General features: G+C 37.4%; 10 protein-coding genes, 2 long non-coding RNA genes and 1 other non-coding gene across 28 annotated transcripts; 5 read left to right on the top strand and 8 right to left on the bottom strand.

Annotated features, from left to right (window-relative positions):
- Window positions 1-28229: 28229 nt before the first annotated feature.
- RTCA (RNA 3'-terminal phosphate cyclase) lies at window positions 28230-49586 on the bottom strand. 3 transcript variants are annotated; one of them, XM_032487194.1, is made up of 11 exons: window positions 49310-49585; window positions 49111-49211; window positions 47377-47535; window positions 44902-45025; window positions 42155-42213; window positions 40678-40819; window positions 40306-40430; window positions 39186-39244; window positions 33031-33125; window positions 31778-31882; window positions 28230-28589 (listed from the first exon to the last, which is right to left on the bottom strand). In XM_032487194.1, the coding sequence occupies exons 3-11, from the start codon at window positions 47493-47495 to the stop codon at window positions 28488-28490; spliced, it is 930 nt and encodes a 309-aa protein (XP_032343085.1). In that variant the 5' UTR covers window positions 47496-47535; window positions 49111-49211; window positions 49310-49585; the 3' UTR covers window positions 28230-28487. The 3 variants fall into 3 exon arrangements, with proteins under 3 accessions (XP_032343085.1, XP_032343084.1, XP_032343086.1); XM_032487193.1 differs by having other exon boundaries at window positions 47377-47520; XM_032487195.1 differs by lacking the exon at window positions 33031-33125 and having other exon boundaries at window positions 47377-47520; window positions 49310-49586.
- A 4594-nt stretch (window positions 49587-54180) lies between these two features.
- Window positions 54181-88813, top strand: DBT (dihydrolipoamide branched chain transacylase E2). Of its 2 annotated transcripts, none has more exons than XM_032487191.1 (11): window positions 54181-54285; window positions 59833-59956; window positions 63187-63262; window positions 64762-64943; window positions 74072-74193; window positions 76784-77000; window positions 77567-77733; window positions 81451-81528; window positions 83470-83661; window positions 83788-83859; window positions 87245-88813. In XM_032487191.1, exons 1-11 carry the CDS (start codon window positions 54235-54237, stop codon window positions 87410-87412), a joined length of 1449 nt encoding a protein of 482 aa, XP_032343082.1. In that variant the 5' UTR covers window positions 54181-54234; the 3' UTR covers window positions 87413-88813. The 2 variants fall into 2 exon arrangements, with proteins under 2 accessions (XP_032343082.1, XP_032343081.1); XM_032487190.1 differs by having other exon boundaries at window positions 54205-54348.
- TRNAA-GGC lies at window positions 82367-82438 on the bottom strand. Its single transcript has one exon. It is a non-coding gene; the product is annotated as a tRNA-Ala (tRNA).
- Window positions 88814-95565: 6752 nt separating the features above from the next.
- On the top strand, window positions 95566-113214 carry LRRC39 (leucine rich repeat containing 39). Of its 2 annotated transcripts, XM_006190939.3 has the most exons (9): window positions 95566-95721; window positions 98326-98518; window positions 103221-103326; window positions 104463-104619; window positions 105189-105325; window positions 107879-108024; window positions 108785-108937; window positions 109979-110115; window positions 112959-113214. In XM_006190939.3, exons 2-9 carry the CDS (start codon window positions 98406-98408, stop codon window positions 112985-112987), a joined length of 978 nt encoding a protein of 325 aa, XP_006191001.2. In that variant the 5' UTR covers window positions 95566-95721; window positions 98326-98405; the 3' UTR covers window positions 112988-113214. The 2 variants fall into 2 exon arrangements, with proteins under 2 accessions (XP_006191001.2, XP_014420026.1); XM_014564540.2 differs by lacking the exon at window positions 108785-108937.
- On the bottom strand, window positions 104617-108044 carry LOC116665909. Its single transcript, XR_004322697.1, has 3 exons — window positions 107906-108044; window positions 107027-107084; window positions 104617-104872 (listed from the first exon to the last, which is right to left on the bottom strand). It is a non-coding gene; the product is annotated as an uncharacterized LOC116665909 (long non-coding RNA).
- On the bottom strand, window positions 111566-133129 carry TRMT13 (tRNA methyltransferase 13 homolog). 4 transcript variants are annotated; one of them, XM_032487187.1, is made up of 11 exons: window positions 132852-133129; window positions 128822-128868; window positions 128668-128752; window positions 123716-123778; window positions 123468-123537; window positions 123204-123310; window positions 122693-122860; window positions 120771-120843; window positions 117137-117211; window positions 113735-114167; window positions 111566-113439 (listed from the first exon to the last, which is right to left on the bottom strand). In XM_032487187.1, the coding sequence occupies exons 1-11, from the start codon at window positions 132996-132998 to the stop codon at window positions 113244-113246; spliced, it is 1464 nt and encodes a 487-aa protein (XP_032343078.1). In that variant the 5' UTR covers window positions 132999-133129; the 3' UTR covers window positions 111566-113243. The 4 variants fall into 4 exon arrangements, with proteins under 4 accessions (XP_032343078.1, XP_006191002.2, XP_032343079.1 ...); XM_006190940.3 differs by having other exon boundaries at window positions 128668-128734; XM_032487188.1 differs by having other exon boundaries at window positions 132806-133069.
- Window positions 133130-133195: 66 nt separating this feature from the next.
- Window positions 133196-170537, top strand: SASS6 (SAS-6 centriolar assembly protein). 3 transcript variants are annotated; one of them, XM_006190938.3, is made up of 17 exons: window positions 133196-133409; window positions 138411-138471; window positions 140044-140123; window positions 140527-140631; window positions 142447-142618; window positions 143328-143393; window positions 144456-144575; window positions 146827-147018; window positions 149400-149594; window positions 149701-149790; window positions 149869-150048; window positions 150440-150521; window positions 151249-151385; window positions 153156-153284; window positions 166375-166466; window positions 168411-168505; window positions 168608-170537. In XM_006190938.3, exons 1-17 carry the CDS (start codon window positions 133345-133347, stop codon window positions 168712-168714), a joined length of 1968 nt encoding a protein of 655 aa, XP_006191000.1. In that variant the 5' UTR covers window positions 133196-133344; the 3' UTR covers window positions 168715-170537. The 3 variants fall into 3 exon arrangements, with proteins under 3 accessions (XP_006191000.1, XP_032343075.1, XP_014420023.2); XM_014564537.2 differs by lacking the exon at window positions 133196-133409 and adding an exon at window positions 133420-133577; XM_032487184.1 differs by lacking the exon at window positions 138411-138471 and having other exon boundaries at window positions 133242-133409.
- Window positions 170538-170815: 278 nt separating this feature from the next.
- MFSD14A (major facilitator superfamily domain containing 14A) lies at window positions 170816-205187 on the bottom strand. The gene is made up of 12 exons (XM_032487185.1): window positions 204952-205187; window positions 194145-194240; window positions 187576-187638; window positions 186697-186824; window positions 184728-184842; window positions 181958-182176; window positions 181549-181662; window positions 180652-180723; window positions 175616-175728; window positions 174327-174424; window positions 173229-173392; window positions 170816-172186 (listed from the first exon to the last, which is right to left on the bottom strand). Exons 1-12 carry the CDS (start codon window positions 205033-205035, stop codon window positions 171980-171982), a joined length of 1473 nt encoding a protein of 490 aa, XP_032343076.1. The 5' UTR covers window positions 205036-205187; the 3' UTR covers window positions 170816-171979.
- An 8850-nt stretch (window positions 205188-214037) lies between these two features.
- SLC35A3 (solute carrier family 35 member A3) lies at window positions 214038-251190 on the bottom strand. Of its 6 annotated transcripts, none has more exons than XM_032487181.1 (9): window positions 250574-250683; window positions 244698-244764; window positions 233517-233721; window positions 227979-228133; window positions 227779-227901; window positions 225978-226149; window positions 223409-223527; window positions 221933-222066; window positions 214038-218157 (listed from the first exon to the last, which is right to left on the bottom strand). In XM_032487181.1, exons 3-9 carry the CDS (start codon window positions 233701-233703, stop codon window positions 218067-218069), a joined length of 981 nt encoding a protein of 326 aa, XP_032343072.1. In that variant the 5' UTR covers window positions 233704-233721; window positions 244698-244764; window positions 250574-250683; the 3' UTR covers window positions 214038-218066. The 6 variants fall into 6 exon arrangements, with proteins under 6 accessions (XP_032343072.1, XP_032343071.1, XP_032343068.1 ...); XM_032487180.1 differs by lacking the exon at window positions 250574-250683 and adding an exon at window positions 250101-250288; XM_032487177.1 differs by lacking the exon at window positions 244698-244764 and having other exon boundaries at window positions 250574-251190.
- A 10476-nt stretch (window positions 251191-261666) lies between these two features.
- LOC116665908 lies at window positions 261667-271362 on the top strand. Of its 2 annotated transcripts, none has more exons than XR_004322696.1 (3): window positions 261667-261918; window positions 264335-264380; window positions 270999-271362. It is a non-coding gene; the product is annotated as an uncharacterized LOC116665908 (long non-coding RNA). The 2 variants fall into 2 exon arrangements; XR_004322695.1 differs by having other exon boundaries at window positions 264335-264434.
- Window positions 271363-282585: 11223 nt separating this feature from the next.
- Window positions 282586-345830, bottom strand: AGL (amylo-alpha-1, 6-glucosidase, 4-alpha-glucanotransferase). The gene is given in 35 exon segments (XM_032487175.1): window positions 282586-285095; window positions 290481-290614; window positions 290724-290811; window positions 292432-292529; window positions 293735-293946; window positions 294749-294861; window positions 295885-296020; window positions 301210-301321; window positions 302534-302737; window positions 302739-302760; window positions 306309-306411; window positions 309461-309654; window positions 310577-310710; window positions 310973-311109; window positions 313799-313929; window positions 316329-316463; window positions 316576-316688; window positions 316777-316901; window positions 319099-319249; window positions 319351-319506; window positions 319622-319723; window positions 320006-320169; window positions 320747-320870; window positions 322510-322697; window positions 324080-324219; window positions 324785-324882; window positions 324975-325077; window positions 325421-325544; window positions 328777-328888; window positions 329080-329261; window positions 333762-333965; window positions 334873-335039; window positions 335681-335891; window positions 344816-344965; window positions 345508-345830. Coding segments are annotated over 34 exon segments (4617 nt in total). The 5' UTR covers window positions 344898-344965; window positions 345508-345830; the 3' UTR covers window positions 282586-284977.
- A 52272-nt stretch (window positions 345831-398102) lies between these two features.
- Window positions 398103-433426, top strand: FRRS1 (ferric chelate reductase 1). Its single transcript, XM_032487176.1, is given in 16 exon segments — window positions 398103-398176; window positions 406719-406914; window positions 407774-407910; window positions 408970-409068; window positions 410659-410808; window positions 414051-414233; window positions 418391-418489; window positions 419685-419832; window positions 421999-422112; window positions 424679-424791; window positions 426377-426463; window positions 429540-429637; window positions 429872-429930; window positions 430786-430929; window positions 432176-432237; window positions 432328-433426. Coding segments are annotated over 16 exon segments (1785 nt in total). The 5' UTR covers window positions 398103-398173; the 3' UTR covers window positions 432421-433426.
- Window positions 433427-443069: 9643 nt separating this feature from the next.
- Window positions 443070-487372, bottom strand: PALMD (palmdelphin). The gene is made up of 8 exons (XM_006190931.3): window positions 486947-487372; window positions 471656-471736; window positions 466480-466604; window positions 451029-451143; window positions 450857-450890; window positions 450622-450735; window positions 447664-448761; window positions 443070-443432 (listed from the first exon to the last, which is right to left on the bottom strand). The coding sequence occupies exons 1-8, from the start codon at window positions 487037-487039 to the stop codon at window positions 443389-443391; spliced, it is 1704 nt and encodes a 567-aa protein (XP_006190993.2). The 5' UTR covers window positions 487040-487372; the 3' UTR covers window positions 443070-443388.
- Window positions 487373-510637: the final 23265 nt, after the last annotated feature.

Here is a 510637-nt window from a genome sequence, read left to right as displayed (position 1 = left end):
AGTCTTGCCATCTCCCTTTCAGAGAGAAAAGCATTCACCAGTGTGCAGACGTAATTGTCATCTAACGCTAACTATCTGTCTTAGATCACGGTGCCTTTCTTGGTGCTCTTGCGTGGGTTTCCTAGTCAGGTTTTCCTGATGGACTTTATCTCATCACTACCTTTAACTAATGTCTCTGATTTTAGCTTTGGAGCATCATTAACCTAAGTATTACCCACTTGCCTCCTGGAACTGAAAAAAAAAAACCCAAAAAACCTGACAAGTTTTTCAGTTCAGTTAACCAAGCTGACTCAACCCGTTCCTAACACTTTGTCCCTGGCCAGAACTTTTTATTTCTACCCCTAAACCTCTTTCTCTTCAGACTTCTCCAGCTCAGTACATACTGCCACATTCACCAATTGCTCAAGTCAACTTCTAGCTAAGACCCATCGTAACTTATTTCCCGCACCTAGTCATTCCACGTGAACTGCCTGCTGTGCCTTCTAATGCATCCTGAATCCTTCTACTTTTGTCTCCACGGTGAACATCAGCCCTTCCCCGGGACCTCTGCAATAGGAAAGACTTGTGTTTTGATCTACAGGTAGGACCCAAGGACTATGGTGCAAAGAACTCCTTCACTGTTGTACTTTAAGGAGCTGGGTGGGAGTGGGGGGAGAGGGAAGGGGTAGTTTTCTCAGTTCTTCACTTCACAATCCCAAGAAGGTATCCTGGGAAAGAGACATCTAGGTGTCCACTGCTTACGGCTGGAGTGGGATGGGGTCACTGTCAAGTCTACCTGAGCCTCCTGCCCTGCCTCATACTTCAACTCTGAATGATGGGACCTTGTGAACCCGACCTAGGATGTTTGGTCAGAACGTAGGTACCTGTGCTTGGTCAGAACATACCTTCCTGTTTTGGGAAAGAAAGGTAGGGTTGAGGCTGGAAACAAAACAAGAGCCAGACTGTGAATGGCCTTACAGACTACTAAAAAACAATGTGGACCTTTATCCTTCAAGCAATGGGAGTCACAGAACATTTCTAAAAAGGGAAAAATCACATAACTGGTTCAATGGTTCTGGTGCAGTGCATAGAAAATGATGAAAAGGTATTAAGGAAATGTGATGATGATGGGAAAAGACATGAATATCAGTGCCTAACGGGCTGACGTTATAAGGCCCAAACCTACTGTTATCAGCCAGAGTTCAGCATAATGCCTGTGAGTGCCTGGGATGATGTAGGACCTCTGGGGTAGAGAAGAAACTCAGCTGTAGGCTCTGAGCTCCATGTAAAAATTTCAGAAAAGCCCCTTTACTCTATGTTACTAAGCATAGACTGTCAGTGACGAACGGGCTTATAAAAGAAGTGAGATGATGAGAAGGCAAAGTAAAAACCAATACTTCAGATTCTAGAGCAATGATATTTTCTTTGAATGAAAAGTTGTTTATATAATGAGATAGAGTTTACATAGGGTAGAGGCTCAGATAGTATTTTGGAACTCTGAGATATATAGTGATGAGATTGGATCACAGGACTTTTTGGATAACGATATTGGTTCTGAAATGATCATGCAAAAAATTTGAAATACAGAAAGCAGTTTCTAAACATGATAGAAGACTGTTCAATAAATGATATTAGGATAACCGGTTAGAAATATGTGGGGGAATATTTAAATGCCTCTCCCACACTAGAATGAATTTCACATGTGAGAAAGAGTTAAGTATTTTAAGAACTAAATAATAGAAATTAAGACTAATTGCTTATCCAATCACTTCAGGAGGTAAATGCTCAGGCCTTTATAGAAGAAACTGCAGAGGAAAAGATTGAAAGGTTTGACTCTAAAAACTTAATCACATGAAAAAGTAAGTATCAAACCAAAGAAAATATTTTCAGGACACATGAAAATAATGAGTTATTATGTTTTATGTAGAAAAGAAACCACAACTGTCACAATAAAGGATGCAGACAATTTATAAAAAAAATAAATTCAGCCATTAAATGCATGTGGTAAAAATCTTCAATAATCAAAGAAATGGAAATTGAAACAATGTCTTCTCTTCTTTTAATCTTTTAATACAATAAATTAGAAAAGATAGCAGGGTTAAATATATAATATTATAACTCATCTAATGAATTGACTATTGTGAAAAAGTCAAAGTGATGATTAGGAAGATTATGTACATACATATATATAGAAGATAGTTGGTAATATTGGTTCTTATTTTTGAACACCTATTATGTGGCAAGCGTTTCATGTAATTATCATTTAACCACAATATTTAATCACGTGTAATCATTTTCAGATAGTGATACTGAGGTTCAGAGATGTTCAAATGTGCCCAAAATTGAATACTTAATGCATCTGGGACTGGAATCCAGGTATGACTGTCCCCAAAGTGCATCACCTTAACCATTACATTATCGCCTTCTGTATCAAGTTCCATGTTTTTGAAAGTATTATTAAAAATAATGTGTGTTTTAAATACTATTGCCTAAGAAACAAAAATTAAAAACGTTTAGAAAGATAACTGAAAGGGTTTACATCGCAATGGTGGCATTGGAATCGACAGATTACGGGTGCTTCGTATATTATATATTGTTTCATTATTTATTGTTTTATAAATTTAAAAAGATTTCATAAAGAACAATACCTTGATTTTAGAAAAACATAATACATTTCCCAGTTTATATCAGGTCCTACTCTAAAACTTAGCAAAATAACACACTAAAAATATGTGTGTTATTACACAATAAAAATGACCTACATGGCCATTTCATTTGTGAACTTACTCATGTAATGTAAATACATTAAGTATTTTAATATAATTGTAAATATAAAAGTATGCATTTCATTTGAAGAGTAATTAATCTTGACTGAGCTATGGACACACTTGTCCTGTTAGGGCAGTGAATTATGGGACTTTTTTTTTTTAACATTTCTTTGAGTGTTGTTAACAAGATTATTTCAAGAATAAATAAAAAGAATTCAAACTAATGTACAAAAAAAAGTTTTAATATGTAGCCAATAATGAAGGTTCCTATTCTCCATTTTATGTTGTTTTCAGCAACAGTATATAGTCCCAGAGGCTACGAGTCTCAGATACGAGTGAGAAATATCATACTTTACCAAGCAGTTCTCTTCCCTTCGAACACGTGAAACCAGCTTTCCTTGAACAAATTCATCAATGTTTCCTCTTTCCTCTATGCTGGATTCTCCTTCCCCTTTCATAGACTTCTCTTTTCTTTTTACAGACAGACTTTTTGCTGAACTATCCCCAAGCAGGTATAAATCCCGATGGTGGAGAGACATGGTTGATGCAACTGGAACCCCTGCTACTCGGTAATTCAGGAAAGAGACCATGAGGGTAAATGGCAGTGGGCCGAAAGAGGAGGCCAAACTTAAGGCATCTTTAGAAAGTGCAATTGACAGGACACACAAAACAGATGTATACAGAAGTGGAGGGGAGAAGGGAACCAGGAATAAGTCCCAGAAGTGTGACTCTTTAGCTGGCTGGATGGTGATGCCATCTTCTATGGGATGTTCATAGGGAATAAAATGAGCTCACTGTGTTATCTAGAATTTGAAGTATTTGCTGGAAAATTAGATGGAAATATATATTAAGTACAGATCTGAAGCTTGGGAGAGGTGGATGGGCTTGACTGATCGGTATGAAGATCTTCAAAGAGTGAGCATAGTCTAAATTGCAGGATAAGCCTGGTGAGCTGACAGGGTATGGTCTCTGGAGACAGACTCTCTGAGTCCAAGTCCTGACCCTCTACTTACCAGAAGTGGGAACTTGGGCAAATTATTAACTTCTCTGTGCCTCAGTTTCCTAGTCCATAAAATGGGAATAATATGAGTACCAACTTCAGAACAGCATTAAGATGACGCCATTTTTTAAAAAAGAAGTTTGCAAAGTGCTTAAAACAGTGCACAGCACATAGTAAACATTTATATACATATTTTTCAAATAAAAAATTGTCTCCAAGAAAGTGTGCATGAAATGAGAGCTGAAGGAAACCAGAATGAGCCATGGGGAATATCAACATTTTAAGAGGTGGGTAGAGAAAGAAGTACTCTTGAAAGAGAATGAGAAGAAGCTTCAGGTGGGTTGTTTTTGTTTGTTTGTTTGTTTGTTTGTTTTTGTCAAAAGACACCAAAACTGAGACACTGGGACAGAGGTAATAAGGGAACTGGAGCTTAACTCCTGGTGCCAGTTTCTCTACAATTTTAACAGGCAGGCTCTCAAATGGTTTTAGAAGTACAACGTTTTTGGGTCCCACAGGAGAACCAAAAGCATGTCTTTAGTTACATTAAAGGGAGAGTGTCTAGAACCCTTTTTCTAGTGATAGTTATAAAGAAGTCTCACATTTTAAGTCTTTGAGTTTGTTGCATTAGGAAAAACCACAGGCTCTCGAGAGGAGTACAGACGCTCTGCCCATAAAATAATGTCTACTTCACAGATTCTAGGTTGAATAACGGTCATAAAATGTTCCAAAAGGAAAATCCCTTAAGAGCACTGAATATTATTGTCTAGTTAATAATTTCCTAGACTTTAGTGATTAGATACCACAGAAACAAAACTAATTCACCCGGCATGAAACAGACTTTTACGCTCATCCCCCTATCTGGCAAAGCTCATAGCGTGCTAAAGCCTTTCAAATGCAGGAAATATATCTTTAAAAAATAGTTTTTGGTAGTTCTCTACTTTTATACACACAACACTTCTGACACCAAATACCTGGGGGCTTTTCACACCAACTGATTCTCCAGTTCTCTGTGGACACCAACTAGGTGTTCCTCAACTCAATTCAATTCTCATACTATCTCTCTAGAGATAGCACAGACCCCACAGGTCTGCCCCACAAGCCTGCCCCTACCTCAGATGCCAGTCACAAGTCCCACGTCACCATCTGTACTTCTTACCAACCGGCTATAAATCAGGGGTTCCCATGACTCCTTCCTCAGGTCCAATAATTTGCTAGAATAGCTCACAAGACTAAGGAAAACATTTTACTTACTTCTATCAGTTTATTACAAAGGATACAAATCAGGAACAGCCAAGTAAAAGAGGTGCGTAAGGCAGGGTCTGGGGAAGGGGTTCAGAGCCTGCACGTCCTCTCTGGGCTTGTCATCCTCCCAGCAATTTGATGTGTTCAACAACTCAGAAGTTCTCCAAATCCTTTTTTTTAATGATTGCCATTAGTGAATTCAATCTCAAGCCTCTCTCCCCTCCCCAGATTAGGGGTGAGGCTAAAAGTTCCAATCCTCTAATCACAAGGTTGGTAACCAATACCCACCCCCTCCAGAAGGTGTCCAGGGGCCCACCAGGAGTCACCTCGTTAGCACAAACTCAGGTAAGACTTGTTGCGAATAACAGATGATGCTCCTCTCGCCCCTGTCACTCACATAATACCATGGGTTTTAGAAGCTGTGTGTTAGGAACAGGGAAAAGACCAAATATATATTTCTTATTATCACAGATGGAAAAAGAAAAGCCCAAGGATTATCTGGGAAAGGAGGCTTTCTCAGTCTTTCCATTTTCTAGTGCCTGGGTACATTGCTCAAAACTATTTGTTAAGGAGGGGCTTTTAATTGCAAATACGTGAACTATAAGCCAAAAGTCAGTATTTATTAACATGGGGCCATTTGAGCTTTATTAAGATTTAATTATATCTATATACCCAGTGTCTTAGTTTAGGCTTCCCAAGAAGCAGATTTGGGAAGTGCAGAGAACTTCACCCAGGGAGTAGGGAAGTGGGCAGGGCAGGGAAGTCCACCAAGAGAGGGTGTGTTTTCAAGCCCAGCTACCACTGGGTGCACTGGGTCATGGTGGGAAACCAGCTGCTCCAGAGTACCCCCAGCTCGCCTGCTGGGCAACCCCCTCCCACCAGCCATTGGCTGAGGGCAGCTCCTGGGGGTGTTAGTTCTCTGACACTTCCCTTTGGTGCATGCATGTTGCAGAGAAAGCCCTGGGGCACAGAGATGCAGGTATTGGCAGATGGAAGTCTTAGAAGCCAGGGACGTGAGAGTACATCGTGTCAAAGATAACATGAAAAGAAGTTCTGGGACCTAAAACTAGAAAGATAATGGAGACTTTCTAAGACTAGCTGAGACATTGGGAGCGTTGCAACACAAACCTCCTGATGCCTTGAGCTTCCATTTACAGTAAATAAGGCTAATAATGGGTTTTAAGGCTATAAGTTTGTGTCAGGGTTCAAAAATATAGCACTCAGATTTCTAGCAGAGAATAAAAGAAAAAAATGCTCTCATTTCATCCTCATTAGTCTGAAGCCCAGACACCATTGAGGAAAAGTGAAAATATTAACTTTAGAGTCAGACCTATGATTAAGTCCAGGCTCTGTCACTAAACGTGCTAGTTTCCAAACCTCTCTGAACCTCAGTTTTATCATTTGTAAGGGAAGATGACATTAGTACCTACATACTGGGTTGTGAGCATGAGGTAAAGCACAGCGCAGGGCCAGAGAGCTGAGTGACTGATTAATATTAACCATTACTAGACATCACAGTGAAATACCAGTTCACTTAACTACCACTCTGCAACTTTCTTTTGTAGATGAAGCAGGTGAAAAAATTTCAGGTTAACAGCTGAATCAAGAAGTATTGGAAAACATTCAAGAGGAACCTAGATTTCCTATTTTCCCTTAAAGATTTATGGTCTGTGCAAAGAGTACAAAGCTTAAGTATTGTGAAACATCCTTCTAGAGACACACAGACTTTTGGATAGAAATTACAAGTCAACATATTACACCTCTGATCAAATGACTACTACACTAGTAGCAGCTTCTTAATTAAGAGTCTTATTTAAGCTTCTACTAGCCTCTTAATGGGAAAAAGGCAGGGTGGGAAATTCTATCTGAAATAGGCCTGAGCTCTATAACACTAGGAAAATGTTTTGAGTGAGTGCCCTTAAAAATGGTATTTGTGAAATATTGTATTATCTACCTGGAAGGTGACATCAGTTTTCCTAGAGCACTTTGCCACTTTTAGAACTTCTGTAAAATACAGGGGCAGGACCTGGGTGAGAAAAATAGAAACAAATTGATATCCAATCAAGGGGTGGATATAGCTCAGTGGTAGAGTCCTTGCTTAGCACGCACAAGATCCTAGGTTCCATCCCCAGTACCTCCATTTAAAGAAAAAGATATCCAAGCAGTCTCTTGCAAGGAAGTTCCACTCTTTTACCCTTACTCTATTCTTTCACTTCTTGTTGCATTGTCTCTCTGCTCTGTAATCCTTTGGCTAAACCCTGAGCCCAAGAAGGGTACCCAGGTGAGAGAGCAGTTAATCATCACAGGAACCCCAGTATCAGCCGATCTGCATTCAAATCCCAACCTATCTGGCTTCTTACCAGCTACGGGACTTAATCTAAACTTCACTTTTCTCCTCTGTAAAATGGGGCTAAATAAATAAAAGGGCTGTTTTGCGGATGAAGAGAGAACACGCTTTGAAGGCAGTCAGTCTTGTGTTTGACATATTGTAGTCAGTACATGACAGCTACTATTATCACTCCTATGTCACCATTCAATCAAAGATATTCAACCTCTGTATAACTTTTAAAGGATGAGAAGGAGGAAAAAATGCGACCCTAGGAATTCAGAGAGGCCATTAATGAAACAGTGTCTCTGAGACCTGCTGCATGATATGGGGGAAAGATAATACACCAGTCTTGATAACAAGCAAGAAAAGAGGTGCTTACCCACAAAAATCCTTCACCTGCCAGCCTCCCCTTTACATGGTGACAGTTCGTACCTACAGAGATAATAAAAAAAAAAAGAAAATCAACATCCTTGACATTTAACCCACTAGAAGCTGTTACTGGCCCTGAGTACAAGTGTGTTTTCACGGACAGCCAAACAGATAAGAATCGTAGGGAAGTTACTCTTTCTACAAATTCCTAGGACCTCAAAATGAACATCTTTCTCAGAGCAACTCATTTCGGAAATTTAGTGGAACCAAAACCACACTCGTTTCACACTGACCTGCAATCTGTGGGGCCCATACTTCCTCTTCTTCATAACGATATCCGCTTGGGCTATGAGGACACCACATATTCTGAGTTACCTTTTCATCCTTCCGGCTGGTTCAAGCCTGCTGTGCTCAGGTGAGAAGACAGAAGAATTCTGCCCTATCACATGGGCAGACGTGGTGTTCCATTACCTCCTATCAGTTCGATCATAGGGTTAAGGAAATAGATCTAATTGCTGCCTAGGAGTGTTCAGGCCCTGAAATGCAAGTTAAGGTATGGATGACAGTAGACTGCTGCTTTGCCTCTGGAAAACCCGAACTGACAAAAGTGCAGTCTAACCCTAAAATTTTACCCAAAACTGCCTGGAAGCTCTTAATAAAGCAGAAGTGTACAATGGTGAAGAGTAGGGCCAAGTGTAAGCTAATGAAAGCTGACTGTATCAGAGTCTGCCAGCTCCATTCTGCTAGTTACGGTGCTGTGGTTCACTCTGGATCAAAACAATTGTCCCTGAATTAGATGTGACTAACCATTTTGGTTGAATCCTGTTTAACTGGGTCAGAGGAACGAGCCAGCTGCACATGCGTGTGGGCGAGCCATTCATCATGACCAAGATGTTGGTGTTTACTGTAGGATTCAATTCTCCTTCTCCAAATTTGGGTTGATTTGTACACTGTTATAGTAACCTCTCTTTCCCCTCAAGCTTCCCATAAAAGCCTGTAAGTGACAGAGGACTGAGCTCCCTCGGCCTTTATCATTAAAGGAACTTCTTATGAGCTGAAGCCCAGCTGAAGAGAGGGCCTGGTCTCCGAGTTGGAGATGCTGTTTGTGGTGGTGAAGAGCGGAGAGCCAGGCTTTCCGGAGTCAGCTCCTCACCTTGCCACTTGTTAGCAATGAGATCTTGGCCAAGTTTCTTAACCCCACTAAACCTGTTTCTCCATTTGTAAAATAGAGCTAATAATAACACCTAGTCTATAGACTTTGGTAATTAAATCAGGCAATCCATTTACCATGAATGCCCAGCATACAGTAAGCCCTCAATAAATGTTGGCTACTACTACTAGTAGTAATAATAATAATAAATATCAGGCTAAAGGAAGCTTTCCTGACAGTCGCTCCCTCAGAAACACGCGATGGACACACACACTAGCCAGGGATTCTCATGCTCAGACCACCGGCTGAGGGGACCGTCCTATGCATTGTAGGATGTCAGCGGCATCCCTGACATCTGACCGCCACGGAGCACCATCTCAGTTGTGACACCCAAAAACGTCTCTCGACATAGCTGAGTGTCTCTCAGGGAGGAAAGGGGAGCAAAACACCTCAATTTGAGACCCACTGCGCTAGATCAATTAAAAGCGGCCGTGACAGACACACCACTTTGGCTTGTCACTCTTGCCTAAACGTCCCATCAGCTATGTCTACTAGGTAGCTACACGACAAATCAATCACATACACAAAAGGTTGCCTTAAAATTACTTCCTCCCTTGCTGTTAATTCAACTGAAGCTAGAGAGTGTGTCATTTTTATCTCAGTGTTCTCAGCAGTCAGCACACAACGGACCACGGAGGAAGGAAGGATGAGGGAGTAAATAGACCCTTGAGCTTTTTTGTTTTGTGAAACAACTCAAAGCAGCACTTAGGTCTCCTCCCTCTTCTACTCCAGCGACCACACAAAGGAGATAAACACTGAGCACCCCCCTGACACCCTCACGTACAGTGGGGGGGCCAAGCCAGGTCAGACTCATGGAGCAGGGAAGGCAGGAGCACCCTTGCCACAGGAGCTTCAGGGCGTGGAGCCAAAGGCTGACAATCAGCTCATCTCCATGAAACAGCGCCAAGGGCCTCACTGGAGAAGTGGGTCCAAATAGGTCACTGAGCAAGGAGACCTGCCGCAAATCCTGGGACAGGAAAGGCTGAACCAGTGGAGTCACAGAGCAGCAGGGCTGGGAACAGAAGCTCAGGATGAGAAGTGGTCTGAAGAATTCCACACACAGGCAGAGAGGTTTGGGGCTGGATCTGAACATGTTTTAGACAACCTGGGATGTGGTTATGTAGGGGCCCAAGAGGAAATGAGACCCAGATTCTGTCATCCATGGTTCAGATTCACCCTTCCAGCTTCGTGCCCATTACAGTTTTGATCAATGTATTCTCTCTTCATTCAGGTCAGTCATAAATATACTGAGCAAAACTTTTCCTTAGAAACTACGATTATTTCCCCAGTGGCTCATTAAATAAAGGTATTTAATTATGTAGAGAACAACTTAAATATAGTATAAAATAACAGAATCAAAGTTCAGCCAACAGAATTTTCAAGCGAACATCCCTTCATATGAACCACCCCCCACCACCCGCAAAATGATGCAACTGTATCAAGAGATTGAGTGATATTTCCAAAGCACACAAATGAGGATTCTTAAATCCCTGGTTATTTGCTACTGAGATATAAACTGGTAAACAAATACACAGCTCTCTCAAGTCGTTGTCAGCTACACCTCCTGTTTCCTTCATTGCCCAGCGCTCAATTTTAATTCCGCTAAAATTTATTTCCTCTTGGATTTTGTGTCCTTTATTATGCAGAGGTATGTAGAGTCAGTGGTAGTAATAAAAGCTTATAGCCCACGTGAGAAACTTCTTCTAGGGTCATGTGTAGGAAAAGCTATATATTTCCTTTAAGCAAATAGTGGGCTTTAGGGGGATGAAGCGAGGGGTAGGGGTAAGGGGGCGGAGAGGAGTGCAGGGAGGGAGGAGGGAGTGACTAGTACCATATTACATCTCCTTTTTCACTTTTGCCAGGAATCCTAGACCAAACTTGAAACTCAATTCTGGTAGTTCATCTGTGTTCTACTTTTATACCTGGCATGACTTTCTACTCTAGCTTTTATTTCTCTGGGCCTGATTTTTTATTTGTCTGTAGCTCACCACTTTATAGTATGTGCTTATTATAATTCTCCACAAATCTTTTGTGAAATGAGGCAAAGTATGAATAAAAATTAAACAATGATCAAAATGTTTATATTATGTAAATGACATCGGAAAATGAGAGGCAAGTTTAACAGTATAAAGAAAAAAGCGTAAAATATTAGAAAGCTTACAATAACTTTTTTTTTTAGTTTTAAGGGATTTTTTTTTTTTCTTAGGTTTTTGGACAAAAATGCAGAACCCCCTTGGAGGATTAATATCTGAAGTCCTTATAGGTTAGCACCTTTCTGCGGACTAGCTAACATGTATGCGGGATTATGCACAGGAGAACCTCCTGACCAGGAGAAAAAATATAGAAAGAGTAGGTGAGGCAGTGTCGAGTCAACCTCATCTCATCGTTTTTAAAGGGCGCTGCTGCAGCCACAAGGATGCCCTTGGGCAAAGTGTACAGTTTCTTTGTGCTGTTAGGCTAAACATGTCAATCATAGTGACGGCCCCACCTGTTGCCCTACTGAAGGGGCAACCCTGGCTCCCACATTTTACCTTAGCAAGAGTCGGCCCTTGACTGGAAGGCGGTCAACTGTCACTCCCATCCTAGCCTATGATAAATGCAAAAGATTTGCTATTTAGCCTAATTCAGCAGCAGATCACAAAACATAGGTGAAGTCACTTCCATAGTCATGTTGCTACTACCAGATTTTTCCCTTATCAAATTAGAACATCCATATCTGAGCTACACGAAGACCTCTACTCTGATTCTTCTTTTCATTTTTTTGTGTAGGTAATACACAAACATGGTTCAGAATTCAAAAGAGGCACCCCTCCAGGGGCCTGGAACTCCAATGAAAGCAATATTGCTGCCATTTTATAGTTAGCCTTCCAAAAGTTTTCTATTAATTCATAAAATAGCCTCACAAGCTAGGAAATCGAATAATCCTCAAAGGTTTTTTTCCTTTAACCTTCCTCATCCAGTTAATTCACAAGTCCTAAATTCTACTTCAATTCTACTTTATTGCTTTTCTTTTCTTTTCTTTTTAGGTTTGTTTATTTATTTAATGGAGGTACTGGGGATTGAACCCAGGATCTTGTGCATGCTAAGTGCACACTCTACCACTGGGCTATACCCTGCCCCAACCCAGAGTAATTTTTTCTGTTGTCATGAAATATATCATGAAATATCTACACTACATGTATGTACAATAGAAATATGTTACACCTGCAAAATGGCATAGAAGACTTACGTGTATGTTTCCTACAGCAACATTCCATGTGCCTTCCCAGAATATCACCAGCACTTTGGAAACTTGCTTTGTGCCTTTTGCTGTCTGTTGTCTTTCCCTCCCTCCACCCCAGAGTAGTTACTTTTCTAAATATTAAGTTCTCCCAATATCTTGGGAGTAATTATACCCCAATACAATAAGTTTATTGTTTCTGAAGTTTTGCATGTTTCTGCAGTTTTCATAAAGGGAGTTACACTGGATGTATGTCTCTGTGACTTGCCTTTTCGGTTCTAAGTTGTTTTCATATTCCATTATTTCTCCATGTAGCAATAATTCATTGGTTATTCCTTTGCGTGCTTTATAGTATTCCATTATATGACTAAACCACCCTTTCTTTAGCCATTCTCCATACTCATTTGAATTGTTTGCCCTTTGGGGGCTATTTCTAATAATACTCCTGTAAACGTTCTTGTACAGATACACTGGTGCACGTATACAAGAGTCCACAGGTTACAGATCTAGAAGAATTCTGGGTTGTAGGATACATACATCTTCAAGTTTACTGAGCAATAGCAACCTCTGTTCCAAAGCAGTGGATTAATTTGCACTTCCCCCAGCATCACATGAGAGCTCCTGTTGTTCCACATCCTTGTCAACATTTCTGATTTTAAAATTTTGCCGACCTCTGGTGAGCATGATGTAGTATCTCACTGTGGTTCTTATTTCCATGAAGATAATGTGATCAAGCATTTTTCCACATCTCTTTTAAGTAGCATTCTGGCTGTCTTCTACAGGTGTGTACTTATACAATATAATTATCATTCAGTTATTAACATTATCTAATTTCTATCATGATTTATTTCTAACCCAAGGATTAATTTCCAAAGGTATGGGATTTTTAAGATGCCTTTTTGGATTGATTTCTAAATTAAGTGCATTGATGTCAGTAAATGTGTTATATTTGGTATTCATTCTTTGAAAACTTTTAGGAATTTGTTCCACAAACAAGTACATAGTCAATTTTCATACATGCCTGTGTTTACTTGAAAAGAACATGTATTCTCTAGTATTTGGGTTAAATTGGTTGAATAAACATATATTGAGTTTCCACCAGCTTTAGGTCCCTTCTAGAGTCAGCCACACAGCTCTTAAGGGCACTTGGACCCTCAGGAACACAAAGATGAGGATTGTAGCTAAACTTACCATTTTGGCTGACATCTACCTCAAAGCTAAATTCTTGGGAAAGAGCATCAGAATTAGCTTCTGAAGAAAAGGGGAAATTGGGATTAAGTTGAATCCAACATGCAATAAGGGTGCTGAAAGAGGAAGTGACAAGAGGAAGAAAATTAACTTCTCCTATCTCATAATTTTGCCTGGGGACAGCCTGTAGCATTTCCATTTTCTTATGCTTTCCTAAGTGGTAACTGATTAATCTGAAAATTAATCAATGCTAAAATCATCAGTGATTATCTATGCTAATTGGCTAATATTAGCCACCTCCCAGGTGACATTTGCATTTAAACAAAGCCTTTGTGAAGACTTAATGCCACAATCCAAATGTCATGACTCATTTTTATTCGATCACCTCAATATTTCCCTGTATCTCTAACTACCATGTATTTATTCCTACAAATTTGAGAGAAGGAAATATTCCTCCGCTATCTATCCGAAAGCTAATACTTCAACAACAGTCCTTGACCCCATTCTCTCTCTCTGCTAGTGTGAGACCTTGATCTTGCCTATTGTTAATTCTCTCTCGAATCTTTAATCTCACCATATGTATTACCTTTTCCACTTCAGCCTGCAAGCAAACCCAATTATCCACGATTCTAACAACTTCTCTCCCAAGTGGTGCTTTTTTTTCTCTAAGGAAGGCTTATTCCTCACGAATCCACTATTCCGAGAGAAGTTTCCCTCAGTGATTCCATTCTATGGGAACCATCTCAGGGAGGCTCTCCAGTGATTCCAAGGCAACCCCCTCAATGACCTACTGGTGGTTGCTGGGGGTGGAATTTCTTCCGAGTTCCAAGGCAATTCTCTGGCAATGTTCTATTTAGAGAAAACAATACTTAACATCTGACAGAGCATCCTGACAATCCTCCTCTAGCATTTCAGTATTTCGTGGAATTGTGAAATAACAAATAGGAACAAAAATAGCTAGAATGTTAGAAATACAGTTGCTGACATCTCTGTTATAAAGGCAAAAAACTACTGAAATGGTCTTTATTTTTAGAGTATCAGTTCTGATAGACAAAAGTAATCAATTTCCAGGAAACACCATGGGCACTTTTCTTTTGCTCAAGCTTAGCTCTTTCTTGGACCCAGGACATCTCTCCACGTTCATCGTGTCTATCCCTGCCCTGGACTCAGTCTGCAGGCATTTCCCACACTATTTCTTGGGACCCTGTTACCCCACACAAAATCTGGAGTTAACTGTAGTCTCTCCACCTGTCCCTATACTGCTGTCCTCAGAGAAAAACACAGAAACTCTGTTTGTAAGGATTTCACTATTAACATTAGAGAAATTTAAGGGAAAATATCAATGTTAAAAAGAAAACACAGGAGTATTAAAAAGATTAAGAAATTTTAAAAGTTCTCAAGCTCATGGTCCTTTCCAACTCTACTGCTAGGATGGAAACAAGGATTGGACTCCATTAGATTCCTGCTGTTTGTTCGTTTTCTCTAGAGTTAAAACTACCAAACTTCTTCCCTCCTTTGTGTTCCTACCTAAAGAGTAAAAGTGTGCTGATCCCTAATATAAAGTGATCTTTTCCAAAATGTTCTATCAGGGGGAGGGTATAGGTCAGTGGTAGACTGCGTGCTTAGCATGCACGAAGTCCTGGGTTCAATCTCCAGTACCTCCATTTAAACAAACAAACACACCTAACTACCTCCCTCCACAAAAAGACAAAATATTCTGTCAAGACAGAGTAATAGGTGATACTATAGTCTACTGAGCCTTCACACCACTGAAGAATAATTGCCCCTCACACTGGTAGCCCATTGCCTGGCAGTGATCAGTCAGCAAAGGTCATGGGGGGAGAAAGGGGGCATTTAAGCAAAACCTCCTACTTCACAACTTTGTCTAGGTCAGCCCCAAAGTCCCATTGGTTCAGTCCTTCCATGGGCCCTTGGTCAACTTCTTTCAACTACATCCAAAATAACAGTCATGCAAAACAAACAAAAAAAGCTTTACGGATACACCTAAGCATAAAAAATTCAGGAGTCTGATCTCACTCCTGAGATCCTAGGGCTTCACTGGCCAAGAACACTATGGGTAATGGACAGGCCATACCTTGAGAAGATCAGAGAAATGTAGACAGGTGAAATGATTATTTACCATATAATTCAGAAATCATATTCCTTGATATTTATCCAAAGGAGTTAAAAACTTGTGTCAACACAAAAACCTGCACACAAATGTTCACAGCAGCTCTATTCAATAACTGCCAAAACTTGGAAGCAACAGAGATGCCCTTCAATAAAACGAAAGGAGAAATAAACTGTGGTACATCCAGGCAATGGAATATTATTCAGTGCTATAAAGAAATGTGCTCTCATGCCATGAAAAGACATGGAGGAAACTTACACTAAGTGAAAGTATTCAATCTGAAAAGGCTACATACTGTATGATTCCAGCTATATGACATTCTGGAAAAGGCAGACTATGGAAACAGCAAGATGATCAGTGATTGTCAAGGGTTGGGGGAAGGGAGGGATAAATCAGTGGAGCACAGAGTAGTTTTAAGGCAGTGCGATTATTCTGTACAACACTATAGTGGTGAAAACGTGTCAGTATACATCTTTTTAAGCCCATAGACTGTCCGAAGAGTAAGCCCCAAACTAAATAATGGACTTTGGGCGATAACGACATGTCATTATCAGTTGTAACAAATGTGCCACTCCGGTGCGGGTTGTTGATAGTGGTAAAGGCTATGTTTATTGGGGCAGGTACATATGGGAAATGTCTGACCTTCTGTTCAATTTTTCTGTGAACCTAAAAGTGCTCTATAAATAAAGTTTATTTTTTAAAAAACATATCCAATAGTAACTAAAAATATAAAATAACTAGGAATAGCAAAAGGAGTGCAAGTCCTTTATGGAAAAAAATGATACTACTTTATTAGAAGACTTTGAAGAAGATATAAGTAAGTGAATAGATTTATCCTGTTTATGAATGAAAAGACTGCAAATGGATCTATAGATTTAATTTAATCCCATTCATAATCCCAACAAATATTTCATGGAGCCTGAATCAGTTAGGGCACAATCACAGAAGCAGAACCAATAATATTACTTCACATTTAGCATAAGAATTTAGTAAATTCTCATTTCTGTCCTCCCAGCCTTTGTGCTACTGTTTTCTATAATTTACTTCTACATATATTTTAAACCCCAACGTTATTACTTTTGTTTTAACGGTCCATTCTCTTTTTCATTAATTTATTTTTATTTGATTTACATTTTGTTGAGGGTGGGCAGTAATTAGGTTTATCTATTTTATTTTTTAATGGAGGCACTGGGGATTGAACCCAGGACCTTGTGCATGCCAAGCATGCGCTCGACCACTGAGCTATACCCTCCCCACAACAGTCCATTCTCTTTTAAAGAGCTCTAAGAAATAAGGAGAAAAAGAAAACTTCAGCGATTTACCCAGGGAGCCTCCATTCCTGGTCCCTCCACTCCCTTGTGTAACTCTAGGCTTCCTTGGTGTCGCTGTCCTTCGCTTGGAGGAGTTCTTCAACATTTCTTGCAGTGTAGGGCTACTGATGGTTGCTTTCAGATTTTGTAGGTCCAAAAGAAATATTTTGCCTTCATTTTTAAAAGATATTTCTGCTTACAATTTTTTTTTTCCTTCAGCAACTTAAAGATACTGTTTCACAAGTCATCCTGCTTACACTGATTTTGAGAGAAATCTGCAGTTGTCCTTATCTTTGTCCTTCTATTATGTCACGTGTCTCTTTCTGGCTGCTTTTAAGATTTTCTCTTTATCACTGGTTTGGGGCAATTTAATTATGTAAGACCTTGGTGTAACTTTCTTCATATTTCTTGTGCTTGGGGTTTATTGAGTTTCTTAGAACTGTGGGCTTATATTTTTCATCAAGTGTGGGAAAATTTTGCCCTCATTTCTTTAAATATTTTTCTATTTCCCACTCTTTCCTGGACTCTAATCACATATATTCTAAACTGCTTGAAGTTGTCCCACAGCTTACTGATACTCTGTTCACCTTTTAAAATTCATTTTTCTCTGTATGTTTCCTTTTAGACTGTTCATATTGCTATGTCTTCAAGTTTACTAATCTACTCTTCTGCAATGTCTAATCTGTCTTTAAGTCTATCAGTTTATCAATATCTGTTTTCATCTCTCAAAGTTCTATTGGCCTTTTTTTAATGTCTTCTATGTCTCTAATTAGCATATTCAATATTTCCTGTAACTTTTTGAACATACGGTATATAGTCCTAATATTTTAATGTTGTCATGTATAATTACATCTTTGTCAGTTCTGGGTGAGTTTCTATTGATTTATTTTTCTTATAATTACGGGTCATATTTTCCTGCAGCATTGATTGCATGGTAAATTTTGATTGGATGCCAAACGTTGTGATTTTTACTTTGCTAGGGGCTGGATATTTTTGTAGTCTTGTAAATAGCCTTGAGATTAGTTCTGGGCCATAGTTAAGTTAGTAGGAGACAGTTTGGCCCTTTGGGATCTGTCCTTCAAGACTGTTAAGGGGGCCCAGCTCGGCGTTTATTCTAGCACTGATTATTCCTCACTTCTGAGCCATGACTGTTCTGAGTGCTCTATACAATGTCCTATGAATTGTGAGGTTTCCTAATTTGGCTGGGGTCTGGGGATGGGGATGGGCAGCGGACAGGCACTCTGCCTAGCCAAGAGCTCCTCCCTCTGATCCTTTTGGTGATCTTTTCACAGCCTCAGGTCGCTTCCTCACATACACTCCCTCTTCAGGACTCTGCTGACTATTTGAGGGGAACCCTCTGCAGGTCTCTGGGCTTCCATGTGAGGCCTGCTATCTCTCCTCTCCAGTGCTCTGTCCTGCAGACTCTAGCCATCTAGCTCACCTCAAGCTCCCAGGCAGTATCCTCAGCTCAGAGAGTTCACCAGGCCCTGCCCGGGTTTTCCCTCCCTGTGCCATGACCTGAAAACTGTCTCTTGGCTGTCAGCTGCGGTACTCACAGCACTCACTGCTCCTTTTCAGCCTCTCAAAGGACACTATCCTTCACTGCCTGGTCTTTATTAATATCTTCAAAATTATTATTTCTTGTATTTTGTTCACTTTTTAAGTTATCTCAGGCAGAAGAGTAAATTTACTCCACCGTTGGCTGGAAGGGGAAGCCTGATAAATTGTTTTTTATTATAATGTGTGCAAATATCCTCAGATTTAAAAGTTACAAAGTCCTTATGCTTATAACTCTTATATGACTAAAAAGTTTTAAAATTTTATAAATTAATTATAATCAAATCCAAAAGTGAATTAATAACCATCATTCAAATTAATAACATTAGTTTAATTAATATACTAACTTAAGATGAGTAATGATGTGATTTGGTTTAAAGAAGGCAGAGTATTAACTGCATCCAGTACAGTTTTAGTCTGGCTGTGTTGGCCTACTTTTCCCATTAGTTCTCTGTATTTCAACCACTGAAAAATATTCATTTGTACAATACTTTAAGATGTCATCCAGCCTCCACTTTGTTCAAATTATATGTTCACTTATATGTTAAGTCCACCCTGTTCTCTTTGGTACCTGTGCAACTGTGAATACTGAAATTTTGTAGCAGTATTTGGCTATAAAATGGGAACTCACATGATCCTGAATATGCTTCCTTTAATTTTTAAATAATCATTGAATTAGAAAAATAAACATTTAAAAATTCTTATATAGAACATCCAGTTTGATATATACTGGTCCAATGCAAGACAATAAAACTGTTATCAAGTTGGTAGCCACAACGAAAAGACTAAAGATGTATTTGAGCCACGAGAATTCCTAAAAGATAAGCTCTACTTTATCTGAAATGATTGATAATGAGGGGAAATAGGAACTGAAGTCGGGATGAGCTAACAAATATCTCTGAGAGAAAGGTGTGGATACTCTATGAGAATAACCAAAATGCCTGCCAGAAAAAAAAGCACGGGGTGAAAACGTGAGTGTGACAGCAGATCAGCTACAAGGGAGGTGAAATAAGGAGAGAGAGATACTCAAGAGGAAGAACCCAAAGAATATCACTGTCTGATAGAAAAAAAAAAAAAAGAGACAGAAAAAAATGGATTATCTAGGATCTTGATGGATAATACAGGAGTGACAGAAAAAGCAGCATCTCTAGGGCAGAAAAAGAGATACTACACCAGTCAAATTCACAAAGAATCAGTGCAGCTTTTACCAAAAGCCAGAGTATAGATCTGGACCACACACAGAATGGAATCAAGTTCCTTCAGAGAAGGCAAGATGCCTAGTTTTCCAGTTTGCACTGGACCAGCCCCTGGGAAAGTAAGTCACTGGGTCCCTCATACAAGAACACGGTCTGGTTCTTCCTCTCTGCGGCAGACTTGGGCTCAGTTTCAGGGTTTGTTTGTGGTGCTCTGTATCTGCTTCTGGTTTCCTCAGTGCTCTCCTGGTTTGACACGTAACTTCTCCATGACCCCTGATTCTCACGAACTTTTTCCCACTGAGTGACTTGAGACTAGCCCTTCTGTTTTCTCTTGTGCTTCACTCTTAGCCTTTTCATTGGCTTTCTTGACCCTAGCTTACTCAAGGAGAAACATCTCCTTGATTCAGTGATGCTACCTGCCACCTCTGAGGGTGAGGGAACAGAATGACCAGAGTGTGGAAAGAGGGGAAAAGGCCATGAGAGTAACTGTGCTCCCGACTACGCTTTTTATAGAGACCTAAAAGAGAGAAGAGGAATGCCAAGAGGAGTGCCCCTTTAGTCCTTTAAACCTGCAAGTCTGCTTGGCAGGTTTGCACAGCTGGGACATTTAATAACTATGTAAACCAGCTGAACAACAGGAAGCGCGCCTGGGGAGAAAAATCTCAACTAGGGAGTGTTTGTGCCTCAGAATCCCACTGCGCAGGAAAGGTCAGCTGTCCACATGCACCTAGACAATGGGCGTGGACGGGTGGGTGCCGGGAAAGTGAGGGGATGTGGGAAAAGGCAGGACGTGGGCTCCTGGCCTTTGATGGGAACATCTTTCCTTTTGTACTCTCTGGTGATGACAGAGGGGGGGAAATCTGAGACACATCAGAAGCGAGATGAGATGCCATGCCCTATTTTAGCTCAAAGGCTCCTTAGGAACTTAGCGTCGTCCACTCTCCATACACCCACTTTGGAGCCAGGTCAGTGTGATGAAACTCCAGGTTCTCATCACTGGACACTCTTTTTCCATGACAGAAAGTCTACTGAGGACAGTCACAGGACTTGCCTGAAAAGGTGGCACTTAGAGGGCAGGTCCAAAGACTGCCTGTGATCCAGGAGACCCTCTGGCTTCACCATGCAGTCCCATTTCACCTGAAGTAGTCTTACCCATCATTATTCTATTTAAGAATATACTAGTTATTAAAAAATTTTCTGCCCAACAAAGCAGAATTATTTGAATGGCTTTTATGTCAAGATTGTGATTTTTTAATGTTTTCTTCAAGTACCTGAATATTTTCACTTAGTTTATAATAAAAATAGGATCCCAGTAAAATATACAAAGAATTTTAGAGCTAGAGAGAGTACCAGATTCTAGTCCTCTTTATTTTACAGAAGAACTGAAGTCTACAATGATCAAGTGTTTCAACTGAAGTCATACTCTGTATAAGATCTCAAAAATATTATTCCCATGAAAAAAATCCAAGGCTCCAAGGGCTTAGTTAATTCACCTAGAGTCAACAACCAATAAATGAGGAAGCCAGTGTTCCAACTCAGACCTGTTGTCTCCACTGGCTTTGGAGGCAGCTGTGAGATGGTTGTGAAAAGAGCAACTGGACGCCGGTACCCGTTGTACTGTGCAGCATTTCTCATGCAGATAGCGAGCTGCCCTGCATACCTCTACTGGTAACGTGAGTGCAGTGACGGGCTACGTTTTGAATCAATGCTAAGCAAAGGCAAAAAGGATTTGGGGTTGTCTTGCTACTTGTGTTTCTGAAATCTGACCCTATTGTAAACAGAATAGCAGCTTGCACCTGTTTCCCCCACCCCAGAATCGTGACTTCCTCGCAGCCTAGCTTCTCCCCAGCCCTGCAGCCTCCTGGGGCTGTGTTCCCTGAAGGATGTAACACGGACCACCTCCACCAGGGTCATGTGCTTGGGCTCCTTTCAAAATATAAGGATTCCTGCACCCCCCCCCCAAGAATCACCCAGTCACCATTTCCAGGATGGAAGAGGGGGCTGGGAGTTTCCATCTGTGTAAGTCTCTTCAAAGAGGCTTCTGTACACTAAAGTTTGAGAATCACTGAGATTGTACAGAAATGCCATTGGCTGAGATTACAACAGTCTGTGTCTGATGGTTGGAAAATAAGAGAACTGAAATGATTAAAATAGAGCATCTCTGAGCAGTTCTTTCTTAGGAAACTGAACTCTTTCAGGAGTACAATTTAAAAACTATCTTCAATTGCCATCATAATTTATTTTAATGTATTACTCCAGATACGTGATTATTTGGAAAATAGGAAAATACTGAAAGAAACAGCAATATATATACATATTACTCTAATTTCCATTAGACAGCTACTTTTAACATTTTGATAGATTATCTCCCTACTTTTTCTTTTTCTTTCTTTTCAAGAAACTGTCATTCCCTAACAAAAGGATAACTTGGAAATGAGCTCCTCCGTCAGAAGCAATATTGTCAAACCTCCATTAGTACAAGGATGGTCATGCTGGCAGACGCATCGTGATCAGGGGAGGCAAATCCACATCCTGAGTAAGTGCTTTCCAGTGAGGACAAACTGCTGCCTCCTCCATCATGATCCCCCTGCCGTGGGGTAGCCTCCTGGTCTTTCTCAGGGAGCAGAGCTGCTTAGAGGGCCCAGCATTGGTCTCTGCTGTTGGCAAGTTAGGCAGCCCGCAATGAGGACAGCCAGACCAGCCTTGGCGAAGGATCCACGTTGTTGGGCCCATGCATGACCTTTATCCCCACCACTGTGGCCGCTGAGCAAGCACCGAGGTGACTGCAGAGTCTGACCAACATCCACAGAGTGGGTCACTGTGTCTACCTGTTTACTGAAAGTCTCCTCTACATGGATGCCCTCTGCTGAGTATTCATGTGGGACATCAGTATTTTTTGCACTCTGTTCATTCTGAAAGTTTCATACACATACTTCTTCCCCCATCCTCTTTGTCACCTATCTGCCAGTGTTTTTTTTTCTGAATCCCCAACTTTCAGACGAACTGCCAATGACTGTCCATGAATCAGTATATTCATACTTCTGACCATCTCTCAATCCAGACAAAGTGGACAAACAAATGTATTTCTCAAAGGTCTGCTCACCAAGAGGGTTTTCCACCACAATTCTGCAGGGCCACCCCTGAATGGGTTGTAATGCTGTAGCCACCTGCTTCCAGTTGATGCTAACACATGGCAAAATCATCTATAAACTAGGCCTGAGCCTTTTCTTCCTCAGTCAGATGCTTGTATCTTCAGGAGTCGCTTATACCTAATCTTGTTTATAGCATTTCCACTTGGTGTTGGATTCCTTTTATCTTGGTGGATGAGAAAACCTCCAGTTTGTCATAGACGCTCAGGTCAAGTCCCAGATTAGAAGTTCAGTCTCTACCAGGGTCCAGTAGCAAACCAAGAGCTGTTTCTTAAAACAATAGTTCTCTATTCCAAAACCTTACTGATCTGTGCTTCCGTCAGTCAGCATGGCTGTTGTAGGCAGCCTCTAAAGTATCTCCCAATGAGCCCTACCTCCTGCTACTCATGCCCTTGGGTAATCCCATCCCCCTGCTATAAGCTGGACTGGTGGCTGGCGCCTAACTAATAAATATGGCAGAAATGATGGGTACCACTAGACACAAGGTTACAAAAAGACTGTGGCTTCCATTTTGGGGTGTCTTTCTCTCTCTCTTTTTACTTACACTAGGGAAAGCAAGCAAGCTGCCTTGTTGTGAGAAGCCCCATGGAAGGGCCTACGGCCTATCAGTCTGGGAGGAACTGAATGAAACCTGCCAACAACTGTGAATGAGGTTAGAAGTGGATCCCTCAACCCCATTCAAGTCCTGAGATGACTAGAGCTCCACCCAGTGGCTTGGCTTGACTTGCAACCTCAGGAGATGCCATAAGCCAGAACCACCCAGCTAAACTGGTCCTATATCCCTGACCAACAGAAATCATGAAATAATAAATATTTGTTGTTTTAAGCTGCTAAATTCTGAAGCAATCTGTAGTGCAACAACAGATAAATACAATGACTATCTGTGGACTAATGGGTTGTTCTATATAATACTGCTTCTGACCTAGGAACTTCTGACGGCCCGGTTTGCCAGGTAGGACATCCCTTCGAAGCAGCAGAGCGGATAAAACAGCCTACTGAATTGGGAAACAATGCACTGAAAGGTCAGGGCACTATCCTACAGGACGTGGGCGATCCTTGGGATCAGAAACTAACACAGGGCACCTCTTTTCTTGGATGGCCAGAATGCATGGATTAAGGGGTAGAAGTGGTCGTGGCTCCTCCACTACTATAGTTAATTACAACCCCCCAAATTGTTTCCCTTCCTTGCAAGTTTGATTGCTGTGGGTTTAGAGGTTTTAATTCCCAAAGACAGAATGCTTCCACCAGACGTCAGGACAATGGCTCCAATGAACTGGAAGACTAGATTTCCAATGGCTACACTGAGCTGCTCAAGCTATTGAAATAACAAAGAAGGGATCATTGTTTTTCCTGGGGCGATTGCTCCCAATTACTAAGGGTAAATTGAGTGGCTGCTGTAACAGTGGAGCTCGGGAGGATTAAGTCTGGAGCCCCAAGGCATTCTCTGAGTGCTTTCAAATCTGATAGTACAAGTTAAGGCAAAACTGTACCAACACATTAAAGACAACACAAATAACAGATTTAGGCTATTCAGGAATTTTCCACTGTTTTTAAATTATACAATGATATAAAAATATGGAAAAGTGTACATGGGCTTACCTCCTGAAATAATGTTATATTAGAATGCTATTTTTAGATATTAGAAATAAAGTATTTTATTTCTCCATGTTAAAAAAAAAAAAAAAAAAGACAGATTTAGACCCTTTGGGAGTGAAAGTTTGGATTACCTCCACCAGGAAAAGAACCCTGACTGGCTGTGCTGCCAGCTGAGGGTAAAGCAAACAGAATTTATAGCAAACATGAGGACACGGGACTGCAGCAGGTAGCAAATTTTTTTCCTTGCTTGTTAAGTATATACTGATATATATTTACTTATTTTTCCCTTCCGTTTCATTGTCCCTCTTTATTTTATATAAGGACTGGGGTTGGTGATTAACTTTTATAATTTGGTTTGTATGTCACATATTTATTTCGTTGGGATTGGGTAAAACAGACAATAACATCACCCAGAGATGGTTTAGGTGGCTGTTGGGACTTTGGGCCACTCTTTTGAGGAAGAGGATGGAAATACCTTTGTTTGTAAAAAGGATAGTTGTATCTTCTCAAGCAAAAGCAAATGATGTTACTGTTATTAAGACAGAAACATATAAATGGACGCTGAATGACCAAAACAATAGACTCTGCTGGTTATTCCCTGTCCCTCAGCTCCAAGCACACCTTTCAAAATTCTGTTCATGTTTGGGGGTATAAACTGTAATTTCCAGACTCCCTTGCTAAGTGGCTTCTGGTAAGATTCTGCGAAAGGGAAGGGGGAGGTGGAGCTTGGAAAGAGGCAAGAGAAAGGACTCTTCCTGTTTCCAGTTCCTGACAGGACTGCTCCAGCAGCGGCTGCTGCCAGCTGTGGTTCCACGCTTCTTCCAGCTGCCCTGCCACATGCCCTGCCGTGCCTCCTTGCAGTAGGGATGTTAGTTCCACTGCGCTCCCTCACCGGCCGGGCCACGCCACCTGAACCAAGCAAGCACCTGCCAGGTTGCACTCCCCCTCCTTTAAGAGCACCAACTGCAACGCTCTCTCAAAAGTACCGCTTCTTGAGAGTTATGACCATCAGTCCCAGAGAGCCCCTCCTACAGAGCTGTAGTTCTGATAACATCACTTGTGTTAGTCTGGTCTCCAGAGACACAGAACCAATAGGAGAAAGAGAGAGAGACCTACATACACATACAAAGAGAGACTTACAAGGTATCGGTTCACGTGACTGTGGAGCCTGAGAAGTCCGGTGTCTGCAAACTGGGGACCCAGGGAGGCCAGAAGTGTTGTTCAAAGGCCTGAGAGCCAGAGAGCCAGTGGTGTCGATTCCAGTCTGAGTCTGACGGCCTGGGAAACAGGAGCACGGAGGGCAGGAGGACTGGTGTCCCAGCCGCAGCAACCAGGCAAAGCGCAAATTCAACTTCCCTCTGCCTACTCAGGCCCTCGAAGGATCACACGAGGCCCACCCACACTGGGGAGGGCAATCTGCTTTATTCAGCTCACCAATTCACATGCCCGTCTCTCCCAGAAACACCCTCACAGACACACGCGAAAATACTGTTTAAACAGATCTGCGATTCAAAAATTTTCATCATAAGTATCAGTAGTTCTAGCAAAGGATCAAATTTCAATGTCATAAATATTGTCATTTTTAAAAAAAACTATTCCAGCACTCTCAAATTTATCCACTAGACTCTAAAAACCATAGCTGTTTGATATCCACCATCTCCATTAAAAGAATACATTCCACTTTACCTATAATTTTGTCGTATTTTTAACGCTTAAAAGTTCATCTTGTCATTTCTCTGCAATAGAAATATGTATATTAAGTTTTTAAATTTTCAGTGAAGACTGTTAAAAATTTTCTAAATTTCTTGTGGCTTAACCACAATAAGCATCATTATGCAATGGGCATAACAAATATATTCTTTGAAATATTACTAAGTATAAGTATAAAATTTACGGAAATATATCTCAATTTGATGCACTTTTTAAAAAAATTAGATCATGTATCTGTGGACAAATATTGTTAGCTACATGGGATGAGATGGAGTTCAATGAAAATAACAAAAAGGTTATCAAGTATGGGGCTTAAAAATATATATTAGAAATTATTTTGTGTATTATTTACAGAACATTAATAATATAGATTATAGGAGCTATAACATATTCCACCTGGTAAAGATGAGTAGAAAGCAAAGAATTTATAATTCATAATTCATCTTACTATGTAGCACTCTCCCAAAATTAAAAAAAAAAAAAGGGTTTAAACTTTCTAAGTAGCCTTTTGGCAAAGCTACCAAAAATACCTCCCCTGGTAATCAGAAAAGTAAGTTTTGTTTAAAGATGTAATGTTGATCTGTGGACAGTAAATAGGAAAGCTTTTCTCTCTTTACTTAAAAGCATGCGAATATATAAAATAAGATGCAGGCTTATGTCTTAGTTTGAGTAGGCTTTTCAGAAACTAGTATTTCAAATTGTCCCTTTATTTGGTGCCTTTGAGATTTTTTTTATACTCTGAGGGATTGCACCATAGTAAAATTAGAATGGGTAAAGAATAAATTTTCTTTTGTAAAGAGGGAAAAAATGGAGATTGTGAAAGAGAAGCTAAAAAGCAGAATCTGCGAAGTCCTAACTTGATAGCAGACAACTCTATTTTGGAAGTACCTGTTTAAGTAGAGAAATCTAGAAACAAATTCTTTAAAACCACTACTGACATCTGCAACCTGAAATTCATGGGAAGGCTTTGTGAAACTCAAGTGGTATGAATACTGTCTGAAAGCCACTGGTTAAAGAATATTCTTAAAGACCATTGTATGCATAGTATAAAATCAACAGAATTACTTGCATTAGGTGGTCATTAAGAAATGAAGAAAGAAGCATACTGAAATACAATTTTAGATATAGAAGTAGAAACAGAAACATAATTTTGCTTGGAAAAATAAATATCTTCCAGGAATTAACAAAAATTTCTTTGTGGTAGTCTCACCTTTATTTTGATCAAGCTGAGACTCAACAATAGTGACACACCCAAGCCCAGATTAATCATAAACTCATTGTGTACTCTGTTGACCTTAAATCTCTCGCTCCAAAATTCCCAGTCTCTGTATTCCAACCTACCTCTGTAACACTGCTGCTGCACCTTGTCAGAAACAGTAGGTACCACATTAGTCTTAAGCCCCCCAAATTTATCACAACCCCTCCAACAACTATACTAGAAGTGTAGTTTTACTCTCAAATAAAAAGGTATTTCATATCTTATTTGTTATAGAAATGAACTTACAAAATTTACTTCCTGAAAATGAAAATAGCAAGCAATACTACCATCATCATCTTTAAAACAAATTGAACCCACTGTTCAAGGTCACAGAAATCACTGACAAGAATTACAGTAGTGTACATGGAGTCATTTTTTTTTCTTTATACTGTTTTATACAAGTTAATTCTGCACTTGCTGAATGTTTTATAATACCATCATAATATCATCCTCTGGATCTGTATCTTGAACTATGTTTTAATCATCACCAGATAAGGTCCAAGACAGAACTAAGTTTTAGTAAATTCCTCACTATATTACAACATGGCGTATTTAGCTGGTGTAGCAAACCAGTTTCATTTGAGTCACAACCGCAGCTGCCCACAGGGACCAGTAAGTAATCTAAATGCGGGAGCAGGCTAGATATAAGATAACTGAGAGTAATGAAAAGCACATTCTGTTCTTTTTTAATACTATAAGCCAAACAAAAATATACCTGGGGCTGATTTGGCCAAATCTACTAGGGTTGATACTTTGCAATTCTCATTGTTTAGCTTTCACAACATATTCAACAGATTCAAAATCAGTATTTACCAAGTGCCCTCTAAAAAGAAGACACGTGTAATTAGAATGAGACAATGCTTATTAAATGTTACTGCTGACAGAGCAGCGCATGTGCATAAAGCTGGCTCGTTATATTCTACATGAGATTTCAGCAAAGTGATTAAAATTACACACAAACTACAGATCAGATCTACATCCCTAACTTAAAACATTGTATCAAAAAGAAAAACACACTTCAGGTGAAAAGATTATTTTATTTCAATACTTCAATAATACTGCAATCAGCTCTCATACATATTCACCAACTCTTACATTTCACCGTCCGTATATATCTCAGGAGATACGGTCAAAGTGAGATTTCTCTGAACATTCTGTACTTCGTCTCCAAATTTAAGTCAGGTCCTTTAATAAGTTACTACTTACTGTTTTACAGTATTTATGAAGAGAATTAGTGCAATACATCACTGAGGTATCATTTAGAAGGCAAATACCCTATAGGTTTGGATTTGTCATCCCAATTCCTTGGCATTCAATAATGTAAGTGTCTTTAGAGGCATCTTCTTCGTCTTCTGATTTCTTCACAGTAAATTTAGCCTGAAACCAGAAGGCCATTTGGTATGTAAGTAACATAGGAGGGACAGAGGGAAGAGCCCATAACTTCAGCTCACATAGGCAGGTAAGCTAATACCAAACTCATTTTATTGAAGCTAGAGATACAAAGATCAAATGACTCATGAGAAATTCAACAGCCTAGATATAAAACATTTTGTTCCAGAAGCATGTTTCTTGTTCAGAGATACACATACCTGTGGGTTTTGTCAGAATATACAGCCTGAGCCCCACTCTGTACCTAGTGAATCAGAAACCCCCCAGCAGTGCAGCTTAAGCAAGTATCAATTTAAAAATCCCAGTTGTTAATGGTAATGCATCTCCACTACCTACTTCCTACAACTTTTCTAAAGCATGGCACTGAAGCATTTATACTTCTTTTATCTTGTCAAGTATCAAATTACTTTAATTTCCCTGCCAATTTAATTCCCTAAATATACTATTTAAAAGATCTAGTTCAGAGCAGGAAGGCAAGGGGAGGTGACAGTTAAAAATATTCCTTCATCTTTATTGGGCTTAACCTTGTATTTTCCATTTGTTAACTAATTCAAGTTTAGCTTTGAAATATTTGATCTCTATCACTGTATTGTGAAAACATGATTTTTTAAAAAAGCAAATGTATTCATTCTAAGAAAACTGACTAAAATCAAAACAACTGAGCAGGTTGACTGAATCTGTGACAAAGGTATGCTTAAAATCTTAGGATTCTTTGAAACAAAACCACCACTCTGAGGCCCTGTTGAACGTAATATTTACAAATTATTCCAGTTTCAGTATCATGTGGCAGTATGTTGACACATAGTGGACACTGCAAATTATTGTTGAATGAATAAACACTAAATCTGAATTCTAAGCTAGCTAGCCAAAAAATTTACATACTTTTATGTATATATACATATCTTTTCCAATTATAAGCACGATATAAATATGAAACACAAGGTAACAGTTATGAAAATCATTTCTAGCCTATGCATAAACCTAAGGAACATGAGAAAAAGGCAGAGTTGAAATGAGCCGTAGGGACTACAGCACCGTCTCCCACTTTACTGATGAATGATTCGCACTGAAACACAGAATGACGAAGCAGCTTGCGTCCCAAGTTACTGAGTTAAAACACAACAAAGCTGAACAAGAAACCACAGCTAAAAATTCCAGTTTACAGCACTTTCCACTGTGAATTCACTTCAAATAACATGCGAGTGTCTACGACACGCATAGTGCTGCAGAAAGTGAAAACTACAATGAATACAACCTTGTCTCTGCTGTCAAGGAGGGCAGTCGACGTGGGGAGACAGGCAAATAAGCAGCCACAAAATACAGCGTAAGGAGAATAGCAAAAAATACAGGCAAGTATCCTGACGTCAAATATAATCTGCCTTCCCCTCCTATGAAGCCTTGTCCCACAATTTAACCAAAATCTATCTACGCTTTCTAATAACAAAAAATGGAATGTATTATTAAGAATCATACAAATTAGGAGTAGGGCAACAGTGGCTTTGTGCTTGGTACACTTCTGTAATGCTTAATTTTTTATTACTCCTGTGCATTATTTTTATAATTTTTTAAAATGCTTAAGGTCAGCACCTTCCTTCATAAAATTCTGAGTTATAAATTTTATATTATTTTACAAAATTGCATTATGAAGACTAGAGCAAAATGGAAATATGCTACATGTGGCTGAAAAAGGCAAGAAATGAAGCTGCATGCATTAAATGTAAAGTAAAAAATGCAAAGAGAAACAATTTCAATGACCTAGGAGGAAACCTAGGTCATAAATATTTTGTTCTATGTTTAATCCTAAAACTTCTATAGTTTTAAGTTTTGCATTTTAACTGTCTACTTTCAAATAATGTACAAATCACACGCAGTGTAAGAAACTGGGAGTATTTTTCTCCTCCTGTCCCTTGTGCTGTTTTTGTCATGTATTTGGACATATAAACTTCACATTGTAATTGTTTGAATTAAACCATTATAATTTTTTTTAATTAAGAAAATAAAAAAAAGAAAGGTAATATGACACACAAATAAAAGCAAATATGCTTTTTTCACAGACTTGCATTTTAACAGCATAGCGGTTCTGGTTATTTTTAGAGTTCCTGTCACCAAGCACAGTGAAAATTGACAACAATGTAGTCTCAAATATCAAATTGGACTCATTACAGCAAGTGTCCGGCAGCATACATGAATAGGACCATAGTCTGACTTCTAATATCCTTCAACACATATCCTTCTATATTTTACACAGAGATTACTCAATCTTAATCTCATAGTAATCTTAATTACTGTAAACAACTCCATTATGACTAATTTTAAAATTAGAATCCCTTTTTAATGTTGAGAGTATACTGCAGTTATTAAATTTCTATGTATTACTTGAAACATATTTCATGAGAACATCAAAATTCTCTTGTTTTTTCTCCTGAGTTATTTGGTTATTTGTTAACAAAACAATGTAAAAGGACAAAAAAAAAAAAAAAAAAGAGGAGGAAAATACCCGATGTCAAAGTGGTTTTACTGGCAAGGGGAGGTTATGGGCAGGTTCTTTCCTCTACTTTCCAGACTTTCTATAAAGAAATTAGTCTCAGATAAAATATACATCAACCTTTTTTGGGGGGGGGGGTAATTTGGTTTATTTATGTATTTTTTTTTTTAATGGAGGTACCGGGGATTGAACCCAGGACCTTGTGCACGCTAGGCACTGCACTCTACCTATATATACCCTCCCCATCTCAAACTTTTTTTTTTTAAGTTAAGAATCCTGTAGAAAAGGTATAAATATGAGCTTATTCAGCGTTAAATCCTTTTTCACTAAAAACTGTAAATTGCTCTTCTAAAATTAAGAGAGCTGGTAAATGTTAAAATTTTAGCAAACCTCAGTAGAATCACAAGAAAATAAAACATTTAAAATGTTATATAAATAATTTACATTTATAGCCAACTACAAATCCCTTCTGATTTGATTTCATAGTTCTCATTAAAATATCTTCACTTACTATAAGGCAGTACCCATCACACAGGGGCTTTGATTAAAGCACAGTCCTGCTACTAAGAAACTACCTGGTCTTGAGCAATTAAATTTAATTTATGATTACTATTAAGTTTTCTGATTATTAAAATTTGACCCCAAATTGGCCATAATAAAAATCAATTATTCTTTCTGATGGAATACTCACCTTCGCTAATTGTTCAGCAAAATGTATAGCCGTTTGTGTATGGAGTGTAACTGGTCCTGTTTTTATTTTGGAAATTCCAGTGGCTAATGCCATGAAAATAATCAGCTGTTGAAAAAAGAACAAAGAAGAAAAATCTCACACATTTACTAATATTTGGGGTTAAAATGCTACAGCTTTCCATATGAAAATACTACTAAAAATCAAAATAGCTAAAAAAAGCAAAAGTCTATTTCTTTAGGTTTCCAGAAGTCCTAAGATGATTAAAAAAAAAAACCCATGTTACCAAAAGTCTGCAGTGTAGCACAGAAATGCTTAGTACCAGTTCTCAATATAGTTTTTTAAAAATTAATGTTTAAGAATAAAACATAGAGTTGAAAGATACTATATTTAATCAGACCAACTGTCTTTGCAAGCTGGTATATATAATACGACAAGCTTCTTCCATGCTCTAAAACCACACTTTAACAGGTAAATAAATAAACTAATACATAATTACTCGAGTACAGAGTAGTAAGAAGGAAGAGACTAGAAATAAGGGAAACTGTCTTAAGATAAACTGGTCAAGAAATCTTGAAAAATACATTTCCAAACATAGACTGCTAATTAGAGATTAAGGAAGAAAATGCATGATAGAAAGGAAAATCTACCAAGACAGTGACCATAAAAAGACTGTATTCGGAAATATTCACTAGTTAAGTTCGAGAGGTCTCTGACACATCCAAGTGGAGAAGTTGTCAAGCACAAGGCATGTAAGTAAGTGGAGTTAAGGAGAAAGGTCTGGGCTAGCGATGTAAATTTAGGAGCTGTCAGCATACAGACAGGTACAGGTACGTAAGCCATGAGACTGGACAAAATAACTGAGGGACTCGATACAGATAAACAAAAGACGTGTGAGCCTAAGCCCAAGGGCTCTCCAAAACTTTAAGCTGAGAAGATGCAAACAACAACAAACTAGCACAGAGACTAGAATGCATGGCCAGTGAGGCAGAAAGATAACAGTATTTCAGAAATCAAGTGAAGAAAGTATTTCAAGAAGGAGAGTGCTCAATTGTGCCAAATGCTATAGCCAGGTCATGTAAGGTGAGAACTGAAAGTTGAGGTATATAAATTCCAGGATAATACTTCATAAGTGGACTGAATAAGGACATACCAATCAGTGTCTGAAAGTCAGTGACTAAAATTTATATTCAATCTAACGGCCCAACATTGAAATCTAATGGGCTTGAAGGCTTTTACTCTGAAAGTGTCACTACCTGGTCTTGCAGATACTCATCCACAGCACCACCATGTCTGAGGTTTGATAATAGCATTTCAGCAGCTTCAATCCCAACCCTGTCTGCATTAACACCTAAAACAGGCACAATGTAAAAAACACACAATTAACTACTAAGAAGCAAAAAGTTTAATATATCCAAGTTAGCACTGGCATAACTTCTTTCAGGCTCTGAATTCACCCAGTGCAACTTTGGGGAGAAGATCTTCATGTATATTTAATCTTCTGAGAGTTTAGCATATGCAGATACTTTATTAAAGGTACCAGTGGGAGGAAAAAAACAGGCTGCTTTGGTCCTACTTAAGAAGTACTAATTATAAAGTCAATTTATAACTAAGTTATGACCCTATAATACTATGCCTCGATTTCAAAATTTTAAATTTGCAATTCATATATGTTACAATTAGTCTGCAGGGAATTCCATTAGAGTTATAGGATTTTTTTAAAAGTCAAGAGAATACATTTTCATCCAAGGAAGAGCAGATAAAAAATTCACAGATCAAATATTAAAAAGTTGTATTCCTTTAAAATTTGAACAAGTATTATTTTATTTTGAAAATAAGTCAGAATATCTATCCCCATGTTCTACTCCCTGCTTCTCCACACACACTGTAAATATTTGGTACAATGCTGAATACAAAATAAGTCCATCAGAAGTAGCAGTGGAATGTCAAGTGATTCTTTTATTCACTTTAAACTAAATGAACCCTTGGCTATAAATGAAAATGTCTTTTTAAAAATAAGAATGTGATTTTTATTTTATTTTATGTTTGGAAATTCATTTGACCATATATATGCTTTGATAAAATTTCCCAGCAAACTAGAAATCAAATTTTAACTATTTTTTCCTTTATTGCATTTATAATAATATAATAAATTTTCTATCTTCACAATATCAATTAGTCAAGTGTTTACATGACTGAATGAAATGGTTTGGAACATTTATGAATGTTGACTTCTTGGGAAGGTACTTTGACTCTTGTAGATGGGGATGGAGATGACGATACCTAAGTTGCAAAGTTGTTAAAAGTTACAGATAATATTTATAAAGCTTCCATAACCAAGACTAGTTCATAATAAGCTGTTAATAAAAACAGTTAATAATGAGCACCCACTGTGGGTGTACCATACTAAGTGATAGAAACTGGTGCCTTTGATAAGGAGACATAAAAAATACTTACCCTCTAACTCTCTGACATATGAGGAAGTGCCAAAGCTCTATGGTAGAAACTGTGTACCCAGTGAGAGCTCAGAAAAGGAACAGATCATAGGCTCTAGAATAACTTGAGAAGGTTTCACAGAGCACAAAGGACTCGAGTGAGTCCTTGAAGTCAAATATGCACAGAGGACATGAAGGACAAGGCAGGAGTCCCGGCTGTGCAGTGTTAGAGAACAGCAGGTGCACTGAGGTTTCTCCACCAAGTGGCAGAATCTCTCTCAGAGCATCCACATTCCCTCCTCCCCAGCCGCCCTGACAGTGGTGTGGTGGCGCCATTCGTAACGGTATGGACAGATTTACGTTACACCGTTACCAGCTATTGCTAGTGCTCTGCAGCTACTGTACAAAATGAAGTGAACGTGAGAAATCTTTCTTATTAGTGTTATGTTCCAAACAAAAAAGCAAAATCCTAATTTCTTCTGGAAATTTACTTCTTTTCTAACTGACAAATAATTTTCTGATATTTCTTAAAATGATCTCGATTAATGGTTTATAATGTAACAAATTAAAATGAATATTCAATGATTTGGGGTTTCTTCTAGCTTATTAAAAGGACAAAACTATAAAATAGTCATCAGACTGAACAGAGAAAGCCAAAGGACTGATTAGGGCATCAGAGAGAGGCCATGAATTACCACATATTCTGAAGGAGGGTAGGAAGTGCTTACTATAGGCAGTTTCCACACAGGAAACAGAACTGAAAAGCCAGAGGCATCATTCATCTCAGCAGATTGATTTGATTTGTCTCATAGTAAAGAACAAAAGTTAGTGAAAGACAAGAGTAATCAACAAATACACAGATATTCAACAACATAAAGATAAAATACATTCCGTCCACACTCCAATCATACAAAGTTGGAAGGGATTCTTACACATAGATAACGGTTCAATCTCACTTTTCAGATAAGGAAAGCCCAGAGTCACTATGCAAGATAATGGCAGACATAGGACCAAAACTTAGGTCTCGCTCTCAGTTAAGTGCTCTCTGTCACAGTACATTGCCCTCATCCAAAACTGCAAGATCCTCTCCAATAAAACAAAACCTCACCTTTGTAACAGCATCAAAGAATGTTATTGCTGGAAGTTTTTCAGAGATTATTCGGGCTAATTCTCTCACTCAATAGATAAGGAAACTAAAATCAAAATGAAATGGAGCAGGACCCTATCTGGCCTTCCCAGGACAGACACCCCTCCCCTCATGTCCTCTGCCCGCCTCTTGTCTGTAGAAAAACTTTACTCAAAGAGTAAGTTTAATCAGAGAAATAAGAAAATACAGAAACAAAGGGAAACAGCCAACAAAACAAAGTAATAGTTTAGTCATTAAACAAAGTCAACGACCTGTATTTCCTCCTCACGGCCTACAGATAATATTCTGAGCCGTGTCCTTCGAGCTGCCCTGTAGATGCTGAAACCCCCGCCAGGTGGAAGAAGTGACCTGCATGACGACAGACTGAGCCACGACGGAAGCAGAACTGGCCTCAGAGAAATGGGAACAAACTCACCCTGGAGCTGAAGACTAACTGCACTGACAACAACCACGATGATGCTGGTCAGACCACATACGACTGACTTCAAGCTGACGGTCAGAGCTGACTGCGCTGTTCTGCGCGTAGCCCCCTCCCTCCGCCCGCACACCCCTGAAACCCCCCTTTAAAAGCTTTGCCCACTGACCAGCTGAGGGAGGGGAGGGTGGGCCTTTGGACAGGAGTCTGCCCTGCCCGACTCTGGTTGTCTGCCTCCAGAATAAAACAAACTTTCCTTTCTACCAACATGTGCCTCTCTCTGTACTGGCTTTCAAGCAGCAAGCAGCCAGACCTGCAGTTCGGTAAGAAAAACAGTTTTAGTAACTGAGACAATGACAAAGAACACTAGTTAGAACCTACTGCTTCTACCACATACAGTGGCATGGACAACCAGCCAATGTTGCTTCTGATAAGAACACTTAAACATTAGGATACAGAGTCTAGTAATTTTCTAGTAATTTAAATCAGAAATGAAAGAGGATCTAGACAATGGGAACCACGACATTGTCAGATCCTAAATATATTATACTACCCAGACCAAGAGAGAAGACCACAAGGTACCTTTGCATTTGCTAATGGCATCACCTTTGACTTAAGTGCCCAACAGGAAATAAGGACGGGCACCAGAAGGAGTCAGGCAACTTGAAAGGAACATTGCTCTATCTTCTATTCCCTCCCACAACTGTAAGTCTAAAAAGAAGTACTGTGCACTCTACATGCCTGTTGTCCAAAGACAACTTCAAAGAAAAAACTGTCTCATGTGACAAAGGGAAGAAAAGTTGATGGAACATTAGAAAAGAAAGTTTTTCAAGGCTGGCAATAGTTATTTCCAAGTATTGCTGGTAACAGAGAAATGGTTACTTTATGATGTCAATGCAACAGATCTAAAACTGTCATCTACCCTGGCAAACTAACTACCTCCGATGTGCACAAGTTGTAAATGTTTCCAGTTATCCAAGCTGGAAATCTAGCTCATTCTTCACCTTGCCTCCCTCACCTCCCATATCCAACTGATCACCACACTGTCTATTCGCTGTCCTAAGCACCCCCATGTCGGCACTCACCTCCGAGCCTCCGTCACTGCACCCTTGGTGTGGGCCCTCACCACTTCTGACCTGAACTGCTATAAGACTCTTGTCTTCCTGCCTCCACAACAGTTTTCCTCTAATCCTCTACACAGCTAGCAGACTTACTTCCGAAGATCTGATGTTACATCCTTCCTTAAAATCTTCATGTTTCTCAAACTCCTTTATAAGGCCTCTAAAGCCCTTTAAAATCTGTTGATGTCTCTAACCTCGTTCTCTCCTCTCTCCCACCCAGATCCTGTACTCATCATTTACGGCTATAGTTGCCCAAACACAGAACTACAATTTCATGTCAGCGCTTCCCTTTGTCCTTCCTCCTTAGCTCCCACTTTTCTATCTGGCTAACTTCTACTTATCTGCGGAATCCGCTGGAGGGTCACTCAACAGCACAAGACAGATTTGGGGTCGATAAGCCCCCAGAGAATTAGCTGTTCTCCTGTGCTCCTGTGGTGCCTGGGACACCACAATCACGGCACTGGGCTGTCTCCTCTGCCAGATGAAGCCAGGAGGCAGAAATGGTAGCTCTCACTTCCAAACCCTTCAAACACAGTACCTGGCACATCTTGGAACCCAATGATAATACAAACTGACCTCACATACCCCCCAATGCCTGCCAAGCACTTATTACTTGTAACATACGGGCTCCTAGACTCTGCTTTATATTTTGTGTTGTCTTTGCCCTCTCGAGACTGCTGAAGGCACTGCACGTAGTGGCTCACTATTCATGTTGACTCCTCACTGCAGCTAACAAGTGATGAGCATACACTAAATATGTACCTTTGATCATTATTTCTCAAACTTTATTATACCTTAGAAGTACCTGGAGAGCTCATTCAAACAGATTCCTGGGCCCCAATGCCCAAAACTCTAATCTGATACACTATGAGGGGGGCCCCAGAACTGGTGTTCCTAGCACACTCCCCGATGATGCCGACAGGCTGCCTGTCCACTAACCACACTTAAAACAGCACACGTTTAAACAGAATTCACTTATGTCGGGTCAAACGGAGATGCTAATTTTATCTATTCTATTATGCTGGTTAGAGCTGATACCCAACCAGGATCTAGATCTGCCAACTGAGCAGACTGAAATTACCTGAAGTTTCCTGTATGCAGCAGTAATAATGTGGGTAAACAGCACAGCGAGGGGAAGCATCTTTTAAAGATGCTACAAAGGAGGAATAAAGCAAACAACTACCAAACAACGAGAAGTTCAGCTAGAAGTCGCCTCAATGGCAAGAATAACTAAATATTAACAAACAAATGCATACGTGTATCTCCTCTCCCAAATACGCCAAATCTTAAACAAATTTACCTTTCACAAAAATACTCAATATTTTGGAATCAACATTGTAATAACTGATCAGGGAAGAACCATCAAGAAATGCTAAAACCACTGGATGAAAGTTATATGGATAGAGGATAACCAGATAGTCTCAAAGTATTATCCCAGATTATTTATTAATTACATAGGGAAAAGGAACCTTTACAGCAGACAGATCGGGAGGACACCACCTTAACCAAGTGATCAGTCAGCTTTACTGATAAAGGCAGACTGATGTTACATAAACCCTGATGTATGTGATACGGCAGAATGTACAAAAAAATCACCTGTGACTAAAAATGTTTAACCTGAATAAATCTAATCATGAGATAATCAGACAAATCCAAATTATGGAAAATTCCATGAGAAAATGGCCTGGACTTCTCAAAATGTCAGTATAATGAAAGGGAAAAAAGGTAAAGAGACTATAAAGAGACTATTCTGTGGTAAAAAGCAAACTAAACAGACATGACAACCAAATGCTGTGTGTGTGCAAAAAACCAAACCAAACCAAAAAAACAAACACAAAAACACCACATTGCTCTAAAGAATATTCTGGAGGCAACTGGTTATGTCTGAATATAACAGATTCTTTGGGTGTAAAATGGTACTGTGATCCCGCAGGTGTTGCTCCTTGGATGTACAGGCTGCAGTGCTCAGGGGTGAGACTTGGTACCTGCAACTCACATTGAAATGGTTCAGAAACACACACAACATGTAGCTAAAACGTTCATAACCAGTGAATCTAGGAAAACAGTATGCATGTTCACTAGCTGACCAATTCAACTTTTCTAAAAGCTTGAAATTTTTCAGAGTGTAAAGTTGGGGGAAAGACTGAAAGTTTAATTGATTCTAAAATAGAATCAGTTCACTGTGTCCTTTTAAATTTGCAGTCCTTCATTCTCTAACATTCTAATTGTGACCGGTAATTAAAGAATTTTACCCTAGCCCTGGGGACAGTGGACCCCGTTCATTCATCTGTACCTCGTTTACCAAGCGACGACCCAGCAAACAGACAGCCGGTGGATGTCTCAGCGATAATGCTACAAAGGGGGAAAAAAATGTTACTGCCCACGCCATAAATGTTCTAAACTTACATGCAAATACAACACCAGAGAACGGTGACTGTTAAAATATGCAGAATTTGATTTGGCTAGTGTATTGCAAAAGTGAAATTCTTCATACAGAGAGCAGCATGATCAGTATTCTCCATCTTCACCTGGGCATTAGCACTTCTGACAAGAAGTCACACTAGATTCTACTCAAAGGTGAGGAATGACGCTCCCAGAGGCTATGCCATCAGCACTGAGTGGTACTATTTCACACGGACACTGGACTATATTCCATGATTATCTTAAATGAAAAGGACTTTCTACAGAGATTTTTGGTTTTGTTTTATAGTTTTTAGATAGTATTATATGTAGAAAATGTATTTACTTTAAACCCTTTAACAGAAACTTTGAAAAAAGATAATTTAAAATTTAAGGAGGGTACAGCTTACTGGTAAGAGTGCACGCCTAGCATGCATGAGGTCCTGGGTTCAATCCCTGGTACCTCCACCGAAAGAAATAAATAGATAAACCTAATTACCTCCCAACTAAAAATAAATAAATAAAATTAAAATTAAATTTAAATATCCACAAAAGGTCCTTTTATTCTTCAAAAACATTAAAGCATTTTTCTAACACTTAAATCAATAATTCCTAATTGGGTTAATATACTAGTTACATTTCCTTTCTAAATATATCTTTGCCATATCTAAAATTTCCTTGTAAAATGATCTCACATTTGAGGTACAGAAAAGCAATTGGAAATATCTCTCTTAGGATCGTCTTCAAAGACTAATGTCTGAGTACCTTAAACATTTAAGTTCACTATATAAACAAAAAGGCTCTTATAACGTAATAAAAGGTAAACTGTCCTCAGAAAAAAATTCAGAATAAAATAATCATAATTCATCATACTGTTGTTTTAAGTAGGAATGCCCTTAAAAATGTCTTCTTAAAACTATAAATGTAAACAAAAAAACTACAAATCTTTAATTAAAATGGGAAAATTACTTCAGGGCTCTCAACCAACGTCTAGAAAAAGAATACTGTCTCACATGATTCCATTTCCATTGCCAAAAGCTTGGTCTTTAGGTTCCTGAACAGGCTGGATGTTAACATACAGATCCCTTATCTCCTTTCTGATGCATCTTACGGCTGCCGCCGCCATATCTTTTGCTACCTATTTTGGCAAGACAGAAAAATAGAATAAAATAAATTATTTTGACAATTGCTTTCAAGTCTTCAAATACATATAACTAATAACTTTTACAAGCATCCTATAAAAACTCAATGTTCAAGAGTAGAGAGCACAGAAAATACTTTACTCTCTTCATAAAAATTTAAATTCTTTCAATAATTTCAAAATTTAGACGATACAATACTTATCAAGACATACATACACTTCTAAGAACATCTAAATAACTTACTTTAAATGGCAAAACACCAGCAACAAAAGCTCTTCCATATATCTTCGTCACAGAGCCACGGTCAGTTAAATTTATTGGGTTCAACTGTTTAACTGGCGACATTCGGACAATCACTTCACCACCCCCTTTTGGGTAGTAGCCCCTATGAAAAGCATGATAAATACATAAACTGACTGCATGACCAAAAAAAAGCTTAATATTTGCAATAAAATAACATGGGAATGATACCCAACCATAAATTTCATGTTTGAAATTTCCAAATGCTTTAGATCAGTGCTGTCCAATATCACAGACTCAAGCTACAGTAACTATTTAAATTTAATAAAATTTAAAACTCAGCTCCCCAGTCATTTTAGCCACATTTCAAATGCTCAATAGACACATGTAGCAAGTGACTACCATACTGGACAGATAGGGAACATCCCTCAATGCAGAAAGCTCTATTTGACAGTGCTACTTCAAAATATAAATTCCTTTATGGTAGGAACTTTGTCTATTTTACTCCTGCTATATTCCAGTGCCTAAAACATTGTCCGGCACACAGTAGGTGCTCAATAAATAGATGGTGGCCCTTTAGTAGCTAAACCACTAATAAAACTGTAACTCAAATATTTAGTGTCATTTACTCTACAGAGGACGCTGAGAACACACAGATGAGGAAGACAGTGCTCCTACCCACAGGAGCGCCCCCATCTGGCAGGACGGGTCTCCAAGTATAACCTATTAGAAGACAAGTCAGGCTGTACGAAGGCCTACAATAGGGGTAAAGATGTGAATTCCATCCGAGGCACAATCACTGATAACTCACAAAAAGAAATTACAAGCTTCATTTTTAAAAAAACACAGGATTTCCAGTTTTTAGACGAGCAGGGGAAGAAAAACATGAACAAAAATATGAAAGTCCAAAGGTACACAGTATGATTAAGGAATGGCAGTGATCGTGTAGTTAGAATACATGATACGCTGAAAGGAGGGGAAGAGAATGAAGCTAGAACAGTAACTAGGAATGAGACTGCAAAGCACTTAAATTCCACACCAAAAAATCTAGCCTTGTTATTATGTGGCAGAAGGGAAGCCTTACAGAGTAGAAACCTGAATGCCCAATGTGTTTCTTAGGAAAATAACTGGTGGCACTGTGGAAGAGAATCCCTTTTATGACCTTGAAGTGCCCAGTCCGGCTGTCTGCACAGAGTGAGCATTCAGTTTGTGCTGAGCATGCATAACACCAGATATGAAGGTACCTCAGTACAGTAATTCCCTTGAAACTATTTCTCCCAAGAAACAAGCGAACATCCTATAAGGCTGCTTTCAAGTCCTCATGCCCATTTATTGTTTTTAAGTCACAAAGTACAACCATTTCCGACAAGAAATGTCATGTATTTAAGCGGATTGCAGAATAGTAGTTCTCTAAGGTCTAACTTCCCTACTATTTTGAGCATAAGTTGTGGGTCAAAGGGCTAAGAAATAAGTAACTTACCTCATTTTAATGTCACAATTAAACGTGAAACCAAATTTTTCAACAATTGGCTTGAAAACCTGAAAAATTGTTAAAATTAGATTATTGTTACTTTAACCACAAATATGCACTGATTTCAACAAGCATATTTGGTGCTCTGCACTGAACTAGTAACTGAGGTACTATAGATAAACAGTGGTATAAAAATGTGTAGGCTAGTTCTATTTTTAAAATAAAATAATTGACATGTAGCTAAAATTAAAAGTTTAACATTTAATTAGTCAGGGATGTGTAAGTCTATCTAATGAAAAAAATATCAGAACTCAGGATACTTGATTCCAGTGGTTATTTGCTCCACAGGCCAGTATTTCCTAACCCTTCTCAATATGATGCACCATAAGAAATCAGGGGCTGTTAGTGAGAAGCATTCCATTCTGCCTTCTCAGCTTTTTTTATATAGTTGAACTCTCACTGCATACACAATGTCTTATCCTTTTTTTCCATTTAACATTATAGACAAAAGCATTTTCCAAAATTCATAAAATTCCTCCTAAAAAATATTTGAATGACTACATGGCATTCTAGTATAATCATTCTCCAAGTTTTCATTACATAAAGATATATATTATATAGTATTAATTATAGTATATAATGCTCTGCTTCAATACGTTTAACATTATCTTTTGCTGCATTTTGCAATATTTAACTAGGGTCATTTCCTTGAAGCAGAATTACTAGGTAAAGAGAGATTAACTTTAACTTTCATTATACATCCTATCAAACTGAATTTTAAAAGATTGTACCATACATAAAATGGCAAAAAAAAAAATTCAACTGAAATCTGAGGATATCAAGTGCTGGAGAAGATGAAGAAGAGATGAAACTCTCCTACAGTGCTGGTGAAAAGGCAAAACAATGCAGCCACTTTGGACACCAAAACAATTTAGCAGTTTCTCACAAAGTTATATATATATGCACTTACTATTACAACTTAGCAATCCCTCTCTAGGTACTTACTCAAGAGAAATGAAAACAAGTTCACACAAAAAAAACCTGTATGTGTTTGTTTATAGTGACTTTACTCATAATCGCCCCAAACTGGAAACATTCCAAGGTCCTTCAACTGATGAGTGGATAAACTGGTACATCCCTCTTACACAACAGTCCTTAGCTTTTACTGCTGATAAAGCAACATGGATGAATCTCAGAAGTATTGTTAAGTGGAAAAAAATAGACTCAAAGGCTACATACAGTATTATTCCTTTACATGACACCCTGAAAAAAGGCAAAACCACAAAAGAAACAGATCACTGGTTGCCACGGGCTGAGGGGCGGACTGACTTTATAAAGAGGGATGACAGAGTTTTTTACAGTAATTCTCTATCTTGACTGTGGTGGCTGGTTCATAACCATATGTCAGAAATCACAGAACTGTACACTGAAAAGGGTGACTTTTAGTACAAATAATTATACCTCGATAAACCTGGGGGAGAAAAGAACACTTTTTTCTCCCACTAGCTGTATGAGCATGCCAATACTGAGTATTACCATTTTAAAAATTTGTACCCAACTCAAGGTCCAAGGTACAGCACAGGGAACTATATTCAGTACCTTGTAATAGCCTATAATGAAAAACAATATGAAAAGGAATAAATATGTGTATAACTGAGCCACTATGCTGTACTCTAGAATTAACACAACACTGTAAATCGACTATCCTTCAATAAAAAAATAAAAATTTATAGTCAAAATATAGTATTTTTTTAAATTTTATTTTATTGTGGTTAAGAAATTTTAACATGAGATCTACTCTCCTAACACATTTTTAAGCATATAGTACATTATTGGTGACTATAGTTACAATGTTGTACAGCAGATCTCTAGTGTTTATTCATCACTTAATTGAAAACTTTATGCCCGTTGATTATTAACTCCCCACTTCCCCCTTCTCCTCACCACCATTCCACTCTCTGAATCCATGAATTTGAGTACTTTAGAAATCTTATGTAAGTGGAGTCATGCCAGTACTGTCTTTTGTGACTGGCTTATTTCACTCAGCATAATGTCCTCAAGGGTCATCTGTGTTGTCACATACCCTAGAAATTCTTTATTTTTTAAGGCTAAATAGTATTCCATTGTATGTATATACCACTTTTTTTTTAATCCTTGCATCCATCAATGGACATTTAGGTTATTTCCACATCTCGGCTATTATGAATAATGTTGCAATGAACATGGGAATGCTAGTATCTCTTTCAGATTCTGATTTTAACTCTTTTGGATAATACCCAGAAGTGGGGTTGCTGGATTATATGGTAGTTTTGTTTTTAATTTTTTGAGGAAAAGCCATCTGTGTTTCACAGAGGTTGCACCATTTTGCATCTCCACCAACAGTGTACAAGGGTTACAATTTCTCCACACCCTCACCAATCTTGTCAACATAGTATTTAATTTTTCTTTTGAGTTTTTTCTTCCAAATTATAATCCATTTATTTAGAAACTAACAGACTTATATAATAAGTAATATAATGTATATGATAAATAACTTGAGGGTTTTAAAGAACTCATGATAAACACTGTTCTAAGATACAACACAGCAATCTAAAGTAAACCTAATCCCTTATCCTCTTCCACAATAGAACCAGACACCATGAAGTAATACACAGGTACGTATACAAAAACACTCAAGATACATTTAAACAGAGAATGGAGGTCCAGAAGAAGATATGAGGTCATCTTAGTTTGTCAACAGCAACAAAAGCCCTTACCATGGCCGTGTAATCTATCTGTGGTGCCATTTCAGCATTAGTTCCACCTTTCAAACGAAGTTCTGACGGAGAAGCAGCAAAGAGGACACAGGGCATTGAGACCTGCATCAAGAGGCACACACTCCTAAAGAGAAGGCAGGATAGCTTAGTTGCATTTTCTTTTTAAAGTCTCAAGAAAGAGACATGATTACACATCACAATTAGCCGAAGCACAGACGACTGGGAAGGCAGGTACATGCTCTCAAGTTAAAAGTTAAAAAACACTCCAGTGACTGAATAATAACATCATGGATCCTAAAGAAAGATAATATTTCACAGTAGAAGGAACTGACCTTAAATGATAAGCAAATCTGGGTTTGAATCCAATACTAAATACATTAGCTGGGTGTTCTTAGGTAAGTTCTAACACTTTTCTTTGTATTACAAAGAAGCAAAAAATTAATAAATAAATAAAATAGAAGTATCTTTGTAAGGTTTTTATAAAAGGACTCTTGAAATTAACAGTTTATGAAAATGCATTCAAAACCATCAAGGTCTAGAAATATTCTAATGATTATATCTGAGTCTCCACCATGCACAAGGCATGGTTCCAGATACCAAGCTAAGATAAAGTTTCTACCATCATGGAATTTGTGATATGACAGAGTAATATTTTACAAAGACTGATAGCTAAATATTTACATGGAAAAAAAACCTTCAAGGAAATAATCCTTGTGTAACTCACCTCTGTTTGGTCCTTATGGTCAAATGTGAGAAATCACAAGAAATAATTATAGACTATGTAGCATTTTATAAAACAAAATGGTGAGATTTCCTAAATGAGTTGCTATCTCCCTTCTTATCCAAAGTGAAGGGGAAGCAATCATGTTAATACGTAGACTGTAGTTTGAAAGGGAGTTCAACGTAGCCTCTACATACCAAGATAGCCTTTACTTATGGCAAGGGTGTGTGTGCACTGAATTAGACAGCCTCTAGCACTGATAATGCATTTCACTAACTCAGTAAATATTTAGTGACCGTGTGTTAGGCATTGTAAGAGAAAATGTATGCAATATAATTCCTATTGGCAAGGAGTTGCACCTAGGAGTAAGCGAAAAAGACATGGAAATGTTTAGCTTACTACAAACCATAGGTTGATAACTACTAAACTTCTGTTTATTCCCTCTGAGGAACCCAACATAGTTAAGTGTTTCTTTTCCACTGGATAAAAATCAGATTCCAAGAATAGTAAAGAAAAACCTTAACTTTAGAGTAAGGAGTTGCAAAGACAAAGGTAGACACCTGAGAAAACACATGGTGCTGTAATTCCAATTAGGGATGAAAACGTTACAATGTGAGTAAGTAAGATGTGTTTTCTTGCTTGGAACAAGCTTATTTTACACTCCTGAATGGAGCTGGATTATCAATTTTAAACTCATTTCCCAGACATTCTAGGGGATTAGAAGCCAGAAGGCCTGGAGTCTAATTCGACTTCTCGTCCTGACTCTATGACCTCGGACAAAGCACGTAACACCAGAAGGGCTTCATTCTCTCATTCACAAAATGGAGGAAGGGTCGGAATACATGGTTTCTATTTTCTCTCCTGTAGCTTCAAAATTCTATTTTTTAGAATGTTAGTTAATTTGTAGATAGTTGGTTAATTGTAACTTCCCCCCCTTTTTGTACAGGAGAATGCCTGGGATACCTCAAAATTCTCTAGTTCCCTTAGCAAACATCACCTTGGGCCTAACAGCAAATCCCTTTTCGTGGAGGTCTATTCATATCGTAACTTAAATCTCAATTAGCACTAAACATTTTCTTAAACTAAAAAAGTCATAATCTATTAAAACAATAATTTCTGAAACAAACTGGCATTAGGTTTACAGTACTGTTTCTTATTCTATCAAATTTCCTGGTAAATGGATAGGACTCTGGTAATCAACCAATAATACAGAAAACACAAAAACTTCTCTCCATGTTTTGTCAATAAAAGGAGGGATTCCTGGAAAAGGATAAAGTGTCAATTTAATTGTTAAATATCCATTTTCCAGTGGGGGGGGACCAAGATCACATCCAGAAATTTATAGAGTTGCATAAGTATCTATTAAAAGATGACAAAAATACCTAGACTAAAAGTAGAATTCTGTTCATAACTAGCTGTAAGCCAAGAACTACATATGCTACAACACAAAGACTACTGTCACTACAGAGCATGAAAACAGTCGTTCCCAAATATTCATTTTCTAAACAATAAAAAGTAAAGAAGCAAATACGCTATACTATACCTAGGAGAGAATTGCTACAGTTAATAAGCAATTAGGCACCAGAAACTTTAGTCTCTCACCCTGAAAGATAAATCTTTCAGCTCCATTTTAAAAGTAAGGAAACTAGAGCTCAAAGAGGTTAAACAACTTGTCCACTAAGCGGCAGTACCTGTACCTGCATCCAGGTCTGACCCCAGAACCCACGCCTAAGTAGAACATGAGCGACACATACCCTGCTGTCTTGGTATCTGCTGTGTGGATTCCACCTTTGATCTTCTCAGGTGTAAACATGATTTCTGTTGAGCCGATTTCCGCCCCCTCCAGTTGCCCATCGCACAAATCTCGGATCATTTCCAGTCCAGATAAATGTTGAGGCCTTCAGGTCATAATACTGCATCAAAACGTGTGCATTCAGACTGCCTATATCCCCACATTTTATGACTCATTTAAAAAACTGCAATGGCAAGAAAACAGCAAGGGCTAACCGCAGTCAGTGCTATGTATCTTCAGTGTCAGAGCTTCCTTTTGGGTTTTTATGCACCGAGGCTACCTGCTAGTAGGCATCTTTTTAAGGGGTCCTTCCAGAGCAGTTATTTTGGCTATAAACACATACACTGATATATTGTTGCAAATTAGAAGTGTGCAAAAGAGGAAAACTAATAAAACTACGTAAGTGCCACCAGTCTCGCGTGCACTTCACTGAATAATCTAGGGCACCTGTTAAGGGCTGAATTGTGTAAAAAGAGTCCTAACCCATTCTCACTGGGGGCCTTACAAAAAGAAGAGATTAGAACAGAGAGAGAGAGAGACGAGGGGTGCACATGCACAGAGGGATGACCATGAGAAGAGGCACAATGTGAGTGGCTATCTCCAAGCCAAGGAGAGAAGCCTAGAACAGAACCTTCCCTATGGCCGTCAGAGGAAACCAGACCTGTCAGCATCTTGATCTTGGACTTCCAGCCTCCAGACATGTGAGAAAATAAATCTCTGCTGTTTAGGCCGCCTAGTCTGCAGCATTTTGTTATGGCAGCCCTAGCAAACTAGTAAGGCACCTAACACAGCCTTAACGAATTCAGTTCCCTACTGGTGAAACGGACTGCTGCAAACTACTGCTGTGACAAAGGGAATTAACGTTCCCACATACCAGTAACGGCCTTTTAATAACTTCAAAATGGAGTGTGGATAAAAGACTAAGAATTAGCTGACCTATTAGGATGAAACATATATAAAATACATACAAAGGAATCAGTCTGGCTTCAACCTGGCTCCTCTTCTAACAGGTGCACATACCTGACACCTATCTGGTGGCATACCTAGCTTCCCAGACAGAAGAAACAAGGTCAAGTGTCAATGTTTTTCCTCTCCACAACTGGTAATTCTGGTCAGCTTCCTATATATCTGAATGACAGCTGGAATAACACATCTCAGGGGTCTTTCCTGTTCTAAGGAGGCTGAAATGTGCGACAGCTGAGAATGCACTGGTTAAAAAGTGGACTTTTCTCTGTCCGGAGAGGTTGCTCTGCCCTGATGTATCTTGCCTGCTGTTTCGACCTCTCCGGGTACTTGGAATGCCTAATGCGGTGCGGAAACATTTTAAAAGATAACTCATGAGGAAAGACAGTTCTAGCCAAATAGATAAACATGGGCCTATTTTCTGTTGCCCTTTCGAGGCTTTCAAGACTGCACAAGTCGGGCTACGGATAACCGCCCAGGCAGGAGCACTGGCCCCGGGACCCTGCGGCCCGGGTGCAGAGTCCTCAACCATGGGGCCGGGATGTTCTCAGCATCACCGCCGGGCTCCAGATTTCCCGGCCCCCGCTACCCCTCCAACACCCCCGACCCGCCTCCCCCGCCAGGTCCCAAACCTCGCAGCCAGGCCCCCACCTTCCAGTCCCACAGCTATCCCCCTGTGGGATATCCCCCGGTCCCCAGCCCCGCGCCCCCACCCTCCAGCCACCCGACTTACCTGAGGCCAGGCGTGCTGCGGCCGGCTCGGATCTTCTGCACCCGCAAGGGGAGGCCCAGCAGACAGCTCAGGGCCGTAGACACCCTCAGGATCTGCCCGCCCTGGTGCGGAGAGACGAGAGAGCACATCAGACGGGAAAGCCCTGTGCGCCAGGCCGGGCGGCAGCCGCGACGCGCCAGGCCCCCGGCCCCGCACTCACCCCTTCCATGATGCCGCCGTCCACCTCCACCCGCGGCGCTGCCATGGGGGGCGCCCCGCGGACGGGCCCGCGGCCACGCAGCCTCGGCTCGAGCGGGAAGGACAAGAGACGCGGGCTCCGGCCCCGCAGCTCGAAACCTCGGTGCTCGCTGGGGCCCCGGGGCTGGGTGTAAAGGCGGAATACAAGCCTGCTCCCGGGACACCCGACTCAGCAGAAACGCCGCAGACGCTCAGCGGCCAGACGCCGGGTTCCAGGCGCCCGCAGCCAGTGCGCGTGCGCGTGCGCGTGCGCGCCGCGCGGCGCGGCGCTTAAAGAGGCGGCGCCCAGAAAATTCCCGCAAATCGGAACCTCTCCGCGAGACGGGATGGCAGTCGGGGAGATGCTCTGCAGCACGGTAGGAAATGTGTCCCTGGAGGACTTCTGCCCTGAACTCAGCAAAACGCGCAGATTGCAGGAAGCCACTGATCCTCCAGTTGTCCCGCAGGCTTGTGCAAACATCTGTGTATATTTCTGTCTTCCTGAGGATCCTGCCTTACCCAGAACTGGAGACTTTTAGAGCTGAAGGTGTAAGAAAGGTCCCTCCGGTGCACCGACCACGTTCTCTTCGCCTTCTTTGCAGCCTTTGCCTTGAAATATGTGTGCCCTGGTGCATTCATCAATGCATGAGCCTCTCATTCCTCCCCGGTGTGTGTGTGTGTGTGTGTGTGTGTGTGTGTGTGTGTGTGCGTGCCAGGAACAACAGCTAACTTCTTGATTCTGCTTGTGGATCAGTTCGTAACACTGAGTACCAAATAATATGCAAGCCTCTAGGTATACAAAGAAGAGCAAGGTAGTTTCTGCCCTGAAGTGATTGGAAGTATATAGGAAAGACTGAGAAGTAATCAATTATAATGTCATTCTTCTCAATAATAATAATAATAATGTACTATACTTATAGTTAAGTAAAGGGGAGCAGCAATTAGAATATGATGAAGTGTAATAATAACAGCCAACACTTATCAAGCACTTAGCTGCTGCATGGATTCATGACCTGCTGAAGTATGTACTATTTTTACTGATTTATAGCTGCATGTGTTAAACAATTTTGCTACAAGGCCACACAGTTGTTAACTAGAAAACTGGGATAGAAACCTCAGGGGTCTGATGATAACATCATTGTCTCCTACTCCCAATGTTCTACCACTTTTGTAACAGAAAATTCTGGTAATGCTAATAGTTATTTCAATCTTTGATACAAAAACCAGACAAAGATGACAGGGGGAAGAAAAATTATAGACCAACTTTATTAATTTAGATGCACTGGGATCAATCAAGATACAAACAAATAAATCCAACAATGTTTATAAAATGCTATACAGTATGACCAAATTGGGATTGAATATTATTCTAACATCAGAAAAATGTTATGAGGATATATCAAAAACCTAAGTTCACATTAATAGATGAGGAAAAAGCATTTGAAAAAAATCAAGGTCTACATGTGATAAAAACAAAATCAAACAAAACTAAGAATAAATGTAAACTTCCTTAACCTGGTTAAGGACATCTGGAAAACCCTACAGCAAATTTCATTCTTAATAACAGTATGTAACAGTAAAACATTAGACATCTTCCTTTTAAAAGCAGTAACAAGGTAAGAATGCCCACAGTTTTGACTTCTTTTCAACAGATGATGGAAGTCCAGCCAGATTTTACAAGAAAGAGATGAAAGACATAAAATTGTACAGGCAAAAAAAAAAAAAAAAAACACCATCATTATTCACAGGTGATATGATTATCTACATAGAAAACCCCAAAGAATCTTTAGATATATTGTTGAAAATATAGTTTCAATGAAATTCCAATTAAATGCCCACCAGGACTTCTTTTAAGGAGCCTGACAAGCCAATTCTAAAATTTATATGACCTAGGAATAAACCTAACCAAGGAGATGAAAGACTTATACATGGAGAACTATAAAACATTGATTAAGGAAATTAAAGAAGACTTTAAAAAATGGAAAGATATCCCATGTTCCTGGATTGGAAGAATCAATATTGTTAAAATGGTCATACTAAAATTTATATGAAAAAATAAAAGGGCAAGAATAACTTTAAAACAATGAGGTGGAGGGTACTTGTCCTTGCGAAACCTAGTATTTCTATGAAGCTAAAATTAAAATAATGTGAAATTGGTTCAGTGATGAATAGATTACTTAGAGCCCTTAAACATATTGCTGTGAGAGACGAGATGGCAGATCGGTGGGAAAAGAGGACGTCTTCAATTTATGGTGTTGAACAATAGGTTAATCATAAGGAAGACATGAAATTGGATTTCTGTCTCACACTATACACAAAAAGATGTTTTAAAGACTGGAATATCTTACACCATATTAAAAAAATTTAACTCAAAGTGGATCAAAGCCCTAAATGTAAGAGCTAAAACTATAAAACTCTTAGAAGAAAATATAGATGTAAATCTCCATGACCTTGGATTAGTTGATACGAATGCTCATTACAGTCTGAAAAGCACTGCCTTAAAGAAACTTACTCCTGCATTAAAAGAAATTATCAAGAATGTTCATAGCAGCAATGATGGCAATAGGAAAGAAGTGGAAACAACACAAATGTTCACTGAATAAAGAATGGATAAATTGTGCTATCATCATAAAAGCTACTTGCAGAAAGATACAGAACTTGATACCATTTTTATCAGACTCAAAACAAGCAAAAGTAAACTATATTGTCAGGGGATCCATCTATATAGTAAATTTTAAAGGAAACAAATGAACAACAAACACACAATTTAGCATAATGGTTGTCTCAAGGGGAGAGGGAGGGTTAAAAGGAGAAGCAGACCATGACCTTCACCAGCATAGGAAAGGTTCTATTTCTTAAACTGAGTGATGATGAGTTCAAGGTTTTTGTTATCATGTGACTTATCTGTATGTTACATTATTCTTTTGTATAGTACCATATAACGCAATTTTTAACAGGTTTGTTGACATATACATACCATAAAGTTCACCTGTTTTAAGTGTACAATTCAATGATTTTTAGTAAATTTACAGAGCTATGCAGCCATCGCCACAATCTGGTAATGGGAAATTCCCAGTCCCGCAAAAACCTTTCTCTTGCCCTTTACAGTCACTCCCCATTCCTACCCCCAGTGCCAAGCAACCACTAATCTGCTTTCTGTCTCTGTAGATTTGCCTTCTTTGAGCATTTCATATAGGTGGAATCAGGCTTTTTGTATCTAGCTTTTTTTCTTAGCATAATATTTTTGAGGTTCACTCATGTTAAAGCATGTATCAGTATTTCAGTCATTATTACTGATGAATAATATTCCATTATATGAATACACCATGTTCTGTTTATTCATTCATGTGTTGAAGGACATTTGGGCTGTTTCTAGTTTGGAGCTAATATGAATAAGGCTGTTATTCTCATTCGGGTACTAGTCTGTGTGTGGACATATGTTTTTATTTTCTCTGGATATATACCTAGGAGTGGAATTGCCAGGTCATAATCATTTTATTAATTTTTTAAAAAGAGAAGAAATGGGTTGTTTGGTTCCTTTGAGCTCAAGTGAAAGGATTAAGTAGTGAATAGATGGCATATTTCTTGATGTTGGAAGATAAGGAAAGATACAATACTGAATTTGGAAGCAGTAATCCACTGAGGTAAAAAGTGTAATAGAAAACAAATAAACTAGATATTTTCTTAGGAGAAGGTAGAGTCAAAGGGAAAGTTAAGAGGAAGAAGGTGGTATAAGGGCCCTAGGAAGAAAAATTATTCACTTCAAAGGCACGGCTACTTTTATCTTTTTATACAAACACATGCATGTAGTTATTATCAAATATATTAATAGTGCCTAGAAAATGTTTTGTTCATGGGAAAATTTTTAAAAATCAAAGCTCTTTGACTATCCCAGATTTTCTTGTAAAGGTAATGATTTAGATTTATTGCTTACAGTAGTTTGTGTGTGTGTGAAATACACTGAAAAGCAAATAAGGCAAAATAAGAAGTGTGAGTTTAAGTAATATTAGTGCATTTGTGAAGTACCTGAAATTTTGTTTTATAGTCACTAGTCTGATTTTTGTCTTTGTTCTGTTTTTTTCTCCATAATTTTTTACACACCTGTACAGATTTCCATTCCCATACATGAGGAAAGAACTGACAAATATCCCGGGCATTTCTCCAAGAGGCAAATAAATCAAGGTAATGTCTGAGATATATATTGCATATTCTGGGCTGCTACATCTGATAATATTCTCAGAGAAGAAAGGTACTGTTGATGACGCTTATCTTAGGCATTGTGATAATCTTGTTCATCTTTCAAGAAAAAAGAAATCGAAAAGCCAATTTCGGTAACCAAGAACAATCAATGCTGGTAGGAAATGCCAGTCATTAGGAAGTATTCCAGTATAGCTTTGACACCCCTAGCGGTACAGTCTTGCTACAAAGTATAGAAATGTCCCGTTTTCTGTAATCAAGGTGGTTATAATTCAGGCTCAAGGAAGGGTGTTTTTTCCCCCTACTTATCCCTCAGATTTTACTTCAACATACATTTCTCCTGGTAAGTGTTCTTCCTTTATGTTTCCTTAACCCTATTTCCCCCGTTTCGTGGATTGGAAAGGTCGTTGGCGCACACGTACTCACACAGCAGTGCCTTAACCCACTTTGTCCCTGAAATTAAATTTGGGCTGCCCTTCGCCTACTTCCCCCGGCGCGGGCGCGCTGTCCCCGCGACCCAGGGGGGGCCTGCCCCGCCCCTGGGGCGCGCCCCAGCCCCGCCCCGCTCCCTGGTTGGCTGTTGTGGGGGGTGGGAGGCTCGTTCCTCCGCCGTCCAGTGGCCGCTCGGGGGAGGCGCGTTTCCCGGCTCCCAATAGCTCCCCCCGCCAAGGCAGCCTTCCCCCGCCGAGCAGCTCTCATTTCCGGAGTAAGATGGCTGCGGCGCGAGTGCTGACGACCTGGAGTTGGAATGCCGGGCGGCTGGTAAGCAGGTTGGGCAGATCTGAGGTCGGGAAGGACGGATTTATCCGGAGTCAGCCCGGAGAGGTGTGTTACTTTGTCCTCCGAGTGCCTCGCGTGCAGGGCTCGCGTGATGGAGAGGTGGAGGGATGCCTGCAAAACGAAGGGCAGCGACGGTGGCGAGCCAACCCGTCTGCAGACCCACCACCCCCTCTCCTTCCTTGGACGCGTTTCTGTTGTGACCTGTCACCCTCCCGCTCCATCTGTACCCCGAAGTCCAGCTAGTCTTTCGCCCGCTAGCCTTTCATTGAGCATCATCTGGGTACCCGACATTGTGATAGGCACTAGGGATACAGAGATATCCCGTATTCATTCAGCATTTATTGAGCACCTCTTTGTTCCGGACACTGATAATACGACCCCTGCCCTCGAGGAATCTGCAGTCTAGAGGAAGAGACTGATCAGGCAGAACATAACACTGTAGATTCTTGGCCTCCGAGCAGCTGAGAGACTCCAGCTTTGTTCTTTGGATCTATACTTATCACCTACGTCTTTCCTACCTTTTTAATCACCATCTGCCCTGCATTTCTCCCCTTTCACACAGTCCTTTAGCACCAAACAAGTCACATCCCAGTAATCACAGTGTTTCATCCTATTTGCCTAGCGTTTTTCTAACTGGGTCCCCTCTTCCAGATTTTCCTGCAATGTTCAACCCCTGATTTTACAAACCTTTTCAAGAGTCTGCCATGTACCAGGTACTGTGGTAGGAACTGGGGATGCAAATGTAAGTCAGGCACTGATCTCTGCCCTCTGAAATTTAATTACGGCCCTGTGGTGGAGCACAGGGGAGAGAGACAGGGGTAGACCATAAACAGAAAATTATAGCACAGCATGAGAAGATGGAATAAGTGCATAGAGCTACAGAGACACATAGGAGGGGTCTTCAGGGTCAGAGAGTTCCCAGAAGATACTGTATAATTTGAGATTTGTGAAAAGTAAGTAGGAGATAACCAGTAGAAGAAAGCTCTTCCTCTTTCCCTGCCCAACTTTTGAATATTGGTGTTTCTAAGGGTTCTGACTTTGACCCTCTGTGTACTTTTTACACTGCCTGTTCGTTACCTCATCCACTTCTTTGAACTTAGTTGCCACTTAAATGCTGATGATTCCTGAAGTTACCCAGTCTTCCAGCCAGCTCTACTCCAGACGCGAATATCTTAACTGCTCTGGAAATCTCCAAGTTGCATGTATATTAGGTGTTTTTCTGCTGTAAGTAATAAACCCAGCCAATAAGTAGGAAGTTAAATATCTGTATATACAAAGCATCTGAAAGTTAGATGACAGCTGCACTGATTAAGTGGCCCATCATTATCAGGGTTGTCATTTTAACAATTCATTTGACCTTTCCCCCTCAGGGTTGCAAGAGAGCTGCTACAACTTTGTGTTCAGGGCAGGAAGGAGGGAAGGGCCATACCATCCAGACTCACTGGTTAGAACTGTGTTACATGGCCACGGCTAGCACAGGAGAGTTTGGAACCAACTCACAGTGGCTGCTTTAATGCCTCCAAGGCACGTCAGACTCTAGGCTCTGCAATGAAACCCTCAAACCTGTTTCTCTTGATTCAAGCCTATAAATCTTTAAAAAAAAGTAGTCATTGTTCCCCACCCTGTCTCGAGCAGGACCTTCCTAAATTGGACTTTCTGCCTCTCCAACCTATTCTCCATAGTATAGCCAGAGTGATCTTATAAAGTAAGACACAAAATTGAGAATGTCATTTCCTTGCTTAAAACTGTTCTCAGCAAAATGTTGAGAATTCAGATGACTGTGAAGCAATTTATGATCTGGACCTTTCCAGTCTCTCAGACTTCATTCTTTGCTAAAACCTACCTACCCAACCCTCACTCTCGGCACTTCCCTCACCTTTAGTCCACACTAAACTACACTAGAAGTATATTTAACTATTTCAGTTAATTGAACACATACTGCACGCTCTCTCTCTCTCTCTGTGTCTCAACTCTAGACCTTTGCACATGTATTTCCTCTACTTTAAAGACTCTTGCCTTACTCCCCCATGGCCTTACCTGCAACACACCTCACCCTCTCAGTTACTCCTACTCATCCCTTAGGTCTTATTTGAAGTTCACTTTCTCCAGGTAGGATCCCTCTGTGTTTCCTTAACAGTGTCTCCCCTGTTACAACTCTGTTGTAGTCACCTGTTTACTTGTTTTTATCTCTCACAGTATAGACTGTTGTTCCATAAAGGAATGAATCGCATCAGTTGTGTTCTCTAATCCTAGGTGCCTGGCATGTAGTAGTAGGTACTCAACAGATTTGTTGAATGACTCAGTGAAAAAAAAACTCTGTTTTTTTTCCATCTGTTATAAAAAATTGTAAGCAACAAGAGGTCTTACCACCTACAATAAATTATTAAGAAAGCCTTGTGTTTGTACCCTACAGCATCATGCATTTGACTTAATTGACTTACCATATCATCTTGGATTTTTCTGTTTTTTTCTGTCTTCCTTTAGTAAAGTGTAAGCAGTTTGAATTCAGAGACTGTATCCTGTATCTTGTTTAGCTTTGAATTCCTGAGCACAGAACCATCCTGTCTTTAGGTATGCTGCATGACTGCCCTTTGAATTATTATTATTTCCCTTATGTGAATCTGTTAAACCTTTTCATCTCTTGTTTTTTTGTGTTGTTTGTAGAAAAAAGTCTTTCCTACTTGAAAAATTATTTTTTTCTCTTTATCCCATTTTTATCCTTCTGTTTTCCTTTTTTATCGTTTTAGCGGGCAGCTTCACTGATGTGTTTTAGCCTTCTCTTAATGGACATTGCGTCACTATTTATCACATAATGCCTGTTGCTCTTATTTCGTTTTTTGTCTTTTTCCAGTCTTTAATCACCTCAGCCAGAAGCCTGTCGTTTCACGCCTCAAATACAAAATACTTTCTTTGTCCTTTCTCTCCAGGCTTTACCTGTTGTAATCTAATTTTTAAAAATACACAAATGGATTAACTTCTTAATCCTTTTTCTTTAGTAACCCATAATGTATGAGTTCACATTCCTTATCCTGACATTTGCAGTTTGGTGCTCAAGCTCCTCCCACTGCCCCCTTTGATGTGATCTCAGTCAAACTCAGTCAACTCAGGCTACTCACTGCCCTGGCAGACTTCCTAATCAAGTTCTCACTGCAGTCCTTTTTTTGTTTCCTCTGCCTTCAAAGTACACCTCTGCTCTTTATTTATTTATACCTATTATGCAAGGCTCAGCTCAAATCTTCCTCCAGGAAGTCTTCCTGGGTCAAACCAGTCTGGGGAAAACAAAAACAAAGACAAATGAAAACTCTCTATTTAAACTCCTTTAATATTATCTATATTATCTATACTTACTAGAAAAACTTGGAGCACACATGCCCACACATGAGAGTGAGAGAGAGAGTATGTGTGTGTGTGTGTGTATTTATTGTCTCAACTAGGTTGTTAAGTCCTTGAAAACAGGGATTGTTTCTCCTAATTATAGTAATGTGATGTGATAGAAAGAGCCTGGCCTTTAGAGTCAAATTTACTTGGCTTCAGAGCTGAATTTTGCCATTCCTTTGCTGTGTGACTTTGGACAAATTACTTTACCTTTCTGATCATTAGTTTCTCTACTGTTAAAGAGGGCTAGTGTGCCTGTTCCAGAAGGTATTTGTGAGATATAAAGATGATGGATATAAAGAAGATGCTTATAAATACCTTCAAAGTACCCAGCACATAGTAGGCTTTCAGTACATGTTGAGTTTGATAGTTTGTACCTCCCTTGACCCATTAATAGTTCCTCAATAAAAGTTGAGTTGTTGAAGGTGAATCTTCTTGTAGTTTAATTTCCTTTGAAAGGTTTTGAAAACATGAACTATTTCACCAATATTGAGGTAAATCTATCTAAGTCAAAACTTTCATTTACTGTCCCTAAATTTTATACTGTCTGATGAAGGAGAGGTTAATTGAATCCTTTGAGTCTGTTGACCCAGAGTCAGGGTTGTGGGGGCTGGAGGAGACAGAAAGGACAGACAAAATGGGACTGTTTGGGAAAGAATTCTTTCACTGTCTGCTAAATTTTAAGCCATGAATTTTAGTTATTTTAAACTTTATGTTAAAAGCCTGCATGTTGATGTTAGTAAGAGTAAAATATAAGTATTACAAACATTAGCTGCTTTAGGATGGTCTCTTAAAGTAAAGCTGAAGTGTATGATTGCAGGTTATTCATGTTTTAGGAAAAGGGGTCTTTACTTTTTCTTGGCGTTCTTCAGAAATCAGTAACAGCCTGGAAATTACAGTGAAAAAAATCTCAGAAGAATGTAAATGTATTATTCTTGTCAGTAAACCAAGTATTTGCTTTTATAGTATTTGCTGTAAGAAAAAGAATGAAATTCTTGTTTATAAATAGGTATTATAACAAGACTATAATACGTATTGTAATTTAAATTTTAAGGGCTAATCATCTTTAAAGTATAAAGTACTTGATGATACAGTAATTTTTTAAAGTAAAAATGACTCTTTCCTGCATTAATGAAACATTTTCAAATACATAGCAGTATTCTCAGATACACTGAGAAAGTTAGAAATGTCTGTAGTTTGTGTTTAAAACTGTGATGTAGCTAAGCAGATATTAATAACATTGAATTGTTAACTTTTAAAATAAAATATTCTGCCTTTCTGATACTTAAGGTTTGGTAAGTCAAGTGAGATACATTCAGGCTTACTTATTTCTATAACAGATTGTATTTTGTTATACTATGATGCTATATAAAATAGCTAAATCTAAAAAGTCATCTATAAATGACGGTAAGAAAACCTTTGCAAGGGAGGGATAAATTAGGAGTTTGGGATTAATGTGTACACGATAGTGTATATAAAATAAACAATAAGGACCTCCTGTATAGCACAGGGAACTATTTTTAATATCTTGTAATAACCTATAATGGAAAACAATGTATATGATATAACTGAATCACTTTGCTGTATACTTGAAACTAACACAACAGTGTAAATCAACTATACTTTAATTTAAAAAAAAAGAACGAAAAGAAAACCTTTGGGTACATACTGCACAAGTTTTTCCGTGTCTTTAGATCCTAACAGTCACTTTTGATTTCATTAGTAGTTTTATTTCAGGAAATTGTTAATGACTCAAGTGTACTTACAAGCTGATGTGTTTATACAGAATACATTGTTAAACATTTCTTTACTTTCATAAGGGATTTTAGGCAAGGACCATGTAAGCATGTGAACAAATCTGACTCAAGGATATAATTACTTAACAAAATTTACTGAACAAAAGAACAGCAAAATACTCTCTATGAGCTGGGGTTTGAGTTCCTCTGATTTCTTGATCAGAAATACTTAAGAAATAACCAATAATAAATTTGTCACTGATGCCAAATATTCTGATTTCAGTCTGGATACTTTCATATTGTTTATATTGTGATAATGTTTCACTTATAGAATAGACTTGAAATTCAATGTATACTTAGAGGTAAGCCATGAAGGTCATTTATGAAAGCTTTTCCTTTTTTGTTTTGTCATCTCTAGATTTGTGTTCGCTACTTTCAGACAGGTGGTAATGGTCGTGTTTTAAAGCCAAAATATGTGTGTTTCTTTGGTTATCCTTCATTCAAGTATAGTCATCCACATCAGTTGCTGAAAACAGCTGCTGGTAAGTATGATCTCAAAATAGCCTATACAAAATAATGCTTTGCATCTTATCGAGTACTTTTAAAAAAGTAGTTGAAGACTTACCAAAGTTAAAAAAAAGTTGACCTTTTATTTCTAGCCTGGCCCTCCACGCTCTCCTCACATCTATCCAATTCTTATTTTGTGTGTATATGTGTGTGTGTCCCCACCTCCCACCCCTCCCTTTCACATACTTTCCCTTAATACTTGTATCTTCATAATGTTGAGAATGGGTTCTCCTGGGCCATCTGTTCTTCATCATCTGACTCATCTAAGTGCAAAAGTCAGCATTGATACCACTTTCTCAGTCAAATTAAATTGCTGACTTAATAGATTGTATCCTTGTATTCACTGTATTATTATTCGTTGGATGAGGCACTTAATCTTTCGTGTTAAGATGATGTGAGGAAACCAACATGAGGTGCTCCTAGAAAGTCCCCTGGCTTTTACCACTTAATTACCTTTCCCCCCAATTTTTCTACCCTCTGTAAAGATCTGTAGGCTTTAAGTATTAGATTTGGCAAAGGCATTAAAACTTTTTTTTTTCTGATGTTCTGTTTAGAACCCTGATAAAGAACCCTAGACTTTTGTTATATTATTAGGCTTTTGACAGATCCTTGATACCTTAGTCTGTGTCCGCGATGAAAAATAAGGGAATTCCAGGCAGATCCAACCCCTGAGATTGGTCAGTCCTTGCATGCTTGTGTCTGTCGTCTTCTACAACACACTCACATACATAAACCTTATCTTCACCATTTCTAAAAAATACTTCTATTTTTAAAAGCTGATCTTTTCTCTTTCTTTCTCAGAGAAAATAGAGGCCATTCCAGCAGAAACTCTAACTTCCTGTCTTGTCTCTAAACACTTAAGATCTTTGGGTTCTTGATCCACTAATTACTAGCTATGTAACTTTAAGCAGGTTCCTTAATTTCTCTCTGTTTCATCATCTGGAAAGTGGGAGAAATCGTATCTAACTCATACTATTGTGAGAGTAAATTCATTCAGCACAGCTGTTGACTGATCACCTACTATGCGCCAGGGCACTGCTCTGCATACTTGGGCTACACTGTCTACCTCTTATTCCCTAACTCAATAAATACTTAAGCTGGAAACCTGGAGCCATCCTGATTCCTTGTCTCACACCAAAGTGATTACCAACGTCTATTAACGCTACATCTAATATGTTTCTTAAATCTGTCTTCTCCTTTTCAGACAGCTTTGAGAATATGTAACTCTATTTAATTCTGTAGTTCAGTTTCTTACCTGCAATAGCCTCCTGCTTTCTTTGCCATCCAACCCCTCCCTCCCCCCGTCCTTTCCATCACACTCCTGACAGATATTTTTCTCCAAAATTATAGATCTAAAGTTATGAGTCTGAAATTGCAGATGGGACTCTATCAGCTAATTGTTGCTGAATAATAACCTTCCCCACAACTTAGTGGCTTAAGGCAACAATGATGTGTTGTTCCTCAGGATTCTGGAGGTTGTCTAACTGGGTGGTCCCTCTGCTGGTTTCACCCGGGCTCACTGATGTGACTTGTGTTCTGCTAGAAGATCTCTGTTCTCAAGACGGTTCAAGGTTCAAGATGGTCTTACTTGTGTGTCTGACATTTGGTGCTGGCTTCTGGCTGGGGCATCTCATCTCTCCTCCACGCGGCCTCTCTCATCCTCCAGTAGACTAGAACAGCTTCCCACCTGGGGATCTCGGGGCACTGTGCAAGAGGGAGAAGGTAGAGGCTGTGAGGTCCTGTGAGGCTTGCACCCCAGAACTTACGCAGTTTTACGTCTGCTATATCCTCTTGATCAAAACAACGCATAGACCTGCATAGATTTCTGTAGTGGTTAAATGAGCTCCACCTCTTACGGGAGCATCTGCAAAGAGTTTATGACTGTTTATTTACCACTGGCTCTTGATTACCTTTAGGATAAATTCCAAACATCCTGCCTGAGCGTGGCACACACAGCCTTAAATCGGGGCTGATTTCTTGCTGCGTGTCCTCCCCTCGGCTGTGGAGAACTGTCTGTCATTCTGTACACACTGTCAGATTCCCAGGCCTTGCACATGCTGTTCCTTGCATAATACTGCTTTGTATAGAGACGCTGCAAGGTACATGCCACTTTTGGTTACTTCAGTTGGTTTCCAGTTCTTTGTTACAGCCCTGTGATGACTATTCTTGAGCACTAATCTTTGTGTATGTCTCTATTTTCTCCGGGGAAAAGGTATTAGAGGTAGAATTAATTACGGATTCAAAGAATCTGACTTTTTTTTTTTAAGGCTGTTGATACTTAATGCCAAACTATTTTTCAGAGAGGTTCTACTTTATACTGTGAGCAGCAGGCTGTGAGGACCCAACAACTAGAGAGGAAACTAGCGGTACCTAAGACCACTGTATCGTAATTGCTAACTTACCTCTTCATACTTATTAAAGAAAATTTTACTACTTTAATCTACTTGTTGTACATTTTATAAGCAGTTCTGATTAACAGCATCTAAAGTAGTGGAGCTCTCCTGAATCCGTTCAGAGCCATTTGTTAACCTGGAAAGGTGAGAGGATCTATGCATCCTTTCTGTTGACCTGAAATTCTTTCTTTCTTGGGAATAATTACTATAAAGTGTCATTGGCATCTAAGTATTATAAAAAGGGGGTAGAAATTTGAAAGGAGGTGAAAAATGGAAAGAGGAAAGAGAAGACTGAAATTTAATGATAAGCTGGCAGAACATGGTTTGGGCAAATAAGAATTTTCCATCTTAGGGATCTGCCTGCTCTTTAGATGCTGAGAATGAGAAGAGCTGCATGAGGTCAAAAGAGCAGTCCATTAATGGTAATTACAGTTTCGTAACATAAAACAAGGAGATCCATCTGGGTTTCCCTTTGTACGATATCTTGTTCTATTTTCTGTGCATTGCTATTGTTGCAAAATCTCATTGTTGGAAGGGCCTTCTATACCCTTGTGAAAGAACATTATTTTGTAAGTTGAAAAATGTCGGTTCTGTGGCAATATCAGTTGGTCTCTGTCACTGAATAATTGATACAAATCTTGGATAGTTATGAATGATGTTATGCTTTTAAACATTATAAAATGTTTCAGTCTTTAAAATGGAATGATTTCTGTCTCTGCTTGAGAATATTTTCTAACTTTAGATGTCAAAGCACCTGCCTGCTAACAATCTATTGCATATTTAATGTTATCATTTCTCATTTGTCTTTGAAGCGCTACAGGGACAGATTGTTCAGTTCAAACTTTCAGACATTGGAGAAGGGATTAGAGAAGTAACTGTCAAAGAATGGTAAGTTATTCTGAAAAAAGTTTTAAGTATGAAAATAATTAGGATAAAAATAAGTAGAAATCCATTTAAATTGAGAAACTTCTTACTATAACATGTAATGATTTTTTTTTAAAAAGCAATAGGGTAAGCATAGTTTGTGTTGCCAATATTCTGGTGACACAGTTCATCATACATCATGGCCCTGTATTTGATTTAATTTATTAAGGATTTTTTTTTCCTCTTTGAAATAATTTTTTCTCACTGCCCACCCCTCACTTCAGTTAAAAAAGAAAACAGTCTCTAGAGGATATTAAATTGTTGTGACTGTGTGTTTTGAAAAGCATTTAATATGTGAGCTTAACATTTCTTTCCAAACTATTTTAAAATCATCATGTAGTCTAAGCTTTCTTTACTGAAAATGACTTTAGTAAGAAAGCAAATACATTTGATACAAATACATTACCTGACAGTTTACTTATATTTTCAGAAAAGGTTAAAATATTATATCAAAGGGCATGAATCAAAAAATAACTATCGAAAAGGTTTAAAACATTGTCCCGGAAAAGGGCTTGAAACAAAAATAGAAAGCCGATACTGCCTTAGCCATCCTTTTACCCCTTTTCTTTATTTCCCTTTCTGGAAAAAAAGAAACACCTCTGGGTACTGAACTGATTTTTAAAGGTTTCTAGAAGTAGCAGTTAAGGTGAGTCAATAAATTATCTGTCCCATAGTTTTATACCGTTAAAGATCCTTTTAAGAATCTGATTCAGAGGGGAGGGTATAGCTCAGGGGTAGAGTGTGAAGTCAGCATACACAAGGTCCTGTGTTCAATCCCTAGTACCTCCATTTAAAAAATAAATTTTAAAAAAAGAAAGGATCTGATTCAGCCTCTGAACATTCTTTCCACCCAGTTCTCATTATAATTGCCCTGTAAGTTAAAAGAGAACTATAATAACCTAAGTGTATCGCACAGTTGTGTCTTTATGGCACTGTGGGATCAAGGAAAGGGCAGCCGGCTTCAAGTCAGAAGAACCTGACTCTGAAACTTATTAACCATCTTAGAAACAAAGTCTAAGAACTCAGACTAAGATTCATGAAATTAGAAAGGATATGTATTGGGGATATCAATGCTTTGACTTAATTCTAGAAATAATAGGCATCCCCTAAAGCTTGACAAAGACTAATGTAAGACAATAGACGGGAATAAGACTTTTAAAATACATTTTTTAATTTCTCCCAAGAAATGGGTGAGGCAGAAAATCTGACAATTTAATTAAATTTTTGGATTATAGAGCTATGAACTTTAAAATTAGTTTTTAAAAATTGTATATTTCTTAAAGAGATATCAAAGAGCCTCTAGAAGCCATTTATAGTCTTTACTGGAACATTCTTTGATGCACCATGTGGGACCCGATGCTGGGCTAGATGGACACTGATCTACTTCAGTGTAGCATTTATATGTTAGGATGATCTGTATTATTGTTGCTCATGTAAAGGCGTCCTGTGTCTTTGTCTTTTAGGTATGTAAAAGAAGGAGATACAGTGTCTCAGTTTGATAGCATCTGTGAAGTTCAAAGTGATAAAGCTTCTGTAACTATCACTAGTCGTTATGATGGAATCATTAAAAAACTGTATTATAATCTAGACGATACTGCCTATGTGGGGAAGCCGTTAGTAGACATAGAAACGGAAGCCTTAAAAGGTACTGTATGTTCATCTCTTTTCGTCATTGGGTACCAATTAAAAGTGGTGTTGACTTTTTTATTTAATGTTATTAGAGCTTTTCATGCTTTACTTTTTTTTTGCCCCCAAATGGAAGTACTGGGGATTGAACCCAGGACCTTGTGTACGCTAAGCATGTGCTCTACCAGTGGGCCATACCCACCCTCCGGTATTTACTTTTAATTACTTAAAGGATTTGATTTGGGGGTTTAGAGCTGAAATCAGGAGAATAGAAGAGGTCCTCTGTGATGCGTGATTATCTTTTAAACCAGTTACCATGTTAAAACATGTACAGTAATATGTCATTTATCTGGAGGTCTACCTTCGGGAAACCTTGGCGTTCAAAGAAGTAACAAGCTTTCTTGGGAATTAGAGATTAAAGCTTTGAACATTGGTCACTAATAACAAAAATTGAAATATACAAAGATTAAATCTCGTATAATGGGATTGCTCTGTTTGCCAATGATATAAACACTCAAACAGAATATGAAAACAAGTGTATGTATGTGTATGTATGTGTATGTATGACTGAAACATTATACTATACACCAGAAATTGATACAGCATTGTAAACAGGACTATACTTCAATTAAAAAAAAAAAACCAAACACACTCTAATTGGTGCTGGTTATGAAAGCCAAACTTCTTGAAGAAAAGTAGAAAAGAAGGAAATCAGAGTGAGAAGCAAAGAAACCAGTATTCAGAAGCAGCAGCAACCGTGGAACTTACAGGCAGTAGATGTCCTGACAGAAGGGAATTCTTTTCGAGAATTATTCAGAGGAAAATTAAAACAGTACAGTGTCCTTACGGTAGCAGACAGCTGGCTCTCTAAGTCAGAAGTTCCTTTTGGCCTTGTTGTGATACACCAAGATTATGTCATCTAGGAAGTTTTGATGTGGGGGTAAGGGAGCATAATTCTGTAAGGCAGCCCTAAGCCAGCAATTTTTCTGGAAGGGCTGAGTAGAGACATTTCAGTCGTGTAATTCCAAAGTCCAGAAGGAGCCTGAATTACAGTAGCTGGCTGACTCTTAGTCCTGTAGTTTGTACAATAATATAATAACTAATATCATAATCACACTTTACAGTTTATAAAATGTTTCACACTTAATATTTTATTTATCCTTTCTCATGAGGTCGTCTGATTTAACAGATGAAGAAACTAAACCCAACCTAGAAAGATTGGGTGATTTGCCCAGTGACAAAGCCAAATTTAGAACTCGGATGACCTGAGCCTTTGTCCAGAATATTTTCCGCTATATACAACATGTTGCCTCCAAAAGATGGAAGAATAGCTTATTGAAGGCTTCCTATTATTTTTTAAATTTCTATTGTAAAAGCAGGATATGTGCATTGTAGAAAGTTCTATAATGCAGAAAACCAAAAATAAGAAAATGAAAACATAGTTCTACTACTCATTAATTACCACTCTTGACACATTAGTGTATGTTCTTCTAGGCATATACACATTTTGGTATTTTTTAACCAGAATAATGTTTCGTACTTGCTGTATTCTGTTTGCTTAGTTTACGATTTACATATTGTCATGACAGTGCATTTTCATGTTATCTGGTAGTCAGACCATATTTAAATTTCCCCGGTTGCCACCAAAATGTCCTTGAGATTTCAACTGGTTTGTTCAAGCTAGGGTCCAGTGCAGGACTATACATTGCACTTGGTCTCTTAGTCTGGCTCCTACTTCCCCACACAACTTGCTGAAGAGATGGTGCCATTTGTTTTGCAGAATGTTACATCTTTTGGATTTGTCTTGTTGCTTCTTCATGGTGGTGTTTGACTTGTTCCTCTTCTCTTTGTATTTCCTGTAAACTGGGAGTAAATTTTAAAAGCTAGTTTCCAGTTAAATATTCTACATCATGGATAATTTTATGTACTTCGTATTTCTTCACATCAGGACACACATAACATCTGAATGACCTTCTGTAGTGTTGCTAAGTTTAAACACAGAATTAGGATAAACCATCCCCTTGCCCTTCCACTGTATGGTTATGTGTTTTCCTTTGAAATGTGAGAGTTATCTATGCGGTGTTACTTTGGCACTATGTAAGTGGTTTCTAATGTCATTTGAGAATCCTTGCCTTAATCAGTGATTGCCTTAGTAGTTGTAGAATGATGGTTTTTGGATTCTTTCCTTTCCTTTAACATTATTAGCTGGCATTATTCTGTAAAGTGGAGCTATCCCCTCATCATTGGGGCTTTTAGTTACTCTGAAATATGGTTCCGACTGCAAAAAGGGAATAAATGCTTGATTCTTTCCTCTACCAATTCTCAAGTAAGGAATTGCTTTAATAGACTCTTCGAATTATAATATTAATTTTTCCAACTTTCTCTTTGTTTTTATTTCAATTGACTTGATGTACTTAATCTATTACATTCTTTTTAATACTTAAATCATTAAGAGTTGTGACCCTTTCAAGGTGGCTTCTATGTGTTCTTTTAGCATGACTGAATTTTCAAAAGCTTACTCACTTTTGGCACAAGAAGATGATTTGGGACTCACCTTGTACTTTTCCAGCCCCATTTCTTCAGCGGCTCTGTTCCTCTTAATGTGGAATGAATTAAGAGACCATAATCTGGGTGCTAGGTGTGCTGCTTACCATCTTGATTTCAAATTTCTTTTGAAAGGCATGATTTAGGACTATTAAAAACAAAAAAGAATTTACCTTTAAAAATTACCTGAACTGATGGATCAACAATATATAGGTAGAGATTTTTTATTTTTTCACTCAGTTAAGATCCAGAAAGGAAAGAGTTATACTCTTGGCATAAACTAAGACAAGCAAAAGTGCTGAACGTTACTGTGGATGTCATTACATTAGGATATCCAATCAGGGGCTGTAGACCAGATTAGATACCTATCCTGGCCATCCACAAAAGCAAATTATAATCGACACAACATTATAAACTGACTGTAACTCAAAAAACAAACAAAAAAAAAAGCAAATTATAATCATCCCTTGGTATTTGCAAGGGATTGGTTCTGGGACACACGCGCGCGCACGCAAGCACACACACACACACACCCACAGATATAAAGGCCTGCAGATTCTCAAATCCCTTCTATAAAATGATGTAGTATTTGCCTATAGCCTACAAAAATCTTCCCATATGCTTTAAATCATCTCTGAATTACTTATAATGCCTAATACAATGTAAATGCTAGGTAAATTGCTGGCATGCAGCAAATTCAAATTTGCCTTTTGGAACTTTCTGAAATTTTATTTTCTGAATATTTTTTATCAGCAGTTGGGATCTTTGGATATAGAACCTATTGATTCCCACAGCTTACTGTATGTGAACAAGTGAGCAATTGTGATTTGTAGGGGGTTTTTTTTTGTTTATTTGCATTGATTTTTAGAGTTTCTTTTGGTATCTGAAGTGAGATCCAACTTAATAAGTCTTGACACAGCAAATTATAAAATCAAAGCACTTTTTCAGGAGGGAGGTATTTTTTTTTTCTAGATAATTTTTTCACAAAACTTAATTTCCTGCATGACATGGATGAATCTTGAACAACTATGCTGAGCGAAAGAAGCCAGACTGAAAAAGAGAACATGCTGTATGATTCTATGTACATAAAAATTTTAGGAAATGCAAACTAATCTCTAATGACAATAAGGGTGGGAGGACTGGGAAGGAGGGACGACCAAGGTGCAAGGGAACTTTCGGGGGAGACAGGGATGTTCATCATCTTGACTGTGGTGATGGGTTGTGGGTATGTGTATATTTCAAAGCTTATCAAATTTTGTATTTTATCTGTATGTATTGTAAGTCTGTAAAAAATTAATGGGATTGGATAGGTTATGTTCAGAGTAAAAAAGATCTGATAATCCTCAGAGAACTGATCATTGTTAGCTGTTCTGTTTCATTTGCTGTTCAGAGTGTATTCTGAATAATTATCTTGCATGCTAGTTTTATTTTTTGTGTGTACCTTTTTGCTTTTATGTTTATGTTTTCTTATAATTTTTATTAATTTTTTAACTGTAAAAACTATGAAGCATAAACCTGTATATCAAGTAAGCAGGCCTATATAAAAGGGTAGGTTGATTTCACTGAGAAATTTCTATATGCCTCTTTTTAATTCTGGAAAGGGAAAAAGTTTCTAAATATTTTGTGTACGTTGTCTTAAACAAGAATTTGTAGTAATGCTGAATTTGTATTGTTTCTTGTTTTAATACCACTAAAATCAATTGTTATCTATAAAGAGAAAATGACCTAAGGAAAAGTCTTTTAGAAGTATTAGATACATTAGGTCCATTTTACAGGTAGAAGATAATTATAGCATAGAACCATCAAGAGTGTAAATCCTGTTTTCTAATGCTTGTTTAAATAACATTCTATGGAGCTCTCTTAAGACATGGTGTTGCAACCTACTTTTCAAGACTGGAATGTCATGATAATTTTGATGAGGGAAAACGTATTTGTGACACCCAAATCTTATCTACGAGTGCTTCGACTGTAGAGTGACCTCTACTGGGAAAGAGCTTACTGGACTCACTGATGCCAACTTGTATCTGTGTCGTGTAGAAAGCATATACTGTTAAAGAAAAACACATTGCAAATTGAAATCTAGTTACTTAATATTATCAAGATTATATCAAAGCTAACTCATATCTCAGTACACTGTCTACTATAAACTCAGTTTTACATGCCAGCTAACTTGGCTTTCTCTGACCTCTAAAGAAGTAAGATGACTCCTCACTTTTTTAAACAACTAAAACTTTTTTTTTTTTTGAAGTATAATCCATTTACAATGTTGTGTCAATGTCTGGTGTACAGCATAATGTTTCAATCATACATATATATACATATATTTGTTTTCATATTCTTTTTCATTAAAGATATTGAATATAGTTCCCTGTGCTGTACAGTATGAACTTGTTCTTTGTCTGTTTTATATATAGTAGTTAGTATCTGCAAGTCTCGAACTCCCAATTTATCCTTTCCCCCTCCATAACCATAAGTTTGTTTTCTATGTCTGTGAACAACTGAAACTTTTTGAACCAAAACTTTTCAAAACCATTTATTAAATAAATGGTTTTGAACTTATCTTTACATAAAAAATATTTAATGTATTTTACTCCCTGAACTGAAGATATTGAGTATAACCTGAAATCTTTTTTGATTATGCAGAGACATGTTAATGAATATTCATTGTTCTGGGAGCAACACAATTCTGTTTCTGAGTTTTGATTTTTCAGCCTACCTCTTAGCATTGTCATTGTGTCATGCCATCTTCTCCTTCCTAACTTTCTGGGACCACAGATATCCCAGTTTGTTAAGAAGTATGTGCTTCAGAAGAGAAAACAGGATCTGACTGAGAGTCTGAATGCCTTTTCTCTGGAGCATGTGCCTGGTTTTAATGCTGAGGCTGTGTGACAGCTAGTTCAGGTGCTCTGGGCCTGAAGCCTTATATAAGATTAAGTTGCCAGAAAGGCTGACCACCAGACAAGTAGGGGGTTCCTATACCTAATTACCCCTAACTGACGTGTCTTGGTGCCGTGGGTAAGTACGAAGGGAGGAGATGAGGGGCATAAGCGGTAGCAGAAAACCTTGTAAAACTGCTATTATTCTGCCATTATATTGCATTTACTCTTTAACATGAACACATCTATGTTGGATGCTTTCTCTGTGCTAATGCTATCTGTACATTATCCTGTTAAGTCATACGGATTTTTATCCCCGTTTGGCACATGTGGCATTGAGCCCCACAGAGGTTACAGAGCTGTCAGTCTGCGGCCACGTAGCTGACAGGTGGAGTGATGAGCTGATCACAGCCCTGTTTAACTCTAAAGCCCGTGGTCCTAACCGCTTTGTTACGCTGTAAGTTCTATTCAGAGACTATAGGTAGCAACTCCACACCGCATCCAGAGCACTGGGACTAGATTTCTAACAACATACATATGCATATTTACCAGAATTCTGCTGTAAGAACACATTAGGTGTCCCGTAGAGTTTATAGTATTAAAATGTTTGCTGGGATAATACAGTGTTTTAAAGAAAAGCTGTTTGACATAAGACCATTCCAAGAACATATGTCATTTAATTAAATTAAGCTCAGTAACCAATTACACAGTACATGCCCGAGCATAACAAGTACTCAATAAATGGTAGCTGTAACGCTCTCTTGTACAGCTGACTGTAGACTGGATTGATTGAATCAGCTGTTTCAATAATTTGCCTTGAAAATGGAATCAAATCTCATTGGCTTAGTTGTCATTAATTCGTAATTTATGATCATTTGGGCAGAAACTAAACTAAGGTTTACATTCGTGGTCTAAAGAAAGTTCTTCCTAAGCAGTTGTGCTTGGGGGAGGCGGGGAGTGGGAAGCATTTTACAAAAGGAAACTTCCAGAAACCTTTTAGTGCTTTAGTATTTCAAAAGAATTTTCCAAGTTAAGTGAATAAATTGAACTACTTAATGTGATTCTTAGAAACAGTTTTTTGAAATACCTAAGAATATTGCAGTTTCACAGTTTTAATATTTTTACTAATTCAAATTACCGTTTTATTTAGTTAATCTGAAACAATATAGTTTTATTATAAATTTGCTTTACGTGATGAATTCCAGCCACACTAAATTGACAATCTTCATGACAAAAAGTATTTATTTACCATTTCTTTTGCTCTTTCTTAAAATTTAATTAAGGCTTTAAAAACTGTACCTAAACCCACTACTGAAGGAATAAAATCTCACATATAGTGCTAGAACCATGGAGATCACATCTGTTGAAAAGAGTCGTGAAATTTTAGTTGTCTTAACTCCATCCCCTAAAAGTCTGTTTCTACATTGGTAAAATTGAGAAATGTTTGTATTTTGGCATTTTTGCAGCATTGCATTTTTGTAACGTTGTTGTGATCATCAAAGGAGAAAATTAGTGTGAAATATACTTTATATAAGTATATAAAGACACTTAGAAAGTGACTTAAAGTGCTGTATAGTCAGGTGATGTCTTAGTATGGATTAAGAGACCTTTCTTCCAACAACTGCATGACTACTACAAATCATATATAATGTGAGTGACTTTTTACAGATATTTTATTACTTAATATTTATGCCCAAGTTATTCTAAGGGGTAGAACTACTTGGTGATATATCAGAATGTTTTCCAGGAAGGTGAGTAGCAATAAATTACATGTTCTTTTTGAAATATTATATTAATGACCTTTGTATATGATATATTTGGGCATTTGTGCATTTCTCATATTTCAGCAAATATTTGTTATTCAAATTAGCATTTGAGGTTCCTGTGATTGAATCCTCTTGATTTTTCTTTGGATCTTAGTTCCTAATGCTGATCTTTCTTGCTAGTTTCTCCAATAATCTTAACAGAGGTGGACAATACACAGGGCTTCTCAAAGTGCAACAAAATTATGCCTTGAACAATAGAAGCTGTATTCCAGCTTATAATGACCAGAAAGGAGATTTCCTCGGGCCATGAGCTAATGCAAACAGGAGAGACTGAGTCAGCCCTGGGACTGAATCCCAGCTCTTCAGTTTATTAGGTGTGTGACCTTGGTCCAGTTCCTACATCTCTTAGGTCTTTTGCTTTTTTAATCTGTAAAATGGGGATTATAACACCCATCTTACACAACTGGAATGAAGTTTAAGATACTGCACATGTAGTACAGTATTTGACATCCTAGGTGCTCATGGGAAGGAAAAATAATTTTCCCTCTACCCTCTGAGTTCTTAGCTAAGACTCCTCTAATAGAAGACAGATTAATAAGAGAAAAACAAGTTTATTGACACATATACTTCATGTCTAGATGGGGGACACCCAGGGGAAAATGAGTAACTCAAAGAGGTGGCTTAGAATTCAGGCTTAAATACCATCTTAACAGGAAAGGGGAGAAGAGATGTAGGCCTCCGAGGGAAGAACAAATGACTTTAGGAAAGATGAATGGCCCTTAGAAGAATATATGGAAGGTATGATAGTTCGGGACAAAGTTTACCTGGGTGTGTTGCTGGCGTCTAATTTCTTCTCCTGTGATAAGAGTCAATCTTCCTGTGGATGAAACTCCTGGGGAGGGAATTTATGAAAACTGAGTCCCTTTTGGAAGTCCCTTTAGGCAAATGAGGAGAGTTCATAGTAAGCCTCTCACTGCATTTGCTGTTTTCAAGTGCCTGTAGCTCAAAATAATCCGTGCACCGAAGTGGCATGTCCTGAACCCCTACAGTCATATTTTGGGGTGGCATATTCCGCTACCCTTCATCTTCAGTACAAGGTTTTTGTTTGCGGTTTTTTCTTATTCCTTCCTCACCTGTAGGGTAAATTTGAGAGCACCACTGGGACAATTAATAGACTAGTAGCAGAAATGAATGAATAGAATGTCTTTCCATAATTGCAGCAGCAAAAATTTCTTACTTGCTTAAAATTGAATATCAAAGCAAACTCAATTGCCTCCCAATTGTCAGAGGTTTAGCCTCTTTTTCACTAATTCCCAGAGATTCTGCTGTACTACAGCATTGATTTCCTAGCATCAGACCTTGACAACTAAATGCTCTCAAAACTCTTTTTTTGGTTGCAAAAATACATGCTAGTAGCCCAAGAGTTTTCATTGTATCACTGCTCTAGAGTTAGAGAATAAAACAACCAAATTAGTATTAACCATGAAAATAAAACCTTCCACAGCTCTCCTTAAGCCATATTCAAAGCAGAGAAAAATTTTAGATGCTGCATTGTCTTAGGAAAGCATGTAAGATTGTCACAGATCTTTCATGTAATTGACCTCACATTTGATTCTTGTCTTATGCCATATATATAAATATAAATGAGAAATTTATTAGGAAAACATTTACAATACAAAGTGTTTTAAAATCTATGAAAGAAACTCTCATTTTTTAACTTGTAACTGGTACATTGTTTTAACAGAAATGAAGTAAACAGCAGGTAATAATAGTCACTACACAGTGCCAGGTCACTCACTCCACCCTTGTTTTTCCATTTTAAAGTTGTGTTTTTCCATTCTAAAGTAGCTCATCTATTGTGCTGTTTGATATAAACTCTAAGTTGAATTTATTTATATAAGACGCTAAGCTTGTTGTTTTAATATTTTCAACTAAAGAGTAAAATTCTACCTTGATACCAGATTCAGAAGAAGATGTTGTTGAAACTCCTGCCGTGTCCCACGATGAACACACACACCAAGAGATAAAGGGCCAAAAAACACTGGCAACTCCTGCCGTTCGTCGCCTTGCAATGGAAAACAATGTAAGTTTTCTTAATATTTAAGTGTGAGATGGCATAGAAAGTTTACATTTGTATCTACGAAAAATCACCCAGCCATCTGATGATGAAGATGGCTTCAGGTTGGGTTTAAAGAAAACACGAAAGTGTCTGTTACTGAAAAGTAATAGTTGCATAAAAGTCCTCATGAGAAATGAGACCTTACTGTTGATATTAATTGAGAATGTTATTCTTCCTTAGAGCCTAATAATAATCAGAGCTACCACTTACTGGCCACTTGTAAATACTAGTGTCTTAGATCAGGTACCGTAGAAGCACAGCTGGAAACAGGGATTTGGGAACGTGTGGTTGATTGATTGAGAGAGTAGACCTTTACTAGGAATGAAGGAAGCAGTATAGGGAAGGGGAGGGAAATGAGCCAGGCAAGGATGTGGTCTCAAGGATCTGCCTTATCCCAGGGAGACGGGGACTGGTGTGAGTCAAGGAGGCTGTATTCCCTCTTGTCTGCAAGCCATTGACACTTAACCTCCAAGGAAAGATGGCTCTGAGGCATTGAGCTAATAATTTACATATTATCGCGTTTAATCTTCACAACTGTGAGATGAAGGGCTCTTCCAAGACCTGGAGGGGTCAAGTAACTAGTCTGAGGTCACACAGCTAGCACAGGGGTGGAACCAGGTTTCTGAAATGAGTCTCTGTGACTCCAAAACCAGTGCTCTGCCATCTTAATACTGTCTCAACAGTTGTTGCCTCCATTATTCAAGCACTTTTTAGCCAGAAACTGTACATACATTATCTCTAATCCTCATAGTAACCCTGCAGGGTGGTTTGGATTATCCCCTTTTCACAGATGAGAAAGGGCAGGTAAGTTGATTAAATTGGTTAAAATCAAGAAAGTAGCTGAACTCAGGATTTGAATACAAATCTGTCTGGTTCCGAAGCTTGAGTTCTTTACACTGTGCCCCACAATGCAGGGTTTTTGTTTGTCTACCTGTTTTGGAGAGAAGTAGTTAAGTTATTGGCTGGGGGCAGTTAACATTTTGAGAGTATATGATAAGAGTCATTAAAATGTTCTTATCCCTTCAACCAGTGAACCTACCATGGGGGAATTATCCCAAGGAAATAACCTAGGAAGTATTCTTACAAGTGTTTTATGTAGTAGCCAAAATTTAGAGGGCAATACACGTATTCAAAATCAGGGAAATGGCTGGGTAAATTATGTTATAAACCCCTTACTAAAAATCTGTTAGCCATTTCATGTGTTCAAATATGAAGAACATTTATCATAATAGAAAAATAGAAATAGTGATATGGACTGCTAGATTGTTAAGGGCATCAGATGAAATAATCTTATATATTGCTTTGAAAGTTATAAACATTTTACCATTTAAAAAAATTATAAAAAATATTATATGGAAGGATTACTTGTAGAAATACATGATGTGGCTTTCTTACACCTCTTCCTAAAGCTATGTGTAGCAACTAGAGTATTTGCATACTTACTGAAAATTAAATAGTTGATTTGTTATTATAAATCACCTTTTCTTTTTTCTTTTCTTGTAGTTTGCATATTAATGAATTAGGTGTTTCTAAGATGAAAAACCTGTGACATTTACAGTTATTTGTAATTACCTAAAAGTTATTTGTTTAAATTCTCTGAGTTCATTTGTTATAAACTAAATGTTTGACGTGACCAAATTTCTCATTTTGAAGTCATTCTTAGAGAAGCACTGATACAAATGAAGCAGGACTTAACCTTGAGAGATGAACCAGTGTACACTGTGCACGAGGATGTCATCCAAGCTCGTGTATCTTTATTTTAAATAGAATTAAACTTAGTGAGAATATTTTGTCTTTATAACCAAACATAGGAAGTGATTAAAGAAAGCCAGATCACATGTTTCCAAGAAGTATCATGAATGTCTAGTGGAAAGTGGAATTGTATCATCTTATTGTTTATTCTATAGAAAGAAATAATAAAACTTAGGTATTTGACCCTTAACTTGGGCTGAGGAACTCACATTCCACATATGCCTCAAAAAAATGTTTTTTTCTATTTTTTGTACTGATCCTTCTAAAACAACAATCAGATAAAGACTAATTTGAGAGAGCTTTCATAGAATAATTATTTTAACCATCACGTGTTTGCTGGTAGCCAAGGTCAGAAACATTGGTCTACATTTGTTAGTGTGTTTAACTGTTTTTTAAACTCTCAGCTCTTCTTCTTATGTAGTCTTTAAAAATAAGGGGAAAAATCAGATAAGAATTATGCAAGAAATTTAAAAATAGTTGTTTAAAAATGTAAGTGTTCATTAATAGCTATGGATTGTGTACAATGCAGATACACGGGCAAATGACCAGTATGTACAAAAGTGACATGATCACCCATGCAGGGAAGCTGTAGTGTATAGCATTCTGTTAAGGTGATGAAAATGTTGTTTAATGTTTATAGCATTCTGTTAAGATAATGAAAATGTTATTTGTTTATACTGATTTATTGGACAGAGATACTTTTTAACCTTCAATTCATTTGATTCCATTTAGGGACCTTAATGATGGATTTATTTATTTTTAGGTAGTTTTATTTTTAGCATTAAAATGTGTCATTTTACAGATCAAGCTGAGTGAAGTTGTTGGCTCAGGAAAAGATGGCAGAATACTAAAAGAAGATATTCTCAACTATTTGGAAAAGCAGACAGGAGCTATATTACCTCCTTCACCAAAAGCTGAAATTGTGCCACCTCCACCGAAATCAAAAGACAGGACTATTCCTATACCCATGTCAAAGCCTCCGGTGTTCACGGGCAAAGACAGAACAGAGCCCGTGAAAGGTAACAATAATAGTAACGTAAGGTGCAGTTTATCTGGGGGGACGCTACTTGAACAGGCGGAAATAACACTTTTTCTAGGAAAAGCTTCAAGATATACTGTTAATCTTTGAAGAATACTATGTCAGCAGGTTTCTTAGAACGTAAGCTTACATACAGATAATTTTTCTGTTTGAAGACTCGCTCAGGATATTTTAAATATTCATTACTTTTAGTTAGCTTTCAAAACAGCTACTTCTGATTTGTTGTTTATAAACTCTTCTGATAATTAGCTTCCAGAAGAGTGGTTTTGCAAGACACCCATCGTGTAAATTCATGGCTTGCATCCTTCTGAATGTTTTATATACCGCAGCGTTGAAAGCAGTTACCTGTTACATTATCACACTTGGTACTGAGTGTTGTGCTGCGGTCAGTGCTTCAGCTTTGAAATTAGTGGCTTTCAAGTTATGTGACGAAGATGGTAACTCCAAGAGGAAGAGTTGAGTTGAGAGTAAATGACATTAGAGAAACTTCTACTTTAGTTTTTTAAAGGATCTAAGAATATATGATTTGTGTATAATGTTTTCTAGGCTTTCACAAAGCAATGGTCAAGAGCATGTCCGCAGCCCTGAAGATACCCCACTTTGGGTACTGTGATGAGGTTGACCTTACTGAACTGGTTAAGCTACGAGAAGAACTCAAACCCATTGCTTTTGCTCGTGGAATTAAACTCACCTTTATGCCCTTCTTCTTAAAGGTGAGGTTTCATCCATTTCAAGCAAGGCTTGAGTAAGACGTTTAAATTTTGTTTTGCCAGAGTGCAATGTGTTGACCGTGGGTTTGCACAAAAATATTATTTCTTACTGTATCACATAGAAAAATGTACAAGCACACTCTCTTTGTTTCATGGGAGTTTGTAAAATTAAACTTTCTGTATCAGATTTTTATCTCCTTACCTCTTTAAGCTAGAGAAGGATTGTCCTGCCAGTCAGGTAAAGCCTTTAATTCTGAAAGGATCACTCCAGCGAAGTCCTGATTTGAACGAAGTGAAACTTAGTGTTGATCTTGTGTATCATTGGCGTGTGTTTACTGTCACTTTTCAACAAAGTTACATTGAGACTTGTGGGCATCGTTTCCCGTACGAGGCCTCGTGCCCAGTGTGAGATGGAATGAGACCATCCACTGTCCTTGAGCCGCCCACCGTCTCGCTCACATTCAGCACCATTTATGAAGCCGCTACCGTGCGGCTGACCCCGTGCCACGCCTGCTGTATGCATGATCTCTTTTAATTCTCAGAGTAACCTTGACGTGTAAATATCGCTGTCCCTACTTTCCATTTAAGGGAATTGGGGCTCAGAGAAGTTGAGCCACTTCGCAAGGATTTATAGCTATGATTGGAGAAGCTAAGTTTCAGGTTCTGGTCTGTTTTTCTCAAAAATGCCTATTGCTGTCTCTCACTCCAGTGTGGCTTCCCACCCGCCCTTCCCACACTGGATGAAGACCGATCTTCCCTAAAGACAGTTACTCATGATTCCCTGATTCTTTTTAATGGTCCTCCTTCAGGACTGCCTTCAGGATAGTTCCTAAACTCCTTAGTGTAGCATCAAAAATATTTCTGTGAGTCTCTGCTGCTGCCTTTCCTGTCTTCTCTCTCACAGTCACTCCCTCGGCTTTAGTCACTTTAAGCTACACGTAGTTGCTGGGATTCCTAACTCCACCTGAAGGGCCTCCTCCTCCCTTGATCAAGTACATCCTCATCCTAAATACCAAATTTTGTTTGGGTATCGCCTCCTTCTGGAAGCCTGTGACTGTCAGTTTGAGTTAAATACCCTTTTGTTTCCCGTCGTGGTTTCTCTCAGTGTGTTGCCAGTGTTTGCTCTGTTGTCTCTTCCCTGACGCTGAGCCTCACCAGGTACAGGCTGTTCCCCTGTATCTCTGTCTTTTCAACAGCTGCCCTAACAAGTAAGGGGGCGCTCTATAAACACGAGGTGTAACAATTGTCAGTAAGTGGGGGTCTGGACTGTGTTACAGCTGTAGTGAGTCGTCTGTAGAGACATGGCAATTCAGACACGTGGATGAGATCGCCCCAGCTGTGTGTGAAGGAGAAAAGAAGGCTGAGTGCTTTATACCAGCGTTTAAGGGGTATAGAAGCTGACTTGGCAAAGGCAATGGAAGATAGTGAGTGGGGTCAGTGGTTTGATGGTAGGAGAACCAGGAAACAGTCCCTTGGAAGCCAAGTGTACCTGTTACCTATTGCTGTATAACAGCCCTCTCTCCCCCAGATTTTATGGCTTGAAACAACAGCCATTTATCATTTCTCACGAGGCTGCAGGAGGGCAGGGCCAGTCTGCCGATCTTGCAGGGCTCTCGCGTAGGTCTGCGGACAGCTAAGGCTGGCCAAGGGCCGGCTGGGGCAGGATGGCCTCAGGGAGGGTGACTCATTTCTCTCCTGGATGTCTCTCCCGGAATGCTAGCCCACGCATGGTCTCAGTACTGGCAGGGGTGAGGAGAGGAGGCAGAATTAGAGCATTTTTCACCTTCTCTACTACATCATGTTTGTTCTTAACTCAGTGACCAAAGCAAATCACATGACTAAGCTCTGCATTAGCCTGCAGGAGCACTACCAGAGGGTTTGGACTGAGAGGCATGAAAGATTGGGGCCACTGATTCAGCCTCTCACACTGAAAGAGAAGAAAAAAGGTTTTAAGAGTAAAGTAAGTAACTGTATACATCACAGAGGTTAAATAGGATAAGGGATGGGAACAGGCTATTGGATTGGTCAATAAGCAGTCAAGTGTGCCCCCCGCCAGAGCTGATTGAATAAAGTATTGTTGAGGTAGAAAACTGATTGCAGTTAGTTGGGGAATGAAAGAAACTGAGGAAGAGATGCTGAAAAAATCTCATAAAAGGCAGACAGGGCATAGGTGGAGAAGGCAGTTATGGTGGCTGGAGCAGACTGAAGAAAGGTTCCATTTGCCCCTTCCCCTCCTGCACACCTGCAAGGAAGAGTTGAGCAGATCAGTGGGCGAAGGAAAGAGCTGGAAAATGGAAAGTTAAAAGTGTGTGAGTGGGAGGGGTGGTTGGAGTAAAACCTGGGCGTGAGGGGAGAATGAGATGAAGACCCCAGTGGAGACGTTCACCTGGAGGAGCGAGAGACTGCCTGCCAGCTCTTGTTTCAGCTGGGTTCCTCATGCTGCTTCCTACGACGTCTGTTTTGAAGCAAGAACAGACCAGCCTTTTGATATATTAAGTTTATTTGATCATTGTTTTTCTTTATTGTTCCAGTCTGAATGAAATATCCGATCTTTATTTTGAAAATAAAATTTAATATGCTTTTATTTGTTTTAACTTTTTTTTTCAGTTTATATAAGTTTTAGAACATTTGGAAAATACTACCAAGTATTGTACAGGGGGCAAAATGACCTCTTGTCTGTGGACACACACTTTGCTTCTCCTTTTACAAAATTTGGGTTATACTCAAAATACTGTTTTTATGTCTAATGCTTTGATTAACCTTAGTTATGGATTTTTATATAAAGAAGATTAAAGCTACAGTTATCAAATCAAATGCTTAATAAAATTTTCCTTAACTCTCTAGTTCAAGGATATGATTTATTTTTTCTGTCAAGACCACTGACCCACAGACAAAAATAACACAATGTATATAAAGAACTCTTAATTGAACAAGATGAAGGCAGTGGGGTAGGGCATTCTTTTCAAGGACAATATTTAGCATTTTAATTTTCCTGTTTTTTAAGTTGAATATGGAATATGATGACCAAATGGGCAATGTGTGAACTTTAATTAGATCCTAGATGGGCAGAGAAACAGCTATAAAGAATATTCTGTAAACAGTTAGGGTAGTCTGAATATGGACAGAAAACAGATGTATTAGAAGAAAAAAGGAAAAGGAAAGGGGAGAGATTAAGGCAGAAGAGGGCAAAGCAGGAAGACTAAACACCATCGATTCAGGGAGACAGGCTCTAAAGTAAATGTTTGCGCCAGCTCTGCCCTGCACCTGGCCAAGGACGCCAGGCGGAGCACGGACCTCTCACATCCTTATCGCTTGTGCTTTCTACACAGGGGAGTAGCTTACTGCCTGTCTGTGTTTTAATCTGAAGTGTTTTTCTGAACTACAGGTTTACTTCTCATGGAAATCTTAACACTACATGTAAGTGAGGGAAACACGTAGAATTTAGATATTTTCTTTGGTTCTCTGGTCAGTCTGCATAGTGTTTTTAAAAAATCTTGATGTTTACAAGCTGCCTGCCTACTTTATCTTTTATTCTTTAATGATTTGGGTGACCTGGTTCCACATGGCCATGTGGGATTAGTATGCCTTGTGAATGTAGACTTGAAAATGAACTCAGCTTAAGTAAGAGTTCTTTGCCTCCAGCCTTTACACCTCTTCTTACTTCAAATGATCCCGTCCTTTCAGAATGAGAAGTGTTTACGTTGTCTCTCTGTTACACAGGCTGCTTCCCTGGGATTACTACAGTTTCCTATCCTTAATGCATCTGTGGATGAAAACTGCCAGAACATAACGTATAAGGTTGGCTATGTGTTGAGAAAATGTCTTGTTTTAGACAGAAATAGACTCACAGACATAGAGAACAAACTTAACGGTTACCAGGCGGTAAAGGGGGTGGGAAGGGATAACGTGAGAGTTCAAGACATGCAGATACTAACTACTATATATAACATAGATAAAGAAAGTTTATACTGTAGAGCATAAGGAACTATATTCAATGTCTTGTAGCAACCTATAATGAAAAAGAATATGAAAATGAATATATGTTTGTATATATATGTATGACTGAAACACTATGATGTACACCAGAAATTGATACAACCTTGTGAACTGACTATACTTCAGTAAAATCTCTTGAAATTTCTTTTTGTTTTTTTGAAAAAAAGAACATTTAACAAAAAAAGAAAAGAAAATATATTGTTTAAATAAGCAATGGTACAAATGTGCTTGTAGGTTAAAGAAGCTTCTCTCATACCTCAAATAGTGATCTTTAGACTACAATTGAAAGTATGGGGTATATCTTTTTTATTTTAATTGAGTTATAGTCGGTTTACAATGTTGTGTCAATTTCTGGTGTACAGCACAATTTTTCAGTCATACATGAATATAGATGTATTCGTTTTCATATTCTTTTTCACCATGAGCTACCACAAGATCTTGAATATGTTTCCCTGTACTATACAGTATAAATTTGTTTATCTAGTCTATATGTTGGGGTAAATCATTAAACTGAAGATATATTTATTGCTATTGTTGTTGGTTTTACTGGTTAATAATTAATGTGCAGATTGCTGGGGTTTTTTTAAGTTTTTTTCTTCTGGTGGTGGTAATTAGATTTTTTATGTATGTATGTATTTAGTGGAGGTACTGGGGATTGAATCCAGGACCTCATGCATGCCAAGCATGCGCTCTACCACTGAGCTATACCCTCCCCATTAGATTGCTATTTTTAGCTGCTTTTGGTTTTCTGCATGAAGTAGCAGAAATATACAGCTGCGAGGCAGTGGATTACCTTTCACATCCTACATACCCTCCCCTCAAAAAGAAGAGCTCTTTCAAGATGGGATTCCTGCAATTTTTAAAACAAGTAATTTAAATGGGAAAAATAATGAAAGTTTGAATTCTGCTAAGTGAAAGTTTATTTGGAGTGAAAGTCTATTATGGCTGAGAACTCTTCTTGGGATGCTGACCCTTATTTATATTTCTTACTAGAAATATACAACTGGAAAGTGAGCTTTTTATTCTGGGGAGTTGAATCTAAAATCTTTCCATATGATTAATACAATTTCCTCTTTAACTATATACTTGTTTCAAAAAAAAAATTCAGACAAGAAAATAGTGATGTTTACCTCAGTCTCATAAACCTAAGATAACTCATTGTTTATGTTGAGGTGTATATTCTTCTAGGATTTTACCTAGTTTAAAAAAATGTATGGAATTATGTTTTTTAATTAAATTTTTTTCTTTTTAAGTGTTCTTTTTCGTTTAATATATTTATATGACATCATTACATGTCAATAAATACGGCTTTGTTAGTCATTTGGTTAGCCAGTGACTTACTGATAAACATTTGGATTACTTGCAGTTTCTCAGTCTTACAATCTGAACTCAACATCTCTGCATCTCTACATACTTCTGCATTTATCTTCTTAGCACATATTTTTAATAAATGTTGGTATATATCATTAAAAGTTCTCCAGAACTTCCATACTGGCTTACACTTCCACTAACGATATATGGAAATAACCCATTGTTCTATATTCTTACCAAAAAAAATTATCTTTTTCGAGAGAGCTTTTCAAAACCTTTTTAAAATTGTTTCTTTTAAATCATCACCAACATGGTGAAAATAGTTTTTGATAGTTGTGTTCATAAGGCAGTGAAGGTTGATCCTTACTTTCCTATTAGCTTATGAAAAGGCCTACTATATAATTGGGGTTTTGTTTGTTTGTTTGTTTTCAGGCTTCTCATAACATTGGGATAGCAATGGATACAGAGCAGGGCTTGATTGTTCCTAACGTGAAAAACGTTCAGATCTGCTCCGTATTTGAGATTGCTGCTGAACTGAACCGCCTCCAGAACCTGGGCTCTTCGGGTCAGCTCAGCACCAGCGATCTTACAGGAGGAACATTTACTCTTTCTAACATTGGATCAGTGAGTAATCGTGGTGTTCAAATTCATAAACCCTGACTTACGATTTGTGTTCATATGCTCAGTTAAAAACATAAACCTTCATTTGCCATTTGTTCTTCAAAAGCTTGATTTCTCTTTTTTTTTTAGATTGGTGGCACCTATGCCAAACCAGTGATATTACCACCTGAGGTGGCGATTGGAGCCCTTGGAGTGATTAAGGTGTGTTTGTAAGAGTTTAAGCAAATTGGGAGAGTAGATACAAAAAAGAGTAATCATTTCCAAGGTTTTCTCCTCACTTTGTAGGTCTGAGTATGAGATTGGGTTTAGTCAGTCAGTTATTTCTTCCTAAAAGCTGGGCCTCCAGTTCTGGTGGCTGCCTCTCTGTAGAGGAAATGCTGGTGACCTGCATCGCTTCTGTGTGGATCAGGCATTATGGGTTATGCCAGGCTCAGATGTGAGTCTTCATGAATAATCACAAATATAGCCAATCTGAATCTATCAAAATATCCTTATTTCCAAATACCAAAGAATATAAGCCAATCCAAATTATTCTTTATAACAGCGAGACACCGTGGAGAGCATTTTTCTCAAATTTTACTCTGTTCAAGAATCATTGGAAGCACCGGTTAAAAATGCAGATTTCTTGGCTTTGGGGACAGAGCCTCCAAAGCTTACATGTTAAGCAAGAACCCAGCTGGTTCCAGCATGAGTGAGCTGCGGCCATGTTTTAGAAGACTGACTTACAATAAGGGTTGCAATGATTCTTATCCCTGGCTGCATGTTAGAATCATCTGGGAAGCTTGAGGAAAAAAAGCCCAACCTCAGGCCATACCAACTGGACCAGAATTACTAGGAGTGGGGGTGGAGAAGGGGGCTTGGGCATCCCTATTAACCCAGGGCTGAGACCAGCAGAGTTAAAGACATAAGTCCTGGATGCCATTTCAATACCACCATTCTTAAATGTCATTGTCACTGCATTAACCTTGATTTTGATCTTCATGTTTTCAGAAGAACCTTTTCTCTTCTCTGTATTTATGCCGCTTCTACATTGAGCATCTCTAGGACTTGCTTTTCTTGAGTTTATTATTTTCATGTCAGTATCCAGAAACTTCACAGATACTTTTACTCAGCCTTTGACTTGCTTTCTAGCAGACAGTGCTTGGCTGCTACGTTACTCTCCCTTCTGGCAGCTCCTTTCCCTTCAGGCACACAGAGGAGACAGGAAGAAAAAGATAAGAACACGTATTATGACACCGTCCTGTCCAAATCAGGGGTTTCTCTAGAAGGTAACTTCTCTGTCACTCATTCTCCTTGCAGCAAAAATTCAACATCTGATGCTCATAAAATTCTTACCTTTTACAGTTTCCAAACCATCATACCCATTTGACAAAGTTTTATTTTCCCTTTTCCTGAAAGCTATTTCTTTTCTTCTGAATTGTATGTATAGATACCTCATTATGGTAAACTATACATAACAAAATTTACCATTTTAATCATCTTTAAGTGTAAGGTTCAGCGGCAGTGTGTACATTCACATTGCAGCCATCACCACCATCTGTCTCCAGAACTTTTTTATTATCCCACACTGAAACTTTGTGTGTATGTACCATATTTTATTTACCTATTCATCTGTGATGCGTATTTGGGTTGTTTCCATTTTTTGGCTATTGGGAATAATGCTGCTATGGTCTACATGGGTCTGCAAATATCTGTGTGAGTTGTGTTTTTTCAGAATCATTTTACCCATGGTTTCTTCAAGCTCTGAAGCATAGTTCTTAGAATATAATTAGAATATATATCTTCATAGTGACTTAATGGAATTCACCTTTTTTTGGGTTGAGACAAATGATATTTCATTCCTTTGTCCCTGTCTCATTTCTCCTTTGCTATTTTTCTGTTTTCACTTTAAATTTTAAACTGTTGCCAAATAGTCTTAAGTCACTATAACCTCAACATTACTCAATTCTCAGTCCTTATCTTCTTGACCTTGAGTTGATCAGTACCACCTCCTTGGAAAACGTTCTTGACTATGACTTGCAGAAAGCCTCACTAGTCTCTCCTGCTGCCACTGCCGATTCCCTCTGAGTCTTACTTGCCTGTACCTCCCCATCTCCCCATCTCCAAACATTGGAGTGCCCCAGAGCTCAGTTCTGGCCTTTTCTTTATCTGATCCAGTCTCATGGCTTTGATTTATATGCTGATGGCTTCCAAGTTTCTATCTCCGGACCAGACCTCTCCTTTGAACTCCAAGCTTACACATCCTGCTTGGATGTCTAATTAGGCATCTCACATTTCCTTCTTCTTTGCCTGCTCCTGGAGTCTTCCCATCTCACTGAATGGCCATTCTGTTCAGAGACCTCCAGTGGCTTCTCACCTCACTCCAAATCAAAGGCAAAATAGCTGCAATGGCCTCCATGGCTCTGCGCTGGTGCTGCTCTGTGTGACTGGGACCCACGTTAGGCCTTGGCTGTTGTACCCGGGCCATGCGGCGACAAGTACAGAAGAGGAGCCTGGGGCTTAGAAACTTTCATTGCCCTTTGACACAGTGATTTTATGTCCATTGAACCTAATAATGAGAAATGAGCCTTGTATTTTCTGTCTTTTTATTTCTTTTTTATTGAGTTTCACTTTTAAAATCTTTTTAAAGTTGCCTGCAATGAATTAGAATTTTTTTAAAAAATATTTTTTTCTTCAAATCAAAGACAGATTGAAAAGCATTACTCTTTTGGGGGTGTGGGGGGTGGCAGGCAGGCAATTAGGCTTAATTATTCATTTATTTATTACTGTTCTTTTTAATGGAGGTACCGGGGTTTGAACCCAGGACCTCATGTGTGCTAAGCACCGCACTCTTCCACTGAGATATACCCTCCCTCTGAGAAACATTATTCCTTAAGTCTTAAGAACATGCCCCACCTTCAGCCTGCTCCGTCTGTGACCTCACCTCTCACCTCTCACCCCGGCACCTCCCCCTTGCCAACCCTCTGGTCCGCTAACTCTCCAGTCATGCTTCCCTTCTCTCTTTCTCCAAGTGTTCATGTGGCTTGTGTCTCCACTGCCTTCAGTGAGGACACCTTAGCGAGGCTCTTCCTGCCCACCTGTCAAAAAAAAATGTAGCCTCTGCCCTATTTCCACCTCCTGCCTATAGTCTGTATCCTCGTTCCAAAGCGCTTTCTTTTTCCCTTGGCACTTCTCACTGTCTAGCACAATGTGCACATTTTACTTAATCATCCGTCTCTCCCCATTGAAATGTTAGCTCCAAGGAAGCAAAGGTTGTTGTTTATTTCATTCATTGCTTTATCCCCAGAGTCTAGAAGAGTGCTTGGTACATAGTAGGTGCTCAATAAATATCCACTAAATAGTTGAATCTGAAATGAAATTCACTGTACGTGTGGAAATTACACAGGGGACAGGAAATACCTTTGGAGAATCTCTGGAAACTTGAAACACGTACTCACAAAGGCGGGAAAAGTAGGAGCTGGCATTTGGGACATCCACCTCCTCCGGGTTATCAGGAGGGGATCTACCTAATCTTTCGCTGTTGCTGCTGCTGGAGCTTGCTCTGAGCAAGTGAAGGCTGACTCTTTGTTCTTTTCCTTACCCGTAGGCCCTCCCCCGATTTAACGAGAAAGGAGACGTATATAAGGCTCAGATAATGAATGTGAGCTGGTCAGCCGACCACAGAATTATTGATGGCGCCACAGTGTCACGCTTCTCTAATTTGTGGAAATCCTACTTAGAAAACCCAGCTTTTATGCTGCTAGATCTGAAGTGAAGATGGACAAGATGTCCTTGAACTTTCTGAGCCTCCAAAGAGTCTGCAGGGCCCAGCTGTGCAGCACGTGTTCTTCACTGCAGTTCGTATTATACGTGATTTGTAACGTGTATAAGGTTCTGAGGCCCAGTATTTATCCCTATTCTGTTAGACTTTTTACTGAAGATGGATAATGGTGAAATCATTCTCCCGGGGCTGTCACATTTTATAGGTCAGAGTACAACTTTTTAATATGTCTGAGGTCTTCGTGTCAATGGATTGAAACTGGCAAGAACAACAAAATGAATATTACTAAAACACAGATACTCATATACAGTATTTGCCCTATTTCTTTCTGTTTTTATTTTAAACAAACTCTTAATGAAACTTTGCCATTACACTTAGTTGGGGAAAGGAATTTATGTACAAAAACTTTTCTATGTCCCCACAATAATGCAAATTGTTGTGCAAAGTAAGTGCAATTATACTTTTAAGATATCCAGGAGTATGTTGCTTTGTAGAGATTATCTTCTGTAAATGTCTTATTTGTATAAGTTAATATCTTTTAGAAGAGAAAATTATAAGCTAATCTTAAAAATTCCCAATTATAGTTTTATAACTAGTAAGGCCACGGAAGGTGTTTGCTTAAAATGGATACACTTGTAGAATTTTGGTGATGTTTTGGTGTTTTATTGGGAAAAACCTTACCTTTGCAGCCTCGCTTCATGAGGAGGTTACTGTAAGCATAGCGGCCGCTGAGGTTGTCTTACGTTCAGAAGCCCACTGCCTTTCAACCTTTTTGTTTTTTTTAACTTTCTTGATCTTCAGCTAAAAAATAGGACGGGTTAAGAAGTTACCGTCTATTCTGTTCCCCGTATGGGCAGAACTACCCTTTAGTAGTTATGGGTAGTTATGGATACACTAAAAGAAAATAATGAATTTTGTACAGAAATAAAGGGTTCCTCATGATCATTTTGTTAGAGGCCCACTTGAAATCAGAAATAGCATCAAGATGAATTTAATCCAACATTTTGATTTACATTCAGAAATTCAGTCTGTTTCTAATATTGTGTAATTGAATAATGTATATCCAAGTGAAGTTTTATGGCAGAAAAGGAAGTCTTTTCACTGTCTACTTGACTTTCTCAAAATGGAAATGGTGCATAAATTACAAAGTAATGGGTCAAATGATGGTTATTTTTAAAATTCAGATAATATGAAAAGTTACAAATAAAATAAAATCGTCCATCATCCTACCACTAATCCTACCACTACTTAACATTTTGATCAAGGTATCTGTTTACATAGCTATTCTTTTTATAAAAATGGGATCATACTGTATCTGCTATTTTATATAATTTGATTTTTTTAATTTAACATATTATGAATCAATAAACTGTTCTACATTATCATACTTTTAAATGGCTCCATGGTATTCTACTATTTGCATTTATTATTTTATCTAAATATTAAACATCTACTGTATACCAAGCGTGGTGCTAAGCACTGGGTACAAAATGCGCATCCTTGTGGCCACTGTCTTCATTGGGCTTACAGTCTAGAGGGGAGACAGATATTTAATAATCATAAAAATAAAAATATAATTAATCTCTAAGTAGGAAAAAAACAGGGTGCCATGAAAGCAGCGAGTAGAGGTTACTGATCCTGCCTGGAACTGAGGAGAGGAGGTACTATAATTTAACCAATTGATGACATCTACAGAATTTTAAATGAAGATCGACATGATCAGTAAAAATTTCCCTCTCGTTTAAAATGTGAAAACTAGGAGAAAACGAAACTTGAAATGAGTATGTAGTATGTTCCCCCGAAAGTCCAACATCATTGGCTCAAAATAAACCCAGATCCCTGCCATTACCACCTTCTCTTTTGTCTCATCCTTTTGAGAATTCAGCAAAGGATTTGCTTCCCATTGTGTGTTGGACCTTTAAGATGGGAGGGTCCCCTGGAAGGGACAAGGGGGTCAGGAGCACAGCCAAATGCCCCAGCCATTCTTCACAGTATCTGTCCCACATCTTTTCTGATGATTTGAAGCACCGATACAAACATCTCCCAGCCCTGTCATACTAAGCAGAGAACTTCACCTTCTATCTCCAGAGAAGACAAGGTGATTCAACCTGAGGGTCCTTAATGTCTCCTTTCGTGTCTTCCTCACACCCAGAACTAGGTAGGGTTCCCTTGGCACACTAATTAAGACTAATTTCCAGTTCTTCATGGAGAAGGTGTTGGAGACTCAGAACTCTCTAAATTTAAATTTTTTATTGTTAATAAATGTGGTGGCATAACGTTGTCCATAGAACCATTTCCTTTGCCTTCTGGGCACACGGTTAAATATTTTCCAGCTTAGTCTGCAGTTAAGTAGGGTCATGTGATTTATTTCTAGCCATTAGAATATGGGTGGAAGTGATGTAGGTCATTTCCAGATGTGGCCCATTCAACCTCCCAAGAACTCCAAACACTCTATTTCATCTCTATAGCAACCTTGAGGCCTGCATGTTGATGGCAGTCACACAAGGTGGGAGGCACCAGTATTTCCAAACGAGTAGGTGGAGCAAAGCCCCACTCCCTGAGATTAATCTCAAAATAGTACCCTAACTCTGAGCTGTCCAGTGCTATAGCCACTACCCAAAGGTGACTATTCAAATTTAAATTTTAATTATTGTGCCTATTGAACAATCGAAATGTGGCTAGTGTAATTCAGAAAATGAATTTTAACTTTATTTAATTGTAATAAATTTAAATGTAAATAGCCACGTGTGGCTAGTGGCTACCATGTTGGACATTGCAGATATAAGAATATTTCCATCATCACAGAAAATTCTGTTGGATAGTGCTGCTCTAACTGATAAAATGTGGAGAGAACTGTTCTTATTTTTTAAATAATCACTAGCACAAAAAAACCCAAACCAAAACAAAACTTCCCTACCTCTCTCTGAGCTAAATTCCCTCTTCCTAAAAGAAGACTCACAACCCTCCTTTGTCACAAGCTTCCCTTCCTGCTCCTCCCTGCCTTTGCCTGACGAGTTCAGTTTGAATTGCACGGGTGGACTTGAACTCACAGCCTGGATTCCTTCCCCGCTGTTCGCCTGTCATCACAGTGTGCTTGGCAAAAGGCTTGGTCACATCTCTCTCCCAAATGTCTCCTAATAGTTCTTTCCAGAGCCACCTTTCTCCTGAGCTCTATGCAGCTCATCTTCAGTCTTTAGCGTCTCAAGTTCACCACATGTTTCAGTGATGTCTCATCAGACAGACCAAGTCAACTCTGAACTATTTATGCCAAACCTGAGATGGTTCTTGTTACCTTTGGCATCCCATCAAAATAACCACATTTTTATGGGACAGAAGGCAATATTATTTAGGCGAACACTGAACATGACTCGTTGATGTTCACAAGCTCAGAATTAAACAGAAATAAATTCATTATGAGGTGGTCCCAGTATTGAGCAGAAAGGCTTCAACCAGAAACTAATTTGTGTGCTAATCAAGAACCCTGTGAGAGAACTCTAGTCCAGCTTGCTAAAACTGAGCAGAAGAATTTGGAGGCAGTCCAGAGGAGCCACAAAAACAAGCCTGACATGCATCACTGCAGTTCTGTTATGAAGAGGACATCTATATCAGGCTTTTACTGAGCACTATGAGGAATGTTGCAACGCAAAGCATGGGGAACAGCTGTTGTGGGTCTTAACAAGAGCCAGGACAGGGGAGATGAGAGCAGGTGGGAGATCGAGAATTTAGCTTAGATGCAGGGGGAATGGCAGGACAGCCGAAGAAGGGTTCGTTCTCATCTCAGGCTGAGGAGGGGGCAGTCTCGGGCAATACGCGGCACAGTGCCCCTACCCACCCACATTCCTAGAGGAACCATCAGACTGTATTCAACCTGTGATAAACTATTAACTTGAAGTTTGCTGCAAGAATCCTCTAAATATGTGGTAGATAGCTCTAAAAATATGGTAAAAAGGAAAGTAAAGAAAAGAAAGTTTGTAAAGTCTGTACAAAAGTTGCAAGCGTGCAATCATCTGGAAAAACCTAGCGACTTAATTTCCTGGAGCAATGCAGCCAGAGTTCAAACTGCAGTAACCGAGGTAAGTCAGGGCAATGGTAAGTGTAATTAAATAATTGGAAACTGCTGGCATGAATATAAATCTGAACATGACTAACAGTTTGAAATATTAGATATTCAGATTTTACAGAGAACAGTCAGTCGCCAGGCTAAGCCATCACACTAACCACTCTGCAAACCAAGGGCTTTACAAATCACATCAGAACCTGGCCTTGGTCCCGTTGTGTTTTTGGCCCAAGATTAAAAGCCCCCCCCCCCCCCCCGTTGGTTCAAACGTTGCTTGGACAGACAGAGCAGGACAAACCGTCAGAGAGTTGGCGTAATTTTTTAAAATCACCACTGTCATTGACTGCACTTGTTTCTCACATATGTTCATGAATCTTAAAAATATTGCTATCAAAGACGGGGAGGGTATAGTTCAGTGGTAGAGTGCATGCTTAGCATGCGCGAGGTCCTAGGTTCAATCCCCAGTACCTCCATTAAAATAAATAAGTAAACAAATAAATTTAGTTAACTCCCCCAAAACAAAAGACAATAATAAATAAATAAAAATTTAAAAATATATATATATTGCTATCTAAATGCAATGCATTCCAATTTCAATACGATGGTATTACTTCCGTAAGATGTTTCTTTTTGGTTTGTAATACTTTCTAAATACAATAAAAATTCTCACAACTTCCATCTTTATTAAATATTAGGGGTTCTGCATAGTATTTGTGGATATGTGAAGAAACAATTTTTGTTGTGGCCTTTTGAAATGTATACAGTGTATCCTCAAAAGTTGGATCAATATCCTAGAAACAAGGTATCATGTAATTCATAAAAAATTATGTTGTGAAAGAGTTTAAAATGCAGTGTATTTCTGTAGAACTAAAAAGTAGTGCATAAAAATTAAAGCAGAAGAAGTGTCTTTTAAATTTGCTATGTGGCCAAAAATACCTCATGCACCATATAGGAAGGCAGTGCAAATTTTTGTGTCACTATTTGGTGGCTATGGGAGGGGTATTGCTTTTTCTTTTGAAGCAAGACTATAATGGCTTTTATTCTGTGTTCATCTGATTTTAGGTTTTAATTGCCCCAGGAAATTGCACAATATTAATTCCTACTGCTTAGGTCCTGTATTTCATGTGAGAACAATCTTTACATAATTGGAAAAACTGTAGCAACTACTTCACTCATAAGAGAAATGATGTTTTGTTCACTTGTGTTTTGTTTGCTAAATGATGTATTTGTTACTTGGAATCACAGCATGCTTTTTACAAATGAAGACTTTAAAATCATTTCCAATGACCTTTTAATTTTTAGCCTATTTCCAGTAGGCTATAGAATTAATGGTTTTCGTATAAAATTTTCTTGTGTCTCCACCACTGATTGATTTAGGGAAATGGAGTGTGTGTGTGTGTGTGTGTGTGTGTGTGTCTATCAAAAATGACAGCCAGCACAAAAGTCTCAAGGTCAGAATTACATTTTAAGTTCATCCCTAGTTAAATACATTTTTTGTTGTAAAACATATATTGAATAACAGAAAAAGAAAAGGGAATAATTAGCATGTAAAATGAAATCTTTTTCTTAGCTATTTCAGTAACTTAAATATTTAAGTTATTATAAGATTGCAAATCTGTGGAGTGTGTGGCAGAACTCACGTGAGACTGGCTGAAATCTGAGAGCTTGAGCTCCAGGGGAAAGGCTCTTGGTGTCTAATGGTATTTCCTACCATCTCCTGAGGAAATACCCATTTTGTCTGACCAAGTGCTGCAAGTTAGTATGTAGCTATAATTTTGTAATATAAGTACCAAGATGTGGAGAAGAGGGACAGCCTAATATTTGGCAAGTATGTGGTTTATTATTTGGAACTTTCTCTTGAGGGCGCTCATATGTGTGCATGCACGCACACACACACACACACACACACACACACACACAAGCTTTTTTACTGGAACATTTCCACATTAAAGGATACCAGTGTTCCAGAAAGTTCTAAAGCTGAACAAATCAGTTTTAAAGTATTCTTGTTTAAATCTTTCAACTATTTGAAGTGCTTACAGAACCTTCAAATTGCAAGATCGAATTCTTCACATTGAAAAATTATTGATCTGATAAATGAGGGTAAGTCTCATATTTATGTTTCTTGGTTTTCTTGAGTTACATAGTGTTTCTGCTTCAAAGCCATGCAGTCTGACAAATAACTAATAGTGTATCCCAGTCTTCTACCACTGGATTAGGGACTGTGACTAAGATTCTGCCAATCCCATACTTTGATTTAGAAGCAAAGGATGTGAGGACACAGGCTGGGTGGCTGGGGTCCATTTTTGCTGTTGTGGGTACAGAAGAGACAACATACTATAATTCTACCCTGGTAAAGTGGGTTTCACAATGTGGGGGGGTTTCAAACTATGGAGAGGGTGTGCAAAGATTTGGGGCAGCGGTGAATAACAGATATTCATTCTACAAGACTTATTTCTTCTTGATCTCTCTTATCCCCTATTGTCCTCAAATCACCGAAATTGTCTAATCTCCTTCATAAATAGTGCATAAATGTATTCACTTTTTTCCACTCTCCCTGCCATTTCTCTAGTGTAGGTCACTTTAACAACTTCTCAGCTGGTCTCTTTATGCAGTTCCGAGTGTGGGAAATAAGAGGCTAGTTAAGGGAAGGAGAGAAAAGCCTTGAAATTTGTGGGTTTTCTATAAATATTGTCAAATTAAAATTTAACTGTAGACAGTGCCAGAGGCAGAAATACATCTAAATTGTTTCCAAGGGGACAACTTAGTGTTCTTTTTAACTGAAATAGAACTCCTCCCTGAACCTTGATGTTGATTTATGAGCATATTCAAGGCAGCCATGTGTGGGATGGTGCAAACTCTCTGGACAGGGAGGTTAGAGCTGAGATCCTGTGACCTTCTTACCGCTTTCTGTGATCTTAAGCAACCCCATAACTCTCTGATCTTATTCATTATAGAAGCATTAGAGAATTCCTATGGGATAATCTGGGACTTAAAACACCAAAACTGCCCAAGTGCCCAAGTAATGAAACAACTTGTGACCCACGTACATGACAAAATGCTATGGAGCCGTTAGAAAGAATGATGTAACTCTGAATATACTAACATGAAACTATTTCCAAGGTATTCTGAGTGGGGAAAAAACATGGCATGGAACAATGTATATAGTGTGCTGCCCTGTATATGTGTGTACATCCCAGCATGTGTGTGTGCTTTTAAAGACGTATTCATACTTGTAAATTCACAGCCCGTCTTTGGAAGGGCACAGGAGTACCTGGTGATAGTGACTGCCTTCAGGAAGAGAACTAAAAGGCTGGACGTGAGGGGAATTCAGTATCTTTTGAATTTTGCCCCATGTGCATATATTTCCAATTCAATAAATAGATACATATATATTTGTTAAAGAACCAGGAACTAGCTCCTATCTATGAAGTCTGAGGAGCTAAAGGTTGAGAGATAATTAAATTTGAAGCGTGGATGCAGTGGAAGCTTGGGGCTCCTCTGTTACCCACATCTATCCACACCTTCATTTTTTTTTTCTGACACAGTTGCACATTTAATTTAAATATTTAAGTATCTGAGGGGGAGGGTAAACTCAAGTGGTAGAGTGAGTGCTTAGCATGCACAAAGTCCTGGGTTCAATTCCCAGTACCTCCATTTTAAAAAAAATTTAAAAATAGTAAATAAATAAACCTAGTTACCTCCCCTCACACACACACACACACACACACGCAATATATATATATATAAACCTAATTTCCTCCAAAAAAACCTTAAAAATTATTTAAATATCTCTGGCTTACTAGGTAGGGTTTTTGTTATACACATCTGCTTATTTCCAAACTTCTTGGCTTGGAACAGATTCATTAGATTCTAGTAAACACTCAAAACGTGCAAATCATGAAAAGTGAGGACTTTTCAATAGCAATTACTTTTCAGGAGCTTTGAAATAGTTATGCTGGATGGTTTTATAATGCCTACAGCCCAGCGTTTTGCAGTGCACAGAATGCGCTCACATACATTATCAGTTGATCCTTCGCACAGAAGCTCCATGTGATTTTTGCTATTCTCAGCTTTGTCCATGAACTAAAATTAGAACTGGGCTGACATGTCATTTCACTTGGTTACGGTCTGACTGAGGATTTTAATCATTCGGGGTCACACTGAAAACAATTCTCTCGGCAATCTACTCCTAGCTGATAATCGCTAACTCTGGGCATGTCAGCTTCTGCATCCACCGACCATGGTAAGTGTTTTTCAAAAACATTTTTTTCCCATTCTTCACATATAAATAGACTGCTGTTGGTGCCTTTACTGTGTCTGTATTTGCTGGAATGTTCAAATAAATTTAGAATTGAATTTAGAAGTCTTTTGGGGGTTCATAGACATTATGTAGTTGTCTTCCTCTGGAAGATTGATTTCTCTAGAAGTCAAGAAGCGTTTTGTCTGAGGTTGTATTTCTTTTGCTTCCTTTTGACTCTGCGAAGCTGACTCCCCAGTCATGTCATAGCCATGCTTACTTCACTGCCATGCTGTGTGCTTTTCTCTTACAGAAACCATCCAGGTAGAGAACACAGTCCTATGCTGGAGGCAGAAATACATGTATCACTACTGACTTGTTTTCCTCAAAGGGATATTGGTCACTATTATTGAAAAACGCATGGCTGACCAAAGTTTAATGGCAAATGGGGAAATGAATTAGAAACTGAATAGCTATATACGTGTCTAGTAAAATACACATTTACATTAGATCCTTGGGATTAAAAAAAATTCTATTATTTGATAATACTTAAAACCTGCTTACACCTGGGACAATAAATTGTAGTTGGACTGTGATATACCCAGGGGGTTATATTACCAGCATAAGCACATGCCAAGGTTTCTTGATGGCAAAACGATCTTGCAACTCTGTTCCTGCGTGCATTGTTAAAAATAAGGACCCCCTCCTAATAATTTTCTGTATTGGCAATTATATATTCATCCTGAAATGTTAAACATTTTTCCTTTGTAATACACTCTTCTCCCTCTCTCGGTCTCTTTCTTTCTGTCACACACACATCACACACTTTTAGTTTAAAGAAATCAGTAATTTAGAGATTAATAATGAAAAGCAACATTCTCTACCTCATTTCTATCACCCTAGAAGTAACCATTTTAACTATCTCAGAATTTAGTTTTCAATTGTTATCTCCATAATAATTTTTTTCTTCTCAAAAGCAGTTATGCTGTTTCTTATCAGCTCTATTATCCATGGAGTTTCATTACAAAAGATGATGCTCAGTGGTAAAGTGCATGTTTAGCCTCCACGAGGTTTTGGCTTCAATCCCCAGTACCTCCATTTAAAAAAATTAATCTAAAAAATAAATCATTTTTAAAAAACCTTAATTACCTCCTCCCCCTCAAAAAAGATGATGCTTAAGTTTGCCTACACACCCATAGAGTTAATCCCTATTTTTAACCTCTCTTTTGATTGCCTTTTTGACTTAAAACAAATACTTAAATCTCTATTTCTTATTTTTTTTAATTGAAGCATCATTGGTTTACAATGTTATGTTAATTTCTGGTGTACAGCATAATGATTCAGTTAAACATTTGTATATATGTTCTTTTTCATTATAGGTTATTAACAGATATTGTATATAATTTAGATTTCCCTGATTACTAAATACTCCAGTAAAATTTCCCATGATATGGATGTACTATAATTCACTTGTAGAAAGTTACATTCTTTCCAATCTTCTGCTGTTATGGAGAACACTCTAGTGAAAAACTTTGTAATATGTCATTTTACAATTGAAAATATTTGCAATATAAATTCCTACAAGTGTAAATGTGGCTTTGTGAGTTTAATAGATATTACCAAAATTCTCTCCATAGAGAATCTAACTACATTCTGTCACCTTTAGTGCATGAGTGCCTGTTTCCCTATGCTGTTGCAAATTTCACTTTTTCCTTTCCAAACTTTATACCTTTCTACTTAATTTTCTTGCATTATGGTTTTCCAGTATAATGTTGAATAGAATTTGTAATTATGGACATCTTTGACTTCTTGAATTTTGAAGAAGGAAGTTTAATTAATTGTAAATCAAATTCTTTTATTATTGCTAATCTAATTCGGTAAAAAAAAAATCAATACCATTATTTGTAAAGCGAAGAACGTTCCATCAGACAGATCTACCATAATTTACATAACCATTACCCTATTATTATTTTCCTTTTATTTCAGAGCTTCAGGCCACAATCCTCAGTGTTAGATCTGTCTGCTTGCAATTTATTTTACATAAGAACAAACAATCCCAGTATATTACCACTTGACTGAATCCCAGCTTCTGCAGACAGCATCTAGATTAAGTAGACATCCCAAGATGCCTGCTGATCTTATGTATCTGTTTTATATATATTTTTAATTTTTATTTTTTTTAACATTTTTTATTGAGTTATAGTCATTTTACAATGTTGTGTCAAATTCTCATGTATCTGTTTATTAAACATTTTCCTATAATTGGACATGTAAACTAGTCCCAATTTTTCGTCATTGTGAATTAATAGTAACAAAGGAAGTAGACTTGGCGTCAATTGCCACCTTTATCATTTATTAGGGATGAGACCTTAAATTGCCCACCTTTTTTGGGCTTGGTTTTCTCATCTATATTTTAGAGACGACAAAGGTACTCATGCCTTGGTATTTTTAATATGAGAATTGTCAAGTGAAACGTGGCATGTAAAGTGCATAAAATAGTTTTGGGAATATGGAAAGTGTTCAATAAATATAAGCTGTTATGACCATTAGGGGACTCAATAAATATGCGGAAACACATTGGTTTGGTTTTTTTTTCTCTGTTACAATCAGGTCCTTTCTGAGATGGCATCTGCGATTCAGCTATTCAAAATTTAATGAAGTTAGTGATTCTGTGACGATGTGGAGAAATCATGTCAGAAAATGTGTTTTGTGCTGGCGCTGTCAATGCTGCAAAGGAAGTTTGGGAAGAAAGAATAAAGAAACACAATGAAGACCTGAAGCGAGAGAGGGAATTTCAACAAAAGTATGTGATACCGTGTTTATGATTTTGAATTAGTAAAAATTCCTGACATCATCATTATTGAAAAGAGCATTTATTAAATGCCTTATTATTGAAGTTGATAGGATTATAATTTACTGAAAACCCAAATGTAGCTAAAGGAAACACCTATGTGGCTATGTGATACGAAAAATAATGAATGTCTGTATGTGAAAATAGTAGTTATCCTAGGCCCTCTCAGGAGTCTGTTCAACATTCATCAAGGTCTGATTAGTACCATTCAGTTTGCTTTTCAGAGGGAGCTTGTTCTGCATTACATTGCCTGTGATCTAAGGCAGCATCCGGCAGTAGAAGGTGCTGGAGAGCCCCAGCTGTTTGAACAGCCGGGAGTTCCAGCCAGGTCCCCTGTGGATCACCTGATTCCTCTATCTGGGCTGCACTTAAATCATTTGGCTCCTATTTCCTCTGCCTTATTGACAGTTACCAACTTTCCTAATTGGATATCTCCAAAGTATTCTACTAATCCTGCACGAATAGCTCCCTCCTCGTAACTTCCATAGAGCTCCCTACAATTACCATACATTAGGCCTTTTCCTAAACATTACATGGTCTTGTGTCTTGCAATATATTCAAATATAAGCCATTATGTTGTATACCTAAACGAATATAATGTTATCTGTCAATTACATCTCAATTTAAAAAATGGTCTCATGTCCGTTAGCAAATAACGCAAAATTCAACAAAAAATGGCTTAAGCAATAGGGAAGTCCTGGGGTCAGGCAATTCCAAAGCTTCAATACCTTTAAAAACTGACTCAGCTTCTCTTTATCACCTTCCACAGCTGATCTCAGTGTGTCATTTTGGTCCTAGGGGTAGCTTCGCTCAGTGTCGCAGGATGACTGGTACACTTTCAGGCATCACAGACAGGCATCATTGTGTTATCAGAAGAGTGAGAACTATTTATTTCTGTTTCTTCTTTAAGTATGAGAAAATCTTCCTGAGGGCCCCCAGCAAATCTCTCCTTCACATCTCAATGGCCAGAATTGGGTCATTTGTACACTCCTAATGCAGTTACCTTCTAGGGGAATGAGATTATAATGAGGTCTAGACAAATTAAGATTTTTTCCTGGGTTACTGGAAAATAACTGGCTTTCTCCCAGCAAAGAAGAGGGGGAAACATTTATTGATAAGTAACTATTTGTGTCTCCTAACTGTAAAAACAAAAGATCTGGATGAGGAAGTGTCATTTTTCCCGGCCAGTGCCAATGAAGATGATAGTGATGCTGACAATGATAAGGATAGCAGACATTTATTATGTGTTTACTGGACCCTCTGCTAAGTGCTTTATTTGCAGCATCTCATTTAATCCTCTCAACATGCTGAATCGTGGTGTCATGATGAGGATTAGATTGCATTATGAGAGAATGAAAACCATAATAATGGTACCTTAAGCAAGATAAGCTAACTTTTCTGCGTAAGTGATCCAGGGCTGGTGCAGCACTCCACTGAGTCAGACACTCAGGCTTTTATCTTGTTGCTCAACTGTACATGGCTTCCATTCCTAAAGTCACCTCAGGGCTCCAAATACACAGACCAACTGCAGCCATTGAATTTGATTCCAGCCAGCAGGAAGTTGCACACACTACTACTTCTGCTAACATGCCATTGGCCAAAGCTACACATGACCGGTACATAGCTGTAAGGGAGGATGGCTAAATGAAGCCTTGTGCTCAGTTACACTCAGAGGATCTATTACTGGGGAAGAAGAGGAGTAACACATACTGGGGAACAATAAGCAGCCTCTGCCACACATAGGTGACATTATTTTCTCCACTTTAAAGATGGAAAACCTGAGGGACAGGTCCAGGTAACCTGTCAAAAATCACATGCTGATAAATGTGGACCTGGTATTCACTGGTATTCACACCTAAGTAATCTGACCCAGCAAGTGTTACATTCACATCAGGTCTGACATTTCCCTGGATTGGCCGTTTATATGTAAAGCCACTCTTATGAAACCTATTATGTTTATATTATACAATTATGACAAACCTGACTCGAGTGTTCTTAATAAATACTCTCCATTTTCAAAAACAGTGGTCAGAAATCATGAGTCGGTTCTAAACCCCTGAATTTCAGCTATTGAATGTGTCTAGTTAAGAATCATTTCATTTCAGCAGCTTCACGATTTCGCTGTACAAAACAGGCAAGGGGCAAAAAAGGGTAAGGATGTAATCTAATGCTTCTTCTCTCAGCTAAAAGTGACTAAAGAGTTAGCTCAGAAAGTCTCAAGTTTAAACAGAAATTGTCCTCATTGTGTTTTGATGCCAAGCTGCCTTGAGGAAGTCAAGCACTTGGATAAAAGAGAAAGGCTTTAGACTATAAAAAGGTTTCAGAGGAGGTAGAAAACTTCTGTTCCAAACTTGGAAGTATATCAAGCTTAAAATAAGCAGTGTAGGACTCACAGAGCACCAGAGCTAGAAGAGACCGGCGACATTACATGATCCAAACCCGTTGTTTTATAGGTAGGAACCATGGAGATGCGGTATCTCACCCATGGTCGCCAAATTAAGTGATACATTCTGAACTTAGATCATAGTAACTCAGAGCAAGAAAGAATTTATGAATCATTATAGAGATGGAAATAAACTTGTCTAATAATAGCATCACTGTAAACTCACTGAGGACAGAGCATTTTGTATACACAGTGTCCAGCATAATACTTGGCATATAATGGGTGCTTGGTGAATTCTGTAACTGAAGTTAAAGCTTAGGGAATAAGACATGTATTTGCTTTTATCATTAAATCTTGCTCTGAAATCCATGTATCTCAGTGAGTAACAAGTAATTAATAATCTTTATGTCTACTGTTTGAATACTGTTCTATTTTTATTTTTTTAAATATTATTTCTGGGTATGGAGGGGTAATTAGGTTTATTTATTTATTTATTTTTAGAGGAGGTACTGGGGATTCAACCCAGCACCTCGTGGATGCCAAGCATGCGCTCTACCACTTGAGCTATACACCTCTCCCCATGAAGAGCTCTATTTTTAATAAAAAGTGATGTAATTGAACAGATGGTATTATACATTTTGTCTCAGTTAACCACATCTATTGGAAGCCTACCTGCAGTCTAGAGGGCTACATATAGCCGTTGCCACAGTGCACTTGTTAGCAGATGAGTTAACTTTCAGACAAGCAGTGGATGAAAACACGCAGATCTATAGAAATATTTTGCAAACACCAACATATATACACAGCAAATGTTACACTTTTAGAGATACTTGGTTTTCTGTTCATTAAAATAAAATCCTTGTTGAAGATCAGTTAATATGAGAAGTTGCTAAGAATATATATTAACTCTCAGATGTCAAGAGATTTTTGAAAAAATAAATATTCAAATTAATTAAACCTATGTTCTTCGAGGACTGCTTGTATTTCTTTATTATGCATCATTCTAATTCTAATAGGCTAAAAGCGCAAACATTTCAATTCTAAGTTTATTCTTTATTTTTCATACATGAAAACTTTCTAGTCTAGAAATAGAAAACCTCTGCAACCTTTTGCTAGTCATTTTTATAGCTTGATATTATTCTTATGTATGTTTGCAATGAACCAAAAATCAATAGGATGTGCTCCAGAATGACAAAGTTTTTGTACATTTTTATATCTAAGAAACAAAATCTGGATAAAATGGAATATAGTAATATATAATTTAACTCTGAAGTTGAACTACATAATTTGCAAGTCATTAAAAATTTTTTATTAAATATCTATGGATTCAATATTTAATAAATGCAAGTGAAAACAATGAAGTACCACTTCATACCTACTAGGACAGCTGTGATCAAAAAGATGGACAGAGGTGGATCAGAACCCTCATAAACTGCTGGTGGGAAGGTAAATGATGAAAGCGATTTGGACACAATTTGGCAGTTCTTAAAAAAGTTAAACATAGAGTTATGAAAAGACTCAGCAATTGTACTCCTAGGAACTCAAGAGAAACAAAGTCATATGTCTACACAAAAATTTGTACACGAATGTTCATAGCAGCACTATTCAACAGTAATTAAAAAATGGAATTAACCCGAACGTCCATCAGTTGATTAGTGGATAAACAAAATCTGGTATATCCATGCAGTAGAATATTACTCTTCTATAAAAAGGAATAAAGCACTGACACATGTGGTAGCATGCATAAACTCTGGGAAAAACTATGTTGTGTGAAAGAAGCCAGACATAAAAGACCACATATTATATAATCCTCTTCATCTGAAATGTTCAGAATAGGCAAATCCATACAGATAGAAAGTAGATTAGTGGTTGCCAGGGGCTGGGGGAGGGAGGAATGGGGAGTGATTGCTAATGGCTATGGGGTTTCTTTTTTGAGTGATGAAAATGTTTTGGATCAGATAGTGATGATGGTTGCATAGCTCTGTAAATGTACAAAAAAAAATTGTATGCTTAAAAGGATTAATTTTACAGTATGTGAATCATACCTCAATAAAACTTATAAAAACTTATGAAGAGTTATACTTTTCAAAAACTTAAAAATAGGGCATTTATGATACCAAGCACATTTGTAATTCTTGCAAAATAAATTCTTGTCTGATTTTCACATACTATCAATCGAATGGTTATTGTTGATGGGTCTCTTTTTCATATAAAACTGAATGTTACCTATGTCTTTTACCTGTGAACTAAAATGATTTCCTGGTCTCCAAGGCTAGTGCGGATCTGGGAAGAACGAGTAAGCTTAACCAAGCTAAGAGAAAAGGTCTCCAAGGAAGATGGAAGACTTGTTTTGAAGATAGAAAAAGAGGAATGGAAGGTAACTTTATAGAAGTAATATTTGATTTTCTACATTTCGCATTTTGTGGGAGAGTTGAGAGAATGATTCTGAGGCTGTGTGCTTAAGACTGGAATAGTTACAGGAATTCTAATTTTAATAACACACCAAATGAATCTGGGCAACATAAGCAACTGAAAACATAACTTCAAACATTGTTTTTTGCAAAAATTCGACCAATGTGCTTCAATTCTGCCTAAACTTAAGTCATTCGTAAAACTTCTACTAATCCTTCTGATAAGTATTTTCCATAAAAAGATGATCATCTGCTTAACAAAAATCATATAGATTTTCCAAAGCAAATGCTCAGTTAAAACTTCAGTTAAAATTGAAATGTATTATTAATTTTTTCCCATGTCCATGACCTTACTCATATTCTCTCTGTCTCTGTCTCTCTCTCTTTCTCTCTCTCTCTCTCTCTCTCTCTCTTTCTCTCTCTCTCTCACACACACACACACACACACACAGACACACAGAGTTGCTCAGTTACATTAGGCCTACTCTAATTTTGACATGGGCATCTTCTATCCCTTGGGTCAGTGTCTGTTTTCATACATACAGGTATATTTAGCTTGGGGGTTAAATCCTTTATTTTATCTTTTGGCTATTTTAGGCTGAAAAAGAAAAGGCATAGAGTTCAGAATAGTTGAAATTCTTAAAATTCTTAAATAAAAAGAAAATCCTCTTTTAAAACCTTTTACAAATTATTTCAAAACATAAAGGGAAGTTTGGATGGTTGATTAAAATGGTCTTTCCATTTATGATTTCAATTAACCACCATATTCTCATTTGCAATAACATATGTACTCTAGCAAAGACTAATATAAAAGAATCTTTAGAACACAGCTCTGTGTGTGTGCACTCTTGAGCAAAATACATTATTTTTGTTTAAGCTATTATGATTTGGGTTTGAAGGTTTAGCACCCCCCAAAATAGTAAAGGTCTTAAAACACAGAAGTAGTCAAAAGCATTTGCAAGTATAACCCATTAAAGAAAAATATTCCTAAGTTCTTTTACAAATCAAATGATATCTCTACAATCATATTTCAGTGTGACATGATACTAAAATAATCTTAAGGTAATATAGTAAGTCTGTCATTTCTTTTACTTGAGTTTAGACCCTCCCTTCTTCTCTACTGAAACTGAGTCAGCTACAGGAATGGCAACTTCATAGAACTGGTTTGCTGAAAATTCCCGAATTCATCGGAAGATTCCAGAATCTTACTGTGTTAGATTTATCTCGAAACACAATTTCAGAGATACCTCGAGGAATTGGTAAGGAAGGCAGGTTTTATTCCTGCTTTTTACTGAGAATTTTTTTTGGATACATGGAATGAAGATCTCATCTTTACAAAGCCCTAAATCTTGAGAAAATTTTAAACATTTAATCTAAACGGAAACTTCCAGGAGATCCAACCTTCTGGATTTACTGAGGTGATTCAAGATGAGATTTCAATGCAAGAGAAGTCTCTTTAGAAATAACATTGTGTAGATCCTGGAAACAATATTGCCAGTTCAGTTATTCCTCCTGGAAGGGAACAGGATGAAGACAAGAAAGAGAATGAGAAAAAATTTCTTAAATGAGAAAAAAATAAATCCCCAAATGGGAAATTGGTCAGGATATAGTATAGATAAAACAGAATGAAAAGAAATATGTTTGCCTATAGCACTGATAAATCGCCTGCTCCTTATCTGGAGAAGGGGCAGGACACATACTAGGAAAAGGGAGGAGCCTAAGAAGTGTGAATTTGCCAATATGAAGCTGGCGAGTAAGTTAAAATACTCAATAACTAGAAACACTATTTTATATCCATCTGCTCTCTATTGTGTATTATTATTTGTAGGACTGCTCACCAGACTTCAGGAACTGATTCTTAGTTACAACAGGATCAAGACTGTCCCCAAGGAGCTAAGTAACTGTGCCAGCTTGGAGAAACTAGAACTTGCTGTTAACAGAGATATATGTGAGCTTCCACAAGAGGTTAGAATGATATAAATGTCTATGTTACTTTCCATCTACTACTGGTTTACCTCTCCTCTGTGTGGTCATTAAAAATAACACTCATGAAGAAATGCTATAAATTTTATTTCAGAAAATAATATTTTTAGTGAAAACATTTCATGCTATTAAAAAGCATGTTTTTAGTTAGAGAAAGATCTATTTAGCATAAAATTTATTTCTATTATTGTTTTGACTAGACTGTGATCTCCTTGAAGGCCAGAGTGAGAGTCTTACTTAGTTCTCTTCCCAGAACCGAAGGCACAGCCTAGGTTGTGATTGTTCCCTGATGCTTACTGAATGAGTACATGATTAACATAAAGCTCAGACAATGTGGGGGTAGAAAAACTCTTTTATTAGTTGGTTTTTATAAGGTGATCAGTTTTTGAGAACAAGTAAAGTGATGACATGAGTTCCTCAGTTTAGAAGTGTTTCTTTGCCAGCTTCCTAGGTTCTACCAAGTAAAAACCAGGCAGTGGACTTGGAAAGCCTTTAAACCTTGATTTGGCATGATGTCTTGTAATTGGTAAAACCAAACTGATCATAGAAATATAGACATTTATATTACTTTTCAAGCATATTTAATCAGTAAAAGAAATTTCCAAGTTACTTTGCCTTGAAAACAATGACTTTGCAAAATAAAAGAATAAGAAAACTCAAAATAAAATAGACTATTCCCTTCCCCCACTGTATCTTGGTAAGAATGTCACTTTTTTCCCCCAGACCAGTAAACATGTACCAATAATTGTTACTCTTGCAAGTAAAACATACTTTCTATACCCATATCCATTTCTTATAATAGTTCAATTTAGTGAAATGTATATACTTGCTTATGATGAAAATCATGATCACAGGGATATTTTATTTATACCTAAAAGAGGGCCAATAAATGTTTTATTTCTAATTTCTAATTCTGTGATTTTGTTTCTAGCTTTGGTTCTGTCACTAAAAAGCTGTGTGAACTTGGACATGCCTATTTACCTGTCTTTACCGTAATGTCTTCACTTAAAGAAATAGGTTTTACAGGAACAAATACTGAACTGAGATCTTGAGCCTGGAATTATTTCCAAGGTGTGACCTTGAACACACCACTTTACAGAGCTAGGTCTCAGTTTTCACATATGCAAAATTAAGACTTAGATTATCACGGTTTTAATATCTTTTTTTCAATCTTCTAAAATCAAAGGGTTCTAGTACCACTGAGAAACCTACAAAGGGAGGCATCTCTCAGCCATTAAACTGCACACATTGTAACACACAAACATATTTTTGTTAATGTAAAAACGATCTTTTTATTCTGAATCATTTGAAAAATTTAAAGGTCTGATGACAGATTTTGAGAGAGTGCTTTATTCATTACTTGAATTCTAAAGCTGGGGAACCACCTACTAAATGGAAAAACTGATCTTTTTCCATTGCCCATAAAGCATTGTTTTGTGCATTTTTTTTTTTTTATGTGTTAAAGTTGTAGAATGAAATTGAATGTGCCGGGCTAAATGGAGTTTTTTGTAAGAGTTAACTAAATTCTTACATTGTGAAACTCTCACCACAGAAGAATGAGAAATTTAGAAATTTTGTGGCTTTAGGTCCACAAAAACCTGAATGCACACTATAGCAGCATCATTTCTAGTTACATGGCCTCTCTAAACCATTTTGTCCTTAAAATGGAAATAAGCTACTCACCTTATAAAGCTGGTGAATAAACTAGAGCTGTCTGCATCAACATGAATATACTTAAAAACTGATATTGAGAGAAAAAAAAGCAAGTTAAAGAAAGACAAGCACAATATCACCATCTTTAAATAAAATTTTGAAACATATAAAAATACTAAATTCCATTTATGGAAAATATATAATAGTAATATGCAAATATATAGAAAAATATGTTTATGAATCATGATAAAAGCATAAAAAATGCACAGGAATAATAAGATACCAAATTCAGAACTGATTTACCTTTCAAGGGGGAGGAGGGAGAAGTACACTGGGGGTGGTCATACCTATATAGTTCTTTCTTAAGTTGAGCACACTGGTGTCGTTATATAGTCTTAATACATTTTTAATTGATGGTTTCATTTAAAAATAGAATTACTGTGAATTCTATGACTGAGATAACATATTTAAAGCATCAGGCACGGGAAATTTAAATAAAGATAACTATTATTCTAAAGTTTGGGTCTTCCCATGAAAATCTCAACTACTAGATAAAAGGAAAATATAACATATGTTTACTCCTAGAAAGAAAAGGAAAAAAAAAAAAAAGCTCCTGCCTGGCAGGTTCAGTAAACCCTGGAACTTGGTTATTTTGGAAGATAAATTTTCTTTGAATAGATTAACTTTCCATGAGGGAGTTTTTCACTTATCTGGAGGTTATTTAGCTTTATTGTTATTTCAAATTTGCTGTGGATTGCTGAGACTAAGTAAATCCCAAGCATCATGTAAACATTTCTTGACGTGAAATACCTCCTTTATCAATGTGTTTTAGTAGTTTACATTGTGGGCATTTACTTTGAAAACCCTTGCCTTCCTCCTCAGCTCAGCAATTTGATAAAGCTGACTCACCTGGATCTGAGCGTGAACCGGTTTACCGCAGTCCCTCCTGCTGTGTTGCGCATGCCTGCCCTCGAGTGGCTTGATATGGGAAGCAACAGACTTCAGCAACTTCCTGATACCATAGAAAGGTAAAATAAATAACTTTTTTTTTTTTTTTTTGCTACCAAGAGATGTGTTGAAGCCATCTATGATTAATAAGAAATAATAAGCAAAACAAAGGGGACCCCAAGCATAGTCAATCACAATAGATCCATTTAGTTATAAATAATGTATGCCACTTCTTAACAGAATATTTTCATTTATTCCAAATAAGAAAAAGAGCTTTGGGAGAGAAAAACTGGCTACCTGACTTTAACAAATTTACAACAGGCCACAACAATAACATTGCTTAGTACCTGCCAGGTACTTCTGTGGACTTTACAAACAGATGAGGAAACTAATGTAGAGATCTATGTTAGTTTCCTCATCCGTTTGTAAAGTGCAAACTAGGATTTGAACCTAGGCACCCTGGTCCCAGAGTCCAAGCTGTTAACCATCACGCATACTTGTCTTGCCCTAAATGGGCATATTAATAATTTCTCAGTTTTCTCTTGAGACTCTAATTCAGATTAGATAACATTTTAGCGGTTCTTCTGCAAGAAATCCTATGAGAATAGTGAAGACTTCCAGAATTGATTTCATTTCTACTACTACATGGTGACAGCTGTACTGTAGATAGAGATTAACTCCCTGATACAGTTTCCCTAAAATCAGGTAATGTGAAGTCAGTTAACTCAATAGGTATACTGGTTAAAGGTGATGTTGTACAAGAGGACATTTAAAAAAACTTTAGGTTAATAAGAACCAGGGTTATGTGGTTAATCACAGAAACCTCTTTTAATTCTTCAGGATGCAAAGTCTACATACATTATGGCTGCAACGGAATGAAATAACATGCTTGCCAGAAACAATCAGCAATATGAAAAATCTGAGCACTCTTGTCCTCAGCAACAATAAGCTGCAAGATATTCCAGTGTGTATGGAAGAGATGACCAATCTGAGGTGACAGTTGTAGACCCAAAGTTGACATGTCCCTTTCTGGCTGCAGAACAAAGTAATACAGAGAACTTGTTGTTAACAGATTTGAGTTCTCATTCTCATCAACGAATACATTCAAAAATCTTCTCTAACTCTGAAATTCCATAATTTATAAATAGGATTCATATAACACTAGTCTAAATTATTCAAGAAAGAATCCTTGAAACTGAAACAGTACTGGGATTTATCAGCTTTAAATTACCCTGTGATGGTGACATATTCATGAAAATCATCAGTTTTCATTTTCTTTTTTTTTTCCAAATGGAGGTACTGGGAATCGAACCAAATACCTTGTGCATGCTCAGCATGTGCTCTACCAGCTGAGCTACACCCTCACCCCCATCATTTTATAACTGCTAACAAACTTTATGCACGATATAAAAACTAAAAGCATAAGAACAGTGATTACTTTCCTTCTAAAAAACTACAAATGAACACAGGCAATTATGTTACAGATAGAGTCAATATACCTTTTAATAAGTTAATTACTATCAGACCTCTCAAAAATCTTCCTTCCTCAACTTAATTTCCTGACAGTGAGCATAAGACATTAGAATTCATACCAAATCCTACACCTTTCATAACAAAATCATTCATTTACTTATTCAGCAACTACTGAGTCCTGGACCAGATGGTGAAGATACAATGATAAATAAGACACGATGTATAAAATATGCAGAAACTTTAAGTTCATAGCATTAATTGCATATTTGAGATACATTAGGATTGCTCTTGGAAGTTAAACTGTAGCACATTAAACATATGCTATGGACTAATAACTGCTTTTACAAGCTTGGAAAATAAGTTGTCTAAAGAAAATATTTTTTTCTTTTAGGAAAGAAACTTAAAGATTCTTGGGGTATATCACATCTCACCAAGATGTTCAGTTATTGAAGCCAGTTAAAAAAGAGTAATTTAGTATATTATCATCTGATCTTTCTCCAGGGAAATAAATGTACACTTCTTTGGCACCTATAAAAATACTGTTTTTTGGTGAACTGCCAGGTTTGTCAACTTCCGAGACAACCCGTTGAAACTGGAAGTAACACTTCCTCCCAGTGAAAACACAGATGAGGAAGAGGAACGGGAATTATTCGGCCTTCAGTTTATGCACACTTACATACAGGAGTCACGGAGAGCAGGTATGAGGCTTGTGTATAAATGACACAGGTTAAAAATTCTTTTTGGTAGGAGAGTGTGTATATATATTACTCCTTTGTAGATTTCTCATTCCATCTTAACTTTTCTGTCAAGTGCTGGTCACTTGGTCAATATCGTAGAAAGAAAAAAGGTGAAGTTCACACCTGTTCACAATTTTGATAAGGGCTTGGAGAGAAAGGTTATAAAGATACTGAAAGTTTTTCAAGTAGCGTCAGAAAATAAAATTCTTTGGCCAAGCACTTGAAACAAAACCAAGTGAATGAAGACGGAATTCTTAAAGCCTCACTGCCGCGTTGTCTCAGTTTGTCACATAGATCAGTTTACTCATGAACACTACCTTTGCTACATTTTCTCTTTTTCTACAATCTGCAAATAGTAAAAGAAATATTTTGCCTAGGAACGAAAAAGCATTTTGCGTTGGAATGAAAATTATCAAGAGAAAATAGACTTTGGTAAGGTTTTGCTATATAGATTTCAATCACTTTATCTCTGATAATTTAGGACTAAAACCTTTTCTTCTTTTTTTTAAAAAACAATTAAGGAAGGAACGACAAACTGAGATTAAGGGAAGAGGACAAAGGGCACATAGTTCTCTGTTAATAAAACCAATAAACAGTAGCACAGCAACAGAAAACATGGTTTTACAATTCACTAAAATGTGAAGAGTTTTTGAATTAAAACGTAGAATTTAGTTACATTTTCAAATAGTTACTTTGAAGAATAAGTATAATCTGAGCAAACAATACAAGAATTTTTTTTCAGCTACAGAAATTAATTTTACCATCATCCAATGGATGACGTTTAGGAAATGGTCATTAGGTCTGTTATAGAAAGGTCACAGAAACAGTCACACAGAGGATCGACTGTAGGAAGACAAGTAAAAAAGTTGTAAGTGCCTGGGGCCTCGTGTTGGATAGCAGAATATAAATATATAAAAGACAAGCAGGAGAAAGATTTGATTACTGAATGAAGACGAGAAAAGGGAGGAGTCTACGATGAATCTGTTTTTAGTTAGAACGATTGGGTGAACGGTGATGGGGGGATGAAGTGTAGAAGCTGGTTTGGTAGCAGAAGTGGAACATGAGCTTCAGTTGCAACACAGTGAATGATGAACCTGTGGGATGTGCAGGAAGAGGTAGTTATGTAGATCAATCTGAAGTACGAGGAGTTTGCTGAACCTGAAAAGTCTGCAGGCCAAGGAATGGTTATATGTGTATCCCACATAGTCACCGTCTCATGTTATCTTAAAGGAAATGAGCAAGGCTGTGGAAAACGATAATCTTGACCTATGGCTGGCATGCTGAGGACAAGCTTATCCTCCCATACAGTTCTTGGTATCATCGTCAGAGACAGTCATTAAGCTGATGGGCCACAGGACTATATAATTCTTTGTGTTGTACATATGTTTTATGAAACATAACGGAGATAATACCTGTTGTAGAATTATTTTTATTTTGGGGCATAAATTGTTGAATGATGCAAAACAGATCGTATGACACAAATTAACATTGCCTAACTCAGTAAAATCAGGTTAATTTCTGAGTTACATATTATTATCTTCATTTATGTTCTCTTGATTTGCAGGCATGAGTAACTACTTTAAAAAATAAACTATCTTACTTTAATAATATGGCATAGAACTTATAACAAGAGAAAAATGATTACAACTTAAACAGAGATAATAAAACCAAGTCTGCCTACTATGTTACTAGAAATATTTTCATGAATTAGTAATATTAATAATAGTTAATATTTATTGAGTACAAAATTCTGTACTCAGAACTGTTCTAAGCATCTCACATGTATTATCTCATTTAATGCTCACAATAACCTTATGAGGTATTACTATCTTCACCATCCCCGTTTTAAGAGGGGGAAACAGAGGCACAAAGAGATCAAGTAGTAGGGCTGATACTTGAACGTAGGCAATCTCATGAGATACATGAGATAGAACTAAAGGAGAAAGGTCAGAAATTAAAAATGCTTAGACGTCTCATCTGTAATTAATGTAATCATAGACCTACAAAATAGTTACCTAAGAATATCATTATAATGTCTAAAATGAGTAATTCTGGATCTTTGTCTTGGCAAATGTATCAAAGATCAAGACAATTTTTACAAATAAAGGCAGAAATAAATCAAGGATAAGATGAGGAAAGTAACAGTCTTGCCATATGTTTGGTTTAATGTCAGCTTATGCATAGAAACTGCTTATGAGTTAAATGAGGCCTATATGTGAGAAGGTTTTGGTTTCATTATCTAATTTCCACTTTATTCCAAATTATTTTTCCAAACAGGAGAGAATATACTTACATTTGTACTTATACATGTAAAAATCGCCTGTTAAAAGATATGGCATCTAATTAACTTCAGGAATTATTTCAAAATTTCAATTTAATTTGTGAATTAGGATTATAAATATCTTTTTGGAAATTCTAACTAGCTTATTATCCAATAAAAATGATGAAGTGAAACAGTTTTTTCCCTTGAAAAATTCTGGACAAATTCTGATTATATGTAAACACAGGTGTGGCTCTTGAAATCTGGAAGGTGAATTCATTAATTGATTGTGAACATCCTGAATTTGTTTACATTAGAAACAAATAATCACATTTAATTTTTCTTTCCAGATCTTCAAGGACAAAAAAATCCATACATTAGCCAAATTCTCAGATTGGTTCTTGTAAACTGACAATTGATCACTGCATCTTGAACTTGAAAAATAAAAAGTATTAAATAAAATCAAAGGAAAGTAAATTTCCAAAATTAATGCAAGTAGAAAGTTAATGTGCTAGTTACAATTGACATGTTATGTGTGTTTCAGATAACCAAGTCAACTGCTCGACTACTTAACCAATCTCTATAAATGCTGATGGATAATAAAATTCAAGATGCCCTGCTGAAGAGGATTACTTTGGGAATTTAGTGAATTCTCTACTGTTTGGACTTCTGAAGTGAAAAAACAAAGCTACTACCAAAGTTCATTGAGGCCACAACATTTTTAAAAGTTCATGTTACCTGCTATTTAAATTATACTTTCATGAATATAAAAATACAATTAAAAAATTTTTTTGGTGGAAGACAGATGTTGTTCAAAATTTCGTTTCCATTAAGCAGTTGTTTCTGGTGTTGAAGAACGACTTGGTAAAGCAGTTAACAATACATTTTCCAAAGACACCAGGGGGTCTGTATAATACTGTAAAGCAGGACTGAATCCTTTCTGCTGTAAATACTTGATTCGGCCTTGGTCAATCAGCAATTTACAAAGATGCCCTATTTTCTTCTTTTCTTCAATGGTAAGAAACCTAAATTGAATAAACACATACAACACATTGTTAAAATTCTGTAAACATTTATATTAGTCACTTCTGTTTATTGATAAATTGCTAAATAGCCCACAATATATTAGGTGCTATGTCCCATGCTTACAACTTTTATTTATGCCACAATAAAAGTGTGTGCATTTTCTCTTCTTCTAAAATTAGATGGTAAATAATATATTTTCATAAATAAATTTTTGGTAACACTCATCTAAAAAGAAAGTATAGTAATAACAACATATTTCTGCTCTAGTGTTACTATTTCAAAGGAGTCACTTACCCAGGCAAACTCTCAGCGCCGTCATCTGTGGTTCCATGCCTTCCATCATCATGCTCCTCGCTGTCATCGTTCGGTTTATCTTTTGTCTTTGTGGAAATATTTGAGGCTTCCAAAGCTGTTTTTCGCATCCCACAAGTGGCCCAACTACTCATTCGCTGGAAATAGTGGAATTCCACTGCTCCAAGGCCTAGGGCCCTGAAATATTCTTTGCCCACATAATGTCTCCAATCACACCTGTGGTGACAACAGAGTGCAATAACAATGCCAGCCACAGGGGTCCACTTCTCTGGGACATTTTTTTCATTTCCTTCCTTGGCCAAAGTGTTAATTTCTTTCTCTGTTTTATCATTCTTTATGCGTTTGGCTAAAGGTTCTTCATTCCTTTCCTCACAACTGGCAGCATAGGTTTCAACCAAACATCGTAATGCAAGATCTGCAAACACAATTATGTGGCCCCCCAAACCACATCATCTTTAAAAATAAATATTTTTTACATTTATTAGGCAGTATGGTTTTCAAAAACCCAACAACAAAAACCTCCTTAGCTTCATGCTTGTAATAATTCTTTTATGAATTATCAGCTTTGCTTATATTTGCTCTTTTCTCATTATTGTACCAGTTTCTCTATTGATTTATTCTGCATAAAGTCTACTTCCCCAAAAGACTGTCTGAAGTTTAAGATTTACAACTTGTAAAACTTTTAGTCCAGCTATTCAAATTGGCTCTCATTTCTCCTACCTTGGCTGAGGAAATGACTTGTATAGAAAAAAAAATTTATTATCTACACTTACATTATAGGGAAGTTCTGAGCTTAAGGAATCCAAAGAAAGAAAAAGGAAAGGCATCGACTGAGCATCTGCTAAAGTTGATGTTATGTGTCAGTCCCGAAAGGTAAGATGTTCACAGGAAATAGTAAAGAGCTGAGAACAGGGGGGTCAAAATGTGGAAAGTAGGCCTCCCTGAGTAGCCTTACTGAAGTTATGCGTAACTCAGCCAATACTTACTGAATGTCTTTCATGAGCAAGGCTTTGAGAATACATGATGATTAATAAACATGATCTTAGAGGTGGATGTACTTTATATTAAAATGAAAAATTTACAGTACATTTAAAAACTAAACAAATGGGTTTTGACGACTATGACAATTTCCCACTGCAGATTGCTATGTTGTTCACAATACTGGGAAGACCTCAAATAGATGCTATAAAATCCACATTTTCTTTCTGATTAGACAAACTGTCACACTTGTTCAATCAAAAACATGTAGTTTTAAATTTTATTACCCCAAGATGTCACAAGTGGATAGTAAATAATTTGATATTTTATTAGTAAATTTAATCCAATATATGAATTTAAGTCAACAAACATTATTGGGAACCTCTTATTTGGAGAAACTGACAGGTAATCTATTATTTCATAAACTAGTATTTTCTGATGAAATATATTCAGTCACTATTTTACTTATACTGGACTTAAGTAAATGGTCTTCAGGAATGTGAATAATCAGGTAACTTACTAAAAGGACAAAGTTATTTTAGAATCTATCTCAACCCCTCCTTTATAGAGAACTTAAGGGACAAAGCCACAGACCTAAAAAGGAACCAGGAAATACAGCAAGTTGGTGGCCAAGGTTACTTATTCATTCAAAGATTTACTGAGTTCCTGTTATGTACCAAACATCACGTCAGCACACTCCCTATACTAAAATCAATCAATCAATCAATCAATCAATCAATCAGAGGATGGTGGGAGAATTAGATATAAAGAGACAATTGAAACACACTGAGGTAAAGACACGCAGAGGCAATTATGATAAACTCCAAGGCAGAGCCTTTAGGGAGGCTCCCTGAAAGCGACACGACTGAGCTGAAGGCTGAGGAGAGACCGAGCAGCATAGTATAAAGGAGAAGCACACCGGGTTTGAACCCGCAGACCAGCAAACACGGAGGCAGGAAGTGGCAAAGAGAGGAAGGCAGAGGCCAGACTGAGACCAGGATGCCATGCTGAAGAGCTTGGACTTAATGGTGTAGGTGACTGGGAGCTACTGAAGAGTTTTAAGAAGGGGAAAGACACACTGGGTGTGTGACAGATGGGTTGAATACTAGTATTTAAAGGACATATAGTGTTAGGACACCATGTAAGATACAGAGAAAGAATGGCATAGATGCAGGGGAAGAACCAGGAAAGAAGAGTGTCAGAGGAGAGAAGAAAACAGAATTTCAAGAAGGGTAAGCAGCTGCAGCAGAGATTTTTCAGTGAGGTAACGATAGAGCAATGAAAGGAGAATTCAGACAGAGTGAATCAAGGGTCGGGGGAGTATTTGGAACAATGAGAAATGGCCAGGATAGGTTATATTTCTGGGAAACTTGGGTTAGATGGGTAGGAGTAAAGGAATATTCTTTGTTTCCTCCCCAGGACAGAACTGGCTTACTTCAGAAGGCTTTTATGAGGTTAAATGAAACAAAATATATGAAAGCCAACTAAAAACTATACAAGGCAACAGAAATATATAATACTTAAAGCCATTTCCAGCCAACTTGAATAATCTCTGAAGGAGGCTCCAAGTTCCCCATATGAGTGAATGATGAAACCAGCAGGAGCCAAAAGAAGATAAAACAACAATTAACATCTATTGGGCACTGATATGTGCTAGACACTTTACATGTAGCCTGGAAAATTATTATTATCACTCTTATTTTACAGATGAGATAACCAGAGCTCAGAAGGGTTAAGTGTTTTGCCAAGGGTAGACAGCAAAGTTGAACTCTGGACTCTCTGACTTCAAAGCCCTCGCTCTTTCTACTTTATCATGCTACATCAGTCGATCCAAGTGCTAAGACAACACATCTTAACATTTCCTTTTTGTTTCCCCTAGAATCCCAACAAATAATCATCTTCTAGTGGGAGAGGTTTCAGAGTCCTACCTAAACAACTCTTCTACAAAAGCTTCTGAGACAGAATCATACAGTTTCCATAAATGATTTATTTCCCTTTTGGTTGAAATATAACCCAAAGAACTTTAAATCCCGTATGACACAGAATTTACACATAAAACTCTTTTCTTTTCTTCTTCTTCTTTTTTTTTTTTTTTCTCTTGTTAATGGAGGTACAGGGGATTGAACCCAGGACCTCGTACACGCTAAGCACACACTCTACCACTGAGCTATATACCCCTCATTCCACACATAAAACTCTTAATTCATCCTGTAAAATGGCCAAAATGAGCAGACAAATCAGAAAGCTCTACATCTGATATATTACAGGCCTAGTACTACTGTGAAGAGTAATGAGTTGTAAACACAACGGATAAAAACTACTCAAAAGAGACTGTTTAAATGTTTGGGACCATGCTAAGCTAAGACTTCGTGGGTTCCTCTGGACATTATTAGTACATTTACATACCTGTTGCCACACCACACAGATGCTTTCCAATTCCTACTACAGGCAGTTTTTCTTTGCTTAGCAAAGGAATCTTGTCTGAAATAAAAAGAATTGAGAACTGAGTTAGCTCTCTTGTGAGATAAGGCATTAAGTGGCCTCCCAAGGAGAGAACTAATTAGAATCTTTGCATTTTAGGGTGGAAAGAGACACAAACAAAAAAATTCTTATTTTATAGCATAGGAATAAGAGGCTCAAAGATGGAGTGACTTGATGATTAATGCAGATGGCTACTGACACAGCCAGAATCAGTTAAAATTTCTTCTCTTTTTCTTCCTTTTCTTCCCTCCTCATCCCCGGCCAGTTCTTCACTCCCCAGTTAAAGTTCCTTGACTCTTAGGCCATTACTATTTCTTATATACCAACCCAGGGCTTTATCCTGTAGAAGCCTTATTTTGCTAAATTTTATTAACCTATTGTTAAAAGGACTCAAAACCTTTCCTATCAGATTTATCTTGCATAAATAACATATATGATACATACACATGAATAATACAATTAATGTTTTATATTATAGAATACAATTTTCAATATTATGATACACAAAAAGAGCCTTTACTAGACCTTAATGATCAGAATAAGATATTATCTTAGCTTTTCACACTGTTCCGAATAAAAGAAAATATTCGTAATAGTAGTGTAAAAGCAAAAAAAAAAAAAAAAGATGTCTTCAAGGTAATGCAGTAAAATGTAGTATATCACAGTTAATGTTTCCATCTTTCCCCGGTATTCATTTTCCTTTTTCTAAGATTCTGACATGAAAAGTATGCTTCTCTGTACAAATCCAGCTACAGCACCCAGCACACTGAACTGTCCAATGGAGGTCCTCAGTAAATATTTCAAATTCTCTGTGGCTTGCTTTCAGATGGTATCACATGCTAGAAGAAATTGGCACCAAGTGGGAAAGTTTGCCTGTGTAAGGGAATACAGAGGTTTAAATTAAGGTGGTTCAAGAAACTTATCAATCAAGGTGAAGAGAAAGGCTGTCTAAGAAAGCTCTTATGCTTGAAAATTACCTCATTTCTTCTCTCTCCTATTTCTTTGGGCTTAGAAAATAGGGCAGAACTTCTGGGCAATGATGGCAGATTGAATACAAGCATCTAGTTTGCTCCCTCCTAAAACCCCATCAAAACGGGAATAAAAGGACTTTTAAAAAGCCATTCATAAGATGAGAAGAAGAGAAAAGGAGATAAAAGTGGGAAAGGCTGAGAACCCATTACATTTACTTCACAAATCTCCCGAAGCTTCAGGAATTGGGGGCACCAGGTAACTAGGAGCTGAGGGAGCCACTCATCACAGAGTTGTGGTGGGAGGGCTAGTTAAGAAGCAGTCCTCCTCACCTCGTAGCCGCTTGGTGCAAAACTGCAGATTAATTCCCTGGAGCAAATAAAACAGGAGGTCACTGGACTGAGGACATAAGAAGTTGAAAGCTGAAGTGCGGTAAAAGAGCAGGATTAAGTGGGTGTGCATATGGATTAAGCTATTACTCCCTACTGGGTCCCAGAATGTTGGTAACCTGACCTTTACCCTCCAGGCAGGTGATCAGTAAAGTCTTCTCTGGGCAACCCGACCAGCCCAAGAGGAAAGATCACATCTTAGGTAAGTCCAACTCCACCCGAGGACTCAGAGCTCTTAGTCCCTCAGGCTGAACTACGAACACACTGTCAAAAAGCACAGACGTTTGAGGACAACCCCTACGTTGAAAAAGACCAAAACAAATGGAAAAGAGCAACTTAGAGAAAACAAAATATGAAGGGAGAATACTTCTTAAAAAGCTATCATTAATATCCTCACAAAGATGTTGCAAACATGAAAAAAGAACAGGTTATACTAGCAAAGATAAATTCAGAGAAAAAAATCTTGGAAATTAAAACTATGCTAGAAGAACTTAAGTTGAAGAAATTTTAGAAAGTATAGGGAAAGGGCCAAAAGATACAGAACAGAGAAGTCAAATCAAGTAAAGAACCATTCCAGGAGGTCAAATAACTAAATCATAGAAGTTCTTCCATAAAGGGAGAAAAGAGAAAATGGCGCAGAGAAAACTATGAAAGAAAGAATGCAAGGAGACTTCCCAGGAAGCTGACAATGCTAGAATCTCTAAATCGGGATCTCTCATCCTTGGCATTATTAACTTTTGGCCCCAATAATCCTTTGTTGTGGGGAGCTGGGACTGCAGGCTTCCATCAGATGTTAGCAGCATGTCCCCTCTCATGACAAAGAGAAGTATCTCAGACCTTGCCAGTGTTCCCTGGGGGCTAAAACTGCCTCTGGTTGAGAACGACTGATATAAACACAAGAGACCACCAAGTGCCCAGCACAATAGATAAAAATATAACTACATCAAAACACATCACTGAGAATTTAGAATCCCGAGGACAAAGAAAAGACCCTATGAATTTCTAGAAAGAAAAAGGCAGATTACATACAAGTGATCAGGACTCAGAATGGCACTGAATTTCTAAACAACAATACTAGTAGAGTAATAGTTTCAAAATTCTAAAGGAAAGTGATTTTCGACTTAGAAATAGAAATACTCAGCCAAATCAAGTGTATGGGTAAAATAAAAGATATTTTCAGACAACGCAAGGTTTCAAATTTCTCTCTATTGCAATTGTTCCTCAGGAGGCTATGGGAGGAGATGCTTGGCTCAAAGAGAGTAAATCAATAGAGGAAGATGTGTGATAAGATGCAGAAAAATAAATTCCAACCCAGGAGAGTGAGAGGAATCTGCAGGATGAGAAAGAAGAGAGTTTTAAGGTTGACCACTGTGCCCCAGGAATAGAAGGCACACAGTTTGGATTGGAACAAGTCTGAAGGATCCAGGAGAGAATTTTTTAGGAAGATGGAAACTTACAGAATACTTGATTGATGTATTGAAACAAATATATTTTAAAAATATCAAGTAAACAAAATTATAGGTTATTAACTCAACAAACTTAATTTGCTACATGGGCCCGCTGTGGGCTGCATCACAAGGCTGAGTTAAAACTAGTGGAAGAGGTTACTGGCATATGTTTGTATTATTTTCATTTTAAATAATATGAAAAACTATTAAAAGACACAGAAAGGGCACTAAAGAGTATGATTAATGAGTATGAGTGTGTGTGTGTGTGTGTGTGTGTGTGTGTGTGTTTATGAAATATGAGTTCCACAGAGGTGGGTTTTTTCCTTTGGTACACTTCAAAATTCTAGGCAGTTGTCTTTTACATATTAGCTAGGCAGAGAACTATCTCATCTCTTTAACAGTTTAGGTAAAGTCATGTTAACTGTAGGCAGAAGGCTAGCGTATGGTATGAAAAGACACAGTAATTAATTAAAACAGGACAAACAAACAATGTAAGGACATATTATCAAAGCTTCTAAACTATTCCTTAGTATGACATTTCATTTCTAGTTGATACTGAAACATAATTTTTAAGCTTTCAACCATAATTCCATTTATATTTATCTAAATGTTAGATATAACGTTCTATACTAACAATGGATTAATTTTTGTTTTCCCTGAAGCACTGTTTTGCATGATTGGATTTCTAAGCAACCCTCAGAGTCTGAAACTTCTATGATTTATGGTAGAGCAACTGAAAGTTATGCAACTTACTCAAACACAAGTGCTGAATATCAATTTGAAGTCTCTCAAACACTGAATTTTTCTTTCTGTGTTTGCCATCAACCTGCACAAACAGAACATCATTATAACAATGGCTTTTAGGTAAAAGAAAGCTTTATGAAAATAGAAAGATTTCTATTTGTTTTCAAAATTCAGAGCAAATAATTTTCCATTGTTTTTAGTATTTGAAAAATAGAAGTATTAATTAAAAAATTAAAATTCTGTGATGAAGACTCCAAAATAATAACAGTAAACATTTTTATAAGGCTTGAAAATTTTACACATTACTATGTACACATTATCTCCTTTAACTCTAAAAATTCCCACTTCACTGATGAAGGAACTAAGGTTCATAGATGACATACCCAGGATGATTTGCCAGTTCCTAAATCTTTGTTAGCCCCTAAAACACTATTTTTGGCTTGCTCCTCTTCTTACACTCCCTGAAAGATTACAGTCATTCTAATCTGGTATCTATGTGCCTATGATTTATACATCTACACTGTGGCCCAGAACCCTTCTGATGAGCACAGACACAAATCCAATGGTGAACTAGAAAGCTCTGCTTTCAAAACTGAACTCATCTGTCCCTTCAAACTATCTGTCTTCTTCCTCCTTCTATATTCAGTATGTCAGAGAAGAACGCCACTTAGTCACCTGAGCCACAAAAGGTCACCAGAAGTAACTCCTCTTTCACACTTAATGGATAATCACCAAGTCTCCTGGCTTCCAACATCAACACATTTCTCACACCCTTTCCCTCCTCTCCATCTCACTGCAACCTCCTTAGCTCTGGCCCATTTCTTACTTGGATTGCTGGATAAGAATTGTCTTATTACTAATGTCCCTACTTCACGTTTCAGACTCTTCTGATACAGCTTTAATGGTGCTGCTAGGATGAACTTTTAAACCCTTTTCTATTTTCTTTGTCAATTCTTATATATTCTTTCCATCTCCTCTCAGCTGTCACTTCCTCCAGGAAACCTTCAGTGACCCGCACTAGACTGAGGCTGGTGTTGTCTTTACACTCCTATGGCACCTGGTACTTACCATTATCATTAGACACTTAGGATAATGAACCAATATACTTGTAAGTCTGTCCCATTATATGTAAGCTTCTTGAAGTCCAGAACTAAATCCTTTTTCCAGTGTATCCCCAGTGTGTAGCTCGATAAAACCAAACTCCTTCCTCAATGAAACCTTCCATTGTCTAGCCTGTCTCTCCCACCTAATCACTGCTGAACTCTACCTCCCATCACACGGAAATGTTCCCATGTTTCTGGCATTTGGGTACATTGTTCTTGCTTCTTAGAATGCTTCTTAAACCCTGAATCTAGCAAATATCCACTTTTCAAGATATAGCTCTAACATCACCCTCTCTGTGTAGCCATTCACCATCCCTTCCTGCAATAAAACTTGTCACTCCCTCCTTTGAACCCACACTATACTCTGTGCAGACTTTTTTCATATTTTAGCACTTTTCTATAACATTTATTTATTTGTCTGTCTCTTCTTTCTAAATATAAGTGCAGAACATATGGACCATGTCTCTTTTGACTTTACTCAATATCAATCCTGGAGCCGGTGCTACACTCCATAATTGTTTACTGAATAAATAGTAAGTGGCAGAGGTAGGTTAGGACCCAAGATTTTTTAACCCCTAGCTTGAGCTTGGCTCTTTCCACATATTTTCTTATCTCTGGAAATACTTTAGGAACTCAGATCAATGAACTATCAAAATTTAGATTAAGAAATTTACCTTCAGTTTAAGTCATTAATATAATTAGGATAAAAAGCTATAATCAAATAAACACACAAAAATTCATTTTCTTTAAGAGGTATGTTTCTGAGTATCATTTTTTCTTTTTTTCAAACAAGAAAAGTGCAAAATATACTGCAATGGTTTCACTTACCTTGAATCTTGTGGTCACCTTTTCTACTAGGATGAAGTGAACTTCTTCAGCATCTTTTAAGGCAATATCAACCCAATGAGATAATTTTCCCTTTCCTGCTCCAAACTCAACAAAGCATCTTCTTGGACCAAGTAACTTTAATTTTTCAATGTTACCTAAAATAGAAGCCTGCAAACTTCACGAGATTATTTTATAAACTACAGCAAACACATTTGGCTCAAATGGGAAAATAGCACAGTAACTTCTACATAGGGCAGCACATCGATAATTTCTGTTTGGCTTTAAAGTTTTTCTCTTGCTTTTAAATATTTAACATGTAGTACTCAGAACCATAACCATGCCAAAAATTTTTTATCTGTGTTTATACATATTTTTTGAAATGGGAAGATTCTGTATCCTGAAAGATAATCCAAACAAAATCTCAGTAATAACTACAATTGTTAAAAACAATAGCTTTTAACAAATGAACAAAAAGGCCATTTTCAGTAGCGTTACTATGGCTTAAACATACCTGCTGCTTCAGATGTTTGGTTGCAGAATCACCATTTTTAGGGTCATGAAGGGCATCATGCAATGCTGGATGGGACATGATTTGATCTTTAAGTGTAGAGTTCAAACCTGTGCCAAATAGAAGCACAAAAGCTTAAGGAACCAAACATGAAACCACAGGGCTCTGAATAATGGTAGTAATATCTTTTAAAGCACAGTGGAATTAACTCATATACCACCTGATTTTTCTAAAAAAAAGTTAACTTGCAACTTTAGGCAGACTTACCTTCACTCGCTTTTCTCAATTTCTTAATTAAGTTTTCCAACTGCTCTTCAGAGAGAGACGAAATTGGAACCTATACACAAAAATGGGGTGTGAGCTGGTCTGGGACCCAACCACCACTAATAATGTTGATTCTATCAGAAACGCATTCTAAATCAAAACACTTAATTTATTCCAAAAATTAGAACAGAGCTTATTCACAGTGTGGAAGTGTTCATAAATACTTTTTAAAATTAAAGGTAAATACTTACTAATTGTTCAGATATTTCTGTTTCATCTTTTAAGCCTGCATTAATATCTTGAATAAAGAAGTCCTTAACAAAACAAAACGAAAACATAACACTACTGTTATTAATGTGAAGAGTTCACAAAAATTAAACTGAAAAACTGATCCATCCCTTCTTCCAATATTCTGTACCTGCCATCCTCCCTTCCTCCCATTCATTTATTCATTAAATAATTATTCAGCACATACTGCAGCCCTTCAATTGTCTCAGGTGCTGAGGATTCACTACAGTGGAGAACAGAACAGACAAAAACCTCTGTGTTCATGGATCTTATATTCTAGTGATGTGGTATTGTGAATAAATATTTATAGCCTGAAGAAATTCATTAGTAATTCTTACTGAAGTTTTTGTGTCTCCAGCATAGACTGAGGACTATGTCAGTTTTGCTTACAGTTAAAGCAAAGACAACAAAAACAGAATTACAAATGGCTACTTATCAGATAGGTAGGCAGTATGAACAAAAACAGAGATACAGCACAACCGTTTAGGTCTGATTTTTCCTATTTTAAACTACTAATTAAAATAGAAAATGGAAATGTCCTGTGATGCTCTCTTACTTAATTAACATAGTGAGATCTTTTTAGTCCATTTTTAGAGAGACAGACTTGAAGCAAGAATCTAGATCAGCACTGTCCCAACAGAACTTTCTGCAATGACGGAAGTGCTCTGTATCTGTTCTGCCCAACATGGTGGCTACTAGCCTAGAAACATGGCTCGTGCGACTGAGGAACTGGATTTTCAATTCTGTTTAACTTTAATTAAGTCAAATTTAAATAGTTACACAGGGCTAGTGGCTACCATACTGAACCATGTAGATACAGATGAATGAAACAGTACTAATTTTGTAATCTGTTTTGAAGGTGAAAACAACTCCCGGGACTTTATGCATAAATGGGCTTGGGTTACACAGATGGTAGAAAGGTCACATGCTGACCGCGTGCTGCTGCCTTTACCTACATGGGTAATACTAGCAACTGGTGATTAAGTGGAACAGGTGAAGACAGCGAGTATTTAGAATATTTTGCTGAATGACTGGCAAAACTATAATAGAAAATTAGCTATAACTATTAGTAAAGCAAAAGAGTGATAAGACTGTACCTGGTCCCAAGTTCCACGCCATAGATAGTGTACTACATAAACACTGCGCTGCATTTTCCTCACATCCCACTGCTTTCCTCCCTTTCCTTTCCACTGTGTCCCAGCACGCAGTGGAATCTGCACAGGGGTATTCCATTTTTAATAAACCCACTTCTCCTTTCAAACTTTTCCCGGAGCGCATATTCCACCTGCTTGCTTCAACTAAAGCTTGACACGTAGGTAAGGAAGATAACCTCATGCCTACTTGAAAGTAAAGGCAACATTCTTTTTTCTAAGGGGCTCACTGGGGTAGTCATCATTTTTCTACACATCTTAATGCAAAAATATTTTCTTTTTCAACTTATGCCATCTGGCCTACTGATGCTTAATTGGGAGGCATTTGGAAACGTGTAAGGATACTTTGTTGTCAAAATGACTGAGAGGTGCTGTTGGGAGACAATTATCCACAGGAATCTCCATTTTCTGCAAGTCTTACAAGCAAAGGCACCAACTCCCTTTATTCTAGACTATCTTTTCAAGGACATTTGCATACCAAGCAATCTTAGAAGAAACAGTGTCTCCTTCCAGAGCACATGGCAGGCCTGCTTACCGTACAGTATAATAAAGCAATGTCTACTTATGGAACAAAGCTCAGGCAGGTTTCCTTACTGCCCGTTTAAAAAGCTATGTATTTCCTAAGCTTGGGGTTTTTCAGCTATGACACAGCTATACACAAATATGCGTAGCATTGATCAAGGCCCCTCCATCTCGAGGGAACTTAGGGAGCAAGAGGAACTGATGCAGAGAAGAAGCTCATGCTGCTTGCTGTGCACTGAGTAACAAAGCCCTTTGTCACTGACCCAGGAGTCTCGTATCTTCCACCAGCATCAACAAACTTGTAGCAATGTAACTTGTTAGCTTAAAAATAAAATAAAATTTCAGATCCTTCAAACTTCTTGACAAGGGCCTTTGTCATTTGCCACTCAGAAGCCAGGAATGCTAAATACAGGGATGCGTTGAAGTGCACATGATATGACTGTCCCACTTAAAATGACAAAAGCCCCCACTGAGAAATACTGGGCTGTTAAATTTTCTAAATCTAGCAGTTGTCAACTATCAATCTGTTGGTCATTACCCGATATTCATTAGGAATTTTGACATCAAGCTGCTCTTTCCACTAAGTTCAGCCAATCTGACCATGTTTTCAAGCCACCCAACAAATAGCTCTGTTGACCTTCTTAATTCTAGTGACCTTCACTCCACTTTGGCAAACTACCTTAACGGGCCCTCTAGATTGGGCACTATGTTAGTGCAAATTACAGTGACTCTCTTGCTCCTAATCATGTTCTTTCACCTTTTAAAGGCCTCTATTTACTTTTTCTCAGCTAATTTATGGCTTCCCTTTCATGCCATCCAGTCTGGACACTCAGTACCATTGTTATCATCATCTTTCACAATCAGGTCCTTCTGTCACACACACCCTTACAAAACCTAATGCCTGCGTTAATACGATTTTTAACTCCCAGTATCTGGCCTGCTGAACACTGCTGAAGCGAAACTGCTCAGTCATTTGGCCTGGTGCCAGTTCACACTCAGTGTCTCCATCTCAGTCTGACTCTCAACGATGCCTGGCAATTCTTCTTCATAACTCTAATTCTAAACTTTTACCTCTCTACTCAGATCTCCTGCTATACCATCATCCCCCTCAGTCGCCTCATCTCATACTTCAGTAAGAAAGTGGAGCTATCAAATGACAACTTTCTGAATTAACCCCCTGTCAGCTCAAATATCCCTGAACTGATACCCATCTTTTACTCCTTCCCATCCTCCTCAGCGGAAGTTTTTTCTCTCATTGTTCCCGTCTACTTCTATTTTGTACCTTATCTCTGCTTGCTTCCTGGTGAATCTCACATTATCAATGATGCCTTCTTCTATTTCCAATTTCTTCCTCTCTGCTGGCTCATTACTCTAAGCACATAAATAAAACTAAGTTTTCACCCATCTTAAAACATACTCCTTCTGTCCTACCTTCCTCTCTGACTGCCAATCTAACTCTCAAGTTTCATTCACAGACAAGTTTCTTGAAAGAATAGGCTATGCTTATGATTTCTACTACCCTATCTTCCATTTACTCCTGTATCATTTCAGTCTGATTTCTGCCCGCTCTACCCTATTACGCATGCATTTTGCTAAACTCTTTGATCTTTAACCACCGCCATGTTGCCAACCCAATGGATTCTCCTGTCCCTACCTTCCTTGATTCCTCTGTGATGCTGGACACAATTGACCACTCTTTTCTATTGAGATTCTCCTTCCCCTGTCTTCTGATATACCATGGTCTTGCTTTTTTTTTTCTTTCCTACCTCTCCAGGCATCCTGTCTCAACATTTTTCTATGCTTCCTACTGGCAGCTCAGCCTTTAATGTCAGTGTCACCTAGAGCTCTGTCCGTGGTCTCACTGGTCTCACACTCTACTTCCTGCCTACCTCTCATCTTCTACTCTGCTCTCCCTTTGTATTCCATACTCATCATGTGAAAGGCCCAGTCCCAGACGAAGCTGTCTACTCTCTCACTTCTAGACCCTTATCTTTGTTTTCTTCCTTATCTGGATGATCTCCCCTTGACATTTAGGTCTCATCTGATGACATTCCTTCAGAGAAGCTTCCCTGACTCCTTTCCCATCTCTCTCACCTGCTAAGTCCTCCCAAAAAAGGGTTAGGCTCTCCTCTTTTATTCTTTCACAGCACTCTGTACTTAATCTATTTTAACACATATAATATTGCAACTTCTGTCTCTTCCACTAGACTGTAACGTTGTTCCAGGCAGGGTGCTTGGTACGATGCCTGGCATAAGTGTTCAGTTAATATCTGTTGAATAAACAAGCTCTCACCCCTTCAATCTCTTACCCTGGGTAACTTAAAAATCCAAAGCTTCACCTGTGATCTCTATGTATTGACTTCTAAATCTTTATTATTTGCCCAATCTTTCTATCAAATTTTAGACTCATGTATCCAACTCTGAATTTCCAATCAGTCACCAAGATTTACTGATTCTGGTAGCTAAATAATTCTTGAATTTACCTACATTTTTCCCATCCTGTTTAATTCAGTCTCTTTTCACATCCTACCTGGATTGCAGCAATGGCCCTAACTAGTCCTTCCGACTCCAAGTCATCCTCCCACATTGCTCTAAGAGAAAGTTTTCTAAGAGATAAATCTAATACCATACTCTCGCTTGAAATCTTTCAGTGGTTCCCCATGTCTTTCAGAACAAGTCCAAATTCCTTGACAACTGCGTGTGCCTTCTCAGTTCCTGCCTCTGCACTGCCTTTCCATCTGGAAGGACTCTTCTTCCTTTTCTCTGCCAAACCAGGGCTTGGCACAAGTGTTACTCCCCCTGGGAAGCCTCACCTGCCCCCTCGGATTTAATTTCAACGCAAGTATGTGCTTGTATCAAATGTGTACTTACTTCTTTCATTGAACTTATTAGAAAATATCTACTATTTACAAGTTTACTTACCAATCTCAAATAAGTTCCTTGGAAGGCTGGGATCATATTTTATTGAAATAAATTTAGTAGGTACTAAGTAAATATTGTTTAATAAATAAAGTGTGGAATTATTCTCTAAATACCACTCTTGTTGCATAAAATTCTATTATCTGAATTAGGACTTTAAGTAGATTCACAATCAGATGTCCTATCTCAAAGGTATTTGCCATATTTAAGCCTCCTGAGGCAAGAGCCTTGTTAAAAATTCACTTTTGTAACCTACCAAGTATATATAAACATTACATATGGCACATTTCATCATTCAAGTGTTTTACCAATCAAACACTTACAGGTTTAGGCTTCTCTCTTGAGTTACATTTTTTCAAATGCTTTGCTAGTTGATCTTCATATACTGTGCTAAATATAAAGAAAAAACTATTTAAAATAAGACCGTGATAATTACTGTTTTCAGCACAGAAAAACCCTTCTCTGACCCATACTTACTGTTTTGGATCTAAAGGACAGAGGATTCTTTTCCGAGCATTTTCTTCCTATTAAAAAAAAGGATATATTTTATTTGAATAAAATACTAAGTTTGTTGCTTTACAGATACTAAATATAACTTCAGTGTAAACATAAGCTTATACCATCCCAAAACAAGGTAAGGAAACCTTAAAAGCATATTAATAAAACAAAAATCAAAAACAACAATCTCCAGTGTAGTAAGGTATCACCTCATACCTGTTAGAATGGCTTTTATCAAAAATAATACAAATAACAAATGTTGGTGAGAATGTGGAGAAAAGGGAATCCTTGTACACTGCTGGTGGGAATGTAAATTTGTGCAGCTACTATGGAAAAGAGCATTGAGGTTTCTCAACAAACTAAAAATGGAACTACCAAATGACCCAGCAATTCCATTCTGGGGTATCCATCTGAAAAAAACCCAAAATCACTAATTAGAAAAGATACACACACCCCAATGTTCATAGCAGCATTATTTACAACTGCCAAGATATGGAAGCAACCTGTGTCCATTAACAGATGAATGGATAAAGAAGGTGTGGTGTGTATATACACACACACACACACACACATATACACGTATGTACAAACATACAGCGGAATATTACTCAGCCATAAAAATGAAAATTTGCCATTTGCAACAACATGGATGGACTTGGAGGGTATCATGCTAAGTGAAATAAGTCAGACAGAGAGAGACAAGTGCTATGATATCACTTATATGTGGAATCTAAAATATACAACAAACTAGTGAACAAAACAAAGAAGAAGGGAATTATATTCAATATCTTGTATATATGAAAAATATGAAAAGGAATATATGTATGTATATGTATGACTGAAACATTATGCTGTACACCAGAAACTGACACAACATTGGAAACTGACTATACTTCAATTAAAGAAAAGGAAAAATAAATGAACAAAAAACAAAAAAGAAACAGACTTACAGAAAACAAACCAGTGGTTACCAGTGGGGAGAGAGAAGGGAGGAGGGGCTATATAGGGGTAGGGGACTGAGAGATACAAACTATTATGTATAAAATAAATAAACTACAATGATACATTGTACAACACAGGGAAGATAGCCAATATTTTATAATAACTATAAATGGAGTATAACCTTTAAAAATCATGAATCACTATATTGTACATCTGTAACATACACTATAACATCAACTATACTTCAGTTAAAAAATGTCTCCAGTGGTAGCTGGTTTTTGCACATATGAGCAAATACTGCTTTGGAAAACAAGGGTTTATAGCTTCAAATAGGTTACAGAGAAGGTCTACATATAGAATTCTGAATCTATGATAGCACTGACAATAACATACACTATTATTTTAGACATTACTAAGAAAGAAAAAAATGCTGCCAATTTAAATTACGCCTTTTTTTTTGTTGATTTTAAGAAGCATTCTGACTTCAGAGATGTTAAAATGTAAAATAAAAGTATCTCAGAAATAATGAAATACAAATCTTCCTTGAGTTACAATAGAGTTACATCCTGATAAACCCATAGTAAGTTGAAAATATCCTAAGTCAAATATGTCTAACCTACCTACTTAACCTATCTTAAACATGAACAGAACACTTAGATTAGCCTACAATTGGGCAAAGTCATTTAACAGCCTATTTTATAATAAAGCATTGAATATCTTATGTAATTGATTGGATACTGAAAGTGAAAAACAGAATGGTCATATGGGGACTGAATGTAAGCGTTATCAGTTATTTACTCTTGTGGTAGTGTGGCTGACCTGGAGCCCTGGCTCACCACCACTGCCCAGCACTGCATATCACCAGCCCAGGAGAAGATGAAAATTCAAAATTCAAAGGACGCTTTCTACTGAATGTCTATTGCTCCCGTAACACAGTAAAGTCGAAAAATCCTAAATTGAACCATGGTACGTTGAGGACCATCTGCATTTTAACTATTTGGTATGTGGTCATACTCTACTGGCTTTTCAACTCTTTAGTATAGAGGAGTTACATACTGTTCGTTTCTAAGTTACATGGACTTAACTACATGCATTTGGGAAAAATAAAGGACTAGTGTTGGCAATTCTACCCAACGTTGATATGAATCTGTATGTAATAGGATAGTATGATAGTTACAACCACTGGTTAGCCAGACTGCCTAGGTATGATTCCCAATTCTATCTATCAGCTCCTAACTCTACAATCTGAGGTGGGCTTATTGCCTCATCTAAAAGATGAATATAACTTACCTCCTAAGGTTTGTAAAATTTAAGTGAACTAATAGTTAAAAAAAAAAAAACTGCTTAGCACAGTGCTGTTCATATCATAAATGCTAAGTAGCCACTATTACTATTAATAATTCTTTTTTGAGTTTATTTCAGTTCTGATCTGCCTCCCAGCATATCCACAAAACTATGTACACTGAATTTCATGAACAAGAAGAGACTTTTCAGTATCTTTTTGAAAATACATTATTCTTCCTTATTTGCTGATTTTAAAGTCTAACCTCCATAAAAGAGAAAACTAACCTCCCAAAGTCTAACCATAGAGTAGGGGTAAAAAAAAGCACTTTTAAATTTTGTTATTAAAATTTATTATCTGGGTTTAGAAACAGGGTTTCTCAACCTTGGCACTATTGATATTTTGGGCTGGATAATTCTTTTTTGTGGGGGCTGCCCTGTGCAATGTAGGATGCTTAGCAGCATCTCTGGCCTCTACCCACTAGATGCCAAAAACACTCTTCAGCTGTGACAACCAAAACGTCTTCAAACATTACCAAATGTCTCCTGGGGACACTAAATCATCCCCACTTAAGAACCACTGGGTAAAAATGAATACAAGTGGTCTCAGCTATATATGACACCTAAGGAAAAAAAGATTTAAATATGACACCCAATTATGTTATAAATTACAGATTCAGTAGGATGCCCAAAATTGAAAACCAAATCACAGTCATGGAAAATGCTTCCACTCGGTATTTTGCAATGTTTCTTCAAGCGATTAATCACAACACGATGCCATTCCTCTCCAGGAATACGGACAATCCTGTAAGGATCTATTCATATTCTACTACTGTCACCACCTTCAGTCACCTTCTGGATGTCTGGTTACGGTGAAGTGTAAGGTCTTAGTTGAGAACAAATATCCCTCTAGGCAAATACCAGTCAAGTCAAAATACGAAGTAGAGCTGTGGCTGAAGGACAGCAGCTGACGAAGGGGCTTTGGGAGTTTATCTGTACTGGATATTGCCTAGAAAGATAAACCATCTGACTAACAAAGAAAAATAACATAAATAATACCAGACATTCAGAAGGCATGAAATCATACGCTTGTCTCTTTGGTTTATTCTTTCTAAAACCTATTAAATACGCTATTTTTTTTTACGAGTATTCTGCTCTTCTTTTTGTTTTTTCTATCATATATATCCTAAAGAAATACACGTACCTAAAAATATATATTGTTGACGGTACAATCATATGTATAATTGGACAAAATTGTACACTTTTTGTTACCAATTTTTAAGAGGAGGGACAATTCTTACACGTTTAAAAAATTTTTCCTTCCCCTCTTCAGCAAAGTAGTTATTAGCTGCTTTCAAAAGACTGTATGCCTAAATAAAAATTTTAAAAAGTTTCTCTCAACCGCATTCACAAGAAGTGATTATTCACGAAACAATAAAAACACAATTAGCGAAACCTTAGATCTTTCTTCTTTCTAAACTACCACTTCCCATCAGGAAAGCGGAGATTGGGCGGAGTGCAAGAAGCGGGAGTCTGCAGTAAAGCTAAAATCTAGCATTACTATGAGTTGGAATCAAGATAACCGGGTCACTGCTGGCGCTTTACTTAGTACAAGAGAACACTGCACTTCATTAGGGCTCATCATCGCTCCCTAGGGAGGCCAGGACCGCGTTTATCACAGGAAAAGCTGGAAAATCCAGGGGACAGAAGGGGAAATCTGTCAGAGGGGAGGTGCCGGACCAGCAAACTTATTTCCGACTCTCGAGACGGTAGGGCGATACCAGACCTCCGCGGCTCCAGCGTGTTCACCACAGAACCTTTTCCCTGCTGCCACCACCATCCTGCAGAACCGTTTCTTCTTTTCCACATAGTAACCACATCGCCCCTCAATTGGAAAGCCAGTTCCGTGCCGCGTCGGCGCAGAAGCCGCCATAATTCAGGGCTCGCTTCGGATGGCTAGCATCGATTGGGTGGAGAGAGGAAAAGTTGTCACTTTCTCTCGGGTCCCCTTCCCTTAACAAATATGGCTGCCTCAGGTCCCGCCACGCAAGACACGCCCGGAACTACCCGCCCATCCTCCGCAAAACCGGAAGAAGCCGATGGTGGCTGGCGAGGTCCAATTCTCCTCCGTCTCCCCTCTGTGTCTCTTTCCCCGCCCTCTCCGCGGAAGCCGAGCGCCAAACTTAAAACTTTAATAGGGCCCGGGCGGCTTTCGGGCTAGTACCCGCGGGCCGGGCCTGTAGGACTTTTCCGTACACCCGCGGGGGCAGCGGTTCAACATGAGCCAGGTTCTGTTCCAGCAACTAGTCCCTTTGCAGGTGAAATGCAAAGACTGCGAGGAGAGGTGAGGGCCGCGTTACCCCGTTGCCCGCGGGTGGCGGTTGGGGTCGGGCCAAGGGGGAAAGATGGCGGCTGCGGCCAGTGGGCACCGCCCTGCGGCTGGGTGTCCGGCCGGCGTCCCGGGACGCGGAGACCGACCCAGCTGGGACCTAATGGTACCTTCTCTCACCAGGTCGGCCGTTGCTGAGGAGGGAAGGGTGTAAGAAATGGGGACTCTGACCTGCATCAGATTAACTAAACAACAACAACAACAACAACTTTGAACTGAATCGTGGAAATTATAGCCCTTTGCTCTCTTTTTGACCGATAAGAGCTCTGGCCGAGAGAAATAATTTACACAAGTGCTCACGAGTTCATAGCAGGGCGGGCACTAAATTCAGGCCTTGGCTCCCGACCCTACTTTCTCTCTCCTTCGAATTATATTGGAAGTAATTTTAATCTTCGACTTAAAAAAATAAGTTTTACGGTATATTGCCTCTTTTTCATGTTAATTACTAAAAAGAAAATACATTACTTTTAAAAGACCAAAAACAATTGGGGAAAACCGTAAATTCATTCATTCATTTATTCATTCAACACACACTGCCTGTTTGCAAAACACCTTGCAGGGCCCTGGGGATAGAGGGGTCAGGAAAAAGCCCTTGCGTTCATGGAGTTTTCTGTCCGTTTAAGGAGGAAAGACAGGCAGTCTCACACATAAATGCAAGATTACAACTTTGACTAAAGAGGTGGTGCTAGATTTGGCTGAAAGGCAGATTTCAATTTTGTTTCAGTTCCACCACTCATTAGCTGTCTCTTAAGTTTCTGACCCTTAAGTTTCCTCATTTGTAAAACTCATATAAGTTGTCTGTCCACACGGTTGGTTGTTAATGAGGATCAAGTGTGTAACTGTATGTGAAAACTAAATGGTGTGGAAATGTGACGTGTAAAAAATGAAGGCATTGATTTATTGAGTTGCCAGTAATGTGAAGCTAGTCTGTAGTTCAGAATTAGGTACAAAAGCACTTGGCAAGCCAGACAAGGAGACGGTACCAAAACCAGCAGCTGTAAATGGGTATCTGTAGGTTATTCTTCTGTGCTGCCCAGTATGGGAGCCACTATGGTTATTGGACATAAGAAATGGAGCTAATCTGAACGGATGTGCCGTAAGAGTAAAAAACACATCGGACTTTGAAGACTTTCTGTAAGAAAAAAAGGAATGTAAATTATTTCAATTTTTATATCGATTATGTGTTAAGATGACAATATTTTGGATATATAGGGTTAATGCAGTGTTACTAAAATGTATCTGTTTCTTTTAACTTTTTTAATGTGGCTTCTAGAAAACTAAAAATTACTCCTATTTGTGGCCTTCATTGTATCTCTTGGATGGCCCTGTTCTAGAGTGATTATAACAATATAAAAGGAAGGGGGAGGGGATGATTTCTGATTCCAGTATTGAAACTCTTAGATCCTCTCTGTCTCATTATATTGCCATCACAGTTATCTTCATAAAACACAAATTCAGCCTTTCATCCCTTCTGTTTAGAAACCGTTCATATCGCCTATAGAAGGGGTCAGCCGACTGGAGCCCGTAGGCCAGATGGCCCACTGCCTTTTTTGTAAAGTTTTATGAAATACCGCCATTCTCATTTGTTTAAGAATTGTCTGTTGCTTCTTTTGTGCTGTAGGGGCGGAGATGAATAAATGTGACAGAGGCCTTATGGCCTGCAAAGCCTAAAATGTTTCCTTTCTGGTCCTTGACAGATAAAGATTGCTGACCCCTGACCTATAGAAAAACCAGTCCAGATCCTTGGATATTCAAGGCCAGTTCAGCTCAGCAAATATTTATGAATGCCTGCTATGTACCAGGCATTGTCTTAGGTGCTGAGAATATAAAAATCCCTCCCTCCTCCCCACCTTCCTCCAATAGCAGGAAAATAAAAAATCATTTTTCACTCTAGCACTCAAGGAACTCAGAGTTTCATAGGGAAAACAAAAGGGTCTTCCTTGGAGGGGTGGCACAATGCATTTAAGAGTTCAGGCTCTGGAGCTGGATTGTTTGGGTTTAAATCCCAGTTCTACCACTTACTGTTCAATTTTGTACAGTTTTTCTTGACTTCTCTGTGACTTATCTTTAAACTGATGAAAATAAAAGTGCCTGCCTCGTGGGATTATTATGAGCATGAAATAAGTTAATACATATAAAGTGCTTAGAACAGTGCCTGGAACTTAATGAGCATTCACTAAACATTAGCTATCATTAAAGTGTGATTAATGCATGAAGTAATATAAATGAACTAAAGTCACCGAATAGAAGGAACTTCAGCTGAAGACAGTGGTAATGCTCAGAGAACTCTGTCTGGAGGAAAGTGATTCAGAACTTTGAAGCCCATGGTTTAACATCAACCTGCTCTTCCATGTTTGTTTCCTGACCTCCTCTCCCCAGTGTGGCAGTCACGTAAGACCGTTTGTTACCCTCTGAATGTAGCTGATGCTGTCTCAGTACCATAGTTTTACTCCTGCTCTTCCCTCTTCCTCAGATGCTTTTTCTTTCATAATCTGCACTGTCTGTTTTAAATCCCTTTGCTATAGGGACCTTTTCAAAGTTGCCTAAGTTGAAATTGTGTATATTCATTTATTAGATAGCATGGTGTAGGTGAAAGATCTGAATTCTAATTTGGGTTCTGTGGTGTGACCTTAACCAAGTTTGTAACTCTACGCATCTCAGGTTTTTCCTTTGTAAGACAGATAATATTCGCTTAACAAAATTATTGTTGTTAAGTGATAAAAGCAAAATGCCTGGCAGGTATTCAATCGTGTGTGTACTCAATGAGTGTTAATAACTCTCCTCTCTCTTGTAGCCCTAAAATACAATCAGAAGCAAATCTAGGGTAAAGTCATTTAATCTGATCTCAATTTGAGGACATGGACCATGTTTATTTCTGTTTGTATCCCTAGCACCCAGCATAGTACCTGGCTTAGAGTAGCTTTTGTTTGAATTGAGAATTTAAGGTTACAGCTACTAGGTGGCAGAGGTGGGCTAGAATCCGGTTTTGCTAATGCCAAATCTAACTGACAGGAAGGACGTTACGTAGATTTATGCATTGTTCAGGTGTGATGTTTATTTGAGAAAGTGTTTTTTGATTTGTTTTATATTGTTCCTGTAACATTGACCTTTACAATGGAGAAAAATAAGATTTGTGATTTCAGATCCTCTGAAAGCTCACATTTTTCTACAAGGTATTTCTAAGGAGGTTTTTGAAGTAAATATTGGGGATAGTTTTTAGGGGGAGGGGTAATTAGAGTTATTTATTTATTTTATTATTATTTTTTTTTAATGGAGGTACTGGGGATTGAACCCAGGACCTTGTGCATGCTGAGCATGCACTCTACCACTGACCTATACCCTCCCCCTCGTGGAAAATAGTTTTAATCTACGGACCTTTCCTCCTCCTTTTTGCTCCCAGCATCTAATGCACATAGGCTTTTGGAATACATGCAACAATATCATTAATATGATTGGGAAATTAGCATAGTAATAAAACTCTTCCAGTATTATGTAAAGAACACTTTATTAAAGGGATGCTTTCTGAACTTTTTTTTTTTTTTTTACAAATTTATCGAGTATTACACTTTAAAAGTGTAAATCACCATAAAAAGTTAGTTATTGAACAGTATAATACCATTGTGGTAGTTTGTACTAGAAAAAGCTTCAGGAAATGAAAACCAAACATCATGACCTTGTTTGTAGAGCTGAAAAGGCCCTCACAAACCTAACTCAGGCCACTTACTTTACAAATGAGGGAATTGAAAGTATTTTTTTATCTTTGTGATGTTCACCAGTGCTGCTTGTTCCTTTTCAGATAATATACAAGTTATTGTAACCTCATCGTATGACCTATTATTTAACATCCAGTCATATGTTAAATAAGAAATTTAACTAAAATGACATATATTAAACCAATATAAATTACAAATCAGAGCATAAAAAAAATCCAAACAATTGAATCTAGCCTTAGTCAACTATTACCAGGTTTTTCCATCAACACTTAGTTGCTATGTCTATACTTCTGTAGTAGATAAATAGTAGAATGTGAGAAAGATTTAAAATATGTCTTTAAAAGAATAACTTAAAATTGAAAACATTCAGTTTGTTAGTTTACTTTCCCTGCCCATCAAGGAAAGACCATTGTTATTTAATCCTAGGAGAATAGTTTGAGAACCACTTGTACACAGGTTTTTTTTTTTATATCATTATCCCTTTATTTCCCGAATTATTAAAATACTTCTGCACAATTTGATTAATGTTTATGAGCGCCTTTATTTATATGTCTCTATTTGATATTGGATTCTCTAAGATGCAATACAGAATGTGTAAAACTGGTTTTTTTCCCTTTAGGGTTTGGAGTTACTCTAGGATTAGATAGATGATAATAAACTTGTTGACAGTACTTCTGTGGATATATTGCATAGAGAGTACTGAGTGGATGTAGTTTGTGGATCTGAAAAAGAAATTTTGTGTATGCATAAGGGAAGGGAATATGATTTTTCTGGTTGTAAACATTCCAAGTATTCTAACATTAGTTCACATTTAAAATTTTTCAGATGAAATCTCTCATAAATCAATTTGATCATTTGAATTGGTAATTTTTTAATGTGAAAAGTTGTTATAAAATTGATGGTTTGTCATTCAATAGATGCTGTTTGAGAAAACTCAGACCATTAAGGGTGTATACTAGGCCAGTAGTAGACATTCCAAGTTGTTTATCTCATTTAATCCTCACAACAACTTCCTTTTACGGGAGAGAAAAATTTAGCCTCAGGTTAAAAACCTGATTACTTCCCTATGGAAAAACAAGAATTTAAACTTCAGATCCAGTGTGCTTTCCAAGCATCAGTTCATAAGTTAGAGGCAACCTGTGGAAGACCTTGTGGCTTATGAAGGGAAACTAGCTGTACAAGTGACAGTGATAATTCATTTCACGTGACTGTTTCTGATAGTTGGGCATATCTTTTCACACAGGAGAGTGAGTATTAGAGTGAGCATTGAACTACAATCAGTTTCTAATCCAGTTCACAGAAAGGTTGGTATTAATTTCTTTTGAAATTATTTCTCTTTTTTGGGGCGATATGGTAATTTCTGTACATTATAATTATTTTTGTTCTTTAAGAATGTGAGATCTTTTGTTACGTCCGTTTTGCTTTTTACTTTTGGGCCATTTTGTAACTTGCAGATCTAGGGTGCTAGAATCTGCTAAGACAACACCTGAGAGATTATTGTACCGTATTTTTCTAAAGCACGCAAGAATTGGGGGTTGGGACAGCAGTCTCCTTTGGTTTGCTCAATGTACTTTTAAGTTGCTAGACTATATATTGCTGCTGTGTAGAACTGGCATTTCATGTAACGTGAGAACAAAATGAGTTGAGGCCCTACAGGGAGATACTCTTCAATCTTTGACTTTTGAAGAGAGACGCTTAAAACATCAGTCGTATATGATCTTCAGAAGTATGAGTCATTAACGGAGCATGGGCATAGAAGAGAGGGCTGAGAGTCTGTTTTCTCCGTGTCATAGCTTTCCCTAAACATATTCAGGGACCTAATAGTATTAGTAGCAGCTTCAGGTTTTCATAGCATTTCAGTGGATTTCAAGAAATACTTAAATAGAAGCTACTCTAAGAACAGGGCATTCTGAGGCAGAGCAAATTGCTAGGTTTCCAGGGTAGAGATTATGTATTTTATTTCTTACCTGTTACTCTTTATGCCTGCTGTACCTCTTCGTTTTCTTGTTCTACTCATAAGTGGTTTAGATTTTTCTAGGACCCTAGCAGTTCCTCAGTAGCTACAAATAGATTTTATTTCAAAGTAGAAACTTATTCTTAACCCGAATGCTTATTTCTTTATTAGTCCTTCGTTATCTTATAGCTGTGCCTGTGTTCCTTGCGCTGCTGTTCTCGGAAGTACATAATTTCTGTGTACTTTTCTGCCAGTTTTAGCTCCTGTGATGATCTGCCGTATGGTAAATTTAACTACCTGGAAAGTGGCCTCTGTGAAGGGTATTCATTTCATTTAAAACTGAAAACAGATGGAGTTCCACGTCAGAGGCCACCTGGGGTGGGAGAGAACAGGCTCTTAGGAAGAAGCCCTGGCAGCCTGTCACCTGACACCCCTGTCCTCTGCCTGAGAGACAAATGCTCCTTTCCTGTCTAGGGGGTGGGTGACTGTCATTTCTGCTGATGTATTTGCCACTTTTGAAATACCAGACAATTGACTTGAGAGAAACTGAAAATATAATCGCATATGATACAGTCAGTGGTAAAGAGTATTTCTGTCATGGTGTCATAGTGCAGCAAGGGCTAGGTCTGAACTTCCTAAACCTCTGATAGAGTGATACCCCTCACCTTTCCACTCTTAGCATTTAATTAATTTTTATGGGCTCCCCTTGCCCATGTGGCTCTCAAGGAGCAGAAATATCTACCCCTGTTAAAGATGCTAAGTCTCTAAAGACCAATGAAAACCCAGCAGCACCAGAAAGCAAAGCCATCTGAACTATAGCAGTGATGTGTTGATGTTCATTGGATGATTCCACTTCCAAGAAGAAATTACTCTAAAAGCCAAATCTACTGGAAATGTTAAAAAATAACAATCTTTCTTTTAGGATTTGGTTATCCGTCTGACTGATGATACTGATCCTTTTTTTCTGTATAACCTTGTTATATCTGAGGAAGATTTTCAGAGGTAACTAAATTTATTTTTCTGGTCTTTAATCTAGGAATAAATTACATTTTTAAGTTTTATGAATGTATCGATACTGTTCTCTTTGAAACACATACCTATTAGGAATGTTTAGTTATTTTGGAAACTGAAATATTTATACTGTGATTATTCAGAATGTTCTTGAAAATAAATATTTCATATATTATCAGAGTTCTGCTTAAAGCAGCTCAGAGATTTGGAACTTGGCTAAATTTATTGACCTTTTCCTCCTACTGAATAAAATCTAAAAATATCAAAGTTCTGTAGCTTAGTTCTTGATTATAATGGATATTCAGTAAATTAAAAAAAACTTTTAAGGTGTTGATTATAATTAAATATAGTAATTAAAATTTAAAAAAAATCTTTTTTCCTGTCTTCTGTGTAGTTTAAAATTCCAGCAAGGTCTTCTGGTAGACTTCTTAGCTTTCCCACAAAAATTCATAGATCTCCTTCAGCAGTGTACTCAAGAGCAAGCCAAAGAAATTCCAAGGTAAGTCTCAGGAGAGCAGTACATCATTAAACTTCTCTCAAGACGAGCTCTTCTTAGACAAGTTATAGCAAAATATTTTCTATCTATTATAAATACCTCTGTCTGTTTTTAAAGTTGTAATAAGAGCTTCATAAATCTCAAATTTATAAAATCAGAAATATTTACCCCTTAATTTTCATGTCTTCACAAAGCTGTCAAAGTTACCTAAAATATTTAATAGCATCAAGTATATTTTTTCCAAAGGTTACTTACCAGTTATAGTTATTATAAAATATTGGCTATCTTCCCTGTGTTTTGTAGTATATCTTTGTAGCTTATTGTATACATAACAGTTTGTACCTCTTAATCACGTGCCTCTGAATTGCTCCTCCCCTTTCCCTCTCCCCACTAGTTTGTTCTGTATAGCTGTGAGTCTGTTTCTTTTTTTATTATGTTCACTAGTTTGCTGTATTTTTTAGATTCTACATATAAGTGGTACCATACAGTATTTATCTTTCTCTGTCTGACTTATTTCACTTAGTGTAATACCCTCCACATCCATCCATGTTGTTGCAACTGGCAAATTTTTATTATTTTTTATGGCTGAGTATTATTGCGTTTTGTATATACATACCACATCTTCCTTATCCATCTGTTGATGGACACTTAGGTTGCTTCCATATCTTGGCAATTGTAAATAATGCTGACTAATGATGACTGTAGCTCTGTAGTGTAGTCTGAATTTAGGGAGCATGATTCCTCCAGCTCTGTTCTTTTTTCTCAAAATTGTTTTGATTCTTTGGGGTCTTTTATGTTTCTATACTAACTTTAAAATTATTTGTTCTAGTTATGTGAAAAATGCCATCAGTATTTTGATACAGTTTGTGTTGAATTTGTAGATTGCCTTGGGAAGTATGGTCATTTTAACAATATTAATTCTTCCAATCCATGAACAGGATGTGTCTTTCCATATGTTTGTTGTCTTCAGTTTTTTTCATCAATGTCTTTTAGTTTTCTGAGTACAGCTCTTTTCCCTCCTTAGATAGGTTTATTCCTAGGAATTTTATTCTTTTTGATTTGATGGTAAATAGGATGGCTTCCTCAGTTTCTCTTTCTGATAGTTTTTTGTTAGTGTTCAAGAATATGTTTTTATTTAAAAAAAAAGAATATGTTTTTATAATGAATTTGGAAAAGAGGAATAAGGTTTTGTGTGTGTGTGTGTGTATATCCATATTTGTGTAGCGCTAACACCTGAACCTTGCATTGTAAAGTTCTCCAACCTCTTATCTATTAGTTTCATCAATTGATGTTTGTTGTTACTTCATTAGGAACTACAAAATTATGCTTTTCTAATTCCATTATTCTTCTAGTATTTATTAGGTATAATTCTTTTATTAAGAAGAACTTTCCCTCATCAGTTAGAGCTATTTGATTACTCTGAAAATTCATATAGGAAAGGAAAAATGCTTAATTCTTACTTTTAAATTGTCAATTTTCAGAGTAAGGAGTGGTTACTGTCGTGGTTTCCATGTGTTTTTGGTTTGTTTTCATTTTGAGTCTTGCTTTCTCTCTCGCCTCATCTGTCTCTTCATTGTGAACTCATGGACATTTATATATTTACTGTGTTTCAGTCCACAGGTAAATGTCCATTTTACTCTTTATATTAATTAGTCCAGTTTTACCATTGGGAGTACTTTCATATTGGCCCCTATGATTCCAATAAGCCCCTTTTCTGATCCTTCTAATCATTGATGATGATCCAGTGAAAAGCTCAACGATTCAATAGGAGAGTTTCATGACTTCGTAAATGTGTTATGTGGCACTTTCTTTTCAAAGGTTTTTGCTACAGTTAGTTTCTCCAGCAGCTATTTTGGAAAACTCGCCTGCCTTTCTAAATGTGGTGGAGACAAATCCTTTTAAGCATCTTACACACCTCTCACTAAAACTTTTACCTGGAAATGATGTGGAAATAAAGAAGTTTTTAGCAGACTGTTTGAAGTGTAGCAAGGTAAGACTTAAGTTTGTTTTTTTTTTTTTTTTTCTTTAAAGTTATTCTTTTAAAATAAAATAAGTCCCAAAGGTCTCTGATAAACCGCTGAAGAGCTATATTGCTATTAGATTTTGTTTTCTGAATAAAGTTTTTTTAAAAGATGCCCAGGAAATTTTTATAGCATATAATGACTTTATTTTATTTTATTTTTATCTAGTCATGGCACAACAGGATAGAATTGGACCAGGATTGAGAAACTTAGGTGCCAGATTTCTACTAGCTTTTTGTGACCTTGGGCAGGTCACTTAAACTCTTGGTGTCTTGGTTTCCTCAGCTGGTAGATATGTATGGAAATATCTACCCTATCTGGCCTATTTTAAAGGAGATAAAATATATGAAAGTGTCTGGAAGATTACAAAGTGCTCTAAAATTATTTAAGGTATATTGCACAAGAAAACAACATTGGGACGCCTCGTAGGAGTTTTCAGAAAGTCCTTTTAGTTGAATGCTATAGATCAGTGCATCTCAAAATTTAGTGGTTAGGCAAGTCTTCCGGGCATCTTCCTCGTGAAGATTCTAACTCAGAAGGTTTGAGGTGGAGCCTGAGATTCTGCCTTCCTAACGAACTCCCAGGGCGGGGCTGCTGCTGTATTTTGCTGCACTTTGGGTAGCACAGCTACAGATAATTTAATTGTAAGCTGCATAATTGTATTATTTTTGTAAATAGGAAGAAAAATTATCATTGACCCAATCACTAGATGATGTTACCAGGCAACTGAATTTCACACAAAAGGTAATTCACATTTCATTTTGTCTTTGTAAGACATCCAAACATAGGCTCTGAATTGCTTTTTGAATCAAATCTAGGCATTTGTGGGTTTTTTTTTTTCCAAAGCATGCTACCAAGGAATTCCCTTTCCTTTTTGATACCTTTACTCAACCAGTTAATTATCTCAACCTGGTGCTCTTCCTCCTTGATAATGAATTCTGTCGAAACATTTCTGTTATCCCCAATATGTGACATGCTCCCTCCAAGTCTTCATTAAATAAGGTAGTATATAGTATCTGTCACTTGTTAGTTCTCTGCTTCTCTTTTATTCACCTCATTCCTCTTGTCTAAATGGCTTTTCAGTTCCTTCTTCTAAATCTTTCCCTTCCTTCCTTCTGTTAAGCATTGCCTTAATCCCTCTGATAGGCTTATCATCATTTCATTCATAGCTACTCCTTGAAATTGAGGACTAAAGTATCTGATAAGCTGCATGACTTCAGGCAGAAAATTGTCTTGCACAGCATAGCACCTCTTGGGATCCGACATAACTAGGTTTTACGTGCAGGAGTAAACTACAGTTGACCCTTGAACAACATGGGGGTTAGGTGCGCCTACCCACTGTGTGGTTGAAGATCCTCGGGTAGTCAGCCCTCCGTGTCTGTGGTTTTGCCTGCTCGGATTCAGCTGACTGTGGCACTGTAGTATGTATTTATTGAAAAAAATCTGAGGATAAGTGTACTTGTGCATTTCAAACCTGTGTTGTCCAAAGGTCACCTGTGCTATTTCTGACTGACTTGCTCTACCCTGAGTTGCTTTATTTCTTAATGCCAGAGGAGAGAATTAGGTGGTAAAGAGCCAGATTTAACTAAAAGATTAGTAATAGTTAAGCTGTGGACCATTTTAGCTCTAAAATTGCTTTTATTCTGATCTTGATTTCTTCAAATTCAAATAGTTTCTATAGGAAAAGGCTTTGAGTATGTCTTAAAAAGCTGTGATTCCATTTTCTTTAATATCCTTTACAAATATTGCCATGTTCTAATTAACATATTCAAGAGTTTTAATATTTTGTGTTGAATTCTAATACAGACATTATCAGAAAAAATTCAAGAATTAGATAAATTACGTAACGAATGGGCATCACACACAGCAGCATTGTCAAATAAGCACTCCCAGGAATTGACGAACGAGAAGGAGAAGGCTTTGCAGGTATGAACATTAAAAAAAACTGGAAAAATATTTTGTTATTGCTGTTAGTCATTTTGTTAATTATAAGAGTAATATATGCTTGCTTTAAAATTTTCAAACAGTGCAGAAGTATGTAAAAATTGTCTCTCTTTAAAAGTCTTATTACCCAGAGATAATTTATAACCACTTTGATACTTGTTTTTCCATATTTTTCTCTATATATGTAAATAACATATAACTTATAAATAGTTGTTTATATTTATAAATGTAGAAATATGTATATTGTATATAGTTATAGATAGATAAGTACAACACATATTTGAGTTTTGGTTTTGTTGTAAGATAATAAGGTCCTACTGGATATATTGATTGCAACTTTTTTCACCTCGCATGACATCATTCTTTAACAGTTCGGAAGTGGCTGCGTAGTATTCATTATTTGGGTGTGACATAAATTACTTAACTGCTTACCCAACTGGTGGACATTTAATGCTTCAGATTTTGGTTATTGCAAATAATACTTCAGTGAACGTTCTTTGTTCCTAGACGTGAGACTGCAGTATACCTATACCTGCCTGGCTTCCAAAGAGTGCTAAGTCACATGAAGTGACTTTTGGGGATTTAATCAAATAATCATATCATGTTTTTCACCTTAATAATGTAATGAGTGATAATAATTTCCAAATGTGGAACCCTCTTTAAATTCACAGAATATATTTAGCCAAAGAGATTTTTACTATTATGTTGAGTCTGTTTGCAAATATTTAATTTAGAATGTTGTATATATATATTCATAGGTGAGACTGATCTGAGATTACCCTTTTTCTGAACCCTGTGTTAGTCTGCTAATTAAAATTATGGGTTCTGGACTATAAATTATGCTAGTGTCGTGAAAGGTATGAGAATGTTTTCCGGTTTTCTCTACACTTTGGAAAGTCAAATAACGAGGAATTATCTGTTCCTTGGAGGCCTGATAGAATTAGCCTTTTATCATATGAGTCTGGTATTTTTTTGAGGCATTTATTTTGAGGGTTTTTTTTCCCCATTTCCTTCATGATTATTGGTCTGTTCGGATTTTCTACCTTTCCCTTCCCTGAGTTATTTATGTTAGCTTGTATTTCCTTAGAAAGCCAAGTATTTCATCTCTGTTTTAAATGTATTAGTACAATGTCATACATATTGTCTTAAGATTTTTAAAATCTTCATACCATTTCTCTTATGTTCTTAATTTGTTTTGTCTTTTAAGAGACAAAGACTTTAAAACCAGTCAGGCCACTCTTCTCTTCCTGCTGATAAATATTCTATAGGGCAGTGATTTTAAGACTTTGAAGACTAGTGATTTTAAGTGTGCATCACAATCACCTGAAGTGAACACAGTAGAAAATGTAAATGTTGTAATCCTATCCATTACACTTTTTTTTTTAAACAAGAAGTCCAAAATTCTAATGATCACTAGTATAAAGCCAGTTCTTCATTTTATAGCCTTTGGCCTCTGTTGCCTTCAGTGTGTGTGATTACCCTCAAACAGGTACAGTTCGCATGTTTACCGAGGTTGCATTTTCAGTTTTATATGGGCTCTTTCCTATTTATTTGTGATTTCTTTCTTGTACCTTTAAGAAAACATAACTTTTATAATCAGAAAAATATTCATTTTAGAATGTGTTTAGAATTTGATAGTGTTTGTCAACAGAAATTACTAAGATAAGTTTGGTACTATTCATACACACTGCAGTTACAACCATGTTCAGATTTTACTGTTGGTAAAATGTAACAACTAAGTGTAAGACTGAACTAATGAACAGTATCTTGTCAATTTTACAAGTTTAGGTGTTTTTTTATTAGAAAACATATATACTGGTTATAAAAAACTGAAACACTGTAATGTTTAAAGCAGTTACTGAAAGTTCCTTACGTGCCTGCTCATTTGTTTTTTCACACAAATAGATTCACACTGCATATACTATTTTGCAGTTTGCTTTTTTGAAAACTTAATCATTTATCATTCTTCCTTTAACTTGAAGACTATTACTTCTATACATATGTGGATTTAGGAGAAATAGAAATTATGAACAAGATCGTAGTGGTAAATTCGCCTTTGTTGACCTTACTGTCTGGTTCGTGAAATCTGTAGTTGAAAATAGATCCTCTTAAAAAGAGGGAAATCTTATAAAGAAGAATAATTAAGTTTTTTTTTTCCTTAAAATCTTCTCATACTTTACTTGTTTCTGGTTTTTTTCTTTGAATTTTGGTGTTATATTTTATTATAAAATAGGCACAGGTTCAGTACCAACAGCAGCATGAACAACAGAAAAAAGATTTAGAAATCCTCCATCAACGAAACGTCCAGCAGCTGCAGAACAGACTGTCTGAGTTAGAATCGGCTAATAAAGACCTGACTGAAAGGAAATACAAAGGAGATGCCACCATCAGAGAGCTCAAAACAAAACTGTCTGGTGTTGAGGAGGTATTGGCTGTTGTTGTGTTTGGTCTTTTTCCCCCACAAATTTAAGAGCATGTTTTACTTTGGTTACTTATTGCTTGTGTGGGTGGTGCTCCTCTGGATGTTCTGCAGGGATCTCTTGTGGTCTTAGGGTGGTCAGTTCAAAGAGTACCAAAAAAAATTGAGAATCTGAAATCTAGTTAAATGGGCTAATTCAGAACAGAACTAAGGTAAAGTTGGATCTTTTTGGTTCGGTTCATGAGGAGCAGCTCATTGGCACAGCCCTCAGATTTTTCAGTGTACTTTTAATGTCAGCACAGTGTCTGGAGCTCAGGGTGCTCAGTGTTGACAGGGCTGGGTCTTTCAGCCTGCTCAACGTATCGCACCACTATGAAGTTTACTGTCTAGTAATCATAATGATGATAATATAGTAACGATAATAGTTTATGCTTACCGAACACTGTTTTAAGTGCTTTGCGTAGATTAACTCATTTAATTACAACAGTTATTTTAAAGAAGGTAATGTTATTATCCCCACTATACAAATGATGAAACTAAGGCACAGAGAGGTTAAGTAACTTGTCCAAGTTTGCATAGCCAATAAGCAGAAGAGTGAGGATTGGAACCCTCTATTATGTGCCTGTCTCTAGTACTACCTTGTTCTTTAAGGCAACACATTTCAAAAATCTTAGTAGTACTTTTATTGATGCTTTGGCACTGATGATAAACTCCTTACAAGCACTGTCATACATTATTGTCCTATGAGTTGTTTGAAGACATATATAGTTTTGTTATGTCTATTGTATTTAAATATAAAGATCACCCATATTCTAACTCAAAAGACATACAGCTCCCTTTCAGCAGTCTGTTATGCTTAGAAACTCTAAAGCCTGACTGATTTTGTGTTCAGATCCTCTTAGCATTCTGCCCCAACAATAGGTGTCTTCAGTCCCTCCTCCCTACTTCCTTCACCTTTCATGCCAGTTAGTTAGTTAGTAAACAGTTCAGCTGCCATAGTACATTGCACAGTGAATGCTTCACTGTGATGCTCTGTGGTTTCTTCTATTTTAGCCCTGAAAGTGACCAGTGTATAAACAGTGTGGTTTGTTACACTGATTTTCATATAATTTAATCAAAATAGTTCTTCCAGGGTTTTCAAAAGACTTTCAAATTATGAGTCCTGGGAACTTTCCATTTTTCACTTTTGAGTATTGTTACCTAATTAAATTAAAGTATACCTTTTAAATGTTAGTGCCCTAAAAATAATAATTACTGTCATTTATTAAGTATTTACTATGTATCAGCTATATGCTACATAGTTTACATAAGGGTTTTTGTGATGATGAAATCAATTAATTTTTGAAGTGTTATTTCTGTTTTACAGATGAGGGAACTGAAAATTAAGGATGTTAAGTAATTCCCAAGATCACACAGTGGAGCCAGGTTTTGCATTTATCTGTTGTTAGCACTTCTAAAACCACTTGGTATAATAGTGCTTCTAAAACCCCTATGTTATAATACTATTAAAGTATTTTGTAAATTTTTTATTAAAAATGAAAACTAACTAGGAATACTACATAGTGGACTTTAGTATACTGGCAACATTTGGGCTGGTATTAACTGATTGAGATGTGATCTAGTCTAGATTTTTACACAGTCGATTTTTTATTAACAATTATTGTTTGCTTGTTTTTGCTTTAAAGCTTGAACCAATAGGAAATCCAGAGTGTTAACATATTTGTTGATGTGAAAAGATATTTGTAGTATATTCTATGAAGAAAATTATAAAATTGCACTATATAGTCCCTTTAAAAAAGTAAATCTGTATAGATAAGCAAGAGAGAAAAATGGTAACTCTAGATTATGGCTCTCACCCTTGACTACCCTTCGAGTCAGTTGGAGAGCTCAGATCACACCTCACAGCAATGAAGGCAGAATCCTTGGACATGGTACCAGGCATCGGGAGCTATGAAAGCTTCCCAGGGGATTCCAGCATGCAGACTAGACGGCGAATCACCGCTTAGATGGTAGAATGATAGGCTTTATTTGTTTATTTTATGTATTTTGAAATTCTGTTACAATGAGCATTTATTACCTAAATGATTTCTTAAAACTGTAAATTTCAGAAAGTTCTTGTTGCTGGTTTTTTCAAGTTGTAGTAATTCATAAATCAGGATTGTTTTGTTTTCCCTTGTTGTGATTGAATTAACACATTTTACAATTATATTCCAAATCTGCAAGTCACGTAGACCTTTAGAGAGAGACCTTCATGTCCTTTAAAGAACATCAATACTAGACCTTTAAAACTATTAAGGAGACTTTTTCTATTTTAAATATCTTAGTTATAAATAACCAAACTAGTCAACTTCCCTTTTTCATAATGCGCCCTTCTTTCCGTCCTCTAGGAGCTCCAGCGGGCTAAGCAAGAAGTTCTCTCTTTGCGAAGAGAGAATTCTACACTAGATGCTGAATGCCATGAAAAAGAAAAGCATATTAATCAGCTACAAACAAAAGTGGCCGTTTTAGAACAGGAAATCAAGGATAAGGACCAGCTTGTTTTAAGAACAAAAGAAGCATTTGATACAATCCAGGAACAAAAGGTCTATTTTAAAATTTTCTTAAATTGATGATCATATTTATGAGTGATGCTTTTCCTAAATAAACACAAATGTCCTAATTATTCATGTTTTTAAAAATACATGTCAGGTGGCTTTAGAAGAAAATGGTGAGAAAAATCAGGTACAACTAGGAAAACTTGAAGCTACAATAAAATCATTATCAGCTGAACTTCTTAAGGTTTGTTTTTAAAAACTTAATAGAATATTAATATTTCATTGGATTATATAGAGATATACATATGAAGCTCTTTTACAGGCAAATGAAATTATCAAGAAGTTACAAGGGGATCTAAAGACTCTAATGGGTAAATTGAAACTGAAGAATACAGTAACTATTCAACAGGAGAAACTCTTGGCTGAGAAGGAAGAAAAATTACAAAAGGAACAAAAGGAATTACAAGATGTTGGACAGTCTCTCCGAATTAAAGAGCAAGAAGTAATTAATATTTTATATTTTTTGTTTGTGTAACTATTTGCAAAGCATAACAAATTTCCTCAGATATATTGTTTCAGTTTCTGCTTTGTTATATTAGAGAATGGCTTTGGCTTTTTTTTCCAAAAGAATGTGACTATAATGAACAGAACTTAATAACCTATTTCAGTTTGAGAAGTTACTTATCATTACTGAAATACCTCGTTCATATGTCTGTGTGCGTGTGTATATGTATGTATATGTGTAATTATGTGTACATATATAATTTATTACATTGGTTAGCTGATTTCTTTCTTATTTAATAATAATAGTAATTAATTACTCAATAGTAATACATTTCTTCAGTTTTTAATTTAGTCTTTATTATACTTAGTATGAGGATTACGTATTTCAGGTATGCAAACTACAAGAACAATTAGAAGCAACTGTTCAGAAACTTGAAGAAAGCAAACAACTTCTGAAAAATAATGAAAAATGTAAGTATTTTACCTTTTTTATGTAAATGAGGTTTGTAGTTTTATTCTCAACCTGAAAATTTTATTTGAATTAATAAATCTAGGTAAATCAAGATATTGCTATACACAAATAATCTTTAAATATACCATCTTAATATCTTTGCTATAGTAAATTTTATCATCTACCCTATAAAGCATTTACATCATTATAAAAAAAGACCCTATTACATGTATTGTAACCCAAAATTAAAACTTAATAGAATATTAATATTTAATAATAATTAAAAATGTTGAAAATATTGACTATAATTTGCTATTTAAATTCTTCACTCCTTGTTATAATTGCTGTGTTTAGCTACTAGCAATAATATGAATTATTTGAAACAAAAATAATGAGATTAAGCTTTAACTGTTTCTCAGTTTCTAGTATTGATTATCAGAAATAAGAATTTGAACTTTAAATAAACTGTAAAATATCCTTCTAGAAATGAAAACCTTCAAAGAGATCCTTGACTAGCAGAAATATGTGTTTCTAATTGTAAAAGAATAAGGAATCCTGTGTGGCAGTTTCTAAAACAAGATCGTTAATGACAGAAATTTAGGTGAATCTATATTATTCTCCTGTGACATAAGGTGGTTTTAAAAACTTTAAATAATTTCAAAAAAACTTTTCAATAGTCTTCTAAAATTATTAGAAAGATTAAAATATTCAAAATTCTTTAGCTTGATTCTTGTTCTTTTGTTTAAGTAATCACATGGTTAAATAAAGAACTAAATGAAAATCAGGTAGTGAGAAAGCAAGATGTGTTGGGACCTTCTACCACCTCACCTCTACATTCTGGGAGCAATACCATCAGAAGTGGAATTTCTCCAAACTCCAATGTGGTAAGATTTAAATTAAGATGTTGTGAATGTTCTTAGTAAATTTTTGAAAACAAAAATATTAGGTTCTGGTACTAATATGAGTGAAGTTCTAGTTTTTGATACTGAAGTAGAGTTTAAGTTGCATTTGGAAGTAGGACGTAAAGGTATATTTGTTCTTAACAAAGAAGCTTTTAAAGGCACATTTCTTTGTAAGATTTTGATGAATATACAAATCATTCAGCATTAAAAAAAGTAATGCCAAATGTGCTGAAAAACTGTAACACACACACACACACACACACACACACACACACACACACGAAGTATTTAGGAGACTTCAAGAAAGGAGAATAGATTATGGCCTCAAATTTAGAATTGGGACGGAAGGAGCCTAAACAGAATTCCATTAGAAGTAAAAGGGAAAGGCTTGTCAGCTCTAGATTCTGGAAGAACCTAGTTACGAGATTTAAGCTTTCTGGCTCTGAGGACGTGAGGTCTGGTCTCAGCTAGGCCTACATATTGCTAGGAAGTGGCCTTGTTGATCATAAACAGTTTCACAGAATATCAGCCTTGGACGAGACCACTCTGTAATTGTGATGGATCAAGGCAAAAACAAGACAACTTTATAATCATGTCTGAACACAGACAAAAATATGACATTGCCAAACCACACAAATGGGCAAGCATCCTCCTTTCCTGGCTAAAGTGTGACTGCTACTCATTACCAATTACAGTTTCAGCCTTAATACATTCCTCCTGTCTTATTAGATAAAATTTATTCAGGTACCCAGTCATACAATTATCCCCATTTCTTAATAGCATTCAATCCACAGCAAAGCCTCATGTCCTTAAACTGTTCCTTAAATCACCTAACACATACCCAAGTCCAGTAGGTAAGTCCCTTTAACACTGCCTTACTGAGCCTCCCCTCTTACTAGGATCCCCACAGCGTGCGGTCTTCTTTGTTGCAAGGAGCAGCAAACGCAGCATGTACACTATAGATATGTTTCTGGTAGTCTTTGGAAGCCATTGGCGGGGTATTTAAAATGCAAATCCGTGATCTGAATTATTAACCTACCCTAGTAAATGAAATAGTACTTGATGTTTCAAGAAGGGATAATATTTCTGCTAAACTGGGAAAAGGTGCAGAATGAAATGCTTGGTACTGAATTATAAACTTGAAAAAACTTTATAGGCTTAATCTTAATGACTGATGATAAATAGCTGTGTGAAAGGTATTTTTGTCATGCAGCCACTGATACACATAAGTGCTTCTTAAGATTTGTGTTTTGTCCTCTTACAAAACTAAAGTTTTCATGACATTAATAGTGATGTTACTATATTGAAAATTAGTGGCAGAGCAGACTTTTGTCTTAGTCTACTTAAGAACACAAACATAATTTTTACTCAACCTGGTAGAAAATTATTTTTATTTTATCCCTGATTGGACTCTTGATCTATGACTCTAGCCCCTCACTCCCCTTTTCAGGATTGGGAGGCTTAGAGGGAACCAAGGTGATTCAGAGGTCTTTGTTTTACTTCAGTTCAGAGGCAGGTTCCAGTGGTTTTGTTTTGTCTAAACTTGCACAGCTACCCTGAAGAGCCCTCTGGGCAAAGGTATCCAGCCTCATGCTGTAAAATAAAGCAGAGTTTTGTGGTGTCATCGTAGACAAAATTGGCCTCTGAGATAGTGCTCTTAACTGTCAGGTATTTAATAATAGATGATGGATCACCAAATACTATTTAGAACTCATTTCTCATTCTTAACCTTTTCTATGTTTTTATTTTTAGGTTGACGGTAGACTGACTTACCCAACTTGTGGGATTGGTTATCCTGTCTCCTCTGCGTTTGCATTCCAGAACACCTTTCCCCATCCTCTATCTGCCAAAAATACTATCCATCCAGTTTCAGGACCAAAGGTAGCCAGGTTATCTAATACACTCTTTTTGGGGAAAAAAATATAGGAGTTTATAAACATGCAAATGTTTTTCATTTAAATTTTTTTTCTTTGATCAGTTGCTAAGTATTAGGTGATGTATAAGATGAGTTTATTTCTGAATAGTATATATGCTTACAGGAAATATATGCACTATATGATATTTTTTGGGTCAGTATAACTTACGAAAACCTGGATATCAGTATGCTTAAACTTGATTTGTTCCTGTTCAACCTCTCCATTTTTATTCATTCTTTTACTTACATCTCCTACAATGGTCAAACTTATCTAGAGTTACTGACTTCATATTACTGGTATATTATTAGCTGTGGTGACATTTTTGGATTCCATTGTCAGGATTTAAGGGTCTGATAGGTGGACTTATAAAGCATTGTAAAATACTGGCAGCATTATCTCAAATAGCATATGCTTGGCAATCCCTCTAAACCCTGATTTAGGTGCTAAGGCTTCTTTCCACCCGCTTTTCATCATTATTGTTATTACTAATGTCTTAGATTTATACATTGTTTTCTTGTGTATTATAATTCTATTTTCACAGTAATTTAATCCACCCAGATGAGCCACTAATTCTGTTTTCTTTCCTAGCTTTAGGTCCAAATTGACTTTTTCCTAAATCATGGAGATAAACATTTTTGAAAAGAATGCTTTATAAAAGTTAGAGTTGAGGACTTTGAAACTGCTGCTATAAACTGTTTGTCAAATTAGTTTTGAGCTGCCCTAAAAATAAGTTGGGGGTGTTGCCTAGGCACGTACTTCCTGTTAGTTTTAGCCTTATTAACTATTGTTCGGAGGTATTGAGAATTCTCAATGAAATGAGAAGTAAGCCTGAGTTTTTATGCTTAGACCATTACTATGTGAAGAGTATTTAGATGCATTTAATTGGCTTTTCTTGCATTGCTTATTGAAAATTGGATATGTGTATTCAAAGGAATACTATTTTTTAAAACAAATATAGGTATATTCAAGTATGCTTTAGATCTTGGTATCAAATTTTTTCTTCAGAATTATTGAATTCACAGTTGCTTTTTATTATAAACATCTTTCCAGGAATTTATATAATGTTCAAAATGAGGACGAGACTTTCTGCAGATAATTGCTTAGTTGGTAGGATTAAATATGACTTATAAAATAGTAATATTACCTTTGTTATAGCTCTTCTGGAATCTGAGGAATTATTATGACAAGTATGTTCTTAAACATGGAAGCTTTCAGTGATTTCCTATTTTACTGATCTCCGTATTTTTCTTTTCCATTATGATTTATTACAAGATGTGGAGTATAGTTCCCTGTGCTGTTCACTAGGACATTGTTGAATCTCCATATTCTTTTTTTTTTTTAATTGAAGTATAGTTGGCTTACAATGTTGTGTTAATTTCTGGTGTACAACATTGTGATTTAATTATACATATACATACATATTCCTTTTTATATTCTTTTTCATTATAGGTTATTACAAGATACTGAATATAGTTCCCGTGTGCTATACAGTAGGACCTTGTTGTTTATCTGTTTTATACATAGTAGTTAGTATCTGCAAATCCCAATTTATCCGTCTACCCTCCCCTTTCTCCCCTGGTAACCGTAAGTGTTTTTTACGTCTGAGTCTCTTTCTGTTTTGTAAATAAGTTCATTTGTATAATTTTTTTAGATTTCACATATAAGTGGTATCATATGGTATTTTTCTTTCTCTTTCTGGCTTATTTCACTTAGTATGACAATCTCCAGTTTCATCCATGTTGCTGCAAATGTTGTTATTTTTATGGCTGTGTTGTATTCCATTGTATGTATTTACTACATCTTCTTTATCCAGTCATCTGTTGATGGACATTTAGGTTGCTTGTGTCTTGGCTATTGTATATAGTGCTGCTGTGAACATTGCATCTCCATATTCTTTTGATCATGCATACCTAATAGCAAGAGCAACAACAACAGTGAAATCTTCAATGAAATCTTTAAGCTTGAATCTCCAATATATGAATATTTAATTGTGAATTGAATCCATATACTACTCAATTATAGTGGTTTAAAAAGTGGAATCTAACATTAGAGTTTAAATCCTGCCTCTATCAGTATGAAGTTGGGCAAGCTACCGACAAACAACAACATCCAACGGTTACATTTCAGTTTCTCCAGTTGAAAAATGGAGCAATAGTTTTATGTATCTTGCTGGATTATTGTGAGAGTTAAGTGAACTAATGTGTTTGCTTAGAATAGTGCTTGATGTATAAGTGCTTCATTAATGTTAGCTATTATTAATAATAAACTAAAAATAGAAATTAAAGAATGAGATTAAAAATATGTATAGAAAGAAAAATACCATATATCACTGATATATGGAATGTAAAAAAAAAAGAGAGAACACTAATGAATTCATCTAAAAACAGAAACAGACTTGAAGACAGTAAACAATCTTATGGTTACCAGGGGAAAGGGAGTGGGTAGAGTTAAAGTTGGGAATTTGAGACTTGGAAATGTTAGCCATATATATAAAAATAGATTTTAAAAAATTTTCTTCTGTATACCACAGGGAACTATATTCAATATCGTATAATCTTTAATGACATAGAATATGAAAACTAATATATGTATGTATATGCATGACTGAGACATTGTGCTGTACACCAGAAATTAACACATTGTAACTGACTGTACTTCAATTAAAAAAAATTTTACAAATCAGTGTCACAGGATTTTTTTCTCATGCTAGTGGGTGGTTGTAATCACTGCCTGCTTTGGAGACCACTGATCTAGGTAGTCTTGTGCTAGCAGCTATGGTGATTCACACATGTTCTTTTAAATTCAGTTAAAAAAATGTTTAATACATTGAATCTGTGATATATCTGATTTCTTAAAATCTTAATTTCAAGATTTAGTACATTCAAGTATGTTTAACTGTGAGGATGTAAAATAACATGAGTTAAATTAAATAAGAAGCAACATCATGCTGAAGGAAGTACATAGAAATATTTTAAAAGATAGTGCCACGCTGACCAATAGATCACTGGATAATTTTAAAGCAAGACAGACAAAATAACTTGTTTCTTCTGCTTTATTTTTGAAGACAGTAGTCTCCAAGGGTTCATTCATTCAGTAAATATTGAATGAATGTCGACTGTGGCCAGACATTGTTCTAGTTGTAAAAGATAGAGCAATTTGTGGTGAAACACCACTGTGATAGTAAACCGTAGTGTCTTTCAAACTAAACTCTTACTAAGGAGGAGATGTTATTTGATGTCAGAGAAAATGCTTGTGATAAGATCTCTTAAACACTTTACAATACCTGATTCTGATTCTTATTGTGTGGCATAACTTCACAAAGTAAGACACAATCAGATTTCATTGGGGAGATTATGAAGTAGATGAGGGATTTTCCGCAATGAGAGAACAGCTATCTAGGATCAGATGATTGCTTTATTTTGATAGTGTTTTTAGTGCAAAGTGTGTATTTACAGACAGATTTTATCTAGAGATAGCATTTCTCAGTTTGATTAACTACCTCATTCACTGGATGGTTCTAAATTATTTCTATTTCTTTTGTATTAACTATTTTAAAAAATAGATAATATATGAGCATGGGAAGCTCCCAAATGTATAAGAGGATATACTATTTATATGTCCCTCCGGGGGTCCCTAGTCCACTCCTCAGAAAAAAAAAAAAAATCACTGTTAAGAATTTCTTGTGGTATTTTCCAAAAATATTTAAAGGATATACAAGGATATCTGTAAATGTATGTGTGTTTGTATACGTGAGTGTCTGTATAGATAGGTATCAGTAGTGCATGCTGGCTGATCTGCACCTTGCTTTTTTCATAGAAGTATAAAGTATCTGCTTTGGTGAAATAACTGAATCGTTTGCCCATTTTAAAATTTGATTGTTTCTCTTATTACTGGGTTATGAGTTCTTTATATATTCTCGATATAAATCCTTCATCAGGTATGTGATTTGCAAGTATTTCTCCCAGTCTGTGGTTTCTTTCTCATTTTCTCTTTTGAAGCACAAAAAGTTTCTAATTTGACTAAGTCTAGTTTATCAGATTTTTTTCTTTAGTGGATCATGCTTTTGGAATCATATCTAAGAACTTTGTCCAGCCACAGGTTGAAAATAAGATCTATGTTCCACTCTGAGTTACTTTTTATGTATGGTATGAGGTTTAAGGGTCTTGGGTTTTTTTTATTTTAGAATGTGGATATCCAATTAATAACACTTGTTTAAAATACTTTTTTTGTTCAGTTGTCTAGACACTTTTGCTGGAAATCATTTGACCATAAATGTAAGGATTTCTGGGCTCTCAATTCTGCTTCATTGATTGTCCTTGTGCCAATACCACACTGTCATGATTACTGTGACTTTATTAAGTTTTTTAATTGAGTAGTATAAATCTTCCAACTCTACTCTTTTCCAAACTTGTTTCATTATTTTAGATACTTTATATTTCCATGTAAGTGTTTGGATCATCTTGTCAGTTTCTACAAAATAGTCTGCTTGGATTTTGATAGAGTATATAGAATTTATAGGTCAATTTTGCAAGAAATGTTATTTTGACAATATTTAGTTTTCTAATCCATGAATGTTAAATGTCTGTTTATTTAAATATTATTTAATTTCTCTTAGATTTGGCAGTTTTCAGTGTCAAATATTACAATTCTTTTACTAAATTTATTTTTAAGTATATTATTCTTTTGATGCTATTGTGAATATAATTGTTTTATTAATTACTCTCTCAGAGTATTTATTAATGCTGTATAGGAATGTAATTGATTTTTATATATTGACCTTATTTCCTGAAACTTGCTAAACTCATTATTAGTGGCTTTTTATACATTAATTGTTAATGATTGTGTGGTTTTTTTCTTTCATCATTTAATAAGTGTATTATGTTGATTTTCAAATATTATATCAGCCTTACAGTCTTGGGTTAAACTTCACTGATCTAAATGTTAGTCAGATCCAGTTGGTTAATTTTGTTCAGTTCTTCTTTATCCTTGTTGTCTTTCTATTTGTTTTATCAGTTACTGAGAGAAGAGTGTTGATATCTCCAGTTATTACTTTGGATGTTTCCATTTCTATCAGTTTAAAAACATTTGTTTTATTATTGAAAGATTCTTTAAATTCTATAGTGCTTTTACAATTTTCAAAAGTTTCACACACATGATTTCATGTAATCCCATAATAACCCTTTTATCCCCTCTTCTCCTCTGTTGCTCCTCCCTCTTCTGTCTCCCCACTGGTAACCACTGATTTATTCTCTATATCTGTGAGTCTGTTTCTTTTTTGTTTTATTCTCTGGTTTGTTAATATTTTTTAGATTCTACATATAAGTAACATCATACAATATTTGTCTTTCTCTGATTTATTTCACTTAGTGTAATGCCCTCCAAGTTCATCTTTGTTGTTGCAGATGGCAAATTTTCATTCTTTTTTTATGGCTGAGTAGTAGTGCATTGTGTGTGTGTGTGTGTGTGTGTGTGTGTACACCACATTTTCATCCATTTGTTTGTGATGGACATTTAGGTTGCTTCTGTATCTTGGTAGTTGTAAATAATGCTGCTATGAACATCAGGTGCACGATTATCCTTTCAAATTAGTGTTTTTGGTTTTTTTGGATATGTACACAAGAGTGGAATTGCTGGTCTATTTTTAGTTTTTTGAAAAACCTTCACACTGTGTTCCACAGTGGCTGCACCAATTTACGTTCCCACCAACAGTGTATGAGGGTTGCCTTTTCTCCACATCCTTGCCAACATTTGTTATTTGTATTCTTTTGATTTTAGCCATTCTGACAGATGTGAGGTAATAGCTCATTGTGGTTTTAATTTGCATTTCCCTGGTGATTAACGATGTTGAGCATCTTTTCATATGCCTGTTGGCCATTTATATGTCTTTGAAAAAATGTATATTCAGGTCTTTGGCCCATTTTTTAATCGAGTTGTTTGTTTTTTGATGTTGAGTTGTATGAGCTGTTTATATATGTTGGATATTAAACTCCTTATCAGTCATACCATCTGCAAGTATTTTCTTCCATTCAGTAGGTTGTCCTTTCACTTTGTTGATGATTTCCTTTGTTGTGCAAAAGCTCTTAAGTTTAATTAAATCCCATTTGTTTATTTCTGCTTTTATTTCCTTTAGGAGACAGGTCCAAAAACATGTTACTCTTATTTATGTCAGAATGTTCTGCCTATGTTTTCCTCTAGGAGTTTTATAGTATATGATCTTTAGGTCTTTAATCCATTTTGAGTTTTATTTTAATATATGACGTTAAAGAATATTCTAATTTCTTTCTTTTACATGTAGCCATCCAGTTTTCCCAGCACCATTTACTGAAGAGAGTATCTTTTCTCCATTGTATAGTTTGCCTTTGTCATAGATGAATTGACTGCAAGTGTGTGAGTTTATTTTTGGGCTCTGTTCTGTTCCACTGATCTGTCTGTTTTTGTGTCAGTTCCATGCTGTTTTGATTACTGTAACTTTGTAGCATAGTCTGAAATCAGGGAGCATGATTCCTCCAGCTCTGTTCTTTTTTCTCAAGATTGTTTTGGATATTTGGGATATTTTGTGTTTTCATACACATTTTAAAATTACTTCTTCTAGTTCTGTGAATGGTGTTTTGATAGGGATTGCATTGACTTTGTAGATTGCTTTGGGAAGTATGGTCATTTTAACAATATTAATTCTTCCAACTCATGAACACAGTGTGTCTTCCCATTTGTTTGTGTCAGCTCCAGTTTCTTTCATCATGTCTTACAGTTTTCCCAGTACAGGTCTTTTCCCTCCTTAGGTGGGTTTATTCCTAGGTGTTTTCTTCTTTTGGTAAATGGAATTGTTTCCTTCATTTCTCTTTCTGATTGTTCATTGTTAAGTGTTTAGAAATGCAAGATTTCTTATTAATTTTGTATCCTGCAACTTTACTGAATTCATTGACGAGTTTTAGTATTTTTTTGGTGGTGTCTTTCAGATTTTATATGTATAGTATCATGTCATCTGCAAACAGTGACAATTTTACTTCTTCCTTTCTAGTTTGGATTCCTTTTATTTCTTTTTCTTCTCTGATTGCTGTGGCTAGGGCTTCCAAACCTATGTTAGATATAAATGGCCAGAGTGGATATCCTTGACTTGTCCCTGATCTTAGAGGAAATACTTTCATCTTTTTAACATGGAGCATAATGTTAGCTGTGGATTTGTCATATATGGCCTTTATTATGTTGAGGTATGTTCCCTCTGTGCCCACTTTCCAGAGAGTTTTTAATATCAGTGGGTATTGAATTTTATCAAAAGCTTTTTCTGCATCTATTGAGATAATCATATGGTTTTTATTCTTTAATTTGTTAATATGGTGGATCACATTGATTGATTTGCAAATATCGAGAGATCCTTGTATCCCTGGATAAATGCTACTTATTCATGGTGTATGATCCTTATAATGTATTGTGGGATTTGGTTTGCTAATATTTTTTTGAGGATTTGTGCATCTATGTTCATCAATGGTATTGGCCTGTAGTTTTCTTTTTGTGTGTGTGATATCTTTGTCTGGTTTTAGTATCAGGGTGATGGTGGCCTCATAGAATGGTTCAGAAGTGTTCCTTCCTCTGTAATCTTTTGCAATAGTTTGAGGAGGATAGGTGTTAACTTCTTCTCTGGATGTTTGGTAGAATTCACCTATGAAACCATCTGGTCCTGGACTTCTATTTCTGGGCATTTTTGTCTTGTGTATTTTGAAGCTCTTTTGTTAGGTTCATAAACCTTTATAATTGTTATGTCCTCTTGGTTGCTTGACTCTTTTATCAGTGTGTAATTTCCTCCATTTTTGGTAATTTTTCTTGCTCTGAAGTCTCCTTTGTTTCATATGAATATAGCTATTCAGATTTTCTTTTGAGTGATATTTCCATGGAATATCTTCCTCCACCCTTTTCTTTAAACCTGTCTATCCTACTTAAAATGTTTTTCATGTAAAGAGCGTATCTTGTTTGTTCCCACCATTTTTCATTCGTTTTCCCTTTCCTGACTTCTTTATGGGTTATTTGAACATTTTGTAGTATTCCTTTTTAGTTTTTCTGGTTTGTTTTTGACTATGTCTCTTTGTATAATGTTTTTTTTTTTTTCAGTGATTGCTCCAGGTATCGTAATAAACATATTTAGCTTTTCACAGTATCTATAGAACTAATATTTTATCACGTCAAGTGGAATATAAATACCTTACTAGCTTATAGTCCCTTACACCTTTGTCTCTTTATGTTTTGGTATTTCATATGTATTATGTCTATATACATTGGAAACTTCATCTGACAGTGCTATAGTTTTTGCTGTCAACTATTACACATGCCTAAAACACTCAAGTGGAGAATCATTGTTACATTTGTCCCTGTTTACCATTTCCATTGCTCTTCCTTTATTCCTGGTGTTTCATGTTTTCGTCTGATATGACTTCCCTGAATCATAGAACATTCTTTCATTTTAGAGGAGGTTTTCTGTCAAACAAGTTTCTTTTTCTTCATTTGGGAACACCTTTCTTTCATCTTCATTCCTGATGAGTATTTTCTTTGAGAAACCTGAAGTAAATTCCATTATTGTTCAACTACGTATAATGTGTCCTTTTTCTCAGGCTGCTTTTAAGATTTAGTCTTTCAGTTTTCAGCAGTTTGATGATGTGTCTGGGCATGGATTTTTTTGACTGTATCTTTTTTAGGATGAGTTTTTTGGATATCTAAGTTGATACCTTTTGCCAAATTTTTTAAGTGTTCAGCCATTATTTCTTAAATATGTTTTCGGTACCACACTCCTCTCTCCTTCTGGAATTCAGGCAACAAGAATGTTTGACCTTTGTCTGTTTTCCATATATCCATGATACTCTCTTTCGTTTCTTTTTTCTTAGATATTTTTTTCTCTGTTCTTCAGATTTGATCATTTCTATTGATCAAGCTTCAGGTTTACTCTTTCCTCTGTACTCTCCATTCTGCTACAGAGTCTATCCAGGGGACTTTTAGTTCTTAAATTTCTGTTTCTTTTTTACATCCTCTGTTTTTTGGTGAGACTTTTTCTTTACATTTATTTCCAGAGTGTTCACTTTTACTTCCTAGAGCATGGTTATAATAGAGATTTTTTACTGCCTTTCTGATAATTCCATTATCTTTGCCATCTTGGTGTTGACATCTGCTGGCTTATCTTTTGCCTTGCGAATTTCTTAGGTTTTCCTGGTTCTTTGTTGAGTGATTTTGGATTGTGTCTGGATCTGATATTGAATAGTATATAAGTCTTTAGATCTTGTTAAATCCTAAGAAGGATGTGAATTTTTTAAATTATAAATTTTATTTTAGTTGTTTTAGCAAATAGTCTTGTTCTGTTCAAGTTGCTAGTTCTGCCTTACCTTCTGTAGATGGTGGTTCCTGTGTCGGTTCAGTCCTTAAAGACTTTGCCATGTTATTTGGATCTGTCTGTGTCTGCATCATCATCTAGTGGCTGTTTTGTGACTGAGCAGTGGTTTATTCCATAGTTCAGTTCTCAAAGCCTTTGGTATGCTAATTAGGGTCAAATCTTGCATATCCAGCTTAGAAGTGAACCTAGCAGTTCATACACAACTTTATAGGAGCTCTTTCTTGAGTTCCTGTCTGTGATTTCCCACACATTTCTGAATCCCCAGGGTCCTCCTTCCTGGATACTGGCTAGAAAGCATGGGCCTGAGTTCCCTTGGTCTGAGACACACTTCCTGCAATTGTGTCTGTATCTTAGGAGCACTGAGAAAGAAAAAAAAGTAATGAGAGTTTCACCATGCTGGTGAGATCACAGCATCTGTGGTCAGAGGATGTGATTCCCCTACTTCAGAGTTTTAGGGGCCTGCTTGGCCACTTCTGTTGTCACCATTACCCTTATGGCTTCTGTTTCTGTAGAATTGTCTCTGTTTCTGTAGAACTGCCTGATGGTTGGGGCAGAAGAGAACTGTGGGGAAAAGGGGGTTTTCCTCACTCTTTGACACTTAGGAATTTCTCTTTTCATTTTCCTGAACAGAAAGAATATACCTTGATGTTGTACTCTGGCTTTCTTATTAGTATTTATATGATGCATCATTTTCTATCCTTTTACTTTTATCAATCTATGTCTTTATAAAAAGTGGATTTCCTGTAGATATTCTGTACTTAACTCTTATATTTTTATCCATTCTGACATTGTCTTTAACAATTTAAAGTTTAATGTATATATTGATGTTTATCACCTTGATATTTGTTTTCTACATATCCCATCTGTTCTTTTTCCCTCTTTTCTACTTTAATCCTGCCTTCAGTTAATTGCTCATTTTTGCATTGTTTTACCTTTACTATTGGCTTTTTGTTCTCTCTATAGTTTACAGTCTACATCTTCATCTTATAATCTATCTTTAAAATATGATATTACTTCCCATATAACAACCTTAAAATAATATAATTCTATTTCCTCATTCCTGACCTGCTAACTATTGCCAAAATTTTACTTCTGAATTAGTTATAAACCCCACTTTTTTTTTCTTTAAACAACCAAATGTCTTTTAAAGAAATTAAAGAGGGAAAAGTCCTTTTGTTTTACCCGTATATTTTCTATTTACATGCTCTGTCCCTTTGTATAGATCTACATTTTCATCTAGTACCATCTCCCTTTCTCCTGTAACTAAGGTTTCTTACAGTGCAGGTCTTTAAGATTTCTTATAGTGCCTGTCTGTGGGCAATGAATTCTTTCTGCTTCTGTCTTACGTTTATATTTTTGGCATTATTTTCTCTGCATATAGAATTTCAGGTTGACAAGTTTTTTGTTTTTTGTTTTTTCCTTTCAGCATTTTGAAGATGTCATTCCATTGTTGTCTGGATTGAATAGGTTTTGGCAAGACAATCAACAGTCATGTTTATCACTTTTCTTCTAGAAAGTGACTTTTTTCTCTAGATGCTTTTTAGATGTTTTTATCATTGATTTTTCAGCAACTTTTTTATAATATATGGTGTAGTGCATGTCTTTTATTATCCACTTGGGACTTTTTATTGAGCTCCTTTGATCAGTGGGTTTATAGTTCACCAGTTTGGAAAATTCTGGCCATTAGTTCTTCACTTTTTTTCCCCTGTTATCTCCTTTTAGTACTCCAGTTACACAGGGTTGATCACATGATATTGTCCCATTCAGACTTCATACATTTATTTCATTATCATTTGCTTCATTTTATATAGATTCTAACATTGTGTCTTAAAGTTCATTAATTTTTCTTCTGTAAGTGTTTAATTTGCTATTAATCCTATCCAGTGAGAAATTTTCATTTTAGACGTTGAATTTATCACCTCTATAGATTCCATTTCATTTTTTATATCTTTTATTTTTCTCATACTTGATTTCCATTAAATTGTTCAGAGTTACATTGTTTTAACATGTCTGTCCTTGTTCTGTCGTATCTGGGTCTGTTTCTGTTGACTGATTTTTCTTGGTATGACTCATATTTTCCTACTTATTGTCATTTCTATTAATTTTTGATAGGATGTGGAACATTGTCAATGTCACATTGTTGATGTCTGGATTTTGTTGTCTTACTTTAAAGAGTGGCAAGTATTTAAGTTACTTGTGGATCCCCGTGGTCCCTTTGAGTTCTTTTTTGTTTTTTTTTTTTTTTTTTTTTTTCTTTAGCTTTACTAGGATGCATTTAAAGTAGCTTTTACTTGGGGATAGTTCAGCACTGTTACAAAGCTGTGACCATTTATAGCTCCCCCGTGAAGGCCTTAAAATGATTACAAGGACTCTCTACTTTGTCTCCATGAGTATAAACCTTAGAAATTGTTCAGCTTAAAACTCTCCTGTTGTGTTTGCCCAGCACTGTGGGTTTTTACCCTGTGCATGTGTCTGTTACTCAGCAAAAACTCAAGGGGATTCATGTGCAGATTTCTGGGGCTTGTTCTCTTTATAGCTCTCTTTTCATCAGAATTCTGCCTTTTAGCCTCCAGTCATCTCAGCCTCTCTAAACTGATTCTGATCCCCTCCGCTTAGCAGGGATGTTCTTTCTCTGTACCTAGGAAGTGCCTCTGATTAGGAAGGGGGGGGTCAGTTGTGCAGATCACATAGTTCTCTCAGAGATCATAGTCTTGCACTGTCTGTTTCTGAGTTTTCTAATTATTTATGAATGGTGGCTGGAAACTATGTTATGTATTAATATCTTAGACTCTTTCTTAACTTTCCTCACTCTTCTTGCATATTTATTTTTCTATAAGGAATATGAGAATCATCTTGTCTCAGTTTTAAAAGTGCTATTTGTATTTAATGTGATCATGTTAAATGTATAGATTAATGTAGGGAGAACTGATAGCTTTAGAATATTGAACTTTGGTCACCAAGTACAGCAAATACCTTTCTAATTTATAATTTTATCCTATTAAGCTAGTATCTGTCTATTCTTCTTTTGAGTTTTTGCCAAAAATAGATACTATCTTCTCATACCTTTACTTTTTGCATGCAAGTGGTCACAGTTTTTTTCTTTGATTTATTAGTATGGTGCTTATGTGTATAGATTTCCTAGCATAAATCCCATTTATACATTCCTGGTATGAAACCCACTCAGTAACAGTCATTATTACTTTAAATAAACTGCTATGTCCTGTATGCTTGCTATTTTAGTTTGGACTTTTGCGTAGAATCTTGGATTACATTTGACTGTTTCAAAATTCAAACTCCTAGCACTCATTTAGAATCCTTGAATAAATATGACAGGTTTTTGAAAAGGGAAGAATTCTCAGAATGCATGAGATAAGTGCATCATTGTGGTACTTGGATACTTTTAGCATTATAACACTTGCTTAAATGTATTTAGTGTTCATGTTTTTGTTTCAAAATAATTGTTGATTTATGCTGTTCATCTTGTTTATATGACAGGAACTTTTTGGCAAGGAGAAATAGGATTTTTTAAATTAAATCTTCTCAATAAGATGTGCTTATGTTATACAATATAGGTTGAACTTATATGGTCTAGATTTAGCAGAAAAAAATTTAACCACCTGTTTCCATATAAAATTGTCTCAGGTCTCATTAATTCAGTTACATAAGATGTTTTCCCTCTTCACAGGTTCAGTTTAATTTACAGTTTACAAAACCAAGTACATCACTTGGAGATGTTCAATCAGGAACTATTAATCCTTGCTCCACTGATAAGGAAAAGTAAGTTCTTGACATAAAATTTAGTGTTTGCAATTTTGAAAGTTTCCTTAAAGAGTTTTTATCAGTGTTTGAAAGTTATGATATCCACTTACTTATGACATTTTAAGTTTCTGATCAGTGAGATTTAAGTTTGAGTCACTTTTAGCTATGAAAAAGGTTTCTCATATTTTTTTAAAAAAGTGCGATAGATATATAGTAGAATTTAATATTTTAAAAAGATTTTCCTACACAAATGAAGAACACACTTTGAAATATTCTTGGGCAAGTAAAGAGAAATCTTTTAAATTCCTCACAGTTGGCTATTTTTTGTTTCCTGTTATAATGGCTATGTTTGTCTCTGGAAGCTCTTTGTTTTTCTCAGTTATGCTTACAGTGTAATCTGAGAAATCAGCTAGGTGAACTGTTAGAATTCTTTGGTAAATAGGAATAAAATGGCTTGTGAGGTTGCCCCTTAGCCAAGCTAACATAAATAAGCTTCAGTGCCAATCTGTGATTTCTGTTTTGCCTACTCAGAGATTCCTTGCCTAATTTTTAGATCTTAAGCAGGTTTTGCATAGTGAAGCTTGTTAAATCATGAGTTATGGCTAAGTAAACAATTTATATATGCAAACTTGTCTCTCTGAGTAGTCTTCGTGTTTGTAATACTGTTTTCTTATCATTATGTTTCTTTATTTAAAATTTAACCAGTTTAAGGCCTGTCTGCTGGCCCTCATTATCATGAACTGTCACCATCCTAGTACATTGCAAACTAAGTTGCTGGCATGGCTCAGAGGCTTTGTATTCCAACTTTCTGGCCTTTATTCACTGCTTCCTCTAATGTTGGCACCAAAATGAGTATTAAAATAGTTAATGTTGATGGGCCTCCCTTTTTTAAAAAGGTGAGAATTCTTTTAAGTTCTGAAATGTGTATGCTTATTATATTTAATCTCATACTTGTTTAGGTGGCGGAGCACCTGGAATTCATATTAATACCATGATCTTTATATGTTTAACTCTATCATCTGCACACCAAGAACAATTTTACTTGCAGAAAAAATTGATCATATTTGTAGTACAAAATCAATCATGTGTCCATAAAATTAGGACTGTTCAGCTATTTTGAGTTTTTTTCTGTTTAGAATTGGTTTGTTGTCTTGTCAGCTGTTAATAAGTGGCAGTGGGTATCAGAGGTTAAAGAAAAAATTAAAATTGAAAAAGACCTATTCACCCACTTTATTCTTTTCTGAAAACTGGGAAAAGACTATCATTTACTTTTAAAGATAAAATGTCATTGTTTTGCAAGAGACTTTAACTTCTTACAACAAGTGTACTGCTAGAGAACAAGTGTACTAGTGGACAGATTTCACAAGAAGAAATCTAGTGGTAGAAAGAGGAAAAATGTAACCACAGACATGCCCCCTCCTCCTTTGTTTTTTCAGAATTTCATATTTATAGTCACCTGACCAGAATTCATTATTGTACAATCTGTATTGATATTTAGTAATAACAACTTTGAAGCACTACAAAATTTTGAGGAGCTTTTGGTCAAAGGAGAAAGAAATCTTACTCGTTTTAAATATAGGATGTGATAGAAATTAAATAATATTCTCAAGGCATAATGTGTATTTTTCTTCTGTCATGTACCATTTATGCATTACTATTTAAAATTTTATAGTACTCATAGAATTTTTATTTACCCTACATTCCTTTTTCTAGCTTTCTAACGTTATTTATTATAACTTACTCTCTACTGGGAAGTGTACTTTGGCTTATGAAGAGATTAAATTATTTGCTTAAGAACCCAGAGAAGAATGTGATTTGTTTTGAACAAAGCTATATATATAACTTAGTTATTTTGTATATAGTGTATGTATATATAGAGAGATTAAACACTCAGAGTTAAATTACTAAAGAAAAAATTAAACTTTGTTAAAATAAGTAAATAATTACTATTTTCCTTTCAAGTGGTGAAAATTTAGGGCTGGAGTCCAAGTATCTGAAGAAAAGGGAAGATAGCATTCCTTTACGGGGGCTCAGCCAGAATCTGTTTAATAATGCAGGTGAGAAGACATTTCTAAAATGGATTGTACACTGGTTTCATTAAATGTATTAGATACAGACTTACGTGATTATGAATAATCTTTTCTTGTCCTCATTTGCAGAGCATCAGAAAGATGGCACTGTAGGAGCATTACAGGCATCTTCAAAGCCCGCAGTGCTCCCTTCTGCGTCTTCAGCGTATTTCCCTGGGCAGTTACCGAACAGTTAGTCCTAGTATCTTTTACTTTTTTTTTTTTTTTTCAATTTTAGAAAGTTGCGTGGCTTAAAAATATAGTGACAGCATAGATCAAATCTTAAACAAGCAAGCTGACCTGAGCTGCTGTATTGGATTGGTTCCTTTCAGTACTGCTCTCATTTATGCAGTTGAGGGGAGCAGGTTGGTACTTAGGGACTGGTGAAGATCCTGAGCAAATGACACTCTGTAGTTTGGAACATGGTGTTTTATAGAATACTAATATGAATTTTATTAAACTAATCCTTAGACATTCTCAGAAGTTCTAAGGAAAGAGTTGAACCTTGTAAAAGACATTCTAATCATACTGAGTATCTGGGTAAATTACAGCCTGTTCAGATGGAATAGTATGAAGCCAAAGAATTCTATCAATTCATTTTATCATTTTTATTAGTACAATAAAAATTTTAAATTTGCCATCAGAGAATTATGAGGGAAAATGATCTCCTGAGGTATCTGTATTGATATTTAAAGGGAAAAGTCCTAAAATTGCCTTAAATCAATGAAATAAATCCTTCATAGCAAGTAAATATTTTCCTTGAAACCTTTAAATTAGCTTTTGAATAATATTAATTTTGATAAGTTTACTGTAAAAATGTTTTGGACAGTCTATTTACATGACCACGTCAGGGAGAAAGCACTGTGGCCATTTGAGCCTCAGAGTTTATAGGGTTTTAATGCTTCCTGGAAGTCTGCACTCACCCAGTTTTTTCATTTGGAATTCTAGTTGTTATGCAGTTATATCTGTATTAGTGAAGTTTTGTTTTAAAAATTAGTATTTATACAAAATCTTTACTATGAGACCATCATGAATTCTCATTTTTGTATCAGAATGGGTTCATTTTCATGCTTGCTTAATACAGTAGGCAAAATGACAAACTGTAAGAAGTTAACTTTCTTCACTTCCCTATAATTAGAAGTTTCAAATAAGAATTGCTCCTTGGAAAAAAATGAGGTGATTTTTTAAAAAAACTCACCCAGAATCACAGGGTCCCATTTTGTTTTCTTGTTGACCACCATCCAGTAGAGTCGCATTCTCTTGAGAAAACTTAATCAGTTTTTGTTTGTGGAGATTGCTAATGCTCATGTGATACATTACTTTCAAGGACCTTATTACACAGATGAGGAAAGAGACATTTCAAGATGTTAATGACATACCAGTGTTACTGGCTTCCATGGTGAGACAAAGAATCTTTGCTAATTTTTTTATGAAGACACAATATTGAGTCGTATGGTACTCTTGAAATTCTGCTGGCAGTTGTAAACTGTTTGAAACTAGGGAGCTAATCTGAAAAACGTATTAACCATTGTTAGGTAGTGACATTTTATATACACTTTTTTCCCCCATCATTTAGATATACTACATTAGTAAGAATACTTAGTTACAGTAACTTGAAGGTACTCATAATCTGGAAAGAAACTTCTTGGCAATATTGGAATCCTTCTTGTAAATAGTATGTAATATAAAACATTGTGACAGGGTTTGGATGGGATACATGTCATATGGGTAGCTCTTTAAATATAGATATCCTTTTTCCATATCTACACATAGAAAATTGGGAAAATTTCTGAAAGATAGGATAGAGATCCTTTGGATACCAACTTGGTAAAGACTTTTCTGGTATTAAATGTGTATGTACAGACTTGGGTGTGCTAATTAATGATTTGTTCTACCTCTTAAACTTTTGAAACTGTTTCGCTGTGTACAGTTGTACATGTGTTAATAATCAAAATGTTGCAGTCATGTATTTCTGTAAACTATGAGCTTTGTTAATAAAAGTATTAATATTTTGGGAATATGACATGTAAACAGTATATAAAAACAAGTATGATTGACCTCCAACATCTATATTTAGATTAAGTACTTCATTAATCTATGGGCCAAATTTTCATTTCTTTCCTTTTGTCTTTCTACAGTAGTATATTATTAAGCAAGGGAAAAGAAATGGATTCAAAGGAAGAAGGTATAAAGCTTTGATTTATTTGTTACTGTAAAATGATACGGTAACAAATAAAGCCAAAATAGGTAGGCCTTATAAGGGAATCACAGATCAAGACTTTCTTTAAAAAAAAAAAACTCATTAAAATATTTAATTTTATTAACAATATTTACATTTCTTTTAAGACCTTATTTAACCATAGTGAATGTTCCAAGTTTAAAAAGCATTAAGCAATAACCACACACAAGATGAAAACAGTGTAAACTATACAATACTTTATATGTACAATTTTTACAAAGTAACACTTTTTTAAATAATATAACTGGACACAAAAATATACACTTTAGAGAAATTCACATCAGTAATTGTATAAAGCTCTCTTCTAGGGTCCTGAAAATTTAGGACAAACATTAGCTCTGTAAATAAAGTGTTACTGTGACAGTCCTGAAAGGCCACTATATATATTTATCTACATATAGATATCACATTGACATTTTCAAGGCTACCAGCTTTACTATATAATTTTTAGATTATGTATTCAAGTGTTGAGGTTCTTATGATTATGCAAACATTAAAAGAATAGTGGTATAAGTAGTTGGGGAACAAATTTGAGCCAGCATTTAGACTTACAGGCTCCAAACACCCCAATTTAAATTCTAAATGGCTGATATTTTTTCACTTCAAAAACAGTAGTGAATAATGTTAAAAATAAAATTACTACAAACAAGCTTGAAACATGATTCAGATTTAGTACAGTTTTCTTAAGAGTTTTGTTTTTAAAATGCAAACAATTCATTTACCATTTCTTTACTTTAGTGCATCTGCATTAAGGCTTTGAATTATTTGACCCAAGATTTTACAATATTAAAATCTGACTCAGGATTTTACAATGTTAAAACGAACAGGTCCACGCCATACTACCTACTCTGTCTCACTGCGAGTCGGCATAAATAGAATTAAAGCTCAACACCTGAAGGAAATGGTAGCAGAGACATTGCTAGTATCTAAGAAGTTACATATATAGTTTTTAATTTTAATTAAGGGATGTATAATAAAACAAACAGCTTAGTGGCAAGAAACTGGTGCTAATAAACAAAAGGTTTCTTTTCAAAAGAAACTGTAACATCTTTGGAAAACTGTCCAGTTCTCTTCGGTTCTCTTTAGTTTCCACGGAGTTCATGCAGATCATGTCTTAAGACAATCTTAAAGTCCATGGCAGATGGAAGTGGAATGTACATCCAGAACTACAGGTGAAAACTAAGACCTGGGTGCTGATAGAAAAGTCTTCCTGATTTCAGCTGTCACACATTTGTGTCCTGGAGTAAAGGTTCTTTGGCCTCTCCTGGCGCTTGCGTACTGTGGGGGTGGCTGTGGCTGCCACAGTGCTTTCTCCAGCTGCTGGACCTTAAGCTTAAATTGGTATGTTCCGGAATAAACAAGGCAACAAGCAGAGCCAGCAGTACTGAACAGGCTCCAAAGAGGAAAGGGGGGCCAGGGATGATGGAATTCTGAGGACGAAAAAGATAATCAGGATTTCTGCGTAAACATCTTCGCTGAGAAGAAACTGCTTATCTTTTTAATAACTAACTGCTGTGAGTTAAAAGCCAACAGCGCCTCTCCTTCATTAAAGCCCCAGTTAGAAAACATATTCCCTTTTTAGGAGAAAATAAACACTATCACACCTACAGAGTTCTGGGGAGATAACAGCTGACCCAAGAAACAGCCATAAGATTTTTTTAAAACAGCACATGCAAAAAAATATACTGTCATTTGTAGCATAAAATCTGAACACATTCTGTAGGCCTTCGCTTAATCTGTTCAAGAGGAAGCAGATTTCAAAAGTAAAATCAAGCATGTGACATTACATTACAATATTAAATAACTACAGTAGCAGAATCAATTACCATTTTCTTTGTTTAAATAGGTAATTGTATTCTTTAGTGACCGAAAGTAAGGGCACCACATATAATGCCTTTACTATGAGAAGAATCAAACAGACCTCTCTCCTGGCCCAATTACGTTCATTTTTAGCAAAAACTTGCATCGCCAGTTTTACCTGTGTAGAGCCCACACATTCTTTTTTATTTAAAAGTAGTCTTAACTGGTTAGAAGATTAGTGTAGAATTCTGCTAAATACAAGGAAACTGATGAGTTGCTTGTACTGGCTGAAACGACGACGATGTTTTTCAGTTGTGAGGGGAATACAGCGGACACGTGAACCAAGACGTTTGCCAGCACCCAATACGGGGAACCCTAACACTCTGGTGGTCTCAGATGAGAAGCAGGCAGTCGTGCAGACAGGTGGTGGTTCCCTGTGCCACACGGTATCGTGAGACAAAGTAGAATATATAATTTTTTAACTACCCAGGGGAGAAAGGATGCACAGCCAATTTTACAGAGTATGCAGGAGGATACAGTCCCTTAGGTTTGGGGTTTTAAGTGTTTTTATTCAGTCTAAAGTTATAAGACTCTCAAAAGCTTTAGTGACCAAAAATCATCTTTCAATCCAGCCAAATGAAGTACACTTTTATCACATATATGAAGAATTACCTGTTCAAAGTGGTGCTGTGGGCTTGTGTTTGTTCCCAAGTCTGTTCCTGTCATTGGCAGTTCTTTAAGTTCCACATGAAATATGTAGAAAATGAATCCATAAAGAGCTGGTCCCAGACCATTGCACAGTCCTCGAATTCCTGTTATCATTCCTTGAACGACGCCTGAATTGTTTAAACAAATTACTTAGTATACCATTTATTTTTTCCTACCCCAGAACTGAAATCATTTATTCTAAAACCAAAGCTTTTATCAGACACTAGCAACTTACTTATGCAATGGCATGAAAAATTACTTAGAAGCCATCAGCTCTGCAAAGTTCAGTGAGCTTGTCTGATGCACATGGCAGCTCAGGTAGGCCCAGGCACGCATCTAGCAAGTGGGCAGAAGCACTTTCTTTTCTTGGAAACATCTCCTGGCTCAAAACCAGGCATGAGTTCATAAGCACAACTGTTACACGAAAACTGTCCCCAGGTAGCTACTTAAGACCTCATTTAGTCAAATACAGTCCCTTTTTACAGAGTTTGGTTTTTGTTTATCTCTGCGATCTTCTCCCAAAATGAAAATGCAACTTGCTTTGGCCACAGGCCTTTCCTCATTTATCAGCCAAGTGACCACTAGCACTCGTTTGTCACACCCCTCTTTTTCCTTATGACTACATAAAACATAGGCTTTTCAAACAATTATTCCTCATCTGTTAGCATTTTAGGAATTAAAGTGTTCCTGCCACAAAAGGGTAAGACAATAGTAAGTTTTCTATATGTCTTTAGATAGCTAAAACGTGAGATTTTAATGAAAGGGTTATCTTCTGTCCCCAAGGTGTCTAGCACATCATAGCAAGCACGTAATAAGTAAATGGTTAGTGAATGTAAGGTGGCCAACTTTCATCACTACCTTTTCTAGCAAAAGACTAGACAGGAGCACATGTTCAAACTGAGAGGCCAGGCTACATACACCCACCGAAGAGCAACACCCTAGAACCTGCTTTTCTTCTGAATGAAAACAATGAAAAATCCTCTGCAAGAAAAATCCAGCGAGAACGCAGGGTTTGAGTATCCTGTACTTTTAAATCATTGTCACCAGTTCCCGTCCACTCACCTTGTTGATCGGCATCTGCAGTCCGTGAGACGAGCGCGCTGACGGCTGGGAAGGTGATGCTGGACATGGCTGCGACCGCCCCGGCCGCCCACATCATCCTGCAGCGGGAGCAGCAGAGCGAGAGTGCTGTGTTAGTCCCCACTGTCCCTGTCCGCGTCGAAGCACACGTTTAAAATCTACTGGGAGACGGCTGTGGTGCCGGGAAAAGCAGAGCTATGCTCTCCCTCCTTCCCATGTGCCTCCCAAGTCACTTAAACGCCTATCCCTGTTTACTCTTCTAGAAAGCAGAACTACAGCCACTTATTCACAAGAGTGGTGTGGGGTTCGAAGGCAGAACTGGGATGTCATGTATCACAACCGAACCGCAAAGTGTGTGGATATTATTACTGCAGGCCTGGGAGCTTCGAGAACCGTGGATAACACACAGCAGGAAACGCCATTAAACGTTTTAAAACATTTGCTAATAATTTCCAGCAAGGTTCTCACAGACTTGTGATTCAGCGTCAAGAAATCACTAATTTGACCTAAATGTGCTGCTGGCTTGATGTTTAAGAAATGGTTTTGATAATTTAAATTGTGAGTACCTCTTTGTACAAGCTAGACTGAAAAACAAAACGTCCATCGAAACACACTCTTGATGCTTACTCGTGCCCAAGTCCAAACAGAGATGGCGGCTCAGTGAATGAGACACCACTGCAAACCAAGGCGTGCGGGGCAGCCTGGCGTCCGCAGCACCGCTGCCGTCGCCTCCCTGCGGGAACCCAGACTGGCAAGAAAAGCAGAGCGCCTTCCTGGCGTGAAGCCGGGACCAAAACTACTGGACTCTGCCCCGTTCCTTCTGGTTGCCATCAGTTATGATCACTGGTGTTACTCAACCTTTTTTTCCCCCCAATCAGAAAAACGGAAAAGGCAAACAAGGCTAACTTTCAGGGCCTTACTGCTTTGGGATTACATGTTTTTTCCTGACAGACTGATCTGGACTAAATACTCACTAGAGATTCAAAAACTCAATAAGCTCATTCAAAAACCCAACCTGTCTCTCAGGTATAAAACGTCACTTTGCTATTCTCAAGCCGCTCTAGAGTATACAAATAATACACCAGTGAGAAATTTGTGTCACATACATTTTCAGAGAAGAAAAAGCATACTAAGACAGATAAAGTCTGAGCCTTAGTTGAGAAGCAAATTAAGAAATACAAAAATTTTATTTGTCAATTATACCTCAATAAGGCTGAAAAAAAGAAAAAGGCAAACACCAGAATTAAGGAAATTAAAATATGTGCACCTACCAAGGCTCTGAACCGAAGCCATACCACGCCAGCTGTAATATTTGAAATCCCAGACCCAATAAAATGGTGTTCTTGTTTCCAATTGACCTCATAAGCAAACTCAAGACTATGGTCTGGAAAATAAGAAAAACCAAAATGGCTTTATTAAAATAGAATAAGCTTTTTAATACTGAAAAGGAAACAATATTTGGTAACTCCCTTCAATCTATAATATAAAAGGACTATTATTTACCACTTTTCTACATTTTGGCTTTTTAGCAACAATTGCCCTGATTATAGCTAAAACCATTACTCCAGGTTATATAAGCAGATGAAAGGTTCCTCTGCTGATCCAGATTCAGGGAAAAAGTTAGAAAACTGAAAATAGAAAAGGTGCACTTTGTGTTCAGTACACTTCTACTGAGGACCACTTAAAATCAGAAATAGTGAACAGTAGGGTCAAAAGTTCTAACTCGTGGCTTGGAGATCCCTGTTATGTAACAGCTTTAAAACAGTTTTCACAGGTCCAAGTTAATCCAAAATGCTTATTCTCCTGACTAAAAGAAGACTGAAATAGTACAATTACTCATATGTCCTTCACCTAAATTAACCTGTCCTGTTGCTGAAACCATGGTGCTTCTGTGAATGGTAAATCAGTTTAACAAGTATGACTTGGGAGCAGCGTAGTGTAATAACTAAGAACACACAGCCTTTGGGAGAATAGCCTTAATCATAATCTTGGCTCTAACTGTGTGACCTTGGGCAAGTCACTTCACTCTGAGATGCAATTTGATCTCTTACAAAATGGTGATAACAGTACCTGTTTCACAACTTTGCCATGTGAGTTAAAGGCAATGATATACTTAGCATTGTGCCTGGCACAGAATAATCATTTAATACACAATATTATGAATTGAGTGTTCTTGCTTTTCCTTTTCTTTCAAAGCTAATAAAAAATTCAGCAATAACCTGGGGGCATTAGAAACTATTTTTTGCTATTCAAATTAAAATATTAAATATACCCCTTAAGACAGCTGGTAAGTCCACAGAAGAAGTGAAAATTCAGTAAATCATTATTTGATGACTGGCTGATACTCCTAAACTTTCAATTATCAAGTATAAAACTCTCTAAATTGAGACATGTTTAATCAGATTTAATCACAAATAAGCCAGTGGAAAGCAAATGAAGATTCTTTTAAGAATTCCTGAACAACTAAGACTCACAGCTTTCTTCTCTGAGACTTCCCCGTAAATCGGGTGAGGGTAAATAAGGCTGAGTTCCACAAGGCATGGAACCTTGTTGGATCACATTCCTCGACAACCACAGACACAAAAGGGGACTCACCCAGAGTAAGCAGTCAGCAAAACCTTCCTGTGTACACGACACTCTAACTGGGGACATCGGTTTTCTCCCAAGGGCAGGGGATTTTTTCTCATTTATCTTTGTATCCCCAGCACCTCCCATAAGTTCCTAAGTATTTATGGGAAGCATGCTTGATTTTAAATGTCACCATATTCTCAACTCAGTAATAATAATGGCACAAATTACTTACTTTGTATATAGAGTGTGCTAGACAGGAAAATAAAAATCAGTGCCCCCTAATTCTGATTTTAAAGATGAGAGAACCAAGTCCCAAAGGTTAAAATGACATATGACTTACCCACGATGACACAGCTAATTAATAGTTAACTGATGTCAACTTTTGGTCACTCAGTAAACAAATATTTGCCCAGTTCCCACTATATCCAATGGCTATTCTGGGTCTGAAGGCACTGATCCAGGGACAGTGAATAGGTCAAAGTACTGGTCAGCACATAGATTACCTCCTAGTAGAGGAAAGCGGGCATAAGCATACTTATTGAACACGGGAATTCCAGGCCTGAGCTGCTGTGAGAAAATAAAGTAGGGCAGTGTGATAGGGGTGCTGCTTGAACCAGGATGTGTGGGGAAGGCCTCCCCGAGGTGACAGTCAGAGGTGAGGGCTGAATGAGGATGAGGAGGAGGTAGCCATGTGAATATCTAGACAGGTAGGGGTGACAGCAAGTGCCCTGCATCTGGAATGTGTTCAACAACTCAGGGAAAGGAGGAAAATGAGGTTTTGTCAAGAGCCTTGATTTTATTCTGGTTGCAACAGAAAGTGAGTATTAAACAAGAAAGCACTCATTACATTCCCACTTTACAAAAATTACTCTGCTGAGTCTCGAATAAGCTGTAGAGAGACAAGTACGAAAGCAGAGAGACCAGATGGAAGCTACTGCCCTGGCTCAGACTAGGCTCCTAGAAACAGAGATGGTGAGAAATGCTTTGATTTAAATGTATTTTGGAGAGAGAGGTGAAAGAAGATACCATCTGATGGGCTGGATGTGAGGTAAGGAGAAACAAACGAATCCAGGATGACACCAAGGTTTCTGGCCCAACCACCAGGAGACCAGTGATGCCAGTGAACGGGATGGGCAGCACCGGGTGGAAGGAATCCAGACTGTGGCTGGGGCCATGTCAGGTCTGAGATATCCAGCAGGTGGGTCCAACAGGAGCTCAGGGACTGGCTTGGTATCTATCAATTTGGGAGTCACTAGAACACAGAGGACTAGATGACAGCACTGAGGGAGAGAAATGTGTGGAACTAACTACAGCCACGAACTCCTGCAAACATTTATTTAGTGCAAATGTTACAAACTCATGCCTACTGGTGCCACGGAAACGAAGGGGCCTATGGCAAACTAGACAGTAAGGGCCCCAGGGGGCCAGTGACTGGCTCCCACTGGAAGGCTGTATTCACGTTACCAGATCTCAGTTTGGGAGGAGAAAGTACATTTCCATAGTTTCATGTAACATCTCCCAATTTTTCAATGCTTACTTTTTAAAGGTTTTAAATCGCCATGGGAAAAAACAGTCACCTCTAATTTAGCACCTACTGGGCTGCAGGCACTAGAGAGACCAAGACAAATGTGACACAAGCCTGCCTTCGCAGTCTTCCCAGAGCTCTACTGGAGCTCACGATCGACTGAGGCAAAAACAACCAGAAGTGGAGAGTAAAATTCAGAATACAACTGCATTCTGGACCACACACCGCAGTTCCCATGGGAACTCGGAGATACACCCAAGTTCCCATGGGAACTGAGAGGCGGGCCACTTCGGACGGCGGAAGGGGGAGGCAGTAGGCACAGGCAGAAGCGAAGGCACGCAAGACGCACGCACGACGCACGCACGCGGGCGTCAAGGAGCGGTTCGGGGCAGCTCCGCGCTGCTGCGGAGCAGAGTCAGACACTGGGCTCAGTTCACCGACTTGAGAGGGCGAAGGGGACAAGCCCTTCTCAACTGTATACTTGACATAAACGAGAATACAAGATAATTCTACCTCTGGGGCTATAAATTATTCATAATATTTTAATTCATATAATGACAAAGTGTAATTACCAGTATTTACATGCAGACTACATACTCCTATTCACCTGTTTTTGAAGTTCAACTCATTTACTTTTAGAAGTGTGATTTTTTTCACCTCAAAAACTGTGTTTCTATGTAGACCCCCAAAGCCGAATGGGCATTTAAGTCCTGTATCCCGTGTTTCTCTGCACGGCATCCGCTGCGCCACGGACGCTGGCTGGTGGGGGCTCCTTCCTTCCCAGACTCGCAGCCCTTGTGCTGCGGCCGCCGCTGCGCTCTTTCCAGTACAAACCCGACCACGCCCCCTGCTGGGTTTCCAGGTCTGCCCTCCCAGATTCTGAGCCCTTATCGACTGTTTTCCATCTTGCATCCTCTGTGCGCTGGATGCCAGCTACTGAGCAGAGGGAAACTTTCCCCTAAGGCACCTTTAGCTCATCACTCACGCAGTCCACAGTGTGACTGCTCAGATTACTAGCTGCCTACCTACAGCTCCCATGCTCATTTAAGTATGAAATGGAACTTCAGACCTTATAGTTATTAATCTCTTAAGTATCTTTACAATAAATGTTAGCCTGTTCTCTTTACGATCTAAATCTTAAATAAAATATTGCAAGTCTCATCTCAGCAGTATGTGAAAAAGGTAAGACATAACGAACAGGTTGGATTTATCTCAGGATTCAAGGTCGGTTTAACATTTGATAATTGATCAAGCTCTATTCTCACTATTTCTGCACTTTCCTTTGTGCTCAGAAAGGTGTTTTTTTTTTTTTTTCAAAAGCTGTTTTTATATATGGGCAACAATGTATTTTCCCCCAAAGCTGAAGAGCACATTTCTAATACCCAGGAGTAAGTACTTAAATGCAGTGTTTTTCCAGATGAAAGATTTTAAGGATAAAACTGAGTTAGAAATAGTACTAATACTCAGTGCCACATGCATGCATCTGTGGGGCCATGGGGGAAGTACATTACAGAATTTAAATTTGAAGTTTCTCACTAAACCTACCAGAAATTCATAAACGAGAGAGCTCTGGTCTCTCTCTACCTCTTGGGATTCACTTCCTGACCCTCCCTTGCTCATTCCACCAGAGCCTGCCCTGGCCCCTGGCCATTACGAGCCAGCTGCGTCCTCTCGGAGTTGTGTTTATGTTCTGGCCGCTTAGAATTCTCTTCCTCCAGCTGTTTTCAGTGGCATGTTCTTCATTCCTTTGGGTCTCTGGCTCAAATGTCACTTGTATCAACAAAGCCTTCCCAGTCCTCCCATAGAAAATAACACCCAGCCATGCTCTATATCCCTTGTACTCCTTTTCTCTAGAGTTTCCGTTACACCTGATATGTTTATATTGACATGTTTACTAATCTGCTTATCCCACAAGAACGCAAACTTTACCATAGCAGGAATTTAGTTATGTTCACTGCTATATCCCGAGTGCTTAACGCATGGCAGCTATTGAACATGTACTGAATGAAATCAGCAGTAAAACAAGAGTAAGATATATAAAATTTCTGATTTTATACAGGTAAATACTCTAGTGTAAATCAGTCTTTCTGGTTCATACATCATATATTGAATATGTGTCAGTCACCAAAATCTGATCAACACTGACTATACTAACAGAATTGTGTTTTTGAACCTATAAACATCTCTCCCTGTAACTAAAAAGAAACTTACCTGTGCAATAATGGAGAGAATGCCAAGGACCGCTATGAATGCTGCAACACTTTCCGGTGAAAATTTCATTATCTAGAAGGTTTCCAGAAAAAGTAACATTAATAAAAAAGCACAACAAATATACTGATGCAATTACTTGTACATTGATATTAAATGGACCCCAAAAAAGCAAATGTAATTCATTAAAAAAATTTATTTATTTTTAATGGAGGTACTGGGGATTGAACCTAGGACCTTGTGCATGCTAAGCATGCACTGTACCACTGAGCTCTACCTTTCCCCTACAATTCATTTATAATCAAAGAATTCCTGAGAGGAAGTATCTGGTTTTTCACTGAGAACCAAAATTATAGTAAGTGTTAACATACTGAAAATAACAGCTATTTAATTCAGATTAAGTAAATCTAAATCCCTTAATTTAGATTTCCTAAACTGGAGACGGCTATCAAGCACTCAAAATCCATTTTACAAATAAATATTGCACTGTGTTGTGCTTTTTACAGGTACTGATAAAGGTGACTAGTAAGGTTAGTGTCAAGGAGGGAAAAATGACTGCCCTCATTTTGGCTAGCTGCTTTCTCACATACGCTCTCAATCAGAGACTGGAGCAGGTAAGTGGATTAAAACATCCCATCACCTCTGTAAGCAGCACATAAACAAACTCAAACCATGTACACTGACAGGAAAACTAACCTTTTCTACGAAGCCAAGTCTTAATAGAAATGCATAAGGAAGGTCAGCCACACTAGACAGGAAGTTAACTCTAGTGGGCCATTAAAAATAATCATAGCCATTTTTAAAAGTCTCCATTACTGTAGCTCTCTCAAGATTAAATATTCTTTTACTGTAGCACTCAACAAAGAAAGAAAAGTCCACCTTGGTAGGACAGAACTGTACCTGTCTGAGGTATAAAAAAAAGCTGGAATATTGGCCCGCCTCCGGCAGGTAGGAGAGGAACACCGTGATGCAGATGAGCAGCACTATGGAGTCCTGGCCCACTTTTTTTAAGGACTAGAACAAGAAGATGACTTGATATCAGGTTTTACATCAAAACACTGACCTAGTCGTACGAACATGCAGAGAAATCTTCTGGCAGTGCACATACAGACACCTAGTTGTCTTTTTTTCTTTTTCTTTTTTAAATTTATTTCATCCTCCCCCGAACTATTCTGAAACGAATTGCAAAATATTTTTTTAAATCCATCACAATGTTTTCCCCAAAGAAACATCCACAACAAAACATTACTGCTGCACTGAATCACACATTCCTTTTTTAAGCTAAGAGAAGGAAAAGGTGCAGACTTACTGCAAAGGGGTCAGCCTGTTCCCAGGAAATGGGTGCCCCCCATGATGCTGGCCGCATCTTCTCCGGCAGTGACTCTGGCACAGCAACAAGGATAAAGCAAATATCCAGCAAAGCTATCGCTGTAGCCAGGACCACCACCAGGCTGTCCCCGTACACTCGCCCAAGGTAAGCGCCAATGGCAGGGCTGGTTACCAGACTTGCAGCGAATGTTGCTGAAACCTGCAACACATCAAGGTCAACATAAAGCGATCAGTCAGGACACCTTGGCTCCTTAACTTCAGCACCCCAGAAACTCTGACTTACGTCCGCCCCCCTGCCTTTCTTCTTCCTACCTGGGCCATTTTCCTTATACTCTCTTCTTTTGCAGGAATAGAAACGAATTAGATTCTTAACTAAAAAATATGTAATCAGCTCTAAGATAGTGGCTTCAAACTTAATCTTTTAAGATTTGGTGCCCTCTGTCCAGATAAATCTTACTTATAAATTTGTAAGTAAAACAGATTTAAAAATAAACAAAAAGTGTTTTAGTTGAAGAAAAGTTGGGGGCCTGAAGCGCAGCCAAAATGCCCTCTCCCCGACTCCCCTGAAAGCCTGCACCCACCCTCAGTGCTCTGTGAAAGAAGCCTAAATCAATACTTGAAGGAAATCCAGTGTCACTGTGATTTTTTCCCCCAATATATAAATTAAAATTAAATGAATGTTTACTGTGATACATATTTAAGACTTGCTGGAATAAAGCTTCAAGACTTTGAAGTGTATCTTTTCATCAGGAACAGTGTTAAGCTGCAGCACAAAACTGAACTAGGTCATCTTAGGTGGCAGGGTGCGGAGGAATGGGCTCATCGATCCTCAGCATTGAGCACAACGCTAACCATGCCTCTAAAATTCTGAGGAAGCCCATACAAGCCTGGTGAAAATGCAGATTAAAGTAGAGAAGACACAGGTGGGAAAAAACTATTAATCCTATTAATCCCAGACATATCTGGCTTCCTGGACAAAGTGGTCTGCAAATCAGCAGTAAATGTGATAGCAGGGAACACCTGATAGAGACCACACTCCTCAGAGGATAATTAGAAATTAATGTGGGAGGTGCATGAGCTTCTGCTCCCTACTCTGTGCTTTATTCTGTTTCTATGCTATTTATGACTTTTGCATGGAGGATGTAAACTTCACAGGAGGTCGTATTTTTAGCTGTTAATTATTAATAGATGCTCAAGATAAGCAATTCAATTGCCAATGGTCAATTATTTGACAAGTACATCAAATTCTAATAACTAAACATCTAGCTACCAACCTAAATGTTTATCAGCTGGTGAATGGAAGAACAAAATGTGGTATAACCCACACAATGGAATACTACACAGCAATAAAAAAGGAAATACTGACATCAGCATGGATAAATCTCCTATGATTATGCTAAGTGTAGACACCAAAGACTTTATTTTAGATTATTTCATTTATATGAAATTTCTATTGAAAGCAAACTACAGAGACAGAAAGTAGACTGGTGACTGCCTGAGGTTGGAGGGGTGTTCTCACAGCCACTGGAGTATGTGTATCAGCAGAGCCTTTGGGGCTGAAAGGCACAGCCTAGCTCTTCCTCCTCTTCAAGCCACATCAGGGTTCTTTAACCCATTTGCTTATATCTCCTATTTCTGTGGCTAAAGAAACCAGAAGGAAACCACACACCAAAGCTAAGAAGTCAAGTTTGCTGAGGAGGTTTGGGAGTGAGATGAAAGGAGACAATTAATTCTGAGTTACTGGATCAGTATCTCTGGACTCCCTGAGCAGCGTCTTTATGTAAAATGAGGACACTTATACTGCTTACCTCATGGAGTTGGTAAGCACCAAATAAAGATAAATATGGGCAAAAAAAAAAACCAAAAAAAAACCTGCTTGTCCCATTTTTGCTGAAAGCTCACCACTGTCCTACTTCTGGCTATCTAATAATGATTTGTTATCTATTTTGTTTCTAGACTTAACAGAAACAGACTATACTGCCCTTAAATATAAACAGTGTTTAGTTTGGCAAACTATGGCTTGTGGGCCAAGTCTAGGTATAAATGTTCCTTCCACGTGGAAAGAGATGTAAACACACACCCATAAGCAAAATAAAGAATCTGCGAGACAAATTTGCCGCAAGCAGTAGAGTAGCCACAGAGATCCAACACACAGTAAAGTGGACACAGATAAACACACTGAACTATGTAGCTCCGTAGTAACTACAACAACAGCAGCACGCATACTGCAGTGCACAGCTGTACCAAAGGGGCACGCTGCGCACCTGACGGTGGGGAACATCACTGAGTCCAATTTACTCAATAGAAATTAATTTAAAAAAGCTGAAAGTGAAAAAGAAATAAAAAAGGATATGAGAGATGAGAGAGACTATATGCAGCCAACAAGCCACAGAAAAGGTTTGGTGATCCCTGAGCTAGATGTTAACCTATTCTATTTTAGATCGGCCATTAAATAGGAGTAACTTTTAAACTTATGACATATTAAATAGCTCCTTAATTTTAGTATTCTATTAAAAAGAACTCCTATAAGTGAAATTCCACTATAATTTCCAATCTGATGTGCAACTAATACTGAATGAAAATATCAAAACTTACATGGCTTTGTATTGAGAAAAAAGTTTAATGTAGCCTAATGGATGATTTTATTATAAAATGTATTTATGCAAAAATAAATCTTATCATGCAAAGGCTTCCACTCTTTGTAATATGAGATAACATGGGGTGTTTTTCATCAGATTAAACACGCATACCAGTCCGTAAGCCATACTTCTTTCATGTTCTTGGGTTATATCTGCTACATATGCAAATACCACGGAGAAAGTCACTGCAAAAACCCCAGAAACAGAGATAACAGCGAAGTACCACCTAGGATTGAAAGACAATTGACAAGAAATGGTTAGAATAATTACCATTACCTTAATCTTCTTTCATTTCTGTAAGTGAATTGACGTAAGAATAGCTAATTTCAGTCAACAGCTTTCTAGGACAGTTTATAGATTAATTCTTCTATAAATCATAAGCCACAGATATTATGAAAACATAGAGCTAGCAGTGGGCCCTCAATAGCAACTCACTTGCTATAAATACTTAGATAAATTAGATCATGTATTCAGGTCAATTTTTTATCCAATTGTTGAACTGTTAAGTGGCTTTGCTGTTGCTGTTTCTACTAAAAACAGCAACAAACTAGAATCTATTATAATTCACCCATTGCAATTTCCCATTATGGTACCACAAAAAAAAAAAAAAATCAACATTTAGTAAAAAAACCCCAAAAACCCGAGGAACAAGTTACTCCATACTTATTTCTAGTCTGTATATAGAAACGAGGTGTTTTTTCTAAGTTATTCTTAGCTCTTCACATGGTAGCAAAACAACTCAGTTATTATGTAAAAGAAAGCTGTATGGCAGTGTTCAGAAATAAAGTTGAGAATATACTATAAAATGAACAAATGCTATTTTAAAAAGCATACGACACTTTGCTATATATGAATCAAAAATATCTGTCTGGGAGTAAGAAGTTTCTATTGTAAAGCTGACATTTAGTTTTTAAAATCAAGTGTAATCACAATACACTTTCAAAATATCATACCACCAGGACTCAACCGCTTCCCCAATTTTTTCTAACACACGGCTTTCCACAGCAAATTATCTGTTCATGCGCTAGATTTGTTTGGTAAGATATCATGTGTGATTAACATTCGTCAAGGGTTTGCGGCCTTTAGGGTTGTATCTCACCTGTGAAAGGAAGGAAGATCCTGCCCACATATACCCCTGACCCTTCTAGATGCACCTTGGAAACACGTCCCATCCATGATGTAGAATTAACAGTAACAGTCAAGTGATACAGAACTTAAATCAAAGAATTAACACACCTACAACCAAACTGGGCTCCATCATCTTGGGAAAATCATTTTCCTGTGAGCTTTCCCTCCCTTCTTCCTCAGTGAAAGAATCTTGATTTTAATCAGTGTGGCCATGAGCCCAGCCTCTCGTAGCTAGGAGCAGCATATGCCTGAAATCTGACCAGATGTGAGGAGAGGCTGGGGGGGAACTCCACAGTCCCCTTAAAGGAAGGCGGCGCGCTCTTCTCATGCCCTCCTCCTTCCATCTCGCTGCCTGAAAGTGCCATGAGCTGGAGCTCACTCAAGCAGCCTTCCCCACTGCTGACGGTGAGGGGACAGCTGAGGACGGCAGAGCACAAAGACAGGAAAAGTCTGGTCCCCGGGAAGTGTCACACCAGCTCGGGACTGCTCAACTCCAGACTTCTTTCATACGGAGAGAAAAATTAATAATCAGTTTCCCTGATTTTAAGCAACTATTATTCGGGTCTTTACTGATATATAACGAAGCCTATTCCTAATTAATGCAGATAGTGATGATAAACTTTGTGTTTTTAACATTCTACTCAAGAAAATAAAAAGTCAGCAACATTATCCAGCCCCCAAAATACTGTTTGGAAATTTGGGCTGTGAAATCCAAAAAGCAGGTTAGCCAGCAGTCTACATGGCTTCTTTGGTGGCAGCCAGTTCAAAAAACTTTATGAACTATTCCTTCGCTACTGTATTTTTAAGGGCCCTTTTATCTGTGTCAAAGAATAAATGTATTAGAAAAATGCATTTAAAACCGACATAGGTAAGCTGGAAAAAAAAGCGAAAGCAATATTCAGAAAATAATTAACAGTGATACTTAGTTGCTATAATCTGAATGTGCACGTACCATGGGCTGATCTTCATTAAAGGGATTGGCGCACACGTGAAAAACACTGTTAGCAGCAAGAAGGACTTTCGGCCCCAAACATCCGAAAGAGCACCAATAAGCGGGGCGCTGAGGAATGACAGCAAGCCCTAAGAAGACAAACGGAAAAGTGGCATGCACAGTGTATGCTGACGAGCCAAGAGTAAATCATTTTCCCGCCACAGAAGAATTTTAAATAAGTTCGTTTCTAAAATAAGCATATCACCAAACTTTACATACACAACTTATTTCTTATCTGTATATGATTTAAAAATTTCCCAAGACTGTCTAGAATCATCTGCAGGGCTCTGGTAGAGGATTAAATATGAAATGTTCTAATAAACTCTCAACCACAATCCTACATTAGCCAATTCTAGAAAAAATACCATATGCTAATTATCTGTTTTTATGTCCACAGACTAATTACCTATTTATAAACTTGTTGATCAAATGGAATCAAGAGTAAATATAGAATAACAAAAAGCATAGAATAATCAAGACTTTAACCATACTGATATGTTTTATACTTATGCATTCTTTTAAATAGTTCTTTTCTTTTCAATCTATATTCTTGTTTCTAGTTTACAAAAGATCTCTGTGATGAAAATGGCAACACATAAAAAAACAGGGAAAATCTGTTATGACGTGGTTTATCATTATTATACATAGTTGGCTATATTTGACTCAAATCATATTTAAAACCTAGTTCATTTAAAAAGTATTAAGTAATCCCCCAAGATATACTCCAACTGTAAAAACTAACACTTAGTGGATCGGTCAATTAACTAACTTAATACACTGGCAGAACATGCGTGTGTTTGCATACACACATAAATATTTATATATAATGACTGATCTTACCTTTACTCCTTGAATTAGGCCATTCATCAGAAATGTATGTTTAGGGAAGGTCTCATGTAATACCTAAAGAATAAAAACAAAATAAAAAGCTCATGCTACATTTTTTAGTCCTAGTAAAACTTAAAACGTCCCTTCATTATAAAATTTTCAGTTTGTATGACACTATGCATATGAGTAAATACTAATACCGCCAAATGTTTATTTGTCATTTACTATGTCACAAGGCACTAAATTGGGCACTTTAATATATTACCTCCTTTAATTCTTCATAACAGCCCTATCAGAAAACTGATACACACAGAGGCTACATGTCTTATCCAAGATTACACAGTAATGGCAAAACTGAAATTGAGCACAGGAAGTCGGGCTTGCAAGTCCCTACTTTTAATGCTGTCCTGCTTCCCACATATAACTGACAGACTTACAGCTCCTGTACAGACAGGCCTACCACCTAAAACAGGGGACCAGGAGAATAAATAGGGAAATTTTAATTGCCAAAAAGTGGATCTAGAGATTTTATAAGGTAAGAAAAAAAAAATCCCAAGCCATGAAAATGTACAACAAATTCCTCTGTCCTTTTTAAGGACTGATCTCAAACCACACAGCATCAGTTTGTTCACTGGGCAACAAGGGAACCACTGGGAACTCAGTGGTTGAAAAAGCAATTAGGGAAAGGTAACTGAAAAAATAAAAAGCATCAGCCACCATTTTTACAGTCTATGTGCCAGAGGCTCTATATATAATACATACTCTTTTATTTAATCCCAACAATAACATGAATTAGATAATATTCCCTCTTTACAGATGTGGGAACTGAGTTCTTAACTTGACAAAGCCAATGCTTCTTCCATGACAGCACACTGTCTCTCAATAAAAGCAATAAAGAATGGCCATGTGGAGAATAAGAAAGGTGGGAAAAATCTCTTTAGGGATAAAAACTATGCTGATAATGCTTTCTGACATCTTTGCAAGTAAAACCTTTAGAAGGATTAGAATGCTCTCTTCTTCAGTTACGCTTCTTTTGCCAATAACTAGAAATTAAACAAAAATTAACCTAAAGAAAGTTAGAAATGAAATGTTTAATAGTCAAAGGACATTACTAACATGGGAAAAATCACATATTTATGATAGTCACATATTCTGTGATTCTCAACCGAGGGTAACTTTGACCCCCAGCGGACAGTTGGCAATGCCTGGAGACATGTTTGATTGCCACAACTTGGGGGAACAGGGGAGAGAAAAGATGCTACTGGTACCTAGTAGGGAGGAGTTAGGAAAGCTGCTAAACATCCTGTCATAGACAGGCCAGCCCCTCCCCACCCCCAACACACAACAAATAAGCATCTGGCCCCAAATCTCAACAGTCGAGAAACCGTATTATTTACAGCAAAGATCCACAAGTCTGAAGACGGTGTCTGTAAAGGAGCAGATTAAAAATATTTTCAGCTTTTTCTAGCTTTGTGGGCCACATAGTCTCTGTTGCAAGCACTCAACTCAATAAAGGCAGCCAGAGGCTGCACGTAAATGAACAGGCTGGCTGTGTTCTAATAAAACTTTATTTACAGAAAAATGGGCTACTAGCAGCATTTGCGCTGGTCAGTTTGCTAGTTCTCGTACTGAAGATAAAGGTTTAAACTCCTGAAACTGGTATCCCAAAACCATTCGTAACAACTCAAATCTGCTTTTCTTCTAGTTATTACTAAGGGCCAATTCTTTCTGGGGACAAAAAAATGGGTTTGGTGTGAAAAAGAATGAAGGACATAAAGAATGAATGCCTACAAGAAGCTTTATAATACTTTAAATCTTATTGCTAACAATTCACTTTGCCAAGCTGTCTTCCATTCCAATCAATCTGGTCTCTTTACTGTTATAGAAATATTCTTATGCTTTCCAATATGCATACTTGCATATACAATATTCTGTATCTTAAATGTTAGTTCCCCTTCTCTTCGCTCTCTAGTTGATCCCCAAACCCTCCATATTGCTCCTCTGCACCAAACTTTCCTGTCCAAAGTGATCAGTTCTGCCTTTAGGACCGTGTAACAGGTGATTATAGCACTCACTGGGTAGTCACATACAGCTTTGTAATATTTCTTATATTGCAGTACTGTGTTGCTTAGTTCTTCTATTTTTCATCTTTTCAGATATTTAATAAATATTTCCTTTCAATTATATTTCAAATTTCTTAAGGGCAGACAGGCACTATATTTACTATACCTTGCATCTAATAAATTTTTATCTCTATGAGTACTTCAAAGAGTGCTTTCATATAGTAATTGTTTACTAAATGTTCATAACTGATGATAAATTCTGCTTTCGAAATGATTTAATATGACAATTATGCAAATTAATTTACCTAATATTACAAAATAAAAACCTTTATAACCCACTGCAAAGGAATATAGTTAATTTAAAATAAACAAGCCCACATGTTTGTTTTTAACAAAATTTTAACACAAAGACAAATATAACAAGTAATACATATGTTGTAAAGATTTTTGATCCTGGAGGAACTTTAAGCACTGGATTTTAGAGCTAAACAGAAAAAAATCTAACATTTTCCAAGAAATTTTATGGGTCTTAAAATTTCTAAGCTTAAAAAATTTTGAGAGCAAATAGTCCTTAAAACATTAAATGCCTCAGGACTATCTCTGCAGCTAAGGATGCTCAGCCATTTCTATAGAAGAGATGCTCGAGGACTGGAGTGCAGGGTGTTGCTCCACAAGATGGACTGTGCATCTAGCTGCCTGAACCATAAGCACTGATCAAATATTTCTAGAACCATCAGTATGTCAAAAAACTGAAGCCACTTTATAGCATTATAGATCCTTAAACCTACTGTCACTAATTCTCTTTATGTAAATATATGTCATTTAGTCAATCAATAATCATGGATTGAACACCCACTATGAACTAACCATATAGTCATAACCTCTCAAAATGTTAGATTCGGTCCTTAAAAACATTTGTCAGTGAAAAAAAAAATTCTTTGTAGTTAACTTAACTCCCCTTGCTGGTGGAGACTTCACCCCCCTCCCGGACAGGACTTCCATGCAGGACACAGCCTCTGTTCTCTGACTGTACTCTAGAGCACAGTGTTCCATAAGCTCTGTAAGCTTACAATGCAAAAATAATTGCAACCCCATGAAATTTAAAAGAAAATTCTTTTAATTTCACATTACTCTCTAAAACGAAGACTATTATAAATCCCAAACCAAACATTTATTATAATTAATATGTCTTAAGGTTGGGTATCTGTTAAATGAATTAATTCAAAGGGCATCTTTGAAAACTGAAAAGCTGAAACTTAATTTTTGAGAGCTACGGATGGGGGAGAGAGAGAGATAAAACACAGACTAAATTATATCTTCATCCTCACTACTCCTTTTTAAATGAATGTTAAGAGTTGTGACTCTCTAGCAGGCACCATTTATAATCAGTTTCAAAACACATAAGACAGAAATAAACTGTTTAAAGGTTACAACAGACTTTTAGAAAGAGAAGAAGTGCTACAACTTCGTGCCTTTGACCCTGAAACTCACTTCTCCCACGCCCCGTCACGGGGGAGCGGGGGAGCGTAAGAGTCTGAAACAAAGAAGATGCTAACAAAGTCATCAACAACAACACACCACAGGCATAAAGTCCCAAAATGAGCAAAACCCTTTTCGAAAGCCCACAATGACTTAATAAATTGGTTCTTAATTAGTGATACATACTAGCATCACTTCTAAAAAATACACATGCCTGGGCCCCGCCTTTGAAAACTCTGATTTCAGCCAGACAGGTGGTAAGGGCCTAGGTATTCTGAAAACACTCCCCAGGTATTCCGGATATTCACCTCTGGTTAAAAAAAAAAAAAAAAAAAAAATCACTGAATTAATAGACTCCACATTCTAACTGCTGAAACAGTCAGCTCCAGTTGGCCAGTGTAACCTAACGGGGCTGGTAAAGCCTACCCTGAACCCCAAATCGCCTAAAAAGTGATAGTTACCTGGAGGAATGAGCAGGACCGCAGGAGAACTTTCTCGTCCTTACACAGTTCTATACAGCTGAATGGTTTACAATTGATACAAACTGTGTTTCTAATTATTAAAAAAAGCAATATATATAGAATATATACAGTGAGTAATGTATGTGTACCTATTTCTCACGCACTAGTTCCTTCAGTGATGTTTTAAAGATTCTTGCTGTTCTAAAGTGAAAAGGCCAAAATACCAGAAAGTAGCTGGAGTAGAAAGAATCTCAGCATTTAGATACAATCTAAACTCTCCAACTCAATTCTTACTTTGCCTAGGTCTCCCCCCAAGGTTTTTTTTGCCCACCACACAAACAAATGTACTTAATTAAGCTTGCAAAAGAAAACAATTCACTAAGTTCCAAATTAGCACTTTTCATTTTCCTGACCACAATTCAATTCAGTACTTAAAAAAAAAATAACCAAAATCAAAGGTACTATCTATTCTTTAATTAACAAAAATAATTAAGAATATACTAAGCAAAAAGATAGTTTTTCCAAAACTACAAAAAAGAAAGCAAGCACTTATATATAAATAATTGGATTTCTTCCTTGTTCTTAAAGAAGACAGTCTCTTTTTGTCCAATTAGAAAAAAATGATATTAAAGTTAAACAAAAAGTTGATAGAGCCAAAAAAATATAAACCAGGAACAAATTAAAAAAAAAAAACAAAACTGCTATACACATTTCAAATCATGATGACAAATCATGGAATCATCACAAAAAGCTTTCTTTGATGGCTTGCTGACAGTTTACCCAACATTCAAATCTCTCTCCTTAGCTAGTGGTTGGACTGCCAATAGTGACCTGACTACCCAGAACACAGGGTATGAACCTCTTAAACCAGTATCCCCAAGACTGAGCACTGGAACAAAACAAGCCTAACTTTGAGGCCAAAGCTGCAGTTTACTATCAGAGTAGCAAGCAAGTTGCTTAACTCTTCTAACTCTTCATTTCTTCATCTGTATTATGAGGCTAATTTCTCATTAACAAAGTGGTTTTAAGGATTAAAACTAATAATGTATTTAAAGTGCTCAGGGCTGTGCTTGGACTCATTTTTAATATAAATGTATACGAACTGTTTGCTATTACAAAGCTTTAGTACTTTAAACTATACGACTAATGATCTACCGGATAGATTTAGACGTTAAATTGGTAGTAGATTATAAATGAGCGCACTGAAACATTAGGAAGCTAACATAAAGCTGTGAGAGAACACAGTTATTACAACAGCACAGTAGTCCTTGACTTCAGGTTATTACAGTATAATGTAGTTACAAATGTCACAATGAACTTGCATCATCTGATGAAGTTCCAAATCAGTGTCCATGGATTGTGAAGGCAGGAAACGTGTAAATTAACATTTGAAAGATTCCCATCCGAAATTATAAAAAAATTAGACATTTTAAAAGTCCACATTTCAATTATTTTGAAAATTCATTTATGTAAAACTGATGACCTGTTACAGGTAAATGAGCTGTTTCCTTCTTAAAAAGGAAAAGATCTCAATCAAAACATAATCAAATCAGCATTCTTAGAATTATATGTTAGGGAACTGTTATTCAGCAAACTGTTCTAACTTGCAATGCACGGTTTATTGCAAAACAAACTGTATTTATTTGAGATTTGCTTTTTTTCTGAATCTTGTTTTAGCAGTATTCATGAATATGCCTTGTAAATAATAATTCGAAATAACTGTTAAATGTCTGTGTTTTATGTAGATACAGTAATGATTGTGTAGTTATATAAAAAATATGCTAAGAAATAGGGAACAAATTTTCTCAGACTAGTTCAATCTACTTATCTAATCATTCAATTTATTTATAAAGAAATTTTTTGTAAAAGCCTTTTTTTGTATAACAACAAACAAGCTCATGAAAATACAAGGAAGTATACTTTAAAACTCTGTTCTTCTGGGATTTGGAAAGCTGTACATTTATCCTGGTTACACCTTTCAAGGTATTACACACTTCTGCCATATCCACTCCTTCCTTCATTCCATTCCTCTCATCTACACCAACAGGAGAAAACCAGCTAGCATCTAAGTTGTACGGTCTGACAGAGCGGTCTTTTCTAAGGTTCTACCCTTGGGAATATTTGAGTAAGATCAGCTCAGGGCTATGAAAAGAATCACCTTTCTAGGTGGTTCCCTCTAGATCCTTGGCCTAAACTAGAATAAACCTGTATCTGGAAAATACAACTGCATGAATGAATCTCAAAATAATAATGCTGGGTGATTCAGGTCACAGACACTACTGTCCCTGAGCCGGTCAGTATCAGAATCCTGTCCACCCTGCCCAGAGCGGGAACTGCGCCTCTGCTTGAACAAGTCCACTGTTTACCGGAAGAATCCCACTCGCCCAAGCGCTGCCAGCAAGTGAGGGAGAGCAAGGGCTGGAAGAGACAGCGCCGGCAGTGAGACACAGCACCCAAGGGCTGACGACACAGGTGGGAGAATTCACCGGGGAAAGGAAAAAGAACCGCTTTCCCCCCAAAAAAAACTGAAGAAAAAGACATTTTAAAGTCAGTGTTAAACAAGTTAAAGATTACTTACCACCAACGTGGGCGCTGTCAATAATCCCCAAGCGAAAAACTCCAAAAAGATGACGATAACCGCGTGATAAACACTAGGAGAACCTATTCCTTGAGGCTGTAAAAACAGATTTTTAGAAAGTTAACAGTGCATTCCAGATTTACTAACAATAATGACAACAGTCAATAAATATTTAAGGAGAACACACATGTATTGGGCACTAGGTCAACATCTGGACACCCTGTCCTCAAGGTGATGGGGGCAGACAAGTAAACAAATAAATACATTATATAAGCACAGTGTGCAATGAGAACACAGAGTCCAGGGTAGGGGTGGGAACATGAGATGAGACTTCTAGGAGGAAGGCTGAAAGGATGTAAAGGAATCAGGCCAGGAGTCGGGGCGGGAAGGTAGACAGCATAAATCAAGGAAGCAGCCTGCACAAAGGCGGTTAATAAGGCTTGAGAGCAGGAGGCACTGCAGGACTCCCATAGCTGAGTACAACCAGAGCCCGGGCTGCACACGGGGAGCACTGAGAGATGAGCTCGGGGCACACAGGACTAACTTCCATGCTAAGGAGTCTATGTTCAATTCTGAAGGCACTGGGGAGCCACTAAAGGATATCAAGTGAGACTCACGGGATCAGATGGAAGTTTTAAGAAAGACCATTCTGGCAAAGGTGCAGCAGATGGATTAAAGGGGGCAAAACTAAGGAAGATGAATGGTTAAGGAGGCTACTGCACTAACCCTAAAAATATAAATGAAGTATGTGGCAAGAATCGTAACAGATCCCAACACAGCTCAAAAGCAGAAAAGTCCTGAGTAGCATGTGAGAGATGTGGGACTTGATATACACAAGGAAGACAATACAAAATCAGCGTATACTGTTGCTGGTAATACCTTAACAATTACTTCAGTTGTTGGATTTCATATTTCTAAGGGTAATATTAAATGGATGGAAAAGTCAATGACCTATAGCATTAAACTCAGTTTCCATTAATAAGTCAGTATAACTGAAAGACAAGTTTAATCAATACATATTACAATGTTATACTTAAGTTTTGACAATATATTGAACAGTCTTAGTGGAAAATATTAACAATGTTTGGATTTCTCTATATACTGAAAATGATGCTACATCATAAAAAAAAAAATAGATGTCTCTCCTAACCTGCAGAATTTAGAAAAGTCCCTTGGTAGGAGAACTTGAATTTGAGGAACCTGAGAAACGGAAGTGGGTGGGGGTTGGGAGACAGAATTGAAGGACCACAGCTGGGAATGAATTTGTACAAGATTTCATTCATTCAGTAAACATTCAGAGCACCTACTATGTACCAGAGGTGCTGGGATTTAAAAAACAGTAAGACACATTCTCCGATCTCAAGGAGTTCACAGCCTGGAGAGGAAGAAGCCTCATTATAAACGTCTGCTTACATGTAAACGCAAGAAAGGGAAGTAGCGTGGACAATCACAACAGAGAAAGCCAGAGGAAGCAGACGAGGATCGTAACGGTTTAAGGCTGAAAGGAAGGCAGAACACACAGCCTCTAAGTTTGTTAAGGAGCTTCTCAACTTCACTCCAGAGACAAAGGAAACCACTGAAGGGTTTCAAGCAAGAGAACAGTGTGATGAGACCTGCACTTTTTAATATATCATGGTGATTTCCTAAAGGCTGTAACTGAGGCGCAAAGTGTGTGTGGAGGGAGGCCATCTCAGTGAGTTCAAACAGGAGATGATGAGCGCGTGAAACAGGGGAGTGGCACCCATGGAGGATGGAGGGATGGAGCGAATGAATTCTAAGTTTTTAGTTTGGTTGTCTACTAATGGAAGATGGTAGCTTTCTACTTCTTTTTCCCTCATGAGGCTCACAGTTACCTCAGGTCCTACCTAAGAGGATCACCCTTGTACTTAAAACATTTCTACTGTCCTTTGACGGCTGATGAAAACAATTAGTTAGCAGCAAATGTGATGTATGAAACCAGAGTGGGTGAGATGAAGTGTGAAAGTTGAAGCAGCCTAAGACACAACCCCAAGAAACACCTACATTTAAGTACCTCTGACCCTTGACCAGTGAGGGGATTCGGGGCACCAGCCTCTGCCCACTTCAGAGTGGACAGAAGAAAAGGGACCCTTGAAAATAAAGAAGAAACCATCAGGGAAATATCAGGAGAATCAAGAAAGCACAGTGTCTCAGAAGACAAAGGAGCAGTTTCAGGAAGGAAGGGGTAATGACCAGAACCAAACAGAGCAAGTATAGTAAGTTAAGGTTAAAAAAAAGTCCACAGGATTTGGTAAGCTCCAAACCGGTTTGTTCACCACAGGTACTCAGCGCCCATTAGAACAGGCCAAATAGAACTGCTCAGGGCCTCTAACATGCTAATTTGTATTATGAATCTCCAAAAAGATGCTGTGTGCACTGTTTTCCAAACTTGACCATGGACTCCTTCTGTCATATAAGAGACAGTATCTTGTGAGCACCTGAGGTCCTTGGAAAACTTTTTGGGAAATGCTGATAAAAAGTCAGATGATAATTATATAACGATGTGTTTAAGTATGCACATAGAGCCAAAAGCCTGGAAGAAAATAAATGTGTCAAAAGTGGCTGTTTAAGTGAAGAACACTTCAATTATTCAAGGACAGTGTTGGCAAAGTTGCCCAAAAGAGTGAGACAGAGGTAGCAGGGAGGGAGCCAAGGGAGCGGATACAAAGACGTGTAGGAGGTAGAATGAAAAGGTCTCAGGGGTTGACTAGATGCAGCAGAGGAGAAGATCAAAGATGAAGACTCGTTTCTGCCTTGGGCAGCTGCGCAGTGAGGAAAGGTGAAAGAATAAAGATAAATTAGTTTCAGGCATACTTGCTGGAGAAAAACATGTACAGCATTCGCTGAATTTGAAGAAAACAAAGTGGGTAAAATACACAAGAAATGGCAAAAGGTTAAACATCTTAACCAGGTAAAGCACTCATGAAAATCAGTACAAAAATACTAAGACACCATAAAAACGTAAAGAATATAAACAAATAATTTTCAGAATAGCTAATAATATTCTATCCTATGGAAATAACCAAACGTTCAGAAAAAGCTCTACCACAAAGATGTTCACAGCAGCATCATTTATAGTAGGAAACACGGAAACCTAGGTGCTCGACCTTTAGTTACACATCCTATAAACAAATCATACTATGTAAATCAGACAAATAATACAGCAGACAAAAACTGTTTATGAATAAACTTTAAAGACTTGTAAAAATGTTTATGGCAATGTTAAATTTAAAAAAAATCAAAGCAGGATATAAAATTGTGTATGTAAGTTCAACTATGAAAAACAAACAAAAAGTCACCTCAGTGTTAACAATGTTTATGTTAGGTAGTGATTTTAAGTGACATAAAATTGTTCAGTATGCTGTTCTGAATTTTCTAAATCTTTTCTAATAGGCATGATTGTACTTTAAATAAGAGAAAATGTTTTGTTTATCTAAGAGAAAAACTATGTAAAACTAGAATGCAGGGCAGGGGAGAGATACTGGTAATTTTGTACTGGTAATTTTGAGAGTTGTATTATATCCATATTCATCTACCCTGTTTTAAATGAATTCAAAAGTGATACATGATCTTAATGAAATTAATAACAAATTTAAAAAATATTTTACTGAATTAGAATTACAAAAACTTCTAGTTAGGACTTTTGACATAAGGGCTGGGGGGTTTTAATAGAATACCTATCCATAATCAAAATCCCAGGACAATCTGGGAATAACACAAGGGTCATCATGGCCTGGGCAGAAAGATGAGGCGGAAAAGGTTAACAGAGAAGCGGGGGGTGGGGGGGGGATATTTAATCAGTGAGTGGTTTACAGCATCAAGAGTAGAAAGTATCAACAGATGACATTTGAGGATTCTCGAAAGGATTCAAGAGGTACAAAGTGAAACATCCTGAAGGAGACGGATTTGAGCATAAACCAACTCATAGCTAACCCCACCCAAATGCCAAGATATGCCACCTAAAGTCTTAATAATTATTATATCAAAAGTCCATTCAGTTGGGTAATTTCTCTCTTACGGAGGCATGAGAGTTGGTTCCCTGGCAGTCACCTCCAACTTCAACCCCAGAAGTCAGGGACAATCTTCTCTGGCCCATCTCCATCCTCTGATCCAGTTCCCAATTTCCCAGATCATACTTCCCACTGGTAATAGATTTGGTTTCATCACCTAGGCTTTTGGATAAGCCTTTTAAAATCTACCTATTTGTTCTTCTATCTTGCAAGGGTAGATGACTTCTACAAAGTTATATTTCGTTCTGTAAAGTACCTATTCCATTTTATTTAACCTACACTCACCTTTTGCAAGCTCATGCTGGCTGAGGCAGGCCCCATGCTTTATCCTTTTATGATCTGGAGCATGTGGTACATGCACAGCACAAAAGTGCTTCCTAAGTGTTTGTAGAACTGAAATGAATTACTCTGTAAGTCTCCTCTACTCATCACTATAGGCATTCAGCATTTTGTATTTAAACACTGTTAAAAGGACAATATATTCATTAATTAATTTGCAACTTCCCTCATTAATTCCCTTCTCTGTACTCCGAAATCCCACTGTTCGCTACTGTATCATGTATCACCTGGGTTTACTGTGTACATACATTAGATTAAAATAATGAAGCGAAGATTACTGAAGACTTAAAATGATTTACATTCATAATCTTATTTACCCTTCCTAACAACCTTTCAAGTTAAATAGTATTATCTCCAGTTTAGGGTCAATCCAGGCAAATGCACAGCCCAAGTCTGGAGTCACACTGGTTGCAGTGGTTACAGAGCACATATTGGCCACAGACTGTTACTCTTAACAGCAGGACCCAATCTTAGCCACCCAGTGCATACATAGCCCAATGCCTGGTACATGAAAGGGTATTTAATGTCCGTGGATTTTATCATTACAGTCACTTAGCTGCTAGATGACTTAAGTAAGTCACTTTACCTCTCTTAGGAGTTAGGGGTAAACTATTGATTTCTTACTTAAATCATCACCTTGCTCTCAAATTCTGAGTCTATGATTGCCCAATCAAGTTTATGCATCCAGCAGTTACTGCACAGGACATGACCAATGTTGTATTCCTCTCAGTCAACCAGGGACTTATATGGATTGCTGGCCAGGGGACAGAATTCATTCCACCAGTAACTGGGCAGTATAACGCCATTATAATCCTACTTATTAAATAGGATGTTATCATGTGAGGAAATCCATGAGAATAAGCCAAACTGAGGCTCAGTCTTCAAAACAAAGGGCCTAGACTATCAAAAATGTCAGTATTACAAAAAACCAAAAAGCTATTCTATACTGAAGAGACATGGCAAATAATGTAATAATTAAATTCTGCATTCAAAAAAAAAGTCATTATTGGGACATTATTGGGAAAGTTGAGGAAACGTGACTTACATAAGAGTATTGTATTAATGTTAAACTTTCTGAATGTGGTGGCTATATTGTGGTTATGTGGGAGAATATTCTTATTCTTAGGATACATCCCGAATATTTTAGGGATAAAGGGTCATGATGTCTACAACTAAATGAAATGTTCAGGAAAAAAAAAGGTATATGTGTAAGTATGTGTATATATATATATGTATATGTATATATATAATAGAAAGGAAAAACAAATGGGGCAAAATGTTAACAACTGGCGAATCTTGAATCTATGGGATCAGCAAATAAATATTCATCATGCTACTCTTGCAACTTTTCTAGTTTTGAAAATTCTCAAAATAAATTTGAGAAAATAAAAACATGACAAAAACCAAAATAAGGTCTGAAGGAGAATAATTTTGAACTTAGAATTAAATATTGACAAGCTATCACTCAAGAATGAGGGTAAAATATATCTTCAGAAAGAAACAATTTTCTCTGCACAATACACAACATAAGTTGACTAAAATAATGTAAAAATCTTGCACAAAAAGGCAAAGATGCTTAATTACAGACATCTAAGAAATGGAGCTTTTCATGGAAGAATACTTTAAAAAAATCTTATAGAAAATATTGTAACTACAAAGCTGCTTTCACGGAATCCTGACTCATTATGAGGAAATTTAAGGCTTTACTGCTAGTATTTGTTACCGTGTTTCCTCTGTCACAAAGTCAGCTGGTGGTTTATGTTCTATGACTTTCATCAGACAAGGCAAGGTTTACTACACTTGGGAGCAAAAACATAACTGATCCTCAGTTCCCTGAAAGTATGAATCACCATAAACACGTACAGACACTAGCATACTAATTAAGGCATTTTGGCTTAATTTGCAGTAAGACTTTAGAATTATTTTCCTGATATGTTATGGACCAGTTTTAAAGAGAGATTCAGTATTTGTGTATCATCACGAAAATGAAGAGATTACTGGTTAGACCGTACCTAAAAAGAATGAAATCTACTTCTTAAAAATATTCAACAAGAGTATAGTGAGATCAAGTTTTACTCTTAAAAAACTAAAAAATGTCTATAGCTTAAGATTATACTGCTTTGTGCCAAATTTTGAAAAGATATGTAACATGACGATCTATTGCATCTCTCTCCATTCTTAAGAGGAAAATACGTGGCTGTTCAGCCATCACTACATTAAGTGTTTATCCCCATGAACACTGGGTTACATGGTTCAAATGACTACAAACTGAACTCACTAAAAAGGTAAAATAAAATTAAAAAAAAAAAACCCATCAACACAAAAATCAGTGTTATCAATGTCCAGGATGGAGCCTAAGCGAGATCAGTCTTGGTGTGATCTCTAATTACTCAATTTACATAACTAAGCGATGGCATATCTGCTACCCTTGTTTTTAAAAGATCCCTAGTAAGTATTTCGTGAGGTAGAATTCATAACTGTATTTATACATTACTGAGAAAGTAGACCCATTAGAACAAGCTACTACATCCAGCCCTGAAAGAGACAAAACCCATCTCAGGGATCTTGATGTACCCTGGCTGAAATGGTCAACTATTCATTTGACTGACACGTCTAAAAAATAATGCTAAAAGAACTCAAGCTTTTAAATAATTGCAAAATTTAAATCACATATATTTGTCAGAATGATACTTGAGAAAAACAATTCTTTTACTTAAACTGCAAAATTTGGTAGCTGCAAAGGAGTTACACTTCAACTCTAAGTGGATTTCCACAGATGACACTGGGAAGCAGGTCTTCAAACTATATTAAGATGAACTAGAAATACAATCTGAGAAAACTGCTAACGAATATAACCCCAAACACACTAACCTAAAGCACCATGGCCCTCTTCATGGCCTGCACGCTAGCAGTTGGAGGGTGACTATTTAGCAGCTCTCTGGGAGCTACAGAGGGCTATTCTGCAACTTCTTCAAGCATCCTAGTAGGTGAAGAGCGCAAAGGATCAGAGCTTGGGTATTACTTTTGAAATGGTTGCTGATTCCTATTTATTGTGATTAAAGTCAGAGATACAAGGAACAAAAATCTGGTTCTCTGCATCCCTTGGCATAGTTCAAATACCAATTTTTCTCTTCTCAGTACTTTCAACAAAGCAATTCACATATGCTTTGCTTTTTATCTAATCTTTAAAGTTGTTTTACCAACTCACTTGTGGAAAAACTGAACATTTTCCATTTCGTCAGAGATGCAGGCACACAGCTGTTGTATTCATACAATAATCAAGGTCATATTTTTTAAAAAAGAAAAAATATAAGGAACATTCTATTTTTGATAATACAAATAACTCATGTATATAACTCTAGCTCTTAGCCTCTACCAAGAATATTTATAAACAAAATGGTAATACATGGTAATGATTTAACAACAAAACCAGAAGTATTCTAAAACGTCAGAACGCACTTTTAATTCAGCTGTCCTAAATGGTCTACAATGAATAAGAGACGTAGCAAAATGTTACATACATTAAAACGTAACTCGGGGAGCGTATATAGCTCAGTGGTAGAGCGCATGCATACGCGAGGTCGAGGTTCAATCCCCAGGAACTCCACAAAAATAAATAAACCTAATTACCTATCCTCACACACACACACAAAATACCCTAAACATAACTAAAAACTATAATCCTACGTATGGATGCTTCAAAAAGTAAATTCACCAATAATGTCACAGTAGATGATTAAGTAAATATTTATTGAATTTAACCTGTTGAACTATTCTTTAGTTACTGATGTTGTTTTCAAATAGAACACATGTTCTTAAACTCTCTGGGGAAGTATGGATCCTTTCTGGCATCTCCCTAGAAAAATGTAGTCAAAGAAAATTTTACCAACAACTTCAGGGTGAACAGACCCAAGTTAAGAAGTCCTGTTACAGAATCACACACCTTCATGTAATTTACCTTAACTGTGTGCTACTCAAATGGACAACATCTCTGGCTTCAGAGCCAAATGAAATACAATTTCAAGAAAAGAAAAACATTTAGCAATTTATGATTAACTTGCTTTGCTTACAAGTGTTCAAACTACAATAAATGTGTTAAAAACTACAGAAAATACGTGCTAAGTTTTTGACAAATCATTAACTCATTACTAATTTTGTTTTTGAATATTACAATTGGCTGATCAAACTTACAAAGATGTCATTAGCAGAAGGACAAAGCAAAATAATCTTAACAAAGTTGAACACTAGAAGAAAAAAGAAGGGAGTCAGGTCAGCACCCATGGTCAGGGATGTGAAATACTGTTCAGAGCCTGTCATGTATGACCATTTAGCCTCAGATACCTGGATGTTCACAACAGTAGTCAGAAAAGCAAATGCCATTTTAAAATCATTTCTATAACTATAATAGTTATATATTTTTTCATTTACAGCTACAGTAGATTAAAAGGCAAATACTACAAAAAAGTACTTCTAGAAATACAAATCTCCCCTATTTATACATGGGAATACATAAAATTACATTAAAAATCATTTAAGAATGTACAAGTAGACACATTTTTCAAAATCACTTGAAATGTGTTATCACTTTAAATTCACATAGTAGGCCCTGTAGGATTCAAAGATGCATGAACAAAGCCCCTATTCTAAAGAGGTGTCCAGAGGTTTTAGAAAGTGCAGCACACGCGTAAAAAGATGGTAAATGGTAACACCCCTATGCCCACAGCCCCCAAAAGCAGCCTGCACTTGCTCCGTGTGCCCTCTTAAAAGCATACTGCTGGGGTAAAAACTGTATTTTGTGTCCAAAAACAAGCTATGAATTCACTACAACTTTAATAAACAACAAGATAAAAAAGACTCTTCCAAATCTCACAGGATTTAAGTGCTATCAAGAGAATCATACTCCACAGAGGTAACAAAACTGAACTCTACAAGGAAAAGGAAAGAGTTTCTTGATCACAGTTTCATTCTTAATCTTTTGTAAAAAAAAAATACTGAGTCCCCATGATTGACAAAGGGCATAGATACCTTCAAGCTGTTTCTCTCCCCATATAGCAGTTCTAACCAACTTGATCCAAGGAACCAGGACGATCCGTAGCTGATTAAATCAAAGCGCCGTTTTAATTAATTAAATACAACAAAAAGATCTGAGGACTTGAATTGCAAAGTTTCTTTTTTCACCAAACGACAAAGCGCTGACATCTATCGATTCAATAGTTAACTAAAAATGTATTCTGAAACTGGTCCATAAGTCCCAAGCCTTCTATGTTTTAACACACTGACTGGGCCATATTCTGAAATGTCAAAAGAAAGTTGTCACTGATTTCAAGTGAATTTAGCAAATCCTCACTGGTGGCCTAATTACACATGTAGCACTGGGCTAGCTGTTGAGGGCTCCAACAAAATATATACAAATATGGAATAAAAGGAACCATTTCTGCCTATTTCTTGGTACAGTGAAAAATGTATTTCGCCTTTCCATTCTATTTCAGAATGTGATATCAAAGAATGCAACAAAGACCACAGAGTGCTGCAACGGAGAAATTTCAGCACGAAAAAAGTAAAGACGAGTTATTTTCAATTAAAAGGCCTACGTCCCCTGCCGGTTAAGAACAGCACGATGCATAAAGTTTACTGTGATGACAACCGCTTCGAAAACGCAAACATTTTTTCTTACTGTCTTCCTTTCAAAGGTCTTCTATCCTGAGACCAAGACCAACTCTTTCTAGCATTTCTGTTTGTTCTCAAATACACCCAGATGATTTTAAAACAACAGGGTCATTGGTATTCATTGAAAACCAGCAGATTTACGCCTAGGCCCCCGGCGCCCTCCGTCCGGCTCCGGACTCCGGGAAGTGAGGAGGGAAGCCCACCTCTGACGGTGTTTACCGCACTGGAAGCGGCGCGGAGCGGGGGCACGGACCCAGAGCGCCGTGGAGGAAGAGGGTGCACGCACTCCGGGGCCCCCGCGGGGTCGCCGCGCCAGATGCCGCCCCGCTAGCAGCATATGGGAGGCACGGATTGCTCCCGGCCGCTTCCAAAGCGCGGCCACCGCCTCGCGGGGCCTTGGCGGCGGAGGCGAGGGGCGCGGCGGCACCAGCACCGCCCCGGCGACGCGGGGCCCGGCGCCGATCCCTCCCCGCGGCGGAGGCGCGCGTGGGGCCCGAGGGCGCGGGGCCTCCGGGGGCGGCCGGGGCGGAGGCCGGCAGGTGCGGGAGAGTCGAGCGGCTTCTCCATCCGAGAGGACGGGCCCCGGAGGCCGCAGGCCCGGGCGCGGGAGGGGAGCCCCCGGCGCAGAGGCATGGGGGCCCGGGAGCCCGAGGGGCCGGCACCGCGGAGGGGAGAGGGAGGCGGGGGCGCTCAGGGGCGGCTGCAGGCGGCCGCGCTGCGGGCAGGAGATCGGGACCCCGACAGACGCTCGCCGGCGCGGTACCCCGGCTCACCGTGCCTCCGTCCTTAATGATGATCTTCTTGGCCAGCATGATACTGCGGTTCGCGGCCCGTTTCTTCTTCTTCCCCTGGGTCATTTTACCATCCTCGACCCTGGCGCTGCTGCAGCCACTCCCGGGGCGGCCGGCCCCAGCGGCGAGTGCCGTCCCCCCACTACTGCCGGGCCGAGCCGCTCGGGGCACCCGCCGCCATCTTGAGGGCCCGGCCTGCCTCCGGCGGCGCGTCACATCGTGCGATCGCCCGACAAGCCCGCCCCGCCCACGTGACGCCGCCCCGCCCACGTGACGCCGCCCAGCCCGGCCGGCCGCCCGGCCGCCGGCGAGCGGAGGGAGCCCCGGAGGGGCGCGCGCGGGCTGGCCCAGGGCTGCGGACGCCGGTGGGGGGAGCCCTGGGCTCTCGGTTCGCCAGCTCGCTCGGTCCTCGCGGCAGCCCTGGGCGGCAGGGGCCGTTGTCGCGCCCCTCGACAGAGGAGGTGTAAGTTATCTGAAAGTTACCTGCCCTTGGAAGTGCCGCTGATAGATGGTTGCGCTGGGGTTTTAACCAGCCGTCCTCAACTGTTTAGGGCTACCTCCAGCTGTGTTCTGACCGAGACCGGAACCGAGGGAAACGGCTGAAGTAGCTTTCCAGAAATAGTGGGTAACTGAAGGAGAAGAGATAAGCTGAGTTCTCATAGTCTTTGGTTCTTCTGGGGTTTGGGGCTGGGGGCTCGGGGCTGGGGTCGGGGGTCGGCGAAGCCTAGAGCTCAACCGAAGCCTGCCTGTTACCAGCAGCTCTCTTGTCCCAGCACATTTCCTTTATTCTCCGTCTATAAAAACTTACATCACCTGTGTCACGCTTTGTAGCCCGCTACCTGTTTTACCATATTGTTTAAAAATCAATTTAATAGGGGAAAATTGCCAGACAGGGTAATTGCGGATTAAAGTATCACGATGTTAAATTTGATTGTGAAAGCTGCACCGTGTTTATATAAGAGAATATCCTTTTTTTCTAAAACAATGTACGTGGAATGTTAATGAGTGAGGGGATGTGATGCATTAATGGTTAGGAAGTAACATGTATGTATATGTGAGGAGCGGTAAAGCAAAATGGCAAGATGTTAAAAAAAAATAGTGAATTTAGGTATGGTGGTTTTAAGATAATGTTCACGAATTTAGTGATACTCTTCTGGAAGAGGTGGAGTCTTAATTCCCCTTTTCTTGAATGTGGGTTGGGCTTAGTGACTGTCTTTTGTCTAATAGGACATAGCAGAAGCGACAGCCCTGACTTCATAGGGTAGGTCATAAAAGGCACCTTCCTGCCTACTCTCCCTTTTTCATTCACTCAGGGCCGACGTCTAGTGGAAACCTGCCGCCATGTCATGAGGACACTGAGGCAGCTTGCAGGGAGGTCCTGGTGTCCAGGAATTGAGGCTTTCTACCAACAGAAATGTGAGTGAGTCGTCTTGGAAGCAATCCTCTAGTCCTGCTGAAGCCTGTGGCGGACAGCAACACCTGCCAACATCCTGACTGCAACTTCAGGACACCCTGAGCGAGGACTGCTCAGCTTAACCACTCCTGGTTTCATGACTCTGGGAAACTGTAAGATAAAGAGTCCTTGTTTTAAGCCACTAAGCTTTGGGGTAATTTGGTATACAGCTATAGATAACGAATATACAGGGTAAAAGGAATATGTATTCTTTGTACTATTATGGCAGCTTCTCTGTAAATTTGAAATTATTTCAAAATACAATGTTAAAAAATAAATTTGACTAAATTCTCTATTTCCGTAACTGACTAGACATAGAAGACAAACCAATTTCCATGGAAGGGAGAAAGAAAGGCATTTTAGCCTGACACATCATGTTATCCCATCAGTAAGTAAACTCATCAGGTGTTTAAAAATATTCTTACAGAAAACATTTACTTGAACTCTGACTTGAAGCACTTTAGAGAAAGTAAGATGAGGTGAATTTCATAAGTAAATCCCGGGAGCTTATTTTAGATGGATGTAGAGGCTGGTAAGATCACTTACTGTGTGGTTACTCTGACTTTTTCAAAATCATACTTCAGCCGCACCAGTTTTATCATCCTTAAGAGCTGATTATTGTTCAGTCATTCAAAAAATGTTTATTGAGTACCTATAAGTGTTTGTCACTGTTTTACTAGACACTGGAGATACATCAATAAATAACATGGTATTTACCTGCATACAGCTTGATTATACTGGGGGACGTAGTTATAACACAAACACAAAAGGAAGATGATTGCAGGTTGTGGTAAGTGCTGTTGGGAAAAATGGAATAAGAAACTTAACACATATTGAATGTCCGCAATACCCCAGGGCTTTGTGCTAGAAGAGCTGTGATAGTAAACAAGAGTGATGAGGCTTGTTCTAACAGGTGTGTTGTGCGTATGCTTGTGGCTTTTTATGTGACCTGGCATTGTGAAGATTCATAAACTTTACGTTAAGAAGTTGATATGCCAGTTAGGGTCCTGTGGTTACAGTTAACAGAAACTAGCATCTGCTAACATAAGCAAAAGGGAATGATTTGGAAGGATAATGGGAGTTCCCAAAATCAAGAAGGCCAAGATTCAGTCTTGAAAACAGGCAAGAACCAGTATTTGAAAAGTCCATGAGAACGCTTCATTAGGCACCTTGGAAGGGAGATGAATCCCTTGGAGAGCAGGGCAAGTAGCTGAAGCTAAATATTCCTAAAGATACAAGGTTGTAGCGTAGGATCCAACCCTTAAATGGGCCGTTTATTAAAGAAACTGCACTTTACGATATGAACAGCAGAGGGCCTTCCTTATCTATGAAACAGTCACCTGCCACCCTTCACTGCTCCCTGCTTGTTCTTGCTGATCCAAGAAAATCCTACACATTTTATCAGGAATAGAAAAAAGCCAGCAAAACCCCAGGAAAGGCTACTATAAAAAGAAAATAGAAAATGAAAACTTTTCAATTAACAGAAAGTACTACCCTACAGAAAATATGAAGCAGAGGAAAACTATGTACAGCACTCCAGAATGAATCAAATAACATTAAATAAGCAATTGCAGAGGTGAAAGTTTAACAATTAAAAATGCAGTAGGAAGATATGAGTTGACAACTGATCAAACTCAAGAAATATACTGAAAAAATAAAATCATCTAAAAAAGGAAAACAAATTTCAGAGTTCCTAAGAAAGAACAGATATAAATGAAAGTAAGATAAATGGAGGAGAGGAATAAACCAGCTATGGGGGAAAAAAAAGGATCAGAGAGAAAAATAACATGAAAAAAAATTATCTGGGGCTCCAAGCAAAAACCAACAAAGTGAACATTTTTTCCGAAGGGGAAAAAAAACCAAGTGGTGCCAGACTTCTTGACAATAACACCAAGCAACACAATGGAGCAAAATTTTCAAAAAAAAAAAAAAAAAGAAAGAAAAATCAAGGAAAGAGAGTGGGAGCCAAGGATTTTATAGTCAAGCTGCACTTAAAGTATCTAGGCTCTAGAAAAAATTTTAAACAGGCTAGGACTTGAGGAACGTCGTACTCACACGCCAAGCCCTCCTTGAGCGCTGTACCAGAGGAGCTTCATCCGGCCAAGAGTTGGCTGGGGAGCCTTCAGCTAAAGTACTGATGAAGAGTATTAAATGTATTTAAAATACATTTAATTTTATAACATAATGCAGGGTCTAGGGTGAAAAAACAGTATGTGAATATTATACATTCTAATCAAATAGAAATACGGCAACTAAAAATATGAGAAGATGGGAGAAAGGAGTAGAATAAGTTCATTAGTTATTACAAAGGAAATTAAATGACAAAGAATATTGTGTAAAAATGACAAACTGAATAGTAGAAGCTTAAGACAAGCAAAAAGGGGACTCTTAAAAGCATTATGTAAAATTTTATCAGTATAAATGTAACCACTATAATGTAACAAACCTTTCTAAACATAAAAAGAAATTTTAAAAGCAAAGAACACACTCCACATAGTGAAAGCAACACGGTAAATACAGCAGTATTCATAATCATTTGTTTTTAAAAAAGAAATGCAGGAAAGATAAATAGAGACTAATGAACATAATTACCTACAGGAGGTGGTTAGGAATGGGGTGGAGGGATAGGCATGAGGCTAGGCTAATCTGAGTGTACTTTTTATATGGTTTTAACTTTGAGCCATGTAAATGCTTTGCATATTCAATAATAAAAAGCTTTAATTAAATATAAAATTGAACACAAACAAAAACAAATGAAACTAATTATATCACATTGGTAACATAACCATGTAGAGAAAGGAGTAATTTCTGTTAACTTTTTTGGAGGGGCGGGGTAAATTAGGTTGGTTGGTTTGTTTACTTAATGGAGGTACTGGGGGTTGAACCCAGGACCTTGTGTGTACTACGCACGCACTCTACTACTGAGCTATATACCCTTTCCCCTGCCATTAACTTTTGAACACTGTACTCTGACTGTATATTCTTAGTGGGCTATTACTCTAAAGACAAAGAGAACTGCAAAGAAATCTTAAATTTTACTCAGTATGTTTACCGTTAGTAATACTGGTATTGCAGTGTTGAGCATAAGCTATATAATAAAACATAGAAGCAAATACATCAGTGTTACTCAGAACCAATATTTTCACTGTTAAGAGAAAAGAGAGGCAAATATAAAATTAAAAAGAAAAATTATAATGCTTAAGTTTAATTGTAAACATCAATTTGAATTCATGAACTTTTCAAAATTTTATTTCCTAGCTCTGTCCACTGAAATATAGCCTAGAAGCAAATGGAGTGCAAATTCCATTCCTCCTGAAAGGAATAGACAGGGCTCCTTGGAGAAGTAGCTGCTATTCCAGGTTTGGAACAGGACAAGTACAAGGCAAGCCTGGGTCATGTTGTACCTGAAGCAAGGAAGAACTCAAAGACTAGTGTGGTCATGTCTCAAAGACACAGAACCAAGCTTGCAGTGGCTACCGACTCACCATATGGCCATCAAAAATGACTGACTAATTGACTGTAATACACTGAATATTGAAGACACTGATATTTGGGGGGAAAATGGAGGCACTTTGGGAATAAGAAAGGGAAAATAGTCTTTTTAAAATAGAAGAATATAAACTAAATAAATGAAGAAAATTAGAGAATTAAAAAATTTTAAGTCATGATTTTGCACGTCAGTGTAATAAATGATTCCGTTAAGAATCATCAGTTGATACGAAAGCCACTGAATTTTCTGTTAGGCTGTCAGGAAAAAGAACATTCCTTTGGTGCCAAAATATTACCCTAAAGATTACTAATTACTAAGGGGGAAAAATGACCTTTACAATGGAAAGATCAGGTAGTCACCACCTTGACCATTTGGTGTTGAGACAATCTAGAATTATGTGTCTTCTAATGTGATACAGTATAAGATCTACAAGATCACCTGTGAAATATTCCCAGAACATTTAACCTGAAGTTAGTCACACCTATAGACTTCCAGTTCAAAGGAAATGCAGAAAATAAAAGGAACACGTCAAGGATACAGACAGATCAAGGATAGGAGCCAAGTGACTTAGATTCTTCAGAAAGTCACCTCATGTGGAAAAAAGCCATAGAGGTGCAGGAAAGTATCTTCTAGACTAAAGAGACAATCAAATACAGACTATGAACCTCGAATGAATCCTGGTTCAAAACCAAAAAAACTGTAAAAGATCATTTTTGAGACAATTTGAAATATCTGAATATGAACTTAGATGATACTATCAAATTACATTTGTAAAGTGTGATAATGGGATTGAGTTTAATTAGAAAAATGTCCTTATTTTTAGGATATATACTGAAATATTTAGGAGTAAAGTGTCCTGATAAAGCTAGTATGGCAAAATGTTAATAACGGTTGGATTTAGGCAGAGGGTGAATGGTATACCATTATTTCAACTTTTATATATGTTCAAAAATTTTCAAAATAAAAAGGTGGAGAAATTTTAAGTTAAAGGGGGCCTCTGTGATCACCTACTCAGCATTGTCTGGACCTACTCCTCCTCTTACAGCCCTGCTGTCCTCTGAGTTTTCTCAACACCTCAGTGAGAAAGGGAAGGGCTGAGCCTGCCGGAACCAAGGTAATGTGTTCAACTTTAGCACAAAAATGTTAAAAACAATTAAAATCACTCAGAACCAAAGTAAAAACAGGAGGGGACTGACTACCCTGGGACAAGTGTCAGGAGAGGAGACCAACCTTACACTTTTTTCTACTCGTTCCCACATTGGGGGCCCACCTAGCACAGCCATGGTGTTCTGACCAAGGGGACATGTCACCCCAGCTGCGGGGGCTGGGAAGGTGGAGCAGTTTAATAATGCTTTGTGAGCGCATGGAGATAACCCATGAATTTTTCAGAGCTAAGCTGACACTATCATAGCATGATTGGATTAATTAAAATGGCAATAACATGCTAAAAACAAACTATTAAAAATAAAAACAAACATGGCCTTTAAGGTAAATGGAGATAAATAATATGAAATAATGGAAATTTGGGGCATTATACATATAACATCCAAAGAAAGCCTCAGATATTGAAGTTCTAGAATTCACAGCAATATTTTTAAAGTCAAACATAAATTTACCTGTCTGTCGGTCATGATTTTCTATAATCCTTTCATCACTCAAGAAATATTACTCTACTGCTGCTGTATTTAAAAACTTATTGAAGCCACTTGCTTATATTAGAAAAAGCACTTGGCGTCATAATTTTTAACTGCTGTATTTATTACCCAAGCAGAATAAAATGGCACATAATAAAACTTTAGCCTAAAGGGGAAAACTTAAACCCTCAATTATTAGAAATCATGTGTTTGTATATGCAATGTCTTTTAAAACGGCAAACACAAAGACATTCACAGATTTTGTTTAAACACAGGCGAAGTTTGTTTAGCACATTAACTAGACCTCTTGAATACTCTGTGTTTAAAATACGTTTAACAAGAGTGCAGATGATTACCCAAGACTGTAACAGCATTCATTGTTCTTTTCAATCCTCCATGAGTTCAACTTAAAAAAGGATGAAAATGTCTATCTTGGGTAAACTATTTCCAAAGGAATATCGTTATTGTTTGTTTTAAAGAAGTTATTTCTAACATACTAGAAATCGTAAATAAATGCATAAGTGAAAAAACTTGACTAAATCCACTGAAGAGCTGATAACCATGGTAAAGGATGACTGGAAATGTGGAGCTATCAAAAGGCCCACTGTGAGCCAAACTAACACTGATAGCAGTTTTATTCTATTAACTCTTCCATTGAATAGTGATGGTTAATGGTAATTTAAAATTAGCTCGGGGAGCACCCTTCTAGTTGCTAGATGGGATGCTGCCCAGTTCATGAATCACCAGAAAAGTCAATTAGATCTTCAAAAAAATAATAAAATTAATTAGCTCAAGATTGCATGTTAATATAGAGCATAGATTAAAAGTTTATGAATTAATTTTTAAATTTACTTGTGTTCAAAGTATTCCTATATATATATAAAAAAAAAGACAAACGAACTTACTTACAAAACAGAAACAGACTCACAGACAGAAAACAAACTTAACGGTTACCAGCAGGGGAAGAGGGTGGGAAGGGATAAATTGGGAGTTTGAGATTTGTAGCTACTAACTACGATATATAAAGCAGATAAACAAGTTTCTACTGTATTGCACAGGGAACTGTATTCAGTATCTTGAAAAAGAAGATGAAAATGAATCCATGTGTATTCATGTATGACTGAAGCATTGTGCTGTACACCAGAAATTGACACATTGTAAAATGCCTATATTTCAATAAAAAAGTATTAAAAAATAAAGTATTCCAGCATTTAAAGTTCTCCTTAAATATCAGAACTGAAAACTAAGTGAATACTACGCATGCTCCTGAGCTCCAAATCTGATAATGTGTTTTTCTACCCTCGATTCATGTTCAGAATCATGTTCAAAATTTCTGGAAAAATGACAAGGTATAAATTAACAATCTCTATAAACAACTGTCATTGTTTGTATCATCCTCATGCATTCAGAAGAATGTCTATTAGAGACAAATGGTCACTGTGTGGAAAGGAATTTGGCCTTATCCAAAGTTCTGGTCCACATCTTCAGGAAGTTCCAGTGATTGGCGTGTTATTCATCTTAGGCCCCTCAAGTCACACCTGATAATTTATGCAAACAAGATGATTCAGGATGAAGCCCCGGAGCCTGATGTCAGTCAGTTCTCCAGGAAGGATCAGGGCTGGTGAGCGGGTTCAATCATGTGGGCAAAAATCAGTCAATCATGCCAAGTAACACAGCTTCAGTAAAAATCTGACCACCAAAAGCATGAGTGAGCTTTCCCTGGTTGGCAATGCTCTGTGGGTAATACCATCCACACTGAGGTCAGGAGTAGATAACATCGTCTGTGACTCCACAGGGAGAGGACAGCTGGAAAGGACAGCTGGGGTTCAGACCCCTCCTAGACTCCTCCGTGTCCCTTCCTTTGTCTGGTTCTAATTTGTATCCTTTCTCTGTAATAAATGTGATTGTGAGTAGAGTATCTTTCAGTGAGTTCTGTCTTTGTAATGAATTACTGAACTTGAAGGTGAATTTGGGAGACCCCTGAATTTGTAGTCACCAAGACACTCTCTACTACTATAGCAGCATTTCAAATATTTGGGATTTGAAGGCTATTTATTTATTTATTAAAAATTCTTTTTAAGAACAGTGACAATTCTGATTACTAGTGCCGGGCACTATCTGACTTCACTGAACAGCAGGAGTACCTGTAAGATTTGGATTATAAGGCGCACTTGCAATAGCACGGGATTCAGGGATTGTGACATACTTTCAACAAAAGTATCTCAGTATAAAAAATATATAAAGATTTTCAGTTAGTACTTCTCATGAGAAGATACCAGAAGAATATATATTTTTAAAATGCTGCTATTCTTATTAATGTTTTAAAACAGCATTTTGTACAAGGTTACTTTAGTACCAGAGGTAGGAATAAAACCCTTTATCATGCTGATTATTTGATCTCTATGCATTGAATTGATAGTCACCATAGAAGCAATTACATTCAAACTATGAGGAAAATATATACCAATTACTGTAATTACTTAACTTTGAAGCTAGTAAAGAGATAATTTATTAAAAGCAAAAAAAAATTAGGCTGTTATTATACAGGTAGAGGAATTCTATCTGGTTTAAATAAAATCCAGTCTTTCATGCTAGATCATAGGCTAGAAAAACGGAAGATTACACACATGGAAAGGTAACTGGAGATCTAGGGAAAGGATCAGTGAGTCATTTTTGATATGTAGAGAGGAAACTAACTCATGGTTAAGTCTGACACAGGGGAAATAGGCGAACAAGGAAATATAGGGAAAAAATGTACAGTTATGAAAATAATCTTATTTCCATAAATCTATCAAATAATAACTGGATACCAAATAATGACAAAGAGAAATCTGTCAATTAAAAAGCCATTTAACAAAAGACCATACATTATACATTCCTTTGAATTATGTCCATAAAAAATTTAAATATACAAACCACAGCCCCAAACCCAAAAGAATCTTTCTAAATAAACGAAATACACAGACATATAGACAGATTCAGAATCCAGACCATTTAAAAATATTTTAAAAATCACAGTAAATTATATCTTATCATAAGAAATAAAAAACCAAAATGACAGTTACATACAATTGTTAAAAGTTTCAAAAGTTCAGTGATGGAGCAATGGTGCCATAATTTATTTAAATAAGTACTGTTCACTAATGCTTGTATAATACACCTATTTTAATATTCTGTTAGACAATGGATTTAAATAGCAAATGTTGAGACAACAAAATTGAATTACAGTTATTCTTAAAACATCCTAATTTTGCCTATGTGTCCAGAGTTGTGAATTATGGTAATATCCTCCAGAAAAGTTAGGTATTTGGTAAAGCAAGGCACACAGGACCAAATTTTGATAAAGGTGTTTTTTTCTTTGGTCCTATAATTACTTCAGATATGCTACATATCCGGGAGATCCATAAGATGATTTTCAATATAGCATAAATAACTTTTATAAACTTTTTCTTATATAGAGCATATATTCACATGTAATTAAATATTATAATGAAAGTGAAAAAGAGTGATGCTAAACCTGGTTTTTAAAAACAAAACAAAATAACACTCAGGTGAATGAAAATATATGACATTTTAAGAGTCTAATAATTTGATATGTAGGAAAACTGTATCAATTCTTAAGAATAGTCTGTATTACACTAAGTCTACCGAGCACAAAATCAGTTTCCTCTCAGATTCTGTCTCCCTAGAAACTCGATTAAATATCAAACTACCTTTCTTTCTTTGAAATTGTGACATTCAATATAAATTGATGTAAACATTTAAGTTTTGCATCTCTAAACTACATTTTTCACCATAAAAGTAGCCTATAGCTTCTATAAAAACCACTTATTAGAGAATTGATATGACTGTGTTGAAACATCTACATGTTGCATTTTAAACTTTTCTTCTGAAATACCATATTCTTAATTTTTATAGAGCGATCAGTTGGTACTCTTCTCCCATGAGTTAGCACATTTTTATAATGAACAAAGTAGTTGAGAGATAACATGTAAACTTTAAAAAGTATAAGAATTTAAATAATCAAGGAGTCATCATTACAAAGACTGACGCAATAAGGCTTCTGGAGGTCATCGAAACAGAGAAAATGGCATTATCTGTGTATATGACATGATCTAGGATATAGGTCTACCTTCTCAAATATGATTATTTCTTTATAAATTAAAAATTATGAACTACACAACCAAATCTCTAACATCTTCAAACCTACTAGAAAAGCAAAATATAAATTATGCCTGTCTAATAAAAGTTTATTTTGAAAATATATTTGAGACTATTTTCCCCTTTCTTAGAACTCTTGATTACATTTTATGAACTTTGGTGGAAATCTTGAAAATTGTGTTATCTTGGACAGCTGAAAATGTTATTACTATAACTAACATGTCTGATGTCCAATAATTTCCTTGTATCATTTTTTGAAGTGTTTAAATAGGGATAGGCTAAACCTGCATGAAAAATTATGAATGCATACTGAATTAATACGTAAATACCCAACCAGTACTTCAATGTGAGCTGAACACAAATCTTTATATTTAGTCTTAAAGGCTGTGCATTTGCAGGATTTCAATTTCACTTAGCAGTAGGTAATAAGATATAAGTCTGAATGTTGATACAGTCTAAAAACACCATTCTCAAAATGTGGTAAAGTTATTAAACAAATACTCTAAAAGGTGGTCAAGAAAATCGTTAAGTCAGGGTTCCAGAAAGTTTGCTTGGTGCAGATTTGGAATCACCAGCAAGTTAATTTAAAATACTTTGTAATTTTAAACACTTTTTAAAACTCTAGATGGAATAGATTAGGTCTCTGTCCTGTAGAGACTAGGTTTGCATCAGCAAAGTAACATAGCCAGGCCTAATGAGCCAAGAGTACCCAACAGTTTGTAACACAGTATTTTTGAGCCAAATTTGTTTAACAAATTCCATTAGAACTATATAAAAATATTTATTTTTATGGTTTTTAATACTATTAGAACAGGAAACAATATATAAAGCATGAATGAAAAAGTAAAATAAAATACTTCATACACAGTAAGTAATTTTGTCTCTAATCAATAATTAAACCCTATTACAATTTTAGAAAGTATTTGTGCCCACCAATTCATTTGATCATTTCTGCTATCTTTTCTTTCCCTGAACGAATTTATTAAATAACTCATGTAATTTGCAACCTCAACTTCAGTGATAAAATGGAAAAGAAACCACTATTTTAAAGCTCCTTTCTGGCAGCTTTTGTAGGGCCACAGAAAGGGAGGTCAGAATTCAGCTGCCTCTTCAAGACATGCGATCAGAGTATTCCCAGGAATGGTGAGTTTATGAGACACCTAGAAAGTTCTTCTGAGCAGCCTTGAATTTATAGTTATAGTGCCATTTAAAATAATGTAGTATCATGGCAATCTGGAATGCCTCCAAGAAAAGTCATTTTGGTCTCAATTCCCTGACATCTGTACTAGTATTTTTTTGGTAGTTGTTTTGTCAAGAGTTGCATATTAAAGGAAATTTTTACAGATCAATGAGTAAAATATTCATTTAAAAACATTCTAGATGTGTACAGTATATGCTTTGATAGTTCAAAATTCTCAAAATGGAGATAATAGACAATAATAATTATTTTAAATTATTAAATGAGTATTTAATCCCTTTAAATTACATTTTAAAACTTTAATGTAAATTAACACATAGAAATTTAATTTTAAGTAATATTAAGGATTTATCTGATTTACAGAAAAGAAATACAATTAAGGGATTAAGGACAAAACTCCATTAGTGTAAAAGTCACTGGCTACTATCTAGCAGAGGAGCAACTGGATTGCCTTCAGCAGTTTTGAAGCACTAAAAGATCTTAAAATATAAATGGAGAAACAGATGTGTATATTCCTTTACATTAAATTTAAATATGAATTTTATTCTCTGACAAATCAGACCCAGAATGTTACTTTATCAATTTTTATGCAATTAAATATTTGCAACATATAGCAATCCTTTGTTTAGTAATCTTTTGTATAAGTATAAAAATCTCAGATTCATGAAAATGTTTTTCAAATCATACTTCTATTTCTTCACAGCTTTATAGGTAATTATAATGTTCAAACTTTGAATATTCCATGTGATTTGATACATGTGTTCAGAAAGAGTAAGATAAAAACATTCAATAAGATTAAATATATTTAATTTGCAAAAATTGGTATCTGACATATGTTGTGTGCTCTTGCAAAGAGTGCATAGCGTATTTCTGCAGCAATCAAAAAGTAAAATCTTTTTAAACTCAGATTTCAAGTTTCCTCTGATAGTTATTCTAATCCCTGGAAATACTTTCAAGTTTTGATTTCTAGATGCAATAGGCATTTTGTTACGTATACATATATTTTATCCTTAAACTTTGATATTTTCAAACCATTTGAACAATAGGATCAGATTCAACATGATGATTTCTTCTTAGAATCTGTAGCAGTCCTCTGTGCAAGATTAACGCTGAGACTCCCAGGGCACCATTGTGAAAGACCAGAGAAAGACAGCATTGGGGCTATGCTTTAGTGGGATTTCCTGCGGGTTTGGGATCATAACCGTAGAGGAACGTAGCTGTTATTACAAGGATGGCTCCAAGGAAAAAGACACTAAATAGATGAAGAAAAAATGAAAAAGAGAAATCAGATTAAAATCAAAACAAGTTCTATTTCTTCACTATAAAAACAAATATAATTTGAGACAAAATGTTCCAGTAACATGGTAACAAATACTGAGGACTTACTACATTCCAGGTATTCAGCTAAGTGTTTTACATGCATTATCTCATTTAGTTCTCACAACAACCCAGTGAAGAAGGACTGGTATTGTCCTCATTTGTTTATATATGAGGAAACTGAGGTTCAGCAAATTTAAGTAATTTGTGTAAAGTCCCACAGCTTGAAGTGGAAGATGGGATTCAAAGCCGGGTATGTGTGTCTCCAGAGCCAAGCCTGCACTGTCATGCACTGCGCTGTACTGTAGTCTCCCAAAGCAAAGATGTTTTAAATGTTGTATTTCACCTTAATATGCCTTTTGCCTATAATACATTGAATAATAAAAGATCTCAATTTTTTTAAATATTTGAAAATATAAAGGGAAAACTGCATTCTTTCCAAACCAAAGTTCAGTTTAAAATCCAAGGTAGTATAATCAAAACTCAGGACTAATTTTTGTAGATGCTTTACAAAAGGAAATTAGATTAAATGCAGGGACACTTGGTTTCATCTTTATTTTATCTTCTTAAATATAATATACCTTATTACAAACTGGAAATGAATTTAAACTGGTACTGGAATTTAAACTGAATGTAAACTGGAATATCAATCTTAACTTTTAACATATATATTCTTCAAAGTACAGTTGCAGGGACATGAAAAAGATCACTAAGCCTTATCATAACATAAAGAACCTGTCATAATGTGGCCTGCCCAGCTTCATCTCCCACACTCCACCCATCCCGTTGTAACTCAGCCATGGCCTTCAGTGAACACAACCTGCCCTTCAGGACAGTGGCCTTGTAGACGCTAATTCTCTGCCTGTAATAACCCTTCTCCCAAGAAAATTATTTATTCATAACAACTCAGGTCTAAAGTCTCTAAGACTCACTCCCCTAGGCAGTTACTCTCTGGTAACAGTTTATCACACTGTATTAAATAATGCATTATTTACATTCTGTTCCCCTACTCAACCATTCACTGCTCATTCATCACCGTATCGCAGTACCTAGCATATATAGGGAGCTTAATCATTATCTGTTATGATACATTTAGTGTTGAGTTGATGCCAATGGGCAAATTTTCAAAAGCCTTAGATGCACGTACAGCTTTCCAGAACTCTGGAATTGCAGAGCATCACATACTCAGCTGAAAAGTTGTCTGATACACGTTTCCACCCACTGTAGGAATCCACTCCGTGCCATCTCTATCAGGATCTACCAGAATACCTACTAACATCAGGAAACCCCCGCTTCCCAAGCCAGCTATTTTTAGATGGTTCTGAGAGAGAAAAATTTAAGGACAAAACTATCAGAATTTAGTATCATTTCAAAGATTTTAGCCTCCCTCTTTCAAATGGAATTGTGTATATACTTCTATTGCTGCATTGATCATACCGTCATAGTTTATTTTCCTGTCTCTCTGATCACTGTGACGACCTTGAAGACAGAAAACCATTATTCATGCATTCCTGTTTTTTCTAGGATCTTGTACACTGATTGGCAGATACACAGTGAACACACTTAATGAATTTCTGATAAAAGAATAAGCAAGCCTAAATGCAAGAATGGTAATACCAATAAGCAAACTTATGAGCATAAGAAAAATAGGAAAGGGAACATTGGTGATGTGGTATCAGTAGAGACAGCTAGCAGTCACTGAAAATATATAGGGATATAGAGGATACAGAGTCAAGGTGAAATTGGGACTCACCTTCATAGAGAGGACAGTTAAGACATGGCAGTGGATAAGATGGACAAGAGAGTGGGTGAGGGCTGACAGGCTACCAAAGGAACAATCAGAAAGGCAGGTACAGGGGTACTACTTCTGAGAAACCAAAAAACTGTTTCAGGAGGAGAAACAGGGATAACAAAGGAAAATATATTACTGCCCTGGGAATACAGATCGTTGGATTTATTGGGGAGATGCTCTCCACGGAAGTAAGAACGCATGAAGATGGAGGCCTTGTTATCTACTTTAGAGAAAATAACCCACCTCCTCCATCTGACTCGGTGTCCTGCGCATATTCCCCAAACAGTCACTCATTCAATAATGAAAATGTCATCTTTTCTCTTTTTATTCATTATTATTATTTATTTTTATTTTTATTTAATGGAGTTACTGGGGATTGAACCCATGATCTTGGGCATGCTAAGCATGCGCTCTACCACTGAGCTATACCCTACCCCACTACATCTTTTCTCTTTTTATCTTCCTCCTAACACACCTTACATGCTCTCTCAGAAACATGGATTTGCACATGCAGCTGTATGTCACTGAAAAACGCCTCCTCTTTTGTCTTTCTGCTGGTTTACTTCTTCATTTACTTATTTTATCTCCTACATGATTTGAAGATTTAAAGTTAACATCTTGGCTTTATATGAGGGTATCTTTTTTTTTTGAAGGTATGCTGTTGCCTTTTTAAGGGTATCCTAAAAATCTATACGTTCTAAACGTTCTCAAGTAATATTAAAGCACATAACTTCTCCACTTAATGAATGGGGAATAGAGCATCATTAAGATATAGGTGCTAATTATTTGGGTAGTCTCACTAGCTAAGTAATTCATTCCCATGCCAAGCTAAAAACCAGAAATACTTCAAAATTCATGCGTCAGAAAAATTATAGATTTCAACATGCATGTCCCAGACCTACTGCACCAGTTGCTAGAGAAAAACCAAACCATAAATGTTCAATACAGAAATAAAATGAGCATATTATGTATTTCTACTGCCAAATTCCATCCCTAATCCTATCTCACTAACACAAATTTTTAATATAGTTAGTGAAATTCATTTAAGTTCTTGAAATTCTTTCAACAAACCTACTAATTACCTATTATATGCCAAGCTCCAGCCCCACTTACTTATTAACAGATGGCAACAAGTCTTCTGAAGAAAGGACGGAAGGATGATGAAAGTGGAGGTGCTTTTTATTTAGAGAGATCCTTAATAAAGTGACATCTGAGCCAAGATCTGAGGATGTGAGGGAGTGTGGGAGGGAGGGTGGGAGGGAGTGTGCCACGTGAGTGCGCAGGGGGTGAGAATTCCAAGAAGAATAAAGGGCAAGTCAAAGCCCAGAGCAGAGGTTATGACGGCCAAAGGGAGGAAGGAAGGAAGGGAGGAAGGAAGGAAGAGGAGGAAAGAAAGAAGGAAGAGAAAAGGAAAGAAAGAAAGAAAAAAGTGAACAAGAGGATTATCAGATGAAAACAGAAAGGCAGCCAAGGGCCAAACCAAATAAGCCCCTGATGACGACAACTTTTCTCATGAGTCACCTTTTCTCTATGAACAAACTACCCTCTTCAAGAATGTCATCCACTTTCCTGGCTTTAGCTATGTAAACTCTTCATTTAAAAATGTCATTATATGATTTATTTTATGACTTTATACAGCCTACTAACTTTTAAAAATATGACTTTTAACTTTGAGGGAAAAAAAGTTCATTCAGACCTATTGGGAAAATTCTGGCCAGCCAAAGTATATATAAAACTTTCCAGAGTTACAGATTTTCTTCCTGTGTTTAGTTCGAAACCTTTTAAAAAAGATAGTTAAATGAATCTTTCACTATATTTCCATGATTCTTAAAAAGCTGTAATGGAACAAAAATTTTCAGATTAGATGGAATTCTTATATACTTTTGAAAATTTAAAGATATAGAAGAGAATACATTACCTGGTTGGCACAAAATCTTGTAGCCAAAAATAGGATATCAGTGTTGATAAAATTATGGACAAAGAGGTTGCAAATCCTTTTAAAATATTATCCGCATACTTAATAACAGCAGCTATTACAAGGCCTCCCAGTGCCTGCAGAAATTTTAAAAGATTATTTCAAAAAGTAAACATATATAAAACTGCTTTGCAAAACAATCTCATTACTCAATAAAGTTTTTTAGGCTTTTGTCCTATAAATTTAATCCCCTTAAAGTAAGTGATTTTTCATAAACGTCTCATAACCAACAGACTTCCAGGCTTTGTTCAACAGCCCACTTATGTTAAAAGCTATCTGAGAAAATAACTACCAGCATAATCTGCAGTTTATTATAATGGAGTTTGACAATATTACAAATAAAATATCTACCCTCATCCAATTTAGTAATTAAGCATCACTTGTTCAGACAAATATGGGAAGACTGGACACTCTGATTAGTGAAATATTTTTACTTTTGATTAAAAATGAAGTGTAATATGAAAGTTATTTTACCAGCTTTTTAATAGCCTAATTTGGCTTTCTTTCTCTAGTTTCTTCCCAACTTAGACCAACTGAGCTCACTACAAACTGATGCTGGAGTTCCAGCATTTCTTGGCAATATTCTCATTCACTGACTTCTTCCTATTTAATCCCTCATACCACTGTACCCAACGTTTTCTATTTTACTCAACTCTGCACCCACTTCTTAAGGAAAGAGGGCTTCCCTCCTTGATGGGATAAAAGCCATCATACATAAACTCTCCTGACTTACCCTATCTCTACTTCAAATTTTCTCTCAATTTTCACTTATCCTTGTCTACTTTTCTATCTTGAAAATAGATGTATCCTTCCTGCTTTCCAAATACAACTATCCTTTGCCACCTTCACTCAGCTTCCCTAAGGGATCCCGTTTCTGACACTTCAGCTACCTCTAGAGAAAGACTTTGTGAATGCAGAGACTTGTGTCTTAATTGCCAGGATACTCAGTAAGTTTTTTTGGAAGATGAAATTACTCAACCCTTGAACAATTTCAGGTTATAAACCGAGGCAATTTAACAGGACTATTGCAGTATGTAACTGCAATAGGAGGCTATAACTGTTACAGATGTAAATATCTACATCTGCTTCTTCAGCCTGGATGGGCTGACCACAGACTTACTGTATAATGACTAGAATTATAGAAAAAGCGAAAGTTATATTTGTCCTCAATTTCAACTCTTCTTTTCAAACTTGCATTTTCATTATGTTAAACTTAAATATCACAAAGTTCATTCACAACCCACTTCCAGGTAAGTTTTCATTATGGCATTAAGACCAGTTCTATTTTAACTTTGCTGAATAAACTAGATATAATGAGAGCACTAATAGGAGACTTTTCTTCACATCAGTACATCATAGCTGCTTTGATTCTCTATATTGAAATAAAGTTTATTAAATATAAGACTTTAAATGCTTTACCTGAAGAATAACAACTATCCAGGTCAGCCGGTTATATCCCTGAAAAAAACCATTCTTTGATACTAGTTCTCCATCATAAATATATACACCCATTAATCCAAATATACTCCCAAAGAAACCTAAAAAAAAGTAAAGTCTATGTCATATGCCATTTAGTTTGTCTGGAGAGAAATTTTTCCATTGACATTCCAAATAATTTTATACTTAGCTTTTCCTTTTTGATAAAATTTGATTACTTAAAAATTTTTTAAGTTGGATATTTATATAAACTTAGCAAAAAGTGGTAGTATATTAGTAGTATATTATGACTATAAGGAAAAGACACGAGAATATAAAAAAGAACGGAGATCACCAACTTTGGAGCACTGAAAAAAGTATACATTACGTGACTATATGACTATCCCATTCAAATATTTGTAAAATGTTCACTTTCAGTATATTTTATTGTATCTTACATCTTCCTGTTGCTAGATCTAGATTTTCAAACATTCATACATGTAGATATAAAAGCTTAGGTATGTGGTATAGTATTTTTATTTAGAAATTTTGGAAATATAATAAGTAATACTAAAAAAAATCAGAGCTAAGAAATAGTCACAGGCAACATCAGAGTCTGTCATTACTGAAGTCTCATCATGAGGGACAGTCGGCGCAGTGAGAGCAGAAGTGTGTCTTATTCATTGCCGCGGCCCTTACTTCTACTATAGAGCTTATCACGTGACTACTGGATCTAAGATTTCCTGGAGCAATCCCAAACTACGGATAAAGAAGTGGATGCCTACAGATGTCACCTCTTTGGGGCAGTCTCTGGTACAATATGCAGTCAAAGAGCGCAGAGGAAAGCAATTTTTTATAAAGCCACAACCAACCAAAGTATTCCACAATGACAAGGAACCAAGAAGGATGTGAAATGTTCTTACTAAAGTTTTGTTTATGCCAGCTCTGTCACTTTAATATGTCTAATTTAGAATATGAAAATAATACTAGGATAATACAAAATTACACAAACTTTCAAAGGTATTCATATTTTTTAAGTTATAAAAATAACATGATAATTATAAAAAAAGTATAAGTACAGAATATGTACATGTTGGTATGCACAGATCTACTACATTCTTTCTATCAGTTACATAATACTCCATTGTTTCGATAGTAATAATATGAAATATGTATGTAATGCCACATGCAATGAAATGTTCCAAGTGCTTTGTTTATGTTAACTCATAACAATCCTATGAGGTAGATAATTTTATGCTCATTTTACAGATGAAGAAACTGAGGAAAAGAAACATTAAATAAACTTGCCCAAACTCTTACTGCTGGTTAGTGATGGATTCAAGATTTTAAGGCAGTGGTTTTGAAGTCCATGGTCCTAACAACTACACTAATATCATATTAGTCATTTATTTAACCAATCTTCTAAATGTTTTCGATTTTTTATAATTGTAACCAGTGCTGAAATGAATAAAAAGAAGCTAATTTAACTTTGTCTTTATTTTGAAGGTTCTTAAAACTTGATACATGTCTACAAATTTTGCAGAGAAACAAATAAATACTATGTGATAAAATGAAGGTTCTGTCTGTAATCACTTTTACTTGAAAACAGCAGGAAAGATGGACTTTAATCAAATTTGGAAGGTTTGTTAGACTTAAAATGCAGGCCATTAGGATTACAGACAATTCACTGTGTAGGGTGTGGAAGGGCCTGTTATGGCTGCTATCAGGAGACGTATCTATTAAGCTGATGTGAATACAAAAAAAGAGTGGTTTCAAAGATGAGCTCCAAATCAGAGGGACAGAGGCTTAAAAGAATGTGCTGATTTGCAATCTGAGCTGCTGCACACATGCAGCATCTTCCAAAATTTTAATATACGACAGGAATACTAAATTCTGAAATCTTTGTATGAGTCAAATGTTACAGTGCTGTATATATAAATAGTTTAAATATCTGTTCAAAGGCAATCTTTCAATATGTGGATTTTTTTTCTTTTAAACTATTTACCTTCAGCTAGAAAAATGTTATAGTATTTAAAAGCTAAAACATAACATTTTGAAATAAAAATATTAATATTTTAAAACTGACAAGAGTTTCTTCATTTCAAACTTCCTCTATTTATCCTTTTTTTTTCCAGCTTTCTTGAGGTATAATCAGTAAATTTGTAGGATTTTTAAAGTGTACATTGTGGTGGTTTGATATACATCTACATAGACTATAGTTGATAACACTGTATCATGTAATTGAAATTTGCTACCTTAATCTCTTTTTCCAGGAGGAAACTGTGTAAGTTATTTGCAACATCTTCCAGGGAAAGGTAGCAATGAAGAATAAAGGCTTCAAATGGTAAGGACAGAAATAGGATGCACTGCTATGTCACTGACCTAAAATTGTATACTCTTGAATAAAAGATATTCATTTAAAATAGTTTTTCAAATGGTAAAAACCTTGCCAGATACTTGGATCAGCAGCAGATTTTATAAAAGGCTTATTTAATTACAGATATATAGAAATCTTTATCCATAATAACATATTCACTATAAGAAACACTACTAGAAAATATTTGAAACTTACCAAGTTGAATATTTCTTATCCACACTGATTGTTTGGTTTCTTTTAAGATTTTCTCAAAGTAAACCCCAGCAAAGCCACTTGAAAAACATGCTGTGAGCACTGCCATGAGGCCTACAAACTGAGAGCCAGCTGAAAGTTCCTTAGAATCAAGCTCTTGAGAATCTGAGGGCCACTGAACAAAAAGAGAAACAAAACTGAACTTTAATTCCTATAATATTTTGCAAAATGCTTATTTACTGCCCACTCTTAGACCTTAAGGTAAAAATGCAACCAACACCATTCTTGGGGATTGCAGAGGAGAGCTTCTGAAAGAAAACCTTAGAAAATCAGTTTTTTTCCCCCCATAGTGATATTACTGTCACAAAATATAATTTCAAAAAATTCCCCTAAAAAAGAGAAAGAGAACGAATAAATGTACAGATGCATAAAATAGGCCCTATAAGCAGTTCAGCTATAGACATTCAGAGCATGGAGTGTTGGAGCAGCAAAAATGAGCCCGGAGCTGTTGGCATTTATGGAAGATCCATGTGGTATCATGCTAACGATTCTGAGCTTTCTCCTGCAGGTCAGTGTTCCTAAAACTTCATTTACTTGCTTATCACCTTCATGGACTTTGTCAAATCTGTGTTCTATCTGAAGTATTAATTACTTGATATTTTAATTTAAAATACCTCACTTTTCAAAATTGAGTATCACATTTAGCTTACTGTAAGTGTTATCTATGAAAATATGAGTCTGATATGCCAGTTATATTTTTGAAATATCCATTTAAATAAATAACTATTAGAATATTTATTCAAAATATACATACCACACTCTGAGGAAGGTGATGGGGGGTGGGTTTGGATGGCAGCAAATTGACATGATTGGATTTGTTTTTAGACCACAATGGTGACTAAGCGGAGGCCGAATTTTGGGGGATAGGTAAGACTGAAGTAAAAAAAAAAATCGATTAGGCAAAAGATTACCTGAGGCACTAGAGAAGGTCTTAGTAGAGACAGACAAGGACAGAATCAAGAAGTATTAGAAAGCAGAATCAGAAAGGTCTTAGTGATTTGACTGAATGTACAGGCTGAAGGAAGAGTCTAGAACAACTCCTAGGCTGTGCAAATAATGACTAGAAAAAATAGAAATAAAGAACAGGCTTGGTGGGGAAAAGGTAAAGTTTAGTGTTGGATACACTTAGTTTATAAGGTCTATTGAACAACCAGCCAAAGACGTCCGACAGCTTTTAGGTATACAAATCTGAAACCAGGGCGAAAACAAGAGCTGATGACCCAGACTGATAGCTGAAGCTATCAGTGCGTGTTAATAAAAACCTCCAGAATGAATGAACTCTCCAGAAATGAGGACACACTTTAAGAGAGATAACCAGCTTATCAGTAACCCCAATATCTAACGGGAGTATCAAGGAAGAGGACCCCAGGAAGGAAACCAGTAAGGGACCATTCGAAGGACGTGAGAAGAGCCAGGAAAGAACGGTCTCAGGGAAGCTGATACGACAATAGGAAGGGAGTGGTCAATCTCAAATGTCCAGATACCCAGTTAAAATCAGCTTTATTTTACATATAGTGTCTTTTCCCCCAACTAGACTGTTCATTTCTTTGTCAGGTAATTTGATTTTATCTCTTTGTATCATTTACAGTCCCAATGTAGCATCTTGCTCAAAGGAAGCCCTCAAAAAAAGTCAGTTGTGAGAATATGCATTTATTTGCTTCAACAAATAATAGAACCATATTCTCCAAAATGAAGTTTTGAAACTGTGATAAAAATGAAAGGTATACTTATCTTGAATAGTTACCTGTACAAAAGCAACTCCTGTCATCAGAATTACTAGGGAGAGCCACTGGTACACACCTAATTTTTTACTAAGCATAGACACAGAAAATAATGCCGTCGTAAGAATTTTCAACTGATATGTGACCTGAAAAAGAAAACAGCTAATATTATTGTTTGTTTGTTTCTTTCTCAGAAGGACTACTAGAAATGTATTTTAAGTACCTGATAAGTAGCTGCATCTAGATTTGACAGTGCCACATAGAGTAAATTATTCTGAAGAGTATATATCCCTGACGGAATAGCAAGTTTAAGAGTTTCCATTGGTTTATTAAGAATTTCATCGTGTAGTATTCGATTCAGTCCTCTTAGACTACATTCTAGAAAAAACATGAAATGGGCAAAATCAGTAATTAAGTGGTCTTAATTACTGACTGAATAAGTTACATACCCTCTTTCTCTTCATTTTTCTCACCTGTAAAAAATGCACATTTGACTACATGTAGAGATACTTTTAGGTCTAAAATATACAGACATACTTCGGAGGTACCACAGGTTCAGTTCCAGACCACTGCCATAGAGTGAATAGCGCAATAAAGTGAGTCAAAAGACTTATTTTTGGTTTCCCAGTGCATGTAAAAGTTATGTTTATTCTATTCTATAGCCTGTTAACTGCACAGCAGGATTATGTCTTTAAAAAACAATGTCCATACGTTAATTAAAAAATAGTTTATTGCTAAAAAATGCTAACCAACACAGGTTGCCACAAATCTTCAATTTGTAAAAAGCACAATTATCTGCAAAGGACAATAAAACAAAGCAAACTAATACCTTTAATGATGCCAACATTTCAAATGTTAGGTAGCACATTAAGCAGAGCATATCATTACATTGTTTCGTTGGGAAATGAGTCAAATACATACATACACATAGGAATTTATGATAACCAAAACCTCAAAGTATTAATTTGTTAACCGGGTATTGTCACTTTATCATAGCAACATTACAATACCTTGTATTTTAGAATGCATTTTATCATCAGCCATTCATGCCTATTAATAACTGTGAAGACTTTAATCATACAAAGAAGGTAAATTAGTTAAGGAGTGGGTTTAGCTCAAGCGACAGAAAACTCAACCAACATTGGCTCAAACCCATACAGATTTGTCTCATATATCCCGAGTCCAGGTCCAAAGTTGCTATAGCAGCTCAGCGATGACATCAGGAACTTAAGCTCTCTCTGTGTGTATTGTCTTTTATCTTCTTGCTTTCCATCTATTGTCTACATGATTATTGCAACAAGGTTACCAAATGACTGATGCACCGCTGGTTCTTCTTTCTGGCAGCAAGAAAGAAGAGGAGGAAACAGTCGCCTAGCAGGCGTCTCCTCCCTCTCATTGACCAGGACTGTGTTGCTCGGCTACCCCTTGCTGCAAGGAGTCTAGAAAGTAAATGTTTTCTTCTACATCCTCCACATTAGTGAAAAGAAAGGGAGAAAGGAGTTAAAAATGGAGGACTCCTAGCTAGCCAACCCACAGTATCAATCACAAAAAAGTCCAAAGAACTTTAAGAGGTACATAAACCCCAAAGAAAGGAGAAGTTCTAAGGAATCCTACCACTTTACCAACAATGACACTTTGTGAAAACTTTGATAATGAAAATTGTTTATAAATGAAAAAAAAAAAACTTTAAAGAATGCTATCTGGTATTCATCCTTTCTTCACACTAAAATAAGTCAAAAATTACATAAGGAAAATAAAAATTTTTAAGAAAGTTTTTTTCTTTGTTTTAGCAGAAAAAAATCTAAAATATTCGCTCATTTTAAATTAAAATTTTAAATAATTAATGTTATCATATATTTTTCTCAGTAGTTTAGCCAATTCTTGATATTGATAAACTTCATTTTTGCCAGTATGAGAGCAGTAAAATTGAGTCTTGTGGTTCTAATTTGATTTCTCTGATTGCTAGAGGCTGAGCATCTTTTTATACATTAATTGGCCATTCAGTTTTTCTCTTCTGTGAACTGCCTATTTATATCTTTGTCCCCTTTTTTATTGAGTTGCTTGCCTTTTTCTTATTTGGAAGTTGTGGAGTTCTTTGTACATTCTGGATATTAATTATTAGTGATTATATGTGATGTAAATATCATCTCTCAATCTGTAACTTGTCTTCTCACTTGGTTTGATATATAAAAAAATGAAAAAACATGTTTTTTATTTTAATGTACCCCAAATTATCTGTATTTTCCTTTACAATTTATTTGTGCTTTTTGTATCTTGTTTGAAATCATTCACAGTACCCAGGACATAAAGTTCTGTCTTTTAAATGTCAATCTTTAATCCACCTAGAATTTACTTTTGTGCATGGTGTATCTATTTATGCTTTGGTTTAATAAATAAAATTGGTTTATCACATCTCTCCATAATGCCAACTACTCATGTCAAAGATACCTTTGGCTTCACAGTACTAGATGAATGGATATTTCCAGTCATCTACATCTTAACAGCAAAAACACTGCTTTCTCAGTTTCCTATTACATTTTCATGGCTTTTTTTCCTATCTTGCTGGACTCCTCGGTCTCTCTTTGCTGATTCCTCCTACTCAGTCTGACCTCTAAATGTTGAGAATGTTACAATTTAGTCTTCAGCCTTCTTCTCTTCGTATATACTAGGTTATTTCATACAGCCCTTGACTTTAAAGCAATATATAAGTTGACAAGTAGTGCTCCATCTTCATATATTCTACTATGACATCTCAGTTTGAATGCCTTATAGACATCTCAAATTTAACATGGCCCAAAAAGAAGCCTCAATTTCCCTACAAATCTGTGTTCCACACATCATTCACTGCACACTCTTTCACTGAGTAACTTAATCTAAAAAGACAAGGAATAGGAGGACGGTATAGCTCAGTGGTAGAATGTGTGCTTAGCATGCACAAGGTCCTAGGTTTAACCCCCAGTACCTCTATTTAATAATAATAAATAGATAAATAAATAATCCAAATTACCTCCCCTACCACAAAAAGATTATATATAAAACAAAAAACAATGAATTATTTCTCACACTGGGTTCCTCCTTCTTCCTGACCTTCACTCACCTAATCTACTAGCAACTCATTTCAGTTGTAGCTCAAAAAGATATCTCATAAACTTCCTCTCTTCTTTAACAATATAGTCTGGGCCAGCACCATCTTCTTGCCTGGACGAGTACAATAGCTTCCAGACGTGATCTGTTCGTGCACTTCCATCCCTGTCAATACGGCTGCCATGTTGGTCTTTTCATTTGCAAAACAGGCCATATTTTAAACCTTTCAGTTATTTCCCTTTGCTTTCACAATGAAATTCATAGCCTACAAGACTATCCTGAATAGTCTGTTTTTTGAATACCAATTCAATCTCTCTTTGTTCCATTCTCCTCCCAGATCAGTGTGCTCTAGCCACACTGGCCAACGTGATAGTTACAACCCAATTCAAAAATGGACAACAGACTTAAGTAGACATTTTTCTAAAGATATACAAATGGTCAATAAACACATGAAAAGATGCTCAACATCATTAGTCATCAGGGAAATAATATTCAAAACAACAATGGGATATTACTTCATATCTACTAGAATTGCTATAATTTTTTAAAAAATGAAAAATAATAAGTATTGGTAACAATGTAAAGAAATTGGAACTCTTGTATATTGCTGGTGGGATTGTAAAATGGTGCAGTTGCTGTGAAAAGTTTCACTATTCTTCGAAAAGTTAAATTTGGTAATACCATATGACCCAGCAATTCCACTCTGAAGTACATATTAAAAAAAAAATGAAAGCGGGGGCTTGAACAGAGACTTGCATGTCTACTGCAGCATTATTCATTGTTCATCACAGCATTATTCACAAAAGCCAAAAGGTAGACCAGCTCAAGTGTCCATCAACACATGAATGGATAAAATGTTATATAGATCTTTGACTTAATAAGGCTTACATCCCAAGAAGCACATGGCAGAAAATATCCTAAGTCAAAAATGCACTTAATACACCTAATCTACCAAACATCATAGCTTAGCCAAGCCTATCTTAAATGTGCTCAGAACACTGACACTAGTCTACTGTTGGGCAAAATTATCTAACGCAAGTCTATTTTGTAACAAAGAACTGAATCTCTCATGTAATTTATTGAATACTGTAGTGAAAGTGAGAAACAATGGCTGTATGGGTGCAGAGTGGTTGTAAGTGTGCTGGTTGTTTACCCGCAGGATCACATGGCTGGCTGGGAGCTGCGGCTGCCCAGCATCACTGAAGGTATCACACTGTGTCACCAGCCCAGGAAAAGATCCAAATTCAAAATGTTAAGTATGGTTTCTACTGAATGCATATCACTTTCACACCATCAAAAGGTCAAAAAATCATTAAGAATGTCTGTTAATTAGAAGAGTTTGTTATTTCATTTCAAGCCAGAGGGGAGAAACACATTTTAAACATTAAAATTAGGTTAGCTTTGAATTTGTGCTAAATTGGGAAGATAATAGATTTTCACAAATTATGTGTGCCTTGTTATTGAAAATGTCAGTTGCCTTTAATAAGTCTACTTGTAACTGTTTCAAAATATTTTTTCTCTCAAAAGGCAACCTGATTTTATTTGCTGGAATATTATGGTAGGAATGCTTACTGATATTACTTGATAATCATATATAGCCTTGGAACTTTAACATATACATAAAACTGTAACAGTATTAATAATTACAGTTGTACTTCCTTAGAACATTAAATGAGAGGAAAACATGTTTTAAAAAAAATCATCAAGTAGAACCATTGTAAGCTGGGGACCATGTGTGCATATACACACACACTCATATACACACAATGGAATATTATTTAACCATAAAAAGAAATAAATTCTAATACATCCCACAATATAAATAAACCTTGAAAACATTATACTGAAATAAACCAGACATAAAAGGACAAACATTATATGATTCTACTTAGATGAAATATCTCGAATAGGCCAATTTATAGACATGAAAAGTAGATTAGAGGTTTCCAGGGGCTTAGGGTAAAGGAGAATGGGGGGAAGTTATTGTTTAATGGTTAGTTTCCATTTGGGATTAGAAAAGATAGTGCTGATAGCTGTACAATGTTGTTAATGTAATTAATACCACTGAACTGTGCACTTAGAAACAGTTACAGTTGCAAATTTTATGATATATACATATATATCAAATTACATAAAACTATGTCAAAGAATTAATAATGTAATATACCCCAAACCCACTGAATTGTACATTTTAAAATCAGTGAATTGTATGGTACCTGAATTATATCTCAATAAAGCTGTTACTTTTTAAACTATATCAAATTAGTCACTGCTCGACTTATCATGCAGCAAATAGAATGAAAAGCCTTGACTTTAGTAGAAAAATTATGACTCCATTAAAGTTCTAACGGTCACAGAATTATAGAATTTACTCATATTCTCAAATTACTAAAAATGTAAGAAACTGTTTCATATTTACAGCATTAAACAGAAGACATGAATCATGATATACATTACAATACCCTTATTACTAGACTAAAACTATCTTAATAAAATGAAAATTGAAATCTTCTTAATAGCAGGGCATTAGATAATGCAATGGTGTTCAAATGTGTAGTTATAATGTATACTAATATATATATATATATATATATATATGTATATACATATCTCATATGGAATAACTCCAAAACAAATAAATTGCAATGAATTAAAAACAAAAAACCTAGATACCTACTGCTGTCTTTGTAGACTAATAAAATACAGGCCATTATCTTCAAAAGTTCAGCAACAACCACAGCTGTAGAAGATAGATAACGAGGTCCCTCCTCTTTTAAAGTCCTAGAATAACGCATCGTTAGAACCAAACTGGTAGTCTGAAAGACCAAAATTCCCAAGGAAAGGTATTTTAGGTTGGCTGACATTGTTTTATCTTCATTTGCCTGAAAAACAAAATACACAGGACAAATAAACAAAATCAGAAAATACAAAAATTAGAAATAATAATAGAAAAACAGTAAGAGACTTCTCACAAGATATAGGAAATGCATTCCATCCTATCCTTCCTGCTAATTATAATTACAACTATAAAGCTTAGACCAAAGACAAAGCAACTACCAGAAGACTCTGAAAAGGTAAATAAAATAAAACAAACTGGCTAGAGATTTTAGATCTGAGTGATGATCCAGCAATGAATTCCCTGGGGGCTTTTTGCTACTCATGTATCTCACCCTGGGTTCACAACCTGGAACCACCAAGGGGTATATATCAACAACAACAACAAAAAAAAAAACCCACAAGAAAAAACCCACTGTCTCTAACCAAAGGATTAGGAAGATAGCAGCCCTGCATGATGAAACACTCCCAGCTGAGTGCTGCGTAATCTGTGGGGCAGAGCCTTGCTGACCATCCCCACCCTGCACTAATGACAACAGAGGTAGTGGCCTTCCCATCTCCTACCAGGGACTGAAGCCACAAAGACTATGGGGCAGAGCCTTGCCAACTATTACTGCCCTATATAAGGTGAATGTCAGCAAAGGGCAGCATCCTTCCTCCATCCTCAGTGGCTGTCCACTAATATAGAAGGCTTAAGTAGGAATTAAGGTCTGATAACACTCAAAACGTCCAGGATACAACCCAAAATAAGTATACTCATCAAAAGATAGGAAAAATCTCAAGTAGGATGAGTAAGGACAATGAACAGACAAAACAAACAAGATACAGATGTTGGAATTATCAGGCAAGAATTTTAAAGAAGTTACTACAAAAATGCACCACTAATAACACCAACAAGCAATTATAAATACTCTTAAAGTAAATTTAGACTCACATATCTGAAAAAATATATAGTACAGGAGTTCTCATGTACCCTCCACCCAGCTTCCCCCAAAGATCAAAGTTGCAAAGTTCCTATATTTTTCATGATGTAATTTAATATTAACTCCAAGAGGCTCACTTTAAATATGAAGATACAAATATGTTAAAGAGTAAGTGGATAGGAAAAGATGACATGAGAAAAAAATAACTATGAGAAAACTGGAGAGGGCTATATTAATTCTGGGCAAAATAGACTATATAAGAATTATTTCTAAAGAAGGACATTTCATAATGATGAGTCAATACATCAGGAAGATAAAACCATTATAAATGTACATGTGCCCAATAACACAGCTTCAAAACATATAAAGCAAAAACTGACCAAACTAAAAGGAAAAACAGGTAAATCCAGTTAAAATGTGGGTTTTAACCAATCTTTTTCAATAATTGATAGAATGCACACACATACCCCAGAGACAAAAAAACAAAAAACAAACAAACAAACAAAACCCAGAAAGAATACAGAAGATCTGATCAATCACTATAACTCTATAGACTTGAGAGATGCTCCACTAAGATTCTTCTTCAAGGAAGGACTTAATACAATGTGCATGGTCAGTCAACTGCCTCTCCATCTCAGGTCACATCTTTTGCTTTAAATTAATCTAAAGATCCAATCCTTAAACAAAATTCCTGAAGTTTTTTTTTGTAAAAATTGACAAGCTGATTTTAAAATTTATATGGAAATACAAAGCACCTAGACAACCAAAACAATTCTGAAAAGGAAGAATAAAGTGAGAAGAGTTAAACTACTGAAATTCCAGACTTACTGTAAAGTCCTAGTAATTAAGACTACTATTTACATAAGCACAGAAGAATCGATCAATGGAACAGGATAAAGTCCAGAACAAAATCCGTATATATTTGGTCAAATAATTTTGACAAAGTTGATAAAAAGGAAGCACAGTCTTTTCCACATGTACTTCTGGAATAATGAGATATCTGGGGTTTTCTTAAATGAACTTCTGCTTATCTGCCTCACACCAAATATTAACTAGAAATGGATCACAGAACTGTTATAAAAGCTAAAACTATAAACATTCAAGAAGAAAATAGGAGAAAATCATAACTACATAGAAATGGGCAAAGATTTCTTAGGATACATAAAGCACAAACCAAAAAAGAAAAATGTAGATTAACGGGACGGTATCAAAATTGAAAACTGCTCTTCCAAAGACACTGTAAAAATAATGAAATGTAAGCCACACCATGGGAAAAAATATTCTCAACACAAAAATCTGACCATGGACGTATATCCAGAATGCACGCAGAACTCTTACAACACAGTAAGTAGAACACAAACAACCCAATTTAAAATGGACAAAAGATTTGAATAGACATTTCACCAAAAAAGATAAATGAATGACTAACAGGCATATGAAAAGAAGTTCAACATCATAGTTATTAGAGAAATACAAATTAAAACCACAAGACACATTATACACCTATTAGAATAGCCAAAATCTTATCAATTGATGCTACAAGTGTTGAAGAGAGTTCAGAGCAAATAGAACTCTCAGCATTGCTAGTGGGAACGTAATGTGGTACAACCCACTTTATCAATCTATCTCACTTTTATAAATCTGCATTAGCAAAAGAATCCTAATGTGAAATCAAATTATAGCATTTTAGAGGTGGAAGATGCTTTAGAAATTATCTAGTATAATCTCTTCATTTTAAAATAAAGAAAATAGTGAACAGAGAAGTTAGATGACTTGTACAAGGTCATATAACTAATTGGAAATATCAGTTATATAGTTAAATATCGGGTTCCCTAGATCCCATTCCGTGCTACTGTAGAATTACAGAGGACTTCCTGGTGGCCTTTATATGGAAGGAGAACAAGTTGCCAGCAATCTAATTGGCATAGGTATCTGATTCCCCAGGAAAATGTCAAACAATGATTTCAAATCTGTTCAAAAAATTTCTTTCAAAAGAAAATCTTTTGTTTATTCTGTGTAACTAAGACCACAATGTACATGTTATAACAAAAATAATCTGATTTCTTTTCAAATGAAAATTTAAAGGTCAGATTCTAAGCCAGGATACACTATTTTTTACAATTTTGCTTTTCCATTTTCAAGTATAAACAACACCAATATAAACATTCACTGGGATAATACAGTTCTTAATTATTACTACAGTTCTTAATACTTAGTCTCGCACAATATGGGTCTCTGCCCCTGGCTCCTGACACAGGTTCCTGAAACCCTAGTAATTTCCTAAGTGGTAAGAACACTAGAAATATCTTTTGTTTTAATATTTGGCCTTGACTCCAGCTCCTGACACAGGGCTCCTGAAACCCTTATAATTTTGTGGGTAGAAGTGTCTTTTGTTCTAATGAGGCATCTTTGGGTAGGCTTATAGATGGCTCCTGGATGACAGCTGCTTACCAGAAAGATCAGGCCATGATTAGAAGCTTGGAATTTTCAGCCCCATTCCCTGAACTCCTCCACCCCTCATTCTCTTGGAAGGAGATGGGTTGAAAATGGAGTTAATGATAGATCATGCCTACGTGATGAAACCTCCATAAAAACCCCAACAGTATGAGGCTCAGAGAGCTTCCAGCTTGGTGAACACAGTCACACAGGGAAGGTGAGGCAACCCAACTCCCTGGGGACAGAGGTTCCTTTGCTGAGGACCCTCCTAGATCTTATCCTATATATTTCTTCATTTTGCTGTTCATCTGTATCCTTTATCATATCCTTTAATAAACTGGTAAACATAAATGTTTCCCTGATTTCTATGAGCCACTCTAGCAAATTAATCAAACCTGAGGAAAAGGTTGTGGGAAACTCTGATTTGTAACCAAGTCAGACAGAAGTTGTGGGTTACCTGAGGGCCTACTACTTGGCACTGGCATCTGAAGTATGGTGGGAGCAGTCCTGTGGGATTAAGTCCTTAACCTGGGGGATCTGACACTATCTCCAGAAAGTGTCAGAACTGAATTACATTGTAGGATACCCAGTTGATGTTGCAGAGAATTGCCTGGTATGGGTAAAACTCTCACATACATTTGATGACATAAGTGTTAGAAGTGAAGTATGCTGTGTGAGACGTAGGAGGAAAGAACTGCGTTGTTTTTCTAATATGAAGTCAAAAAGTAAAATACATGCAACACATGATTATTTGTACCAGACCACTCATAAAGAATTACAATTTAATTTACAATTTTCCCAAAGGTGGAAAAAACTCAAAAAAAAAAACCAAAAAACAAAAAACCTACTAGTATTCCTAAGAATACACAAATACTTAGTTTGGTTTTGGAGTACAATATAGTTAAAAGTGATTATCACTAAAACAACCCATAAATGTACAGCAAATATATAAATATGAAATAGACCAAAACAAAGGTTATATTCCACCTCTATAATTTATAAGATTAACATTGAGTCTTCATTTTAAAGTCTACAATATTTTCCCATTATAACTGGAAACAATCTTTACACAATTTCCTGTTTAAGATTTAATTTCAGCCTCTCCTATATATTTTTTTCTCTTACTGCCTAATTCCCCTTCTTTTACCCCTTCAGGCGTTGCAATCCTCTGGTTTCAGATTATCCTTTGTTTCACAAAAATTTCCTACCCAAGAAACTGTTAAGTTCTTTCACAAATGCAGCCTCATTTAGTTTACTGTCAAAAATCTCAAGAACTACTCACCAAATTACTGCCCATGTTCCTTTAAGGACCATGGCTACTAAGCTCCCTGAACCCACTTAGAGTTCAGTGACGCCCTCAGATTTACAGCAGAGTCAGAACAGTCAGGATGCTTAGATGCTCCACTGTCACCTTATCAGCTAAAACCTGAAAAAGGCACTCTTCCTGATTACTAGAGTAAAAGGCACTATTTCATTCTGATGGCTTTTCTTTGTTTTGGTTTGTTCTGGTTTTTCTAAAAGAAAAAAAAAAGTATTTATTGCTTTACTTTAAAAGTAATATATTCTTAGTGAGAAAAATGTAGAAATTTTAGAATTATATTAATAAGCAAAAATTTAAACCATAATCCTACCATTCAAAGACATCCAATGATATTTTGGTATAGATTCTGTCAATGTTTTCTTATTTCAGTTGTTTTGGAAATCCCTAAACCCCAGGACATTAGCATCTAAGGTAAAATAAAGTACCTAGACCATTTCATATTCCCACCAAATGGATTTTAACAACTTTTCGGGATTTTTAGTTAATATAGAAAATAAACTTGTAATGACAAAGTTCCAACCTCTCCTAAAAGATAGTACATTTTTCTTGAGGAAAAGAAACAGATTTTTAAAATATAATCAAGTACCAAGAATATAATAAACATCCATGATTCCACCTCCAAGAACTATCAAGTTTCAATCTTGTTACATATGCTTACCTTTCCTTTTTTTAAAGGAATAAAACATTACAGCTAAAGTCAAAGTCCCCTTTAAGCCATAACTCTAAGTCGTACTCCTTTTCCCGTCCCATTACCATGCACTTGGAGTATGTATTTCAGTCCACTTTTAAGTTTTTATGTACTTTATATACATACACCTATAAGCCATAAATATTTTAATATACATATATGGCATTAAACTACACATTATTCAGTATCTTTCTTTCCTCAGCACTGTTTTGCCATCTGTGTTGATATATGAACCTAATTCGTTGCTTTTAATATTCCATCAAATGAGAAGACCTTTAATTTACCCATTTTCCTACTGATGAACATTTAGGATCTTTTTCTTTTCCCTTTAAAGATTTAAATTTAAATCTTAATATTTTTTTAAATCTCAAAGTTTTCCTTAAAAATGTTCAACAAGTAGCTCCTAAATATTATATAAGCTATAAATAATTTAAGCTATTATTCTAAATTTAGTGTTTTATATGATTTCAAGTCTCTTCCAGTTCTCACACACAATTCTATTAAAGAAATTTTAATTTTTTCATCTTAAAGTGTCTCAATCTTTAAATTGTAAACTTTGAGTACATATAGAGTAATATATAACATAATCATTAACTACCGTAAAATGATTAGTGTATAATTATTGTATAATAATGATAATATATTTGTGATCTTTGTGTGTGTGTATACTACAATCATACTGATACAGCAATCACACTGCTAGTACTTCTGAAAGTCTTTTGCACAGAATGTTTCAGGATTTGCTTAGTCATTATAATAGATCTTCCACTGGCTTTCTAATCACTAAACATTTCCTCTGAATTTTTAGATAAGCTTAGATATTTACAAAGTTGAATTTCATTATTTTAAAATCCCTTCTCACCTCTTGGAAGAAAAATATACAACAAAACTTCACTCATCCCTTAAGCTCCATTCATTTGGATTTGATGAGTTTGGATGATATCTTGGTTAGAATTTTGTGCAAAAAATATGAGTAAGCTTATTAAGAGTTCAAAAAAGTTCTCAGTAATTATTTAATACTCTTAAGAAAAAAAGAGTTTTTTTCAAACCCAATATGAGGTACAATTTAAGTACATTTGATATGTTAATTACATATCCCTCATTTTCATTAAAGTAGCTCCCAAACATCTCTGCCTTGACATTCTTTGTCAGCCAATTCTGAGTACTTTACAGATGTTTTAAAAATATACATTACACAAGGTGTGAGTATTATTAACGCACACTACCACTACTACTTCCAGATTTAGTGAAAAATTGTTTATTATCATTAATTATATTAGATATGCATTAAATAAATTCTGAAATATTCAAAATACTATATACTAATAATTTCTATTTATTTTTTCAAACAGAGACAAGAACTTGTAGGTAAATTTGAAAATCTGTCTGGCTACAGTTATTTCTAATAGCTTACCAATGTACATGTATAATCCTCAGGTCTGCATGTAAAGCCCATTATTCTACTGAGACAATTAATATCTGTGTTTTACCGATATGTCTCCAGCCACTAAAAGTCTCACAAAACAAAATGTCTAGTCAATGTTTTAAAACTGTAATAAAATATACGTGGAGATTTTTAAAGACTAAGTACCTAAGAAATTCTGCAAATCAATTTTCGTTCTATTATAAAAGGTTAAATTTGTAACATAAGACTTTTACAGTGAGCTACATTTACATTTTCTAAACACTAGTTCTGAAATATACTCCCTAAGTATAATATAATAATCTATGAAAGGTTAATGATATAATACAGTACATATGAAAACACACAAGTTATAAAGCGCTATGCAAATGTAAGTACAAATTATATACTAGTCAGAAACAGCTATTGGTTTAAAAATAAGCCTCTTAAGGTTTTTTTCAAGTAAATAAACAGAAAAAGTGAATACATACAGAAATGCCGACCTCAGCTGCAACTTCTTGTTCATTATCTTCCATGATGTCAAAACTTTAAAACTGCAACCCTACACTTGTATGCTAAATATGAAAACTAAAATTCATCACAACTAGTTTTACTTCTGACACTGGCATTTACATATCTTCTTTCCAATGACCTCAGAAGTACATACAGTATTCCCCCAAAGTAGCAACAATATGCTGTATTTGAAGTCCATAATAGTCCTGTGGAAGATCCAAAAATCTTATTTTTTATAAAAGTGAAAGAAATATAAGTTGAAGGTAATTTACACAAGTGATATAGTCAATTTTGTTTCTACAATTCTTAAGTGCTTAAGAAAAGCTAAATCCTTCTCAGTAACACGTAACAACTGACTCTTTATTATATTCCACAGTTTTTATTACATTCTAAGTTAAACAACTTTTCATTATTTCTACTTCCTTTTCTTCCTTAAGGTATCAGATATCTGTTTACATATGATAATATCACCCTTATATAAGTTAGAGTACTGTCAATTTTTAACTTGTTCTTCTATAGACTGCAGAATTTCCACTCCTACATTCAGGTAAAATCAATAGTACCCAAATATTTCTTCAACTTTACAAATATAAAACCGATTTGCATTCTAATTTTTAGATTAAAAATTGTGCAAGTATTATTGCACTCTTTACATAATGGCAATGATTGGGAAAACATAATGACCTGATAAATGTAGCTTTAAGATCCCCTTCTGATGTGAGGTGTCATGTAAAAACATACTCCTTTCTCACCCTCCCATTGCTATTCTGCTCTACCACTTTCTGCAGTGGTCATTTCCCACCACTTACAGCTAAAGGCTGAAGTTAAAGGTATTCTACAAAGAACAGAGACTAGTGTAAAATCCGGGCAGGATCTGTAAGCTAGCAAAACTTGCCAGCTCAAAATATCTCTTTGGCTTGTGGATTATTTCAAGCTGGAAACAGTGAAGGTCCGAAGGACGCAGTAAAAAGTTTTGACCTTTCCCCTGACTGAAAAAATAAATTTAGTTAGAGGGCCTGTTTCCAGAGTATCACCAGAGATAAGTGCAAGGGATATGGGCTAGGTGTGGTGTCAGGAAGTCTAGGCAGAGCCTAGAGATCAGGGTCCACTCACTGTCCCATTGTCTTTGCATGGCCCAGCAATCATTTACTAACTAAACATCTGCTTTTCCATTTCCATGTTAACTGACTTCCTTCCCTTTGAAGCCTCAAACTATTACCCCCAACATTCTCTTTTGTCTTCAGTGGAAGAAGGTATTTAAGGTGAGGATTTAGGCCATGCTGGCAAGTTACTCAGTTCTCCTGGGTGTCTCCCACATATATGTGTTACAGCTTATTTTAGAAAACATCAATTTCTTTGCTATTTTAAAGGACATAAGAGTCAAAAAGTACAGATTATCATTATTTTTTATTAGTCTTTGTTTTTATAACCTGAAATATTAATAGCAGATAATCAGAGATAAAGGTTATAAGCTAGAAAATAATGCTCAATTTTAAAGTTTTCTGTCCATACTAGACTATTCTCAAATTGACTCCCTTAAGCATGAAATATTTGGGCAAATCATGTGTCAAAACATGCCATCTGAAACATATCTACCTATATGCAGAAAGTCAAACATAATCAGCCTATAAATAGTACTCTATTTATTATACAATATTTATATAATATTTTTTATAATACTATTTAATAGTATTTTCAAACACTAACATTAATAACAAAGTGCCAGTATTTTCTAACAATTTTTCAAATGTTTAAGTATTGAAATGTACTAGAGTAATCAAGAATAATGTTTAGCTATTTATTTAATTCAGCCTGAGGATAAACCTCTGAGGTAAGGGGACTTAAAATGTTTTTCTTTGTAGCATTCGCAAATGGTAAAAATTTTAGAAAAATGTGTTTATCAGTGAAAATAATTTAAATGAAAGTTAACAGAAGATATAAAATGAGCTGTTATTTATGGCTTTATGGTCTGGCAAACTGTCAAGGATTTTAAAACTTCAAAAAATCCTAGCTGCTAATTGTGCTTAGGTAATTAATGGAAGATTATCACTCTCCCCTAAGAACAGAATTCCAATGTTAAAATTCAAATGCTGTGTAGTGTTGTTTTTTTAATCAACACCCTTTCTTAATCTGACTATGCAACCACTTCCAGGTAAACCTACAGTCTTATAAGTTTATGTATACTATACAGAATATGAATACATTTTAATGATGCTTGTTCAGTATTTACTGTTCAGGTCTCATACCCTGCCTCCTGATGTGTACAGCCTTCAGACTCTTATAACTCTAATCTATCCTCCATATACAGCAAATACCTTAATGAAATGGAAATCTGACCACATCCCTTCCCTATTTGTAAAGTTTAACTGACTCTCTACCAAATAGAAGAACAGTACAAACTCCTTCACATAAAACAGCCCCTTCAATTCTGGCCCCAAGCTACATTTCCTGCCATAAAATATGGCCTATCTCAAAAACATGTTCTTCATGTATTCTTTGAATCAATATCCCTCTTTTAAAAAAAACTCTTTCCTTTACTTGCAGAACTTTTATATATACTACAGACCTCAAAATACAGAACTCCTCTCAGTGAAGTTTCCAAGCGGACTCAAGCCTTCCCTCTACTAGATTCCCATGCCACTCTGCACATGTCTTTCATAATACCATTCGTAAATTTTATCAAGTGACTTCGTTGACATATATGCATTTCCTTCTTTTATTCATCACTGTATTTTCTACACCTCCTTACCAGTACCTGTCACATATTAGGCATTTACTCTACATTGGATTTATAAAAGAATAAATAAACTCCACAACACATAAATTCTCAGAAGGGAAGAATGATCCTGTGAATTAAGCCTTTCTGTATAATACATAAAAGACAGACGCATGCCGAAACCGATTCTAATTAAATGTCTTTTAATAATTCCAACTTCACAAGAGAAGTTAAATTAATGAAATAACATTTACTGAGCATCTATAACACGTCAGATATTGTCGCTAGGTACTTCCTGGCATCATCTCATTTAAATCTCATTTAATCTGTAAAAGGAGGTATCACTCATTTACAGATTTAAAAACTGAGGTTCAGAGATATTAAGTCTAAACTTGCTTTGCATAACACGCCACAGCTCAGATATGAAGCAAGATTTCTCTCGGTTAAGCTACCAATTCATGACCCGTGAATATCTACAGTAAGTCCTTTGTGTGGCCTTTGCAGTAACGTGTTAAAACCTGTCTAAGTGTTAGAGGGTCAGTCAGCGTAGCATACTAGAGTATGCCTTCGGACCAGACCGCCTAACTGCACATTCTGTCTCCACCACTTGATAACCAGGGCAACCTACCTCTCTGTCTCTCTCTTATCTATAAAATGTGGATAAACAATAGTATGTGCCTCACAGGATGGTTATGAAGATTAAAGGATATAAATCATACAAAGTGGTTATAATACCACAATGCCTCATTTGAGTATTCATTCACTGAATAACCTTATGAGACCTACTCATGTTACAAAATACTACTAGAAGTATTGTTTAAAATTGGCCTTTTATAGCACATATGAATTTAGAAAAAACTCCTTACCTACCTTTTACAGAAAAACTAGGCAGAGTGGCTGTAAAGTAGTATGTGGACACTTTCTAATTGGAATGATCTTCTTTCATAGCATTTCTCTGATGTTACCTAAAAGTTTCCGCTTCATCTGAACTCTAATTTCTACTACATTACCTAGCTTAGCATACCTTTTCAATCAAAATGCTTCTCTCCAGACAGCAACTGGTTCTTTGGTTTCATTTGAGATGGTATCTCCTATATGGATGATAGACTAGTAAGAGTTCTGGGCAGGCAATCTGGGTAGAGAAGCTGAGTAGTATTACAGATTATAAAATAAACACTCTCCTATTTATATACCAAATGCCCTCAAATTTGCATAGCAAAACATATCCAAAAAACAATCATTAAAATATTTATCACTACAGCACTACATTCCTTCATTAAAGGAGACAATTCAGTTGAATATACTTAGAATACCCAGCTATTGTTTTTTTAGAGGGCTGAAACAGAATGTTAAACTAAAATTCATATTGATCTGAACTTTAATAATAAATTCATATACACATTATTAACTGCCCATATGATGATATTCAAACTGTTTCAGTTACCCAGACAGGTCTACAGTTTACTCGTAAATTTTCTGCAACTGCACATACACACACACACACACACAAATCCATAGCAGAACAATATCAAATAGAAACTTTCCTCTCTAAAACTTATAGAAAAGGGAAAGCTCAAAAGTTATAATCCATAGCTCCTGAAGGATAAGATTAGGCTTTAACTGAGAGATTATTTCAGTTCATTCTAATATTTATCCAGTCATTCATTCAATATATTGAGTTCCTACTGAGTGAAACACACATTTGAAGATACAAATTATATCCACTTTAAATACAACTGAGGCAGCCTAAAAAGTGTATGTAGGACCAAGGCCCAATTATTTGACCTGACTGACCTTCAATATTCTCATCTATAAAACGGGAGGGATGAAAAGCAGAGTATGCCATCCTCAAAATATGCCACTTAGGCATATTAATTATTTTGAGCTGTAGGTATTCAAGTGCAGGAAGGCATTATCTGAATTTCCTTTATTTGCTTAAAGATAAATCCTCTAGAAGGAAGTCACTTGTCATAAATCCCCTCCCTAGCAGAGCTTCATCAACCAAGGAGAACTGACTATTACTCACAGGAGAGGAGACCGGATGTCAACACCACACTTAGATAAACTTTGGTCACAAAGTATCATATGTTCTATCTATTTCTCTAAGGGCACATTCAGCTTTCCTAAAAATCATTTAAGAGGCCTACATACTGCCCCTCTACTTTTCCTATTAAGATGGTATTTAATCCTGACTTCTGAAAGCCACCTCTTTAAGTTACTCATTTTCCTTCAGTGTGTTCCATGGATACCTGAGGTATACAAGTTAATAAACTTGTTTGTTTTTTTCTTGATAATTGGCCTTTAGTATAGGATTTCAGCTAAGAAGTCAGAAAGATGGAGGGAAAATTATTTTCCTCCCGTACAGTTTATGGTGACAAAGGATGGGATTACTGAGATACGCTGCTTGTTCCAGAGCCTGCTGATGGGATCCTGGGAGAACTGGCAGAAACCAGCAATGGGTAAGAATTCTTACCAATTTGAGCTTTCCCTGATTTCTGTCTATGATGCCCAGTAGAAAGAGAAAGGTAAAATTTCACATTGTCCCTTCCTTTTCAAATTCAGATTAATGGAAGAAAAACATTAGTAAAAATCAGTTCTCTGAACTGTGACTTGTGAATTTGGTTTTGATGTACCCATTGGTTATTGATCCTTGCCTTCCCAAGGACAGCTATAACTTTTTTGTTTATCTTGTGTCCTGAGAACCTGGCTTGGATTTCTGCCCACCTGAGGCATGCCCGTTATGGGTTCTTGTGTGTGTAAGCAGCTCAACTGTCAGGTTGGGGGCCAAAATAATATGGTCAGACAGAAATGTGGGTTGCACATTTGCAGCCAGTATCCTACTGGCTGTTGCTAGCTTGGAGAGTGGAATGTTATCTTAAAATTTTGTGTATCACAGAAATAACCAAATTTCCCTGTCGACTACATTAGAATGAACTGTCATTAGACCTTTAACCACGGCCATTTTTAAGTCTTTTGTCATTTATAGATAGTTAATGTTTATGCTCCTGCTTTCCTGAAAGTTTTTACAAGCAGCTGTGATCCAAAAATGCTTGTCTTCAAAAAGATTCATGGAAATCACTCTGACAAGTACTCTAGAATATAGATTTCTAATAACTTTAAGATCATACCATTGAACTGGGTAATAATTTCCAGAATGCTAATGGAAAAAAAACTAATGGATTCATGAAACTAACAACTCTAGATCAGGCAAAATAAGAATAATTGCATGAGCCTGAATAAAATGATGAGAATGATTTTAATTTTTTGAGTTTGTGTTAAAAATATTGCTAGTTCTTTAACATTTTAACAGATTTAAGGAAACCTTTTCTCTTAAGCTTTCTATAACTTACAGCAATTTAGTAAAGTATACCTTTGTAAACAGAAAGGTTTTCTCCCTACCTGATCCCTCCAGAATTCAGAAACTCTTAACGAGTATTCTTAATTTCACGGCAATATAGTTATTTGTATAGGTTCAATAAAAATCTGTTCTCTTTCTAATAGGACACAATTGGAAACATTGGCTATATTGCCAAAGTTTTGACTGGAATGTGTTATTGAGAAGGATGTGCATATCAACTTTAAGGAACTAAGGCTGACTTTATAGAGCCAATGAAGTCCCATCAGAAGCAAAAACACCTGGTATCTTGCTTTCAGAGTTCTCAGCCTTACCAGGTAAGTAAGGAAGGTCATTTCCTGGCCGGCCAAAGAAACTCAGGATTTCTTGGGGACCTCAGTAAGAGAGAAGAGTTCACTCAAATCTCTAAATATTGCAGGAGAAATCAGACAGTGAGCCCTTGGCTTGGCTTCCTAGGCTTGAGACACTTTTAAAAGTCTAATCTCAGATTCCTCCTGAAAAGTTTCAGCAAAGAAGACTTAAAAAGAGCCTATATGGTCAATCACTATCCTTGCTGCACTTATGTAAATAATCAGGCCAAGTTTCATGAGACTAGCCTTACTTTGCAAACAGATTAGTCTTACCATGATTACCACTGGGAGAAATGGAGATGACTAGAGAGAGGAAAATTACGTTTCAGAAGCACACTTTTGTGGATTATCAGATTCTAGTGCTGTTCATTTCCTTTGAGGTTTTGTTAACTACTTGTAAAGGACTGGTTACTGAATTATTCTAGTTTCCGCCAATAGCTGGCTAGGACTGTCCAAACCAACATTTCCAATTTTCTTTCACCCTTCTAACTTGGAATCATAAAAAATAAAAACTGTCCTTTTCCCAAAACCCTGCAAGCTGAAGCTAGACAACTCGATATGAACTTTAAAGAAGTCTCCAGTGCTCCTGGAGACAAGGATAACTCTATTTTCCTTCCAGTTTTATTAAGGTATAATTGACATACAGTACTGTGTAAGTTGTATAGCATACTGATTTGACTTACATACATCATGAAATGATTACCACAGTTTAGTGAAGTCCATCAGCTCATATAATACAAAATTAAAGAAATAGAAAAAAAATATTTTCCTTGTGATGAGAACTCTCAGGATTTACTCTCTTAACAACTCTGATATATAATGTATAGCAGTGTAATTATATTTATCATGTTGTACATTACATCCCTAGTATTCATTTATCTTATGACTAGAAGTTTGTTCCTTTTGAGTACCTTCATCCAACTCCACACTACCCTCTGTGCTGCAGGTCTTCTGGTAACCACAGATCTGATCTCTTTTTCTGAATATGTTTGTTTCTGAAGTACAAATGATTTACAACACTAAGTTCCTGATATACAACATAGTGATTTGATATTTCTATACATTTCAAAGTGGTCACCATGATAAGTCTAGTTACCAGCTGTCACCATACAAAGATGTTACAGTACTCACTATATTCCTCATAGTACACTTCATACTCATGACTCAAAGTTTGTACTTTTTAATCTCCTTCACCTATTTCTCTCCTTCCTCCAACCCCACCCCTCTGGCAACCACCTGTTTGTTCTTTGAAACTATGACTCTATTTCTGTTTTGAAATCTTATATTCGAAAGTTCTTTTCTGTTCTGTTTTAGTACTTTATTTGATCCTAGTAATAAATCTTTGAGGTAGTATAGATAAATTTCTCAAAAATGAAAATTTAACTAGTATTATAAAATTTATAAAAGCCCAACAAACAAGAGAAAAAGAATGCTTTGGACTAATGGTAGACTTCAGAAAAGTTTCATAAGAAGGAAGTACAAACTTTTAGTTAGAAAAGAAATAAGTCCTGGAGATATTGTACAGCATGGTAACTACACTTAATAATACAGTATTGTATATTTGAAAGTTGCTAAGAGAGTAAATCTTAAAAAGTTGTTATCACAAGAAAAAAAATTTTGTATCTATGTGTGGTGATGGATGTTAACTAGACTTGTGGTGATAATTTTGCAATACATACAGATATCAAATCATTATGTTGTACACTGGAAACTAATATAAAGTTATATGTCAATTATATTTCAACAAAAAAGTCTTCAAGGAGGTGGTATTAAAGAATAAATAGAACTTCTACAAAGATGGTAGGAAGGCCTTCCTTGTAGGAAGAAAGGATGTAAGCAAAGAGAGCATGTTCATAAATTAATTTCAAAGTAACTACTATGGTTTAGCTAAAAAATAGAATATGTGGGACAAAGTCAGTTTTTTAAAAAAGAGTGAAAGGGCATATTGATTTGATTGGAGCCATGGAGCTACAAATTTTGAAGAGCTTTGAATGCCACCCTAAATAATTTAAAATCTATTCTGGAGCCAATGGAGAGTCATTGAGTATTTCTGAGGGAAGGGTCACCAAAGAACGAATAAGACCTCTGGCTTTAAAAAGCAGTATGGGAGGAGTTACTGTAAGGGAGACAGGCTGAGGGCAGCAAGTCCAGCCATTGCTATAGTGCAAATAAGAAGAGGAAAGAGGAGCCACATTTAGCACAGAGGCAGTGGGAATGAAAAAAAGCAGCAAACTGAGATGCTGAAGAAGTAGAATCAATACTTGGGAGGAAAGCCAGGAGCAGAAATGTAAATTTATAAGTCACGCCCTTACTTATAGGAAACAACTTGAGTTTACCAGTGAAAATGAGGAAAAGCACCAAGTGAGAAACTGCACCAAATTTCATCTTTTAACTACCAAAGTTGTATGCTGATTGAAAACAAAAAACTTAACTCTGGTTCCATTTTCAAACACTGCAAGTAACAGAACACAATAAAAGATTCAGTCTTTTACCATAAAGTAATGAAACGTTAAGTGGTTTACTAAGCAAGGCCCAGTACTACATTTAATATTATTCTTTAATTCATGTGAATCCGCTTCCCTAGGAGTTTATCTGGTTTAAGTAAGTTCGTTAATTAAAATTCTCCCTTCCTAAATACTCAGAACCCTCCCCCAACACACACACCTGTTCCGGTAGGAATCCACCTGGCCTCTGATGGCCCTGGCCTACGTACTAGCCTTACCAAGGACAGCCTTTCCATTCCTTGAAGGCCCTGCGGCTTCTTCGGCGCAGGGTCCGGATCTGGTGGGCCTGCCACCGGGCTACACCCGGAGCGGGAGCTCCAGGGCCCTTCGCTGAAGGAATGACCGCCAGCCTGGCCGTCTGGCCACTGGTCCCCACGCCGCAGGCTCTGAAGCACACACTGCCGTTTTCATTCGCTTGACACACCCCTTTCCTCGGGCCATTTACCTCCTCCTCCACCACCCAGCACATTCCTCACGTCGTCCCTCGGAGTTACAACGTGTCATTTCATCCACTCCCACACCGACTTCGCTAGTACTTAAGGTCTTCGACACCGTCCCCTTCACTCAGACGGACTTCACATCAACCCGCGCCGCCGCCGCCGCCGCCGCCGCCTCCGGAGCTGTCCCCGGCCGGAGCCGCAGCCTCCGGCCTCCCTGTGCCCGCCAGTGCCTCGGAGTGCACCGTGCTCACCTCCCGCGCGCCTCGGCCGGCTGCGCGCACTGCGGGCGGCGGCTCCGCTCCGCCGGGCGCCCCAGGCTGCCGCGCCCGCCGGGTCCCCCGCGACCCCCGATGCGCAGTGCCGTCCGCTCCCGCCGCCGTCGCCGCCGCTGGCCCGGTGCGGCCCAGGCGTTTCCGGGTTCCCGCGGTCCCGTCTCCCAAATGCTCCGGCTTCCTCCTCGGCCCGGGCAAACGCCGTTCCCGGCTCGGCTCTGACGGCCCCGGCTCGGCTCTCGCCAGCTCCATCCTGAAGGCGAGGCACCGGGACGGCTCCGCTGGGGACCCCCGCTGCCGGCTTCACTGTCGCGTCACCGCCCAGGGGCACTGCCTCCTGCCAGATGTGTCCTGCGGGGACGAGGCGGACGGAGTGGCTCGCGCAGCGGACCTCTGCCGGGCTGCCGACTGGCGAAGGGTGCCACGGCGTCCGGCCGCGGGAGTCAAGTCAAAGTCCTCTGGGGCAAAGGACCAAGGCTGGGGGAGTGGGCAGGCAGCTCCGGGAAACAAACAGACCTGCTTCTAGAAGTAACTGTTCCTGACTGTGAAAAGAAGCGAGATTCACTCCGGCCCAGGCTGCCACCCAGTCGTGGAAGAAGCGTGGTTCTGTTGGAAATGACCACTTCTCCCTCCCTAGCTGAGATCTGGAGGCTGAGCGGAGCCCAGAGCGGCGCCGCCAAATAGCAGAGCAGGGTTACCCCTTTCCTCTTAACACAGTGCCGCTATGAATTAAGCCCATGTCTCTTTATATTGCAGATGATTAACACTCCGTCCAAGAAAGACAAACGGAGAAAGAGAGCAGAAAAATAAAATTAAGTAACTGTGTTCGAGTAGAATAACTGGCTTTAAAATATTTTGTAATATGAAGTTGATAAAATCCCTGATTGGTGGAATATATATTACATCTTAATGTTTGTCCAAATATTTTGGAACTAAAATGTGCCTGGTAATAGTAATAATAGCTAGGCACTAAGACAGAGTTAGCTATATATATACATAGATATAATATGTAATGAATATATATATATTCATTTTAAAATACTAGTTAGTAATTATGTGTAGTTTTAAGGGGAAAAAAGATTTAAAATATTTTTAAAATACACCAGTGGGAAAAATATACCTAATGACATAAACACATTTTGTTTTAGAAGAAAAGAGCTTTTAGTGTGTTCAGAAATATTTAAAACAAGAAAAAAGAAGAGTGGAAGCACTTACAATTATGAAACAGTAACATGTACTTTGGCATTTTGGAAAATGGCCAAAACTTTAGGCAAATAAACACAACAATGAAAATAGAGGCCCAAAAATATGAGACCCACAACTAGTGGAAAGATGTGAATCCCAAAGCTGATGACCGAAAGCAAGTTAACACTTTCATAGCCTCTCCTAGCTTTACAATTTATACTCTGATAACACTGAACTGCTCTGAGTTTCCCTGTATATATCATTCACAGTACCTATTCCTATTCCTGATGAAAAGACAACAAATAAGAAAGAAAGAGAGCAAGGGCGACGGTGAGATATGTATTTTAAAGAATTTCTTTCCAAAACAATTAAAATACAAAAATTTTCAGTGCTTAGGAAATTAAACCTTGTGTTTCCAGGTGTCAGTTATACTATGCTCCTATGCTATAATAATTCTTAAAACTGTAGAATTGAAGTTAAAGCTCACGATCAGGAAAAACCAGTTTTTCTCTCAAGCTATCAAATTAGCTGAATCTGGCTTGTTCTTGTTAGTTCTTCAGAGCAAAGAACCTGTATGTCAAAAAAGCTGTAAAGCATAGCCAAAGATTATCTGCTTTTCCATCATTTACCTCTGAAAGTGGAATGAAGTCACTTTCACATCATCAACAGCCCAATAGTCATGTGATTCTTTCGCTTGGAGATAGATCTGTAATGTTGATTACTCCATAGGACAGCTAACTGAAAGGTTTGGAAGGAACTTGTGTTTTATTTCCATCTTTACACAGGAGGGACTTCTGATTGGCTCTTCTTACTATAGCAGACTTACTTTTTTCTGGGGAGGAGATGGGGGGCAGTGGTTTAATGGAAGTGGTGCCATTTGCTCTATCTATACATTTAGAAACCAGGGAAATTACCCTGGATGATTGCTGCCCTGTGGAGCTTGTGGGTTCTGGTCAAAGCTTCAGTTATCACCTGATGTCCTTTTAAGACTCCTATTGGTAGATGAACTTGGTGGTCTGGGCATCAAGATTTGGCTTTGTATCAGAGTCAGGGTCAATTGTAAATGGAAGTCTGAGGAATTCTCCTTTACCTGGTATAGTTACCTGACAAAATAACCACAGACTCCTTTTGTGGAAGTCTGTGAGAAAGGTGCCTGGTATGTACTTGTGCTGTTAAAGCTGGTCAGGGGCCTCTTTTAAGTCTAAGAATGGATGAGGGGTTGCAACTAGTGAAGCTGGGCCTCTGCTCACCAGTCCTAGAGTACATTTGATTATACAGTTCATATGCAGTTGGATTATGCGGTTCACCAAGTACTTCCTGCTCTCCACCTTCAGGTCACATGGTAGATTGTATTTCCTGGCTCTCTTGTGCTTGAATGGGGACCACGTGACTAGTTCTGGCTGTAGAAGAACAAAATTTACCATCAAAAATTTCTCTTCGGCATGTGGATTATTTCAAGCTAAAAACAATCAGGGCCCAAAAGACTCAGGAATAAACTTCGACCTTCCCCCTTGCTGCCTAAAGAATGTAGACAGAGGACCAGTTCCAGGAAGGCAGCCATCACCACAGATAACTGTAGTATGAACCAGGTGTGTAGAAGGGAGCAACCTAGCAAAGTCTGTTTGTGAAAATTCCTCTCGGTGCCCCATTGGGTCTGCATGGTCCAGCAACATTTGTTTACCAGACAGCTGCTTCTCCATCTCCAGATCAATTACTTTTCTCCCCTTTGAAATTTCAAACCACTATCCCCAACACCTTCTCTTGTTTTTAGCTGAAGATGATATTTCAGGTGAGGATTTCAGCCATTTTAATGAGTTACTCAGTTTTCCTGGGGCTCTCCCCACACATACATGTTATTAAACTTTTGTTTGATTTTCTTCTTTTAATCTGTCTCATGTCAATTTTAATTCTTGGACCAGCCAGAAGAACCTAGAAGGGTGGAGGAAAAGTTCTTCCTCCAGACATGGTCAATCAGTTGTAAGCAGATTATGCGTGTCATCAAGGGCCATAGCAGTGAATTGCTATTCTGTGGTACTTTGGAACTCTCTTTCTCTTGTGATCATGTTGCATAAAGATCGGCCCCGTCCCTGACGAGCCAGATAACTCAGAGACCAGGTCTTGGAGCTTAGAAGAAAAGAGTCAGCTTTATTACTTTGCCAGGCAAAGGGGACTCACAGCAGGCTGTGCCTTCAAAACTGTGAACCCACCTTGGGGATGGGGTGGGGTGGTTATACAGCCATGGCTCAAACAATAAAGCATCAATAACAATCAACAGAATCATATTCTCTTCAGAAGACTCAGATGGTGTCATGATGCCTCCAGGCAACCAATTCTATAGAGGCCAGCAGTTGTCACTTCTTTGATCTCTTAATCTCATAAGCACTCAAAGTGTGGTCTTTTCAGTATTTAGCTTACCTTTTAAGGTTACAGTTCTGTGACCTTCTCCTTGGAGATCGACTCAGAGACCTAGGATGATTATAGCTTTTGATGACTGGAATAAAGTGGAAACAGTAAGATCAATAGCTTTATTTTGACAATGGACCTGGAACTGTGAGTAGCAACCGGTCAGGGTCAGTCAGGTCAGTTGACTGTTTTAAGGGCAACCACAAGAACAAGCAATCTGTTAGCCTTAATGTGGCCATTTTATTAATCCTTCAGCCATGACTCCATAGGCCTGTATCCTACCAAGAGTGCAGAGGTGTATAGGGAAGACCCTAGCAATAGTCATTCAGCATAAACAACAAATAAATCTTTGTTACTATATGTCATTAAGATTTTGACAAAACCTAGCATATATCAATTGATACGGAAATTGATGGCCAGAGCTATTTTAACAAAAACCTTAGTTTTGTAGAATTGGCGTAGGGGTTAAGTAAGCTGATTTTATAAGCTGGAAGAATGACTATGTTATGCATTGGAATATTTGATTACACTGTCACCCACATAACTTGGAAGGTAAATAATGGAACTAGTAAGCTTGTAGCTCTGGGAGAAGAAACTAGAAACTAGAAAACAAATGTTAATAGTATATATTGGTTAGTGTTTGCTGCATTTAACAAGATGCTTCACAAAAGAGAGGTACTCAAAAAATAATTGATTAATTTATAAGCAGAAATGGAAAGAAAGAAGACAGGGAAATTCAATAACTTTCAGGGTTGGGAGTGGCAAATGCTTTTTATCTCAGTTGGTAAGTTACAAAAGTGAATAGGCTTTTCATTCCCAGTTGGTAAACTATACAATTGAGTAGGCTTTTAAAAATTTAATAAGGCTATTAGAACTAGACCTTTAGGCAAGAATAAAGTCAAGCATATTTCTGTCATACCCATCTTTATAATCTCTAAACGGTTTGAAATGTCACCCAGTGAATCCTTTCAACTGGATGAAATGGCTCAGGAAGAAGGGAACAGAGGTGTTGCTCTCCCAAAAAGCTTGATGGGTACAAGGTGCCTGGAATCAAGTAAACAGATAAACTGGAGATGTAGCAAGAAAAGGACTGTGGGTATGGCTACTGGCAGTTGAAGCTCACTGGAATCAAATAGAAGCCAGTTATATTTATGAGATAATTATGCTGCCAAAGAAACCAAGAGCCCCGAGAGGACTTAAAGTGCCTCTTTGGCCCCCAGTCTTCTATAGATAGGAAATGAGTTGAGAACACTGCTTAGTTTCCGAAGACTGCATACTCTCCAATGCCCGCTTTAGATACGGCTAAGGAAGATAATCGAAAAGGAGGAAACCCGGAGTGGGCAGGCCCACGTAGAGAGCAGAATGGGCCTCTAATTCAATAACTATTTCCTGTATCCAGGGTGGGGGCAGGACCTGACAACACCTTGCCCTGGACCAGTATCAGGTGTATATTTCTGTTGGTCTTCCTCTTCTTATTTTTGTTTTTGTTCTTCAATAACTCCCTATAATCTGCCTGTTCAAAGACTTCATAATGTTATCATATAATATTTGTTCATTTTTATTTGGCTGATTTCATTTAACATAATGTTTTTAAGATTCATCCATGTTGTAGCATGTGTCAGAACTTAGTCCTTTTTATTTTATTTATACATTCATCCAATAACCATTGGGTTATTTCTACCTTTTAGCTACTGTGAGTAAGGTACTGTGAACATTCAGGTACAAGTATCTGAGTTGCTGTTTTCAATTTTTTTGGATATATACCCAGTGGAATTGCTGGGTTATATGGTAATGCTATGCTTTCTGAGGGACTGCCAAACTGTTTACCAAAATGTCTGCGCCATTTTACAGTCTACCAGCAGTGTACAAGGATTCCAGTTTCTCCACATCCTCATCAACACACATTATTTTCCATTATTTGTTATAGCCATCCTGCTAGGTAACAAGGGGTATCTCATAGCTTTGATTTGCATTTCCCTAGTGACTGATGATTTTGAGCATCTTTTTGTATACTTAATCACCATCTGTATATATTCTTTAGAGAAATGTCTATTGAAGTGCTTTGCCCATTCTTGAATTGGCTTGTTTGGGTTTTTGTTGTTGAATTGTAGGGTTATATATATATATATATATATATATAAATACATACACATATACATAATATATAATATATAATATATTATATATATTCTGTATATTAAACACTTATTGCACAATCCAAGGTCATGAAGATTACCCTTGCTTTTTTTTTTTTAAGATGGTGATCCCATTCATCTGTATTATGTCTTATAATATATTTAATACATATACATATTTTTCCAATCGGGTCTTTTATATCTAGGTGAGCACAGACACACAGTACAACCAAGTACAAACAAACAAAAAGGAGGTCAGTGATTCTTAGAAAAAGATCATAGGTGTCTTCTGAGACACCTGCAAAAACTTTCTGTGAGGAAGGACCCTTGTATAAAGGCTTTTAGGACAGAAAAAACACTGGAAAACTTTGGAAAAAAAACTTATATGCTACCTGAATGATGAGGTATCCAAAATATTAAGGGGAACTCAAAACATTTATCCCAATAATTATTTTCTTACTTTATTCTCAAGTTATTTTTTCAACTGTAAGTCAAATTTGCTATTCTAGATTAATATGACTTTCATGTTTGTAATTTTTCAAAGCATGGTTGACTTACTTGAATAACAACCTAAAAATAGTTTTGTTTCTTCCACTAGTTTTTGACTGTTGCTATTTCTTATCCTTGTTTATCATTTTTTAAATGAAAGCACAAATTCAAAATGAGCAGAAACCAATGAAATTGAAAACAAGAAATCAATAGAGAAAATCTACAAAACCAAAAGCTGATTTTTCGAGAAAAAAAAATCAGTAAGATTGATAAGGCAAAAACTGTCCTATCTCACCAGTCCTTTTATCCTTGCTTTTTAAGCTAGCCTATTTTTACAGTGTCATTCCTTGAGAGAGAGGTTTGGCTAACTGCTTGATGTCAATAGCTGGGCATCATTACTACAGAGAATCAAAGAGATTCAGCTACTAATCAAGTACCCAGACTGGCCTGAAGACCAGTAGGGAAGTGCCCAAATACTTGTAGGAGAAGCTAACAATTGAAAGAGAATCTAAGAATATGGATAGGGTTTTTAATTTTTAGTTTTTCTCTTTTTTTTATAGTCAGCAAATGAGGAGAAATAGTCAATGCAAGTTGGTTTTATGTAAAGTTTGTGGTACTTTTCATATAAAGCCAGACAAAAATGCATATAAATTTATATCTAGTATATGTGATTTTAACCAACTAGAAGTGTTTAATAAAACGAACTCTACAACAAGTACACAATGTAGGAGATGGAAGAACCAATGGTAATTAAGAAGAGGATGATAAAATGTATATAACATCATCCAAATTAAAGACATCTACGTGCTCTTCACAGCAACTGAAGACAATGATTTCCTACCAGTCACAGTTGTGAGATAATGTGGTTATGTGAGAACATGTGGTTAAACTTCATGTTACAAAACAACTCTTTGTAAATGTAGGGCTAAATTCAGCTACTTTAAATTGAGTAAAGGATAATCATTTTTGCTTGTTCTGTTATCACAAGCTGCTTGTATCACAAGCTGAGTTCCATGGTATCTTGCAGAGCGGATGTCTATTCACGTGACTTTGAGCATTGCTCTAATTTGTAAAAAGACTAAGCAGTTTATAACAAGACCTGTGAAAATGAAAGTGCTTGTTAATGCAAAAGACGTTACTTTGAAGCTAGGAAAATTCTACAAATATATTTAAAGCAACACAGCCAACCTAACGTAAAACGTGTAGAAGTATATCTCAATACATCACACCAACACAGCAAAATTTCCTGAATTATTATAAAAAGTACTGGTTCTATCACTAGTTAAATGGCATAAGCGTACTCTATCTTATTTCTCCCAACGACCACAACACAAATCCTGGACAGAATACATAAAGAAACTAATCGAGGATGCTCAAAAGTAAATAGTAGCAGACAAACTGGGTGAGAAATCGAAACTCAAAAATAAGACCAACAAAATGGTGAATTTCCAATTTTTTTCCCCCTTTATTATTTCCTGGCTTAGTCTCAAGGGAACCCAGATTCTGGAATATTGTGAAGAGCACAGGCAAAAGAAAATCTCTTTCTCAGATAAGTGGAATGAGAAAAGGGTCCCCTGAAGAACAGAGAGAATGGGGAAATATCCTGGTTTTGTTTTCCTCTATTGGCTGTGCAGGGCTCCAGTTCCAAAGCTGCGCTCTGTCTGGGCAGTGGCTGAGGGCCCTGGCTGCGTCAGCATCTGAGCTTGCTGATGTGCCTTGAAGGCAGATCCAATTGTGGGAAGTATCTGATAGCACAAGAGGGCTGAAAGCCAGGCATTCTGGCCAGAGAGCCAGGAGAAGAAACCCTGGGAGCCAGAGAATGTTGTGGAAATTTTGGAGAGGAGACAACTCAAAAAGGCAATCCCATAGATATGTGTCTTTTGCAGAACAAAAAAATACAAATTGTAGACTGCTGGACAATATTTTAAAATTGGACAAAGGAAGTGTACCCAGAATTCTCAAAAAAAAAAAAATGTACAAAGAGCTCTCAAAATTCAATAATAAGAAAAAGCCCAATTTAACAAATGGAAAAAGGATTTGAAAGGACACTTTCTAAAAGATATACAGATGGCAAGTAAGCACAGGAAAAGGTGGTTACCATCATTAGCCATTAGGGAAATGCAAATTAAAATCACAATAAGATAACGTTACATATCTAATAGAATGGCTAAACAAACAAGCCAACAAAAAATTGACAATAATAAGTGCTAACAAGGTCATGAAGCAACGAATTATCACACACTGTTGGTGGGAACACAATGTCATACAGTTACTCCGGAAAACAGTTTTGCAATTTCTTATAAAGTTAAATACACTTGTATGATCCAGCAATCCTGCTCCTAGGTAGCTATTTACTCAGAATAATTGAAAACTTAAATTCACACAAAATTCTATCAATGAATGTATAGAGCAACATTATTCATAGTTGCCCAAACCTGGAAATGCCCCAAACGTTTCTGAATGGTTGCCTCAGCACAACGTGCAGTTCTATTGTATGACATCCAGGGGTTAGGTGTTGTCAGGGATTAGAGGCGAGGAGACATTCTGACTGACTCTAAAGGAGCGGCGTAAGGGAATTTTGGGGGTGATGGAGGTATTCCGTATCCTGATTACAGTAATGGTTCAACAGTTCTATGCATGTGTTAAAACTAATAGAATTGGACACACTTAAAAAAAATGAATTGTAGTCTCTCTCTATATATTCCTTTCCCACCGTAAGCTATAAACTGTAAATTCAACTTTGTCTTGGCAGCAGGTTATTTTGATGGTATTTTTCAGCAAATTGGCATTCCACAAAAATATAAGTACCATTCTTTTTTATTAGGGAGGTAGAAGGTATTTGAGAAATATTTATGTCAACAAGGTACTGACATTCTTAAGTCCTGTGCTAGGAAGGCCACTCACTCAATTAAACAGCTGCTCCAGATCTGTAAGTTTGCGTTGCCATTTTTCTGGCTCCTCACTACTACTTTTAAAACATTGTTCCCTCACTGACAGGGAAAAAAAATCTCCTTCGCCATTCTTACTCTCCCACCGTATGCCCTGCTTTCCCCTGACACCTGCTCGCCACGTTTCCACACTTCTCAGGAGCATTACCACGTGATTCACAGTCTGTTTCTTTAATGTGCTTTAGCCACCTGTACCCATGACTCCATTTTGGACTTCATCACCATGATGCTCTGTCTCTAAATAATAAACCCCAACAGTCGAGTATTTATCCCGAACTTCCTTTCATTTCAGCTGTGTTGTGACTTTACTCCCACTATACCTATTTATTTGAACTCCTCGGGAGTTTTAGTCACTTTGTTCCTCCATTTACCTTGTTCTGTTTCCTTCCTTCCTTCCTTCCTCCCTCCTTCCCTCTTCCTTCCTTCCTTCTTCTTTCCCTCCTCCCTCCCTCCATCCCTCCCTTCCTCCCTCCCTCTTCTTTCCTCCCTCCCTCTTCCTTCCTTCCCTCCTTCTTTATCTAGCTTTGACCCACAGTGTCCTTATCCTCTTCCTGCCATTGCCATATCTTTTTGTACTTTCATTTCATTCACCCAGAATTACTCTAACTTGGATCAGTCCACTGATCTCCTTTTCCACTCACTCAGTTGACACATCTGTCAAAGATTTCCTGGAGAACACTACACAACCACATAACTTAGTGGATTAGATTTAGAGTGCATTAGTGGATTGCAAATGTATGGTCTTCAGTATTAATATGTCTACCTCAAGGTGATCTTAAGTATCTTCAGTTGACTGTTTCTATTATTCACAATAGTCATTTCAAATCTTCACAGATCTCTTCTAGCCAGCCTTCCCCCTCACACACATATGGCAAAGAAATAACCAAAGTTATTAGGCAACTTTCTCAGCTTCTTGAATCACTCCTGTGATAAGCAGAATTCTAAGATGGCCCTGATGATCTCTGCCCCTGGTGTCACACACATAATTAGGTCACGTTACTAGTGTCAATGTTAAACTTTACTTGAGACTGAAAAAGAGGAATGCTTAAGAAATACCCCAACCCTTTGTTTTCCCAAACTCCTCCACCCTTTCATGGTCTGAGAAATGGCTTACTGCAGAGAACAACTTTTCCAAGTACAACTGAAATAAGATTTTCTAACTTTCTCATGATTCTCATAAGACTCACAGATGACTCCGTTGTTTATCTGTGACAAGTTCCTTTCACATGAATCTTCTGAACTGGGCAGACACAGAATGTTCAACTTCCAGTCTCTGTCTCATGATGGAGCTGAGATTAGAACTGTTTGTGTACCTGGAATTAGCTCTCCACAGAGGAAAACATTTCCTGTTCAGCTAACCAACTGAGACTTCCCCTGCTTGCAAAACAGCACCAACTGTAAATCATTCCACCTGCAACCTTGAGCCTTCTTAGTCAGTTCAGGCTGCTATGACAAAATGTCCCAGACTGAGTGGCTTATAAACAAAAGAAATTTATTTCTCACAGCTCTGGAGGCTGGGAAGAGTAAGATCAAGGTGCTGGCAGATTAGGTGTCTGGTGAGAACCTGCTTTTGGATTCACAGATGGCACCTTCTGCCTGTATCCTCACATGGCAGAAGGGGCTAGGGAGCTCTGTGGGGTCTCTTTTATAAGGGCACTAATCCCATTCATGAGAGCTCCACCCTCATGACCCAGGCATTTCCCAAAGGCCCCACCTCATGCCATCACATCGGACATTAGGATTTCAGTGTGAATTTGGTGGGGACACAAACATTCAGACCACAGCATTTCCCTTGAAACTCTGAGGCAAAGCCACTCACTGAGATACTGTGATCTGCTCTCCCCAAGAGCCTGAATAAAGTCAGTATCCTTACTTGTCCAGTTTTTGGCTTCGACAGTGTGGTGCCGTGAGTCAGGCAGGACTAGACCTCTCCTGCAGTCCCTTTTACGCCACCCAGGCAAGGAGAACTCCGCAAGTCCTTTGTGCTCCACTCCTGACTCATGATCCAGAGATGCCGCGGCAAGCCCAGCTCTTGTTCCTGTGTTCCTGACTCCTGTCCATCAGTGGCACAGCAAGGATTTGCTTTTTATTCTTTTTTGAGTACTGGCTTGATTTCTGGCGCTGGCTTCTTTCAGTTTTATGGTCTGAAATTTGGATGAACTCTGTAAATATCCTAAATGGTCAATAGAAATCTTGTCTCTGTGGGTGAAAGATAGCAGGGAATCTGGCTTATTACTCTTTTTTGTCTATTTTAAATTCAAATCAATTAAGAATTTGTACCTAATGGGAAGAGAACCCCTCTTTTCTTTCTACTTGGCTGAAATGCAAAGTTGGCTGAAATTTTAAAATTGAAGCCATAAACTCTATTTGGGTCTGTATGTATGTTTATATGTCTGTGAGTGTAATTTTTCTTTCCTTCGTGGTAGTACTAGATTATAAAATTTCTTAAAAGAGTGCTATTTGGAATGATTTAGAGAAAAGTAGGCCTTAGATAATTATGAAATTCCGGAAATTAAAGAAATTAATCCTCTAATAATTCTATTGCATATGTATATATGTAGATATATACATACATATTCATTAATGCAAATTGCCTAGGAATTCAAGTTCACATTATGTAGTAATTCTTTGGCAAATGAGACTAGATTAATGTTGTTGGTTTAATAAAAACAGCTATATCTTCTGAGTATTAGTATTAAATCTAAGTATAGAATAAATATATATATACAAGGGATGATTGTGGATTTTGTTTAGAATATTGTTGATATTCACGTTATATTTTCTAGAAATAAGGAACCCCTTTCTCTTTTCTCTTGAGCTATCTATAACTCATAATAATTTAGTAAATGCTGCTTTTATAAACAGAAATGAAACATTTATAGTTTTCTCTCATCCAGAGAGAAATTCAGAAACTCCAGAATTCAAAAACTCTTACTGAATATTCTTATTTTCATGGCAATATAGCTATTTTCACAATTTTAATAACAGTTTGTCCTTTCTGTTAACAAGACTTAAGTGAAAACATTGGTTATGCAACCAAGGCCTTGCTTGGAATGTCATAATTGAGAATAATGCTCATTTAATCAGATATGACCAGATACTCTTAAGGAACTAAACTAAACATTTGTGGCACGAATGCTGACAAAAAGCTTAGGAACACTGGACTGTTATCTGGTTTACAGGGTAAGTAATGAAGGTTACTTTCTGGCAGGCCTAGGAACTTTAGGATATTTCAGGGAATTTGAGAAGAGAGGAATTTACTCAAATTTATAGACACTACAGATGAAATCTGATGGTGAGTTCTTGGCTTAAGATGCTTTTAAAAATCCAATGTGACATTTTTATTAAACTTTCAGCAAAGCAAACTTAAGAGGTACTCTGTGATAAATACCAGTTTTGCATAAATACCAATCTTTGAAATTATTTTTGATTAAAAGGGGAGTGATTATAGAGAGAAATTTTATGTTTTAATGGAAAACTATGGCACACTCCTCTGAGTCTAGTCCCAAGTTATCAAACTCTAGCCCTGTTCATTGTCTTTGTGCTATTTGCACACTTACTCAGTGAATTACAGGTAATCGATGAATATGCAAACTCCATCTTCTCTGGTAGAGGTTTAAGTGACTTCCTTCCTCCCTGTGGAAAAACCAGATTAGGTACCAGCCTATAATTTGGACTGGATCCTGTTCCTTGGCACAAATTACTAACAGTTACCAAATGTTCAATTCTTCCAAAATTCTTCAATATCTGACTACAACCCTCTAAACTAAGTTTTCCAAATTCCATCCCTCCCACATTCAGAAACTAAAATCTGACCACCTAGATCACTTTTGTATGCTGTACTGGCCTTTTCCCCAGGATCTGAAGACGCTCTGTGAGCTAAAGTCCAATCACTTCATACAAACCTTGAAGGACTCAGGACTCATCACCATAGCAGGCCATGCACGGGTTGGATTTTTCCTTGGACAAGCCACTGTCTGGGCCAGTAAGGAAGCTTGGCAAGATACTGAGCCATGCATGCCCTTACATGAGAGGTAACATCGCCGAGAGCATCAACGTCTTAGTTTCAAGGAACTCAATGACCAGTGTGACACCAACTTCATGGAATCCATTCAACCAGTTACTCTCAGTTCTTGAGGCTATTGACTTTAGTATACACTTTCATATCAGTATTTCCTGTTTTCATTTCAGGCATTCCTCTTTTAAGGTATCTGAAGTCCAGGAATCTAAAACAACTGACCTCTTCTAACACATCTCCATAAATGGTTCGACTGATTTTGTAGAAACAGTGCCAAAGGGAGATCTTAAGGGGTTACTTTTGGACTCTGCTTGGCAGCACTCAGAAGGTTTATTCTCACCTTTGAGTTGTTTGGCAAAAATGATATTCATTCATCTTGAACAAAAGAGTGACAGTGCTCAACTTGAGCCCTGTGTTCTTGAAGAAGGGCACAGTTAAGAAATCCCCCACCCGGCCACCAAAATTTTGTGTTCCAGGAAAGTGCTTACTACAAAGAAAAGCGCCTACTCCTTCCTCATATGACTTAGATAAAACTCACTCTTCACTTCTTTTTTTTTTCCAGTTCAGAAGCAAAGGGAAGCTTTCCTCTCTGATCAAAGAATGAAGAGGTACGAGCTTGGCACTCTAGAGCACACGCTCTCCTGTTCACTCTCACAACTCATGTAAGCCTTGAGGGTAACTGTCACTATTTACCTGTGACAAAGCCAAACTGTACCTTCCTCCTTTTGTGTGAACCTGTTGAGAAGGCCAAACAGAACCTCCTACTACTTCTTGTTCTTTGTCTCATGATTGGTTAGCTGAAATTAGAACGTTTTTCACCCTGAAACTAGCTGTGATGGTTAATTTTATGTGTCAGTTTGATTGGGCTAAGGTGTGCTCAGATAGCTGGGAAAACATTACTTCTGCATGTGTGTGAGGGTGTTTCCAGAGGAGATTAGCATTTAAATAGGTGAACAGTAAAGCAGAGAGCCCTTCCCACACTGGGTAGGCTGGGTGGGGGCCAAAGAGAACAAAAAGTGGAGGGAGGGTGAATTCACTCTTTCTTCTTGAGCTGAAACATCCATCTTCTGAGCTCTTGGTTCTTGGGCTTTTGGAATCAGATTGGCACTTACACCATCAAGTCTCATTCCAGCAGCTCCTGCTTTGTGCCATTAATAGTGGGTTTAGAGCTGGAGGTGCCCCACATTTTTGTGGGACACTGGACACACAGTTTTCTCTGCACCATTCTTATTGCCTGTAGCAATGAAGGACTTTTACTTTCTTAGGCTGTCTCTAGGAGTGAGCTTTCTCTCCATGGGGAGGGCTACATATTCTCTTGTGAGATGTCTCTTGCATCTTTGGTTAAGCCATTGAAAAAAAAAAAGCTTACTGGTTTGAGTCGATGTTTGAAATTAACATAGGATCCTACCTGTCAATGGCTGGCAATGCATCCTTTAAACTGGCTCTGTTTAAAAGGAAAACTTTTTGTGAAAGCTCTCATCGTTAACAGCTGTCATACTGGTACTTAGGGGAGGGTCAAATTGAAAGGGAAAAAAAAGTGACTAGCCTTAGAGAATCCCTTATTAAGATGAAAGAACAAAAATTAGACTTAAAAATCCTGCATAAACTCCTCTTAAAAACTGCCTCTCCTCAGCAGTTCTCCAGGCCTCCCTACAAATAATCAGGAAATAAATCAGCTGGAGTCTGATATTCAAGGACGAATAGAAACAACAGTCTTTGTCTTGCAAATCTCTACAAAACCTAGACTTGTTTCAATGGAAACAAGTCAGGGCCTAACTTTACCAGTCCTAAGGCCTTGTCTATTTCTTTCAAAATGTTTGTAGATATTATAAAAGATCAGGATATTGAAGCAAAATTGTCCTGTACTTAAGAAAAAAAATTAATAATAATTACACTAAGACTTACGAAAATAGACAAATACACTTCAAAAGTCCTAAGAGGAAAGTTACACTTTCTCTGTTCCTTGTAAATCTTATCCTGTCTTTGAAGAGTAAACAGCCCACATCACTTGAGAGTGAGCCCAGATTAGCTCACTTGTTAAAACCTGAAACTAAAAAAAGAAACGGGAAAGAGGCCTTTTAAACACAAACTCCTAAAAGATCTCTCTTGCCCAAATAGCATCCTTAAAATTGCTTGTCAAGAGCAAATATAGATCTTAAAATTCTTCTCCACAAATAAAAGATTTTATTTATCTGAAGGAAAAATCTAAGTGATTCCAACTGTTATTTATAAACGAGTGCGTTTTGCATTGTACCTGATTCATGACTGAAGTTTTAAAATGAAAACTCTGAGCTCTCTGGTTGAGTCTGTCTGCATGTCTATTTGTACCTCCTTCTGTCTCTGGAGGGTATTGCCAAACTAATTTGTAAAAGAACCCTATTTAATTGACTTAAACAATCAAGCACTTATATTAAAAGTCTTAAATAATAAAAACCAACCCAGATGGTTTTCCAAGCTTCCATGATCTAGGATAGTCTTTAGTGAATAAAAGCTAATTTTAAGTTTGTTAGTTTAATTAATACAGGCATATCTTGAGAATTAGCAATAAATATAATGCATATAAACAACTTTTTTTCTACCTGGATTTACTGGTTAAATGGGCTAATGTTTGTTTCTGTTGCAAAATTTGTCAGAAGAAAAAAAAAACTTGATAATGACTAATTGCTTTAATGTCTAATGAAATTTTCATGAGTAATCTAAATATGATTATTAAGAACCAATGAATTAAATTGATGTGATTGAGATAAGAGCTTTCTGGTGAACTTTTAACAAAATTGTTTTATGATACATCTACTTAAGTAGTTCCCTAAATCTCTTTGGTAATTTATACCCCTTGAGTTTTGCCAAGTTAAATGATGAGAACTCATTGAATGTCTAGATCATTTCCAAATAAGATCAAATACTAAAACATTAATTGCCAAACAAGTCTAGTTTACCTACTTTTGACCTCTTATTACAGAGACTAATTATGTTAGTAAATATATCTTGTGCTTAATTGAAAGGTTGTACTATGAAGTAGCACATGTTTCTAGATATTATAAAATGCGTTTGTAAGTTTGCCAAGCCACAAAATGTCAATATAGTTCATGATTGTTTACTTCTTTATTTTCACTAAAAAATTAAGATTTCAAAGGATTAAGAATTCTAATTAATATACGTGGTTAAAACCACTAGACATAATAATAGAAATAGGATGTGTTTTTGAGTAAGAAAAGGTATAAGGTATGGAGATGTTTTTGTTGAGGAAATAGAAAGTGATTTTGCCCTAAACACTCTGTATGGTTAGGGATGGTTAACTCAAAATGGGAAGGAAAATAAGGCACAAACTAAAATGGTCATAAAAAGCTGTAAAAGATTTGTGAAAAAAGGAATCTTTAGAAAGGACTTTTATGTGTGCTCAGCACTGAATAAGACTGGGATGAATTTAATTAAGTAAATGAGTTTTAACATTAAAAGTAAACTGGTGCAGGTGCAGCCACTATGGAGAACAGTATAGAGGTTCCTTAAGAAACTAAAAATAGTACACCAGAGACTGACACATTGTAATTGGCTGTACTTCATTAAAAAAAATTAAAAATGAAAAAAAAAAAAAAAAGAAACTAAAAACAGAGTTGCCATATGATCCAGCAATCTGACTCCTGGGTGTATATCTGGAGCAAACTATAACTCAAAAAGATACATGCATTCCAATGTTCACAGCAGCACTATTTACAATAGCCAAGACATGGAAGCAGCCTAAATGTCCATTAACAGATGACTGGATAAAGAAGATGTGATATACATATATATATGCATACAAACACACACACATACACATATACACACACACATACACATATACACACACACATACACATATATACACACACATACACAATGGAATATTACTCAGCTGTAAAAAAAGAATGAAATAATGCCATTTTCAGCAATATGGATGAACCTAGAGATTATTATATTAAGTGAACTAAGTCAGACAGAGAAAGGCAAATATATGACATCACTTACATATGGAATCTAAACAGAAATGATACAAATAAACTCATTTACAAACCAGAAATAGAATCACAGACATAGAAAACAAACTATGGTTACCAAAGGGGAAAGGGATAGCGGAAGGATAAATGAGGAGTTTGGGATACACAGATACAAACTACTACATATAAAATAGACAAACAACAAGGACCTCCTGTAGAGCACAGGGAACTATATTCATTATCTTGTAATAATTTACAATGAAGAAGAATCTGAAAAAAAAAGTATGTATTACTGAATCATTTTGTTATATGCTTAAAACTAACACAATATTGTAAATTAACTATACTTCAATAAAAAATAAAATAAAATAAACTAGAGCAAAGTTGGAATTTTGTTCTCTCTGTTAAAAGAACAAAGTTGATTTTTTTTTCCTATTGGTCCACTCGATAATAAGAGATTATAAAAGATTTTTCTTTACCTTTAGGTAATTTGTCTAGAGGGAGAAAAAAAAAGATCTTATGTCTTGTCAAAATAATCACTTATGTTTTATCTTGTCTTTATTAGGCCTTTGATTACTAAAGTAAACCTAGTCCTCTCAATATTAAAATAGATACACTTTGCTTAGAATATTATAACCTTCTATATTTGCCTATGAAGTCTTTACCTGTTATTTTGGTTCAATGTATGACTAAGCCTTGTTTCACAGTGATCTATTTGACTGTTTTACAAACCTTTTGGATATTTTGGACAAACTTCCCTCAAATCAAATACTAAATGATTCTTTTTGACTTAGAACTAACTCTGAGATATATTTCAGAGGGCCCCTGAAATATCTCAAAGATTTGTTCTCTCTCCTTATAAAAAGAGGTATGAGACTAATTAGGCATATTTGATACGTTAAATTCCACGGGGAACATTGTCAAAAACTAATGTTAAGCCTTCTTTACATTGTGTCTGTACAGGTACATAATATAAATGTTCCACAAATTATGTGGAATTCCTGGAAGTCTTATACGAGGGCATAAAATGTTGTCTGCCATCAAAATTCAGGCTCACGCTAAAAGGACTGCACCCAGGTATCAGCAAAATGCTTTGACTTTCACACAAAGGTAGCTACAGCAGAACCGGTAAAGGTTTTGGCACATACAGGTGCAATCTATTCTGCTTCTGCAAAAAAAAAAAAAAAAAAATTGATCCTTAATTGCCATAGTTTCGCCATCTGATGTCCTCATAACACGGCCACAGTGTGATCCTGAATCAGAGAAATTCAGATAGGTGAACAATAGCTGTAAATTACACAACAGTCAAGGGTATAGGAAACCCGGGACGGCTGCTTGGTTCTTCTGGCTCCCTAACAAACCTCATTTTTTGTTTTTTTGTTTTGTTCTGTTTTGCATTCCTTCACCTAACATAGTGCATTTAAGAGGGCTCCAGTTGTAAATAGACATTGGCAGGAAGATTTCTATAAAATTGTGAAAACAGTCTACCAGCAAGGTCTGTCCTGTCAGGTCCATAACCCCGGTTGGGGGGGTAGGTAAAATATTTTTGTCCTCAGAGGCCTCAGACCTCTTCCCTCTGGACCCTTTGAGCACCTGCAGCTGGACTTCATTCAACTGACATTTAATATGGGTTCTCAAAATGTTCTTGTTATTATATGTGTGTTCTGCATGGGCTAAACCTTCCCTTGCTGCAAGGCTGATGCAAATGGCACACAATGGCAAAGAAACTGTTCAAAAAATGTTTCCCACTTGGGGTGTATCTTCCACACTATCCAGTGATCAAGGCATCCACTTCACTGGGCAAGTCACAGGAGCCTTAACAAAAACCTTTCCGGCATCTTATAATTATCACTGTCCCTATCACCCTTAATCATCGGGGAAGGTTGACAGAACTAATGGAGAAACCTGACTCAAGAGAAAACACCAAGTATTGACAGGGACATGGAGTGGCTGAAACTCTCACACACTGCTTGTAGGAGTGTAAATTGGCACCACTGCTCTGGAAAACTATTTGGCATTACCTAATGGGCTTATACGAACCAGCAGCTCCATTGCTGGTGTGTATCTAAAGTGGAATGCATTCATGTGTTCAACAGAAGACCTACACAAGAATGTCCAAAGAAACAATTTATGATAGCCCAAACTTGAAACTTCCCAAATGCTCATCCTCAGAAGAACAGATCAGCGCTGGTACAGAGGAGTCTACAACCATGAGAAGAACAAACTACAGCCAGAACTACTCTGAAGGAAAATCTCACAAATAGTGTTGAGTCAGACGCAGTGGAGTACATGCTAAGTGATTCCATTTACATAAATATGCAGATGAGCAAAACTAATGTTCGCAATTGGAAGTCAGATAGTGGTTTTCCTTGTGGGGTGTGCAGTGTGCTTGGAAGAGGGCATAGAGAGGTTCTGGGCACCGGCAATGTTGTGTGCCTTGATCAGCTGCTATTTATATGTATAAGATCAGTTTACAGAAAATCCTTGAGCTGCACACTTTGATTTGTGTACTGTTCTGTCTGTAGGTTAGAGTTCAATAAAATGTCCCCCTAGCCCCGCCATCACTGCCTGTTTCAGAGCCCTGGTACTGTTTCAATAGTAATTAAACTGTATCTTGTGGTTTACTACCTCGTTTTTTTTTTTAATAAAACCTACATTTATTATATTTTAATGGAAGTACTAGTGATTGAGTCCAGTACAATTTTGCAAACAAATTAGTTTTAATTTGGCTATCTTTGACAGAAATGTGGGTGACGTCAAGGGGAAAAATTATGTTTCAATAGAACCTGTAATAGCCACTTGTGGATATTAGATTCTTGTGCTATTACTTTTCCTTGAGGTTTTGTTATTCACCTGAAACCTGACTGGGTCCTGAATTTTCCTCATCGCCTCCAATATCTGGCTGCAACTCTGAGCTAATGTTTCCAATTTTCTCCTACCTTTTGACGTGGAATCACTGAGAAATGAAACTGCCCTTTTCCTGAATCCCTGCAAACTGAAGCTAGAGGACAATATAAACTTCAGAGGAATTGCCCAACAGCTCGTATTGAAACAATTCTCATGCCTACTGCTGTAGGAGCCATTCAGAAACTTTACCTGAATGCCCAATGACATCTTCAGAGACCTTGCAAATTACAAAAGAAGCTTTGATCCAGACATCTAGGAATCTTCTTGACTGACTGCCCCCGGGCTCAGAAATTGGTTTCAGTCTGCGCCAATCATTAACCATTGTTTTTCCTTTTGTTTCCATAGAAACACCTAATATGAAATACCTGATTCCTTGCACCATAGGATTAGCTTTGGGAGCCCGTCTGCATCACTGCCTCCTGAAATGAGACATCATTATTTCCGGGAATTGACCTGTTCTCAGAACTAAGAAACTTGTTCAGCGAAAAGGACTCTGCTAACACTCTCTGCGGCCAGCAGCTCAGCTGCTAACATGTGAGACTTCGGGGAGTTTCAGAGGCGGGCACTGGTGGGGCCCAGGGCAGGCTGCCCTAAAATGCACCTCACAAACTTACTGTTCCTTTTTCTAAAAAGTATAAAAGCTGCCTGCTTTGACCACTTCTTAGGTCTTATTTCTATGAGACCTCCATGCGCATGAATTAAAAATGTTCTTTTTCTCCTGTTAATCTGTCCTGTATCAGTTTTATTAACAGTTCAGCCACAAGAACTCAAGAAGGGTAGGGGAAACTTCCCCCTCCCCCATAAGTACGCCCTGAGGTCCCCACATTTAAGGAGAGATGGGAGGAGGAGGGGATTATCTGCATGATAAGCCATATTTACAACTGTTTTCTTTTGCATATATATCTCTGTGTCATAAATATAAAAATCATGTGAGACCTGAGATTTCTTTGTTAAGAAACACTAACTTTGACTAGAGAGGACGCTTGAGCAATTTGTGATTATTTTGAGGAGAAAACAAAGAAACCCCTTTCAACATTGAGGATCTTTTTCTTTTCCTCTAAAACCGAATACAGAAATTGATAGTAATTTAATTCACCATTTACAACTTGTTTGATATTGACCAAGATTATGAATCTCTCTTCTTAACAGTAAACTGGCATATTTTAGGAAAGGTCATGTCTCATGTTTCTAAAAAATTCTCTATACACATGTGACCTGGAAGTCTCTGAGTAGGAGAGACTTTCCTCCAAAACTGGCTGTGAACAAAGAATGAAATGATTGAGTTACTTTGTGAAGAGAAAAGATTAAACTGACAAAGATGATCAAAATCCTGACATTTTAGAGTCCTGAGAACACAGAGCTTGCCTTTTAACCTGTCCAACCACTAATATTGTGCAATCAGGAAGTGTCTCCCCTCTCTGCTTACTCAATTCCCTAGCCACCTCTATCTACAGGGAAATATTTGAAAGTGGGGACAATATTACCTTCCTGATCCAGATTGGCTGCATAGTGTTCAACAACAAAATCAACTGAGTAAATGTAAGACTGGCTCAATTAAACGATTCATGAAGCGGGAGGCATCCCATCTAGCAAATACAAAGGATGGGGTGTGAGAAAAGGAAATTATTAGCAAAGAATGCATTGTTTCAGGCCCAGCCACCCTCCTAAATGGAATGGGAGGGCCTACAGGGATTACTTCCTTTAGTGCCGACCAGGTAATTCCAGGTTGACTGGTTAAAGGTTACACTTCTGGGAAGGTGAGACTGCAATTAGGTTAGGTAATAAGTTGGTTTGGTGACGTGGGTCTAACACAACTGACTCCATTTTGGGCATGTTGTTTCCTTTTAACAATAGAAATACCTCATCTCTTAATGGCAGTTGTTGTTATTCGAAGAGGCTTTATGAAAAAGTGTTTTTTTTCCCCTTCCATACTATTACTAAACCAGAATGAACATCTCTTTACTGGTTAAAAAAACCAACCAAACAAACATCAATTTTCTCATGAATTAAAACTTCAACCTTATCTATTGTTGAAATAAGCTGTATTTAATTTTGGGGTTTTGGCCTTGGTTCCTTTTAGTTTTTTCCAGCTTTATTCAGATATAATTGATGTTTAAATTTAAGATGAACAATGTGATGATTTGCTATACATATATACTGAGAAATTACCACAATAAGGGATTTCTTTTCTATAAAGATCTGCAAATAAACTTACTGATAAAGAGACTGATGACAACTGGAAAAATTATCAGGACATCTAGAATGGCAACGTGAAGAATTCAAAATTTCAGAGCTGAATTTCATAATTGTACTGTTTCTTATTGAGTGCTTTGTTAAAAAAAAAGTCATCTCATTTCTTTTAGAATTGGTTAAATTGGAAACATCTTCAATCCCGTAAGGCTATTGAGAAGTCAGAATATTTGGAAAGGCTTATGTAAGGGGTAACAAGTCAGAGAAGAAATAATTATGGTCAATATTGATCTAAAAGGAAAGCAAAGTTTCATTTACGAGAGAAAAAAAAAAGCCCCTATCTTACTTACAGTATAATTTATATTAGGGTTACTATCAAGTTAGATTTATTACGAGATTTAGAGCACACATGTATGCCCTGATTTCGGCTGGTGAAGTCCGGAGTTAGGTTAGTGTTGGTTCCTCCACCTGGAAGACACCTGCTCAAGCGCATCGGCGCGGGCAGAGGGGTGAGTCAGCGAGGAGAGCAGAGCGCGCACTGCCCTCCAGGTGGCGCTCGCTCGCGCTCGCTAAGCCGCCGACGCGCGCTCAGCACTCAGCAGGCAGGCCCCTCCTAGATGGGATCTTGATGGGATCTTGATGGGATGTGCTCCCTGGTGGTTACCACGTTACTGGATCTTCGGTAGGACTTCTTTTTTAAATTAATCGTAAGTTTAAGAATTAAAAAAAAAAAAAAAGGTTTAATTGTACCCAAGTTTTCAAAGGTGGCTTTTGGTCACATTCCAGAAATAATGATTAGGTGCTTTTTCACTCAAGAGTTCTCTTTAGAACACGAAAGGAATTACTATGTTTCTTAGCAGTCAAATACTTTAAACGTTGATATCATGCTGATGTGGTTTCTAATTTTCTTGAATTCCCTGACCTTTTTGTCAGGGAAGCGCCCAGCTTTTTTCTCATGCCGCGGAGATACAGGAAAAAGACTGCTGAGCTGGGCGTCAGGAAACCTACATTTAAAATCTATGTAACACTGCATAAAGCACTTAAGCGTCAATTTTTTTTTAGAAGTTTTGTGCAAAGGGGTGTGTCGGGGGTGGGGGAGATGGAGGGAGGGGAGGAGGGAGAGGAGAGAGGGGGGAAGAGAAAGAGAACGGGTAACTGATTATAGATGAAAAGATTTGAGATGTGTTAGAAGACTATAAAATAATTAAGCTAATTATATAACTAGGGTACATAGGTTGACTGATAAAACTGACTCATAATTCTGAAAGGATTAATTTAACTAAATTAAAAAACAGACTACTTCACACAGCAGATAATGAATCTTTAAAACCTGAGGTAGTAAACCACAAGATACGGTTTAATTACTATTGAAACAGTACCAGGGCTCTGAAACAGGCAGTGATGGCGGGGCTAGGGGGACATTTTATTGAACTCTAACCTACAGGCAGAACAGTGCACAAATCAAAGTGTGTGGAGCTCAAGGATTTTCTGTAAACTGATCTTATACATATAAATAGCAGCTAATCAAGGCACACAACATTGCCAGTGCCCAGAACCTCTCTATGCCCTCTTCCAAGCACACTGCACACCCCACAAGGAAAACCACTATCTGACTTCCAATTGCGTACATTAGTTTTGCTCATCTGCATATTTATGTAAATGGAATCACTTAGCATGTACTCCACTGCATCTGACTCAACACTATTTGTGAGATTTTCCTTCAGAGTAGTTCTGGCTGTAGTTTGTTCTTCTCATGGCTGTACCAGCGCTGATCTGTTCTTCTGTGGATGAGCATTTGAGAAATTTCAGGTTTAGGCTATCATACATTGTGTTTCTTCGGATATTCTTGTGTAGGTCTTCTGTTGAACGTATGAACGCATTCCTCTTTAGATACACACCAGCAATGGAGCTGCTGGTTCGTTTAAGCCCATTAGGTAATGCCAAATAGTTTTCCAGAGCAGTGGTGCCAATTTACACTCCTACCAGCAGTGTGTGAGTTTCAGCCACTCCATGTCCCTGTTAATACTTGGTTTTTTCTCTTTTTTGTTTTAGCCATTCTGGTGGGAGTAGCTGATTTGTACTTATTCTAGTTTGCTTTTCAAGGCCTTATCCTGTACCCAATCTTATAATAATTTATCCCAACACAAATCGTATTGCCCACATTCAACAGACGTACCACACTCGCTCTCCTCTCCATCACTCCACTCACTATAAAGGCCTGGTTTAGGCCTGGCCAAACCCCACTATTTTCCAAATCCCAATTTTTAGTGTACCTCTTTAATAAAGAACTCCTAAAAGTTCAATGAGAGCTAGAAAGCTTACCAGCTTTGTATGTATATCAGATTGTGAGCTACAGGTCCCGGGAGACAGAATGAAATGTCTGTTTAGCTGTTAAGTCATTTCAACTCAGTTGTGGGTGCTCCTTGTTTGTTAGTCCTGAGAAAACAAAATTTAGTCATTGATTTATTGAGCATATGCTGTATGTGAGGCTGGAATACACAAGGGTGAACAAGGCTCATGGGACTTTCTTCTACTAGGGGAAACCTCAAAACCCCCATAATAATTCTCAAAAGAATTGCAAAATAAAGGCCATACATTAGAAACAAAAAATTAAAAATATACAATATATTAAGGTGTCATATTTTGGGGTAGTGTGTCCTGAACCCCATCACTATGTTCTAGGCACTGGGCTCCATGTTGTTTTCAGGTAGAAATTTCAATCTAGCAGAAATATTTCAATTGAATAATGACTAATATAGAATTGTAACTATTTAAATGATGCAAAGAGATTTCACAGAGTCCCATGAGAATATAATAAGGAAATCTGGTCGATAGGTCAGGGAAGGCCCATTTGATAGTGAAAAAGGATTTTAAAAAAAGTTGAGTACATACCTGTTGTATTGAATGAGGCTTTGAATTTTTCTAAGCAGGGTATGCATTTGTAACTAGCATGTAAAAAAACTTTCTTAAACATGTTCCTTTTTCTAAATAGCATAGAACTTAGGCTTTGCTTGTTTACAGTGGTTGAAATTTTCAAATAACTGTTTATAATATTCCAACATTTGGCAATGACTAGGAAATTGTCAGTTGTTACAGAAATAGATGACATGGTTTTTGGCAACTGCAGGATAAATACTGGCGAGAACAAATGTTTTACCTGTTTGTTGGGTCTTCATCAGGAATTGAAAAACAGAACCATGTAAGGGGGAGGGTATAGCTCAGGGGCAGAGTGTGTGCCTAGCATGCACAAGGTCCTGGGTTCAATCCCCAGTACCTCCATTTAAGATAAATAAATGAAAACCTAATTGCCTCTCCCCCAAAATAAAAAAGAAAAACAGAACCACGTAGAACAGCTCACTTCAGCTTGCTTCACTTAACTGACCCGCTTCCCTCTGCCTCAGTTGTTAAAGCTCATCGTTACCTTCCTTCTTAACAGCGGTATCTCTTGTGTCACCTCCCAGACAACTGCTCTTCCCATCATTAGGAGTGATCGTTTACTGGAAGATGAATCAATCATAGTGCAAGAAATAGACTAATTGCAGAAAGAAAGAAAGGGTAGAAAATTGAGTTAATTAAGCCATTCTGTAAGACAAATCAGGAATGCTCATAGCTTATTTTTATAATTTCTAAGCACATAACTCTATGCACTGTCTTTACAAATAATATTGATTTGTTTGTTTTTCCCTTTAACTGTATATTTTACTCTAGATAGGATAAGATTGAGTATAATATGCTTAAGAAATATGTATATCACTAAAAATTACTAACGAAAGATGATTAGAAAGTAATCAGGTCCTACTTTTAACTAAATAAAGATTCAGCTGTATTTTTTTTTTAAAGTGCACAGAAAAGTTTTTTTATTTACATTCCTGTTTTCATCAAGATTCAGCTGTATTTTAACTTTTAAATTGTGCATAATTAAATAGGTCTCAACTAGCTCAAAATTCAACTTGGGAATTTAAGTTTGAAATTCCTGATTCTATAGATTATCTCTTTTTTTTTTTTTCAGTTTGTCATCAAATTGTTCTGTAATCACATCTGGCTCTTGACTGACAACTTTTCCCTTTTTTGGAGGGTCAACATTAGTTCTGCTGAGAAATGTTCTCACCTCTCCCCCTCTCCCCACCATACAATAACTTTTAAAAATTACTGAGAATAATTTTAATTGAGATATAATTGACATATAACATTATATTAGTTTCACATGTATCACATGATTTGATAGTCGTGTATATTGTGAAATGATCACCACCATATCTAGTTAACGTTTACAGTTAAACACATTTTTTTTCTTGTGATGAGAACTTTTCAGATCTACTCTCAAAAAATAAATCCACTCTCTTAGCAACTTTCAAATACGTAGTACATAAATATAGTCACCATGCTGTACTGTTACATCCCCATGACTTCATTATTTTATAACTGGAAGGTTGTACTTTTGACCCCCTTTCACCCTTCTTGACTCCCCTCACCCCTTTCCACCATGGGAATTATTACAGCCCGAAGGGGAAATGAGTGAAGTGAGCTACCAAAGGAAGAACGTCTCCTCCTGGTGTCCCTACTGGTACAGCCTGACTTTATTTAGCAACAGGGAAGACTGTGTACAGTACCATGGGGTGATTTTCCTGTATCTGTGGTCTGAAAGTTTAGAGAAAACTGTTAAAACCCACAGTTGTGAGAAGCCTTGAAATATGTATTAGTTGAAACAACAAAAAAATCACTTTGGTTCAACAAGTTAGGATCAGAATACATGGGCTTTAACGATTTAAATAAACAAACAGTTGAAGTATTTACCTGACAGAATCCTGACCACTAAAGCGGTTTTAGAATGTTTTTGGCTGAAGCGATTTTTTCCTACAGGAACAATGGGAATAATGAAAGATTATTAGAAAATGGAATTGCTTCACACAAATAACATTTCTAATACAAAATCTGGGAATTACAGTATTGATGGAACTTAGTCAAAATCACTCAGAGTTCTTGCAAAAGCAAAGATACTGAACCAGATAATCTGGTTGCTTTCAAAGTTTTGTCCAAGGAGGTTTAGATTTTGTAGGTATTGAACCTGAAGCTGCTCAGCTTTTTATTTATGAAATTGCTGTGAGGTCATGCGATGTCTATAGTTGCTATGGTAAGAATAAGGTACTTTCAAGGAATAAAAGAAAATAGGAGAGAGAGAGAAAAAAAAGATGAAGAAAAGGGAAAAGGGGAGTAAGGAGAACAAATAAAATGGAAGGTGAGATAAAAAGATAATAGGGTTTTATAAAAACTGCTCAGCTATTCCTAAATAGGATAACATTTCTATTTCTAAAATACATAGAGGAACATTTCAACAGAATTACAAAAGACAGAAAAGAGTCAGTTACAAAAGTAAAGCTGGAAGAAAAAAAAAAACCAGAAAAAACTTGTTATCTAAGTTTTAAAACAGTAGATTATACAAAATATTCTTGAATTACTTGACAGGATAGGAAGGGAGTTATGACAACCATCTGGTCAATGCATTTTCAAGTTACATTTCAATAACATGTAGCACCTATGAACAATTTTTGTAATTTCAAAGGTGATGTAAAATTGTGGAGCATTCTCTAACACACAACCTGTAGCCTTCCCACTGTCCTCCTTACTTGTGTAGAGACAGTAGCTTGACTAGTTGTCTTCAGTTTGATGCTGTGGTTCTCACAGGCTGTCAGATGGTTTGATGAATTTGGAAGGTGTTTGACTCCCAGTGTTCAGTGTAAAGGTTGCTCCATTCCTCAGGGCCTATGAAGCAAATCTTGCAGAGCCAGGTAATTATCAGAAAAACACTCATGAGCAGGCTGTTTTGTTTCACGGTCTTACCTTCCTAGAGCAAGAATTCCTGGAATACACAGCTGTTACATTTGCTTGGTCTCGGTATTCTTTAAATTGGGGATGGGAAATTTGTTTCAGTTTTCAATTTAGTGTTGGGTTTGTGGTTGCTTATTTAGTTATTCTTCTTTAAGGGTGCGCGTTATGTTATAAGCTCTTTTCTATAGGCAATATATTTCAAAATAATTTCTCTTCCTCTAGAAAAGCAATTGTAGTTTAACATTCCTGAAGAAGTTTCTAGACTGAAAACTGATAAGCCATCTCTTTAACAAATCCAACCAACCATTCCTCCTTTAATCATAAATGGTTTGTTCTTCCTTAGGGTGGGCACAAGGTAGAGCAGGTAGCCTCTGTGTTGAGGGCAGTTTTCTAACGAATGGGGGGCCCCGTGATGAAAAGGTTACAACAGTGATGAGTAGTTTTCTTTAGCCCTTTGGGCAACACATCTCTGACGAGTTCCCACAGGCCAGGAGCACCTTCTTGTTTACTACTGAATGGTGTTTAAACACCTTTTCCTACATATTCCACATATGTAAAGATTGGGAAGCACTGGTTAAGGGAACTGTGTAGTTTTACGGAAAATGGCATCTTTTAAACACTAGAATCACACCTAACTCAATGGAATGTATTTCTTTATTTCTGAGTAAGCAGAGCTGAATTCCAGTAACTTAAATGAAGCTCTAACAGAAAGCTACTTTGGGTCTTAGAGTTAGTGCTCTGAAGTTGCTTAAAAATTTTTTTGTTTTCTAAAGATACTCAGAAACAAGGTAAGTCAAAGTCTATTAAACAATCACACTCTAGGTAATTATTCCAAACTATCTCATTTATTTTTCTGCTGAAATACATTTTTCTCCCTTTGTCCAATGATGAGAAAGACCAAAGTAGAATTAAAACCAACCAAACTCAAAACAACACACATTTTTTCAAAATTCCATCTTGCCTTATTATAGAGACTTCAGTAATAGGTATTTTGCTTCTTTAAAATTTAAGTGTAAAATTATGAATTAAAAAAGTAAACATAAAATTGTGAATTATAAAATGTTTTTATTTTAACCAAGCCATAAAATTTACAACCAATTCAAATTATGTAAACTTTGAGTTCTTTTTCCCCAAGGTAAAGCTTTGGGAAGTCATGAGAAAAAATTTGGAGAAACCACTGATTAAAATAAGTGAAAAAATTATTGCTTATCTGTTCACAACATCTAGGAGACAATGAACTCACACTGAGCAAATTATATCTAAGGAATTACAGAGTATTTTTTGTTATTAGATGCTAGCCTTGGTGCCTGCTGACCACAGAACCAGGTATCAGTCCCAGATTGCACACTTCTGTCTCACACAGATCACTGTTATTTGGGCTCTGCTGTACGCAGGCAAACTTAATCCTAATATACTGCGGGTTACCTCTGTGAATCCTTACCGCCCTGTTGGGTACTTATGACCATCATCTTTGTTTTTACAGTTGAAGAAACAAAGACTCAGAGAGGCAAGTAATCAGCTTTGGAGAAAGCAAAGAGTCACTGTAACAAAACTGGAATGAGATTGGGGCCAGATTATTGAGGATCTCAGATGTCCTCTGAGCAGTGGTGGGATATAATCAGGACTCAAGAAAGGTTTTCCTCAGTTCTATGAGGATAGAGTAAGTTGTGATCAATTATGAAGTTATCATGTTAGTCTAAGGGCAAGACAAGCATGCAGATAGAAAGTGGGGAAGAGATGAGAACCTGGGCAGGTCAAAGTGAGGACTGTGATTCCCTGAGTGTGATGTGGGAGTCAAGATGAGTCATTTTTGGAGCATTTCTCCTTTATGTAATGATTACAGGAAAAGATGTTTAGTGCTCGTTTTGTGCTTTCAAAATGTATCAGTTACAATAAATATGTTAATACTGAGCATTTGCATAATTAATTTCCGTATTTGTTAGTAAATGTCCATAGATACAACTTGTTTCCTTTGGTATTCTGTATCCTTGGGAATTAACCTTGATTTTTATCAAAATTCTCATGTACCAACTTTGATAGTGGGCCATCTGTTAACTGTTATGCTCCCTATTTCCTCTGATTTTTCTCTGTCTGTTTTTTTAAAATTCAATTCTTTTTTAATCTTTAGAATTTTTTTAAATTACTGAAGTAGAGTCAGTTGACAATGTGTCAATTTCTGGTGTACAGCATAATGCTTCAGTCTTACATATACACATATATTTTCATATTCTTTTTTATTATAGGTTACTATAAGATACTGAATAGTTCCCTGTGCTACACAGTAGTAGAAACTTATTATCTATCCCTATCTCACTTTGATAAGACACTTACAGTTGAAATTTATCCAAGTTGTGTAACCTAACTCATACACTCTGAGTCTGAATTTTTAGCCAGTGATACATCAGTTATCCTCTCAAGGCAGATGGCTGCAGATATATTTTGACCAGATGATAACAAGGGAGTATATGTAGACCCAAGCAGAACAGGATCTGATACTTTCCATAGTCAGATGGGCAGCTGATAATAGCCACAATTCAGCCTACACTTGGCTGGGTGGTGGCGAGAGCATGAGGGTGAGCACAGAAGACTGCAGTCTTGAGGATCTTTGCAAAAGGATTTGTAGTAGGAAGATCGGGGTTGAGTCTTGGTCCAGAGATTTACCGGTTAAGTGACTTAGGGCAAGACGCTTTAGCAATGTTCTCCTATATAACATGGGTATAATACTTCCAATATAAAATTGCCTATTATATGGCAGGGGCTCATAAATGTTGGTTGAATCTGAGTTTTTTTATTCTGACTGGCAAAAACAAAAATTAGGACAAATTCCAGCAATCTAAAAAAAAACTGAATAAATGCAGACACTGTGTTCTTAGGAGATTAAATACTATGTCAGTTCTTATCAAATTAACTTACAGTGTGAGCGTAAGTTTAGTAAAAATGGTAATAGAATACTTTTTGGATATGGAAAAAGTACTTGAGAAGAACAAATAGGTGGGTGTATAAAACAAGATTCTAAAAAAGAAGAGTACAGGACAAATGAGAGAGAAAGATGGTGAGAAAAAGCTTTAACAAATATTAAAACAAAACATTATAATAGTTAAATAAGTGAACAGGCACAGATAACTTCAATGGTATATCCCAGAAGTACACCCTATTATTAAATAAAAATTCAGTAATTTAAAAAAGAAATCACTATAAATCAAATGAATTCATGAGCTTGAATGTAACAATTTGGAAGAAACCTAAGTAATGTCTCACACTGCATGCTGCCATAAAACATGTAACAGAGACACAAAGTTTTATTAAATTATTGAATGAGATCGATTACATTTGGAAGAGATGGAAGAGTTCACAAAGATAAATACTAAAACATTTGACTAAAGAAAAATGAAAAGCTTTTGTAAGTTAAATAAAAAAACTCTAACCAAAATAACAAATATATTAAGAAGATATGTTAGGAAAAAATTGTGCCAAAATGGCAAAGTATCATTTAGTTAATGAAGTATCATTACTTAATAGTTCAAGACTCATACAAATGGAAGAAAGCCTCTCCCTAAACTGAGCAACGATTTTGGCGCATTGAGGATCCATATAAACAAGTGGCAGGTTTGACAAATTGACTCACACTCATGAAAGGTAAACAAAAAATTCACAGTAGCACAAAAGATTTCAAGAAATACCTGCAGAGTGTATAGGTGCTAACAGATCAATTTATACATCAAAAGTTAATTTTGCTCCTAATTTCAACATAGTTAATTAAATAATTACCAAACAGCCTAAAATTCTTCTTCCTCTCTCTGCCCCCACACATCCTGTGAAAAGATAAAGTACCAAAAATAAGCAAGCCCTGAATACATGGTAGTAGTCAGCATCAATAAATTAGTTCACTGGTAAATAATGGAATGAAAGCAAAATATAGTCCTTTAGAAAAGATTTTTATTTTCTTGGCACACAGACATAAACATGACATTTGCCCACTAGATAAGCAGTTGAAGACATATGAGAAACAGAAAATACAATTCACATAGGTTATAATGTTCGTAGATAGGATGACAGGTCTCATGTTTCCTCAATTATCTTTGACACATTAAATTATCACAGCATACTGGTTAAAGTGGCAAATTTCTGAAATTAAAGAGTAAGACTGATTTGAATTAATGAAGAACCCAGGCACAGAACCATTCTCAAAATGTAATATATTGGTACCTCATCCAGCATCACTCAGGAATGAAGCATTCTATTTAAATGTTTTTTAGTCAAACAATTTATCCCTCTAAAGTCTAAAGCTGGTTATTTTAACTACCTTTGATGAAACAATGTGTAACTTGCCTCTTAAACTTTAAAATAGGCCATGCATATTATAACAATGTTCTTTCATTGATATTCCTAATAAGGAACATGAACCACTTAATTTTCTAGTGCAACACAATATCCTAAAAATTTTCTGAGGTGGATATTTGCCCTACTATAGGTAACCCCAATATGGCTATGTTTTAAAAATTGTCAACTTAATATTATTTATTTATTAGAATTCATTAATTTATTCATTTACTTATTTATCACATTTAACTGTCAGCCATTAATTCCTGCTTTTGTTAAATATGTTGATTTTCAGTTACTTTTCTTACCACCTTTAACATAGAAGTTAAATGAGAACAACAGAACTGTGAATCTTGGATGACTAATGGTTCTCCCTCTCAAGAAGGGTCATTCTTTTTAACTGCACAGCTTAGAGAAGCTTATACATTGAGCGATGAAGAAGGAAAGGAAACTTGGAAATCAATGCATTTATGGACAGTGGTCAGATTATAATCATGACTGTCCTTACAGTTGTAGGATTTAAACTGCTTTAGGTTGGAAAACCAGAAAACCAAGCTAGTTTAAAACTACTCCTAAAGTAGGGTCGAGTATGGGTATTTGACATCTGAAACATTTTTGTATTTTTACTACCCAGAAGTTTTAGTTTATTTGTTTTTCTCCTTTATTTTTATTCCTTCCTCATAGTTAAGGTGGTTGGGTATGTGACCTCTAACTGAGGAAAGTGTTACTGCACCATTATTTTCACTATAAATATACTAATATTTGAATAATATTATATAGTAATAAAAGGACTTCTGCAACTATTTTCTTTCAACTGAAAGTATAATGATCTAACTTAAGTGTTGTCTTGAGACAAAAACAGTAAAACGGAAAAAAAAAATTCATCTAGAAAATATGCACTATTCAAAAACGTCAAATCATACTAATGTTAAAGCCTTTTTCCTTTTATGACTTTTCTAAATTTAAGGTACCTTAAAATAATATTAAAAACTTTTCAAATGATTTTATTGAGTTCAAGATAACTACTGAATTCATAGCTCTATAGTATATTACGATTGTTCTCAATGCTAAACTTGTCAATGTAGGTTCTGGTTCACAGGAAGCCAGTTATCTATACACTTTTACACACAAACTAAAAATAGTTAAGTTTTAGAGAAATTAATATGGCATTTTTCCCTTAAATTTCTCATGAATATGCCCAACAATTTACATTTTGAAAATGTAAGCTATCTCACAGTATGAAACTGGAACTCAGGACTAATTTTATAAAACTGTTTTTATAAAATAAATTCCTAATGCTCTGTGATTTTTTCATATATCCTGTGCATCATCAGCACAAGTAAATTATGTAAATATACTGTTGATATTCATTATATTAAAAACATTAATATTTCAGTGAAAAAAATAAAAGCACATTATAAACATTTGTGCTTCATTTATGAACATATATTGTAGGTGGACACTTCCATGATTCAGCATTCATCTAGTACTTACTGAATGCAGCTAGAAATACTATAGTAAAAGGTGAGAACATTAATTAACCATAGCCTGTTTAGTATGTATTGTTACTGAAGAAAATATACTGCAATTCAAAGATACTTTTCCATTTCTTTCACTATTACATTTTCATATTTCATCTTCACTTATGTACAAATAGAGGATTACATGATTTTTCTTTTTCAAACTCTGGATTTCAAATTCTTTATTTCTAGGCATTTGAAGAATACTTCCTGAATTCAAAAGAAAAACATTCCACTGGTAATGGTAAGTTTTCTTTTTGACTCAAATCAAAAGCTACTCTGTACATTAAAAAAAAAGAAGAAAGAAAAACCAGTGTTTTACAGTCTTAACCTAATTGGGTATCAATAGTACATGAATTAGATTTTTTAAGTGATTTGTGCTTGTGCATATAAAGCATTTACATTACATTATGACCTTGCATTCCACAATACAATTGATTGCATATGTAATAAATATCCATGAGGCAACTATAAATCATAGAGTGTTTCAAGAATGACAGCAATTGACCAGGCTTGTGTTTCACAGCTGAAAGGACAGTATTGGCCATTCTCATTGGTCAGTTCTGGCAGTCCTTTCCAAGGAGATCTTAAAGAAAGAAAAGCCATTTTATGAGATACAATCGAACACATATCTCGTTGGATTAACAAAATAGGCAATACACCTGGTGATTTTGCCTTCTAGTATAGAAAACAATCATTTGTAGTCATTTACTACAAAATAAAACAGGATATCCTAAAGATTATAAAGAATTTAGATTCAAATTATTCTTTGACATTCAATCTTTGGGATTTAAGACTTTCAAATACAAAAGAATCCCTTTATGTATTAAAAACGTAGAAGAAACTACCAATGCAAGCAACACATAAGTAGAGAGGTACACGTCTTCTCAGGCCTAATTTTATCTCTTCTGGAGTAAGTTTATGAGACCCAAAGCGTAACTATGTGAATGTATTACATCTGATCTTGACAAAACTGTAAAATGAACATGAAACAATGAAGAACCACAGAATTATGATTAGAAAAAAAGTGACTTAAAAACAATCTAAATTTCTATAATTTCTCATTCTCCTAAATAGAAATAGTTAGTATTTACTGTGCATTTATTATGTTCTGATACTAAGTACTTTATATACATTATCTCATTTAATGCTCACAGCAACCCTGTCAGGTAGGTACCATAACTATTCCTGTCTATAGAGGAGGTAAAATAAGGTTAATAACTTGTTCCAGATCTCAGTATCAGAACATAGCATTATTAGCATATCAAATTTATTCTTAATTTCAATGTAGTGTAATCCTTAAATATGAAACAAAAATTAAAAAAATATAGAATTCAGTAATGTTTCATTTTTTAGTACATTTTAAAATTTGTTTCATTATTATGCTTTGTAACTCATGGCTGTTATATATACTTTTCTGAAGATATCAAATATTTCACAATAAAAATGAAAAAATAACTCCATTAGGTAAATATGGAGATACTTTGGGTAGTAATAATAATATTATCAGCTAGGTGTCATAGAGAAATAGAAAACAGAGAAAACTTATTTGTATCCAAGTGTTCAAGCTACTTCAGAGAAAAATGCCAGATTACTGAAGTTGGGTACCTGGGTATCTGTAATGGGTTAAATTGTATCCCCCTCAAAATTCATCTGTTGAGGCCCTACCTCTCAGCACCTCAGAATGTGAACTTATTTGGATATTGGGTTGTTGCAGATGTAATCAGTTCAGGTGGGTTAGGGTGGGCCCCTAATCCAACATGACCAATGTCCTTATAAAATGAGGAAATTTGAGCACGAACAGGCACAGAAGGAGGCTGCCGTGTGAAGGCTGGAATTATGCTGCAACAAGCCAAGGAATCAGCAGAGGCTAGGAGAGGCGGCTGGAAGGGATCCTTCCCTAGCACCTTCAGAAGGAGCATGGTCCTGCCAATGCCCTGATTTCAGATTTCTGGCTTCCAACACCGTAAGACAATTAAGCTTCTGTTGTTTAAGCCACTCAGTTTGTGGTGCTTTCTTAACAGCAGCTCTAGCAAACTAATACTGCACCAAAATTAAGAAATAAAACAAGCTTATAGAACCATTAAGTGCTGCTCATAATTGAATATGAACACAAGAACGTGGCTACCCACACTGATATAAAGAAGTCCCCTTTCCCTTGCTTCCTGAAAAATTCATTCCCCAAGTCATTAGGTGGGACAAAGAAGGTCAGTGAGGAGAAGAGGAGGGAAGGGCAGCAGAAGCACAGAGGGGAACATCAGAGTCTGGGGGTAATGAGGACGGAGTTCACACCAAGGATGGGGGTGGTCCAGGGCCCAGGTGGTGCAAGGGGAGCATCCATGTATACTGAGTAGCTACAGTGGGGTTGTCGGGCCCAAGGATAGTGAAGACGGCATCTATGTTTTGCGGCACCCCAGCGTGGAGTGTCAGAGCCTGACAGGGTGACCTGGGTCCATTGTGCTGATAGCAGAGTGTGGGGAATAGGTTACTCACTGCTGGAAAACGGAATCACAAATATGAAAAGGAGAGAAAAGCAGAATTTAACACTAGAATTAAACAGGTGTGGAGGCAGGTTTTCAGTATACAGTGACAGATAAATACATAGAAATTTAAATATATGGGCAATTGTTTTTCACTTGCAAATAGATTAGTGGCCTAGACAGAACATATTCTGAGCCATAAAATAAGCATCGATAAGTTTAGGAAGGTTAGAGTCATACAAAGTATATTCCTTGACCACAAAGGAATTAATATTGAAACCAGTGACAGAAACATCTCTGGAAAACTCCAAAATATTTGAAAACTAAATAACACCTTTCTAAATAACCCATGAGTCAAAGAAATCGAAGAAATCGAAGGGGAAAACAAAGTATTTTCAACTGAATAAAAATAAAAACAACATATCAGAGTTTTTGGGTACTGTTAGTTAAGTACATAGAGGGAAATTTATAGCACTAAGTACCTATATTAGAAAAGAAGAAAGGTTTTTAAATCAGTGATTTCAACTTATACATTAAAAAACCAGAAAAAGACAAATTAACCCAAAGTAAGCAGAAGAAGAGAATAATAAAAAGTAGAATAGAAATCAGTGAAATAAAAAGTTGAAAAACAATACAAAAAAAAATGGATGAAACCAAAAGCTGGTTCTTTAAGAAGATCAATAAAACCGATAAGCTGATAGCCAGGTCAATAAGGAAAAAAAGAGAAAAAAATCCAACTCATCAGTATGAGGAATGAGAATGTTGACATTACTGTAGATTCTAACATAATATAAAAAGTAATAATGTACTTTAGATGAAACCATTTCTTGAATTGCGGCAAATACTTTTGATCTGTCTTTTCATTTAATCTTGACAGCAAATAATGAGATAATATTATTGTCATCTTATAGATGAAGAAATTTATCTCAGAGAGGTTAAGTAACTTGCTCAAAGTCACATGTAAAAATAAGCAGCAAGGACGGAATCTGAAATCCAGTCTGAACCCAAAGCTCACACTTGAAGCTACTGTGCTATCAAAAGTAGCTACGGGAAACAGTAAGAAATAAAAATGGAAAGGTAGTTGAGAAAAAATTGTGGAAAGTAAGGAATTTGGATTTTATTCTGCAGCCAACAGGGAATTACTAAAGATTTTCAAATATAAGACAAAAATTGTGAGTTATATTTCAACAAGACTGATCTTGTTTGGGGTAACAGAGACGAAGTATGGAGGCTCTTGCCTATTCCAGGGGGAAGGTCGTGAGCTGCAGATTAGGCACTGGCAACAGCACGGAAGAGGGTGGGCGGTCAGAAGGCGCTCGAGAGCCAGAATCAAGTCTTGACAACTATGCGGATGTTCAGGAGAGGCAATGAGGTAAAATTAAAAAGTACCCAGGAATTTTGAGTTTGCAGAGCGTGAATAATGTTAATATTGCCACAAAAGTGGGAACTACAGGAAGAGAAAACTAGCGTGAGGGCAGATGAGTGATGGCAGTGGACGTCCGAGGTAAGAAGTTTGTCAGGTAGTTGAAAGTAGAAGTGGAATTTATGAAACTTCAAAATTACCTGAAGAGCGAAGACAAGAGATTATGTGAAATATAACAGGAGACAAGGTAGACAGAAAAATAAGAAAGATCAAGAATAGATTTTGGGAGGATGAATGTATTCAGGTGCCAGGAAGCAAAGGCAGAAAAGCAGGCAATGCAGGCAGTAGTGTTGGGGTGAAAAGCCCCGTCTGTGAAGCCAGAATGCTTGCAGTTCAGTGAGAGCTCTCCCAAATTCCTTGCCATTTGACTTCGTATAAATTACTTAACTTTCTCAGACTAACTTATAAAATGGAGGCAGTAGCTCATATCTGAGGTAATATCCATGTTACATGTACTAATATATTAATCCACAAAACAATCTTAGCACATCTATCATACAGATGAGGAAACTGAGGCTTAGAGTGGTTAAGCAACTTGTCCATAGCCATATAGCTGGTAAATGGAGATATAAATGATAACAGGAATAGGGTAACAATAGTAGAAGTAACTATTTTATATAGTTTTTTGGATTAAGTGAGTAATGTTATATAAATGCATTTAGAACAATGCCTGGAAGACAGGAAGTACTCAATAAATACTATTTGCTATTATCACAGTTGTTACTATTACTAGGTAAACAAGGGAAACCTAACACTATGGGTAGCATGAGGTTTTTCATAAAAAGAGGAAAATTAACAATGTCAGACAGTACAGCCAGGTCACGGAAGAGAACTGAAAGGAAGCCATGGCGTCCGGGGTCGAGAAAGCATCTCCTTGAGCGGTTTCACCACCCACAACACAAAAGCCAGACGGCCTGTGGCAATGAATGACTGCGTGGTCAGAAGGTCAAAAAAATGAGGTTAACTGTACAGGAAATATGCAGAAGAGAAAACAGAATGATAAAACAAGGCCTGAGGCAGGAACAGTATGAAGGGACTTTGTGTCAGGATAGGCTGACAGATATCTTTGTGTCTTAGGAAGGAAGGAACAAGTGGACTCCCAGGAAAGGATAATTATCGGAGCAAGGGCACGGAACAGGTGGGAGGGATGGCATTATAAGTAAGTAGAAGAATGACCTCTGCAGTGCAAGATATTCTTACTTCTCGTGGACAAAAGGAAGCAAGAGAAAATAAATGCAAGTAATGAGAACTACTGTGGGGCAGTAAAGGACAGAATGTAAGAATGCTCCTATCACCCTGAATTCACACTCAGTCTCTAGATGAGGGAGCAGTGTGGCAGGATTGGGGTGTTTCTGTGGCTATATTAAAATAATGAAAATAAACTTTGAAAAAAAAAGGAAAAAAAACTTTGACAACATTCATGGTGATAAATGGAAGTCCTTTATGTTCTTATAATAGAGGAGATAAAGCCTACGCTGTTTGTGCATGTTTATGCATAATTATTCTGAGCAATAAGGTGTACATATATTTAGGCTTAATCCAAAGTTTGTGAAGCTAAGGTAGCTTTCGACTGAGTTGTATCATCTTTACAAAGACACGTAACTCTTGACACTATCTGCCGACAATTAGGACAGAGGAGATGACAAGTGGGTTGGAAACAGTCAAAAGATCAACTGATATTTTAATTTTAATGAAATCATTTCTGAAAATTATTTTCTATTGCATCTTTAGATCAGTTAACTCAAAAGGCACAGCCTGAGTACTTTTAGTTTTTGTATTTATCCTATGCTAACCACATCCAAAAATAAGTTAAATTTTAAAAAATAAAGACTATTCCACCACATGTATAAATCATGCAATATCAAGTCTTTAAATTAAAACAAATAACCTAAAATAATTAAAAGAAGGCAAAAATTACATAGAACTTGTGTTAAAGAGTAAAGCTTTCACATTTCATCGGGAAACGTAGAACATACAGAAATGAATTCTAAGGAAATGCCATTTAACTTAACATCTAATAAAATGACTAAACACTAGTTTTGGAAATTACATGTCCCTGACAACTTACCTTTCAAGATGAACATAATGTCGAGAAAGAACATTTTTAACCAAAAATATAGTCTTTGCAGTAGCCTCTGGACCCATCAATCTGGAAAAATATAATTTCGCACGAAGAAAATACCCAACAGGCCACAGCCACTCCTGAAAGAGGTAATTTAAAAGTGAAGAAAAAGAAAGAGCTGTAAATATCTAAAATTCTTTGCAAAGTAACTTTAATTGAAAACTCAAGGAAGAGAAAGGAAATTCTTACAGGCCCTTGGTGATAATTGAAACCTTTAGCAAGATTGTAGTTGTCATTGTCTAAGGCATTGTCGTAAGTTCCACAGTAAACCGTATCACTGCAAAATGATTGAAATTTAGGTTAAAAAAAGATCAGACATTATATAGGAAGCATTAGAAAAATGTCCTAATAGCAAAGTATTATTATTTCGTCTTCCATTCTGTGGACTAAATAAAGCTCATCATCCATTTAACCTAAAATTAGTTTATACTGAGTTCAGAGGACTTTAACAATGTGTTAGGGAATGACTAACAAACACTTCCTGGCTAATACAAAAAATACAAAATATTCAGGTATCTTGTCTTCGAAGAGTTACCCTGACACTAAATATTGGTTACAGTCAATTATTTAACTAGGCCTCTAACGTATTTACAACAATTAAAATATACGCAGAATAATTTGAATTGGTAAACATTAAAGATAAGGTTTTATTAATTATTATATATTGGAAAGGTTGTTTTTTAAACTTCTCCATGAAGTTATTTTAAAATTAATGAAAACTGGTGCCTTACAAGGTTACAAATAGCAACTGAATACACACAGAGAATTTACATACACTTATAAACTAAATAAAGTATTAAAAAACATTGCAACATTTACTGTAAGACAGTTATTTATACTCTGTTTAGTTAAATTATTACTTTCCTTTCTTTTAGTGAGGTAGAACTTGACACACGAATAAGCTTTAACTGGGTTTTAGTTTTGACTAGTGATTCTTAATGTCTCTGAAAATGCGGAGAACACTTTAGAATGCAGATTAAACACACACATAAAATTTTGCATCTCAAGACTGAAATGAGCACACAATAGGTTAGGAAAAATCTACGAAGGTCAGGGTACTATAGAAATGGGGCTCTCTCATGTATGATAGAAAAAGCAAACTGATGATGGGTACCCAGCTTTAAAGTTAAACCAGTAAGAGAAAGAGAAAGGTCATACAAACTCAAGAAAAAAGCAAAAATTGAAAAATATAAAATGACATAAACATATAATCATAAAAACAAAAGTATGTATTAGTTTAAATAAAAATAGTGGTGTAATTAGAGAGGACGGAACAAGTTTATGGTGAGGTGAGAATAGAGTTAAATCCTTATCTGTCATCACAAGAAGTAAGCAAATAATATCTAATATTTAAAATAATCAAGAAATGGCTGTAAACACATACTATTTAGAAATATGGAAGGAACTACTATGGGTAACAATCTAGAAAATAAAGATTGTCTCTAAGGAGACGATACATTTATAACTCTAATGTCCATAGTAGTCATGTATAACTTTTACAATCAGAAAAAATAGTCATTAGAAAATATTTATGACATAATAGTTTTATAAATTTGAAATTCATCTATTGATTATTGACTATAAGACAAGCCAAAGGCATTTTGAACATTGATGTTTAATGAAGACAGAGAAGGTATTTTTAAAAATTCAGTTTGAATGCAATTGTAGAGATTTTATTGATAAGCAAAAAATCATGGCTGGACGCAATAAAATATCAACAACATTCTTTTTTGGTGGGGGGAGGTAATTAGGTTTGTTTGTTTGTTTGTTTGATTGTTTATAATGGAGGCACTGGGGATTGAATCCAGGACTGGTGCATGCTAAGTGTACACTCTACCACTAAGCTATATACTCTCCCTCCTACAACGACATTCTTAATACTTCTACTCCAACTTACTCTGGATCCAAAGTTTTCATGCCAAGAGGACCAAGCAGTTTTTTTTCTGCAATCTCCAAAGCTTTCCATGCTTTTTCTGCAGTGAAGAGCTCGGGGGCCTAATGAGTATAAAAAACAAATATACAAACTGTTTAAGATCACAGAAGAGTTAGTTCCCACTGACACTGGAACATAAACTATTGATAAACTTGGAAAAAGAATGAACAATTTTTAAATACAGTGTGGGCCAATTAAAACGTAGACACCTAATCAGACCTAATCCTATCAGGCCGACTTGAAAGTACGGAACTTGGCTTTAGAGGTTAGGAAAGCTGTCTGAGGTGCCTGTCTCCTTGTGCCACTTCAAGAAAGCATAGTAGCCCCAAAAGGAAGTTGTCACAGCGACAATGAAGGCAGAATACATTTAAACCCACCTAATTCATTCTTCAGAGGATTTTCAATAGCTTCCTTTAAGTTTATCTGGAACTCATTTTTTGCTCTTAGGGTCATAATAAAATACAGAAGGATTTGCACACCGATAGCATGAGTAATTTACTTGTGATACGGACAAAGAGGGAAAGCCCTGGTGACTAAGAATGTGTATTAATTTTAAAGGTTAACGGAAATCAAGTGCACACTGAACCAAAGCTACCTTTATGTACCTTTGTATATTTTCTACTCTAATTAACAGTACTATGTTTAATACTCTTTTTGACAAAGTGGAAACATCTAGGCAGGCACAGAAGAACACACACCTTCTCTATTTTACTGTACTTTATTTTTAGACTCAGTACAGATAAAATAAGGAGAGTCTAGAATTTTCGGCTGGACAGGACTAATTACAGCAATACAACAAAGAAAACAGAGTGTGAACTGAAGCTATTCATATTAGTTCATTAGTCCACAGGTTTCCAACTGGTGGGCTGAGGCACTGGTCACGGCGCAGGTGTACAGATGCCCTCAGCTTTCAAGGCAGCTGGGCGGGGCCTGGGGCTAACTGAAGCAGGTGAATCTGGCACAAGCAAATCAATCCTTTTAGCCCAGAGGGCTATACAAGTATCATCATTTTCTATGAGTGTTATGATGTGAAAAATGTTGGGAAGAACTTCATTCGTCATCATTTGTTGTTTTATATTTTTTTGATACTGAACGTTACAGGTTAAGGGTCAAATGCATGATGCTTTATTCATGAGAAAGGACCATACAGAACTAGCGGTAAACAATGCACTTTTTAGCAATTAAATAAATTCACTGGTGTGGAAATAAAGAACTAAATAAGCCCTATAATAACATTTTTGAAATTTGAAAATAATAAATCACTTACCACAACCATTGCTATAGTAAAATTAGGCCTGAGCTGATAGTCACACCAAGGGCTTGAAGCTCCATAGCTATCTTTGTATATGCCACGTTTGTGCACCAGGTTAGGATGCTTTTCATTGACATCTGAAGGGTCTTCTGACACATAAAATAACTTTTCAAAATTGGCTTGTATCTTTTTGTTCCACTCATCATAGGAGACTCTCACCACCTTTCCTGCAACATTATAAACAACTTGGTAGTTTTAAGCATTCATAGAAATCCACACCTTTAGTTACAGCTAAAAAGTAATATTTAGTCAATAAATTATCGACTTTTTGAAAGTGTCAGGGTCTTTTGAAGGGCACTAACCAGAAATTAAAAATTACCTTTCACTGTATTAGCAAAAAAGGACTAGACTCTAGCAAACGATCCCAGATCACTTGGATCACTCTTATATTTGATACAATTAACTTTATTGAGTACTTGCAAGGAGGCTAGTCTGAATTGAGAGGTGCCAGAAGTGTAAATACACACTGTATTTCTAAGCCTTAGTACCCCCCAAATAAATGGTTCATGAATAATTTCATATTGACTACATATTGAAATAATATTTAGCACAATTGAGTTAATAAAAAATACCATTAATTTCACCTGTTGCGTTTAACTTTTTAAAATGTATGTACTAGAAAATTTTAAATTATGTATGTGACTTAAATTATGTCTTTTGGATAGCACTGTTCTAGAAAAAGAGAGGTAAAGACTTCATAATTTTTCACCAAAATGCAACTTGCTCACGGTCACACTGAGGAAAAAAAGTAAGCACAATGCTCTTCATATCTCAGCTCAAAGTTACTATAAAAATATGGTTAGTAATCAGGTTTGCTACACTTTGCATGCTAGTAAATTAATGATTTGTCTTTCCTTTCAATCTTAAGAGTTTTTTAATATTAGTTCATTGAGTCAAATGATGATTACATTGGTTAAGAATATACACAGTACATTTGGAGTTTCTTTGGAAAGAAAATGAGTAGCTTACCATGTCTTTCTACTGTAACTTCATGATAAGGAAAAATATTTTTCTGGGATAATTCCAGCAACCAACGAACAGCAGATTTACTCAGGCCTACAATTTCCACAGCAGACCCGTCTCTAAAATTAAAAATAAATTTTATTCTGTGACTACAAGTAATTTAAGTACTAGTTAAAGGGCATTGAGTAAACAAATCTGATGAATTACATAACTAATGTATTATAAAATGATGATAAAAAGCCTCACTTTGTAGGAATGTGTATTGCAAATATAAGAAATCACTCTTCTTAGTATTTTGCCATTGCTTACTGTCTTAACATATTTGTAAAAAATTTTATGAAGTAGAGTGGAAATTATGGAGTAAAAGAAAATAGCTGTTGGAAAGAGGCAGCAGTAGGAATCAGAATAGAGTAACAGAGAAGAGAGAGAAAATGTGACATACAGGACCAGAGAAAGCCAGGGAAGGGGAACATCATAATTTAATCCTAATTTGAAAGTTCATATTCAAGGAAAACGAAAGGAAGTACAAGACCTAATAATTTACCAAAACATTTTAAAAAAGAATTTGCAAAACCTGTAATGACAACTATTATTCAATCATTTTTTTTGACAATTCTGATTGAAGATAAAATTTGGAATAAGAAAACTGTTTTCCAGACTTGATACTATAGTAAGCATTGCAAATCACAAAAAGAAATGATGAGGTAAAAGATAAAAAAAGTTAGGGGAAAAGAGGTTCAGAAAGTAAAAGGATTTCATAAAAGACAGGACAATTGGCTGTTTTTTATATTTACAAAAGATAAGCATAAAGAAAAACTTACAATGAAAGCACTTCAGATTACAAAGAAATGTCTTAACCACTGGGATAAGGAATCATAAAACTTTCCTTTGAGGTGCTTATAGGGAATCAACCTACGAGAACCTCCAGAAGGGAACAGACAGCTTTACATGATGACTTATGCTAGGAGGACTGTGTTTGTGTATATCAGGGGAGAGAAAGGGGGGAGTGGAAGAGGAAGTGGGAGAAAGGAAGATTCTGACTGATTTCATATAAAGACTTCATGGTTAATAGAATGAAAGATTCCACAGTATGTGGCTTTACAAAGGGCATAATTACATAAGGACTGTCAAATCAACACCACCTCGGCGTGGCGGGGGTTCCCTTGTTTCTCGCTCTGTCACTTTCTCCCATTTTATCCATCCATGTACCGCAATTGAAGCGATTTCCTCCATAAACAAATCCTGTTTCTTCGTCAACCCCTGCGGTTATATTAAAACCTAAAAGAGAAAAATAAAACATTTATAAAATTTAAAAGAAATATAATAAATTAGGAAACTACTCTGCAGAGCAATTTGGCAAGACCTTAAAAGTTGAAGACTTGCATATTCTGCCACATACTAATTTCCTTTCTAGACAGATACTCTAGAGAAACCCTCACTTACATGCACAGAGACACACATACAAGAATATTAATTGCAACACTGCTTGTATTAGCAAGAAAAATAACTGCTGAGAAGAGGAACAGATAAACACTGGGGTCTATTCACATAATGGAAAACTCTTTATACCATTTGAGATTAATAAACTGGGATTTACACAAATCAAAATGAATAAATCCCCCAAACAGAATGACTGAGTGAAGAGAGATCTGAAAGAAACATGGCCAAATGTTAATATCTTCTAATTTCAGTTTTAGGTTCAAAGCATAATTTACATTATTTTCTGTAGGTTGAGATGTTTCATAATTAAAATTATAAATTAAAATAACTCAGAGAAAAAGGACACAGATGCAAAAATCCTCAACAAAATATTACCAAACCAAATTCAACTTGAGAAAAACACACACCATGAGCAAGTGGGATTTATCCCAGGGAAGCTAGGATGGTTCTGCATTTATAATTCAACTGATGTGATACACTGCATTAACAAATTGAAGAATAAAAATCACATGATCACCTCAACAGATGCAGAAAAAGCTTCTGACAAAATTCAACGTCCATTTATGATAAAAACTCTCATCAAAGTGGGCACAGAGGGAATGGATCGCAACATAATAAAGGCCATGTAGGAAAAGCCCAGCACTAACATCACATTTAACAGTGAAAAGCTGAAAGTTTGCTGCTAAATTGAGGAACAAGACGAGGACGCCCACTCTCACTGCTTTTATTCAACATAGCATTGGAAGTACTGGAAGCAATCAGACAAGAAAAAAAGTGGAATCCAAATTGGAAAGGAAGAAGTAAAACTGTGACTGTCTGCAGATGACATGATACTATAGACAGGAAATCCTAAAGACACCACCAGAAGATGACTAGAGCTCATCAATGAACTTGGTAAAGTTGCAGGACACAAAATTCATATATAGAAATCTGCTGTATTTCTATACACTAACAATGAACTATCAGAAACAGAAATTAAGAAAACAATCCCATTTACAAGTGCACCAAAAAGAATAAAATACCTGGGAATATACCTAACCAGGAGGTAAAAGACCTGTTCTTGGAAAACTATAAGACATTGATGAAAGAAACTGAAGATAATACAAACAAATGGAAAATATACAGTGCTCAAGGATTAGAAGAATTAAATTGTTAAAATGATCATTTTTTCAAAGCAAACTACACATTCAATGTAATTCCTATCAAAATAGCAAGGACATTTTTCAATGAACTAGAACAAATAATTCTAAAATTTGTATGGAAACGCAAAAGACCTCAAATAGCCAATATACCATGAGAAAGGAAAACAAGACTCCCTTGGTGGGCGACCAAGACGGCGGAGGAAGTGGAGTGGAGCTCACTTCTCCCACAAACACATCAAAAATACATCTACATGTGGAAGGATTCGCGTGGAAAACTAACCGGAAACTGGCAGAAGAACTCCTATATAACCAAGGCTGCAAAAAAGATTCCCACATAATGAGGTAGGATGAGAAGAAAAGCACTGGGTTGGAATCTGTGCCCTGGGAGGGAAATAAGAGGAGAAGGGTGATCACATGGTCAGACACTCACCCTGGGGAGTGAGAGGGTCGAACCACAGACTGGCTGTTCCCATCCTGGGGTTCTAGATGGAGAAGAAAAGCCTCTTTGGCTGCTTGGAGAACTGGCTGGGACAGATGGAAAGGCTTGAAAAGCCTTGACTGCACTTGAGAGGCGTATGCGGGTGCTGGCTTACCACTAGACAGGGCAGAGAAAGGTCTACCCTCGGCTTGCCTCCCTGTGCTCCCTAATCTGATCTGAGCAAACACCCCAGCCCTGCTCACTCCACGTCACACCTTGGCAGTAGATCTATGACAGCCAGATCCTGAAGAAAGACCTGATCTAGGGACACAGAAGGAGGCCCAGGGGCCTGGGTCGTGATCCAGGTGGGGGCGGTGGGGGTCACGGCTGGTGCTTACTCAAACAGTGCCACAGAAGCAGCCCAGACTTCTGACGGGAGTGAAGCTGCTTCAGTTCCTGCAACCATAATGCCTGGATCCCCAGTGCCAGCTTGAGCGAACGTTCTGGCCCTGCCCACTCCATGCCATAACCTTGCACTAGATCTGGGACGATTACAATGGAAAAAGATGAAACCTTGGGCTGTGTCTGAGTGGAGCCGCAGAAGCTGACACCGGCAGCTCATCGGACCTCTGTAAGTGCACAGGTCCCACTTACTGCAGCACTCCCCTCCTGTGGGGCAAAGGCCCCAGGGTGGGGAGAAGGTAAAATAAACACGTAAAGGGAACAGAGCCAGCTTGAGCTTGACCCTCAGGGCACTTGCTCCAGCAACTTGGGAGCAGACCTCACCCTAGGAAGAGCAGCGACTGCCACTGAGCAAAGAGGAAGTCCCACCTCACACTCTGCACAGGCTCTAGCTCCGACAGCACCAACCGCACCTCCTGTCAAGATGAGAGTGGCCAGCACACCTTGAGGAGAGATGCGGCTGGCGTGCACATCAAATCCAGCCCTCACACCAAAGACCTCTGGCGCATGCGGTCTACACTGGGAGGCTCCCACATAGAAACATCCTCTCAAGACCACAACAGGTCGCTCTTTCACCTGCATTCACAGAGACAGAGAAGGTTAAGTACAATAAAAAGTAGCAAACCCCCAACTGAGAGAGTAAGAGAAAACTCCTGGAAAAAAAAATAAGGAAACAGAGATAATCAGTCTACCAACCAATGAATTCAAAGAGTTAGTTATGAAAATGCTAACGGAATTAAGAAAGAGAATCAATTTAAGTATGGATCATTTTAAGAAGTAACTAGAAACTATAAAGAAGACCCAATCAAAAATGACAATTCAATTTCTGAGATAAAAAGCACTCTAAAAGCAATGAACAGCAGACTGAGTGACACAGAAGAATGTATAAATGATCTGGAAGGTAGAATAATGAAAATCACCTAAGCAGAACAGCAGACAGGATAAAAAGCAATGTACAAGATCTATGGGATAATACAAAATGTGCCAACATCTGCATTAGAGGGGTTCTGCAAGAAGAGAGAGAGAAGGGGATCAAAAACGTATCTGAAGAAATTATGGCTGAAAACTTCCCAAACCTAAAGAAGGAAACAGATATTCAGGTACAGGAAACACAGAGGGTCCCAAATAAGATAAACCCAAACAGACCCATATCAAGACATATAATTAAAATGGCAAAAGTTAAAGATAAATAGTAAACATGTGTATTTTACCTCACACACATTCAGTAGTGAAAAAAAAAAACCCAAAAAACAAAACAGCAATCCAATTAAAAAATGGGTAGAAGACATGAATAGACATTTCATCAAAGAGGGGACATGGACGGCAACACCATGGTGGGGAAATGCAAATCAAAACCACAGTGAGTAGTGGCCTACACAACTATCAGAACAGCTGAATAAAAAAGTGGTAACGTGAAGTGTTGGCAAGGATGTGGAGAAGCGGGATCTGTCCTGTTTGCTGGTGGGAGTATAAAATGGTAAAACTACTTTGGAAAATAATTTGGCAATTTCTTATGAAACGAAACATTATCTACCATATGACCCAACCACGTTTTGGGGCATTTATCCCAGAGAAATGAAAACTTATGTTTACACAAAAACCTGTACATGAATGTTCAGAGTAGCTCTATTTGTATTGGTCAAAAAAATGGAAACAACCCAAATGTTCTTCAAAAGATGAATGATACATCCATAAAAGACAATACTACTTAGCAATAAAAAGGAATAAAATACTGATAAATGCAGATGTCAAAGAGAATTATGTTTAGTGAAAGAACCAACTTCAAAAGGATACATACTGTATGATTCCATTATCTACAGTCTCAAAATGACAAAACTAGAGATGCAGAACAGACTGACACCTGCTAGAGATTAGGGATGGTTGGAGTGACATAAAGGGGTAGCACAAGGAAGATCTTTGTGGCGATGGAACAGTTATGTACCTTGACTGTGGTAGTGGTTACGTGAAGCTATACAGGGGATAAAACTGCACAGAACTACATGGACACAAAGGAGGTAACGTAAAACTGGTGAAAATGGAATATGGCCTATAGCTTAGTTAACAGTATTATGCTAATGTCTATCTCCTGATCTTGATATTGTATTACAGTTATGTAAGATGCCTTTGTTAAGGGAAGCTGGATGAAGGGTTCACGATACTCTTATGTATCACTTTTGTAACTTTCTATTAGTACCCAGTTCTTTCAAAATTAAAAGTTACAGTCTAAACAACAAGTTTATACTATATGGCACAGGGAACTATATTCAATATCTTGTAGTGATCTATAATGAAAAAGAATATGAAAAAAAAAGTTAAAGTCTACATGCACTTACAGCAATAAATGTTTCACACGACAATAGTGAATACACAACAAACCCACTGGAATGTCTCTAACGGGAATGGGTAATAAAATGAAACAAATTAACGTTAGCCTTGCATTGGCTAATGATGACGGTGTGCCATAAAAATAGGAATATGATGAACTTCAAAGAGGTTAAAAAAGTATGTCTATTTTAACTCTGTATACGAATAAACCTCTTTACAAAAAGTATTTTATAAGAGCCTAGATTATACAGACAGACAAACTGTGAAGTCCTAGCTCAGCCACTTAGCAGCTGTGTGTGTGTGTGAAGCGAGCTACTCTGCTTCAGTCACCTTATCAGTAAAAATGGGAACAATGTAATGCATCTCCAGTGTTCCTGGGAGTGTTCAATGGGAATAATACAAGGAAAGTAGTTAGCACAATGCCTCGCACAGAGTAGGCACTTCAGTTATTAGCAATTATTATTATGGCTCTAAATGCAACCTCCACAATTACCTTTCACACTGGCATTTTATCTTTCCTCTAGAAACTCAAACAGGTGAGATCAGAAACTCTCTTCATCTTTTTTATTATTATATTCTGAAGTTTTACACACAAATAACTATCTGTTAGGTAGTGAACCATGAGAAGGTTTAATTTCATCTCCTCGGCAAATCCTTACTGTGCACCGAAAGTTACGTACCCTCATCCCTCATGTTCCGATCTATCTGCGGACCGGCATTCCTTTCTCGGAACTGTATGCCCTGCATGTGTCTTTGCATGGCTTCCTGTATTACTTCAAACAACGGCTGATCCTGTTTGAGACATAATGAACGTTACCTCTATTAGAAATTACATTTTCTTATCTTCCCCCACATCCCACAACTGAAGTGCTGTGAAAACATATATTTTCCCTTAGGGGGAAATGGAGATAAGGGGTGGAACTGGGGAAGGAAGCAGCTCCTATACATCATGTAATACAGTATGAATCTGGCATATGAATAGTTAACAGACTGTAGTTTTGACTGTACATTTCTGTGACATGAAGTAATTTGTAATTTTGCTGACATATGAAAACAAATCTTGTGAGCTCGCATAGTTTGTATTAAAGTGAATAGTTCAGCTAATAAATGAAATAGCTTGTTATACAGAAATCTGAATTTTAAATCAGCATTGCTGTTCTAACTCATCCACATATGTAGCAATGGGGATACGTTATGTACTAAAACGGTAATTTACTTTAGGTTAAAAATGTTTTGGACAAATATTCTTTGAATACTTCATGATGTAAACATCATAGGGACATCAATCTACAAGCCCGTAAGTAGCTTAGAGGCCCCTCACACCTCTATAACAAACCACAACATAAAGGCAGATCACAAGCAGCAAAAAGACAACATTCCTGTACATTCTTGACCGGGAAGGAAACACTTAAAAATGTTTCTTCATTCTGCACTGCTCATAAGATAAACTCTGAACTCCCTGGACTGGCAGCCAACGTTCCCTGCAACCTGGGCCGCCCATTCCACACTTCCTTACTTCCCTGCAGCTGCCCCACACAAAAAGCCAAGCTAGACTGAGCAGTATGCCCCACACTGTGCCGCAATCCACCTGCACTTCATTGTCCCTTTCATCTTTAATGTCTTCCCACAGCTTCCCTCACCTCTGCTGAAATCCTACGCGCCTTTTAAGGTTCAGTTTAGGTGGAATTTTAGTTACTTTCTGAGGTCCTCCCTGAGACCCACCTATTAGGTCATCTCTCTTCCCTTTATGATACTGCACAGCACTTCCCATACGCCTCTTTCTGCAATGCCCATACAATATACCCATCACCTCCTCTACCATGTTGCAAGCTTTTTAGGCAAGGAGTAAGTCTTTTCTCAGCAATTTCTCATAATATCAGCGGTCCTAAAGAAATACTAATATGAAGAATGCTTAAGATTCAGATTCCTAATTACATGTATTTTTATATTAGAAGCTAAAAGCCATTTTACAAGAAAAAAATTATTTTAAGAAATGATCTTTACCAGTGTGCCGGCAGACAAAGGAGCAGAATCATCTGTAGGGTACATTCTGGAAACTGGGCACCTGAGAATGTCTATACCATTTGGAACCATTTTACAATAATCCTGAATACACTGCAGCCACCACCACACAGCATCCCGGCAATTGTATCTGGCATGAGTTCCTTCACCCAGGAGATTAGGAATGAGACCGTGCCTCAAGGTACTTCGCAAATGCTAAAATAATATTCCTAAAACAACAGAATCAGGTGAATCATTTGACATGAAAACAACCACTTAAAAAATTGAAGACAAGAAATTCACTTTTGGTGACCACTGGATGCATCTCTCTTCTGCCCTTATTTCTCTGTATTTTCATGTAGAAAGTGATCATAACGTAGAACAGGCACTGTGAAAGTCAGAAACCTTGACCCTGGCTCTGTCTTCTTCTCTAACACTCTGTGTGACTTGCCCTCTCTGGTATAGTTTTTTCAATCTTGGGTATTTCAAAATCTGAGTAAGAACTGAACTTTATTATTTTAAAGAGCAGATACCAAGAATAAAACAAACATCTAAGAAAATAAATGGGTAAAAGCTGACCTTGAAAAACATAATTCATTTTCAAAAACTGGTGGAGAATATTTTATTTTTTAAAGTGTTATTCTAAAATCATATACCAAATGACAACTTTGTAAGATGGCATAGCATTCTAAAATGAGTATCAAACTGAGAAATAAGAAGACAGATTTAAAAACAGTGTTGCCATGGACACAGAAAACAAACTATGGTAACCAAAGGGGAAAGTGGGGGGAAGTGATAAATTAGGAGTTTGGGATTAACAAATACATATTACTGTATATAAAATAGACACACAACAAGGACCTACTGTATAGCACAGGGAACTATATTCAATTTCTTATAATTAGCTGTAACAGAAAAGAATTGGAAAAATATATATCTATAGGTATGTATATGTATAACTGAATCACTTTGCTGAAACGAACATTATAAATCAACTACACTTCAATAAAAAATAAAATGAAAAAAATACAGCATTGCTATCTGTATGGCCTTGGAAAAGTCATTTAAAATTTCTCCGCCTCAGTGCTTTTTAGCCAAACCATTTAGAAATTTAATTGTATGTATCAGTTTAATGCCCATCTCTTAAATAACAGCGTAAAAGGAACTTTTTATTTTCTACAGTACAAAAGCGTTAGTATGGACAGTGACACTTCCGATTAATAAGAGGTCAGAGTGCTAGCAATCTTAACTATCTAGAACACGATACACATGTGAAAGTTGAATAAAAAGTCCTCTGTCCATGATCAGCTCTTCAGAGGGAGGAAGTGGAATGATCTGTGGTAGAGATAGCCACGTGCCCACCAAAATGGCGTTCCCGCACTTCCCAACCTATCTGACAGCTGGCTATGGCTAGATGACTGTGTTCTACAGCAAAACACTCTGAATGGAACCAATGGATGTTAAGTGCATGGGACAGGTGTGTTCTCCCCAGGCTCTTTCCCTTTTGGCCAGCTGACCGGAGAGAACTCAGAGGCCCTGGAAGATGGTATATCCTTAAGAGGAAGAAGCCTGTATCTCTGAATCTGTATGCACAAAGCTGCCTCCTGAACACCCGTATAGGACCGGAAGCAAGAAATAAATTTCATTTGTGAAGAGCCACTGAAATTTAAGAGTTTATAATTCACTGCAGCTAGCACTACCCTAACAAACACAATATCCCCTGGGAATCATCTAGATTAGGGATAGGCATACTTTTTTTGTAAAGGGCCAGACAGTAAATTAAATTAGGCTTTGTTGGCCATATATGGTCTCAGTCATGCATTATTCTTTTTTAAATAACTTTTTTAAAATAAAAGATCTTTATTTTTAAATTTTGCACTAATTATGGAATAGCTTAAGGTGGATGGGATCTTAGTGACCCTTTTTTTTAGCTGCAGTATATTTGATTTACAGTGTTGTGTTAGTTTCTGGTGTACAGCATAGTCATGCAGTTGTACATCTATCTTTAAAAAGGTAAAAACCATTCATAGCTCGAAGGTCATACAAAACAAGTGACAGGTCGCAGCCTGCTGACGCTTGATCTAGACAGTCATATGGAAAATTAAGAAGCAGAAATTTTTGACAGTGCCTGGAAGTGATAATTGGGAGCTCAGAAAACAATGAGAAAAATAATAATTACTTAAAAAATGAACATTTATGGAATGCTTAGCATGTGGCAAACACCGTTCTAGACATTTTAACTGTATTAGCTCATTTAATCCTCAAAAAAATCCTGTAAGGTTAATTACTATACCATTCTAGAGAGCATGAAAAATAAATCAATAATAATAATAAAAAATAATAAATAATTTAGTCAGCTGGAACAAAGATTAGAACCTGGCAGTCTGGCCCAAACCCAAGTTCTTAAGCACTATACTATGCTTCTGACCATCCACTTTCTACTTCTTAACCATGGTCATTTCGGGGCAGAAGAGGCACACAGACTCCCAAATTTCTACAGCCCCATAGTGGTATCTTAAGTCAATAAGAAAAGGTCTTATTATATTTGGTTAGTAGGGAAGAATGCAATGCCTTTCAGATGCTCACTTAGAAATTTCCAATTTTAAAAGGACTGAAAATAAAACTTTTATCATTTGAAGAGGCAAACCTCCACTTATTTTTCTGGTGACATCAAGACAAGGTATCATATAAATATATATGTATTATGTATTTATATGGTATCGTATCATATAAATGTATTATATGATATATACATATTATATAATATAAAGGTATTATATATTTGATATATATATAGTATATAATGCATCATATGCTACAAGTTTTAACTTGTAGAGCAGTGCTTTCAAACTTTAGTATTAGGCTACTGAAAATCACCTGGAGCCCCTGTGAAAATACAGATTTCTGCTTGCCAACTCTGTCCAACTCACGTTTTTTGGATTCAGGAGGCCCCTCACAGGGACTGAGAACTGGCATTTCTAACAAGTTCTCAGATGATGGTGACACTGTTGATTTGTGGAACACTGTAGAGCACTGCTGTAGTGCCTTTCTTTTCTACCTCTGATAAATTCTCCTATTATTGTGACATAAGAAAACACCATTTTCATTGGGTCAAAAGGACCATCATAAAATTTTGAGGTTAATATTTTTACTATTCAGGTTTGTAACAGGATTATCAAAAGGGGAAAATCTACTATACAGGAGGAAGCTATTATATCCAATCTTTAGGTGTTATTTAAAATTAAAAACTAAATTAATTAAAAAAAGAATATATCATTTTAAGACTAGAAAACCTAAAACTGGAGGTTATGAGGTCTGAAAACCTGAAAGAAGAAAACCTGGTATTATAATTCTTTCTACAGGGCTCCATCAAAGAGACGGCAATACCTTCATTATAGAAGAACAAAAAATGGTAGACTTTCAAATTTTACCTAAAAGTTCATCTGAGTTCTTACACTTAATTCAGGCATGGAAATTTTACTATTTAGTGAGTAATTAAGTGACACAGTTATACATTTTTTAGTTTTACTTAAAATAAAGTAGCAAATGCTGAGGATCTGTACATGAAGGACTAGAACTTAGTAACTTCAAAGATTTTCACTTGTTTGAAATTCTATGACCCTATTAAATGAACATATAAAAAATAAAATAAAAAACACATGCAAGGAAAACATACCTCCCAACTGTTGCGAATAGATGGACAAGAAGGAAAGTTTGATGAGCATGTGAAAAACATTCAGATACAAACTTGCATTGCAACTTTTCAGAGATCTCCTACCTGGCCTCCAAATAGCGCCCAGTAATCAGTAGTAGACCTCTAAGCGCAATAAAAGTGTCCCTTCCCCAGCAGCGGAAAATACCGGAAGAAAAATGAGGCAAGCCTAGCAGAAAACATAACAAAGTAACATATTAATCTTAATATACACAAGCCTACTGAATTCCATTACTACAGATGGGCTGCTCTAAACTTGGGGGTCAAGGATGAGCTATAAAGAGTGTTCAAACCCTCTTAAATTATCCTCAAATTGTATGGCTATACTTATGTCAACCTTTGTGTGATGAGGTTGCATAATCACATCTGACTCAAAGGAATTTGTGACCTAAAAGAGATTAAGAACCATTGCTACAGAATGATGCTTATCTGAACTGATTTGAATGTGCGAGTCTTTAAACACAGATAAACATTCTTTTAATAAATTAAAGATTAAAATCAGAGGTCAAATATTTAACATTCAAAGAAACATTTAGTATAATTGTAATGATATATTTGAAAAGGGTCTACCTGTAATTTGAAGCCAACAAATTAATCTAAATATGAGATGATTACCTTAATGATACATAATTGTTTATTAACCTATCACTCTAGAGTTACTTTATTATAAAATTTCCCATTAATTTAAAACAACTTAAAACCATTACAGCTTGTTAGCCAGAAACAGTTTTTACAGATGAAAACAGGATTTCAGATGCCAAATAATTTGAACATTCTAGGTAACAGCACCTTTTATGCTTGAAATAAAATAGGGTGAATGATGGATAAAGTCTAAAATTTTACTTTTAGATTCAGTTTGGTTTCTTATAAATCATGAAAAAAACACAATTGTAATCTGTACTTGTATTAAAACCAATAATCAGTAGGAAAGTAAAGCAATGGAAATTAGCATTTAACTCAAAAAAAAAAACTGTGTTAAAGAATAAATGTAATAGTACTTTAGGAAGGGAGAACTGAGGACATAAATAAAATGTTCACAGCATCCACTCATGACTATTTCCTAAGCATTTAACACCATTTGACATTATCTTGTTTGTTTTCTGGTTTGTTGAATGAAGCCTCTCCCCAGTAGAAAATAATAATCATGGTAACAGAAACCTCGTTCGCCTTATTTACCAAAGTGCATCACTGAAAACTGTAACTGGTACACAGCTTTTCACTATAAAGACTTACTAAGTGAATGAAATGAAAGATTAATTATAAAAGGTAAATTGAGAGGTGAAAGAATTTGACTAAGATTAAAAAAATTGAGGCAATACTTCACAGTTTAAACTTCTGCTTACTGGGTCTTCGCCTTGGAGAAAGACATTATGTCCTTCTGTTAAGAAAGATCAGAACGAAAGGTAACATCCGACACTTCTTTCTATATTGCCTCCCAAATAATGACACCAAATTTCCCTGAACACTTTATGTGTTGCTTATACATGGTTGATATGTGCAGTTTACATGCAGTCGCTGATGATAATTCTGATGACGATGTGGAGGACAGCAGCTAACACATACACACACAGCACTCTGAGCCGCACAGACATCCCGGTACTTTAACCCGTTTAACACCTTGTATAAATTGTAAGTAGAGATACATTCAAAGGTGAGTTTGAGTTGGCATGCCCTAAAATATGGGTAAAAACTATAAAAAATCAAAACTATAAAATTTCTAGCACTGATGTGTGGAAATGTTTGCATTAACTTTTTGACCTCTAAGAGTGTATGACTTATAGACCATGTCTCTTCTGAGTGATTTCTACCTTGTCAATTATTATAAAAGCTATACTATCAAAAACTATAAAATCAAAACTATAAAATTTCTAGCACTGATGTGTGGAAATGTTTGCATTAACTTTTTGACCTCTAAGAGTGTATGACTTACAGATCATGTCTCTTCTGAGTGATTTCTACCTTGTCAATTATTATAAAAGCTTATAATTATATACATTTTTGTACCACTGTCACCAAAGGTAGATTCTCCTGGCCTTTGTATTCGTTTAAAAATCTATCTGCAAATCTGAGGACAGTCCTATATTTTATTAGTATGGAGTATACAAAATTCCCTTGGGATGTGAGAAGGAAATATAAGAACATCTATTTATATTTATAAACTTACCTTTTTACAGGTCTATTTTTGTTTTATATTGTACCTGATATGTAAGCATACCAAGTATCATAACTTATATCAGTGTATCATTTATGATACATCGGCATATTTATTTTGAGAGTGTTTAACAATAGCAATGAATAATAAAAAATGTTGAGATCACTATTTTATGTAATAGGGTTCTAAACAATAGGCTTTAAAATCAAATTCTGCATATTAACTTTTTTCCACAATGGTCCTGTTCAGTTTTATGACTATCTGCATGGATTTACAGGAGAAAGTACCGCAAGGAGATAAAATAGTTGAGTGAGGATCTAAAACACAATTATATATTTAAAACATTCAGAGGCGTCATATGATCGTTCTAAATAAAAAGTTAATTTCTTTTTTAGTTGTTGGGTCCCACTAAGTCTTTTTTCTTGGTCTGAGCAAATGCAAATTTAAGGGTAAACAGGAAATCACACAGATAACACTATTATTTTCATCCTGTAATTTGGTAGTTTTCAACTTAGTTTGGAAAGTTCTTAACTTTAGCTTGAAATTTATTAAAAAGGAAACAAAAGCCTATTTTGTTTATATTTAGATTTGTTACTTGATTCAGGTTCTAAATCTACTTGTAGGAAATGATACCAATAGAGAAAGCATTTGACTGCAGTTAGAAACATAATAAAAATTATTTAACATTTGTTTTGTGTTTGTAACTTGCAGAGGACCTTTAGATTATCTCTTGGTAATTATTAGGTTAATTTTTAAAATTGGGGGAAAAAAGTATCATGTAATGGGAAAAGGGTAGCAAAACAAATTTGATTAAAAAATGCAAAATGTCAAGAGTTGGAAAAAATAAACATGCAGAAGAAAAGGACTGACTAGCAACAATAAAAAAATGCACATAAATACATGTCTGGTGCACAGTGATAATTAAATAGTAAACATGGTTATTACTTTTACAAGTGAATATATATGAAATGTTACTAGGCAGTAACATAGAATCTTGGATGACATCATAAGTTTTTAAAAAATAATCATTTTCCTCTTTGAATAACGCTGACTTACACATTTTAACCTTGTACATAATTTCTCACCTGCAGCTAAGACACACAACATTGCTCCTTCTGTCCTGTGATCTCATTCAGTCTGTATGGTACATCCGTGAGTGCAGGTGAAAGCAATGGCAGGGAAGGGAATTTCCCTACTCCACACATCTGGACTGAACCCAGTGAAAGGTGTTTCACAAAGGTAGAACCATTCTGAATAAAGCTGCAACAAAGTGATGGAGTTCAAAATATTATGTGTCGAAATACAAACATTTTTATTATTCATTCATTTATTTATTTAAAATATTTCATTGTGGTAAGAACACCTAACTTGAGATCTACCTTCTTTAACAGGTTTTTAACAGTACAATACAATATTGTTATTTACAGGTCTAACATTGTACAGCAGATCTCTAGAATTTGTTCATCTTGCACAACTGAAATTTTACACCTATTGATTCAAAAATTTTTAGCAACATTATTTTATTTGGTTTCTTCCCTTAAAAAAGTCTCTCTGTATATAGTATAGTGTATAACAACACTAATATCAGATAAACCACATTTTCAATTTGGTTAAGATGTCAGAATTGCTTTCATTTCACCCAGTTTTCTAGCTGGCTTTAGCCTGTTGGAACACAAATGGTAGGGTTGAAGTTTTGTTCTTTCAGAGACTATGTTCAAATCAATTTGGTGGCTCTTCACTGGTACATTCCAACCTGCAGTTTCATTTTAGGGAAATTCACCAATAAAGGCAAATTTCATTCATAATAAAATATTTCTTCATAGCAAAATATTTCTTCTCTTGATGAAAAATTAGAAAAAGAAAAGTATATGTATCTTCTAAAAATTATATCCATTAACTTAACAAGTCAAGGAATAAACAGAAACAGATAATATAAAACAATTAAATTTTCCCATCAACATGTTTTCTAGCTTTATAGAATAGATTTTAATATCTAAGTTTGTTTTTGTATGTTCTGGATTAAGGGATGCTAATAAATTCACTATCCACTTATCAACTTTTTCAGCTCTATGCACGTACGACAATTCCTTCATGTTCAGGTCTTTTAAGAGTGTGTATAAACTGACTCCGTATATGACTTCTACACAAACATGCCTATTTACTCAAGCTTTGCTGGATATACCTTGACATCTGCTTCCATGCTACATCCAGAAGAGTGGTGTATGCACCAATTAATATAGCGTCAAAGTAACATGGGATAAGGTAACGTGGGATCTGCTTCAGGTAGAAGAACATAGCCTGCAACCATTTACCAACCTGTTATAAAAATAATTTTAAAAGTTAATTTGGTGTGTTTACAGGCTGGGTGTATTTTAAGAGCTAAATCCCAACATGCAACTCTACTACCTAGTAATCTATCAACCGATTTTCACTTATTAGAACTGAAAGACGATTAAGGGAGGAAAACGTTACAGGTTAGAAAACAATTTTTCAGATCAGAACACAATGCAAGCATTATACATGGTAATACAGTTTGTACTGTGCCCTTTTTTGGGGACTACAATACAGCTTTACTTACTTCAGCAATAGTTCCTGATCGTGAAATAAGCCGATTACTGACATAGTCAATCATCCAATCTCCAGATCTCAAATTATCACAGAAGGGGTGCCCCAAGTCATTCTTTGGTCTTATTTCTGCCAATACGGACATTAATCCTGAAAATGCAGAGAAATATCATGCAAATTTCATCACTGGCAGAGGAAATTTGTTCTCATATTCTGGGCTGCTGCTGGTCTCTAGTGATCTGGGGTGAACACATAGAGAGGCAGACACACGGCTGCACAGTCCACGTTGGCACTTCCCACGGCTGGCGGTGAGTGTGGCAGCACTGGCTTAGACCACGATACAAAGGCATACTGAAGGGGCCTGCTGTCACAGGAGCCATGCAGAGCTTTCCCAAGATTCCTGTCTTCTGGGGCTTGGTCTTGCCCTTTCGGATTTTAATATTGCAACATTCAAAAGAGACTGGCATAACTTCCCTGCCCGAAGGCATCTGGGGGAAGAGAACTGTTAAGTCTGTGTCTTTTCACAGCTGAAAGGTGGTGATGAAATATTAATATTCAGGCAAGATTTAAGAAAATCACAGAATTGGTTTCAGAGACAGCAAGAGCACCTACAGTGACAATAAGAATAAAGTCTGTTTTGGAAAGGACCTTTGAAATATAATAGGAGGTCCTCGGAACTAAATGAAGTATCAAAATGAGATACACAGGCCTCTCCTCAAGTAACACTCAAGTAGAAACATCAGAATTCCTGTGTGCACACGGCACGTTCTGTTATTTCAATGACAGAGCAATAGCACTTCTTTCATTACTCAATAAAGTAATTATTTCCACCTTAAAAAATTATACTGGTTTCACTCACTTCATTCAGATGCATTTATTTAGTTAGAATTTAATTAATTTTACTGTGTATATAGCATGTTTTGAGAAATTAAAAAATAAATATATAAATTTAAGAGATTGTCCTTTCCCTCAAGAAGCTTATAATCTTTGGGAAACAAGGCTCAAAACATAAAAAAGGATAGAAAACAAGACAGTATAAAATAATATTCTACAAATGTGCCAGCATTATCAAGGAAGGGAAATACTGCTCAGTAAATGTTAGTTCCACTTATTGAATAATGGAGAGACATGACGGAGCAGTGTTTTGAAGTCAGGTCTGACGACTGATGGGATAGTACGATTGGTGGAAGAGGTGGCAAGAGGTTGGAAGACTGCTTAGTTGGCTTTGTTGACAGAAGTTAGTCCCAGAATAGGATGGTAACTGCGGAAATAAAAAGGAGACGGTATGCCAAAAGAGAATACAGAAAAAAATCTAGAAGTCATAATTATTGATTGAATGTTGAGGATGAAAGAGGCAGAACCAAAAATGGATTCCTGGATTCCAACATGACTGAATATGTATTGTTATAAGGAGTAGGAAAGGGGTGGAGGAGAGAAATGTCAGTGAAATGGTTAAGTGTAATTTAATCTGAGGTTGCTATTAACAGCCTGCTGGAAACATCAGGTGACTGCTGGAAATATCAAACTGCCAGAGGGAAAAGGGACTGGCAGAGATCGAAAAATAAATCAGGTAAGGGCAATTATATTTAGAAAGAATGAGAAAGATCATTTCAGGGGAAGGTAAAGAGAATCAGTAAAGAATTAGACTCAACTTTACAAAACATAAAGGCCAGAAAAAAAATTCACTAAAGTATGGTTTTTTCAGTCAAGTAGAAGGAGTTTAACAGCTCAGCAGAGATCTGCTTAAGACTGGTAACATACACATTTATTTATTACTCAGAGCAGAAAATATTTTGTGTTGAAAATGAGAATATTGGAGAAAAAAAAGTTATAAGCACAAAAAGTCTTAAACAATTTTCCTGAGAGCCTCTTATATGCTTGGTTTTGTAGAAAGTATGAAAGCTAAAAACAAGAATCCCCTCAAATGCAAACATTATTCCTTCTCAAGGTACAGTCTACTTAGTGGAGTTTTAAAGCTAATAATCACTGAACACTTACTATGAACTAAGCATTATCTAAGTACTTTACATGTATTAACTTATTCAATCGTAACAGTAACCTGCTGTGGTGGGTACTATTTTTATCTCCATTTTACAGATGAGAAAACTGAGCCACAGAATTTACCACATAGTTATATAGTAGTCAGTGAAACCCAGGGAGTGTGGTTCTAAAGCCTATTTTTTAATCACAATAATAAAGATTCATAAAAAAATTACACAAATTTCTAAAATAAGGCAATAAGTTCCATGGGCCAATAAGAGATGTAAGAACAGAACTGGCCCTTAAAGATGGTTTAGATGAACAAAGAAATGAGGAGTTGAAAAGGAGGCTTGGTAAGTGGGAAACTAAATGAACCAGGAATACATGTGCAATAAATCAAATTTCCTAGAGAAAAATCTAAGATAATATTACCAACCAAATGAATTAGACTGATAGTTAATATTTAGTTCCTGTATCCCACTTTGCAACTACAACTACAGAATATTTTACTAAAACTTCCTTTTGTAGGATAAAACAAATACGCAGCAAAAAGATACTTCTAATTAGATGAAAAAGATGAATATGTTTATAACCCAGTCCCATTTGGAACCCAAATGTATAATCTCACTTAATCCTCATAAAAGTCTATAAATTAGACAATATTATTCAGATTTTGTAAAGGCAGAAATCAGGGCACAGAGAATTTAAGTTACTTGCCAGAGGCCAATGATTAGGTAGCAGAGCCATAATCTGAACCCAAGCAGACGAACTCTGAGACCATATCTTATTTCTATAAGGAAGACACCATAAGACCCTAAGAAAACCCCTGGAAAGCTTAGCCATTCTTACACTTGCTCACCTTGAAGACCTGCGTATTTAAGGGATGACCAGTTTGGTATGTTGTAGCATCCTCCGCCATCTTCCTGTTCTTCTGATTCACATCGGTAAAGCACCTGATTTACCTCAGCCAAAGTTAATTTAGAAGCAATACTAAAAATTGGAAAATAAAGAAAACTGGGTAAATATACTGAAAATTTACTTGTTCTCAAAAATGAAGAAGAAAATCTGAATCATAACCATAAAATGTTTTAGCAATGTATGTTTTAGGAACTCAGCATTACACTATACATTATAAACAAAATACATTATAAATAATAATTAAAGGACAAACATGCTAACAATTCAATTAGGAGTAACATTTCTTTCAAACCAAAGAAATAATCAAGTGCCAAATCGTACTAATTAGAAGTACATTGGAAAAATCTTTTGGTTGCTATATTCTTTATCTTATAAATCTGTGTTTTTAATCTTTCTAGTTCTAACTCAAGTTTTTTCCCTCCTTTATATTCTCCTAGGTGCGCCATCAAACACTTTTATATTAATTATCCTAAACTCAAATTAATCATCCAAGGACCAGTAAAAGGACAATCAAAAGTCAGTTAACTCCTTAGAAATCATGTAGCACTCAACTGCTGTATTTCTTTCCTTTTCCTTCTTTCCTCTCCTCAGGCTGCCTTGTTCTTCAGCTTGGTTATTCAAGAAACCAGATTTTCTTAGATAAAGATGCTTCTTAATAAGGATCAGAAGGAAGTGTCTCACTATCATGGCCTTGGTATCTCTTTGTTCAGTTAGCAGTGAGGTTATGTAAGCGACCACACTGAATGCAACTGAAACTCTACTTCATTTGCTAACTGCTCAGGTGACTTCATTTTATACTACTGGCTACATCTCTTGAATACACTCTCTTCTCTTTTAGTTTTAGCTCAACTTAGAAAACTCAGCTGTGCTTTGTTCCCTCTGTGCTAGCCTTCCTCCTCACAGCTGGACTGACCCTTCCTCTGCAATTTGTGAGTCAAGAGTGAGTCGTCTCTATCAGCAGTCTCAGTGCCAACTCCATTCTAGTGCAGTATTTTTCAACATATGGCCAGCGAACTCCTGGAGAGCTTACTGAAATGCAGATTTCTTGGCCTTGCCCCAGATAACCTGAGTGGTTCTGATAAGGAATGTGCATTTTATAAACGTTCCATAGAAACACAAAACTGCTTCATCACAGATTTTTTTAGAATGTAACTTCTAAGTATGATTTAAAAGAGTTAAGATCCTTATTAATAAAAGCTCTTATAAAACAATGAAGACAATTGAACAGAATGGAAAAATGAGCTAATATGTAAAATTACATTTCACTAAATAAATACAAATGGCTGATGAACAATTAGCTTAATTAATATTTAAGATAAATTTAGATATCATTTTAAAGTATTTTATATTTACCAATTTAACTAGTAATAGTTAACACTTATTGATCACTTATTACGTGTCAAACACTGTTCTGAGAGTCACTATAATTACATCTCTTAGATAATTTGCCAAGGTCTTACTTCTTACAGCTAATAAGCATCTGAAATTAGATTCAAACTCAGGTAGTCTGGTCCCATTCTCTATGCTCTTAAACATTAAATTATAATATATCCTCAGTATTGGTAAGGATATGGGATAGTGGGATCTTTTACATAGAGCTGAAAATATTAATTTATATTATCTTTCTGGATTTGGCAGTCTTAAAAGCTTCAGACATATAGACAGTCTGACCCAGAAATTCCATTCCTGGAAATTTATCCTAGTACTTATGGTATCAAACATATATTGAGCATTTATTTTGTGCCATGAATTGTGTTAAGTGCTTTAAATGCATTATCCAATTTAATCCTTACAAAATCTAGAGGCAGGAACTATTATAAGCCCCATCTTCCAGATGAGGAAACTGAGATGAATGAAGTCTAAATAACTTGCCCAAGATCATACTGACAGTGGTGAAGCTGGAGTTTAACCCAGCCCCAAATTTCAAAACCCATACTCTTCAGTACTATATGGTACCACCCAGCAAGGGAATGGTTAGTAAGGGAATAACTAAGGATTTATGCAAAGATGAATATACCAAGACACATATAATAGGGAATAATTGGGAGCAATTTAGATATCCAAAAAATGGAGACTGATTAAATAAATTATGTTATAGTCAGATATTAGAATAATACATTGGCATTAAAAAATGGTGTGGTAAAGAGTATGATATATACAACTGAGTCTCATAGTTCAGAAAAATTGCGTCAGTGTATAGATAGAGACATGTACATACAGAGATGGATACGTAAATGTGTGTGTATATGTATACATGTATGCATATCTATCTACCTACCTACCTACCTACCCACCCAGCTGTCTATCTAGAGAGCATATGAGTGAGAGAGCATGCACGCATACACGCACACAAATGACAGAGCAATGGGAGAAAATGTTAATAATAAGTGATGCCCATACTGCTGGTCCCAAGGATATAGAGGACCCTCAAAACTGCTTAAAGTGGCAGATCTCCATAAAGGTATACTTACGAAGCAAAAGGAATTTTTAATATAGGATCTGAGTTGTCAGCAGCAAGACTCCCAGACTTAAAGTGAGGACTGAACTGTGTCAGATGATTTCGAAGAATTCCAACAGCGACTTGTGCATGTGGATCAAGACTAACTCTGAAAATGTTAATTAAAATATGGTTGATTTTTAGGAGTAATTTATTCAAAATTAACAGGTATATAAACTAAATATAAGTAAAGTCAACAGTTTGAACTCTCATTAACATACCTGAATATAATAACACTTCCTGGAGACAAGTTTTCAAATTCTATTTCTTGAATATATTCATTCGGTCCTTTCGTGGTAACTCCAGCTTGCTTAACAATTTTACTTTCACTAAGCTTGAAAAACAATTACATAAAACCGTTCAATAAATAATTCTAATGACCTTAAAATGTGAAATGCAGTAGTAAGATGAGTCTCAAATACCTGAATATGTTCTCTAATTTCTACTGTGATATTTGGCATTCCATTGATTGAATTCTCATCCTTCCTATAAGGTTTCGTATTTCTCTCAACAGTTCTAGCTTCAAGAACTACTTCTTCAATTTTACCTAGGAATATTATAAAAATTTTTAACAAAATTTCATATTAAATTGTCTGAAGTAAAGAACTGGTAAAGGGGTTTTAAGTCATTTACCTTAAAGTTGAACATGAAATATCAGTTAATTAAAAAAAAGTCAGAAAGTAGATACTTCTACCTGAGATGGTAATTTTCACACAATGTTTTGTTTTTTGTTTTTTAAATACAACTTAATTAACAAAGCTTTATTTGAAAAGAGATCTTATCAAGCAATAATGGCTTATCTCTGGGGAGCAATGCATAAACTGCCTCATATTGGGTGGAGAGCAAGAAAATCCCTTGAAAGGCTTACATTTTAAAAAATGGAATATTTCAAAAACAGAAAAGGTAGGGAAAAATTTAAAACACCCAGATCCCACTACCTCACTTAAGAAAACATTTCAAATCCAACCAATGTCCCTGCGTACCTGATTTCCCCTCCAGAGGTAACCACTATCTGAAGCTTGGTGTTCATTGACCCTGGGCATTTTTACTACATATGGATGTTTCCCTAAACAATATATACTATTCTCCCTATTTCCAAGTTTATTTAAGTGGATTCAAATTATACATACACTTCTGCAACTTCCTTTCTATTGGAAAACACTGTATTTTTTTTAGCTTTGTTCATACTGTTTATTAGCTCTATCTCATTTATTTCAACTGCTAAACAGTATTCCACTGTATGAATATACCAAAATGCATTCATTTTGTTAACATTGCTATTGTTTTTCTCTATTATAAACAACGTTACAGTGAATATTTTTGTGCATATTTCCTAATGGAAATGCAGGAGTGTCTCAAATATATACCTGGGAATAGAACAGCTGGATCAAAGCATATATAAAACTGCAATTTTATTATTTAAATAATATGAACTTTAAGCTATTAACTTGATAATAAAAGACCTTTTGATCAGGAAATCTACTTTTGGAAATATGTACTAAGAAAATTGTTCAAAAGAAAAAAATTATTCCTAGTGTATATTCAAATCTTAAGGAATACTGCTAAACATACCAAAAATACTAAAAATGGAATACTAACATAATAAAATATGAAACATTTAACATAATGAAAATAACAATTTTGTGGACTGACAAAATGGAAGATGTTTTAAGGATGAGCAATGACCAAAAAAAAAAAGAAACCTGAGATACTACTGCATACACTGAGTAAAGCCACGAAAAACTACATGTGGACATTGGCAACAATCATATGAGATTACTGAATACGAACTAGTGAACAGTTTAAAAAAAATTTAACCCTGAAGCTATTCAAGTTGATAATTAAAAAAAATTAGAATTATGAATATTTAGCAACGAGCAATCAATTTAGAATGTGATGATTTTTATGAGAATCTTCATTCACTCATTTAAGGAACAGACTTGGACAGTTGCTGTATGCAAAGGCGCATGTTATGCCATAATATATTATATATAATAAGTAAGGAAATTAAATACACACATCTAAAAAAGCCAAGCAATAATAAGGACATACCTCAAGGATGTATTTTATAATTAAGTGTCAGAGTGATACAGAGAGACTATAATTGCTATCTATTCAAAGGACAGAGAGTTCACTGAGTACTTAAGAGAAAGATTCTCAAAGGAGGTGAAACTTTAGTCCTTGAAAGATGTAAAGAATTCATAAGTAAGTGGACGTAAGACTACTTGTAGAGCAGTAAAAATATCTATTTGGCTGAAACAGTAGGGTGACACAGGGCCAGGAAAGTATATGAAGATGGATTATAAAGAGTCTTAAATTTTAAACTATTTTCCACTTTGGTTTATATATGTGTGTATGTGCATACACATACACAAAACACTTGGACACACACATGAATATACACATATATACAAACACATGAATATACAAATACATTTTCCTGGATATAAAAGAAATACATGTTCATTTTATACAAGTTAAGAAATAAGGGAATGTATTAAGATGAAAACAAAATTACTTCACAACACAAAAAGTGTTACATTTGAGAGTACTTCTCTCCAGGTTTCATTCCATGTAGTAAAAATATACGTTATCAAAAATTTCTAATTCTTTTCTCAACTACACCTACACTTGCACTGTGTTATAATATATATGATATGTAACAGCAATTTAATAATACTTATTATTACTATTAACAATTTAACAGTATAATATAATCACAGCATCTTTTTGGATCACATTACCAGGGATGCACATTTGAGGCACTTCCTTGCTGTAAAATGAAGTCTTGGGATTCCTGAAAGCAGTTCTAGACACAGACACAACTGACTGATGGATGCTAGGTGAGTGTCTTGTTACTGCCACGATGTCTTCATCAACTTGATCCACATACACCTGGGAAACAGAAAGAGAAAACACCTTGGTGCTCAAATTGGAAAAGACTTAACTCTAAAATCGAACCTTAAGAGAGAAACTCAGAAAACGGAGTTTCTTGCCTGAATAAAACCCTTGGCTCCGAGCTCTTGGTGAAGTTTATTGATAGCACACCTGGCTGCAATAATGCCACTTTGGAAATTCACTTCACCAGCACTTGACGGCGATGCTCCGGGATTCCACTTAGTGTAAAACCGTTCTTCAGAAACGACTGAAATCTGCATAAAGTTAAAACTTAGCCATGTAATGTGCTTTAATTCCAATGAGAACTTTTGGTAAAAATGATCAGAGTTGTTGGCCTTGTGGATTTTAAAAAACAACATGTAAACAGACCTGATGAGGCACCAATTCATCATAGCCTTTAGTGCTTCCACTAGCACAACTTGCCATGGAAACAATTGCGGAACTTGGGAGAGTATCGTACGCTGACCTGTGCTAGAAAACAATTTAAAAAAAAGTTTATTTTCTTTCAAGTGCAAAATGCCATCCTATAGCACAATTACGTAAAATGATAATTACATAAATTCATTCTGTAAGATACAGTCATTTGCTTTAAAACTAATGACAAAACATCTAAAAACTCTGTTTTCACAATCACTTATAAATCTAAGGCATTATTTTGAAGTATTGTGGATATTACTGCACCTAAACATCAGAGAGCTAAATATCAAAACATTTAGCAAAATAAGGCAATACAAAAACAGGTTCAATGCTTACCACAATAGGACACTCATTATCATGGGTAATATCCATAAACAGGGCGTGTGCGATTGCTGGCACTAAAGGCCTCAAACAGGGCTGAACAAAGGATCCAACAGGTTCTCCTCCGTATCGGTAAACTAATCTGCCCTCTTCATGACTATTGTAGGCACTCATTGCCTCTGCAAAGCATTACAGAACATTCTAACAATTTTCATTATGAATGTCCAAGAAGAGGTTAGATTTCTTATCATGACTGACTTTCAAGGAAAGACAACACAAATATTACTAAAAATAAAACTGCTTTAAACATTTAAACAAATGTCCATTAGTTTAGGTGACAAAAGGTCTTCTCTATAACTTAACCAGAGAAATGGCTCATGCAGGTAAAAGGGAACATATGCTGTTTCTTAGGATGTTTGTTATATAAAATCTATGGAGAAAAATCTAAAAATTGTATCATGTATACAGGTAGAAGATAAAAACAGATCTGTATATTTTCAACAACAAAAAAATGATTTTATAGGTGAATCATTCCATGGTCTTTCAGGTTAAAATGAGATATTTTAATTCAAAGTGGAAATTTTTACTGATAAAAACAGACTGAGTTATATTAGGAAATTTTGAGTAGAATATTTAAAAGAACAGTAACTATGCTGAAAATTATTAAACATTGTATATAAGGCCATTAAATGCCCTTTAATCTCCTTAAACAAAAACTAAAGCTTTAGATGGGAAATACACTTTCAAAAAGCTTACCTCTTATTAGGGAGCTAATGCCCAGTCTAGTAACAAAGATATTGTCCAGGTCTTCACTTCCTGTGAAGAGTTCAGCTACCACATACAAATTGGGTTGCAATTTCCTAGCAGCATCCAACATGTACTGCAAAAATCACAGCCACAAAGATAACAGACAGAGAAAAGCAAGATGGTGGTGGGGAAGGAGAGGAGGCAAGACTAGGCATGGATGTGACATAGGAAAATATCATGTAGCAAGACAAAATGGAAATCCAAGAAGAATTTCCAGATAAATTTAATTGTGCATATGTAAGAAAACATAAAACAGACCAATACACACAGGAAACAAGAAAATTTATAAAAGAGAATATAACGGTTTAAAAGGAAGATTAGATTTTGCAGAAATAGGGACACAAGAGGGAGAAAAAAGGAAGAAAAATGTTAGTGTCAAATTAAAAAAATGTAAACCATAACACTGCAATTCTGCTAGGCTTTTGCCCTGTTTTATGTGTTTGTTTTTAATACCTCTTATCAGATAATACCTCTTATCATGTGTTTGTTTTTAATACCTCATACTATTAATTTCCAAGCACTTGACTAAGCCATTCATGATAACCTGCTGGTGAACCATTTAGTTATTGCAAAGTTTAGGTCTAACTAGACTGAAGCCAGTTTTTCCTATAGATGATAATAAACTCCTAATCTTAATCAGAAATCAGATTAGTTCCAAAATTTTTTTAAAGTATCATGTTTGCACAAAGGTTAATAAAATACTTGAAATTCTATCAAGTAGGCTCCTAGAAGATTTTGTAACTTAAAATCAAGCATATTAAGTTTTAATATTCTGTTTTGCCATAATGTTATAACAACCTTACAAGTGATTTTTTATTTTTGCTGTTGCTAAAGGCACACACACACACACACACAAACCTCTGCCATTTTTTGAAGCTAAAAAAGGTTCTACCACCTTAATTAATGTTTACTAAATTCCAAATCAAATCAACATTTCATCACAGGACTTGAAACATATACATTATAATAATGCTTTGAAATGAAAGAAATAGATGTTTTTCAAATAAGTACACATTTCCAACAAACACTAAGTTGTCACTAGGAAGCCATCAAAGATAAACAGGATGAAAATTTTAAGTGTTTACAAAGCTATATTAGGTAGAAGATGTGATGAATGTTGGCATTGCTTAAGTTACTGTAAACAACCTGAAGAGGAATAGACAGCCTTTATGTTTACACTTGCATTTTTATAAATAATTAACAAAAAATTGAATCAACAAAGCTAAAACTAGCTTCAGTATGCTGTAATACTAGTGTTTAAATAATCATGATAATATGAAATAAGCTACTCAACTTCACAGTGGCTACTAATATATTGAAAGCAACCTAAAAATAGTAAGAATAAGCCAAATTAATATTTATATATTATTAAAATATTAATAAGATTAGTTCTTTAAGAATATTAATTACATTTTAGTAATATATATGCAATATGGATGTATATGTATTATCAGAGACAGTATGATCTACTTCCTTAAGTTAAAATAAAAATATGAACTTGTTAAACAGTTTATAGCCCAGCATTGCATAACAACTGCATCAAAAGACTGTCAGAATTATGCAAATTATGCAAAAGTGTTAAATACTACCACCAAATCAATGCTGGTATCCAACTAGCAAAAGGAAATACATATTTGTATATTCTATTTAAGGAAAGCTAGGAAAGAATACCAAATTTCTTCTCTTAATGTAGATGAACTGTTTTTCTGTACCTCGGCTACATGAAGAGGTGTTGAGTGGCAGTTATCAAGACGTACTCCGTGGAAATAAGTCGCCGTTATTTCAGTGTATTTTTTCATGTGTGCCCAGAGGTAAGGACAGTCTTCTGGTTTTTTCCCATAACGTAATTTAACACTGTCTCCCCAGCAAATAAGTTCTCTCCTCAGGTAAACGTTTGAACCTGATAAGAAAGGATCTTGTTTTCAATTAAAATGAAAACATTCACTTTAAGGAGAAACTGTTTTTTAAAATCACAGTTACTATTTCTACCACAAAGCACGTATAGATTAAAAGTATATCTAAAATGGTATGGGATAAAGTGTTTAAAAACTGACAGTAATTTATATCTCATATCTATTTTGCTAAAATTTTAGCTTATAGTCTCTTCTAAAAATGTGTGCTCAATGTCAAAAATTTGTTTCTTAAAGGAAAAAAGTAATAGTAATATCATAGACCTTTAAAGCTATAGTTTTACCCAAAATATTTCAAAGTTCCATCTCTGCCTTGCTACTTATTTTTGGCAATAAGTTACATTAAACCCATGGTGTAGAGCAGAATGGCTTTTTTCATTTAGAAAGGAGAGGGCAGAGATACTTAAACCCAAAGCTACATTCTTTTTTTTAAAAAGAGATTTTTGAACTAAAATTTTTGTAGTTAATTTACAATGTTGTGTTAGTCTCAGGTATACAGCAAAGTGATTCAGTTTTATATATATATACACACACATATATACTTTTGCAGATTCTCTTCCATTATAGGTTATTACAAGATATTGAATATAGTTCTCAGTGCCATACAGCAGGTCTGTGTTTGTGAGCTAAGTTTATTAGTCATTAAAACAGACTTCTGATTCTCAAATGTGGAAAAAATAAATACATTGACAGGTCCCCTGCAGAATTCTTCCTGGCAATGAAATAGCTGTAGAAAAATAAGATGCTAGGATTGAGAGGGAACCTAAAAACAATTGATCTCTAGTCTAACTGCCATTCAAATACGTTAAATACCCCTGTAGCTAATGAGTGAAATTGTCTCTCATAGTTATATAGTTGTAATAACAGTGATTTCAAATGTCTTTTAAAAATGCAATAGAGTAAATTTTGCCCAAATAAAATCTTAGGTGAAACCACAATATAAAGTAGATATATAAAAGCTATTCTGTTTGGGGAGATAAGGGGTAGAAAGGAAAAGGAGGGGAAAGAAGAAGGTGAATCCCATCCTGTCAATCCCTCCTCTTCTCTCTCAAACTGTCTGCACCTCTGGCATCTCTGTGATGAAATAGTTTAAAGACCACTAGCTTGGAGGGGGAGGGTATAGCTCAGGTGGTAGAGCACATGCTCAGCATGCACTGAGGTCCTGGGTTCAATCCCTAGTACCTCCATTAAAAAATGATTAGATAAATAGACCTAATTACCTCCCCTCCCCCCAATAAAACTAAAACAAACAAACAAAAAATCAAAAACCACTAGCCTAGTGGGAAAAAAAAATCAATAAACAATTTATATTTTGAGCTTGCCATGAACACTTCTTTCCCTATCCACAGAGAAGTTAACAAAAATGGCATACCTGGTTCAGCAAAGTTGCGAAGGGGATCATCTCCCATTACCCATCCATTATGTGCCATCAGAAAACAAGCTTTATTTGGGACATGAATCATAGATTCTTCCATGGACAGGGACATTTCTTCAAATGGGAAAGTAAAGTATCTATGGAGACACAATTAAATATTAAATCCATACAGAGAAACTCCTTGGAGGGAATTTGAATTAACACTATTAAAACTAAATTTCCTCCCTAATGAACTACATAAATAAAGTTAGTTTGACACCATTTATAGGAAATAGTCTTCAATACAGGTAAAAGATCTTCAATAGACTTTTTCAGTAAATCTAGTAGGATATGAGAAATTGAGTTAGTATTGTAGCATATCTGGTTAACATTTGAAATAATAAAAACCTCATAGAATTACTAAGGAAATCACCAAGGTATTGATATTATTTTGCAAAGGTTTTTCTACACCTTAGTTGCCTAATCCATGATGGTGTATATTAGTGATCATAAATTGGTTCATACTGATGGTAGTTTCTCTAACTAAAGATTTGCCTAACAAAATTAATTAATATTAAGCCTTAGTTACTAGACCAAAACCTCTTTTTCAATTTAAGAAATGTACTGAATCATACATTAAAGGAAACATTTAGGTTAATTTGAAGGGTTTAATACAATTTTCAAATTTTAACTTCTAATGAGAAGAAAACAAAAAAGGAGTACCTGGTAACTAAAGGATGTTTTCTAGTGACAGGTCCTAGTTTGGGTCCATGGCCAGCCAGTCGTTCATAAAACACATTTCCCAAAAGGCAATTGACTGCCTAGAAAACGTTAAATTATGTTACGTCAATAACACCACCAAAAGACAGTACTAAGACTCTAAGAAAAACAGCAGTTCGAAAGCACTAAAAACCTGTTCCTGATGATAGTTCACGAGTTGATGCTTCTCTGAGTTTAATTCCTCAATTCTCTTCCGGAACCAGTTGCAGCATTCATTAACTGCGGCTGGCCCATTGCTTGAAGCAGATAAAACAATACAAACATTATTTGATGGTTTTATAAATTCTACATTTAAAAACTTGCAAATAAAGGTCATAGAAACTTTAAATATATTCATCAGGATCTTAATTATGGCTAAAGAAGTTTTTCAATTGAATACATTTTTACTTTTATGTATAGGACACGGATCAGCACACAGAAAAAAGGGGAAATGTCATGCATCTGAAGTAGTAGAATTATGCTGAATTACTTTACTTCATTTTCTATTCAGGCTTCTAATAAATAGCATGAAAATCATATTAGCCAAAAAGGCTTATAAGTAACATTACTCTTTAATATGTAATAAAATATAAAACATACTCATGTGGTATGAAAGTTGCTAGTGCAATGTTCATATCTACTGTACAGCCAAGCCGTCTGTATTCAGGATCTTGAATAATTTTAAGGTGCTGTTTTGGATCAGGCTTGGTTGTTTTTCTATTTCCTGAAAGAAAGACAAGATGATATCTTAAATGCAGATATGCATAAGGAGATTATAACTGTTACTGATTCCAAATTTTTAGTTTATAGATTTTTCTTAGAAAATAAGAGAAAGAGATTGATTGAGAGAAATGACACTACAGAAGAAAAACACAGCTATCAGTTTAACCCCAGTCCCACTTTTCTGCCTCAGTCAGCACTCACTTATTCTATACATTTTTTAGGGCATTAAGGATGTTGATGGTACAAATTGTCTTCCCAGGTGCTACCAAATACACTAACATCAGGAGTTCTTTTTCCTCAAAGATTGCTTTCTTTTCTAAAAATAGAACAACCTGACTTTCTTCGCATTCTCTAAAAGAAGTACACACGTTTGTTCTTAAATTTTTTTCATTTTTACCAACAAGCATATTCCTTACAAAATTATAAAAAATGACAAAAGTAAATAAATGTTTTGGGGGGGAATTTTCATTCTTATTCTGGAATTTTTCCTAATAAATCAGGTACTGGTACAGGATTGCCTCCACTGGGTTTGATTTTTATATTAACTAATTAATACCTGGCTTATTCTAAAGAGATTTTGAAATAGCTTATAAAAGCACAAACAAAATAAGATAAAATACAGATTTTTAAATGTAGTTTCTGAGGTTAATCTGGAAGAGCAAATACATAAAAACTGCCAAGAAGTGTTTAAAAAAGAGAAAAAGCTACACAGTCAGTGTACATAATAAAAGTCTTCAGTTTTGGTAAAATAAAAGACAGATCACTGGAATAGCACAGGTAACAGGTCCACGTGTATTTAGTATATGATTATATATTACGGAGTATTGTGGTGGTACTCTAAATTTGTGTAAAAGGATTGGTTATCAATTCAATATCATTTTTTAAAATAAAAATTAAGTTAAATATCTTCTTTATATAAATTTCAGGTATATTAAATATTTAAATGTAAAATATAAGTAAGATTATCAGAAGAAAAAAAGAATGTTGTTTGAAGGTTTAAGTATGGCATGAAATTAGAAGCCATAAAAGAAAAGATTGACAAATTCGGTTAGATTGAAAAAAAAATACCATCATACCAACATAGACAAGAGTTAAAAGATCAACAGCATACTAGGAGGATACATCTGAGGCCACTAATAAGGAATCACCGATAATAATAAGTCAATATGAAAAATTCAAACAACCCAGTAGAAAAATACAGAAAGAACATTAATAGGCAATTAATGGAAGAACTATAAATGATTAATTAACATGTGAAAAGATATCTCACTAATAAGCAAAGAAATGTACATTAAAATAATGAATATTTTGCCTGACTGACAAAGATTATAAAGATTAATGGTATATAATGTTGGTGATGGTATAGTCAGTGATAATGTAAACTCGTACAATTTGTGTTGAAAAGTAATTTGATAATATTTATTATAAATTTATCATTAAATCTGTATACCCTTTGACCCATTAATTTAATGTCTAACAATTTGTCCTTCACAAAGCAAATAAAGATAACACATACAAGAACATACTTTCTATAGTCCTGCTTACAAGAACATAAATTGCCTTAGGCAAGGGCTTGCTATGTTCACCACTGCATCTCCATGCCTGGAAGAGTGTCCAGCACATAATAGGTGGTTCAATAAATATGTATTGAATGAATGAATGAGAATGAACAGGAAATAATCTATCAAAAAGGCTAAAGAAATTCAAGTACTTTAAAACAGTGTATTACCATCTAGAGGTTAAAAGAAATAATTAGATGTAATAAAATCATGCTGTTAACTAAAAGAACAAGTTGTTAAACTGTATACTGTAGACTTCTTTGTGTGTGTATAAAATAGATATAAATATAAAACTTATGTATATAGTTTATATATACCTAATTATATAAAATGTATATAAAACTTGAATTTCTTTCAAAAAGAGTCTGAAAAGAAACACAAGAAACCATTAATTGATAGTTCCTTCTAAGGAGTGGGTTTTAGGGGAGAGAAAGTCACAGATTCTATTTATGGTATTTTTATACTGTTTGGCTTTTCTTTACTCTGAACATACATTACTGCAAATAAATAGTTCCACTTATAAATATCAGAGGGAAGAAAAGATGGAAACCCTTTAGTAAAATAAAACATGAAGGAAAAATTAATATAAAAAATTCATGTATTGATATAAAATGTCTTTCTTACAATGTCATGATCAAAAAGGCTTAAAAGCTAACAATCTAATAAAAAATGCTTATCAAAAGAATTTTTCCACTAAATAGACTGTGACGATCAATACTGCAAAAAAAAAAAAAAAAATTCATGTACTAAGACGTTATGGTTTTGAAAGCTCCAAGTGCAAATCTGACCCTAAGCTTCCCGGACCGCAAGTCGTGTTGACTTCTACTTTAAAGGCAGTATTTCTGGGTCCCACTCAAGCTCTAGTTTTTGGATGAGGAAGAGAATTCTTTATTTTAAAAGCCAGCAAAGATCCTGGCTCTTAAGACTGTCCTATACTAACTGCAGATACATTCTTTATATTCTTTCTAATTTGCCTCCTAAAAACCCTAATTTCTCTTTCAGCATTTTTTTTTCTATCCTTTTCTGTCAGGGACACAATGATTAACTTCTTCAGGCTAATTGTGTCCTTAACTGAAGCTTCATTTCTTCACTTTTTATTTTTATTTTTTTCTTATTTATTTATTTATTGTATATATAAACATTTTTTAATTGTTACAGTCATTTTACAATGTTGTGTAGTTCTTCACTTTTGTTACTGGCTAATACCTGAGTCAGCCTCACTAGTGGTTAGGTGGCCTTAATGGTGGGCACCATCACCTAGAAGCCGCTCTACCTCAGCTAAGATTCCTACGTTAGCCAACATAAGACTACTGCATCTCTCTGTTCCAAAGCCTGTTTCAAGTCTTTGGCAGGTGAAATAATCTGCTTTCCTTCCCTCCCATTCATGCATTTAAAAAATACACATTGAGCTCAACTGTATTCTGAGCATAATGCTAAGGAACCGAAAGTAAGAAATATCCCCAAGGGAAATATTATGTATTATTATGACATGCCCTCTTGATTTCTCCAACTTTCAGGTAGCTTCCAGAATCATAGTTTGAGAGTATTAAACACAACACAAATCCTATATCAGATTTAATAATGTGCTAACCAAGAGAAAAGAAGAGTTATCCCTTCAAGACTGATACTAAATTTCTTAAAACCAATAAAAACATCGCACTGTATATCCTTTACCTTGTGTAAGAAGTCCTCTAAATTGCTCAACTGCTTTGTGAACATCTACTTGGAAAAATTCCCAGAGTTGTATCTTTGGAAAAATATCCTCCCAAATTATTTTTCGAATGCACTGAAAAATTTCAATATATTAGAGTTTAACTATTTTACATATAATTAAAATATATGTAATTAAAATCTTTTACTAAATATTATTTAGCATATTAAAAGACAGATTATAAAGGATTTTCAACGATACTCTTAAATTTACACTTTAGAAATTTTGTTGTTGCTTTAGTGTGGTACTCCTCCATACATACTGACATTCATTTGATGATCATTTTCAATCAAAGCAGGTACTCCTTTTTCTTTGTATTTCCCTTCTGCAACATCACAGGATAAATGCCAAAGTGCTCTGTCTAAGACCCAGGCAGGTTTCAAGTGTGGGGAATTCACAAGGTTATATGCACTTTCTGGATGTTCCTGGAGCCATCTACTGTTAGCAGCTAAAGAAAAAGGAAACATAAAGGAATATCTTGTAATTAAACAAGGTAGTACCTACGTCAAGTTTAAAGGTGAAATAAAATATTCGTATCTACCACTCATTGTCTTATATATCAGATATCAATATTATAATGACACTATAGGATGAAACCAATCTTTTAGTTGTGGTTTTCTATCATCTACGTCGCTACACGTTTTTCTTTTCTGCTGTGGGAGTTTTACATTGATAGTGAACAGGATCAACACTGCTTTATTAATGCCACTGTACGACGCATCTACTACTGTGGTGGGACTCAAGGGTCTTGTCCCTGGCTTCTTTTGATGGTCCTTGGCTCAACTACGTTTTGGAACGCTCCTTCTAAGCCTGAAGGGTATCTCTTCCTTTAAGGCAGACTGGGCTTTTTTTTTTTTTCCCCCTGACTTCAAGTTCTCTGGCCTCATTAAAGTTACCTGTACCTTCAAGTCTGGTTTAGGCTTTTCAGTGTCTGGCTGTTAGGATCTAGGGCAGGAGAACAGCCCTTGACATTCACTCTCCATAAGTGCTTCCTTTTTTCATTTTTAGCCTCCTGAGTGACAAGGTCCTTCTCTGGCTCCACCTAAGCTCTGGGTTCTGTCTCTTATCTATCTTTAGAACTCAAAATACCGTTTATATCATTTTCCTACATACTGTTTCTTCCTGTGTTTTGTTGTTGTTGTTTTTTTTTTGTTTTGTTTTATTTTGTTTTTTTTTTTTTGAGAGAGAAGGGAGGTGAAGTTCCTTCCTCTGGATCTTTAAATACGCTTGTGTCTCCCCAAAGCTAAGAAGCCTGCATCTTATCTAAACACAGTTATTTCTCTAAGTTCTGCATATTAGTATCAAGACCAAATGTCTTAAAAATCCAACCTGTTAAACTATTTGTATCTTTGAATCTAAAGTGTGTAGCTTGTAGACAGCACACAGTTGGATCTTGTTTTTGTTTCTTAATTGATTCTGATAATCTCTGCCTTTCAAGATACTATTTTCAGGATTCCCTAAGTCTTTGGCTTTCAAAATTTTTACTATGATGTGTCTGAATGTGCCTCTCTTTTACGTTACTTGGAGGTCCCTGCATTTTAGGATGTGTAAATTAATGTTGAAGGTTGGGATGTTTTCAGTTGTTATTTCTTCAATTTTTTTTCCCATTCTTTCCTCTCCTGGTATTTCCGTGAGGCATATGTCCAGGTGCTTAAAGATGTCCCACATCTCACTGAAGTGCTGTCTGTTCATTTTTCTCTCCCTCTGTTCTTTAGATTGCACAGTCACTGATCACTAATCCTTTTCTTCTGGCAACTCAAATATACTGCTGAACAGCTCTAGAGAATTTTTCATTTCCTTTTCAACTCCAGAATTCTCATTTGGCTCTTTTAAAAAATTTCTATTTACAGATATACTCTCTTTGATGGGGTATCATCATCATATCCTCCTTTACTGCTTTAGGTTGGTTTACTTTAGTTATCCAAATACATTCATAATACTTGCTTTGTTGTCTATTTCAAGTACAACATCTAGGACTTCTCAAAGGTGATTTCTGTTGCCTGATTCCTTCCTGTGTGAGGGTCACACTTTGCTGTTTCTTTACATGTCTCAATTTTTGGTTGAGCATTGGTGATTTAGATAATGTATTACAGCAAATCTGGATACTGATCCCATCCCCTCCAGGTCTTTTTGGGTGCTTGGTTGTGACGCGGCTGGACTACTTCAGGGAAGTCTACTTGCCCACAGGGTGCAGCCTCTGGTGTTGCTGCTCAGAGGGTACAGCCCTGGCCATGGGCAGTCAGCCTGGGATGATGGTGGATTTCAGCAGGGCTCCCCTGTCTCTTTCCCTGAACTATGCTAAGTTGCCTGCGTCTGTTGGTATCACACTCAGCTGTTACTCTCCCAAGCTGTTATCCAGGCTGACTGTGCTGTTATTTTTGATAATATGCTGGAGCATACATTGCATCACAATAAGTTCCAATTAAATGTGTGTCCCTTGGCACAGGAAGTCTTCGAGGCCTGTTCTTGAGGCTTGTTCTGAATCCAGGAAGGCTATTAGTTATCTCTTTCTCTAGTTGCGTTAAACTAATTAGCATGTTGCTCTCATGAAGATACCAGCCTCCTCTTGACTGTTTCTAACCAAAGTCTCCATTGTTTTCAGTGGTGTTCACAGGCATGAACTTTCCCATGTAATGTACCAAATACAGCCAGTCCATTCTTACTCTGTTCTTACTGCACGTTTCTTATTCTGGGCGGGACACCTGTGTCACTGCTTCACAGCTAGAGGCAGGGATGGTAGCCTCTGGGTTTCTCAGCTCATCTCTCCAGGTGTGGAACCTCAACCCCAAAGGCAAGCCGGGGCAAGGCTTGACCTGTCATGCTTGGGGTAGAACTTTCCCTCCGTGAGTGGGGGCTGGGTGGAGGAAGGGGCCCTAGGCCTCTCATTTGCGCTTGCCTAAAATAGTTCTTGTAATGTAGTGTTGAAAGCGGGGAGTGAGAAATGTTGGAAGTCTGCCCCTTTCAAACCTAGCCCGAGACTGGGAGCCAGGGAGAGAGGGAGCCTGGTGTCCTTGGCAGCACCTGCTACGAGCAGTCCTAGCCTCGCTCTGAGCTGGAGCAGCGGAGGGAGGGAGGAGCAGGGATGGTTCAAAGGTCACAGACTCTCACTCTTCTTTCTGAGATCTAGTAGATTTTCTTAAAAGCAATGTCTCTCTGTACGCTGAATGCCTTTAAGACAATTTTCAGAGACTTTAAATAGTTTTTTAAAAAATAATTTTCACCGATTATAGTTGTTTTGCAGGGTAGAGGGTGTGTAAAGCCCTCAGGTTGCCATTCTGGAAGTCAACTTCCCTTAGATAGTAACTTTTTAATGAAAACCTGTTTCACACAAAGGACATTGTGATATGCACCACTTTCCAAGTAAGGCTGAAGGAAAGTTCACTTCTTTTATATTGCATAGAATCTCTCAAGTACTTCAGAAATATAGTCTCTGACAGAATTGCTGACTATACCCCAAATTTTATACTCCCTTTGTTCCTTTAGTAACAGAACTCTCCAGGTTCAGCAGTACACACAGCTGACAGACAAAAGACTACCCGGGGCTCCTTGATAGCTGGTGTGACAAGGGACAAAATCCTACCTGATGCAATGTGAGCAGAAGTGATATATACAACAGATCATGCTCTTAAAAGGCATGACTTCCCTTTCCTCATTTCCACTGCGTAGAAGGTGATATCAGGAACTGGAGTGGCCACATTTGATTAGGAAATAGAAGCAAACTGCTAGAGACAGCAGAGCAGCATGCGAGAAAGAACCTAGTTCCCTGTTACCACTGGGCTACCACACCAGTTGTGGAATGTCCACTTCATCTTTTGTGAGAGATAAATACAATTTCAGTCTTAAGTGACTGTATTTTTCTGTCTCTTTGTTACAGCTGCCTAAGCCATATCCTGATTTGTAAAATGCCATTAGGTGGTTTGATAAATTTGAGGCTAATAATATTACAGATGTCAAAGTAGTTACCAATAATGTCAAATTTTCAAGTGAAGAATACTGAATTCTTGGATATTAGGAAGTTGTCACCATGGATCCTGATGCTAGGTTTCCAGGTGCATGCAGAAACAACAAATTTTTGAATGTACCCATTTCTTTGCCTAACTTTGTTCATTATTATTATGAGATTATTATCTATATTGATGAACCAAATCTTTGAGCATTTAAATATCTTCATAGTTGCTATGGTTACTTAGAAAACAATGTTATGACACACCAGAGATCTTTGTTGCTGTTAAATGTTTTGTACCACCTAGAATTCCTGTTGTTTACACATGTAAATCAGTGGTTTCCCGACTTCTCTACATCGTGGCACAAGTAGAAGAGATTATTTGTAAGGTGCACTGGGTCAAACCGGAAGCTGATCACAGCTTGATGCTTCTCCAGGCCCAGCTGCTCTGACAGATAATGAGAGCTGTCACATCCCTGGGGATCAGCATCTGGAAACCTCCAGTATAGTTTACAGCATTATATACTGGTAAGAAATCTTGGGATCCAAAACAGGTTAACTTTAATAATATCTTTTAAAATGTAAAAGATAAAATGTTCAGATTTAACTTCTAAGAGTTTACCAGTAATTTTCTCTTTAGATAACACCCATTCAGTTTTTTCAAATATATGCTATAGTACCAGAGCTGTTGCTATATAGGATTCATTAGGTGGTCTGGAAAGTATTAATACTGTAAGCTGAAATCTGTGATCATTATGTCCCTCCTATGATTATGATCCTGTTTTTATAATCATCACATGTAAAATACTTACAGTATACTGATTATATCTTCACTAACACTGTTTCTTTGAAAAAAAAGTGGTATTATATAAAATGATTTTTAAATTGAAGGATACCTAATTGTCACTTGTGTTTTCAAAATTTATGTTATATAAAACAGCAAGGAATGAAATAATTAGGATATAATATTCCGTCAGTATTAATAGTAGTTAATGAAGCTCATACCAGTATGATTGTAGACAACATCAGTAATACAAAGAACATTCCATTCGTTTTTCAATTTTTCCACTAGCTGTCCAACATCAGTCCAGGTATACTTTTTATTAGGTCTTGAAAAGTCTGGATTTACTTCTAACTGATCAGCAAGGGAGTAGCATGACCTTGATAGTCCAAGAGTCTGCAGTGGGGTAAAATGAATCATGTTGTAGCCTGCAACGCAAGAAAATACACAAAGACCGCTGTAAGAAAAAACAGACCTAAAACTAAGCAAAATGTAAGGTTAAACTCCCCTAAGTGATTCTAAATGGCAAGGCAACCATGCTACTAGAAAAAGAGTTAAAGACGTGGGTTCAAATCCTAACTATACCACAAGTGACCAAGAAAGTCCACTTAATTCTTTCAGGATGTCAGTGTCCTCTGATAGGGAGACATGGAGACAGGGAAGACAGGGAGAATGAGACGACGTATTTGAAAAAAAACAATCACACACGGTGGCTAGTTGGTTTTAGAGGTTCAATTTATATTTCTTGAAAGGATATATTTACATGTAGAAAACAGATTCTATCCAAGTATATCAGTAAGTCTTTCTCTTAGTTTTAATGTTCCACAGTACTTGTATTCTGTTTTAGTTATGTCAGTGAACTTCTCAATTCTTTCTTCAAACTATATTCAAGTTGAAAGTAGAAAATTAACATTATCCTTTACTTGAGAGTAAAATACAACTTAAGTTCCATTTTACTCTTGGTATGTATGGCTGCACATGACTTCCACATGGAAGACAGCTAATTCATGTTTGTTGAATTAAAATGATGTATAAGGACACATTTTCCAATACATTCTAGTAGTTTACTACTAATTTTTATATGTCAAAGTCTTAGAAATAATAATAATCTCATTTTATCATAGAATTCCTTAATTTATTAAGTTGAATCATATAATTTGCCATTTTTATAGGTTGAAAATGGTTAAGTATCAATAATTTCATATGGTTCCATCTATTTCTATTAATAACTAAACTAAGAAACAAAATTAAAAGGAGAATCAAAGCCTTTGAAATCTGTATCACAGAGGGTAGTTTCATTTATTTTAAAAAAGAAGAAAAGAAAGCTGACATTACCTGATTCTTTTGCAACCCTAAGTCTGCTTTCCCATTCATCAAAGGGTCCCAAACACTTGGCTAAAAATGTCTGAAGAGTAATACAGTCCAGGGGCAACACATGGTTATCAGCACCAACACGTAAAATGGGATCCACCACTATGTAACCCCCACCACTTTTCTCATTTCTAAGGAAAAAACGAAAGAAAAACTTCTCAATGAATGATAGGAGAAAATTCTCCTCTAATAGTCTGACTCTCTAATTGGAAGGTGAATTGTCCCATTTAAAATATATATTTCTAGAGTATATATATATGTATGACTGAATCACTATGTTGTACATCAGAAACTTACACAACATTGTAAATCAACTATACTTTACTAAAAATATATGTATATATTTTTAAGTACATAAAGGCATTTTAAAAGTTGCAATAAACTCAATGGAAAAGCCATGTTTTATCCTTTTCTCATCTCTACATAATTACGTAATACTACATATATATCTAATAATACTGCTTTCTAAGAAAAATGAGTGTACTTAAATCTACCGGTAATAACAAGGGCACTCCAGTAAACACCATCCTATAACTGGGCTACATGAAAAGACTAGACTACTCACGCAGTTACTTAAAATAACAATAATACTTTGAAGATGCAATGAGGCTTGCAATTACTTCCTAGAAGCTGAAGAACCATATTCTATTTGCATCTCAATGAACTCCTGTAAAATTTACACTCCCATGGTTCATATGGTAACTTTTCACAAGTTAGATAACTTCATGTTATAGAATAAATCAACTTTTCGCATACAGAATACCTGACTTACCCCTGAAGGAAGTAATACTGAAATGATCCAGCTTGTTGGAGATTAAGTTTACAGTATTTATCAGAATCATCTTCTCTTTCTGTTGGATTTTCCCATTCCAGGCAACGGAATTTTTCTCGATTAAATGCTTCTCCAGGAAATGGGTAATTCGTATAAACAGTGACTGCTTTTCCCTGTAAAGTTGGGCCTAATCGGAACTGCAGTTCAAACCCTAAACAAAAGCACATTTTAATAAACCCATTGAAAGACTTAAGTTACCACAATAAAAAGGTATTTTATTTAAAGTGTTATATAAAACAAAGATTTCTCAACTATGTTTAAAGTAACTTCAAATATTTAATGCTGTTTTTGGAACCACTTTGCATTCCAATTTAGCTTAATTTTATATTTTAACATATAGTATACATCATAGAACTGTCTGTTCTGTACTGTCCCTCCCTTCTTCTGCTGGAAACTGATTCCTAGTCACAGGGCTACTTTGGGATATGCAAGTTTTCACATGATCCCACTTCCCTCCAACCCCCCACCCCCTTCCAATCCCTACCCCAACTTCCTGAACTGACTGCTCAGAGGTGAGCATCTAACCAGAGATCTTTGCCAGTATTTTTCAAACTGCAACAGAGAAAGTGAGTTTCTCTGTGGTGTCAGAGTATGTGACAGTATGTAAAACTTGGGAGGTATCATGGGACAACTATCTCACCATACAGAGAAAGTCAATCTTCCCTGAGAGTGGTCAACCTCTTGAAAGGTAGAATTCAGATTTCTAACAGGAGTTCTAGAGGCATTTGAGCCCCTGATACCAGCTGTTCCTGATGTCTGCTCAAATCCAGAGATGCAGTAACAGACGGTTATCAAGTGGCTGTGTGGGGGTAGGGGTGGTGAGGAATCCTGACTTGCAGTGTTTGCTGACTTCTGGTGGAAACAGTCTCACCACAGTCAGTCTCAAGCTACCAACATGACGTCACTGAACACGAAATTGGGAAGAGATATGCACAGTCAGCTCTTATGAGCCAACACAAGCACCTCCAGCATACTACTGTCTACATCCCTACTCTTCATGATTTAAGCCTTTCTTAGGATTCTGAAAGCTAAGATATTCTCACTTTTGCCTTATTGTTAGGCTATTTCTATTCAAATATATCTGAGACTTCTATGCTGCATTACAAGTATTTTGCCATAAAAGGAAGAAAAATGAACACATTACAGTTACAAGTTTACCGTGAAAGAAAAATTTGTATCGTTTCAAGGCAGACTTTAAACCTTGATTATAATTATGAGAATGTGAAAATCCTCACTATAGTAAAATCTATTAGAATATCAGGCACATGAATTTTAAACATGGTGTAACATTTCTATTAATGATGGGCAATAATAACTGATGAAGACAGGAAAATTTAGTCTGTTGGTTACAATCTCTAAACTTAATGAACTTTTTGAGAAGAAGTCTAGTGATATTTATACTTTTGATGCTTAATTTAGGAAACGTTCAACAAAGTAATAAAAAATTATGTACTGAGTATATACAATGCAATTGGGAACAAAAAAGACCATGATGTCTGCCCTTGCAAAGCTTGAGTTCTAAAGGGGGAAGAAAGCCATTAAACAATGGACATGACAAATAAAAGAAAGTAGTATGTCAGGAAGAGATAAATGCTAAGGAACAAAAATCAGCGTAGTGTAAGAAAAATAGGGGGAAAGGGTGATGGCGAGGAGAGATGGTAACAACTTTAAATAGGACGGTTATTGAGAAGTTGAAGGGCTATACAGAAGTGAGGGACTGTCCACCACTGTCCACGGCCTTCGAGGGTAAGTGCTGACCAAGTAAAGGAAACCGAGAACAAAAAGGACTGAGGGCGGAAGCACGCCTGGCGGTTCCAGAAATAACAAGAAGCTCAGTATGGCTAGACTGGAATAAGACGGGGGAGGAAGAGCAGGATACGAGGAGAGAAAGGTAACAGGGGAGCCAGATCATGCAGAGCCTTGTAGGCCACTGTAAGTATTTTGGCTTCTTCACTGGCTGAAACGAGCCAGTGCACAGTTCTGAGCATAGGCGTGATGTGACCTAACTTGTGGATTAAAAATAGCATTGTGAAGATGTCTGCTTCTGGCCACGATGGAGTAACTGGTATTGACTTGCCCTCTGCTGAAAACTGAAAGAACTATATGAGACAACTGTTCTCAGAAATAGGCAGAGAAGGACTGTGGCGCCTGAGAGAAGGGTGATTTCTCTGAACTTTCTAGCTTTTGGACTAGGGGACCTTTCTGGGCTGTGGCACAGGGAGCAGGAACAGTGAGCTCACTGAGTTGAGACAGGGATTAGAGCTTGGGGAGGGCGAAGAGACTGCAATGCTCAGGGCAGAGTGTGGCAAGAAGGGAGCTATGCAAAGAAAGAGCTCCAGAAATTTACCTAGGGTCATGCTGAGTCTGCCTGAACACTGAGCTGTACGTGAGCAGGGTTCGACTCCATGAGGCTGGGCAAAGAGCCACCAGTGGGAGCTGTAAATTGAGTAATTCCCAGAGTTCACTCAGGCCTCGGAGACATTACAGTTTTTAAGCAGCCAGAGTTAAGAGACCTTGTTGAACACCTGTTGTACTCAAAAGAGTCATGTCTTAAGTAACAGGGTTAAAGTAGCCTGTAGAGTAAAAACTACTGTAAACTTATCCTGTCAAAGTTTAAAAGCAAGCCTCAAAAGGATTAAGCTGATCCGCAGATAATGTAAATCATGGCTAAAATAAAACTTACCACTCCTTTAAAGCAAGACAACAAAATCTAGAGATAAAGCCAGGTTTTTCACTGTCAGAAAAAGATGTTACAAATAAGTAAGGGGGACAGCTACAATGAACCCTGATGTGGTGATATGAATTAGAGATATGCACTGCTATTTATTCATATATAAAGAATGTCAGTTTGGTTCAAGGCAAATCCTGAAATAGAGAACATGCAGCTATATTTCAATCATGTCTAAAACTGATCTTCAGCAGAAGTAAATCCCTCACTGCGATGTTCAACAGATGGTAAATTCCACACCACAATATTAAACACTGGGTAAGATGTTCTTCGTGAACAAAAGATTGCGGTAAAGACAGTAACAGAATGCTGGACCCTTCCAATTTACTCTAATTCAGTTGAACACTTCTGTATTTGCCTAGAGAAATGTAAATGCTCTGTTTTGCATACTGCAATATGGACAATATGAGGGGATGGATGCTTTAGAAACTTCTGCAAAAAAATTATAATTTAGTGATAAGTACTGCTAACCATATTCCTGGATTGACCAAAATATGAATATAAATTTATTCACAGTAAATGGATTTAACAAGCAAGAAACAAATTATTCAAATGAAGTTATTAAGTAACTTTGCAAAAATTGAAGGACTCACTTTTACTTCTCACACTATACAGTGAAACTAATAAGTTCTTTTCCAAGTAGCTACATACACAAATTTTTCTATACAGCCATTTGGCATAAATACACCAAAACTTTTAATAAAGTTTATATTTTGACTCGATAATTTCATGAAGATGTTTACTTTCTGAGGAATTAACCAGTGATGTAAATATAGATCGTACATAAAGATGTTCATCAGTTTCATTTATTATAATTAAATAAACTCACAACAAACTGAGTATCTAATGATTGGGAATGATTAAATTATGGTATTCTATAAGCAGGAATGTTATAAAGCCATGATAAATCATATTACCAAGAGATATTTAATAACATGATTACTCTAATTCTGTTCTGTTACATTTTATGCATCTATATAGATCTTTTGAAATCCTTTCTGGAAAAAAATATGGCTGAAATGTGGCAGTAAGCAGGGAGGTGGAATTCACACACCATCATACTATAAGCTGGTATCAAAATTGTTTAAATAGTGTAAACCCAATTTTGCTTTGAAACAAAAAAGCATAGAAAAAAGACTTTTTTATACTTTTCTATAATTTTATAATTGGGGAGCATCATTTTTATATTAGAGATATAATTATGAAGAGATAGATTGAGAAGTAATTGTCCAAAGAATTAAAATATGAAGTTTTAATACACAGTGACTGTGAGAACCATGAATATCTACATCTTTGCAAGAATGATTAAATTTATTACAAAAGTAATGGTGTCATTTTGAGCAGTACAAATGTTAGAGATTAGCTGTCTTAGCGTTGTTAAACAACCTGTCCCCTGTTCAGCTTATACAAATATTGTTTTTATAATTACACAAGGATTCAGAGAACTTGTAGTACAAAAGTTAAAACTCAACCCCAAACCCCTAAAACAGTATTTGGATCAATGGTCTACCTTCAGAAAAAAAAAAAATGACAAATATTCTCCAAATATGAATATTTATTTAGTCATATAATATACACGTATAATGACTTAATAGATTATGTAAATTATAAAACACAAAAAAAGGATAAGGTGTAAATATTTTAAACAACTAATTTCATTTATTAATTAATGGAAAAAATCTTTTAGCTCTCATTAAAAATTAGTATTAGTAGTGTCTCTCAGTGAAAATAATGTGATTAAAAAATTGTTTTCATTAATTTTAAAAGTCTTGGTTTAATATTTTGTGATAAAGTAATTTAAAGATTCCAAGTCCTGTTTATTTTGATACTTGACTTAATGGCCTCAGACTTGAAAAAAGTACCACACAAAGATACCCAGATCCTAATGGATAAAGTTCCTGGTAGCCATGTTTTCTAATCCACATCTTTTCAATTCCATTCACCAATTATGTAAATATTTTTGTTGAAACGTATTAGTAAATATATATATTTTTCCTGAAACACATCAACGTTTTTACAACATTAGCTAATCAGATGTCCCATTTTATATATTCAAAGGATGATTTGAAAACCAACTGAAATCCTTTATTTAGTAGATTTTAAACAGATTAGAAAACTCTGCTATCAAATTTAAAAGTGAGCAGATATTCATTATACGGGTAAAATCATAAGATGGAAGTGTTACTAAAATTACATATTCAAAATACTCTCCGTGTAGCAAGGGCTAGCAACCTATATTCACTTTCTATAAAGTTTTATTGGAATACTTGCCACATCATTTATGTGTTGTCTGTGGTTGCTCTCATGGTACAATGGCAGAGCTGAGGAGCTGCAACAGAATGCACATGGCCTGCAAAACCGGAAATATTTGCTATCTGAACGCTTACAGGAAAAAAATGTGCTGAACTGTGCTCTGTAGCATTAATTTCCATCAAAAAGCAGTTAGCTTTCTCATTCATGTTTACCTCAGAGTTAGACTGTGTTTATTTTATCTGAGAATGTTCTCTAGTACCATTCTATAGAAAGCTATGTGTCATTCCCGAAAAGGACAAACCTCAAATAGCAAATTTCAAACACTTTCCAACTCATTTTTAAGTCTGACAACCTCCTGAGGTAAAAGAGGCATTTATGGTTATAGTATCTCTTGGTACAAAAAATTGTAAAGATTCTACTATTTGAGATAACATAACTTGTGTATCTACTTAACCTGGATTAGGTAAAAGTGTGACTCGTGGCAACATAATGCAAGGAAACCAGTGATGGTGTGACCATCAACCTCTTCCAGACCTACAATTTCTGCTCTTTTCTCAGAACATATTTTTTTTTGTTTATAACACACCTGACATACAAACTGAGAGCATCAATATCAGTTCATATATTAGCAACAGTTAATTACTTTTTTTTTAATGTGTATTTTCTCTGTTCTTATGTTCCATTTTCTTTTTTGGGGGAGGAGGTAATTTATTTTATTTATTTATTTTTAGAGGTGGTACCAGGGATCGAACCCATGACCTCATGCATGCTAAGCACGTGCTCTACCACTTGAGCTATACCCTGGCCTCCCAGTTAATTACTTTTAAAAATAAAAAATAGGTAGATAGAAAGAAAGAGAGAAAAGAAAAATAAATCCTATATTTTCTTTCTACATCCCAAAAGATAGATCAGTGCCAACCCCCAAGGGCATATATAGCCACTCCATAGACCTCTAATCCATATCCCTGAAATGAAATCTTTCTACACAGTAAATGAAACATAAGAATACCTAGAGCATGTCAGATTCCATAATTAATTGCTCAGTTTGCTAAAATTAGCTCAGCACAGCAGTACATGGTGTGGCTATCTTATTTCTCATCCACTAGGAATACTTTGCTTAGATTAGCCATATCCCTTTTGTAGGCAGTTAACAAGATTAGTGATTAAACTGTTACTGTACACTAAGTTTTTCAATTTTGTTCCTTCCACTCAACTTACACAAACTCAACTCCTAATCAAGGAACCGTCATAAATGTTTTCTTTAAAAAAATTTTAAGTTTGATCAGCCTATATAAAAGATGGAAGAATTTCAGGTTTGGGAAATAATGATTTTACTCATTATTCTGCCACTAGATGAGATAGGAAATACAGGGTAAGGCTATGATTTAGCTAGAAAAGATAATTATTTGGTCTTGTACTTGTTAAATTAGAAGAATCTATACAGATATTAGCCTTGAAAATGATGAGGAATCTTTCCTTAGGGCAAAGGGAAAAGGAAAAATGAAGAAGGGCTTGGTGACCAATTAAATATGAAAAAATAAAAAATTGCCACAGCTTTTCTTCACATCTAATTGGTCACCAAGTCCTTATGAATTTTAAAATGGCTCATACTCTGTCCCCTCTTTTTTCAACCCTCATGTAGTTTAAACCAGACATGTTTTTAAAAATAGACTTCTCTATCATTTCTTGTCTCCAATGTCCCTTTTCTTCATCTCTCACGGTACAATTATATTCTAAAATAATACAATCGCATCATTACTGCACACAAAAAAATTGGACGTGTTCCCATTTACATCATATGGATGAATTTACTGGCTTTAACTAGAGTTACAGAGTCAACCATACCATTCCCATTCTATAAACCTTGCATAGTACCCTCTTCAAATAGCTTGGCTGACTTTACAATTTTTGGCAGCTTTAACCTGCATTTAAGTAATCAATCAGCAAAGGTTTACTAGGTGTCATACACTGCACTAGATTTGGAATACTGTTCCTATCCTCACAGAGCTTAAACTCTAGCTGGACACTGTAAGACTAGCAAGTTTTTAGACATTGCTACACTATTCAGCGCTTAACTGTTCTGTGTCCGCTGTGTAATCAGAAATCAAAGGCAGGAGATAGTAAAAATGTAAGGAAAGGTTTCATGGGGGAGGTAGAATTTCAGCTGAAAACTGACAGGGTGGCAACACATAAAATGACAGTAAAGGGATTTAGTAGATATAGAGGAATCTGACAGGTATGGAGGTGTATGAACAGGAATGAGAAAAGCCACTGGGGAGGGAATTAACAAGGGAACTGTAAAGACACAGGACACTAGTAACGAGGAACAATGCGATGCAATCTTGGCTAGGAGGTGGATTCTGTTATAGAATGTCCTGGAAGCCAGGCAGAGGTGCTTAAATTTGACCTTATAAATACCAATTAATAAAAAGAGAAGAGATGGCATAAGAAGATTCTTTTAGCATTCACATTCAGGCATAGAAGAGACAGATAGGTAAAAAGAGACATTTGAAAAGAAATTATAGGGCTTACAGAGAGAGTGCAGTTAAAGAGAAAAAATCGTCAAACAAACTATGAAAATGGAGACATCACTAAAGTAAATAGGGAAGCTGAGAAATTAAAGAAGGTTTGAGAATTTTGAGGAGATGATTTTGGACATGTTAGATTTAAGCAAATCCAAGTGGAGCTATCTATGAGGCCAAGAATCCAGGGTGAGAATTGATAGGTATAGCGATCTAGCAATGTCTTTTATCTATTCAGGGCTTTAAAGCCATATATTATTAATTGAGAGCCTCAAAACTCAGGAAAGTAGAAAAGCAGAAATTAATACCTTCATATCACAAATAAATTGGTGTTTTGAATTAATGTGCCTTGCCCAAAGTCAAACCATTCATTAGTAGCAGAGCCAGGAAAATTCTAGTTCCCTACTCTTGCCATTATACTTGCTGGCTCCCAAAAACCAAGCAAAGCTCAGGCCTTTCTTCCAAAAGGAGTCATCAGCATGGAGGTGACAGCAGAGGCTATGAGAATATACAATTCTTTGAGGGCAAGAGAACAGAAAAAGAAAGGATTCCTTGCAGATACACACAATTAAGTAAAATGCAAAAGGAAGAGAGTTCAGCATAAGACACCACCAAGTTGACAGGTGTACTCAAGAGGGCAGGAACAAAATCAAAACCAGAAAAGTGCAGAGTCAGGAAAGACAAAAATGGAGTAAGTGCTCAGTGATCTTAAATGCTGAAGTTGGAAGATGATGAAGATTTGGCATGGAAGAAAAACATCTGATGGTTTACATTTCTGGGAAAAATTTAGCTTTTGAGAAATTTAGGGGAAAAAATTTCTTCAAAATGTTTACTAGCATCAGTGCTCATTTGGTACACTAATAAAAGGGCTTGCATTTTATTTTTCATACATTAAACTTCTTCACAAGTTATATTAACATAAATAACTGTGAAATGCTTTTCAATGTTGAAAAATGATAAAGTCGAAGAAAATAAAGCATCTATTTGATTAGTCTTACAGAAATGTAATCTGATCTTTTAAATCACAGCTCAAATGTATTTCAACATAACCTAATCAGTTATTTCACCTTTCATTCAGCAAAAAAATATTTTCAGCTTTTACCTTCTCCATAGTTGAGAGGCTTTTCACAAACATAAATAATAGTTTACTTTTTGCTGTGATCTATTTTACTAATTTAAATGTCTAGTAAAGGAAAAGAGTGAGAGCTATAAAAAAGCAGAACTACAGATATAGCCAAAGTGAAACAACATATGAAGCTATTTGCCAAGTTTTCATAATAAATGATAATATAAATAGAATGGTCAATCTTCTGATAACATATGAAACTTCTGTCTTAAGTGGAAGTTAGCATGCAAAGAAAAGTGAACTATTTTATCCTCATTCTAGCATGACAGATACAAATAAAACATTTTCAAATAAAATCCACTTTCGTTAGTGATGTATTTTAGAACACAGCAAATTAGTTTTAGAAAGGTCCTTGGCAATTATATCTAAAAGTTTTAAAAGTTTTAATATGACAATGAATTAAAAATTTTAAAGTCACAGAGCTAATAAAATGACTTGCTACTGACCTTGTTCAAGTCTGAAGAGGGTCTTTTCCAGCTTTTCCATTTCGTTCAGAAGTAAAATTCTAATCTGTTTACTGTGTCCCATTTTGGCTTCTGGAGGATTTGAAACCTTTGACAAGAATTAAAAGAACTCCGAAATCGAATGTGTCTGCCCTATGAAACAAAAAGGAATTAAGATAAAGAAAATAACGATTACCTTAAATTCTATAAGGCTGACAGCCGCACTTACATGTTCTAAATGTTTTAACCCTAGCAGAACAAAGAGAAAGAATGACTCTTATAAATAAGATCAGAAAAAGCAAACTAATAATTGTTTCCTCCCTTCTAGCAGAAGACCGACGCAAAAATTACAATTAGAAAAAAAAAAACACTAAAGTATTTTCAGAGAAAAGCTATAAGTTTTGGAAAGCCTAGAGTTGGGTGGGGGTGGGGGTGGGGTGAAATTCCCAGTCCCAAGCCAAACGGCTTTGAAGACTTCAAATGGCACTTCTGCTTACAAGAGATTAGCCTGCTCAAAGATAACAGGTGGGCGATCTCCCCATTCCCAAATTCGGGTCGGAAGCCACCAATGGGGAGATGAGAACGAGGGAAGCAGTTGTTGCCCCTGGAATAGCTGCCACGGACATAGGATGTACAGGCAGAGCTATAGATAGAACGCATTTCCCCGAGAGGCCAGCGGCATTCCTAGCACTTACACCGAGCAAGTTACACGTGCGGCTTCTGGGACACTGCAGGACCTGCGACTCTGGCGTTAAGAGTCGGGGAAGGAGATGGGAAGGAGCGCTCAAGGGAAAAGGCAGGCTGCCCAGGAGCGGCAAGAAGCCCCAGACAAGGAGGGCCGGGCGCCGTGAAGGGCAAAGGGAGGGGCAGCGGCAGCCGGGGCAGGACCGAGGCCGCTGTGGGAGTGGCAGAGAGCTTCTTCGCGACTCCGCCTCGCGCGGGTCCCCGAGGAGACCCTGGACCCACGGGGTCTCGAGAGCACACGCCCCGGGTGGGAGCTGACAGGTCCCCACGCCCACTTCCGGGAGGCTCCGCGCCCGCTCGCGCCGACCGCTAGTCTCGCGAGAGTGCGGTCGTCGGCTGCCGGGCTTGCGAGGCGGCGGCGGCGGTCCAGGCCGGGAGCGGCTTTTTTCTCGCCGCCGGGAAGGTGCGATGGCCACGAGGTGCCTTTTCTTTTAACGGCCTGCGAGCTCGTGGTTGAACGTTAAAATTCGGCAGCAGAAGGCTGCTGCGAGCCAAGGTGAACTGCTCTACAGGCTTGTTTTGTGGGCCGGCTGAATGGTGGGAGGCGAGCGACCCCGGCCTTCTGGGCTTTTTCTGCCACGCTATGTTTTGTGTCTTTGTTTTGACTTTTTTACGTGGCCTAAGTTTGCTTGGCCTAACTGCTCTGAGCCTTGACACCCCCCCCCCCCCCCCCCCGTCTAAAATAAGGGGCCTGGCCGCGGTTTCTGACATCCTGTCCTTCACGTGTCCACCGGCTGTAGTCCTAGCACAGGGCGGGCACGTCTTCCTGAACACAGACACGGAAGGACTAGGTAGGTGAAGTGTGGCCAGTCTACGAACAACCTCGGGGCAAAAACCCTTGTGTTTACAGTGTCCGGTTGTACCCAGTGTACACCACGTAGGCCTGAAGATCGTGTGAGGTTAAGAATCCCTAATGGCCATAGCTGCACATATGGCGCGGATGCCCAAGGAGATTTTACGCTTGAGGGGAAGGGAAAGCCCATATTCCAGGGCCTTTGGAGGGCATCTAAGAATCATGAGAAAACGGACAAAGTTTGGAGTGTGGAGAAGAATCTTGCTTTGTTTATTGTGGAATTATTATAGGTCCTAGAAGAATGATGAATTTAAAAATAAAGATACTGAAATGTTTGCTTGTTTCAGTAGATTTGTGAGAATGGCTAGTTGAACATGGTCTAAAACTGAGTTTGGAAACCCACAGCTCCTTTATTCACTCCACCAGGATTTACTGAGCACCTATGATTTGCCAGGCACATAGATGCTGGGAATGCAGCAGTGAAACAAAGTCACTGCCCTCAGTGATTGGTGGGAGACAGATAAACAACTAAGTAAATCATGTATGATAATTAAAGATTGTAAGAAATAAAGCTAAGAATCAGGAGAAGGGGTTTGCAATTTTAAGTACTATAATCGGTAAAGGACTTGCTGGTAAGTTGACATTTGATGCAAAACAGAAGAAGGAGGTAGAGGATATCCAGAGGAGAGGGTTATACACAGAGGTACAGGAAGTGCAAAGGCCATGAGGTAGGAGCACACTTGGTGAATTCAAGGAGGCCACCGTAGCTGAGTGAAGAAGAGAGTGGTAAGAAACTAGGACAGATAGATAGAGTAGGGTGGGAGGCCAGATCTTGAAAGGATTTGTACGCCATTGCAAAGACTTGGGCTTTTGCTCTGGGAAAAAGAGCCATTGGATAATCTCGAACAAAGGAGTGATGTAATTCCGTTGACCTTTTAAAAGGATCTCTCTGCAAGTGTGAATATTACAGGGAATAGCTAAATAAACTGTCAGGTGTGGTAAGGAAGGATGGAGACCTGTTAAGAAGCTATTTTAGTTACCCAAGCAAGAGATTGTGGTGTGTGTGAAAAGAATGTATAGCAGTGAAGGTGCTGAGAAATTGTTGAATTATGAATCATTTTAATGGTAAAGCTACACCATTTACTGGTGGAGAGAAAGGAGTCAAGGATGATTCAGAGGTTTTTAGTCTGAACACTGTCCAACAGAAATATAATATGCCACATAGATAGTTAAAATTCTAATAGCCACATCACAAAAGTAAGAAACAAGTGAAATTAATTGTAATAATTTATTTTATTTAACTCAGTGTATCTTAAACATTATTTCAACTTGCAATCAATATAAAAAGTTACTGATGAGCTATTTTAGATTTTTGTTTTTCTTACTAAGTCTTCAAAATCTGGTGTATATTTTACACTTCCAGCATGTTTCACTTCTGATAGTGACATTTCAAGGGCTTGATAGCCTCATGTGGCTGGTGGCTACCAATGTGGGCAGTGCAGAAGGAGCTGCTGTTTAATGAGAGGAAGAAAAGGGAAGGAGTAAGATTGGAGAGTGAAATTCAGGTGTTTGTAGACTGTCAACAAACAAAGATGATGGTCCACTTGCTTGAGATGACTGTCAAACATCTAAGTGGAGTTACTGCGTTATCATTTGTAGTCCTTGTAGTCCAAAGTAGTGTTTTCCAAATTGTGAGTGGTAACCCATTAAGGGTTGTAAAATCAATTTATTGGTTGCAACCAACAGTTTTAAAAATGAAATAAGAATGATAATGCATTGCATCCGGTAAAAGTATTATTTCACAAAACTTCTGTTTATATTACTTATGTTTTGATGTGCTGGGTCATGTTTTCCTCCTGGGAGTCTTGATTAAAAACAAGGTTGAGAGCCAATGCTCTAGACTGTATGCTGTGTAAAATCATGATAATTCATGCTTGTGAAATGGTGTCCGGTTTTGAATCCCAGCTCTGCCACTAACTGGCTGTGAATCTTTGGAAGATACTCAACTTCTCTGTGCTTTGGTTTTTCCACTGTAAAATAGGGATAAAAATAGTAGCCACTATTAATTAAACAAGGACCTAAGAACCGTGCCTGACACATACTAAGTACTGTGTAAGTACAAATATTAAAGCGGAGTGGGGCCCTGACCGTGTTGTGAAACACAATTCACATTTGTTTGTCTTCAGTGTCTCCTTTCCATACCCTCTTCCACCTTCAGGCTCTCTATCTCATCACACTGTCCACCTGTTGATCACCCGTCTCCAGGGATCCAAAATTAGCCTTTCCTGCTATCCTGCCTCCAGCAAGACACTCACTTCAGTGCCCAATGTTTCAGCCAGATATAAGAAGTAAAACAGATTGATGAAGTGAATTCCTTTAATAGTGAATTCTTACACAAATGCTTAAATTTTAAAAGGAGATTTGTTAATCCAAACGACCTTAATTTGGGAGATTTCATATTGTGAAAGAAAGTGAAGAGTGTTAAGTAATGAAAACTATTATGAATTAACGTGATGTGTCTCTAAAGTTAAATTTACAAGCCACATAGTTTCCTTTTTAAAAAGACAAGTCACACCAGCATGCTGTTTGTGAAGTTCCTAGAAGGCCAATGAATTCGCCGGCTAGGGCGATGGTGGTGCCATGTGCAGCCTTCATTTTGGTGAACATTTGTCATGTGCCTGTCCTGTGCATGACAGCTATCTATATATACACAATAATCTCATGCCAGAGTTGTTAGGAGAAGACTCCCCTTGAGGAACAACTGATGGAACATCTCAGCTGTTTGGCAAAGACTCAGGTGTTTTCTGAAACGTTGATATTAATGCGCTTGGGGAGTGGGAGAAAGGCTGTGGTCAGAAAGTGCTTCAGATTTGTGTATGTATGGGTATGTTTTCTGAAAGGAAAGGGGTTTTTTTCTGAGGGTATTATTTCTGATTACGTCCCAGTTTTGTGATCTGGGTCTGAAGTGGTGGGGCTGCCTTATTTTGTTTATATATTCATCAGTATTTTCTGTGTATTTTATTTTGTAGTGATCCTATACTGACATTATTAATAGTTTTATCTTACAACATTTGGATTTGTGTTTCCAAAATTTCTTCTAAGTTGAATAATTTATTCTACATATTTTGAAATACCCAGCTATAGCCCGTGAAGAGAAGAAGGGAAGATAGGAAAGGAAATAGAGTTGAAGTCAGAAAAGTGAGAGGACGTAATATAGTGATAGGTGTGGAAAAACAGAGACTTTTCAAAAAGGAGGTAGTACATCTCCTTTGGAGACAGACAAACCTTGGGTTAGTTTCAATGTCTCTGAATCACAATTAAGTCATCCATAAAATGGAGAGAACAACACCTTAGTTGTGGGATCAGTGTGAAGATTAGGGGAAATAATGAAGCATTTAAAGTGTCCTTATAGCATTTAGCACAAATTAGGCTTTTCATAATGCTAGCCTTAAAAAAGAAGGGGTGACGACTAGTTCTCTTTGCTGGGTCAGAGATGGCAGTCAGACAAAGTAGATGAAGAGGAGGCTTCCAGGGCATGGGAGAGACAGAAGACGTCATCAACAGGTCTCTTACTCCATGAAGACAGAATATAAAGGTGAATTCAGAGAGTGAAGTCAGAGCTCAAGTTTTCAATCTAAATTGCAGAAAACAGAGGAAGAGTGGAGCTGGAGAAATAAATAAGGGTTAATTGGTGAATGATAAATACTGGTTGGAAAATTTGAGATGTACCTATATAGAGGTAAATATAGTTATATTTCTAGTGAAACAAAAAACAAATCTTGAGCTCTTAGAGCTTACATAGGAAAAGTCATTTAAAAATTCCTGAGCATTGATATAACATATTAACCAAAAACAATGCATGGGATGCTTGGAAACCATGATAGGAGGAAATTCAAGATGGTATTCTTAATAGTGTTCTTTCCTTTGTTTCTTTGATCTTTTAAAAGTTCTTTGGCCTCAAATTTAAAGCTCAATCATTTTACCCTTGTGAGTAAATTGAACTTCCTGTTAAAATAGTGGCTCCAGAGTTTCCATATAGAAGGGCTTAGAGCAGGCAGCCTGGTTGAGGAGAAAGGATCAGAAAGAGGGCTTGAAGCTACTTTTCTGTGTTTGTCAAGCTGACCACAGCTGCATATGACAGAAACAAAACAACAGTGGCTTGAACAAAGATAAGTTTATTTCTCTCTCTAATAAAAGACTAGAGGTAAGGTAAGCAACTCAAAGCTGGCATGGCAGCTCTATAAAGTCATTTGGAAGCCAGACTCTCTCTAGCTCACAGCTTCCTCCTTCTTATTATGTGGAACTCATCATAGTGCAATAAGGCTGCCAGAGCTCCAGCTATCATACCCACATTCGGGGAACAGAATGGAAGAGGGTGATTCTCTTGCCTTTAAGAACTCCTGGAGATACCACACAACAGTTCCACTTGTGTCTCATTAGCCAAAACTTAGTCACAATGCACACACAAATGCAACCTTTATCTGGTTATCAACAAGACTGGGCAAAACCCGGGTTTTGTTATTAAGTAAGGAAAGAATGGATTTCAGCAGATAACTAATAGTCTCTGCCACAGTTTGCAGGTTACCTTATTTTTTTTATTTTTGTTGTTATGAAAGCAGTACAGTTTGGAGCAGGGAGCTGGAAGGCTCAGGAGGAATGTCTCCAAGGCGGGGGTGGGGAAAGGGAGCTGATTTCATAACGTGCTTGAGCACATTGAAAGATATTTCACAAACACCTCACAGTTTTCTGTCAGAAAGCTTGGGGGTGAATCAATCAATGATTGGCACACAGAAAACTAAACAAGCTTGCCAGGAACCAAAAAAGCCCTGTTGGAGACTGCAGGTTTAGATCTGTCAGCCAAATGAGCTTGCTGAAACTAAACTGCAGAACTGGCCAGCTTTCTCTCCCAGTCACAGAGGACTGGGGAAGTCATGCTCACTGCATGTTTATTCCCAAAGGGAAGAAGGATGGAGGTGAGGCAAGCTCACCCAGCTGTTCTCCCCAAATTCACCAGCCACCCAGGAACGAAGTGGGTTAAAGCGCAAAGAGAAGCCAGGGCTTTTAGGGAAGCTCTTCAAAGAAAACAGAATTAGGAAAAAACATTCTTCCTCAGGCATTATGCAAGTCACTTAACCTCTTTTGTACCCAGTTCTTAAACTGCAATCTATCTTCCAAGGAATACACAGAAATAAAATATAGTGTTTTGAAACTGAATACATACCCTGTAAATAGTTAACAGCTAATGTTTAATGAGCGTCTGGGAAGTACCAGGCACTGTTCTAAGCTCATTACACATGCTAATTCAGTTCCCAAAACAACACTGTCCCTATTCCGGATTTAAAGATAAGGAAACCGAGTCCCCAAAGTTAAGTAACTTGCTTAAGTTAACATAGTGAGCAAGTAGAGGAATATGATTTCAACTGCATTCTCCATCCCCGTTTGCCTCCCTACTTCTAAGATGGTGTCTGGCAAATGGAGAAGGGTCTCACATGAACTTGTTGCACTGGAGGAGTTGAACTCTATGACTCCAAACTGGTCATTGTGCAGGGACTGGCATCATCTGAAGTACATCTGTCTTATCTTATTCTTGGTCATCCTGTTGGTATAAGCTACTTATGTCTGTAGCTGATAATTCCGTGGTCATTCTTTCTTGGCTTGGTCAGAGCCTAGAGGCCCTCCCTGTTGTCTTACTTTCACTACAGACTCCTTTGAATATCTGAGATAGTCTCAGCCTGGTCAAAGGCATCAATTTCATAAGTCTTTGCTGGACTTAGCCATACCTCTGCCACCGTGGAGCCATGAAATGTATGCCGGCGATGAAAGCTAGGTTCTGTCCATAACTGCTTCCCTTGCTTTATCCTCCTAACCACGCTGGGACTCCTCTCTTTGCACCACCGCCCCACCCCAGCCCTTTAGCCTAACATAGCAGCCTACACCAGGGTTCAGAACAGGGCCAGGACAAAAGTCCCTAGCAGTCAACAATACTATACCTACTGTGTGCTGAGCACTGTGTCAGGCACTGGGGGTACAGTAATGAATCCTTGCCCATGTGAAGTTTGTATTTGAATAATCCCCTCAACCTATCTGACTTGCTTCCCTCAGGACACATCAGGCTGTTTTACCTTCCTCTTTCCTCTTTAGGTTATCTTATTTCCACACTCAAGCCCAGAAGGAATGTTTTCCTTTCTTCCTATCAGAAACTAGTTCATTACCTTCAGCCCCTAATATGTTAAAGGAGAGATTAAAAAACTTAGGAAGATTTTTTATCTCTAAAGTGTCTATAATCTTGCCGCAAAATCCTATTGTAAATGTTAGATGTTAAATATTAATTTTTCTTTCTCTTTGCATTCATTCTGTAACAGTTCAAGTCAGTCCCCTACTGAGGCAGATGTCTTAGGCTGGATAGAGAAAGTGTTATATGTTGCAAAGACAAATGAGAAAACCACATTCATATCTTTAAAAGTATTATCCCTTTTATGTTGGGATCCCTGTTGCCTGGTGTAGTGCCTGGAAGTTTAAGTGCATTCATTAATGCTTATAAGAATGAATGAAAGATGGAAGGAATGAGTAAGTAAATTAATTATAAAAATACGTTATAATTAAATTAATTATATTAAGTATCTATACTTCTGTTTCTGGTTTAATGAATAATTCACTTAGGCTAACTTTTTTTTGACATCTTAAATCTTTCTTCCTTATTATTTCTTTTTTTACTCTTGTGTAAGTAGTTGAACATCTCATTGTTCCAAAACTAACACATTTAGCTACATTTCTTTATTTCTTTTCTTCCTTCAATTTTTGTTATTGTGGTAAAATACATATAACATACAATTTACCATTTTAACCATTTTTAAGTATACAGTTCAGTGGTACTAAGTACATTCATATTGTTGTGCAGCCATCACCACCATCTCTCCAGAACTCTTCATCTTGCAAAGGCTGAAACTATATTTATTAAACCATAAACAAAAAGTTCTCCCCTCCTTCCAACTCCTGGCAAACACCATTCTACTTTCTGTCTCTGATTTTGATAACTCTAGATACCTCACGTAAGTGGAATCATACACTATTTGTCTTTTTGTGACTGGCTTATTTCACTTAGCATAGTGTCTTCAGAGCTTATCTATATTGTGGCATGTGTCAGAATTTCCTTCTTTTTTAAGGCTGAATAGTATTCCATTGTATGTATATACCACATTTTGCTTATTTTTTCATCAGTCAGTGGACATTTAGGTTGCTTCCACCTTTTAGCTACTGTGAATAATGCTGCTGAGAACATGAGGGTACAAATATCTCTTCTAGACCTTGCTTTCAATTCTTTTGGATATATACTCAGAAGTGGTAATTGCTGTATCATATGGTAATTCTATGTTTAATTTTTGGAGGAACCATCATACTGTTTTGCATAGCAGCTGTACCATTTTACATTCTCATGAGCAGTGCACAAGTGTTCCAATTTGTCTACATCTTTGCTAACACTTGTTATTCCCCCCCCCCCTTTTTTTGATAGTAGTGATCCTCATGGGTGTGAGGTGGTACATCATTGTGGGGTTTTTTTGTATTTTCCTAGTGTTTAGTGATATTGAACATCTTTGCATTTGCTTACTGACCATCAGTGTGTCTTTGGAGAATTATCTATTCAAGTCCTTTGCCAATTTTTGAATTGAGTTGTTTGGTTTTTTTGTTGTTGAGTTCCTATATATTCTGGATAGTAATCCTTCATCAGATATAGATATATAAACATTTTCTCTTGTTCCGTGGATTGCCTTTTCACTCTGTTAGTTGTGTCCTTTGATGCACAGGAGTTTTTAATTTTCATGAAGTCCAATTTGTCTTTATTCCATTATCATACAGTTTTGATTATTGTAGCTTTATAGTAAGTTTTGAAGTCAGAAATAGTGAGTCCTTCAGTTTTCTTCTTCTTTTTCAAATTGTTTTGTCTATTTGGGGATCCCTTGACATTCCATATGAATTTTAGGATGTTTTTTTCTATTCTTGCAGAAAAAAAAGCCATTGGGATAAGATAGGGATTGCATTATATCTGTGTATAACTTTAGGCAGTACTGACATTTAACAATATTAAGTCTTCCAATTCATGAACATGGGATATCTTTCTGTTTATTTATGTCCTCTTTAATTTCTTTTAGCAGTTTTTTTGTAGTTTTAATTGTAGAAGTCTATTATCTCCTTGATTAATTCCTAAGTATTTATTCCTTTTGATGGTATTGTAACTGGAATTGTTTCTGAGATTTTCTTTTCAGATGTTCATTGTTAGTGTACAGAAGTACAGCTTACTTCTGTGTGTTGACTTGTATCCTGCTACTTTGCTGAACTTGTTTACTAATTGTATAGTTTTTTTGTGGAATCTTTAGGGTTCTCTACTGTAAGAGCTTTACATCTGTGAACAGAGATAATTTTACTTCTTTTTCAATTTAGATACCATTTATTTATTTATTTGTTTACTTATTTATTTATTTATTTATTTAGCTTAACTGATTGCTCTGGCTAGGGTTAGTGTGCATCTTTGCCTTGTTCTTGATTTCAGAGGAAAAGCTTTCAGTCCTTTATCACTGAGTATGATTTTGCTGTGGATTTTTCATACATAACTTTTATTTGTTGAGACAGTTTCCTTCTATTCCTAGTTTGTTGACTTTTTCAATGACGTGTTGAATTTTGTCAAATGCTTTTTTCCTGCACCAATTGATATGATATTTTTTTTTATGAATATGCATTTCCTTTTCCCTTTTGAAATGTCATGGGAAAGGCTGGGGGCTTGAATTTGTTTTATCTCATGACAGTATAAGCCCATGGCTAGCATGGTGCTAACAATGCTACATTTACCGTCTTTTCAAGTAGTATTCTTCTTGTTATTAAATTTAGTTAGGTTTTTAATTTTGCTTAGTTATGAATTGGAGTTGATTTGACAGCTGACTTCATGGATCTTTTGTCCAGCTCAAAGGGTGGAAAACAAATATCTCAAAACAAAGCTTTCAAAATGGAAGAATGCATAAGATATCCTGACAATGGCAGTCATGGGTCCGTCTCCTACCAGAGAGTGAGTTCCTTGAGGAGAGAAAATATCTTTTCCCTTTATCCCCAGTTACCTAGAACTAGAGATTGTTGCCTTTTGTATAGTAAACAATAAAACATCTTGTGGGGGGATCAAAGAACAGCGTTGTTTCACTTGCTATTGCTCCCCTCTCCTTCCCCCAAGAGAGATTGCATCAAACTCAGTAACTTTCATAGTGTTAATTTATTGTGGAATATAAATATAAAAGTATCCAAGTTTTGCAAATAGTGCAAAATGAGCAATTGTGCATTTTAATTTGACTCATTTTTGGTGAACTGAAATATTTAGATTTTGGTATTAAGAGAGGAATGTACTTTTTTACTATGTCCCTATTGATTACTTTCTCATTTAAAAGTTGTGTAGACTCATGAATTATTTAATTCTCAAAACTTAAGTTGATAGACTATTTGAGAGTAGATGTCTAAACTGTAATATAAAGCCAGAATTGGAAAATAGAGGTACTTTGATTAACCTCTCAAAGTAGGTTTTATGTTATAGAAGGCATCACATAGTACATCACATAGTACATAGTACATAGAAAATAAAGTTAGATGAAACATGATCATTAGTAATACCTGCTTTATAGATTCTCAGTTTGATGACCAACATAACCTAATTTACCAGAACATTTGACTGAAGTATTTCACTGATGGTCAAGTGAACTCTGAGGAAAGGTCAATGGTATAACTCCAAAGGCCAATCTATTTTAATTGCCTACGGTTTAAAAAAAGCCCTCTTCTCAATTTGCAGTAACCGTGGGAGTCATTTTCCTGCTTACACAGTGGTAAAGGTGTTGTATATCATGAATGCAGCGTACTGGATAATCAGCAGAACATTAAATTAAATTAATCAGCACTTTGGAAAGTTTATTCCATGATCATAGGTAACATGTCCTGTCAAGGCAAATGATCACTTCTTTGATTATGGAAAACTACTACTAAGCTTTCACTTTAAAAAAAAATGTTTTATGGAAAGAATTTAGATAGAGATTCAAACATAGTAAAGCTACATTTAAAAAATATTTGAGAATCACTGTGTTGTGCATCAAGAATGAATATATAGTGTTGTAAGTCAATTATACTTCAAAAACAAACAAACAAACAAACTTATAGAAAAAGAGATTGGATCTGTGTTTACCAGAGGCAGAGCTGGGGGTACTGGAGGAGGGGGAATTGGATAAAGATAGGCAAAACGTACAAACTTCCAGTTATAAGATAAATAAGACTAGGGATGTAATGTACAACATGATATAATTAACACTGCTATATGTTGTATATGAAAGTTGTTAAGAGCGTGAATCCTAATAGTTCTCATCACAGGGAAAAAACACTTTTATTTTCTTTGCATCTATGAAAGGTGATGGATGTTCACTAAACTCATCGTGGGACTCATTTCATGATACATGCAAGTCAAATCATTATGCTGTATAACTTAAACTTATACAGTGCTGTATGTTAATTATATCTTAATAAAACTGGAAGGAAAAATGGGTAATAAAATATACCTGCTTTGGGTCTGAAAATAAATAAATACACAAAGTACTTGATACTAAAAAATAAATAAAACTTCTCTTATAAAAATATATGAGGCTTATATTTTGTAGTAATGGTATTTTTGAAGTATACATATATGAAACATATACTAAATTCATAACAGATTCAGTATTTTTAGCCTTTGAACTGATTTTGTAAATCATATTATATTTATTTAACATATTCTCTGGGATCCATCCTGACTTCTCTCTCTCTCCTTCCCAAGGCTTACTGACTTAATATTTAAAAATAAAGTTTTAAAAGTAACAAAAATTTGAGGCGCTAATTCCTTCATGTTATATCTTAAAAGTAACATTAAAATCAAGATGTCAACATTCCTGTGTTCATAATTCTGGACCGTTTAGGAGTCAAGGTGGCATAAAAGGACACCAGAGTGCATGTCAGATAACATGATTGTAAACCTTGTTGAGTCACTAAGTAGTTGTGTAGACAAGTTACTCTCAGAACCTTAATTTTGTGTCAATACGATGATCTCTTAAGCTAGAATGCATAAATAGGGGATATCTACATTAAGAATAGAATCCAGTAATAACGAACTATCCAAATTTCAGAAATCAGAATAATTTCTGCTAGACAGTGTGATGATACTGCATTTTAGGAAGAATGGGAGGGATCTTGGGGAACTTAACTCATGAGATAGCTGCTTTTTGAGCAGTAAATCAGGGAAGTCCTGGCATGCCTCACTGACATGTCCTCACTCAACAAGGCAAGGAGGTATGGGATGGTGGTGGGAGAGCCTCTGGGGATATTGAGACTTCCAACACGTGTCTCTCCCCCATAGAATTTACAGGACTCCTGGGGAATCTAGGCGGGCCGATGAATACAGGAGAGAGTTCTGATCCTTGGCACATTGTTGGCATTGCATTTTCTGCTACATAATACTCCTGTTGGGAGTTGGCTGTCCACTCTGGGTCAGGCAGTGTTCCAGGTAAGCTTAAGAATGCTCTTTACAGTTGTCCTTTCCCCTAACTGGAGGCTCAGCCCTAAGGACCCTCGCTACCACTGTCAAAGCTGTAACACCTAGTGTCTAGCCTCCCAGCTGTCTTATATCCATCTCCTCATTTGAGATGTTGTGAGCTTGGACCAAAATGAAATTTCTCAGCAACACTGAGAAATATTTAGTGAAATAATATGATTTTTTTTGCTTGTGAATACTGTGGAACAAATTTATACTTTTTATATGTATTTTCCAATTTTCTATGTTGGAAAATGAATATTTGACTATATGAATAATTCATATAGTCAAATATTCATATGTAGTCACATTTGCCATAAGTTGCATTATCTCCAGGTTGACAAAGTTCTTTGATTTTTATTTGGTGTAATATTTGTTGGAAACCTTTTCAGTGCAAGATAGTCTAATTGTCTCATAATATCTTATAATGACCTAATTGGTTTATAATATCAAAAATAGAAAAAAATAGAAATTATGGATGAACAGAATTAGTTTTCTGCAAAGAATAAGTGAACCATAGGATATTGTGACATCTACAAGTTCAGTAGCCATGTTTTGTTATCCAGTACCTAGAGGAGTACTTAAACCTGTGCAAGGGAGGTGCATGTAATTTGGCAGCATAACCACAGTTAAGTTTTCCCTTTAATCCTTTGCGTTCAAGAGGCAGAATGTGATGTTAACTGTCACTTAGTACTCCAGGCTTGGAGAAATTGCTTTTAAAGGTTGTTTATTCATCTGCTAAATTATACTTGCAATATCAGAGGTAGTATTTGATACTTATACAGTACTTTACAGATTTTTCCAAGTATTGCAACATTCATGATTTCATTTAATCTTCACAATTTTGTGAAGAAGACAAGATAATAACTAACTCCATGTTACAGATAAGAAAAATGGCATCTTGAAATGTGAAGTGATTTGTGTCATATAGACTAATCAATGGTAGAGGGGAACTAATTTCTAAGTTTTTAAATTTCTAGGTGGGGTTACAAGGTATTACGGGTTACATAGGAACAAAGGGAACAGATTAGGCCATACAGCTATTTTTTTTTTTGTAGAGTAAAACAGCAGAGTTTCAGAGATGGCATGGGTCCCATCTGGGTTGGCATAAATAGGCAAGGATTCAATCTGATTGGGTGAGCTATGGTAACAGCAGCCTTAATTACAATACCTTCTGCTGAATGACAGCATCTCTGTTCTTGGAGTTGGAGCTGCAACATAGGTAGTAGATATAGACAGTGTCTCCAGTGAAGAGGTAGGGCAAGGACTAAGCATAATACCAGGGCCCCCAGAGGCCACGTTGTTGAGGATTCTTTACCAGGCTTCCAGTCTCAGCTGCAGAATTAGAATACAAATCAGGACTGGGGTAGCTGTTCAGTCTAAAAGACTGGGGAGACATGGTAAGAATTGGGCATGATGTTTGGGGAGGAGACTACTGCTATTTGATAGGCTGAGGGATGTCACCCCAGAAAGGAAACATAGGGAAAACAGACTAATTCTAGACTCTCTGACACATTCCAGGCATGATTGTCATTAGCAGGGCTCAGTCTGCTGAGCAGGTAGATGTCTGGACAGAGCTCAAATGGGCAGGGCAAGAATAATGCTCCTTGGCACTTGAGCGTGTGACTCATTCAACTTATAAGGCATGTGCTTTACCCGATACATAGGTGAGATGCTCTGCTCACAGATTTACATCTATGAAGTTTGTAGAGAAAACGGGTGGCACTCTTATAAAAATTCCCATGTGTATCTTCATGGAACGTTGCCAGGTGTGCATATCTGCTCTATCAGTGCTTCTAGGACTAGCTGAAGAATAGCAGAGGTATTCTCATGGCAGGTTTATGTTAATAAGCTTTATTAGCATAAAGTACAGCTAATTCAATGACTCATCTCTAAAGTTATCCAGCTGTTTCCCCTTGCCTCTAATTCCCTAATCTTGCGAACATTTCCGTGGCTGAATGAATAGTGGAGAGTTTCTACTTGGGCTCATTGGATGCTATGTTAAGTTGGGTGTCATCAGTGTGACACTTTGCTATTCAAATTGTGATCCAAGGCCCAGCAGCGTTGGCATCACTTGGGAGCTTATTAGAAATGCAGAATCTCAGGCCTAATGTTAGGTCTATGAAATCAGTGTCATTTTAACAAGATCTCAAGGTGATTTGTAAGTACATTCAAGTTTGAGAAGCACTAGTTATGCCTTTGTGGCTTAAGCTCATGACTTCCTAAAACCTCCATTTTTAGGGACCTTCTGTTTCCTACTCTTTTGGAATCTGTAGGCCATCAGCTAGCCAATTCATTTGATTGCTTTTTAAATTCTAAAACACGTGACTTTGTGCTCCCTAAGCTGTCTCTCCCTTACTTTGCCAGAGAAGGGGGACTCTTTTTTTTCATTCCTCATATTTTTCACCTCTTTCCCCTTGGTGATTTTTGGTTTTGGAGATAAAGCATCACTTCTAGCTTCCCGGGGACCTACTTTCTCTCTGATTAGCTTGAAGATTCTTTCCCATGGCATCTCTCTCAACAACATTGAGGTGCTGAGGGTCTGTTCACTATTGAATTCTATCAGAAAGGTGAGTTGCCACTAATTTCAGTATCGCATATTTTTACATAACTTTAGACTACCTTAAAAAAATAAAATGGCCGAAGAGACTACTCGGTAGCTTTCTCTGCCTTCGTTTAACTTTTTGTTTTGTTTGACTTTCCACTCATAGAAATCTTAGACTTCAGAAATTTCATCTCTCCTGGCAGTAGCTATATTTTCTGTGTCTAAGTGATAAACACTCTGTTATTTTATTCTAGAACTCTAAACCAATCACGGGAAGTCTTCATTGGACATTTTCTGCTCTCTGTTCTCTTAGCTTTGTTTTCTATTTTTTTCCATCTTTGTTATAAGAGGAAAAAGCTCTCATGGAACATGTTGCCATTTTGAAATTTAGGTATTTATGTATGTATTATTTTTGCATATATATCAGAAATCACATTTAGAAATATTCTCTGTAAGTTACACTTAAACATTTTTAGTTGGTAAGTGCCGACAATATTGTGGTTTGTTTCGTAAGACTCCTCTTTACTTTGAAACCGTATCTCCTGTTTCCTCCTTTGTCTAAAACCACACAGGTTGATGAAGAAATAAAGTGAGCGAAGTCTGCTGAAATATATTTACAACACGCTATTGTAAGTGTCATTTATTGAATCACACATAGAATTTCATAGCACAAGGGGCAGGATTGTCTGAAGTGACCCTGAGAGCTCACTCTTGGTTGCTGAACCACTGGACCATCTGGACCCAGGAATCACCTTTTAGCCAGTGGGGGAAGCCACATTTGAGGTCAGCTTTCTGTAGGACTGATGGCCCTATTTTACCCTCTTGCAGGAACAACAGCTCTCTGCTGTCCTCAGGTGCTCTCACAGTTACTTCCTCTAAATAGACTGCATGCAATCCAGACTGCTTAACATTTAAGGTGCCTGATTATCTCTTCTGATAAGGTTGCTATCATGCTTCGCCTGTAAGAAAGAGCAACATTGGGGTGGTGGCTCTTCCCTGGAATACTGGACTGAGTGTCCATCAGATGGCCAGGGGCCCTGAATACTTCATGGGAAAAATGGGAAAATCACAGGACCTGTGAATTTTCTTGTTGCCGGCTCCTTGAGTTTCCTCGATAAAGCCTGCCCTTTAATACGATATTGTAAAATTCACCCGGCGCTCTGGTGAACCTCAGGGGACCCATTTTGCACAGCACACTTGTTGATGATAATCAAAACTTTGTTCTGCATACCCTTCTTTCATATCTCAGCTTGCATATTTGTATTATAGAATGAAGTCACTGGCCATATTCATATTTTGTCTTGGATAAAATGTCCTTCTATTTGTGTTCGTTAACTCATGCATTTTCTCCCCATCCACATATCTCACTTACTCACATCTCTCCTTGCCCAGCATGCTGTGCTGTCCAGTAATACTGTTGCTAGTACCTTAAACTTCCTTCCCCTTCTGTCTTCTTTGTGTCATCTGCTGAGGACTGCAACCTGGATAAACCAACTGTCTGCTTTCTCTGCATCTGTCCCTGAGCAGCCAAGAACTGCTAGGGAGAGTTTTGCAATAGGGCATGTTGACTTAAAAAAAATTAATTTAAATAACTTCAAACTGTACAGCAATCTTGTAGTGGTTCTCAGTCAACCTGTCTCCCACTTTCCATAATTATTTCAAGCCTCTTCAAACCTTCTTCTATTCATAGCTTGTGATTCTCAGAAAAAGATCTTGATTTTTATTTTATAGAGAAAATAGAAGACCTTAAATGAGAACTCTATCGCCTGTCCCATTTCCAACATACACACTCCTAACTACATCTCTATCCGTACTATTCTGTTTTCCTTCTGTTACGATATGGGTGTGATTATTTTTTCCCAAGGCTAGATCCTCCTATGGTGCTTTTTATCTTCCCGCCTCCCACCTTCTAAGGTACCTGAAGTAATGGATTATCTTTTGTCTAGTTTGAATATTCAAACTCTTCTTCAAATAGCACTTTTAAAAACAGGCTCAAGTTTCTTCCAAGTAAGAGAAAGAAAGAGAGAAAAGGAGAGAGAGAGAGAGAGACAAGAAATTTTTCACTTGATTTCTTCATTGCCTTTTAGCTACTGTCCCATTTCCTCTTTACATATTGCCGAATATCCCCTGTGAAGCAAAATTGCCTCTGGTTGAGGATCATTGCTCTATTCCCCGGCCCCTGTTAGGTTACTAATGACTTTCACGATGCTAAATCTTGTTTCTTATGTGATTTGATATCTCAGTAGCATCTGACATTGTTAACCTCTCGCAACCTCTTCTGTCCTGCCTCCAATAACTTGACATTCTCTTGATTTTCCTTTTACCTCTCAGATTGTTCTTTTTCCTTCCCTCCCTCCCTCTCTCTTTTCTTCCATCCTTTATCTCTTTCACTCTTTCTTTCCTTCTCTCTCCCTCTCTTTTCTCCACCAAACCCCTTCTCTTTCTCTTTTTTAAAATCTCCTTTCTACATTCGTCCTCTGCCAATTGACAATTAAATGTTGGCATTCTCATTTTACTCTGCTCTCTTGCTGGGCAATCTCATTCCCATCCAGAGCTTTAATTTCCATCTTTATTCTTCTGCTTCAAGATATGATGAACTAGCTTCAGAATGGTGAACAGGCCAATCCTCCCACCAACAGCAACAAAAAGAGCTGGATACAATAGTTTATCCATAGCTTGTGAATCTTTTTCTCTACCTGACAGCTTTCTCTTTTAGAGAAAAAAAAAATCTGCTTCTGGCTCTACCTTTTGAAGTAGAAAATTTTAGTTCTTAATTAGAATAATACAGCTAAGGATGAAAATGTTATTCCTTAAATTGGCCTAGAATGCCTAAATGGTCTGCCTCTACACTTACCTCTCAGCTCTATACTTGTCCCAGTCTCCTCCTCCATCATCATCTCTCTTGTGTTCCTACTCCAAGCAGCTAGTTCTGTCCTTTGCCCATGCTCCACCCGGAGGGATTCTACTGTTGCTTCCTTTGCCAAGAAGACTCCTCTCCCCCGTCTCTGCCTACTTAACTTATCCTTCTGATCTCAACTCAAGCAGACTTCTTCAGGGAGCCCTCCTTGACCTTCCTGACCAGTTCCAATCCCACTTTATGGAGGCCCTTAATGGCCTCTGTACATCTCCTTCTTACTGTATATTACCATAGCAATTTTACATTTCCTTGTGTGATCAGTGAGGCAGCAGAGTACAACTGAATGTTTAAGAGCAAGGATTTTGGAGCCTGCTTGGCTTGGAATCCTGGATCTTAAATTCTTGCTGACTCAGTTTCCTTATCTTTAAAATGGAGATAGTAATATAACTTATTTTAAGGGTTACTGTGACTTTTATATGATTTAGTGCATATACAGTGCTTTGAATGGTGCCTGGAGCATAGTAAGCACTATGTAAATGTTGGCTGTAATTAAAAAAAATTAATTATCATCTCTCTCTCCCACTGTTTTTGCTCATCATTTTTTTTTCAGTGCCAACACAGTTCATGACACATTGCAGGCATGCAGTAGCTGTCAGAGTAATATATAAATATATAAATTAAAGAGTTTGGGAAAAAAGAAATGTTATATAAATACAAAGCACATTTGTATAGATGAAAAAGTAGAGATTCCACATTGTGTTTTAGAAGTGATTCTACTGTAGTCAGTCACTGTTTTTACTGACACAACCTATGCTAAGAAGGAAAATAGGTAATTTCTTAATTCTAGGAGAATTCAAACAATACTGTTATAATTATAACAATTCTAATTATAACAGAATTGCTGAAATCAGAGTCTTTCAGTTAAAACATTACAAATTTGAAGAATACATTCAAATTCAAATTTCTGTATGAAATACAGAAAAAGGGATTTGATTTTTCATAACAAACCATGAAAACAAACATCTTAGTCTCAGAGGTTAAGGATTACATAACAAAGAATCATTTTAGTTTTAAAAATATCACACAAAATCTTGTAAACAAACTCTTAAGGCTCAATTATTTGATGACAAGATACCAAATATAAATCTGACAAGCAAACTTTGCTCGGCAAGCATGCATATGAAATTATTTATTTGGCATGGAGGTCACTGGGTTCTTTGAATCATTGAATTCATGTGAATCATATGAATTATTAGACATTAATAATTTGAGAAATAACCATGCCATATGAGCGATGATAATTCAATACAAAAAATCTAAAGCCACGAAGAGATATTGACAACATAGTATATTATCATTTGCATTAGTTACCTCAGGCTGTCATAACAAGATACCACAGACTCTCAACAACAGAAATATATTTCTCACAGTTCTGAAGTCTGGGAAGTCTAAGTTCAAGGTGCCAACTGATTTTATTCCTGGTGAGAGCTCTCTTCCTTGTTAGCAGACAACCACCGTCTCACTGTGTCATCATGTGGCTGAGAGAGAGAGCTCTGGGGTCTCTTCCTCTCATAAGGGCACTAGTCCTATCAGATTAGGGCTGTACCTTTATGACTTCATTTAACCTTTATCACCGCCTCACAGGCTCTGTCTTTAAATGCAGTCACTTTGAGGGTTGGGGTATCAACATATGCATTTTTGAGGGAATACAAACATTCAGCCCACAACACCATTCAGAAGGTGAAGATAACATTTTTATTGGGATGAATATGCCAAAAACTTTCAGAGGAACAGGCTTTTAAAATTGACTTTAGGTGGGAGAGTATAGCTCAAGTGGTAGAGAGCATGCTTAGCATGCATGAGGCCCTGGGTTCAACCCCCAGTACCTCCTCTAAAAGTAAAGAAAGAAATAAAAACCTAACTACCTACCCACCAAAACCCAAAACCAAACAGACAAAAAAAAAAAATTGACTTTAAAGGGTTTGAACATGCCGAGTGGGAAGGGAAATTATACCATGATCTGAATATTGTATGTGGAAAGCATAAGGGATGCTGGATTTGTGTAGGGCTAGTGAGGATTGCAGTTTGACTGGTCTCCTAATACATACGAAGAAAATGAGAAACTTTCAAGTCACTGAGGAAGTTGAATCATGACCTATGGAGTTTGTACCTTATTGCATGAACAGCAGGAACCCACAATTTTAAAAAGAAGTGATATGATCAGAGCCATTCTCACCGAAGATTAAACTGACAGAGACTTCAAGGGGCTGAAATTGGAAGCTTATTACTGGTCTGGTTTGGAGGCTATTTTAATAGTCGGGAAAGAGGTAATGAGAGCCTGAGCTATGTCAGTGGTACCAGGGATTTACTCATGAGGCAAACACTGACCTTTCTCAATAAGCCATCACTAGTGGGGAGACATACAAATAAGCTAGTAATTACAACAGAATGGGGTAAATGCTAGAATAAGATTCAATTCACCAGGAACACAACAATTCTGAACTTTTATAAACCTAATAAAACATCCTCAATATTTATAGAGCAAAAGTGGATAGAACTACAGAGAGAAATCGACAGATCAACAACCACAGTGGAATATTTCAGCATGTCTCAAAATTAATGATAGGTAAAGCAGACAAAATACTAATATAGATACAGAAGATTTGAATAATGTAAGTAACTTTATTGATGTTGACTCAAATCAGAGAACAACACATTGAGCAGCTGAGGAGTATACATGAATGTTTCTCCTTTTCCCCTGCCCAAATTCTCTTTTACAGTCACCATTTCCCCACTTTTCAAAAGGAAGAAGTACTTCTCCATCCCAAATCTTCCATGATGTGTCACCCTGGGGCATAAAATATTCAGGGGGACAATCAAGATACTGGTGTTGGAAATTCCGTATGACCTTATTTATGCATGGAACTGAAAAACCCGAACCTCCTGAAGCACAGAACAGATTGCTGGCTGCAGGAGTCAGGATCGGGGTGAGGAAAATGGGCAAAGGCAGTGAAAAGGCACAAATTACAGTTATTAAGATACAAAAGTTACAAGGATGTATTGTATATCATGGTGGCTATAGTCAACAGTACTGTATTATATTTTGGAAGTTTCTAAGAGAGTAGATATTAGAAGTTCTCTTCAAAAGAAAAAATATATAACTATGTTAGGTGGTAAATTTTAAAGTTATTGTGGTCATCATTTTGTGCTGTATTCATATATCAAATCATTATGTTGCATATCTTAAACTTAATGCAATGTTGTACATCAATTACATTTCAATAAAAATGGAAAAAAGAAAAAAAAAGATACTGGTGTTGGAGAAGGCTCTGGTAATCATAAACCTTTTATAGACCATTGTCTTTTCCTGTCCTACATGAATGTCTGGTAAGGGTGAGGCATGGCATTAGAAAAGGGGTAGTTTGACCTTGTTGGGATGTTCCAAATTCAATAGTATGGGACAGTTGGAGTGATGGCAATTATATGACTACCCTACCTCTTTCATATTCTCATTATTATCAAGTAATGAGTTACTCCTGAGGGAGTCAGAGCAACGTGCTCACTCAGGTGGGTGAGAGAGGAAGGCAAGGAGGACCTGGTGGAGCTGGCCCCGGTGCTGTAGCCCCCATGCCATAGCTGTAGCCTGGCCAGGCAGACGTCTGGAGCCTCTAAGGGCTTGCCCTGGTGAGAAGCACCCACTGAGAAGCAAACTGGGAGGAAATGATAGATGTGGCTTGACCAATAGCTGTCAATGATGAAACAGAAGAAGCGTTTCTAAACTATCAGTAACAAAGTGTATCAACTATGTTGAAGAAAAATCTTGATTATCTTTCTGTTTTTCTCTTAGAAAATGATATAAAAAGGCACTGTCATTTGAAGAGATGATTAAAAGTATTGAGCCAAAAAGTATAGAAAAAGTGTTATAGAGATATTAATTAAAATTGTTATATTTTTCTAGGTTATATGAGCTTTATAGACTATCACTCTTTTAAATATAATTTGTCATGATTTTGTTCTCACATTACGTATTTACTTTTCCATTTAATTTTTTAAATTTATAATATTGTGTTCTTTTTTCAGAGGTCTGCACCTCACATTACGCAGACCTTTGGAATAACCAAAACCTGAATCCATCCCTGGATCTGATACTTTTTCTCTGTCTTTCTTTTCTTCTTTGTCTTTTTGTTTTTCTCATCATTCCTTTTTATGCTTTTTAAAAAGTAGGACTTACACTAATATATAAGGAATGTAGAACAAAATATGATATAGTGCCCTAAATTTCAGAAAATCAGCTTTATTAAGTTCTCCCTCTCTGATGTTAATATGTTCTAATTACAGATGCAAAATATATACTTAATATATTTAAAGTTTTACTAACAAAATTTTCATTCTCATCTGCTTACATATAAGAACAAGATTTTTTAGTGCAGTAAATATAAATGAAAAACAGAAATAGCTAAATCCTGATTCATTCTAGTAAATAAAGTAATATTAATTGAAGGGTAAATTGAATTTTAAACATATTAAAAAATATTAGATGATTTACTTAAAAATTTGTGAAGGATACATAGTTTTTCAAATTTCTTTTAAGGGTACACAGGCAAAGACATTTGGAGATGACTGAGCTAAACAAATAAATGTGGAAGGCTCTCTAAATCAATCATGCAACTCCTTTAAGGGAGCTGCCATCTATTTTTAACTGTCCCCTTGGCAGATTTCAGCAGACAGCTGTGTCAAATGGATGGAGGCTGCCTGAGGGTGTGAGGAACACTGCGCTGGCCCACTTATTTTTGGTTGTGAAACCTTCTCTTCAAACTCTTAATATATTAAAAAAAGTAATTGAGGCTAACATTTCATAGTTTAGGGTGGAAGTATCTCTCCTTCGTGCTATGAAACAGAACATGGGGAACTACAGGCCTATACTGGCAGCGGTCTGGTCTGTTTCTCTCAAGGCCTTCCTTTTATTTGTCCTGAAATCCTTGTGTTCTTATTATCAGTACTTAGGAGTGAGTGAGAGAGAGGGTGGGATTAATCCAGACCACCTTGATGCTGTCTTGTTGACTAGTCTGCACTGGAGGTGCCTGACCCCAGGTCAGAATTTTTCCCCATAACTGGAGCTAAATCCCTTGCTTCGGGGCTGCCCAGGGGCTGGAGCACCAGCAGTTATCATTTTGGGGGACAGGCAGTCTCACTTCCCTCATGTTACTCTTACAGAAAAGGGGTCTATTCAAGCTGACCATAACTCCTTAATCATTGTTCTTTTCATTTCTTCCCCCAGCCACTTTCCTGGGGGCTGAATCTGTCGAGTCTATCCAGGAGGCGGGTTCAGTTTAGATGATCTGCTGTCTGCTGTTTCATGGACTTTCTGTTGCAGTAAGCCTGGGCCCCTAATATCAGACTTCAGTAACTAAATCTTTGAAATATACGCAGTGACTTCTCCTGAGTGCACATTTACCCTAGGTGGGCTGGATTAGGGTGGATCCCATCACACACTGCCTCGTGGACTCAAAAATCAGTTTTCCCCTCCCTTGGGTCAGTTCTGAGGCTCAACCCTGGACCCTGGTACCCCCTCTATGCTTTTGTGATAACTTTATTTTATAAAATGCGTTGAGTTTCTCTGTGACTAGCCTGAATCCAGGTTCCCTAACTCCAAGCCTCAGAGAAAAGGCAGTAATACTGGTTCTTTCCATCGCAGAAGGTCTCAGGTTTCCTTAAGCACAACTTCCCTCCCCCCTGGGCTGTGTTAACCAAGAGGAGAAGCTGACTTGGCTAAGAGGGCAATGAATTTTCACACGCTTGTTCTTCAGAGCTGAGGATGTGCTGAAAATTTAGATGCATAACTAAAATGCACTACTCAGTTGACTTTGCAGAGCAAAAAATTCCCATGAAAAATACGCAAAAACCCCCAAGGTAATTTTCTGTTTCCTCTTATTCTGAGAGCATAGGGCAGCCAAAATAACAATGCTAGTAGTAATAACACTAAGCTGTGGCAGTGTGCTCCCTTATTCAGGTACAACTAGAACTGTCTGCCGTGGGAGTGAAGGACTTGAGTGGTGCGTTTGGCTTCTCTTTTTTCACTCTCACCAGCCCTCCCAGACTCTTGCTCTAGGTCGTATCCAACTGATGGCAAATTTCTTCCTGAAAAGTTTGTACAGTTGGTCTAAATTATGTAATGTATTTCTGTCCTCAATATACTGCATCCTATTCAGCGAACTTACCCTTAAATAATTCCAGTGCCTCCCCTGTCACCATTTTGTCCCCAGACACTTCCCTCCTGGAACCATCTCTCCTCTGCTCCTCTCAGGGCTGATCACTCTCTACATGGCTTTACAGTGGTCATGGGGGACTTGGTCTGGCTGGTGTCATGGGTTAAATTCAGTTAAGAGGATCCTAGGTATAACAAAGTGTTAAGTGACATTTTTTTTCTTTTGTCCCAGAATTACAGATAAAGCACAGGTGTGAGAGCCACGGGCAGTTAAGTGTTCCATAGTCTAAAAAGGGCCTTCAAGCCTCATACGTGACCTCTGGGCTTGCAAGAGTGCTGGAGGGGTGGGATTCTGTCTGAGACAAAATTAGAGGGGGGTGGTAGCAGCCTCGGAAGGAGTGCACGGGGCTGTGTGTGTGCATGTGTGTGCGTGTGTTTACACACATGTGCAGAGGTGTACTTACAGTAGGAGAGTTAATTGAAACAATTGGTGAGCCTGCAAGAATCAGGCGAGGGTCATCTGATTTCTCACGTGGATGCCTGCTGAGCCACAGAACATGTCATTCTACCCTGGCGTTGTCACGGAAGTTTGGTGATGAAATTATCAGGAGAACTTGGCTTGTGCCCTCTGGAATTTGGGGCAGACGTGAATACACAGACGGGTGCCTATTTCTAGTCTTGAGAATTCTGAAGGAGTCCCTCTGAATTAGCCCCTTCTTGTGGGGCTTGAAGAGACTGTGGCAGAGTATACATTAAAGGAAGAAGGAAACATTCTCTTATCATATCCAGTTCAAGAGGACTGGGAAGTTCTTGAGGTTTCTCAGAAAGAAGCATCAAAGGTAAATGAAGTGTAGGAGCCCAGGACATTTCTGGTGGCCTCTGAGCCAGCTGATAGGATTCCCAGCCTGGAGGAGCTGTGGGCCTGGCAGTAATAGACAAGGACAAAACTGCCTTTCTTTGAGGTGCTTCTCAATGACAGGTTACTAGTAAGGCCGGTCCAAGAAATATAGCCTATCTTTCTACCTGGGGACCATTTGTTCTGCCATTGGCTCTTGGTGAACCAATTTCAGTCTGAAGATTAATACACTTTGGTTTGGGTTTTGAACATTTTTCTTGTATTATTATTTTGAGAATATCCTTTGCCTACATTTTCTCTGATTCTGTTTCTCTTTCTCTCCCTCTCTCTCCCCTTACTATTGATCAGATATCTCAGATAAACAGATACTGGGTTTTCAGACTCAGTCCTCTAAATCTCTTGTTGTTTCTTCCATATATTCTATGTATTCTATTGCTTGTCTTTTGTTCTGCTCATTTAGAGTTTTTTTTTTCTCTCTCTCTTTCAACTTTATCTTAAATAATTTTCATTTAAATGTTTGCTTTTGGCTCTTGAAAATTTTTTTGTATATATATATTTATTGAAGTAGGGTCAGTTTACAATGTTGTGTCAATTTTCAGTGTACAGCACAATGCTTCAGTCATACGTGAACATACATATATTTGTTTTCATATTCTTTTTCACCATACGTTATTACAAGGTAATCAAATATGGTTCCCTGTGCTGTACAGTATGAGTTTGTTGTTTATCTGGTCTATATATATCAGTATCTGCAGATCTCTCTCGATTTATCCCCTTCCAACCCCCTGGCTCTTGAACTTTTAATTTCAACTATTCTTTCTGATTCATTGCTTATTTCTTATTCACATTAACCTGTTTTTTTTTTTTTTCAAACAGATGGAATATCTTCTCTTATCTGAGTTTTTTTTTTTTTTTTTACAGTTTTTTTCTGTTCCCTGAAATTTCTGTTTCTTCTGGATTTCTTTTGTCTCCTCATAAGTCATTGATAAGAATGTGTGGGGCTTGTGAATTGCTGGCCTCTAGATCAAACCACCTCAGTTCAAAGAGAAGCTGTTTAAACCTTCTAGGCCTCCATTATCCATCTATGAGAGGGGTATGATAACAGTTGCCTGCCTTACAGACTTGTTGCAGAGATGAAGTGAAATAACACGTGTATGGGACACTTGCTGAGGCAGGTCCTGGAGATCTGCCTCTTGGGGCATAGAGCAAGGTGGAGGACGGAGCTGGAGGGGCAAGTGGAAGGTGTCCAGCGCACTGCTCAATAAATGTTCATTCAGTCAATAATTCAGTAAATATTTATTGATTACCTAACATCTGCTAAGTCATATTTTAGGCGAGGAGACAGATTTTTAAAATTAAAAAAAAGGTACTACCTGTTGCAAATTTGTATCCTTAGACAACATTTATTTTATTCCCTGCCCTTCTGCCCCATCCCTTAGTAGCCACCACTGGAGCTGTGTCTTGTGGAGTTTACAATCTAGTGAGTAGTTCTTACATTCTAATGGATAAAGACAGAAAGGTGATAATAAACATCATAAGTAAGTCAATTATATAACAGGTTAGGCAACACGTGAACAGTATAAAGGACTTAGAGGTGCCAGTGGATGACAGGTAGGGGCGGGTAGCAGCCTGAAGAGGGAGGTCAGGTAAGCTTATTGAAAAGGTGACATCAGAGCAAAGACTTGAAGGAGATGAGACAGTGAAGTCTGTAGGAGGCCAAAGGTAGGGAGATTAGTGCCTGTTGCAGGAGTCCAGATGAGATAATGTTCCATTTGACTGAGATGGTAACAGTGGAGGTGGTGAAAATTCAAATTCTGGTCGTTTCGAAGGTAGAGTCAATAGAAGTTCCTAAGGGATTGGATGTGAGAAACAGAGGAGTCAAGCATGATTTCAAATTTTTAGACTGAGAAATTGAAAGTATGGCGTTGCCATTAAGTGAGGTAAGGAAAATGACTACCACCTGAAAGGAAAAAATTTTTTCCCAATGGCTATTTTTTGATTTAGTTAAATAAAAAATTACAGCTGAATATAAACTAGATACATTTATTCAACATATTACAGTTGTTGCAGGAAAATATCTGGGGTTTGCCATAATCTTGTAAACCAGAGATGCTCAACCCTGGATGTGTCGGCTGTGTGTCCGGATGTAACTGAAGGTATCGGAAACTGATCATCTGGGAGCCAGACACAGCAAGCTCAAGAGAGGTTTGACTGAGTATACATTCTTTCTGCTTTCCTCCTCCTTGCTAACTGCAATGCCACTAATCACCAAGTTCTGCTGGTTTTAGGTCGGAAATGACTCTCAACTCTGGACATCTCAAATTTAACTTGTCCAAGACCAGACCTGTTTTTTTCTATCATGCTGCACTCCCTCCTCATCTCCCTAAATCTTGAAATAGTTATTAATTCGGTGTCTCCCATTTCTACATTCAATCCATCCAGTTCTGTCATCTCTGCCTTCAAAATATATTGTAATTTAGACCTCATCACTTGTCCTGCTATCATCTTCTAGGTAGGTGTGAGCCGTAGATGTAATGTAATATAATGTGCATTATATACAACGTTCAGAATATGTCTTAGAGCAATCATTGAATTTTGTCACTTGTCCTGCTTACGAACTCTACTGGTCTTCAAACCTAGGGTAAAATCCACGGCCTTGCTGTGGCTTTCAAGGCCCCACACATCTGGTCCTAGTTCTCCCTCTGACCTCACTACTCACCACTCTCTCCCTTTCTCATTGTGCTCCAACCACACTGTCCATCACATTAGTCCTTGAGAACAACAGACATGCTCTTGCTGCTTTCTCATCCTGGAGAAATCTTTCCCCCATGTTTCTGCATGGCTCACTTTTTCAGTTAACTCAGGTCTTTGTTCAAATTATTAAGTCCTCAGATGATCACATGCTGTTGTAATTTGTATGGAGAGATAGTTGGCAGAGGATAATGTTAGAACTTATCATTCCTCCAAGACTAGCTAAGTGTTTAACCATAGTCATTTCTACAAGACCAAACACGACTGTTCAGGTTTGATAAGGCATTTGCAACTTTCTATCTCCGTGCCTCACCTGTTAACAAAAGGGAATGCTATGTTACCTAGAAGAAGAACCTGAAGACGTGGGGCATTTTTACTTTTGAAAAACCAAACTGCCTTTGTAGTATATCCTAAGGTCAAACAAACCCTAACATTGCCAGATATCAGCCTCTCTGGGTGTGGATTATTAAGAAGTTACAGGACAATATGAAAGAGTCTTATTATGATTTGTGAGTTTAAATATAAACTCAGGTATTAAAACTCCTCTGATAATTAAACCTCCTTAGAGCATTTGGATCTATGGAGTCGCCTCCTGTTTTATTAATGCCAGATCTACCAACTGTGCCTGGGTGATGCTGACCATGAATTTCTGTACAGTGTGAAAGTGAATATATGAGTATGTGTATGTAGACAATTGAATATGGCAATGAGTACAAGCCTTTCTCTTTAATGTCTCTCGTTTGTAGAGATAATATTCTCCCTTTTATATAATTTTCTCCCCCTGGGATTTCCCCAATTGCGTCAACTCTGAACTAGACTGGCTTTACACCAGACACTGTTTTAATGTAGTTCTGAAACATTTGGATCATTAGTCCTTGATAGGAAAATCTTCATCAGTATCAATTTCAGGACGCCTCATTCCCCCTCCCTGAGGCCCTCACTGCTGTTTTAGGAATTGTGGGAGGACTACAGTGAGCTCTCTGGGTCCCCACGCGTCAGGGGTGGTGCTTTATGTGTAGTGCTTTGGGGTGGGCGGGTAGAAAGATACTAGTTCTCTCTCTCTCCTTCCAATGATCAGACAGAAAAGAAAACACGGGTTGCCATATAGGAAATAAATTTGCTCTTCTTACCTCAGGGGCCCATAATACTTAGAATTTCCTGGCATCTACTGCCACCATGTGGATATTTACATTTATTGAATTCAAACTTCAGTATTTCCCTGTTAAGGCTGAGACACAAAGAATTTTAAGTATGTTTTTGTGCCCTTCAGCCTCAGGTTGGCTCCTAAGTCCCCTCCAGATTCCTTGTGCTCTGAGACACAATGAGGTTCCATTATTAAACACTCTTCTGTTGTACTCTGTAAAATGGTACTAAAGCCATGCTGCTGACACCTCCAGGACTTTCAATTTTTGATAAATCAGCTCGAGGCAGAGAGTGTTCAAAGTATAGTGCGCTCCAAGACCCAACCCTAAACTAGACTGCCCCTGGACATGAGCCTCCCGTGCTGCAACTTCTGATACATTTGTCTTTATTCCCCACCCCTCAACTCCATCCCTGATTTTGGCATCTCAACACAAAACAATCTCTACTGTCCAAAGAGGTGTAGAAAAGTTAGTCCAGAGGGAGTATTTAAATTCACATGAGATGCCATAGTGTTTCCAAAAAAAACCCAGTTTGGTTGAGAATCCCAAACAATGACTGAAAGTGTGCGAAATAAGATCTAGTATCCCGGAAAGGATCTTAAGACAGACAAGAAACAGTATTATCATAGGTCAATGTTTCTATAGAATAGTAGAGAGGAAGACATAGGTTAAAGCAGATACACAACAAGACCAAAAAACAGGGGCAGAGCTGGGCACAGGTGGGCTATTTATGGAAACATGTGCCTAAAGCACATTGCATATTAAAAGTGGACCCAGACCTTACCTACTAGTGGGACTGAACTCCCAGTGTATTCTTACTATTTTTTATTAACACTGTGGAACTTGGGCTAATCTTTAGAGCACTAAGACAGAAGTATGAAGCCAAAATTGGGGAGGAGAGGCAAAGACTGATCTGCCACAAGATTCAGTATGTGGAAACCTATGTGCAAAAGTAAATTTTTCCCCCAGGTTTTATTGCAAAATAATTGACATACATCACTGTATACATTTAAGGTATATAGCATGATAGTTTGATTTACACATATTGTGAAATGATTACCCCTGTTGGTCCAGCTAACATCCATCATCTCATATAGATGCAATAGAAAGAAAAGAAAGAAAAAAAGTTTTCTCCTTGTTATGAGAGCTCTTAGGGTTAACTCTTTTAAACACTTTCCGCTATATTACACATTACAGTTAACTACAATCATCATGTTGCACATTAAATCCCAGTACTTTTTTAAATCTTATAACTGGAAGTTTATACCTTTGACCACCTTCCTCCAATTTACCATCCTTCTACCTTCCAACTCTGGTAACTACAATTCTGATCTTTTTTTCTGTGAGTTTGGTATTTTGTTTGTTTTAGATTCCACATGTAGGTGAAATCATACAGCGTGTCTTCCTCTGTCTGACTTATTTCATTTAGCAAAATGCCTTCAAGTTTGATCCATGTTGTTGCAAATCATAGGATTTCCTCATTTTCTGTTGCTGAATAATATTCCAGTGTGTGTGTGTGTGTGTGTGTGTGTGTTTATGTGTGTATACAACTTCTTTATCTATTTATCCATCAATGGACAGTAGTTGGGTTTAAGGTTGGAAATTGGATGAAGTGGATAGATTAATTAATTATTAATTACCCAATTAATTAATTCAACAACTTCAAAAAAAACTTGCTAAGCATAGGGGGTCATAAGGCCTGGTAAGATACATATCTGGCCCACAATAATCTTATAGTCCTCCACAGAAATCAGATAAGGATAGTAAGTCAACTAAGAACATGATAACAGAGCTGTGTCTGGAAGGACAGGAAGGAGCTGGTTAGATGAAAATGTGGGGGAACACAGAGGAAACGTTCAGTGTGACAGTCTGGAGGTATGAAGACAGCTGAAACATCTGGGGCGCTGCAAAGAGTTTTCAATGGTGGGAGTAAATAAAGTGTGTGTAAATGGCAGACGATGCCAGAGAGGTAAGCGGGAATGATATTGTAAAGGGCTTTGAGTGATATGCCATAGGGCTTGGACTGGACTGTGCAAACAGCAGATTTTTAATATGCAAATTATTTTAAACAGGGAATGATTTTAATTTGGGGAATGATATAATGATTGGTACTTTAGAAAGATACATCCAAACCAGTGTAGTAGATGGGGGTACAGAACTGGAGGCAGGGGGACCAGTTAGGAGGCAAGAAGCAGTCAGGGCCTGAATTAAGATAGAGGCACTAGAAAAACATGAAAGAATATGAACTATATTGTGGAGGTAGGATAGTATTGATTTGATGATCAATAAAATGTATAGGATAAGTGAAGGGAAAAGACTATCATGAACACCAGGTTTCTAGCTTCAAGAATGGGTGGTTAGGGAAATGAATTTGTGCGTGAAGTCTGAGGAAGCTTAATGTTTAAGCTCTAAACTTTAAGAGTACAAATAGAAGTCTATGTAGGAGGCTGAATACAGGATGTCTGAGTCATCAGAGGGGAACAAGGAGAAGGCAGAGTCTCAGAAGCTAAGAAAGTAAGTATCTAGAAAACTGTAGTGACTAATAGTATTCAATGCCACATGAAAATAAAGTAAGAAGACAGTTTTCTTTTGAGGTGGAGAAGGCTGTGGATGGAGCATAGGATAGTAAGTGTTGAATTTTGGACATGCCGTTAGAGATAGTAGAACATATAAGTTGAGAGTTCAGCAGAGGGGGCAGAGCTAAAGGTGCAACTTTAAGAGTTGTGGACATATAGATGTGTTTACAGCCATGAGATTGAATGTCGTCTCCAATGAAAAGAATTTAAGATGAGGAGATGCCCAAGGACTGAAACCTAAGGTACCCCAACATTAAGAGGTCATGGAAAAATGGAGAAACCAGTAAAGGGGACTTAGATGAACCGGTGTGGTGAAGAAAATCACAGAGAGCGTGTTCCCCTGGGAGTGAAGTGAAATACATTAAGGAAGAGGAGTGATCACCATATCAAACCCTTCCAGTATGTCAAACAGAAGGAGAAGCTGTAGCTGCTGTACCCCAAGGGCTGCTCTGAGCCCTGGTAGCCCCCTCCCCCTCTGCCCATCTCTCTTATGGTCCTGCTGATGGCCCTCAGCTCCTAGCACTGGATGGGCAGCCACTCTGGGTCTGCGGTGGCAGTGGCAGCACCTCTTTTAAGCCTGGTTGTCTCCAGCCAGGACTCTGCTGAAGCCTGGGGCTCATACTTAGGTTCTTCTGCTTAGGAGCTTCTGCTTAGGTTCTTCAACCCGGTCTAGTGGTCCCACTCGAAATTTCTCTCCATTTACTTTGTGCCTTCAGTGATATTCAGAGTTCACCTACAACTACATATTTAGCCCTGCTGATTGGTACTTGGGAGCTAATAGGATGGCTGGGCTGATTCTCCAATAGGTCACCTACTCTGAAGCAAAGACGGTCTAACAATGAACCCTGTCCTCTCACCCAAAGGTGTGAAATAATAGAAACAATGTACGTTGGTCTCTGCCTCCAGTCCTGGCACAGAGCTCCTGAAACCTTTGTAATTTCCTAAGCCATAATGGCTAAGAACATCATTTGTTCTAATATTTGGTCTTTGATACTGGTTCCTGACCCTGAGCTCCTAAACCCTTTGGAATTTTGCACGTATCTTTTGTTTTAATGAGGTGACATCTGATGGGCTCCTGGGTGAAGCCTGGTCACCAGAAAGACCAAGCTGTGATTAGAAGCTTGGAACTTTCAGTCTCCCACTTCCACTCTCTGGAGAGGGAACAGGGGCTAGAAACTGAGTTAATGATTGATCATGCCTATGTGATGGAGCCTTCACAAACATCCCCCAAAGTGCAGGTGCAGGGAGCTTCTGGGTCGGTGAACACATGGAGATCCAAGGAGATCCTTGTGGCATGCCTGGAGATGGCATGGGAGCTCTGTGCCCCTTCCCACACAGCTTGCTCTGTGCATTTTTTCCATCTGGGTATTCCTGAGTTATGTCTTTTTATAACAAACTGGTAATCTTGGAAGTAACCTGTTTTCCTGAGTTCTGGGAACCATTCTATCAAATTAATTGAACCCAAAGAGAGGGTTATGGGAACCTTCAGTTTATAACCAGCCACTCAGAAACCCAGATAACAACCTGGACTTGCCATTGGCATCCGAAGTGGGAGGATGGGGGGCGGTCTTGTAGACCTGAGCCCTTAACCTGTGGGTTCTGATGCAATCTCTAGGTAGATAGTGTCAGAACTGAGTTGCATTGTAGGACACCTAGCTGTCTCAGAGAATTGCTTGATATGGGGAAAAATCCACACACATCTGGTGTCAGCAGTGTTGTGAGTGTGGTGGTAGTATCAGAGTAAGAGAGACACACAGGAGAAAGAATGAAATTTTCCCTAGAGATGCCTTGCCAAACCTTCCATTGTCACATTCTTAAATTGAAATAGGCAGCGAACTCTCCTGAGATTTTCAGAAAGTCTGCAATATAAAAAAGAGGAACTAAAATAAAATGAAAGAAAGAAATCTGACTCGAGGAAATACATAATTCAGAGAAGATAAACTATATGGAAGCAAAATAAAACCCTTCAAAACTCAGAAGAATTTAAGTAACTACTGAATCCATAACAAATTACTGAGGACTTTAAAACATGGCAAAGTGCATAAAATGCATTAAAAAAAGGAAAAGCAATTAAAATCTTGAAAAAAAACTGTACACGAAACTCAGTCTAAAATCCAGTCGAAACTAGGAAATCTGCAGAATTAAAAATAGAATGGATTCTAAGCAATAGTTGGACGATATTAAGAATATTGTATGGAATGCATTTACTTCTTTAGCCTACAAGAAAAAAAAAAGATTCTGGGAAACTCCAAGGCAAAACAAGCAAACATTGAACAGTAAGGGAAAGTCAATGTTCTAAATATGAAGCAACCCAAAATATGGATCGATTTTTAACAATTGATGGGACAGTAAGAAAAAAGAGAATCTGTTTTATACATTGTCATATTGAGTAGCACTTGGATCAATACTTTGGAAACGTAGATTAGGAAATCTACCTTGACTCTTTAGTGAACAATATTAAAAAAATCAATACTCATGATAAAGATGCTCTTTATAGTTTTCAACTTTGAAAGAAATTTACATGCAAAATAAGGAAGACCTAATTATGGTTACAGAATAGAAAGTAAATATTATTCACCTTGACCATGTGGAAGTTACTGACAGAAGATGGGAGGAAATGGAGGAAGGAATTAAATGGAGTGTTAGAAGTCCTTTATCCTTATCTACTATAGGAGAAATTCAAATGATAATATCTATCTTTGAGACAACTAGATAGAAGTTTGAGTATTATATTAAGTCACAAAAGTACCCAGTAGAGAAACTAAGAATAATGATATAAACATATGGAGGATGGAGGTGAGTAGCGGAGAGTGGCAGAAAACTGATTAAGAATGTCTCAAGGTATCATATCAAGAAAATAGTAGGAAGAGTATATTATTAAGAAAAATGGTAGTAACCACCAGAAGAACCGAAGCAGTATGTGTAAAATATTTTGCCTCTAGGATTGGGGACCAATGGTAGGGGACAGTGGAACACAGAGTGATTGCTTTTCATTATATAGCTTCTGTACTATTTGATTTTTAAAAACCTATGTGCATGTTTCATTTTGATAAAATGTTTAAAAACTAAAAATGTATTCTAACTAACAACTTTCTGCAGTTAGAAGAATCTCTCTCAGAATAAGCCACTTAAAGAACTTTTCTTGGGGTGGTGAGGTGTAGGCAGATAACCTCTGAGTTAAAACTATACCCCTTGCTTCCATCATTTCTGCAATACTGAGTTAATATCCTTAAGTATTACCAAATGAATTCACAAAATATAGTTTTCTTAATTATTTAAATCCTCACATATTGTTGGTTAGAGTGAAAAAACATTACAGTCATCTTTACTTATAATTGCTGCAACTGGAAACAACTCAAATGCCCTTCAGCTGGTGAATGGATAAACAAGCTAGTACATTCATACAATGGAATATTACTGAGCAACAACAAGGAATACACTGCTGATACATGCAGCCATTGTAAGTAAAGTTATTGTAAATATTCACCTACTGGTTTTCATGTGCACAAATGTTTTCATTTCTCTTGAGTAAATATCCAGATGTGACTGCTAGATCATGTGGTAAGTGTATGTTTAACTTTATAAGAAACTACCATATTGTTTTCCAAAGTGACTTTACCATTTTTTCATTCCAGCCAACAATATGTGAGGGCAAACATGTATATCAACAGATATCTCCACTTGGATATTTTAATGGCATATAAAACTTAATACGTCCAACACTCAGCTCTTGCTTTCTGCCCTTCAGACCTGCTCCTCCCCTGTTTCCCACCAATCTTCCCATCCATGTAGATGCTACCACTTCCAATTTCTTCTTGTTTCCCTCAAATTTTCTATTTTTGGATTCATCAACTTTTCTTTGTTGATCAGAATTGACTCAAGATATATATTTCTTGTTGTTGCTTCCTTTGCTCTCAGAGAGGTAAAGTAATTATTAGTCATCCAGGTGAAGAATTTATCCAGTGTTCTGTTTTTAGAGTCTTATTGTCAACATCTTAAAAGAAAATATCCCACTTTAGGCTAGAGAAGAGCAAACTTGGTCTACTGGGGGCAGCAGAGAACAGTGTGTTAGATTTTAGACCCAGAGAAGGCAGTTGGGAGTGATTAGATACTAAGCAATTCTCCTAAACACTCAGATAACTGATGTGAACAGTGCTCAGCTCTGCTGCTGGCTGATTGGAAGTAAGACTGGGGGAGAGTATCAGATGAGTGTAGATGCAGCTGGCAGAGTTGGGGGCCAATGGACAGACATGGCAGCCACCACAAGGAAACAGCTGCTCCTTTTTGCTCCACAGGGATTAGTAAAGTTTCCTGGAGAATATGTAAGCTACTGAAATTGTTACCTTTGTTGACTCCAGCCAGCCTGCTCAGTGGTACATTCTCCAGACTGGATTCTTTGTTAGCGTGTCAGGGAATTAGCTTACACAAAAAAATGGACAAAAAGATTCACTATTTCCAGACTGCCTACAGGTTTTTTTCCATTCCCCTTTCTCTTACACATTCTATTTTTGCCTTTGGCCCCAGGTAGTCTAATGTCTGTCTCCTTCATGTAAGAAATAAACAGTGTGCAAAATAACTAAATAAATGTGTCAAATACCTGAGTTATTATTTGACAATATGTTGTCATGTGAACAAAATTTCAGAACAATATGTAGGAAATGATACTATTTCTTATAAAACCAAATTTATATATTCTTGTAAGTACAAAAAACTGTATGTAAATGCTTAGAAGGAAACATGCTGAACTGATAACAATGGTTGCTTTGGGGAAAGAAAATGGAATTGGGTGGTGTCATGTAGAATTTTAACTTTATTCCTATTGTTTCAATTTTTATAATCAAAATATATAGACACAGTATCTGTGTAATTAAGAATTAATAATAATATGAAACCTAGAATGAAAAAAAAAAGAAATGAACTGAATATTTTGGGCCAATTTTGGGGGAATCTGGAAAACCCCAGGAAGTGGATGGTGTTTATTCCATTTTATTCCTCTTGAAGGCCCTATTCGCCTATAGCAGCTCATTCTTGCCTAAAAAAAAAAAGCTTCTGTGGGCCATCCTAGAATTCATCCAGATCAACACTTCTCGCCATTCTGTTGCTCCTCTCTCCTGCTTTTCTTAGTTCTCAAGCTTCCTTATTTTAGCCATAACTTCCAGCTTGCATTTTCATACTAGTTGCTTTGATTAATGACCAGGTTTAGATTTGCTCTCCTTGTTTTGATTTTGTTGCCTTGGTGGGACCCCATGTTTTATATTTGGCTCCAGGTTTCATGCCACCGAAGGCTTTTGGGTAAAAGCTTTTGCTCCTGTGTTCAACTCTGGGGCATTATAGGATAGACAAACTCCTGTCTCCTCTGGTGGGGCTGGATGGTGGAAATCACATTCACCTCAACTCACTTATGTCATAGGGTTATTTTCCATTCTCAGAACACATGATGCTGTGTCACACATTTGCTCTGGGAATTCCTGAGGGCTGGGACCTTGTTTTATTTATTTTCAGGCATTATGCTTATTAAATTTAAAATTCTACAACTTTGAAGGTTTACTGAATGGAGAAAAAGAATTCTTGCAAAAATGGCTATGTGAACTTTTGTTAGAAATGTTACCCTGACTATATAATGTTTGGAGCATAAAAGAAACCGATGACTTTTTACTCAGTCGACAAATCTATTACTTCTCATTCTGACTGTGGAGAGCACGGTTTCCTTTTAGCATTAAGGCTACTTTGTATTTGTGTATATTAAAGGCTCTCACTTAACAGAATGGGACTCAAGCCATCTTGTAAATGAATGACATTTTAAAAAGTCACATAGCCCAAGAACTGCTAAAACAAAGTTCTACACTGAATTATACTACTCTTTCATTGTTAAAAGTTGGTGCATTTTTTGAAAAGTAGGTTAGCATTGGGTAGATTTGGGTTATTATTAATAGATGCTATTTTCTTCCTTTTGTTGATTTGTTTTCTCTTTAGTTTTTTTTTTTTTTTTTTTGGTCTTCTTTTATTTCATAACAGGTATGGTAGAAACTTGAATGGTTTAACCCTAATTGATAGGAAATAGTAGAAGCCACTGATTGTAATCACCAAGACTTTTTGACTTTATGTTGTTAGGGAGGAAGAAATTTACCTCTAAGTTCTAAGCTCTTCTGGATGGTCTAAGAGTTAAAATGATGTGAGACAAATTAACACGAGAAAATCAAATAAAAGCTTAATAACGTGTACATGGGAGGGACCCAGGAAAACGGAGTAACTTGCCAACATGGCCTAAACCCCTACCTTAAATACCACCTTCAGTTAAAGACAAAAGAGGATGTTGGGGATAGTAGTTTGGGACTTCAAAGGAGAAGACAGCAATTTACATGGAGATGGAAAAGCAAACGTTTGGTAAATAAATGTTTGCTGCACCAAGCAGAGAAAATGGGACACAGAGAAGAATTTTGTCAGATTGTGCTAGGTTCCTCCCTGCCTACCACACATAATTCATACTATTTGCAAGTATCTCCAGTGATACCTCTATTCTGGGAACAGGCCCTTAACTTCTTTAAGCAGCTAAGGGGAAGGTAAAAGAGAGACTCCCTGAGTCTTCTATTTCTTAATAATAATCAGCCTAAATTAATTCTCATGCCAAAGAGACACATTTTGGGGTGGCAGGATTTTGTTCTCCTACAAGGTTGGGTCTCTAGGTGATCAACAGAAATATTATTAATAGTTTGGAAAAGCTGAGCCAAACTTTTAATATTTTACTTTGATCAATGGTGCCATTCTGTGGCTCATAATTAGAAAGATTAATATTGTCTTGCACTAAATTAAAGTGCTACAAAAGACAATAATGTAATTACAGAGGATAAAGAATGTCTGTCATGTTTTCATTATAATCAACAATCTGGCCTTAAAATGAACTGAGTTCAAATTAAGTTTGAAGAGGGGCAAAATAAAAGAAGGGGCTGTCCAGGTGGTTATCTTTCTACCAGTTAAATTAAGGTAAGACCTTTTATTTAACTTGGATTTTTTGAGTTCCTAAGAGAATTGGAAGTAATGACATAGTGTCACAAGGATTACTTATAGTGAGTGCTATGAAATAAAATTCGTATTTTTTGGCAAGACAGGAGAAATTTTAACATAAACAATTTTCTCTGTCCTTTGGCCTCCTCTCTCCCCTCTACTGTGCATTGTGTGTCTTCATTATACAGTGTCCCCATCGAAAGAAATGTCTCCTCAACTATTAAGAGCAACATTCTCGCAGCATCAACAGGACAACTTAAAAGATAACACTCCTTCTTAGTCTTGTAAGAAGCCACGATACCCACTACGGTCTGGTACACTTAGATCTGGATTGTGTAAACTGTCAGTAATACATCATTTAATGTACAACTCTCTGTTTCAAAAACTTATATAACTGTGCTTTGACCTCTAACAGGCAGAACAGTTCTTAGAGCCTTCTGAGAGGCTATTCCTTGGTTAGAGTCCTCAATTTGGCTCGGATAAAATTTTCCATTTATTTCCTAGACTGATTAATTTTTTCATTGACAGTGCAAATTTTCATGCATTGGTATTGACTACTCAGTGTAATGTATTGAGAAGGGTCTGGAGCCATGGTTAGGTTTAGTAGTAAAGAGTGTTACAATTACTAATGACTGCTTCAGTGTGGGAATGCCAGCTTATGTAATGTGTTATTTTCTTACTCTGATACAAGACATTAAAAGTAGTGTCATGAGCAAGTTTTCAAGGTCATTCTAGTACCAGTATGATGAGATAGTATGAGATAGTGTCTCATGAAATCATCACGTATCATTATCTTTTTTATACAAACGAAGAAAGTGAGATTAGGGGATGAAGTAACTTGCCTGAACTCTACCAGCTATTCAAGAATAGAGCTGGGATTTCAACCTAAGGAGGCCAGACTTCAGAGAATAGGACTTTTTTTATGTGGCCATGAAGTCATTTTATAATGAAGAAACTTAACATTAGTTCTGATTATCAGAAAAGTTTCATGAATGAATTGTGATTTTTGCTAAACCTTGACAAATATCTTGTATTTAGCAGGTAGAAATTAGGGAGACAAGGGAACACAATGAGCAAATGTGGAAAGGCGGGAATGAGTCTTTGTGTTTAATGAATTGATTTAGTCAGCCATACTTCCTGGGAATGCAATGAGACTATTGTAAGTGTGGCCAGATGATGGAGTGCTTTAAATGTTAGAAAGAGGATGCATTTAACTCTATAAGCAATGGTAAACCACAGCACTGTTGTCAAACCTAAGTGCATGTGCCTGAGGCACAGTGAGGTCAAACAAATAGAAATGGCAGAGTTTGGAGGAGAGATATTTATTGCAAGGACCAAGTAAGGAGAACCTGCGGCTCTTGATTAAAAGACTTGAACTCCCTGATGGTTTTCAGGGAAGAGTGTTTAAAGGCAATATTTAGGATGAGGGCTGCAGGGTGTATGACTTTCTTCTGATTGGTAGATGGTGAGGTGACAGGGCTCTATTCTAGGAATCTCAGTCATCAACTGTATAGTTTCCATCAGTCTGGGATCTCAGCATATAGTCACCATCCTCCATCTGGGTAGGGGGACCTTAGTTCCCGTAAACAACTCAAAGATACTATCAGATTTTTCTGTGTATCCCTTGAGCAGGAACTAGGACTCTGCTTTATCATTGCACTATTGTTTCTTGACCGCTTTTCCTTTGTTTCTGCATCCCCTCACTTCCCTAATTAGTAACTGAATGAATCTGCCCTTTGGAACTCAGGGAAATTCTAAGAGGCTGAAGCCTTTCTTCTACAAATGAGAAACAGGGGACACAGAAAGGCTTTTGTACCTGTGAGGGCCCCACAGGGCTCTGCTTCATTTGAGGATATTACTGATAAAAGTAATACTTTAGGAAGATTAATCTGATGTTGCACTGTTGTCGGCAGGATTAATGGGGATCATGAGAGATGAATTAGAGAAACTAGTTAAAAAGCTACTAATATAGCTCAAAGAACTTGAGCATAGATAATTATAGTGCATACTTTTTACTGAACAATTTTTACATTCAGACGTTGAACTAAGCACTTTGCATGTATTATTTCAGTGACTCCTCGCAACAATATTATGAGGAAAGTATTATGATCTTCATTTTATGATGAGGAAACAGGTTCACAGAGGTCCAAATCACAAAGTTTAGTGAAGGAGCTGATCTTTAAATCGTGGGTGAACTGATTCCCAAGCACCATGTTCCTCTGCTTAGAAAAAAATGATGGGAAGAAGACCTGCGTGTAAGTTTTGTAGGGCAGCAAAATTTACCACCCAAAATGTGTCTCTTTGGCATGAAGATTAATTTAGGCTGATTGTATGTAAGAAACAGAAGGCTCAGGAAGTCTCTCTTCTACCTTCCCCTTAGCTGCCTAAAGAATTTAGATAAAGGGTCTATTTCAAAACAGACCTATTACCAGAGACATGGGCTAGGTGTGGTGGGGGAAACTCAGCTGGGGCTAGCAATCAGAGTCTGAAACTGAGCAGGACCCTGTGGGGGCCTCCTGGATACAAGTTCTTTCCGTGTCCCTCCATTTCTTGTTTGTAGGAAATAGGCTTCATTCCTTGCCTCCTTGACCTTCCCTGAATACCAAAGGGCAGATTCAAGCAGTTGCTAATCAGGGAAGGGAGGGAATGCAGAAACAAAGGAGAAGCAGTCAAGAAGCAATGGGGCAGGGTCTTGGTTCCTCCTCAGGGAATATAGATAACAATATATCTTTGAGTTTGTTTGCAGGAACTAAGGCCCCCACCCAGGTGAAGAACGGTAACTTAAGGCTGAGCACTAGGAGGATGGTAATTTCAGCCCAGAACACCACCTTGTTATCTCACTACCAACCAATCAGAAGAAAGTCTGCACACAGTGGAAGATGACAGAGACTCTGATCCCACACCCAAATGATTACCTGCAGTTAACTTCCCCTTTCTCTCTTTAAAAACTGTAAAGATCAAGCAGAATCTTCAGAGTTGGTTCTTGGAAATGTGTTTGCCTTCTCCTCAGGTAGCTGGCCTTTTTAAATAAAGCAATCTCTTTTCCAACTAACACTTGCCGTAGTAGTTCGTAGCCGAACCTGAGTTTGGTAGCAAGTCCATTCTGTGTCTCATAGTCTCTGTGTGGCCTAGCAAACATTTATTTACTAAACATTTGCTTTTTGATCTCTATAACAAATGCCTTCCTCCCCTTTGAAGTCCCCAGACCACTACCCCTAACATTTTCTTTTGTCTTTAGCTGAAGATGGTATTTAAGGTGAGGATTTAGGCCATTTAGGCAAGTTACTCAATTTTCCTAGGTCTCTCTCCTGTACAACTGTTATTAAACTTTTGTTTGATTTTTTCCTGTTATTCTGTCTCCTATCAATTTAATTCTTGGGCTAGCCAGAGGAAGCTAGAAGGATAGAGGAAAACATCTTCCTCCCTGACAGTACTGAGAAAGAAGGAACTGATAATTGACTTGGGGAAATATTAAAAGCAGTTGGTTTCAACATTTTGGGCTGTTACCCACAGTAAGAAGTACATTTTATCTCACAAACAAGGACAGAACTACTCACAGATATAGTCAGGAAAACTCATAAAACAGCATTTATTTACCCTTATCATATAATGCACTCTAATCGTTTCTTTTCTGTTTTATTTCACTAATATTTTTTCTGATTGTGACCACTAGAGATTTATAATCCACTAACAAATGATTTGTGGCTCTAGATTGAAAAACTCTGAGCTATAAAACATGAAAAAGACAAAAAGTTTAAAGTCATTTCCAGATTTAGCTTGAGTGTTGAGGAAAATGGGTACCATGGATTGATAAAAATAAGACATTGAAAAGAGGAGTTGATTAAGTTTCCCGTGGCTATAGTTGTAAAAGGAAAATGGCAATGGAGTTGATGTTGCTGAGAGCTCTGTAAAATGAGCCCAGAGGCCACTGAGGAGGTGTGACTTGTGTGCATGTCAGCATGGATGAAATCTGTCATTTTGATTCTCGTTGTCCAACTTAGGTTCCTTGTTGGACCCTTACCCAAGGGTGGCTCTTGGCAGCCTATCTGCTTGTTGGATCCTTGCCCTAAGGCAGCTCATGATTCCTTGAGGATAATGTTTCCCTACTTGCACTGGGGTCAATCATGGTTCTTTGGCAGCTGTGTGGCTTTTGTTTCCATGGGTCCTGGACTCTTTCTCTTCCCCAGAACACTCCTGGTTTTCCTTGAATCTGTGTCTCCCAAATTGCAATGCCTAAGACCTCAAATCAAGCTCTTTGTTCTTTGCAGTCTCAATATTGATTATTGCTTGACACAAATTGCTATAAACTTGGTAGCAAAACCAAAAAACAAACAAACAAACAAAAACAACAGAAGTTTATTCTCTCACAGTTCTGGAGGCCAAAAGTTTGAAATCAATATCACTGGGCCAAGTGAAGGTGTTGGCAGAACCACACTCCCTCCAGAGAATCTAGGTGAGGATCTGTTCCTTGTCTTTTCCAGCTTCTGGTAGCTGCTGGCATTCCTTGGGTTGTGGCTACATCACTCCAGTCTTACCTCTGTGGTCACATTGTCTTCTCCTCTTCTTTTGTATGCAATCTTTTTCTTCCTCTCTTTTAGGGATATTTGTGTTTGCTGTTTGGACACACCTGGATAATCCAGGATGATCTATCTCAAGATTCTTAACTCAGTGACATCTGCAACCTCCCTTCATCCCTCTTTCTTTTGTCCATATAAGGTAACATTCATAGGTTCCAAGGATTAGAATACAGATAACTTTTTGGAGACCACTATTCAGCCTTCTACAAGTGTTGGTAGAGGAGAAAATAGAGTGAGTTCAGTTTCTGAGTGACAAAATGTTCAATTGGCTTGAAAGCAAGAAAACAAGATTTGAATTTATTACTATATAAAATGTGAGGGCTGTAATTATATATTGGGTGTTTATTAACATCAAGGAGAAAGTTGAAGCTATAAGAGTGGAGGTGTTTATGCAAATGCAAACCCAACTCATCTTCATAAAACATACAGTGTTTGCTATTGGACAAAGAACATGGTCAGGTCAGATGTCTGGAAAGCTACAAGACTGCATGTCTACAGGCACATGGGTTCACCAGGTAATTGTGCCCCCTTCCTTTCTTCCTTCCACCTCTTCCAACCCTCTCCTTTCTTCCATTCTTCATTCCTTCCTTCTCTTTCTTTCTCTTATCATCCACCTAAGAAATCATAATATATTAGAGTAGATGGATGGCCACTTTGTTCAAATATAGGTTAGTGCCTAGCACAGAATCTGCCATATAGTAGGTATTTGACAAAATATTTTTTGGTTGATTGTGATAATTCCTTTTTTTAAAAAAGTGACCTTTCACACTAAAAATCTAGTACTGTTCTGGTCCATTATGAGCCTCTTCTTGGCTATCAAAAAGCTGCATTCAGAATTTGGCATGAGACCTTAGAGAATATATAGTTCTGGTTGTAGCCCCTCATTTTCACTCTTGAATGCAACAAAAATAGAGAGGATAAGTGATTTTTCCCAGGATGATCTAGTGTTCTTTTTACCACACTCCTTTGCCTTTCACATTCATTTTAAGCCAGGCTTCTCTTGAGTTTATCTTTCAACCTGAAGAAGCAGTATTATTACAAAAATGGGGTAGTACTCAGGTCTTATTTTCCTCAAAAGCAAAATGCTTCATTCCATTGGGACCCAGAGTAGATCCAGTCTTATACCCTATATCTGCTTCCTGTAGCAACTTTGGAAATGTGTAGTGGCATTTTTTGGATTATCACTATTAATGGATAGAGCAGGGCTTCTGGTATTTAATAGCTGCAGTAATGGAGTGCTTAGACATTCTACAATGAGCAGGACAGTATGTCACAACAAAGAACTATCTCACTTGAAAATAATTGCTAGAAGGCAATGTCTTATTCCACAAAGAGTTATCCTCTATGTGTTTATATTAGAGTAGACTGTTTTAACTTTAGGTCATCTCCAAGTGATTTTATAGTGAAAAATTATGGTGAAAGTAAAAATATTTTTGAAGAGATTAATGTTGTCTAGATAAGTCAAAACTGGGTCTCAGTAATGATTTTAGTTACCTTTGAAGACACAGATAACTCTAGCCAGGGGTTGGGTCAAGTGATAGATTTTCTTCAGGATCATTCATCACAGAGAAGTCATTGTGTTGAATAATTTAAGGAATAGGCTGTGTTTAGAGGAGCATAATGTGAAGTGACCTTGAACTGATGGGTGAGAAAAATGTGAAGAAGGATACTGCTATTACTCATCTAATGCTGAGAATGGCTTTGTGTTATCAGAGAACATGTAAAATATGGATTTAGTGCACAGAGTTTGGTCAGAAGTTCATGGATAATTTTGGAGCAATATCTTATTTTGAACCACTGGGAAGATGGGGCATTTCATTTACAACTCAAAACTTCTTTTCTTGCTTTTAAGCGCCATTTATTAAATATTTAGTTTTGTGCCAGGCTCTGTGATATACAGATATTATTTCATTTGGCCATCTGCCTATGGAATCTGGATATTCATTCAGTAATAAGTAGTAAGTGAAGATTTTTTGTGCAGGAGAATTACAAGATGTGAGTTATACCTTAGAAAGATAAACATGATAGCATGTGGGATAGCTAACTGGGTTGATGAGAAGCTGGAGGCAACTAGTGGGTAATGATCATAGTCCACTTAGGAAGTAACGAGGACAGAAGCCAGAATGATGGCAGTGGAGATAGACAAGAGGGGGTGAATTTGGATGAGATGGACATAATTAAAGGCCAGGTGAGAATCAGTCCATTTTAGACAATCGGTTTGGATTTATTGAGTTGAGGGAGTCTGATCAATTGGAGATGTTCCACTTGAATGTACTTTTTATGAAATGCTGACTATAATAGGAAAGGTTATAAGTTTGGTCCATCAGACCTCATTTGGACTTGGCAGTGAAGCTCAGTGTAGAGAGTGGAACCCTGTCTACCACTTTCCTTTCCCTGACCTTGGGTTATTTACTTAGCCAGGCACAACCTTAGCCCTCTCAGCTGCATAATGTCCAAAACAAATACCTTTCACCTAGAGTTCTTGTGAGACTTAGATAGGAAAATCAAGTGCCTTGGTCAAAATGGATGGTTACTATTGTTCTTGCTGTACTTCATTTGCCTTATTCACTCTCATTCTCTCCTAAGTGTGCAGTGGAGTTTTCCAGTGGCTACATGATCTGTTATATGTTATTACAGCAGATTGAATACAGAAGCAGATATGAGAATCCAACTGTCTTCTATTAACCCAGGCACATATACGAGATTTGTAAAAATTTAAACAGTAGTACTCTTCTCACTAAATTTTTTTTCATTTTTTAGAACATTTTTAATTGAATTATAGTCAGTTTACAGTGTTGTGTCAATTTCCAATATAGAGCACAGTTTTTCAGTTATACATGAACATACATATATTCATCATCACATTCTTTTTCACTGTGAGCTACCAGAAGATCTTGTATATATTTCCCTGTGCTATACAGTATAATCTTGTTTACCTATTCTACATATGCCTGTCAGTATCTACAAATTTCAAACTCCCAGTCTGTCCCTTCCCACCTGCCTCCCCCTTGGCAACCACAAGTTTGTATTCTATGTCTATGAGTCTGTTTCTGTTTTGTATTTATGTTCTTCTTCTTTTTTTTTTTTTTTAGATTCCACATATGAGTGATCTCATATGGTATTTTTCTTTCTCTTTCTGGCTTACTTTACTTAGAATGACATTCTCCAGGGGCATTCATGTTGCTGCAAATGGTGTTATGTTGTCATTTTTTATGACTGAATAGTATTCTGTTGTATAAATATACCACATCTTCTTTATCCAGTCATCTGTCGAACATTTAGGCTGTTTCCATGTCTTAGCTATTGTAAATAGTGCTGCTATGAACACTGGGGTGCAGGTGTCTTCTCACTAAATTCTTATATTTAAAAAACAACTATAAAAGCAATAGTAAAAAGTATTGTCAGTATATAATGAGTTTATTATTGTCATTTAAAAATGAATTTGCGTCTGGTGTGAGGGCGTATTCTAACTTTTTTGATTCGCATGCGGCTGACCAGATTTCCCAACACCAACTGGTAAAGAGACTGTCTTTTCTCCATTGTAGTTTTCTTCCCTCTTTTGTCAAAGATTAATTGACCATAGGTGTGTGGGATAATAGCTTAAAGACTTAAATATAGGGCATGACACCATAAAACTCCTAGAAGAGAACATAGGCAAAACATTCTCTGACATAAATTGTAGCAATACTTTCTTAGATCAGTCTCTCAAGGCTAATAAAAAATTAAAGCAAAAATTAACAAATGGGACCTAATCAAACTTATATGCTTTTGCACAGCAAAGGAAACCATAAACAAAATGAAAAGACAACCTATGGACTGGGAGAAAATATTTACAAGGGATGCAACCAACAAGGGCTTAATTTCCAGAATATACACACAGCTTATACAGCTTAATATCAAAAAAATTTTTTAAATGAGCAAAAGACCTAAATAGATATTTCTCCAAAGAAGACTTGCAGATGGTCAATAGGCACATAAAAAGATGCTCCACATTACTAATTATTAGAGAAATGCAAATCAAAACTACAATGAGGTATCACCTCACACCAATCAAAACGGTCATCATCAAAAAGTCTACAAATAATAAATGCTGGAGAGAGTGGAGAAAGGTGAACCCTCCTACACTGTTGGTAGGAATGTAAATTGGTGCAGCTACTGTGGAGAACAGTATGAAGGTTCCTTAAAAATCTAAAAATAGAGTTACTATATGATCCAGCAATCCTACTCCTGGGCATATATCTAGAAAAGATGAAAACTCTAATTCGAAAAGATATATGCAACTCAATATTCATAGCAGCACTATTTACAAAAACAAGACTTGGAAGCAACCTAAATGTCTATCAACAGATGAATGGATAAAGAAAATGTGGTCCATATGTAAAATGGATTAGTACTCAGCCATGAAAGAATGAATATTGCCCTTTGCAGCAACATGGGTGGACCTAGAGATTATCATACTAAGTGGGGTAAGTCACACAAAGATAAATATCATATGATATCACTTATATGTGGAATCTAACAAAAAAAAGATACAAATGAACTTATTTACAAAACAGCAACAGACTCACAGAAGTAGAAAATAAGTTTATGGTTACCAAAGAGGGGAGGGGAGAAGGGATAAACTAGGAGTTTGGGATTAGCAGATACACACTACTATATATAAAACATAAACAACAAGGACCTACTGTGTAGCACAGGGAAATATATTCAATATCTCATAATAAACTATAATGGAAAAGGATCTGAAAAAGAATATGTGTGTACAACTGAATCACTTTGCTGTACAGCTGAAAGTAGCAGAACATTGTAAATCAACTATACTTCAATTAAAAAATCAATTTGTGGGATTTGTAAGTATTTAAGTATTTCTCAGTTTTAATTTTTAATACCATAGATATTGACAGATATCACCCCCATAGCCAAACATCTCTGGGGCTGCAATAATTTTTAGGAGTTGCAAAGGGGTCCTGAAACCAGAAAATTTAAGAACTGCTAATTTAGAGACATGAGAGTGGGATCCAGTAGGATAGTATCAACTTCTCAGAGTCCGAGGTCCATTGAACGTTTTAATAAATTTAGTTCCCTTTCTGGCAGCTGACAAGCAAGTGATGAAGAAAGAGCCTGGTAGAGGTGAACTTCTGGGAGGAAGTGATAAGAGAAATTATAACTGGGGGCATGAAGGGAAACGATAGGCCTGGAAAGGGTGGCTTTAGATAGAGCTAAATCTCCCCATTCAGCTTTCTCCTATACCATACTGCTTCCTAAGAGTGCTTTAGGATGAAGGATTATGATAGTATATTCTAAGAATTGTTTTATAGACTTTTTTATCAAGCTTTTGGCATGTAAAGTATCCACTGGGGCCTATTCCTGGAAAGAGTCTCATTATAACTGTAGAAAGTTATTTCACCACCTGAGGCTTTATATAGAAGGACTGAAGATCAACTGACTTATGTTTAAGTTCATTCACGTTCCAAGCAGCTTTAGGACAGAAAACCAGAGCTGTGTCTTCCTTAATTAAAGCCTCTCTTTAAAATCCTGTAGAGGGGGCATCTGTTACTTGTGCCAAGTTTCTGAAGAGAAAGATTAAAGTGATGGTGTTTTTCTGATGCAGGAAAAACAGATGTGGGGTGTGAGGAGGGCCGTGTGCCAGGTCTCGATGGAGCCTCTGGGATGTGCCCTATCAGGTGTGGGTCCTTGGCTTCCAGAAGGAAAGAATTCAAGAGCGAGCCACAGTTGAGTAAAGGTAGATTTATTTAGAGAGATGCATACTGCATAGAGTGTAGGCTGTTTCAAAAGGTAAGAGAAGGGCCGTGAGGAGTAGGGGTTGGGTGCTCAGGTTAAAGTAAAAGTAGGTACACGCTCCACAGACAGAGTGCAGGCCATTTCCGAAGAGGAGGAAGAGAGAGAGGCGGCCACAAGGCATGGTGTTGCCAGTTTTTATGGGCTCAGCAGTTTCACGCCTACAAGTGGGAGGACTATTCCAGCTACCCTGGGAAAGGGGCTGGGATTCCCAGGAATTTGGCTACCACCCACTCTTTGACCTTCTATGGTTAGCCTTGGGACTGTCATGGTCCTGTGGGCATGTTGTTTATCATGCTAATGTTACAATGAGCATATAATGAAGCTCAAGGTCTACTAGAAGTCAAATCTCCCGCCACCTTAATTCTCAAGACCTACTGGGAGTGGAATCTTATGCCATTTTGGTGTTAATTACTATTATTCCTTGAATGACTGTGCCTTGCCCCCTTCCCTCCTATCTCATTTCGTCTCTCCTCTCCCTCTTTTGAAGTGGTTTTAGAGAGTTTACTAGTGTTGATTGCCAAGCAGTGATCACAGGTCAAGGCGAGTGTGACAGAGTATTTTCCAGTCTGCACACGTTAGTCATAGTCTGAACATTGTCTTCTCCTAGCCCTGAAAATTTTCCTTTGCAAAAGAATCTTGAGACTACAAAGATTAAAGGCTTAAAAAGAAACAAAAACAAACAAAACTCCTAAATTCCAAGGTAAATTTTGCACAGTAAAAGAATTCTTTTGCATTATGTCATTTACTCTCTCAAAGGAAAGTTTTCAGTTCTATGCAATTTGATTCTATTACACCTTTTGTGGTTAATTGAAATAGTTTGCTAATTACTGCTGTTCTCTAGATAGAGTTGCCAGATAAAATAGAAGGTAAATTTGAATTTCAGGAAAAAAAGAATCATTTTAAAAACTGTAATTATGTCCCAAATATTGCATAGGATAGATTATGAATCATTAAGAATGATTAGTTATTTATTTTAAATTTGAATGTGACAGGGCATCCTATACTTTAATTTTCTAAATTTGGCAACTAAGCACAAATAGGTTCTTTTGTTTGTCTTTACTTAGAGCTGTATAGAACAGGCATGTATTTTATGTATGTATGTATACAACTCTAAAGACAAAAAATTTTCTCAGTGGAGCAATTATTTAAAAAGTGTTCCTTTGTGTAAAACAGAACACTTAATTCTCACGAATGGAGTTCTAAAACTAGTACTGGCCTTGCAAATCCAGTTTTGCAGCTTAGTTTGGGAAATGTTCCCAAACGTTATGGGTAAACTGGCTCCACCCAGCTGCTGAAATCAGATACAAGTTGTAACAAAACCGGAAGTCAGATAGGCTGCCTTTGCTTCTCATGGTAAGTGTCTCCTGTTTTCTTTGTCAGAGCTCTTTGCAAAGCATTTAAAAATTGAATCCAGCTGGGTGACAGTACTAAGAGCAGGCGCCTATGCTGGCCAGGGCTGTCGGTGACGCTGGACGCTTTATTAACTCACTGGGTTCTGGAGCTTGTGTTGTGCTAATGGGTGTTCACTAACGAGTTAGGTTAATAACATGTCCCATGACTTTGGCTGTGAGCTTTAATCCCATGAAAAGGGTGATTGTAAGTAGAGAGGAGTTTGGGATCCTGAAAAGCATCGACTTTATTCATGCATCAGTGTTTAAAATTTTTTTAAATTTTATTTTAAGCATATTTAAACCTAATGGTATAATTACCTACATGAGGGTGCTTAGAGCCTTACTTGGTTTTTAGTGTCTTTTAAGTTAGGAATCTTAGCTCTCCCCACCTCTCCCTCACCTTCAGTGTGTCTTCAGAATTTCAGAAAGGCTCTGGGATGACTAGGTGTTACCTCTGCCCTTATTTTTTGCTCCGTTTGCTGCCCTAGGGCCAATGGGAACTTTTCCACTTGTAAATATTGGGAATATTTCTTTACAAAGCCAAACTTTTTAGTTTCAGATATTTTCTGTTTTCTCTAAATTAAAGAAAAAGTGGAGAGATTCAAGTATTGTACTTGGGTAGTGCAGATTTTGGGAGGCTAAAATTTGATCTATTAATTTATTGAAAACAATGAGCTAGACTTTTTACAGGATAGTTTTGTTTAAAAGGATGAACTCTACTAAGTCTTTTAAAAAACAAGCTAACGTGTTAATTCTTCTGCCTGGCTATACCTTCTGTTTCACATTTGTCCACTTAGGTAATGTCAGATTCTCTGGAAGTCACATTATACTGCATTGCATTGAGCGCTGTTTAAAAGGTTGTCTGCTAGTCACTGGGAAAGGAAGTCAATGAGTAGAATGCCTTTGCTGCCTCCAGGAATTTTCCTTAAGACAGGTCAACCAGTTGTGGCAGAAAAATGTGATTAAAATTTTTTATTAGCAAAACCCAAAGCTTATGGAGCTTCTGAGAAGAGTGGTTATTTAAGGTTGGCAGAATTAGCCAAGATTCCTATGAAGAAAGGATTTTAATGGAAGACCTGGCTTTACGGTGGGCACTATGCTCCTCGATGTTTCATAGATGTTATTTATTTAATCTTCACAAAGGCCCTTGATGTTGGTAGTGTTGTCTCTAACAAAATGAGAAATTAAAGGCCCAGTGAGGTTAAGTAATTTGCCTGAGGTCACTAAGGTGGTGCCTGTTGGAAGTCAAACCTAGGTCTATGTGATTTCAAAGTCCTTACTGCACACTGTCCCATGGGACAGAGTAGTTGATGGCATTTTAAATGGAACTCGAAAGAGAGGTGGATGTTTCATTTATTGAAACAAGTCCAAACAAAAACAGTAAAAGTAACATAGAATGTTTGAAAATAGAAGAAAGAAAAAAAATCTAAACACCTTATAGTTAATTGAACATGTTACCTTACAGTCTTCACATATGCATGTTTTGTGGTGTTTTTAAGTTATAAAGCGCTACAAACTTTGAAAACCATGCATAATTCAAAGAGGGTTAAAAAGAGGAAGTCCATTCCTTTTCAGATATTGAAAACACTCTCCTAGAGGTAACAACTGCTGAGAATGGTTAAAGCGTGGTGCAAAGGTTTTTTTTTCTTTTCCTCTTTCCGTTACATGTATTTGCTACATTACATGTAGTTCTGTAGTCGGCTTGTTTTCATCCCTCAGTGTGGCGTGAGCATGTTTCTACCTAACAGATACATGTCTTAGGATTTTTGTGAAATGAGTTAATACTTGCAGAGCACTTAAAAGAATGCCTCGCTCCTGGAAAGCACTCGGTAAGTATTAGCTGTTATTCCTTGCCTTGTTTACTCTGTTTCATTCTTTTAAATGGGTACACAGGATTTTAGAGTTTGGATATAGCATAGTACATTTTTTAAACCACCCAAATTGTCTTACATTTTTGCTATTACAAATAATCCTTGCATGATTGCGTGGGGTTTTCTTTTTCTTTTTTTCTTAAAAATTGAAGTATAGTTGACATGCAGTATTATATTAGTTTCAGGTGTACAACATATAATTCAAATTTTTATAGAATTTACTCCAGGCAAAGTTATTATAAAATATTGACTATGTTCCTTGTGCTCTGTGTTGTGTGGGGCTTTCAGTAGAACAAATTTTTAGAAGTGATACTCCTTGGTCAAACATTAAACATATTTTAGTTTAGTAGGACACTGTCAAATGTCCTCCAAAATATTGTGACAATTTACACTCTTCACTGACCTTGTGAGTGTCCTTATTTCTCCACGTCCTTGCTTATGTTGGATGTTATTAGTCTTTTGTATTTACATGAAATCATAGGCAATGAACATTTTTTACATAGTTTAAGCACAGTGTACAGAGATTCTGTAGCTTATTTTTTTTTTCCCATTTAACACGTATCCATTTTTACATGGCTAGGAATTTGATGGATGAAATAATGGAGGCCCCAGTTAGAAGACAGAACATGGATAGAAAAAAAGTGTGGTGCTTGTTCCAGAAATAAGTACAAATGGTACATCCTTGCAATTGGGTTGGGCTGAAAACACATTAGATGCCTAATGCTTTTGTCCTTAATTGAATGGTTCCTGGGAAGCTGTTGAAGGTTTTGGGGGAGAGTAGTGATATGGTGAGATTTGTGCTCTAGGAAACTGATCTTGTGGTGTTGTGTAGCATAGATGAAAATGGAGAGTCAAAAACAGGGAAGCCAAGTGAGAGTGTCTTGTTAATCTGAGTGACAAGTAATGTCACTAAAGACTTTAGCTTGAAGGTGATGGCAGAATGGAAAACAGCAGACAGATTTAATAGCGGGAACGGAAGGTAGAAGAGAGATGCAGAAGGGATAGGTAGGTGTGCGGGAGGATGGAGGTCGAATCTGCTGTCGACCTCCAAAGACCCCAAATTGGCTCCCCAAGTTTGGAGTCAAATCTAGGGAATTTGGGTTTTCAAGTCTAGTTGACTAGGAATGTGTTGACAGGCCACCCTCAGAGTATGAAAGTCAGATGCGAGAACTAGTCTGGAGGAAAGAATCATGAATTTCGTTTTAGAAAAATTAAGCTCATTGTTGTCCAGAAACCTATATACAGTTGGAAATTTGAGTCAAAGCATTGTGGAGATGTGGGATGGGGGCATCTGAAAGATATGGGAAATGTTATTCGGGGGTGATAATTGAGGCAATATAAGTAAAGAGCCTGTAGAGAAATGTGGGGATCAAGGGAAAAATTCTCGAGAATGGATATCTTCATGTAAGGGGCTCGAAGAGGAACCAGACTTAATTACAATATTGTTTACAATGACTATTTCTAACATTTGACCTTGGACCTAGACAGGCTGTTCTTCACTGCCCTCCAAGGTCCACTGTCACTTTTCTCTTTCTACTTCTAGTTGTCTTATTGCTCCCATTCAAACTGCTCGTTCTGAATTCCTTTTTCTCCATAATGCCTTATTTCCTGTGTCAGCTTTAAGGGTCTGATTTGAAGCTGTGATGGCTTAGTGGTTAAAACTTCAGAAACTAGACCAGAGACTACACTCCTCACCGCTCAGGGGCATTGGCAAGTGTCTTATCAGTGCCCTATTTTACATATTGGGGACAGAAATACCCTCACACCTTCCTGGATTGTTTTGAGGAACGTGTGCTAAGTCCTTGACATGATGCCTGATACGTTATAAGCCCTTAGCTCTTCTATTATTGTATTCTCCTGTACCTCTAAATCTCTATAATGAAATGCAGTTTTTTTTTTCCCTAATTTGTCCCTATGTGAATTTTAAGCAGTAGTTTTTAATAACCCTCGTGAGCTTCAAATTCCAGGCAACAAAAAACTTTGTATTGTTTTTTTTTTTCAGGGATTAGAGTTCATACAGGTAAAGAACCTACTGTGTTGACTGGAATAGAACAGGATTCAACAAATAGTAACATCAGTTAAATGATAGATTAATGGTATTTGCATTTGTTTCATCTATTAGTTTTGTGTCTTTAGAGAAGGGACCATTCCACTTAGCACCTAATACTGTTTTGCGGACAGGACTGTTGGGGCCATGTGGAATGGTCCAGATGGGAGCTCTTATCTGTAATGAGATATTTGCTTCAGTCATTTTTCCAGAGAATAAATAAAGAAAATGGAAAAATTGCTTTCTGATGGTGCTCTAGTTAGGGGAATCAGGATTAGGTTGGAGAGCTCCCAGTTCCATTTCCTTCAGTGGTTTTGTCTACCTTTCCTTTTACTTTTTCTTGCTTTCATTTAAACTCTAATTTCTTTTTCAAAATTCTTTTCAACCATTTTACGTTTTCAAACCTGACAGATACCAAATTGATATTCAGTGTGCCATTTTTTTATGCTCTTTGTTTTTTAGAACCTTCTCTGAAAATATCATCACTCTAATTGTTAATTTAAAAAATCATTTTCTCTGTGCTTCCTGCTGTGAAAATAGAATCTGGAACATTTTTATCTGGGGACATGGAAATACTTGGCCTATTTTTCATTTTCCCTATAATTTGAGATTCAGCTATCAAAGTCAATTTAACTCTTGATGTGGAAGGTTTTTTATGAAGGTAAAGTTAAATTACTGGAAAGAAGAGGAACCAATTTTCTGAAATATTTCAGAAGGCTTGAATGAATTAAATGCAGATGAAATAAGTACGTGGAACCATTATAGTGTACAGAAGAAATGCGCACATAGTGGCGATATGGAAAGTCAAGAGTGGTAACAAATAATGGCAGTTACCACTTACTGACAGCTTCGTGCTTTTAGGCATTGAACTAGTGGTTTTTGTATCATTTTTTTCAGGAGCTTTAGTTCCATGAAAGGAATTTCTACATTGTGGCTCAGACTCAGAGAGTGGACCCAACATTCTGAATTCAGTAGGCTGATTTAGATTTCAAGTTTGTCACAGTATGCCCCCTCTCACGTTGTTCCTTGTGAAATTTGGATCCTTACTGTGCCTGTTTACTTTCCATGTCCCTCTCTCTCCAAGAAGGGAGCAATGATGTGGAGTGTAGAGAATGCAGATGTTGGGGTTAGATTTACGTTCTAATCCTAAAAGTACACCCGATTTAGGGTGCGTTCCCTGGTCTCAGTTTCTTCATCTCTAAAATGATAGTCCTACCTGCTTGTTGTAAGGATTACATTAGCTCTAGTATCTACCAGGTTCTTACCAAACATCGTTTTTTTTTTCTCCTCTGCCTTCTTCACGCTGTCTCCCCTTTCTTCCTCTTCTATAGTAAAACTGTAATCCTTTCCTTCTTGTTGTCATGGACATTTCATTGCTTTTCATATACCTCTTGTGCTTAGTCTGAACTTTTCTGAGTTTTTCAATCTCCTTATTCTTCTGTGGTTCTACCTACTTCTCTAAAATTCTTTCTGCCTAACTCCGCCACTCTACAAGTGAGCACCCATTCTAACCTAACCTCTAACCCCAGTCCCTCTAGGTTTTGGTCACAGGCCTGCAAGGTTTGCCCCAGATCCCAGATGCAATGCTGAAATTGCACTTGTGCTGTGTCTCAGAATTAATTTCTAATTCAGCTTGGAATTTCAACTCCACTTTTTAATGGAGATGGTATTATAAATGGTGGTTCTGTTTCTAGGCCAAAAGCCTAGAAGCAAAAGAAGCGTGTTTAACTAATAAATTGATTGAAAAATTTGATACTACAACAAAGTAAAAGGAAATAATGTCATTGTAATCTTAGTAATAAAGTAAAATGAAAACAATATTGAATAAGAAGTAGTTAATTACTTTAAACTTTGTAGAATATAGGTGATGGAAATTCTGAAAGGAGCATTCAAGTGCCTTAGTGATTGCAGTGTTTTTATATTATGGTTATGATGAAAAAAATTCACATTTTAAGGCAGAACAAGAGAAACTTAAACATAAAATTTTTTCTCTGTCCGTTTGGGCCTCCTCCTTCCCCTCTAGTGTGCACTGTGTATCTGCATTACGGGTTAAGCAGATCCCCCCAGAGGCAGAAATACCTACTCAAGCATAAAGATCAATTTTTATTCTTCTGGCCTCAACCACGTAACTCCTTAGAAGATGATATTCCTTTCTCAATCTGTTAAGGGGTCATGATGACCCGCCACTCACCTTGTACACGCAGATGTCTTTGGGGAACTTCGTGTACAATGCCAATACATCCTTTCCTTTAAAGATAGTGATTGGTGCAGAACAGACTGGGCAGATGAGCTGGGGAAATCAGGGAGATTCTGGGCGGCACCTAATGGAAGTTCTTAGCTTAAATACTTAACTTATAAGCTTATTAATGTTACTAGCTATATTATTTATATTCTGCCTGTATTACAATGTTACTGTTTCTTGTATTAACAAATGTGTGACTGAACCTCAAATAAATTTAGTGATGATTAAGGAGACCTGAAATGATTGACTGTGTATTTGGTACTATACGATCAGTGATTGTAATAGTGTAACTCTAGATGTGGGAAGAGGCAACAAGAGGTAAACTTTCCCAGACCATAACAGACTAGTAAGACAGGAGGTCTGGAGGCTTTTGGCTGCTGTAAACAGGGCCTAGTCCAGTAATAACACATTGAGTGGCCTATCAACAAAGTCCTCTCTGACCTGGGAATGAGTATTCCTAGTGCCATGGGACAGATTGCTCACAAAATGCCTCCCAAACCTTGGTCGAAATGAAGACCAAAAGGGAAGAGATTGTACAGAATGTTGCCCACCCTCCACTTCTATAAGAATCAAGTCATTAGCCTCTGTAGTCACTGACCCACCATACACCCTGAAAGGAGTTCAGCGCGAGGGTCAGGATGGGGCACTCTGTGCTTTGGGAAAACTGGCAGAACAGGCCTTTAGACAGAAATTTTCAGGAGAAATTCTGTTGACCCAGTGTCTAAACACTAAAAACATTAACTAAGATATCTGTTCCTTGTGAATAATACTAACCTTCTACCAAGACGTGAACTTGATTGCATGTACCCTCTCTCTAAAATCTCATGTATGCAGGCCTCCCCTGTTACCTCTTTGGAACCGTTTTCAGAGCTTTCTGAGAGACTGTCTCCTGGGTTATAATCTTAGTTTGGCTCAAATAAAATTTTCCGTTTCTTTCTTAGATTGATTTCTGATTAATTTTTCATCAACAGTTAATTAAACTAGTTTTTTTGTCTGATGGATGGTAATCACTTCATGATGTGTGTAAGTCAAGTTACTATGAGGTACACCTTAAACTTAGGACTATATGTAAATTATATCTCAATAAGACTGGAAGAAAAAATAAAAAATAATAATATAAAAAATACTACTTGGGGGAAATTTTTTTTTCCTCATATAGAAGGTTGCTGTGAGAAAGTTAATTTATTAGCCATATTTATAGTTTTTGTTCAGGTTCACAGATGAAATAATACAGAATAAGACATTTTCCACTGGGTAAGTCCATCTCCTACCTCCAAAATCCTCCTTGTGTCTTGGCTTTTTTGTTTCTTCTGTTGTTCTGAGAACTCTCCTTTTTTACTGAAATCCTTGAAACTCCTAATTTAAAACAATTCAAGACCGAAACTTAATGGTCTATATATGCCATAAAGTAATGTTTTCAAACCACAGGTTGAGATTCACCAGTAGGTTGTGAAATAACAACTCAGTAAGATGTAACCAGCATTAAAAAAAGGGAAGGAATAGAAAATAAATGAGTTTATCATGTGTAGTAAAGGTAAAAAGTGCCTCTTGAAATGTGTATAGGTTTATAATATAAAAACATTTCTTACTTTGAGTGTGGTAAAAATTTTTTTAAAACCCACAGCATATAGCAAAAAAAAATCATTTTCCAAATTATTTTTAGATATTTTATAGTAAACTCTTTTTTTTTACGACTTTTCATAATTAAGAAAACCTTGTTACCGCCTACCTATGCATTAATAAAGACTCTCAGTGTTTGCTTACATTCATATCTTGGATGGTGAGCGTAGGTGTTACTGGGCTGGTTCCCACAATTTTTTGTGTGTATGTTAACTTTTGAACTCCTTTGATGCCTTCATTTAAAACAAATGACTAATAATGAAAGCTAGAGCTGGAATGCAATATGACTAGACTTGATTAGTTATTTGCTAACTTAATCATCTGACATGATTATTATAAAAGCTGTGCTTTCTACCACATTTTCCTTTTCTCACATGTTCTTGAAGTCACACAGTAAAAAAAAATATTTAATGACTAATTTACTTAAAAAAACCCCTAATTAACACATAGTCTTTTTTCTTACATCAAAATATTTTTCATTTGGATTTTTCTCATTTTTATCTGAATTTCACTTTGTTGTAATAAATATATTGCCCTGATTAATATCTTTGGTTTAGAGTCACAATAGTTACATATTCATCCAAGTACAAGAATTTGGTATTTTAATAATAATGAATACATTTGTTTTGAAATTTTGCCTTTGTGTGGGGTATATGTAGAACATGGTATAAGCAGTCATTTACCTTTTTACTAAGTGCCTGTCTTTCAGGCAAAAAAGAAAACTATATAAATCTCATTAGGTTTGGGAATTATTTCAGTTAGAGGATCAGGATGACCTCTCTTTTAACCTTTTAAATGAACAGGTCTATCTCTATCTTTGGGTGACAAAATGCAAGTTATGATTTTTTTTAATTCCCTATATTGTACCCATGGTAGAATGTGAATATTAAAAACTTGTAAAAATTAGTGGGAGTTTTTCCAGTGCTTGAAGGATAATCTCATAATAGATCATTATTCACATTCCATAATTTTAGCTTAAATGTTTCCATGAATAACTTTTTTTATTGAAGTACAGTCAATTACAATGTGTCAGTCTCTGGTTTATAGCACAATGTCCCAGTCATGCATGTACATACATATATTTGTTTTCATTTTTTTTTTCCATTAAAGGTTGTTACAAGATACTGAACATAGTTCCTGTGCTATACAAAAGAAACTTTTTTTGAAATCTGCTTTTGTGTATAGTAGCTAACATTTATAAATCCGAAACTCCCAATTTTATCCCCTTTCACCCACTTTCCCCAGTAACCATAAGATTGTTTACTAAGTCTGCGAGTCTGTTCATGAATAACTCTTTATTCCTTCTCATAACTATGCAATCTGTTGGCATAGGCTGGCTCATAAATTAATGTATTCACTTGAAAAATGTTGTTTCTTAAATCATTAACTGGAAAACCGTCCTTGACCATTGTAATGGAAATAGAACTTTACCTTGAATGGTCAGTATCTGACCAAGGACAAAGAAATTGCTGTTGTCTGCTTCCCTCTCTGACCTTGTTTGTTATATTTTCCTAATGAGTGACAGGTAGTGGTGTCTTAGTCACTTCCCTTTCCCGTTTAATGCTTCATGCTGTAATAATTCCCCAGTACACTTTTCCACTTTGCTTTCCTCAAATCATGTTAGGGTTGGCCCTGAATTTTTTCCCTTTCACCTGTTATATTTTGCAAATGAAGAAACTGAGACAGATTAGGTGACCTGATTGACATTGTTGAGCTACTTAATGTATAATAGCGACGAGACATCGAGTCTTGTTTGCACTTTGACCTGACAGGAAATCAGTGCCAAGTAAGTACTTGTTCAACCAACCTAACTCTTCACACTATACCATTCTTTAGGTGAGGTGTTATTTCTGCATTCAGTCTTCATAATAACTTGGCCAAGATCACATTGTTAAAATAATGACCTTGATCCTCTCCAGTAAATCTTGCATGACCCTAAAAGCAGGTCTGCCCCTAACAAAAGGACCTAAAACCATGTTTGAACAGAAAATTTTCCTATTGTTCCATTCTTTAGCAGTTATTTTCTTAAATGTTGCTGCCCATAGTAATTAACTATGTTTAAAGTTATGCTTTTCCTCTGAGTCTACAAAGGAATCTTGTGCTTCTCTTATGATACAGGGTTTTTCAGAAACTCTTGATAAGTTCATTTGTTCCTTTTGCTTACCCTTAAGTGAGAAGAATTCCACCTAGCTTCAATGTTTGATAAAAGATAAGGGTATACAGTTGGACCGTAGCTACTGGTGTGATTGTGGGCTGGTTAAAGAGTGTAGCTCCAGCACAATTTCTGGTGTCTAGCAGAAATTTTTATAGTTTAGCCCTGGTCCAATGTGGGGTTTGTAAGTTAGATGACTATAAAAGAATAATTTGTGCTGGTGATTCTAAGGGTGCTTTTGTTTTGTCTATGACCAGAGTTACAGTATAGAAAACTCCCATTTCTATGGAGAATGAACTGCTTCTAGGGCTCTTGCCATCTGCAGCCTGTCCACTGTGTGGACTTTACTTACTGCCATCTAACATATCCCTGCCCATCTACCTTCAGCCTTATATTCTATGATTTGCCAGTTTTGAACATATGCACAAAGTGAGGTGGTTGATGTGGGCTGGACGAGGGTGGGACTGGTTTTCTATTGGGGAGATTGCAAAAGGCAGACAAACTGGAGGAAAGAAGAAAATTGCTTGGGCGAACAATAGTGTTTCTTAATTCGGAAGTATCTGGGCTATAGGTAATAGAAGTATTGTCTCTTGCAATTGGTTTCTATCCTTAGTTTTCAGTGTTGCAAGTTAAATTTTCTACTGTGTCATTATGATTAGTTTAATAAGAAATTGGGAGAAATCATACCAGAGATTTATTCAGGTGATGATATTTAAATACAGAAGAAACATTTCTTATTTGTTCTTTAAGTTTTTCAGGATGAAGTAGAATAAGACCTTTTCCTTTTATTGGATCATTTTATTACTTCCCAATCACGCTAATGAAAACTAACATTTATTATCTTCCTAGTCAGACTTTGACTGTATCTAGATTTTACTAAAACAGTTTTGAAAGGAGGGTTTTCGTTTCTTTATTTTTCCGGTAAGGAAGGAGACTTAAGTGATTTGCTTAAAATTTCAGTTGGTAATTGGGAGAGCTGAGATTCAAATCCAGGTCAGACTGTACCTATGACATTCTTTATATTACCTGTTTTTGAGATTGTGGTTAAACAGATTTTTGAGAGCAAGTAGCCATCTAGACTTACTATCCTGTGGTATGAAAGTTTTATGTTTTAATTATATGTGAAAATAATGTGCTTTTAATCTTCTTTTTGAGATGGCTGTTCCTGGATACACCCTTGGTGCCTTCATGCTTGTGTTGCATGTTAAATCTGTGGCTAATTATCCCAATGGAAAGGTAACGAAGTCGTGCCATGGGATGATACCTGAACATGGTCACACCCCGCAGTCTGACCCTGCTCACAACATTTCAGTGAGCCAGATGACATTCAAGCCAGGAGATCAGATCAAAGGTACTGTGCTGATACTAACTATTTACATTTTGAATTTCACTCTTTTATTGTGCATTGATTCTTTATTATTACTGGATTTATACAGTTTCATTTAAATCTGTTCATCTGTTTTCATAAGATGCCATGATCGTATACTTCTCATTTTTGTGTTTAACTCCTACAGGTGACTATATTACTTAAGTAGTATACCTACTACCAATTCAGAATCGCTTTTAAAAAATGTTTTCATCATTATTTAATATATCTTCATTTACAGTACTATTTACTCAATTGCAGAGGAAAATAAAGTTTATCTGGCCTAAAATATTAAACCCTTATCCTTTCTGATATAGTATAATCTCATGTGTTTCCCTAATTCTTCTAGCAAAATGTAGGCTGACTGTTAAAGGTGTGTCTGTAACAGCATTTTACAAAGTCTATTTCCTGCAGCTTTAGAAATGAGACGTATTAACTGGTACGCTCTAACAAAAAGGATGTATGGAAAAAATAAGTCTGGAATGCCCTGTGTGTTGTATATATTATGCTTCTTAGGATTTCATTCTGCAAAGTAGGATGTTAAAGGCCCTGAGGGGTTTGCAGTAAAGACACAAGCATTTAATTTCATCCAGCATTTTTCAAATACTTTGGCCTCATGGGCCATGCCCTGACCATAACCTGCCTTTTCTTCCCTGTGGAATTAGATCCCATGGAATAATATCCTGTGGGACACAGTTTAGAATTTCTTTGTCTAGGGGAAGATTCCTACTCTTCGCTCCTGGAGTAGCTCTGCGTATGTACACCTGCTTCGGTGATATACCTCCTCTGAGCAGTTTTCTGGGAGGTTGTTGCTAAGCCTCTTATGTTTTTGTTTGTTTCTCAGTTACTTTGTCAGGGCCACCCTTTAAAGGCTTTCTCTTAGAAGCACGTAACGCTGAGGACTTGAGTGGCCCTCCTGTCGGCTCCTTCACACTGATTGACAGTCAAGTGTCACAGCTTCTGACCTGTGAAGACACACAGGTTTGTGTTTCGTTTGAAACTAATTTCTGTCAGTTTCTATAGGTCTTTTCACTCTAGGAAGGTGTTTGCAAGACAAACAGTGACATTACCTTTGTCCTGCAGACATTTGGATAGATTCATGAGGATCAAACTTTTCCACCTAATTTTCTACTGGCAATATATTTTCACACATCAGTGTCCTAGAAAAGATGGGATCATAGCTTGAAGGGTTTATAGCTTTTGGTATTTTATGTAATATTGACTTTTATTTATATTTTATTATATTGAATTTTGGAGGGTGTTAATACTGAAGGTTTCTAGAATGGAATAGAGGCCTAATTTTTGTAATTGATTCATTAATGCAATGAACATTTATTATGCCAGGAACTGTCCTGCAAGGGATATGGTGATGAGCAAGGCTTGTTCTTTGAAGAGCTCATAGCCTTCCTTGCACATAAGTAAAGCTCATGAGCATTTGCCCTAAGGCACATAAATAGAACATATGGGTATAGGACAAACACATAAGTAGAACAGATGATGCCTTAGATTAGAACACACGTAGGGCGGGCGGGAAGCGCAGCAGAGGTGCTACCCATAGGCTGAAGGAATTGAGAGGAGATGATCTCAGCTAGACCTCAAAGAATGTGTGGGAACTTGCCAGGTGAATGGAGGTGGGAACAAGATTGTTCAAGAGAATGGAATTACTAAAATCTAATGCTACGTATTTGGAGGCAGGAATTTTTTCTGCATTCTACTTGTATCAATTAATAAAAAGTATAAACTTGCAGTACAAATGAAATAATGAGCAGGCTCTGTGTAGCATTAACACACCCAACACTCATAACTCTCTTCAGTTCTTAAATGTCTGCTGACTCTAGTTTATTCATAGAGCCAGCTGCTAGTTCGGTGTTAACCAGTCAACACGTATTTGTTGAGTACCTGAGCCCCTGTTCTAAATAAAATAGTCTATCAGAATACCGAGGCCATGCAGTGATAAATTACTTTGTAAAAGTGGTAGTAGTTGCAGCCATGCTGAGCTATTGAGTGACTGAATGGTGGTTCTTTCCCATTTTATTTCAGGAATCAGCAGTGAGTCACACAAATTCTCACGAAAAAACAGAAATTAAAGTCTACTGGAATGCTCCAAGCAGTGCCCCAAATCACATAAAGTTTCTGTGAGTAAGAGAGTTTACAACTCTGTAACCAGTGTTGAAGTAATAATTATCTGTATCATTATTTTTATACCTATTGAACATTCACCTCTAGGGGAGGTTCGGTGTAGTCATGACACCACCTTATTGATGTAAGTGGTTGTTTTGCTTTCTTGTTTTTTTTCTTCTTCTTCTTCTAGCAGTATGTACTGAGCACCTAGCACAGGACCTGGCACCTAGAAGATACTTAATAGACATTTGTTGAGTGAATGAAGTATTGTGCTGCCTTCACACTAATAAGAGCCACCAATGAATGCCTGAGTCTATATGATACAGGGAGAAATACTTTCTTTTTTGGTTTGTTTCTATATTAGTATGAGCATATAAAAAAAAAACAGTCCTTGAAATTTGGATGACTCTTTTTGCAGTGTTATAACTTGCACATTAGACTGTCAGAAAAATAAGATCCTGAGTGCCCCTCAGTATTATGACATTCAGTGGAATTAGAATAGTACTTGTGTCTTCATCTTGTGTGCAAGGGGGAAATGGGATGTCCTGAAGCCATATGATGACTCCGGAGTGGTGTCGTGGGCACATATTTAAGGGGAGATCTGCTTTCCCGGCCTGTCTCTATCCTCTGCAGTGTTTTGCGCACAGGATCGCCAGTGCATGGTGGCACCACTTTGTGCCTGTGTGTGGCGCGGAATGTGAAGAAGAGGGTGTGACCCATGAAGAGCTGATGTTTGCTTAGGCAGACTCTGTATAGCTTCCCCACTACACATGCCTTTGGAATAATTTTCAACGACCACTATGAAAATGTAGTAGTAGTATGTTCTCTGTGTGTCAGAGAGTAGAAATCTGTGCAGTTTAGTCCCTGGATCTGGCGTTCCTGGCTGCTGTGAGTATGCCCAAATAACAGACAAGTAAGAGAAGAGAGAGAGCAGGAGAGAGAGGAGAGAGAAAGAGTGAGCAGTAAATGTTCATTTAGTGATGAGGTGGAGGAGAGTCATTAGAGCTTCGCCTCATGCAGAGTTAGCAGCATTGTCAGGCACCCCCAAGCATCTTCGTTTTATGGTGCTTTGCTTTATGGGGCTTCGCACTTACTGTGTTCTTTTACAGGTTGAAGGTCTGTGGTAATCCTGCATCGAGCAGGTCTCTGGGCGCCGTTTTTCCAACAGCATTTGCTCACTTTGTATCTCTGTGCCACATTTTGATAATTGTCACAATATTTCAGACTTTTTCATTTTTAATATATTAGTTATGGTGATCTGTGATCAGTGATCTTTGATGTCACTACTGTAATTTGCTGAAGGCTGAGATGATGGTTAGTATTTTTAGTGATAAGTTATTTTAAAATTAAGATATATGTATTTTTTTGGACACAATACTATTGCACACTTACTAGACTACGGTGTAGTGTTAACATAGCTTTTATACGTGCTGGGACACCAAAAAGTTCTGTGACTCTCTTTACTGTGGGCTGGATCCAAACCCGCGGTATCTCCCAAGTGTGCCTGTGTAAAGTCGTATGTGTCTAATTCGTTCCTTTTTTTCCGATTTGACTGTGAAGGACCACAATCGTGGTTCTGTCTGATCTCACTGGTACTGCATTTCAGAGTCACAAGTCGTGGAGAAGTACAGAATCTACTGGGTGAAGATTCCTAGTCCTGTAATTTCACAACCGAATGTACTTCCTTTTACAACACCCGAAGCTACAGTAGAACCTATGCCAACAACATTACCTCCAGTTTCCCATTTAACCAAATCAGTGAGTAACATTTTTACGACTTCACCAAATGCAATCTAAAGGAACGGCTTCCTTGGAGATTGTGGTTCTATGCCTGGGGAAGAGGAGTAGCTGTCCTGGGTTGTGGTAGCAAGTTTTTGGATTTCTTTTGGGAAATTAGGAGGACGTCTCATTGCAACATTATGACTTACAGGTTGGAATAAAGGGAGTGCAAGACCCTGCATGTTCAAGGTGTGGTTATGACATTTGCACATAGTCTGTCCTAGCAGTGGGGAGGTTTTCATTTGGGAAAAAATCTGAAGCAGCAAGTTTTTTGTTCTTCTTCTCCTCCTCCTCCTCCTCCTCCTTCTTATTCTTCATCATCACAGCCAAATACCAAACATGGAGAGGGAGCTTAAAGCTCAAGTTAAATTCAGACAGGGTTTAGAGGAGAATCTTGAAATGGTCATATAACTCTTCGATCCTATTTCACTAAGGCCAGAGAGTACTGGGAGGTTCTACATGCTGAACCGCTGACCCACAGGAACTCTTTTGCAAGCTCACCAGCTAGAGTTCCCTTTAGAGGTGGGGAAGATACAGCTCAATGGTAGAGTTCGTGCTTAGCATGCACAAGGTCCTGGGTTCAAGCCCCAGTACCTCCATTAAAAAAAAAAAAAAACTAAATGAATAAATAAACCTAATTACCTCCCGCCCCCAAATAATCTCAAAAAAGAATTCCATTTAGGCCCTCTGATTTAAAAAATTACGGTTAAAAAAACATATCTTAGAAAGGGTGATGCATATTAGAAACATTAGAAAGGTTTTACTGAAGGTAATTCTGATAAATTAGACTTATTAATTCAGAAGTGAATATAATGAAAAATGTCTTAAATACAGTTGGAAGAACAAACTTGGGCCTGAATCCTGATTTGTCTACTTTCTGTTTGACTTTGGACAAATTACTCAATTCTCAAAGTCTCAGTTTATTCACCTATAAAATGAGAAATAATAATATCTAGCTCTTATATAATATCACTATGAGAATTAAACAGTATAATGAACGTAAGATTTCTAATTGCTTTGCACTTAATGGATATTCAGTAAGTATTAGTTCATCTTTTCTTTTCCTTCCCTTTCTTGTCTTTTTTATAACTCTTTGTTCTCATAGGGAAGACTAAATAAAGTTCTTTTTACCCCTATACAAGATCTCATTTTGTTTTCCTTCTTTTCTACGTTATACAATGTGCAAAGAGCCGTTTGATTACATTATTATGAACTTCGGTTTGACCAAACAATTCGATCTATTCTTTGCACTCATTTCTCAGTTTATTTAGTTTTAACATTTATTTATTTAAAAGCTGCTTTGGGGAGAACACAGTCAGTTTGGACCTGAGATTCCCAGTAGGAATCTATTGACAGGATTGGTATCTTTCCATATATTCACATAAAAAGCCAATCCCTCTTGTTGGAGCTTTTTATTGTATCTCTGGGCCAAGTTTATAATCTCTAGCTACGGAGGGGTTCATTCAGAGTGGCAGGATGATGGCATTGGTAGAGAGCTAGAAGAGACCTCAGGGTCTGCGTCCTTCAGTTCCTGTTGCATAGTTAAAGGTAAGGAGACCCTGAGAGAGTAAGTTCTTCAGCAAACGTGATGGAGTAAAGGGGAGAACAGAGACCAAAACCCACATTTCCTAGCTCCTGGTGCCTTGTTCACTCCGTTCTACTATGATTTCTCTTTATGTTCCTGTGAAATAATAAGAAATATATATGTCTTATTACTTATATTTGAATGTAGATATTTCAAAATCCCTCAGAGTTTCCTGGATAATGGGAGCATCTTTGGTTCTAATGAGGTGACTCTTGATGGGCTGCTGTATGGAGGCTGGTCACCAGAAGGACCAAGCCATGATTAGAAGCTTGCAGCTTTCAGCCCCACTCTCCATTTTCCAGAGAAGAGAGGCTGAAAATTGAGCTACTCATCCATCAGGACTATGTGACGGAGCCTCCAAAAAAATTCCTAAAGTATGGGGTTCAGAGAGCTGCTAGGTTGCTGACCACGTGGAGGTGCTGGGAGGGTGGTCCCTCAGAGATGCTCGGTGTCCCTTCCTGCATACCTTGCTCTAGGCATCTCTTCCACCTGGCCATTCCTGGGTTGCTATCCTTTTTTAATAAACTGATAATCTAGTAAGTAAGCTATTTTCCTGAGTTCTGTGAGCCATCTTGGTAAATTAACCCGAGGTAGTGGTCATGGGAGCCTCCAATATGTGGCCAACCGTTCAGAAGTACAGGTGACAACACGGGACTTGTGACTGGCATCTAAAGAAGGGACAGTCTTGTGGGACTTTTGGGGTCTGACACCAACTTCAAGTAGATAGTGTCAGAACAGAATTGAATTATAGGGCACCCAGTTGGCATCTACAGAGAATTACAGAATTGCTTAGTGTGGGAAAAACCCACACACATTTGGTGGCCAGAAGTATTGGTAGAGTAGAAGATATGAGAGTTTTTCTATACAGTTCCTGTTAAATCTAATTACTTAAATTAGTGTTTAGCTCTCTTCTCAAATACGCTGTCACAACTCATTCTAACACAGGATGACTGCTCATTTGCTCTGTCAAATTGTAGACCTGACATTTTTTAATACTCTTTTCCTTATTTGCCGTAGCAAGAAGTCCTGAATTAAATCACTGTAGATTGTTTTTGTTTCTCCCCTACTAAATTCTTATTGCCATTATTTGGAGTGGCGGTATATATAAGAGTCACCACCACTTTTTCTCACGTTATTTTAATGTCAAATTTGAACCTGAATTCTAGAAGCAGAGTCCAGGATCTAAATATAAAAACTTGCTAAGGGTTTGTTTGTTTGCTTTTTAAAATTCCATCTCTGAAAACTAGAGGACACCCTTTAGGCAAGTATGTCAATGTGGACTTAAATATTCTGTGAGAAGTTTCTCAAAGTTTACCAGAAACTTTGCTCTAGAATGTAATTAGTGTGAAATATTTTGTGTATTAAAGGGATTTTAATTCTTGTGCATAATTACAGTCCAATTAATATTGTCTTCCAAATTTTAATTAAAATTAATTAAGTTTAAAAGTTCAAAACCTAACTACTGCTTTGATAATTTCTAATTTAGGATACGTCTTTGTTCCCTTATTTCAGTTCTTATTATGAAAAGGTATTCTTGTTAAAACCCATGCTTCAAGGTAGCAGCTCTTCTGTCATTGGAAATAAATTGCCTGTTTGATAATTAAGACTTTTTTCCCCCCCTCTGTCATTTTTCTAGTTCAATACTTCAGATTGTGGGAGCAAGAAGTTCTGTATTAGGAGTCCTGAGAACTGCGACCCAGAGAAGGAGCTTGCCTGTGTCTTCTTGTCCTTCACACGTGATGACCAGTCAGTGATGGTTGAAATGAGTGGTCCCAGTAAAGGCTATCTATCCTTTGCATTGTCTCATGACCAATGGATGGTTTGTATCTCTCACTTACATACGTGGTAATGAAAGGAGAGTCGCTGGAATGACCTCTGATCAACAGCAGTTTAGCTGTTGGTTCCAGAGTCAAATTATCTCACTTAAGGGAGGGATGGGAAGGGACGGCAGAGAAATGAACTCAGAACAGATTCTAAGTTAAGCAGCTCTGAGCTGGCGATTACATACCTCTAAGAGCAATGCTGTCCTAAGGAAAGTTGGAAAAATCATTTTATTTCCAGTGGCTTTGCCGCTTTTTCTGTCTACCTCTGTGTGTCTATCTCTGTGATAAAACAAGAAGTGCGGTTATGAAAAAGTCGCTCTGCATAAACTCTCCTGTTGTCTGTGATGCTTCGCAACCTCTCGTTTTCTCCTTGGCCAGTAGCTGCAGCCTGGGTTGCTGTGTTTGTTGCCCCCGTTTTGGTAGTCACTGGCACATTTCCCAGACAGAGACTTAGAGCTGGCGTGTCAGGGCACCAGTGGGTGCTTTACCAGTAGGCTCACTTGTCAGGTCTACAGAAGGCAGCATTTGTTTTCACCTGATTCTTGCTCTCTGTGGATAGTGCTGAACGGATTAAAAGGGTCTGTAGGTGGCAGCCTTGTGCTGTGGTGTGGAATTGCAGAGTGCTGCGTTAGCATTCTGACATCCCAGGGAGGAGGAAGAAGGGTATGACGGGCCAGGACATGTGTCAGTCCCGTTCAAGCAGAGCTGGCTGTGGAGGGGGTTGGCTCCAAACGCAGAAAGCCTCTTACTTCCACATCAGCAAGTGCAAGGAGCCTTTCTTGAAAGTTTTCTTCCTGTCAAGTGTTAAACTTAACATCACTTTTTTAGGAAATAATATTTTTTAAAAAAAAAGGAGCCCTGAGATTCTGTGATAGAAAACGAATATTTTCCTTAAAGGCGCATGCTGATCACAGTGGTTCTTGTGGCTGAAAATATTGCAGGAAGCCAGGTGTAACTTTTGTAGAGGGAAGACATTGCAATATATGCTATGCCACGTGTGTTTTACTATTATAGTTCCCGAGTGCACTTCTTATCTTTTTTCATCCAACAAAGGGTATGTCTTAAACCTATGAGATAGAAGATATGGCATAGGCCTCTAAAAATAACATAGAAGAAATTATGACTCTTTCCCTTTTAAGTTGCTTTTATGGGAAATTTATACATGTTCAAACGATATTGCAGTTGTTCAAAACACTTCCCCCATTTCCCTTTTGTAATTACCGTTAGACCTACAGCATATTCTTTCGCGTATTCTCAATTCTGGCAAAAATGAACCAAGCTGGATGCGTTAGGTGCTTTAGGAGGCTAGCTTAAAAATAAAATCTGACTATAAAGCAATAAGGAAAGAGGGTGGTGGTGCTTGTTCTGTGAATGGAACTGGCTATGAAGGAAATTCTGAAGACGACTCCAAAAAGGATTAACAATGATAGTCTTGGAATAAGTGTGTAGTTTGCTTAAGATTCATCTCTAGAGTCCTCATTTCGATTTGTGTTCTAGGCACTTGAGTAAAAAACATTCTAGTCACTTTATAGCCAAATTTCATGAAGTAGAATTACTAACAGATTTCCTTTTCTGGCCGCATAAAATCTGTCAGAAGAGGAAAAGACACTTTTGTTGCAGTGGGTGTTGTGATAAGGAGCCTCTAAGTAGACCAGAGGTTTCTGTTCTAAGTTGTAGGCGTTGATGGCACAAAAGCGTTTATCTCTGATTCAAGATATATTTATCTTACATAGAAATCTTACATTTATCATATAGTACTCATCAAAAATGTTTATAAAGACTTAATCATGCAGGTGCTGTTGATTTACAGAGCAAGCCTATTGAATGATTAAAATCAGCTGTACACCTGTTTGCCTAAATTGGGGGAAATAAATCATCAACAATATTTTTAAAGTAGTTATTTCTATTGATTATTTTTAAATTTTTAGGGTATTTTTATGACCTGCTATTTCTTACCAGTACGCATTGTAAATTTAAACTCTGAATGTATCTGATGTTGTGAATACTGATTAGATAACCCGAGTTATACCTTTTTTCAACTTGGTTTGTGAATTAGTGCTAGCAGTGGTTTTGGTATTAGACCGCATCACTAACATTGATGAAAGGACAACCTTCCATGTATTTGCTAACAACGACTTGTTAATATCTGAATTTTAACTGAATTTCAAAGTGTGTATATCTTCTTCATCTCAGCTACTTTGTTAAATGAGATAAAGTATACAAGTGTACACACTATACTTGCTTCTGTTCTCTGCCTTCCCCTGCCTGTTTTGTTCTGTATACAACTTCTCAGTGCTCAAATTCCAGAGTGATCCCAGTCCTGACCTCCCTTGTGTGTGTCCAGATGGGGATTTCCAGCTGCTAAGCTTCTCTCTTCCAGAGTCATGCTCCGGGCCACACAACCATCATCTATAAAACTGACTTTGTTATCTTCCCTCCTGATGCGCTCTTGGACTCCCCATTCTCAGGGATTGACAACAGCAATAAAAAAGCAACTACTGTTCTTGATTCCTTGCTGCTTTTCAGACACCGTCCTGGGCCGTTTGTGGACTGTCTTCCTCATTGCTGCCGCTTACTTCTCTGGTCTTCAAGGAAATTTTAGTTGTGACTCAGATTCCTCTCTTTTATTCACCTCTGAAGTTCTTCTTCCTCTCTCCCACCCCAGCTTTTTGTTTTGCAAAGTTTTAAACCTACATGAAAGTTGAGTGCAAGAAACACCAGTAAGCCCTTAAGCATTCTAGAAAACACACATTGTTTGTTTAAATCAGAGATCAGCCAACCTTTTCTGTAGCAGCTCAGAGAGCGACCACTTCAGGATTTGTGGGCCACGTGGTCACTGTTGCATCTACTCACCTCTGTTGTTGCAGAACTAAAGCAGCCACAGACTGTCCATAGATTAGGTGTGGCTGTATTCCAATACAACTTTATTTATAGACAATGAAACTTGGATTTAATGTATTTTTACTTGTCATGAAATAGCATTCTTCCAATTTTTAAAAGCCACATAGATATGTAAACACCATCCTCAGTCTGTGGCCTGTGCAGAAATAGGCGTCGTGCTGAAGTTGGTCTGTGTGTCATAGTGCGTAGTCTCCTGGCTTCAGTCACGATGACAGCAAATTCCTTATCTTGAGCAGCGCTAGTTCTGATTTGAATATAAGATGTGCAGCAGTGAATAACTGCTTTGCTAAGGTTGTATGCTTGCGAGTTCTCAAAAATGGAACTTTAAAAAATAAGTTTAAAACATGTTAGGATGTCATATTGGTATTTGTAGCAAAATTTATTATAGTTGGTTAGTCTTAGATCTTGTTTAAGGAGTTTAGTGACTAAAGCACATATAAGACCTTGTTACATAGTTTATGCATAATGTTTTAGAATAGGTGAAAGAACTGTACATAGTCACTTAACATCCAGACTATTTATTTGCGCCATCACTTAAATGTGCTTTAAATTTGCGATGCTGTCTGCCCTCTGATACTCATTTAAATAAGATTTAATATTTGGAGTTAAGAAATGTTGGAGACTAAAGGATAGACAAGAATTAGACTGACAAGGAATGCCCTTTTGCGGTCAGACATTTTGTCCTCAATATGTAATAGTAAATCTATTAATTGTGTGCAATATTAGCAATATTTGATGACAGTATTTTCCATCTTAAAAGTTACCCCCCAAACCCAATATAATGCAGAGCACTTACAGTTATAAAACTTTGTAGGACACGTTTACTTAATTAAATAAATATTCAAAACAATGTTTGTGATAAGTTCAGTGAAAAAAAGTAACAAACTGTATATTTTCCCATTTGGGAAGAAAAACAGGTATAAATATAAATAGGTTTGGATGAATATATACAAAAGCATTGACAGTGATGTTCAACTGGTGATGGGTTATGGGCTGTAACCATGTCACATATCTGTTTTAATCTGTTTTTCACACCAAAATTGTATTGCTTTGCATTATAACAAAATCATTTTTAGTTAATATATGGGACAGCCAGTTCTCTTGAATTCATAATACCATTTAAGATTAACTCATTAAGTTATGATTTAAAAGCATCAAATACTATTTGATTTCATTAGAGATTCTTTTTTTTTTTTTTTAAACGAAGTGTTGAAATTCCCTTGAACTTTTCTCATTTGCAATTGTTTTTCAGGGTGATGATGATGCTTATGTGTGCATTCGTGAAGACCAGACTGTGCGCATACAACCTGCCCATTTGGTGGGGCGAAGTCACCCTGTAATGGACCCCAGGGTAGGTGTGAAGATTCTGGGAACCTCCACCTGGCCAGCCCACCGTCTGGCTGTGTTGCTGACTGTGGCCTGCCTGGCTGTGCTGCAAGATAGCTTCCGACCTGCAGTTAGCCTGCCATCAGAGCTCCTCTCTTACAATAATCAGGGAGAAACCTTTCTGCATTTTACTTATTTTTGCTACATATACTTTTTAAAAAATAAAAATTGTATATATTTAAGATAAACAGCATGATGTTTTGATATCCCTCTACATAGTGAGGTGGTTACTAGAGTCGAACTAATAAATACATCCATTGCCTCACAGTTAGTCTTTGTGTGTGTGATGAGAGCACCTGAGAACTACCCTCTTGGCAGATTTTCAGTATACAATACATTATTATTAACTCCAGTCACCATGCCCCTTTTCTTTGCCCCCTTTCTCTTCCTTTTCTTTCTTAAGAAAGCACAAGACAAATTTCTCTTTTAGGAAAAGATGCATTCTTGCTTGTGTCACTTAAATCCCTTTTGTTTGCATCTTATGAAAAATATGTTACAGTTTGTTAAAAGCATCAGAGCATCAGCGCCTTTACAAAAGCTTACAGGCGGATTTTTAAGGAGAGGCTTATGTTAGTGACACAGAATTTCCTGACTGTGCAAGAAAGAGGTGCACATATAGTAGAGACTGGTTCAGTGTCTTGGGCAATTGTCTTAAGTGCCTGTTGTTGGCACTTGTGCCCAAGGTGTCTTCTTTCTAGAGAAGTGTCATTTTCACAACACAATTGACAAGCAAATGAGCTGTGACAAAGCCGTGGCTATCACCTCATGACATGCTGCATTCTCTGCATGGCTTTCTCATGGGCTTGGAACTTCTCCCCGGTTGCGTGTTGCATTTTGGCCACTGGGATATTACTGGCTAATTGTTTCTTCAGTGTTTTTGATTGTGTGTTAGTGGCCAGATGGAGTTAGTACATTTGCCAAAGTTTCTAACTTAGATAGTAAAAATACTGTTTTTGCCAAGTGGGATTAAGACAAATAAACTGGGAGAATGTGTTTCTTGTACTCTTCAAAGAGGAAGTAGGGAAACAATGACACTGCAGACAGTTAAGTGCACAGAGGATCTAAGGGAAAGGAAACTGAACAGGTCAGAATTCTGATCATGTCTTGTTTTTAGCGAATTTTTGGGAAGTGCTGAGAAGACCCATTGTATGTGTTGGCAGGATCCCCTTGAGGATACGGCCTGGAGGTTGATGGACGGTGTTATGCAGTGCTCTTTCAGGAGGAATGCTACCCTTCCTGGGGTTAAGAATAGATTTGATCTAAATGCAAGCTACTACATATTTCTAGCTGATGGTGCAGCTGATGATGGTGAGTATATTGATTAAAAAACTATTTTTTGTTTTTTTCTCTTTTTCCCTTTCCCTCCTTTTTTGGGGAGACTCCTGTAGTTGTTCTTTTGAAAGATACACATTTGTGGGTAAAAAGAGTTTTCAAACCCTTTTCCATTTTTGTCTGACAGTTTGACTTTGGCCGACCTTCTACCTTTTTCCCTTGAAACTAGGTAAAGGTAGCGTCAACTATGTTATAAGGCAACATACTTATGGTGAAAGTGATTTTTGGCTGGCAAAATGTATTTGAACTAGGAAAAAATACTTGGTAAGAATCCATAACTTTGCGCTTCCCTGAGTGTAGGGACATTGGCAGATCCCTTGTAGGGACACTAGATGCAGGACTTTGGGATTATTGCAAGAGAACTGGCTGTTGTGGGTGACCTGCCCAAAATGAATCTCATGTCCCTGGACCTGAGCTTTCTCCAGGAAGATGGAGAGAGGTAAAGAGAATAGCTCCTGGACATCTTCGGGAACTTCTACAGGACCTCCCATTGAAAAAGAATGCCTCCTGGTGCCCTGCAGGTGTGCTGTATTTCCTGTCCCCCATTCTTCTAAGTGATTCTAATGCCAAGTGTAGCCTAAGGTAACTTTATGAGTTTGAATGTTTAGTTTATCCTTAAGAATGCCCTGGTAGGTACTGAAGTACATAAGAATTAGATTTTGCTTAAGGTCTTGGCTGATGATATTGTGAAAAACAGCAGGAACGCCAAGGTAATGTAGTATTTAGTGACTCATCTCCCTGGAGATACTACTACCCTCAAACTTTGAGCATATGGCCTACTTTGAAAATGGTGGTATGAAAAAGAGTATGTGTATATATATATGTATATGACTGAATCACTATGCTGTGCACCAGAAACTAACACAGCATTGTAAATCAACTATACTTCAATAAATAGCCCCCCTCCCTGGAAAAAAAGAAAATGATGAGAAGCTGGGCATGTAGAATGGAGGGGGTGGGTGGAGTAAAGGAGGACGAGGAACAGAAGCGTGGGGGAGGCAGAACTGTAAAAAGCCTTGCCTCCTCTATCATGTGGTTTAGACTTTATACTACAGGTAAAGTCGAGATTCAAAAGGTTTTAAAGCAAGATAAAATACCTACTCAGTGTCAGAGAAAATTTAGGAGTCTTTGCAGATTTAGTTGTGGGTGATAGGTTTGGTTATCGGTTAAATCATGTATTCCTACTTGCAACCGCAAATTAGCTTGAAAATCACTTCTTGGTTAAACGATAATAATGAATAAAAATTACTCAGTGCTTAATGAGTGCTAGTTGCTGGCTCAGCACTGTTATCAAGTTCTTCATTTTCAGCTTCATGGAAGCCGACACTAGATACGTACTATTATTATCCCAGTTTTATCTGGGAGGAAGCAGGCTTACAGAGGTTAAGTCATTTGCCCAGATAAACAAATGTTGGAGTTGGAAAACTCTTTGACCTCAGAGCCCAAGTATTCAATACTTTCGAACATGGAAAATGTAGCTCTTTGCTGTTAATTTTTAGTTTGTTTCATTTTAGAGAAATAACGTAACCTGTGTCCTATATAAATGTTTCTTCTTGGAAATTATTAATATTTATTTGTTTGGGACAAAGATTGATATATATTTCACATCAAATTTCTTAATTATTTTATTCTTTGTGACACTTGCATTGTATTCTAAAAGTAATGTATTTTCCGTAATTTACTTACTTATTCTCTTAATGACGGACATTTGGCTTGTTTAAATTTTTTTGGCCAGCATAGAAAAAGTTTCTATGAGTATTCTTGTACATGTATCTTTAGTTAAAAGGTGAATAGTTTTGTAGGATAGATTCCCAGAATGAACACAAACACATACATACCCACATACACAAACTAATTGGAATAGTTCTATACATTCAAAGGTTTAATTTTACACATAATAAATATTATTATATCATATATTAATATTAAACATAATATTTCTATCATATTAATACATTTTATGTATTTTACTAGGTATTGTTGTATTATCAATATACAATATTATATATGTCCTCTCTGTTGAAATTTATTTACTTTTTATTACCTTAAGAAATTTTGTTTCCATGCCATGCCATTGTCTCTCCCTTCCTTCTCTCCTGAGGAAGTAATTTGTCTTTTTTTTTTTTTTTTTTTTAATTTTAGGGCGAATTCATAAGCATTCTCAGCAACCTTTGATTACGTATGAAAAATACAATGTGACAGGCTATCCACAGAACGTAGGAGGATCTCATTCTTTATTCCTTCTGAAGGTTCATGGTAAGTTACATGTGTAGTATTATTACTACTTTGTGGAATAAACTTGACTTTGTGGAATAAATTTTGTGTTGGCTAGATTAAGAATGGTAGCAGGCATAATTTAGCAAATGTTCATAAATCTTCCATGTTTGAACATTGACATTTTCAAGTAACATTATCTATCTTAATGTTTGCTAATTTTTATTAAAAAGATAGATAGGAATAATTCAGTGGATTTTAACCCTACCTGCACATTAAAATCACCAATGGAGCTTTTAAGACATCTATAATTTTTAAAAAATATGCTAGTCATTTCTTACTGTAGGCAGGATTGAGTATCATTGGGCTAATTATTTTAACTTTTATGAGACTTTAGTTGTGCCATTTATTCAAATAAATGTTAATAAAAGAGGGGCTTGTGATTGTGATTGTTTAATTATAACAGTAGTTTGATTCCAAAGATACATTTTTTTGTTGTTATTGAAGAACTGATCAATGTACAAAGGGCATACAAAGTACTCAGTGCTATACTTAGGTATTACATACTCAAAATGATGAAAAGAACCAAGTTGGAAGAGCAGCAGCCTAGAAATAAGGCTATGATTTGTGCTGGTTCTACAAGTGAAAGCTGATTGCATTTGAAAAGCAGTCCATGCATGTAAATCAATGAAGTTAGAACAATCCCTCACACCATACACAGAAATAAACTCAAAATGGCTTAAAGACTTAACTATAAGACGAAACACTATAGAAGGAATAAACTTAGAAAAAAACATAGGCAAAACTTTTTCCGACATAAATCTTAGCAGTGTTCTCCTAGAGCAGTCTACCTAGGCAATAGAAATAAAAGCAAAAATAAACAAAATGGGACCTAATTAAACTTATAAACTTTTGCACAGCAAAGGAAACCATAAGCAAAATGAAAAGACAATCTGTGCAATGGGAGAAAATATTTGCAAATAATGCTACTGACAAGGGCTTAATTTCCGGAATATATAAACAGCTCATATAACTTAATAACAATAAAAAAATACAAAAATAGGCAGAAGACCTCCAGTGAAGACATACAAATGGCCAATAGGCACATGAAAAAATACTCAGTATCACTAATTATCAGAGACATGCAAATCAAAATTACAGTGAGGTACCACCTCACACCAGTCAGAATGGCCATCATTAAAAAGTCCACAAAGGATAAATGCTGGAGAGAGTGTGGAGAAAAGGGAACCTTCCTACACTGCTGGTGGGAATGTAGTATGGTGCAGCCATTATGGAAAACGGTATAGAGATTCTTCAAAAAACTAAAAATAGACTTAACCATATGATCTAGCAATCCCACGCCTGGGCATATAACTGGAGGAAGCTCTAATTTGAAAAGATACACACACCCCAATATTCATAGCACCACTATTTACAATAGCCAAGACATGGAAACAACCTAAATGTCCATTGACAGATGACTGGATAAAGAAGTTGTAGTATATTTATACAATGGAATACTACTCAGCCATAAAAAGAATAAAATAATGCCATTTGCAGCAACATGGATGGACCTGGAGATCATCATTCTAAGTGAAGTAAGAAGCCAGAATGAGAAAGAAAAATACCATATGCTATCACTCATATGTAGAATCTTAAAAAAAAAAGACATAAATGAACTTATTTACAGAAACAGACTTACAGACATAGAAAATGAACTTATGGTTACCAGGAGGGAAATGGGATGGGAAGGGATAAATTGGGAGTTTGACATTTGCAGATATTAACTACTATATATAAAGTAGATAAACAGTAAGTTTATATTGTACAGCACATGGAACTATATTCAATATCTTGTAGTAACCTATAATGAAAAAGAATATGATAACGAATATATGTATGTATATGTATGACTGAAACATTGTGCTGTACACCAGAAATTGACACAACGTTGTAAACTGACTATACTTCAATTAAAAAAAAAGAAAAGTAGTCTAGCTTTATTCGTTTATATTCTCCAGAGTTATCCATTCTAGTAGAGTTTCGATACATGTCATCGCAGTTAAGCTAGAAGGTATCTTTATGGCTGTTATTTTGCTTCTACTAGTAGCTCTAGTTTGACAGTAATTGGATTCGGAAATAATGTGCTATTTGTTTTCCATTATTTTTTGGAGTGAGTTGTGAGAGGGTTCTGAGATAAGTGCAGGCAGGCTGTATTAGTGTAATGATTAAGAGCACAATTGTTCAAGCCAGACTGGGTTCGAATTCCGACCTTGTAACCTTGGGGAAGTTACTTAACTTCTCTATGCTTTCCTTCCCCATCCAGCAAAAAATAGAATAATCACTGTAGCTACTTTATAGGATTGTTGTCAAGATCAGTTAGATTAATTCATGCAAAGCACTTAGCGCCTGGCATAATATAAGAGCTTTGGAAGTGTTACCTATTAGAAGTAGCAGTGGCGGTGGGAAAAGCATTGAGATTTAGGTTGCACTTATGTCAGCTGAATGCATTTTGTTGGCTATTTACATTTTCTAAGCATTTGGCCTGATCATTTAAGAAACAGCTTAATTAGATTGTGTTGTCAACCATCACATTTTCTCCCTGTAGGTGCCTTAATGTTTGTGGCCTGGATGACGACCGTTAGCATAGGTGTCCTGATTGCCCGGTTCTTTAAACCTGTTTGGTCAAAGGCTTTATTTGGCAATGCAGCTTGGTTTCAGGTAAGTGGAGAAAAGGTTTATTGCAATTTCCACATTACTTGGACATTGCAACATGAAAACATATGAAGTCTGGGGATTTTTTTTTTTTTTGTGGTTACAGTAATTTTGGAATCCTCACAATCCTTTCTTTTTGCCCTTTGGTTTCTTATCCAACTGAGCATGGACACAAAATGCTTAATGAAGAGAAAATAAAGACAGCTTTATGAAAGGTCAGGCTGGATTGGCGAATGTATCAGGGCCATGTGTGTCCCTTTGTTGCATGGACCTTGGGACCCAAATGATCCTGAGTTACATGTCTAGTTGCAGGAGAGACTAGAAGAGTGAATACACCCACTACACTGAGTACAGATGGGCCAAGGAAGGCAGTAGAGCTGAAGAAAGAAAGAGTGGGAGCTTGCTATATTGCAAAGCAGCCCAGCATGTCCTCTAGTTAATGGGCCAGTGAATGCTGGACCATCCCTGGCTCACCAGTCAGGATCGTGTACGTCCTGTGTGGGTGGGAAGAGAAACTAAAAGTGTTCCTTTTCATGCTGTTCCTTCCCGTGGGATGAGCAGGCAGTGTTTTGATAGAAACATGAGCAAGAGCCAGTAAATACCCCTCAAAACAAAGCAAAACAAGCCTTATCTTTCATTTGTCATAGAGATATTTGCAAACATAGAAGATCAGTGAATACTTGTTGAGATAGAATGTGTGTGTCTGCTTGTAGGAAACAGTACTGCTTTACTGAAACAGTTTTATTTACTTACTTTTAAATTTGTTTCTCTTTACATTTTCTAGGTGGCTTTATTTATTTATTTTTTGTTTTTTAGTTTTTTTTTGGTGAGGGGTAGGTACTGGCTGGCAGGGTCAGATCACATGCCTTGCTCCTGTCTGTGTCTGCCTCTGATTGCTCACTCTCTCTCATCTTCTCACGTGGATAGTCCCAATTGGAAAACTCTTTATGTCTTCTCTTTACCAATTCAAATCCTCTGCTGTCTTTAAAACTAAGATGTCTGTATATATAGGGTGACTACATGTCCTACTTTCTGATGGCATGTACACATATATGGTGATTATATGTCCTTCTTCCCCTTGCGTAGTTTTAGTTTGCACCAGTCATCCCGGTGTAATCAGCTAACTGCCCACGGTCACTCTCAGTATTGCCCTCATTTGGACAATGAACTGTACATTTCGAATGTGTTTCTCTTATCTGCTCAATTAATTCCAAGCTCCTCAGGAAACTAGTACTTTCTGTTTCCTTGCAGTCTCATTGTATCCAGGCACTGTGCTTGGTGGTAGAAGTTAATAAATACCTTTGGAAGGAAATGATGGACTTGGCTTTGTGTGTGAAATATCCATTCCTGCTGCTCTGTGCAGGTGAAGTCTGGGCAGATGCCTCTGAATGACGAGGTTGGCATCCTAGGTTTTTCTTTAAAGCTCAGTAGTATAGTAAGATTTTTTTTTTTAAACTGACCACAAATCGTGGTTAGATGTCAATCGAATGCACGCCTTCACTGAATCTCATCCCACGATCTTCCTAGTGATGCCAACTCCTTTCTCTTAGGTCGTTAACTCTGTTCTCATTTTGTCATTTCACCCTTGCAGGTGCATCGAATGCTCATGCTCACTACTTCTGCCCTCACCTTCATTGCTTTTCTTCTGCCTTTCATTTACAGAAGAGGCTGGAATTGGGTAAGCAGATCTTAAACAGAGTGTTCTAATTCTATTTGTATGTTTTAAATTTATTTTGATGTCAAAGGGGTTCACTGTTTTATTCTCAAATGATGGGTACAAAGATATTTCTGCACGTACCCCTCTTTCTTTCCTCTTTGAATGAATCATCTGGTGACTGATTTCACATGGTTGGGGGTCAGGGATGGAGTGAGAATGTCAGTGAAGATTATTTGCTAGTGAAGTGTATTTTTAGGTTGCCTCAGACGTTATGAATACACTATAGCTTTAGTGAGTTTTCTCACTGGAGTGGTGAAAATTGGAAGCACCATATCTAAGAAACACGAACACTGTAAGTGGTTTTCTCTAACTAATGCTATGATTATCACTAAGCTACATTAGTTGCATTCTTAATGTGAGCAGCTGTGCTAAGTGCCTTACATGTGTTATCAAATTTAAGCCTCAAATGAAGTAGTTACTGATAATAACCTCATGTCACAGATGAAGAAACAGAGGCTTCTTCTCCAGTGTGTATCTCCAGCTTAAGCGTCTCCCCTGGCTTGAGACTCGCACATCCAGCTGTCTACTCAGGACCTCAACTTGCATGTTTAAGACATCTCAAACCTAATGTGTCCAGAATGGAGTTCCTGACCTTTCTTCCCAGTCCTGCTCTGTCTGCTGCCGTCTCCATATTAGTTGTTGGCTGTTCCCTTCTTAGGCCAAAACTTTGGAATTACTCTTAATTCTGCTCTCTTGCACACTGCATATCTAATCCGTCGGGAAATCTCATTGCCTCTGCATGTCGAACACACTTCTCACCATCACTGATGCTGCTATGTGGGTTTGAGCCACTGTCATCTTTTGCCTGGACTATTGCAGTAGACACCTGATTGGTCTCTCTGCTTCAACCCTTGCCCATGCACACTCTGCTTTCAACCAAAAAGCAGAGTGATTAAAAATATATATATATATAAATCAGATCATGCCATTCCTGTGTCCCAAACCGGCTTCTCTAATGTCTCTCAATTTTACTCAAAGTTAAAGTCAAAATCCTGCATGATTGGCTCCCAGCTACCCTCTGCCTGATCTCCTCCCCCTCCCCTCGTCCCACAGCTCATCTCATTCCTCACTGGCCTGATGCTAGACGTGCTGCCGCTGCTGAGCCTAGCAGAGATTCTTCCTTCTCCTTGCTCGTGCTCCGTCTACTTGCCCCCTTCTTCAAGTCTTTGCTCAGATGAAAGCTTCTCAGAGAGCCCCTTCCCGCTGCTTTTCCCTAAAGCACTCTACCTGACGCTATTTCGTGTAATTTACTTACATGTTATGTTGTTTCTCTGTCTGCCTTCCCACACTAGTAGGTGAGCTCTGTTGAGAGCCAAGATATTTGCTGATACGTTGTTCACTGTTGTATCTCAAAGCACTCAGGACAGATTCTGGTACATAAGGTATAGGTGAATATTTATTAAATGATTGAGTAAGTGTTATCAAGAGTAAGAGATGGACCTAACCAAGGTCAGAGCCTGTGCTTTCATTATGCTCCTGCAGTTTTACAGCCAGTCAGAATTCGTTATCAAAACTTAATATTTCAGTTTATGCTGTTGCTGCAAGGCCTGACTTGGATGAATCCTAGGTCACAGATGTTCCTAGGAAACCCCCACCCCCTGCTTTTTGGGTAGTTTATAGATTGGGCATCTCATTATTTTGAAAGGAAATTATGAGGATTTTCTGATATAGCTCAAGACTTTAAAACCTTATTTTATCCAGGTATTCAGGACAAGGGTAACACTTACTTCCTAAACTTTGTAGCTTGTAGCCTTTGCTGTTTATGAGTAGGATAGTGTAACGGTTAAGCGCACAGTTCTACAGCCAGGCTGCTTGGATTCAAACTCTGATGTCATCACTGATTACCTAGGATGCCTTGGGCAAGTTGTTTAACTTCTCTGTCCCTCAGTTTACTCATCTGCAAAATGGGCATAGTACACTATCTATCTCATAGGCTTTGTAGGGGTTGAGAGCTAATGAACTGAAAGCACGTAGGACAGCTCCTAGCACATTCTAAACACATAGAAGAATTTAGTTGCTGCTGTTACTGTTTTTTATTAGAGGCATTTTTCCAACTCCATGGTCCAGGTTATAACGTATCTGAGTGTAACTGAGTCCATGGTCTAAAAGTTTTATAATGCTCTTTCGTCAGCTTTTAATTCCTGATTTGTGAAAGCTTCCTGTCTTGGCTTAGAAGCCACTATGTCCTTGTTCTAGATCCCAGGTTTTAGGGTCTACCCAAGCATGGGGGTCAGTGACGGCAGACTGTAATATCCCTCCATCTAAACATGTTGTGGGTTAGAGCATCTTTTTAGTCCTTGTCTTCAGTTTTTATGTGAAATAGTTCTGTAAAGTGGTCTGATCCAACTGTTTGCTGTTTTGAGCAGGTATACATCACTGAGAGAAGAGTGGAAACTGTTGAGATACGGTGTTGATGTTTTTTCTTAGCTTAGACCTTCATTCTGAACAGAGGAGATGTGATTTTAATACAGTGGTTGTGCAGCTTAGTCCCTTAATCAACAAACATTTATTGAGTGACTAAAGCTCTGCCAAGCACATGGGTTACAGGGAATCATACAGAACCTTCAGCTCAGGGAAACACAGAGGTCTGAGCAAATAATTACAATGCATTAGGTTGATTGCTCTTGACATGCAGATACTAGCTAGTCCCAGGTGGGCTGTGCTGAGGTTGGTGGTCATCGAACATCCCTGTGGTGGATAGGCAGCCTTCTGTGCTTGGATTCCACCACAGCCATTTACACACCATGTGGCCTCGCATGCATTACTTGATATCGCTGAGCCTCAGTTCCCCTGTTTGTACAAGTGGGATATTGATAACTAACTGGCAGGCATCACAGTGAGCATCAGTGATAACGTGTAGCAAGTATGTGCCTGGTGTAGACACTCGGTGAACGGTGCCTATTACTATCATTATCGTTATTAAATGTTTAAAGCACAGGAAAAATCCTACGAACACATTTGTGTGCATTATTTTTAACTTGAGGGTTTAAATGGATGGGCGAGATTGAGACCATTAAAATGACGTAACTTTGTTCAGCACGCAGGCTATCATCCATATCTTGGTTGTATTGTGATGGTGTTAGCAGTTCTTCAGCTTCTCCTGGCAGCCTCCAGACCACCCCTGCATGACCCAAGGTACTTACAGTCTTCATTTATAAATGCTCTTAATGCAGATGTCACTAGCGGGCAGGCTAATTCCTTTTTTGCATTTTATAAAATATACATTATATTCACTTTAAAAGGTTCTAAAATGTATTTCAGATATATAATTCCTAGGCAGTGAGGGAAATTGCTTGCTTTTTATTCTCTTGGGAATTAATTGTAGTTCCATCGCTTTATAAGAATACTGACTGGTTCTTTATTTGGTAGAAGGCAAATGTTTAACTGGACTCACTGGAGTATGGGAACAGCTGCTAGAATAATAGCAGGTAAGTAACTGCGATGCCACTTATTCATATATAATTGCTGGTTGTTTATACTGCAGGTTGTAATTTGGCTTAAATGATCTGTAGATGCATTAGTAATTGGAGTAATTGGTTGTTGAGGAGAAATCAGCCTTAAACGTTGAAACCCAGAAAGCAATTTCTTGAGGTAACTATTTAAGCCATTATTTCAGTTTTAAGGTTTTTAAAAGGACTTCAAAACTCTCCTTTAAGCCTCTTTTTTTTTAGTGTTTGCCTTTGCTGGCAGAATAAACTATGCTGATGACCAAACATTTAAGCAGCTGAAATGGAGGGTCAGTTGTGGGTTGGGCTGATGTGGCCTGGGGTGTGGGGGTCCCTGCCCTCTGTTTTCAGGTCCTCTCCATGGGGATGGTACTTTCCAGCGGAAGGACTTTTTCAAAAGTCAAGTGTGATTATCCAGTATGTTTTGATGCTTTATATAATAAATACCCAAGCTGATACCTCCTGCCCTCACATGTCTAGTCTGTAGAAATTCACTGAAGGGGAGGTATAATCAGAAATGGTTTCTGTACTTTTCTCCTTTCCTACACTGCAGACCTAAAACGTATTTGGATGCCTCTTTTTTTAACAACTGGTAGATCGTAACTACAATTTCCCATCTTAGCCTTTCTAGTCTTACAGTAAAAAAAAGACTAATTATTTGGTCATAAATATTAATCTAATTTCTCTCACAAACTCTTTTAGTATGTTTTACTAGCATGTAACACACACACGTACATACACACACTGTTGCCTCTTGAATTACATTTGAATATATACATATATATATATATATATATATATATATATTTTTTTTTTTTTTTTTTCTTACAAACATAGTGGCAGCAATGTTCCTGGGAATGGATTTACCAGGGCTGAATCTTCCTGGCCCGCAGAAAACCTATGCAATGATTGGATTTGTAGCCTGGCATGTTGGGGCAGAGATTGTTCTGGAGATACATGCTTACCGGCTCTCTCGAAAAGGTAACCTGCTCCAAAAGCCACGTGATGTAGAAGCACTGTTATACAAACTATTGGAATATAGTTAGTTCCTTGACACTAATGGTTGACTCTGACATGGTAGCTTACTAAAAATTTCCCCTGTGATTACTCGGTCAGTGGTAGAAATGGAGAAATTTTCCGCCTTTGTTTTTTATATTCATTAGAATTTGTGAGTAAAATGTAAGGGAAAGATTTTAGTTTTAGGGAAGAAGCTTTCTTTATAAGTATTTTTCACTTTGCATGCTGGTCTGACTTGGAGCCAGCACGCATGGAGAGCCCTCAATGCCTGGAGCTGAGAGACCCCTGAGAAAGAGGGAGAAGAGATGCCCACGGTCTACACAGGGCAGAGCTGCAGACCAGTTTCGCCAATTTGGCAGACTTCCTGTGTGCTGTCACTGAGGTTGCCATGTACATCATGATTGCTAGCTAACCAGCGAGCGAGGTAGGAAGGACTTGATGCCAGAGCTCTCTAGTGGCAAGGTCTGTTTTGGTCCTAGTGCCAGACAAGGGTAACATGCTGGTAGCCAGTAGGAATGGAGAGATTAGTAGAGAACCAGTGACATTTTAAACTAGCTTGAATTCTAGGCTGTGTTTTTGTGTCCTATTTAGTTGTCAGCACCCCCCAAGTGATGAGCAAAGGTGGCCTTCTAAGATCGAAACATGTTTGTTGTCTAGTGTGTATGTTGTGAATCTAGGAGGCTGGGCGGCTTTTAGGAATAGAGTAGTAAATGTCTGTCCTACCATTTTTGGTTCTTGATGGGGTCACATACATGGGGTTTGAATTTTTTTCTAATTGAAATATAGTTGATTTACAATGTTGTGTGGGATTTGAGTCTTAAAGGGGCTTTGACGACCACTAGATTATGGCTTGCCATTTAAAATACATATGAACTGACTATACTTTGATTAAAAAATATACATACAAAGAACTACATATGTACTTAAAACTTGGATTGTTAAGTCTTTGATTTGGCATTTATGTTGACGTGGTGATTTGGTTTGACTAGAAGAAGAGGGCATATTTTAAGTCCCCTGACAAATGTATGCTGTAGCCAGCTTGTCCTATTGTGAGAGCCTTAAATATTCAAGAAGTTTGCAACATTTAATAGCTTGAAATGGGAGAAAGTGCATCCTGGAAATTAGCAAACACTAGAAATCAGGGCTTTTTTTGAGAGTTAGTTTACCCTGCATGCCTACTGGCCTTACAGACTTACGTTGTTCTTGACAGATGAAATATTGGATGATGATAGAATTCAGATCCTCCAGTCATTTACTGTAGCTGAGGAAGAAGTAAGTCTTTTTTTTTTTGTTATTATTAATTATTGACACAAACCTTAATGATTCTAGTTCCTTTTTTTCATATCTCAATTTTTCTTTCAGGGTCATGCTTTTAAAAAGGCAGTGTTAGCAATTTATGTCTGTGGGAATTTGACTTTTCTCATTGTATTCTTATCTGCAATCAACCATCTGTGAGCATGTGAAGACTTTGGCTTTTGCAGACCAGGTGATAATTATTATCAAGCCAAAAAACTCTATGCCTGTACCGACTGCCTAGAGCATGTTCATGAATTCTAATTAGGAAGACCAGGCCATGTCTACAGAGGAATTCTGAAGTCTGGTCTTTAAAGGTCAGCATTCAACAGAGTCTATGGGCTATAAACCAATGTCAAGCCTTCAGGTCTAATTCTGAGTCTTAAAGGGGATGTTGTGCTTGAGGAGAAATAACTCAAATATTTTTTATGCTGAAATTTTAAGGATGTTAGCATTTAAGAAAAGAACTATTTGGAAAAGCAAAAAAGATGTCATTAAGATAAAATGGGGGTTGTATTAAGGTAAATGTGTTTTGGACTATAAAGGTGCTATGGTACTTTAAAGAAAACATTTATTTTTACTAGTTTATTTAAATGGTCTCTCTTAGGGATTTTTGAGAAACTATATTTTTCAGTCCGGTTTTTCAGACATGTGCTTTGTTCCATGAATTTTGTTATTTCTGTGGTAAAGGTGGAAGTGGGGCTAACCCCCTTTCATTAACATTTAAACATATTATTAATATTATTATTTATTTCTTAGCAATGAAATGCAAGTATGCATCTTCTGATTGAACATCTTTGTATATCCCATGCTCTTAGATTGGAAGAATTAATCTTGTTAAAGTGACCATACTACCCAAAGCAATCTACACGTTTAATGTGATCCCTATCAAATTACCCATGACATTTTTCACAGAACTAGAAGAAATAATCCTAAAATTTATATGGAAGCATAAAAGACCCTGAATTGTCAAAGCAATCTGGAGGAAAAAGAGCAAAGCTGGAGGCATAACCCTTTCAGACTTCAGATAGTACTACAAGCTTACAGTAATCAAAACAGTGTGGTATTGGCACAGAAGTAGACATGTGGATCAATGGAAGAAAACAGCCCAGAAATAAACCCACACACTTAGGGTTAATTCATCTTCGACAAAGGAGACAAGAATATGCATTGGAGAAAAGACAGTCTCTTCAGTAAGTGGTTCTGGGAAAGCTGAACAGCTGCATGTAAATCAGTGAAGTTAGAACACTCCTTCATACCATACACAAAAATAAACTCAAAATGGCTTAAAGACTTAAATATAAGATAAGACACTATAAAACTCTTAGAAGAGAACATGGCAAAACATTCTCTGACAAAAATCATATGTCAGAAAATCAATGTTTTCTTAAGTCAGTCTCCCAAAGCAATAGAAATAAAGGCAAAAATAAACAAATGGAACCTAATCAAACTTAGAATCTTTTGCATAGCAAAGAAAACCATAAACAAAATGAAAAGACAACCTACAGACCAGGAGAAAATATTTGCATATGATGTGACCAACAAGGGCTTAATTTCCAAAATATACAAAGAACTCTTAAAACTCAATTACAAAAAACCAAATAACCCAATCAAAAAGTGGGCAGAAGACCTAAATAGACATTTCTTTAAAGACATTCAGAAAGATGGCCTATAGGCACAAGAAAAGATGCTCAACATTGCTAATTATTGGAGAAATGCAAATCTAAACTACAAAGAGGTATCACCTCATGCTGGTCAGAACAGCCATCATTAAAATGTCTACAAGTAATAAATGCTGGAGAGAGTGTGGAGGAAAGGGAACTCTCCTACACTGTTGATGGAAATATAAATTGGTACAGCCATTATGGGAAACAGTATGGAGGTTCCTTAGAAAACTTAAAATAGAGTTGCCATATGATCCAGCAATCCCATTCCTGGGCATATATCTGGAGAAAATGCTAAATCAAAAAGATATATACACCCTGGTGTTCATAGAAGTGCTACTTACAATAGCCAAAACATGGAAGCAATGCAAATGTCCTTTGTCAGATGACTGGGTAAAGAAGATGTGGTATATATACACAATGGAATATTATTCAGCCATAAAAAAGAATGAAATAATTCTATTTGCAGCAACCTGGATGGACCTAGAGATTATTTACTAAGTGAAGCAAATCAGACAGATAAAGACAAATATCATATGACATCACTTATATGTGGAATATAAAATATGATACAAATGAACTTATTTACAAAACAGAAACAGATGCACAGACATAGAAAACAAACTTATGTTTACCAAAGGGGAAGGAGAAGGGGTTGGGGAAGGGATAAATAAGGAGTTTGGGATTAGCAGATACAAACCACTATATATAAAATAGGTAAACAATAAGATCTTAGTATATAGCACAGGAAACTATATACAAAATCTTGTAATAAACTATAATGGAAAAGAATATGAAAAAGAATATATATATGTAACTGAATCACTTTGTTGTATACCTGAAACTAACACAAAATTGTAAATCAACTATACTTAAGTTTAAAAAAAAGTGTTTATATATTCAGCTACAAAGCTGAAATAGCATTTTACATGTTAATTATTTTGACTTTAAAATTTAAGTCCTAGCCTTTGGAGATTGTAAACTTGCATTTCAAAATTAATAAAATTCACTCTTGTGAACATATTTAAGAGTTATTATCTTTCCTTGTGGCAGTAAAATAATGTAGGTGGTTCTGTTTTGTTAGAAGTTCCTGATTCTGTAGTGAATTAGAATTATCAATTTTCCTTCCTATTCCAATAATTTTTCTTATTTTGACTGGGTCTCATGTTTGCTATGAGGACTTCTAGCCAGTAGGTGTCGCCATAATACTACTTCTTTGTTTCTGTTTCCTTGTGCTGTGATTTCATTTTTAGTACTTAAATATATCTTGGGGTGGCATTTCCCTTAAAATTTACTAACTCAATATTTATTTGAAACATTTCTGTCTTTCTTGTTTCTTGGAGAGGGTGGTAAGGTTGGGGTTATGAGTGAGAAACTGAAATTATGGACCAATGTTGTTATTTTCTGTTTCTTTTCTTTTCTTTTCTTTTTTACATTTTTTATTGATTTATAATCATTTTACAATGTTGTGTCAAATTCCAGTGTAGAGCACAATTTTTCAGTTATACATGAACATATATATATTCAGTGTCACATTTTTCTCTCTGTGAGCTACCGTAAGATCTGTTTGTTTTCTAACCACGTTTATTTGTAACAATTGTTTGGTATTTCCCTTTACATCCCGGTGACCCTGTAACACACGAACACATGAACTATCTAAGGCAAAGCAAACAAGCAAAACTCTATATTCTTAAAATAAAATGTTTAGGGAAACATATTCTACTTTTTAGGGTGTTCTTTGTGGTTATTTAATAGTTTCTGCTTGGTCCAAGGACCTAACTTCTATCTGGTGTAAGTAATATCCTCAGCTGTGTATGTTACATCTTTCTCTGTTATATTTTTGTTATTTATATAGGTCTTTATCACAAGTACCTTATGGTTTGAAATGTGAACTTTCTGTGTTCTTATTCTGTAAGTGCCAGGCTACTTACAGTCTAAACTTTCCTTTTGAATGCCTTTATTTAAAAAACATTTTTTTAGTAGATAATTGAATGTATACTAAAATATCTTCCTCTAATTTTCAATTATAAGGGGCTTAAAGGTTAATAAATCCTTCTTAATAAACTGTATTCTACATATGACATGGAAAGATTCTTTTCAGGAGAAGATGAACCTTGGTGTGTTTGGTTTTCAAATACCTGAACTTGCTGGATCTCCTGTGCTCAGGCTAACATATTTTAACTTTCGTTTTTCACTGATTCATCTGTTGGCACTATTTTGACAGATCATCAATTGATGCAGAGTTGTTCAAAGATGTCTTTGTCATTTAACAGTAGAACAACAAACCTTTTCATTAATCCTAAATTGTGATTCTTCTGCTTATGAATAATTGATATCTACAAATTGAGAATACCTATTCTTCACTCCTCTCAATTTTCCTTCCTGTTTTTATAAGATACAGCCTGTTTTTTTTAAAGGTATCTTTTGGTAAGAGTGATTGTTAAAATAAATGCATTCATATCTTCAGCAGTGTTGCCCCAAATAGCAAAATCATGAGTTTTCTTCTTAAAGATGGGTTCTTCTATAAAATAAAAATGAGTTTTTTTTTTTTTTGAAAAAAATGAAAGTCTAGAAAGTTGTGGTTGGGGTAGAATTCATAACTGAGGCTATTTTTGTTTTTATTGTTTTCTTATCTGGGGAAATCAGTCTTAAGGATGTAGATAGCTTATGGCATAACTTATCAAGTAAATGATTCAAGTTCACTTCAGTACCTATTTTGTTTTTGTCAGGATTTGGCTCTGATGTGTGTTAAGTGATAGTCATCCCCTCCACATCCTGCTTCAGTCCAGGCTGCAGTGGGAACAGACATGCATCAGATGCCAACCAGGAAGCCCTGGGGGACTGTAGTTTTTGGCTGAAAGTTCTATTTATCTGTATATTCTGGTAAAGCAAGAAAAAAAAAAAAAAGAAAGAAAGAACAAAGGTTCTTGTTTAAGATAATCCATTGTAGATGGGAATGAAAGGAAGGATTCGTCTAAGCTCTTGTCCAGTCAGGTTGGGAAACACACTGTCCTTGTCCTCATTCTGCTTCTTTCTTTCTTGCCCTAAACTTGGTATCAGCTTAATTTCTTGTTTCGTTATCAAAGAGTTAATGTGATTTTTTATTATGCCTGGTCTTATAGCTCTGGTTTAGAGGCGAGGAAGTTCCTAGAGCGTTATCTTTAGAAGTATATCTTCTTCATGTGATATCTTACTCGTGTATAAAAGAAACTGTACTGTACTCTGGGTTTCTTGTAAGGACTAAACAAGTTTTTTGATTCCCAATCAGACTCTGAGATATGGTAATCAAGCTCTGGGAAGAAGAATTTCCTGAACATTCTAAATTTGTGATTTCCACTGCCAGTAATGGCTAAGATCCTGCCAAATAGAATCTCCTTTGAAAAACTAGAGTAAATTTCAAAAGGCAGCTGCCCGAAGCCCCAGAGAATGAAGAGAAACAGGAAGATTTAGACGATGTGTCCACACTCAGAGGAGGAAAATTGTTTGGAGTTCCAGATTTTCACTGTTTTTTGCTTCAGAACAGTTGAAGTCAACTGTGTGTGTGGTGCTGGATGGCAGGGGATCTGCAGTGTTCCTGGCACATAAATCCAGATGACTGATGGCTGGGCCAGCTGCAGCTGTAGGGAGTGGGGTGAAGGGAGGAGAGTTCCTTCTTGGAAAGGAAAACACCAGAGAGGGCATCCCAAATCCTGTTTGCCCACAGGTCTGGTTGACCCCTGAATATGTTCACATGCATGAAACAGACACAAAGCAGCTAGACCAAACAAAAAAGATGACCTGAGATTGGAGCTGTAACACAAGAAATGGAGTTTGCAGTCCAACTCAATTAACTGCCTGCTGAAACAAAAGAAGCAACATTCATTGGAGAAAAATAAGAGAATTCAGTATTTTATGATGTACAGATGACAATTCAAAATTACCTGATTTAAGAAGAATCAAAAAACTCTAGCCCATTCTCCAAAGCAAGGATTAACTAACCTTTTCTTTAAGGGACCTGGTAGGAAATATTTTAGGTTTTGTGGATCACATATGGTCTCTGTAGCATAGGCTTTTTTTTTTTTTTTTAAATAACCCTTCAAAAATGTGCAAAATCATTTTTAGCTTATGGGCCATACAAAAACAAGCTGTGGGGTTGATTTGGCCCTTGGGCCATAGTTGTCAACCAATCAAGGGAGACCAAACTTTGAGATTTCTTAGATGATTAGATTCAGGAGGTAAGGATTTTAAAGCATGCATTATAACTGTTCTCAATTAGTGTAAAAAGAAATTTGCTTGCTATAAATAAAAATGCATAGAGATTGAAACAATGCAAGAGGACCATATGGAAATTGGAAAGCTGAAAAAAATAAAATATGTGAAAGAGTTCACTGGAGAGAATTAATATCAGAATGGAGATGACAGAAAAAAGAGCCAATGAACTTGGTATCTCCTTTAATACTAGATTGATACTTAGCATCTATCTGATGAATGGAAATTATCTAATGCTGGAACAGAAGAAAGAAAAAAATTTTGGGAAAGGATTGAATGCACTCTTAGGACCTGTTAAATGATAGCATCTTTAGGTATTACTTCAGAAGGAGAGGAGAAACTGAGGAAAGAATGACTGGAAAATCCCAAGATTTGCTAAAAGGCCTAACTTTACTAATTCATGACGCAGGGAAACTCAAGCAGGGAATGAACAGTCATGCTTATACAAATCATAGTTATGGTCTTGAAAACCAAAAATACAGATCAAATCTTGAAAGAAGATATAGAAAAATTAAGCATTCCAGAGAGGGGAACAATGATTTGGTTAACATCTGGCTTTCCATAGGAATCTATGGAGGCCAGACAGAGTGGTAAAACATCTGAAAAAGAGAAAAAAAAAAAAAAAGTGAAAAAGAATTCCACATGCAGAAAAAATATCCTTCAAGAATAAGAACAAAAATGAAAATATTTTTGGGTGAAAGACATCTAAGAGAATTTGTTGCTAGCACATTTGCCGTACGGTATGCAAAAGAAAATTCTTTAGGCTGGAGAGAAATGATACTATTGGGAACCTGGATCTGGGGAAAGGAATGATGAGCACTGAAAAAAGGTAAATAACTCGTAAATAAAAAGCCCTTTCTGGACTTCTCTGACTTAAATTCTTTATAATAAATGTCTATGTATAGAAAAAAAAAGAGTCTACATTGTTTTGTGGATTTTATAATATATGCAGATATAGTACATATAACAAATTAGCACAAAGGATGGCAAGAGATAATGGACTTGTAGAGTTGAAAGATGTCTGCATTTTAAATAAAGTTATGCAATGTTAGTTCTAAGTGAAAAGTTCTAAGTTTTAATGTAAAAAGTTAGAGATGTATATTGTAATTCCTATAGGAAAAAAAGCAAGACATATATAAAAAGCCAGTAAAAAAAATAATGCTGGAATTCTAAAATTATTTAAATAATTTAATTAAAAAGGCAACAAAGGAAAAATAAAGGAGCAAAAAACCAGAGGGGATAAAGAGAGAACAAAGAAAATAGTAGGCCAAAACTTAGCCATAATAACAATTACATTAAACATTCATGGATTAAATACTCCAATTGAAAGGCAGAGAATGCCAGATGGATAAAAATGTAAAACCCAGATAGATTACAAATAAATTAATGGAAAAAGGTATAGTATGAAATAATAAGCGTGAGAAGGCAAAATATCTGTATTTATACTAGATAAATTCCATTTCTAGCAAAAGAGTATTATCAGAGGTGGAGACATCCTTCTGAATTGATTAAAGCATTAATTTATCAGAAATACATTACAGTGATAATTACGTATGTGCCTAATAACAGAGTTCAAAATACATGAAAAAAAGTTGACAGAATTAAAGAGAGGCACCCATTCATGGTAAAAATACTCAACAAATGTGGGACAGAAGGGGATTTCCTCAACCTGATAAACCCATCTAGGAAAAATAAACAGCTAGCATCATACTTAATGGTAAATGAGTGCACACTTTCCTGTTAAGATCAGAAACAAGACAAGAGTGTCCTCACTTTGTTGACTTTGCATCAACATTATATTGGAGGTTTTAGCAAGGGCAAGTAGGTGAGAAAAAGAAATAAACGGCAAACAGATTGTAAAGGAAGAAGTAGAACCATCACTTTTCACAAATGGCATAATCTTACATATGGAAAATCCTAAGGAGTCCAGGAAACTACTACTAGAAGAAATGAACAAGTTGAGCAAGGCAGCAGGGTACAAAATCAATATGCAGAAAAATCAACTGCATTTCTAAACACTAACAATAAAAAATTTGAAAGTGAAATTAAGAAAACAATTTCATGCACAATCATCAAAGAGAATAAAACAGAAAAAAAATTAAGGAAATGCAAGACTTGTATACTGAAACTACAAAACATTACTGAAAGAAACTGAAGATCTGATAAAATGAAAAGACATCTCACATTCAAAACGTTTATAGTGTATGTCAAAGGTGCTTGGGAACCAACTGGAGGAGCTTCCAGCGGCCAAAGCTGGAACAATTTGAGCAACGAGTTGTATTGGATTATAACTCAAGTGTAGTGTAAACATCCATACTGATTTAAATCTGACTGAATAAATAAACAAATGGGGGAGAATAGACAAATCTGTGCAGAAGAATTTGAAATAATTTATGTAGTCTGTCCTCAAGGAGAGTGAGCTTAACTTCCTACTCCTAAAGTGTGGGCTGTGCAATGTGACTTCCTTCCAAAGCAGACAGTATATATAAGAAGAGGGAAAAAGAGTAATTTTACAGTGAAGCAACCTGACAAAACTATCAGCCAGTTATCGAGGTCAACATTAACAGCAATAAACCATATTGAAAGTACGTACCCTTGATATGATGTGATGAAAACAGCATTTTAACTCTTTGGTCTTCCTTCCCCAAACTTATGACCTCAGTCTAATCATGAAAGAAATATCAGACAATTTGCAATAGAGAGACATCCTACATAATACCTGACCAGTAATTTTCAAAACTGTCAAGCTTGTCAAAAACAGGAAAATCTGAAGCATTCTCACAGCAAAGAGGAGCCTAAGGACGTGTGACAACTAAAAGTAATGTGGTTTTGTATATGGGATCCTGGAATAGAAAAAAGGACATTAGGTAAAAACTAAGGAATCTGAATGAACTATGAGACCTTATATAATAATAATGTATAATGTTAATAGTATATCACTATTGGCTCATTAATTATAACAAATGTAGCACAATAACATAAGATGTTAATAACAGGGGAAGTGAGTATGTTAATAATATGGGAACTTTGTATAATCTTCTGAATTTTTCTTTTAATCTACAACTACTCTGTAAAATAATGTTGCATACAGTTAGCGGTGGATACAGTGCCTCAGGAGCGTGTCTTCTCATTCTGGGGAGAAGGTGAGACAGTGTATAAAGGATAGCTGCATCTTATTAGATGAAATAAGTTGTTTTTTAGTTGCTTGAACCATCAAATGTATGCAGAAGAATAAATATGGAAGCTGAGTAGAAAACCGGTGAACTGTGCCAGCTTAATGCTTCATCTTTATCTTCATCATTTAATCCTTCATCTCCAAATCCACACTTCTTTGCCCTGCTTTGTGATGTAAACTTTTCTCCTTTGCCATCTGATGCAGTGTTAGGCTTTGCCATAAATGGTACTAGAGGAATGTCGCAAGGCAGTAGTGGCAAGAAGGCACTTCACTTCCATTCTCCAACTTTCCTTCCTTTTCACTGGGCACAGGAGCCAGTGGATGGGTGTGTGGATGGTCCTGTCGCACCTCAGCAGCCCTGACTGACCAGCTCCAGCTTTGCACTCAGGCCCCGTTCTGCCCACCTGGCAGCTAGTTCTGCAGCAGCTCCGTCTTCACCCCCAGGCAAAAGACGTCTCCAGCCTCCCACACCTTCTGGCCACGCTGGACTACTGCCACATACAAGCCCTGGTCCATGCCCCATGGTAAGTGGCTAGATGATCTGCCAGCCAGTTTCTGGCTCACGTTGCCTGAGCCCAGCTGGTGTTACGCAGCTGGCCCTTACAGACTACATCTTTAACCTTCTGAACCATTTATGCACTCATTTGTTTATTGATCACTTACTAGATGCCAGACAGTGTTCTATTAAACTTTTGTGTACAAAACCCCAAACCAAGAACAATGACTTAATCACAAGGATGGCAGAGCTACAGAAGAATGTGCAGACTTGACAAGTCACTTATGCTAAAGTCAGAAGCATGATAGGGAAGGGATGGGACCCTAGCACCTGGGATAGGGGTGTTGCGTGAAAGTGTCTCTGAAATTTGGCCCTCCAGATTACCCAGAACATTTCAGGCTAGCTGAGGAGCTCTTTCCTCATAAGGACAACTGCCCTCTGCAGACAACTCTTCTGAGGCTGATGCTTCCCAGATAAATGCTTGTCCTCATAGGAGCTGCTGCTTTTACCTCTGCATTGCCTCCACACCAGTAGCTAAGATAATCTCATCTTAGCCTCACCAGGGAAATTCAGTTTTTTCCCTGTGAGGAAACAGACTATGCACTGAAAGACTTGGCAGGACCTGGGCAATTGGTGCTGGCATGACCCAGGGGAAGATGTGTAGGAGTGGGTTGTGAGAGTGCTGGGTGGAGGGCAGTACAAATCATGATTTAACATCCTGGCTAGAATACTTAGGAATGAAATGTTGTACATCTTCTTATTAAGTTTAATGTTAGGATTCTAACTTGTTTACAGGAATTGGTCAAACATTAGACCAGGATTGTGTTGAGAATTTGGGAATTCCTCCATCCAATAGCCTTAGGTCACAGTCATTGCACTCTGGGATTCACATTTCACTGAATGAAAGAAAAGATGACATTTCAAGAAGAATGAGCATATTGGTTATTATCTGTAAATCATGTACACTATCAAGATCATCCAAATCCAGTCCCCAGATATGAGGATAATTATTGCATGCACCTTTAAAATGCATGCAAAGAGTTTTAAGTCTCTGTCAAATCAATTGAACTGATCCTTAGCTGGAGGATGTGGTTGTCTTAAAGCCTTGTTGACTTCCTATGGCATGTTTACTTGTCAGAGTTGAAGATGAATATTTCTGTGATGAGATACAGTGGCTTCCTATGATGTTTGTATTAGCAAAATTACAACAGCAGTTAATAAAATATAGTCAGGCTATTTTAAATAACTTTATTTTTAAATTTAACAAGCTCTTATTAGAAATGCTTTGGTATCAATACAATAAAAACATCTTGGTTTCCCCCTCCCCGCTGAATCATATCAAGTAAAAGGAAAATTTAAGCATTTGTTCTCCCTAGCTTTTTTTGGATTTTTTAAACAAATAATGACTACTTCTTATTCACATGGCTTAATATGGGTATAATTATACTTTTTGTGTGTCTCAGGAAAAAGAAACAAAATATCCAGAAGAGAAATTTGCAAACATTTCTTAGTTTCTTCAAAGGATGTTTATGTAGATGGTACACCTCTCAGATAACTTTTTTCCCCAGCTTTGCCATTCTCATCCTTAGAGCTGCAAATTAAAGGAAAAACAGAGAGAGTTATAAAAAAAAGGTTTATTTTTCACTGTAAATGACCATTTCATAGATTGCAGGAAAGTTTGAAACATACCTCAGATGATTTTATCCAACAATGTGAGCATTGTTTTAGTAGCATAAAAAGATAGTAGAGATAATAAGCTATGGTTAACTTAGGGTAGAAGCAGCCTCAGAGCTAGAAGGAACCCATTTCTATAAAAATCAATAGAGCAAACACAGCATACATTGAGTAAATACAGGATTAGTGCACAATATCATTATTAGCCATAGATAAACAGCTATGGGTCAATGACTGTGTTTCGTGCATTTTTCTCGGTTATGCACTACTAAAGAAAAAAAAGCATTGACATAAACCCTAATTCATGATGGCTGGTTTATCTTTTAACTCATCAAACTTGGTTATCCTAAGGGGCGTTATCCTTAGATATAGAATGGTAAGAAAAAATTTCTTCATAATGAAACAACGTGAGCCAGTAATGAAGAGCTGGAGTAATTATAAAATGTCTTTGTCAAGATATAAGTACTTCAAGTGGCAAATTTATCTTTTTAACATATTTCACTGCTAATGATATATTGGATGTAGAAACTATTTAAAAATGTAGATTTAAAATTCATAGCACTCCCCTGATGTTCTGGTATCATGCCGTTAATATTTAGGACCTCAGAGCATACATAGCTGCCTCAGTCATGTTCCAAAAGCTGAGAAATTCTTTCAAGGCACTGATCATTACACTCATGTGTGATATGGCCCAAGAACCAGCTATTTCCCTGTTTACAAGATTTTGTTTAATAAAAAAATAACGAGGGAAGCGTGTTCTTTCATGTCACAGCCATAGATTAGTTGTCTATTAACAAATGAAATGACCCTAACTCTAAGAAGCTCTTTTCCACAAATATGAGAAAGGATGGGGCTCTACTAGGGTAGCAAGACAATGGTCATTTTTATTGTCATTCTACTTATACAAAATGTTTTTGTTTAAATGAAGTCAAAGAGCATTATTTCCCTTGGAACCTTAAGGAAAATGATTATTTCTCATGGCAGGATCAAGAATATTGTCTTGAATTTGTGATTAGCTGAGAGAATTTCCTTTGCTCTGTAGCCAGGAGGATGGTCTCGACTGCTGGGAGATGTTGGATGGTGAAACCTGAGGAGAGGACTGTACTTCCATAGCAAGAGGTCAACTGAAGGCAGAAGGCAAGACTTTATAGTTTTGACTCTTGGATTTTTGGACCTCTACCTTGCCCATACCAGAAATGAGAGCAGGGGCCAAATTTCATTTTAAGGGGCTTTTTAAAGGTCTCTGTTCAGGCAAGGGCAAAGTCCTCCTCCCTACAATTACTCCTCAACTTAGATTCAGTAAATCACACATGCCCAGTGTGCTGTGGACATTCAATGAAGTTCTTAAAGGACATCTTGGATGTCTGTATCCTCAATAGTAGGGTAATCCAGTAACTCACTGTCCCATTCTTTAAGGGAGGACAAGGCATTCTAGACTGTTAGGGTCTGCTATTCCTTTCTCAGGCCTATGGTAAGTAGACGACGTGAGTTCCAAGTAGATATGCAGGGCCAGAGCATGTTGGCAATGGGGAGGCCCTCAGTTGTAGCAGCCAAAAAACCTGGGTCATCAGCTCTCCTTTATCCTTCTTCTTTCTGCTCTTCTCCGATCTCTGCCTCCTCTTCTCATAGCAATCCAGACACATAGTTTTGGCTGGTTTAACTGTATGGAAGAGAGCTTGCCTCCTTCCTCTCCATATCCCTTGGCTCCTAACGGTTGCCACAGGTTGGCAATTTTGCACCAATAGCTTGTGAGTCCCATGGAGCTGAGGTTCCCTACCCTTCACCCTGAAATGTCACAGACATCTATAACAGAGCTAGAAGAAAGTACAAAAGTAGGTTGGTGAGGACTCCCAAAGGAAGCCAGCTGTCTAGTTGGTGGGGATGGTAGTGGAGTCCCTGTAAAAGCATACTGGGGCCACTCAGTGATGGACATCGAGCCAGATACTTAGAACATGTCCCTGTTCTGTTTACATTAGCAAATGGACATAACTTTGCCCACATTTTCTCATCATGTCTTATCCTATTCAAAGTTTTAACTAAAAAAATCTGGTCTTTGGGATCTCCAGATTCCACCTTTTCCCACCTTTCTTCCTCCTTCATGCTCTTTTCCGAGTTAAAAGTTGCTCTTAGATAAGGCTCTGATAGCGACATTTATACTAAAAAAAAAGAGACTAACAATTCTTCACTATTATGCTTCCCAGAAATATTTCTATTTAGTAGGGTACCTAAGCCATAAATAAAGTAATTGACTGAAAGGTGGATTTTCAAGTACCAATACATATTTTTTTGTGGGGGGGGGGGTTGAGGGAGAAGCTCAACCCATTTGGTGCTTGTGAAACTGAAATACATAGGTTGCTGTATATTCTATGCATATGGATGTCCCCTGAGGGCATATGCTGTATATTCTATGCATATGTCAAACCCTGAGGGTTATTTTTAAAACCCATTAAAACTATTAGCTCCTTAATCCATATGCTGAATTGGAAAACAGGAATGTAAAACAATATCATGACAGAAGGTGAGGAATTTGGAGCATTCTGTTTATAAGATGCTTTGATTGATAGTACAAAACTTTGTATTGTTACTTTGGAAAAAGTCTTCCTGTTTTCATTATTTTAGTTCAGTAGCATGATTAGTGTCGTCTGGAAACATTAGTCACTTCCTGTCTTTTTCTATGGGATACATGTGTTGACTTGGGTAGGGGAGAAGGAATAAGGGTGTTCAGGAGGAGCTGGCTAACATTCAAATTTAAAAAATGGGAGGTTTTACATTGGGTAATGTCTTGACCATAAATAGAATGTTCATTTTTTTCCTTAAGTCTCCTGTGTCATTGTTTAAAAAATGAATTTAAGATGCAAAGTTCGACTGGCAAACAAAGCTCATTCTCAAAAGAGAACAGAACTTTTAAGTTTTAGCAGGTTTCCATTGTGGGGACATACCACTCAACTCTAATTTAGGAGGATAATATAACTGTACACTTATCAAGAGGTTAGAAATTCTTCAGATAATTACATTTACAACTGATAGGCCTAATTTAACTACTTAGAAAAATGGAAGAGGTCCATTTCATTGTATTACTGGGAACCCGAGACTGGGTTTCTGGGTTTCAGAGGAAGAAACCTTCCTGAGCTGTGCAGTTACTACCACAGTTCTGAAGCATTAGCAGGTTCTTTGATTGCTGGATTAGCTGGGACTTAACAGTTACTGCTTTTTAATGAAAATTCTTCCATTAAAACATTTAAAATTACTCTTGCTTTCACACATCCAGTACCTGTGTCTGGGTAATTTGACTTATGTCTTTAGCCATGGTAAGTGTAGCTATTATAAATGATTTTTATCATATTCGTATTTATTGTTTATAAATAAGTAGAATACAGTATTCAAGTGATAGCAAGGAATCTAAACTGGTGAGCTATCACCTTCGTAGAAAAAAGTGTTATCTTCTAGTCAATGCTAAAAAAGCTACATAGCTGTAAAACTTTACAGACAATGAGAATATATGGGATGCCACTATTTAGAAAATAAAAAAATAAATTTTCTAAGTTAGGGAAGATTATGTGAAGTTAAATCTTATAGATACTGTAAGACAAACTGATATTCTATTTTAAAAGGTAGAAAAATTAAGGAAATTAAGTTAATAAAATTATAAAAGTATAGAGAAACAAGATATAGCAAAGTAACAAAATATCACACTGAAAATAAAATTTGTCTTATTTTTTCTTGCAAACTTAAGGCAGTTTGTTAAATTACGTAGGAAGTCTAAAACCACAGAGAAGCACATACAAAAGGCTGGCATCAGATTCTCATGGGGAGAGTTCTGGTACTGATGCTCCAATGGGAGAGTGATCCAGATACATTCACACACAGTACATACCATGACAGAAGCAGCATGTCAAGCCACTAAGGTCAGTCAATGCAGTATCCGAAGAAGGCAACACATTTTTTTTCACTTTCTTTATCTTTTGAAGTGACAATCGCTTCACTTATGATGGTAATAAATCACATAAGCATTAATTAAAAAAAAATCTTAGCATGTATTAGGCTATGAGGTGGTCCAAAAAAGCTGAAAGCAAGAGGGTTTGGTACAACACAGAGAGAAGATTGTCACATGAGTAAACAGCAGTGGCAAGCCTTGCCATTTTTGTTACCTGTTAAAGATGGATCCTCAGTGCCATCTCCTGCCATCTGAACGTCAAGCGGAGAATGGCGGACGGGGTTGCCTAAGCTTTCCTCTTGCTCTTTCAGGGATATGGAGTTTTTGTGGGGAGATTTATGGTTTGTGTTTTCACGGGGATTAACTTCTGACCTCTTTCTCGGCAGTGGTGTTGGTCTGGCAGGCTGGAAGACCTGACTAGAAGGAGGTCTGGGATGGTAGGATGGGTTCTCAGCTTCTCCTTCACCCTCTTCCTCCTCATCGTCAATCACAACCAGCTCAGCGTGGATGATCCCGTCATACCCCGTCAGAAGCTTCTTCTCTTCCTCGTTGTCTTCTGCCTGCTGGTACCCCATGAAAATCATGGTCACGGGCTCTGTCTTATCTATGTCAGAAGGCAGGGAGTGAACAATCTTGTATCTAACATCTTCCTCATCCTCCTGGCAAGGAGGAGAAGAACCCTGGTGTTCTGACTTCCCAGAGAGGCCCTTGCTGGGACTCAGTCCTGCCTTTGGAGATGGAGCATACTGGTCCTGCATCACATGTGATTCTTCCCAAGGAGTTGTCATCCTCTTTTGTAGGCTATGGGGCATCTCCTCTGCTTGGTGAGTCATTGATCGGGGATGAGGTATTGGCCGAATGGGACTCACGTGATTGAAGCTGTTGCCCCTCTCCTCTGAAAGTCCATTGTCCATGTTGTGTATGGACCCATTCATATCATTACTCAGTCCATTAGCTTTAATCTTAATCCTTTCTTGGAAGTTTGGTCCAGGAGTTACCTTCTCTCTCTGCGGAGTCGTCGGTCTGCAAAATGGATTGGCATATACAGGCTCATGGTACTCTGTTGGGGATTTAGAATTTCTCTCTGAAGCTTGTCTTAGAAGTTCCTCTACTTCGACTGGTGCCAGGCCATCGGTGCCATTGTAGGCTGCACTGTGATTAGAGCTTACTGCATATACTGACTTCTGCCCGTCGTCATAAACTTTTATCCCTGTACCTTTAAAGTCATCTGATGGGAGAGGTATTGATGACAGGACTGTACTTTCTCCAGTTTTCAAGTCTTTTTCAACTTTGATTTCCATGGCATACAAAGCTGTTGAGAGACAAATTCGATCCTTGATTTAGTCAACTTTTTCTCCTGTAAAGTGTCTTGCCTTCAGTGTTTATTTGTATATTAAGTATATACCCTTGATGGTCTTTTATGAGATGTCTTTTTTTTTAATTTCAGATTTTATTCATTAATTATATAATGACTAATGCTTTAATGACACGAGTTGTTTTTTTGTAAGGATGTATGAAATTACTGAAAAACTCCAGTAGGAAGGACTGAAGAAGAGAAGCTGATTGGAGAAGAGAAACAGATGGTTCCAAACAGTACAGATTTTCATTGGGGAACCAAAAGATATCTTCTTTCTAATTAATAAATCCAACACAACAGATTTGTACTTTTTTACCTTGCTAAGGGGGAGGAGTCAGATCTTTTATTTTATTTATTTATTTATTTATTTATTTATTTATTTATTTATTTATTTATTTATTTATTTATTTAGGGGGTAGGTAAGTAGGTTTATTTATTTATTTATTCTTGGAGGAGGTAGTGGGGACTGAACTCAGGACTTCCTGCATACTGAGTACACACTCTGCCACTGAGCTATACCCTCCCCACTAGGTTGTTTTTCCAGTTAGGAGGACTGTGTTGCTCTGTGCGTGACCACAGGCAAAAGGCCTGTACATTCTACTACGTTGCGTCCTTGCTGCACAGGCTAGCAGCCTGCTGAAACTAGAAAGGAGTGCTCTAAAGTTTTCACAACTGGGACGTTGTTTAAATGTGGCTCTGGTATTGAAGAGGGAAGGAGAAGTCTAGAATCACATGCTTCTCCTTTTGCCTTATGTTTCTTTTCATTTTCACTCCCATTTTCAAGGAGAAGAAGGGCTAAGAATAGAGCGATATCAGCTGCACTGAAACAGCTGACCTGGGGAGAACTGGTTGACTTTGGGGAAGCTGAGATCTGCTTCTCGGCCCTGGCAAGATCCTTACGGCTGGGATTGTAACTGGCAGAGTAAAGCTGATGAGACTCTGGGCAAAATTACAATGTAGCACTGCTTGGTTTACTGTGTCGCCCCTGCCTTCCTCTTTGAATGCATCTGGCATTCCATCCTCCTCCACAGCCCAGTGCTTCTTGGCCTTTGCCGGCTACCCAGCTAAAACTGCAACACCCTCACCCACACTCACCCTATCCGCCTTCTCTGCTTTATTCTTCTCTTCAGCATTTTCATTTCCTACCATGATGTATTTTATTTATTTACCTAATTTTTAATCTATTTTCTCCCTTAAACTGGCAACCCTGTGAGGGCAGAGATTTTTGCTATTTTATTGACTACTGTATTCTTAATGTGAGAACTGAGCTTGGCCAAGAGTAGGGCTTCACTGAGTATTTGTTGAATGAATGAATGACTGCTCCCTGTAGATTAAGTATAGCTTCTCTTTTCACTCTGAAATTCAAAGGTTCCCTCTCTGCCCCTGTACAAGCCTTCATTTTCCCAGGGCCTTTGAAGTGTTAGTTTTATGAAAATCATTCCCACATGGGGGTAAATAATGCCTGGATTTCTCAAAGGGAATATTTTAATTTCATTCATTTCATTTCTTTTTATTCTAGTGTCTACTACATGGAATATGTTGAGAGAGATGTTTTTGAGCAGGGGGCTTTGCTTTAAGAGCTTCTCATCTTGAGGATTTTATCTTCCCTGTCCTTACCTAGTTTGCTGGGGAATAAAATGCATGGAACGAGTACTGTAACCCCATTATCTCTACTTGTGCAAGTGACTCACGTACCTCATGGAACTTTGTAGACCATTGAGTACCCTGGATAAGATGTCATAGCAAGTTGCTAACATTTGATATTGTAAAATCTGAATTTGAGCACCTACCACTGAAGACAGAATTTTCATTTACCTTTTCTGTTTTGTTCATCATCTTCTATTCCTTCATTTCTTTCCTTCCGTAATCTGGAAGGTACGTAGGATTTTGGAAGGTCAGGGATATTAGCATAGATGTCTTCAATTGACTCTGTAAAATTAATATTAATTCAAAATACATTTAGAACATATTTACAACAATGGGAAAAATTTCAGTGGACTTAGCCAAAAGTATCTTAGTTAGACATTGCACAGATTGCTCAGAAACATACCTTCTGATGTTTCTTCCCTTTCCACTTTCACCGACTGTAAGAAAAAAGAATTCTCCATGATAATACAGTTTAAAAAATAAATTCAATTATTTGAAGAATTATACGCCATTTGTGGACTAATTTTGGGAAAATTAGTTTTAAAATTATAGTTTTAAACTTAGCTAATGCTCACCCTTATTATGTCTTCTGTTGTCCTCTCAACTGATTTTAGTTTCTTTAAAATTGCCTCTTCATGGGTTGAGATTTGCAGTTCAGCCTTTTCGAGATCTTGGATCTCTTTCTCAAGTCTGACAACAAAAAGATATACATTTTATTGCTGAAGACAGTGCAAGTACAGAGCTCTCAAATATACCTTCCTCATACATCAACTTTCCTTGGAATATTGCCTGTAAGTATCCAGATACTTTCTAAGAACGGAGCATCACCCCAAACATCACATGAAGTACATGGCAGATTCCTAATACCTGACTTTGACTTAATCATTTTCAATTGAAGTTTTTTTATTTTTTATTTTTGACAAAGGGAATTCTTAGGTAAAGTGTTTGACCATTGGTCCCATTTTCTTCATTGCAATGACTAATGTTACTTCCAAATGAAATAGAGAAATTTCTTTTATAAAGAGACTTAAGTTTAAGCTTAGACCAAAAGAAATGGTCCATCTGTTGTTATTCGGTAGATTGCCAATTTTTCTTACACAAGTTTCCATATAAATAATTTGGAGAAAACATATATTTATTTTTCTAGCCAAGCAACACTGTATAACATTATAATTATTAGACTTGATTTAAGTCATTGCTATTTAACACTTAAAATCCCAGCATATCCTAACGTTGCAAATGACAACTTCATTTAAATTTCATGGTTTCCTAAAAGTTGTGCCACATTATACTGAGTAGAGTGCAGAGGTGAGAAATGGACAAAAGCTAGTCCAGTGGCCTCAGCCGCTGCTGTTACAGGGACGATATTTCCATTTGTCAGGCCACTTCTCACATGGCCTGACAAAAGTGTAAGGGAACTGACTCGTAGGGACAGAAACAGACATTTGAAACTGGACTGTCGCAAACATTCTGAGCTGGTATCTTGACCATTGTAGAGCTGCGTGTCAGATTCAAGTTAATTCCAGTGTGTGGCATTGTGACCTCTATCCTGTACAAAAACACACAGCCACTGGCACCCACCCAGTTAGTAAGGCTGGCCCTTGGCAGCCATGAAGCGCATGTAGTTTCTCAGCCAAATACTCTGAGCTCTAAAATCAGCTGCCTCGGAGGACGGCTGCTTAGATACAGCAGCTTGTTCAGGAGATGACAGCTGTGGGCATTAGTGTCAGCTAAGATAACTGTCAGTTTTCTTGACTTCCTTCTTTAAGATGGTCATGTATCTGGCAGCTCAGAATTCCGGTGCTGTCGTCACACCAATAAAAGCCCAAGATATGGTCAGACAGATCATTCTCCTATTCGTTGCTTTTGTTTAAAAATTCTGACTTTCCTGCTACCTCTACCTTCCTTTGAGGAGCCACTGGGAATCCTGGGCAGGGGAGAAGTATGCTAGGACAGGAAACTTAAACACGTCCGTTGGCCGCTGTACTGAGAATAGACTGGACGGGGCAGACATGGAGGTCGTGGTTGTTGCAATAATTCAGATGAAATGGCTTAATCCAGGGTGTTCGCTGGTACAAGGGTGAGAAGTGATTGGACTGTGGAACTATTTCAGAGGAAGAGCTGCTAGGAGTTGTTGATAGATTACATACAAGGTGTGAGAAAAAGAGATGTTAAGGGTGATTCCAGGGTTTGTGACCTGAATAAGTGGAAAAGTGTGAATGCAACTGGCCAAACAGTAATCCGGGAAGGAGAAGAAAGGAGACTGGTGGCGGATGTGTTATACCTGAGACGGTCAGATGGCGATATGGAGAAGACAGTGTGTAAGATGTAAAAGCTGGGGGCTCAGCGAAGTCTGGGTTTGAAGTGACAAATTTGGGAGTTGGTGTTTATAGCCATAGGAATGAAAAAGATTTCCAAGAAAGACAGGGATTCCAAGGAGTGAGTCCTGAGGCAACTAGACACCTAGAGGTATGGACAATGCTAACTATTTCGTGGGGCTTAATAAGGAATAAAAGAAATAGTGAGCACTTGGCAAATGCTAGTTTCCTCCTGTTTCTGCCGCTGCCTATTTCTGGGGACCAGAGATAGAGCTCTTGGTCTTCCTGGGCAATTGCAGCTCAGGGAGTTTGACGTGCACTGGTATTTGTGGCTGTTTTCCTCTGTAGAGGGGCCTGTGGGTGATGTACTGTCATGTAATTCCCATGAATGTCTTTAATATGGTAAGAATATGAGGTTGCAACCCTGCTAACTCTATCAAAGTATCTGCTAATGAATGTTTTTGAAGGTTTTCAAGTCCTTGGTGAAAGCTACATGAGTATGAGGCTGCAGTCAAATGACACGTCACGATGTGTTTGTGAAAATCAAACAGAAGCTCGCGCACACCCACTTTCTGTTTTTTATCACTTCATTACAACCAACTCTCCGTTAAGTAGGATAATAAGGAAGCGTCTTGGTGCCAATTACTTTGAATCACAAAGTTCTGCCAGGAGATGCTCACTGATACAGAGCATTTCTGAAAATTCTCACTTTAATATTCTATTTTTTTATATTGACTTATGGACGACATAAATACTGTTAAGACATAAATGTTAGAGTTTTTTTTTTTTTTTTCTCTGAAAAAGCTTTCTAAAAGATGAGAATGTCAGTGGAGGTGATGGGAAACAAAGGAAACAATAACTGAGAGTAAGGAACTGGCTTCTCTCCAGCCTCCACCCCCCACCCCCACCCAAGGTCAGAGCTCAGAGGGGCAGGCGCTGTGGTGGCCCAGCAGGAGACGAGCAGGTCTGACAGCCTCCCACCAGATGATGCGCCAAGTGTTTGAGAAATGACGATTCTTAAGGAGCATAAGACAAAAATCACAACTGGGAGGCAGGTGCTGTCTTTGTGTATCTAGTGCAGCGGGCCTCAGCTGAGGGCAGTGTCCTCCCTAAGGTCACCTGGTAATGTCTGGAGATGTTTTGGGCTGGCACAACCTGAGAAGTGCTGCCGGGGGATGCTGCCAACCATCCTATAATGCACAGTCCCCCACAACAAAGGCATCTCTGGTTCAGAGTGTCAGAGGAAACCCCAAGGTCGAGAAACCCCGGGCACCTGGAACAATGCCTGGTAGAGTATAGGTGCTTGATACTTGCTTTATAAAGGATTTTTAAATGTCCATCTCTGGGATATTTTTTACTTTTTCCTCATTATTCCTCTCTTCCATGTAGCCGTAATATAGAATCTAAACTTATTATTTGTTGACTAGGATTTGATCATCCTGCTTTAATTGAAAATTATCACTTGGGTTAACTTGCTTTTCAAGTCTCTCTCTCTATTTCTATATCCATCAAATCTATCTATCTGTCTATATTTATTTATTTCTTTCCTGGCTCAGTGACTGTTCATAGAGGACACTTAACCCTGATTTAAAGCTCCAAAAATGCAGGGCTTAAATTAGGGCCTCATATCTAAGTCTTTTCCTAAGGTTTTGCGTGGAGAGAATTTAGCAAGTGTAAGTGAAGAACTGGAGGAATATATATGTATCTCTGTATGTGTGTGTAGGTAATTCATATACATATGTATGTATGTGTATGTGTGTATTTTTGTGTATGCATATGCAAAATTTCAGTTTTACATATATAAGTAGAAATTCATGTGTATGTATATTTGTGAACGTAAATCTAATTTTTTTTTAACATAGAAAGCTTTGGGTAGGTCTCTGTGGAATAACTCTCTAACCTTCACCTGCTTATCTCTCAGCTAATGGGTTAGAATTTCCATAAATGCTGCCATCCCCATCTTTAGAGGTATTACCTTTCTGAATGGGAATTGAGCTCCTAGAAATGCTGATTCAGTTGGGTGAGAAACGGGCAGCAGAGAAAGAGAAATATCCTTCCCAGTGCCTCCTGGGCTGTTAGGTGGGGCCTGATGGATGAGTTAGGACCTCTCTCAATTTCTGAGAGATGGTGGGCAGGCGTCATGTGCCAATTTAGATAAGCAGAGTACATGAAAAAGGATTTGTAATGCTATCCATTATTGGAGTCTTTCTTCTCCTTGCCTATTTGCTGGAGAAAAAGAGGGTTATTTTCAAGAGCTCCCTAGGTGAAAGCAAGTAGCTTTCATTTCATGCACTGTTCTAGTAATAACTTTCCTTAATCATCACGAGATAATGTCCCCAGTCCAATTCCAACACACAATTTTTTTGTCTTAGAAAAAGGACAGCACAGAAATGCCAGATGCTCCAGAAAAGGGTTATTTCAGAAGGCAATTTTTCTGCTGCTAAGGGTCCATTTATCTCTTTCAGTTTTTGGTGGCATTAACAAGGACTAACATCCTGATGGAGTTTGCTATTAAAGGCCAAAACAATGGGAATTCAGGAGAAAAAATTCAGAAGTTCGTGCCCTACCTTATAGCACTTCACTTGCTAGCAATTAAAAAATCATTTAAAATGTACTGAGTATTTACATCTGCCAGGCACCAGTCCTCACCGCATCCCCTGTGAGTCATGTTACTAGTTCCATTTGACAGATGAGCAGACTGGGCACCTAGACAGGCAACTGGTCCAGAGGCTTGCAGGCCGCCTGTGGCAGGATGGAGCTTGAAATCGAGCCTCTGCCCACAGAGCCTGAGCTCTTAACTCCTTACTAATTAGCCACCGTGGGAATAAAACCTTTAAAAATGGGTTCTCGTGAACTTACAGACAGCATTCACTTGCCCAGCAGCACGAAAGGATTTTTTTACTTTCTGTGATAATAAAGTGAAGAGTGAACTGCTGGCTGGGGTCTACCGACGTGCGGCAGTGCTGACTCCTGACCTGCGGAGGTGGTCCCTCCCTCCTGATCTTCATGAGGGTGTTTGTTGCTGTGCTGAGAATTTCTCCGCTTGGTGGCCCAGGCAGTCTGACTGGGAAGAAGTCCACGCTTTGTCGCTTTTCTCCTTGGCTACTTGAGTTTGGTTTTTGGTAGGAGTTCTTAGAAGAGCTTTTTTCCTGAGAAGTCTGAGGTTTCCTAAGCCAGGGCTTCTTTACAGGGAGACTATCTCTGCTTGGGCATAAGATTACTGGTCAAAGTAATGGAAGCTTTAGGTCTTACATAGAAAGCTGGTTATGCAGTTAGATTGTAATACTGCAATTTGAATGCCATCACCAATGCTATGTTTGAAATTAAGTTTATGACTGGCTTTAGCTGTATACTTTGAAAGGACTGACAAGTTACTTGTGTCTCGGTAGCTCAAGCTCTCTTGTTAAAAGCCAGGACCACACCCAAAGAGATGGCCCAATGGCCACTTCTCTGGGATGGGCTGAGTCAGCATGTCTTAGACCCAGGCTGTGCCACTACTGATGTACCTCTGAGACCAGCTGATGGCAGTGCTAGGACCACCTCACCAACTGCACCCCAAGCTAGGATCCCCAAGAAGGATCCAGTTTCTTGTCAGACTCCCAGGCTACCAGATGTGTTTACCTCCAACAGGTATTGAATTCGGCATGGAGTGGTGAGCAGTTGTAACCCTTGACTCTTTCCTTGAGCCAGAGATTCTCTTTCCTTTCTTCCCCACTGAATCTTGGGAGAACAGGAGGTGGCTAGTGGCTTACCTATGTTTTGTGAGTTTTTGTGTGAAGGTCCATTTTTCATTCCCCAGCTCCACCCATGGGAACAGAAAGTGAGGACATATCAAAGCTAACACACTTGTCTTAATTATTGAATCCCTCCAAGCTTCAGTTTTCTCATTTGGGGAGTAATAGTACTCACAAAGTGTTGTCTTAAGGAGGTAAGTGAGATAGTGTTTGTAAGCGTCTAGCACAAGGCTTGACATAGAGGAATTCCTCAATAACGATTAGTTACCCCTTTCTCTTCCTCAGTCTGCCAGGGAGGGAAGGGCCATCTCTGACAACTCCAGTGAAAGAGAAAACCTACCAGGTCCATTTTCGGATTTGATCTTTAACTTTAATATCAATGATTTTAGAGCAAGCATGGTGCTAATATAGTTTCAGGGACACACCTGTCCTTGAAAATACTGTTCTAGACAGAAAATGAAAACAATGATCCAGCATTATCAGAGGTTTCATAATAGTTATGAGGATAGTGTCTATTTAATAAATGCTGTTCAATAGATGATGTCTATTTAATAAATAAAAGAATATGTTAGTCTGTTTTGATAACCTGCAATTTCCCCTCAAACCCATTCCTCCTATGTTTTTAGTAACAGAACTCCCTGAGTTTTATGTCTCCCTGCTGCCCTGCTACAGACTACATTTCCCAGTCTCCTCTGCATTTAAATGATGCCATGTGACTAAATTCTGGCCAATAGGATATTAGCAGGAGTTAACTCTGGTATTTTCAGGTCATATCCTTAAAATAGCACTGTTTGCCCTCTGTTTATCTTCCCCTTCCTAAGCTGGAATGCAGATGTGGTGAACTGCCTTTGATTATACAACCAAGGGGACCCCTCAGCGAGTAGCAAAGCAGTAAGACAGAAAGAAACAGGGTCTCTTGATAGTCTCATGTAAAGTTGCTGCTCCCCTCCCTTGAATTTCTCCCAGCTAGGATTGTTATGTGTAGGAGGAAAGCGAACCTTTCTAATCTTGTTTAAGCCACTGTTCTTCTGGAGTCTTTTAAAGCAGCAAAACCAGTGTGCTAATTATTGTATAACCTTATGGAGGATGAATCTTGATGTGACAAATTTTATGAAATCTTTTTCATAATTTTTTGTTGATTCATGGAATTAATCATTAGCATCTTGCATTTCGGGTAGTTCACCAGTAAAAACAGAAAAATAAATCAGTTTTTGCTCCTAGCGGTTAAAGAATTTATGTTTCTAAATGGTATATCAAATCCAACATAGTTTGTTTTGACATTAGCTAGTTAATATTGAATGACTAAGGTTTGCAATGAAAAAAGGAAGGCTTATTTTATTTTTTAATCATAACTCATCTGAAAAATAGCTCTGAAATTGCAATGGATATTCTTGAGTACACATAGTTGATGATTTCAATCAGGTAATTTTGACCGTACTGTTTATCATATGCGATGGGCAGATACATTATTACTACTGGGTCAGAGGTTATAGGTGTTTCATCTTTACAGATAATTTGGCCAATGGGAACGTCAAACTCTATTTTCCCAGTAAAATTGAGAGCATGTAATCTCATAAGGGATGGGCTGTTTCGTTTTATTTTTAAAGTTAGGGTCCAGTAAATTTCATCAAACATTGAACAAACTTTTATTAAGCACCTAGTATATGCCAGGCACATTTTATTCACCAAACTGAATTAAAAGTATATCAAAAAGGATGAAGAACCCTTTTATGCATGGACATAGGTATTGCCTTATAATCGGCCCTTGCCGAACGGCATGTGTGTAAGAAGAAAGGTTTAACCCACCAGTGCAAACAATCACATGCCATGGGTAAGCCTGCCAGAGAATTAAAGGGCATTTGGCATACAGCAAACACTAAGTTTACCCCGAGCCAAATCTACTGCCTCTAATCCTACGCATTGAAGAACAGGGCAAGCGATGCAGCCACGGCAACTTCAAGATAACTAGAGGCAGAGATCTGGCCCAACAGTGACATTGGAAAAAGTGTCAGTCTGCTCTGATAGTTGGGAACAGAGCAGAAATTTAGAAAAGCTGAATAATTTATAGTTAGATGTGAGCCGCTTTTGCATGGGTCAATCTCATCTCCTAATATAACTCTGTAAATATTAACAATTATCTTATGGGGAGATGACACTGTCATGATTTGAAACTGCCTGATAGGTGGGTAATGTCAGAAAAGAATGATTTAGCAGAAAAGCAAGCCCTCTTAATCAGAATAATATTTTGTACATTAAAGGTTGCATCTGCCATGAAAAGCAAGAAACCAAACCAGTTTTCAGAGAACCAGCCACCTTTATGTGCAAGTTACAAATGTAATTTTCAAATGAATGCAGACAAACCCACGCCCTGGAGGTTGGTGTGGTTGCAGCGAATTGGTTAGTTATGGGCTTCTCAAATGTTCTGCCAGGACAGAAGCAGGGTGTGTGGTTTTAATTAGGGCCTGGGGAGAACCTTGCAGGACATGCCAAACACTTGTTAAGAGCTAAATAACTGTAATAATGATTGAAATCGACCTCTACGTAGGTGACATGAGTTTTCGCAAGTGACCTTCAAATACTGCTGTAGCCAGGTTGTGGCAAATTTTTTATTTATTTAATTTTACTTTTCTCAGGTCATGGCAAGTTAATTGCAGATATGCTTACCCATGATTTTGGAAAGCTTTCTTTCCTTTAAAAAAATAGTTGTAGGGGAAAAATATTTTTAGTGACTGTACTGCTTGTAATCATATTATGGAACGACAAAACATATTCAGCGATGTATATAGCCACTTACTGTCTCCATTCAGAAATAATTACTGGCTTGGTGCCTTGTAACCCTTAACATTTTTCTCTAATAGTATTATAGAGCAGCCACTGTATTTTCTACTTTTTATCCACCTCATTTTTACTTTGCTTCTAGTGTTAATTGTTCCTATTTGATACCAAGAACAGGACTCTTATTATTCGAAGACCAAGAATATAAATTCCAACCTCAGTATAACATAGAATAACCAACAAAGACCAGTTAGCCTTGGGTGAGCTAAATGAACGAAGTGACATTTGCTTTATGGCCGACAAAAGCTGCATTGCAAGGGGGTGTTGTGGAAGTTTCCTGAGCTGGTAAATTTGGTCTCTGGACACTCTCCGGGGGTATGGGGAAGCCTGGGCCCCATAGCAGCACAGACCCTTTCTCTAACACAATGAGTCTCTGCTTCTGAACATTCTTTCTTCATGACCACCGCCTGGAGGATGGATCACTGACACTAACTCTCCTCCCACTTTATGGATTGTTCAGTTGCTTGTTTTTCCTTCTTAAATCATGTCAGTTTAGCCAAAGACCTATGACATCCCTGTTCATGGCCTTAAATTTGTGTTTCGAGTCACTGAATATGGTGTTTAATGAGATACGTAATGTTAAAGCACTTTGAAAAGTTAAAGGATCTAAAGAGAGGTAAACACAAATAAAAATTTGCTCTGAGGAGTTTATGATTCTTGAATCTCCTCTCGAGAAACAAAGACTTATATGTGGCGGGTCCTTAATAAACGTTTGTTAAAATAAATCAAGAACAGGCAGGGTGAAGCATGATGGAAAGGGTGTGGAGTCAGAGAGATCTGCGTGTGATTTATGGGCCAGTTGTTAAAAGGTTTATAGCCTTCTGTGCTTTAGTGTCCTTATGTGTAGAACGAGGCTAATTAGACTTCCCTCAGGGAATTGTCATTCTCAGAATAATGCTTAGTACATAATATTTACTCCATAAACGGTAATTGTTTTTCCTGAATTGCAGGAGAGTGAAGGAAGGACTCTTGGAGGTTATTATTCTAATCTACTTTTTTAGCCTCCCATTGTGGTGGGCAAGTGTTTATTCTAGGTAACCGTTTAATTCTTATTTCTACTCACATGTAAATGAGATTGGCAGGTCTGAACAAGGGAGAATGCTGGGAGGTGGGGATAAGGAAATAAAAGAGCATACGAGGAAGGGGGAAAGGTGAAAAGGGAAGTGATGGCGAGATGCTAAAACATGCCATCAACAACTGCCTCTGAAACCAGGGGCGTATTACTGTCACATAACTTTGCCGTTGACTCAGGACAGTTGGGTGTGTTTATTCTTTTTTATTTTTAAAAGAAATTCGAGGCTTTCCCTTTTAGTTTATTAACATTCAATTCATTGTCTTATCTTCAGCTTCTCCTTAAATCCATGGTATTTTCAAGTCCATCCATCCATCCATCCATCCATCCATCATTCATTCACATATTAAGCTATGTAGTCACGGGTATTCCTACTATGTGCTAGGCATCGTACTTTATTTTTTTGTGGGGGAGATAGATTTCTTCCCTTTTTTGATGGAAATTTGGTTAACTTAGCTCCTTTTGTTAAATTAAAAAGGCTTCTAAATTAAAAATAGTCAGAATATCTGGGAAATTAAAAACAACAACAGATGAACTATTACAAATCTGGTAAGCCAATTAGTCAAATATGGGGAGTGGAAAACATGCTCAGAATGATTTTGACTCAAATAATTGCCTGAGAATCATTTCTTAAGTGTTTCCAGGCAACAGCAAATTCACGAAGAAACAAATAGTGTTTTTCTCTCCTTTTTTCTTTTTCCCCCTTCCTCTTCTCTCTTATATTGTCACAGAAGAGCAGCTTGTCTATCTCCCTGCAATGTGTTGCTAGATGTATGTGGCTGAGTGGGTCAGAGCAGGAAAGCAGAAACATTTAGAATGTGATATGTTTCATGCAGCGTGTATCACTGTGTTTGATGAGACACTAGTCTCACTAAGGTACAACTGGCTTGTACAGGTAGATCAGAACATTAAGTAGGGGTTAAACTTGGACAGAAATAATAATCAGCTAAGCTTGGATAAACGGTGACCAGTAACAAAGTCATTTAACCTTTATATTCCTATATCATTGCTTTGGGTTCCTTTTGGAAACAGAATCTTGCCTGCTATCTTTTGAGTTAACTGAGTAGATTATTGCATTACATGATACTGAGTAGAATGCATTTTCTATTAGCCATCTCCATTTGTGGAGGAATTTCCCTTAAGTGATGTGGGATGACTGCTGTTGCTATAACAGCCCACTCTCCAGCTTTTGTGATGACATATAATTACACAGAGATCCAGTGTTTCACCTGTACCTTCCCATCAGAGCCATATGTGGAAGGCAGTTTCTGACTATTTGGAGACAAATGCAAGTTCATTAAAGAAAGGCAGAAGGTCAGAAGGGTAATTTGGAATATTAAAAAAAATTCTTACTGGAGAACATTTAATCATAAGTAGATAATCCTTCTCAAAGGGAATGCAGTGTATTTGCATCATTCTCCTTGGCAGTTAATCTTTTGCATTTTATGCTTATGACATTTCTGTCAAGTGCTCTGTGTGCTCCAACTGAAGTCAGGTCTTTGGGCACAGTTCAAAAAGTAGCAAGTGTCTGGACGGGAGCTTAATGCAAGGCAGTTTGGCAGAGGGAGTCATGGAGAACCGCAGGGTAGCTGGACAGGAAAGAGGAACCTAGCATGTGAATGATGTAGCTCCTTTGGACACTTCTTAGGGTGCTTGGGGTGTCTTTTGGGTATAAGTATTGGATAGAGAAAAGCAACAGAAGTGACAGAACAGGATTTCTAGGGCTGCCTATACATTTGGGTACATGGATGTTTGAACTGAGTCAATGCTGGTTTTGCACCCATGCCTACAATCAGGAAGAAAATGTTTCTGTAGTCAGACTAAGAGTAGGGCTCATCTGGGAGGCAAACTGAAACTCTAACTTGAGCAAAGTGATTCAGAGGATGTTCAATATAGTTTTCCTCCTGAGAGCATTTCCTCCTAAGGTATTAATCTGGGCACCAGGCAAAATACTCACTAATATTGTTCTAAAGCTAAGAATGTGACTCAGAGACAAAAACCATGGAAACGCACTTATTTTCTGAAATGTTGCCTCTCTCGGAAATAAATGAGAGGATAAACATGCAGACATACTTTACTTAAAGTTTACGGGTGAGTCAGGGAACCTCTGAGTGTTTTTAATATGCTAAAGAGTCACATGAATATCTATATAAATAATGTATATAGGAGTGAAAAAAAGAGTGATATCATAGCATGGATTGGGAATTAAAAATGCTGTGAAAGGATGGCATTTAACTTCTGTAAGATTTTTCTGCAGGATCTGAGGCACAATTTATTTTTAAGATTAGGACTTTAATTTGATTTTAAATTTTGGCTCTTAATTTTTTAGCTGTATGCATGAAGCAAGTTAGCCTCTATAAATGTCAGTTTTCTCGCCTGAATGTTATCTATTTCATAAGATGGTTGTGAGACTTCAATGAAATAATATATATGAAGGGTTAATACAGTGCCTGGTCTTCAGCAAATGCTCTGTAAAAATTAACTCCTATTATTAACATTTTAGTCTTCAGGCCATAAAGGAAACCCATCAGTTACTTCCAAATGGAAAGAAGCTTAATTGGGTGATAACTGCAGATTACTCAAAGAAAAAGATTCTTTGAATGAGCATAATGAAATGAGAGGTCTTGGCCAAAAGATGAAGATCCCCAGATGAAGCTCCAGGCAGTGTCCTTCTTTTAATAATTTTTGACTCCTAATAAGAAATAGAATCTAATGTTTTCTGAACACCGACCATGCGTCACATGGACATGGCCATGGACCGTCACTCATCGCAGCCCTGTGAAGTGGCTATGATGGTCCCACTATTACAGACAAGGAAGGTGAGGCCCAAAGAGGTGAAAGAACACAGCCAGGCTTATGTACTGTGGTCAGCAGAACAGGGATTTGAGTGCCAAAGGCCATGCTCCTTCAGTTCACCTCACGAAGCTGTGGAAGTAGAAGGCATGCAAACTCCATGGGCAGTCTGGCCCTGCCACAGAACCTGCAGTTATAGCGACGTTTCTACTCTGACGCTCCTATTAAAATCTTGTCGTCTAGCTAAGAGGCAAATGTTACCCTTGAGCAGGCACCGGAGATAAATCCCAGTCAGGGACTGGGCTACTTTCTCTGCTTAGGGAAGGAGGGTGGCGCTGCCTAGTTCAGCCTTGTCAGTTGGCTTGGTTGCCATTCCGAGCTTACAGGACAATGTACTGTATTTAGCTGCCAATGAAAGCTTTTAAGTCCTGTGGGTAGTTGTTTCTGAGAAAGATTGAATTTAAAAGCGTGCACCTGATTATTTAGCAGCTTTAGAAATATCTGAGAAGAAAATGTCCAGTTATCAGGTAAAGCTGCTTTGGCAATGTGACTTCTATAATGCTGGGCGCTACTGGACGCTGCTTAATACAGACAAGGCACAGATATTTTATGTCTCCATATGTTGCTTTAGAACGTTCTGTTCCCTGCACATTTTAAACAAGATAAACATGCCTTGATGGGTCACAAGATTGCAAATTCTTTGTGAACTCTTTGCAAATACATCTTTTTAGGACTATTCCTTAAACAAAGCAGTTTGCTCTTAGGTGTTAAGTCTATTACCATTTCCAGAGCATTTAAACCTACAGCTCTCTTTTAATTTTACAGCTGGAGAGCACTGAACCTGACTTGCCTTGAGACCCATGTCTGTCCTTTACTGGCTCTGCGACCTTAATGAAGTCTCTTATCCTCTCTCAGCCTATTTCCTCATCTATGAAATGGAGGTATCGATGCTTTCTTTCCAGGATTGCTGTGAAGTATTAAATGACTTAATGGAGTTGCAAGTGCTTTGTAAATTGCACAAGGTCATTTAAAAATGAACCATTACTGCTATTATTATTTATATATGGGAATTAAAATTATTTGGTTTTAATAAGGGAGCACTGATGGGTTAATGACATCCTTAAGATCTAAAATAAAGTCATAGTGAGACACCAGAAACTGGGTAACGAACAGACATTTAATTGGTAATTTAACAAAGACATTAATGGGACATGTAAGAAGGTCTTGTGTGTGGTAGGAGCTGTGTGGAGAAAGGAGAACCAAGGAACACACTATGCTACAAAGGCTTCCTATAAGAGATGATGCCTTTTCAGTCCACTAGAGGTTGCTGTGTGCCATTATTTTATAGGCTGCACAGGACAGTGAAATGAGATAGTCTCTGATCTGCCACTTCCTAAGTGTGTGAATTTTTTAATCTCTCTGCAAAAAATGAAGATCGTAACACCTGCCTCACAGGGTTATGAAGATTAAATGGGATGATGTATGTGAAGTGCCTGCTATGTATTACGGCTCCGAAAATGTTTTCCTCCTCCTCCTTCTCCTCCTCTTCCTCTTCCTTCTTTTCCCTTCTTCTCTTTTCCTCTTTTTTTTGGTCAGATAGGAGCCCTAACTGGGCAAGCACCAGAACTACTAGATGCTCGTGTGCTTCTCAGAGCACTCAGGCAAGGCCATCGCTAGAGTCCTAGTACCTTCTCTGGGATGACTCAGAGCGGCCTAAGCTCGTTAATGGAGTTTGACTAAATGTAACCACTTCAGTTGCCATCAGATGAGAGGAAGTTCTAAGGTCTTGGTATGTGGAAAGACTCCAAAGGAGGGGCTCTGAGAGGAAGCAAGGTGGTGTCTGTGCAGGGCCAGGGTTTACAGGGATTAATTCAGGACTCCTTAAGAGACAAGGATTGTGTGTGGAGGAATGAGGAAGGCAATCACTGGCTAAGCCAGACTTTGTCAGGAAGCTCTTGCTAAGGGATGACTTACAAAGAATCAAAGTTTCCAAACGGTTTAGTTGATTTATTGAGTTATTTTAAAAATATTTGTTATCTGCCATTCAGAAGTAGTTGATATCTTTGAACAAACAACTGAGGGGCTTATAAATGTAAACATCTCAGTGGTAACTTTTTAAGAATTGTTAATTTAAAAAAACATCCAAATAAGAATGAGTGGTTAGTGATTTTTAGCTATTAAATATACAAGTGTATGAAATGAAGCAAGTGAAATAAAAATCAGTTAAAAAAAAGAAGGTTTTTTTCCCCATGTTGTCCATTTCAGGCTTGATGCAATCTGTTTGTATAGTGTGGAGAGTATGGACAAAATGCGGCCATACCACAACTACCGGATAGTTTTATCTTCCAGGTCTTTCCTGTAGTCCTCACTAAAGATAACAGATTTGCAGTGAGCGAGGTTTTGGAAGTTACCCATATTTCAAAGACAGGTAGGCTTTAAATTATTGTCATTATTAGACCAAACAATGTTCCGTCTTTTTTTCCATGTGTAGGTTAGAAAATGATTCTGACATTTCTCATATCTCTGTCTCCCATGCTACCTACACTGAGCGAAAGTATTAATAATCCCATCTTACATTTGAGTTTTCCAGTTTTTTTTATGCCCATCACCTCATTTTAAGCCAAGGCGATCTAAAACCATTGCATGTCATGGAAGTTGCTGACTCTGTTTCATTGTGTCTGATGGGCAGGGAAGGACGTCAAGAAGTGAAGTCAACCCTTGCGACTGAACAATCCAGGCAGCGGAAGAGAAAAACGATAGTGAACGAGTCGTGTAGTGTCTTCTCTTTCGAAATCCTGCGGCTGTGGCTGGGGAGGGTCTGGGAAGAGGTGTGATGGAGGGACAGTGTGCACACACCCGTAGAACTGTCACCTGTCCTAAGGTGAGCGTAGAGGTTGGGGCTGTGAAGAGCTGTTTTCTGATCTTTGGCCAGGTGCCAGGTAGTGCTAGGAGGTTAGGACATGCAGTTTTAAGCTGCTCAGCAACTCTAAAAGACAGATACTGTTACTACCATTTTGTAGGTGAGGCAATGGGCCCAGAGAGCTCTGGGTAAGTCACCTTATGTATTGAAAAAATAAATCCTGTGTTGCTATGAGTAGGGGACATTTACAGAAAAATTTCTCTTGTTATTTTCTGGTGTGTTTCCTTAGTCTTTGTTAGAAATCTAAATGGAAAATCTGATTGTGCCTCTAAAAAGGAGAATGGCTCTTATACATTCAAAGTGGGTCAGAGTCAAAATAAAGACAGTTGCGGAGTGTCTCAGTGAGGGCCTTACCTGAGGATGCTTTGCTCTAGAACCTGGATCTGGTGCTGGTCTTGCTGGTTTTGCTTCTTCATCTCTTCCTGTTCTTTTCCGGTGCTGATTCCGTCTAGAAGCCATTTCTCCCTCAAGGCCTTTTTCTGATGATCAGGAAACATAAAGAGATGTTCTTAAATTGATCAGCAATTCCAAAACCTCTGACTGCTTTCAAATCTTGTGAATTTCAGTGGTGGAGGTATTAAGGAGAAGCTGTTTTCCCTCATTGCCTTGCCTGAATAACTCTGATGGCTTCCTGCTCTGCACCCTTCTTGAGCCCTTTCTCAAGCCAGTTTTTATAGATCTGAATCCTACGTATATTCTAAGGTCTAATTCAGGTCCTCCTTCTCTGTGAAGATCTCTGTCCTCCCCCTGCATCCGCCCCACAGCCCGACCTCCCCTCACAGAACTCTTTCCTCAGGCTCACACAGCCGTGTGTGTTTACACATACTGGATGTTTAGCAGTCATGTAGGGACCTCATCATGGTGATGCTTTACTGTTACTTGTTGGGTTGATGGGTGTATATCTTGTGTCAAAGTAACAAGCTCCTTGAAGTCGTTTGATGTTCATCCCAGTGACAGTCTACAGTGGCCACTCCCCCCCCCCAAAAAAAGCCCACCAACTTTTGTGGGATTAGTTGGAATGGTGGGCAAAACAAGAGACTGCTATTGTGTCTTTAGTTCATGATGGTCTTAGGATGTGTGGTTGATATGGGTTTGCCTACTCAGTACCCCTTCTTTCTTCTGAGAGCCTCCCTGGTTCTAGATATCCTTTAAGTTCAGCCCCCCTACTTGTCTCAACAATGCAGAAAATTCCCTGATCTGTCTAAATACTGCTGAGTTGAATTTCGGTCAACTTTGACAAAACAAAACAAAAAAAGATTTATGTTTCATCATATGGAAAAAAAAAATCCCCCTGAATTTGCATGAATGAGTTACATTCCTGGACTTGAGCCTAAGAAGACAAAGCAAATGATAAGGACCTGAAAATTTGGAGAGGCTGTGGTTAGCATCCTGTCCGTGTCTCAAGTAAAAACTGTTAGATATTATTTTCAAAGAGTTTGAGTTTCTCCTTTCCTTCCTGGAGGAAAATGCTGTCACTATATATCTAATACGACCTTTGTAAATTATTTGTTCCATAATTATTCACTGGCAATTTACTATATCTAAAATGGTGGGGAGAGAAGAATGGGAACTTTATTTTTCTGGGACTTCTTTCTCTAACCTCATGATTAAAATGAAAGCAAGTAAGAATTTTTGTCTTTTTTTTTGTTAAAAGCATGCTGGAATTAATTCAACTGAAATATAAATATCTCTGAATTTAAAATAAATTTAAATAAGTTTGATTGGGCTAGATATTTACCAAAGGAAGTTCAGTTAAACTAAGGCAATGGTTTTCAAATCATTAAAAAATATTATACTGTCACAAATGAAGACTATATGGAATGTATGTATTACATGGAATAACTTGTCGAATAAATGAAAGATGGCCTGCTCTAGTTGAACCAGTGAGGGGTCTTTGAAGCCTGCAGATGCACAGGACACAGTTTGAAAACCACAAGATTAAGTCAGTGATAGCCTCACCCCCAATCATCATATTTGTGTTGGCTTTTTCAGAGTTTCAAGCAATTGCATGTGGCCAACACACATCATAAGAGCAGTTTTATTATTCCAGTTGGCAGCTGCAAGAGATTCTTTAGTCCAATGTTATGTTTTCCCTTAATTATAGCTGTTTAGTTGTTTGTAAAAGGGGTTCCCACAGACACAATAAATATTATTAATAAAGGTCAAGATTTATCTCCTGATAAGATGCCAAGAAAATCTGAGTACATCGGCATTTAAGAAGCTCCCTTGATTTTAGTTTATTTTTATTTGATGGACTATGGTGATAGCTAATGCACAGTAAAGAAGACAGATGACAACTATCAAAGTAAATTACAGTCTTTACAAACAACCTCCAAGGATAGTTTCAGTCAGTTACATCCGTATCACTATAAGGAACAACTCAGATAGGACGGTCTTATGATGCTGGCTTGCAGAAGGTGGAGAATGGTTCTCATGGCATGATTAGGGTGTCTTGGGACTACATTCTTGGTTCTCAGTTTGGTTAGGAGTAAGAATAATTTTAATTTTAGCCTTATAAACTTTGTTCATAATTCATGAATTGTCTTTTAGCTCCAGCAGAGAACTCTTTGCATCTAAATATAAAATATGTAATTTGGATGTGCAGTCAAAATGATACGGTACAATCACATATTGTGGTAACGAAAACACAGTTATTTTGCTTTTACGTCACAGTTTAGACTTATGCTTTAGTCCTTGAGGCTGATGAATAGAATAAAATCTATTTCACAACAATGACATTCAGAATCAGAAGCCATATTAACTAAATGAAATGTAGGTGACAGGCAGGTAGGAGGGCTTTGGGCAGGTTTTCCTGAAGCATGTCTATATTCTATGCAACAGTTATGAGCGACTTTAGGAGTGAACTAGTTTTTCATACCATGATTTAAATGGACTTCCAGAAAAGACAAGTTTTCTAGGTTGAGTATACTTTGTGTTTCTTGGTTGGCATTGGGTGGTGATCAGGTGGTGATCATGATACTAGGCCAGAAGAGCCACAGTGCCCAAGCTGCAGAGATGTTTGAATGTGAGGACGTGGATAATAGCCCTGGAAACCCCCTTTCCAGGATGTCATTGGTATGAACGTCAGGTTCTGGAGCTGAAGAATATTAGAGTGGATTACCACAACTATTTTGAAGTGTGTGTGCTGTGTACTGATGATACAGAAGGAGCACTTTGTAAATGTTTGTCTTCATATTGCTTGAAGTTGCAGTTGGGAAAGTGGTGGGGCTAGTCACTGGAATGGTGACAAATGGATGAAGAAGAAAATAAAAGAAAGACCAGTAATTGCAGAAGCCAGCAGAGCTTTTTTTGACATGGTGAACGTATTTTGCAATCAATTTTAAAAATACTTCTGCACATTTTTGAACCCTATTTTGGAATTAGGCCTAGCTGCTGTTTGGAATAGCCAGTCATCTTCTGCAGAACTTGGAAGGATGTACTCCACTGAAACAGCTGCTCTTTCCTCTGTGTCCCCTTTGCAGCTGATGCCCCTGTATTGTGTTCATCCCAGTATAAATGTCACGATAAGTGTATGTGTCAGTTACCATTTTAAGGGCACAGACCAAACTTGTTTTATATTCTTAATGTCCAGCTTGGTACCTTGCACATAGTTGGTGCTTAATAGATGTATATTGACTGAAAGGCCCCACGTACAGCTATATAACTTCTGTTTACCCGTGAAGACTTAGGTCAAGTCCCACACCTTTAACAGAACCTTTTTTGACCACTCCAGGTTAAAGAATTACTGCTTATACTTATGTTTAAATTGAAACAATGATCATTTAACTTGTCCTAATTATTGATTTGACCTTGAACTTCCCGGCTAGGTGGCCAGCAGAGGGGCCCCAGCTCTCAGAGCCATGGCTAATCCCTAAGGCACTAATATGCAGATAAGGAAAGGGTGTGGTTCCCCACTGCTACCCCTCGGGTCAGCGCACAGCTTGGGAAGGTGTCAGCACTTGTCTGCAGAGAGAAAGAAACTGTCCTCCAGACAGAAGCAGCCCTGTGCCAGGGTGCATGGTTTCGAGGGCGTATGGGCAAGATTTCCACACACACCCCACCCCCTCAGGTGTCTTCACACAGTGTGCCGTCTGCACGACTGTCTACCGCAGCCCAAAGCGTGATACGTGTTTTGACTGGGTCGGATCAGAAGAGGTCTCCTGGGTTCCAGAAATCAAACCTACAGGGAATTTCACTTTTTGGACTTTTTTGTTAAGTATTGAAATGAGATGTCACCTCGGAAATGGACCTCTCAGTGCGTCAGAGTTTTCCTATGTGAACCTTCTTGGAATGAACTGAGGGGATGTGTAAACCTTTTCTACTGTGAGCTCTGCTGTTACCTGGCTGCCTATTCTGCAAAGATAGCAATTACTCAGAAGCAGTAATTAGTTCACTGTGAGACCCGAATTGTGTGCAAATTGCATGTGTGTGTGTGTGTGTGTGTGTGTGTGTGAGAGAGAGAGAGAGAGAGAGAGAGAGAGAGAGAGAGAGAGAGAGAGAGAGAGAGAGAATGAGAGACTGAGAGAAAAAGCACTGATTTTGGAGTTAGGAACTGGGAGTACACACTGCATTTCTTATAAGGATAGCAGGTTAGCTATGCTTTGAAATTATCCATCAAGCACTGGAAATGTCAGTTTGTATAGGAGCAAAGAAGCAAACAGAATCCAGAAAACTGGCACTAATTTGCACTTAAATTACGCTTCTTTTCAGAGGCCGATACTTAATCCATTAAAAAAGACAGGTTTAGCTGAATTTGGCAAGTTTCCCAAAAGACTGCAGACCCCACGAGTGTGTGGCATTGTTTCACTGAGGGATGTAGTATATCTATTGATAGAAGCCCTGCCAGATAAATAGTTTCCTGCCTGGGCCCGTTCACAGGAGCTCCTGTTTGTCATCTGGTTGCATCCTGTGACAAAGCTGTGCAATAAAATGTTGAGACTCGACGTGCTTTAATTACAAAATGACCACACCCATGGAAGACGTAAAGTCTGAGTTTAAAATGAAAGTTTATTTTTGGTTATGATCTCATGTTCTGTCAAAACAAAATAAAACAGAACCTTGAACCACACTCAAACAGCATTGGATTCATCGCGCTGAGCTTTTACATACGTGCATCCTTCAGCAGGCCTGGCGGTGTCTGTTCTGTACCCCCTGGGGACAGGCAGGCCTTTCACTGATTTCAAAAGGAACTTCTTAGCTGGGTCCACCCCCAAGGGATGTTAAGCAAGACTGTGTTCAGGGCCAAATTATTAAGGCTGAATTCTCAAGGTTGCCCAAGAAAATGAGGAAATTCAGTAATAAAGGCTGAAAGTAATAAAACCATATTTTCAACTTTCCACATATTTGCCAGAAGGAATTAATCTCATATGCAAATATTACTAGCTTGTTGGCCTCCCCTGTAATTACTGGGGTGTTAGTATAACTATGTTGGAATTTTTTCCTTCCTAAAGCAACTTTACTATTGAAGTTTGAGTCCAATTGGAACATTTGAATGCAAAGTCATAGAAATGAAATTAAAGTCATCAGTTACCTTCAAATGCTGGTGCTTTAGCTTGTCTTCCTCTATTTTCAGACGTTTCTGTGAGATTTCTTCCTGTATTTTTCTTTTATCCTGAAATAAAAAAAAATGTTCCAGCATAATCTACTTTTTTCAGTTGGCTTACGTATATCTCCTTGGGGATACTGTCATTACCAAATGGCTGGCCAGTGGTGTGCTCTTGCCATTGGTACGAAGCTGCTATGAAACTTCTATTTCAAAGCAAAGAGGAGCAAAGGGAGGCATTCAAAGCGCTTCACTGATGGAAACTGGTAGAAGGTGCTTTTTCAAAGGCAGCTTAAAAATATTTTAATGTCTTTCCTCCCCCAACCCCCTCAGTTTTTCTATCTTCCCCATTAAGCCTAGCAAGACTGAGCTACTGAGTGCTGCAATGGAAAACGTGACTTTTAAGGAGGGAGTTTTGAAATAGGCATGAGGAAACATTGTGAGGAGAGAGACTGTTCCTGGCACAAGGCTGAAGAAACTGCTAGGGGAAAGGTCTGCTTATGGTGGAAAACAGGGCGGACTACGGAGCCTTAGAACACTGGGAGGGTAGAAAGTGGGACCGTTTCCTCCTGGACACCTTGTTATGGGAATAGAGAGAGAAAAAGGGACTAGATAATGCATGTTAACACTAAGGGGACTTCTAGCGGAGGTCTAAAAAAAATCATGAATAAATATAGTATCTTTCACTAAGTTTCAGTTGCAATACTTTATAAAACCAAGACAGCATAACTGTTAGTGCACAGACATGGTACTTTTTTTTTTTTTAGAAAATATAGCCTGTATACTGAATAGCCTGGTTTCAGTTTTTGGCTCTGCCATTTGCTAGCTCTCTGTCCTGGGGCAAAATCCTTAACTTCGTTCCTCAATTTCCTCATCTGTAAAATAGGGGTAATAAGACATCCACCTCATAAGATGTGAGCATTAAATGAGCTAACATATGCAAAAGTTCCTAGAACAGTGCTTGGCGCATAGTGCTCTCTATGTATTTGTTTGATAAAATTAAATAAATAAACATATAACCTGTTAGTCACATGGAAAGCAACACACTAATTCTGATAATGGTTCCATTGGTCTGAAATGTTCTAGAAACTCTGTCTGGAATTGTTTGAGATGTTTTACAAGCTATACAAAAAAGACCTTATTTCCTGATTTTTGACCAAAGGTGACATTCTCCTCCATCTTATTTATAAAAGTTGATCTGAAATCTGCTTTCAAAGTTGAAAACTTCCAAAGGTAAACGTTGTTGCCAATGAAGACATCATAAAGAATTTGAAGCAGGCTCAGAAGGTAATTTAGAAAGAAGAGTTCCAAAGATATTTGGCAGCATTATTGAAACAAGTGCACGGTTCCCTGATGTGACTCCTTTTGAAGATAAAAACTCCTTCTTGATGTATCAGTTCAGGTACATTTGTTGAAGAGAAACAACATGTTGCTGTCCAAATTTATGTCATGTTTCTTTTTGTAAGAAGCACACGTGACCTCATCAGTATTACTGTTAAAATTTCATAAACAGCTCTTCCGGAGAAAAAAAGCCGGGCAACCATCATGGGTCTTCAGATTTACTTTTTTCTGTGGATGAAATCTGGTCATTAGGAATAAAAACTATGAAAATCACCATGAGTTGGTTCTCCACTATATCTAGGGACTGTTATTGAGCAAATATTAGTAATGTTTTAAATGTATTGTGCCAAACATTTGGTAAGTAATTTACGGGCAATATTTAACTCCATTGTCATAACAACAGAGATATAATAACATTACACTTAACAGTCATGATAACAAACAGATACTGTAATAATTTTCATGTTACAGAAGAGGAAATAGAAGTTTTGAGAGATTAACTAACCAACCCAAGTTCTTATTCTAGTAAGTGGCAGAGCCAGGATTTGAACCCAGGCAATTTGAGTTCAGCCTCCATGATCTTAGCCAGTTCACAACACCATTTTCCCGAGTGGGAAGTTAGTTCGGCTTCTCCCGACTTCCCTCCTTGTCCTGCCCGTTGTGAAGCACTGAGGCCTGGAGGCAGTGCCTGCACAGCTAGCACAGGAGGGGGGCCCATCACCGGAAAGGAGCACGTTCTCACTTCCCTGCGTGCTGGTGCGTAACTGTCCACCCCTCTCTCTCTGGACGGCCCCTAGAGAGGAGCACGCTATGTATGTGTAACTGCGATGCTGGACCCAGCGACGCCTCCCCACCCCTGTCGATAGCCAGTTTGGGCTGGTTGGTTCATCTCAGGGTTAGTAATGAGGTAATAAAAGCTGTGGGTAGAGGCAAGGCGTTTGAAGTGTTTTGGCAACATGATGCTTACAGAAGGGTTGCTAAGGAATACCAGTGTTTTGTCACTCGGAGGTAATGCGATGCCTCTCTCCTATCAGTCTAGGTAGTTAAGAAGGTAATTTTATAATGTTTTATAGGCGTGACTCTTAAGATAGGAGTAGCTTTTCCTCCTAAGATATTCACCAACTGCAAATTATTATCCTTTTGCCAAATTTCATAAAGATCTATAAGCATTACTGAAAAGCAGTATGGCAACAATTCTGTTTCATTAAGGCAGAATAAACTATAAGGCGAGCTTAAGTTGTACATGTAGTTCTAATGCCAGCACAACCGAAAGTTACCATAGCTGGCTAATTCCTTCCCAAATTATCATGGAGGAAATAGATGTGAAATGCCATCTGCTTCCCAGAATTTCTCCAGAAGCTTGAGCATCTCTCTACACACCTGTTGTAATCTGGCACATGAGATATTTATTATTGTTAACCATTATGAATAACTTAGATGGCTGTTCAGTTCTTCAATGCTCAACCAACAAAGACTTTTTGTTCAACGAACAATTGCCTAGATTTTCAGCTGTTTGACTTGGAATATTTTAGAAGCTGACACCCACAAATTCCAATTCTGTAAAAGGCTACCTCTTAATTATTTCAAAAATTAATTTATTTATCTTCTGCAACTCTAAAGCTTTAACGACCATTTATGATTCAATGATATTACTGCCATCACATAACTATTAAAAGTTAGCACAATACGTAGGAATGTATTTTACAGATATTATTGATGGACAATTAGCTAATATTCTAAAATGCTTGAATCTGTCAAGAAGGGAGGATTGATCCTGAGTCATTTAACTTTAAATTTATCTAATACTCAGGGACTTCTGTACAAATACTATTCAAGGTGATGTTAGGAGTTGTGCAATGTTTAACAATTATTCAGAAGTAGATACCTTCACCGAAGAACTGACATTCTCTTAAAAGAGGAAAATCACTTGTACAAGGAACTGTACAAATAAAGTGCTAAACGTCGTTAGTAAGGCACAAATGAGGTACGTGAGAGTGGAGGGAAAACAGGGAGTGGTCGCTTCTTGCTGATGTGGCTGGGAGAGGCTTTGAAGTAGCGCCCACACAGAGTGTGCTGGGGAGTCGCTGGGGGACTGGAGAGTGCAGAGAAAGGGCAGTCAAGCCGAGCATTCATTGTGAGCAAAGGCCTGGAAGTAGAAAATTGGAACGTTATTTGAAACAGCAAGTCTGGAATCTAAGTTGTCATACAGGGATTAGTGGGAAGTAAAATAAGAAAACAAGATGAGGGTAAACCCTCAGGGGAGAATGCTGGTGAGGCAGGGGGTTTAGAATTTATTTATATATTGAGATAGGGGGCAATGAAAGGTTTTCAGAGGCAAAGGAAAGATAGAGTTAAAACCATGTTTTAAGAAGTTTACTATAGTCTGATTGTGTAGATATTGAAGGAGGACAGCTTGAAGGGGATAATCAGGCTACAACTTATATATAAGATCAAGAGAGCTTGAACAAGAGGTAGCAGAGGGGTGTGGATGTCAGAGATACCAAGGAGTTAAAATTAGCAGGACTTGGCCACTGATGATATATGAGTTCAGGAGAGGAAGAACTGGGAGTATATATGGGCTTTTATACCTAGGTAACTGAGAGGACAGCAGAACCACTGATAGAAATAAGAAATTCAGGAGGAAAAAGAGGGAGGGAAGATGGTGATTCGCATCATGTTTGGATGGTGGTTCTCAACAACCAGGTGGCATTATCTGGTAAGTAGTTGAAACGTTGGATGGAGAGAGATCAGAAGAGAAGTCAGAGCTAGAGATAAAGATGCTCGAGTTTTGGAAGGGATAGCTTGAGGCCAGGAGACGTTTTTGTGAAAAGTAAAGGCGATCTAAAGACAGAGCCTTCTTGAAGCACCTACATTTATGGGGTATTGGAGGAAGGGAATCCGTATTTATTTTGGGATCAATCAGATACTATTGATAATAGAACTTGGTGAATTGGGCCAATTCAGTTAGTCAAAAGGTTTCAGATTATGATGGTTGTGACAATAGTTAACATTTATTGAGAACTTTTTAATGTGTCAGGAACTACTTAAAGCACTTAAATGTATCGATTAATTTAATTTCCCCCAAATGCTTATGCAGTAGGAACCATGTTTATCCCTGTTATGTAGGTAAAAAACTGAGGATATCTAGATCATGGGAATTCAGTAGATCTTGGTTTTAACATGACTTTTGACAAAATTTCTTATTTTATTCTTTTGGAGATGTGTGTAAATGTGAACAGAAAGTAATATTTATTTGAAAGTGATTGTCTTAACTTTTTTTTTTTAAACCAATGTTCAGTAAGAAGAGGTAGAAAACTAAGTCTAAACCCAATCAACAAATAAACACCAACATATTAAGGTAAGTTTCTGAATCAGAATCTCAAGGGTGAAGTAGGGGTGTGCTGGAAGATTTTTTTGCTAAAAACTGCCCCAGGTGACTTTAGTGAATAACTAGGTTTGGGAACCAATGAAATAAAAGATGACCAAGTTAAGACTGTGAAACATCTTGTCTCTTAGGAAGGATGGATCCAAATTAATGATTAATTTTACTATCAATAAACGTAAACTGTGAAACCTATAGGATATGTTAATTGTAGAACATTTGAAAAATCTACACAACTTTAAAGAAAAATATAAAAATCCCCCATACTCCCACTGCTTTAGAAATATTGTCTTCATTTCGGTGCATTTTATGCCACTCATTTTTCAATAAACCCAAACCACAGATATGCATGCTTACACACATGTGTGCAAACCACACAAGGAGTTTTATGTTTCTTTTGCACTTAATATTGTGTCACGAGCATTTTTCATTAATAACATTTTATTAATAAAAATGTTGAATTTTATTCAGAATATCATAATTAGCTTAATCAGTCTCATTTCTGCCTTTTAGATTGTTTGAATCTTTGGCTGTTATAAGTAGGTGTGTGATCAAGTTTCTTGTATGTAAAGTTTTGACCACTTTTGTCTGGTTATTTCCTCAGGATGGGTCCCTAGAATTTAATCACCTAGTCAAGGGGTAGCAATGTTTCAAACATTCTTGATGCAGATTGCTAAAAAGACTTAAATGAAAAGGTATTTTAACTTATATTCACAGAACAGTATCCGTTGCCTCATTTTTACTAATTTTGAACAGAAGATCCTTTAACAATGTAAATAGAGCAAAAGTAGTGTCTTATTTTGATGTCCTAATGAGATTTCTGGGATTAGTGTTGTCAAATATTGTTTATAATTTTCTTGGCTATTTAATTGTTTTTAATTGCCTGTTTTTAATGTATAGTCATTTTTTAGTAAAGCCTGTTAATTATTTACTTAATAATTTGTAAGATCTCTTTGAGTTAGGAAACCTTTTGTTTTCCATATGAGTTGGAAACAGTTTTTTCTGTTTGCCTTTAAATATTGTTTATGGTGTTTCTACAAGTATTGAAAAGATTTTTTTCTATTGCTTTGATTTTTTAATACCTTTTACTATCGGAGATACAGTAATTGTTCATCTGTATTTTCCTCCAGTTTTCTAAAGAGTTAAAAAACAAAAACCTCCTAAACCTAGCTACATTTATTTTGATTTATTGTAAATGCTGAGGATCTAATTTTTTTCCTCCAAATTTTAACTAATCTGAAGTTTTACCGAAGAATTCTTTTCTATTGATTTACTTTAGTTTCACTCACTAACTTTATCATTTACTAACTTTTAACATTTACCATTTTAAAAAATGTATATTAGGGTCTGGTTCTGGGTTATCTGTATAGTGTCTTTAATTACAGACTTTGGTACTAATTCTCTATAGCACCAATGAGATAAATTAACATTTTACTCGACAAGTTTTCATTTATTGCTTTTATCTAAAATGTCTTGATTAGTAGCAGTAGTTTATTTTTCCAGTTGGACTTTGGATTCATTTTGTTAAATTCTAATAGAAGCTAAATTGAAAATTCAAACAATTCTTTATCCCTCCAAACCAAAAAAAAAATCTACCAACCAGCCAACCAACCAACCAACCAAAACTGCACACACCATGATGGGATTTTAAAAGTAACTCATAATAGTAATTGTCATTGTCCAGAGATAATCAGAGTTCGATACTGTTATATATGATTTTATATCTGTGTGATAATTATAGTTCATATAAAATTAAAATTGTTTGTTACATGTTTAGTATTTATTAGACTTATTTCTTTTAATATATCATGAACATAATGATATACCATGTCATTAGTCTTCTTCTAAATTATTTTTAATGGCTATATGTTATTCCATTATATACATATTCCATATTATTCCATTATACACATAGACACATATATGCACTATATTTATTTTAAGTTATTTTTAATGGCTGAATATTATTCCATTATATGTATGCAATATATACATATATATGCACTATGTTTATTCAGTTAATTCCCATTTTTGGACATTGAACTTGCTGTTTCTTTTGTGCTATAAGAAATGACTGTTATGTTGTAAACATCTTAGGAGTTCACCTCGTGTGCATCCCTTATTTTTCTTTGGTGTAACTTCACTTGTTAATGAAATTCTTGGTAAAAGATCAAGCAGGTTTTAGTTTTCTTTTTACCAATTGCCAAATTATCCTGTTTTAGCAATTTCATGCTGCCACTGGCAGTGAATAAGAATGCCTCCTTAGGGATTTTGACTGGAATTGCATTAAACTTAAAATAAATTTGGAAATATATGACAGCTTTTTTGTGTTCATACTTTACCCCCAGACACATCTATTTTATTGCTTAGTAAAGTTTCATTATATAAATTCTGCACATTTCCTAAGTAGGATTTTTTTACGTTTTAACAGTTTTTTAAAAATGTTGTAGCTGTCAAGAATGGGATACTCTCACATTACATTTTCTGACCAATTATTATTTTTCAGAAGCTATTGTATTTTGTATATTCATTGTGTATCTGACTTTTGAGCTTTCAGGTTAATTCTTTCCTTAACTTAAGAGACACTGGAGTACTAGAGAGTTTATCAACTTTCCCAGGCCATATGGTTGGTCCAGTGTTGGAACTGGTGTTGAACCTAATGTTCTGTAATTTCAAAGATGATACTTTTTATACCACCCCTTATCACTTCCCAAATATATCATTAGAAACACAATTCCCCAAACAAGGGAAATGATAGCACTGAGGGCTCTCTACTGGCCAGAGTGTTCTGTTCAGCTCTCAGCACCACGTTGTAAGAGTGACACTGACATTGAAAAGAGTGTCTAGAACGAGACTGTGATGTGAGGAATGGCTGAAATCAAGAAAATGGAGTTGTCTAGCTTCAGTGGCCAGAGTCATGATGACTGGGTGGAAGTTAAAGCAAACCCGATTCTGGCACTTTATGCTGGATCTCTTAACACAGAGAGCTGTCCTTAAATGGAACAGGGTATTTTGGGAGGTATAACCACCCGCTATTGGAAGTGCAGGGGAACCTGGGTGAGCATCGCTTGAGCACAGTATAACGGAGATGGGACTGTGGACAAAGAAATCCCTGTCTTCTCTTGATTCTATGATTATTTCTGCACTTAGCTTTGAAAAAACGCTAACTCTTAAGTTAGCCATAGGAACTGGATGTCGTTGTTGCTACTACTTAGGGGATGAATTAAAAAGCACACATTTTCTAAACCTCATATATCCAGTAACTTTAGTCTACTTTCCCAGCCTTACAACAAATTCTGACAGATCTCTAAACGGAATCCAGTTTGTATTATTTTTTATTCTTTTGTCTACTCTTTCTTGTTTGCTCTAATGAATAGTGGCAAAACAAAACAAGGCTAAACAACAAACACAAAACCAGCCCCTGAATAATCAAAGGGTGATGGTAAACTTGGCCGTGTCTTCAGTAAAAAAAAAAGTCTGTTAGCAGGCTAGACAATCATTAGCTTTCTACCTCCTTTCAGATTAATGGTATCCACTCATTCATTTACTCGTTCAATATGGTTTGTTTTTTTCGTGTGTGAGCTCAGGGTTGGAGGCTGTGAGAGATGTGGCAATGTTTTTGCCTTAAGAAATGCTGGCTGAAAGGGTAGAGACTGTGAAATGAAAATGGAATGGAGAGAAAGCAATGAAGCCTTAGTATATGAGATGCTCTGAAAAATGATTCTGGTCCAGCTCTGTTAAAACAATAACAAATGCTTCTAAAAGGGCATCTCATTCTTTGCTTTCCTGCGTCTACCTCTCTCAGCCTGGGGGAGAGGAGAGGAGACTGCAGGACGTGAAGGGACTGGTTTGGGTTAAAAAATGTGGTGACAGGAAGCAGCACCTACATAGATTCTTCTCTGCTCCACTTCAAACTCTGCTAAGAGTGAACAACAGAGGAAGTTCTGAATGAGGGTGAGGTTTATGGTTTTGATGTTTATTAGAATTCATAGTGATGTCATGAACAGAGACTGACATTTGCTACTATTTAACTAAGCCCTCAACTTTTCTTGGTCTTAGGTTTTTCACGTATAAAATGGATATGGTAACATCTGCTTCTGAAAATGCTCCTAGGACTGTTGGATAAATAAGATAATGAATTTGAAAGTTTTTATTTTTAAAGCCTAAATGCTATGCAAGAATAGTGCTGTTATTAATTGCAGAATTCTTGTGCTTAAGAGATGTCCTTTGCTTCCTGTATTTGTGAGCACAAATTGAGTTTTGAGTAACGGTTCAAGCTCCTTTTAACATGTTGCATCACCCCATGTCAATCACTGATGCGGTTACATTGAAAACTTGATGCTTAGGACAGAAGCCAGTTTCGACTTCCATTCAGAGGTTCAGAAAATAACCTGGCTCTATGTTTCATATGGTTTGACTGAATCCACTCAATCACTGGGGTTTTATGTAAAAAATGTTAACATAGATCTCACTCAAACTGCTCCTATGGTGTTTTAGGAAAATAGACACGTCACAGGGTTCCTGGTGAAGAAACTTCTGGAGGCACTGCATTTTCAGGGAGTTTCTTCCCAGAATGACAGCACTGCCATATAAATAAAATATCCTTACGTTATTTTAAGAGAAGCTAGTATGAGACGAGGGTAGGAAGTGGAAGCTCTGCTTTGGTTTTTAGCCTGAACTGTACTGCCCTTGTTTAGACTCTTGTTAGACTTTGTCACTCAGCCTCTGGTTTGTTTTAATCATGGTTTTCTAAAGAAGCAGATTTTCCTTCTCCCTGTTCAGTAATGTTCAGAAAGTTCATGGGGATCCTTGTCTGTAGCGGGCTTTGCAAATCAGCATATCACTCTGTAGCACACTGGAAAAACCCTTCCCCGGTTATCAAGAAGCAGTTTCCCTAATAAGCTATCAAAATCATCGTACCTCATCACACGGCCTCCTTTGTGGGTGGGCTATTTTGTTTGGCAAGGAAATGTGGCCTAGCACATTTGTTTGAAGAAACCTTTCCTTCTCTGGAAGAAACATGTAATCTCAGTACAGCACTGTGGAAAACCGTGCGGAAGCTTTATTGTTTGAATATACCGGCATAGGACATCTTTAGGCGATTTCTACGTCTCCACGTACCGTCTTTATGTGACTGTCCTGGGATGCCCATGACAGACAGGGAGTTCTTCCCGCAACTTTGTCTTAGTCATGAGGTCCACTGGAATAGTTGTTCGTTGTGCTTTCTTTTAGCCATTATTACTTGAAGGGGTCCTCAGAGCTCTAAATAACACAATGATCCAAACGCATGTGAAGGTCTAAATTTTGTCGAGATCCAGGCTGGCCTGTTCTTGTTTTCATGCTCTCATTTGTACGGGAAGAATGAACGGAGGGGAAAAAATGTGTGTGACCGACCTGGGCTTCTCAGGCATGTCACCTGTGAAGTTGTACACAGCCCCAGGCTCAGGAGGGCCCAGACTTCAGTCTTCGTGCTGTTGAACTTCACGCTGTGACCATGTTGAAATTTACAATACTTCTTGAACAGAGGTCCCCACATATTCATTGTACACTGAGCCCCACAAATTACGTAGCAGGTCCTGTTTTGAGGTCATTAACTGTCTTATTAACTGGGAGGAGATCCCAGATATTGGGGAAAAAAAAAAAGGAACAAGATGAGGTGCAGTGTCCAGTGATGGGAATCATGTGCTAACGAGGACCTGTGTGGATTCATGTTATTGTTCTAACAGCGGTCTTTGTATTGGGTAGATTTCTGTTTTATACAAAGAACTTTCGGCCTCCTACATTCCTATGTTTACAAGTCAAGAAGAAATTCCTTGGGAGTGGAACAAAATAGGGAGTGGATCTGGGGAAATGTGAGAGCTCTTGATTATTTTGCGTCATGAGCCGCTTTGGCTGGCAAATCTGGCTCTGTTGCTGAAATTCCAGTGTCAGGGCTTTATATGGCTCATTACCAAGTGGAGTCAGTCCTAGGCAGGTGCTTGTTCTTGTGATTATTGCTGTTTGTCTAACTTTTGACAAAGCTCCCCTCCTTCATCTATGCTCAAATGTCACCCTCTCTGTGGGGCCCATCCTGGCCAGTCTACTGCAAATCACAACTCAGCTCACCCCACTCCTGACACTCCTGTTTCCCCTGTTTTCATTCAAACGCATAAGATCTGGCACACAGTAGGTGCTCAATAACTATTAATTAAATGAAGGAATGAAAGGATGGATTGATCACATGCATGTCTAATAGTTAAAAGCCGTGATGAGAGTAAGAATGTCAGCTTTATTCTTACCCCCTTTCTCCTCAGCTGAGTTTGCTCCCTGTAAATTGATTCTAGTTCTCAGAATTCTTCTGAGCTCACTCCCCCAAACAGCACTATTTTTATGACTCTGTAATCTCTGGTCAGTTTAAGATCGAGGAGTTTTCCAGGCTGAGGGGCCCCATATCGCTTAGCAACAATATTTTCTAATGTCACCATGGGAATGGAGTTAAGACCACGTGTTCCTTGTGGAGGAGGATGTGGACATCCATAGGGTGGTACTGCTCATCAGGGGATCTTTCTGAGGCAAATCCACCTGGGCCTTCTCACCATTTTTTGGTGTGGGCCATGTTAGCTCCCAGAGAGGAGCTCTGTGGGGATGACTCTGTCAGTCCTTCACCTCACTCTTTCCGAGAACACTGGGGACAGTTCTGGCAATATTCAAAGTGAGATTCAAATTACTAGCCTACTCCAATAGCTATGAAAACCAGCTACCTGTTAAAATATGTACTAACTTGAAAAAATCCTCAAAAGACTTTATAATCAATGTAATATTTAATTAGTTTGAGGTATCCTATTCTCCACTTATAATTGAAAACTGAACTCTGGCTAAGAGATACTTTGACTGTTAATTTCATAAGGGAAGCGTTGGTACAGGTGTACCTTGTTTTATTGTGCTTCAGCTTAATTTCACTCCATAGATACTGATTTTTTTTCACAAATTGAACGTTTGTGGCAACACTGTGGGGAGCAAATCTATTGGTGCCATTTTCCCAATGTTTGCTCACTTTGATAATTCTCACAGTATTTCAAACTTTTAAATTATTATTATATTTGTTATGGTGATCTGTGATCAGTGATTTTTTTTTTATCATGAGCAGTCATTTTTTTAAAAAATTGAAGTATAGTTTACTTATAATCTTATGTTAGTTTCAAGTGTACAACATGACAATTCAATATTTTTATAGATCATTCTCTATACAAGTTATTAAAAATATTGACTGTATTCCCTGTGCTGTACATTTCATCCTTGTAACTTTAAAATTTTATACCTAGTCGTTTGTACCTCTTAATCCCCTTCACCTATTTTGTCCCTCCCCTGAACCTTCTCCCTACTCTGGTAACCACTAATTCTCTGCATTTGTGAGTCTGTTTCTGTTTTGTTATGATTGTTAGTCTTACTTTTTTTAGATCTCACACATAAGTAGAAACATCCAGTATTTGTCTTTCTCTTTCTGTGATCAGTGACCTTGATGTTACTATGGCAAAAAGATTACGACTCACTGAAGACTCGTGATGGTTAGCATTTTTTTTAGCAATGAAGTATTTTTTAATTATGGTACGAGCATTGTTTTTTTAGACATAATGCTATTGTGTTATTGAATATAGTGTAAACATTGCTTTTATCTGCTCTGGGAAACCAAAAAAAAATTCCTGTGACTCATTTTATTGTGACGTTTGCTTTACTGCAGTAGTTTGCAACTGAACCTGCAACTATATCAGAGGTCTGCCTGCACATGGATACAGTAATGAAGGAGAAACATGAGAATAAGAACACAGAATAGAATCTGAATTTGGTGTACCCAGACTGAGGTACCTTCTTTTAAACAATCATTTCTGTGTACTTTCATAATTCTGTTTTTATTCTCTTTAAGTCTTTGAGAAGACTTCTGGCTAAACCGCAATTCAATTTACTGGTAATGAATGGCACCATCAAGGTAATTTCGTTTTCAGTTTGAGAGCCTAGTGTCACATCCCACTTCCTGCATTTAATCTGAGTTTTTAAAAGAGGAACAAGAAGACTGGCACTTGATCCTGTCAAGTTATAGGCATATACCTTTGTTCTTTAAATTCCTTGCAGTGGAAATCATGCCTTTTTGGACACTTGAAACCACATGGAATAAATACAACAGTGAAGATTATTTCATTTCACAGCCAGGAATTGGAGGAACAAATTTGAGTATAAAAATCAAATAGATCTTAGAATGTAAATAAGTTTTATTTTATTTTATTTTCCTAACAGAGTGAAGTCTGAGTTGCTATGTTTGATTACATTAGGGAATTATCTTATGGTCTCGTTCTTGAAGTGTATAAAAATCATTTCAGTGTACGGAAATTGGAGGAAACAGTTAAAATGAGAATATTGTCTAAGGGTTTCAGTCTAGGTCAGAGATTCTGAAGATTTTGAGCACATCCCAACATGAAGTAATCCCCGCCAACGGTCTGCACACGGTGTTGTCATTTTCTCGGTGGGAAGGGGAATAGCTGAGTTGGCTTCCTGCGTAAGACAAGGGTGGAGGAGGCGGGCATTTCCCAGGGTGTCCGGGAGGGAGATGAGAGCATATGTTGTTTCCACGGACACACCACTGCTCCATTTTCCCCTTTTAGGTGGTGACAAGTGTGGCTGGACTTAGTCTGGTGAGGTGTAGGCTAGTAGAGATTGATTCCCATAAACTTACCCCATTTTTTTCTCTACAATCTTTATACAAGTATCTTACTTCCAAAATAGAATTACTTTGTGATCTTACTTTGGAGATTTGCTTAATTCTTTCTAATGGGATATGTTTAGGCTAATGAAATAATCCAAAAAGTAGTTCTTCTTGTTCTTTTTTTTTTTTTTTTTAATCATCAAAAACAGCACATGCCCAGTATATTCAGGAACCTGTTTACTCTCTTGGCTGCTCATAAGGCATCGTGACTCTTGTTCTAGCGCTGTGGGCGTGGAACTCTCGGAGAAAATCCCTAGTTTTCCTGAATACCTGTGGGCAGTTAAACCTTCAGAACACGTGCTGCTTCAGTGCAAGTTACAAGGTGCACCGGGGGTAGCAAGGGCTGAGACAAGGGTGTGCTGTGATTCATCAAGGAAAACGCGGAACAAGGGGCCACTGGTGTTATTTTATTGGACACATGATTTAATTTAGTTCCTTCGGAGATAGAAGCGTCAGGAAAAGCAAAGCTTGTGCCCACACAAGTCACAGTCTAATAAAGTAACCTTTAGACGACAGCTGTAATGTAAAAGGCCTTCGCCAAAAACAACAGAGCAGGGCCCAGTTCCTATCCCTCAGAGCAGGCCAGCTGACACGGTGGCTGAGTTTAACAACAAAAAAGAACAAAGCAAAACAAAACAAAACAATCCAAACCAAGGTTTTCTGAGGAAAGGAAAATGTACTAATTAGAAGCTGGACATTTTGAAAGCACAGTTTTACGGAAAAGTGCCAACTCTGTCTGTGGACTTTTGGTTCCTAAACCCTGGCTGAGAAACTATTTCAACTTGTTGAATCCTTTCTGGTGGCACTGAGACATTGTATCCATTGAATAAAAATTCTAAATTACTACTTATGCTATGGGAATTTGAAGAGCAAAGAATTTGCATCAGTTTTTTTAAAAGTACTCCTGGAACAGCTAATTTCAGTGGCAGAAAATGCTGAAAAATTGGGATGCTGATTTCCAAAATATTTCTGTTCTTAAAAAAATAATATGATAAGCTTTAACTAATGATAGATGATTGTGCCAGAGATTTCCAGGTTACTGCCAAATAGAGGATTTTTGTAAAATTAAAAAAAAATCTGGATCATTTAAAGAAAGTAATTCATTTCATAATTTGACTCTTTCCCAGAACAAACATAAAAAAATGCACGATTCTCCTTCCCGGTATTAACGAAATATTTTCCAAATCCATTGCATTGCATGCATTGCATTCCTTTATCAGGATCTTATTCAGTTTGTGACTCTGCTGGAAACTGATATCTTAGAATTAACCTGATATGTGCTTTTACCTACTTTTCTCTTGTTTAATGCTTAGCTTAAGCATAACAACATTCATTTTAACTCTGTTAGGCTTTCTGGAACACACTACCACAAATACAAATGAAAAGTTTCAAGTTGTTTGTTTTCTTTCTTTTTCTCTCCCCCTTTTAAAAGGTTTTAACTTTTGGGTATATGAATTGGTTAAAAAAGTTTCCAAGTTGGGGAATCTGTTTTTTGATCTAATGTTTGTCAAATAAAAATGTAAGGAAAAATTGCATTTTTAAGGTACACAGAAGGTTAACCAAACTGCCTTAAAAGCTTCTAACTGCTATTCAAAACAAAGGCACAGTTTCTGTGAATATCAAGAACATTTGCCCTGTACTCAGGTTCGGAAGCCCCAGAGTTACAGAGGGTGGCCAGGGTTAAGAGAGCGGCAGAGACGCGTCCATGAAAGGTGACAGTTCTGTTTTTTCGCTTATGGGGCTCAGCACGGGGCAGCTAGCAACGTGTCTGCCGTTCCTGTAAGCAACCACCTCCCTGAGTTATAAGTGTATGCAGACTTACTGTGATGGCCTGAAGTCTCTCCTTCACCAGCTCAGCTTCTTCCATTCCAGAAGTCAAGGACAGGCAGCCAGTAGGGGAGTCCAAAGCTACCATAAAGCAGGAGGCTCCTTGGGGAGAGCAGTGGAGGTGACCGAGGAGAAGCAGGGAGAAACCCACTCTCGCACCGGTGGAGAAAAGCAGAAATCCCCGACTCGGCAGGAGCGTCTCCGAGCAGATGTACAGATCAGGCCAGACAGACACATGTAATGAGGGTGTGCTGGGGAGGCAGACGCTGAGGCTGCTGGCACGGGCTGACTGACAAGTTTGAACGGCAGCGGCACAAGCCCTTTTCCTTCAGGAGCTGCCAGCCCTTTGTTGTAATGTGCACAGTTAGCAAGGCACATTTGCTTATTAACTGTTCCTTACCCACCTCATTCTCTTCCAGGAGTAGCACAGGGAGCCCACGCACAGTGTTTAATCAGCCTCTGCTCCAGCCACACACAACCCTCTCTGCATGTGCGGGGCTATGTGTGTTTGTGCAAAGGTGCTTACCTGCACTCTGCTCCAGCGTCTGCAAAGACAGAGACTTACCTTGACTGGGCCAAGTCACTTGCTTGCCTTTCCTCTTTGGATTGGTTTTAGATAATAATAAAAAAACTCTATAGTTACTTTAGAATGTAATGTAGTGGTAGATTTACACCAGGCTGTCCTTGCCTCTTCCTCCCCGCCCCACTTCAGCAGTTTGTTTCAAACTCTGGAATCTTTAGGTCGTGGAGAAGTCAAAGGTGCTAACGTGACTCTGTTGGGAACTTGGTCCACCAGCCGTGTTCAGTGTGGTTTAAATATCAAGTACCACCCTCTGTTATTTCTTGTCTTGGATTTCTATGCAATGCAGTTCTTTCTTGGACCTTGTTCAGCAATGACACTCAGGAAGGTGCCCATTTTGATCTCACCAGATATGCAAGAGAGTGGAGTGAACCCCTGTAAGTGTGATGAGACATTCTGTAACTCATGCGGTCTGACACTGTGTGAGCAGTCCCTGGCCCTTTAAAAAAAACTCTTAGGTCGAAAGCAGAGGCTGGGAAGCTTTATAATTGACTTTATTTTCTTTCCCCTATCATTTCTTTAATTAAAATTTGACATAATAAATCCTAATTACCATCTACCTCATTGTTATGTGTGTGGATGCTACCAAGCACTTTCACCCCAATCTTCAGTTGACGTGGTTAAAAGGGCAACTCAGACATTGAACTGGTGGTCTCATTTCCTTTGCATGGTGGATATCAGCAATAATAACAGCTAATATTTATTGAGTACTCTCTCTAGGCAAATGCTTTACATCTGATTTACCTTACAGGATGCTGGCAGGTAGATGCTATTAGCCTCGTCTTAAAAATGAGGAAACTGAGGCTCAGAGAGGTAATTTGCCACACAGCTAATAAATAGCAAAGCCAGGATTGGAACCTGGACTGTCTGACTTTCTAACAGCTATCCATCAGGTCTGCCCAAGAAAACAGGGCAAGGTGAAACACAGGCTGAAGGTTAATGTCTTTGTGGGAAAGAGCTGGGCCCCCAGCCTCCTCCTCCACCCAGCTCCCAGAACACTTAGAGCTGGGTGCAAACACCTTAGTTGGAACCCTGTGGGGATCTCCTCTGGATAACCCCAGTGGCCCCAGTGAGAAAAGATACCCCCGTATTGTCATGTAAAGCCACCCCACCATAGAATCCTAAGGTGAAATCTACTACTTTCAAGAGTCTGAAGTCATACTTGAGAGTAGTTTGTCCTTTCTCATACATCCTCAAAAGACATTTAGAGAAACTAGAGAATAGGAGAACTGACCAGGTGTGGGCCAAGTCTGAGTGCTGTTGGATGGATATTCGAGCTTAAAAAACATCAGACCTTTAAAATTTTTGATTTTGTTTATCTGCAGATCCTGGCTGAAATTAAAGACAAGAGAGCAGCAGTGATAAGTATCTCAGAATTGCATATTTGCTGCCCAGAACAGATGGCAGTCATCCAATTATTAGCCTGGATCTTTTCCTGAAAACAATTTACCTCTCAAATCTCATTTCTGTTATGGGAAAACCCAAGTGTTTTCTAGTGTAAAGGGAAGACTAGATTAAATAAGAGAATCAGGGAACTTAGGAGAGAGCAGAGATGTGACAAGTGATTGGGACCATCAAGTGTTTATTCATTTACTTGATTGATAATACTAATCATTGCTAATATTTTAAACATTTGTTGTCCATTTATTCTGCACAGATTTGCTGAGCATCTATGATGTGTCAGGTGCTGTGCTAGATGTTTGAGACAGCTGGGTAACAAAACTCCTGCTCTGCTGGAACCTACACTCTAGTGGGCAGTGAAAGATAACTGTAATAAACCAGCAAGATATAGGAGGTGAGAAGATGATCATGCTAGTCTGAATCCCTTTGAGAAACAAATGCCAAGGCAGATTAAATGTGATTGCTTTTATTAGGGGAATGATAGTATGAAAGAAAATGGGGAGGTAGGCAGAAAAGGCTGGAGCTGGGAAGGTCTGGAAGAGTGGCCAGACCATCGTGCAAATCTGACCGGAGTGCAGGCAAGAGGCAGAGAAAGTTTAGTGGGAACAGCTCAATCTGCAGTGCAGTGTGAGGGAGATTGGCAAGGCCATCCGAAAGTGCTGGAGCCAAAGTCAGCCACTAGAGAAGCCCTGTGTCTCCCAGGAACCAGCCTACTTTATTTAGCATTCCTGCCGGAGTAACCCCTGAGATGCACAGTCTTGATGCAAACACGGGGATGGATTTCAGAGTACGACAGCTGGGACCCTTGGTCAGTCATGTTCCTGCCGTTGGATGTCTGAGAGGTGCATTCTCATGACCGCCACAGTGATAAATGTCGTGGAAGAAAATAGGGCAAGAGAGGAGAAAAAAGATTGCAATGAGTGGCAAGCTGCAGTTTAGAACTGGGTTATTAAGGTAGCTTCAACGAGAAGGGTGCATTTGAACAAGGCCTTGAAGGTGGGGTGGGAGTTAGCCGTGAGGGCATCCGTGGGAAGAGCATACCAGGAAAGGCCTGTGCCAAGGCCCTCTGGTGGTCTGTAGTTGGCGTGTTTTAGGAACAAGGCTAGTATGGTTAGACAGCGGGGACTGGAGGGAACTGTAGCAGGAGGTGTGGTTGGAAATGTAACAGGCCCCGGTACCAGCAAATGTCTTGTAAGGCCATTGTAAGGACTTGGAATTTTACTCTGTGTCGGGTAAGAAGTCATTGAGACGTTCTGAGCAGAGAAGTGACATGACCTAGCATGTTTTGCACAGATGGAAGCAGGGAGACTAGGCAGGATGCTACAATAGTAATCCAGTTGAGAAATGACGGTAGCTTGAGCCGAGGTGGTAGCAATGAGCGTAGTGGGAATTGGTTGAACTGTGGATATGTTTTAAAGTAGAACCCAAAGTACTTCCTGAGATTGGATATAAGGTTTGAGAGAAAGAGAGGATGCATGATGACTCTAAGACTCTTAGACTGAGCAAATGGAAGTTGCTATCAATTGAGATACAGAAGTTATGGAATAGTTGTATTTTTTAAATTTGTTTGTTTGAGGGAACTTAGTTATCACATGGAGATGTTGAGTAGACAATTGGATTTATGAGTTTGGAGTTCAGGCAAGACATCTCATGGGGATTTACAAAATTTATTTTATCTCTGGTGGTAAGCAGGACCACAAAGTACCCAGACTTCTAGACCATAAAACAGCATAATCTAGTGAACTTGTGTTTATTCAACATTAAATCTGTATTTATGACCAAAGTCAGTCTTTGTAAAATAGATACACAATAGAGCCCTAGCTGCTCTCAATTCTCTTGTTAAACGAATTTTACTAAATATTTTGTTGTTTGTCACCCAATGTAAATGAGGATGGCAAGAGCTAAAAGGTACAATTACCTGACCTTATATTAGGAGTTAAGAGTGATAAGAGCTTCTGAAACAGTGTCTTTTCTTGAAATGAATTTGCTTTCTGGTTGGAGAGGTAAGACATATGCTTGAAATAATTCAAGGACAAAAGAATAGTAAACCGACTGTCACTGTATGCTGATAAAACATGGTGCTGACTATTGTACTCTTTGGGACCAGGGTAGTGTAGTGTGGTGAGTAATAGTGGTGTGTGGCACCAGTCTCTCCTACCGCAGGGAGAAAGCAGAACTTTAAAGCAGAGAAGTCATTCTAAGTGTCAGAGGGAGGGAAACATAATGTGTTAAAAGACCAGAAAGGAAATTGTCTTACCTGGGGCAGAGAGGAGAAATCTGATAGAAACATCGATAGAAATACATCTCCGTACATAGAATTTGATGTTCAGGGGAAGTGGGCTAGAAAGTGGAAGAGGAAAGATCGATTCATATTTCAGGAGAATAAAACTGTCATCTATCCTCAGAACATACATGAAGATGGAAAGATTAGGTAGGAAGATCTTTTAGAAAGGTAGGAAATATGAAATTTGAGTGTCTGTGGAAAGAGCCTAAAAATTTTCCAATGTTCTGTAAAAGCAAATGTCTCCAGATACTTCCTAACCTTCAGAAAGTCTGAACCGAGAGGCCAAGAAGTAAATGAATAAGTAGAACAAAGTAAGTGGAGTAGTACTCGAGGTGCTGATATAAATATTTTAAAACCCAAGGGTGATGGCGAGAGGAATGATTTATAAGGGAGAAATCGGAAAGAAATTTCAGTAAGAGGGTTAAATTAGCGAGAAGGATGAGAATTTGATAGGCTCCAAACTGCATACAGAGTAGAATCTTAGATTAGAGATTTTGGATTGAAAACCAAAGAGAAATAAAATCCAAATAAAACAACAGCAGGAAGAAAACTGAAGGAAACCAAAGTAGGAAGTAAATACTTCTCGGATGCACATGTGAAAAGGCTTTTCTAGAGCCTTCCTGAGACCAGATCCCATTTAAAAAGTGGGTGCTCACTCTGACTCTTCTCTCTCTCTTGTTTTTTCTCTCTCTTTCTTCCCTTCTTTCTTTATGACTTCTCAGACATCTGGAAGCCAGAAATGGTGTCCACCTACGGAGAATTTAATTCTCATAGTCAGTAGATGTTTAACCAATGTGTGATGTGTGGCCAGATGAATGAACAAATGGTCAGAACTCAGAGTACCTGTGCTTCTGTGGCGTAGTGACACCCCTTTACAAGTCCATATCCAATTCCATACTTGCATCCTTGTGATGGACAAACTGTTCTTTGAAACTTACATATCTCTGAAAGAATTACTAAGAACAGACTGACCTTCATATTTCTTCTGTGATAACCAGTCCCTCTCTATTCTTCTTGTCCTTGACTCTTCCTCTCCCGTGTCCCAGGGCCATGTGAGTTTTTTCGCATCCTTTCCTCTAAGAAATTCCTGATACTGCTTTATTTTCATTCTAGAGTCCTCTTTGTAGTTGGGTCGACACTATACCTATTTCTTTGTTAGGTAATTTGAACTTTACGGTTAGGAGGCGAATGGGGAAAATGCAATAGGCTTCAAGACAGTCTGTGGTGCAGGTGCTCATCTTACTTGAACTGTTCATGGCGTTGGGCAGAGTTGACTCCTCTTTCCTTCTTTCTTCACTTGGCCTCTAGGATACCACACTCTTTTGACTTTACTCCCATCTCACTAGTCTCTCCCTCATAGCCTTCTTTGCTGGTTCTTTCTCTTCTCCCCAACCTAAGCACCAGGGCTCAGTTGTGAGTGCTCGTTTCTTCTCTGTTCTTCTCTACGCACCCCCTACAGATGTCATTTAATCTCATTCTAATGCCAAGACTCTGCGTTTATTTATACCTCCAGCTTAGACTCCTCTACTGCCACAGATAGCCGTATGGCTCATTTCCTCAGCTTTTTTTAGGTCTTGGCTAACACATCACCTTCTCAATGAAGCCTATGTTGACCACACTATAGAAAATCACAAATTATCTCTCTCTGATTCTGCCAGTCCACCTCATTTGCCCTATTTTTTGCCATAGCCCTTATCATCTTCTACAATAATATATAAGGTACTTTTTTGTTGGTTGGTTAGTTGGTTTATTGTCTTCTTTCACTAGAGCGAAACTTCCACATGGTGAAGGGTTTTGTCTGTATTTGGAAATCAACACTCAAAAAGATTCAATAACCTATCAAGAGGTTACATACCCAGTCAGCAGTGAGCCCAGGATTTAAATCTGGGATTGTCTACTCCGAAAGCTCTCCCCCAGTCCACTACTTCATTTTTCCTCAATTGTAATGAGATACCATAGCACCGGCTTAACTACATATATTATTACATGCCTAGAATAACACATTATGCATGACAAGCAAATGCGATCAGTTTGGTAATTGGTGGAATTGATTTTTTTTAAGACTGCACACAGTCTATACCCATTTTTGCTTAGGAATTTGTTTAAAGATTAGATTATAATTTTTCTGTTAGTGAAGTATTCCAGAGATATACCAGTACCAAAAAAAAAAAAAAAAATCTACCAGCAGATAGTGGAAGAGTGTATGTGTTTAAGTAAGCATGTTGCTTTCTCTTTGAACAAGTTACTGGTCTTTCAGGCTGAGTTTCCTAGAATTCAAACAACTGCTAATTTAATAGAAAAGAACATTTAACTAAACCAATTGTTGGGCTTTTTGGAGACAGAAAAAGGAAGCAGCTGTTTTTTGAACTCAGTCTCGGTTGTCTAATGGCCTATCAAAAATAGCCACAGATACAAAGGAACCTATTAACGAAAGAAACATAGATAACAAAACAATCTGCCAAACACATGTCAAACAAAATGCAAGTGTTCCATAATTTCTCTTCTCATGTGCACATAAAATGAGAAGTTAATACTTAACATATTTGGGATCTTGTATTTTAGTTTCCTCTGCCTCAGTTGACAAATGGACATGAAAATAATCAGCATCATGAAAAGATTTAGCATTACTTTAAGCCAGAGAAAAGCAAGAGGCTAAAGTCTGTAATTATTGTTCCACCACACCCAAGGACTCCAGGTGTTTCAGCACAACGACTGCTCCTCCAGCAATTCACCACTCACACGTCCAAACCTAGCGGCTTTCGCACCCGCATATAGTGTGCACCGTAGAGGGGATGGATGGACCATCTGAGCTGAACTTTGAATGTACTTGTTCTGAGTCAGAGCGGTTGGTGAGGACCATTTGCCTTATTCCCTTTCCTTCCTTTGTCCGCAGTGTAAGGAAGCTGCTCTTCCTTCAGCATTGTTTTCGGGTTTGGGTGTTTAAAAAAACGCTGTTCCACTGTGATACCTTCACTTGATGCTTTCACTTTGTCAGTCAATTCAATGCAACATTTAAAATATTTGGACCGAGAACGTTCTGAAGTCACAATACGTGTCCACGGTATGGTGTCCGTGTGATACTCCATGTGCTACACTGGACGTCTAAATTGTCCGGTTTGCCTCTGTGTGCACTCAGCTGTTCTCTGAACTTGAAATGTTTGCACTTCATTTGCTTTTTGTTTTGAAAAGTGATTTTGTATTTTTCTCCTCAAATTTGTGATTTTTAGTCTAAAGAGTAACTGATTTTGCGAGTTTTAGCATTTGAGTCATTGGCCGTTATTGCCCTAGATTTGCACAAAGAAATAGTGAATGGAGCTTCTTCTACTTATTAAATTTTTTTTCATTCCCTTTTTACTTTGTCCTTAAATTTGAATCTCAGTTTTTGTGGGTAAAGCAAAATAAATATTCTTATATCCGTACTGGGATCATAAATGCAAACAGAGAAGTTGAAACTGGTCATTGAGGAGCTGTTCTTCCCATAAAGAAGTCTCTGATTCCATAATTCTGCCAGACTCTTGAATTTAGACATGGGGATTCCTGGTTCTAATACTTCAGTCTCAAACACCTGTGTTCCCTAAGGAGTTTCATAGAAGAGTTTGGCCATCACAAGGATGCCGTTATGGAACTGGATATGGATTTGTAAAGGGGTGTCACTACCACATGGAAGCCTGAGTACTATGAGTCTGGTCATTTGTTCATTCACCTGTCCATACATCACACGTTGGTTAAACATCTACTGAGTCTGCAACCGACATCGTGCTGTGTGCTGGAGACAGAGATGAATCAGACAACGAACCCTTTGTAGTAGAGAAGACAGGAGGTCAACACCAGAAGACAAGCAAACACTGTGTGAAAAGTGCTAGGTCACCAAAGTCAGACTCAGGGCAGAGGGAAGGCCAGAGTTCAGCTAAGTCATCCTAGCAGAAATGACGGCTGAGCTGAGGGCTTGAGTCTTTCAGGTCTGGGCAATTAGGAGTTAATTAAACAAGGGAATGAGTCAGGTGAGGGGGTGGGAAGGCAAAGGGGAAACTGTACAGTCACAGTTCCGGACTTTCTAGCTCATCATAGACAAACTGATTATTTTCCCCAGATACAGATTCCTTAGCAGATACTCACCAAACTGTCCACATAGGCTTATAAGTCCCTGGTTTATTACGTAAAGTATGTGGTATTCAAAAACTATATTATAAATACGTTTGTCTACATATATATTTATTAGTGATCCTTAACTAATTCGCATACATCAAAATCTTGAATCTCCACCATTAAAAGTTAATAAATGTAAGTGGTTTTGGAGTCAGAGAGATGGGCTTGTTTCCTGACTTTTCCTACTTACTAGATGGGTAAACTTGGTAAAATCACTTACTAGCTCACAGAGTCTGGTCTTTGGTGTAAACTGATAGTAATAATAGTTCTTAAAATTTTTTTTGATCAAGGGTAGATGAATATTTAGGTAAAGGTGGTCATGGACATAATAGTTGCTTAATAAATGGCAACTATGATTATTATTTCTTAATTTGTTATTATACAAGTCAAGTTCTTAGGAGGGTCTGTTCAATAGGGCAAACACATCATTCTTTCTTTCAGTGCTTTCACATTTGCTTGAAGGCGTCTTTCTACACATATAACCTAGTACTGTGATGGACTTGTTCAGGGAAAACACCAGAGTCTCATCCTTCTCTGTGAACCAAGAAGGCATGACATGTGTCCATTTCCAGCATGGGGAAACTGAGGCTTAGATGGACTGGCTGATTTGGGCAGGGTGCCGATTCATTAAATTCTCTGTCCAGCGGTCTTTCCACTACACTGACTATGGAAATCTTGGACGTCTTGGTCTGATTCTTTGTTATTATGGAAATATGCTATAAGCTTATCCAATTAGATTGGCTACGAGGTAGAGCCATCGCTCTGAAAGCTAGGGTGCGAACCAGCTAAGTTAAAGAGGATTTACATGGCAAAGCAGGAAATGAGCCAGCTGTCAGTGTGTCTGCCCTGCAGTCCATTTTACTATTAAGAGTGAAGGCTCTGGGGTTTTGCTTACTGACAGATTGGATCCCAGACATTTGTCATTCTAGCCTGAAGATTTTTGGAAATAAGTATTTTGAAAGATGCCAACTGAAATCTTACTTTTAAAATATTTAATGGGTCTCTCTTTGGAGAGATGGATGCTTTGTCAGGGCCAATCTTTGTTGCCTGCCTTTGATAGGCCTTTAAAAAAAGAACCTAAACAAAACAAAACAAAGCTGAACAATTTCATTTGGAGGTTTTACTCTATTTTTTGTAGGGTACGAAAAATTGTTGTTATTTCATCGTTAAGCCCTCTCCTCTCCCTGTTCTCCTCTCCTCTTCTGTTTGGTGAGATTTTAACCGTAGGTGTTAGATTGTTTAATGTGTGCCCAGAGCGAAGACTGAAAGAATTGCATTATGCAGTCATCCAGTGGTGTGGGTGGGGTGAGAATTTAAGAGAACACTACGTTCCAAGAAATAGAGTTGCTACAAGCAGATCTGTAGGTCCTCCCTTAGAGGTGGAGGCTAATGAGAGTCCTTACTTCCTGTGAAATGTGAAGTTCTAGAGTACAGTCCAGATAGCGATGGAGAGAGCTGTACTTTATACCCACATCAGTTCTCTATCACCCACTTTTTAAAAAAAGCTCAGTAACTAAAATATTCCTCTGTATAAATCTAATTTTAATGTTGTAACATGAGAAATATTTTCAGAAAAGAAATGTAAAAACAATTTAAATAAAAATTTCCTTCTAAGTGAAACTCCAGAGAGCAGTCCACTCTCTTTCATAGACCTTGGATTTCTTAAAAATGAAACCCTGAGCCATTTTGGTACCACAATAGTAGCCAGCCCTCTAAAGGCAGCCCCTGAATAGGGGAAGAATAGTAATTCAGTTGGGAAAGAAAGGTCAAGTCAGATGACTATCTCTGGTTAATTTTGTCCAAGATTTCATTAACTTACTATGGTTAGCCCATTTGACATTTGATTTTAATCAAACTATATTCTTACCCACCTCCTTTATTTATGGATCTCTTTTGGAAATGGATATGAATGAAATAAAAATCACATCCTTTTAGGGTGTGGGGCAGACCCATTTTCCTTTCTTTGAATTTACCAAATCTGTGCATATGAAGAAGCCAGAAGTGCCTTTTATGACTGCCTAATGGAGTAAGTATTATGTTTCCTGGAGCTATTCAGGGTAGTCAGCTCACTTCCAACAGTGCAATGTAAATACTTCCAATTTTGTGTTGAGCTTTGTACGACCACTGGGTCTTCTCGCTCTTCCCACGAATCTACCAAGTACAAACGCACAGGCTGACAAGTGGAATGCAAACAAATGGTATGCAATGGGCACGCGTCAGGGAAATGTACAGAGAGGCTCTTCTAGGCCATTACAAACAGGAGCCCCAAATGCCAAGTTATTTATAAAGAGGAGAAGCAGTGACTTCCTAACATTGGACTCAAAATAGAGACAGGTTTGTCCACAAAATAGAATGGAGTGATTCAGTTTTGTGCATTTGTTTATCGGTGATCACTTTTTCCCCTTACGTCTTGACATTCCACCAAAGCAAACGGCATGATCTTCCCCTTGGGAGCCAATCCAGAGCTTAGCTTTATTTACAAATTTCATTACACTGAAGAGCAAAATGTTCTAGCTGATTGAATAGATATCACATGACAACCCACTGATTTCTCTATTTGGGAGAAATATTTGACTCCTACAGAGAAGTACTAAATGTTAGCTGATTCACAGTTAGTTTTGTTTTTGTTTTTGTTTTTTATTTACCGTAGCCCAAACTTCTTTCTTTTTCTCTCTTTCTTTCTTCCTTCCTTCCTTTCTCTTTCTATCTTCCTTTCTTTTTTTCTCACTCTCTTTTTCTTTCTCACTATGGTGTTTCTGTAATTCAGGGATCCACAGGGATGAGAAAGACTTGGACTTTTAGCAGTGCAGTGCCCTCACGGACTGGGGGTTCCAGCATCAAAGATAACTACAGCCACTACTATATCCTTGATTGTCTCCCTGGCTTTCTAGGATGGGTGTCGCCTGGGAAAGATATTTCAACACACATAGCTATTCCAATATTGCAGTGTAAATTCGACACTCTACACAAAAACATCTTTGGAAAGAGACTAGATTTTTCTAAAGTCACTTTGATAAGGTATTGGAACAATAGTTGAGTCCTTGCTCCCCACAGCAACATCACTGCAGCTTTTATTCCTATCTCTGTCAATAGTCCTTGGTTCTTTCCATCCACCAAACCAACGAGTGCCAACACATTTGAAGCTTGTAACCAACACTGTGACTCACGCAGCATGCATAATTAATCCCATATCATGATCAGTGCTGCTTACTCGCTCTCATCCAAATGTGCTCAGAGTTCTTGATTATTACCTGTGTCCTCACTACCTAAACACAGCCCACTTGTCCCTCCCCTTTTTCCTCCCTCCCTTTAACCACAGACTTGTTATCCTTAGGTAAAACATAACCAAATGAGTCTAGGTATATTTACTAGTTCTACCACCCTTCAAAGTGTTTCGGTCAACCTGAGTGGTATATTTAGGAGTGAAAACTCTTCCCATAGTCTAAATGGACTGTGAGCTTAAGCCTTCGTGCTTTACTAAGTGGTCATCTCAGGTATGAAAAGAAGGACCCTTCCCCTAAGGAACTAGCTTGAAATTCGTAGCCCTTTGTGGGAACTACATTCTCCATATCACCTATGTGTCAGCCGGTGTTGTGCTGGGGCCTCTGTGGTTAGCTGGAAAGGATGAATCACTTGGAATGACAAACAAAATCTTGGTTCAAACATGTTGCCAGGAATCAGATGATTACTGAAAGTCTTTTGAGATTTAAAACTCTGTTCACAGTGTGAACCTTTTCAATGCTGCACACCTTAGAGAGATGATCATTGTGGCATGGTTGAGTTCATGCACGCAGCCAGTATTTGCTGTACATTTACTACGACTTAGGTACTGTGCGCGAGGCTGTGCAGGATGGACACTGGCTCTGCTATCCTGAGCCTTAGTTTTCAGTGGTGAGAACAGACGTGAGAAAAGGAAACACCACTGACAGTTAGACAGTATTAAGTGCTGCAGAGAAGACAAAGCAGGGCTCTCAGCAGAGTGACTGGCTGCGGCAGTGAGGGGGTGATGGTGTTTAGCCTGCTCAGACTGAGTAGTCAAGGAAGGCCTCTCTTAGGAGATAATGTTTGAATTATCCCAAGTTGAAAACTCAGGGATCTTTTTGGCTTGGAATCTTCTTTTCATGGTTCTAGATTTGTGAAATTTAGCTAAATACTTATTTGAGTTTTACTTTCTCTTTCTGAATCAGTCAAACCTTTTTGCTGTTGTCATAGAAACATTTAATAAGCTTTCAAGTTGAGCACATGGAGAGTTTGTTTCCTTTTAAGAATTACAGTAAATATCTCACAACTAGGGAAAAACTGCCTGCAGGTAACAGGTGATACCTGTTAAAAAAAAAAAAAAAACAGCCTCATGACTTTAATAGCCAGACTGTAGCTATGAGCATAATTTCTTTGAGAGATAATAGATTTTCTTTTTTACACAATGAAAAGCCACTTTGCTTTTAGTAATTCTATATGTTTAAACCCATCTCAACATTGTTGGCATGAGAGGTGTGTCTTTTTTGATGCCTTCCCAATCAAAGAAGTTACCAAAGACATTATCTCAGTCCTTTCAGAATTTAGTTATGTGATAAGAGAAGTAATTTAGATAATTCCCAAACTATGGTAGCCCCACCAGCCTCCTCAGAAAATATAACCTACCCAAATGTCCTTATTGTTAAGTCAACTTGTTTGACCTTCATTCTTAATGCATTTTAACCAGGTACATGGGTAATTGGATTCTGCGGTGAATGTTTCAAGAAGGGTAGTTCCCAGGAGATACTGAGATATTGATATACTGGTCAATGATGACCTCAGTGGAGGGTATCAGTCGATAGAGGGTACCAGTCAATTGCTGTCCTCAGGGCCCCTCCTGTGATGCTTCAGGAGACATCCATTAGGGAGAGGAGCTATGAGCTGATTTCCACTAGAGGCTTGCCCTGGAGGTCACCCAATCCTGATCTTTCTCCCTTAAGGAATTAAATAAAAATATAGGTCCAAAACAGAAAAAAATTTAGAGACCTTTAAAAATGCTGACTGAAAGATAGTGTTTGAATGAGGCACTGAGGTGGTTAACTGTTTGGTTCATTTATGACACATTCATTCACAGATATTTATAGAGAGGGGGCGTGAGAAGGCAGAGAGCGACTTCAGACCGTGAGTCAGGTCTGCCACTTGTGAAAGGAGAGGGCAAGGGGGGGGGACTGTGTAGGAGGAGCTTCAGACCTCAGTGCGATTCTGAAAAAGCCTCAGATAGGCTGATGGGGAGTTCCTGGGTCAAGGCTGTTCATTAGAGGAGCCCCACATTGCAACAGCCTGGCTCCAGGTCTCCTGTGCATTTAGTCATTCTGGAAACAGTCAGGAGGGAGCACTGCCTCAGAGCGCACAAGGAGGTGGAGCTGAAGAAGTGCCCTCTGAGGCAGCTTTTCTTTTTCCTTTCACATAGAGGCACCGGGGATTGAACCCAGGACCTCGTGCATGCTAAGCCTGCACTCTACCTACCGAGCTATTACGCTCCCTTGAGATAGGTTTTCTTAAAGTGAGGTCTGAATGGTGTACCAGTGGCCACCACAGATGACACCCTAGAATTTTGTCTTGAGGGACTCTTAGTGCAGGAGCATGAATGAGAGGGAAACAGGTGTGTTTTTGTTTGTATATAAATTAAGAGTGTGGCTTTGTAAGTTTTTTCTTCTTTTAAGTGGAGGTACTGGGGATTGAACCCAGCACCTGCATGCTACCACTGAGCTATATCCATCCCTCAAGAATGTGGTTTGAGACTTGGTAAATTTGAAACACCTACGACATCCACATAGAGGTAGATACACTAGGATATACTAGACAGGAGCCCAGAGAAGAGGTTTGGGCTGGAAAATCAGTTTTGAAGTCACCATCTTTTATAGACGGTGTTTAAAGCCATGGGAATAGATGACATCATTGTGGGTAGAGACTGCAGAGAAAGAAGAAGATGTCCAAGACTGAGATCCGTGGAAACCCAATACAGAGATGTCGGGAACCGGAGGAGAAACAAGCAGAGGAGACTGAGTAGGAACAGCCAGAGGAAAGGCAGGGAAGTGTGCAAGATGTGTGTTAAAAAGGGACGCCTTGAGACAACTACATCAAATGCTGCTTTTTGGATCAAATTATAAGAACAGAATTGGCTGTCGGGACGTCTCTGGTGACTTTTTTTAGTGCTATAATAAGTTCAGAAGACGGTTTGGAAGAGGCTAAAGAGAGAATGGAAAATGAGTAAATATGTATTTAAAACTCAAGAAATTTGGTGATTTATGGAAGCAGGGAAGTAGGGCAGTGGCTGGAAGTGGGCGTGGAGAGAAGAAAAGTTCTTGTTTGTCGGGATGTAGATATTGGAAGGTGTCTGTAAGACGATGGGAATGATCCTATGGAGGGTGAGCAGTTAATTTTGTAAGAGAAAGAGAGAATAGCTGAAGAAGAAGGTGGTTGGAGAGATGAGTCTGGGATCCCAAGTGCAGACAGAAGGACTGGCCTTTGCCGGGGAGGGAGGTGGACGGTCACTGGCGCTGGTGCCACGTTCCAGATATTGTTCTTCCCTTGGGGTCTGCAGTGTGTCTTCTGTCAAATTTCCATTCATCCGGAGCGGGCTGGAAGGTGGTGTTCGTTCTGTGTGGCCATGTGCTCAGCTACAGATTCTGTTACCAGGGAAGAAAGAAAAGTGGATATTGGAGGACAACTAGGAACAATCTTTATTAGATTTATTCCTAGGTACCATATATTTTTGTGACTATTGTAAATGATGTCTCTCTTCTTTAAAAGTTACATTCCACAGTTCTCCTTTAAAGCACAGATCTTATCATATCACTCCCCTGCCTCCCTTAACGACATAGTGAAGTCCAGACCTCTTAGCCTTACAGTCAAAGCCCTTTGCAACCTGTCCTCTCCTACCTGCTCTCCACATTTACCATTTTACTTACTATTGCCTGCATATGAAATCCACCATGAAGTTACTCAGTCCCTCTCCTCCCCAGCTCTAGAACTTCTTTGCACCCTTCCTAGGCCTGCTGAAAAGACACCTCCTCTCTGAAGACTTCCTGGACTGGTAGAACTAATTATTCACTCATGTGCCTCCACAGCCCCTCATACCTACTTTTTATTACACCACTCAATAAATTGTAATTTCAAATGTATTCAGAAATCTGTCTGCCTGCTAGAACATGAGATTTGCAAGTTCAGAAAGTGTTTTAATCATCTGGTAGTAAATTCCTCTTTAATTCTTAATGCCAAACTCGTAAGATATATTTTTGGAGAATTTTTCTTACAGGCTCATGAAAGCCATATGATGACATTGGGCCTGTTTTTGTTTGTTTGTTCATTTTTTCATTTGTATTATTTTTAAAAACGTATTTAATTTTTTGAGGGGGGTGGTAGTTAGGTCTACTTATTTATTTTTAGAGGAGATACTGGGGACTGAACCCAGGACCTCGTGCCTGCTAATCGTGCGCTCTACCACTTGAGCTGTACCCTCCTCCCTGTCTGTTTGTTTGTTTGTTTGTTTTATACAAAAGGTGATGATAAAGTGACTCTTTTGCACTGGGCCTGAGTATTTGAGTGGAAATGTAGCTGCTCCTGCAACATTATCTTTCTTCTTGACAGCAAGGACAGAGTTCACCGAAAGACAAGACTATATGCCGAAGAAGAGGTACTGGTAGGCGGAAAACATACTTCTCTTGAACACACGTCTCTCTTTCCCAGTCTGCCTGGCCCGGACATGTGCGAATGGAACCCACGCCTTCACATCTGTGGGAATCTCTAGCCACCTCTCTTCACACTCCTTAGGTTTTATAATTATTAGGATTAAGCAGTCACCGTGTGCCAGCTACTTCAGTAAGTGCTATGCCTTCCCTATCTCACTGACTTCTTACGACACTACTAGAAGGAAGGTGCTTTTATTATTTGCATTGGAAATTGAGACCAAGAGCAACGAGGAGGCTTGCCCCAAGTCACATGCACACAACCTGCAGCACAGAGAGGAGTTCAGTCCTCTTCTGCTTGAGTTTAGAGACTGATCTCTAAACACTGTGCTCTGCAAACCCTCCCAGATTAGTCTGGTCAGTGCGTGTCTCTGCTGGGAAGTCCCAGGATGCTGGCAGAGCTGATTTAAGAGACCCTCGTGGCATCTGACAGGGCTCGAGGTCAAATCCAAAGAAGGATGGTGCTTCTTTGAATGTTTTCCAAATTCTTCTTCTCTGCAGTCTACTTTAATGCCATCCCCCAGATGTCTAAAAACCCACCCAAACACACAGAAACTTTCTGTTTTTCAAAAACAGCTTTATGGAGATATAATTCACAAACCAAGTAATTTACCCATTAAATCAGGTTTTTAGTATATTCTGAGTTGTGCATCCATTGCCACAATCAATTTTAGGATGTTTTTGTTACTTCAAAAAGAAGCCCATACCCCTTAGCCATCACCCCAATCTCCCTGTGCCGGAAAGCCCTAGGCAACCACTAATATACTTTCCATCTCTACAGACTTGCCTATTCTGGCCATTTCCTATAAAAAGGAAGCGTGTAATATATGACCTTTTGCTTCTGACTTCTTTTATTTAGCATAGTGTTTTCGAGGTTCATCCATGTTGTAGCATGTATTGGGACTTCATCGCTTTTTATGGCCAAATATTATTCCATTGTTTGGGTATATCACACTTTATTTATCTCTTCATCAGTTGGTGGCTATTTCGGCTGTTTCCACTTTTTGGCTATTAAAAATAATGTTGATGTGAACATCGCTCAAAGTTTCTCATCCCATCTCTTTATTCTTCTACGCAGAACTTCTGCTTCTTCATCTCCAAGTCCAGAGGTAGGAGAGCATTAGCACCGTCTAGTTATCACAGTTCATACTGAGGGGTAGATGACGGAGGTACCAAGTGCATTTAAAGAAGAGCGTTGTGACTCAGGTGAACTTCGAATGGGTGAATAGTTGCAGGTAGTTCTTTCTGAGAAGTGAGGTCTTCCCAGGGTCCTTTTCTGACACTGGCTCCACCTGTCACTGTTTTCTCCACACCCACAAAATTCCCAAAGAAGCAGGTTAGCTGTCATTTCCTTTCAACAGTTTTGGGTTTAATTCTTTCTTGTTTTCTTCTGGTCACATTCTATTTTTATTCTTTATAGTAATTTTTTTTTCTGGGTCAATAAAAAGATTATTATTCTGAATTTTGTCCTTATCCATAATTGCAATATCTTCATAATCTCTTCCCGCTCAATGATCATTACTTCTTACCTCCTGGCTCCCTCCTTCCAGAACCCTGATTTCAATAATTTGATTCCACTTAGATCTCCAATCCATTGACCTCACTACCTTTTCACTGTCACCCTCCTGATGGCCTCTGTTCACTCTTGACCAAGCTTGAATTCCATTCACACACTGTATAGTCACTCCTGTGCGTGGAGCCTCAGTTCCCTTGCCTGTTTTGGCTTCAGTGTTCTTCCTCGCAAAAGCCTCATAAATCCATCTGTCTGTCTCCCACACACCTACACCAGTAAATCAGACCATGGCAAGCGAAAATAGAAACCTTGCCTCACTGTGTAATTTGCACAGGTTTGTCCCCCTGTAAACTGATGACCACCTACTTCAGGTGGGCCTCTGATGCTTTATACTTGATTCTTAATGCTGCCTAGAAATTGTTATCCTAGACTATTGACTTTCCCACTTTTCTAGTTCATATTTTTCACCTCTCTCCTCAAACCTCAAATACCTCCTCCATCATCCTCAGTCACAGCTGAAAGAAAATTCTCCAGCCTCCAACCCCAACTTATACTCAGCGTCTGCCTCCACTAGCTCTGCCATCTGCAGTAGTCTCTACTGCTTCTCCTTGGAGAGAAAGCTCATCTTTCCATTTGCGTGCTGGATCCCATCCTTCTTCACCTACTAAAGAGCATCGCTCCAGCAAGTCTCCCTCTTTCTCCTGCTTTCTCAATTTTTCGTTTTCTTGGAACATTAGTATCAATATGCAAATATACTGTTTATTGTATTTTCTATCTTAAAACAAATAATGAAAACCAAAGCTTTCCACTGACTCCACTGTCCTTGCCAGGTACCATCCCATGTCTCTGCTTTCCTTTGCAGCTAAACTTTTTTGAAGCGGTTGCCTCTATCTGCTGCCATCTTGAAATCTCCACTGAAAGAGCTGACCGACACCACAAAAATACATCCAGAGCGCAACAACGTCCGATCTTCGCCCCTGTGATACTTCGTCTCCCTTTGTCCCCATCTCAGGTGGTGGCAACACCACCCTTTTCCTGGCTCAGCACCAGGTTCCTAGAGGCACCCCGATCATCTCTTTCTCTCTCATCTCACATCCAACCAGTCAGAAAACCTCACCGCCCTCCTTTTGGACGGTCTGCTTCACGTGGCCAGTTCTTATCACCTCTACCATTAGCACCCGTAGAGCCCGCTGTTGTCCCTCACCCCCTAGTTGGTCTCCCAGCTCCCCTCCTTGCTCTTTACCATTTGTTCCAACGAGGATTGATCCTTGTAAAGCCTGAGTCAGATCATGCCACTCCTCTGCACGTGACCCCAGTGTAAAAGCCAAGATACGAGCAACGGCCCACACAGTCCTGCAGGAACTGGGGCCCTGTGCATCTCTGACCTCGTTTCCTACCACTCTTGCCCTCCTCCTCATACAAGCTGATAATGCTCTACCTTGGGGCCTTTGCACAGGCCTCTGCCTGGAATTGTCCTCCCTGGAAACCCACCTGACCAGCTCTTTCACTTGCTGGAAGCCCCTCAAGCATCCTCTTCTCAGTGAGGTGCACCTAGGCCACCCTGCCTAAACCCGTATAGCATCTGCGCCCGGATTGTCTCGCCCTCTCCCATTTCTGCAGCGTTTGCCATCCTCTAATATACCATATGATATCTCTATTTTTTAATGTTTATTTTTTATTTTCTGTCTCTTTCCATTAGAATGTAAGCTCCATGAAGTCTAGGACTTTTGTCTGTTTTAGTCACAAGCATTTAGTGCTGGCCCACGGTAGGTGCTCAGTTAATATTTGATCAATGCATTAATCTGAGAAATTGAGAAATGCATTCAGTACAGCCTATTCAACGTATTGATCAAATTGCTCTACTATGTGAAATATCAATTTTCTTTGAAGGTTTGGTACTGATGTAATGTATTAAATTTGAAGCTTATTTTAAAAAAAATATTTATGTAGATATATATACACACACATGTATTTGTCCCCTCATTGCCATCTTGGTCATAGGTTGTTATTTTAAGGGTTTGCTATAGGAAAATCTTTGTTTTAGACTACATTATATTTAAAAGCAGCATTCTTTTGACAACTAAAACCGGAAATCATGCATTTGTTTTAAAAAGAGAAGTTTGAAGCAGCAGGATTAGCTCTGCGTCCTGGAATTTGGCATTGAGGACTCCCTAGAATTCTCCAACTGCTGGAGACCTAGCTGAGAGCTAAGAATAGTGTGGAACGTAAACGTCTATAGAGGCAACTGTGAAAGAAATTTTTAGAAGCAGTGTGAGACTATAGCATTTTCAAAGAGTTTGGGAAATGGCACCTTTTGTCAAATAGTGCAGATTTTTAGGCATATATTTTACTATACTAAATTTGTAAGGAAGTTTGGGGGAAAGCTTGTAGATCTGTGCCTCCCAGTTTCATTAATTCTCTCCATTCATGTCTTGTTTAACATTATTATGAAGAAACATAGGGCAAAGGCCTGTATTTGGCAAAAGGCATGTACTTATTGCCACGTTTCACAGAGTGTCTTCAAGGTTCGCCAGAAATGCATGTGGCAGTTTTATTTGACATTTGGATTATGACTGGTTGAATGCATTTTAGACCTGGAATTCTCATTTTTGTTTGTAACCTTCCAGGACTCATGGAAAGTTAGTGGGATCTTGGAAGTGAAGTGACATTAGCTTTGGTCTCCTTGTATCTTTCCTTGCAGCATTCTGATCTCCCCTTTCAGCATCCTGATCCTTAAGGCCGGTCCGGTCATGGGGAAGCCCACAGAGCTCTGCCCTCCTCGGGCAGTGCTATGTCCTGGCTCTACCTGGCTCCTTCCCCTTCAGTGGAAGCCTGTTCTTAACTGGATGATTGTTGGGAAAAATGCTTAGTCTACATCTTTTTTTAAATAAAATAAGGAAATTTGTCTAGATAATATCCAAGATCCCTTTCTGCCTTAAATCTTGAACTTATTTTCTCTCTTTTCTGGGCAAAATGAAAACTACTGATTATAAACTTTCCTGAGGAAATTGCCGTTTTTACCATGTTTGTGGAATTGCCCTTTTTGTTTTGTTGATCTCTGTCTCTCTCAGGAATATTATTTGGACCTAAAATAATATCCTGATAACAGCACACTTCATAGAAGATAGGTCAGTCTCAGGCCAGGTTTCTAGGGGTTTGGATTTCAAGCACCTAACTGGGACTGGCAGGCAGTTTGGTGGAAGATGCTGGTGCATTTCCCACTCTTGGTAAAGGCATTGCTTTACAGCCTCTCAGCATGTGCTTCTCTGCTTTTGGACTCAGCATTGGACCACAGAGTCCTCAATAGAATTGTTCATCAAAAGGTGTAATTTTGCTGGCACTATTATGGTTTGCTAGGTGTGGTCCTGGCAGGCAGTCCACGTGAGAGCACACCTTGGACTAGAAAGAAGTAAATGAGAGTTATTGTCCATCCTGAAACGCACAGGCCTCTGCTGAGATTAATTGTTGGCAAACGTTCCCTAAGATCCTTGACTATAAGGCACTCTGGGGAATGCAAAAGATTACAGTCATTACCCCGATGAAAAGCCGAGCTAATTTTGCCTGGATCTGACCCTCTGGTTCCAGGGAGTCTAGCCATTCCAATCCCGTCGCTTAGATGACACACCACAATGACGACATGGAGAGTGTGATCAGCTGTGCTTCAGATGCTGGCCCCTGAGCATTTCCTTTCCAGCTCACAGATACTCCCCTGGAATTTAAAACGTCTCCGGAAACAGGGGGCCTTCCATCTCTTGTCAGTCATCCCTACTCTGTAGCTGGCCAGTCGCTGTCCGCAGAAGGTGGGAGGACAGCCAGCCTCAGACACATGAACCCACAGTGAGCCCCATGGAGCCGGGGCGGGGGAGGGAGGAATGACAGGTGCTGGCACCCAGGGCACAGGCGGGACCGTGCTCTCACAGCCAGGGATTAGGGAACGCGGGCGAACTACCTGCAGAGCGAACTCATTAAGTTTCATGTTCTTTTCCAGAGCTTTCTTCTTTGTTTCTGTATGACTGGTGGACACCCACGGTCACGCCTGATTATAGTATTGCCTACTTCGTTACCAAGGCAGCTTTATTACTGAAACTTGGTGAAATATTATAAAGAAGCTAGTCATGATGTATCATGAAACAGCCCCAATGAGGGAAAATAAATTCTTAATAAAAGACAAGTGAGGATTTAGACCAAGTTTTCTCGCCACTAAATACTGCTGCCTTTGTGATGCAGAACGAAGTTGGAAGGCAGAGGGGAAGGAATTTGGAATACAATTTTTAGTTCAACTACGGTTTCAGCACAAGGGTAAATGCAGGGTGTTGAAGTTAATTAGCGCTGAAATGACTTTGGCTGTAGCCACTTGAGTAATAGCTGTTATAGGGCCTGGCACTTCCTGAGGAGGAGAGGAGCTGCCAGTTCCTAAAATCCTCCCCGCCTCTGGGTGGTTAATCCTCAGGAAGCACCTTTGTTGAGTCATCACTGCTACGACTGAGATGGTAGGACTCAGTGCTGACTTAAAAGCCAGTGTGTACAGCACAGCACTGTGCCCTGCAGTGCTCGCCCTCCGGGGTTTCTTTGGGGAAACCTGCCCCATCCTAGTCCCGTTCTTGATGGCAGATGCTTGGCATGATGTGATGCTCTCTTTTAGGAGTTTAGGGTGTCACTGATGTACACTAACGTGCAGAACTTGAGTGAAGTTTGGAAGACAGGACAAGAAAAGGAATTTCTGTCTTGAAGTATCAGCACAGAAGATGCATATATTATATTCATTGTGCTTTATCATTTATGAAGTGATCCCATCCCTCACTCTACAACACTAGAACTTCTTTTCTTTACACAATTATTTCTCTTTTTCATTTTCTAAAGTTGCCTTGTCCTGACTTGCTCACTTCATTAGAAAAGGCCTATTTATAACACATATAGCTTAGTGTGGATTGGAAACCCTGACTCATCCAGCCTCACTTTTAATAACTACCCAGACTGAATATTCGCCCCCTGACAGTGCTCAGTCTTTGCTATGGGAAAGGGACAGTGACCACATTTTAGTTCCAAGGCACTAGTAAGAGCTAGAAGTCATTTTGAAAATAATAAAACAATAAAATGTTTAGCCTGTATCTTGGAGACATTTTCCACCCCTTAAGATACATTCTCGAATGTCACATAATAGTGATGATAACATTTAGTGAGAACTTGCTTTACACCCAATGGTGTAAAGTCTTTTTTGGGGGGGGGAGGTAATTAGAGTTATTCATACATTCATTCATTCATTCATTTATTCATTCATTCATTCATTTATAGCGGAGGTACCAGGGATTGAACCCAGGGCCACATGCATGCTGACCATGCACTCTACCACTGAGCGACACCCTCCTCCTGGTGTAAATCCTTGACGTATATTGACACACAATTTTCAGAACAACCTGGTGCGCTAAGTCCTATTAGCGATATCTCAAGGGAAGGGCTGAATGGCTAGTGATCTGGCCATTCATTTAATACACAGACCAAGAGTTAAAGGAGGGAGTTTGATTCTGAACATCATGTGGTGGCTGCCTTCTGGGATCTAGCTGCCCTGGCACAAGATTCTTTTCTGGGGACAATGGCTAAGCCTGTGAGAATTAAAGAAGTAAAAATCTGAGATGCAAGTCTGGGGAAGCACCATGGCCATGACTGTGATCTGGTCCAGTATGGGTGTCACCTTCGCAGTGGCTGGTTGTCTTTTAGACAGTGCAGGGACTCTGTGACAGTGAACCACGTTATGGCGCTAGCGGACTGATGGGCCGTGCCATTCTCTCCTTCTGTTGGTATTTGGAAGAACAAACGAATGCTGAACTGAATTGTGAAAGCTCTTAGAATTCTTGGACAAGTCAGGGTTAGGATGGGATGCCCTTTTTATGAGAGAGATGCCAGACTTTCTGCTCGGGCAGATACCGTTTCTAGCAATAAGTTGAAAGGTAAAGGAGATATGACCATATTTATGCCCGAAGCTGGAAGAGGGTCTTACCTCTATGAATTTACATTTCTGTGAGTCAGTGCCTTGTCCAGAATTCTCCAAAGACTGCCCATTA

This window comes from Camelus ferus, chromosome 9 (genome assembly GCF_009834535.1).
Source record: "Camelus ferus isolate YT-003-E chromosome 9, BCGSAC_Cfer_1.0, whole genome shotgun sequence".
Classification (NCBI taxonomy): domain Eukaryota; kingdom Metazoa; phylum Chordata; class Mammalia; order Artiodactyla; family Camelidae; genus Camelus; species Camelus ferus.
This window is presented reverse-complemented; position numbering and strand designations above follow the sequence as displayed.

Bases quoted from the DNA above. Each gene is read 5' to 3' on its own strand.
- RTCA (XM_032487193.1), bottom strand. From the start codon at position 49,354: ATGGCAGCGCCGCGGGTGGAGGTGGACGGCGGCATCATGGAAGGG. The intron at 45,026-47,376 runs GTATGTGTCGCT...CCTTCTCTTTAG, and splicing joins GCAGATACCAAGACAGCAGG to GAGTGTGTGCCTCTTGATGC. The intron at 42,214-44,901 runs GTAAGGGCTTTT...ACAATTTTTCAG, and splicing joins AGATAGATTACACGGCCATG to GTTTTCAAGCCAATTGTTGA.
- DBT (XM_032487190.1), top strand. From the start codon at position 54,235: ATGGCTGCGGCGCGAGTGCTGACGACCTGGAGTTGGAATGCCGGGCGG. The intron at 77,001-77,566 runs GTAACAATAATA...AATGTTTTCTAG, and splicing joins CAGAACAGAGCCCGTGAAAG to GCTTTCACAAAGCAATGGTC. The intron at 81,529-83,469 runs GTTGGCTATGTG...GTTTGTTTTCAG, and splicing joins GCCAGAACATAACGTATAAG to GCTTCTCATAACATTGGGAT.
- LRRC39 (XM_006190939.3), top strand. From the start codon at position 98,406: ATGTCAGAAAATGTGTTTTGTGCTGGCGCTGTCAATGCTGCAAAGGAA. The intron at 98,519-103,220 runs GTATGTGATACC...CTGGTCTCCAAG, and splicing joins GAGAGGGAATTTCAACAAAA to GCTAGTGCGGATCTGGGAAG. The intron at 105,326-107,878 runs GTTAGAATGATA...CTTCCTCCTCAG, and splicing joins TATGTGAGCTTCCACAAGAG to CTCAGCAATTTGATAAAGCT.
- TRMT13 (XM_032487187.1), bottom strand. From the start codon at position 132,998: ATGGCGGCTTCTGCGCCGACGCGGCACGGAACTGGCTTTCCAATTGAG. The intron at 123,779-128,667 runs GTAAGTGTTTGA...TGTTTTGTTAAG, and splicing joins CAAGAGAGAAGCCTAAACCT to GACTTCTTTATTCAAGATAT. The intron at 122,861-123,203 runs GTATGTTTAAGC...TGAAGTTTGCAG, and splicing joins CCAAACATCTGAAGCAGCAG to GCTTCTATTTTAGGTAACAT.
- SASS6 (XM_014564537.2), top strand. From the start codon at position 133,471: ATGGCGGCTGCGGCCAGTGGGCACCGCCCTGCGGCTGGGTGTCCGGCC. The intron at 143,394-144,455 runs GTAATTCACATT...ATTCTAATACAG, and splicing joins AACTGAATTTCACACAAAAG to ACATTATCAGAAAAAATTCA. The intron at 153,285-166,374 runs GTAGCCAGGTTA...CCCTCTTCACAG, and splicing joins ATCCAGTTTCAGGACCAAAG to GTTCAGTTTAATTTACAGTT.
- MFSD14A (XM_032487185.1), bottom strand. From the start codon at position 205,035: ATGACCCAGGGGAAGAAGAAGAAACGGGCCGCGAACCGCAGTATCATG. The intron at 175,729-180,651 runs GTAAGTTTCTTT...CTTATTTTCCAG, and splicing joins TTCTCTCCATTATTGCACAG to ACCATAGTCTTGAGTTTGCT. The intron at 174,425-175,615 runs GTAGGTGCACAT...CTCCCGCTGCAG, and splicing joins GGCTTCGGTTCAGAGCCTTG to GATGATGTGGGCGGCCGGGG.
- SLC35A3 (XM_032487177.1), bottom strand. From the start codon at position 250,846: ATGGAGCTGGCGAGAGCCGAGCCGGGGCCGTCAGAGCCGAGCCGGGAA. The intron at 227,902-227,978 runs GTACTTAAAATA...TTTCTTTTTCAG, and splicing joins TAGATGCAGCTACTTATCAG to GTCACATATCAGTTGAAAAT. The intron at 226,150-227,778 runs GTAACTATTCAA...CTTTTTGTTCAG, and splicing joins CAGGAGTTGCTTTTGTACAG to TGGCCCTCAGATTCTCAAGA.
- PALMD (XM_006190931.3), bottom strand. From the start codon at position 487,039: ATGGTAGCTTTGGACTCCCCTACTGGCTGCCTGTCCTTGACTTCTGGA. The intron at 451,144-466,479 runs GTAAGGCCCTCA...TTTTGTTGTCAG, and splicing joins CTAGAGCAAAGCATCCTCAG to ACTTGAGAAAGAGATCCAAG. The intron at 443,433-447,663 runs GTAACAAAAATG...TTTAATTTGCAG, and splicing joins TGAGGATCCATCTTTAACAG to CTCTAAGGATGAGAATGGCA.